The sequence below is a fragment of the Hemiscyllium ocellatum genome, chromosome 20 (genome assembly GCF_020745735.1).
Source record: "Hemiscyllium ocellatum isolate sHemOce1 chromosome 20, sHemOce1.pat.X.cur, whole genome shotgun sequence".
Lineage (NCBI taxonomy): Eukaryota > Metazoa > Chordata > Chondrichthyes > Orectolobiformes > Hemiscylliidae > Hemiscyllium > Hemiscyllium ocellatum.
The window spans coordinates 26,242,919-26,819,634 of NC_083420.1; the positions used below are offsets into that span (position 1 = coordinate 26,242,919).

At 40.8% G+C, this 576,716-nt stretch overlaps 10 protein-coding genes across 19 annotated transcripts; 6 read left to right on the forward strand and 4 right to left on the reverse strand.

The window, feature by feature from the left end:
- Positions 1–21,826: 21,826 nt before the first annotated feature.
- Positions 21,827–77,598, forward strand: LOC132825184 (uncharacterized). 2 transcript variants are annotated; one of them, XM_060840223.1, is made up of 6 exons: positions 21,828–22,304; positions 70,621–70,674; positions 73,841–73,904; positions 74,128–74,227; positions 75,127–75,186; positions 76,156–77,598. In XM_060840223.1, exons 1-5 carry the CDS (start codon positions 21,924–21,926, stop codon positions 75,167–75,169), a joined length of 642 nt encoding a protein of 213 aa, XP_060696206.1. In that variant the 5' UTR covers positions 21,828–21,923; the 3' UTR covers positions 75,170–75,186; positions 76,156–77,598. The 2 variants fall into 2 exon arrangements, with proteins under 2 accessions (XP_060696207.1, XP_060696206.1); XM_060840224.1 differs by lacking the exon at positions 74,128–74,227 and having other exon boundaries at positions 21,827–22,304.
- A 29,644-nt stretch (positions 77,599–107,242) lies between these two features.
- Positions 107,243–125,632, forward strand: LOC132825589 (glucagon-like peptide 1 receptor). Its single transcript, XM_060840969.1, has 11 exons — positions 107,243–107,282; positions 108,602–108,726; positions 108,973–109,079; positions 109,892–110,048; positions 110,653–110,812; positions 113,206–113,266; positions 113,970–114,039; positions 119,065–119,153; positions 120,175–120,313; positions 121,085–121,126; positions 125,366–125,632. Exons 1-11 carry the CDS (start codon positions 107,243–107,245, stop codon positions 125,630–125,632), a joined length of 1,257 nt encoding a protein of 418 aa, XP_060696952.1.
- A 7,211-nt stretch (positions 125,633–132,843) lies between these two features.
- ift140 (intraflagellar transport 140 homolog (Chlamydomonas)) lies at positions 132,844–279,913 on the reverse strand. Its single transcript, XM_060840226.1, has 30 exons — positions 279,792–279,913; positions 278,700–278,878; positions 275,159–275,383; positions 272,738–272,859; positions 271,136–271,281; positions 267,141–267,316; positions 266,342–266,433; positions 263,442–263,548; positions 258,011–258,159; positions 253,567–253,770; positions 252,846–252,918; positions 252,110–252,201; positions 247,467–247,594; positions 233,896–234,013; positions 230,646–230,782; positions 229,714–229,876; positions 227,301–227,432; positions 225,745–225,944; positions 167,012–167,189; positions 161,068–161,258; positions 157,433–157,528; positions 154,737–154,869; positions 147,804–147,947; positions 144,369–144,497; positions 143,597–143,779; positions 140,282–140,488; positions 137,185–137,397; positions 135,844–136,010; positions 134,916–135,057; positions 132,844–133,833 (listed from the first exon to the last, which is right to left on the reverse strand). Exons 2-30 carry the CDS (start codon positions 278,850–278,852, stop codon positions 133,618–133,620), a joined length of 4,416 nt encoding a protein of 1,471 aa, XP_060696209.1. The 5' UTR covers positions 278,853–278,878; positions 279,792–279,913; the 3' UTR covers positions 132,844–133,617.
- tmem204 (transmembrane protein 204) lies at positions 178,471–223,078 on the forward strand. 2 transcript variants are annotated; one of them, XM_060840675.1, is made up of 5 exons: positions 178,471–178,721; positions 181,589–181,631; positions 187,156–188,275; positions 191,838–191,993; positions 219,581–223,078. In XM_060840675.1, the coding sequence occupies exons 3-5, from the start codon at positions 188,008–188,010 to the stop codon at positions 219,808–219,810; spliced, it is 654 nt and encodes a 217-aa protein (XP_060696658.1). In that variant the 5' UTR covers positions 178,471–178,721; positions 181,589–181,631; positions 187,156–188,007; the 3' UTR covers positions 219,811–223,078. The 2 variants fall into 2 exon arrangements, with proteins under 2 accessions (XP_060696658.1, XP_060696657.1); XM_060840674.1 differs by lacking the exon at positions 181,589–181,631.
- A 117-nt stretch (positions 279,914–280,030) lies between the features above and the next one.
- decr2 (2,4-dienoyl CoA reductase 2, peroxisomal) lies at positions 280,031–292,268 on the forward strand. Of its 3 annotated transcripts, none has more exons than XM_060840228.1 (9): positions 280,031–280,211; positions 280,291–280,529; positions 280,765–280,833; positions 281,884–281,935; positions 283,253–283,388; positions 283,608–283,732; positions 284,563–284,656; positions 291,712–291,816; positions 291,960–292,268. In XM_060840228.1, exons 2-9 carry the CDS (start codon positions 280,441–280,443, stop codon positions 292,175–292,177), a joined length of 888 nt encoding a protein of 295 aa, XP_060696211.1. In that variant the 5' UTR covers positions 280,031–280,211; positions 280,291–280,440; the 3' UTR covers positions 292,178–292,268. The 3 variants fall into 3 exon arrangements, with proteins under 3 accessions (XP_060696211.1, XP_060696212.1, XP_060696210.1); XM_060840229.1 differs by having other exon boundaries at positions 280,031–280,121; XM_060840227.1 differs by having other exon boundaries at positions 280,031–280,529.
- Positions 292,269–300,444: 8,176 nt separating this feature from the next.
- Positions 300,445–403,989, forward strand: rab11fip3 (RAB11 family interacting protein 3 (class II)). 2 transcript variants are annotated; one of them, XM_060840677.1, is made up of 15 exons: positions 300,445–300,479; positions 336,770–336,863; positions 349,485–349,576; positions 388,265–388,476; positions 389,910–390,080; positions 390,514–390,645; positions 394,136–394,171; positions 394,966–395,059; positions 395,632–395,735; positions 397,350–397,490; positions 399,684–399,765; positions 400,150–400,287; positions 400,496–400,651; positions 400,752–400,892; positions 401,153–403,989. In XM_060840677.1, the coding sequence occupies exons 1-15, from the start codon at positions 300,474–300,476 to the stop codon at positions 401,282–401,284; spliced, it is 1,731 nt and encodes a 576-aa protein (XP_060696660.1). In that variant the 5' UTR covers positions 300,445–300,473; the 3' UTR covers positions 401,285–403,989. The 2 variants fall into 2 exon arrangements, with proteins under 2 accessions (XP_060696660.1, XP_060696659.1); XM_060840676.1 differs by lacking the exon at positions 300,445–300,479 and adding an exon at positions 301,416–301,931.
- Positions 403,990–404,931: 942 nt separating this feature from the next.
- Positions 404,932–436,960, reverse strand: cluap1 (clusterin associated protein 1). Of its 2 annotated transcripts, none has more exons than XM_060840231.1 (12): positions 436,639–436,960; positions 433,771–433,882; positions 431,957–432,041; positions 431,656–431,835; positions 430,822–430,917; positions 422,696–422,779; positions 421,401–421,534; positions 418,164–418,305; positions 417,969–418,041; positions 415,739–415,849; positions 408,336–408,391; positions 404,932–405,891 (listed from the first exon to the last, which is right to left on the reverse strand). In XM_060840231.1, the coding sequence occupies exons 1-12, from the start codon at positions 436,658–436,660 to the stop codon at positions 405,739–405,741; spliced, it is 1,248 nt and encodes a 415-aa protein (XP_060696214.1). In that variant the 5' UTR covers positions 436,661–436,960; the 3' UTR covers positions 404,932–405,738. The 2 variants fall into 2 exon arrangements, with proteins under 2 accessions (XP_060696214.1, XP_060696215.1); XM_060840232.1 differs by lacking the exon at positions 404,932–405,891 and adding an exon at positions 406,890–407,590.
- A 33,700-nt stretch (positions 436,961–470,660) lies between these two features.
- On the forward strand, positions 470,661–499,737 carry mcrip2 (MAPK regulated corepressor interacting protein 2). 2 transcript variants are annotated; one of them, XM_060840682.1, is made up of 5 exons: positions 470,661–470,788; positions 470,884–470,944; positions 482,457–482,584; positions 498,439–498,555; positions 499,611–499,737. In XM_060840682.1, exons 1-5 carry the CDS (start codon positions 470,737–470,739, stop codon positions 499,679–499,681), a joined length of 429 nt encoding a protein of 142 aa, XP_060696665.1. In that variant the 5' UTR covers positions 470,661–470,736; the 3' UTR covers positions 499,682–499,737. The 2 variants fall into 2 exon arrangements, with proteins under 2 accessions (XP_060696665.1, XP_060696666.1); XM_060840683.1 differs by having other exon boundaries at positions 498,439–498,543.
- Positions 499,738–505,090: 5,353 nt separating this feature from the next.
- Positions 505,091–517,066, reverse strand: c20h8orf33 (chromosome 20 C8orf33 homolog). 3 transcript variants are annotated; one of them, XM_060840679.1, is made up of 7 exons: positions 517,034–517,066; positions 516,332–516,415; positions 511,710–511,800; positions 510,380–510,618; positions 507,432–507,522; positions 506,482–506,628; positions 505,091–506,255 (listed from the first exon to the last, which is right to left on the reverse strand). In XM_060840679.1, the coding sequence occupies exons 2-7, from the start codon at positions 516,338–516,340 to the stop codon at positions 506,068–506,070; spliced, it is 765 nt and encodes a 254-aa protein (XP_060696662.1). In that variant the 5' UTR covers positions 516,341–516,415; positions 517,034–517,066; the 3' UTR covers positions 505,091–506,067. The 3 variants fall into 3 exon arrangements, with proteins under 3 accessions (XP_060696662.1, XP_060696663.1, XP_060696661.1); XM_060840680.1 differs by having other exon boundaries at positions 516,982–517,035; XM_060840678.1 differs by lacking the exon at positions 517,034–517,066 and adding an exon at positions 516,844–517,024.
- Positions 517,067–525,336: 8,270 nt separating this feature from the next.
- Positions 525,337–547,707, reverse strand: tedc1 (tubulin epsilon and delta complex 1). Its single transcript, XM_060840233.1, has 8 exons — positions 547,507–547,707; positions 541,949–542,027; positions 540,388–540,590; positions 532,998–533,165; positions 530,839–530,937; positions 529,240–529,326; positions 528,202–528,399; positions 525,337–526,738 (listed from the first exon to the last, which is right to left on the reverse strand). The coding sequence occupies exons 1-8, from the start codon at positions 547,636–547,638 to the stop codon at positions 526,367–526,369; spliced, it is 1,338 nt and encodes a 445-aa protein (XP_060696216.1). The 5' UTR covers positions 547,639–547,707; the 3' UTR covers positions 525,337–526,366.
- Positions 547,708–576,716: the final 29,009 nt, after the last annotated feature.

A 576,716-nucleotide genomic window follows, 5' to 3' on the forward strand; every position in this document is an offset into this window, starting at 1 on the left:
TAAGCTGCAGGTTTCTCTGCATAAAATGTTTTCCTTAGCCAGAATACGTTATATGATCCAAGTACAAACACAGAACCAAAAATTGTTGAATTAAGACCAAATTCTTGTAAAACATTTCGATTAAACCACAGAGAGATCAGTAACTTTTAAAAAGAAATTCAAACTTCCTACTATTTCTGGGTTAGATCAAAAGATTTCACATTTCAAACAAAACCTCTCAGGATAGAAAATTTCAACAAAGTTTCACAATATTTTGCAATACTTTGATTTTTGACCTGAAAGTCTCAGCAGCACACTTTGTTCTTTTACTTCCACTCATGTGTAGATTGATAAATGTTGAAGGACAGTAGATGGTTTGTCCCACCTAGCTGTTAGTGGAAGGACCCCAAGAAATTTCATACTTCAGGTAAAAGCTAGAACACTAAAGAAAATCAAAATGAATTCTTTAAAGTTCTGACACGTGTTGGTTAGGCTTGGGAGAGATGATGGAACTTTCATAGTCTTGCACCACATCGTACAAGAAGAACCCAAAGGCATTGAGTGGGGTCCCGCTGGGCTCTATTCTTGGGCCTCTGCTCTATGTAGTTTTTATAAATGACTTGGATGAGGAGGTTGAGGAGTGGGTTAGTAAACTTGTAGATGAGTCAAAGGTTGGAGGTGCCGTTGATAGTATCGAGGGCTATTGCAGGCTGCAGCACGACAGACAGGATGCAGAGCTGGGCTGAGAAATGGCAAATGGAGTTCAACCTGGATAAATGTGAGGTGATGCATTTTGGAAGGTCAAACACAAATGTTGAATATAAGATTAAAGACAGGATTCTTGGCAGTGTGGAGGAACAGAGTGATCTTGGTGTTCAAGTACATAGATCCCTAAAGTTGACACCCAAGTGGATAGGATTGTTAAGAAAGCATATGGTGTTTTGGCTTTCAATAACAGGGGGATAGAGTTTAAAAGCTATAAGGTTTTGCTGGAGCTCTACAAGTCCCTGATGAGACCACACTTGGAATATCGTGTCCAGTTCTGGTCGCCCTCCTATGGGAAAGATACAGAGGCTTTGGAGAGGGTGCAAAGGTTTACCAGGATGCTGCCTGGATTGGAGGGCTTGCCTTGTGAGAAGAGGTTGACTAAGCTCAGACGTTTCTCTCTGGAGAGAAGGAGGAAGAGAGGTGACCTCAGAGGTATACAAGATAATGAGAGGAATGGATAGAGTCAATAGCCATAGACTTTTCCCCAGGGCAGGATTGACTGGTATGAGGGGTCATAGTTTTAAGATATTAGGAGAAAGGTATAGAGGGGACATCAGAGGAAGGTTCTTTATGCAGAGAGTTGTGAGTTCATGGGATGCTTAAGCTATTGCTACAAAGACAGAGTCATAGAGATACACAGCACTGAAACAGACTCTTTGGTCCAATTCGTCCATACCAATCAGGAATCCTATATAAATCTAGTCCATTTGCCAGCATCTGGCCCATATCCCTCTAAACTTTTCTTATTCATATACTGTTATGACACAGCAATGAATCCTCCAGATAGAGATCTATCCCTACTAAATTATCCCTACTTTCCGAACATTCCCTTTGTTCTAAGAATTATGTTAATAACTTAAACCTCTCATTGGAACAATAACTACTCCTAAATATGAGGCATAGAATTTATATTGTGCACAAAAAAAGTTTCTCTTTAAACATCAATATATAGATAGAAAATGTAAATGAAATTTTAACTTTTAAAAAGTAAAAATGTTACTTCATATATTTACTTAGGTTCATGCAAGCTCATCATATTCCCTTGTGGCAGAAGAGTCTATGAAGCCCACTGCTACAACCACAGAATCTCTCTGGACTCCACCACCAACACACGCAAAATACTCATACTGATTGCATTACATTAACAGTACAGAAATGAACCATTCAGCCCTGCCAGTCCATTCCACCTCTACTCTACACTCTGCTTCCTCGCATCTTTCCTCATTTAAAGATGCTTATATGCATAATCAAGCATCCGTAAGCATTACTCCATAATGGTAAATTTCACATGCTCCCCGCTCTATTCAATTCCCTATTTGATTTTTTGGTGACTCTCTTACATTAATAGTTTCCAATTTGCTCTTCTCCACTAGAGGAAGCATTGGGCTGGATTTTTTTTAGGATGCCAGGATAAAACGTTAAGAGGGGAGCCACCTTGAGGAAAAACAGTGCTTTACAACCATGTAAACCACAACTGGTCATTAATAAACTGATGAATTTTGTTCTCAGGCACACAAAGAATTGAGTCATAGAGATATACAGCACAGAAACAGACCTTTTGGTCCAACCCATCCATACCAATCAGAAATCCTACATAAATCTAGTCCCATTTGCCAGCATCTGTCCCATATCCTTCTAAACCTTCCCTATTCATATACTGTTATGACATGGCAGTGAATCCTTCTGTTAATTAAACCAACACCGTGGGCGGCATGGTGGCACAGTGGTTAGCACTGCTGCCTCACAGCGCCTGAGACCTGGGTTCAATTCCCGACTCAGGCGACAGACTATGTGGAGTTTGCACGTTCTCCCCGTGTCTGCATGGGTTTCCTCCGGGTGCTCCGGTTTCCTCCCACAGTCCAAAGATGTGCGGGTCAGGTGAATTGGTCATGCTAAATCGCCCATAGTGTTAGGTAAGGGGTAAATGTTGGGGTATGGGTGGGTTGCACTTTGGCGGGTCGGTGTGGACTTGTTGGGCCGAAGGGCCTGTTTCCACACTGTAAGTAATCTAAAAAGCTTACCTCACCTTGTAATCTGTTAAAACATGAATGACAGAACTCTCAAATTCCATTATTTTACTCTAAAGTAAACTTAAAAAACAACTATTCACAACTCTAAGATCCTTTCTCTTAACTGCTCACTACCTGCCTCCAACTCCAAAACAATACACTGTTCCAATAAAACACTTTAAAAAATACATAAATTTAATTTCAAAACCATACATCAGCTGTCATCTTTGGTGTCTTTTTTCTTCCAGCTGAAGATCTCCCTGAGTCATTTTCTTTTTTACTGTGAAGATGTTTCATATGAAAACGTACCTTTGATAGAGTGTTTCAATGTCTTGGGTCTCTCTCAATGGCAGTTGCTCTGTCTGATTTTCAAAATGCCTGCCTTTTTTATTTCCCCAATATCAGGTCGTCTCATTCGTTCAATATTGAAAAAACAATAAATTCCAACCCGACTGGATTTTAGTATCCTGGGACATAGTTTAAACTGATTGGCTGAATTTGAATAGTCGACAAAACGGCACCTAACTCATATCTATTTCACAGCCAAATGCTACATATTTTCAATTTTCCAGTACACTCTAAGACGGATCTTGTAAGCTCTCAGTGTACAACAGCATTCACTCTCTTAAAAGGTACAGTACACTGCTTCAACTTCATAACAACTCATTAAGAAAAAAAAGCTTCATTTTTTTCCTTGTAATTCTTAATTCCATTACAATGAAATACATAGATCATTAATCTAAATTCATATTAATTTCTGCAAACAACATTGGAATCTATTCAATCTTATCTAAACCTTTTTCTTTTAAATCCACAATAATGCAGCTGCTCTCACATTTTTACGATTCACAACATATACAATTTGTAAATTAAAAGACTCCAAAAAATAGTCCCATTTTTGTCTTTAAATCATTTCAAGAATGTAAGACAAATGTGGTTCGTGTACACAACTGTCTCTGACACATTGTTCGTCAAATAAACACTGAAATGTTTTAAGACCAGTGTCAAACTCAATAATTCTTTTTCAATGGTATAGTATTTTCCCTGCTGGGTGTTGAGTTTCTTTGAAAAGTAGCCAATTGGCCATTCAATTCCATCATTATCTTCCTGTAGCAGTACAGTTCCAACTCCTTTATGGCTAGCATCAATTGCAACTTTGAAGGCTTCGAGAAAATTTGGTGTAACCATATCCCTCTAAACCTTCCTATTCATATAGGATTATGACACGACTTCTCGTAATCGTTCAAAGAGCTCTGCCAACTGTATCAAGTGATCTTTCCATGACTCACTAAAGATCACTACATCATCCAGATAAACTGCACAGTTTGTTCATCAGTCTTTGGAATGGGGCTGGTGCGTTCTTCATTCCAAAGGGCATCACTTTGAATTGGTATAGTCCATTTGGGATTATAAACACAGCAATTTATTTGCTTTCTTTGATAAAGGCACCAGCCAATAACCACACAATAAGTCCAACTTTGAGATGTAACTGGCTTATTCAACTTTCTCTATACATCTCTATATATCTTGGTATTGGAGGTGTGTCCAATGTTATTACAGTGTTGACTTCCAATAGTGCACACAAAATTGTTGAGTCCTGTCTGGTTTGGCAACTAATATGATCAGCAAACTCCACTGACTCGGTTCGATGATATCCTTGTTGAGCATTGCAACCACTTCTTTCTGGACCCATGTGGCTTTGAAAGGATTAAATCTGTAAGGGTGTTATTTTATCGGAACAGCATTCCCTACTTGCACTTCGTGCACAATGTCCTCCCTACCTCATTCCTGCATATGTCCTCATACTGCTGCATCAAACCTTTGAACTGGGTTCTTTGCTCCTGAGACAGGTAATTCACTAACCTATCCCACTCCTCAGGACTTCCTCATTGTTTAACGTATTTTGAGGCACATCAAACTCTAGAATATCTGGATTTGATTTCTCAGTTTGCGGGGCAGTAACTAATATCTGTTTCTCCAGTTCTCTGTCTCTACTATAGCAAGATTTCACTATATTCACATGACATACCCGACAGTTTTTTTTCCTATCTGGCATCTTTACCAGATAGTTTACCCGACTTGATTTTTTCTCAGTTTGGTAGGGACCACTAAACCTGACTTTGAAGGGATCTCCTACCACTGGTATCAATACTAATACGTCATCCCCACGGATGACGAATTTCAGAGTGTTTATCTGCTACTTGATTCATTCTATGCTGTTCCCTCTTCAGATTGCTGTTTAGATTAGATTAGATTATATACAGTGTGGAAACAGGCTCTTCGGCCCAACAAATCCATACTGACCCGTTGAAGCGCAACCCACCCATACCCCTACATTTAACTTATCTACCTGGTTTAACTCTCCCTCACCTCAAATACATAATCCAAGTGTGAGATTTCAGACTTTGCTCCTGTCAATTTTCAATTTCAAAGGGCCTCTCACTTCACGTCTGAATATCAATTCAAAGGGAGTAAACTGAGTAGATTCATTTGGGGCATCTCTCATGGCAAACAATAAAGTGCTGTACGCTTAAGATATCCATGACTTCCTTAAACAGCCTAGTAGTAAAATTAGACCCTTGGTCTGGCTGAATCCCTTTGTGTAGTCCATACCACTTGAAGAAAGCTATTAACTATTTTTGCATTAATACTCTGTAAGGGAATTGCCTCCAGAAATCTGGTAGACACATCCATAATGGTTAGCAAGTACTGGTTCCCACTTTTAGTTTCAGGAAGAAGACCTAAACAATCATAACCCATATGAAAGGTTCTTCAAATGCGGGAACTGGCAAACAAAGGTGATGGTTTTATTCTGCCTGTGGCTTACCTACCATTTAGCTTGTATGACATATACAGCCAAATTTAACCACATTCTTGTGCAGTCCAGGCCAACAGAAATGCTTTTGTACCTCAGCCTGGGTCTTCCTCACACCGAGATGACCTACTGGTAGCTCATGTGCTACCCATAACACTTCCTGTTTGTATGCTACCAGCAACACAATCTGGTGCACTTCTGCCCATTTGTCCTCTACACTAACCTACCATGGTCTCAATTTTCATCTTAGTATTCTATCCTTAAGATAGGAATCCTTAAGAACTGTCAGGAATACATTCTGATTCGTTTTCTGAGTATGCATCTATCTATCTTTAATTGTTTTGTCTTTCTGTTATAAGTCCATTAGCCTTTCAGGACTAAACACTTCTGCCTGTTCAAGTTTTTCCAGCACTATTACATCAAAATGGTGTCTGCTAATTGAACCTCAACTCCTTCATCTTTCTTTTTAGTTTTTGCTTCTTGCTGTGATTTATGGTAGTGGGATCTTGTAACTACAGTCTGGAAAAAAATCCAGAGTATTTTTCTTTTAACTCCTCAGTTCCCTGGTCTTCTTTGAGCTTCTACACAACAAGGAGTGTCACTCCCACCGTGGACCCTGCTAAATCGTTCCCAAGAACAAACTGTATTCCTGGAGCTGAAACTCTGTCAATCACTCCCACTATTACTGCCCCAGTTTTGACTTGGCACTCCATCCTGATCTTACAAACGAGAATGCTAAATTTCTGTCCATCCATTCTACAAATTACCACTCTTTCGGGTAACATGTCAGAAAGAGTGCAAATACATTCATCTCCTACTGTTAGAGACTGATTAGATCTCGTATCTCTCAAAATTATAACTTCTTTCCCTTCCCCTTCCTGTTCTTCCTGAGTAAACTTTACCCACAGAGGCAAAGTCTTTTCGAGATCAGGCAGTAACTCAAAAGCCAGCCTGTGCCAAGTTCACTCTCCTACAGCTCCTCAACTTTTCTTGGAGTTTCCTTTACTACTTTTATGAAGGCCACTAGCGTAGCCTCTTTTCCCACAGTACATGGACCTCACAAGCTCTGCCTACCAGTTTAGTCTCAACTAGCATTACCCAAAGGTTCTCTGACCACTCCATTTGCCTGACCAATTTTTCAAATGAAATAAAGAAGGCTTCGAGATCTTTCTCATCAAAATGTGGCAACATTGTAATATATTTGTATACATCATTATCTTCTCTGTTCAGCTCCATCCTGTTAACTTGACTTTCCTGACTAATTCGCAACTTCTGACGTTCAAATTCTCTTTCCCTTGTTTCCTTTTCTTCTCTCTTTGCTCAGCCTTCTCTCTCTTTTCCTCTTTGTCTTTTCCCTCTTTCTCTTCTCTCTCCTCTCTCATCTTTTCTCTCTCTCTCTCTCACCTCTTCTTTCCCTTTCTTTATCTTCTAAATCAATTTGCCTCAATTGCAATTTAAGTTTTTCTAACTCTACTGCACTTGTCTGTTTCTTTGATACACCTAAGTGCTTGACTAACTCCACTGCAATTTCAACTTTCTGTTCGCCGAGCTGGGAATTTATGTTCGCCCAGCTCGGCGAACAGAACCACAACAAGCACCCGAGCTACAAATCTTCTCACAAATTTTAAACTTTCCTTTTGTCCCTGGTTAAACTTCTTTGCTAATTCTAACCTCTTTGCTAATTCTAAAAGTATGCCCTTCCTCTGTCTTCCTAAACTTTGTCAAATTTGGGAAGCATCTTCAAACCACAGAGCCTCTTTGGCAATTTTAAGAGCAATTTCACTCATTTGTAATTTAACCAATCACAAGTAACCTAAATTAAACAAATTGTCTCATCTACATTTATTTGAATAAACAACAAGAGTTTAAATCTACAGGAATCCTTCATAACCCAAATCCTTTCAATTTTTCCAAATCTCAGAATGGATCTGTCTAAACCTGTCCAAATCCGGGACAAGCCCCGAAATAGTTACGACGTGGCAGTGAACCCTTCTGTTAATTAAACCAACACCCAGCAAAAGCTTACCTCACCTTGTAATCTGGTAAAATGAGTGACAGAAAACTCCCAAATTCCACAATTTAAGAAAATAATATTAAATTTATTCTTTAACTCTAAAAGCAAACATTAAACAACTATTCACAACTCTAAGCCCCCTTTCTCTTAACTGTTTATTACCTGCCTCTAACTCTATAATAATATACAGTTCCAATAAGACTTATTAAAATTACATCTTAATTTCAAAACCATACAGCGGCTGTCATCCTCAGTGCTTTTCTTCCTCCGGCTGAAGATCTCCCTGAGTTGTCTTCTTAATTTTTTACTGTGAAGATGTTTCATATGATAAGGTACCTTTGATAGAGAGAGCATTTCAATGTCTTGGGTCTCTCTCAATGGCAGTTGCTCTGTCTGATTTTCAAAATGCCTGCCTTTTTTATATCCCCAACATCGGATCATCTCATTGGTTCAATATTGGCAAAACAATAAATTCAAACTTGATTGGATCTTAGTATCCTGGGACATAATTTAAACTAATTGGTTAAATTTGAATTGTTGTCAAAACAGCACCTAACTCAGGTATCTATTTCACAACCAAATGTTGCATATTTTCACTTTTCCAGTATACTCTGAGGCTGCTCTTGTAGACTCTCAATGCAGAACAGCATTCACTCTCTCTTAAAAGGTACAGTACACAGCTTCAACTTCATAAGAATACCCTTGGATGCCTTTTATGTATTGTAATTGTACCAGCCTCCACTACTTCATTGGGCAGCTCATCCGTACCACCCTCTGTGTGAAGAAGTTACCCCTTAGGTCCCTTTTAAATCTTTCTCCTCTCACCTTAAAGCTATGCTCTCTAGTTTTGGACTCCCCATCCCAAAGAAATGACCTTGCCTATTTACCCTATTCATGCCCCTCATGATTTTATAAACCTCCACAAGATCACTCCTCAACCTCCGACGGTCCAGGGACAACAGCCCCAGTTTATTCAGCCTCTCCCTACAGCTCAAGCCCTCCAACGCTGGCAACATCCTCATAAATCTTTTTTGATCCCTTTCAAGTTTCTCAACATCCTTCCTATAGGAGAGATGAAAATTGCACATACGACTGCAAAAGTGGCTAAACCAATGTCCTGCAACATGACCTCACAATGCCTATACTCAATGCACTGACCAGTAAAGTTAAGCTTATCAAACACTGCCTTCGCTATCCTATCTACCTGCATCTCCACTTTCAAGGAATTATGAACCTGTACTCTAAGATTTCTTTGTTCAACACTCCCTGGGAGCTTACCATTAAGTGTACAAGTCCTGCTTTGATTTAATTTTCCAAAAATGCAGCACCACACATTTATCTAAAGTAAACTCTATGTGCCACTCTTTGGCCCATCTAATCAGGATCCCATTGTACTCTGAGGTAACCTTTTTCGCTGTCCACTACATTTCCAATTTTGGTGTCAAGTGCTAACCGTACATCCAAATCATTTACATAAATAACAAAAAGCAGTGGACTCAGCACCACGTCATGATAGTTACTGCCATTGCTGCCCAACGCCACGCCTTTTATCTGCAGCTCTGTCTACACCCACCCCTAGTCCTGAAGATGGGTTACACCTGAGACATCGACTTCTTCATCTCCTGATGCTGCCTGGGTTGCTGTGTTCTTCCAGCCTCCTGCCTATCTACTTGAGCTTGTAAAGCCATTCAATACTGAATCAGGACTTTGTAAGTGTTTGCATGTTTCATCGAAGTTTTTATTACTGGGGGTGATGATCATGACTTTATAATGTGCCATATGAGCTGCATGCAATACTTATTAGTATTGTCTAACTTAACTATGACAAATTGAGTGTAACTCAATGATTATATTGCCTTCTTTACAATAGAAGTTATTTGGTTTTATTCCCAGAGATATACAATTAAGGATTATGGATGTTATACAACATACAATTTTGAATTCTATATCTCTGGGAATAAAACCCAGGTGACTGCCGTTTTAAAAGGAGCTAATGTTACCAGGCTTTCTTGAATACATGGAAATAATGAGATGATGTTACAGCTGTTATGGATAGCATTGGTAGCATTGGTTTTGGCAGTTCAGCAATCAATCTTCAGATTCTTAGTTTTGTAAATTGATTGAAATTCCTTTGGCCTAATTCCTTTTGAACAAGTTGGTAGCACTCAAAATTGAGAGTCCACCACTGCCCTGTTTTACATGCAGTGCAAAAGTGTTTAAATGGCTGTTCTAAAAGCTGCAGTCCTCACACTCCAGTCTACACATTGTAACATCCAGAAAATTATATAAATAGATTAGTTACAGCGAGTTTTTAACCTTGTTTTTGTATAATACTGGTAAGTAAAACAGGTATGTCTGCAATGAGAGCAGAGTAATAGTAAGCCCCATTGCTTTCTCTTCCTGTTTGAAGCTTCCCTAACCTTTTATTGGTGTGACATTCCTAACTTCTGACAGGATTTTGCCAGTCACTGAATTTACAACTGCAACTTCTTTTTTTCTGTAGCTGTTCTTATTTTAAAATTTTGGGATTTCAAGTAAAATAAGTCTGATCTGGTTCTGGTGTCGTCATAAACCTTACTAATCTATGGCACAACATTTACTGATTCTTGTATTTATACTCCAATATTCCTTTATTCTTCTACTGACTTGGATTTGCATCTTACAAGTAATAAATGACCTCTTTATTTTCCCTGCTATAATGTACTTTCATAATTATCTATGTTCGATCTTATATGTAAATTATGAATTAGGAGAAGTAGGTCATTCGGCCCTCCTAGCCTTTTCTACCACGCATTAAGTTTATAGCTGTTGAGTTGTGTTCTGAATACCCTATACCTCCAACTCCCATGCCTAATAAAACTAGATACACATGTATGGCCCAAAGATCATGATGCAAAAATTCTTTATTCCATTGGATTCAGGGCATTACCAACATAAAAGGAAGACACAGTATTTACATGGAACAAAGCCCATAGTTTACACTGGGTTAAGGAATCTTTTGTCTATCTGTCGCCCCTTCTTGCAATGAGCTTTCCCAAAAGCACTCTATATTCCAGAGGTGGCCCAATCAACTGTTCCAACTGCACTCACTCAGTATTGCCATCTACTGCTGGAGGTCCCAGCATAATAGTTTGTGCTCCTGTGCTAAGGGTTCTCCCTCATCATTACCATCTGCAGCAGAAGGTTCTGTTACATTAACAAGATTCTATCTATATCTGCCATAAAAATATTAAATAATGCTGCTTTTACAGACAAAGGTAGAAAGTTGCAAAGTTGCAAAGCCCTGAAAGAAAAAAAATGTCCCCACACTTCTGTCCTATGAAGTGATCCCTAATATTAAAACTGTTCCCTTGTTCCAGATTCAATCATGACGGGAAGTATCCTTTCTACATTCCACTTGTCAAGATCAGGATTTTATAAACTTCAATCAAATTGCCCCTTGATCTTCTAAACTCCACTGAAACCAAGCCTAGCCCACAGTCCAGTCGTTCCACACAAGACACAAGGCTTATTCTACGTATCAATTTAGCAAACCTCTTGTGAACCACATCCAAAATCCTACGCTATGAACATATCCTGAAAATTTATTGATGTCCTGCTATAATTTATTACATTCCTCCTCAGTATTGACCATCATCAAAATTTGAAGTCATCTGCAAATTTAGAAACAGCAGACTGAATCTTACTTTTTTTTTGGCTAAGTTGCATCAGGTTTTCTGAAGAATCTGTTGCTCAGAGTTCTTTTGCCACATCTTACCTAACTTGCCACATTTAATACCTACCCAGTCCATGGTGTTTCTCAAATTTTGTTCCAGTTTTACCTTACCATGCACTATTCCCCCAACAACTTGCCTCTCAGGAGATATCCCAGAATTTACTGACAGATCTTACATAGGCGTCACCTTTGAAATGCGCAGATCCAGAGAAGCACCGCACCATCAGTGCAGAGCTGCTTTGCATGCATGGACAGGGGAAAAAAATCAGTATCCCGCAAAGTAACAACAAATGTTTAGAATCATTTCGGCAGCACGGAAATAGACCCTCTGGTCCAATTTGTCTGCATCAACCAGATATCGAAATCTGATCTAATCCTACCTGCCAGCATGTGGCCCAGATCCCTCTAAACTCTTCCTATTCATGTACCCACCCAAATGCCTTTTGAATGGTGTAATTCCACCCGCCTCCACTACCTCTGGCAGCTAATTCCACACATAAACTCTGCATGAAAAAGTTGCTCCCCAGGTCCCTTTTACAGCTTTGCCCTCTCAACTTAAACCTATGCCCTCTAGTTTTTGACTCCCCCATCCTAGGAGAAAGACCTTGTTTATTCACACTATCTATACTGCAAATGATTTTACAAACTTCTATAATGCCACCCCTCAATCTTCAACTCTCCAGGAAAAAAAATCCCCAGCTGATTCAGCCTCTCCCTATACCTTAAACCATCTAACATGCTCGGGAATTTTTTTCTGAACCCTTTCAAATTGAACAACATTTTTCCTATAGCAGGGAAACTAGAATTGAAGGCAGTATGCTAAAAGTGGCTTCACCAATGTACCATGAAATTCCAACTCCTGTATTCAATGGACTAATCAATGAAAGAAAGTATGCCAAACATCTTGCTCACCTACGCACCTGCACCCCTCGGTCTCTTGGTTCAGCAATACTCCCCAGGGCCCTACCACTAACTGTATAAATCTTGCCTGAAGTTGGCTTACCAAAATGCAACATCTCACATTTATCTAAATTAAACTCTATCTAGACTATCACCCACGTTAAAGCACTTTCAGCTGACTGGAGGAAATCAGAGCACTATAGGAAGAAGGCCAATGACCTTCTCCAGTCATCAGGCTAAGTTCCACCATTTTCTCTCTGATATCTCACACTTACCTTAGCTCAGTTAATATACACACTTCCTACCAAGGCTCTATTATTTGCAACATCTTCCTCACTTGCTTTAATCCATCACAACCCCTATCAACAGCAAAATAAAATCCACTACAAACCCACTAATTCCCACAGTTACCTGAACTATATATCCTCACATTCTGCTTCCTGTAAAGACTTTATTCCATTCTCCCAGCTTCTGTCTCCATCGAATCTGTTCTGATGATGCCAGCTTCTGGAAGCGTGCATCCAAAATGTTCCCCTTCTTTCTCAATCGAGGACTGCTCCCTACTGTGGTTGACAGGGCCCTCAGTCATGTCCGAACCATCTCTTGCACTGTGGCCCTCACCCCTTCTCTTCCCTCCCACAATAGCGATAGGAACCCCCTGGTTCTCAATTACCACCATACCGGCAACCACATTCCTCTACCTCCAACAGGATACCATCACTGGACACATACTCCTCTCATTGGCCTTATCGGCGTTCCACAGAAACTGTTCCCTCTGGGACACTGTGGTCCACTCCTTCTCCACTCACAACAGCTCCCCACATCATCTTCCCATGCAATCGCAAAGGTGCCCATTTACTTCCTCCCTCCTCACTATCCAAGGCTCCAGACACATCTTTCAGGTGAAGCAGTGATTTACCTGCACTTAACTCAAACTTAGCCTACTGTTCACAATGTGGTATCCTCCACAATGAGGAGATGAAACACAGACTGAGCTTGCAGCTTTGCAGAATATCTACATTCTGGTCACAAAAATGACCAGAGCTTCCTGAAACCTGCCACATCACCATACCACCATGTTCGCTTGCCAATATGTGTCTCAGGCTAGCTGTGGCGCTTCAGCAAAAGCTCAGCATAAAATGGAAAGAAAGCATCTCATCTTCCACGACTCTGCAGTCCTTGGAGCTGTGTAGCATGGTGCAGAACCAGGAACCTGGATTTGATTCCAGTTTTGGATGACTGACTGTGTGGCATTGGCATGTTCTCATAGTGTTTGCTTAGTTTCCACAGAGTACTCTGATTTTCTCAAATGGTCCAAAGACATGAAGGTGAGGTGAACTGGCCAAGCTAAATTGCCCAGTATCCATGGATATGCAGTCCCGGTGGATTGAAACTGTTAAACAGCAGGATTATGGAGACAGGGTGGACAGAGGTTGGAAGCTCTTTGTAGGTCATTTGAGTCAGAGGTTCTATGATTCAATATTGAGTTCAATAATTCTAGGAGCTAATACCTTCACGCATTCATTTATTCCCAATCCCCATATACCAGGCCCTGCGATCACATGGGCTGTTACCATAACTATCCTGTTGTCAGGTACTAATGGTCCCAATTAGCAATATTGATTCCCCCAGGCTGACCTTTAGCCATTCCTTTGTCTGTTAAACTACTGTTCTCTTTCTCTGGGCTCCATCTTCACCTATCGTTTCCTCCTCCTTCTCCCCAAGTCAACTTCTGCATATATACTAACCTCTCCCAAGCTCGATTACTGAGGAAACTGAAAGGTCTGAATTTGGGTAAATCACCATGACCAGATGTCCTACACCCCAAAGTTTTGAAGGAGATAGCTGAGGATATTGTAAAGAAATTGGTGGTGATCTTTTAGGAATCACTGGAGTTACGGAGGGTCCCACAGTACTGGAAAATGACTAATGTAAGGAGGAACGCTGAAGACAAGAATTTATAGACCGGTTAGCCTGATCTCAGATGTTGGTAAGGTTCTAGAGATCATTCTTAGGGATGAGATTGCAGACTACTGGGAAATGCATGGTAAAATAGGGCTGAGTTAGCCTGGCTTCATCAAGGGGAGATCATGCCTGATAAATGTGTTAGAATCCTTTCAAGAGATAACAAGCAAGTTAGATAAAGGAGAGCCAGAGGATGTGATGTATTTGGATTTCCACAAGGGCTTTGACGAGGTGCCTCACAGCAGGCTGCAAATAAGAAAAAAGCCCATGATGTCAGGGACAAGATAATGGCATGGATAGAGGATTTGCAGATTGGCAGAGGCGGAGAATGGGGTTAAAGGGGTCTTTTTCAATGGCAGACAGTAATTAGTCATCGGGGGGGGGGGTCCTTGTTGGGACTGCAAATATCCATGTTACACATTAACAATCAGGAACTGAGGGCATTGTTGCTAAGTTTGCTTAAGACTGAGATGGTGGAGGGACAGTTAGCGTTGTGGAAGTGGGTGGCTGCAGAATACCTTGGACAGACTCGGAGAGTGGGCAAAGAAGTGGTAGAGGAAATACAATGTGGGAGAGTTGAGGTTATGCACTTTGGCAGGAAGAATAATTGCATAGACAATTTTCTAAACAGGGAAAGGATTCAGAAATCTGTAGCACAAATAGACTTGGGAGTCATAGCTCAGGATTCTATTTGGATTACATATAGGTTCAGTTGGCAATTAGGAAAGCAAATGCGATGTTAGCATTCATTTCAAGAGGGTTAGAATACAAAAGCAGACAAGGTGAGGTTGTATAAGGCTCTGGTAAGACTGCATTTGGAATATTGTGAGTGGTTTTGGGCCTGGAATCTAAGGAAGAATGTGCTGGCAATGGACGGGGTCCAGGAGGTTTACAAGAATAATCCTGGGGATGAAGGGCCTGTCACATGAGGAATTTAAGGCTCTGTCAGTACTCAATGGAAGTTCGAAGAATGGGGGAAGAGGGGATCTTATAGAATACGGAGAAACTGGGATAGAATGGACACAGAAGGTGTTTACACTAGGAGCAACTAGAAGTCAAGGCTCAGCCTCAGAGTGAGGAGGCAACTCTTTACAACTGAGATGAGAAGGAATTTCTTCAGCTAGAGAATGGTCAATCTGTGGAACTCATTGCTGCAGAGGGCTGTGGAGAGCAAGTCATTGAATGTATTTAAGACAAAGATAAAAAGGTTCTTGATTGGTATGGGGACCAAAAGTTATAGAGAGAAGACAGGAGAATTGGGTTGAGAAACACATCAGCCATGATCGAATGGCACTGCAGACTCGATAGGCCAAATGGATTGATTCTGCTGATAAGTCTTATGCTCAGAATGAAATCAGACTTGATAGATATGTTTATTTTCTACTTTAGTTGCTTAACAGTGGTTATTCGCTCGAATAGATTAGGTGGCAGATTTAACTAGAGATTTATTCTACAAAAGAACACTAAACCATACAAACCAATTTATCTAAATGTAGAAGACAGTTAGCAAGATCTAAAAGATACAAAGTTTCAATTAATTGTCCAACACTAACCATCACAGAGACTCATGTCCACAGGATTGAGCATCATATCTCAAGTCTTTAACATAACTTACTCCTGACAATTACCTTGCTGTGGTCTGTGAATACAATTTTCTAAATCTGCCACTGAAGGCATACATTCAGTAACAACACAGTAGGAAAACATTTTGCTCTTGAGGTCCTTGTCATTTCCAATTCTGCTGATGATTTTTTCCCACAAGTCTGAGACCCCAACTTCATCAGTTCTTAAAAACCCACAGATTTCTACACAAATTCCAATATTTTAAACACCTTTCCTCACAATTTCAATCGGATTGTGACCAACGTGCTTGTGAAGTGGTCACCAGTACAGTTGGAGACAGTTCAAACTAAATTGACAGCGATTGGCACCCACCATGTGGAATTGGAAGTGAAGGAAAATGTACATTAAGAAAAAGAATGTTGGACAGTATTACAAAAGGAAGTAATATGAATTAGTAGGATGGTTGATGAAGGAGGACTCGGATGTACATACATTAACACAAAGTATGGTGAATCAGGTTAGTGAGCTGCAAATAGCAATCTGGAAATATTGTTTCATGACAGTAATGAAACATGTCACTTAAAAGTGGTGCAAACAAGTCATTCTGCTAAACGCATGTTTCGTTAACACAAATTTGCTATAATATGATTGATGAACTGGGGACACTGTTTCTAAAGTGAAGATTTAAAGCGTGTATTGGTTATAACGCAATTCCAGTCCCATTAGTTTAAATGGTGCTGCTATTATGCGATTTTCTTAGAACACAGAATTACCACATGTTGGGGATAATCTGTTATCGGGGTACCCACACTGGGGCTAGGGAGGGGAGCATCATTACTAGAACAGACATTGTCAGGTAACAGCTAAACCACAGCCATGTGGGATAAACCCAGCAACTGCAGGACTGCCTGCCTGAGGCCACATTCCTCAGTGATTAGATCATGTCAGTCAGTTTCAGACCATCCTGATTAAGAACTCATTGCTAATAAAGGAAACCGGTAACTATCGGATAGTGTAAATTGCACCAATACAACACTTAATCGATAAAGTACTTGTTAATGTCTTTTGCTGACGTAAAACTCCATCGGAACTTATGTTAAATGATAATACCTGTTGATTCAACTATGGAGAACTATTGAAAACGCCTAGCCTGTCAGACGCATAGCAATGAGGAGACTCTTCCAAACAATGGACTATTGAATTGTAAGATCGGAAACTGCTGAGCCCAGGATGCCTGCCCATTGTCCAGCACAGCAGGAGCTGGACAGGTATCTCGGTGCAACCAATAGAGACACTGATCCCTTCACAGACAGGTGAACAGACCAATGGGTGAACCGAACGAGGGGAACCTGACCGGGAACTCGAGGAAGCGCGAAGTATAACTGCACCAGATCCGAAGAGGAAGACAGAACGCCTTCTCCAACGAATTCATGCTGTACAATTCGTTGTATCATCTACCAGTCAAAATTCTGTAATAAACGTTTGCCTGAGCCGAATGGTAAAGTCTCTGTCTCTCCTTCTAAACGAATACGCAAAAGACGGGACTCTCGAAATCCATCTTAACACACATTATAACAGAACTGACTGAACTAGGTATTTAATACACAAGGGCACAAAGTGTTCAGAAGAGGTCAAGAGGAGAAAAACATATATGATGGTAGTAATGATTAAAGAAGAAACCATAGTATCAGAAAGAGGATCTTCCACTTGGAAACTCTGCAGCGTTCTGGACTTAAGAAAGAGTTCAACAATTTAGGGATAGAGGCCATGTCCTTATTCCTGGGGACTAAGCAGAGAAATGGAACACTGGAGTACTGATAGGGGAGCCGGCATAGACCCTAAAAGTGAAATGGCCTCCAGTGGCAGCCTTGAAGCAAAACAGTTCATGAGTTGTGACCGTCAAAGCCACAGATATTATGGGGACGACAATGGAGTAAGGCTGCAATTCACTTTTTTATAGGATGGGTAATGCTGGTAATAGAGTAGCAATTGAAAAAAAAGTAACAATAAGTACTTCCAGCCTCCTGAAAATTCTGCGTAAAATGGTTACATCAACAGCTTGGTGTTTATTATTGACCGGGAACTGATCTGAATCAGCCATATAAATACTGTGTCGAAATGAGGGCCAGGGAGAAAGTGAGGACTGCAGCCGCTGGAGATCAGAGTCAAAAAGTGAGGTGATGGAAAAACACAGCTGGTCAGGCAGAATCCAAGGAGCAATGGTGTCAATATTTCGAGCGTAAGCTTTTTATCAGGAAGGTGGGAAGGAAGATGGGTAGGGCAGTTCAAGAGGGCTTGGACCCCGGGTGGAGGTGGGAGGGGGGGTTGGATCTGAAATAAGGTGGGGTGAGGGTAGATGAGGAAACTGGTGAATTTGACATTGATCCTATGCATTTGGAGGGTCCCAAGTTGGAAGATGAGGCATTCTTCCTCCAGGCGTCAGGTGGCTAGAATTTGGCTCTGGAAGAGGCCCAGGACTTACATATTCTTGGCGGGGTGGAAAGGGGAATTCAAGTGGGTGGTGGGTTGTTTAGAGGGTGTGTCCCAGAGATGTTCCCTGAAATGTTCTGCAAGTTGATGTCCTGTCTCCCCAATGTAGAACAGACCACATCGAGAGTGACATACACAGTAGATGATGTCAAAAGAGAAAATGCTGGAAAATCTCAGCAGGTCTGGCAGCATCTGTAAGGAGAGAAAAGAGCTGACGTTTCTAGTCTAACTGACCCTTTGTCAAACTAGATGATGTGTGTGGAGGTGCAAAAGAATCTCTGTCAGATGTGGAAGGATTCTTTGGGGCTCTGGGCACTTTCCTGGAAAAGTGTGGCTCTGATAACACTCAAGAAGCTCAACATTATCTGGAACAGAGCAGCCTCTTTGATTAGGACACCACCTGCAATCTTAAGCATTCATTACCTCCATCCAAAGCCCCAAAAGATCCTTCCACATCCAAATTCTACCACTTGACGCTTGGAAGAAGAACGTCTCATCTTCCGCCTTGGGACTCTTCAACTGTAAGGGATCAATGTCGATTTCACCAGTTTCCTCATCTCCCCTCCCTCACCTTATTTCAGACCCAACTCCCAACTCGGCACTGCCTTCTTGAACTGTCGATCTTCCTTCCCACCTATCAGCTCCACCCTCCACTCTGACCTATCACGATCACTCCCCCACCTTAATCTACCTATCACATTCCCAGCTACCTTCCCTCCCTCCACGTTCCCCCCCCCACCCCCCCCCCCCCCCCCCCCCCCCCCACACACACACACACACGTTCCTGACAAAGAGCTTATGCTCGAAACATCGACTATCCTGCTCCTCGGATGCTGCCTGACCGGCTGTGTTTTTCCAGCACCACACTTTTTGACTTTAAATGAAGACTATGATTCACTCGGAGATTGGTGGACCTTTAGAATTGTTGACCCAAAGCAATGTGGAGGTTCAATCATGGAGTATGTCAAGACAGAAATTAAATGATTTCTGGGAAATAATGAAATCAAGGGGCATGCGGATAATGGGGAAAAGTCGCAGAAAGGTTAATCATCAACCATGTTGTTTGCATGGTGGAGCGGACACAACAGGGTGAATAACCTTTTTTTGCTCCTACTTTCTATGTTCCTAGAAGTGGGACAGAAGCTGGGAATTCTGTGACAAATAACTCACTCCTGACTCTCAAATTGCACCCACCTCAATAAGGCACAAGTCAAGAATGTGATGGAATACTCACTATTTTCCTGGAAAAATGTAGTTCTGACAACACTTAAGAAGCTCGACATTATCTGGAACGGAGCAGCCCCTTAGATTAGGACCCCGTCAGCAATCTTAAACATTCATTACCTACACATCAATGCACACTGGGAGAAGGATATAGCATTTATAATATGCACTGCACCAATTCAGCATTGCTCCATCTGAACCCAGCCTCTACTACCACCAAGAAAAACAGGGCAGCATTTTCATAAGAACACCACCAGCTACAAGTTTGACTCAAAGTTATAAGATATCCTGACGTGGAACTGGAAAGCCAACCCTTACCTGTCTGCATCAAAATTCTGGAACTCTTTTTTCTAACAATACTATGTGTGCACCTGCAATAGATAGACTACTGTAGTTCAAGGTAGCTCACCATCACTTTCTTAAGAGCAATAAGAATTGGTAACAAATGCTAGCCTTTCCAACAGCACTCATAATCAATGAAAGAATATATAAAAAACAGATTAGCTGGGATGAGCCAAATGGTCATCTTAATCTCATGCAAGTTCTTATTGCTGCAAAAAGTGATGTTCACTAACCTGGAAAGGCAAAAGTGCTCACACCCCCTGCCTTTTTACTACTGGTATATAGGTATCATTAGTCATGATTCTATCCATCAACTCATGACCGGCTTGTATGGCATGGGTTTCAAATGCGTGTCTCCTTATATGGTATGCATGTATTTATTGAGGTCATTTCCTTTGCACTGGGACAGGTCAAATCTCATGCCTTTTACAGGTTAGTGCAGACACAGATAGAAACCTGCTGGTTAGCCAGTTGGTGATTTCCTCAGACAATGTCATATTGCCCTATAGTTCAGAACATTGGTGTTACTCAGGACTTGCAGCCTTGGCTTCATCTTTTGAGAAAACATTCCTTTCTTATGCATCATCAGAAGGTAAATGCAGCCAAAGTATGGAAACTACTATTATAGAACCATTTTTCTAATAATATTCTGTTACATTCCAAATTTAACTCCTGACTAATCATTGTAATGAAAAATTATCAAAAACTCCCATAAAAGATCCAGATCAATAACCTTGAATATCCTTGAACATGGGTATCAGGTGATCCTGCCAGGTGCTGTTGTTGTTAAAACTCATATATAAAGACTAAATTGTTGTTAAGATACTTTAACCTTTGGGATAGGTGGGCTTATCAAAAATATTTCTTGTGCCTTGATTGGTGGTAATAATTGATGACATCAATGGTGGAATTATAGAGACATTGGAGCAGGAGTTGTCAGCCCCTCGAGTTGCTCCATCATTCTAGACCATGGCTTATTATCTACCTGAATACCATATTTACGTGCTATTCTTATATTCCTTGATGCCATTAGTAACTAGAAATATATCAATGCCTGTCTTGAGATTACTTAATGACTGAATTCCCACAGCCCTCTGAGGAAGAATGTGCCAACGGTTCATTACCCTGAATCTTAAATGGCTTGCCTTTTAATCTCAGACTGTGTCTTCTGGTCATGGATCCCACAGCCAGGGTAAACATCCTTTCTAAATCTACTCAGTGTATCCCTTACACTGTACAAAATGTCGTTTGAAAGTTTATCTACATACAGCACACATCGAACGCACTACTTACACTCATTAGATTCCATTGTTATAAAATGAAAAACGGCTGCATTTGTAAAGAGAAAAACAATTAACGTATCGAGACGATTATGTCACTCTCCACAGATTCAGCCAGACGTGCTAGCTTCTCCAGCATTTCTTTTTTCAGGTTTGCAGTATCTGAACTATTTTGTTTTTAAGCATATCTGTTTGTGCTACCTCGTTGAAAAACTAGTTAAATTAGTTAGCCAAATTTCCATAAACTAATCCACAGTTGTCCAGTGTCTGCTAATTTTCTCTCCGATGATCTGGTCTGAAAGTTTTCCAACTTCGAGAGTAAATTGGTTGGTGTAAGGACACGTCGACAACGAATATACCAATGATCGGGGACAGTGATATTAAATCTATTAAGAAAAATGTACAATATCTATATGATATTTCCATTATTACCTGACATAACGATCAAATTAGCACGAACTTCTGGCGGGAAAACAAGAATCAGAACAAGACAGCGCCTGCGCAATATTTGAACTAGCAGCTGCCCAGCAGCTCGCGACACCTTCGGTTAGATGAGTGGATGGAGGCATTAAGATGTGCAATCCCATTGGTTAGCAAATCTTTAACTGACGTGTCTTTACCGCAATTCAGTTGGTTGCATCCTTCGAGTTAGCTGCTGTACTATTGGCGGAGAGCAGCTTTGGTATGTGATTGGTCAAGGGGCGGAACAGACGTTACTTCTTTCGTGTCTGATTGGATACAAACCAGAGGGGCGGAACTAACGAGAGACAAACGCGTGTGTCATCCCGCGCTGCCTTGGTGGTGGGAGGCTGAAGTGTGAAGACTTAATGAGTGAATCCGGCGGTCACTCAGCGCAGACATGGATGAAGTGTGGATGGTATCTTTGTGTCTGACTTTTATCGCCTTCGTGGTCGCCCTCCTGTCGCTGAGGAAGTCTGATGATACCTCCGCGAGCTCGGCTAAAGGCAATGAGCAGAAGAGCCCCGAACCCATCCCCTCTTCGTCACAGCCGGCTGCCCGTTACATGGAGCTCACGCTGGAAGACATCGAGAAGTCGCTCGAACGACTTGGAGCGGTGCTGGGCATAGAGTCGCTCGGGGACAAGGAACCGGCTTCTGATTCCGACACTCAGCCTTCGCTGACTGACCCCGAAGAGCAGCCGTACCGGCGTGGGGGAAGAGTATTCCGGGGACGGGCAGAACATGATAGCGCTGAAGCCTGGAGTCGCCCCGAGAGACAGGTGCTGAGTCTGGGACAGGAGAGGATTTCGGGGGGAGGGGGTTTCCATAAGTTGGTATTCCCAGTGCATGCTCCTTAGGAATGGGAATGGAATTCTCTGCCGCCTTTCTGTGGGGGCGTGCTATTTTTTCCGATTTGGGATGAAATTGCTTACAGTATCTTATTCCGTTCGGTTTGTAATGCAATTACTTGTTTGCTCGGCGCTTTGGAATTAGAGAATCTTTCGGATTTTTCATAAAATTTGTAAACTTTTGGTTTACGTTGACAAGTTGGGTCATTTCTGATCTCCGTAGTTCCCTACAGTGATGCCTGTCCTATTATTTGCAGCGTTTATTGCTTTGAGTTTAAAAATAGAATTTGAGATCAGTGTGCAGTGGTAATGGAACACCAGTGCTAGTATTTCATATAAAAACACATGAATGGTGCGTAAAATGTGTTCTCCATTGCAATGTGATCCAAGCTGGCCTTCTGGTTTTGTTGGAAATTGTTGAGCTGTGGGGAACTGGTCATTGGGGAGTGATGTTGTCAAGATTATTTACTTAGTTAACCGGTTGTGCACCCATTGTAATTGGATGTTAAACTTTTGTGTCTCTGCATTTGTAGAATAATTGATATTAACTGAACGTGAACATATATAATGATCCTAGCGTATATATTGCCCATGCTGTGTTGAATCATCTAGGGTGCATGTCCAGTTTCAGATGAAAGTAAATGCGAATCAAAATAAACTAAAGATGTGAAAAATAATGGGAGAAAATCAAAAATTTCTCTACAGTTCCTCAATCGTTTTGTTTAGCCAATAAAACATCTAGTCAATTATAAAAGTATTTTGTTAATTTGTATCTCCTGTGTTTCCACTCTGCCCTTTTCTATTAAGCCACACTTGACATTTAAAAAAAATCACTGACTCACGCAGTAATCATATCCTATAAGCAATCACTGCAGAATACTTCAGGCCATGCAAAGACATCCAGGCTGGTTGTTCTATTTGAAGCGCTTTCAAGGGAGTGTTAAGGAGGACGAAATTTGGAAGATCATAGCTATGTGGATGCTTTGTATTTTAATTCCTGTCTTCTCTGAAACTTTAATATTCCATCTCTCCAATTTGTATGGAAGTAGGATAAGTCCTGCTTAATGTCAGTGATGTTGCTGGTTTGCAGAATCTATGCAAAAATAGAATCATTTTGGTACAATATGTAATAATTCAACATGAATTCAGAAAAACCATGTCATTCTTAACCATCTTAGAGGAGAGATGAGGCTTTTCTGATAAATGTAATATCCAGGTACTTGGGTTTCAAATGGGTCTATGATGCACCACCGTGGAATTACAAGAAAGGCCAGGAGTAAAAAGCTGAAAATAGAACAATTGGGTTCACAAGGTAGTGGTAGTCACAAATAGTCCGTAGTTTACATCGATGATTTGGATTTTGAATTACTGTATACACTTGTAAGTGTCAAATTTCTTACACTATGTTTTAATCTTAAAATAAAGGAATCGACTATTACATGGATGCTACTTTTGAGTCGCTGAAATTCATGCCCAGCAAAATTCATACCATATCATTACAAACCCACTTGATCTCCAAGAAAAAAAGACACAATGAATCACAGTAATTACCGGTTAAAGAGAATAGAAAATAAAATGAATAAGTAATTATTTCGTCCGCCTTTTCGTTTTCTTATTATTTTCTCTTTTATTAAAAAAATAATTACCTTGGAGCAGCAATGACACCATCTGTACAGCCGAGGGCTATCTAGGAGTCCCGGACTGAAGCAGGAAGGCCATTAGATTGGAATCCTGGTCTGGAGGGGGACGGGCAGCAGAACGGACCTGGACAGCCGGCAGACTGGAATCCTGGACCGGAACTGGACGGCCGGCCGGCACACGGGATCGGAGCTGGTTGGGTGGCACACTGTAATCCTAGACCGAAGCTGAATGGCCTGGAGGCTGGAAGACCGGAATCCCGGAACAAAGCGGGACGGCCAATAGACCGGAATCCCAGAATGGAGCATGACAGCCTGCAGAGTGGAATCCCGGAGTGGAGTGAACAGTGGGGAGAACTGAGTCCGGGATTGGAGTGGATCAGCCGTGCAAAAAGTGAATACAAATTATAGCACTTGCACAATAATGAACTTAAGAAATCCAAAGCCTAACGTCAGTGTGAATTATGTGAAGAACTAGGGTTGACTTTTAAACAAGATGTATGGAAAATTCTAGATATTTTTGGCCAAAAAATAGGGGGGTCGACTTTTACATGAGATCGACTTTTACTTGAGTATATATGGTATTTAATATTGAATTATTTATTACAAAATTTCCTTGTAATAATTAACTAGGAATATAATTAACACTTCTCTTTGTAAAGGAGAATGGGATACATTAACAAAGGCATGAAATGGAGCAAATCATTAAGTATCATTACAGATCAGCAAATGAGTGTTATATTTAGTTTAGTTTAGCAATGACAAATACTAACAACAACATTGGAATTTTTTTTAGGGTACTGATTTCAAAATTAGTTCAAGTAACTGGATATAGGTTTGCTTGCTAAGCTGGAAGGTTCATTTTCAGATGTTTCATCACCATACCAGGTAATTTCTTCAGTGAACCTCCAGATGTAGCACTGCTGATGAATCCTGCTTTCATCAGCAATGCTTCGTTCGGAGGCTCACTGAAGGTGTTACCTAGTATGGTGACAAAACATCTGAAAATGAACCTTCCAGCTCAGCGAGCAAACCTACATCCAGAACCTCAACCTGAGCTACAAATCTTCTCAAACCCTCTTAGTTCAAGTAAATACTTAAAATTGAAAGCCTCTGGATTTTGCAGGATTTCAAATCAGGTCCTTTAGGTGGCAGTTTGTTTTGGGCCAGTTTGGGTCAGGTGAGGCTTAGACCGCAGGCACAGTTATGATCTTCATATTATTAAAAGGGGCAATGATTAGAGTTACTGTCAGAGTATTTCAACAAGATGTTACTGGAGCTAAGAAATTATAGCTGTTGGGGAAGATTGAATCGGTTGAGACCTTTCTTTAAAAAACTCTTGGGGAGTTCTGATAGAGATCCTTAAAATTATAAATTTGTTGAATATAGTAGTTTTGAAGAGCATGGTTCCATTTGTGGGAGAATGTTAATAAATTTCATTGCACCAGTCTTCCCTCTGAGCAATGGTGAATAATTCAGTAATAGATCTTGATGGGTCAATACTTTGAAAGTTTGATCGGCTGACCAGTGGAACACAGTGGTCTCCACATTGAAAGAGAAAGCCCAAAGCACCCATTCTGTACACGAATTGAGTTTGTATGTATCACTCAACTATTTTCTCCTATATAGTTTTTAATCTATAGCAGTGAAACTCTAGTACAGCTTTCAAGCCTGAGTAAGGAACTATTAAAAACATTTCTCCCAGCCCCTCTGCTTTATTCCAAAGCAATGTTGAGCACTTGATTTGACACCGTCTTAATTGCAGGAGTTGTGGGAAAGGCGACCTGAAGTAAAGACCCTGTTTCACATTGACTTACTTAACATTATTTCACTTTAAAGTTAATATTCAGAACATATCGATTAACATTGCACATCTCACTAATATTGTTTGTCACAGAGTTCAAGTTCGGTGACCTCTGTGCATATTACCTTTCTCCCCCCCGACACTGCTGCCTGCCAACATCGATTCTTGTCTTCCTCCATGGTACTGTTTCCACCATCTGTTCTTACTTTTAAAATCCCAGTGTCTGTGCTACCATCAAAGATTTTGAAATGCCAAAGGTAAAAATCACACAACACCAGGTTATACTCCAACAGGTTTAATTGGAAGCACTAGTTTTCAGAGTGCTGATGAACCACCTGATGAAGGAGCAATGCTCCAAAACCTAGTGCTTCCAAGTAAATCTGTTGGAATATAACCAAAAATTTCAATAGCTGTTTCCCCATTCCTCTTGCTCTGTCCATTCTGCCACTTCCAATTCACCAATAGTGCTGAAAGCAATGCTCAAGCCCTTGATCTTGATGCCACTCTTAGTCTTGCTGTCATTCTCTTTCTGTTACCTTCTAATGCCCCCAGTATCCAATGCTAGGGATTTTTTTTCAGCCATTCCTCCTCTTTTTACTCCTGTTCCCACTTTGAACATGTACTGAAGTCCTGGGATTTCAGTTGCTACCAGCGTTGGCCAGCTTCTGCAGCTCATTGAAACCTAGTCAATCCAAAAACAAATGAGTAAGTTTTTTTGTTTGTATTATATTTTATGTTTAAAAATTATATTAAAAGTTATTTCACTTAAATATAGACACTTAATGTATAGCATTTCTGCATTTGGTGTTCTAATATTTTTTGCTGAGAAGGATATTAAACTAACTTTCTACAGAGTATTACTATTGTAGATTCATTTCATTTTAAGAATGCACAGTTCCGCACACATTTTTTTAAAGCTCTACATGGTTTCTCCAAGTAAGAATGTCCAAAGCAACTCAACTCAACATGAGTTCTTTGAGAACCTGAAATTAATTTTGGTCTTTTCACAAAACTAGAGGTAATTAAGAATAAATATAACAATAAATTTTTAAAAACTTGATGGTTAGAACTGGGAATTTGATACCACAAGAACTGGTTGAGGCAAATTGGTGGCAAGAATAGAAACATAATTGTGGATTTTAGACATCAGAACAGATTACTTGATCTGATTTGTGATATATATTCTGTTATTTAATATAATTAATTTGAAGTCTTTGCATAACCAAATTCTTGGAGACCAGTGCACTTGAGGATGGCCTGCATCATGCTGAAGGTAAACTTGCAGGACATCAGGCTTATTTTTTTCTTAAATTACCTCTCTGTTAAATATCTTTCAGAAGGTCCTCATGCTTAACTTGCATATTGTATATACTTGAAAGAATACAACAATCTCCGCTGCACCTCCACATTCTGCTTCAGCCAAAAGGTTCATATTCATTTTTTCACGTGACAACTATTGTCTATAGTTTCTGTGTTTTTTTTTGTCCCCAGCTATCACTCATGATTCTGACCATTTCGTAGTTAAAAGAACCCCCAATTAAACCCACCTGTTATCTAATAAGGGAAAGAAAGGTTAAGACTCAAGCTACTCCAGGTTTTGCATTTACACTGGTTTTGATGTAGTTACAGAATCAGTCTTCTGGAAATTTCAAATGTTGTCTGTAAAATCTGCTAACCTTTCTGTTGCATCATCTTGCATCTTTATCAATCCACCTTTTAGTCATTGATGTAAACTGCATTTGCTGTGCCATATACAGTCATAATCAACTGTTGCACATGTTCTTGCAGCTCCTACACTTTTTATTCTGTTGAAACCAACTTTGTATCATTCGTTCACTATTTCTTAATTTGCCTTGCATTTTGTTTTTGGCTTCAACCTTGATATGGCTTATTCCTTGTGTTGGTCCTTAGGTCTTGTGATGGGTGAGAAAAATGCTCTTGTGGGCTATTAGTAAGAATGGAAGTATAAAAATAGTAATGTAATTCAAAGCCTTTTTTTTTACTGGGAAGGTAGACTTTCAATGATTAACAATTTCTATGAATATAGAGCTTTTAATACTATAACACTTCCAAGGCAGCTCACAGGAGTGCAACCTAATAGAAATTATCAAGCCAATCATTGTACAGTAATTTCTGAAGCCTTCTTCCAAACTAGTTTTTTTTTCAAAGGTATGCACGAAAGAGTGAGTTGCATGGAGAATTTCAGAGTCTTGATTTGGCATAAACTAAATTCAGGGTCAGTTTTAACAAGGCTAAATTTATAACTGCAGTTGGCTAGGAGTTTTAAAAGACTGTAAACTAGTCATGGAGTTTTGATGCACTACAAGTTATAACGTCAGAGTCGACCATTTTGCAACTGCTGTTATCTAATGATATATGCATATCAGTTCAATGGAAAAGCATTTATCCCTTGTTCATTCATTTGTGAATATTTTGCTTTATTCACAATTTCCAATCTTAGCATTTTCACTTTCGTGCAAGAATGTTTCACTGTCAATTTATTTTACACCACTTTGCAGTGTTTCTCTCGGTTCTATGGGTAGAAGCTGCACACTAGTGTGCTTTGTGTAGAAATTGGAGCTGGAAATGCAATAACGTGAAATCTTTGCATCCACCTTTTTATTAAATGTGATCAAATTTTCACCTTTTATACATTAATGCTTATTTTTAAACTTTTGTTTAATGTATTCTTGAAATAAATTCTATGAATTCATAGTTCCAGTGTGGAGACTTACTGTCAGGATTGCAAATTGGCAATTTGAGGATAGTAGAGAATGGATCCAATTGGACTGTCAATCCAAAATGCAAATTATAAAATGTGGAATTAGAAGATTCAGTGTTATGTTGAGTGTCTGTTTACTGCCTGTTCTGGGTAAGTGAAACATAATTTGCAAAGCTTGATGCACATATGAGTAGAAATATATTTCTTCCAATATGCTGATAGCATTTGAGTAGAATGATAACATTTTTGGTACTGTTGTACCTGTTTTGTCACTGTATCAAATTAGCTGTTTCCATTTCTCTGCTATCCAAACTGTTTTGATTTTTCCTCAAGTTGATTGTTTTTATGAAGTTTAACGCTCTACTCTACTAATTCATCCACTGGAAATAATCTAATCTTTGTTCAAAAGGTTCTGCAGATGGTTTCACTGGATAGCCAACTCCAGTTGTACATTTTTCCCATCAAATGTAAAGAGTTATCCTGTGTCATGGGAACAGGAGGAGGTCATTTAACCCTCAACCATTCCACCATTCACTATTTACGTATGATGTGTGACCTCACTCTATATACCTGTCATTGTCCCATAAAACCTCCCCTTAAGTTAAGAAAAATCTATTAATCTCATACTTAAAACTAACAATTGACTAAGCATCCACTGCAGTATGCAGTTTATATCATGTTATGCATGTAAAAATATTTCCTAATGTCAATCTGTAATTGTGCCCCTAGTCCTAATCTCCTCAATTGGTGCAATCAGTCTACCATTTGTTCTTTTTAATGTCTTGAAAACTTTAATTAAATTGCCCCAATATTTAACCCTTTACATTCCAGGGAGTACAACTGTGGTGTGGGTAATTTTTCCTTAGAGTTAACAGGGTTGAACATACATACAGGCAAATCTTCCCACTCTGTTATTTTTGGCCTGCATAAAGGAAAATACGGGGCAAAAATATTGAGGTTTCTCTTGTGTAGTATTGCTTTGTTTCAAGTGATGTGTTTAGTGGTTGCCAATGGATTGCAGATATTACAATTTGCTGTTGGAAATTACCCAATATACATAGTCACAAATAAAACTCTCGTCAGATCCACATTTGCTGTGAATGCATACTTTTTAAATACATGCACATTACCATTGGTTTCCTCTGGTATTTGTTTCTAGAATAATGTTCGTTCTCCAGGGAGTATCATTCCCATGATGGGTGCTGTAACTTGTGATAATGTTGAGATTGTTTGTTCTGGTTGTTCACATTCACCACATACAGTAGGGGTAACAAATACTGATTGTAGACCATGTGAGTACCATATGAGTTGACTTCTGTAGAGAGTATTGAACATTTGCATCTGATTACCTCTCCAGTACTCAGCATTGGCAATGAATTGGAAGTTTTATATCTTGCTTTTGTCAATCACAATTTTTCAGCTTTTCTTTGCAGTTGGAAACATAGCTTGCATGTGGCTTTGCATTAGTCTTTGAATTGAACAACTTTCTATGCCTTCCGTGGGTATATTTTGGCACTCAAGGATTGCCTTGTACAAGTTTGTGCTGGATTTGTTTGATTCTTTTTTTAAGAGCCTTGTGGCAGTTTTTACCTTTGTTACTGCTTTGGCCTTTCCATTTAACTGGGGATCTTGTGGTAGCAATGTATGGTGTTAACTTCCCTGATCCTTTTTATGAAACAGGCAAACTCATTAACAATGGCCAATGTCATGTGGTCAAACTCAATAGTAGTCAGGTGACAAGATAATCCATTCCTACAGGAATGAGGAGGTCTGTCTCAAACTTTATCCATAGTCTGCCTGCAATGTCGTCTATCCTGAGTGACTCTTTAGTTACCTGAAGCTTGGTAATCATTACAAGCACAGCTCTCAGAGCTGTGCTTGTAATGATTACCAAGCTTCAGGTAACTAAAGAGTCACTCAGGATAGACGACATTGCAGGCAGACTATGGATAAAGTTTGAGACAGACCTCCTCATTCTTGTAGGAATGGATTATCTTGTCACCTGACTACTATTGAGTTTGACGGAGAGCACTTCTCTTGTCTTCTGCAGACACAGCTCAATTTGTATATCGCTTGCCTAGGTCCACTTTCAGCATCTCGCCTCATCTTGCAGATAATGACTGTGTATTTCCTTAGCCCGAGATAACATCATGTACAAACTTCATCTCTGTATACTCAATTCTCTCTCAAAACAACAGATGAGACCTTGATACTTTCAGGCCATCCTTTCATCATTTATTTTTGGAACATTTGGTGAATTGCAATTTGAATCTGAAAAACAAAGTCTGCTTGGTTGACTGCCAGAGAACGTTAAGTTGTTTGAATCTGGATGATTTCACACTGTGGGATCCTCCAAATTTGATTTGATTTATTGTTGCCACATGTACCTAAGTACAGTGAAAAGCTTTGTTTTGCAAGCAATACAGGCAAACCAAAGCAAACAAGAAGATACAGATCATAAGGCACTTAGACAGAGCAAGGCATACAAAGTACAGGAAGTGCACAAAGCAAAATCAACATCAGGTTTGAAATTAGAGAGGTCTATTCAGCAGTCTAATAACAACAGGGAAGAAGCTGTTCTTGAACCTATTGGCATGTCTGTTCAAGCTTCTACATCTACCTGACAGAAGAGATTGAAAAAGAGTATTATGGGGTGGGAGGGGTCTTTGATGTTGGCAGATTTCGCAGCAATGAGAAGTGTAAATTGAGTCCATGAATGGGAGTTTGGCTTCCATGATGGTCTGAGTAGTGAACACAGTTTTCTGTCAATTCTTGCGGTCCTCGGCAGAGCAGGTGCCATACCAAGCCATGGAAGGCAATGGCCTTAGTGGTATTATCGCCAGACTTTTAATCCAGAGACCCAAGTAATGTTCTGGGGACCTGTGTTTGAATCCCATCACAAAGATGGTGTGATTTGAACCCAATAAAATCTGGAATTAAGAATCTAATGATGACCGTGAATCCATTGTCAGTTGTTGAAAAAAACCATCTGGTTCACTAATGTCCTTTAGGGAAGGAAATGCCACCTTTACCCAGTCTGGCTTACAGACTCCAGACCCACAGCAATGTGGTTGACTCTAAACTGCTTTCTAAGCAATTAAGGATGGGCAATAAATGCTGACCTGGTCAGTGCTGCCCTCATCCCATGAATTCATTTTTTTAAAAAGCTGTTAGGCACCCAGGTAGAATGCTTTCTATGGTGCATCTGTCAAAGTTAGTGAGGGTTCTAATGGACATGCCAAATTTCCTAAGCTGCCTGAGGAAAAAGTGTTGTTGTGCCTTCTTGACCATTGCAAGTCCAGGATGGATTGTTGCTTATCGTTACTCCTAGGAACTTAACACTCTTGACTCTCTCCATCTCAGCTCCATTGATGTTGATAGGGACGTAGACTTCAGAAAGAAAGAAATGGTCAGTTCTTTTGCTTTGCTGACATTCATAAAGAGATTGTTATCCATGCACCACAACACTAAGCACTATATCTTTATTAATGTGGAGTGCTGCTGTCAATAGCATGTTAGCATCTGTTTCCCTTGATTGTGCATTATGGGCAGATATATCTAAAATAGTAAGATTATTTGCATACACTTTGGAACAAATATAGCAGTTTGAGGAAGATGCTTTAAAGTGACCCATGTTACTGTCATTTTGTCTTTCGCTTAAACATGGATTGATTTTAAAGTTGTCAAGCATTTTTTTTCAGTATGTGCATTACATTGTTCAGTTTGTTTTAAACACCCTTGATGCAATTGCAGCTATTTATCCTTGCTGCATTAGAGTTCTCAAATCCCTATCTCACTGGCTTCAGTACAGCACTGTGCCTACATCGGCACTGACATTGTCATCACTTGTTTAAATTTTGATAAGTAGTTCATAAATCTGATTCTTTATTGCACTGCTTCCCCATCTATTCATTGCTGCATCTTTGCTACAGTTCTGGCCTTACCAGGATCTGAGTGAAATCCTGTTGCTCATAGTACATGATTTGTGCACTGTACTTTGGACATCTTAAATTTCAGCTTAACTTTGCACTTAAGCAGTTGCTCCAGATTCTGATTATGTTGAGTTCTTATATTGTCTGCACATCCATAGACTACCAGATCATCCATAATAGCTTTCAATCCAAGAAAGGTCACTGATCATCATGTTTTGTCTACATTGATATACTTCTGGACTAGATGTCTACTCTTCTGGAAATGGCATATGCAACTATCTGTATCTTTGGAATGGTGTCAAAAATATAGTTAGAAAATTGCTTTCATCCAGCTTCACTTGCCAGTAACCATCTTTTGCATCAAGGATAATAAATTTCTTTGCATTGGCAAGTTGAGGCACAATTTCTTCAAAGGTTTGCACAGGGTAGTTAGATCTAAAGCAAAGCTTTATTGAGATCTTTTGGATTTAAGCATATTCTGTTTCCCGTCCTCCCCCATGCCCCCCCCCCCCCGCCACACCACCACCACTGATAGTCCAGTCTGTACAATTTGCAACTTTATTGATTACTTCCTCCTTTGACAGCTCTCTTATATTGTCTTTCAGCCTGAAGTTGAGAGCAGATGGAACTCTCCTCAGCAGATGCTTAGTTTGTCTCATACTTTTATCGACTTTGTTCACCAGAAAGACATCCAAGATCTCAATACATCTTTGTTATCTTTTAGAATTTGTTCAGTATTCAGTGGCCTAGAATCCTGTGAAATGTCGCAGACCTCTTCTGACACCTATCTGGTCACCAATTCAAGCTTTTAAATTTGCTTCAGCTGAAATTACTGAATTTTACTTATTGTCTACTCTCTGGAACTTCACATCTTCATTCTATCTGTTGTTTTGAGCTCCTGGCTTTGTATGTCCTCTTATGGTGAGTATCATTCCATCATGCAACCTTAACATATGACCTTCAAGAGCTTCATTTTTTGGATTACATCTTGAGCAACTTTGCACAGATTTGTGAAATTCATGATGTTACATACAGCACCAGTACCTATCTGACACTTCACACTCACTTCTGCAGTCATCACTTTTAAGTCACAAACATTTATCACCTTTAAATGTAACAATGTCAATCTGTTGTTTGGTGTAAAGTGATTCCTGTGAATCATTGGCTGATTTCTCTTCAGCCATTTCTAGGATTGTTTCACTTCTTTAGACTTAAACACTTATGTACCAAATGATTCTGGTTCTTGCAGTTAGAGCTGGACATGCTTCCTTTTGTTATGCGATGACCTCCACAATATTTAAATCCTGCCCCGTGACCTTGATCTTTGCAGGCTTCTCTGCAAATATTTCTTTCCAATCTGTAGTATTAATTCAATCTGGAATGTCATATAATGTAAAGCCTAATTTTCCTCCAGTTATGTTGTATTATCTATTCTTCTCTGTCAACATATATGCTCTCAAGGCCTAAAACAGTAGTGACTCTGAGACCATCATTTAAGTTGTCCAAAATTCAGCTGGATTTGGCAGGGTGTCACATACTCAAAATGGTCTCTCTCACCCTTGAGCTCTGATGTTGAACAGCTAACATTTATCTTGTTCAAAGTGCATCTTTAAAGCCAGCGAAGTATCTCCTCTCTGGCTTTTCTACCTTTCCATAATGTCTGGGTTGCAATATTCTTTCTTCAGCATTGATTGCAGAACAATTGCTCAGGTTCTTAAAAATTCACTCTTTTGCCAGTTTATAGTTTTACCACTGAAGGTACAAGAAATTCCAATTCTGACTGGTATTGTCTTTAATTTCCACACCAACAGGGACTCCATCAGTAAGCAGAGTTGCAGATTTTCTTTCCCATGCCTTTTCAGCTGCATTATGTTTCAAGTGGAATACAGGCAGTCTTTGAGTTGTGAGTGGATTCTGTTCTTCAGACCATTAGCAAGTTGATTGGTATGCAAGTCAAAATAAATGCAGGACAATATAAATAGCTGTTTATAAGTACAGCAAAGGGTCATAGGTCGGACTTTTAAAGTTACATCCTTGTATGGGACCATGTTTGTAAGTCAGGCATTTGTAAATTAGGTACCCCCATATGCTTAATGGCTGCCACAGGCTGTCTGCAGAAATCGTAAGATATTAAAAGAGTTAATTTGCTCTGCTCACCCACAAGAAATTGAATGCCCCAGGGGCAGGGTGGGATGTCTCTGTTCTACAAGTAGAATGTAAGTGAGTTTACATTCCCCTCCCTTGCAATCAGAGCCATTTACATGGCAATCTCCTGTTTTTCAGAGTGAATTTACATTTGCATCATCATCCTATTCAAAATCAATAAGAACATTGCAGTTAGAAGTTTGACTACTCCCTGTAGTTAACAAAGAAGATTCACAACAGCTTTGGACATTAAGGGATGATTTACATTATATTTCTGGAAATGATGTCACTCATTGTGTCTTGAGGGACATGTAACTGTGGAAGTGACTGGGAGTTGTCTTGTGGGTATTACTGACTGTGATGTAAAGATTTTGTATAATAAAAGGGCTGTTCCTTTGTTCAGGAAGACCTCTCGACATGCTTCACAAGCATTGCAAAGAGTATTAAATGTTTATCCACAGTTTGTACTGTATTTGCTTAATAAAGTTTAGTTATTCAGAAGTTGGCATATTGCAGTTGCATCAAGTGTGTAAGAATCCCTGAAAAGAGAATCTAACAGTAGAGGTCACAATATTATTACAGACCTGTCAAAACACATGGGGCACAATTGCATTCCTCTAAACATCTTGCATTTGGGTGCATCTATTATCGGGGACCAATCGATTGCAGTTGTTGAGAGGTGAAAATAATGCAGAAGTATGAAAAGGAGGAGCAGCAAATTTGGGCAAGATGGAATCTATGAGCAGCTGTTCCTCCAATCACAGATTCTGTCTCCCACATGCAGTCTGCTCCCTTGAATCCAAAACAGTCATTATTTTCTAATTTTTATATTTCCTTCAAAACCCCCTTATCCAACCTGACTTTCAGGTTTCATTGTACTGATGGAACAACAAAACCAACCAATAAATACAATAAGTTATATCCTTTCAAATGGCTTTCTATTTTAAGATTATATTTTTGGGCAATTAATTTTAGGAGTAAGGTTCAAAGTAAAGAGATCTGGGATAGAGGAAGGGCAAGTATAATGGATGAAATGCAAATTTTTCTGTTCCCTTTAGATTTTTTGTTTTTGTTCCTGCTATAGAAGTGTACTTGCATATGACTGCTTTCATCTATCACTTTGTTTGGTGGAAAATTGGGAAGTAGCTGATATAGAGAGAATGAGTGAGTGTCTGAGTGATGGAGAAGAACCTTTTTTGAATTTTGAATATCCTTTTTTAATGGAGGTGTTTGCAAACAGATTGCTTTTGAACTAAAGTCTTTAGATCTAAATAGCCCTCAAATCAAAATGTATCTCCAAAAAAGCTGAGTAATTATCTTGAACCCTGCTGTTAAGTCATCAATCATTATGGTAAATTTACACTGCATTCCTTCTAAACATAGGTGAAAATATTGTCTAACCAGGGCTTTGTACAGCTGCAGTTAAACATTGGCATTCCATTCACTTTTTTTAAAATATAAATTTAAAATGCATGGCGGGTTTGTTTTTAAAAAAAGATTCTGTGCCAACCCCTTGCGTCTACTTCATCCTTTTCACATTTAAAAAGTTCTTGTTCTCTCTCCTCCTTATTAGGTCTCAAGTTGATAACCTCACTTACCTATATTGAAATCTATTTGCCAAAATGTTGCCTGTTTATGCTCTCAGTATATGTGGTTATATGATTTTCTTTCTCACCTAGCAATAATAAATTGTTGAGGCCCAAACATTAGACCCCTGTGGGATGCCATTGGCTATATCCTGCCAATAGTTTCCATTATCAAAACAGTTTCCTGATCCTGCTGATGAACCAATCTCAATAAGAAATCTAAGTAGGACGAGACTTTGGAGCCCCTTAAGCCTGATCATCTTCAATATGATTCTGGCTGATCATCAATCACTTTTCCCACCTGCCACTAGTATCCTTTAATCCCCTGTAAAGGTCAATAATATTTATTTTAGTGTTAAATATTTAATGTGTGGAGCATTCACAATGTTCACCACAGGAAATAACATCACCAAAGGAAATGACATCACCAACCCAAAGAAACCCAAACATATAAATAGAAACGGGAAGTTTCAGCATTGCACTGAAGATGTTACCTAGCAAGGTAATGAAACGTCTGGAAATGAACCTTTTAGCTCAGCGAGCAAACCTACATCCAAAACCTCAACCTGAGCTACAAATCTTCTTAAAACCCACTAATTGCAAAGATTCCCAAACCTTTGCCTCAGTCTTAAACAATTAGCCCTTCATTTGGATACTTTGTCCAGTGCCTTTTGATGCACATCATCCACTGCAAGTATATCAGTTCTTAAGTAGAGAAATGACAGGACCATATCTAAATTACTATCAAAACCCTGCACAATTGTAAAAAAAAAATTCCTTATTCTTGTATTTCTTTCCCTTTTGTTATTATTTACTGTGCCTGGATGCTAACTGTTTGCTCTTAGTTCAGAATGAGTTGGGTTTAAGACAACGACTTGTAAGAATTTCACACTATTTTAAGAGCTATTTAGCTTTTCTGTTCTTAGAACGAAAGTGAATATCTGCTCAGTTCCTCACACTTCCCACTTGCCAGGTTGTTTCCCACTTGGGAAACCTGTATTTCTCTTTAGTCTCTTTGTGTCTTCTTCAAAACTTGATTCCCATTTCGTTTACATGCTATTACAAATGTGGATACGTTATTCTCAGTGTCTTTGTCTAAATCATTACTACAAACCTATAAATAGCTGAGTTCCCAGCCATGATCCTTCTGGGACTCCTCTTTTTGCAGTTTACTGAGACCTCTGCTTCCTGTCAACCAATCATATAAACAAGCTAAATTACCACAATTCCATGAGCCAAAAGTACATTTTGAATACTTATTTAATGAAAGATTCCAGCATTTTCCCAACAACTAATGTAGGACAAACCTGTTTGTAAATCCTTGGTTTCCAGAGGCAAAAACAGAAATTGTTGGAAAAGCTCAGCAGGTCAGGCAGCATCTGTAGAGAGAAATCAAAAGTAACATTTTGGGTCAGGTGATCCTTACTCAATGTTCCTTGGTGTCCTCTCTTTTTAAATAGCAGAGAATCATAAATTTCCTGGCCAAATGGAATCATTCTTGTATCTTTTGGAAGATTGTAGTTTAAATATTTGTTATGTTCACATTATTTATTTTCCTGTTCTTTCCCCCAAATTCTGTTGTAACAGCATTCCATAGGCTAATCTAGCTGGATTAAGCAGGAAACTAAACATGGGCATTTTATTCAAGTTTTGTATCTCCACCAGTATACGTGCTGGTTAGAATAAACAACGCTGCTAATCCCATAACACTTCAATATGACTTTGTATTTTAGATTTAAAGTCAGATGCAGTATTATGTATAAGTATTGTATAGAGTATTAAATAGAACCAATGTTAAGGCATGGCTCTTTTCTACTAAATTTCCCCCTCCACCCCATTTTTCTGTAGCTCATTTTGGTTATACCCAACATAGTGGCAGAGTTCACTGCTTCTTTTAGCTCTTGCTGTTTATGGAAATGAGAACAAGAGGAATCTGGTGTTATCAGTATTTTTAATATCCCTTTAGAATATTTGAATGGAATTTGTTATTGTGATCATTACGGAATTTGTTTTGTCTTTAATCATGTTGATTTTGTGTGGACATTTTTTGTCTTCCCAGGTCATTTGTGCAATGTCTTTTAGCAATTCAAATGAATGTTGAAACATTAGGGATTTTCTGCTGCTCATGGTATGCTATCATGCTGGATTATTCACTTTGTTTATGCTGACAATGTTATATGCTATAGAATATTGAATTGTTTAGGAAAACATTTTTTAGAGTGGTTGTGAGGGTTTATGTCAATATAGTCATATTTAAAGATACTCTGAATGTCGCTTGATTTTAAAAATGTAGCTTAATCTGATTACAGGACAGGGTCGCAGTTAAGTCTCTGCCATTGTCGAAACCTGAGCTAGCAAATCAGCTGTTTGCTACTGAAGACTGGGAATTTGAAGATGAGGAGGAAATTTGTGCACTCCAATGTGAGGGAGCAGGCAAGCAGTATTACCAGCTCTACTGGGATGAAGAAAGTTTACCTGACAGGTCCAGCCAGTCATATGTAGAAAGAACAGATTTAAATAGAAGGAAATTAAATCATGACCGAGTAAGTAATATAATCACTGGAACAAACGGGTTTTTGAGACATGTATTAGAACAGCAAACAAGAAATGAATGACATTCAATTTTACAGTCAGTAAGTTTTAAGTCCGTTCAGACTGGAATTGCTTGCAAAAAGTTGACTCAGTATCTTTTGCAAGTAGTCCTCGGTAATCTTATGGGAGAGAAACTGGTTTAGATCACCAGGAATCCAGTCTAGAGTAGCTGAGCTTATTTCATAAACATTTTGGTTGTGTTTTTGAAGAGTGGATAACTTTTTAAAACACACCAGAGATGTTACATCAGTGGAATTTGTAATGAGAAGGAAGTTAACATTCTGCATCCAATGAATGCCATAGATTGTACACTTGAAGAATGGCATCATCCTTCACATATTTATGTAACAAAAGGTGGAAGGCAGTGTTGAGGCAGATGATTTATGACCCTCAAAATACCTGAGTTTAGCATGCTCCAGTAAATGACTAATTTCTATATTTCACTGTACTAATGCAAGAAGTGTTGTTCCAATCAATGGTACACAGCAGAACTTTGTTTACTTCTGTCTGTTTCAGCAAGTTATCCTGAATTGATTTATAACGGGTATTAAGTATCCTGTATCTTTATCAAGCTTATACTATGTGAGCCTCACTTGTTGCATTCATTTGAGTAACTTTGAAGTTTTATTTCCAGCACTGAGTTTCATTAGTCTTGAGGTTCAGGCTATGCTATGATATAATCCTAATTTTCTGACCTTGCACTCCTTGAAAGTAGTGCACACCAGAAATGGAACTACAACAAACTGTTCCTACATACTATAGGTTTTAAAAACCACTTCATCCAAGTTTTCATTTGGCAAGGTCAGCATTAAATACTGATCCCTAATTGCCTCTGAGAAGCTGCTGAGCCTCTCTACCTTGAGTCTTTGCAAATTGTGACACTAGTAGTGTTTCACAGTTGTAACCCAGTGATGTTAAAAGGGCAGTAATACATTTGAAAATCAGGTCATTGTGTGGATTGGAGGGGAACTTCCACCTGGCACTGTGTTCCCACGTCCATCTAAATGATTGAAATTATAGGTTTAGATAGTACTATCAATAAAGCTATATTGCTGTGTTGCTATAATGCATCTCATGAGTGGTGGATTGAATAAATGTTTAATGTGGTTGCTGGATGTCATGCAGATTACACTCACATGAATGGTGGTGATTACCAGAATGTTGAAGAAGTTAATTCAGTGATGTAGAAATACCTTTGCAGTTTGGTTATTGTGTTTGCCAATTACTGAACATATTAATAAGAGCCAGCCAGGATACTTCAAACAAAAGAACATCAAAGTTTATTACAGACAAAAGGAAAAAATCATTTGCAAAGATCTTATTGTAAATCGCAAAAGAAAGGATTAACCCTCATTCCCAGTGATATGCTTTGTAGACACTCAATCCCAGGTTAAGTATCACTCTTGTCTTCAGTCTTTAACTTCTTACTCAACTGATGAAACTTCAAGAATTTTTGGTGAATTTCTGCCCAACCACCAGACACGGTGGCTCAGTGGTTAGATCTGCTGACTCACAGCGCCAGGGTCCCAGGTTCACTCCCAGCCTCTGGTGACTGTCTGTGTAGAGTTTGCACATTCTCCCCGTGTCTGCATGAGTTTCTTCCCACAGTCCAAATGTGTGCAGGCCAGGTGAATTGGCCATGCTAAATTGCCCATATTGTCAGATGCATTAGTCAGAGGGAAGTGGGTTACTCTTCAAAGGGTTAGTGTGGAATGGTTGGGCCGAAAAGCCTGTTTCCACACTGTAGGAAATCTAATCTAATTATTTTTTGTTACTGTCTCTATCTGAGACACAGACTCTGGCTAACTCACTGACTTTTCCCACTGAATGTTTATTGGGGGGATGTCCAGGAACTTTAGTATTTAGTATGGATCCTTTTTTTCTGGGTCATAAAAAAAGTTCAATTTAATAATCAGAATTTATCTCGCAAGGTAGCTTATTTAACCATTTAGCAGCTTATGTAATTTTTACTTTGGAAATGATATTTTGACCCAGTGATTAGAGTTTCTGACCCTTAAAGAAAACATGTCATCTTCAGAGCTGAAAACCAAAAACCCATCTACCTTACTTTAGAACCAAGTTCTCTAATAGTAGTAACATCTTCACAGATTCCATGGCTTCCATTGTTCTCCTTGTGATTAGGGCAATTTGTACATGAATGTTGATGGAAGTCTTATAAGAAAGACAGCTGCCTACTGTGTGGTTTGGAATGTGGTAAAAGGAAGGCGCTAGTGTGCGGGTTACTTGTCTATATTTTTACAGAATCCATGTAACGTCTGTAATACCCAAGTGGCAATGTAGGGTTAAATTGAAATTTATACAGAACATGACTGTTTAGGTTTTATAAAATGTTATTTTGTTTAATTAAAGGAGAGTTTTATTAAATGTATTTATAGCTTTAAAACTTAGCTTAATAACTAAATCATATATTGAGGTTTGAGTGGCATTCAGTTGAGGTATAGGAGTTGTAGAGGTAGGGGAAGTTAAAAGACACTGACAAACTAAATATATGGCCAAAGCTCTGGCAGCTGAAATTCAATATGACAAAATGTGAGGTCACCCTCTTTGAAATTGTTCAAGACAATTGAAATATGCTTCATGTTGAAAAGCCAAATCTGTGAAGGAGCAAAAAAGGATTTATGTCTCTGCAAAACTTAATTGATGTAGAGCTATGAAAATCGAAGGCTGAAGGAATTTGGCTTTAGTTTGAGAACTAGTACTTCAATTTTAAAATCAGACATCATTTGGAATGCTGTCTTTAGTTTTGGTAATTCAGGAATGAGATTGGGAAACATCTTTTTCATATATAAAGGGTAACAGAAGTGTAGAACTCTGGGTCCTCCCAAACTCAGGATTTGGTACTAATTTAAATATTTAAAATTACAATCAATAGATATTTGTACCAAATGTAACCCTATAATCTGAGTGCCTGGGGTCTGCTGGAACAGAGAAATTGCCAAACCACAGGAGGTAACCTGTTGGGGTCAGTGTATGAACATTTTAAAATTTGTTTTAAAAAGCACTGTTCAACATAAATTGAAATGGAAAGCAGATATTTTAATGCATATGAATGATCTCTTTACCTCCAAGAACAGGATTTGAGCTATAGGGAGAGGCTGAACTGGCTGGGGCTATTTTCCCTGGAGCGTCGGAGGCTGAGGGGTGACCTTTATAGAGGTTTACAAAATTGAGGGACATGGATAGGATAAATAGACAAAGTCTTTTCCCTGGGATTGGGGAGTCCAGAACTAGAGGGCATAGGTTTAAGGTGAGAGGGGAAAGATATAAAAGAGACCTAAGGGGCAACTTTTTCATGCAGAGGGTGATACGTGTATGGAATGAGCTGCCAGCGGATTTGGCGGAGGCTGGTACAATTGCAACATTTAAGAGACATTTGGATGGGTATATGAATAGGAAGGATATGGGCCGGGTGCTGGCAGGTGGGATAGATTGGGTTGGACTAAAGGGTTGGATATTTGGTTGGCGTAGACAGGTTGGACCAAAGGGTCTGTTTCCATGCTGTACATCTCTATGACTCTATAACAATTCCAACTGCTTTGTTAGCGTTGCATTGCTGTTAATGATCCTTCATGCTTTATATGAGTGCAGATTAGAGGAATTATTGTAAGTGCCAGAGCAGAGTATGCCAGATTAGGACATACAGCCTATATTAGCTATTGGCAATGTGGAGCAAAAGATGGGTATGTAGATTTGAGGTGTATATCAGCCATGATCTAATTGAATGGTGAACCTTCAGGGGCAAACTAGTTAATTTCTATTTTACTTATATACTTGAATGGAAAAATGAATTTTTTTTAAAAACCCAAAAAACTATGAACCCAACCAAACAGTGGAGACCAGGTACCCGTGGGAAATTCCACGTTTCCCTACATAAAGGATCAACTATTCATTCAGTGGATGGAAAATAATAGTTTAAAGTTCAGATTGCCCAGCACACTCAAGTGTCTTTGCAGTGAAAAATTTCACCAACAATAGCTGTCGAAGATGTATAAGGGTCTCTAGTGGTGCAGTGGTAGTGTCACTACCTCTGAACCAGGAGGCATGGGTTCAAGTCATACCTGCTCCAGGGGTGTGTAGTAGTATCTTTGAGCAGGGTGATTAGAAAATATCTATAAGGAAAGATGTCAATGATTATTAATCTGGCAGGATGGTATTCTGTATTCAACAAATGATTGGAATCTCAACAATATCCCTCATTAGTTAAGTCTGGTTTACTCTCCAGAAATATCACAAATTTTCTTTTTCTGTGTTTACAAAGTCTTTTCATCATCTTCCAAAAGCGTGTGACCAACAAGTGATTTCTCTAGTGTGAAGCTGCTGAAAACAAAGGGAGAACATTGATGATAGAAAACAGAGAAAATGTACATCATAGGAGTTCCTTTGGCTCATGTTAATTGACAGACAATCAATTAACCCCACCTTCCTGCATTAGGTCCATAGCCCTATAAGTCTCAATTCTTCATATAGACATCAAGTATTTCTCATATGTAATGAGAGTTTCTACCTTTATCCTTCTTTAAGGCCATGGTTTCCAAGTTCTTATCACTTTTCAAACATAGACAGGGACAGCTATAATGTAAGGGGCTTGGACAGAGAGGAATTTATTAAGTGTGTACAAGAAAATGTTCTTATTCAGTATGTGGGTGAATCTACTAGAGAAGGAGCAAAATCTGACCTTCTCTTGAAAATAAAGCAGGGTAAGTGACTGACATGTCATGGAGAAGCATTTTGGGGTCAGTGATTATAACTATTTTCAAACAAATATAAGTATGGAAAAGCTCAGACCTAATCTAAAAGTTCTAAATTGGAGTAAGGCTAATTTTGACAATAAAAGACAAGAGCTTTCAAGTTGCTTGGGAGAGGCTATTCACAGGCAAAGGGACAGTTGGAAAGTGGAAAACTTTTCAAAAATAAGATAACGAGTGTCCAGAGGCAGTATGCCCTTGTTAGTATGAAGGGCAAACCTGGTAGGTGTAGGGAATGCTAGGTGACTAGAGAAATTAAGGCCCTGGTCAAGAAAAAGGGGGAGGCATATAGCAGGAATCGACAGCTGGGATCGAGTGAATCCCTCTGAGTATAAGGGCAACAGAAGTATACTTGAGGCAAATCAGGAGGCCGTAAAGGGGACATTAGAAAGCTCTGGCAAATAGCATTAAGGAGAATCCAAAGAAATTTTACCAATACATTAGAGGCAAAAGAGCAACTAGGGAGAGAATAGGGCCCCTTTAAAGATCAACAAGGTAACCTATGTGTGGAACTGCAGGAGGTGGCTGAGGTACTAAATGAGTATTTCGCACCAGTGTTTACTGTGAAGAAGGATACGGAAGCTAGAGAACTTAGAGAAGTAAACAATGGTATCTTGAAAAGTCAAGAGTTAAAATGTGTCGCTGGAAAAGCACAGATCAGGTAGCATCCAAGATGCAGGAGAGTTGATGTTTCGGGCACAACAAAGGAACGTAAGGGTTGGGGAAGAGTGCTGAGACCATAAATACGAGAGTTGGGGTGGGGGGGAGGTAGCTGGGAAGGCAGTAGGTGGGTGCAGTTGGGAGCGGTGATTGTGAAAGGCCGAGGGGGATGGTGGAGCAGATATGTGGGAAGGAAGATGGACTGGTGAAGTGGATGGTGCAGTGTTGGAGGGTTGGATCTGGGATGAGATGAAAGGAGGGGAGATTTGAAAACTAATGAAGTTGACATTGATGCCATGTGGTTGAAGGGTGCCAAGGTAGAAGATGAGTCATTCTTTCTCCATTCATTGGGTGGCTTGGATTTGGCGGTGGAAGAGGTCAGGACTTGCATGTCCTTGGCGGAGTGGAAGGGGGAGTTGAAGTGGTTGGCCTGCATATTAGAGAGGAGAAGGCACTGGATGTCTTAAAACGCATAAAGGTGGATAGATCCCTGGGACCTGATCAGGTTATCCTAGAACTTGGTGAAAAGTGATTGAAAGTGGAAGTGATTGCTGGGTCCCTTGCTGAGATATTTGAATCATCGTAGCCACGGTTGATTTGCCAGAAGACTAGGGAATGCTAATGTGGTGCCATTATTTAAGAAAGGTGGTAGAGAAAAGCCAAGGAATTATAGACCAGTGAACCAGACATCAGTGGTGGGTATGCTGTTGGAGAGGGGTCACCGGGACAGGATCCATTTGTATGGACTTCAGCAAGGTGTTTGACAAGGTTCTGCACAGACTGATTAGCAAGGTAAATCACCTGGAACCCAGCGAGAGCTGACCACTTGGATGCAAAATTGGCTCAAAGCTGGAAGACTGAGTTTGGAGGTGGAGGGTTATTTTTCAGATTAGAGGCCTGTGTCTAATGGTGTGTTACAAGGATCAATGCTGGGTCCGCTGCTTTTTATCGTTGATGTAAATGATTTAGATGTGAACACAGGAAGAATGGAGTGACACCAAAATTGGAGGTGTAGTGGACAGTGAAGAAGGTTACTTCCGGGCATAATGGGACCATGATCAGACCAGAAGAGAAGCGGAAGATGGAGTTTAAGTTAGATAAATGTGACGTGTTGCATTTTGGTACAGCAAATCAAGGCAAGACTTCTACTGAATGGTAAGATTCTGGAGAGTGTTACCAAATAAAGAGACCTTGGAGTGCATGTTCGTAGTTCCTTTGAAGGTAGAGTCACAGGTAGACTGGGAAGTGACGAAAGTGTTTGGTACACTTGCCTTCATTGATCAGTATAGGAGTTGGGGAATCATGTTGTGGCTGTTTAGGACATTGGTTAGGCCACTTGGAATACTGTGTTCTGTCTAATTTCCCTGCTATAGGGAAGTTGTTGTGAAACTTGAAAAAATGCAGAAAAGATTTTCAGGGATATTGCTGGGGGATTAGAAGGTTTGGAGCCAAGAGGGAGAGGTTGAATAGTCTGGGGCTATTTTTCCCTGGAGCACGGAGGCTGAGGGGTGACTTTTACAGAGGTTTCTATAATCATGAGAGGCATGGATAGGAAGAATAGTCAAGGTCTTTTTCCCAGAGTAGAGGAGTCCAAAACTAGAGGGCGTAAGTTTAAGGTGAGAGGGGAAAGGTATAAAAGAGACTTAAACAGGTAACATTTTCACGTAGAGGGTGCTGCATCTAAGGAATGAACTTCCAAAGGAAGTAGTGGACAAGCAGGAGGCTGCAAGAACACAGCAAGCCAGGCAACATCAGGAGGTGGAGAAGTCAGCATTTCAGGTGTAACCCTTCTTCAGGATTGGGGATGGGTATAAGAGAAGCTGCAGATAAAGTGGTGGATGGGGTCTGGGTGAGGGTTGGTGAGGTAGGGATAGGTGAACATTGGTAGTTGGTGCAACCTGGTTGATAGCTGGAAGGAAGGGTTGGTCAGAGGAATAGAGGGATGGAAAGGGAGGTTATTTGAAATTGGAGAACTCAACGTTGAGTCCTCCGGTCTGTACAATCGGGGACAACAAACATAAACTCGGCACATTTCATCAAGTGTCTCTGCTGTGCCCACAGGGGCCGATCTGACCTCCCAGTTACTGCCCATTTTAATTTCCCTTCCCACTCCTTTTTCAGCATGACCATTCTTGGCCTCCTCCACTGCCTCAACAAATCAGACCTCAAATTGGAGGAACAGCCCCTCATCATTGCCTGGGTAGCCCACAGCCCTGAGGAGTCAACGTTGAGTTCTCCAATTTCAAATACCTTCCCTTCCCAACCCCTCCTCTTCCTTTCCATCCCTCTGATTGACCCTTCCTTCCAGATATCAAATGGATTCATTCCTCCCATCGACCAACTAGGTACCATCTACCTATGTTCACCTATCCCTATCTTAGCACTCTGCCCCCACCCCCAGTTCTGAAGAAGGGTTACATCTGAAATGTTGACTTCTCCACCTTCTGGTGTTGCCTGGTTTGCTGTGTTCTTCCAGCCTCCTGCTTGATCTATCTTGGATTCCAGCATGTTTTTCTCTAACCCCAAAGGAAGTCATAGGGGCTAGTACAATTACGACATTTAAAAGGCATCCAGATGGGAATATGAATAGGAAAGGTTTAGAGAGATATGGGCCAAATGCTGGCAAAATTAGATTAATCTAGTTATCCTAATTAATTTAGGATATCTGGTCAGCATGGGCAAGGTGGACCAAAGAATCTGTTTCCGTGCTGTACAACTGTGAGTCTATTGCTTGGCTGGAATAAAATGATTCCCTCACTAATCCCCACCCCCCACCCAGCTCACCACATTAGTCCTGCTACAGTCACTTCAAATCTATACCCTTTGTTTTTGACGTCATTTAAAGCAAATAGATTGTCCCTAATCAGATCTATCATGATTTTATAACCTAAGTTAAATCGCCCTGTTTTGATTTTTTTTTGTTTCAAGATAAAAAGCCACATTCTGTTCAATGTTTGCTCATAGCTACAATTCTCCAGTCCCCTTGCACCTCTCCAGTCAATCACATTGTTGCTATATTGACCAGGACTGTATGCAGTAGTCAAGCTGTGGTCTAACTAGTATTGTATACAGTTCTAGCATATCATGCCTATTCTTGAAATCTAAATATCAGTTAATAAGGAAAGGCATGACATATACTTCATGAACCATTTTATCAATTTTGTCCTCCTATCTTTTAAGAATCTGTATAGATGTCCTTCCAAGGTTCCTGTGTCCTCCACATCACTCATTTGCCTCCTATTTCTTTGTATTCCCTTGTCTTGTTGCAATTCCCAAGTGTGCTATGTACCTTATAGAATGCTTTATATCTAGAGGTATAGAGGGAAAGGTTTAATTTAAGGAATAAGCCTTACGATGTTTAAGAATTCAGCTGTTTTCAGTTCAGACGTGATGGCTGGCTTTTAAGCTTTGGTAGAAAATAATACTTAAACAAATTTGACTCCTTTTTACAGCAGGCATACAGCATGGATACCAGAATGGGAGATGGAACGTGTTCAGCACTACTGCAGTCAGACAGCAATTCCCTGTACTTGGAGAATTCTGGTAAACTGTCTACGGGTGACCAGTTGGGTACAAACCTGGTCAGATTTCAGATAAGTGAGTCAATGGACAATGATAGTTTGGAGGCCTGCATTGTAGAGGAAGTTGATTCTCCTACACCTCAGATGCTTAATGAATTGTCACTGTCACTTCAGACAGCCAATGGAGACAAATGTAATGAGACTGACACAGAATTAAATTTGAATTTATGCGCAGAAAAGAGCCACATTGGTGAAAACCAGATTCGCTCTTGGGCTAACCCAGAGACAGATGGAGATGGAAGATTGGGTTTTGAAGAATTCAGTTTATTGCATTTTAAGTTTCAGACCCAACATAAACTCAGTGACCCAGAAAATTCAAGCATGGATAGCTGCAAACCACCATCCCCAAGACTTGATAAACAGTCAGTTCCTTTGTCTCTCTGCCATTATATGGAAAGAGATGATGTGTCCAGTACAGATGATGTGAGTTCATCATCAACCAATAGCAGCGAAAGTAGGTTTACATCATATGACGAAAGTTCAAGCAGTGATGGCAGTCTCTTTTCTTTTTTGAATGACTCCAACTTGAGTGAAGCCAATTCTAAAAATGCAGACAGTAAAGACTCTAGGAACTTGATGGTTATTGCAAAAATGAGAACAGATTTGATGAATAAACTCACAGAAACTGATACAGCACTGTGTCTGCTTCCAGCCAGTGAGCCCTTAGTAGCTAATATAGACACCAGCCGTGAAGTAGTTGAAAAAAAAGTACTCCCAAATTCATTTCCTGAGGCTGTCAAAAGTAATCATATTCCAAGTTGTAGAAAGTCTGAAATCAGTTCCTGTATACACAATTCAGAGAGCCAATTACCAGTTGGTTTGTGCACATTGCAGTCAGCGGCATTTTACAGCAAAGAGCCTAAAACTACACACAAGTTACTTAATGTAGAAAATGCTGGCTGTCAGATGAATACAGACAACAGTGGAGAACCTGTAAAATGGAGACTGGAGAAACAATATGAATGGAAACAGATGAAAAGTGATGTTAATTGCATTCATAACATGCCTCATTTTGACAGTCCTCACAAGTGGCAGGACGATTTATGGGATACAAGATCACTTCAGCCAGAGTTTGAGCAGGTAAATTTTGTCATAGGTATTTTAGTATATGCAATAAAACAATCCTAACTGGATTGAGTGCAAACAGATTGTGTAAAAATTTCTCACTAAGTTTTTGTAACATTTGGTTAATATTCCAAAAGCAACTGTTGTATTTGTTACTTATGACAGTATAAACAGAAACTGATATGAATGAGAACCTTTTTTGATTATCACCAATATTGATAGTAGACTTTTTTCAACCAGTTGAAAGAAAAAAAACAAGATGGATTTGGATCCTTTCAAACTTCCTAATTTTACACTTCTACTATACTATTTTCTATGGTGGCATCAAACCGTTTTATAAATAAGGTCCATGTCCTAACCTTTGTCGTCTTCTCTAATATCTGCTATGGTCCTTGCTTTCAACATGTATCTTTTTGAGGTTAAGTAAGTTGGTCAATGAGGCCAAAAAAAGAATAATTTCAGTCAAGGTTTAATTTTCTGACTACATTTATGGGAGTCCTCACCCGGTGAAGATTTGCAGGTAAAAGAGATGATTTTCCAGTCAGTTTTTTAAAAATTGCAGTTGGACTTGGAATTATGATACTCTGTAGGGGAGGTTTTCTGCTGCCAACCAAAGTTGTCTGCAGGACTTTCAGTATTAATTTACTATTTTTGGTGTAGAATGGTAACTATACACATGGAATTGTGAAACATTCCAATTACTTATTAATTTATTTTTATTTACTATCATTAGAGCTATTTGCTCATGGAATGTGTGCATCATTGGCAAGGCCAGCATTCATTGCTCATTCTTAATTGCCCTTGAAGGTATTGGTGAAATATTCCTACCTACTGGAGTTGTTCATTTATACATTCATGGGATGTTGACGGTCAATTTGCTATGCTAACATTTATTACTCCTGATTCCTTCGAAGAAGGTAGTGGTGTTAAGCTGCATTATGTGAACATTTGCAGCTCTTGGGGTGTAATCACATACACAGCGCTAATGGAAAAGGAATTCCAGGACTTTGACCCAGTGACAGTGAAGAAATGGTGTTGTAGTGCCAAATTAAGATGGTGCATGATTTGGAGGGGAAATTTAAGGTGATGGTTTTCTCATGTCGCTGCTGTCCTTCTCCTTCTAGGTGTTAAAGGTCAGAGGTTTGGAAGATGCCTTAGTAATGCCTTATACAGGTCCATTATAACCTCCTTGCTCTTCTATTCAGTCCCTCAACCATTAGAGGTAAATATGCCATGTGCCTTCTAATTCACCTGCTCTATTGCTTTCAGGGAACTGCTGACATGCACATCAAGATGCCGTCTGATCCTGTGTATGTCCTACAGTACTATTATTCATTCTGTACTCTTTGTCTTGTTAGTTCTCCCAAAATACATTAGCTCACACTTTATTAGGATTAAATTCCATTGTCAGTGTGTCTATATCATCCTAATCTAAGATTTTTTCCTTCCTATTTGTCACACCACCACTTTTTGTGACATCTGTAATCCAGTTGATGAATCCTCTTAACTTTAGTATCCAGATCATTAATGTACGTGGTAGACAGCAAGGGACAAAGCACCAAACCTTCTGGTATGCCCCTAGATACAGACCTCCAGTCAAACTTCGTCCATCACCTTCAGCCGCTAAGTGAGTTTTGGATCTAACTTGGCAAGTTGTCCAGGATCTCACCAGAGACCTTGTCAAAAGCCTTAAAGTCATGTAGACTACATTCATTGCACTACTTTCAATTATGCAACTAGTCACCTTCTGCCAGACATGGTCTCCTCCTTGACAAAGGCTGACAATCCTCGATTAATTATTGCTTCTTCAAGTAACAATTAATTCTGTCCCTCAGAAATTTTTTCCAATAGTTTCCCACCACAGATGCGAGACTCATTGGCCTGTAGTTCCTGGTTTTTCCCTGCCACCCTTCATGATTAGTTGTACCAAGTTAGTTGTCCTCTGGCATCTCTCCTTTGTCCAGAGTGGACTTTAAATTAAATGTTGGGGCTCCAGCAATCTTTCCCTTTCCTCCTGCATCCCATCTGAACCTTTGGAATTTATTCACTTTTTGACTGCTAATACCTCCTCCTTGAACTTAATTTGCTTAAATATATCACAATGCACTTCCCTGATCTCTTTACCTCGTTCTTCCCTATCGTGAATATGGATGTAAAATACTCATTTAAAACCCTACCTGTGTCTTCTAGTTCCAACCACAGTTTGCCACCTGGTTCCCTCATGGGTCCTACTCAGTTTCCCGTCAAATATCCTCTGGCCCTCTCACATACTTTGTAAAATGTCTTTGGATTTGTCTTATTTACCCACCAGTTTTCTTTTCTGCCTCCACTTCACTTCCTTAATTTCTTTTAGTAACCCCCTACACTTTCTAAATGTCTCAAATGTTTCTGGCGTTCTGAACCCTTAGTAATTGCCGTAAGACACTCACTGCTTTGAATTTCCTATAAATAGCTGCTTCCAATCCACTTTGGCCAAATGTTGTCTAATCAAATTAAAAATGGTCTGAGACCAATTCAAAGCATTTATTTCTAATCCAGATTTGTCCTTTTTCCATGGCTATCTCCGATCTTACTGAGTAATGGTCACTGTCACTGAAATGATCTCCCAGTGACACTTGCCTGACTTCCGTTTCCTAAAATTAGATCCAGCACTGACCCATCTCCTGTAAGATTTTCTACATGCTGGCTTAAAGAGACGGAAAAGTTGCCATCGTGCCGGGAGCCACAGGGCTGCTTTCTCATTAAAGAGCAATGACTAGTGGTTCGTTTAACTTAAGGGTCACCATGCCTCAGGCAAGGTTGAAAAGTGACTTGAGAATTGAACTTGAGCTATTGGTGTCACTGCATCATAAATCAGCCATTCAACCAACTGAACTCATGCCAAATGATTAGCTGGTTTGCAATGCAAAGTGACACCATCAGCACATGTTCAATTCCTGCAACAGCTGAGGTTACTATGAAGGTACCTCCTTCTCAACCACGCCCTTGTCTAAGGCGTGGTGATTCTCCAGTTAAATTCTGCACCAATCATCTCTTTGAGAGTGGTCCTAAGGTACTTTGGCTTGGTTGCTGGCTAAAAATATCTCTCCTGGGATACGTTTTAAGAATTCCATCTCTTTAACCCTTTCACACTTTATCTATCCCAGTTAATATTGAGGAAGGTGAAATCCCCTTCTATTACGACTTGTTTTTACACTCCTAAAATTTGCGTACAGGTCGTAGAGATATACAGCATGGAAACAGACCCTTCGGTCCAACTTGTCCATGCCAGTTATCCTAACCTATTCTAGTCCCATTTGCCAGCACTTGGCCCATATCTCTCTAAAACTTTCCTATTCATATACCCATCCAAATGCCTTTTAAATGCTGTAATTTTACCAGCCTCCATCACTTCGTCTGGCAGCTCATTCCATACGCACTACCCTCTGTGTGAAAACGTTGCCCCATCTCTTTTATATCTTCCTCTGTCACCGAAACCTCTAGTTCTGGACTCTCCCACCTCACGGAAAAGACCTTTTCTATTTACCCTCTATTTATCCTATCTGTGCCCCTCATGATCCTCGAAACCTCCGACGCTCCAGGGAAAACAGCCCCAGCCTATTCAGCCTCTCCCTATTGGTCAAATCTTCCAACCCTGGCAACATCCTTGTAAATATTTTCTGAACCCTTTCAAGGTCTGGCCTTCTATATATTTCTGACTGTTGGGAGGTCTAAAATACATTCGCAACAAGTAATTGCTTTTTTAAAAAAAAAAGCAATGTGGCCTCCATTGAGGACCCGTCTAAGATGTCATCCCTCCTTATTAGAGTCAGTGATTCATTGATCAACATTGCAACACCATTTCCACCTGCCTATCTCGTCTGAAGATTCTATATTCTACAATATTGAGCAGCTCATCATGCCCCTGCCTCAACCATATCTCCATAATAGCTTTGATCATATCTCATGTGTGAATAATCACCCTCCAATCATCTGCCTTATTTGAAAGACTCCTTGCATTAAAATAAATGCCAACCAACTTTGCTGAGCTCTCTTAACAAGTCTACATATGTTCTGCCAGCCACATTGACTTGCTTTTCTTCTGCATTTGTGAACCACCACCCATTGCACCTCCTCAACTAAATTGGTTTAAAACCCACTGACAGCACCTTCACTCAATCTTGCAGATTATTCCACTGCCATCAAACCAGAATGTCACCAACCAGGTCCAAACAGTTAATAAGCTGTTTGTGTTGTTGGAGCTGCACTCACTCCAGAGAAATGGAGAGCAATCCATCACACACCTGACTTGTTCCTTGGAGATGGTGAGCAGGTTTTGGGGAGACACGAAGTTTTCATGATAGAATTCTTAGCCTCTGACCTGTTTTGTTTTGCCACAAGAGGTACAGTTAGTAAGTTTGCAGATGACACCAAAATTGAAGGTGTAGTGGACAGCGAAGAGCTAAGACTACAACAGGATCTTGACCAGATGGGCCAATGGGCTGAGAAGTGGCAGATGGAGATTAATTCAGATAAATGCAAGGTGCTGTATTTTGGGAAAGCAAATCTTAGCAGGACTTATACACTGAATGGTAAGGTCCTAGGGTGTGTTGCTAAACAAAGAGACCTTGGAGTGCAGGTTCAAAGCTCCTTGAAAGTAGAGTCGGAGATAGATAGGATAGTGAAGAAGGCGTTTGGTATAATTTGCTTTATTAGTCAGAGTATTGAGAACAGGATTTGGAGGTCATGTTGCGGCTGTACAGAACATTGGTTAGGCCACTGTTGGAATATTGCGTGCAATTCTGGTCTCCTTCCTATCGGAAGGATGTTGTGAAACTTGAAAGGGTTCAGAAAAGATTAACAATGATGTTGCCAGGTCTGGGGGATTTGAGCTATAGTGAGAGGCCGAACAGGATGGGGCTGTTTTTCCCTGGAGCGTCGGAAGCTGAGGGGTGACCTTATAGAGGTTTCCAAAATCATGAGGGGCATGGATAGGATAAATAGGCAAAGTCTTTTCCCTGGGATGGGGGTGTCCAGAACTAGAAGGCATAGGTTTAGGGTGAGAGGGGAAAGATATTAAAGAGACCTACAGGCAACGTAGGATGGGACTGCCATAGTGTTAAAGGTTTAGATGGGGAGGAATTTGTTAAATGTGTACAAGAAAAGTTTCTGATTCTTATGTGGATGTACCTACTAGAGAAGATGCAAAACCTGACCTACTCTTGGGGAAATAAAGCAGGGCAGGTGACTGAGGTGTCAGTGGCAGAGCACTTTGGGGCCAGTGACCTAATTCCATTAGATTTAAATCAGTGATGGAAAAGGATAGACCAGATCTAAGAGTTGAAGTTCTAAATTGAAGAAAAGCCAATTTTGATGGTATTAGGCAAGAACTTTCAAAAGCTAATCGTGGGCAGATGTTCACAGGTAAAGGGACGGCTGGAAAATAGGAAGCCTTCAAAATTATGAGGGGCTTGGATAGGATAATGTAATGTGGTACATGTATGGAATGAGCTGCCAGAGGAAGTGGTGGAAGCTGGTGCAATTGCAATATTTAAAAGGCATTTGGATGGGTATATGAATAGGAAGAGTTTGGAGGGATATGGACCGCGTGCTGGCAGGTTTAACTAGATTGGGTTGGGATATCTGTTCAGCATGGATGGGTTGGACTGAAGGATCTGTTTCCATGATGTACATCTCTGTGACTCCCTGACCTGATCAGGTGTACCTAGAACTCCTTGGGAAGCTAGTGATATGATCGCTGGACCCCTTGCTGAGATAATTGCATCATCATTAGACACAGGTGAGGTGCTGGAGACTGGAGGTTGGCTGAAGTGGTGTTACTGTTTAAGAAAGGTGTGAGGACGAGCCAGGAAACTATAGAGCAGTGAGCCTGACATTGATGGAGGGCCAATTGTTGGAGGGAGTCCTGAGGGACAGGATTTACATGTATTTGGAAACACAAGGACTGATTATGGATAGTTAGCATGGCTTTGTGTGTGGAAAATCATGTCTCATGAACTTGATTGAGTTTTTTCAACAAATAACAAAGAGGATTGATGAGAGCAGAGTGGTAGACATGATCAATATGGACTTCAGTAAGGTGTTCAGCAAGGTTACTCATCGGATACTGGTTAGCAAGGTTAGATCTCGTGGAATACAGGGAGAACTAGCCGTTTGGATATAGAACTGGCTCAAAGGTGGAAGACAGATGGTGGTGGTTGATTGCTTCTCAGACTGAATGCCTGTTACCAGTGGTGTTCCACAAGGATCGATGCTGGGTCTACTGCTTTTCGTCATTTACATAAATGGTTTGGATGTGAACATAGGAAGTGTAGTTAGTAAGTTTGCAAATGACACTAAAATTGGAGGTGTAGTGGACAGCAAAGAAGGTTACCTCAAAGTACAATGGGATCTTGATCAGATGAGCCAATGGGCTGAGGTGACAGATGGAGTTAATTTAGATAAATGCGAGGTGCTGCATTTTGGAAAAGCAAATCATAGCGGAACTTAGACACTTAATAGTAAGGTCCGAGGGAATATTGCTGAACAAGCAAGCTTTGGAGTGCAGTTCCTTGAGAATAGACTTACAAGAAGATAGGATAGTGAAGGCAGCAATTGGTCTGCTTTCCTTTATTGGTCAGAGCATTGAGTATACGAGTTGGGAGGTCATGTTATGGCTGTAAAGGACATTGGTTAGACCACTTTTGAAATATTGCGTGCAATTCTGGTCTCCTTCCTATTGGAAGGATGTTGTAAAACTTGAAAGGGTATAAAAAGATTTTCAAGGATGTTGCCAGGGTTGGAGGATTTGAGCTAGAGGAGAGGCTGAATAGGCTAGGGTTGTTCTCCCTGGAGGCTGAGGGGTGACCTTATTGAGGTTTATATGGTCATGAGGGGCATGGATAGGATAAATAGACAAGGTCTTTTCCTTGGGGTGGGAGAGTCTAGAACTAGAGGCCATAGGCTTACGGTGAGAGGGGAAAGATATAAAAGGGACCTAAGGGGCAGTGTTTTCTCATAGAGGGTGGTGCGTGTAAGGAATGAGCTGCCAGAGGAAGTGGTGGAGGCTGGTACAATTGCAACTTTTAAGAGGCATTTGAATGGGTATATGAATAGGAAATGTTAGAGGTATATGGACGAAGTGGACTAGATTAGATAAGGATACCTGAGTTGGCATGGACAAATAGGACCAAAGGATCTGTTTCTGTGCTGTACATCTCGATGACTGAGTGAAAAATTGAATTAAAGGAGCTTTAATATGTAACTGGAGTGCATCTTATTGATGCTACACTTCCAGGGCAAACAGCTTGTGAAAAATCTGGAAGGGAGCAAAAGAAACCCTCAAAAATTGAAAAAAAAGTGTCACCCCTGTGTATTTGGAGGAGTAATGAGTGTGGAAGAAACAAACCTGTGACGAACATCTCCAACCACAGACTCGGTGTCTCATGCCTAGGAGGACACCTCCTGAAATCACAGACTCCCTCCCACAGATCGTGTTTTGTTTTCCTCAAGACAAAAATCATGCTTAAAGCAGCAGCAAGTGAGAGGAAAGAAACCTCTGATTAGACGCTGAGGAGGAGGAGAAGGAACAGTTATCCCATCCAGTTTGCAGCTAACATGCAGGAGACTTTTGGCTACACAATTAAATATTTCAACTTGCCTACACCCTTCGAGACCAAGAGGCTGAGGAGAAGTGCCATACAAACGAACAGACTTTCAGTGGAGTTTCACCACAGCAATATCAAAATTCAAGGTTCTATTTGGAGAGCTAGAGATATGATTACAATCTTCTGATTAGGATTTTAAAAAAATTTAAAGAAAGAACACCGAGCATGACAGAGACCACAGCGTAATGTGGAAAGCAGTTGTCATAAATAGTTGTTACAAACAAGGCTGGAGAGATGCACTGTCTCTCTGTAGTCCCACCACTCCACTGGCCACAACACACATTTAAATTATTTACCCAATTACCAATGCAACCAATTTTCAGTCTTCTCTGTTAGGTTCACAAAAAAAAAATCCATTAACCTGTTTCTTAATAAAATTATTAGCTTATAAAATGAGATTTAGTAAAGATGCAGTTAATACAGTTTGAAATATGATATGAATATTTACCACTCTAAATAACTTCACACATGCACGTGTACACTATGTAGAGGGAAAGAAAATCTCTGCACTGATTGCCTTTAGAAAATATGTATTTTAGACAGTAATTGTTAAATCTGGAAGTGTGAGAAGATAAAGTATGAAATATTCAAGATGGCATCCACAGATGGATGTGACCAAACACGTGGCAATTCTGAACTGACAGTGCTTGTCCAGGTGAACAGTTGGCTTTTAAAGAAGATTAATGTGCAGAGATCCCAGTGAGTTCCAGGATATCCACTCAGTACTGAGTTATTCTGGGAATGGCACATGGTAAAATGGGGTGGGAAATCAGAAATGAGAGCTGCCGGCCCCCCCCCTGGTGTGGGGTAGGTAAATAATGAGGCATGTTTGCTTATGATTTGGCATGAAAACTTGCTAGACCTTGCAACAACCTCTGAAAGACTCAGCATAACTCCAACTCAGCCAAACTAAAGTATGAATCAACCAATATGTCTTAAATCTGGATCATGTAATTAGTGGTTACTGTGTGGACTGTCCTTGTCAGAAGTCAAAGAAACAGTCCATAGTTGTAATGCTTGTATATTAAAGGATGTGAGTATCGTATTGCTTCCACAAGCTCTTTAAGAATACTTTTATTTTGATACTGGACTTTAGCAGGACAATTGTACTTCAGGTACTCTTGTAACATCACCTGCATTTGATGTGTCATTGTCATTTTTTAAAAAAAACTGATAGTAGAGCGACTATTGTCACTTGTCCTACTTCCAAGATTTTGAGTGAGTGAACAGCCTTTGTATGTTACGTAGCTGTAACTGCTGCCAGTCCTCAAAATTGTATTTTGTCACGAAAAGCAAGTGTTGTTGATTCAGTGCTTTAGTGTTTGCTTGTGAATTCAAGTTCCATTATAGATATGAGTATGTAATCTAAGTTGATCCTTTACTGTAGTACTGCATTGTTGGGAGCACAATGTTGTTAATAAGTGGTCATCTTAAGACCCCATCTACCTGCACATGTGAATATAAATGGTCTGTTCAACTCCTATTTATTTAAGGAATAAAGATAAAACTATGGAAAAAAGTATGTGCTTTATCTTGTGTTGCATTGTTGCCTGTACTTTAAGTTGCTCCATTATTTTTCTACAATGGTGGAGTATATTCTAGAATAAGTGTTTAATGATATGAGTTTCTATGTGCCTCATTTTCTGTGACTCATTTGTCCAGTTGTCAGATTGGGGCAAGCAAGGTTACCAACTCATGTGATAGTTGGTTAGGCACATTTAAGGCTCAAACTGAATCCAGTTTCTTCAAGTGTGAGCTTTGCCAGCAAGGCCAGCATTTATTGTCCATCCAAAATCACCCTTGAGCAGGTAGTGGGGAACTATCTACAAATGCTAAGTCATTTCAAAGTTAGGAGTAAAGCACAAAGTGGATCTGGATGAGGATGACAGTTTTTTCCTCCCAGTCAGTAAGAGAACCAGATTGGGTTTTCATGATTGTCATTACTGAGACCATATCATTCCAGATTAATCAATTAATTGAATTCAAATTCCCCAGCTGTCAAAATATACAGGAGCAAAAGTAGGCCATTCAACTCATTGTCTCTGCTCTGCAATTCAATGAAATCGTGCCTGATCTGATAATTCTCAATTCCATTTTCCTGCCTTTATCCAAAACCCTTGATTCCCTTTACTAATTAAGTATATTCAAAGCTGAAATAGACAGATTATTAATGACCCAACATCAAAAGGCCTCTGCAGGAAGAAATGCTACAGACTCCAAAGAAATTCACCCTCGTAAATGTGCCAACCTTTATTCTTGGATTATGCCCTCTGATCCGAGATACTCCCATCTGAGGGGAAAACAAACTTCCTGCACCTACCCTGTCGGATTCCCAAAAATCTTTTCATAAGTTTGCCTCACATTTTTCTAAATTCCAAGATTACAGACTCAACCTTTTCAAACTCCCCTGATAAGATCGTCCTTCCATATCTGGTATCAGCCGAGTGAACCTTCTCTAGACTTACTTCAGTGCCAGCATATCTCCAGACCAACAGCTCAAAACCATTCACCGCTTTCTGCAATCTCCTCTATTTTGGAAAAAAAAGTTCCTTTATTCTTCATACCAAAGTGCAAAACCCCATTTCCTAACATTGTGTTCCATCTGCCAAGTTCATGTCACTTACTTAACCTATCTGTATCCCCCTACAGTCTTTGTTATCCTCACCACTTGCCTTGACACCTATTTTTGTAATCAGTAAACGTAGCTATAGTACATTTAGTTTTGTTAACCAACTCATTAATATATATTGTAAATAATTATGACCCCAGCACAGATCACTGTGCTTCTCCACTAAAATGCCCCTCTTATCCCAATTCTATCTTCTAGCAGTTAACCAATTCTCTAGCTATGCTAATATTGCTATCTCTGACACCATGGGCTCCTATCTTATTGAGTAGCTCAATGTATGGTACCTATCAAACACCTTTTGAAAATCCAAATATTAGATTCACTCCTTCTGTTTTATCGATCCTACTTATTACCTCCTTTGAAAAATTTACTGGAAAATTTTAATCACATTCTTTATGAAATGCTGACTCTGCTTGATCATATAATATATTTCTCAACACTCTGCTATGACATCCTTTATAACAGACTCTAACATTTTCTCAGTACTAGATATTTAGCTTGGTGGCCTGTAGTTACCCTTTTTTTTGTTTCCTTACCTTCTTAAATAAATCAGTTCTCTGACACTTGCAGAATCTAAAGATTCTTGTGAGAATACCACTAGTGCATCCATTATCTCTGTAGCTACTTCCTTTCATATCCTAGGATGCATCCTATCAGGTCCAGGGAACTTATCGGTCTTTAGCACTATAAAGTTTCTTTGCACTTCTTGTGATAGTTATTGTATTTATTTCTTCTCTTTTTCTTTGAATATTTAGTAACTTTGGAATGTTATTCCTGTCTTTCACTGGAAAAACTGGTACAAACTATTTATTTAACTATTATTCAATCTTATTTAAGCTTAGCATAGTTGTTTCTCACCGAGGTGTTGTGTTCTGGCAGCTGGCTGTATTTTAAATTTTACTTTAAAATTCAAAAAACACTTTCTATCTTAAAGAGAGCATACATTCTTTTGACTTCGCAAAACCTCCCTCAAGAAATAAATGAACCATCATAATGAAAAGGTGGCTTCATTTTTTAAAACTCTTAGATTAATGGCCTATGTATTTCATAGTAATGGTAGTAAGTTATACCTCTCATTAATTCTGTACAGATATATATCATTGGAATCGATACAGTCCAATTTTATCTACACATTTTTAAATCTGCAATAACACATCTGCAATCACACTTTTACTATCTGCAACATGTACAATTTGTAAATTACAAGTATAACATAAGACTCCAATGAAATAGTCTCATATTTTAAACTTTAAATCTTTCCAAAAATATGAGAGGGCTGTGGTCTGTGCGCACAACCATCTCTGAAAAATTGTTCATCACATAAGCATTAAAATGTTGTAAGACTAATACCAAACTCAATAACTCTTTTTCAATGGTGGAGTATCTTTTCTGGTGTATATTGAGTTTCTTTGAAAAGTAGCCAGTTGGCTGTTCAAGTTCATCATCATCATCATCATCATCATTATCATTCACCAATACAGTTCCAACCCCTATACCACGAGCATCATTAGGGTTTCAAATACTTTGGTGTAGCTAAAACTGGTGTGGAAATTAATGTGACTTGTAAATTCTCAAATACCTCCTGGCATTATTCTGTCCACTGAAATTTTGTGTTCTTCCTTAGTAAGTCTGTCAGTGGTGCCACCATGCTGCTGAGTTTGGCACAAATTTCTGGGAGACTCCGCTCAGTCCCAAAAATCGAAGCACGTTTTTGTTCAAGGATGATCGTGAAAAGTCCTTGATGGCTGCCTTCTTCATATTCCTTAGGCTAATCCTTCCTAAGAGAACTGTCAACTGCACCATGCGATCTTTCCATGAATGGCTAAAGACCACCACGGCAAGATATATGGCACAATCTTTTAATCTGGCCACAACTGTTCAGGATTTGCATTGTGGGCGGTGCGTTCTTCATTCCAAAGGGCATCACTTCGAATTGATATAGCCCATTTGGGGTTACAACCGCAGAAACTTCTTTTGATTTCTACAATAAAGAAATGCCAATAATCATGCAGTAAGTCCAACTTTGTGATGTAAGTGGCTGTCCAATTTTCTGTATTTAGTCTTCCAATCTTGATATTGAATAGGAGTCCAATTTTGTTACCTTCTGCTGACCTTCCAATAATCTGCACAAAATTGGGATTTGGGAAGTCCAGTCAGGTTTGGGAAGTAGCATGATTGGTGAACTGCACTCACTCCGACTCAGTTCAATGATGTCTTCATTGAGCATCACAGCCACTTCCTTCTGGGCCTGTGCTGCTTTGAGGATTAAGCCTGTAGGGGTGTTGTTTTATGAGAAAAACATTGGGCGGCACGGTGGCACAGTGGTTAGCACTGCTGCCTCACAGCGCCTGAGACCCGGGTTCAATTCCCGACTCAGGCGACTGACTGTGTGGAGTTTGCACATTCTCCCCGTGTCTGCGTGGGTTTTCTCCGGGTGCTCCGGTTTCCTCCCACAGTCCAAAGATGTGCGGGTCAGGTGAATTGGCCATGCTAAATTGCCCGTAGTGTTAGGTAAGGGGTATATGTAGGGGTATGGGTGGGTTGCGCTTCGGCGGGTCGGTGTGGACTTGTTGGGCCGTAGGGCCTGTTTCCACACTGTAAGTAATCTAATTTCCTACTTCTACTTCATACATAATAGTATTAGTCCTCCCCACTCTATTCCTGCGTATATCCTCATGTTGCTGCAGCAAACCTTTCAACTCTGTTCTTTGCTGCTGAGACACAGACTATCTTATCCCATTGTTCAAGGTCTTCCTCATTATTTAAGGTATGTTGAGGCACATCAAAATCCACACCATCTGGATTTGATTCCTATTCTGGGGCAGTAACTAACACCTGTTCCTTCAGTTCCCTTACCCCACAGTAAGGTCTCAACATATTCACATGACATACCCAATACAATGTTTTTCTCTCCGGCATCTTTACCAGATGGTTTATCTGACTCAACTTTTTCTCAATTTGATAGGGACCACGAAACTTGGCTTTGAAGGAATCACTTACCAATGGTAACAATACTAATATGTCATCGCCATGGAAAAAAGTCTGAATTTTCGGGTTTATCTACTTCCTGCTTTACTCTGAATGTGCCCTCCTCAGGTGCTGTTTAGCCAATTTACTTAACTTGGTTAATCTCTCCCTCGCCTCCAATACGTAATCCAATGTGAGGTCTCCGACTTCCGTCCTTTCAATTTTCCTTTAATTAGTTTCAAAGGCCCTCTCGCTTTGTGTCCAAAATTAATTCAAAGGGAATAAACTGAGTAGATTCATTTGGGGCATTTCTAATGGCAAACAAATGAATGGAATATCTTTATCCCAATCATTTGAGTAACATGGTTTTCAGTGTCTCATCCACCTTTCCAAGGCTCCCTGGAATTCAGGATGGTATGCACTTGATTTAAAGTGCTACATGCCTAAATTGTCCATACTTCCTTAAATAATCTCAGAGTAACATTAGACTCTTGGTCTGACTGAATCTCCCTGGGTAGCCCATATTGGCTAAATTTTGCTGTATTATGGTCTGTTTCCACTTAGGATTTGAACTGCAGACCTCTCAAGGGATCAATCCAATAATATTACAATTAGTTACCATCCCTTGTTAGATAATCAGATGGTTATAACACAGGTCACTTGGCCCTTAAGCCCATGCTGAGTCTCCACAAACCCAATTTAATTTGTCCCATACTGTAGTCCCCTCTCGATAGAATGCATGCAATTTTGTTTTGTTCTCTTTTTTTTCTGCATATTTGAATTTCTTTTTGGATTCCATGACTGAATCTGCCTCCACACTTCCAGGTAATGTATTCTAGAACCTAGACATTTGCTGTGTACAAATGTTTTTAATTTTGATGTGGACACCTAGTGAAGGCCAGTGATCCCAGCAAGCCTGCAGGCCCTCCCAATCTTTCTGAATGCACAAGCAGTCATAGTCTATCCTGTCTTGGAATTTCCTCCCACCTCCATATTGAATGTCTTGCTGTTCCTCTCATGTGAAAAGTCTCTAACTTTGCTTCATGTTCAAGAGTCTGCCCACTAGCTCTAATCAGACAGAGAATTTGTTTCTGCATAACTTGCTGGTGGAAATCCTAGTGAGTTGCTATTTCATCTTCAGGTGTGGAGTCCGGCTCCGAAAGGTTTCTGACTTTAGTATCCCTATGCGAGAGGGAGAATCGAACCCATTTATTGTAAGGATTACACTAGTTTCGTAACCTAAATTATAATGTCCTGAAGAAGGGTTATACCCGAAACGTTGACTTCTCCAGCTCCTGATACTGCCTAGCCTCCTGCGTTCTTCCAGCTTCTGGATTTTAATAGACAAACAGGACTTAAGGCAGTTGCATTACATTCCAAATATTTTTAAGCAACTGTCAATCATTAGTAGAAAAGACATCTTCACAGGAATAGGCCATACAGCAACTAAAGACTACTCTCCAAATTCAATAAGATCACAGCTGACCTGTGGTCTAACTCCATATGCCTATCTTGGGTCCATACCCTTTGACATCCTTGCTTAATAAAAGATTATCTGTCTTTGATTTAAATTTACCAATTAAATTAGCAATGACTGCCATTTGAGGAAGAATGTTCCAGACCAACACTACCCTTTGCATGTAGTAGTCCTTTCTAACTTCTCTCCTAAATGACCTGGTCCTAATTCTGAGACCATGCCTGCTGTTTCTAGAATCTTCAAACAGTGGAAATAAGTTTATCTTTATCTATCCTGTCTTCCCTGTTTAAAACCTGAATACTTTGATTATATCATCCCTTAACTGTCTAACTGTTAGAGAATAAAGGCCTAATTTGTCTAATCTCTCGTAACTTCACCCCTTAAGTCTATGATCGATGAGAGTCTGACTCAGAAATATGTTTTGGAGATGCCGGTGTTGGACTGGGGTGTACAAAGTCAAAAATCACATAACACCAGGTTATTGTCCAACAGGTTTAATTGGAAGCACACTAGCTTTCGGAGTGACGCTCCTTCATCAGGTGATAGTGGGGGGCTCGATCGTAACACAGAATTTATAGCAAAAATTTACAATGTGATGTAACTGAAATTATACATTGAAAAATTGATTGTCTGTTAAGCCTTTCATCTGTTAGAATATGGTGATAGCTTCACTTCTTTCATGTGTAAATCACATAACCTTTTTTTTAAAAGTTGCATTCTCGGGTTAGCTGTTAACAATGGTGGTAGTGAGACAATATGTTGAAGGTGTAGGCCCCCTGTGTTCTCTGTCTATGCCATGATGTTTAGATTGATTCTAATCGAAAAAGTGAGATAACATAAATTCATGCAGTTTTTGAGCTCAGAGTTCTACATGAATGCATGCAGTTTTTGAGCAAAGTACAATGTAACAATGCAAGTACAAATTCACCCCACAACATGTATGTGTGCATGTGGGTCTTTGTCTGTGTGTGTGTGTCTGTCTGGGGTGGGGTGGGCCAGAGAGTAAGGAAGGTGAGTGACCAGTGGAATTTGTTGAGGGCTGGTTGCTGAAATTCCTTAACCTGCAGGCTGAAATGGGAAGCTTGAAGATTGAGAGGGCTCACCAGGTTACGGTGCGGAGGTCAGGTCTGGACCAAAGTCCTCATCGTATCTTGCTGTGGTCTCATCACTACAGAGATAAAGACAGAGTCGTGGAAGCTTCCAGAATCCAGAGGAAGGATCTGAAGGCCCAATTTTACAAGGGCTCTAAGATTATGTTCTTCCAGGACTCCTCAGTGGCAGTGATCTGATAGTATCAAGAAAAGACTGAGAGAGCTGGGGATCCAGTACTCTCTGGGGTATCCAGCGGTGCTTCGCCTCACCTTAAATGGATCTGTACATCTATTTGACACATTGGAGAAGGCAAGAGACTTTGTGGATGAATTAACTTAATCTGAACAATTTAGTGTGTACAAATACTAGTGTTCTTTGGGTATGTCTCTACTTTTCTTGAAAAGAAGAGCAAATCTGGTTAGGGGTTTCCTATTTTTTTGTTGGTTATAATCTGGTCTAAACTATGCTCTGGGGCGGCTGGGACATTTACTTCCAGTTTCTAAGTTGAGTTATACCAAAGGATGGATGGAATACTTAATTTTTTTTTCCAAATTTCTATGTTTACATTGTTATCCATGGTGTATTTTCTTCCTTTTGCTGCTTGTGTTTGTGGTGCAGCTCTAGCTAGGAGGAGGAAAAATGGTTGGGAGGTTAGATGCCTACTTACGGGTAGTTTATGCCCAGTTCAGGTATTTAAGAGCTCTGGATGCAGTATTGGCAGTGGGATGGGAAGTGGAGTTTTGGGATGTGTAGATGCCCCTTTGGGCAGGGGTGAGTTCCCCTATTCAGTGCCACTGATGCTTTATATATTGGGTTTTTTTTTGGTTTTTGTTGTATATAGTCTTTGATAGCTTAGTAGGCTTGTTAATTGTAGTGGTTTTAGTTTATGTAGTTCTTTGTTTAATGGATCTTGTAACACTAAGGCTCGGTGATTTGTAATTCGAGTTCCTCCTCTCTGGAAGCTAAATGTTACTGCAGAAGGTTATGTCTAATGACTTGGTTAAATGGTTAACCTGGAACATCAAAAGGAGTCACTCACCAATTAAGAGTAAAAAGGTACTTTCGAGTCTTAGGAAGGAAAAGATGGATATTGCTTTTATTACAGGAGACACACTTGGATGATAGGGAGCATTTGAAACTACAGCAGAACGGCTTTGATCGGATTTACTTTTCATCTTTTAATACCAGAAGTAGGGGTGTGGTTATATTGGTTATGAGGAATCTCTCATTTAAGTTACTAATGTGTGAAAGACACACATGGGAGGTTTGTAATCCTCAAAGCCCTGATAATGGGGAAGAATATGGTGTTTAAAATGTTTACTGCCTTCCAGCCCATCCCCTCAAGCTTCTGGATGATGTGTTCTCTAAATTGATCAGTCTCTAGCCTCAGCATATTATCATTGGGGGAGATTTTAATTGTCTTATGGATCCCATGGTAGACAGGTTGCCCAAAGGCCCCTCAACACCCTCTGTACAAACTAAACAAATAATGAATGTATGTGTGGAGTTAGGGTTGGTGGATGTCTGGAGATTTCTCCACCCTACAGGCAGGGATTTTACGTTTTTTTTCCAATCCACCCAGATGTCACACCAGGATTTTTTTTTTCTGAACCCGTGGCAACCCTGGACTTGGTGGCATCTTGTACAATTGGTAATATTACCATCTCTGATCACGCTCCAGTGCACCTGTTGGTTAAGATTAAGGACGCTATAGTGGGCCCGAGGCACTGGTGAATAGATCCCTTTATTCTTAAGGATAATAAGTTTGTGGAGTACTTCACTAAGGAATTTAGGGTGTTCCTTAATTTAGGCTCGGCTAGTAGCCCGTCCGTATTTTGCGAAACCGCCAAAGCCTATGCCAGGGGAGTAGTTATCTCCTACTCTGCCAATAGGAGGCGGCAGAAGGGCGAGCAGCAACATCTCCTTGAAGCATGGTTAAAGGCAGCCGCGAAGGCTTACTTTGACAGGCCCTCATTGTCCTAGCTACAGAGGATTATGGTGCCGTGGTCTGCATTGAATTCTGTGCTCACGCAGACAGCAAAGAAGGAGCTTACTTTCAAAAAACACAGGTTGTATGAGCATGGTGACAAACCAGGCAAGTACCTAGCATATCTCGCCAGCAAAAAGATTGTCCCCCAAGCCATTACGTCAATTAGGGAAGGTGCTGGGAACCTAACGTGATTCTAAAATGATCAATGTGGCATTTCAGAGATTTTACTCTGAATTATACCAATCTGAGGGTTGTGAGGAAGGGCGGACCAAGATGGAGTCCTTTATCGAGGATCTGGAGTTTCCGGGTGTGACCCCCCGAATAAGAGTCTTTTCTCAGTGCTCTGTTATCAGAACAAGAGGTGCAGGAAGCTGTGAAGCAGCTTAAGAGTGGACAGGTGTCCGGTCCTGCTGGACTTCCTAGCGAATTTTATAACAAATTAATAAACATATTGTCAGGCCCAATGCCCAACATGTTCAATGACTTGTACAGTCATAATCGTCTCCCGCCATCTCTAAGAGAGGCCAATATTTTGCTTATTCATAATAAAGGGAAGGTCCCAGAGGACTGTGCTTCTTACAGACCCATTCACTCTTAAATGTTGACTTTAAAATCCTCTCGAAGACTCTTACGTTCAGGCTGGAAACTGTTGTTCTATTGTTAAAGAGGACCAGATGGGCTTCATAAAGGACCGCAGATCCTCCAATATTGTTTGGAGGCTGCTTACTGTAATTCAAGCATGTCAACAACACTCAATACAGGGATTGGTGATTTCTCTAGATGCAGAGAAGGCATTTGACCAAGTTGAGTGGCCGTATCTTTTTTATTCTCTTGGGCAAAGCCTTTATAAGATGGATAAAGGTTCTCTACAGTGACCCTCTCGCTATGGATGTCACCAATGAGATACAATCAAGCAATTTTAGTATTTTTAGAGGCAGTCGACAGGGCTGTCCCCTTTCGCCATTGCCTTTTACATTGGTTATTGAACTGTTGGCAGAGGCCATTTGTAGGGATCCCAATATATCGGCTCCAGAAGTGGGGTTAAAATTACACAAGATTTCGGTGTATGTGGACGACGTCCTCATTTTTTTTGTCAAATCCAGCAGTTTTAGTGCCTCGCCTGATATAATGCATCAGCTAGTTTGGCTGGTTCAGCACGTTCATTTGGCATCAGAAGCGGCCCCTTATTAAATTAGCTAAACTGCAAATGGGTTGGGGGGGGGGGGGGGGGGAGTGGATCTCCTGGACGTTAAAAACTATCAACTGAGCTCGCTTTTATCTTACAGGAGTGATTGGGCTTGAGGGGACCCTCTTTCAATATGGTTGGATATCAAAATCTCTCAGGCAAAGTCCTTTACTGGCTTGCTGGTTTTGGACAAAATGAGGACAATTAAAGAATATTGCCATAACCCAATAGTTATCAATACTGTTAAAGCATGGAGGGCAATTCGGCAGAGGGAAGGCAATATTGGCAAAACATATTTCTTATACCTCTTGTGAGTATGCCTGGTTTTCAAACGGGTATGATGGATTCAGGATTCAAACATTGGGCAGCTAGGGGTGTGTTTTGAGGGAAACACAATGATGTCTTTTAATCAGTAAGCACGGAAATACGAGCTACCTAGCAAGGAGCTCTTTCATTTTTTTAAAGTTTGGGATTTTATTCAAAAAAAGGCTACAATTTTGACTGATCCTCACAAATCCGACATCGAGAAGCGGTTGCTCGGTGCTAAGAGTACACTTTCTGTCAGCACTTCACATCAACTGGGGGATGGCCCCTCAAATGAATTTGATCGGCTTTGCAGGGTGTGGGAGATAGAGCTAGGCGTTGAGGTTTCCTCAGAGGCATGGGAGGGTATTTGGGAAAATGCAAGAAAGATATCAGTTTGCAATAGGACCTATGCTTTACAGTTGAAGATTCTCCACAGGGTCCACCTGGCTCTGGATCATTTGTCAAAATTTAAACCAGGAGTATCTCCAACATGTCCCAAATGTAAAGTTAGTACAGGCACTCTTACCCAACGTCTCTGGTCCTGTGGCAGACTTCAAACATAATGAAGTGCTATGGCAGGTGCAATGAAGAGGATTTTGGGAGAAGGACCCAATCTCTCCTCTTCTTGTCCTGCCCAGTTTATTCCCTGTAGATGTGCATAAAAAAAACTTATCAACATCCTCACTTGCTATGCAAGAAAGAATATCTTGTTAGGTTGGGTGTCTGAAAATCCCATGGACCTTTCAGGTTTGGTGTAAGATTGTTCTGGAGCACATCCCCTTGGATTTTCTTATTAGTATGGTACACCACAAAGGTGGGAATTTCTCTTAAGACATGGCGGCCCTTTTTGAACTACCGGGACACAGATTTGTCTGCCACACTAATAAGAGTTTTTATATAGCCACGATTGTGCTTTGAGTCCAATATCCGGGGGGGGGGGGGGGGGGGGGGGGGATCCTGTGAATGTATGAATATGTGAAAATGAATGCTCTCAATAGTGGAGAGTTAGTGTTTTGTTTTGCTGAGCTGTATTATTATTATTTTTTTTATTAGTTTGTTAGTTATTATTTATTTAGTTATGTAGTTGGTTGGGTTTTTAAAATATTTTTATATATATTTATACATTTGCACACGAGGGTGGTTTGTGTTTTTTAGAAAACTTTTCTGTTCGTTCTTTGTACCATTTTGAATTGTATTGTATTTGTAATATTTTTAAAGTCTACTTTTCAATAAAAATATATTTTAAGAAAAAGCTCAGCAATATTTATATCTCAACCTTCACAACTTAATAGGTTGTCAAGTTATTCATCTCATTGCTGTTTGTGGACAAATTGGCTGCTGTCTTTCCCTACATTGCAATATGATTATATGAAAATGTAGTGCATTATCTGTAAAATTTCTTTCTGTCTACACTTTCCAGCAGCAATTAATTTCCTGCATGAGATATGGTTTTAATAATTTTTTGATTTTGTTTGCACCATTTAGTAATTTTGTTATATCTTTGAACTTTCTATCCTTGGAAATTCTCAATTCCCCACTACAGTTGTCCATTATTTCAGACAGATGCATACGAGGCATTTATCACCTGGTCAGTGGTTAAATCTGAGGTTGCTGTTTCAGCTTGATCCTAATGCCCGGTATTAAGATTTGTAGAATACAATAGCAATGTATTTCTTGTCTTGTCTCTGTTCACTGTACTCACTCAGGACTGAGGAATTCAGTTCAGTTACTGTAAGAGGGGATTGGCCACCAGAATGCCTGAGCTTGACTTTGGTACAGTGAATCTTTGGGGCTCCATGGAGTTTTAGTTTTGCTTTCTTTACAATTCAGCTTCCTTTGCATTTTGGTCACAAATCATGGGCTTTTTATGGTCGCAGTTCCTTTTTTTGTAAAACTTCTTCATGTTAAAATTCAAATGTATTAAACATTACAATATAAATGTGCGGTAATACTGTGGTAATGTTTGGACATTTTACTGAAGAATATGACAGATCATCTTGTAAAAACAGAAAAATGAAGAAGCTTGTAATGACTACAAATACTGCAGGAAATTTGATCTCTTCAGATATTTGACTTTTGATTGACCACATGATCTTTCTACCTAAGCTGTATAAAGTAATCTCTCATGGTTTTTCAGTTAATTTTTTTCACTATTACTTCATTCCCACAAAAAAATCCTGTCGCACTTTGTCAGCTTTTTATCTCCATTAAGAACACAGGCTCACTCAATTTCTAGGCCATACTTGTTGGATTCTGATCAGTAAACTTTCATTTTTTACCCCAATACTCAACAAGCCCTCTCTTCAATAATGGCACTGGTAGAAATACAGAACTGGTTATATATGAAGAATTATTTTTAATTTGGAGAAAAATAATCACTTTTACACTTCTTTGAATGAAAATAAAACAAAAAATGGAAGGTTTACTGTCTGTCATTAAATTTCAATTTTTGTTCTTTACCCAGGACAAGATCAAATCTTCAGAGCAGGTAGATCCTTGGAGACATGGTGCAGGAGAAGTAAGAACTTTTTTCATCACAAGAACTTGCTACATATTTCAATTTTCTTTTTAATTTTAATTTTAATTTTGAGATTGCTTTCTTGGAATTGGAATTTAGGAGCTCCAGCAAGTTAATTGGTGTAGACATTTTTATGGGATTCTTCACATGCCTGTGAAATAAATGAGGATGCTGTAGTAACCTGGATTAACAACAAGGCAAACTGTTTACTGGATTTACTATTCCAGCCTGGATCCATCCATTCTTTCTTTTTTCATTTACTTGCTCATGTTTCATGAATAGTGTAACAAGAAGTCTGTGGCCTGGAACAAAACAGCAGGACTTGCAGTTCAGAAACATTTGGATTCAAATGCATTTGAATCTACAGGAGTTGCTCTTGCAATTGAGGACACCTTAAGAACCTTCTCAGTTAATCCCCTCTCCTCCTGGACTTCTTTTCATAAAATCATAGAGATGTACTGCACAGAAACAGACGCTTTGGTCCAACCCGTCCATGCCGACATGGATTATTCAAACCCAATCTAGTCCCACCTGCCAGCACTCAGCCCACATCCCTCCAAATCCTTCCTATTCATATATCTATCCAGATGCCTTTTAAATGTTGCAATCATACTAGCCTCCACCACTTCTTCTGGCAGCTCATTCCATACATGTACCCTAATGTTAAATATCAATCTAATAAAACTACTGAGATATGGAAATTAAAATGAGACAGAAGAGTTTTAAGACAAATGTCATCTTCAGAATAAAGAAGCAATCCAAATGCAAAATGTACAGAAGCAGACTAAAAATTATATAAAAAGGACAAAGACAATATGAGAATAGGTTCACAGTAATATAATAGAAAACTTAGTCATTTAAACCATAATAACTAGTAAAAGGGTGGAGCTAATTTGGAGTCAAAAAGGAAATCTTGTAGAGTCAGGGAGTCTAAAATAGTACTTTGTATCTTTCTTCACAAGATAAAAGGATTCAGTCAATATTAGAATGAAGAAGGAGACATATTAGGTAATGTAGAATAGGTATAAAGGTGTCATTTAAAAGATTGATGGTAGTCAAAGCAGAAAAAGACCCTTGTATAAGTGGGATGAATCCTAAGTTGTTGAGGAAAGTAAGAGTGAAATTTGTCATGATTCTGATGGCAATCTTGATATGAAAATAGTAATAGACTTTAGAAGAACAAGGACAGGCTGCTGGAATTAATGATCACGTAATAGATGAGATTTAATGCAGAGAGGGTGCAAAGTGATGCATTATGGTAGGAAGAGTGAGGAGAGGCAGTATAAGCTAAATAGTACAGTTTTAAAATAGGTACAGGGATAGAGAGATCTCTGGGTGTATGTGCATAGATCTTTGAGAGTGGGCATAGCAAGTTAAGAAGCTATGTTTTGTTTCAAAAAAAGGATCTATTGGTCTTTAATTAGTGACATTTCAAAAAATTATTCATTCTTGAGACAAGAGTGTCACCAGCGAGGCCAGCATTTATTCCTCAACCCTGATTGCCCAGAGGGCAGTTAAGAGTTAACCACATTGCTGTGGGTCAGGAGTCACATGTAGGCCAGACCAGGTAAGGACAACAGTTTTCTTCCCTAAAGGACATTAGTGAATCAGATGAGTTTAACCTAACAATCAGCAATGGATTTGTGGTCATCTGTAGATTCTTAATTCCAGATTTTTATTGAATTCAAATTCCACCGTCACCCATGATGGCTTTCATACCTGGGTCCCCAAACATTACCTGGGTCTCTGGATTAACAGTCCAGTGATAATACCACTAAGCCATTGTCTCCCTAGGGACTTAAGCTATGTAAAAACAAGCAAGTTATGTTAAACTTCTCAGTCCCTGCTAGAGACTTTGCCGAATTTTGAGCACTACACTTCAGAAAGAATGTCACGGTTCTTGGACAGGGTGTAAAAAAATTTACAAGAATGGTAATAGGAATGAGGAACTTGCCTTAGAAGACTGGAGAAACTAATGTTCTTCATGGGCCAAGATGGTTAAGAAAAGATTTGAGTGGTGTTAAAAATCATGAATGGTATTAGTAGATTAAATGAGGAGAAACTGTTACTAATGTCCAATCAGTCAGCAAACAGAACACTGAATAAAAGCATTTGACAAAATAATGAAAGATTACCCAAGATTATTTTCCAACAGAGCATGCAGTTGTGCTGTAGAATATATGACTACTGGAAGTGAATTCAGCAGCATCCTTTTAACAGGAAATTGAATAAATTCATGAGGCTGAAAGTTTTGCAACTATGTGGGGAAAAAGCAAGGAAAGATTAATTGGACACCACCTTCAAAGATTTGGCAAACACAATGTGGATCAAATAGCTGTCTCCTGTTTCAACTGCTTAGATTTCATCGTCAGTAACAAAATAGATTGGTAGATTGCTGAAGTGTTCACATGCATTTAACCAATAGGGATCACAATATAATATGGTCTACAGTTGTGTTAAAAAAAGGAAAAGTTTGGTGACTTTTAGTAAAAAGTTGAACTAAAGCTGAATTCAGGAAGATGAGTGGTTGATTTGAAAGTAGTAGGTGCATAGGACTACAGTTCAGCAATAGGGTGTTTCATAAAAAGTGTGAATACATAAAAAAAACTTAAGTTTTAGAGTGGTACAATAAATAGAGGTAAGAAACAAAGTTAAATTGAAGGAGGTTGTTTTCATCCTTTGGACATACTTGAAATAAGAGATTGCAAATAAGTAAGGAAAACACACGATAGTTACAAGAAATACACAAAACAATTTAAGTCCATGCCCATAGTGGTATGCATTACTAAAAAGAAATAAAGAATTATATTTTGAGTTGACTTTAGGCAGAAGTATTTGTATATACTGGAATATGATTGAGCTTTCAGCAAGATATATTTGAAGGATAATAGTATTAATGTCAATTGAAATCGAATTTTGCCTGAAGGATTAAGTAACTGATCATAGACTTGTTCCAGATAGGTCACTCAGACCATTGCAAGTGTGTGCGCTCAGGGATATTCAAGGCCAACTTGAACTAGGTCTTGAAACATCATTTCACTTGGACAAGTAATTGAGTTGAGGGAGAGAGAGAGCACAAAAATCTCCTTTGTGTGAACAAAGATGGACCTGCATAGTTAGTCAAATAGCAATTTCACATTGCAAACAGTCTTTTTGTTTTTTGTAGGGGAAAGAAATTCTGGAGCATCCACCTGCAGCTACAGCAACACAAAATATAATGGAACAGATTGGTGAGTCAGAATAAATACCACGAATTAGAGCTTCCAACATGTTATAATGTATTGATAATGAATAGCTTAAAAATACATGGAACTCTTAGATTGAACTCTTGTTAAGCAATTTACTTTGGTGTGTGAGCTTAAGTTGTGTCATATATATCAGAATATGTGATTATGTGGTAGATCGAATACAGTTGTTATCTTTTTAAAAATATTTTTAAAAATGTCTTATCAGAACAAGCTGTCCAGGAGACCTTAGATCATAACAGGGAGCGCTCAGAATTTGTTCGAGTCAGACGGGCCCCACCTGCTCCACGATTTGAAACTCGGCCTAGGTAAAGGACTACAGCCCACATCCACAAACATTTTACTCTTTTTGTGCTACACATTTGGGCACGTTGTAATTTGATTTTTTTTCTGTTTGTTGTCAGTAAAACTCTGTTACTTGGTACTCTGCACATCATAACTGCTCACCAGTAATTCTCCATGGAAATAGGCTTTTTGGTCCATCAAAACTGCTCTGCCATTCAAAGAGATTTTAGCTGATTATTTACCTCGAGCATTTTCCACCATTAACCCCAAATCCCTTGGTGTAATTATTATCCAGAAATCTTCATTTCTGTCTTGAATACATTCAATGATTGAGACTTGACAGCCCTCCGGGATTTAAAATCCCAAAGATTCTCCATTCTGAGTGAAGAAATTCCTTCTGTTTTAAATAGCCTGTCTTATTTTGAGACAATCTCCTGGTTTTAGACTCATGCTACCCACATCTACCCTATCACGTCCCTGAAAGTGTTTTTTCATCCAATTGAACACCACTTGTGAAATCATTTTTATAAACAACATGTTTTATTTCATTGTGCAATGTATATAAAAGAATGTTCATACCCCTGAAGGTTCCTTTCAGAAGGTAAATCCAAATCTGTCATCTCTAGATTTGTTAATTGTCTTCCTAAGGTAGCTGGTTGTCCTGGAGTCTTCAACAGTAGAATCTGTTTCTTCCAATTATCAGAATATCCAGAAGATTGGAATGTTTTGGTTTCCTTCTTCCTTCTATCTTATACTTGTGAAAATTGATTTCTAATACAAACAGAAAAGTAATAATTAAATATTTGGTGTCTTAAAATGAAGAATTGAAGATTAAAACACAGGAACATTCTAGATATGCTTCTGCATTTTAGGATTTTGCTGAAGCATTGTAAATCCAGTTTTTGTGTTCTATTTATTACAGGGATGATATGCTGCAGAATAAAACCCTAGACTACTCTGAATAGATTTGGCTGTGTGTGAGGTAAGCGCTAATACGAAAGTCATTCAAAGACAACATTTTCAGCTTGACTCTCTCCATTGCTGAGAATCTAGCAATATTTCTGGAATCTCTAAGGTGTGGAGGCACGCCATTTGACCCATTAGATCCACACCGACCCTCTGAAGAGCATCCCACCAATACCAATCCCCCTACTCTATCCTTGTACCTGTGCATTTCCCATGGTTAATCCACCTAACCTGCACATCTTTGGACTATGGGAGGAAACCCATGCAGACATAAGAATGTGCAAACTTCACGTAGTTGCCTAAGAATGGAATCAAAACCCGAGTCCCTGGCACTGAGAGTTAACCCCCTGTGCCACACTCTACTCACCTGTGTTTCTCCTTCCCCCCCCTCCCAGCCCCAAAAGTATCCAGAGATAATCCAGAGATTGTCTCTTAGCCAGTAATCAGAAGGCTGAATTGGCTGAATTTACTCACATAAAAGTATAGTGCATTTCTTAACACAGTCAAGTAATTGGCCTCTGTTCATAGAATTCCCTTTCTGTCTTCAAAAGTGTCAGTGATATTTTGCAATGTTAAAGGTGAAGCGTTTACTGTATCTGATTTAATTTTCTATGTTATCCCTCAGTCAAATTAGAGTGGAGTGGGACTTGAGTCCAAAAACTTCCAACTCGGATGACAGTGTTACCACTAAAACATGGCTGACACATCGCTGAAATAATTTGATCTTTCGTGACTACAGCCATACTAATGAGCTGTAGATATGTATGGGATAACACTAGAGATGAAAGTGCCTTTTCTAATTGGCCATGGAGAGGGAGGGAATTGTAACTATGGTTAATAATGATAAATATACATGTATTTGAATCTGACAATCTTATGGGTTGGATCTGAATGCAAGGACCTATCTGTGCTTGTGACCAAGTGGTGTGTGATAAAGGAGGTCAGTCACAATAAAACTAATCGCCAATCTGCTTTGTCCCTTTAGGTGGCTTTCACACATGTTGCTTCAACTTCTTGAGTGACCGTCAATCTCTTGAGGGTTCTGAATGGGCAGGAGTTATTGTTTCGCTTAATTCTTCCAAACTTCATAGCTGCTGGTTGATTTGGGTCACCTTTCTATTTTAATTGAAAATATTAAAATTGAAAACAAAAACATGATTTTTTAAATTATTTGATAGGATAATTCATATTTTATTTGATGCATCTTTGAACAGTCTGGACTTTCAGCAAGACTGTGACTGCATACCTTGTAAAGATTATCTACAAGTCTCACACCAGGATCTCTCTTTTGGGAGCACCTATTGTAGAATTTTGATTCATTTCAATTTGAAAAGTGAAATATTAAGGAATTTATGCTTATAAGTATTGCTTAGTTTGCAATATAGTACTTAGTAACACCATAGATAAAGTGCATGCTGTATATGGTTTCTTTTTCTAAGCTATCCCTCAATCTTTACATGACAGGTTGCAAAAAAAAATTGGAATCCCCCAGATTAGCATGACCTTTGACCCATGTAGCGTGATTTTATTTTAAACTTCTAGCGCCTGGTAAACTATTCAAATTGTGCTGACTTATTTGTTAAATAGAGTAAATGTATGGAGGTTAAAGATGAGCATCAGTGGAATCCCTCTCCCATGTTGCAGCAAATTTCTCCAAATACCCAGTATAGTGCCATGCAGCAAGTTCCAATGTGCTTCAGCTATTTCGAATGCTGAATTTTACTTTCAACAATTTTAAAATGTACAGTTAGCAACAGATTTGATGATGATGGCAAAACATTTTAGCCGGCACTGCACAGCTGATAGCTATCTTATTACAGCACTGTTTGTTCCGTGTTATCTCAATTACCCTGTAATTCTCCTAGTCAGTGCTCACTGCTGCAAGCCTGAACTTGTTCCTTTCTCATTGTCTTTTTACACTACTAATGATATGATACTAGAAAATCAAATGCTCAAGTCAGGTCTTAAGAGTTTGTTTGGACAATTGCTGTTTGCATTACTGGAAAGTGAACGGTTTCAACAAACTAATCACCCATTCCAATTGCCTTGGGTCACACAATTAAGTCTGCTCTTCACCCCACTGCATTGATTCAGTAATGCACAATACTCCTATCTGTTAGGAGTGTACTATCTATACCATAGGCAGATCATAAATCAGTGGAGAAGCTGAGAGTGGGAGAATTTTCTAACAACACACTCATTAGAATACTTAGCCAAAGTATTTCCACTAAAATGTTTTGTCTATATTGAAGAAGATTGTAGACCTAACCCACTTGAATAGCTAATATCCAGTGCTCAGCCTCATCACCTTCAGATCCTACAAGACTCTAGCCATTTTGATCAGAAACCAGCAGGGGTCAGTTGTGATGTTGGAGCAACTGATAAAGGAAAAATGTAAAAAGATAATAAATTCATACCTTGAAATAAATGCTCCTAGTGTGATTTTTTTTCTCTTTTATCCTGTGGAAGTAAGGAATTAATAACTGGATGATCAGGATTACATAAGTAATAGCAAATTTATTCTCTCTACCTTGATGAGTCAGCCTCCAAAATGCTGTTCATGCGGTGGCTGAGTGAACTTCCTAGCTTTTGTTGCTCTATGCTGCATTAGCTAATCTCATTTTCAACATATATGGAGGAAATTCACGTAGAAGCTGTTTTTTGGTTGCCTTTAAAACACTGTCCCAGAGTTCTTGTATCTTTTATCTTTTGCATAGTCTGCTCACTGAGTCCTTACTAAATTGTCATATGACAGAGTAAGTGGCAAAGCAGATCAGTTTTCTAGGTTAACACTAACATATCCAGGAACACACAAGATCAGTTGAGGATTCCCAACATACATCTGGAGGACATCGAACGCAAACTTGCAGGTAGGAAGTAAACCTTTGAAATTTTGTTGTACGCCATTCAACTGAACTTGTGTCATTCATCATTTAAAAAGGTACTAGTTGGGGGACTAACAATGCACTGCTGTGCTGAGTTACAGCTGTATCATCCAGTTCAACTCCTGGGCATCTTGATCTTTGTCAGCCTCTTCATCAGATCCTTCCCTTCTAGAGGTTCACACCTCAAACTGTTCAGCTATCTGTAAGCCAGATAGTTGTTAACAGGCAGAACACTTTTGGTCTATGAAGTAGTGACCAGTTATTGATCATAATCAGCTACTTATTGCCATCTAAATCTCAATTTGTAATTGTCCATTGGCCTGTAAGTAGACTCATTTATACATCTGCACTGCTGGCAATGAACAACTGAGTTCATAGCACTTGCAATAAGAGTCATATGCTTTTTAGAAAGTGTTTTTCTTCTCCTTTCCCTACCCTACCTCAAAACCCCATTGTAAAGAAGGAAAACAAAAGAAAACTAATTTCCTTGTAGAGATTCACTTTGTTTTTTAAAAAAGAACACTAGGCTAGTAGTTGTTACACCTTGAAGACAAAAAAGGATAGAATATGGAATGGTAAAATTTCTGGCATCTGTGGATAGATCACTAGCCACATTAAGTTGATTTTTGGATAGGTGCAGACGTAATTGTTCATGGAAAAAGAGACAAACACCCTCAGGCTTATCACTACAGCAACTTGACCTGTGTTCCAGGTTTCACACTGGGTGACCAACAAGCGATTTCTCCCTCCTGAAACAGGAGAGCGGAGCAGGTAAACAGGCTACACACACCACTCCAGCTGCATCCAGAACACAGTTTAAACAAGCTAACTCTCTGACACTCAAAATCCAGGTGGGTGACCTCCAGCAAACCAGTCTAGAAATTTGCTGAAACCATGTTGTTTCAAAGAAAGGGTTTAAAGAAACAAAGTTCTAATGTCCAATTGACCTTTAGAGAAAATAAATGTAGTTTCCTCATTGCTTGAAATAAATTTATTGTTCTACAATCATTCAAATTAAGCCTCAGAAAATTAAAATTCAGCCTTCACAACAGCATTAGTTTAGATAACATGCCAATCCCAAGAATGTGGCTGGAAATTAACAGCAATTATGCATTTAAAACTAATTTTGATCTAGGAGTGCCACTAAGGATTGAGAAATGGTAAGCATAAACTAACTTAAACACAGATGAAAACGTATTTATTACATCTTAGGAAACTTTAAAACAAATTTCTTTTTTTTAACAAGGTTCTATTCCAGGACTGTTAGGAGCCACACAGCTTGTTAAAGGACTGTTGTATTGATTCAATAAGGAGTGAACATACCTGGTTTGCAGTTTGTCAAAGATATAAAACTTGATGTTTACATATTGGCCAGTAGTTACTTTGGAAATGATGCTGCGACAGTGTAAGGCGAGCACAATGCTATGGAGAAAACTGCCTCAAAAACATATGAAAAAAATCCATGAATTAATACTCTAATTGTAATTCACCAAAGCTTTCAACAGAACTGTTTTGCAAGCTCCACGACCAGAGAGCAGCAGATGAATGGAACACCACCACCTGCAACTTCCTTTCCAGCCTCCCACAATGCTGTTTTAAAAGATATCCCTTCACCAAGAACCAGCATTTCAAGAAGGCACTCCACCACCACCCTCTCAAGGGCAATTAGGGATGAGCAATAAAGGCTGGCCTAGCCAGTGACACCCACATCCCATGAATATCTTTTAAAGTATTGCAAGATGTTACAGCCTACTTAGATAATAGTATGAAAAGCATTATCAGAAAGTTTGTTATTGATATTAAACTGGAACTACTGCAAGTAAAAAAAAATTAAAACATAGTGCAGAAAGTAGGTGCATAATGTCAGAATGATGTACCTGATGAAGTTTACATATTTTGTGCCTCTGGTTAGTTTTGTGAACTATAACCAGCATCATGACGGGTGTGCTTTATCATGGTAAGAAATTAAAGATGCTGCAACACAGGAACAGACCAGTCAATCCATCAAGCCTGCTGGCACTCTGCACAGTGGCCCTTTAACTCTAACCCCACTTTCCTTTTTGATCCCAAACTCTTCTGACTAATTCTCAATCTTAGAAACCCCTTCCCTTTTAAAATATTTCTGGATTCTGCTTCCACACAATTTAAGATGGAATTCTACAACCCCAACCAGACTGTTTTTGAGCATCAAGTTTTCTTTCAAAGATTTTTAAAATTTGTTCCTTTTAATTATTGTCTCACTGAACAATGGGGAGAGTCTTAAATTATTTCTCAATTCTGAAACCTCAGTTATTCATCTGGATGTAGATTTGCTCACTGAGCTGGAAGGTTCATTTCCTGACATTTCATCACCCTACTAGGTAACATCATCAGTGGGCCTCTGGGCAGAGCACTGTTAATAATTCCTGCTTTCTATTTATATGTTTGGATTTCTTTGCGTTGGTGATGCCATTTCCTGTGGTGACATCATTTCCTGTTCTTTATTCTGAGGGGGTGGTAGATGGTGTCTAACTTGATGTGTCTGTTGATAGAGTTCCGGAATGCCATGCTTCTAGGAATTCTCGTGCGTGTCTCTGGCTTGTCCTAGAATGGGTATGTTGTCCCAGTCGAAGCTGGATGGAAAGTGAGGACCAGGGAGGTTTTGTCCTTGTTGCGGTGGGATTTGAGGGCGGAGCTGTAGGACATGGATGAAATGTGTTGGAGGGTATTTCAACCACATGAGAAGGGAAATTACAGTCTTTAAAGAAGGACGCCATCTTGTGTGTTCTGTGGTAGAAATGGTTCTTCTGGAAGCAGATATGGGAGAGGTGGAGGAATTGGGAATATGGGATAGCATTCTTGCAGGAGGTAGAGTGGGAAGAGGCATAATCCAGGTAGCTATGGGAGTCAGTGGGTTTCCACCCTACCAACCTTTGCATAAACTGCATCATCCACCAACTTTCTGCCACCTATAAATGGACCCCACCACCAGGGATATATTTCCCTTCCCACCCCTATTCACTTTCTGCAAAGACCGTTCCCTCTGTGACTACTCAGGTCCACGCCCCCCAACAACCCACCCTCCCCTCCTGGCACCTTCTCCTGCCACTGCAGGAATTGTAAAACCTGCGCTCACAACCATACCCCCCCCACCACCCTCACGCCCCAAGGCCCCAAAGGAGCCTTCCACATTCATCAAAGTTTCACCTGCATACCCAACAATATCATTTATTGTATGCATTGCTCCCGATGCAGTCTCCTTTACATTGGGGAGACTGGACGCCTCCTCGCAGAGCGCTTTAGAAAACATCTCTGGGACATCCACGCCAATTAACTCGTAGCTGAACATTTCAACTCTGCCAAGGACATGCATGTCTGGGCCTCCTCCATTGCCACTCCCCCACCACCCGGCGCCTGGAGGAAGAACACCTCATTTTCTGCCTCGGAACATTTCAACCCCAGGGCATCAATGTGGACTTCACCAGTTTCCTCATTTCCCCTCCATCCACCATATCCCAGTTCCAACCTGACAGCTCAGCACCATCCTCATGACCTGTCCTACCTGTCAATCTTCCTTTCCACCTATCCACTCCACCCTCCTCTCTGACTGATCACCTTCATCCTCACCTCCATCCATCTATTGAACTCTTAGCTACCTTCTCCCCAGCCCTACTCCCCCGTCCGATTTATCTCTCCATCCCGGAGGCTCCCTGCCTCACCCTGATGAAGGGCTTTTGCCCGATACGTCGATTTTTCTGCTTCTCGGATGCTGCCTGATCTGTTGTGCTTTTCCAGCACCATTCTAATCTTGACACTCATCTCTGGTAGCAAGTTAATGCATGTGCACCACGTATTTTCCATTACTTTGCTCTGATAATGAAATAATTTGCAAGTAAAGCATTATCTTTCTGAATTCTCTATTCTGTAACTCTCAAAACAATCAAGAATGTTTGAAGCACTAACTTAAATAATTGATACATCTGCCCAAAAGGACATTCTACCCCATGACTACACATTTTATATTTTAAAGGCTTTAAATATATTTCCTTACCAGACAGGTGAGGTTTTTTTTGTCAAAACACATAGGGCAGTGTATTTCCCCCAACTTGACTCTACACACCACCCTACTCCCCACCTAACCTCTCGTCCATGTCCACCTCTTCTGTCATTTTCCTCCCCATCTCTCCCCTTTCAATCTACAATCTATTCTTCCCCAACCCTATTTCCACTCTCACTTTTGCATCCCTCCTTCCCTCTCTCCTCAGCCCACAACCCCCTTCTTCCTATAGTAAAAGTATAAATTCAAGACCTTACCTTGGCCTAATGCAAAGTGGCACATCTCAGTTAGCAGAAATGCAGCTAAAACCAAAATGCTACATGTCATGCCACGTTGACCTCTTACACGGACTACAATTAAATAAAATACCTTGCTTGCTTGATCACTGCACATAACCAAACTAAAAGCTAGTTAATCAAATCTATCATAGCATTTCTGATCTTTCATCCTCAGATAATGATTAGATTAGAATTAGATTCCTTACAGTGTGGAAACAGGCCCTTTGGCCCAAGTCCACACTGACCTTCCAAAGAATGACCCATTTCCCTTTGACTGATGCATCTAACACTATGGACAATTTAACATGGCCAATTTACCTGACCTGCACACCATTGGACTGTGGGAGGAAACCAGAACACCCGGAGGAAACCCACACAGACACAATGAGAATGTGCAAACTCCACACAGACAGTCACCCAACCTGGGTGGAATCGAATCTGGGACCCTGATGCTGTGAGGCAGCAGTGCTAACCGCTGAGCCACTGTGCTGCCCTCACTGAGCCATTGTGCCACCTAAGCTGAAAGTGAGGCAGTTTAATTTGCACTAGGGGCATTTTGTAAACATTTGGGATCCTCAAGGTTACTCAAATTGCAATTGGTGTGCTGATTAGATTTCTGATGATTCATAGACTCTAGGAATCTGCTTGAAATCTACCGCTTTTACTAAACTATCCTAATAGCCCCTACGGAAACTTGGTGTCAAACCTATTTGACTTCGTTTCCACTAATTTTGCAGATGTCCATTACAATATTGATAGGAATAACCTTGGTCAATCAAGCACCATTTAGCATTGATGATACTGCCACAAAATAGAGAACAACTCTTAACAACTCAAAAGTGGACATCCATGAGATGTTGTCAGCAGCAACAAAATTGTATTTTAACTCATGATTAGCATATTCATTGTTCTGCCATAATCAATAAGCTAGCGGACAATTCCAGCTCAATGAGAAACGTAACAAATCAGGCTAGGAGCAGAATCAGTTGAGGATTCTGGCTCTGTACTTGGACTCCAGATGAATATGGGAGGGATCTCATTGAAATTTACAAAATACTGAGAGGACTGGATACAGTAGATGTGAAGAAGATGTTTCCACTAGCAGGAGAAATGGAGCTGAAGGCATACCCTCAGAATGAAGGGACGACTCTTTAGAAATGAGATGAGGAATTTCTTTAGCCGGGGCTGGTGAATCTGCAGAACCTGTTGCCACAAAAGGTTGAGGAAGGCAAATCATTGAATATATTTCAGATAGACAGACAGTTCTTGATTTGTAAGGGGATCAAAAGGTTACGGGGAGAAGGCAGGAGAATAGGGTTGAGAAACATATCAGTCATGGTCAAATGGCAGCCAACTTGATGGGCTGAATGACCTAATTCTGCTCCTATATCTTTTGCTCTTACGTCAGAGTTCATTGTCTTTGCTCTATCCAGTGCCTTCGGCTATTGCTTGATAGCACAATGTGTGAATTGTATTATCTGAAAGCTGAGATCTGTGTTGTTATGGATGTTTGGAGCAGGTCACGATGGAACATTCACTCACCAGTCCTGGTTTCAAGTATTTCTGCCCTGTCTTTTCCATTGACATTCTGGACTTCCCTGTCATTGAAGATGGAGATATTTTTGGAACCTTCTCCTCTAATTGGGCAAACCATTCACAACTGTGGCAGAACTGCATAGTTTTGGTTTTTGCTTTGTTAGTTTTGAAAGTAAGAGATTGCATTATTGCTGTACTTAGGGAGGATATTCCCAGAAATACATCTAGGAAGTTTTTTGTGTGGAACTGCAAAATAAGAAAGGGATGATCATCTTATTGGGACTGTATTGTAGACCCCTTTAATAGTCAACGGGAAATTGAGAAACAAATTTGTAAGGAGATCTGTTATCTGTAAAAATAATAAGGTAGTTATGGTAGACATAGACTGGGACTGCCATAGTGTTAAGGGTTTGGATGGAGAGGAATTTGTTAAGAGCGTACAAGGAAATTTTCTGATCCAGTATTTCAATGTACCTACTAGAGAAGGTGCAAAACTTGACCTACTCTTGGGAAATAAGGCAGGGCAGGTGACTGAGGTGTCAGTGGGGGAGCACTTTGGGGCTAGTGACCATAATTCTATTAGTTTTAAAATAGTGATGGAAAAGGATAGACCACATCTAATAGTTGAAGTTCTAAACTGGAGGAAGGCTAATTTTGATGATATGAGGCAAGAACTTTCAAAAGCTAATTCGGGCCAAACGTTTTCAGTTAAATCGATGGCTGGAAAATGGGAAGCCTTCAGAAATGAAACAACAAGGGTCCAGAGATAGTATATTCCTGTTAGGGTGAAAGGAAATGCTGGTAGGTGTGGGGAATGCTGGATGACTAGAGAAATTGAGGATTTGTATAAGAAAAAGTGGACGGCACGGTGGCACAGTGGTTAGCACTGCTGCCTCACAGCGCCTGAGACCCGGGTTCAATTCCCGACTCAGGCGACTGACTGTGTGGAGTTTGCACATTCTCCCCGTGTCTGCGTGGGTTTCCTCCGGGTGCTCCGGTTTCCTCCCACAGTCACAAAGATGTGCAGGTCAGGTGAATTGGCCATGCTAAATTGCCCGTAGTGTTAGGTAAGGGGTAAATGTAGGGGTATGGGTGGGTTGCGCTTTGGCGGGTCGGTGTGGATTTGTTGGGCCGAAGGGCCTGTTTCCACACTGTAAGTAATCTAATCTAAGAAGGAAGCATATGTCAAGGATAGATCAAGTGAACCCTGAGAGTATAAAGGCAGGACAAGTATATATAAAAGGGAAATCAGTAGGGCAAAAAGGGGACATTAGATATCTTTGGCAAATAGGGTTAAGGAGAATCCAAAGAATTTCTATAAATACATTGAGGACCAAAGGGTAACTAGGGAGAGAATAGGGCCCCTCAAAGTTCAGCAAGGCAGCCTTTGCGTGGAGCCACAGAAGGTGGGGGAAGATACTAAATGAGTATTTTGCATCAGTGTTTACTGTGGAGAAGGACATGGAAGATATAAAATGTGGGGAAATAGATGGTGACATCTTGAAAAATGTCTGTACCAAAGAGAAGGAAGTGCTAGATGTCTTGAAACGCATAAAGATGGATAAATCCCCAGGACCTGATCAGATGTACCCTAGAACTCTGTGGGAAGCTAGAGAAGTGATTGCTGGGCCCCCTGCTGAGATATTTGTATCATCGATAGTCACAGGTGAGGTTCCAGAAGACCGGAGGTTGGCTAACGTTGGCTTTCTGTTTAAGAACGGTGGTAAGGACAAACCAGGGAACTATAGACTGGTGAGCCTGACGTCAGTGGTGGGCAGGTTGTTGGAGGGAATCCTGATGGACAGAATTTACACATATTTGGAAAGGCAAGGACTGATTAGGGATAGTCAACATGGCTTTGTGTGTGGGAAACTATGTCTCACAAACTTGATTGAGTTTTTTTGAAGAAGTAACAAAGAGGATTGATGAGGGCAGAGCAGTGGACATGATCTATATGGACTTCAGTAAGGCATTCGATAAGGTTCCTCATGGGAGACTGGTTAGCAAGGTTAGATCTCATGGATTACAGGGAGAACTAGCCATTTGGATACAGAACTAGCTCAAAAGATAGAAGACAGAGGGTGGTGATGGAGGGTTGTTTTTCAGACTGTGACCAGTGTTGTAGCACAGGGATTGATGCTGAGTCCACTACTTTTCATCATTTATATAAATAATTTGGATGTGAACATAGGAGGTATAGTTAGTAGGTTTGCAGATGACACCAAAATTGAAAGTGTAGTGGATAGCGAAGAAGGTTACTTCAGATAACAATGGGATCTTGATCAGATGGGCCAATGGGCTGAGGAGTGACAGATGGAGTTTAATTAGGTAAATGTGAGGTGCTGTGTTTTGGGAAAGCAAATCTTAGCAGGACTTATACACTTAATGGTAAGGTCCTAGGGAGTGTTGCTGAACAAAGAGACCTTGGAGTGTAAGTTCATAGCTCCTTGAAAGTAGAGTCACAGGTAGATAGGATAGTGAAGAAGGTGTTTAGTATGCTTTCTTTTATTTGTCAGAGTATTGAGTATAGGAGTTGGGAGGTCATGTTGAGGCTGTACAGGACACTGATCCAGCCACTTTTGGAATTCTGCGTGTAATTCTGGTCTCCTTTTTATTGGAAGGATGTTGTGAAACTTGAAAGGGTTCAGAAAAGATTTACAAGGATGTTGGTAAGTTTCGAGGATTTAAGCTATCGGGAGAGGTTGAATAGGCTGGGGCTGTTTTCCCCAGGATATTGTCAGAGTTGAAGGATTTGAGTTGTAGGGAGAGGCTGAATAGGCCAGGGCTGTTTTCCCAGGAGCATCTTAGGGGTGACCTCAGAGGTCTATAAAATCATAAGGGGCATGGATAGGATAAATAGATGAAGTATTTTCCCTTGGGGGGGGGGGGAACGGGGTTGGGTCCAGAACTAGAGGACATAGGTTTAGGATGACAGAAGAAAGATATAAAAGAGACTTAAGGGGCAACCTTTTCACACAGAGCGTGGTTCGTGTATGGAATGAGCTGCCAGAGGAAGTGGAGGAGGCTAGTACAATGGCAACATTTAAAAGGCATTTGGATGGGTACATGAATGGTAAGGGTTTAGAGGGATATGGGCCAAGTGCTGGTAAATAGGACTAGATTAGGTTGGGATATCTAGTCAGCATGGATGAGTTGGACCGAAGGGTCTGTTTCTGTGCTGTACATCTCTTATGAACCTATGACTAAGTAATTAGCTCTATCCATTGGTTATTGCTTATATTGTTTATCTCTGTATTGTAGCTTCACCAACATTTTTAGATTCCCACTGGGCTCATAATTCACACATATCTCATGTTTGGAGTTCATCCAGAATCTCAGCTGTAATATTAGAACATAGGAACTAGGAACAGTTCGGCAATTCAGCCCCTTGAGCCTGCTCTGTCATTTAATACGATGCAGCTGACGTTACCTTGGCCTCAACCCCACTTTCCTGCCTGCTTTCCATAAGTGTTCACTCCAGTACTAATTATAAATCTCTTTCTCCTCCTTACATTTATTTAATGTCTTGGCATTCACTACTCTCTGGGGTAGTGAACTCCACAGATTCATGACTCTGAAATAATTCTTCGTCGTGGGCATGGATAGGGTGAATATTCAAGGTCTTTTCTCCAAGGCCGGGGGTCCAAAACTAGAGGACATAGGTTTAAAGTGAGAGGGGATTGATTTAAAAGGGACCGAAGGGAAAACTTTTTCATACAGGGTGGTGTGTGTATGGAATGAACTGCCAGAAGTGGTGGTGGAGGCTGGTACAATTACAACATTTAAAAGACATCTGGATGGGTTTATGTTTAGGAAGAATTTAGAGTGATATGGGCCAAATGCTGGAAAATGGGACAAGATTAATTTAGGATAGCTGGTAAGCATAGATGAGTTGGACCAAAAGGTTTGTTTCTGTGATGTACATTTCTATGACTATCTCCATATTAAATCTGGTACCCCTTATCCTAAAACCATGACCTATTGTACTAGACAGTCTCACAAGGGACTTAGTCAATTGCCTTTCATATCTTATACCACTTAATCTCCTTTCACTTTTCTAAACTCTAGTAAGTATTGGCTTAAACTGCTTAATCGCTTTTCATAACACAAGCTGCTCATCTCTCGAATTAATCTAGTGAATTTCCTCCTAACTGTCTCCTATTAAGTGGGCCAAGACTGTATCTTAACAACGTGTACTCCAGAATTGGTTATATAAAACAATGAAGAAATTGCACTGACAAGTACTGCTCACAATTATTTCACAATAACCTGCACATTCTTGCTTAACTGGGGGCACCAACTGGTCCTTTCTGCTCCAGATGTTATTGCAGCCTTGGTTCAAAACTGGGGGGAAAAGAAGAGCAGAATTCCAGAGATGGGGTCAGAGTGACTGTGCTTGGTGTTAATGGAGTGTTTCACTGAGTGTGACAACAAAGAACTTAGTGAAATTTAGATTAATGAAAATCTCAGGAAGAAATCTTCAGTAGTTGGAACTTTACCCAACAATTAAAAAAAGGAAAATGGTTGTTTGATGGAAATCAATCATCTCTGTACTAAATATTGTTGTAGGTGTTCCTCAGCATAGTTTCCCAGGCCAAATTGTTTCAGCTTCTCCAATACAAGGTCAGAAATGAAGATAATTGCTGAGGATTGCATGTTTCAGTATCATTTGCAATTCTTCAGATTCTATTTGGGGACATAGAACATTCAGGTTTGGGCTGAGAAGGGGCATATATCATTAAAAGCAAGCAATGTGCTTGGTTGTGATTATCTCAACCAAAAGCAAATTTATGATATTCAATATCATTACTGTCATGGAACCCTTCACCATCAACATCCTGTAGGATTACCATTGACCAGAAAGTAAACTGCAGTAGCCAGCTAAATACTGAGGCTACAAGAACGTGTCAGAAGCTGGGTATTCTGCTACAAGTAACTCACCTCTCCAATCTCCAAAGCCTGTGCATGGTATTCAAGGCACAAATCAGGAGCGTGATGGAATGCTGTTCATTTACTTGGATGATTGCTACCCCAACGACATTTGAAATGGTCACCACTATCTGGGCAAATATAGCCTGCGTGATCAATGCATTCATTCCCTCCACAAAGTGATTGCTGTCGTGTGTAGTATGTACTGGACACACTACTGCAATTTACCAAGTTCCTTTGATCACACCTTCCATAACCACAATGTCTGTCACATAGATGGTCAAGAGAAATAGATGCATGCGAACAAAATCACCTGAAACTTCAAGTCACTTGGCAGGCTGGGGGAGATGATGTATAAGTAATCCAGAATCTCAAGCTAATATTTTGGGGATAAGGATTCAAATCCTATCATGGCAGATGATGCAATTTAAATTCAATAATACTTTGAAAATATAACCTAATCATGCTCACATAACCATTGTTGATTGTTGTAAAAACCCATCTGTTTCTATAATGCTTTTGGGAAAAGGAAATTTGCTCTTATCTGATCTGATGTGAAGGTGACTCCAGAACCACAGGAGTGTAGTTGACTCTTAACTGCCTCCTGGGCAATTAGGGATGGGTAATAAATGCTGGCCTAGCCACAACATGCACATAAACTAATTTTTGTTAAAAACACACTATCCTGACTTGGAAATATATTAGGACTCATCACTGGGTCAAACTCTATCCCCAATAGTGCTGTGAGTGTATCTACAATACATCGATTGCAGTGGTTCAAGGATGTAGCTCACCACCCTTTCAAAATTAGAGGGAAGGTTATTGATAAAGGTTGGCTTTGCCAATATCAAATTCCAAACAAAAATCTCTGAATCCATAACACCACTATCTCTCTAGAACTAATTGTTTCTTTATTCTGTCAGTTTCAATGTCCTTCCCAGGTTCATCTATTCTGATTTAATTACCCAGTGGGTGAAAAGAATTCCTCTTCCTTTCTCCCTTTTTTAAACTCCTGATTCTGTTTAGTTTCCTTGGAATGTGAACTACTTGGCAAAGTACACAATTTGTCTGAATCAACTTTGTTCTCCTTGTTAACTTAAATGTTAAACCAATGAGTACCATAGAAGCACCACTTTTCCAAGGCAACAGGTCTAGTTTCCTCAAAGCCGCCTACTGAACACAAATTACTCACTCAAGAGCAATAAGATTGCGACTTTTGAGAAGATTTGTAGCTCAGGTTGAGGTTCAGGTTGTAAGTTCCTTTAGCTGGAAGGTTTGTTTTCAGACATTTCATCACCATGCTAGGTAACATAATCAGTGAAGTGCTGGTGTTATGTCCCATTTTGTATTTATGTGTCATAGTCTCTTAGGGTGGAATGTATCATTTCTGGTTCTTTTTCTCAGAGGATGGTAAATGGAATTCAAATCGATGTGTTTATTGATGGAGTTCCAGTTTGAATGCCAGGCCTCTGGGAATTGCCATGCGTGTCTCTGTTTAGCCTGTCCTAGAATGGATATGTTGTCCTAGTTGAGGTGGTGTGCTTCTTTGCCTGTATGTAAGGATGCTACCTGGAACACCAACATACAGACTAGTTAAGGAAATCTACTGAAAACTGAAATTCCTTGTAGAAAACTCATGCCACTCCATTCCCTCCAAAGAATTCCTGAACACCAAAGATACCAAGATAGAAGAGGATGAAATAATGGTCTCCTTTGATGTAACAGCCCTATTCACATCAATTAACATCAGCCTGGTCAAAGAAACACTGACCGCACTACGAGAGGAACCAAGGACACAAACACCAGACAGCACAAACTTCATCAGCAAGGACAAGATCCTCAAGTTAGTAGACCTGTGCCTCACTACCCACTTCACCTTCAATGACAAGACCAACAAATAAATCAACAGGAGATCATCAATATCAGGCTTCTTAGCAGAAGCAGTACTGCAGAGACTGGAACGTTCAGACCTCTCCACTATCCAACCCAAACTTTGGGTCCACAACACAGATGACACCTTTGTCATTACAAAACGGAATAAATTAGAGGAATCCTACAACATCATCAACAGTATCCTTACTGGCATAAAATTCACAAAAGAGGATCCACACCCAACAGAAAAAAAGAAAATGGTTGTTTGATCAAGATCAATCAACTCTGTACTAAATATTGTTATAGATGTTCCTCAATGGCTGATAAACCTAAAAGGCCCTAATACAAGAGGAGAACAACACAGACTCCCGTTCCTAGATGTCAGAGTAGAACGAACAGTTAATGGAGAACTTCAGACCAGCATCTTCAGAAAAGCAGTACACACAGATCAGATACTTAACTACAGAAGCAATCATCCCAACACCCACGAACAGAGCTGCATCAGGACATTTAAACAGGCCACAACACACTGCAGCACTCAGGACCTACAAGCAGAAGAAGAGAAATATCTATACATTATATTCAAGAAGAATGGGTACCCAATAAACACAGTGCACTGATTCCTAAACAACAAACCCAAACAAGCAGATACAATGCACCTAGAAACCCTATCCACATTACCAGACAGACACCTCTGAAATGACTACCAGACTACTCTGACGCCTTGGCATCATGGTAGCTCATAAACCTACCAACATACTTAAACAGCGGCTGATGAACCTAAAGGACTCCATACCAACAACCGCAAAGCTAATGTCTTCTATTGCAACAAACACCACATTGGACAGACAGATAGAAAACAAACACCAACGAACCACCAAAATATATGACCAACTATCACTAGTATCCTTACACACAGACGAAGGAGGACATCACTTACTGGGACAACACATCCATTCTAGGACAAGCTAAACAGAGATACTCATGGGAATTCCTACAGGCCTGAAATTCAAACTGGAACTCCATCAATAAACACGTTGAGGTGAACCCCATTTACCAACCTGAGAAAAAGAATTAGAAATGATATCACCCACCTTAAGTGAACAAGACACAAACAGAAAGTGAGCCGTAACACCAATGCATCACCGGAGGCTCACTGATGTTACCTAGCATGGTGATGAAACATCTGAAAACAAACCTTCCAGTTCAGCGAGCAAACTTACAACCTAACCAATAAGATTCTTCTGACGATTAGGAGACTTTCATTGCAAATACTCCGGAGATGGGACCTGAACAATGTCTTGTTTTGAGCATCATATTGAGTCCTTTAAATTTGGACTTTATTTCTACGAACACAGGCCAGAACTTGAAATCTGAACAGTCTTCACTAATTCAGAGATATAAATGTAAAGTAAAGGATTTGGATTGGCTGCCAAGCAGGTGTGTAATCTAAGTGAAAGGATGTCTGCGGGAATGGGAAGATGACAACTCTAGCATGTTTAGAGGGAAAAGTAAAACGCTGCAGATTCCGGGAATATCTATGTGGAATAACCATCAATTTGGATCAAAGGATACATTTCAAGACTAAAATCTACAAAACAGTTCCAATGGTGAGATTGTGCATCATGCCACATAAGTCAAGAGAACAAATTTAAGATCACTATAAAGGATAAATTGTCTCAATGAAAATCTGACAAAAGCTCTCATCTTTTGCATGTACATAACTGGCAGAAGAGAGTTTGACAGGGAATGAAGCAGGCCAGATTTTGTCAATCCCACAGCACTGTCCATGGCATACTATAAATGAGTCACACACTATTCCCAGCTGAATGGGATTTGAGGATGAGCCCCAAATATGAGGGGAGATGTGCGCAAGTTATGGGCACAGTGAGAACCTGAATAATGCAAGTCAAATGGTGATAAAGAAGGCACAGTTAACTGACTACACAGGGCACGCCAAGTATGTCTGGACAATGGGAACCTATAGAGTAATAGAGGTGTACAGCATGGAAACAGACCCTTTGGTCCAACCCGTCCATGCCGACCAGATATCCCAATCTAGTACCACCTGCCAGCACCTGGCCCATATCCCTCCAAACCCTTCCTATTCATATACCAATCCAAATGCCTCTTAAATGTTGCAATTGTACCAACCTCCACCACATCCTCTGGCAGCTCATTCCATACACATACAACCCTCTGCATGAAAAAGTTGCCCCTTAAGTCTCTTTTATATCTTTCCCCTCTCACCCTAAACCTATGCCCTCTAGTTCTGAATTCCCCGACCCCAGGGAAAAGACTTTGTCTATTTTTCTTATCCATGTCCATCATAATTTTGTAAACCTCTATAAGGACACCCCTCAGCCTCCAACACTCCAGGGAAAACAGCCCCACCTTGTTCTGTCTCTCTATAGCAAAGAACTTGGTCACATGATACAGTTCTGCAGAGCCACAAAACCAACCTTCTTATCTTTCAAATTTAACTATGGTTTATGAAGTTACTGTAGCTTCTGTGGCCATGAAGGTAAAGTATTGCTGTTTCCAGCAATAGCAAATACAAGGTACAAATCTAGCACTACTAAGAACCATTAATTTGTTTTTATACATCACTCCCTCCTTTAAAAATGGTAATGTGGAGTAATGAGAAACTATTGGACTCTATTTCCTGGCCTGATACGACTCAGAGGAGCTTTGAATTAAACTGGGTGATAGTTTATATGCACTACTTTATTGAAAATCATTGTTGTGCACTTGGCAGGTTGACCTCCTTATTGACTGGACATTGAATTTCATGATTGTGCACAGAGTCTTTAGTGTGATGCATAATGGAACAATATGCTTTTGGCACTGGCAAACAGCCAATAAAGGTGTGGTCTAAATACAACAGGCACCCAGTTCCTCTGACTGGCTGTACCTTACAGGTGGCACTCTGACTGCCCCAGCTCCTTGCTGGGAGCATTTTCTCTCCTTGAGTGCATGAATTAGTCAGCACCACTGTGCTTATCTGCTGTTCCTGGGTCAAAGTGAGGGAATACGGCAGAGAATAGGGTTTAAAAAGCATGGGATGGATGGCTGGGCATTGGCCCTGCCTCCACTTCCTGCCAGCAATCATTCTTTTCTTCTTGATTACAACTCCAGAACAGGTAAGAATGTTTAAATATCCATTTAGTGACAAAGTGACGGGCAAACCTGGCATCACTGAGAATTTGGTGAAGAAAGTAATTAATGTTTAATTTTTTTCTTGTTTGAAGAAAATTCCACTGAGAGTCATAGCCCATAGTATTGTTTTAATTCTATACCTGTAGTCAAGTTTTACAGTAAAAAGGTGAGGGCTCTCACATTGAGATGTGAATAATTACACAATTGCTTGAATATTGAATACAACTAAGTCTCTATCATTAGCAATAAGAATCCAAGCTTGTAGTTTGAAATGATTTGTTTAATTAGTTTCACTCAAATACTGTAATAATTTCACATCCTGGAGGTTGCTGCTGGCAATATTGGCAGAGACTTGCTTAACACATTTTTCTGACATTCCTTCACTAACTTTAATGTAGATGAAGTCTGAATAAACTGACTTCAACTGCTATTCCAACAGCAACAGGAGTAACCCTACATGAATGTGTTACAACTGAGCTCACTAATAATAGCAGCAGCAATTTGTACTGATGTGTATTTGTATCTGTCTCAAGTTTTAAGAACTAATAGGGTACATTTTCAATTTATCACCTAGGTGTAAAACTGATTATGCTGACTAGAAATTCATTATTTTGGGAATGAAAATGAAGAGGAGAAAGAAATTGAGGTGTACGTTGGATGCTGGTTCAGTTTAGGACTGATACTGCCATGCCAGGGAAGGTACTCAAGTCAGGTCAAGAATAGCAGTCAGTGGAAGCAAAGGAATAATTTGATTACAACACAGAAGTCTTCCACTTGGTCTATGTGGAGTTAGGCTGTGCAGAAGGAACAGAACTGATAAGGGAAGGAAGTCAGCTTATGTCTTGCCTAAACACTTGTGGACATCTAACTCAGAGCAATTCTGGGTTGGTTGTTAGGCTCAATTAAGGATCAAAATCTAAAAGGCAAATTCTAAAAAGGTCAACTCCTGGCAAATCTCTATGGTGGAGAAATTAGCTGTTTTGCTTTTCAGGTGCAGGGTGAAAATAATTAAACAAATCTGCCACTGCTGTACTATGTGATTTGTAAATATTTAATTCGTAGAGGCAATAGCACCAAAAGACACAAACAAGGGCAAGAAAAGAGCACGAGTGCTCAAGTTATAGGTTATAATTTAGGCAGTTAGAGAATTTTATACTGGATCAAGGACCTTGAACTTTTGAAACAGGGGACTACACCAGCAACTTTCATTTGATCTTTGACTCCATGTAAAATAGGAAATATGCTGGAATGTTCCTATAAACATACTGAGAGAATTACAAGTTAAAATGTAATTGAGGGTTTTGGCAATCCAAATGAAAAACAATAAATGTCCATAGTAAAGGGTTACAGGCTGGGATCTAATCAAGGATTAAGAAGGCAGGTTTAAGTTCAGGAGTAACAGGAATGAGTTACAGGCTGAAATCAAATCAAGGAGTTTGGAAGGTTTACAAATACTATCGGATGGAATCTAAGCAAGTGCTTCAAGGCATCTTTGTATAGTGCTGCAGTCCTATCATACACCATTTAAAGAAACCTGAACACCCAGCAATTAACGAACAAACCATGGTATAAGATTTCATGTTTTTAAATAAAAGCAAACTTTATTATTTGAAAAGAGAAATTAAACAGAGCAAGCACCACAGGTGTAACATACAGCTGATGAAGACTTCTGCAAAAAAAACTGTTTTACTTTTAACTTACCCCAAGAGTTCTCGTACCTTACCAATTCTTGAAGCTTCATTCACAATCCTGAGATCTGAGGCCAACACAAATGTAACCACGGTATTCTGGAATTTAATTCTCCTCAGTGCTCCAGCTATGCTCTGGGTTAAGATTTTATAGCGATCTTTCTACTAGCTTTTTGGCTGTGCAACCTTGCACCTTTCATGATTGTGGATACCTCAGTTCCTTATTCTGATTGTTGTAAGTTACCTAAAGATTTTCTAAGCCAATTCTTCAGTGTTTTCAATCACAAAGCTCTGTAAGTACCATGTAGATATCTTCCACTAGCTGTGTGCTAGAGCAAATATTTCAGCTGCTTTTCTTTCACAAAATTCAAACTAATTAAGAGCTCCAACCACATTTTTTTTTGTTCCTACTTTCTCTGCTTAAGATGCAGGCCTGACTAACATTTATTTTCTTTGACTCTCTCAACTCAGTAAGTTGTAGCCTCCACAAGATCAAATCTGCAATTTCTTCAGTCTATTTCTAAATTGAGCTGCTTGTTTCTGTCAATGAAAAACTTTGATAAATTAAACAAAATAACATTTCAACCAAGGGTTCTCTCTCAATCATTATCTCTGTAGTAGCATGGAGTGTTTTTGATGGTTTGATTGGAAACACAAATTAATTTATTTTACTTTCAGTACAATGCTTGTTGTGCCTTATCTCTACACTTCCTGACTTCAAGACAAGTTTAGAGATGAGTGGATGGATAATTCATTGTTGAAGAATTTTCTAGCATCAATTCTGATATTGTAAGATAAACAGAGACTCTCCTTTAAGTAATATAAACCCATGTTTCAGATGCATTCATGTCAGGTTATTTTCACCAGATGCACAAATTCTTCCATGGTTAAAACTTTAATTTCTAAGGCTAAATTTTATACAGTTATACATATGAATTATGAACTAGATATTTGCAACAGAATCACAGACGTGTATTATAGGTTGGAATCTAATTGACTTCTCTAAGGCGTCTCACAGCACTGGGGACACTAATTTGATTCCAACCTAGGCACAGCCATCTGTTTAGAGTTTGCACTTTCTCCCCATATCTGCGTGGGTTTCTGCTTGGTGCTCTGGCTTCCTCCCATAGTCAAAAGATGTGCACATTAAATGTATTGCACCATACTAAATTGTCCTGTAGCATTCAGGGATGGACAAGTTAGTTTGATTAGCCATGGTAAATGGTAAGTACAGGGATGGGGTGGGGAGGATGCTCTACAGAGGATCAGCGCAGACTCAATGGGCCAGATGTAGAGATCCTATGACTTTATGAAAGTGGGATATATTTAACAATAGCTTTACTATCTGGGTGGTGAATTAAAAGTTTTATTTTAATCAAGGATTTGTGATGTTTACATAAAATATTTGATAGCATTAACGCCAAGTGATACAGAGCTAAGTGATCCTTCAACCAATGGATCAGATCTAAGCTCTGCAGTCCTTCCATATCCATTCGTGAATGGTGGTGGACAATTAAACAACTCACTGGAGGAGGAGCCTCTTCTAAACCCACGATCACTTCCATCTAGAAGGACGAGGGCAATAGGTACTTGGGAACACCACCACCTGCAAGTTCCCCTCCAAGCCACTCACCACCCTGACTTGGAAATGTACAGCCGTTCCTTCACAGTCATATCAAAATCCTGGAATACCCTCCCTACAGGCATTGTGGGTTAACCCACAGCAAGTGGACTGCAGCATTTCAAGAAGGAGCTCACCCACCTTCTCAAGGGCAAATAGGGATGGTCAGCCAGCAATGCCCATGTCCCACAAGTGAATAAAAAAAAGTTGGTTGAGTAACAGTCTGGAATTTAGTCTTAGAGTCAGAGTTATACAGGACAGAAACAGACCCTTTGGTCCAGCTCATCTGCATTGACCAGGTACCCTAAACTGACCTTGTCCTATTTGCCAGCATTTGGCCTATATACTTCCAAACCCTTCCTATTCATATATCTGTCCAAATTCTTTTAACTGTTGTAATTACATGAACCTCCACCACATCCTCTGGCAGCTCATTCCATTCACACCACCTTCTGTGTGAAACAGTTGCCCCTCACTTCCTTTTTAAATCTTTCACCTCTCATCTTAAACCTTAAATCTTCTAGTTTTGGACTTCCCTACACTAGGAAAAAGACATTGGTTACTCACTCTATCTATGCTTCTCATGATTTTATGAACATCTATAAGGTCACCACTCAGCCTTCTACACTCTAGGAAATAAAGCAGCCTATTCAGCCTCTCCCTACAGCTTACACCCTCCAGTCCCATCAACATTCTTGTAAGTCTTTTGAACCCCTTCAAGTTTAACATCATGTTTCATGTTGCAGGGAGATCAGAATTAAACATGGTATTCAAAAAGTGGCCTCAACAATGTCCTGTATAGCCATAATGTGACCTCTCAACTCCTCTACTCAATGCACTGACCAATGAAAGCAAACATGCCAAACATTGCCTTCACCATCCTATCTACCTGAGACTCCACTTGCAAGGAACAATGCACCTGCACCCCTCAGTCTCTTTGTTCAGCAACACTCCCAGGGCCCTATCATTGTTAACTGTATAAGTTTGCCTTACCAAAATACCAAAGTTAGATCACATTTATCTAAATTAAATATCATCTGTCATTCCTCAGCCCATTGGCCCATTTGATTGAAGTCCCATCGTACTCTAAGATAACCTCCTTCAGTGCCCACCACACCACCAATTTTGGTGTTATCTGCAAACTTACTAACCATATCGCCTATATTCACATCCAAATCATTTATATAAATGTCAAACAGTAGTGGATCCAGTACCAATCCTTGCAGCATACCATAGGTCATAGGTCTTCAGTCCAAAACAGCAATTCTCTATCAACGGCCTCAAAAGTTCAATTGTTTTATCTATTGACTAATAGATACCTGGTGTTAATGGTATGTTAATTTAATTATCGAGGATAAGGATATATAGGTGAAGGCCATTGATTAAGTACGAAGCAAAACTGAGTACTGCAGAATCTGGAAATTAGAGTCAAGATTAGAGTGGTGCTGGAAAAGCACAGCAGGTCAGGCAGCATCCGAGGAGCAGGAACATTGATGTTTTAAGGAATCCTGATGAAGGGCCCTTGCCCAAAAGGTCGATTTTCCTGCTCCTCGGATGCTGCCTGACCTTCTGTGCTTTTCCAGCAACACTCTAACACCAATTAAGTACCTTGAACACATACAAGAAAAGACTTTTGAGACGCTGATGTCAGGTTCCACATCTCCCAAGACTAGAAACTTAAGTACACATTTTTCAGTATTTGTTTTTTAAATGTTTCATTTGGCCTCGAAATATCCCCAATTGTAATGTGTTTCCTCATAACACTTAATTTCAATATATCAGAAATGGCAACTGGTCTTATCTGGGTGCATAGACAATTTATTGGTCCACTCAAGTTTCTTAATTGGCCATCTTTGGATAAAACATTATGTTTCTGTGACAACCTAACCCAATTTATTAGGATAGGACTAACACCTTCCAGATCAAGTTGTTGCCTCAAGCTTACTCTGAAACTATTCTGAATATTGTCAAGCCTAACTTTCAGCCTTAAGTTTACCTTTAACCTTATTTAAAACAATTGCCCAAAATCCAAAGAACTCACCCTCCCCCATGAAAATAATTGAATTCGTCATAAAGTGTGTTGAACCATTAGAATATTGCTATATTTCCTTTCAGTTGAAAATGAGTGAGTTATCGGTTGAAATCCCAGGGAGGTGTTGGAGTAATTGATATACAGAATAAGAGAGTTTTGAATGTGAAATTCAAACTGGAATTAAATTAAAGTGCTGGTGAGAGTTTTATTTGTAAAATAGCCACCATCTGGGAGTGAGTTACACAATATAATCTAATCAAGGATTTTGGTTTACATCTAGAATATGAAAGTTATATGCATCTAGAATATATACTGAAATCAATTCAAGGGGTTTTAGAAAATGTTTATACATGGAATAACAGCAACCTAGCAATAAATTACAAGATGGAATCTAATCAAGGGATTTGGATACTTATTTAAAAAAAAGACAACAAAGCTTTCTAAACTAAGATCCTGCCTTCCACCTCTATCCTTTTGTAACGTGTTCCACTGACTTTCTTTTTGCTTGCTTTTTCCAGTTTTGCTATCTCAGGAATCATTTGTCTATATACTCACTCACTCTATTCCCACTGAATGTATACATGAGTTATTAATTTTCAACAAGCATATTGTTGAACGAAGTATGATGCCAGATCACTTGTATGGTGAACCTTTCATGGACACTTTTTTCACTATTCTACATCTGATACACCTCTTCCCTCCTTTTGCACCTCTCTCACTTTGTTCTGACTGGAGTTTGTTGCAGTATGTATGTGTTAGTTTCTCGCATTTCTGCGGAAGTAAAAGAAGCATTCTGCAGAATGAAGGCCAAAAGGAATTCCAGCCACAGGTAGAGCCTGTGTGTTACTGGTTTAGACCAGAGTCTATGCCCCTAGTGTTTTAGGCACTTATTTAGAGGTGAGCTGCAGTCAAGTTATTGATCTTACTTTTGGCAGCATGAACTGCATGAGCTGATTTGGTGTCTGCTGATCCTGTCTGTTTGTCAAACATCCATGTAACTGGGGTCTCTGACCTTTGCAGCACATGACTTTGGTTTAAAAGGGCTGAAGTTAGAACAGGAGTGAAACATAACTGAGACAAGGCCACTTCAGAGTGAAATGTCTGGTGTGGAAACTGTACTTGGTGAGGTATTCTTGACCATTTTTATTCTGCTGCATTGCTTTAATAAAGTTCAAGTGAGCAATGACACTATTATCTTGTGTAACTGTTACCGGGTAAAGTAATTAAATGAGGTGGGCCTAGGATTTGGCACAGATCAATGTCCACGTCAAGTGATGAATGCTTACAGAAATACACGTAGATTTCAGGCTGTTGGTAATCTATCCAAAATTAAATAAAAAGAGAACAGTCTTGAAGGATGAACGTTAATTAAATGAACTAGGTTTTACTAGAGAGACAGTTTATGTGGGAACAAAATCTCTTGAGCATGAGATATAAAGTAAGGGTTTTAGCAAAGGTAGAACAACCTGAGGGAAACTTACAGATTTCCAGAATATGTAGTTTCACTTCTTGCCCTCCAGCCTTTGGAAGTTTGAACATTACTGATTGTGACGAAATTCAGCAGCAAACTAGAGTGACATCCAGAGCCCATTATTCAAATAGACTTTCAGTTTCTCAGCTGCAATGTAAACTTTCTTGATGTGCCATTTTAACATGTTAAACATTTCTATATTATGCATTTTATTAGTCCATAAGAGCATAAGACATAGGAGTGGAAGTAAGGCCATTCGGCCCATCGAGTCCACTCCGCCATTTAATCATGGCTGATGGGCATTTCAACTCCACTTACCCGCATTCTCCCCGTAGCCCTTAATTCCTTGCGACATCAAGAATTTATCAATCTCTGCCTTGAAGTCATTTAGCGTCCTGGCCTCGACTGCACTCCGCGGCAATGAATTCCACAGGCCCACCACTCTCTGGCTGAAGAACTGTCTCCGCATTTCTGTTCTGAATTGACCCCCTCTAATTCTAAGGCTGTGTCCACGGTTCCTAGTCTCCTCACCTAACAGAAACAATTTCTTAGCTTCCACCCTTTCCAAGCCATGTATTATCTTGTAAGTTTCTATTAGATCTCCCCTTAACCTTCTAAACTCCAATGAGTCCCAGGATCCTCAGCCGTTCCTCATATGTTAGACCTACCATTCCTAGGATCATCCGTGTGAATCTCCGCTGGACACTCCAGTGCCAATATGTCCTTCCTGAGGTGTGGGGCCCAAAACTGGACACAGTACTCCATATGGGGCCTAACCAGAGCTTTATAAAGTCTCAGTAGCACATCGCTGCTTTTATATTCCAACTCTCTTGAGATAAATGACAACATTGCATTCGCTTTCTTAATCATGGATTCAACCTGCATGTTTACATTTAGAGAATCCTTGACTAGCACTCCCAGATCCCTTTGTACTTTGGCTTTATGAATTTTCTCACTGTTTAGAAAGTAGTCCATGTTTGTATTCCTTTTTCCAAAGTGCAAGACCTCGCATTTGCTCACATTGAACTTCATCAGCCATTTCCTGGACTACTCTCCCAAACTGTCTAGGTCCTACTGCACCCTCCCCACTTCCTCAGTACTACCTGCCTGTCCACCTAACTTTGTATCATCGGCAAACTTCGCTAGAATGCCCCCAGTCCCTTCATCCAGATCGTTAATATATAACGTGAACAGCTGCAGCCCCTGAACCCTGTGGGACACCGCTTGTCACCGGCTGCCATTCTGAAAAAGAACCTCTTATCCCAACTCTCTGCCTTCTGTCAGACAGCCAATCCTCGGTCCATGCCAGTAGCTCACATCGAACACCATGGGTCCTCACCTTACTCAGCAGCCTCCCGTGTGGCACCTTATCAAAGGTCTTTTGGAAGTCTAGATAGACCACATCCACTATGTTTCCCTGGTCTAATCTACTTGTCACCTCTTCAAAAAATTCCAACAGGTTTGTCAGGCACGACCTCCCCTTACTAAATCTATGTTGACTTGTTCTAATCAGACCCTGCTCTTCCAAGAATTTAGAAATCTCATCCTTAATGATGGATTCTAGAATTTTACCAACAACTGAGGTTAGGCTAATTGGCCTATAATTTTCCATCTTTTGTCTTGATTCTTTCTTGAACAATGGGATTACAACAGCGATCTTCCAATCATCCGGGACTTTCCCTGACTCCAGGGAATTTTGAAAGATCTCAACCAACGCCTCCGCTATTTCCTCAGCCACCTCCCTTAGAACTCTAGGATGTAGCCCATCGGGGCCAGGAGATTTGTCGATTTTAAGACCTTTTAGCTTTTCTAGCACTATCTCTTTTGTAATGACAACCATACTCAACTCAGCCCCCTGACTCCCTTTAATTGTTGGGATATTACTCATGCCTTCCACTGTGAAGACTGACGCAAAGTACTTATTAAGTTCTCCAGCTATTTCCTTATCTCCCATCACTAGGCTTTCAGCTTCCAGTTTGGTGTCCAATGTCTACTTTTGCCTGTCGTTTGTTTCTTATGTATTGAAAGAAATTTTTACTATCATTTCTAATATTACTGGCTTGCCTATCTTCATATTTGATCATCTCCTTCCTTATCTCTCTCTTTGTTACCCTCTGTTTGTTTTTGTAGCCTTCCCAATCTTCTGATTTCCCACTGCTCTTGGCCACTTTATAGGATCTCTCTTTTAGCCTCTGATAGTCTGCATGTTCCCAAAAGAATTGAAAAGTTCCCAGGTGATTTCCATTCAGCTTTAAAATTTGAAAGCCCAGAAAGGATGTTGCTGTGGTGCAGTGGTAGTGTCCTCACCTTTGGGCTGGGAGGCTAGGATTCAAGTCCCACTTGGTCAAGGGGTGTACCATAACATCCCCGGACAGGTTGACTAAAAAATACCTTTAAGGCAATAAAGGTCTTGGTCCTGGTCCTGCATTTTGTTGCATTTACTGCAGTGCAATGGGGTACCTCAGTGCTGATGACTCCGTAGATATAACAACCCTTTCACAGTGCTGGTTTTGCCTTCCCAGAGTGCCTCATTCTCTCTGTTTGAAGATACGGTTCAGAAATGGAGACAATACCGCAATGAGTGCTTCGAGAATGTGCTGTCACAGCCAGATTTGCTAACAGGTACCAATACAATATACTCACTGAATCTGTACCAAGTTCAGAGATCTCTCAAATCCACTTTCATTTTTAATTCATCCTTTTGAGATTCAACCTTTCTGTTGCTCACAGATTTGTACCTTTATATCTATCCTGTTTAGTTTTTTGTAGGATGTGAATTTAGCTGTAAATCCCTAATTGCTGATGAGAAGATGATGGTGAGCCTCCATCCTGAACCATTGAGGTGGTATAGATATGTCCACAGTGCTGTTATGATAGGATAACCAGAATTTTGATTTAGCAACTGTAAAGGAACAGCAGTATTGTTCCAAGTCAGCATGGTGTGAATTTGCAGGTCATACTGAAACCATGTACCTGCTTACGTTTTATTTCACAAATATAGATGAGTTTTATGAATAAAATAAAAGTGCATACAAGGTTCAACATCATATCTGTACAGTCTTTGCAAAAAAAGACAAAACAATGGAATTTTGACATTTCTCAGAGCTTCTCTGCAGTTGCAAAAAACAAAGTTATTTCCTACTAATGCAAATAACTATGTTCATTTTGAGGCACTGAGAGGGTCTGACAACTGAACAGATCTTTGTTATACTTCAGCAGAAAGTATTTCCCCACGGCAGCTGGCCCAAGCTTTACGATGTCCCTCAGCATGTAGTCCTGGGCCTTGGAATGTGTATGTCTGCAACACGCAGTCAAGGTCAACTCCTTACCATGTACCTGCTGTGCTTGATCTAGGATGTTGGTTTTAAAGTTTTGTTAAAGGACTCTCAGCCATTTATTAACCTATTTGGTATATGCTAAAAATTGTTTCCACTGTGCACTGATGGAGGAAGGAGTCAATGATTAAGGTGGTGCTTGAGGTGGACAGGACCTCAGAATAGCTTCCTCGAATCCCAAAGTTAGTTGAGACAGAATGATGGACTTCTTTCCGCATTATTATTCTCTCATCCATCAGACAAAAATAAAAAGAGTAAATATTATTGACACACAGCAAATCACTCTGAGATATCAACATGGCAAATTAATTGTATGAAAATTATATTCAGGGCATCCAATCAAACAGAGTCTGCTATTTCCTGGTATATAACGGTACTGCATTCAGATATTATCAATGTACAATCAACACATTGAAGATAGAAATCTACTTCTGTTTTCCTACATGTAACATGCCTGCATGTTAAGTAGTAACTGAGTTACCGGCTAAACATTCCTGTATTATGTTTAAAATACACCACCTAGCATTAACTGCTTGGATTTGGATGTTATCCAGTTCAAACTTATCACCAGTTTCTGTTGATTTTATCTCGATTGTGTCTACATACCAAGGTGCTTTCTGCCATCGTTTCTTTGACATGTATATCTGCTGGCCAGACGCTTCACCAGGAACCAGAGTGAATGTTTCATGTCCCTGGTACATTCCTTGGATAGACAGAGGTAATTATTAAATGAAAGCAAATTGTCCCAATGATGCTCCTTTAAAACATGGATCGCTGACAACATTTTTTGGAATTGTAAATAACTGTCTTTAGGAACATTAACTAAACCATAACTGCATTGCACTGATCTACGAGTCAAAACACACTTGCACCTTAAGTAAAATCCAGTATATAAATAGTCTGGTTCATTATAACGGATTTTTGTTAAAAGGAATAGGGTACAACTTCTCACAGTTATCACTACATATATTTTTTTCTAAGCAAGTATACAACAAAGGAAGCAAAATCCATTCTGTTACCAGTGACCTAGAGAAAGAAACTGATAGACACAGAAATGTACAACAAGAGTGAAATGATCTATTGGAAATAGAGGAAGCCACAAATATATATAACATGGTGAATAGCCAACAAGGCACTAGGCTGGCATAGAATCATTAGAAATCAAAATGTTGTCTCCTTGCTGTTGGGATTAAGGATGTCATAAGAGAGGCCAGAGGATGTCTTTTGGGTGGAATATAGGGGGGGTTGTGTGGGTGTTGAATAGACAGACGTCATGATGCACATTAGTGCCAGCAACATAAGTAGAAAATGGGATATGGTCCCCACATCAGAATTTTAGGAACTTGGTTAAAAATTAGGAAGTAATAGTAGTAATCTCAGGGTTACTCCCAGTGCCACAAAAATAGGAGGATAAGACAATCAAATGCGTGGCTGGAAAGATGGTGCAGGAGGCAAGGTTTTAAATTCCTGGAACACTGGGACTGTCAGTTGGCAGATGTACAGGCCAGACAGACAGCACCTAAATAAGTCAGGACTGAGTTCCTCGCATGGGACCCCTTGCTGTTGAGGTTTTAAATTAACTTGGTGGGGGGGGGAACAGGAGCAAATATTAGAAAGTAATACCAGGTATGCAAAATACTGGGAGAACAGGAGGATAGAAAACAGTAAACTAATAGATAGAGTGACAGAGAATAAGAGAGTAATAGAGTCTAAATTAGGGTTGCATTCATGTTTGAATGTATGGATTGCAGTCACTAAGATTGGTGAGATACAGACGCAGATTGCCATGTGGAATTATTCCATAGCAGAGACATGGGTCAAGGAAGAGAAGCATCATGTATTAAATATTCCTGGTTACAAGGTGTTCATAAAAGATAGGAACAGAAAAAAGGACAATGGGGGTGTGTGGACATTTTGGTTATATTTGTTAAGGTGAACATTATTGTAATGCAGAAAGAGGATGTCCTAGAGAATTCAAGGCCAGACTCAATTTGGCTAGAATTTGAATTAAAGATCATAAGGGTGCAGTTACACTGCTCAGTGTAATCTATAGAGCACCAACTAGTGGGAAAGGTTTACTGAAACAAATCTGCAGTGAAATTACATAGAGGTGCAAACATCATAGAATATTTATAAAGGGAGCAATAATTAGATTAGATTACATACCCTACAGAGTGGAAACAGGCCCTTTGGCCCAATTATCTCAATATTGTTTGGAATACTGGTAGGATAAAAAAGCAGTAAGAAACAAGCATTTCTTGATTATGTTCAGGAGAATTTTCCACAATTGTGTGCCAATTCCAACCAGAAAAGAGGCAATGCTAGATTTGGTTGTTGGGAACAAGATGAGCCAAGGAATACAAGAGCCAATAGAAGAGCATTTAGTGGACAATGATCATGGTTTAACATAACAATAGATAAAAGGATGATCTATAGTAAGGTTAATTAACTGGGGCAAGAAGAGAGCTGGGCCAGACAGATTGTAATGTCCCTTAGACTCAGGGTGGTGCTAGATGACTAGAGAATTGCAAATGCAATACCTTTATCCAAAATGGGAAGGAGAAGATAAAATGAGTTTTAGCCCAGCAATAACAAATCAGTTAATTTAACCTAAGGTGTGGGGAGATTTCTTGAAATACGTATTTGAGATAGAATTAATAGTCACATGAAAAATTTGGGTTAACTAAGAAGAGTCAGCCTGGATTTCATCAAGGAAATCATGTTGAACTAACTTGCTGGAGTTTTTTTTAAGACATAACAGAGAGAGTTGGTTAGGACAATGCTGTTGATGTGGTATACATGGGCTTCCAAAAGTATTCAGTACAATGCCACACAACAGACTTGTGAAAGAAAATTAATGCTTGTGGAATAAATGGGATAATAGCAACAAGGATGCAAAACTGGCTGACACATAGGATTGTGGATATTTGCCAGGTCGGAGGAATGTTTGTAGTGCAGCTCCCCAAGGTCAGTTTCGAGATCCTTGCTGTTTCTGATATATGTTCATGGACTAGATCTTGGTGTGCAGGTGACAATCTCCAAAGTTGGGAATGATACAAAACTTGGAAGTGTTGAAAACTGTGAGGAGGAGGAGGATAATGTAAACCCAACAATAGACATTTTCAAGTCAGTGTGTCATCAGATGGATTTCAAATATTGAGAAGTATAAGGTAAAACATTCTATTAAAAAGGACATGAAGATACTGTTTAAAATAAATGGTACTACCCAAATGGGTGCACAGGGTCAGAAACAGCTGGATTTACATGTGTGTAAGTCACTGAGAATGGCAGGACAAATAGAGTGAGCAGTTAAAAAGACCATAAGGTATAATAACAGAAGTAGGTATTCATCCCATTGAGCCTGCATCAACATTCAGAGATCATGGTGATCTGATAATCCTCAACTTCCCTTTCCTACCTTGCCCCAAAATCATTGATTTCCTTACTGATCAAAAATCTGTCCATCTCAGCCTTGAATACACTTAACACCCTAATGTCTATAGCTCTTTGTGGTAAAGAATTCCAAAGATTCACTGCCTTCAGAGAATAAATTTCTCTCATCTCTATCTTAAATGTGCGACTTCTTATTCTGAGATTATGCCCACTGGTCCTAGACTTTCCTACAGGGGAAACAACCTTTCCATGTCTACCCTGTCAAGTCCTCCAAAAACCTTGTATGTTTCAGTAAGTTTGCCTCTCATTCTTCTAAATTCCAAAGAGAACAGGACCAACCTACCTAACCTGATAAGACAGTTCCTCTATATCTGGTATCAGCCTAGCCAATCTTCTCTGGACCGCCTCCAATGTCAATGTATCCTCCACTAGATGAAGGGCCCAAAATTGTCCACAGTATTCCATCTCTGGTCCGACAAGTGCCTTGTATCGTTTTAGCAAAACCTGCCACTTTCTTTGAAATAAACACTAACATTCTATTTGCCTTCCCTATTACTTGCTGAACTTAGATGCTAGCTTTTTGTCATTCATGAACGAGGACTCCCTCTACTTTCTTCAGTGTTTCTGTAATTTAAATAATATTCAGTTCCTGTATTCTTCCTGCCAAAGTACAACCCCTTACATTTACCCACATTATAATCCATAACTCTAAACCTACTTTGAAACAAGGTGCTGTTTATAGTCAGTTGGTAGTACAGAACTTTAATATTACAGAAAAAAAGATGAATTCTGTCTAAGCATTTCATTTTGCACTCCTCAGGATAATTTGCGAGAATATGAGTTTAAGGGGAATACATAACAATCCTGCTTGAGAGGAGAAGGTTGGTTGATAGATGTATTGCCAATTAGAATGTGACAATTAATGATGATTGAAAGTTAACTACCAGATTTTGTTTAAATTATAAATTAGATAATTATTACGTAGATATGGAAAAACTGTTCATAACAATCCCATCCTTGGTTACTGACCCCTTGAGAGAGTAGCATTGCCACTTATGACAAATAAGCTGATTAACTCACTGACAGACTGACTTCAAGGGCATAAATCTGTCACATTGTGACTGACTGATCCTTGAAGAGTGATAACCCATTGCTGTGTAAATAGTTGAGTAAACCCAATCCTTTTTTTTCCCTAGTTGATAAACGCTTTGCATTCAGATACTGTACTGAGAAAGGTTCTTGGCTGATGGACAATTACACAAATGAGCCTTGGGTTGATCATTCAGAATGTGATGAAGATCATGTATTTCTACAGCAACAGGTCAGTGAGGGCTACAGATGATTGGTGTGCAGAGTAAATTGGGAATGGGGCAGTATGCAGTGAGTATGGATACAGTGGCTTCAGGATACAATGACTGGGGCAAATGGTGTGTGTGGGGTACAATGAGTTTGGAGTATAGTGAGTGAGGGATAAGGTGAATGAAGGGTTATGTTGGTTGGGGATATGGTAAGGGTAGGATTGATATAGGGTTACTGGTTCTCCATTGATGCCTCTGTCTATCTGTAGCTGGTCAAGCAGCAGACTCTGAGCACGTTCCGCTTTGTGTACACGGCTGGTTACATTCTGTCTCTTATCACACTCCTCGGGGCAAGTCTCACTATCATCTCATTCAGGTACTTTCACATTTATCTCAAGTTACTTTTCAGTATTTATTTTTACTTTTGCCCCATATTTTTCTATCGCGGTTTGTCTCCACATATTGTCCTACAGCTTCGCATAAGAATAGATGATCTATTGAGAGTGACTGAGGGTTACTGACAAATTCCTTCCTGTGGGGATTCTTCAAGCCTTAACATAACTCCAGTAGACCAGCAGTCTTCAGTCTGAAATTGCCATTGTACCGAAGAGACCATCGTATCAGAAGAGGAATGCTCCACTCTTTATTTTAAATGATAATTTCTTTGAATGTAAAGCCACTATTATTGGTTTGGAACTGATTCTGTAAACATCCTCTTCCCCAGGGTACAGTCCCTGTGAAAGGCACCAAATTCAGTTTCTCTGTCACAAGTCCCTGTCTCTGAGGGTGCAATGCTGAACTTATCAATCATCATTGCAAGTTTCTGATTCTCCAGCAGACTATCACCTTCGGAATATCAACCACCAGAAACCACCAAGGTTTATCATAGGACACAATCACCCGGGGGAACACATCTAACTACAGCCCCCAAATAACTGATCACAGCAACCCCTGACCCCCAAAAGCTAATCCTGTCTGACCCCAAACAGGTAATTGCCTCAGCCACCCCAATGCCAAACAGCTGATTTCTGAACCTCAGACTGCAAACAGCTTATTTCCTATCCCTGATGCCAGGCAATCTGTGTAGATGTTTCCTCAGGCTGGGGTGGGTTCTACAATTGAATCAAACCTCGAGGTAAAGGAAGATTGGCTGATAATCAGGAGATCATCACTTTTCTTGTCCCTCAGGAAGCTCCATTGCATGAGAAACTACATCCATCTGAACCTGTTTGGCTCCTTCATCCTCCGAGCTATTTCTGTGTTGGTCAAAGATGCGCTCATGGACAATCCACAAGCAGGAAATGGCAATGTCAGTGTTGAGCTGCAGGCTGCTGATCCGAACATGGTGAGACATGAGGCTCCCAGCATGGGCATGGGAATAGCAATAATATTACCACTTCAATCTTACCCATTCAACTCCACTTCTTTTGCTAACCTGTATCAGTGAGTGAGAAAACAGAGCAGTGACTGGGTGAGTTGTGTGGGCAGGTTTAACTGAAACCAGTTACTCTGATTCAGTGAGTCACTGTCCAGGAACGACTTTTCCTTTAAAAATGGATTGTGGTGTGATTTTTTGCCTTTGAGGTCTCAATGATCCATTTGATTACAGTAGTGGTGGGGTGGAGGTGCCGTGGTGGGGGGTGGGGGATGGGGAGGGTGGTAATGAGCACCATCGACTCCGCCAGAACATCTGAATGTAATGGCCATGTACCATACTCTGCAACCTTCACTTACCTACCATTACGTTCTGATGTTGATTTGCATCAATTTGTTTGATAAACACTTTTATGAGACAGCTTGGGATGTTTTATTGTCTCAAAGCATGAAATAAATGCAAGTTGTTGGTGTTTTATGGTTGGGTTTGTGGCAGTTTCAAGTCCTTGGCATGCTATAATAGTGAGACGTCTCTGTAGCCTGGCCTGAGGTGTAATTTTGCTATTTTATTCCAGGCTACAATGTGGTGCCGCTCTTCACAGATCTTCCTCCACTACAGTGTGCTCTGCACCTACCACTGGTTGTTGGTTGAGGGTCTATTCCTCTACTTCCTCCTCATTGTATCTGTTTTCACTGAGCAAAAGTGCTTCCTGGTCTATCTGCTGATTGGTTGGGGTAAGATGCCTCGGGTTTTCAATTAATAATGTGTTCAATGGCAGAGAGAATGGAGAGTAATAACCAGCTACTTGAGTAGGTGTGGTGTTGGCTCAGCCCCTGTTGGGCCACTGACTGAGAATTAGTCTGAACTTCATTACAGAGCCAGTGTTAACTCCTCAACCATCACCACAGAAGCAGATCTAGACATTCGTTATCGCATTGCAGCAGTGCGAACATGTGCACAAATTAGCTGCCACATTTCCTGCAGCAGTGATAACACTTCAAGTATACTTCATTGCTTGTAAAGTGCTTTGGAGTTATCCCTGAGGCTATGAAGGAACACAATAGAAGTAGGTATTGCTTTCCTTTTCATAATGGATATGGAGAATAGACTGTTCACGTCAGGGAAAATGTGGAAAACATTTAAAGCGATTTGGAGGTATGTTTGAGGAGAGGTGACAGAGATGAAATTATGGATCGGTGTCACCTAAACATTGACTCACCTGCTCTTTATCCAAGTCCTTCTCATGACCTGGATTACTTCTGGGCAGCTCTGAGCTCCAGTCAGGTTGGAAGACTCTCTGAAAATGTCTGTTACCAGAACCTAGAAAATGCCACCTTGCCCAGGTTGAGTGCTCCTTATACCCTTCTGAGTAAACTAAATAAACTAATTAACCAGTTAGCTAAATTACCATACCTTAAAAAAACTAACAAAAACCTAGACTTTAAAGGAAATTTATTGAATTTAAATTAAATCTTATTATGGGAGAAAGTGCCTCTTTATAGTTTTTTGAGGATCACATCATCCTTTAATGGCAAATTGCAAAACGTAAAATCCAAGTTTTAGAGGAACTTAAACTTAAATTAAAATATAATTTCCAGAAAATGTTGTAAAATACTCCTTCTGGGGGCTCACTGATTGCAGAAGGCTTCAAAATGTCCCAGCTCTCACTCCGAAGGCATCAAGGACACAGATGTAACCATGGAAGTAAGACAGACAGTTAGCTCTAACAACAACCTCCATAGCCCACTATCTGGATCTGTTAACGTCCACCTGGTGCAGGTTAGTGTCTCATTATACACTTACAAGTAACCAGTAAAACCAAATTAATCAGTAACAATAACATGCCCTTAAAGGTTTACGGTAACCAAAATCAAACTTTAAAGGAAGTTTAACAAATGCAAGTGCCATTGTGAAGGGGCGAAATAATGTACTCCAGCCCCCACAGTGCCCATTGACCAGGCCAGTGGACATTGCATGCTCCATTCCCATGGACATCCCTGGTGCAGCCATAACAATGAAAAGTGAAGTAGGAAGTCAGATTTAACCCAACAGCTCTGGCAGCATCTGTAGAGAAAAAGCATGCTATTGCATTCTCCTGTTAGTTTCCCCAAGAGCCTCCTGAATTAAGCATAAAAGTGAATGCTAACCAATGACCCTTCTTCAGAACAGTTTGGAGTTCTGTTTCGACTCAGTTTTGAGCTATGAAGAAAGATCAAGATGTTAACTCTGTTTTTCTCCATGTTGCCAGATATGCTGAGTTTCTCCAGCAATTTCTGTTTTTGTTTCAGATTTCCAGCATCTGCCGTTCTTTATTTTATTTTGTTTAACTTACTGCAACTTCTTTTCCAAGGATGCATACCTTGAAGAAGTTCCACTTCTCTCTCTGATGAGATTTCCATTCTAACCTTTCTTCTGAAACCTGAGGGTCACTAGATTCTTTTCTCCCCACAGATGCTGAGTTTGTCCAGCAATTTCTGTTTTTGAGCCAGATTTAACCACAATATACAACTAATCAGTCCCGTGGATGTCCCATCCACCTGTACACACATAACTTTAAATTAAACCATTAACAGAGCAGGGCTGTTGTGGTGAAATGATGTGTCACCACCTCTGAATTAAGAGGACGGGGTTCAAGTCCCACTTATTCCAAAGGTGTGTAATAACATCTCTGACCAGTTTTATTCAAAACATCTAGATCAATGTAGTTTGGCTCTTGTAGTGTTCTGATAGTGTCCCTGCATTCAAACCCTTACCCACCCCAGAGATTTGTAATAACATACCTGAATAGGTTGATTCAAAACACAGAGGAAAGTGAGGACTGCAGATGCTGGAGATAAGAGTCGAGAGTGTGGTGCTGGAAAAGCACAGCAGGTCAGGCAGCATCCGAGGAGCAGGAAAATCGACATTTTGGGCAAAAGCCCTTACCGAAACATTGATTTTCCTGCACCTCAGATGCTGCCTGACGTGCTGTGCTTTAGCAGCACCACACTCTTGGTTCAAAATACATACAATTAATAGAGGTCATTCTCTCCCTGAACCCTTTTAAATGTGACTCTGGTTCAGAAGGTGTTTAGTGAATCACTAACATGATGCAGGTTTTCTATTACGTTTTGTCATTTTTTTTTAGGTGTACCTCTGATTTTTGTGTTTCCATGGATCATTGTCAAGTTCTTGCAGGAGAATTCTGGGTAAGGCAAAATGCTACAGTAATACAGGAAAGACATCTTTTCCCCACCTCTGCCTCAGTGCAGCTCACTTCAATCACAATTTTCCTGGTTTAATTCTGCAAAGTAACAATTGTGTCATGGAGTTTCACTCAGTTTTCCTCATGTTCCCCATTCCTGTGTTGTTTTTGGAAGTATTGTTTTTTCTATTGCATTCACCTGTTAGTTTCCTCAAGAGCCCCCTGCATTTAGCATAAACAGTGAATGTTAGAGGCTACTTGACACTTGAATACAATGGTGACATCAACAGCCAATGCTTTCCAGGAGATGTCACTGGTGAGTAGAGAATCCACCACTCTCCCTATGATCATGAAGCTGAGAGGAATGATGACAGGGAGACAGTGATAAAGTGGTAATGTTGCTGAACTAGAGGCCCAGGTTTGGATTGGTCTGGTCTCAGTGATGGTGACCATGGAACAATTTTCAAGTGTTGCAAAAACTGATCTGGTTCACTAATGTCCTTTAAGGAAGGAAATCTGCTATCTTTATCTGGTCTGGTCATCATGTGACTCCAGTCTCTCAGCAATGTTCTTAACTATCAACTCCCCTCTGAAATATCAATTTAATGAAGAATGGCCAGAAAATGCTGTCATTACCAATGATAGAGTCAATAATCTGTGACATTAAATTTAAAATTCAGTTTCTCACTTTGATTTTTTTTTAATAGGTGCTGGAGACAAAATACTAACATGTCCTTCTGGTGGATTGTGCGATCTCCGCTGTTACTTGTCATCATTGTGAGGCTCTGTTTCTAATTGTTTCCATTGCGCATGATATTCAAACCACTACAAAACCATTTGCATTCATATTGCATCTTTATTGTAACTGAACTTCCCAAGGCCCTTTGTTGGAGCATTAGCAAACAAGATCACCAGACACATATTCCCTGTCCCTCCCTTGTCTTCCTACCACAAGGGACTGTTCCTCATGGGACACCCTGGTCCACTCCTCCTTCACTCCCAACAATACCTTGCACCTTCCCCTGCAACTACCATAGGTGTAACACCTGCCCATTTACCTCCTCCCTCCTCAGCGACCAAGGGTGCAAATATACCTTCCATGTGAAGCGACCCTTGACCTGCACTTCATACAATCTAGTCTACTGCATTTGTTGCTCACAATGTGGTCTCTTCTACATTGGGAAAACAAAGCAGAGAACACCTACATTCTGCCCACAAAAAAGACACTGACCTTCCAGTTGCCTGACACCACCCTGTTCCCTGGCTAACATCTCTATCTCAGCACTGAAAACAACAAATGTTGCAGATCAAAGTGGGTCAGGCAGCATTCCTGGAGAGAGAGCAAGCTAACGTTTCAAATCTAGATGACTCTTCATCGGAGTTATGACTGATGAAGAATCATCTAGACTCAAAATGTTAGCTTGCTCTCTCTTCAGGGATGCTGCCTGACCTGCTATGATCTGCAACATTTGTGGTTTCCCCCACAGATTCCAGCATTTATAGTAATTTGTTCCTATCTTTGTCTCAGGTTTGCTGCAGCTTTCTAACAAAGCCCAGTGCAAGCAGGAAGAACAACTCTTCATTTTCTGCTTGGGCACCTTGCAGCCCTCCAAACTCAATACCGAGTTCAATAACTTCAGGACCTGAACTCTCCCATGTCTGAGCTCCCTCCCCCACACACTAGGCCTTGTTATCACATAGGCAAAAGTAAGGACTGCAGACGCTGGAAACCAGAGTTTAGGTCAGAGTGGTGCTGGAAAAGCACAGCAGGTCAGGCAGCATCCGAGCAGTAGGAAAATTGATGTTTCAGGCAAAAGCCCACAGAGGTGTGCACTACTTATTGTTACCCATGAGAGTCTCCATTAACAGCTATTCACCCTCCAAACCAGATCATTATCTACTCCTTTGTCTGTTCAACTACCCTCTTTGAGCTCTATCTTCACCTATTATTTACTCCTTATCCCCTTCCCTCACCCTATCCTTTGCATATAAACCAACATTTTCCTAGCTACATCAGTCCTGAGGAAGAGTCATCAGACCTGAAAAATTAACTTGATTCCTCTTCAAAGATGCTGCCAGACCTGCTGAGCTTTTCCAGCAACTTTTGTTTTTATATTAGAATACAAGATTTGACACTGAGCCCCGTAAGAAATGTTAGGGGAAATGACAAAAAGTTTGGTCAAAAAGGTTTAAAGGATGCTTCTAAAAGAGGAATGCTAATTAGAGAGGCTGAAGAAATGGTTACACTGGAGGAATAACTAAAATTCAGAATGAACCAGAGACCAGAATTCAAGAGATTTCCATAGATATTTCAGGTGCTGGGGGAGTATGAGATTACAGAGATAGGGAGGGGTGAGACCATTGTAGGATTTAAAAGCAAGGCTATAGATTTTAAGATTAAGGTGTTACTTAGTGGGCGGCACGGTGGTTAGCACTGCTGCCTCACAGCGCCTGAGACCCGGGTTCAATTCCCGAGTTCTCCCCGCGTCTGCGTGGGTTTCCTCTGGGTGCTCTGGTTTCCTCCCACAGTCCAAAGATGTGCGGGTCAGGTGAATTGGCCATGCTAAATTGTCCGTAGTGTTAGGTATGGGTGGGTGGCGGGTCGGTGTGGACTTGTTGGGCCAAAGGGCCTGTTTCCACACTGTAAGTAATCTAATCTAATTTACTGGAGGTCAATGTAGGTCAGTGAACATGGGTGATACATGACCAGTACTTGGTGTGAGTTACATTCAGATTTGGATGACCTCAAGTTTATGGAAGGTGTAACATGGAAAGTCAAGCCCAAAGATAACAAAAGCATGAATGAGGGTTTCAGTGACAGATTAACTGAGGCAGGATGGTGTCAGGAACTCGGTGAGTGTAATGATGTATGATTAATAGTTCATCTTGGGTCAAGTGTGGCACCAAAGCTGTGAACAAACAGTTCAGCTTCAAACTATTGGATGGAGTAGGAATAGCTAAGGAATGATTTTTTCAGCGAACAAAAACAACGGCTCCAGTCTTCCCAATATTTCATTGGGAGAGATTTCTGCTCATCTAGAACTGGATGTCAGATAACCAGATTAACAACTTTGGAGGAGGAGAGAGAATTCATGGTGAGGGACATTGTCAACGTGTATGTAAAAATTCACACTGTGTTGAGTTTGGTATTGAGGGGCAATGATAGATCACTGGAACACCATAGAGTCATAGAGATGTAAACAGATCCTTCAGTCCAACCCAATCTAGTCCCACCTGCCAGCACCCAGCCCATATCCCTCCAAACCCTTCCTATTCGCAAATTCATTGCAAGAGATTATCAAGTTTATGATTAGACAGATGAGAATGGAATCAAGTGAAAGCAGACAATGGTAGAGAGGTATTGGAGAATGATGATCAGGGGTTAACCACCTCAAAAGATGCAGATAGGTGGGGAAGGATGAGGATGAAAAGTTTATCTTTGCTGTGGTCTCATGCTCATTTATGACTTTGATAAGAAGCTGTTTTGATACTATGGCTCAGATAGATACCTGATTTGAGTGATTCAAATATGAAATCCTGGGAGCAACTCAGAGTCAGGGGCTTTTTTTAAACAGGAATGATAATAAAGGATCTAGAGAAGAGTAGGGCAGCATCAAATAGAAACACCCATTAACAATATTGGGTAATGTGGACAAAGAAGGCCAGTTGGGTTTCAATAGTTTAATGGAAATAATGTTGAGGGAGCATGAGGTAAGTTTTATCAACATAATGAACTTGCAAAACTGAAATCCAGGTCTTTTTTGATTTTTGGGAATGGAAATGAAGGCCTCAGCAGGGAGTGACCATGGTGAGAGAGAGTAATGGTTTTAGAAGGGATTAATGCTTCAAAGGTGAAAGTGACTATATGATTGAGTCAGTGACTACAGAAATATTGTGGTGAAGGCTAAACATTTGGAATTTTGAAAGTACCCATTGTAAGAAAAGAAATTATTCTTTTCCTGTTGCAGGGAAACACAGACGGAAGTAGATTTTGGAAGCAGCACAGAATATGGGTGGAAAAAGATACAAGAAAGTAAACACATTTTGGTCGATTTGTAATTCTCACAATGGAAGAAGCAAGACTGTGCAAGATAGTAAGGGGTGAATATTGGTGGATCGTAAGACCATAAGATAGTTTATCTGAAAGAAAGGTGAAGGGATGATGAGACCAAAGTGAACTCAGAGGAGAGAGAAAGCACAGCAAATTGAGATGGAGACAAAAATAGAAATTGCTGGAAAAGCTCAGCAGGTCTGGCAGCATCTAGGGAGAGAAATCAGACTTAACATTTCAGGTCAAATGACCCTTCCTCTGGAGGTTTACTGTATCCACAGTTCTTTTAGAATTGTGATGGAGTTTGAAACTGTCAAGGATGAGAATTTTCTTTTGGTGCAGACACTAGGGGATAAAAGCAGTGAAGATATCTTAGTGAGAACATTTTTATGGTACCCGGACAAAATGAGTATTTCGAATAAGAGAGAGAAATGGTTTCACAGGTTGACGTGACATCGAGTGCCGAAGGGCCTGTACTGCGCTGTAATGTAAAAAAAAGGGGATAAAGGGCATTAAAGTTGAAATGTGAGCTGGTGATATGTGCCCCACAGCCACTGTGATGATCTTGATGGGGCAAGTGGTGGAAGATAAAACCAAGTGGGAAACTTCATGCAGAAGCGAAATGTCATCATTCTTTACCCTAAGTTTCAGTTAAGGCTATTATGTCATTGTCACAGACAGCAAGGGCCTTTTTTATTTATGAACAAATGTCCTGGAAGGAAATGTACTGAAGGATGTTAGGAGCTGATCTATTAGGAGAGTGCAGAGGATTAGCAATGGGAATTGTAGACAAAGAAGATTGACAAGATTCATTTCTAGCAGATGCAGTGAATGGGAAGATCAATGACAGAGTGGGGTGGAGCAGTTGGAGTTGCTACTTACAATGACTCTGTGCTAAGTGCCTCCATGAGCACATTAGAGGATGCCAAGTGAGGCAGAGAGAAGCTGTAGACTTATCTGGGAGCCAATTGTGGGGTGGTGCAAGAGAGCAAGAAGGTTGAGGAATACTGAAGTTAGGATAGGTATAGGAAGGCAGTAAAGGTAACTTGTGAGAGCCACAGAGCAAAAATTTAGGGAGACAAGGCCAGAAAGGTAATGAGAAAATGGTATTTAAAAAGAGAAGAAAGCAGAATAGAAATGCATGTCAGTGGACATGGAGAAAATGTAAGTTATTTGGCAATAATTCCATATATAAACAAGGAATAGAAAGGAGACAAAGAGGAAGCTTAAAATTAGAGTCAGATTTTCTATGGTGTGATTAAACTTGATGTAGGTCAGGTGAAGTCTGCACAAACTCCAACGGGGGTTCTTAGACCGATGAAGTTTTTTCTATGTAAAGTGCTGGAGAATACATTCATGCAAACACGACCAAAGAGGTGCACAGACTCTATTACACACACTGTCTCCATGTTATACACAGGTTACACATTCTGTTATGCACACGTTACATACTCTTTGTGAAATACAGATTGCAATGACTGCATGCTGTATGTTAGAACAAGTTTTGATGCCATTACTCTCAATAATGACTGCTTGCTTGCATCTCACTATCCACCCAACTGACAAACACCAGCAGGTTATTAAAGATGTTACATCTGAGTCCAATTCTTTTTCAGCCACATCTGTAGATTATGTACAGTAATTAGACGAGAACATGTTTTTGTGTTTATGAAGTACCGCAGATATTGTGTTAGCAGCTTATTCAGCTAAAAAGGCTTCACTAATACAATAATGTATTTGATTGGTTTCAGATTAATTTTGCGATATTCATCAGGATAATAATTCTACTCATCTCAAAGATGCGATCTCATCAGCCACACAACACAGATTTTAAAAATCGGTAAGATTTTTTTTGTTTCTTTTGGGGATCAGCCAGTTAAAAGATCCAGCCAAGTTCAGCAGGTGGAAGGGAAAATATTACACCGGCTACAATGTCTCAATTAGTATTTGTTACCTTTGCTTCTTTTGGAGCACTGGCTGGTGATCCTAAGGAATTTGAGTCAATGGTTGGTTTTGTGTCTATTGGGCAAGCTGGGTGAAACCTTTGACATCATAGGGGCTTCAAGGGCCCTTCAATCGCTGGTCTTTGTGGGTAATACTGCTATTTTAGAAAGAAATGTAAATTACCCAGTATTACTGTTGCGTTGTCACTCAAATGTTTTAAATCTCCATGACGTTGTTACCCAGAGGAAACTAGTAATTTATACTAGCAGACACAAACCAGTGTCATTCCCAGAGAGATCCCCAGTTGCTGGAAATCATTTGCAGTATGTGGTCTCTCAAAAACAAAGCCTTGGACACTTATTTTTTAATGAATTATACCATTTTATATATGGTCAATTCTGGTGCCATGGAATGGGATGCTTCTCTGTATTAGGCATGGCCACCAACAATCCCAAAATTAGCCGTTGCAAGCTTGGGTGGTGTGTATAAATCCCAGAGGGAGAGGATGGACTTAGTGATGCAGAGTGTTTTCAATCCCATTGGGGTTGGAAGAGACTTGGCAGAAGGGAGAAACCACTAAACATGCATGGTTTGTTCCAAAGTCAGCAGGTATCATTCACTACATGTATGAAGGGGTCAATATATTGAACACAGGAACATAGGAATTAGGAACAGGAGTAGGCAATTCAGCTCTTTTGACCCCACCTCCACCACTTGAAACGATCATGGTTAATCTTAACCTGGTCTCAACACTATTTTCCTGCCTGTTTCCCATCGCCCTTTATCCTGCTTTTCATCTGAAATGTATCTACTTCTTTCTTGAATCTGTTGATTGACCTGCCAGAATATACTTCATTATGAACTGACTTATGTTTTCCTACCGTGCTTATTATAACTCAATATCTTTTCTGTTTCAGTTTAACAAAATCAACATTGATACTAATCCCTTTGTTGGGGGTACACGAGATCTTTTTTATTTTCATCACAGACGAGAATGCTAAAGGAATACTTCGATACATAAAGTTATTTGTTGAACTCTTTTTTGGCTCCATACAGGTAATGTAATGAACTACACAGTCTGATTATTAACAATGATTCCGGATACTTACTGAAATTTGTGAAACTGGTTCTCCTTTAAGCAGAAGTGTTTAACCAAAGATTAATTTATAGTATTCAACATTATGAATGGGTTTTGTTAAAGTAAATAAAGATAAACTGTTTTCACTGGCAGCAGGAATGGCCACCAGAAGAGCCAGAGGTAAGACCATTGGCAAAAATACCAGAGGAGAAACATTTGTAAGCAATGAATCATTGATAATTGAATGCACTCTCAAAGGCTGCTAACACTAAAAGCAATAATGACTTTCACAAAGGAACTAGATGAATTATAATTACGGGAAACAGCAGAGGTGGGACTAAATGGATATTTTTTTAAAAGCACTGGCATAAATGTGATGGAATGAATGGCCTGGTGCTTTGTTTTATTGTTCTGCAGCCTGGGCCTTCAGATACATTTATTCCATGTACCCAAATGGTGACACCCAAAGCTCATATCAAATGTTGGACAGGAATCTCATTATTAATGAAAATGAGGTGCACTGCTTGTGTAAAAGTGGTCCTTGAGTAAATGGCCTAGAGATTGGGAGTTTGGGAATTGCAAGGCTGAAATGTGAGCGACTGGGGGATTCAAAGTTTATCTATATCCCAAGTACATGATCAGCTTGTGAAATAAGTGCTGATGTCATGTGGATTTTGCTGAATCAAGATAAATCCCTGAGGTATTGTTGGGCGTTGGTTTTCTCTTCATTGTTTACTTTTATTTTTCAGGGCTTGTTGGTGGCAATCCTGTATTGTTTTATTAATGGTGAGGTAAGTTGACAAAATATCCACTGCTTAATATTTCCTGTAACTGATGTCCCTCAGCCAGGTACTCAGTCAAGTACTCCTTCTGCCACAAGCTCAGCTCTGAAGCAATGGATGTCATAACCTCTGTCAGGAGAGCTGTTCGTCTTTGTTTTGTTGTGTGTGTTCTTCCCTCTGTGTGCTACTTCAGCAAGGGCAAGAGACTTCACTCACACACACTGGGGGATAGAGCTGGGACTTGGAGGCTGGTTTGATATTCTTGCTCTCAGTGCAGATAAGACTGGGAGCTGCAGGGAGTATGACCAAATTGACATAGCACCATGGAACAAGGAGCCATTCAAACGGAGGGCAGAAAAGAGAAATGTAGTTCTAATCGGGGATAGTATAGTTGGGGGAATAGACACTGTTCTCTGTGGCCAGGATTGAGAGTCAGTGTTGGCTGCCTGATGAGCAGGTTCAGGATGTCTCATGTGGGCTGCAGAAGAACTTGGAGTAGTAGGGGAATGATCCAGTTGTCATGACCCACATAGGTTTCAGCAATATCGATAGAAAGAGGTTCCACCGAAAGAACATGAACGGTTAGGAGTTAAATTATAAAGCAGAACCAAAAAGGTAATAATCTTCAGATTATTACCTACAGATTAGCCATGAGCTAATCCGTATAGGGTCAACAAGATTAAAGAGGTAAACACATGGCTCATCGAGTACATAGTTCTTTCAAAATTGCATCACATGTAGACAGCATGGTTAAGAAGGCATTTAGCATGCTTGCCTTTGTTGTTCAAACCATCAAGGAGTTGGGATATCACATTGAGGTTGTACAGGACATTGGTGAGGCCACCTTTGGAACACTGTATACAGTTTTGGTTGCCCTGCAGGAGTTTCTGGGGTTAATTTTGGAGGCACAGCAGAAATTCATCCCAAGGAAGAAGAAACATACTAAAGGGAGTACAAGGCAACCATGGCTGACAAGACAACTGAGGGACAGCATAACACTAAAAAAAGTATATAATAATAGTGAAGGTCAGTGGGAAGCCTTTACAAACGAACAGAGGACAACTAAAAAAATGATAAGGGGGAAGAAGGTGAAATATGAGGGTAAGCTAACTCGTAACAATAAAAGAAGATTGCAAGAGTTTTTTTAGATATCTAAAAGCTAAGGGAGAGGCAAGAGTGGAGATTGGACTGCTGGAAAACGTGGCTGGAGAAGTAGGAAAGAGGAACAAAGAAATAAAAAAGAATTGAAGTATTTGCATCAGTTTTCACAATGGAAGATACTCGTGTCATAGCAGAACTTCAAGTGAATTTATGGGCAGAGGTGAGTATAAAGGCCATCACTAAAGAGAGGTTGCTGAGAAAGCTGGAAGGTCTGAAGTTGGATAAATCACCCTGGCTGGATGGACTAAATACCAAGGTTCTGAAGGAGATAGCTCCCTTCTTAAATGGAAGTACTACATTAGCCATTTCCCAGTCCTCTAAGAAGGGACAGAGGCAGAAGATAGTCTGACCTCAGTCATTGGTAAGATTTTAGAACATGTTATTATTGATGAGATTGCAGTGTGTTTGGAAGTGCATAGTTTAAAAAAGGGCCGAGTCAGCACAGCTTTATGAAAGGAAGGTCACGCCTGACAAATCTATTAGAATCCTTTGAAGAGGTAATGAGCAAGTTAGACAAAGGAGAGCTGGTAGTTGTATTTTATGTAGAATTCCAGAAGGCCTTTAATAAGATACCTCACAGATGGCTGCACAATAAGATACGAGACTATGGTGTTCAGGACGAGGTGCTGGCATGGATAGAGGATTGGCAGACTGGCAAAAGGCAGAGGGTGGTGATAAAGGGGTTTTTTTGATGGAAGTTAGCAATTAATGGAGTTCAGGGATCCTTGTTGGGACCACAGCTATTTACATCATACATTAACAATCTGGACAAGAACTGAGCATATAATTGTAAGTTTTCAGATGATACAAAATCAGTGTTAGAGAGGTGGAGAGGCTGTAGAAGAACTTGGTATAAGATGTAGGTTTGCTCGCTGAGCTGAAAGGTTAATTTCTGTTTGTAAATTTTCTGTATTCAGAAAGAATGGGTACCCAATGAAAACAGTCCGCCGATTTCTCAGCAATAAACCCAAACAAGCAGACAAAACACGTCCAGAAATCCTAGCCACTCTCCCCTAAATCAAAGACATCTCGGAAATGACTGCCAGACTACACAGACCCCTTGGCATGATAGTAGCCCACAAACCCACCAATACACCAAAACAGCAGCTAATGAATTTAAAAGACCCCCATACAATTAGCAAAACTAATGTCATTTACAAAATACCATGCAAGAATTGTAGCAAACACTACATTGGACAAACAGACAGAAAACTAGCCACCAGGATACATAAACACCAACTAGCCACAAAACGACATGACCCTCTCTCACTAATACCCTTACATACAGATAAGGAAGGACACCACTTCAACTGGGACAACACATCAATCTTAGGACAAGCCAACCAGAAGCATGCACGAGAATTCCTAGAAGCATGGCATTCCAACCGGAACTCTATCAACAAACACATTGAGTTAGACCCTATCTACCAACCCCTGAGAAAAAGAACAGGAAATTACATCACCACAAGAAATAACATCACGACAGGAAATAATATCACCACAGGAAATGACATCACCAACCCAAAGAAACCCAAACATATAAATAGAAAGCAGGAATCATGTACACTGCTTTCCCTGAGGCCCACTGAAGATGTTACTTAGTAGGGTGAGGAAATGTCTGGAAATGAACCTCCCAGCTCAGTGAGCAAACCTACATCCAGAATCTCAACCTGAACTACAAATCTTCTCAAAACATGCTAAGAACTTGGTACAGGAAAGGAGAATGGGCAAAAAGTGACAGATTAAATTCAATGCATTTTGGTAGGAAGAATAAAAGCATAGACTGTTTTCTAAATGGGAAAGGCTTCAGAAATCTGAAGCACAAAGGAAATTAGGAGTCTTATTTCGGGATTCTCTTAAGGTTAATATGCAGATTTAGTTGGCAGTGAGGAAGGCAAATGTGATGTTTGAGGCAGCTGGAACACAAGATCAGGGATATACTGCTGAGGCTGTAAGCCTTTAGTCAGTCTGCATTTGAAATGTTATTAGCAGTTTTGGAACTTTATCTAAGGAAGGATGTGTTGGCCTAGAGGGGATCCAGGGGAAGTTCATAAGAATGATCCTGGGGATGAAGGACTTTGTCATGTAAGGAATGGTTGAGGACTCTGGACCCATACTTGAAGTTTAGAAGTATAAGAGTAGAGCTCATTGAAACTCTCAAAATACTGAGAGGCCTGGAGAGTATTGATGTGGATAAGAACTGAGATCAAGAGTAATTTATTCAGCCAGAGGGTGGTGAATCTGTGGAACTCATTAACTCAGAGGCTGAAGTCATTGAGTATATTTAAGACAGAGAAAGATAGGTTCTTGATTAGTGAGGGGATCAAGAGTAATGGGTAGAAGGCAGGAGAATGGGTTGAGATATATGACAGTGGTGGAGCAGACGGCCTAATTCTGTTGCTATATCTCATAGTCTTATGGTCTCTCCCTCTGAGGTCTTGCTTAAGAATGTAAGTTGCTAACATACTTGTTAATCACAGGGATGTTTAAGCAAGGGACAACAGAACACAGAGTCAGAACTAGAAAATGACAGACCGACGGAGGAACCAAGTCAAGCTGCCATAGTCTTCAGACCATAAGGCTGCTCTCTCATTAGAGACACGACTGGTGGTGATTTAACCTGACAGCCACCACATCTCAGGCAAGGGGAGAGGTTGAGAAAGAGAGTCCTTCATAATAACCTCAGTAGGTGTGGAAATTGAATCCATGCTGTCAGTGTCACACTGCTTCACAAACCAATCATCCAGCTAAACCCAGTCTGAATATAGGAACCAATAAAATCACACAGAGGTATAGAATGAAAGACTAATACTGAGATGCAGACAACTGGACAAGAACACAAACCAATATGAAGATAGATAGGGCCTTACTAAAACATGGACAGAGATGCACATAGCCACAAACAGACAGAGCAAAAGAAAGACAGATGCATAAGTGTGTGAGAAATCCCACTGTGTGAATTTGTGTCAATGTTTGTATTGCTCTATCTGCAGTTTCTCTGTGATATATGTGCTGACTGATATAATGCTACCATTGTTCTGAGGGTCAGTTTGTTTTTCAAGGTTCTGATATTTTGTTCACACACAGGTCCAGAATGAACTGAAGAAGAAGCTGCAGTTGTGGAAGATGAAAAGAAATCTCAGAAAGTCTCATCGCCGGTACTGCAGTGATCAGAGGGAGAATTTGGATAGCACTGGTCAGTACATTGAGATGGGAACAAGAGATGACCTGGAGTCTCCCAATACAGATGAAGGTCTTCTCAACACTCTCAGCTCCAATCAGGGTCTAAGTTCAGAGATCACTGAGCTCCCAAGGCAGGCCTCTGAAGTCCTGCTCAATGCAACTGCTGTTTAGAATGGCATAGCAACACAATAGTGATGGGACACAGTGACCTCACACTAACTGGGTAACATTAACCTAAAGACAAACAGCCAGCATTGAACCAAACATCTTTCTATGAAACTGAAAGAATTAGTTGGTGAGTGAAAGAAATCTGCAAGCTAGGAACATCAAATAGAGAAAACTCAGACTGTTTGGTTATTCCAAAGTTACACTCAAATGCCAAGCAATGACCATCTCCAATAAGAGGCAATCTAACCAATAACCCTTGACATTTAATGGCATTACCATCACAGAATCCCTCACTATCAACCATCCTGGGGTTACCATTAACAGAAACTCAACTGGGGTTGGGGAGGGGGTGACTATAGTAACAAAACAGTGACTACAACAGCAGATCAAGAGGCTTGGAATACTGAAGCATGTAGTTCTGTATCATCTACAAAGAACAAGACAACAGTATGTTGGAATACACCCCAGCTGCCTGGATGAGTGCAGCTCCAAAAACACTCAAGAAGCTTGACACCATCTATCATAAAGCAGCCTGTATGACTAACATACATCTACAAACATACATTCCTTTCACCAGCTATGCACTGTAGCAACACTGTTTTCTACCTACAAGATGCACTGTAGAAATTTGCCAAAGAGCAATAGACAGCACTTTCCAAACCCACAGCCTATTCTAACTAGAAGGACAAGGGCAGAAGATTCATGGAAACACTAGCACCTGCAAAATCCCTTCTAAGCCACTCATCATCCTATCTTGGAAAAACATCACCTTCAGTGTCGCTGGGCCAAAATCCTGAAATTCCCCAAACGCATTCTCTCCCTCGCAACATCAGCAATTCAGGAAAGCAGCTCACCTTACCTTCTCAAGCACAACTAGTGATGGGCAATAAATACTGGCCAGCCGGTGATGCCCACATATCTCACGTACATAAATAAAAATTCCAGCCACATTTTCATGTTTGTCATGTTTCACTTTCATGATGAGAGTTTTGAATCACATCTTGGCAATGTTAATGCATCGGTGTTCAGGACGGTCAAGGTCAGAAGATTGAGGCTATTGATATGCATGGCAGAAGAAAATTTCCCCCCTTCAACCAAACATCTCAGATTTTGTTTCCTTACTTGGAAGTGGAGCTTTGGGTTCTGGGAGAAGTCTCAAAGCAACGAATGGACCAGCAACTTAAAACCTACATCACAAGGTATTAAAAGCTGCGGGCCACTGGACAGTTGTACAATGTTGCAGAGGCAAATGTCTGTAGAAATACTCCTGGAGATATCCAAAAATTATCCTGTGGTTAGCAGCATTACATGTTCCCCATGCCATCAAATTTAGCTTACTAATGAGTAATGAATGGAAAGATGCAGGTCACACAATATGATGAACTGATATTTGTTAGCAATGGTAAGGTCCTCTCAGAGCTTTCAGGAGTCTTTGTTTCCTTCTTGCACATATCAAAGGCACTGCTTAGTTAAATACCATCAAGTCCAACTACGAAAGTTAAACAAGGATTCAGCGTAATCCAAGATGGAAGACAGGAAAACATTGTGGCTGTAAGAACTGCTCCTTTTTTGAGGTGTTTGCAATTTCCTTGAATTCCAAGAGCAGCCATTACTGTTTTATATGCTGTTGGATTGTTTTGGAACTTTGAGGAAAAATTATCAAAACAACAGCACTTTTAACAGGAGGAAGACAGATAAAAGACAGCAACCATATGGTCAGTGAGGGAGAGAGAGAAAGAATTGGGCAGCACAGTGGCACAATGGTTAGCACTGCTGCTTCACAATGCTGAAGACCTCAGGCAATTGTCTGTGTGGAGTTTGCACATTCTGCGCAAGTTTGCTCCCACAGTCTAAAAATGTGCAGGTTAGGTGAATTGGCTATGCTAAATTGCCCATAGTGTTAGGTGAAGGGGTAAATGTAGGGGAATGGGTGTGAGTGGGTTGCTCTTCGGAGGGTCAGTGTGGAGTTGTTGGGCTGAAGGACCTGTTTCCACACTGTAAGTAATCTAATCTTAAAAAAAACCTACACAGCTAACTGACACAGCAGTAAATCTGTACAGTTCCTGCCTTTGCTGCTTGAGTTCATGAATCTCTGAACATTGGAGTGCATCTAGGAAAAAGTAACAAACAGTGAAATTCATAAATGACCTTGGAAGAACCTGTGTGGGAGAGCACAGGAACATATAAGTGTAGAGTTTTTAACATGTAACCTTGCTGTAAGTCTACAGTGATGAGTAGGTTCTTTCTTGATTATATGTTTTATTGAGATCAGTTTCTTGATTAAATTTAAAAATATAAACCATAAGTACTAAGTTAGCCTGGGGCACTTCTTTAGAGCAAAAAGACAGTGCTATTTTCTGGGTCTGTAGATTGTGAAGGAGCAAAGATGGCCTTTAATAGAGTGCTGTGCTCGTCCTGTTGGATGTGGGAGTTCAGAGAGAGTTTCCTTGATACTAATAATTATGTTTGCAGGAAGTCTCTTTGATTGTGAATCCTATCATATCACATGGATCAGTTGAAGCAGCAGTTAGAGGCAATGAGGGATTTACAAGAGCTAGGAGGTGTGATGGATAGCAGGTATAGGAAGGGAGAAAAGCTGCAGATTCAGTCAGGTAGATGCGTTAACTCCAGGAAAGATAGAAGCAGGAGTCTTCTGTGGCTATCCCCATTTCAAACAAGTATACTGTTTTGGAAAATGTAGGGGGGTGATACTCTCAGGGGAATGCAGCATGAACAGCCAAGTTTCTCATATTGAGACTGGCTCTAATGCAATGAGGGGTATGTCTGGTTCCAAGAGATGAAATGTGTTAGGAGACAGACGTTTGTGTGGCCAGCAGCGAAAAATCAGAATGGTGTGTAGCTTCCCTAGTGCAAGGATCAAGGATGTCTCAGAGAGAGTGCAGAATGTTCTCAAGGGGAGAGAGGGGCCAGCAAGAGGTCATTGTCCACATCGGAACCAACAACTTAGGAAGGGAAAAGGTTGAGATTCTGAAGGGAGATTACAAAATGTTAGGTAAGAATTTAAAAAGGAGGTCCTCCAGAGTAGTGATATCTGGATTACTCCCAGAGGGGTATGTCTGGTTCCAAGTGATTGATTGTGATAGGGGTCTTTCTAGTCAGAGGTACAGACTGACTTTTCCCATGCTGGCTACAGAAACATCTGAGTGTTGCCTCCCTGGTACAAGGATCAAGGATATCTCAGAGATGGTACATCATGTTCTCAAAAGGGAGGGACCAGCAGGAGGTCATTATACACATTGGAACCAACCACATAGGAAGAGAAAAGGATGAGATTCTGAAGGGAGGATATAGAAAGTTAGGCAGGAATTTAAAAATGAGGTCTTCAAGGGTAGTAATATCTGGATTACTCCCGGTGCTGCAAGCTAGTAAGGTTAGGAATAGAGTATAGAGCAGATGAATGCATGGCTGAGGAACTGGTGCAGGGAAGAAAGGTTCAAATTTTTTGGATCATTGGCATCTCTTCTGAGGTAGAAGTGACCTGTACAAGAAGGATGGATTGCACCTGAATTGGAAGGGGATGAAGATATGGCAGGGAGATTTGCTAGAGATGCTCGGGAGGATTTAAACTAGCAAGTTTGGGGGTGGGGGGTGGGGGGAATCCCAGGCAAATATTGAGGAAGGAGATCAATCTGAGACTGGTAGAGTTGGGAAAAGGAGTGAGTCAAACAGTCAGAGCAGGCAGGAACAAAGCAGAGAACAAGGTAGGACTGATACATTAAATTGCATTTACTTCAATGCAAGAGGCCTAACAGGAATGGCAGATGAACTTGGGTCATGGTTAGGAACATGGGACTGGGATATCATAGCAATTACAGAAACATGGCTCAGGGATGGACAGGACTGGAAACTTAATGTTCCAGGATACAAATGCTACAGGAAGGATAGAAAGGGGGGAAAGAGAAGGGGAATGCTATTTTTGATAATGGATAGCATGTTTGCTGGACTTGGTGGGGATATTCATGGGAATACTTCCAGGGAAATTATTTGGGTGGAACTGAGAAATAAGAAAGGGATGATCACCTATTGGAATTGTATTATAGACACCCTAATAGTCAGCAGGAAATTGAGAAATACATTTGTAAGGAGATTTCTGTTATCAGTAAGAATAATAGGGTGATCATGGTAGGGGACTTTAACTTGCCAAACATAGATTGGGACTACCATAGTGTTAAAGCTTTAGATGGAGAGGAATTTAAGTGTGTACAAGACAATTTTCTGATTCAGTATGTGCATGTACCTACTAGAGAAGGTTCAAAACTTGACCTACTCTTGGGAAATAAGGCAGGTCAGGTGACTGAGGTGTCAGTGGGAGAGCACTTTGGGGCCAGCGACCATAACTCTCCTAGTTTTAAAATAGTGACGGAAAAGGATAGACCAGATCTAAAAATTGAAGTTCTAAACTAGAGGAAGGCTTTCGACAGTATTAGGCAAAAACTTTCAAAAGCTGATTGGGGCAGATGTGCAGAAGTAAAAGGATGGCTGGAAAATGGGAGCCTTCAAAAATGAGATGAGAGTCCAGAGACAGTACATTCCTGTTAGGGAGAAAGGAAAGGCTAGTAGGTGTAGGGAATGCTGGATGACTAGAGAAATTGAGGTTTTGGATTAGAGTGGTGCTGGAAATGCACAGCAGGTCAGGCAGCATCCGAGGAGCAGGAAAATCGATGTTTTGGGCAAAAGCCCTTCATCAGGAATGGAGGCCTGGTTTCTAGCATCTGCAGTCCTCACTTTTGCCAGATTGAGGTTTTTAGTTTAGAAAAAGAAGGAAGCGATGTCAAATATAGAGAGCAACGATCGAATGAATTCTTAGAAGAGTATAAAGGCAATAAGGAGTATACTTATGAGGGAAATCAGGAGGGCAACAAGGGGACATGAGATAACTTTGGCAAATAGGGTTAAGGAGAATCCAAAGGCATCTTACAAATACAATAAGGACAAAAGGGTAACTATGGATAGAATAGGGTCCCTCAAAGATCATCAAGGTGCCTATGTGTGGAGCCACAGAAGATGGGGAAGATACGAAATGAGTTTTTTGCACCAGTTTATTGTGGAGTAGGATATGGAAGATATAGCATATTGGGAAATGGATGATGACATCTTGAAAAATGTCCATATTACAGAGGAGGTGGTGCTGGATGTCTTGAAATGCATAAAAGTGGATAAATATCCAGGACCTGATCAGGACCTGGGCAGCATGGTCGCATAGTGGTTAGCATTGCTGCCTCACAGCGCCAGAGCCCCGGGTTCAATTCCTGCCTCAGGTGACTGACTGTGTGGAATTTGCACATTATCCTCGTGTCTGTGTGGGTTTCCTCCGGGTGCTCCAGTTTCCTCCCACGGTCCAAAAATGTGCAGGTCAGGTGAATTGGCCATGCTAAATTCCCCGCAGTTTTAGGCGAAGGGGTAAATGTAGGGGAATGGGTCTGGGTGGGTTGTGCTTCAGTGTGGACTTGTTGGGCTGAAGGGCCTGTTTCCACACTGTTAAGTAATCTTAAAAAAAACTCTGTGGGAAGCTAGGGAAGTGATTGCTGGGCCCCTTGCTGAGATATTTGTATCATCGATAGTCACAGGTGAGGTGCTGGAAGACTGGAGGTTGGCTAACGTGGTGCCACTATTTAAGAAAGGTGGTAAGGAAAAGCCAGGGAACTATAGACCGGTTGAGACTGATGATGGTGGGCAAGATGTTGGAGGGAATCCTGAGGGACAGGATATATATGTATTTGGAAAGGCAAGAACTGATTAGGGATAGTCAACACGGCTATGTGCGTGGAAATCATGTCTCGTTGTTACTTCTTCAAAAAACTCAATCATAGAGGATTGATGAGGGCAGAGTGGTAGATATAATCTATATGGACTTCAATAAGGTGTTCAAAAGGTTCCTCCTGGGAGACTGGTTAGCAAGGTTAAATCTCGTGGAATGCGGGAGAACTAGCCATTTGGATTCGGAACTGGCTTGAAGGTAGAAGACAGAGTGGTGGTGGTGGGTTGCTGTTCAAAGTGGAGGCCTGTGACCAGTGGTGTGCCACAAGGCTCAGTGCTGGGTCCACTGCTTTTTGTCATTTATATAAATGTTTCAGATGTGAGCATAAGAGGTACAGTTAGTAAGTTTGCAGATGACACCAAAATTGGGATGTAGTGGATAGCGAAGAAGGTTACCTCAGAGTACAATGGGATCGTGATCAGATAGGCCAATGGACTGAGGAGTGGCAGATTGAATTTAACTGAGATAAATGCAACGTGTTGCGTTTTGGAAAAGCAAATCAGAGCAGGACATTTAAACCTAATGGGAGGGTCCTTGGGATTGTTGCAGAATTAAAAGGTTTTGGAGTTCATAGTTCATTGAAAGTAGAGTTGCAGGAACATAGGCTAGTGAAGGTGTTTGGTATGCTTTCCTTTACTGATCAGAGCGTTGAGCTTAGGAATTGGGAAGTCATGTTGTGGCTGTGCAGGACATTGGTTAGGCCATTGTTGGAATATTGCATGCAGTTTGGTTTCCTTCCTATCAGAAAGATGTTGTGAAACATGAAAGGGTTCAGAAAAGATTTACAAGGATGTTGCCAGGGTTGGAGGAATTGAGCTATAGGGAAAGGCTGAATAGGCTGGGGTAGTTTTCCCTGCAGCATCAGAGCCTGAGTGGTGACCTTATAGAGCCTTATAAAATCATGAGGGGCATGTATAGGACAAATAGACAAGGTCTTTTCACTGGGATGGGAGAGTTCAAAACTAGAGGGCATAGGTTTAGGGTGAGAGGAGAAAGTTAATAAAAGGGATCTCAGGGGCAACATTTTCACACAGAGGATGGTGCATGTATGGAATGAGCTGCCAGAGGAAGTGAAGGAGGCTGGTATAATTACAGCATTTAAAAGGCATCTGGATGGGAATATGAATAAGAAGGGTTTAGAGGATTATGGGCCAAGTGCTGGCAAATTGGACTAGATTAGATTTAGGATATCTGGTCTGCTTGGACGAGTTGGACCAAAGGGTCTGGTTCTGTGCTGTACATCTCTATGACTCTGTATGAATCTTCTTAATGGAATTATTTAACTTTACAAACTCAAGGTAAAACAATCACAAGTGGCAAGTTTTTATTGTTTTTAATCCTGTCACAAAGTACAGGATGTGATAAAAACTGAATTACAAATCTTAAGAGTAATTTAATAAATACTAGTAAAAATATATAAAAAAGTGTCAATAAATGATCTACTTGAAATTGTTTTAGCACAAATTGTACATTAGGGATAATAAACCTGACTGTTAAAAAGCTAGAGACTAATTGAACTGTAAATTTCTGGTCTGTTTGAATCATTCTGGTTAACTGCAAACATTCAGTATACAAGTGACAAAATCCAAGAAATCCCCAGTGAGTTCCCCTCTCGCCTAAATGTGACTTGTAGATAGCAGTCTTATTAGACATTGCTGGGGGGGGGGGTTTGGCTGTCAAATGGAACACTGTCAATTACTTTTCTTGATTGTTCCCTTGCTCAAAAGCAACTCGGGAACAGCAGCAGCAAGGTTGTTGTGGTACAGAGCAATAGTGTTGCTGCACTCAGACTCCCCTATGCCAAGTGGCACTTTAAACTCTTTCCATATCTGACAGTCACTTTGCAGACAACAAGCTAATTAGATTCTATTTATGATGCTGCAATGATGAAGCGATTGCACTTAGTTTTGAGCAAAATGTTGTTGGTGTCTCTTAGGTTGTCAGGGACTATCAGCCAGAAAGGAAGGAACAAGTATTTGAGACACATGTGTTCACTGGGATATAATGATAAAATATAGTAGAAGTGTAGTTTTCTGTCAGTTTACAGTGACTGAGTCTAGTCTTTGGGTTTCAGATAAATATGAACTGGAGGTCCTTCCTGAGGCAAAATTAGGAGTCTTGGGCTGCCAGAATAAATTGTCTCTTGGTAAAATATTCGTATAAAAATGTGTTTCAAAGTTTTTAAGGCTCGATCTGTTGAGTTTCAAGGTCAGTCCTCGGCACCATTGTAAGACTCCTCAGCTACATCTTCTTCCACTTCCTCTCCATCCTCTGCACTATTGTGTCGAACACTCTCCAACATCACGTTGGTCTTTATTGGAACACCCACTGCCTTATAAACAGCATCAGTAATTTGCTGGTTGATGTAGTAGTTCACATTGACAGAAGGTAATTTCTTCGTCATCTCTTCCATGTACTTGTAGGCCTGTAACATTATTACAAATTAGCATGAGTGCAGCGATTAAAGGCAGATACTTTCTAATCAACCTGTTCAGATATGTTATCACATATGTATGGAGCAGGAAGATTATGGACTTGATCCTGGGCCTTTTGGCTCAGCGATATGGACCTTACTACTGTGCCACAGCAGTCTTCAGTGATTAAAAATACTATACAGCACTGAAACATTTTATTAGCAGCAAGCATAATCTTAGTAGAAGCAGTTTTGTCAGACTGCACTATCGTTTCTGAGAATTCTATCTCAGAACCAGGGATTTTTCCCACTTCCCTTATCCAAATCCACTTCCTTCTGACTGTTGCCTACGCAGAACTATTCAGATTTTACTTTTAAAAGCTGCGCATTACTGAATAAATGCAGGGACATATATAATTCAATTCAAATCAGGTGTATCAGTGCATTCTTGATTTTCTTTCACTGCAAACCCTTAAGATATTTTGCTGTCTTTAAGATGCTCTATTCATTCCAGTTGTTGTGATGTTTCTGCATTGCAGCCTCTGAACTTATGGGAATACGGGTAGTTCTGGGATAATGAGTGTTTTGGCAGCACAATTTGGCTGTAACGTCACTGAAGAATTAAGGAACAGTATTTTTGAGAAGCTTACCTCAGTTCACACGCACCTATGTCCGTGCTATTCTGCGCATGCGCCGGTGTCTGCACCGAAGTCTCCATGCCACTCTGCACATGCGTGATGTCAGCGCCAGTCTCCATGCTGCCCATGCACCAATGTCAGCTGCCGACAGAGCAGCTTTCTGTGAGAGGTACTGTAGAGGGAGCAGCTATCTTGCATTTTTTAACTGTACCATGTTAAACTTACTTTTGTTTTGTGAATAAATATGATTTCAACCTTCATTCAGGCTGCGCTATACTTTGTGTTAAACTTTAAACTTGTGGGTGATTTTTGAGCCATCATTAGTGATATTTTATGCTGGTCTGCCCCAACCCCACTTTTCCCAGAGGCCCAATTATTTTTATTATGAGATTTTCTATTGTGCAAGGTTTTGCTGGAACACAACTATGGCATTATAGAAGAACTATTTGTACTCACCACCTCAAAACTCCCCTGTTGTGCATGATGTTCCACCAGCAGCGCATAAACATCACCAGTTCGAACAGTCTGGTCAAGCTCAGGCTCACCCAGCAGATTCTCGCACTGTTTTAATGCCTCCTTTGGATCCTCTTCATACAGCCTACAGGTGTCACAGGCACATGTCGTAATTTAACTTAGCTGCAACCTTTCAGCTTGCTCCTCACTCTGGAAGGACCATTGATCATGAAGCTAGATTAGATTAGTTTAGATTACTTACAGTGTGGAAACAGGCCCTTCGGCCCAACAAGTCCACACCGACCCCCCGAAGCGCAACCCACCCATACCCCTACATTTACCCCTTACCTAACACTACGGGCAATTTAGCATGGCCAATTCGCCTAACCCGCACATCTTTGGATTGTGGGAGGAAACCGGAGCACCCGGAGGAAACCCACGCAGACACGGGGAGAACGTGCAAACTCCACACAGTCAGTCGCCTGAGTCGGGAATTGAACCCGGGCCTCAGGCGCTGTGAGGCAGCAGTGCTAACCACTGTGCCACCGTGCCAGCCACTAACCTTTAATAAAGTACTCTTATTCACTGTTCAGACCTGCACCAATATTAGAAAATTTGTTTTATGAGAATTATACTCTAGGACTGAGAGAACAGCTTTTAATTGTGTGCATCTTCATTAACAAAGTCAAACTAATGAAATTATACTTGGTGAGTGAGTCTATTCTAGCTTTTATTTTATTTGTTTACAAAATGTAGGCTTCACTGGCAAGATCCAACATTTATTACCCATCCTAATTGCCCTGGAGAAAGTAGTGCTAAATTACTGCACCTCTTGCAATGTACCATCACCTGTAGTGCTGGTAGGAAGGAGATAATGAAAGATTTATAATGACAATATTGCAAGGAAAGGAGATGACAAGTATACACTTACCTTCGAATCTGCACAAATTTCTTCACCATTGTCAACTTGTTCTGCAGCTGTCCAAGCCGTTCCTCCAGTTCACCTTGATTCCTCATCTTGGCTTTGGACAAGCACTTGTATGCCTCAGTCAGAGCTCCCAATGCTTTCTCATAGTTCTGATATTCATCAATCTCAACCTGATACACAAATGGAAACAAGCATGTATATTGGAGGCATGAGTAAAGAAATCACTCACAGTTTTGGTTATTCTCCATTTAAATTATTTTATTTGATCTGATTAACCCTGCCCCTCTAGAACACCTACTGTCCATCAAAGCCCAGATAGGTTGCTGTAGTTCAGTTTTAATGGAACTGTACCAGATACTTATACTGTACACTGGGAACACATTAATGTGGGAGGTCAGTTCCTGACTCTCTTATACACTGGGAATACATTAATGTGGGAGGTCAGTTCCTGGCTCTCTTGTATACTGGGAACACATTAATGTGGGTGGTTTGTTCCTGGCAGTCCTATACACTGAGAACACATTAATGTGGGAGGTCAGTTCCTGGCAGTCCTGTACACTGGGAACACATTAATGTGGGAGATCAGTTCCTGGCTCTCTTGTATACTGGGAACACATTAATGTGGGTGGTTTGTTCCTGGCAGTCCTATACACTGAGAACACATTAATGTGGGAGGTCAGTTCCTGGCAGTCCTGTACACTGGGAACACATTAATGTGGGAGATCAGTTCCTGGTTCTCCTGTACACTGGGAACACATTAATGTGGGCGGTTAGTTCCTGGTTCTCCTGTACACTGGGAACACATTAATGTGGGAGATCAGTTCCTGGCTCTCTTGTACACTGGGGACACATTAATGTGGGAGGTCAGTTCCTGGTTCTCCTGTACACTGGGAACACATTAATGTGAGAGGTCAGTTCCTGGCAGTCCTGTACACTGGGGAACACATTAATGTGGGAGGTCAGTTCCTGGCTCTCCTGTACACTGGGGAACACATTAATGTTTATACAGTCTGAAGAGCAGGAATTCTGCCATTCCCAGCAGCTTCATTGCAGTGCAGACTCTAAGGTGCTAAGGGACCATTCATTTACAGCAACATCTCTCTCCTTGAGCAGTAGCAAATAATATTTATTTTAAAAAGCACACCAATCACTGGATAATGAATTATTTTAGAATCTTTGTGCTCAGTACAGAATCCTCTGTAATCATTTCAAAAATAAAAGATATTGATGTTAAGGGTAGTAATGGGGCAGGGTGCAGAGTTTGCTGGGACTAAACTTTGACAGCAGTCTGGCTGATGTTCAAGCCATTAATACATTGCCTCTGACACTATCTAAAACACAGACCTGTGCACAGGCATCATAAAAGCCAGCAAGCAAATCCAGCGCTCGTCCCTTAGTATAGAAGCTGATGATATTTTTCATTATTTCTGGATCTTTACGCCAGTCCAAAGACTGAAGGTAGTTTGCTGCCATGATGTAAATCTCCTTTTGACGAGAGACTCCTGTAAAGAAAATGATCTTCTCTGTGTCTCCTGATTTCAGAAGTGCTCTCATTGCCTGAAAAACAACAGATAATATTTCACTACGGTGAACATGAATGCTAATATTCAGCCTTGTCTTATGTACTGATGTGCTTCCCCTCATTGCAAATGGAAAAATTAATGAAGCCCCTACCACTTGTTTACTGTTAACTGCCTAGCACCAATTATGACTGGATGTGGTAGGACTGCAGATCTTAAATATGACCTGTTGTTTGTGGAAACACTTAACTTTGTCAATTGCATGCTGTCTCCGCTGTTTGGATTGCAGGTAGTCCAATGTTATAGCCTCATCAAGTTGGCGACTATTTTTAGGTAGTTGCATGTCTTCCTGCATTCTTCAGTGAACCAGGGTTGATCTCTTGGCCTGATGGTGGTGATAGAATGGGGTCAATGCCAGGCCATGAAGTTAGATTGTGGCTGAATACAATTCTGCTGCTGTTGATTTGATGTGATTTGATTTATTACTGTCACATGTACCTAGGTACAATGAAATGTTTTGTTTTGCAGACAGATTACACCATACAAAATGCATAGAGTAATGTCTGTGATGGCTTACAGTGCCTCATGGACACCCTGTTTGCGACATTTGTTTGAAGTCTATCCCGTTCCAACAGAGGCAATTCTGGCACCATAATTTCGTGGAATTTTCTCTCATCTACAAATTTCCCAACTCCTTTTCTCAAGCTCACTTCTGATTTTTGCATTTGTATGCCTCAGTTAGTAGTTCAAAAGGACCAGATTTCCCAGGGCAACTAGGGATGAGCAACTGATACTGACCTATCCTGTAATATCAACATTATCTTGAAAAACATTTTTAAAAAACTGGCATTTTAGTAACATTAGAATAACAAAGAGCAAAGAGAGAAAAATGAAAGAGATTTAACAGTCACGTTCATCATAGAAAGGAAGACATGCAATTCAATGGCTTGGAAAATGTTTAGTGAGACCACTAGTGAGATCTTGGAGAAACAAGGACTCAAATAGCCTTTGAAACAAACATTCATAGAGTTATTCTAGTACAGAAGGAAGCAATTCATCCTTTGGCTCCCTAAAAAGTAACCATTAGTTCCAAATCCTTTCTTAGACCCCAGAGCCCAGCAGGTTTATTTAACTGAAGTACCCACCCAATTTTCTTTGAAATCATTAACCATTTGGGACCATTGCTGTTTGTCATCTTTATAAATGATCTAGAGGAGGGGCTTGAAAGCTGGGTGAGCAAGTTTGTGGATGACACGAAAGTCGGTGGAGTTGTGGACAATGAAGAAGGATGTGGCAGGTTACAGCGGGATATAGATAAGTTGCAGAACTGGGCAGAAAGGTGGCAAATGGAGTTCAATGTAGCTAAGTGTGAAGTCATTCACTTTGGTAGGAGTAACAAGAAGATGGATTACTGGGCTAATGGTAGGCTACTTGCTAGTGTGGATGAGCAGAGGGATCTTGGTGTCCATGTACACAGATCTCTGAAAGTTGCCACCCAGGTAAATAGTGCTGTGAAGAAGGCATATGGTGTACTGGGCTTTATTGGTAGAGGAATTGAATTCCAGAGTCCTGAGGTCATGTTGCAGTTGTATAAGACTCTGGTGCGACCTCATCTGGAGTATTGTGTGCAGTTTTGGTCGCCATACTATAGGAAGGATGTGGAGGCATTGGAACGAGTGCAGAGGAGGTTTACCAGGATGTTGCCTGGCATGGTAGGAAGATCATATGAGGAAAGGCTGAGGCACTTGGGGCTGTTCTCATTGGAGAAAAGAAGGTTTAGGGGAGATTTGATAGAGGTGTACAAGATGATTAGGGGTTTAGATAGGGTTGACAGTGAGAACCTTTTTCCGCTAATGGAGTCAGCTGTTACTAGGGGACACAGCTTTAAATTAAGGGGTGGTAGGTATAGGACAGATGTTAGGGGTAGATTCTTTACTCAGCGGGTTGTGAGTTCATGGAATGCCCTGCCAGTAGCAGTGGTGAACTCTCCCTCTTTATGGTCATTTAAGCGGACATTGGATAAGCATATGGAGGTTATTGGGCTAGTGTAGGTTAGGTAGACTTTGGTCGGCGCAACATCGAGGGCCGAAGGGCCTGTACTGTGCTGTATTTTTCTATGTTCTATGTTCTATGTCTATCTCTACTTCCACTACTGTTGTAGATACAAGTTCCAGGTCAGTACTCTTTGCTCCACAAAAATGTCCTCATCCCCCAATTCTCTTGTCCAAAATGTTAAACTTACTCTTTCACAACCCTTTTATGAAGTCCACACAAAAAAAATTGGAGAAAAAAAATGTAAAACTATAACAGAAAATGGTAAAAACGAGTTCAAATGCACAAACACTCATACACTGACCTGACTCTGGCAAGATTAACTGGCAGATTCATTTTCCATACCTAGGTTTCTAACTCCTAGAAAAATAAATGTGATTGTATTGTACTACACTGCTGTGCTGAGCTTAGCTTGGCTCAGTCAGTATCACTCTCACCTGAATCACAGGTCATGGATTTAGGTTGTGTTCCAGGATTTGAACAGAGTACCTAGGCTGACACCTCAGCGTATGACTGAGAGAGTGCTGCACTGTTGGAGACATGTTGGATAAGAAGGTAAACTAGGACCGTGTTTCCCTAGGTGTTGGTGTTAAGGATCTTATGGCAATGACAAGAAAAGCTTTTAAACTTTCCTCTCTGCATGAAACATTTATAGTATTATATCTCTGATGCAACCGATGAACTTGGTGTTCATAATCTGAATTCATCTCAAACAAATCCAATGTGTTCCTGAATTGATGCTGCCAGCACAGTACAGCCATATGTGAAGTCCAATGTGCTAACACAATAAAATAATTTACTGGTAGCTCCTGAATAACATCACCTCAGAAATGTGCCCAGTTGATTAATGGCACAGTGAGGTCCTTTACCTTGGCCTTGTTGCCAGCCTGTGTGTATTTTTTGGTCGCGAGGTGATAGTTTCCCTGCCGCATGCAGCAGTCAGCAATACGTTCAAGCAGATCACGGCGGAAGTCCTCTGAGAGTTCCTTCGAACCCTTAGACACAGTCATTTTCTCCGCCATATCCTCAGTGATGGTCAGGTTCTGCTCCAAGCAGAGATGGAGGGCATCATAGTACTGGAATAGAAGACACAAGTGACAGATGAAACTCTGTTAAATCCTATAACATCACCCTCACTGTTTGAAGATAACTATGTAGGGACATGCAGTTCACTAAGAATAATCTCCACCATCTTCTCCATACAGACTAGATACTTCCAGGGCTCAAGTAGTAATAAATAAAAAGACACTCAGGATAAGCTGCTGTTCAATAAGTAATGTTTTGAGTCTAAACCAGATCCTAGTAATGATGCTTGATACACTTTTTACAGCAGCCCTGAAAATGTTAAAATGCAGCATTGCACTGACAAAATCAATTTTATAACACTTAGTTTTTGTCAACTTCTGTTTTTTAGGGTAAGGGATATTAATACTGGGAAATGGAATATATTTCTTTCAAAGCAATGAGTGTCAACAACAAAGAATCCCATGGAAGGTAAACCAGGATTAGATAAAAGGAAAACTCCCTTTACACCTTCCCATTAAACATTTCCAAGGCAGGTACAGCATGCATTTTAATTGCTGAATAAAGCTCCCTTACACAGAAACAGCAAGCACAGATATATTGGCTGAATGACCCCATGAATCCTAACTAATTAGATTATTTGAAATAACTCAGGTGGCACGGTGGGTCAGGGATTAGCACTGCAGCCTCACATCACCAGGGACCCGGGTTCGATTCCTGCCTTGGACGACTGTCTGTATGGAGTTTGCACATTTTTCCCATGTCTGTGTGGGTCTCCTCTGGGTGCTCCGGTTTCCTCCCATAATCCAAAGATGTGCAGGTATGGTGAATTGGCCATGCTAAATTGCTAAAGTGTTAGGCACATTAGTTAGGGGTAAATATAAGATGGGGAATGGATCTTGGTGGATTACTCTTCAGAGGGTCAGTGTGGACTTGTTGGGCTGAAGGGCATGTTTCCATACTGTAGAAAATCCAGTTTAATCTCAAACTCATCACCAAGCAATGGTGAAATGAATCCCTCAGGTAGGACAGAAAATGAGGGAAAGTTAGTATGTGTCAGAGTACCTAGTTACAGTGAAAAATGGGAAAAATGTACTGTATTACAAAATGAGTGTTGTGCCTATTCTTGAGTCCCCACATCTTCGCAGATCCAGCTAAAACATCAAGTGAAATGTTATAGGGGTCTGACCAATGTGAGCTATAGCAGGATTTGTGGCAGAATTGAGAAGTCCGGCAAGGCTAATCAGGACTTTGAGGTTGTCTCGCCTCCATCTTTCATTCTTTCCAAGGTAGTGTGGTGAGTTTCTTGGTAGATGACAGCAAGTTAACAATTATGGTGGATTTATTGTTTGATAAATGTCTTGATGATGGACAACTTGTCTCACTAAAATTCAGCTTTCCACCTTGTCCAACTTGCCAAACAAGCTAGACACTGAAAAAAACTCAGAATGGAAATCAGTGTACCCAGCAGGTACCTAGCAGATTCAGCTTGCCGTTTGCTCTGAATGAACTCTATGTTGGACACTGGACACCAACATCTTAGAGCATGCTCCATGGCAAACAGCCACTTTTATGGAAGTTGGCATCTAATATGTGCCAGCTTCTAAAAACCCATGTGGCACATCTCTAATCCACTTAGAAGATGCCTTTGCATTTCAATGCTGCACTTTGGGCTGCATGGGCAACCACAATCGAAATGCTGCAGAAGGACACTGTACTCAGGGACACACACCCAGCTCGTGGACTGGGCCAGGCTGCATCTCTGGCATCTTCACTCGTCGTAGCACTCACTCACGTTGTACTGCATTTTTGTGCTTTGCCCCATCAGCCAGAGTCACATTACTTCTGTTTGGCTTGCCATTTAGTGCCTCAGTTATGTCAAGGAAGGTTGCCTTCACTCAGGAAGTTCCAGCATTGATTTGTCTCCACAGATGCTGCCAGACCTGCTGAGCTTTTCCAGCAATTTCTATTTTTGTTTCTGATTTGCAGTGGGTGCACTGCATTTGCTTTTGGTAAATAGAGAATTGTGTACTTTTAAAAATCTTTAACTTTTGTGATGATTCCAGGAATAGCAGGCTTGATTTTTCAGTCCACTAGTTCAAAAAGGAACACTACGGCAAGAAACTTCGATTGGTATTTAAAATAACTGCAAGAGGCTGGTATCCTGTCGCCAAATCACCCTTTATTTACATGGGCACTTAACATGTGCTCTGACACAAAGCCAGTCCTTAGACCAAGGAGACCTTCTGAATCCCCTATTTATATCTGTCAGCTAGGGCTCCCTGATTGCCTTAGGTTAACAACCTGAATCGAGAATTTCAGTCAATGAGATCCACTTGGCCATGGTTCTAATCTTCACAGTATTGATACAAAAAAAGCCCTCAAAAATTGTGATGCAACTAGGACTTAGTTAAAAAAAAATAAGATTCATCTCTTTCTTCACAGATGCTATTAGACCTACTGAGTTTCTCCAGCCCTTTATTTTTGTTTCAGATCTCCAACATCTGCATTACCCTGCTTTCATTTTAGAATTTTGCTATTACTTCAGTAAGATATGGCTGTTATTTCTAGAAGTTTTGTGTTTCTGATAAATTATTCTTTAGGAAGTTGAATATACAGCATAGCTTATGATCCCTTTGAGCAACAATGTTTGCTTAACTTTATCATCCAGTATCCCACTAGTTCCTACCATCAAAAATGATATTTTGAAATGATCAATAAATAATAAGGTACCATCAAGACTTTCATAAATAGGATAGTTATGTTGCTTTCTGCAGTGGGAATTAGTGGGATACTCGATGATAAAGTTAGGTGAACGATTCAACTCATTGTGAATTTATTTCCTCACAAATAAAGGAAGTGACAAATTTGTCAGCATGAATGAATAAAGCAGCTTTTCAAACAAAGCTTTGAGAAAATGCAGGAATATATTCTGTCATGAAATAAATCAATCCCGAGAATCAACACCCAGTTGCTGTAGAGACTCCAGTTTAGCTGTATGGCTAGATATTTCTAATATCATGAATTAATCGTCAAGCTGTCAATCAGGTTGCAAACTTCAAAAATGATTTCTTGAGCAGTATTGAACTGAAGCCCTGCTAAGCAGATTGGCATTCAGCAGGTGGCTCTCTGGTTCTTTACTAAAGCGAATATACTCTTACCTTCTTTGCAGTAACCAGCAGTTCCACTGCTTTTTCAAACTGCTTGTGCTCAATGAAGAAATCAGAACAGCGAGACAACAGGGCAGGGTCTGAATTCTCATCCAGCTCCTCGGCTATGTGTTGTAATGCGTTAAACTGCTGGGTAGCAAAGGCCAATTCAATAGCTTTGGAAAAGTGACCAGCCTAAAATTAAACACCAAACCATTAATAGGTGGTCCAATAGTTAGTGAGGAACAGCAATACTCTCACTGGACACTGAAATCAGCTGTAATCTGCACGCACTACAGCATTTCATAACGTGTTTGTAGAAAGGATAACAGTGATTACAATTCAAAAGTAATGCATTGGTTGTGATGGTTTGTCCCATGGAGCTACATTTATCCAAGCTTCTTTCCAAGAGGTAACATTTCCATCATAGGAGAAGTTAGTGAAGGGAGTGTGTTTTGTTATTGAGAGATTGTCAGACTTTTATTAGAACAGGGTGGCACCCAGAAACAATAATTGTGAGTGAAACCCACAAAGGTCAAGCAATTCTTGTTACTATGATGAGACCATTCCATTACCTAGTTGTAAGATAATTAGCAATTGAAACTACTTTTTTTGGGGAAGGAAAAGAGTAATGACCATAACCTTTTCCAACCGGGACCAGAAACAGTCAGCCACTATCGCCCTTTCCATTTCAGGGATGAAATTAGAAATAATTCAAATATGGAAACTTTATACTAGATATATATTATACTTAAATCAATTGAGCATGTAAGATGAATCATACCTTATGGTACAGCATCACAGCACGATCCATTTGGAGCCCCTTCTCCTCATAGTAACGTGCGGCCTCCATCATATCCTCTGGGGAGCTCAAGAGAGACAAATTCATCAGATGATCATCAAGGCCATTGTCCTGAATAACGATAGGTTCAGAGAGACTGATTATTAACACTCTCTGCCACTCAGCAATGCAGTTAAACAATAAATCTAGCTTGAACAAATTGATCTGTGTGGCCAATTTTAGTGAGTTATTTATGTTTAGCTATTTAAAACCTGGAAAGGGTTGTTATTCTACAATTGACTTCAAGTGTCAAAATCAAGTGTATCAGGTCCACATGGGGTCAAACTTCATGCTTTGCCCTCAAGGTCAGAAGTTGTTCCTTTCTCATAACTGTCCTCCCCATGTGCCTACATATTTACAATTAATTATGGCCAGTGTAGGGCTGTGGATTTGGGAAAACTGAGAATCACCAAGATCTGTACTGAATTGATTCTCTCTTTCATAATATGAATTGGGATCAACTAAGGAGGCTTTCATTCCATGAATTATCCTAGATTCAAACAGAAATGTTAGAGGGTGATAGGATTCAGCAATATCAACTGCACCCGCAAAAACCCATTAAAATCCATTGCCATTTTAACACCTTGAAACTTGGAACTCAGGTAGTTGGATCTGTTTGTTGATTAGGTTTTTGCGCTGTCTGAGAATGATCAATGGGTGCTACTAACCTGATGAAAGACAGACTTGCAGACAAAATTATATTGTACTCTTAGGATGTGACAGCTATGCTATAGAATTTAAATATAAAGATTTGCTTCCAAATTCTGGCCTGATCTATGACAAAGATTTAAGGAATCATTTGTAAACCAATAATAACACTGATGAACTTTAAACTCATTCCTGTAAAGGGATACACCCAACACTGATGATATGCTACAACAAACAATTAGGAAGACAAATGGTACATTAGTTAATCAGAAAGGGATTGGAGCATAAATGTAAAGAAGTCTTATTACAATTACACTGGTGAAACCATACCTAGAAGAGTGTGTGCAGTTTTGGTCTCCTTACCCAAGCTAGGATATACATGTCACAGAGGGATGTACGTAACCAAGGTTCATGAAAGTGGTTCTGGTTAGAAAGGAAATTGTGCTATGAGAAGAGACTGGATAGATCAGGCATATATTCCTTGAAGTTTACAAGAGTGAGAGGCAATCTCATTGAAGCTTATAAAATTCTTGAGAGGCTTTACAAGGTAAATGCTAAGAAATCCTTCTTCTTGGCAATTTAGAACACAGTATCTCAGAAATTGAGGCTGATCATTTCGGATTGAAGTCTGGGAAAATTTCTTCAAAAGGATGTAAATCCTTGGAATTCTGTACTGTAGGGAATTGTGGATGATCAGTTATTGGATATATTCAAGACAAAGGTTGATAGATTTTTGAGTACAAGCAGAATAAAGGGATTTTGACAAAAGTGGCAGGTAAATGGAATTGAGGTGGAAGATCAGCCATTGAATGGTGAAGCAGGCTCAACATTAGACATCCCTCTGTGACATACTAAAGGTCGACTCTAGTTCTTTTGTTGGTAAGGGTCTGAAGGTTGATTCTGGATTAGAGTGCTGGAAAAGCACAGCAGTTCAGGCAGCATCAAGGAGCAGGAAAATCAACATTTCGGGCAAAAGCCCTTCATCAGGATTACAGGCAGAGGGCCTGAAGGGTAGAGAGATAAATGAGAGGAGGGTGGAGGTGGGGAAAAAGTAGCATAGAGTACAATAGGTGAATGGGGGTGGGGATGAAGGTGATAGGTCAGGGAGGAGGGTGGAGTGGATAGGTGGGAAGGAAGATAGGCAGGTAGGACAAGTCATGGGGACAGTGTTGAGCTGGAAGTTTGGAACTGGGGTGAAGTGGGGGAAGGGGAAATGAGGAAACTGTTGAAGTCCACATTGATACCATGAGGTTGAAGTGTTCCGAGGCAGAAGATGAGGCGTTCTTCCTCCAGACATTGAGTGATGAGGGAGCGGCGGTGAAGGAGGCCCAGGACCTCCATGTCCTCGGCTGAGTGGGAGAGGGAGTTGAAATGTTGGGCCACAGGGCAGTGTGGTTGATTGATGCGGGTGTCCCAGAGATGTTCCTTAAAGCGCTCTGCTAGGAGGCGTCCAGTCTTCCCAACGTAGAGGAGACGACATCGGGAGCAACGGATACAATAAATGATATTGGTGGATGTGCAGGTAAAACTTTGATGGATGTGGAAGGCTCCTTTGGGGCCTTGGATGGAGGTGGGGGAGGTGGTGTGGGTGCAGGTTTTGTAATTCCTGCGGTGGCAGGGGAAGGTGCCAGGATGGGAGGATGGATTGTTGGGGGGCATGGACCTGACCAGGTAGTCACGGAAGGAACGGTCTTTGCGGAAGGCAGAAAGGGGTGGGGAGGGAAATATATCCCTGGTGGTGGGGTCCATTTGGAGGTGGCAGAAATGTCGTCTGATGATTTGGTTTATGTGAAGGTTAGTAGAGTGGAAGGTGAGCACCAAGGGGGTTCCGTCCTTGTTACGGTTGGAGGGGTGGGGTCTGAGGGTGGAGGTGTGGGTTGTGGATAAGATGCGTTGGAGGGCATCTTTAACCACGTGGGAAGGGAAATTGCGGTCTCTAAAGAAGGAGGCCGTTTGGTGTGTTCTGTGGTGGAACTGGTCCTCCTGGGAGCAGATACGGCAGAGGCGGAAGAATTGGGAATACGGGATGGCATTTTTGCAGGAGGTAGAGTGGGAAGAGATGTAATCCAGATAGCTGTGGGAGTCGGTGGGTTTGTAAAAAATGTTGGTGTCAAGTCGGTGTTATTAATGGAGATGGAGAAGTTCAGGAAGGGGAGGGAGGTGTCAGAGATGGTCCAGGTAAATTTAAGGTCAGGGTGGAATGTGTTGGTGAAGTTGATGAATTGCTCAACTTCCTCACGGGAGCACGAGGTGGCGCCAATGCAGGCATCAATGTAGGAAGAGGTGGGAGTGGTGCCGGTGTAATTACAGAAGATGGACTGTTCTACATAGCCAACATAGAGACAGGCATAGCTGGGGCCCATACGGGTGCCCATGGCTATAACTTTGGTCTGGAAGAAATGGGAGGATTCGAAGGAGAAGTTGTTAAGGGTGTGGACCAGTTCGGCCAAACGAATGAGAGTGTCGGTGGAAGGGTACTGTTGGGGAAATCGGGAGAGGAAGAAACGGAGGGCTTGGAGACCCTGGTCATGGCGGATGGAGGTGTAGAGGGATTGGATATCCATGGTGAATGCTGATTTTAGGAATCTAAAACAAAAGAATTGGACTCATAGGGTTGAACTTCCCTTTAAAGAACTTACAGAAAATGACAAGCAGCATAAGTAGTCTTAAAACTCAGAATCCATGACTAAAACTTAAAAATATAATTGAATGACCAGTGGCTGTGCTTACCTTGCACAGGCGTATTGCATTGTTGTAGGCCTGTGCACGGGTGTAGAAGTGGATGGCCTGTTTAACATTATCCCGAGCCTCATACTGACGAGCCAGGTGATAAGAGGCTGCATGGTTTCCTGTTTCATTAGCAATTTCAGAGGCCTTTAAAAAACAATCAGAACCCATCACCAACATGTCACCATATGAAGAACACACAAAAGCATTCTATGGATTGCTAAATGTTTATTTTTTAAAAAATGAATACTGTATGCAAAAGGTTTGCAATTTTCTCTTGGCTTAATAAAAACAATGGCAACAACTTACATTTGAATAGTCCCAACATCTTTAATGTTGTAAAATGTCCCAAAGCACTTTAGATGTGTATTAGCAGACAAAATTTGACACAGGGCTACATAAGGAAATATTAGGACTGGTGACAGCTGATCAGAGATAGATATTAAGGACCATCTTGGAGGAGAACAGAGTGAAAGAGAGGTTTAGCAAGGGAAACACAGAGCTTGATGGCCTAGCAGCTGAAGGCACCACCATCAACAGTAGGGCAAGTCAAATCAGGAGTTTACAAGAGACCAGAATTGGAGGAGTGCAGAGGGCACAAAGGGCTGGAAGAAGTTACGAGAAAGAGATGGGTGATGCCATGCATAGATTTGAAAATAAGGGCCACTTTAAAATCGAGGCAATGCTCGGCTTGAAGGTGGCTTGGGTGCCACATTGCAAGCAGTCCGATTCAGTTTCAGATAAGTTAGGGGTTGGGATTATAACAGGGAACAAAAAAATGGCTGACCGACTAAATACATAATGGAAAAAATTCTATATTTCATTATAAAAGATTTAATAACAGAGCACTTGGAAAGCAGTAACAGGAGCAGACAGAGTCAGCAAGGATTTACAAATGGGAAATCATGCTTGACAAATCTCGTGGAATTCTTCACGGATGTACTTGTAATATTGATGCAAGTGAGCCAGTGGATGTGATTTATTTGGGTTTTCAGACAGTTTTGCCAAGTCCCACGTAAGCGATTAGTATGTAAAATTAAACTGCATGGAATTGGAGGTCGTGCACTGAGACTGATAGAAAACTAGCTGACAGACAGGAAACAAAAAATAGAAGTAAATGGATTACTTTCTTAAAGGCAGGCAGTGATTCATGGGGTACCACCGGGATCTCTGCTAAGACGCCAGCTATTCACACTATAAATGTTCGATTTGGATGAGGGAACATAGAAACATAGAAGATAGAACCAGGAGGGGCCATTCGGTCCTTCCAGCCTGCTTTGCCATTCATCTTGATCATGGCTGATCATCCAACTCAATAGTCTAATCCTGCTTTCTTCCCATAACCCTCGATCCCACTCGCCCCAAGTGCTATATCTAACCACCTCTTGAATACATTCAATGTTTTGGCATCAACTCTTTCCAATAGTAATGAATTCTACAGGCTCACCACTCTTTGGATGAAGAAATGTCTCCTCATCTCTGTCCTATATGATCCACCCAAAATCCTCAGACTGTGACCCCTGGTTTTGGGCACACCAACAATGGGAACACCCTCCCTGCATCTACCTTGTCTTGTCCTGTTACAATGTTATACATTTCTATGAGATTCCCCCTCGTTCGTCTGAACTCCAGCAAAAACTAAGCTTGTCTATCTCTCCTCATGTCAGTCCCACCATCCCCAGAATCAGCCTGATAAACCTTCACTGGACTCCCTCGAGAGCAAGGGCATGCTTTATCAGAAAAGGACACCAAAACTGCACCTAGTATTCTAGGTGTGACCTCACCAAGGCCCTGTATAACTGCAACAAAACATCCCTGCTTGAGTACTTGAAACCTTTCACAATGAAGGCCAACATACCATTTGCCTTCTTTGTTCCCTGCTGCATCTGCATCCTTACCTTCAGCAGCTGGTGGACAAGGACCCCCAGGTCCCACTGCACACTCCCCTCTCCCCATTTACAGCTATTCAGATAGTAATCTGCCTTCTTGTTCAAATTAGCAGACAACACAAAGCTAGGTTTAAGGGTGAGAGACAAAAAGACTGCGGATGCTGGAATTCAAAGTAGACAAGCAGTTGGCCTGAAGAACACAGCAAGCCAGGCAGCATGAGGAGGTGGAGGAGTCAACCTTTCAGGTGTAACCTTTCTTTTAGGGTGAAATGTGAGGAGGATGCAGAGATACTTCAGTGTAATTTGCACAAGCTGAATGAGTGGGCAAATGGATGGCAGCTGCAGGAGAAGGTGGATAAGTGTGAGATTATCCACTTTGGTAGCAACAACAGGAAGGCAGATCATCATCTGAATAATGGTAAATTGAGAAGGGGGTGGGGGGGGAAGTGCAACAAGACCTAGATATCCTCATACCCAAGTCTCTGAAAGTAAGCTTGCAGGTGCAGCAGGAAGTAAAGAAGGCAAATGGTATGTTGGGCTTCACAGCAAAAGAACTGAAGTACTGAAGGACTGAAGTCTTACTGCAATTATACAGAGCCTTGATTTTTAGATTAGATTACTTACAGTGTGGAAACATGCCCTTAGGCCTAACAAGTCCAGACCGACCCTCCAAAGAGCAACCCATCTAGACCCATTCCCCTACATTTACCCCCTCACCTAACACCACGGGCAATTTAGCATGGCAAATTCACCTAACCCGCACATTCTTTGGACTGTGGGAGGAAACCGGAGCACCCGGAGGAAACCCACGCAGACACGGGGAGAATGTGCAAACTCCACACAGACAGTTGCCTGAGGCAGGAATTGAGACCACATTTGGAATATTGTGTGCAGTTTTGGTTTTCAGAGGAAGGAACCTATTGCTTTTGAGGAGTGCAGTGAAAGTTTACCGGATTGATTCCTAGCATGGAGGGACTGCTGTACGAGCAGAGGTTCTGTTGGTTAAGACTATATTTGCTGGAGTTCAGAAGAATGAGGGAGGGATCTCATGGAAACTTACAAAACTCAAACAGGACTGGACAGGATAGATGCAGAAAGGATGTTCCTGATGATACACTCTAAAGAATTTATAGGAACAGAGGAACAGGAGTAGATAATTCAGCCCCTTGAGCCTATTCAATATAATCCTGGTTGATCTGTGGCCTAAATCTATAAATGTGCCTTTGGCCCATGTCCCTTTGCTTTACTAAATGTTATCTAGTTCCAAACATCTATTATCCTCTGTGCTTAAGTGCTTCCTAACATCGCTCCTGATTGGCCTGGCCCTAATTGTCATACCATACCCCCTAAGTTTAGAATCCCTAACCAGTGGAAGTAGTTTATCTTTATCTATCCTGTCTTTTGCTGTCACTATCTTGGAGACATCAATGAGAGCACCCCTTAACCTTCTAAAATTTAGGCCTACTTCTAGAATTTATAATTAATCCTCATAACTTAATCCCTGAAGTCCAGATATCATTCTTGTAAATAGGACAAAGGACTTCATTCTTGTAAATAGGACAGAGGACTTTAGGATTGAGATGAGGAGAGATTTCTTCACTCAAAGTGGTAAGCCTATGGAGTTCATTACCACAGAAAACAATCAAGGCCAAGGTATCATATGATGTCAAGAAAGATTTGGAGAAAACAGTTTGGCCTAAAGGGATCAAAGGATATGGGAGGTAAATAGGAACAGGAAATTGAGTTGGATGATCAGTCATAATTATAATAAACGATAGAGCAGGTAGGTACGAAGGGCCAAATGGCCTGCTCCAGCTCCAATTTTCTGTGTTTCTGAAAGGTACATAAGCCAGTTACTCTCTGAACATGCAAACAAATGGCATAACCTCCAACAGGTGAGCAGTTACATACGGAAGTAAAGATTTCAAGTAAGTTAAACAATTTACTGGGAGCACAAAGAAAAAACATTAAAACAATAGATTCAAACTTTAGAATTTGATTGGAGTTATTTAAGGAAGTAACAAAAATGACTATGAGAATTATTCACAATTTCTATGATTTCCCAAAATTTAGCAAAGGAACCTTTATATAAGACTTCTAACAATTAAGGCTCATGGAAGTGGGAATAAATTAGCTGTAGGACTGAAGATCAATTTGGCTGATGATGGCCAGTGAGAATGTGATGTGACCCAGGATTTTGAGCCAATAATATTGAAGGAAATGGCAATATATTTCCAAGTTAGGATGGTGAGTGGCTTGGAAGGGAAATTGCATGTAATAGCATTCCCATCTACTGCTGACCTTGTCCTTATAGATGATATAGGTCATGGATTTGGTCAGTGGCTGTCAAAGCAGCCTTGGTTAATTTTTGCAGTGCCTTCTGTAGATGGTACACACTACTTTTCCTGGGCATTGGTGTTGGGGGGAGTGAATGTTTGTGGATATGACGCCAATAAAGCTGGCTGATTTGACCTGGATCAACCTGATTTGACCTGGAAGTGTCAAACTACTTCTGTGTTGTTGGAGTTGCATGATCCAGTCAGGTGTAAAGTTTTCCAGCACACTCCTGACCTGTACCTTGTAGATGGTGAATAGGCTTTGGGGAGTCAGGAGGTGAGTTACTCGCTTCATGATTCCTAGCCTCTGTAGGAGCAAATTACTGCAGATGCTGGAATCGGCACTGAAAACAAAAAAAACCTACAAATCACAGCAGGTCAGGCAGCATCTGTGGAGATAGAGCTAGCTAATATTTCGAGTCCTGTTCTTGAAGTCACAACATTTATGTGGTTGGCTCAGTTCAGTTTCTGATTAATGGTAATCTGTAGGGTGTTGAGATTGGAGCATTCACTGATAGTAAGGAATGTAAGGACCATTGGTTAGATTCTCTCTTGTTGGAGATGGTCATTGCCTTGCACTTGTGTGACACAGACGTTACTTGCCACTGATGGAGAGCTTTTGCCCAAAATGTCGATTTTCCTGTTCCTTGGATGCTACCTGACCTGCTGTGCTTTTCCAGCACCACTCTAATCTTGACTCTGATCTTCAACATCTGCAGTACTCACATTCGCCTTACATGCCACTTGTCAGCCCAAACTTGAATATTGTCCAGGTCTTGCTGCATTGAGACATGGATTGCTTCAATATCTGAGACCTTGAATCATGCTAATTATCATCAAACATCCCAACTTTTAACTTTATGGTGGATGGAAGGTCATTCATGAAGCAGCTGAAGATGTTTGGGCCAAGGATACTACCCTGAGGAACTCCTGCAGACATGCCTTGGAGCTGAGATGACTGAACTCTGTCTTCCTTTACACTAGATATGGCTCTAGACAATGGAGTTTGCCCCATCTAGCTTTGTAAAATGTCCTTGATGCTACATTTTATGTACAAAGTTTAGAGGAATAAATTGTTTATGTGTTAAGCTACAGGACAAATTATTAAAATAAACTGTTAACTGGTTCAGCCAATGCTAAATTACAGAACTCTAGTTGAAGCATTGGGGGTCACTGAAATGCCAGCTATGTAACATGGCTTGTCAGGATTGAATAATGGAGATTCAAGAGTGTGGTGCTGGGAAAGCACAGCAGGTCTGGCAGCATCTGAGGAGCAGGAGAATCAATGTTTCGTGCATAAGCCCTTCATCAGGAATGAGGCTTGTAGGCCAGGGTTGAGAGATAAATGGGAGAGGGGTGGGGTTGGGGGGGAAGATAGCTGAGAAAGCGATAGGTAGATGAAGGTGAGGGAGAAGGTGATAGGTCAGAGAGGGGAGTGATGGACAGGTGCGAGTTGGAGGCTTTGTACTGGGATAACGTGGGGTGAGGGGAAACGAGGAAGCTGTTGAAATCCACATTTATCCTACTTGGTTGCAGAGTTCCAAGGCAGAATATGAAGCGTTCTTCTTCCAATAGTTGGGTGTTAATGGTTTGGCAGTGGAGGAAGCCCAGGACTGCATGTCCTTGACAGAGTAGGAGCGGGACTTAAAGTTTCAGCCATGGGGCGGTGAGGTTGGTAGGTGCGGACGTCCCAGAGATGTTCTCTGAAATGATCCGCAAGAAGGCACCCTATCTCCCCGATGTAGAGGAGACCACACTGGGTGCAACGGATGCAGTAGATAACATAGAGGTACAGATAAATTTCTGACAGATGTGGAAGAATCCCTTGGGGCCTTGGACGAAGGTGAAAGGGGTAGTGTGGGCGCAGGTTTTGCACTTCCTGTGGTGGTAGGGAAAGGTGCCAGCAGTGGGGTGTGGGCTGGTGGGAGGTGTGGATCTGATGAGGGAGTTGCAGAGGGAATGGTCTCTCTGGAACGCTGATAGGGGTAGGGAGGGAAATATACCTTTGGTGGTGGGGTCCGTTTGGAGGTGGCAGAAGTGGTGGAGGATGATGCAATGTATGCAGAGGTTGGTGAGGATGGAAGGTGAGGATGAGGGGGTGGGGTTCCATCTTTGTTGCGTTGGGAGGGATGGGGTTCAAGGGAGGTGGTGCATGAAGTGGAGGAAATGCGCTGGACGGCATCATCAACCACGTGGGAAGGAAAGTTGTGATCATGGAAGGAGGAGGCAACCTGGGACTTTCTGAGGTGGAATTGGTCATCCCGGGAACAGATGCGGCTGAAGAGGAGGAATTGGGAATAAGGGATGGTGTTTTTACAGAGGTAGGGTGGGAGGAGGTGGGCTTGTAGGAGATGTCTGTAGTTAGTTGGTTGCCGGATACGGTGATGGAGAGGTCCAGGAAGGAGAGGGAGATTCCGAGATGGTACAGATGAATTTGAGGTCTGGGGGTGGAAGATGTTGATAAAGTCGATGAACTGTTCAACCTCCTCGTGAGAGCATGAGGCAGCGCCGATACAGTCATCGAATAATGCAGACTCAGACATTAGTTTGACTATGTCTGGAGGTCAGAACAAAATTTATTTTTTGAGAATTACTACAATCAGGAGGTTGTACAAGTAGGTATAGTTGGCATTAACAGATAACGAAATACTTTATATGACACTATATGAACATGCTTTCCCTCTCTGTGACAAAACTTTTTCCTTTCTTACCTTTTGTATATTGCCAAGATAACAATGAACACGGACAAGTGAGAGATAGTCTTGCGCCTTCTCATAATATTTCAAAGCAGAGTCCATGTCTGCCTGACTTTCTAAATACTGAGCCCACCATTTCCACAGGCTTCTATGAATAACAAGGATAAATACATTATTCAGCATAGAGGCTCTGACCATTTAGTGGACCAATAGCTTGGTATTTTTAGAAGGTATGTGTTAGAATTAACAATAACTAAATGACAGATTCATTTACAGAGTCCCTAGTATCTATTTTCACAATGGGAAATATAGAGAAAATACCAGTGATAGAAGGAGATCTATTATCTCAAAAATTTGAGTTTTTTTGAAGAAGTGACCAAGATAGATGAAGGCAGAGCGGTAGATGTTGTCTAAATGGACTTTAGCAAGGTTTTCAACAAGGTCCGCAAAGTAGACTGCTTAGTAAGGTTAGATCACATGGGATCCATGGAAAACTAGCCAATTGGAAACAAAATTATGTCATCAGCCATATACCGCAAGGATTGGTGTTGGGTCCATTATTGTTCATCGTTTTTATAAATGATTTGGAAGATAATATTAAGGTATGGTTAGTAAGTTTGTGGATGACACCAAAATTGATGGTATTGTGGACAGTGAAGAAGGTTAATTGAGAGTACAACAGGATCTTGTTCAACTGGGCCAGTGGACCAAGGAACGGCAAATGGAGTTTAATTCAGATAAATGCAAGGTATTACATTTTGGTAAGTCAAACCAGAGCAGGACTTACATAGTTAATGGTAGGGAGAGTGTTGGGAAGTGCTGTTGAACTGAGACACCCAGGGGTCCAGGTATGTAGTTCCTTGAAAGTAGTGTCACAGGTAGTCAGGGTAGTGAAGATGGCATTTGATAAGCTTGCCTTCATCAGTCAAAGCACTGAGTACAGGAGTTGGGACATCATGTTACGGCTGTACGAGATATTGGCAAGACCAGATTTGGATTACTGCAAACAATTCTGGTCACCCAGCTGTAGGAATGATGTTATTAAACTGGAAAAGGTGCAGAAAAGATTTACAAGGATGTTACCAAAATTAGAAGGTTTGAGTTATAAGGAGAGGCTGGATAGGCTGTTACTTTTTTTCCCTGAGGCGCAGTAGATTGAGGGTGACCTTTAAGAGGTTTATAAAATCATGAGGGGCATAGATAAAGTGAATAGCGAAGGTCTTTTCGCCAAGGTAGGAGAGTCCAAAGCTAGAAGGCATTGGTTTAAGATGAGAGGGGAAAGATTTAAAAGGGACATGATGGTCAAAGTTTTCACACAGTCGGTGGTGCATATTTAGAACGAGCTGGGTAGAGGTGGATACAATTACAACATTTAAAAAACATTTTGGACAGATATATGATTATGAAAGGATTAGAGGGATATTGGCCTAATGCAGGCAAATGGGACTAGTTCAGTTTGGGAAACTTGGTCAACATGGTCGAAGGGCCTGTTTCTGTGTGTATGTCATTATGACTCTATAACATTTATATAAGCTAAACAGAGAAACTGATGAATCTTAAGAAACACCTTATGGTCTCTATCTCATGGTATCTCAAAGAATGAGATGTGTTAATTAGATTATTTTAAAAACATTTTAGATTCATGCATCCATAGTTTGGAAAAAAATGCAAGTTGCACTCTATTACTTGAGATGGGGAGGAGAGTGTTTCTTTTAAATGCATTTTTGGTAATAGGCATTGCTGAAGGGTCAGCATTCATTGTCTGTTCCTAGTCACAGTGCCTTGTAACTTACAAGGTAATATAATTATTTCCAGATAATTAAAATCTCAACTCTTCCATCATGTATTTGTTCTGGATTATTAGTCCAGACTTTTAGATTACTTGACAAGTAATGTAAGCCCTGCTCTATTTCCTCTGGTTTACACAGGAATGGGATTCAACAGGTTAGAAAAAATACAATGCTCTGTGATGGAAGAATTTAGATAGTACAGCACATCTTAAAACTAGATTTCAATTATTCAGGAGTAAAACCAGGAGGCACTTGACCCAAATTCAGTAACTCTCTTTCCCAAAATCTCATGAGGGGTCAATTGAAATGTTCAAGACTGGGATTGATAGATCTCGTAGACTCTTATAATAAGGAGGTGCAGAACACAAATGTATAAATTGAGTTAAGCTACAAACCAACCACAATTTAATAAAATGGTTTAAAAAGTTGAATGGCGCCTACTCCTAATCATGTAGTGTCACAGAGATGTACTAATCTAATCCCATCTGCCAGCACTTGGCCTATATCCATCTACACCCTTCCTAGTAATATACCCATCCAAATGCCTTTTAAATCTTAGAAGAAATAGCGTATTTCTATTATTAACTCCATTAAAATCCTTAATATTCTCAAACAAACCTGATTAAATCTTATCAATTTGCTTTGGGTCCAATGGAAATTGTCCCAGGTAGCTAAAGTCTCTTCTTTTAACTATTGTTTCCTATTGCTGGTATCATCCTGGTGAAATAAATCTTGTGGTCTCTACAGCCTTAACATTCATTCTTAATGGGCTGGCCAAACTCAAGTGGTGCTTTGCAACCTAACCACCTGGCTTATTCTACTCGAAACCCCGATTTATAAAATTAACTGAAACTATAACAAAATGCCACCTAAAATCAGTCACAGCATCTACCGAGAAACCTCATACTGTCTGGCACTCACTTGTCCTTTGTTTTGTTGACATATATTTCAAGTCCTTGGAGATCTTCCAGTAGCATCCGCGGTACCTCAAATCGGTGAGTATCTGATTTTTCATAGCTGTTGGAAAGTAAAAATTGACACTTTATGGAACATAAATCTTACAATCCTACAAAAAAAGACTGTAAAAGCATTTCACATGAATGTTAAACCAACCAAAATTAAAGGCTGGATGTTCTATTTTTGCAGCCTCAAGAATTTCTTATTTCACATTCTAGATTTTTAGCATTTGTCTGAACAAAATCCAGTGTAAAGTGGCACAAGTTGTAATTTCATTAAGTTTTTTTGAGAAATGAATCAATTGGAATGATACGTTTAGATTTATGATATTCCACGCATTCAGATCAAAATACATTCTTCATGTGTGAAGGCTCTGGTGGCAAGAAACAGGAATAGGCTGTTTAACACCTTCAGCATGTTGCATCATTTAATAGGATCGTGGCTGATCCAATATTCCTCACCTCCACTTTTCTGCCTTTTACTTGTAACCCTTGATTCCACTACTGATCAAGAATCTTCCCAGCCCAGCCTTAAATTTAATCAAGGACTCTGTCCCTACAGCTCTCTTTGGCAAGGAGATCTAAAGACTCAGAGAAGAAATTCCTCCTCATGCCAGTCTCAAATCGATACTCCAATATTCTGAGACTATGCTCTCTTGTTTAGACTCTCTTATGAGGATAAACATTCTTTCAGCATTTATCCTGTCAAGCTCCTTAAGAATCCTATATGTCTCAATGAGATCACCTCTCATTCTTCTAAACTCCAGGGAGTTGAGTCCCAATCTATTTAGCCTTTGTTCATAAGACAATCCCTCCATACTAGGAATTATCCCAGTGAACCTTCTCTGAACCGCTTCCAACGAAATCATAGGAGAAAGTGAGGATTGCAGAGAGTGTGGCGTTGGAAAAGCACAACAGGTCAGGCAGCATCCAAGGAGGAGGAGAAGTGACATTTCGGGCGTAAGAAGTGACATTTCAGGGATAGACTTGTGGGCTGCTGAGAGATATATGGGATGGGGGTGAGGTTGGGGGGGGGGGAATGTGATAGGTAGATGAAGGTAGGGGAGAAGATAATAGGTCAGAGAGGAGTTGCAGAGACAGAGAGATAGAGAGAGACAGCGCGAGAGACAGCGTGAGAAAGAGCGCGAGAGAGAGAGCGAGAGAGAGAGCGACTCACTGAGATCCTTGCAGAGGGATCTCTGAAGAACGGTGATATATTTCCACATCAGGTTGGTGAGTGACATGGAAGGGAACTTGCAGGTGGTGATGTTCTCATCTACCTGCTGCTGTTGTCTTTCTAGATGGAAGTCTTCATGGATTTGCAAAGGACTGTCCAAGAAACTTTGATGAATTTCTGCAGAGCATCTTAGATAGTTTGGACTGCTTCTACTGAGCATTGGTGCTGCAGAGATTAGATGCTTGCGGGATGTGACTCCAATCAAGTGGGCTATTTTGTCCTGGAAGGTGTCAAGCATCTCGAGTGTTGGTGGAGCTGTGCCCAACTAGGCAAGTGGGGAGTATTGCATCACACTCCTGGCTTGGCCCTTGTAGATTGTGGGGAATCAGGAGGGGAGTTACTTGCCAAGTATTCCTAGCCTCTGACCTGCTCTTGTTGCCACAGTGTTTATGTGGTGAGTCAATTTGAATTTCTGGTCAATGGTAACGCCCAGATATTGATAGTGGAGGAATTCATGTCAAGGGACGGTAGTCAGATTATCTCTTATTGGAGACAGTCATTGCCTGGCATTTGTGTGACAAGAATGTTACTTGGCACTTGTCAGCTGAAGCCTGGATATTGTCCAGATCTTGTTGCATTCAAACGAGGACAACTTCAGTATCTGAGAGGAGTCACAAAGAGTGAACATTGTGCAATCATCAGCAAATATGACCTTATGATGGAGAGAAGGTCATTGATGAAGTAGCTCAAGATGGTTGAGGTGGGACTCGACTCTGAGGAACTTCTGCAGATATGCCCTAGAGTTAAGATAACTGACTTTCAACAAGCACAACCACCTTCCTATGTACCAGGTATGACCCAACCAGTACAGGGTTTGCTCCTGAAACGCATCTATTCCAGTTTTGATGCTATACTCGGTCAAATGTGTGCTGGCTGTCACCTACACCTCACCTCTGGAATTCTGCTCTTTTGTCAATATTTGAACCAAGGCTGTAATGAGACCAGGAGCTGAGTGGCCCTGGTGGAACCCAAAAGTGGTCATCACTGAGCAGATTGTTGCTGAACAGGTGCTGCTGGATAACACTGTTGATGACACCTTCCATCACTACTGTTGATTGAGAATAGATTGATGAGCCAGGTTGGATTTGTTCTGCTTTTTGTATACCCGGGTCATTTTCCACATTGTCAGGTAGATGCCAGTTTTGAACTTGTACTGGAGCTGTTTGTCTAGGGAAGTGGCAAGTTCTGGAGCATAAGTCTTCTAATGCCAGACTGTTGTCAGGGCCCATAGCTTTTGCAATATCCTGTGTCTCCAACTATTTCTAAATATCACATGGAATGAATCTATACAGCTGAAGACTAGTATCTGTGATGCTGTAGACCTCTGGAGGAGGCTGAGATGGATCATCCATTCTGCATTTTTGGCTGAAGGTTCCTGAAAATGCTTCAGTCTTCCCTTTTGCACTGATGTGTTGGCCCTTCCATCATTGAGGATGGGGATACATGTGGAGCGTCCTCCTCCAGGGAGTTAACTGTCCACCATGATTCATGACTGGATGTGGCAGAGCTGCAGAACATAGATGTGATTCATTGGCTCTGGAATTGCTTAGCTCTACCATCATTTACAGCTTAAACTGTTTGGCTTGGAAGTAGTCCTGTTTTCTAGTTTCACCAGCTTGACACCTTGTTTTTAGGTATGCCTTGTGCTGGTCCTTGCATGCCATTCTGAGCTTTCAATTGAACCAGGGTTGATCCCCAGGTTGGTGATAGTGGTTGAATGGGGATATGCCAGGCCATGAGGTTGCAGATTATGCTGGAGTACAACTCTGCTGCTGTTAATGGTCTACAGTGCTCCTCACTGCTACATAGTGAGCTCTAGTGGAAGCACTTAATGGGTAAAGCATAAGTTAGAATTGGTTGCCGAACAGCCTGCCAATGGTTTAACATAAAGTCAGTGAGTCAATCAAGAAATAGTCATGCCTTCAGGAAAAAATGATAAACATTTCATTCTCAAACTGGGTTTGGACTGTTATAAATATGTTTTTTCCTCAATCTAACAGATCCCCACCACTGATTGAAACAAGAGCAGAACCCTGAGAAACGCCAATAGTTCCTGCACCAGATACAGCTGTCCCATTCATCACCTTTTTCTACTGCTGAGCCTCTTTCCAATTTTGTCACATTCATATCATAATCCTTCATATTTATTAAATATCCATGCTGAGAACTTCGTCAAGTAACTTCTCCAAAGGTGTTTACTGTCTTAATATGATTGGCTCCTCCATCATGTGGGATATCTTGCTAGGAAAATTCTACTGTGTTCAATTAATGTGTGTGTTTGGAGGGGGAAATGTTATGTTTATTGTATGGTTGTTACATGACTTATATGATCACCCACTACACTTGTTTACATACACACTTACTGGCTGAGCGCGAGGTGATGATCCCCTAAAGCTTCCAAGTGTTTGGCATAATTGTAGTATGTTGTTCTTAGATGGACTCGATCAAACCCCTCAGCATTTTCAATGGCCTTCTGCCACTGTCCTGAGGCCTGGTAAAACTTGGTAAGGAGGTCATATCGCCTACAGTTTCTGTAAAGTCTCTCTGCATCTTCCTGCAAAGACACAAACAGGAAAATCGCTAATCAGTTGCTGGTCATCTTGAATCACATACTAAGAAGAATGGAACTGGAACTGATGGATGTTTGATGGCCAATGCACTCATGATGAGCTGAAGGACCTCTTTCTGTGCTGTAAAAACTATGCTCTATAACCATTAAATTCACTGAAAATGTTCTACCTTCATGGACAATGATTATGAGTGACATTTGTCCATAAAATCTAATGACTCCATAGAGCTGTGAAGCTGACCTGTATATTTGATATATTAAATGTAATAATATTTAAACACTGCATCAGCTGAATAATTAGCTGATCATGTGTATTAGATAAGAATCAGAGGGAGAGTAGTGTAATGCTAATCTTAGAAAAAATAACCTGGACAATTGCTCTGAAAGATAATTCAAATCCACCACAGCAGCTGGGGGAATTTAAATACGAATCCCCATAACGATGATGAAACTAGAGGATTGGTATTGTTACAATTATGGTAAACCTGGACTACTGACATTCAGCTTCCATCACCTGCTTGTCAAACTTGAAATATTTCATGGACTTTTTAATAAAAGAATAAATGACCTGAAATGGTTACTGTGTCACCTGACCAGGCTCAGTCAAGTTCATGAAACCATCAGTAGGCAAGGAATAGACTGACCTAAAATTAAGATTATTATAAAAAGCACTGAAATGCAGATTGGTATCTTCTGGCTAATTTACACCTTTTTGGAAGTTACACATTCGGATGGAGGTTGCCTGCAGATCTTGAAAAAAAGCAATGACACCTGACACCAGAAACTACAAAAGGGATTATATTTCGATCAACAGCTTTGCAAAACAAAACTTGATCAGCAAAACTCAAGACAAAAATGGAGTCAAAAGTAAGAGCTGGAAAACTCTATATATCTGTCTGTCTCTCTTAACCTTGAACTCAGTGCTTATAGGTGGAAAATAACTTGGGATAAGAGCTATTCATCAAGAACTGAGGAATATTTGCAAAGTTTGACAATGCTGAAGAAATAAGACAACAGTTAAACAGTCAAGACTTTAAGTAGCGATTGCTATTAGCTTTCCAATTGTGTTAGATACCTTTCACCTTTTTTAACAGTTGAATTGCATATATGTTTAATACCACATTTTTATTAATTTTCTGGATTAATATAATTAAAATTCTACTTTCTTTCACTCAAGAAAATTTTACAATTTGGCTCCTTCATTTTTATCTCATTAACTACATTTTAATTTAAGTGTGATAGATGCATTCTAAAAGAAATATACAAATATTTGTTATTTGACAATACTATGGCTTTAAGAGGTGTATTTTGTTTTTTTTTGGTGAAGGCAGAGGCCCCGAGCTGTCTGCTCCAAAGCCAATAAAGCAAACAACTGGGGTTTTATTAAGTTGGAACAATAGAAGCAGCCTGAATGGGTGGGGTCAAGCTCTCACAGAACCAGGATTTTATTTAGTTTTAGTTTTCAGTAGCATTTACTAGAGTCTTGAAGCTGCATGTGGAAGCTCTTACTTCTCTCTCTGTTACAGCTAAAAGCTAGTGTTTTCTTTTGTTGCTATAATTGCAGGTGAGACAATCTATTTTACCAAATTTGCCTTCACCATGTGTGTTTAGGTATGTTACTATATTGGAACAGTTTATTAGTAGTAGTTAATATATAAATACTTAAGCATTTTGATAGAGTTACAGTTAAGCCAATGTTTTTGTCTTATGAATAAAATGCTTAAGTCTTGTTTCAAGACTGGTTGTTTGTCCATTTGCTGTGAGGGTTGACTGGTAACGCCACTGGGGAGGAAATTCTAGGATTTTGACCCAGGTATAGCAAAAGTACAGAGATATATTTCTGAGTTAGGATGGTGAGTGGCTTGGAGGGGAACTTGGTGGTGGTGGTGGTGTTGCCCTATATATGCTGCCCTTGTCCTGCTAGATAGAAGGAGTCATGGGTTTCGTTAGTGCTGTCAGAGGATTCTGCAGTGCATCTCGTAAACAGATGCTCCAACTGAGGTTTGGTGGCAGAGGGAGTGGTATTATGGATGTAGTGCCAAACAAGCTGGCTGCTTTGTTCTGGATGATATTTAGTTTTTAAGAGTTATTAGAGCAGCACTCATCCAGATAAGTGGGTTAACATTCCATCACACTCCTGACATGTGCTTTGTAAATGTTGGACAGACTTTGGGGAGTCAAGAGTTGAGTTACTCACTGTAGTATTCCCAGCCTTTGACTTGCTGTTGTAGCCCCAGTGTTTATATAGTAAGTCCAGGTGAGGTTCTGATCAATGATAACCTCCAGAATGTTTATAGTGGTGGATTCAGTGATGGCAATGCTATTAAATGTTATGAAGTTGTAATTAGATTGTCTCTTATTGGTGATGGTCACAGGCTGGCATTTGTGTGGGGCAAATGTTACTTGTCACTTGTCAGCCCAAGCTTGGATATTCTCCAGAGCTTGTTGCAATCGAACATGGACTTCTTCAGTATCTGAGGAGTCACGAATGTGCAATCATCGGTGAACATCCCCACTTCTGACCTTTTGATGGAGAGAAGATCATATGGTGAAGCAGCTGAAAATGGTTGGGCCTAGGACACTATCCTGAGGAACTCCTGCAGAGATGTCCTGGATCTGAGGATATACCTGGGTAAATGATCACTATAAATGCCGGAGGAAACATCACAGAAGCGCTTCACAGGAGGCTCCCAAGCACCGAGGATGCCACCTAGACAGGGGACGAAACGTCTGCAACACAAATTCCCAGCTCGGCGAATAGAACCATAACAATGGATGGGTTGGACCGAAAAGTCTGTTTCCACACTGTACAACTCTATGACTCTATAATCAAGCATAGACTGACTATGCAGTAACTGACCTGGTTGGATTTGTCCTGCCTTATATGTACAGGACATACCTGGGTAAATTTCCACATTGTCAGCTAGATGCCAGTGTTGTAACTGTACTGGAACAGCTTGGCTGAGGGAGCGGCAACTTCTGGAGCACAAATCTTCAGTATGATTGCTGGAAAGTTGTCAGGGTCCATAGCCTTTGCAGTGTCTACTGTCTTGGACCATTTCTTGGTATCACATGGAGTGAATCCAATTGGTTGAAGAGTGGTATCTGTAGTGCTAGGGACCACTGGAGAAGGCTGAGATAGATCATCCACTCGGCATGTCTGGCTGAGGATTGTTGCGAAAGCTTCAGTCCTATCTTTTGCACTGATGTGCTGGGCTCTTCCATCATTGAGAATGAGGATTTGTGAGGAGTCTCCTCTTCCAGTGAGTGGAACTGGATGTGGCAGAACTGCAGAATTTAGGTTTAATCCATTAGGAGATTGGTTAGCTCTGTCTATCACTTGTTGCTTGTGCTTTTTAGGACGCAAGTAGTCATGTTTGCTGGTTTCACCAGGTTGACACTTCATTTTCAGGTATGCCTGGTGCTGTTCCTGGCATGCCCTCCTGCACTCTCCATTGAACCAGGGAAGAACCCTTGCCTTGATGGAAATAGTTAACTGGGGGATATGCCAGGTCATGAGGTTACAGATCGTGCTGGAGTATAATTCTGCTGCTGTTAATGGCCCACAGTGCCTCATGGATGCCTAGTCTTGAGTTGTTAGATCTGTTCGAAGTCTCTCCCATTTAGCACAGTGATAGTGCCACACAACATGATGTAGGTTATTCTCAATGTGAAGATGGGAGTTCATCTTCACAAGAACTGAGTTGTGATCATTCTTACTGATTCTGTTTTGGACAGATGCATCTGCAGCTGACAGGTTGGTAAGGATGAAGTCAAGTATGTTTTTCCCCCCTTGTTGGTATCCTCAGCACCTGCAGCAGACCTAGTCTAGTAGCCACGTCCTTTAGATTAGATTACTAGATTAGATTACTTACAGTGTGGAAACAGGCCCTTCGGCCCAACAAGTCCACACCGACCCGCCGAAGCGCAATTCACCCATACCCCTACATTTACCCCTTACCTATCACTATGGGCAATTTAGCATAGCCAATTCACCTGACCCGCACATCTTTGGACTGTGGGAGGAAACCGGAGCACCCGGAGGAAACCCACGCAGACACGGGGAGAATGTGCAAACTCCACACAGTCAGTCGCCTGAGTCGGGAATTGAACCCGGGTCTCAGGCGCTGTGAGACAGCAGTGCTAACCACTGTGCCACCGTGCCGCCCACTAGGACCCAACCAGCTCAATTAGTAGTACTGCTGTCAAGTTACTCTTGGTGGTTGAAATCCCCTACCAGAGTACATTCTGTGCCCTTGCCATTCTCAGTGCTTCCTCCAAGTGTTGTTCAACATGGAGGAGTACCAAATCATCACCTGAGAGAGGATGGTATGTGGTAATCAGCAGGAGGCTTCCTTGCCCATGTTTAACCTGAAGTCATGAGACTTCATAGGGTCCGGAGTTAACGTTGAGGATTCCCAGGGCAACTCCCTCCTGAATGTATACCACCGTATCACTACCTCTGCTGGGACTGTCCTGCTGGTGGGACAGGACATACTTAGGGATGGTGATGGAAGAGTCTGGGACATTGATGCCATGAGTGTGACTATGCCAGGTTGTTTCTTGACTAATGTGTGAGACAGCTCTCCCAACTTTGGCACTAACCCCAGATGTTAGTAAGGAAGACTTCGCAGGGTTGATAGGGCTGTTTCTGCCATTGTTTTTTCTGATGCCTAGGTCGATGCCAGGTGATCCATTCAGTTTCATTTCTTTGAGACTTTGTAGTGATTAGTACAACTGAATGGCTTGCAAGGCCATTTCACAGGGCAGTTGAGAGTCATCCATATTGCTGTGGATCTGGAGTGTGGGCCAGACCAGGTGAGGATGGCAGATGGGTTTTTCTGACAATTAACAATGATTTCTTGGTTATCAGTAAATTCTTAATTCCAGATTTTTTAAAAATTGAATTCAAAATCCACCATTTGCCATAGTGGGTGTTAAACTCAGATTCACAGAACATTAGCTGGGTCTCTGGATTAATAGTTTAGTGATAATACCACTAGGCTATTGCCTACTCTCAACTTGACTCTGAAACGGCTGTTAGTCACTCAATTGTATCACAGCATTATCGAAACGTTGAATACGAATGGCATTGACCTCAACAACAGAAACAACACATTCCAAGGGACAAGTGCACTATTTTCCATTTGCCTAAATGATTGCAGCTTAACAAGAAGCTCGAGACCATACAAGGCAAAGTAACCTACTTGATCAACAACTGAATCACCACTCCCACACACTGGTAACATTTTGTATCATTAACACTGCAGCAATTCACCAAGGCCCTTTGGCAGCATCTTCTAAACCTGTAAATGCCTAGAAGAATGAGGGGAGCAGACACATGGGACCATACCAGATCTACAAGTTACCTTGCAAAGTCACAAAGCATCTTAACTTGGAAATATATTACCATTTTTTCACCTAGAAATCTCTTCCAAACAGCTTTGTGAATGTACCTATGCCAAATGAACTGCAGCAGTTCAAGTTGACTCATCACCACCTTCTCAAGGGATGTACAAAGTTAAAAATCACACAACACCAGGTTATAGTCCGACAGGTTTAATTGGAAGCACACTAGCTTTCGGAGCGATGCTCCTTCATCAGGTGATTGTGGAGCGCTTCTTCTCAAGGGATGGATGATAAAGTTTGGTCTTAGTAGTTTGGCTCACACTCATGGGTAAATTTAAATATTGTATGTGATGCACTTTACACTGAGCTGGGAAGATTCTGTCACCTACCAGCATTCCCAATTGTATTGCAAGCATGGCCACTCGTGCATCTAATTCCAGCTCCTGTTCAGCCTCTCGTAGGGCTCTGGCTCCCCTGGCATGGCCCATGTTCCCCAGACATACCTTGGCCACATCTAATCGCCGTGTCTTCACACACATCCTTGCCATATTCTCCCACACCGCCTCACTGCAGGAAAGAATAAAGAGTGCTAAACATGATACACATTGTTGTTATAATCCCTTAGGATCTACTGCTTGGACAGAGCTTAAAGCAAATGTCAATGATTTTACCTTATTTCAAATGGCCTCTACAGGTAAATTGCAACAGAATGCACTATTAATAGGGATGTTGACTAACATGTTACACATAGAATAATTAATCATTAGTAAAGGTAAAGTTGCCAGAGTCCTATCAGACCATGCAGCTGCTCTCTCATTGGAGAGACTAGCTCACTGGTGTTTGTTTAACCTGAGAGTCATCTCGCCTCAGGTGAGGGTTGAGAAAGAGACTCCTTCATGGTAACCTCAGCTGGTGTGGGAATTGAACCCATTCAGTTGTATTACGTACACTGTTGGCATTACTGGCCATCCAGCCGACTGAGCTAACCAATTATCATTAGAAGACTGTAAACAAAATCAAAATAGTGAGGATTCTGGTGATCTGAAATAAAAACAAGAGCTGGAGAAACTCAGCAGGTCTGGCAGCATTTTTTGACAAAGAAACAGAGGTAATGTTTTGAGTCCAATGGGACTTCCCTTCAAACTGAATAGATGTGGAAAAGTGATGGGTTTAATACTGTTGAAAGAGATGGGGGGACCAAGTAGAATAGTGCAGAAGGTTCTTTGCTCTCTAACCTTTTCCTGATTTTCCCCTTAGTTTCACTTGAATCCATTCCAGCTAAAGGATTGAATACATTGACATAGGTTTATTTATATTGATATTTCTTCTTATACTAAATGTATAGAATATGTAAATTTTAAAAACAAACAGGAAGAGGGATTGTAGCAGGACTGTCAACAGTTAGCAGTAGCCTTGCATCACTAACCACTGTGTGGTTCACAGCTTCTGTACCCGGTGGCTCTTTAAAGTAATTACTCCTTGCCACAAAATTAGCCTTGATGTATTGCTTAGAATGAAGACCACAACTACTTTTCTCCATTTCAAACACTGAGAATTTCATCCAACACAGCAACATTTCAGAATGTAGGAGCCTGGGTTGGTTCTCCCTCACAAGACCAGAACTGAACACTTCGTAGCTTAAATATACTAGATCCATCTTAGCTCATTGAACAGTAGTGCACGATATAAATGAACGAGTGCATACTAAATTCAAATCTCATTGGACTAAGAAGGCAGTACAATCCATGTTGTACAATTGTACGGAGATTCTTGTGGTGATCAAGATAATCCATTTTGCATTAAACCTTTAAGCTTAAATACTTGCAGAACTATGCTGACAGTTGTCATAAATCATTGAGATTAACAGATAATATCATAGCACTAATGTTACTAAACTAGTAATCCAGAGGCCTGAAAGAATACTCCAGAGACAGGAGTTCCCCAAACCCATGGCAACTGTAGGAATTCACATGTCAGAAACACCCTTGCTTTGAGGTTAAACACCACATTCAAATGTTTAATTATGAATTTTCTCACACTTCACGTATGCTTATGGATTAGTTCGCCTTTTGGCCATAACTGTAATTTAGAAAGACTGTTAAAAAAAAATCAAGATTATACACGATTAGAGGACTAGAATAAAGAGGTCTTGAAAGCTGAACTCCAGCATCGAAATGGGGATCTTCAAGAGTAAATGATTATTGTGCGTTGCCTATGAATATTTTCACTTCACTCTTAATAGTGGTGTTTAGATCTCTTATTTTTGGTACAGAGATAGGGATCTAAGGCTCTGTTTGTCTTTAATATGTTGAAACAATGGCTACTGAAGCTGCTGAAAGGCATTCATGGCCTTGAGAAGACTCAGTAGAAATGAAATGACTACCAAGGGAAGATCAGGATCACAAAACTATTGCCAATATTATGATCGGAGAACAGTTTTATTGTTTTACTTTTATTTGATTTATTTTATTCCAGTCAATGAATGAACTTGAAGATTAACTGAAGGATTCAAAGGCAGCTTGTTAACTGAAGGTGAGACAGAATTGACAGATCACCTTACATTATAGATCTCAGAGGCATCAAATTTAACCTATCAGCTGCAGACATTGAACCACATCAGGGAAAGGAGAACACACTGGACACTTTATTCCAGAGAGTGGTCCCATCCCTCAGACTAGATAAATCAAAACTGGTCTGTGATCAGAGACATCAAGGTGAGACAGGTATAAGGATCCAAGGACTGCAATCGAGAAGCTCAACCCCTGCAACTGTTCGACATTCCAGAGGTTGTTGCAAACTGTGTGAATGAGGATAGGGACTGCAAGGAGAATAAGTGAACTGTTCATGGCACCTTTATGATGTCTCGAGCAGCTACAGGACATTTTGAAAGAGTATGGTGACTAGCAAGTGGTTGTGGTACAAATTAGTACTGGTACGACAGGGGATATCAAGTCAAACTAAATCAGTCTCACTATCATTGGATTCACAACACAGTGAAATTAAAATATTCAATAATCCTCAAAATTGCCCAGTTGTTTTTAACCAGACTTTATGAATAACAGATCACAGACACTAAATCTGTAGCTTAAACAACAATGAACAAATTATTACTAATACTGTAACATTAGCAGGATATATAAAGTGAACACAAGGCTGAAGAGATGGTGTGAAGGGAGGGTTTCAGATTGCTGGGGCGTTGGGACCATTTCTGGGGGAGGCAGGACCATTACAAACTGGATGGGTTACGACTGGCAGAACTGATGTCATAGTGGGGCATTTGCTATAGTAGTTGGGGAGGCTTTAAACTTAAATGGAAGGGTATGGGAACCCTTGCAAGGAATCAGAAGAAGGGGAATCAAAGACAAGAGCAAAAGACAGTGGAATAAGAAAGGAGACAGGCAGAGAAATCAAGAGCCGGGATCAAAGACAAGCCTTAGCCATGGAGCATTTACAATGAAATGGATCAATTTATCATGCAATAGAAGAATATCGATATGACATAGGTGGGGATATGGACACATGGTTGCAGGGTGACTAGCAATGGGAACAGAACATCTAGGGATGTTCAGTGTATGGAAGAACAGACAAAAAGGAAAAGAGTTGCATTGCTGGTTAAGGAAGAAATTAATATAATAGTGAGGAAGGACATTAGCTCAGACAATGTGAAATTTATATGGTATGGCTGCGAAACATCAATGGGTAAAAACATTAGTGGGGTTCTATATAGACTCCAAACTGTAGGCGTGACGTTATGAATGACACTAAACAGGAAATTAGAGATACATGCAATAGAATCACACCTGTAGTAATGAGTGACTTGTTTCTGTATATAGATTGGGCAAATCGAATGGGTAACAATGTCAAAGAGGAGGAATTCCTGGAATAAATAAAGGATGATATTTGGACCAATACATTGAAGAACCAACTGGAGACTGGGTATTGTGTAATGAGAAAGGCAAAATTGGCAATCTAGTTGTGTGAGGCTCCTTGGAGATGAGCAATCATAACATGATAGAGTTCTTCATCAAGATGAAGACTGAGATAGTTGATCCTGAGACCAGGGTCCTGAACCTAAAAAGAGTAAACTGTGATGGTATGAGATGCGAGTTGACTATTTATAGATTAAGGAGAGATATTTAAAGGGACTATGGTGGAAAGACAATGGCAAACATTCAAATAGCAAATGGGTGGTGAAACAATTGTTTATTTTTGTTTGATGCAAAAGTAAATTGGGAAAGTTTGCCAAACCATGGTTGACAAAGGAAATTTGAGATTTTATAAGATCTAAGGAAGAGGCAATAAAATTGGCCTGAAAAAAACACAGACCTGAGGAGTGGGAACAATTTAGAATTCAGCAAGAGGGACAAAGGGATTGATTAAGAAAAAAATGGAGTACAAGTCAATGTTTGTAGGAAACCTTAAAACTTACTGTAAAAGTTTCTATGGATATGTCTGGTGATGACAAAAAATAGGTTATTTACAGTAAGAAACTGAGAAATTTATAATGTGGAACTAAGAAATGCCTAACTAAATATATATTTTGGTTTTGTGTTCACAAAGGAGGACACAAGTAACATATCAGTAATGTTGGGGAGCACAGAGTTTAGTGAAAGGAAGGAATCAAATGAAATCAGTATTAGTTAGGAAATAGTTAGGTAAATTGATGCAATTTCTTATGAAGTTGTAGACATGTACTGTACTTTTAAGGGAGCTGAAACTTCTGGATGGCACAGAGTGTGCTAAAAAATTTAAGATATAACATTTGGTTGTGAAACAAATAGCTGGAGCTGCTTTGCTACGGTACACAACAAATTGAAATTCGGCCAATCGGTTTAATTTATGCCCCAGATACCAAAATCCAATCAAATTTGAATTTTACTGTTTTGAATGACATCAAACCAATTAGCCGGTCTGATATTTTGAGGTATATAAAATCAGGTATTTCGAACAGTTGGGAAGAACAGCAAAGACCAGCCAAGCATCTACAGACTACCAGCTGAATAATTCTCTGAAAGCCTGTCAATAAGAAGATTGTGAAGCAAAAAGACCGAAGATGACAGAGAGGAATCTACAGAGGAGATTTGACATCCAAAGACAACAAGTGGTTTTGAAAATTGATTTGCTGTAAATTTAAGAGGGAATTTATTGGAACAGTATTGCAGAGTGGGAGGTAAAAATAGGTTTAACAGAAAGGAGTTGTAAATACTGGTTGTTTAATATTCTCGCTTAGACTTAAGAATAAAATTGTTAATTTCTTCTTTAAAGAGTGATATTTGGGATAGTTCTTTGCCAAATGAAATTTAACAGATTATAGCACAAGGTGAGCTTTTCTATGTGTCTGGTTTAAAGTAGCAGAAGGGTTTACCCTGTGCTGTAACAGACTGAACACCATTAATCCCCAGGGTGATGCACATAATCTACATCCCACAGTGCTTAAGGAAAATAGAAATAGTGGATGTATTGGTGGTTCCCTTATTGTCTGCAGTTTTGGTCTCTTTATCTGACAAAAGATTTTTTTGTAATAGAGGGAAAGCAGCAAGAATTCACCAGACAAATTCCAGAAATGGTAAGATTGACATATGAGGAGAGTTTGAATCAATTAGGATTATACTCACTGGAGGTCTGAAAAATTGGGAGAGGTGAGTGTTGTGTAAGGTTGGTTCTGATTGAGACCTATTAGATTCTAATAGGACTAGACAGGGTACATGCTGGAAGGATGTTCCCAATGGCGGGGATGTCCATAAATCAAGGCTCACAATCTAAGGATACGGGATAAAATTTCAGGATTGAAATGGGGAGAAATTCCTTCTGCCAGGGAATGGTGAGCCTGTTGAATCAACTCCCACAGAAAACAGTCAAGGTCAGTACATACTATGATTTCAAGAGGAAATTGGATATAGCACTTGGGGCTCAAGGGATTAAAGGATATGGGGAAAAGCAGGAATAGGCTAATTGAGTGACATCCAAGTGAGGTGGGGGAAATAGTAATTGTAGATGACAGCATAATTAGAGGGATAGACACTGTTCTCTGCAGCTGTGAGCAGGAATCTCAAAGGCTGTGTCACCTATGCAGTGCCAGGGTTAAGGTTACCAACAACTGGCAAGACTGGAAAGGGATTTTTTTGCTGAAATACTTCAAATAGTCTGGAGATAAATTATAAAACAGAATCTCCAAGGTAATAATCTCTGGATCACAGCCTGAGCCATGGGAAAACTTGCATAGGATAATTTTAAAAAAGGAGTTAAAAGTGTGGCTCAAAGGATGGTGTGGATGGAATGGCTTTCAGTTTGTGGAACACTGGCAGCAGTACTAGGGTACAAGGGAGCTGTTTTAGTGGGATAAGCTTCACTTGAAGCATGCAGAGACCAGTATCCTGCAGAACTGAATAATTAGGTTTGTAGAGAGAGCTTTAAAGTAGTCGAGTATGGGAAGGGCATTGAGAGAAGGGAAATGTAGCCTGAAAAAGCAGGAGGCAGCATTATTGCTCTTTGGATAACCCAGAATAGGACGGGGAGAGATAGATCATGCAAACATAGAAAAACAACAGTAAGTAGGGTCAAAGGGACAATAAAATTGCAAAAAAGGCAAAATTAATGGTTCTTTAATGATATGCATCATATTAAGAACAAAGTAAATTAATTAATACACAAAGATAAATTAATGGGTACGATCATTTGGCCAATATAGAGAGATAGTTACAAGGAGATCAAACTGAAACTAAAAGTTCAACACTATGTGCCATTTCAAAAGGACAGAAAGGAAGGAAAGGGTGGTGGGGTAACATTGTTAGTTTGGATGGATGAAGAATAATTGTAAGAAATGATCTTGGATTAGAAAATTGGGATCCATTTGAGTGCAGCTAAGAAATAAAAAGGAGAAAAAAAGACATTGTTAGGAGAAGTCTTAGACCTCCTAACAGTAGCTACACAGTAGGATAGAGAATAAATCAGGAGATAAAGAATGCATGTCATGGGTGACTTTAATCTTCATGTAGTTTTGGAAAATTAGACTGGTACAGGTAGCCACAAGGAAGAATTTATCGTGTATTTTAATTTCCTGGAACAATACGTTGTGGATCCAACCAGAGATCAGATTATTTTGCATCTGGTGATGTGATATGAGGCAAATTTAATACTGAAAATCACACAACAGCAGGTTCTAGTCCAAGAGATTTATTTGAAAGTATAAGCTTTCAGAGCGCTGCTCCTTCGTCAGGTAGCTAGTGGGACAGGATCACAGAACACAGAATTTATAGTAAAAGTAACTGATGCAAAGTATTGAAAGTTTAGAAAATGATGTCAAAGTAAAATAAGAAACTGCGATCATAATATAGTGGAATTTAACATTCAGTTTGAGAGGGAGAAACCTGGGTCAGAAACAACTGTGCTCAGCTTAAATAAGAGCAATTACAAAGAAATGAGGGCAGAGGTAGCTCGAGTGGACAGGGAAAGGAGTCTAACTGAAAAAATTAATTGAGAAGAAATGGCAGACATTTAAGAAAATAGTTCATGACTCACTTCAAAAATATTTCCCAATAAGAAGGAAGGATTCCAAGAAGGGAAGAAACCAACAATGGTTAACCAGGGAAGGTAAAGATATGATAAAATTGAAAGAAAAATATACAATATACAAGATTAGTAGCACGCCAGAGGATTTTAGTTGTCTATTGTTAATTTTTTAAAAAGATTAACATTAAGGGTAAACTTGCAAGTAACGTAACAACAAACAGCAACAGCTTCTCTAATTACGTAAAGAGAGGGGGGCCAAAATTAAGGTAGGTTCCTTAGAGAACCAAGCTAGGGAAATAATAATAGAGAACCAGTAAATGGCAGAGGAGTTGAATTAATGTTTTGCAAACACCTTCACAATTGAAGACACTAATGGCATTCTGGAATTACTAATAATCAAGAGATAAAAAGAACAGAAGAAATAAATGGAACATTACTATTAGAGAAAATGTGCTCAGGAAATTAACAGGGCTGAAGCCTGACAAGTCTCCTGATGGGATGCATCCTAGGATTTGTAAGGATGTAACTATTGAGTTAGTTGATGCACTGGTAGTAATGCTTCAGGAATACTTAGACTCTGGAAAAGTTCCTAAGAATAGAAAAACTGTTAAAATAAAATCCTTATTTAAAAAGGGAAGGAGACAAAAATCAGTTAACTACAGGACAATTAGCTTAACATACGTTACTGGGAAAATATTAGAGTCTCCAACAAAGGATGTAATAGCAGAACATATAGAAATACATAATATGATCAAATAGAGTCAGCGTGGCTTCACAAAAGGAAAATCATGCTTGGCAAATTTATGAGGATTCTTTGAGGTAATAAGCAAGGTGAAACATTCTCCCCATGTCTGCATGGGTTTCCTCTGGGTGCTCTGGTTCAATGTATATTTAGGCTTCAAAGGTGTTTGATAAGGTACCATATACTAGGCTACTTAAAAATATAGTCGAAAGTGTGATGCTAAAAAGGCACAGCAGGTCAGGCAGCATCCGAGGAGCAGGGGAATCCATATTTCAGGCATAAGCCCTTCATCAGGAATCTGCTTATGCTCGAAACATTGATTCTCCTGCTCCTCGGATGCTGCCTGACCTGCTGTGCTTTTCCAGCACCACAATCTCGACTCTGATCTCCAGCAACTGCAGTCCTCACTTTCTCCTACTTAAAAATATAACCGCGCATAGTGTTGGAACTAATGTATTAGCACTGGCCAGGAATTGGCTAATTAACAAAAGATACTTCGAAAAGAAGGGCACCTTCAGGAAGGCAACTTGTAGCTGGTGGAGTGCCACAGTGATCAGTGCTAGGCCACAATTATTTGGAATACATATTAATGATTTAGATGAGGAAAATGAATGCACTATAGCCAGATTTGCAGATCATAGAATCCCTACAGTGTGGAAATAGCCCATTCAGCCCATCAAGCCCACACCTAACCTCTGAAGAGCATCCCATACAGGCCCATCCCCTACTCTATCCCTGTAACCCTGCATTTCCCCAGATAATACACTAAGCCTGCACATTCCCATACACTATGGGCAATTTGGAATGGCCAATCCACCTAACCTGCACATCTTTGGACTGGAGGAGTAAACCAGAGTACCCAGAGGAAACCCACGCAGACACGGGGAGAATGTGCAAACACCACACAATTGACAGAGGCTGGAATCGAACCCGGGTCTCTGGCACTGTGAGACAGCAGTGCTAACCACTCAGTCACCATGCCAATAACACAAAAATAGGTGAGAAAGCAAGAGGTGAGGATGACATAAAAAGGGATATAGACATGTTAACTGAATGGGCAAAAACTTGGCAGATGGAATATAACCTGAAAAAATGTTAGGATATGTACTTTGGCAGGGAGAACAATGATTGGTTCTGGGCCCTCTTTTCTTTGTCATTTATATATTGACTTGGATGAGAATACAGAAGGCATGTTTATTAAGTTTGCAGACACCAAAACTAATGGCTTCGTAGACAGTGAACAAAGTTTCTAAGATTACAAAGGATCTTTATCAAATGGGTCAATGGGCTGAAAAACGACAGATGGAGTTCAGTCTGGATAAATGCAAGGTATTGCATTTTGGTACAATAGACAAGAGTAGAACTTATTACAATTAATGTTAGAGTGTTGGGTGGTGTTGTAGAACAGAGGGACCGAGGGGTCCAGGTACATAATTCTTGAAGTTTGCATCACATCGAGACAGAATGATTAGAAAGGCACACTTGCATCCATTGCTCAGTCCTTTGAGTATAGGAGTTGGGAAGTCATGTTGAGATTGTACATTGGTGATGCCTCTTCTGGAATACTGCATCCAGTTCTGGCCACCCAGTTATAGGAAGGATATTATTAAGCGGGAAAAGGTTGATACTGCCGGGTATGAAAGGTTTTAATTATAAAGAAAGGCTGGATAGGCTGGGACTTCTTTCACTGGATCTGAGGAGATTAAGAGATGACCTTACAGAAGTTTATAAAATAATGAGCTGTGTAGATAGGGTTAATGAAAAGTGTCTTTTCCCTAGGATGGGGGAATTTCAAAGTTAGGGGACACATTTTTAGGGTAAAAGGAGAGAGATTTTAAAAAAGACACGCGAGGCAAATTTTTTTACACAGAGGGTGCTTCACATGTGGAATGAACTTCCTGAGGAAGTGGTGGATATGGGAACAATTTCAATGTTTAAAAGACATTTCGATAAATGTATGAATAGGAAAGGTTTGGAGGGATATGGGCCAGGAGGAGGCAGGTGGGACCAGTTTAGTTTGGGATTATGTCTGGCATGGATTGGTTGGACCGAAAGGGCTGTTTCTGTGCTGTATGACTCTGTAAGCACTGAGTATTATTTAATTGGAGAAAGACTGCAGAAAGCTACAGAACAAAGTAATTTCAGAGTCCTTGTGCATAAATCACAAAAAGCCAGTGTCCAGGTTCAGCAGATAATAAGGAAAGTAAATGTAATGTTGGCCTTTATTTCAAGGGAATAGTGTATAAGAATAGGAAAGTTTTGCTAAAACTGTATAAGGCGCTAGTCACACTACTAATAGAATACTAAGAATAGTTTGGGCCTTTTATTTAAGGAAATATATACTAGCATTGGAGACAGTCCAGAGAAGGCACACTAGGCTGATCCTGGATGTGGAAGGACTGTCCTAGGAGGAGAGGGTGAGTAGGTTGAGTCTGTACTCACTGGAATTTAAGAATGAGAGAATATTTTTGAAACATTCAAGATTTTTAGGAGATTTGACACAGCAGATACAGAAAGGTTGTTTCCCTTTGCGGGAGAATCTAAACTCAGAAAACATAATCTCAGAATAAGGCTCATTTAAAACAGAGATGAGGAGAAATTTCTTCTCTCAGAAGTTGGGTGACACAGTGGCTCAGTGATCAGCAAGGCTGCCTCACAGGAGCAGTGACCAGAGTTCAATTCCAGCTTTGGGCGACTGTGTGGAATTTGTACATTCTCCCCATGCCTCCATGGGTTTCCTCCGGGTGCTCTGATTTCCTCCTATAGTCCAAAGATGTACAGCTTGGGTGAATTAGCTATGAGAAGTTGTCCTGTAGTGTACAGGGATGTGTAGGTTAGGAGTATTAGTCATGGGAAATGTAAGGTGATAGGGATGAGAAGGACGGGATGCTCTTCGGAGGATTGGTGTAGACTTGATGGCCAAATAGCCTGCTTCCACGCTGAAGGGATTCTATTATTCTAGTATATGAATCTGTGGAATGTTTACTGTAAAGAGCGTAGAAGCTGGATCATTAAGTATGTTTAAGGTTGAGATGGACATATTTAATCAGTAAGGGAATCAAAGATTATTGGGAAAAAGAAGGAGTTGAGGATTATCAGATCAGGCATGATCACATTGAATGGCACAGCAGACTTGCTCGGCTGAATGGGGTACTTCTGCTCATATGTCTTATTGTCTTAACTGGTTGTTTGATGCTGCATAGATACTGGAGAAAAGGGTCCAATAAATGAACAGCCAAGTCAATTCCAGAAAAACAGAGAGCTGATCCCAGTTGAGTATTTCTTGGCAGAGTGACCTAATGTTTATCAGGATTTGACTGTATTTGTACAAAAAGAGACCTCCTGCTGAGTGCTTTTAATACGTAGTTAATATATCAGCAAGAACCAGTAGTAAAAACTGTTTGCATCTTGACAATCAAATTGATTAGAACTTTTAATATAATTTTTGTTACATTTTTCCTTGACAATTGGGAAATTTTAAAATGGTTCTTTCTCCCTATTCCCCCAATGCCCCTCCCCCAGCATTTCCCAGACTGGTTTCCTGTACGTCAGAGCTCACAGCTGGGAGCTGGCCGGTTGCTGCTTGCTTCATGTGGATACTTATTGAAGAATAACTCAGCACGTACAGAGTTTGCACAGCAGCCTAAATCGCAGCAGTGTATATGACCCAGAGCCCAACATTAAAGTGAAGCTGCTTCTTTTCTATTTGTCTGCCGATCTTCAGTTTGCATGCTGTTTTCTGAAGCATAGATTTGCATTTTTTTTGGATGATCAAGTTATAAATTGAGTTTATCGTAAAATCACAGACTGTAATCAGCAACAGATGAAGAAGTGGACTCGCCAAATGGGTAACCCCTCCTTCTTACTTACAATCCATGTATTTGTCAAATCTGTTGGTGTTCTGGTAGTTTGGGATAACTTAATTGATTTGAATCTAACCATTAATTCTGTAGTGTTGCTTTTAGGGTATATGATATCTGTTCACTGAAACAAGTGAATGCTTATGCTGTATAAAATGGGGTAATAGTTAGAAGACTGTGGGTTTTATCTGACCCAGTTTTTTAAGTGTATATCTAGTTAGTATTTAAACAGTATTATCTCTTGAAGCCTATTCTGTATCCTACCTTGTTAAATTAGCATTACTCAAGGAACATTAGGGCTGCACGGTGGCACAGTGGTTAGCACTGCTGCCTCAAAGCACCAGAGACCCGGGTTCAGTTCCCGCTTCAGGCGACTGTGTGGAGTTTGCACATTCTCCCCGTGTCTGCGTGGGTTTCCTCCGGGTGCTCCAATTTCTTCCCACAGTCCAAAGATGTGCAGGCCAGGTGAATTGGCCATGATAAATTGCCCGTAGTGTTAGGTGTAGGTGTGGGTGGGTTGCGCTTCAGCAGATCGGTGTGGACTTGTTGGGCCGAAGGGCCTGTTTCCACACTGTAAGTAATCTAATCTAATTAAAACATTGGAGGGATGTCCTTATGAAAGTTAGTAGTATTTTTGCTCAGTTAAATTAAAGCTGACTTATTTCAGTAGGCTGAGAATCATCAATGAGTGTATGTCCCTCCCTAGAGTGGATGGCAGCACTCAGTATCATAGAGATGCACTTCCCAGGTTACATTTTTTGGAAATAGATCCAAAGTTTGAAAATGATGAAGAAAATGCAATTCTGCAAATGTTAAATCTGATCTTGATAGTAGAAGGAGAGAACACTAGTCCCACAGCTTCATTTAGTGACAACTCATCAGTGGTCACCAGACCTGCAACATATATTACTGTTTGACATTACTGGGACTGTCAAACTTTGATATATAATGTAAATTACAGGTTGAAAGTATATTGTGAGATAGGTGTATCATAATAGGATCTTAGTACATAAGTACTGAATCAAAATGAACACAGACTCCATTGAAACAGAGGCCAAATTCAAATCAAGCTGCAGCATTCACTTCATTCTGCAGCCTTACCATTCCAAACCAATCTACTATCTTTTTCTTTCAAGACTGTATGGAATTGAAGGAAACATAGCAACATCAGAAGCTGCATAACTATCAACAAAATAGGGAGTACTGGAGAAACTCAGCAGGTCTGGTAGCATCTGTGAACTGAAGAAGAGTTAACATTTCGAGTCCAGTGATCCTCCATCACTAGTTCTGACAAAGGGTCACTGGACTCAAAATGTTAACTTCATTTTCACTCCACAGAATCTGGCAAACTTGTTAAGTTTTGCCAGCACCATCTGTTTTAGTTTCAGATCTCCGCTCCACTGGAGTCATTTGTTTTATTTTCGTGAGTAGATTAGATATCCAGAATCTTGTGTAATAAAATAGCTGCACTTGGATTTTTTTGTGTAATCTAATTCAAATTTACAACACAGCCCTAAAGAAACCTTTTCAGTAGGCATTGGAGAAACTCAGCAGGGCTACACAAAGTTAAGACTTAATGCTGGCTTTCTATAGCCCTAATATGATTAAATACATAGTAAACTAAACACTGAAAAGCTACAAAAACATCAACTGGTTAGTAAACTGTACACAGCAGTCCGTGACAACAGTCTGTATCCCTGTGATATCTGCAGCATTGGCTGAAGGACTAAGGAAATAACATTAAAATCAGTTAGCGGTTAACTGCATGAACTACCCATAATACAACACACCCACTCACCAAAACTGAACATTATCTGTAACATGGGATTAACATATGGCAAGCATGCATTGTAATACTTGAAACATGAATGAGGAAATGGATGTAATTCAAGAAACTGTGAGGTTGAAGGGAGTGCAACCTGTGCTTTGATCTCACGAATTTGGCTGGAGACTGGTCATGAAAGTGCCTATTTCAAAAAGCAACCAGTTATTACAGCATTTAGTTTATCCTGGAATTCATGTAAGTTTAGAAACATTCCCTGCTGTAGCATTATATTATCAACAGTGCAATAGAGTAGATACCTATAACAGTCATAAGACAGAGATCTCAAAATTCGCTCCATCTAAATCCAGCTGATGAATATTGTAATTCTGACAGCTACATATTCTACATTTATTCTACTTTATTCTAAACAAGTATAGAGAATTAACTACAGGTATAAATATTTCAGGCACTGGACAGAAAGTGTGCTCTACATTTTAACCAATAATTGTAATATACAATGCATAAAGGAAAGTATAGTTCTGGATTTTTTCCTGTGTAGAACATTTCTGGAGACATTGTTTCTCCACTGTCCTGAGAAAGGTTATGTCCCTGACTGTGAATGCTAACCTGTGCCAGCTGCACCCTTGATCATTTGAGATTCTTCCAAACTCAGTTAAGATGTACAGCATGGAAACAGACTGTTTGGTCCAACTCCTCCATGCCGACCAGATATTAACCTAATCTAGTCCCATTTGCCAGCAGTTGGCCCATATTCCTCTAAACCCTTCCTATTCATACACCTATCCAGATGTCTTTTAAATGTTGTAATTGTACCAGCCTTCACCACTTCCTTTGGCAGCTTATTCCATACATGCACCACCCTCAACATGAAAAAGTTGCCCCTTAGGTCTCTTTTAATTTTTTTCCCATCTCACCCTAAACTAATGCTCTCTAGTTCTGGACTCCCCCATTCCAGGGAAAGGACCATGTTGATTTACCCTATGCATGCCCCTCATGATTTTTGAAACTGTTAGAGCCAGCACACATTTTTTAATAAATCAACAATTTATTGCCTTCCTCTTTCTGACAGGTCTCATTTGAAGGACGGCATAATAATGCAAACCTAGGCGAAAGTGAGTAATGCAGATGCTGGAGATTAGAATTGAGAGTGTGGTGCTGTCGACGAATTGGGGAAAAGCACTTCCTGATGAAGAGCTTTTGCCGGAAACGTTGACTCTCCTGCTCCTCGGATGCTGCCTGACCTACTGTGCTTTTCCTGCACCACACTCTCGACTAATAATGCAAATCCATTTGGTGCTGCACTGATTATGTACTTAGGTCCTGTAGTATGATTTGAACCCAATATTATTATACACAGCATTTAGACAGCTACCACTGAGCCAAGCTGACAAAGATTAATTTGAGTTCATGACTCTAACTCAGTGCCCCATTCTGACTTATTGATCAGGGCAACGAGGAATGTTTAGCTACTATGCCATGCTACAATTAGTTTCAGATTTTGAAGTTAAAAAGATTAATGGCCTACTACTCAACAATTTAGGACAACGTGGAAACCAACAACATACTTTAAAGTGCTCCTAAACCTTCTATTACTTCATTGTTTACAAGTAAATATTACTGTGAACTGTTTTCTCCAAGTTTTATGCAGAGATGAAAAGAGGTCTGCTTGCAGTTTGTTATCTGAAGATGACTGGGAAGCTTCTGTGAAAGAACAGTTAGTGTTTGGGAAGGCATTCAAAGAATGTTTGAGATGTGGTCTGTACGAGAGATCTGTATGTATCTTTTCTGTATGAAAGAATAGGAAGACTAAATATAGATTCATGGAAGATATATGAATAGTTTTTATATACTCAATCTTCAGTGAGTGATGAATAAAACAGCTTCCACCAGCACATAACGTGTGGACAAAGCATGACACATAAAAGGCAAAAAGAGCCCTCTTCTCAGATTTAACGTGTCCTGACACATTCCATTCCTAGCTTTATCTAGCATCAAATGAAAGGGTTAAACCAGAGAGACTGTGGAAAAATTCAAAATCTTTGTGCTCAGGATTCTTCCTGTGTTCTGACTTAAAAACAATGACAACCATATGTACCTAACCTGCAGGAAACAGCAACTGGCTTTTAATAGAGAGCAGATGTGTGGGTAATAGAATTTAAATAGAAAAGTACTGAAACTATTTGTGGCAACAGTAATGTTGCGTTGAATGTACTCTGGATGTATGAACTATGAAACAGGATGAAGTGAATCAAGCGGATGCAAAACATGAATGGTTCACTGTAAATCCGAAATGTAATTTATTAACTCTAAAATCTCGTGTAGATGTTACATCTTCATGGTCTCTACATATAACTGGGTCATGGAGGTTTGATTTTATAGTGTATTTTTTAAACTTTCTACCTTACATTATCAAAGTATCTGCTGGAAATTAAAAATTCTAAAATTAAAAAGAACTGCTAAAACCACAAGAGAAACTGCCAGTTGCAGGTTCATTTATATGAACTGCCTTTTCCACATCTCATGTTCTTCCTTTTCAGATAATGCATCCCCCTCTTGAAATCCTCGATTAAGTCTGCATCCCCCATACTCTAAGGCAGTGCATTCCAGGTCCCAATAATTTGCCGATAAAAGAGTTTTTCCTCATGTGTCCACTAACTCTTCTGTCAATTGTCAGAAATCTGTGATCACTTGTTCTCAATCCTCCCACCAATGGGAGCAGTATTTCCCTACCTATTATGTCCAGACTCCTCACAATTTTGTAAATCTTGATCAAATTTCTTCTCAAACATCTCCTCCAACGTAAACAATTCCAATGCCTCCAATCTGTCAGTGTAACCGAAGCTCCTCATTGCTGGAACCAGTCTTGTGAACTTTTCTGCAGTCTTTTCAATGGCTTTACATTCTTTCTGAGTTGGGCACTATACTCTGGTTAAGGCCAAACAGTGTTCTATACAAGGTTAAAATAATGTCCTTGTTTTTGTAATCTTTGGCCCGATAATGAAGTCTAGGATGCTTAATGATTTATTAACTGTTCTACCAATCTGTCCAGCCAGCTTCAATGACTTATGCATATATACACCCAGGTAGCCCTGTACTCCTGTTAGAATTGGAATCTTTAATTTATATAATCTCTCCACATTTTCCTATCAAAATGGATCACTTCATACTTCTCTGCATTAAATGGCATCTGCTACTTGCTTGTCCATTTCACCAACTTGGCTGCATCGTTTTGGTATTCTACACTCTCCTCCACAACATTTCCAAGTTTTGATTCACCAGCAAATATATGTCAGTAAGAGCAAGGGTCTTAACACATACCTCCAAGAAACTCTACTATAAACTTTTCTTCAGTCCAAAAATCATCTATTAACCAGTACTTTGTTTTCTGTTACTTGGCCAATTTGCTACTATTCTTTTTATTCCATGAATTATAACTTTGCTCACAAGTCTGTTGTGCTGCACTTTATCAAATACCTTTTGGAAGACCATGTACATTACATCAATAACATTACCCGAGTCGACATTCCATCACCTCATCAAAAAAACTCGTGCAGGCTAGTTAAACACTGTTTGACTTTGCCAAATCTGTGCTGGTTTGCGTTAATTAAATTGAATTATATAAATTTTTTATTAAGAAAGTGTTAACGAATTGAGCAGTAGTCCTGTAGTAAGTGAGTCTGGAGAATTGATAAACGAAATAGAGATGCCAGATAAATTGAACAGGCATTTTGCAAATATTTTTCACTATAGAGTATAGAAGTAACAGCCTAGAAGCAGTTATAAAGAAGGAAGTGAAAGGCTGGGGGAGAAGAAAATTACAATCAATGTAGATTGTTGGAATGGCGGGTTGATAAGTGCCTGGATGCTGGTGGATTTCATCCTAGGGTCTTAAAAGAAATGGCAATTGAGATAGTTGACATGTTGGTTTTAATTTTCCAAAACTTCATGGATTTAGGGAAAAATCCAATCAAATGGGAAAATAGCGAATGTAGAATGTAACCCCTTTATTCAAATAAAGTAGAAGCAGCAAACTAACATCTGTCACAGTGAAATGTTAGAAACTATTATTAAAAAGAATTATAGCAGTAATTTAAGTTTAAGGTGATCAGGCAGAGTCAATATGGTTTTGCAAAAGGGAGGCCATATTAACCAATTCTTGGAGTTATTCTAGGAAATAAGGGGATAAAAGGGAACCAGTGGATATACTGTACTTATATTTCCTGAAGGCATTTGAAAAGGGGCCACGTCAAATATTACTGTGGAAAATAAAGGGTGTAGAATATTGGTATGGATAGAAGATTGATTGGCAAACAAAAAGCAGAGAGTAGGCATAATGAGTCTTTTTGATGCTGCCAAAATGCAACAAGTGTATGCCATAAGGATCAATGCTGTGGTTTCAACTGTTAACAATTTAAGTAAATGACAGAGATAAAGGGATGGAAGGTATAATTACCAAATTTGTTAATGGCACAAACATAGTAGGAAAGTAAATTGTGAAGAGGAATGTAAGGCGGCTACAAAAAATATAAATAGATTAAGTGGGCAAAGGTCTGGCGGATAGAGTATAATGTAGGAAAATATGAAATTATCAATGTTGGCAGGGAGAATAAAAAAGTAGATTATCAATGTAGCAAGGGTTTGCAGAGCTTAGAAATGTAGAGAGTTCTGGGTATCTGACTGCATGAATTACAAAATGCTCGTCTGAAGGCACAGCAAGAAATTAACCAAACTAATAGAATGCTAAAATTTATTGAGGGGGAATTAAACACAAAAATACAGATTATGCTTCAGTTATGACGTGGAGGTGCCGGTGGACAAAGACAGATGTCACATGACACCAGGTTATAGTCCAGTAGGTTTATTTGAAATCACAAGCATTCTAAGCACTGCCCTTTGTCAAGTGAAGGCACTTCTGTACTTCTGACCATGTTTCAGTTATCCAGAGCAATGGTGAGACCGTATCTGTACTTTGTACAATATTGGTCACCTTATTTAAGGAAAGATGTAAATGCATGGGAAACTGTTAAGATGATGCTCAATACCTGGAATGGATGGGTTATCTTATGAAGAAAGATTGGACAGGACAGGCTTATATATGAAGCTTAGATGAATATGTGGCAACCTGACTGAAATATATAAGATCCTGAGGGGTCTAACAAAGTAGGTATGGATGTTCCTTTATGGGGTTGCCCATTTAAATGAGAGAGGAGGCATTTTTTTCCCCACAGAGTCATGATTCTTTGTCTCTTTCTGAAAAAGTGGTGGAAGCAGAGTCTTTAAATATTTTTATAGCAAAGTTGTATAGATTCTTGGTTAACTATAGGTGAAAGGTTAACGGGTTGATGGAAATGTGGATTTGACATAACAATCAGATCAGCCACAATCGTATTAAATGGTGGAACAAGCACAGAAGGCAGAATGGCCTATTCATTTTCCTTGTTTATATGTTCATCATTACCCAAGTGGCTATTAATTTTGTCCCAAATTTGGAGTTATAGAAACTTCTTCAACACAGATTAAATTGATTGACCTGTAGTTGTTGGACTTATCTTTACACCTTTCTTTTAAAATGAGTATCACATTTACAATTCTTTTGTCCTTTGAATTATCAGAATCAAAAGAAGACTGGAAAATAATGGTCTGTGTCCCCACAATTTTCACTCTTACTTCCCTCAGTACTCTTGGACACATCTCATCAGGTCCTAGTGCCTGATCAATTTTAAGTATAGACAGTCTATCCAATAACATCTCATCAATTCAGGTGCCTCATGTCTCCTCTCTCATCATGACTTGTTTGGCATTTGCTTTCTTGATACAGGCAGATGCAAAACAATCAGTTCATGTCTTGTCTCCATTTGTGAATTTCCTTCTCGGTCTCTTAATTGTCTCCACTTCTTTTATCATCTCTTGATTACTTGTAGGGCTGTAGAAGACTTTTAGCTTCCTCTCATTTTTCCTCGAAACCTTCCATATTCAACCTGGTTTCTCATTTCTCCAGCCTGACATCTGTCATAACAAATGTTTTGCTCACAAGCATCAGAAAACAAAGTGTTCGAGAGAGACACGCAGAGAGAGAGAGAGAGAGAGAGAGAGAGAGAGAGAGAGAGAGAAAAAGAAAAATAAGCAAGCAAAAGAGAGATAAACTGAGAAAGGGAGGGAACATGTGAAAGAGAGAGAGAGAGAGAGAGAGAGAGAGAGAGAGAGAGAAAGAAAGAGAAAGAAGGATAGAGAATGGAGGAGAACAAGAGAGAGAAAAATGAAGGAAAAATAGAGAAAAAGAATCCAAGGAAGGCCAGGGAGAAAGAGCAAGGGAGTGAGACAGAGAAAAAGATTGAATGCAAAGAGATAGATAAAAGCATCTCCAGGCTGTAGAACGTGTCATTAACGTGATATCATGTTCATTTGTCTGAGACATACATTTATGAATCATAAAACGAGGTCTCAGAAAAAGGAAAACTGCAGATTTTTTGCTTAGAGATGTACAGTTATTCTCTCAGTTTTTTTCTTACCCAGGAGCTAAATAATATTTGAAGAGTTAAAATATATTAGAAGCACACTATCACAAATTGCAGTGTATTAGGACAGAAACCGATGGACCACTTTGCTGCCATTGCTCATTTTTCATTTCCTTTACAGTGACCTTGCCTGTATAACAGAACACAGAAGGGGAATCTGTGCTGTTTCCAAATTATTTGAGCCAGGATTTGGAAAAGCTGCTTTGATTGTCGTCCGGGTCCCTTCCTCAGAGGAAACACATCCTGTTAATGTTTGAATGTGAAGTTGGACTACTGAATGTTTGTTGCAGCCAGCAACGCCCAAAGACTCACCAGCACAGTTAGAAAAACAACAGTTTCCTCCTAACTTTGAGAGTCGTTTTCTTTTTGGTATCTTATCAGTATGTCAGGATTGTGTCACTCCCAAAGCATGAAGTCTATTTCAACAAGATGCTCAATTTCTGCTTAACTGTTTAATCTACTGCACGGTGCTTTGCTGTGATTGTTAATATTTTGATTTAAACTGAAGGCAATCTCAACAAACATTACATCAAACTGCTTTGATCAAGTTGATCTACTTTTCAACAAATTGACAAATAGGTGCACAGATCCAGGAAATCACTCATTTGACTCCACCAGCTTTACTCAAAGATCTTCACTTCGTGCATCAACGAAACTTCAACAAAAGGGATGGACCTGCATGCACGGCAGCTTATCACTGCTATGTCTCCAGTCAAGAAGGCGCAAGAGGGCGGATAAACCACGTTCATTTTCACCCAGCTTAGACAGTTAAAGTATTTTCAAAATCTGACACATCCCTGTTGAGGATACTGGTGGACAGAAGGATGAATGCTCAGCTCCTCTAGCAACTCTCAGACAGCTCTAGGTGCTCCTGAATGTTTAATACATGAGTGTTTTGTGTAGAAATAAAAAAGCTTCCTTGTGTTCACTTGGCAACTAGAGCTGTCTTGGAGTTGAGGAAAAGCAGCTGGGTATGACTGTCCAAAAGCTGGTGGCTACTGCTGTGGCAGTGGCTCTTCTGTCTCTGATTCTCAACAATGCAGCAGCCTTCACTCCAAACTGGGTGTATCAGGCACTGGAGGATGGGAGAAAGCGCAGTGTGGGATTGTGGAAGATGTGTTATGGAATTGATAAAGGGAAAGGGCCAACAAGGCTTGAACAAACTTTGGAGCGTGACTGTGAGAATTTAAACTGGGGATCAGAGCATGCTGGATTTCAAGAATCTCGGAACACAGTGAAACGTAAGTCTGTAAATCTCTTACCTATAGCTGGGGCAGAATGACAAAAAGCTAGCAAACAAGTTCAGCAGGTAATAACCAAGTCAAGTGGACTGTTGGCCTGTGTTTCAACAGGAATGGACTATAATGCAGTTTTGAAGAATGACAGGAGACCTTACTGAAATGTATAAGATCCTTTGGGTCTTAACAGGGTAGATGCAGTGAGGTTATTTTCCCTGTGGGACAGTCTAAGACCAGAGGACAAAATCTCAAGGTAAGAGGTTGCCCATTATAGTCAGAGATGAGGAGAAATTTCTTCTCGGACGATAGCGAAACTGAGGAATTAATCCCGATAGACAGCTGTCAAAGCTGGATTGTGAAGTATGTTCAAAGCTGAGGCAGACAGATTTTTTTATATCAGTAAGGGAATCAAGGGAAAGTGGAGTTGGGGATTATCAGATCAGCCACAATCACATTGAATGGCAGAGCAGACTAGATGAGCTGGATGGCCTAATTATACTTTTATTTTTTATGGTCTTACTGTGGACAATGGCAGGGGCATTAATGGACTGCTGTTCCTTCACTGCTAGAGAAATGAATGATTATAAGAGTTCCTTTATTGTATTAGGGTAGGCAAGCTCATTCTGCCTTTCAACGCTCATGGGCTGCAGTGTACATTCCTTAAACTGTTAATGTTTGAGGGGATTATTAATTAAACTCTTATTCAATCAGTCAGAGCATGAATTAATGAAATCTCTGTACTATCCATGAGGGGTGAATTGATGAAACCTGTGTACTGCTACTGAGAGCGTGAGTTAATGCAGGGCCTCCCAAAGGTGGGGTGGGGAGGACACAGACACCCAAGTGAGGTCATAAGCTCTGAGGCAGCAATGGTCACCATGAAGCTCTGACAAACGCCTAACAGTTATACAGCTGAGCTCCAGCCCTAGTAGTTTTCACCGAGGGATTTCAACAATTTTCAAGCCTCAAATGGAGTCACAGAGCAGAAATAGTTTGGGAAGCACTGAGTTAATGAATTTCTGTACTGTCCTTGAGGGTGTGATTTGATGAAACCATTGTACAGTCGGTGAGAGGGTGAGTTAATGAACTTCAATTCCTGTAGGTACTTATTTATCAATATTGCTTGACAGTGGGAGTTATTAAAGCACTTGCAGACTTTAGCTATCTCACAAATAGTAATACTGTGTGAATATTTCATATAACTATCATCCAAATGGAATAAACACAAAATCTTTGCGTATTGGCCCACAATATAGCAAGGTGAGGGATAAGCCATGTTCCATACTTTGAAAGCTGTTTGATAAAAAAATTAAAGTAAGCTATATCTTTAAACAAATCAATTGGCCAAAATGGATGAATGGTCTTGGCTGTATCAGTGTACATCAGCATCTCCATCTGAATGAGAAAACCGTGGAATTGCATTGACTACCTGGGATAAATAAAGCTCAATTTCAATGTCATTCATCAAAACTGAACACCAAACTAAGTATTTAACATTGGAACATGGTCATTATCAACTCTACAGTTCAATATACAGCAAAAAACAAACTAAATTAAAAGAAACTCTGCTTTCAAAATGGGCAAAATGTCATTTCAAACATGATACTGCCAAATCTTTGTATTTCAAAGGAGACCAAGGGAAAAGGATTTTTCATTAAATTTCTGATATATTCATTCTCAAATATAATTTTTGCTGGGAAGCTAGGGTGCAAGATTGTTCATATTACTGAGAAACTCCATCATAGCATTTACTCACTGGAAACTCACTACATCATCCAATAATTAATTTTTTTTTCATTAGTGATGGTTAAACATTGTATAAAGCTACTGTGATAGTACTGTAAGGTAACAAGGTACAATATTTGTTGGAAGAAAAGGAATTTTTGCAGAAAGATGAGTTGTAATGGTGTAGACTCCCTGCCTCATTCTAACCTTCCAACCCAAAATCTCTATTAAAAAACTCAGATACAACCAAATGTCAGACTGGGCATGCCCAGACAGACTGAAGCTAGATACATGCAGGGCAGATCCTAATACAGCTCTTATAATTTAATACATTCCAAATAGGAAAGGTGAAGGTTCATTATAGGTTTTGAATCTGTTGGATTACTAGTTTGTCAAGTGTTTTGACAGACTTAGCCAAACCAGTCTTGCAGACAGAATTAGTCACTAGATTGATTGAAGGCTGACAAAATCCATCTTTTTTTTTCATAAAATGAAAACATTATAAATTGGACAAAATTAGATTACACATTCTTTCATGTTTGCTTCACTACTGAACATAATCATTGTTGATCTTCTGCTTCAACCTAGAAGACAGTATAATTGGAAAGTTTTTTTTATATAAAAGAGTAGTCTTACTCCACCTAAATTGAATCAGTAGGAATCGATTCAACTGGAATTGTTTTAATTGCTGAGCCCCTCACTATCAACAACCATTGACCAGAAACTGAACTGGACAAGCTAGATAAAAACTTCAGCTACAAAAGCATGTCAAAGGCTAGGAATCCTGCAATGAGTAACTCAACTTCTGACTCCCAAAGTATGTCCTCCATCTACAAGGCACAAGTCAACAGTGTGACTGATCATTGGCATCATAACCACAAATATTCACTCCCTTCACCACTGATGCTAAGTAGCAGCAGCACGTATGATCTACAAGAGCCACTACAGAAAGTTACCAAGGTTCCTGAGAAAATACCTTCCAAACCCATGACCACGACCACCTAGAAGGACAAGGGCAACAGATACATGAGAACACCTCAACCTGCAAGTTTACCTCCAAGTCACTCATCATCTAAACTTGGAAATGTAATTACTGTTTCTTTAGTACCACTGAGTCAGATTCTGGAACTCGCTCCCTAACAGCATTGTGGGTCTATCTACAGCAAACAGACTATAGCAATTCAAAAGGCAGCTTACCGCCACCTTAAAGGCAACTAGGAATAGCCAGTACGTGCTGGTCCAGCCAGTGACACCCATATCCTTTGATTTTAAAAAATAAATTTGGTGTTCTGTTCCAAATATTTGTACTGTGTAGGAAAGAGATTTTTGATCTCTGGCCCCACTTTAGGTTGCTTAGTTTTAAATCTGTGTCTCTAAATATCAACTTGCAAATTCATTTAAACATCAGTTTGTGCCTGCATCTCATTGTTTAAAAAAGTCTAGATCATGACTTTTACCCCCACCCAAATTTTCTTTGCTCCAAAGTAACTAAGTTCGCTTTCTCAAATGTGAAACTGTCACCTTTCTCCAAAATAAACTAGGTACAATTATTCACACCATTACCTGCATTAATTAGCACCAAACCAATCATTATTGCCGAGAGTACTATTGATAGCCCATACGTCTGTGCCCTGAATTATATCAGCGAATGTGCATACATTAGGGCTGAGGATAGTCACTGATTATTTTCTGTTCTCATGTAGTCAGTCACAGAATATTTAATAATTTTGCTCTTAACTGTTTACTTCAACTGAGTATTATCTACTGAGGCAACATATGACTGAAGTGGACTGTACTTTAATCTTCTCTGAGTTAATTACACTGTCTCCATCTCCTGCAGTTCAGTTTGATATGATGCGAGCCTGTAACCTGATTGCCACAGTGGCTTTGACTGTTGGCCAGCTCATCTTCCTCCTTGGACTGATGGAATTGCCACTAATTAGCCAAGATTCTCAGTGGTGGGAAGAGGCAATAGCTGCTCTGTTTCAGCTATCCAGTGAGTAACATATTTACTTTCCCATTTAGAAATTGTACATGTAGCACCAAAACGAGTCAGATTGATAGTGTTTTGTTGTCACTTCAAAAGCACCTTCCATAGTTATTTGTGTTCACTCTCGTAAGAACTATCAGATGCCAAATTTTGTGACTATCAATAACAAAGAATCATAATTTCGTACAGCACAGAATGTGCAGCATGCAAGTATTGACTCTTTGAAACAGATATCCAATTAGTCTCATTCCCTGTTTTTACCACATAGCCTTGCAAGTGAAACAAAGACAACTGGTCAGGATAAAAATTCAGAGTGGTGCAGTTATCAGTCCCACACTCTAACACAGGGCACAAAGTTTGCAAACATCTAGCATTGCTGCACTGCTAATATGCGTTTATGAACATTTAAATTTACTCAAATACACTTCACAGATTGGGCACTGTCCACTGGACCACTGAAATACAAAGCCTGAGGGATCACAGAGGCAGGTTTGAACCTGTCCCAAGTCTCACTGGAATGGGTAGATTCTGATCTCAGTTCACCTTCAAAAATACTGAAGAAATGCATGAGAGGATAATATCCAGTCTGGGCCAAAATCAGTACACACCTATAGGTTACACAGACATGTCGATAAAGCATGGGTAGTACAAACACATTTCCAATTGCAAACCTTCATGATTTATGACCAGAAAAGCTGTGCCTAAATGAAATCCCAATTCTGATAGTGGGTCTCCACTGCTCACTCTCTAGCAATCAGCTGGGTGCATTAGTGGTAATCTCCAGATGCAGATCATCTACCCAACCTCTTTTGGGGAAATTCTCACAAGTGTAACATGCAGAGAGGATATTTCCTGTAGAGCAAACACAGCTGCAATTAACACTTTTTTGTGATGCAAGTTAATGGTAGTGTGCTGGAAGCGTTGCTGAACAAAGAGACCTAGGGGTGCAAGTGGCCTGGGGACTGTTGCCAAACCAAGAGATCTAGGGGTGCAAGTGCATAATTCCTTGAAAGTGGAGTTCCAGATAGACAGGCTGGTGAAGATGATATTTGACATGCTTTCCTTCATTGATCAGTGCACTGAGTATAGGTTTTGGCATGTCATGTTGCAGGTTTTAGAAGCCACTTTTGGAATACTGCATTCAATTTTGGTTCCCTGCAGTAAGAAAGATGTTGTTAAACTTGAAGAGAGTTCAGAAAAGATTTACAAGAATGTTGCCGGTTTTGGAGGATTTCAGCTATAGGGAGAGGCTGATTAGGTGGGGCCCCTTTTCCCTGAAGTGTCGGAGGCTGAGGGTAGGCCTTATAAAGATTTATAAAATCATAAGGGGCATAGATAGAGTGATTTAGGAAGGCCTTTTGCCCAAGGTAGGGGAGTCCAAAACTAGATAGCATAGGTTTAAAATGAGAGGAGTGCAAGGGCCATGCTTATGGAACAAGCTGCCAGAGGAGGTGGTGGAAGTAGGTACAATTACATTTAAAAGGCACATGGATGGGGATGTGAATAGGAAGTGTTTAGAGGAGTATGGGCCAAATGCTGGCAAATGGGACTAGATCAATTTAAGACACCTGGTCAGCGCAGATAAGAGTTTGTTTCAGTGCTGTATAACTCTATGACTCCAAGTAGTTCCTATTCTTGATTGCTGCTGAAAATGTGTTGCTGGTTAAAGCACAGCAGGTTAGGCAGCATCCAAGGAATAGGAAATTCGACATTTCAGGCATAAGCCCTTCATCAGGAATGAGGAGAGTGTGCCAAGCAGGCTAAGATAAAAGGTAGGGAGGAGGGACTTGGGGGAGGGGCGATGGAGATGTGATAGGTGGAAGGAGGTCAAGGTGAGGGTGATAGGCCGGAGTGGGGTGGGGGCGGAGAGGTCAGGAAGAAGATTGCAGGTTAGGAGCTTCTGTGCAGAGGAGATGACCTGGGGGGTGCAGTGAGAGAGCGACTCACTGAAATCCTTGTAGAGGGAGGAAGAGAGCTTCTTCAAGGAAGGCATCCTTGCAAGAGAAAATGTGTTGCTGGTTTTCAGCTGTGATCTCCAGCATCTGCAGACCTCATTCTTTACCCGAAGATTTTAACCTACTGCGAATCCTCTTGCAAGGATGCCTTCCTTGAAGAAGCTCTCTTCCTCCCTCTACAAGGATTTCAGTGAGTCTCTCTCTCTCACTGCACCCCCCAGGTCATCTCCTCTGCACAGAAGCTCCTAACCTGCAATCTTCTTCCTGACCTCTCCGCCCCCACCCCACTCCGGCCTATCACCCTCACCTTGACCTCCTTCCACCTATCACATCTCCATCGCCCTTCCCCCAAGTCCCTCCTCCCTACCTTTTATCTTAGCCTGCTTGGCACACTCTCCTCATTCCTGATGAAGGGCTTATGCCCGAAACGTCGAATTTCCTATTCCTTGGATGCTGCCTAACCTGCTGTGCTTTAACCAGCAACACATTTTCAGCTGTGATCTCCAGCATCTGCAGACCTCATTCTTTACCCCACTATTCTTGATTGTTCTCCTTGTGCAATAAGTAATTATAGTATTACTTGCACATTCAGTTATAAGGTGCGCTCAAGACTAAGAACTTCACAAAAACCAGAAGAGTTCCTGTAATTTAATGGTACATTTTTTTGGTCCCATCCTGTAATCTTAACAATCCTGATCCCAGAATAATCCTTTTTCAGGGACACAGCTTTCAAATCTGGAGCATGACTCAATGATCAAAGACATCCAGGCAGTACATACTGAGAACTGCCAAGATTCGATCATTATTTAGTTTTTATATGCATTACAATTGGATATTTTTCTTCACACTCAATTATAGAAAGTTTGTTCATGCTGACCTCCAACAGTCTTTGAAAGATGAGACGTGACAAATAAATTATTTAATGAGGTGAAAATGTGTTGCTGGAAAAGCGCAACAGGTCAGGCAGCATCCAAGGAACAGGAGATTCGACGTTTCGGGTATAAGCCCCTTCTTCAGGGAAGGCTTCAGAAATTATTTAATGGATCAGCTAACTATCCTCAGATAAAAGATTGGTTGAGAGAAGGGAAATTTTTGAGTTTAAAATTAACATGTTAAAGGCTGAGCAGCTGTCTTTGCCAACAGCATGGATTTCTAATACAAATTATTTCCAATGTGAAATCCTGAGATTTCTTTGTGGATCTCTACTTGCTCAGTGAGGAGGAAATGCAGTCTCTGTGTTTATACACTATTCCATTGACAATCAGAGAACTGGAGAACCATGTCATTCTGTGGAGCTGCTAATTTTAGCTCCAGAAATTTGCACTTGCTGCCCAGTGTCTGCTCAGAGTGTGATGAGCGACTGGAGGGCGCCAGGATATCCCGATCCAGGGACAGGAAATGCCTGTTATTACCTGTTACGCAAGCTGAGCCTTGAAGCCTGCAGAGAGCCTTGTCTGAGGCCCAGGGAAACCAAAGTCTGCTGGCAAATAAAATGCTACACCACAAATCACTCAGCGGCTCACTGTTGATGAGCGAGCAAGCAAGTTGCCACGAAAATGTCAAGTTACCAGAGATGTAACTTCACAGAAATTTATATTAAAACATATCTTCTCAAATGGATATGAAAAGACATGGAGAGAATGTTAATTGAACCTAAATTGTTTTAAAGATTTGGTGTTTTTAACTTATACTATTCTCAAACAGTTTGCCATTCACCATCGAACTTGAAGGAGACAGGCACTGGCTGCAATGAGCAGTGAACATGAAGTTGCTCAATTTATTTTCCTATTAAAGCTCAAGCATTTTAATCACATTCAAATACCCAGATATATTTTGTGAAATATAAAGCTTGCAGACAATAAACACTATGCTGTCCTTCAGCCTGTGCAGGGCAGACTGTGAACACTTGTACACAATACTCAGACCCTGCAAGAATATAAGCAATGTTGTTGAATGGTTGTCAACTACTGATAAGCAAATTTGCAAAGGGGAGGACATGAGCGCTGAATGACATAACTGGGGACTTGCATCTTTCATCCTTCTTCCACTCTATGAAGTCTTCAGGCAGCAGTTACTGAGAACAGAATTCTGTGCACAGGCAGAAATCGAAGTGAACTAACTTGGTAAACTGGGGTTGTAGAGCTAGAACGGAGGCAGATTGGTGCTCAGACCTGGTAAACTGATTTATAGGATACTGGTAAATCAGGGCTTTGAGTCAGTGGGAGATAAATTGGCCCTAATACCTGTTGCATTGGGGACTTGTTAAATATAATTTTAATAACTAGCTGATTGATTAGTTACTTAACTGCGGTCCTTCTGCCCTCAAATTTCCTTGGCACAAGTTGCCGTATGTCACTTCTTTGAATTCCATTATCCCTGTGACAACTTTTAAGCAGCAAGAAGGAAATTGCCACAGGCCATCAGCAGATTCCCATATCACAGCTAAAAACACAACAACCCAATGTTGTCAGACTGGATAGGATTAGTTTTATTGGACAAAACCATCTTTCCGGATCAAATTTGATCGAAGAGAATATGGAGAAGTTTATTTTAAGTATACCTAAACACACACCCACAACAAACCGAAATGAAAAACTTAAATAACCAATGTAATAAATGTTCCACAGATTCAGCATTGTGATTTACTGATATTAGATATATAAATGAAATTATTTTCAATATCAACTACAAAAGGAGTATAAAAAGTGGTTAGTCAATTCAATTCTTTCAACAGTGCAGTTATGCTGTAAAGCGTAGTGTGCTGAGGTGAGAACAGGCAGAGAGTGTGAGTGAGAAAGAGAGTGTGAGAAAGTGAGACAGAGCAAGAGTGAGACAGCACACGAGAGAGAGTGAGATGAGTTGACAGAGAAGAGTGATGGGACACACGAGCCTAAGGAGGGGTCTGGTTGAGTTGGGCATGGAGAGAAGTGGGGACATTTGAAAACGTGGTCAGTTTCCATGTAAAAACTGAAGATATTTATTGAATAACCACTAGTGGATGAGGAAACATTTACTCTAGATAAACATAGGGTTCAAAGAAGCTCTTACTCTCAGTCCTTGGGAATAAATACTGCTCCCTCATCATCAACTCTCTCTCTTTATCTGGCAAATGTCTAAGACTTAACCAGACTGTTTGTAGTGTTGTCTAATTAATCTCAAGTGGAGCTTCTGAATGCCTATCACTTAGACTGTCTGTTTCCAACCTGTAACACCATCTGACTTCCACATTGCCTCTTGCTGCTGAAACCTCTTATCTGTGCTTCAGTTACTCCAAATTGAATATTCCGATGTAGAGTACCCTAGGGACATTTTATCAAGTTAAAATTACAATATAAAACATGAGCAGTCTTTGAAATACAGGTGAGCGAAGGTCTACTGAGAGAGACCACACAAACATACAAAATGGGTGCTGAAGATGGTAATTCAGCTCCCTGAGCCTGCTCCGTAATTCAACAAGGTCATGGCCGATCTGTTTGTGTTCTGAATCCTGATTCCCAATTACCCAACTCCCACTGTTTTCTGAGGCAGAGAGTTCCAAATCGTACAAACCTTAGGGAAAGAAAATCTCATCTCTGAAAGATTGACTCCTAATTATGTAACAGTACCCCTACTTCTGGATTCGGGCACAATATGAAACATCCTCTCCATGTCCACCTTGCCAAGACCATTCAGGATCTTGTACACTCCAAAACTCAAGTGGAAACAAGCCCAGCCTGTCCAACTTATCTTCATATAACAACACATTCATCCCAATTCCTCTCCTAATAAAGGGCATCTCATTAGTTTTCTTGTATGTTATAATTGGATACTAGCTTTTTGTGACACAACCACTAGAAGACCTAGATCCTGCTGCACCTCAGAAATTCAAGCAGTCATTTTCAATTGAAGTAATAATCTGCTTTTTAGTCTACTTGACAAAGTGAATAAAGTCATATTTTTCCCAGTGTACTGTTAGATTTTTGCCCATTCACTCAAACTGTCTTCTGCAAATGTACGTTCATTCGCCTCATAAGGCATTGGTATAAGTTTTAAAAGTTTGAGGCCTTAGCCGAGGTGGGATTCCACTTGTCTCAGCCAGACAATTAGATAAGAACCATTAATGCGTATTCTATTCTCACCCAGCCAGTCAATCTTCTATCCATACTGATATGTTGACACCTACCCCATAAGCTTTTATTTTCTGCAATAACCTTTGCAGTCGCATCTGATTAAATGCCTTCTAGAAATTCAAGTACATGCATCAACAGATACCCCTTTATCCACAGCACATTAATCCTTCAAAGAAATTTTAAAACTTGGTTAAAAAATATTTCTTTCATAAAATTATGCTGACTCTTCCCAATTACTTGAGTGTTACTAAGTCGCAAGCTTGATGACCTATTAATGACAATATATATATTTATAACTTTACAATCTAATGGAACTTTTCCACCTCCTTTATTACCCTAGGATGAAGTCCATTTGGACCCAGTAGACATGTAAGCCCACAGCACCTTCAGTTACTTCTGTCCTTTTGGCTATTACTACAGCCAATCTGTCTTTTCCAGTTTATATGAAGATTAATGTCACCCATGATATTGCCATCCATTCATGACAAGCACCCAATATTTCTTCCTGTACACTACATCCTACTTTGTGATCACTATTAAAGGGCTTGTAGATCATTTCCACTGTAACTTTTTCACCCTGCTATTCCTTATTTCCGCACAAATTGATTCTTTATCCTGGTCTCCTGAACCAAGGGCACCTATAACTATTGAGGCAATGCCATCTTTGATTAACAGTTCTATCCCTCTATCTTTATCTAACTTCCAATTCCTTTCAAGTGACATTCACCCCTCAATGCGAAGTGCCCAACCACTGTCACCTTGAAGCTACATCTCTGTAATGACTAGCAGATTATATTTATTTACTTCAGTGTGTGCTATAAATTTGTTAACTTTGTTATGAGTTCTGAGCATATTCAGACACAAAGACTTTAATTTTATCTTTTTGTTACCTTTGTAATTTTGTAACTGTTTGGTGCATTAATATTCTTTTTTTCCTCTCTGTACCTTCCTGCCATTCATTGATCCTAATTTTCCATTTTAGTATTTTCCTTTTTTTTTAAAACCTTGTCTCTACTCTTTTATATTTGATCTCTTATGGGGTCATAGAGATGTACAACACGGAAACACTTTAGTCCAACTTGTCCATGCTGACCAGATATCCCAAGCCAATCTAGTCCCACCTGACAGTAACTGGCCCAAATCCCTCTAAACACTTCCTATTCATATACCCATCCAGATGCCTTTTAAATGTTGTATTTGTACTCGCTTTCACCACTTCCTCTGGCAGCTCGTTCCAGACATGTACCACCCTCTGCGTGAAAAAGTTGCCCCTTAGGTCTCTTTTACATTTTTCCTCTCTCACCCTAAACCTATGCCCTCGAGTCCTGGACTTCCCCACCCCAGGGAAAAGACCTTGTCTAGTTATCCTACCCATGCCTCTCATGATTTTATAAACCACTATAAGGTCACTCCTCAGCCTCTGACACTCCAAGGAATTGTCCCTACTAATTAGTTTAAAGCTTTTTTTGATTATATAGTTCTCAAGAGCATTAGACCTTGGGCAATTCAGATGTAGACTGTGCCAACTGGACAGTCCCCAGTTTCCCAGTTCTGCAGCCTGCGGCCCATGAACAATCTTAGAATCACATATTCATTTGTCCAATTTTATGCGCTCTTTGCCAATAAGCCTGCAGCTCAGGTAATAGTCCAGTGATTGTAATCATTGAGGCCCTACATTTGATTTAATACCTAACTCCTCATACTCTCAATGGTGAACCCCTTTCCTAGTTCATCCATGTTGTTGATACCTAAAGGACAATGGCAACAGGATACTATCATTGAGAGTTCCTCTTCAACCATAAGCAGATGTGCTGAACCCTGGCAGCAAGCAGCCAACACAGATATCTGGAGTCTCGCTCTTTGCTGCAAAGTACACTGTCAATCCCCTTATCCTCTATGACCAGTACATTCCTTGCTGCTCCATCCACTTGAATGGCCTTCCTGTACAACAGGACAGTGGTCACTCTGCCTATCCACCTTGCAATACCCATTGTCATCTGAATAGGCTGAGAGAACCTCAAACATATAGGACAATTGCACTTCTGCCCTTAAGGTCTCCTTATATACCTCACTCAGTCACATCCTCCTGAAGGTGAGGCGAACTGATAGAGTTGTGTTTGGAATAAGACAATTGTAATTAGCAAAGTAAGGTTAGTAAGGCATGTTTGACCCTAGACTAATGGCATAGTGGAAATTCTTGCTTGACTTTGTTTTACATGTACAAAGTAAAGATCAAACACCTGACGTATTGTGTACAGACTGGTCAGTCAATCTCCAATGGAAAGCTTCCAAAACTGCTAATTCCTGTAAGGTACACATGTTTACTGAGTGGGATGTGACAACCTACAGAACAAGCAAGTTAAAAATCTGCATTAGAACCGGAATGTCCCTTAGAACAGGAAACTTGATTTTGCTCTTGAAATGAAAGTTAAACAGTTCCTTTCCCACTCCATTATCTGCTTCCTTCCCCAGTGAGAAGGATTATGTGATGTTGTATCTTGAAGGATGTGAAATGAGGTTAAATAATCATCACTCATTCAACACCAAAACTAAAATAAACTTCAACGGTGTGTCATTTTTCACATTTTGTTTAGAGTGAAACTTAAGAAATTATGATTAATTTAATGCTCTCTTCAGTGCTGATAGAGGCCACATGGATATGAAATTGGCTGAGTGACAGGAAACAAAGGGTAATGGTAAATGGTTATTTTCCAGACTGTAAGATGGTATAAAGTATGTTTTCCCAGTGATTGGTACTAGGATCACTGCTGAGGACACAATTTCAAAATTTGGAGATGACAAAATTTTCTGTAAAATTTTCTGCAAAACAGTATTGGGAACTGTGAAGAGGGCAATGATAGACTTCGAGAGCACACAGACAGGTTGATGGAATGAATGTGACATATGGTATGTAATGGAGAGAAGTATTAAGTGAAATATTTTGGTCAAAAAGAGGCAATAAGAAATAAAGGCAAGAAATCAAAATGAAGTGCAGAAATTAAGGGCGGCACGGTGGCACAGTGGTTAGCACTGCTGCCTCACAGCACCAGAGACTTGGTTCAATTCCCGACTCAGGTGACTGACTGTGTGGAGTTTGCACATTCTCTCCGTGTCTGCGTGGGTTTCCTCTGGGTGCTCCGGTTTCCTCCCACAGTCCAAAGATGTGCAGGTTAGGTGAATTGGCCATGCTAAATTGCCCGCAGTGTTAGGTAAAAGGGGTAAATGTAGGGGTATGGGTGGGTTGCGCTTCGGCGGGTCGGTGTGGACTTGTTGGGCCGAAGGGCCTGTTTCCACACTGTAAGTAATCTAATCTAGAGATTCAGGGAATATACATGGACAATGGTAGAACACATTGTGAATATGGTTAAAAAGGCATCTGGGCTTCAGGGCTTTATTAATACTGGCAAATTATGACAAACCCTCATTAAACTTAGATTGAGAGAAAAACAGCCTACAACAGCTTTCCTCAAAGGCAATATGGAGTATGTGTGAAATATTGCGTCAAATTCTGAACACTGCACCTTAGGAAAGAGGTGAAAGCATATCAGCAAGTGTAAAAAAGGTTCCTGAGAATGGACAGAGGCATATGAGAATTCTGTTCTGAAGATATTTTGGATAAGCTCGGGTTAATCTCAGAGAAGTTTGATAGGAGAGTTAGTAGCGATATTCAAAGGCATAATGGATTTGGGTAGAATACATAGGGAAAATTATTCCTTTTTTATTCATGAAATGAAGGCATCACTGGTTAAGCCAGCATTTATTGCCCATCCCTAATTGCCCAGAGGGCAGTTAAAAGTCAACCACATTGTTGTGGGTCTGGAGTCACAAGAGGGCCATACAAGGTAAAGTTGGCAGTTTCCTTCCCTAAAGGACATTCGTTAATCAGATAGGTTTTTCTGACGATCAACAATGGATTCATAGTTATCATTAGACTCTTGATTCCAGACTGACAGAACGGTGAAGGATCAAAGGACACTTGTGTAAGAGTGATTAGCAATACAAGTAGCAGTGACACAGGAAAAACATTTTATATAGTAAGTGATTAGGATTTAGAACCCATAGTGGCTTTAAAAAGACAATTTTAAAACAAAAATATTCAATATAGGTGTCACTATCAAGACCAGCATTTATTTCCCATCGCTAATTGCCCTTGAACTGAGTAGCTTGCTAGATCATTTCACAGCAGCTAAGTGCCTACACACTGCTCGAGTCACGAGTCACGTGTTGGCCTGACCAGATAAGCACGGCAGATCTCGTTCGCGAATGATATTAGTGAAGTGACGAGAGCTTCATAGTCACTATTGGATAAGTACCTGAGGAAAAATATTGCAGAGCTACGTGGACAGAAGGAGGGGTGGGATTAACTGAAAGAGAACGGTCATGGACATGAGGAGCTGAATTACCTAAAGCTGTGCTGTAACCATTCAGAAGGCACGACTCAATTCAGTAGGCAAAATGAATTTGTTTTTGACTAAAGATTAGTTATGAGTAATAAATAAAATTCACAAAATTTGTCTTTTTGTTCACCGGACAGCACTATTTTGCCATTTTGTTGGCATTTGTTGTTGTGACAAGTTCTGATTAGGTAAGCGCAGTATGACAACATGGTAATGTAAAGATTTGGAAATGAGTGCCATTCATAGTTCTTGCCATTGGAGTTCATGCAAAGGGCCTGTGAAGGGAAATGACTTGCCTCAAATTAAAATTTTATTTTGGGCTTTGTGGTGGAAGTTCTAATACTGGTTTCCTGTTGTCACTTGATGAGTAATTGTTCCACCATGAAGCAATAAAGAATCAAGATGAATAAAAGGAGGAATGTAACCATAAAAATTCTAACTGGACCACAATACTCACACGATAGGAGGTAACAGGCAAAGAATAGTAGCACGGTTTTGATTAATCTGGAGAAATCAGAGTCAGAGGAAAGGAAGAAGAAAGAAAATAGCTACAATTGTTAGATTTTAACAAAAATGCACAGAACTCAAACATAGAGTCATAGAGATGTACAGCGCAGAAACGTTCCCTTTGGTCCAACCCGTCCATGCTGACCAGACATCCCAACCCAATCTAGTCCCACCAGCCAGCACCCGGCCCATATCCCTCCAAACCCTTCCTATTCATATACCCATCCAAATGTCTTTTAAATATTGCAATTTTACCAGCCTCCACCACTTCCTCTGGCAGCTCATTCCATACACGTACCACTCTCTGTGTGAAAACGTTGCCCCTTAGGTCTCTTTTATATCTTTCTCCTCTCACCCTAAACCTATGCCCTCCAGTTCTGGACTCCCCGACACCAGGGAAAAGACTTTGTCTATTTAACCTATCCATACCCCTCATAATTTTGTAAACCTCTATAAGGTCACCCCTCAGCCTCCGACTCTCCAGGGAAAACAGCCCCAGCCAGTTCAACCTCTCCCTATAGCTCAGATCCTCCAACCCTGGCAACATCCTTGTAAATCTTTTCTGAACCCTTTCAGGTTCACAACATCTTTCCGATAGGAAGGAGACCAGAATTGCACGCAATATTCCAACAGTGGACTAACCAATGTCCTGTACAGCCGCAACTTGACCTCCTAACTCCTGTACTCAACACTCTGACCAATAAAAGAAAGCATATCAAACGCCTTCTTCACTATCCTATCTACCTGCGACTCCACTTTTAAGGAGCTATGAACCTGCACTCCAAGGTCCCTTTGTTCAGCAACACTCCCTAGGACCTTACCATTCAGTGTATACATCCTGCTAAGATTTGCTTTCCCAAAATGCAGCACCTTGCATTTATCTGAATTACACTCCATCTGCCACTTCTCTGCCCATTGGCCCATCTGGTGAAGATCCTGTTGTAATCTGAGGTAACCCTCTTCGCTGTCCATTACACCCCCAATTTTGGTGTCATCTGCAAACATACTAACTGTACCTCTTATGCTCACATCCAAATCATTTATTTAAATGACAAAAAGTAGAGGACCCAGCGCCGATCCTTGCGGTACTCCATTGGTCACAGGCCTCCAGTCTGAAAAACAACCCTCCACCACCATTGCCTTCTATCTTCAAGCCAGTTCTGTATACAAATAGCTAGTTCTCCATGTACTCTGTGAGATCTAACCTTGCTAATCAGCCTCCCATAAGGAACCTTGTCAAACGCCTTACTGAAGTCCATGTAGATTACATCTACTTCTCTGCCCTCACCAATCCTCTTTGTTACTTCTTCAAAAAACACAATCAAGTTTGTGAGACAAGATTTCCCATGCACAAAGCCATGTTGAATATCCCTAATCAGTCCTTGCCTTTCCAAATACATGCACATCCTGTCCCTCAGGATTCCCTCCAACAACTTGCCCACCACTGACGTCAGGCTCACTGATCTATAGTTCCCTGGCTTGTCCTTACCACCCTTCTAAAACAGAGCCACCACGTTAGCCTACTTGTATCATCGATAGTCACAGGTGAGGTCTCTTAGCACCTCACCTGTAACTATCGATGATACAAGTATCTCATCAAGAGGCCCAGAAATCACTTCTGAAAATGTGTTGCTGGTTAAAGCACAGCAGGTTAGGCAGCATCCTAGGAACAGGAAATTCGATGTTTCGGGCCAGAGCCCTTCATCAGAAATCACTTCTCTAGCTTCCTACAGAGTTCTAGGGTACACCTGATCAGGGGATTTATCTACCTTTATGTGTTTCAAGACATCAGGTACTTCCTCCTCTGTAATTTGGACATTGTGCAAGGTGTCACCATCTATTTCCCGACAGTCTATATCTTCCATATGCTTTTCCACAGTAAATACTGATACAAAATAATCGTTTAGTATCTCCCCCATTTTCTGCAGCTCCACACAAAGGCCGCCTTGTTGATATTTGAGGGTCCCTATTCTCTCCCTAGTTACCCTTTTGTCCTTACTGTATTTGTAAAAACCCTTTGGATTCTTCTTAATTCCATTTGCCAAAGCTATCTCATGTCCCCTTTTTTCTCTCCTGATTTCCCTCTTAAGTACATGCCTACTGCCTTTATACTCCAAGGTTTCACTTGATTTATCCTGTCTATACCTTACATATGCTTCCTTCTTTTCTCAACCAAATCCTCAATTTCTTTAGTCATCCAGCATTCCCTATACCCACCAGCCTTCCCTTTTACCCTAACAGGAATATACTTTCTCTGAATTCTCGTTATCTCATTTCTGAAGGCTTCCCATTTTTCAGCCATACCCTTACCTGCGAACATCTGCCCCCGATCAACTTTTGAAAGTTCTTACTTAATACCGTCAAAATTGGCCTTTCTCCAATTTAGAACTTCAACTTTTAGATCCGGTCTATCCTTTTCCATCACTATTTTAAATCTAATAGAATTTATGGTCACTGGCCCCAAAATGCTCCCCCACTGACACCTCAGTTACCTGCCCTGTCTTATTTCCCAAGAGTAGGTCAACTTTTGCATCTTCTCTAGTAGGTACATCCACATACTGAATCAGAAAATTTTCTTGTACACACTTAACAAATTCCTCTCCACCTAAACCCTTAACACTATGGCAGTCCCAGTCTATGTTTGGAAAGTTAAAATCCCCTACCATGATTACCCTACTATTCTTATAGATAGCTGAGATCTCCTTCCAAATTTGTCTCTCAATTTCCTTCTGACGATGAGGGGGTCTATAATACAATCCCAATAAGGTAATCAACCCTTTCTTATCTCTCAGCTCCACCCAAATAACTTCCTTGGATGTATTTCCAGGAATATCCTCCCTCAGCACAGCTGTAATGTTATCCCTTATCAAAAATGCCACTTCCCCTCCTCTCTTGCCTCCCTTTCTATCCTTCCTGTAGCATTTGCATCCTGGAACATTAAGCTGCCAGTCCTGCCCATCCCCGAATCATGTTTCTGTAATTGCTATGATATCCCAATCCCATGTTCCTAACCATGCCCTGAGTTCATCTGCCTTCCCTGTTAGGCACCTTGCATTGAAATAAATGCAGTTTAATTTATTAGTCCTACCTTGTCCCTGTCTGCCCTGACTGTTTGACTCACTTCTGTTCTCAACTGTACCAGTCTCGGATTGATCTCTTTCCTCACTATCTCCCTGGGTCACTGCCCCCCTTTACTAGTTTAAATCCTTCCGAGCAGCTCTCGCAAATGTTCCTGTCAGTATATTAGTCTCCTTCCAATTTAGGTGCAATCTGTCCTTCTTGTGCAGGTCACTTTTATCCCAAAAGAGATTCCAATGATCCAAAAATGTGAATCCTTCTTCCATACATCAGCTCCTCAGCCATGCATTCATCTGCTCTGTCCTCCTATTGCTGCCCTCACTAGCCTGTAGCGCCGGGAGTAATCCAGATATTACTACTTTCGAGGACCTCCTTTTTAAATTCCTGACTAACTCTCTGTAATCTCTCCATTCAAACTCTCAACCTTTTCCCTTCCTACGTTGTTGGTTCCATTGTGGACAATGGCCTCTTGCTGGCCCCTCTCCCCCTTGAGAACATTCTGCACCCTCTCTGAGGAATCCTTGATCCTGGCACCAGGAAAGCAACACACCATTCTGCTTTTTCTCTGCTGGCCACAGAAATGTATGTCTGTACCTTGGTCTAGAGAATCCCCTAACACAATTGATCTCTTGGAACCCAACGTACCCTTTGTTGCATTAGTACCAGTCTCAATGCCAGAAACATGGCTGTTCGTGCTATGTTCCCCTGAGAATCCATCTCCCTCTACAATTACCAAAACAGCATACTTGTTTGAAATGGGTATAGATACAAAAGACTTCTGCACGAGCTGCTTACCTCATTATCCATGCATTTTGGATCTAATACTAAGTTAATATCTCCAGCAATCAACTTTGAAACTAATCTACTCATACCTTTGATCTACATGAAAATGAGTAATTGGTGGAAAAATTGCATAATACTGCATCTTCTGTCCATGGTACTCCTAGCCAATGGAAGGGCAAACCAGGGCTGGAAGAGATCCCTGCTTTTACCTTCAAGATTTCAGTCAGAAAGTATACAAGTGACATTCCAATACGCTAAAGCTAAACGTGGTCTACATGGAGAGAAAATTATTCTCAGTATTCTAATATTTAGCCTGAGCTTCTGATGACCATGTAAAGCCTGAATGCTAAACTGGGAATAGGAGATATCTTCCACTGTCTGGAAATATCTTCCACTGCCTGAAGACAGGTTCAATTGAGGCAGTCAGGAGGACACTGGACAATTATTTGGATCGTAATGGTGTGTAGAGATATGGGGAATAGGCAGTACATTGGCATTAGATAATAAAGCTGGTACAGGCACAAGGGCTGAATGGTCTCCTCCTGCACCACGATAATTGTGATTCAGTGGTAATGGAAGACCATGAGGGCTCATCCTGGGGGTCAGTAACTGAATAGGGTACTGATACATGTAAGAAAGAGTGTTCTGATCCTTGAGCCCCTACTACTCCCAGGGATGTCACAAAAGTTTGTAGTTCACCAAAGAATGTAATTTTCTCAATTTACTTGAATGGAATCAGGTTAATAGAAAACACCGATTGGATTCCTGTAGTTTACAGAAACTACTGTTTATTACAAATAAGTCAGTTCTAGCCACGTATAAACACAACTATGAATGATCAACATATAATTCTCCTAGTTGAAACTCTAATTCCCTTTTAAAGACTCCTACACACACATTCAGACAATGAACAAAAATAGTGTTATTGGAGTGAAGTATTTTAGTTACTGGTTAAAGGCAGCAGCTTACAACAATTACGGGAGAAAATAACTGGCTTTCTTCAGGCTTCAGTTACTTTTACTACAGAAGGATAGTGACATTGAACCTGCGCCTTCAGTAGATCAGAGGCTTCTCTTGCTTTATCATAAACATCCAGTTAACAGCCAAGCTGTTCACTTTGAAAGGGTTCAGAAAATATTTACAATGATGTTGTCAGGGTTGAAGGGTTTGAGCCTATCGGAAGGGGCTGAATAGGTTAGGACTGTTTTCCCTGGAGTATCGGAGGCTGAATTCTACTGGAAGCTATGGGCGGCACAGTCTTTGTCTTCCTTCAGTAGCTCTAGCAGGGGCTTGTGATCTGTAACTATGACAAATTCCCATCCATAAAAGGTACTGCTGGAACTTCCTCACACCGAAGATGACCGTAAACCTTCCTTCTTTATCTGGTCACTTTTGTGTTTGGTATCAGCCAAACTCTGGGAAGCATACACTATCGGGTGTTCCTCTCCTTTTGGCTACCAAAAGGAGGCATCGCATGTCAGGACTACCTCTTGCTTCTGATCATAATGGGCCAATACCTTCCCTAAAGGCTACTTCTTGGCTATGTGACTATTTTCAAGGCTGACACTTCCTCAACAGCAGGTGTAAGGGTGCCAAGATGGAGGCCAGGTTATGTATAAATGTTCTGTAATAATTCACTCATTCAAGGAAAGACCTAAACTTCAGCGCAGACATGGGAAACAGGGCACCTTTGATAGGCTTCATTTTATCCTCCAACGAAGTTTTGATGACTCTGTCACCCAAGGACAATTGATTCTGCTATAACGTGTGTTTCTTCAACGCAAATTGGCTTTAATATGATTGAAGAATTTAGACTATTATTTGTGGAATGTGAACTTTCCTTACCTGTGTTGGCTGTAATTTGATTCTGGTCCCATTAGTTTAAAGGGCATGGATACTGCGTGATTTTCTTATAACACGAGATCAAACGAGGATAGAACTACTGCGTTATATCAGAACCAACAGCAGGTCACCTGGGGCGCCTAACACATATTTTTCCATTCTAAGGCACCCGCCCACCTGCGAAAAAACATTTAAGCACTATGTCCCAAGTTCTCCAAGTGCTTTTTTTGGTCTCTGTTATGGTATGTCATCCAGATAAATGGCAGCCCTTGAAAAATGTTCTCCATGGTCCGCTAGAAAAGAGCACAGGCTGATGATACTGCAAATGGCAGTCTTGTTTATTGGTATAAGCCCTTATGGGTATTAACTGTAGTGTATGTCTGGTACTCCTCATCCAGTCATAATTACAGGTAAGTGTGGCTCATGTCCAGCTTCGTAAAAGACAGCTCCCCCTACTAACTTTGCATACAAGTCCTTTATATGAGGAATCGGGTATTAATCCAGCTGTGAGTAGCAGTTTACCATTTGCTTAAAACCACCGCAAAGGCAAACTGAGCCATCAAGCTTCACAACTGGTATAACAGGTGCTGCCAATTCTTCCAACTGCACTGGTTTGAGGATCCTTTCACTCTCCAGCCTCCCAATTTCTGCCAAAAGGCAAGTGGCACCAGATGGGCCGTGAAAAACCTAGGAATTGCTTCCTGTCAACATGTAAAGTGGCTTTGGCCCCTTTGATAATTCCAAGCACTGCCTGAAATGCTCCTAGGTATTTCCTTAGGATTTCACGGAGGCAGTCATTTTGTAATTGAACAATGTTCTGCCAATCAAGGATAATCTTTCTCAGCCAATTCTGTTCCAATAGGATTGGGCCCAAACTTTTAACTGCCATTGTTGATAAGTGCACCAACTGCTTCCCATAGGAGACTGGAACTGAAGTCACATCCTTAATCTGCAATGGTTCCCCAGCGTACATTCTCAGTATGGCTGAGGTCATGCAGAAACTTAAGGATTGGAGTCCCAAGCAAATCTTTTTAAAGACCGATTCTGCAACCACAGATACAGCTGTGCTGGTATCGACCTCCATGTACCTGGGAGACCATTAACCAACCATTCATTTTAATTGTTTCTGAATTGGATGTTGCTAAGCAGTTTAATTGCTCCAACCCACATATTGGGAGATTTTCCAGGGTGTGCACTCTCCTGGGTTCTGGCCTCTGAGCTTCCTTACTCAAGTCAGGCCTTGAAGGATTCCTTTGCTATCTTGAATCCACATACCAGCAGCAAATACAATGTCTTGCTGGCCCAGATTCTGAACAACGTTTTAATCACTTGGCTGACGCTCGGCTTTGTAATGGGATTCTGATGTGTGCTGGCCTAGGGTCCCTCTGCTTAGGATATACCCTGCGTGAGGTTCTGCTCTTGCCTACACTCAAGTGGTGCTCCCCAAATTCAGTCAGACAGGTGAGGGTATACACATCCATTGGAAAGCCCTGTACCTCCCATGCTTCACTTGCCGCATTTTCTAATGACAGAAGGGTCTGTTTCCATGCTGTACATCTCTATGACTTTATGACCTGTTTGAAGTCTAGTTGGGCTTCAGCCAGTAGGCACTTCTACATGATACATTATTGATCCCACGCTCGTCACCACAGAAATAACTGCACAAAGACCGGTATCCCATCACCAAATCACCCTTTACTTGTGCACAGTACACTGTTTGTGGCCAGTCAGCTTGGAGTCAAGTCCTCTGTACTGAGGATATTCTAAATTTCCTGTTTATAACTTTCAAAACTTTAGCAAACTGTGCAAAATACAATCAAATGGTTAACAATGAAAAATAAGCAGCAGCTTACAGGAAATAGCAATTTACAGAGGAAAGGGACAGCGAGGCTAAACCCCAAACCCCACTGTTCAACCAGTTTGCAGGGAAATGAAGATGAACCTCAAATCCCACCTTATCTCACTAAAAAGGAAACAGTAGATGCAAACACGTACAAAACAGTTCGATCAACCAAACAATAAAACAGTACATATATCACAGAGACACCTGCAATCTAGCAGAACACCCCCTCCCCCCATCTTTTGATCACAAAGTAGCCCGTCTCTTCCGGTCTCGGTCTGCCCCATGCCCCTTCTGGCTATTTCCTGTTTATTTTTTTTTAAAAGTGATCCAGCTCCCTTACAGCCAGCTCTTAGAGTGAACAGACCCTCTGACGCTCATTGTCATAGAGTCATAGTCAGAAAGATATACAGCATGGAAACAGACCCTTTCGTCCAACTTGTCCATGACAACCAGATATATCAACCCAATCTAGTCCCACCTGCCAGCACCTGGCACATATCCCTCCAAGCCCTTCCTGTTCATATACCCATCCAGATGCCTTTTAAATATTGCAATTGTACTAGCCTCCACCACTTCCTCTGGCAGTCCATTCCACATACGTGTGAAAACGTTGCCCCTTGGGTCTCTTCTATATCTTTCCCCTCTCACCCTAAACCTATGCCCTCTTGTTCTGGATCCCTGACCACAGGGAAAAGACCTTGTCTATTTACCCTGTCCATATCCCTCATGATTTTGTAAACCTCTATAAGGTCACCCCTCAGCCTCCGATACTACAGAGAAAACATCCCCAGCCTGTTCAGCCTTTCCCTGTAGCTCAAATCCTCCAACCCTGGCAACATCCTTGTAAATCTTTTCTGAACCCTTTCAATTTTCACAACATCTTTCTGATAGGAAGGAGACCAGAATTGCATGCAATATTCCAACAGCGGCCTAACCAATGTCCTGTACAGCTGCAACATGACCTCACAACTCCTGTACTCAATACTCTGACCAATAAAGGAAAGCATGCCAAATGCCTTCTTCACTATCCTATCTACCTACAACTCCACTTTCAAGGAGCTATGAACCTGCACTCCAAGGTCTCTTTGTTCAGCAACACTCCCTAGGACCTTACCATTCAGTGTATACGTCCTGCTAAAATTTGCTTTCCCAAAATGTAGCACCTTCCATTTACCTAAAATAAACTCCATCTGTCACCTCTCAGCCCATTGGCCCATCTGATCGATATCCCGTTGTAATTGGAGGTAACCCTCTTCGCTGTCCACTACACCTCTAATTTTGGTATCATCTGCAAACATACTAACTACACCTCTTATGCTCACATCCAAATCATTTATATAAATAATGAAAAGAAGTGGACCTAGCACCGATCCTTGTGGCTCTCCACTGGTCACAGGATTCCAGTCTAAAAAAACAACCCTCCACCACTTCCGTCTTCTATTTTTGAGCCAGTTCAGTATCCAAATGTGTAGTTTTCTCTGTATTCTGTGAGATCTAATCTTGCTAACAGTCTCCCGTGGGAAACCTTGTCAATTGCGTTACTGAAGTCCAAATAGGTCACATCTAATGATCTGCCATCATCTATCCTCTTAGTTAATTCCTCAAAAAATTCAATCAAGTTTGTGAGACAGGATTTCCCAAGCACAAAGCCATGTTGACTATCACTAATCAGTCCTTGCCTTTCCAAATGCATTTACATCCTGTCTCTCAGGATTCCCTCCAACAACCTGCCCATCACTGATGTCAGACTCACTGGTCTATAGTTCCCTGGCTTGTCCTTACCACCCTTCTTCAACAGCGCACATTAGCCAACTTCCAGTCTTCCTGCACCTCACCTGTGACCATCAATGATACAAATATTTCAGTAAGAGTAAAAAGTGAGGTCTGCAGATGCTGGAGATCAGAGTTGAAAATGTGTTGCTGGTTAAAGCACAGCAGGTTAGGCAGCATCCAAGGAACAGGAAATTCGACGTTTCGGGCCAGAGCCCTTCATCAGGAATTCCTGATGAAGGGCTCTGGCCTGAAACGTCGAATTTCCTGTTCCTTGGATGCTGCCTAACCTGCTGTGCTTTAACCAGCAACACATTTTCAGCTATTTCAGTAAGAGGCCCAACAAATCACTTCCCTAGCTTCCCACAGAGCTCTAGGGTACAACTGATCAGGTCCTGGGGATTTATCCACCTTTATGCATTTCAAGACATCAGGTACTTCCTCCTCTGTAATATGGACATTTTTCTAGATGTCACCATCTATTTCCTTACATTCTGTATCTTCCATGTCCTTTTCCACAGTAAATATTGACGTAAAATACTCATTTAGTATCTCCCCCATTTTCTGCTGCTCCACAAAAAGGTCGCCTTGCTGATCTTTGAGGGACCCTATTTTCTCCCTAGTTATCCTTTTGCTCTTAATGTATTTGTAAAATTTGTAAAATATTCTCCTTAACCCTATTTGCCAAAGTTATTTCATGTCCCCTTTTTGCCCTCCTGATTTCCATCTTAAGTATGCCTCTACTGCCTTTGTACTCTTCTGAGGATTCACTTGATCTATCCTGTCTATAACCTGACATATGCTTCTTTCTTTTTCTTAACCAAACCCTCAAATTATTTTGTCGTTCAGCATTCCCTATACCTACCAGCCTCCCCTTTCACCCTAACAGGAATATACTTTCTCTCGTTATGTCATTTCTGAAGGCTTCCCATCTTCCAGCTGTCCCTTTACCTGCGAACATCTGCCCCCAATCAGCTTTTGAAAGTTCTTGCCTAATACCATCAAAATCTTCTTCCAATTCAGAACTTCAACTTTTCGATCTGATCTATTGTTTTCCATCACTATGTTAAATCTAATAGAATTATGGTCGCTGGCCCCAAAGTGCTCTCCCACTGACACCTCGTCACCTGCCCTGCCTCATTTCCCAAGATTAAGTCAAGTTTTGCACCTTCTCTCATTGGTACATGCACACATTGAATCAGAAAATGTTCTTGAACACACTGAACAAATTCCTCTCAATCTAAACCTTTAACACTATGGCAGTCCTTGTCTATGTTTGGAAAGTTAAAATCCCCTACCATAACCACCCTATTATTCTTACAGATAACTGAAATCTCCTTACAAATTTGTTTCTCTATAACCCTCTGACTATTAGGGGGTCTATAATACAATCCCAATAAGGAGATCACACCTTTCTTATTTCTCAGCTCCACCCAAATAACTTCCCTGGATGTATTTCCAGGAATATCCTCCCTCAGTACAGCTGTAATGCTATCCCTTAACAAAAACGCCACTCCCTCTCCTCTCTTGCCCCCCTTTCTATACTTACTGTAGCATTTGTATCAGGGAACATAAGCTGTCAGTCCTATCCATCCCTGAGCCATGTTTCTGTAATTTCTATAATATCCCAGTCACATGTTCATAGCTATGCCCTGAGTTCATCTGCCTTTTCTGTTCGGCCCCCTGCACTGAAATAAATGCAGTTTAATTTATTAGTCCTATCTTGTCCCTGCCTGCCTTGACTGTTTGACTTGCTTCTGTACTCAACTGTACCAGTCTCAGATTGATCTCTTTCCTCACTATCTCCCGGGCCCCCCTCACCTCCTTACTAGTTTAAATCCTCCCGAGCAGCTTTAGCAAATCTCCCTGCCAGTATATTAGTCCCCTTCCAATCTGTCTTGTACAGGTCATTTCTGCCCCAAAAGAGCTTCCAATGATTCAAAAATGTGAATCTTTCTCCCATACACCAGCTCCTCAGCCATGCATTCATCTGCTCTATCCTCCTACTCCTGTCCTTACAAGCTCGTAGCACCGGGAATAATCCAGATATCACTACTCTCGAGGACCTCCTTTTTAAATTCCTACCTAACAATTTGCAATCTCCCTTCAGAATCTCAACCTTTTCCCTTCCTATGTTGTTGATTCTGATGTGGACAATGACCTCTTGCTGGCCCCTCTCTCCCCTTGAGAACATTCTGCACCCTCTCTGAGACTCCTTGATCCTTGCACTTGGGAAGCAACACACCATTCTGATGTGTTGCTGCTGGCCACTCAAACGTCTGTCTGTACCTCAGACTAGAGAGTCCCCTAACACAATTGATCTCTTGGAACCAGACATACCCCTCATTGCATTACAGCCAGTCTCAATACCAGAAACTTGGCTGTTCGTGCTACGTTCCCCTCAGAATCCATCATCCCCTACATTTTCCAAAACAGTATACTTGTTTGAAATGAGGATAGCCACAGAAGACTCTTGCACTAACTCCTACCTCTCTTACTTTCCTGGAGTTAACCCATGTGACTGTATCTATGACTTTTCCCCCTTCCTAAAACTGCCATTCATCACATCCTCTTGCTCTTGTAAATTCTTCATTACCTCTTACTGTGTCTCCAACTGACCCATTCGCTCTGATAGAATTCGCAACCAATGGCATATGTGGCAGATATAATCCTCAGTAACCCATAAACTCTCCTTAAACCTCCACATCCGACAAGAAGAGCATATCACTCTACCCAAGGCCATTTTTGCTCCTTCACAATCTACAGACCCAGAAAATAGCATCATCTTATTCCTCTACAAAATACTGCTCCAGGTTAAATTAATACTCATGGCTTATATTTTAAGTTTAATCAAGAGACATATCTCAATAAAACATATAATCAAGAAAGAACCCACTCAACTCACTACTGCAGACTTACTGTAAGGCCATGCTTAAATATTCACTTCTGTTTCTGTACTGTGACTTCTCCCAAACAGGTTCCTCCAAGATTAGTTGTGAATTTCACTGTTCGGTAATTTTCCCAGATGCACTCCGATGTCCAGCAATGCATGAGTTCAAACAGCAAAAGCAGTGACTGTGCAGGTTCACTGCTCTGTCAGTTTCTCTCTCTCTCTCTCTCTCTCCTTCTGCCCCCTGCACTGATCTCACCATGTGCTTCCTTTGTCCATTCCTCTCCCTTTTAAAACTGATGTTGTTTTGACTTTTTTTTCCTCCAAAGTTCCAAAACAATGCAACAGCATATAAAACAGTAATTGCTGCTCCTGGAATTCAAAGAACCCTATTTATATTTTGGTTTTTATTTCCCCAGCACCCATATTGTGTGTGCAGGCAGGACAGAGTGAAAAACAACAAGTGCATAAATCTTTATTCGTTTTCCACCACCAAGAAGAAAGGAATCACTGAAGTGGCCAGTGACAAGAGTGCCCTTCTAATCAATGGGCAATGCTGCATAGTCAAAAAGTGAAAGGGGAGGTCAGGGACTACATCAAAATAGGGGAAATAAAGTACTTCACACCCCGCAGTGCGCACCTCTCTCTGAAAACCTCGAAGGTGTTGAAAGACACCGCATCTCCTTCTCCAAGGACACCCAGACATGAACGTAACCCCCTCCCTGGCCCGCTGCCTGGATCTGTTTATGGTCAATTTAGCCAGGCCCAGGAGCAGGCCCACGAGGAGGCCCTCTGAGCTGCCCTCCCTCCTTTGCAGGAGCTGAAGTGCAACCAAAAGTAGAGCAGAAGGTTTTTCAGAAAACTAAAAAAGAAGTGCAAACACCCACACCCAAGAAATACATGGTCAACGGATTCCACACCAGCACCAGAACAAGCAGTTGAGCTGGGAGTCTGTGAACCACAATCTGTGGTTGCAGGGAACTGCTGCTGCAATATGCTCCAGCCCAGATCTCCAAGAGAAAGGGGGAGGACTCCTGTGTAGAGAGCCTTCCATTGGGGATCCCCACTGCCCAGTGGCAAATGGGCACAACAAGGCGTGTCTGGGCCGTGGTTGATGGAAAAGAGGTGGATGGTGTGCAGCAGCAGTTGATACAAGGTCCACTGTTTTACGTCCCTGAAGGGGACAAAACTAAAATTCTGGATGTGGCTCAGATTGTAAGACACGGACTCCTTTGGGAAGTGCGGGACTTTGGGGCCAATGTGAAATTCCATCCAGACATATTTTCTGTTTATACTGGTCAGCCAAGGCTTTCCTGTGACCCAGGTTAACAAGCTGAATCAAGGACCTCATAGTCAACAAGCTCTATCTGGTTCCAGTCACTATACCTATCTTTGTTTTGCATGTGAATTAGTTGCCAGGCCTTCATTTTGTCTCAGGTAGTTATTGATTTAAATTAAAAGATAATGTGTCTTCTGACAGACTCCAGCAATTACATTGTGCCAGTCAAACAAAGACACATTTAAGCATATTTTGTTTTCTGCCAGCTAGCTAATCATCTATCCATGTTAATATGTTACTCCCGACATGATCAGCTTTTATTTTCTTTAATAACCCATGACATGGCGTCTTATCAAATACCTTCTGCAGATCTACACCTGTAGGCTCCCCTTTATCCACAGCACAAGGTACTTTTCAGGTCGAAAAGATCAGTTGAAAATTATTCTCCTTTCATGAATCTGTGCTGATTTTTCCTGATTGTTTTACTTATTTTGACTAACTCAGTTAACTTGTCTATTGTTTTCTGTTTTGTACCTCCCTTTCTTCTTATATGGAGGGGTCATGTTACTTTCCACTCAAAATGAACCTTCCCTGTATCTAAAAAATTTTGGAAAATTAACAATTGCAACTCCTAGCTCATTTCCAGCTCCTCTAATAGCTTAGCATAAGTGCATCTGAACCTGGAGACCTGTCAGCTGCAGCTTCATCAGTTTTCTTAGTCCCACTTCCCTGTCATAGTAATTAACTGTTCTTCTCTCCCTTTCACCTCCTGACTACAGTTCTCACTGAATATTTTTGCAGTCTATCATAAAGACAATAGCAAGATATTTGTTAATTTCATAAGCTATTTTCTTATTATCCACTATTAACTCCCCATTTCTACTCACCACAAGACCAACAGTCACTTTATTTACTTGCTTTCTTTTTAAACACCTGTACACACTGTTGCTATCTGTTTTACATTTTTAGATAGTCTCCTCTGATGCATTAAGTTCTTCCTCCTGATTAGCCTTTTAGTTAGTCTCTGCCTTTCTTTATACTCTGTCCAATCATCGGACCTTTCACTCATCATTGCAGTTAATGCTTTTTTCTTAAATGTGATGCTTTCCTTAGCTTCTCCAGTTAACCACAGATGATGGGTCCTCCCTTTAGAATGTTTTATTGCAGTATGAATATACTTATCCCTGAATACTCCAAAGCGATCCCTTCAAATGTCAGCTATTGCACCTCTATTGTTCTATTTCCCCATCCTAGTATGGTAGTTCACTTCAACTAGCTCAGTTTTCATACTCACAGTGTTACCCTTATGCAAGTTTAAAATGCAGATCATTTATTAATCCTGTCACATTATATAATATCATCTCTAACGTTCCATGTTCTCTGGTCAATTCTGCTCAAAGAAACTTCCTCAAAAATATTCTGTGAGCCCCTTATCCAGAATACTACTGCTAATCTGATTTTTCTAGTTCGTACAGAGAATAGGTAGAAGGTAGAATAGCAGTAATTTCAACAGTCTAGTAAGCCAGAACCCCAGGGTAATGTTCTCGGGATTTAGGTTTGAATACCACAATGGCAGAATGCGAAATTTTGAATTCGAGAAAATCTGGAATAAAGTGCTGGTCTAATGGCGACCTATTGTCAATTGTTATAAAAATCCACTTGGTTCACCAATATTCATGGTTATTTCTTAAAAAGAAACAAATTTTGCAGAAACTAGACAGCTCTGACAGCATCAGCAAAGACAGAAACAGTTAATGTTTTGAATCCAAAGTTCCAAAGAAGAATCTTTGGATACAAAACACTAACTCTGTTTCTTTCTGCACAAATGCTGCCTGACCTGCTGTGTTTCTTCAGCATTTTCTACTTTATTCAGATTTCCAGCATCTGCAGTATTTTGTTCTTAAAGGATGATTGCTGTCCCTTTACTACAAGCACTAAAATTTCTCCTCACATGCATCATCCTGCATCATGGTTACTATTGGGAATCCTGTCGATCAAGTGAGTTCTTTCTCTACTGTTCCTCATCTCCACTCACACCAACCCTACATCATAATCTCCTGAACCTAGGTCATCTCTAACTATTGCAGAAACTTCAGCCTTGCTTAACACTGCTGCTCCTCCACCTTTACCTCTCTCCCTATTCCTCTTAAAAGTTATATATCCCTCAATATTCAGATCCAATCCTTAGATTGTAGCCACATCTTCATAATGGTTATCAATTTTTTTTTGTTCAATATGCATGATAAATTCATTTATTTGGTTATGAATGTCAAGTGCATTCAGAAGAAAAACTGCAGATTGGTCTTTTACTACTTTGCAGATCTTTGTATGTAGATCTTTGGCACATTCTTAAGATGTTTCTCTCTGTCCCACCTGCCATTCTCTGATCCTGATTTCCCATATTACCATTTTCCTCTCATATATTATTTTCACTCTTTCAATATATTCTATCTTTCCAAATTTATTCCCTTGCCCTTACTATTTAGTTTAAAGCTCTCTATACTTCCCTATTTATGCAGTTCACAAGAACATTAGCTCAGCATGTTTCAGGTGTAGAGGGTGACCTTATAGAAGTGTATAAAATCACAAGGGGCATGGATAAGGTGAATAGCCAAGGTCGTTTTGCCAAGATGGGGGTGTCCAAAACTAGGGGGCATAGGTTTAACGTGAGAGGGGAAAAACTTACAAGGGACCTAAGGGGCAACATTTTCACAGAGGATGATATGTGTATGGAATGAGCTGCCAGAGGAAGTGGTGGAGACTGGTACAATTACAACATTTAAAAGGCACCTGGATGGGTTTAGAGGGAAATGGGCCAAATGCTGGCAAATGGGATTAGATACATTTAGGATATCTAGTCCACACGGACAAGTTGGACCGAAGGGTCTCTTTCCATGCTGTATGACTCTTGTCCTGTGGGTCTCATTACCTGCATCATTCAGTCACATCCTCCTGTCCCTATCCTGACCCTATCCAAAGTGTGTGAGTGCTTCTAGATACAAAGAATCCAGGTGACTTTCACTCGCCCTGAGTCATTGCAGTGTCTGCAGTTCAGCTTCCAATTTAGAGACAGTAGAATATGATTGATGGCATTTTGATTTTGGATAAGCATGCTCATTTTTTGTTGTTGTTACCATTAGGTTTTGTGTTGGTGATTGGACTGGTGACATTCTACCGAATTGGCCCTTATACTCATCTCTCTTGGTCATGCTACTTGGACATTGGAGCTTGTCTCTTCTCAACACTTGCAGCAGCTATGTTAATCTGGAACATATTACACCGGCGGGAGGACTGCATGACACCCCGTGTTATTGTTATTCGTCACTCAAGACCCCGTTTTGAAAATGACTATGTGGAGTCACCCTGCTGAAATGAAATTGATAACAGGAAAGGAGACTATTTGCACGTGTTTGAGAATTGCAGAATCCCTGCTTGTTCATGAACTAACTAAATGTCTGCCCAACAATCAAAATATGGGGAAGGTTGGATGAGGTAGATGCACCGCTGGGGAAGGAGAAAGCAAGGGTTGGAATTTGAAAACATTAACAATTTTGATTTGCGTCACCAGTACAATTTCCAAGGAACTATGCAAATCATGAATTAAGTATATCAGAATATTAGAGCATAGTATAAACACAGGAGACTAAATGAGCACTGGGGGGGTTTGAGGAATCAAATGTGCCAATGTGCCTCATATATCTAAGGGGACTCCACTAGATTCAAAGGCAAAATACAAATGGCTTAAGGTGTTGACTTGTTGACAAATTGGTGGTAAGATGCAGTGTCAAGGACACTGAGTAACTTGGTGATGAGGGTTTGTCACTTCTTGGCCAGGTCATTAGGTTGAGCAACATTGTGAAATAGAAAGAACTCTCTTACTCCTCTTCACCACCACTAAGTTCAAGCACCTGCTACCAAGTGTCAGGACTTTACTGTGGATAATCAGGTATCAAGATTGATAAATATTTAAAGGATTAGTACTCAACAATTGAACAATCTAGGCTTTAATTTAAATCAGCTAACTAGATAGGACACAATATATGTATTTTATAGCATTAGAATGATGAGAGTCACTTGTTATTTGCTTCTGACATTAGTGACCTCAGAACGTAATCGGACTGATACATCAGGAATAGGCCATTCTGCCTGCCAAGCCTGCCCCATAATTAAATACATTCATGGCTTGATCCTTTTGATGCCTTCTACCCACACAATCCCAAAACATTTGATTCCATTGGTAATCAGAAATATATCAATCAATCTCTACTTTAAACAGACTGAAATTTCACAGCCCTCTGGCTTACAGAATTCTATAAATTCACAAACTTTTGAATTAAAAAGAGTTTCCCCTCATTTCGGTCCTAAATTGCCCTCTTCCTTGTTTTTAAATGGCGCCTCCTAGTTCTAGACTCCACAGCCAGGAGAGGCATCTTATCTGGATCTGTTCTGTATTTCCCTTTAAGTATTTTGTAGGTTTCAAGGAGATCACCTTTTATTCATCAAGTCTCTTGAGAATAAAGTACAGTGTTTGCCCAATCTCTCTCCATAAGACAGTCTCATCATCCTGGGACCAAGTCTGGTGATTCTTTATTACAGTCTCTCTTTGGCAATAATACCATTCCCAAGGTAATAGGACCTCAGTTGGCTGGACTGCAGGTTTGCAATGCTGACTGATGTCAACAGCATGCGTTCAACTCCTGCACTGGTGAGGTTGCCATGAAAGACCTTCCTTATCAAACTCTCCCCTCACCTAAGGTATGGTGACTACCATCAGTTGTCTCTCTCTAAAGAGAGAGCAGCCCTATGGTGCAGTAGGCCTATGGTGACTTTACTTTTAGGTTCGAGAAATTTCCCTACTACTGATGTTAAGCTAATAAGTCCTGGTACCTTGTTTTCCCTCTTGCTCCCTTCTTAAAGAATGGGATGATGTTTGCTAGCTTCTAATTTACAGGAGTCCCCAGTATTTGAACTCTGGAATGCACAGGCAAACCTACAGATCAGAAGATTCAATAAATTAAAGTTAAATTTTAACAGCAATATTGAACATGAAGGGCTATCCAATAAACATAAGCGGAATTCACAGCAGTTGGGTGGAGTTAAAATGAAGGTGGACTTAATCTGTGGGCATTTTTAAGAAAACACTTCTGTAATTCAGTACTTTCAGTTGCTTTTTCAAAAAGTGCACTGTAATTATAAAATATTAAAATAAATGGCAAGAGCACTACTCGGGTTGGAAAATCATCCTTGCCGTCAGTTCTACTGCCCTTGGGTTAACACTTTACCATGGCTACCTTCACATGCAATCAATGTTTCTGCACCACATTGGAGTGGGTTTTCCAGGGATGGGGGACATACCACTGGACATGTTAATTTTGGTGAGGTGTTTTGTATCTGACTTAGTGAAACATTTATTATGGCTCTATTGCACCCTTGGCACAAGTTGATCTTTAATTCAGGTTTTGTGTAGGGAAATGGGGCAGGATAGCTAGCCACGAAAATAGGACAGACAAGTCACAGACAGGATCTTCTGGCTACCTACTGTTGTGCTGAATGAAGGCTTCCTGCTTGTCCCTGAAGGCAAAAGATTTAACAGCCAATGGGATGCCTCTCTCCAGCCCATCAGTCAGAAAGGTGGTGGGGGACAAGTGCTGTTGTTTTTAAATGCACCACATGCAAAGCTGGAGAGAAGTGAGACAGAAGCATCCTTCACACTTTGATTCCATGAGAACAGTTAGTCTGAACCACTCCTGTCTGTGTCTTTGGGAAAGTTCCATTAATTCCAGGGGAACTTAAAAGGGTGGGAGTTCAATGTCACAGATGTCCTCGATCTTAGTGATTGGGAAACACATGTTCCTTTGAGCTTATTTCAGGAAAATCAGACCCATTAATCTCAATAAATGTGATCATAAAACATGGACTGAGAAAGCAATGTGGAATATAATTTTACTCTTTCAGTTCTGTGTTGTTTTAAATAGTGGAAGCAGTATCAGTAGAAGTGTTGCTCTATTTCATACCTGTGAAATCTGAAATCATTGGTTTGCTGGTGAACCTAGAATTCACATTCACATTATTGCCAATCTGCTGAATAAACTACACTCTACAGTAAGGAAAATAAATCACACAAACCAGATAAATTCCATGTGTGTAATAATGATCATTAGCAACTTCACGTTGAGAAAGTCACTATTTGTACCAGACCTGTTAGTTCTAGTACTTTTCAAATATGACATTTCAGAAGTGGTCTACCACCACATACAGATTAAAACCAATACTTATAAATATAATTTGGGGTTTTTTGAACAATTTGAGTGAAAATAGTGTGAAAGTTTAACAAAATAACATCCATTATGTCTTTTTTTTTACAACACTTCCACAGTATGCCACTCAACTCAGCTGACTGAACAGTGAACACTGATCAAATTCATACTAACGAATGGTAGGTTTGAGGTTTCAGCTTCAGCTGAGTGCTCGACACACAACATACAGGTGTTAGCCATTTAGTTACTAAGGTATTAAAGCAACACATTCAAAAAAGTAGTATAGGAATGAAAATTCAACACAGGTTTCACCAAATGGACTGTTTTCAGATGCAGCAAAACTGCTTAAGATTAACCAAAACACTTGAAAATATCTCAACATTCAGTTTTAGCTGGGTTGTTCTAATCCCTAAACTAGTAACATTTAACTTTTTTTTGTAATGTTCCAATTCGCTGTTGTTTCTTAGTTCCATATTTTGCAGTGTGGAAATAAAACCTTTAATTTGTCAGTTGAAGGCACTCATATTGTTACAAATATTCTCTCATACAAAGCAACACACAATATTATTATGACATCCTCTCAAGTACCAAATACCAATCATTAGTGAAGTTGGTAGTGATCCACTTTCCATAAACACTTGAGGGTTTCAGGATTTTGACCCAGCAATTATAAATTTGAAACATCATCAAGTCAGAATGGTGCGTGATTTGTAGGGATAATTATCCAGCCACCACAGTGAGTTGCGCTACAAATCACATACCATTCTAACTTGACTATGTTTCAACTTCACAATTGCTGGGTCAAAATCCTGAAACTTGTCCTAACTTGGATGCAGCTGTTTAGACAAAGTTGATTACCACCACCACCACCTTCTCAAAAACAATTAAGAATGGCCAATTAAGTCTGGCCTAGCTGGAGACTTTTGCATCTCATAAATGGATGTAAAAACAAAACATTAATATAAGCATCAATATTACCACAACTACAACATGCAAATAGGAGGCACCATCCCAGTTCCATATCATCTTATACTCACCTAGCTCCTTTTCTCCATGAAACAAATCCAACTGAGTCATATTTACGTATATAGTTAAGATGTAAACTGTTCCGCGTACAGTATTTGCGCACTCTAAAGCCATATCTGATCAACACAAATTAAAATTTGCATCTACAGTGCTGTTTTCCAAAACAGTTGCTCTTACTGTTTTGCTATGTTAACTAAAAACCTAAACATATGTAGCTAAACTGTAGAACAGGGGAAAGACAGTAGAGGTCAGTTGGTTCTTGGGAGCTACATTTAAATCTATTATCAAGTTAATTGCATGTACTGGATAATAAATGATATAGCTGAAAGAATAAAATTGTAAGTAGATCTGTCACACAAACTCTTGCTGATTTTTTTTTCAAATGCATTTACAGTGGGTTTTATGTAATTCTGGTACAAAACAGCTCTTACTGAAATATTTAACAAAGCAGAACACTTTGGTAGTCACTGCTGGAACACATGAGTTTCTCCTGTGCATTTAATTTAAAGCCCAAATATTTCCTTAAATAAAATTTATATGATCAAGTTAATTCTGTGTTTGCATTTTTCTGGATTGCATTTTCTTCTACGGCTGTCAGATATTTTGAATAATTTGATCAGTTTAATAAACAGTAAAGAGGTTTGGCAGAATTAGCCAAAATTCAAATCAAGATAGAGATTTAGATTAGATTACTTACAGGCCCTTCGGCCCAACAAGTCCACACCGACCCACTGAAGCACAACCCACCCAGACCCATTCCTCTACATTTACACCTTCACCTAACACTACGGGCAATTTAGCATGGCCAATTCACCTAACCTGCACATTTTTGGACTGTGGGAGGAAACCCACGCAGACACGGGGAGAATGTGCAAACTCCACACAGAAAGTCGCCTGAGTCGGGAATTGAACCCGGGTCTTTAGTGCTGTGAGGCAGCAGTGCTAACTGCTGTGCCACCGCGCGGCCCACTAGGTTTAGGGTGAGAGGGGAAAGATATAAAAGAGACCTATGGGGCATTTTTTTCAAACAGAGGGTGGTACGTGTATGGAATGAGATGCAAGAGGAAGTGGTGGAGGCTGGTACAATGCAACATTTAAGAGGCATTTGGATGCATATATGAATAGGAAAGGTTTGGAGGGATATGGGCCGGGTGCTGGTAGGTGGGACTAGATTGGGTTGGGATATCTGGTCTGCATGGACTGGTTGGATCGAAGGGTCTGTTTCCATGCTGTACATCTCTATGACTCTATCTTAGGCCATTTTGCTACATTAAAAGTGCCTAAAATGCAAGCTGTTGTTATTGGAAGGCATTTTATGAGCAATTATTATTTCATAGGATTACATACCAGAAACTGGCCCTTCAGCACAACCAATCCATGTCACTGCTTATGCTCCACTTGTGCCTCCTCCCATCTTTTTTTCATCCGAATCCATCTCCCTTATATGCTTTCCCTCAACACATTATTATTTGCTTCAATCATTCCGTATGATAATAAATTCCACATTCTTACCAGTCCTTGGGTGAAGAAACTTCTATTGAATTCCCTATTTGACTTCTTTGTGACTATGGTCTGTAAAAATGCTTTTAAAACTTTATAGACATCATCGAGTCATTTGGATCAAAACATAAACAGTACATAAACCTATACTTTCAAATGAATTCCAGACATATACTATGATGAACTGCAATACATATTCCGTATTGTTCCACAATACTATTAAATACGCGCATCTGTTCTGAACCATTACAGGTAAGTAGTGATTGATCAACGGAATCAAAAGAAAAGCATCCAAGGTAGAAGATGAATAAATTGCTGCCTTGCATTATAATATTCTCAAAATTCATCAGTTCAGAATTACCTTGTCGTAAAAATAAATAGGCTATGCATTTGACTGTACCAACTATCCTTCAATATTCCAAACACAACAGTCCAACAAAGCAAACATCATAATGTGCCGTGTAACAGTCACAGAAACTGATCATTAATTCTTTTTAATGAAAGGAGAGAAATTGACTCACCTCTTGATGAGCTTAATTGATTTAAAAGCCTCATCCATGTCTCCTATTGTCAAATAAAAGCTGAAATTTAGCATGGCATCACGTGTCGTCTTGTCACAGTCCTCCAGCCCAACAAAGTCTCGCAGGGGCTTCTTGGCCACCATTTGTGGATTCATAGGAGAACTTAGCTTTGATTCAGTTTCATTCATGGTCTCCCCTGACTACAATTAAATTTAAAGAGAGATTAGTGAGACAAACAATTCTATTTCATTTTCCAATTCATTTCCTGAATATGCTGACTCATGCTGTGATACAATTCCACAGAGACTAGTACATCTATGTTGTATTCTTTAAAAGGTCATTTGCATTGCATGAATCTCACATACCAGGTACCAGCTGACTGTTTAATAATTGACAGGTGCCAAAACAGCCTGGGGATTGAAGGCCCATCTTCCTGAGCTGTACAACTCAACACTGTGCCTGATATGTGGACATTTCAGGTTTCAGGAACAAACCTAACATATCAGGAACATTCAACAGGTCTTCAAAAAAATTTGGACAAACTAATAAAAAGGCTGAAAATACATCACATATACAGCACAAAAACAGGTCATATGGCACATGCAGCCCATGGTTATGACTAGAACGCATTCATTCTTCAGAGAAGCAGCAGAAATGTTCGGTGGGCTTTCAGAGACCTATAGTGAAGCCTTAGTCAGCAGTGGCATGCAAGTCAAGCGAGCAGGGTTTTATTCAGTTGTACATTGATCTGGTATAAAATGCCAATTCACTCGAAACTCCAAAAGGTAAACATTAGTATACCAATTTCTCTCACAACATGACAGCTTGAACATTTAAAATATATGTTTATAAATTATATCAGGGTAGAAAGCACAATCTTCTTGCTGAGAGTTACAATATAATTGACAAAGGGTCAGTTAGACTCAAAACGTCAGCTCTTTTCTCTCCTTACAGATGATGCCAAACCTGCTGAGATTTCCAGCATTTTCTCTTTTGGTATTAGATTCCAGCATCTGCAGTAATTTGCTTTATCCAGAGTTACAATATATGATCAGTTGGCATCAGCTAAATTTGCATGTGCTTTTTCGTCAGGTCTGCTGTCAGTTTGAAGGTTAACGTATTTCAGTCCAAGTCCACATTTCAAGTTAATGAAGTGGAGCAGCTTAATTTTGTACAATCTATAGACATAGGACAAAATCAACATCAAAAGGAGTCACCCTTGTTTTATTCTGTGTGTCTTTGTGAAATGTTCTGTCAAACTCACTCAGGGCAGATACATAAACATGGATTAGATACAGAGTAAACCTTCATTTACATTGTTCCATCATACCCTCCCCAAGGCAAGTACAGAAAAAGTTAGAAAGGCACTCTCCCAATTTTTAACATTGTACTGAGCTGTTACTCCTGAAATGTATAAATCAACATCAGTAAAATGTAAATGACCATTCTCCATATCACTGCATAACTACAGCACAGCACTTATTGAACATTCGAATCACTTTGAAATAGTGAATTATCAAAGGCAAATTTTGTTAGTACTCCATCATCCTGTATACCTTCTTGGAGAAGTAATAATATGGCACTTCTAGCCCCAGCAGAGCTTCATGGGACACCACTTTGGGGAAACTGTCCTGTAGCAAAAGACCATGTTCCTGTGTGACGAAGAATGATACCACCATTGCCTCCACCTGCCAAAATGGGAAGGTGCAAAGAAAATATGTTAGAATAATTCAGGAATCAAAAGTAGGTTCTGCTATGTGAATTGAGAATTGACCAACTCTATAAATAGAAACACCAGGAATGCTGTTCCCTGCAGGTACATAGTAATATTCAAGTGGGATAATATTATACCATATACCATAAGACTCTGTAGTCTGATTTACTGAAGTCACATACTTCACAATGACAATCTCATAGTATTTCACTTAATTTGCATTTTCCAGCAAACCATAGCCAATTATACATCTGCTTGATCTATGACTTTCTTTTCTGCCACTTAATGTAACATTTTGAGGTGCATCACTGTAAAAGTACCATTACTAGCACATTCTCACTTAATTGTCATTGGGTGAGATACAGAGGGAGCAATTGAGCAAAAGAAAGAAAGAAGAGAAACCTGCATTCATGACATTCCAAAAATGTTTTACAGCTATTGTACTTCACAAGTATACTCACTGTTTTAATGCATAAATAATGGAAGCTAATTTTCACATGATAAACTTCCACGGCAACATGATAATAACCAGATAAACTGTTTGGTCATGTTGACTGCAAGACAAATATTGGGGAGGACCCTGACGTAACCCTCCCATTCACCTTTGAAATATTGCCAGGGAATGTTCTATGGTTATTTGAGAGGGCAAATATGGCCACTTCTTCATCTAATGTCTCATGTAAAAGTTAACACCTCCAACTGCACAGCATTTTGCAATAGTGTCTAAGTCCTGCTGTGAACCCACAATCTTCACAGGTGAGTGCCACAAACTGATATACAGCTGACTCTGTGAAGCTGCAAGTCCACTAAGGTATCATAAGCTGAACTCAGAATTTGTATTCTTTGCAAAGTAAACATAATCCCAGCAACCCAAGCAGTCCAATATCACAAAATATTGATGTTTACAGTACACTTGGGGTCATTATGACTGCATAGGTCAATCCAAAGCTAATCCCAAAATCATGCTCTTTTCCAATCAGAATTTCATGGAATTGAGAGAATAGAAATGGTCTACTCAGTGCAATTGGTTTGTACTGATGTTTAAGCACCATTCAAGACACTTCCCAATTTAGTTAGTTATTCTCACCTCTCTCTCAAATTACCCTCTACCCTTCTTCCTCGTGTAAACATTAAGCCTCCCTTTATTTGCAATAAGGTCAAGGGTTCTGATCGCAGGGGTCAGACATAGCTGAGATCAATACAATAGAGTCATAAATTAAACAAAAGTAAAAATGCCCTGACACTCAGTGAGAGGCACCCACTATTCAGAGTGAGGAAGCCTCCTGTTGTATTGAACAGCAGCATCCTTATCGAATTACATAGAAATACAGAGGCAAGTATGGGAATGTTAACAAGTTATTGTTGTTTATCAAGCTGTTATTGCAGAGGAGTTTTAGCTTAGAATTACCAAGGCCTGAATTTTCATGATCCAACTATGTTTGGTGCAAACTGGAGTGGCCTGAGGGGGGGGTTGCTGGTGGTGGTGTTTAAAAGTGACGGGCGAAAAACCTATTCCTGATATCCTTCTTGAATCCTCCAATTTTCATTGGCACAGGATAAGAATCTGGGCTCATACTCCCAACCTGATAATGTCCAATTCTAGAATAGGCATTTTCTATACCCTTTCAATTTTTCTATCTTCTCCATGACTCGACTCACCGATCTCAGAGGAGTGATAAACCATAGTCTGGATTTGGGATTATTTTGAAAGGTTTGTTCAAAAGGTCTTACTCATGTCCCTCCACCATTTATCTCCAATTATCCCAGATCCCCAAGTCAACTTGCCCAAAGCTCATAAAAGAATACAGATTCTCGTAAAGGATTATATGAATGATCTTGTTAACACGGATGCAGAAAAGATTGACTGTTCTTTGATGTTAGTAAGCTAGTGTCGCCTGATCTCTTTTGTGAATGCCTCAAAATGTTTGTTTCTCTCCCACAAGATAAACGGATGCCAAGTGTTTACAGCTTCTTATTGATATTTTGATGGTTGGTCCAATTGACACTCTTACAGGTTGTAACAACAGCAGTTTCTTTTCAAAACATTATTAATGAGTGACGTTTAACCATTTCACATTTATCATTGTTACTATAAGGTTCAGTTTTTCTGTATTAGGTGAACAGGTGTCACAAGTTAGCATGAGAAGTCAGGAAATTTCCAGACTTGAGCTACCTGACTCAAAATTTAACATCCAGCCACAAGGCTCTTTCTTTCCTCTCAAATCTGCAATTTTTGCTTCAGACAAAATACCCACCTTGTACTCTGGGTAACTGGTCTCAGTATCTGCATGCAGTTTTAACTGCTTTGAAGTTGAAACAGCCAGAAGTGCTTCACAAACAAACAATTTAGGTTCATTCTGGTCCCAGAAATGGCTGATTGGATATCGTCCCAGCAGTTCACTCATCCGAGAATGCCCCCTGCATAGTTAAAATCACAGACTATGAAAAGCTGCAACAAGTCAGGTGTTTTCATCCATGTTAGGTTAGTTAGTGGACTTTCTCTTGTTGTATTTGATACATACAGTGAGGAAGGAGAAATGTTATTATGACCAAATCTGGCCTGTATGTGTTCTAATTATATAGTGCATAACTTATATCAAAAAATAGGTCCAGCTTCATCTGCCATGCCTTCTCCTCCCCAGCTAGTTATTGCTTATTTGACTATTATCTCTTTGTCCTAGACCTTTGTGGGCGGCACGGTGGCACAGTGGTTAGCACTGCTGCCTCACAGCGCCCGAGACCTGGGTTCAATTCCCGACTCAGGCGACTGACTGTGTGGAGTTTGCACGTTCTCCCCGTGTCTGCGTGGGTTTCCTCCGGGTGCTCCGGTTTCCTCCCACAGTCCAAAGATGTGCGGGTCAGGTGAATTGGCCATGCTAAATTGCCCGTAGTGTTAGGTTAGGGGTAAATGTAGGGGTATGGGTGGGTTGCGCTTTGGCGGGTCGGTGTGGACTTGTTGGGCCGAAGGGCCTGTTTCCACACTGTAAGTCTAATCTAGTCTAATCTAATCTTTCTCATCTAATCCACTACCTGTCCCTGTGCACATCAGTATTTGTTTCTATTTTTCACCCTTGGAGGTGCTTCAGTATGAAGAACACAATTAACATACAATCTTTGTGTAGCTTTAAACCACCACAAGCAACCTTAAGGGACCTCTCTCATTTAACAGCCACCCTAACTTACTCACTTTTCCGTGTCACTTTCTTCCATATGAGGGACAGAACAGATTTCACTGCTTGGTCGTCCAGTTTCAAAGTCAAAATAATTCAGAGTGTCCATCTCCACATCATAGAAGAACACCCTGGAATCTGGGGTGCCATTCACCTAAGGGAAAATACCATTTCATCAATGTCTCAGTAACAAGAAAAAGACTAAAATTCAAACTAAACAGCAATAAAACAGACCATGAATAAACCAAATACCAACTTTCCCCACACATTGCTTTGAAAACTGAAGATCAGTAGACAAACTAACCAGGTACCTGAGAATGGAACTTGCCATAAGGACACTAAATATAGAAAAATTGTGTAATTATATTAAAATGAATCTTGCTGTGCCAAACTGTGAAGACTGTCTTCCTGCATAATATCTTCGAGGAGAAAGTGAGGTCTGCAGATGCTGGAGATCAGAGCTGAAAATGTGTTGCTGGAAAAGCGCAGCAGGTCAGGCAGCATCCAAGGAACAGGAAGGGCTTATGCCCGAAACGTCGAGTCTCCTGTTCCTTGGATGCTGCCTGACATGCTGCGCTTTTCCAGCAACACATTTTCAGCTTCCTGCATAATATGGCCACTGAGTCTCAGATTCCCAGTTCACCTTGTTGCACATACAAGGTAGACAAAAGGAAACCAACCTAGTAAGTCACTCAAGAAACATGTGCTAGGATCTATACACAGACAGAACACAATGAACAGACAGATTGGTATTCTTCTTGTTGCTCAGCATAGTACCTTTGCCACAGGCAACAGTATCCATCCAGTCAGTGACTGGATGACTGCTCATGATGTATAAGAATGGCTGTGAGCATCACTTTTGTGCACCTTGCAGTCTCTTCTTATGGATAATAGGATCCTTCCCATGATTGAGTGCCTGGATCTGCTTATGTACAGAAATTGTGGTCCCATAAAGAATACTTCTCATTTATGCTTTCTCTGTCTGTCATTGCGATGTTGACTGAGAGATAAAACCAGAATGCCAGGATAGCTTCCCAGCTCTTGGGTTGTAAGCTTGCTTGCTGAGCTGGTAGATTTGTCCTCAGACAGTTCGTCACCATGCTGGGTAACATCCTCAGTGAGCCTCCGACGATGTCCTATCCCACTTGCCATTTATGTGTATTGGTCTGTTGTGGTGGGTGATACCACTTCCGGTTCTTTTTCTGAGAGGTTGGTAAATGGGATCCAAATCGATATGTTTGTTATTGGATTGTTATTGAATGCCAGGCCTCTCGGAATTCTTGTGCGTGTCTTTGTTTAGCCTGTCCCAGGACGTATGTATTGTCCCAGTTGAATTGCTGCCCCTCTTCGCCCGTGTGTATGGATACAAGTGATAGCTGGTTATGTCTTTTGGTGACGAGTTTGTGCTCATGTATCCTGGTGGCTAGTTTCCTGCCTCTCTGCCCAATGTGATGTTTGTTGTAGTCCTTGCAGGGTATTTTGACATTCGTTCTGCTGGTTATTGGCATGGGGCCTGCAGCACAGTTGATCAGTCAATCTAGTCTACTGCATTCGCTGCTGACAATGTGATCTCCTCTTCATTGGGGAAACAAAGTCTAGATTCAGTGCCACTTCACAGAACACCTACGTTCTGTTCACAAAAAAGACCTTGAGCTTCCAGTTGCCTGCTTTTCAACACACACATTGTTCCCTGGCCAACATCTCTGTCTTAGGCTTGTTGGAGTGTCCCAGTGAAGCTCAGCGCAAGCTGGACGAACAGCACCTCATTTTCCATTTGGAAACTCGAAGGCTTCTGGACTCGGAGTTATAGAATCATAAAGATATACAGCACAGAAACACACCCCTCAGTTCAACGTGCCCATGCTGACCAGATAACCGAAATAAATCTAGTCCCACTTGCCAGCATTTGGCCCATTTCCCTTCAATAGCAAGTTTAATAATTTTGAGGCTTGAGACATCTTCTCCCATTTCCTTTCCCCAACCCCCATACACCAAGTCTTGTTATCACATGGTCTGCTATTACACACGACCCATTGTTCACCATTAATAGTCCCCATCAGTAGCTATTTATTCTCCTAGGCTGATCATTATCCACTCCTTTGTCTGTCCACTACTCTTCTTTCTCTTTGGGCTCTATCTCTACCAATCATTTACTCCTTTCCCTCTCTCCTCTACCCAATTTTCTGCATTTAAAAAATCAACATTTCCTAGATAGCATCAGCTCTAAAGAAGGATCACTTGACCTGAATCGTTAATTCAGATTTCTCTTCACAGATGCTGCCAAAGCTGCTGAGATTTTCCAGCAATTTCTGATTCTGTTTCTGATTTCCAGCACTCACAGTTCTTTTGAGTGTTTTTCTCTATTTGTATACAAATTCAAAATTTGTAAATGCACAGTGAAAGTATAACCCTTTGATCCCAAAATACTTATAAATTGCAAACAAAAACAGCAGTTTTTCTTTAGTACACCAAATGCAACCTGGCACAGTATCTAAAAATATATCTTGTATTGTTAAAAACACCACTCATACAGTACTCAAATCAGAGTCCCTGTCTATAATATCTCAATAGGCTTACGCCACTTGTGACTTTAACTTATAGAGTGGTACTGCAGATAGCTTCTTCCTGGAATTAATTGTATACCTGAGCTTAAAAATACACAGCTTTAAGCAATCACTTCAGGATTTTATTCCAACATTTTTGCCCTGGGACTATCACTGATGCATCACTTCCAAGTAATCTATTTTTCACTATATCCTTCCCTTCTCAGGAGCACTGGTTTACATAAGTATCCTTATCAAACGACTTCAGAAGATTGCTTAAAACTCAAAGTAAAAGCTAAAAATAAAATCTCCCTCTAAACAATGGATTTTCTCCCAGGCTTAAAAAATACCTCTCAAACGTTCTCAACAGCAGCTTATTTATCCTATTTGGTTGTAAAACCCTACCAACATACAACAAAAAATCTTAATTCTAAAGTTAAGCTTCAAACATTGTTTTAAAGTAAATTACCATGGCTATAGAAATACTTACAAGTTAATTATTAACTTCAAATACACAGATAATTCATATATTACTAACGGAAAAAACAAAAACAACTCACAATAAATAAACAAAAACTCACATTCATATATAAATTACAATCTATAATCACACAATTGCGTAACAGAATTAAACCTTCTGACAGAGTTCCATTGTAGAAAAAGGTTTCGCTGTTACCATTGTTGGTCCAACTATGCGAGGAAGCAAGTTTTCAGCTGTACCTACCCTATTGATGAGAATGCTGACATTATTACCATTGGAGCTGCATTTCACAGATGTAATACTCCCAAGATTGGGGACATGCTCTGCCAGGTTTTTAGCATTACAGTGTGGCTTTGCTTCCCTAAAGAACAGAATGAACATCAGGTTAGGCAAGTATCAGAATACTGATTAAAAAAATCCTTCCCGCAAACACAGATAAGCCTGAAATATAGACAAAACAAGTAATATTTGTCGCCCCTGTAACTGAAAATCATCACTAGTCCATAATTGTGCATATAAAGGGAATAGCATGCTCATTAACCTCTATCCCTGTAATTAAATGAATATAGGAGATAGAAGTAATGCACTCTATTTGCCCCTTTGATTCTGCTTTGCCATTTAATAACATTAAGGCTAATCTGATTGTAATCTCAACTCCACTTTTCCACCTACCTCTAATTCCACTGCAATTCAGGAACAGAGTTCCAAGAAAGTTCCACCCTTGAACAGAAAATATTTCTCATTTTGGTCCTATTTTTAAACAGAGACCCCCTAGTTCTAGATTCTCCTACAGGTGTTAGCATCCTTTCTACATCTACCTGGTCAAAACCCTTCAGGATCTTATACGCTTCAATCAAATAACGCCTTCCTCTTCTGAACTCCAGCAGATGCAAGCCAAGTTTATCCAACCTCTTCTTAAAAGAAACTTACATGTTTCAGGTATTAGTCTCATAAACTGCTTCCAATGCATTTACATCCTTCCTTGAATAAGGAGACCAATGCTGTTCAAAGTATGCCAGATATGGTCTCATCAATGCCCCATCTATGGAAGCATATCTTCCCTACTTTTGTTACCACCTATATGTTCAATTCACATCACAATAAAAGATAACATTCAGTTAACTTTTCTAAATACTTCCAAATACCTGCAATTTGGCCTTTTCTCGAACAAAATCAGAAATTGCTGGAAAAACTCAGCAGGTCAGGCAGCAACTGTGGAGAGAAAGCAGAGTTAATGTTTCGGATCCAGTGACCCTTCTTCAGAATGTTCTGAAAGCCTGGCTTGCCCTCCTGTACTCTTCATTGAATCAAGGTTGAACCTTGTTTGATGGTAACTGTGGAGTGAGACATGCTGGACCATGAGGCTGTTTTGGGGCATAATTTGCCTAATGCTGATGTTCTGCAGCACAGGTGATCTTACTGAAAGACACAAAAGATTTTGTTGTTGAGTGTGGCAGGCTAGAGTTTGAATAGTGTAGATATTGAGTGAGTGTTTCCTTTGTGAAGGGAAGTGGAACTGCAGCACAAGGGCTCTCAGTCAAGAATGCAGAAGAGGAATAACGTCTCTCAGACGGTCATTAGTCTTTGGAATTCTCTTCTACAGATTCCAGTAGAGACTCAGTGGTTGATTATGTTTAAGGATAAATTAAATAGATTTTTGATTGACAGGGATTCAAGGGGCTATACGTGACATGACTAGACTCTGTGGAAGTAGCATTTTACATTCTAATATTAAGGCGGCACGGTGGCTCACTGGTTAGTACTGCTGCCGCACAGGAATCCAGGTTCTATTCCTGCCTCGGGCGACTGTCTGCATGGAGTTTGCACATTTGCCTTGTGTTGCGAGGGTTTCCTCCGGGCGCTCTGGTTTCCTCCCACAATCCAAAGTTGCGCAGGTTAGGTGAATTGGCCATGCTAAATTGCCCATAGTGTTCAGGGATGTGTAGGTTAAGTGCATTAGCAGGGGAAAATATAGAGGAATAGGGGAGGGGTGGGTTACTCTTCAGAAGATCGATGTGGACTTGTTGGGCTGAAGGGCCTGTTTCCACACCGTAGGGATTCTATTTTAACATCGGCAACAGAAATGGCTTGACTGTTTGTAAATCAGGGATTGATAACTAATCAACCAGTGATTAACAGAAACCTTCAAAAAAGTGGCTGAATTTAAATGTAAAGTATTGGGGTATGTTTACCCACCCCTATTTTCTAAATGCAACCTTTATGACCCGTGGAAGAATAAGGTAACTGTGTTGACTTGGTTTACTTTGTTACTGAAGAAGGCAAAAGGAACAGCTTTGGATAGATTACCAACTTTCATGCATAACATTTACCAAAAAGATGATTTAATAACTGCTTATGAGACAAGTTCAGATTTTGACAACTTCAGAAAGATTGAAGATTGTTTCATTGCAAAGCACATAATGGAATTCAGTAGATCATACACAAGAACTGGAGAAAATTAATCAGGATATTGCCCAAACTGTGTGTTGGATTTTAAGTTACTATACTGTGCCAAACAATCGAGTTTCAACAGTATTTGCAGATAAACAACATTACTAGAAACGTCCGAAGCACTCAGAAAACTTCTTGTAAAAAATACCTTTACAGAAACAGTGCAAATGAGGCAACTGATCACATACGAAGTCAACCTTTCATCCCAGGAATCAACCTAGTGAATCTCATTTGAACTACCTCCACTGCCAGTATATCCTTTCTTAAATATGGGGACATAAAATGTGCACAGTATTCCTCACTAACATTCTGTAAAGTTTTAATAAGACTTCACTATTTTCAAAACCCAACTCTTGAGCAATAAAGGTCAAAAGTCTATTCGCTTACTCAATTACTTGCTGCACCTGCATGGTAATCTTTTGTCTCTCATACGCAAGAACACTCAAATCCTTTTGTATTAATTCAAAGATAGAAGTTGGATATATGGGTTAAAGGGAAAGTTTCTATTGATCACAAGAAGTTTCAGGTCAGTGATGAATGCATTGGTGGCAGAATCTTTCCATTGTGCAGTATTAGATGGTGATGCCATCCACAGTCTGTGGATTAGACTGGATATTTTCTGAGTAATAAGGATTAGAATAAAGTTAAGAGTTTAGAGAGTTCCACCAGTTTTAGATTTGCAGCTGTTAACACACTAAAATCTTTAAAGAGGAGTCAGTCCACGCAAATGAGCTGGATTTACCAATTCTTTAATTTTATTGGTAAGGACGTAATATTTAGTGAAATATCCTTGATATTAAGTAGGCCATCAGTGACACAAGTGTTGATGAAACTGGATATGGAAAACAGCAAGGCTGCTGTCTTTGGAAAATTTTTGAAACTGCAATTTATACAAACAGGTCACTATTCCTTTAACGGAACGCAACCTTTCCACTGAAGAAATTACAGAAGTATAATTGACATCACGGGCCATAAAGTTAGAAGATGAATTGTGTTAAAATTTCATAGACAATTTGACCATACATCCTCAAAAAAAGTAAAACATTTTAGTAAAGCATGCAGGATGAAAGGCATGAAGAATACAATCTCTTACAAAAGATATACATGATTTGATGTGAGATTTGTAAGAAATATGGAAGGACACCATCACAAATTGTTTTCCCATAAACAAGGGATTTTAATGAGGTAGTGACTCTGGACCTAATGGCATGGGATAAAGAAAAAGTAAATTCCATTTTACATTTTATTAATCAGACAACCAGATTTTGACAGTAGACAATAATGCATAGTAAAGATAATATTTAGGTAAGATACGAAAAGTGGATAAACACTAGACTTGGATCACTGCAATAATAGAGGAAAGAACATGCAAATGATGAACTTAGAGATGGGTATATTGCACCTAAGAAAGCACATACAACATGCCTTAACAACTACTGCCCAATGACTTTGACCTCCATAATCATGAAGTGCCTCAAGAGGCTGGTCATGGCCCACGTCAATTCTAGCCTTCCAGCCTGCCTTGATCCTCTACAATTTGCCTACTGACATTATAGGTCTGCAATGGATGCCATTTCCCTAGCTTTGCATTCATCCCTGGAACATCTGGACAACAAGAACATCTCCATCAGATTCGTGCTCATTGACTACAGCTCCACCTTCAATACCATTACATGCTCCAGAGTGATCTCAAAACTCTGAGACCAAGGTCTTGGCTCCACTCTCTACAACTGAATCATGAGCTTTCTGGCCCACAGACCACAATCAGTGAAGACAGACAACTACACCTTCCCGACGATAATACTAAATGTAGGAGTCCCCCCCAAGGATGAATTCTCAGCCTCCTACTGTTCTCCCTGTACATTCATGATTGTCTGACCAAATTCCGAATGAATGCCATCTACACATTTGATAATATCACCACCATGGTAAGACAGATATCTAATAACGCCAAGTCAGAATACAGAAAGGAGACAGGAGGCTTGGTGAAGTGATGCAATGAGAACAACCTCTCTCTCGATGTCAGCAAAACTAAAGAACTGATCATTAAATTCGGAAAGATCCCCTTCTACATCAACGGTGCTGAGGTTGAGAGGGTCAAGATAGTCAAGTTCGTAGAAGTGACAATAACTGACAACCTGAGCTGGACTTCCCATGTAGGTGTGACAGTCAAGAAGGCACAATAACACCTCTTCTTTAGATGGCTCAGGAAATTTGGCATGCCCACAAGGTCCCTCACCAACTTTTACCAATGCATCAGTAAAAGCATACTGTCAGCCTGGTAAGGCAATTGCTCTGCCCAGGACTGTAAGAAACTGCGGAAGGTTGTGTGCACAGCTCAGACCATCACAGAAGCGAACTTTCCTTCCAAGGACTCCATTTACCTGGCCCTTTGCTGCAGAAAGTCTGCCAACATCATCAAAGACACATCATACTCTGGCAATGCTCTCCTACAACCTCTTCCATCAGGCAGAGCATAGAGAAGATTGAACACATGCTCCAGCAGATTCAAGAACAGATTCAAGAACAGGAGCATTTCCGAACTGACAGCCAGACTGCTGCGACCACTAGGACTCATAACAGCACACAAACCAACAGCCACTCTCAGACAACAAAACACCAGAACGAAGGACCCGATACCCAGCATGAGCAAAACCAACGTCGTGTACAAAATCCCATGCAAGGACTGCACAAAACACAACATAGGACAAACAGGAAGACAGCTAACAACCCGCATCCACAAACACCAACTAGCCACGAAACGACACGACCAGCTATCCTTAGTAGCCACACACACAGATGACAAACAACATGAATTCGACTGGGACAACACTACTATTATAGCGCAAGCCAAACAGAGAACAGCCAGGGAATTCCTAGAGGCATGGCACTCATCCACAGATTCTATCACCAAACACATCGACCTGGACCCAATATGCCGGCCACTGCAGCTGACAGCAACTGACAACCGGAAGCGGCAGAGACAAGCCACTATAAATGCCGAAGGAAACATGACAGAAGCGCTTCACAGGAGGCTTCCAAGCACTGAGGATGTCACCTAGAAAGAGGACGAAACGTTTGCAACAAAAACTCCCAGCTCGACGAACAGAACCACAACAACGAGCACCTGAGCTACATATCTTCTCCCAAACTTTGAACAGATTCCTCCCTGTCATTATTAGAGTGAATGGAATCTCTAAATTCAAATACTGCTGATCTTGCTCATGTTGACCTTGCCCAGTGCACACCATGTGTGATGTAACATGTATGCCTCTGTCTAGTTTTTCATCACCCATGATCTGTATGTCCTTGCTTATTATGATCTGCCTATACTGCTCGTAAACAAAGCTTTTTGCTGTACTTGTGTACATGTGACAATAAATCAATCAAATCAAAGAATGCAAATGTAAACATCTCATTATGGATATGGTAGTTGATGAGTGAAACTGTAAATTATTGGCTGCACTTGCATGGGCTGTTCATGCTAAAAATTTGCTGTAGATGGTAGCAATGTTCTCTCTCAGCTACATGCACCAAAGGTCTGAGCACGGTGATTAGCATGTCGATGCTGTTCACTGCACTGACTTCCCATCCCAGATGTTGCTGCCACACATAGACCTCAGAGGTCTGTGCAGAAGGAAAAATACATGAGCAAGAATGCTGGATGGTAGGAGGATGCAGTCCATCTTAAATAGTAGTATGGATCCTGAGGTTCTGTCAATAATAAGTAACCAGTTCCAAACTTGGAAAGGATCTACAAAGAGCTTATTTTTCAGAGCCTTTGAATGAACAACATGCACGTATAAAGATTTTAACTAAGTCTGAAATTTTGGATAGAATTTGATGAGCCTTGAGAGATAAATGTAAGGCAACTGGAAACCAATTTTAATTAGGGAGATATGGTTTATAATCAAAGGGAAGGACGTTAAAAATGAAGAGGCCCATAAAAAGTTTTGTCTAAGATCAGAAAAGAATAATTGTACAGCATGGGAACTAGATGCTCGGGTACATTCTTCATAGTTGCTGGGTTTCTGTAATTGCTATGATACCCCAGTCCCATGTTCCTAACCATGTCCTGAGTTCATCTGCCTCTTGCATTGAAATAAATGCAGTTTAACTTGTCAATCCTACCTTGCTCTCTGCTTTGTCCCTGCCTGCCCTGACTGTTTGACTCACTTCTTTTCTCAACTGTACCAGTCTCAGATTGACCTCTTTCCTCACTATCTCCCTGGGTCCCACCTCCCCACCTTACTAGTTTAAATCCTCCTGAGCAGCTCTCGCAAGCCAGTATATTCGTCCCCTTCCAAATCAGGTGCAATCCATACTTCTTGTACAGGTCCCTTCCACTTCAGAAGAGATTCCAATGATCCAAAAATGTGAATTCTTCTACCATTACACCAGCTCCTCAGCCATGCATTCATCTACTCTGTCCTCCTATTCCTACCCTCACTAGCTCGTAGCACTGGGAATAATCCAGATATTATTACCCTCGAGACCTCCTTTTTAAATTCCTGCCTAACTCTCTATATTCTCCCTTCAGGATCTCATCCTTTTCCCTTCCTGTGTTGTTGGTTCCCAAGTGTACAATGACCTCCTGCTGGGCTCTCTTCCCCTCGAGAACATTCTGTACCTTTTCTGAGACATCCTTGATCCTGGCACCAAGGAGGCAACATGCTGTTTGTTTGCTGTTGGCCACAGAAATGTCTCTTTGTGCCTCGGTCTAGAGAGCACAGCTATGAGGATGAGGATCAGACACTCACAATTGACGGCTTGACTGATGACAAATAGATTTTTTTAATCTCCATCCAAATAGATCATAATCTACAGTACTTAGATCATCACTCATAACTGTCTTCATTTAATTTCTTATTAACAGAGCCATCTCATCACCTTTTCCATTCCTCCTGTCTCTCTGAAAGGTCAAATGTCCCTGAATGTAAAATTCCCAGTTTTAATCTCCTTGTAACCATGTTTCGGTAGTGGATATGAGATCACATTCATTTACTTTTATCTGCACCATCAGTTTGTCGACAATATTCTGAATGCTTTGTGCAATAAGATACAAAACCTACAAGTTTGTTCTATTTTAAGTTTCCCTAAACTTTAATGGTTCCTTGGAGGGACGATGTTGCTCCTTGGACAAGGTTAGGTTATCCTTGGTGTTTTTTTTCAGAGGGGTCAAAAAGACACTGTCTGCGTTCATCTACTTGAAGAAGGTTTTAAGTTAAAATAATACTTGCACAATGAAAAGGGAGTGGCTAGTTCTCCCAGCTCAGCTTTTTGATGGTTTGTTTTGGGTTTTAGCAAGCATTCTAGCAATTCAGAGCTGCTGGTCAGTTGTTAGTTGGGAATCTAAAAGAAACAGCTGCATGGAAGAAGGTGCTCCATGCTGAATCTCTCTGCCATCTCTCTCTCTCTCTCTCCTGTAAGACCCTGGTGTGTGATTTTACCTTTTTTGCAAACTTGTTTATGGGGATTGTTGCAGGAATTTGGAACAGCATCATTAAGTTGGGATATTCTGTTGAGTCTTTGGATAAATTAGATTAGTTTAGATTAGATTCCTTACAGTGTGGAAACAGGTCCTTTGGCCCAACAAGTCCACACCGATCCTCCAAAGAGTAACCCACCCAAACCCATTTCCCTCTGACTAATGCACCGAACATGATGGGCAATTTAGCATGGCCAATTCACCTGACCTGCACATCTTTTGTTTTTGCGGGAGGAAACCCACACAGACACGGGGAGAATGTGCAAACTCCACACAGTCGCCCGAGACTGGAATTGAACCCGGGTCCCTGGCGCTTCGAGGCAACAGTGCTAACCACTGAGCCAAAGGGCCACTTCATTAAACTTCTGAGTTGGGGGGGGGGGGGGGGGGGGGGGGGGGGGAAGTGAAAGCGACAGGAAGTATGGAGTTAAATGGAAAGATAAGCAACAGGATAGCATATGTGCAAGCGGATCTAAACTCAAGGCAGACTGGGAATGCAGCAAAAAGGAAGGATAACTTCAGACATCTTAAGACTTCCAATATCTCTAATGATAAAGTTAGCATTAAGGCACTTTACCTGAATGCTCGTAGCATTCATAACAAAGCAGATGATAGTGAATAATTATGATGTGGTAGGCATCACAGAAACTTGGTTACAGGGACGTCACGACTGGCAGTTAAACCTCTAAGGAGTTTCAACTTATCGAAAAGACAGGGAGGTCGGCAGAGGGAGTGGGGTTGCCTTGTTACTTAAGAACAAAAATCTATGGTACTGAATGACATAGTGTCAGATGATGTGGAGTCTGTGTGAGTGGAATTGAGGAACCACAAAGGCAAAAAAACCATAACCGGAGTTGTGTACAGACTTCCTAACAGTGGTCAGGACCAGGGACGCAACATGTACAGGGAAATAGAGAAGGCATGTCAGAAAGGCAAGGTCACGGTGATCATGGGAGACTTCAACATGCAGGTGGACTGGGTAAATAATGTTGCCAGTGGATCCAAAGAAAGGGAATTCATGGAATGCTTACAGGATGGCTTTTTGGAACAGCTTGTCATGGAGCCCAAAAGGGAGCAGGCTATTCTGGACCTAGTGCTTTGCAATGAACCAGACTTTATAAAAGATTTTAAAGTAAGGGAACCCTTAGGAAGCAGCGATCATAATATGGTAGAGTTCAGTCTGCAGTTTGAAAGAGAGAAGGCAAAATCGGATGTAATGGTGTTACAGTTAAATAAAGGTAATTATGAGGGCATGAGAGAGGAACTGACAAAAATAGACTGGAAGCAGAACATAGCGGGGAAGACAGTAGAGCAAAAATGGCAGGGGTTTGTGGGTATAATTGAAAACACAGTACAGAGATTCATCCCCAAGAAAAGAAAGATTATCCGTGGAGGGATTAGACAGCCATGGCTGACAAAGGAAGTCAGGAAATGTATTAAAGAAAAAGAGAGATCCTATAAAATGGCCAAGAGCAGTGGGAAATCAGAAGATTGGGAAGGCTACAAAAACAAACAGAGGATAACAAAGAGAGTAATAAGAAAGGAGAGGATCAAATATGAAGGTAGGCTAGCCAGTAATATTAGAAATGATAGTAAGTTTCTTTCAATACATAAGAAATAAACGACAGGCAAAAGTAGACATTGGGCCACTTCAAACTGATGCTGGAAGCCTAGTGATGGGAGATAAGGAAATAGCAGGAGAACTTAACAAGTACTTTGTGTCAGTTTTCACAGTGGAAGACATGAGTAATATCCCAATAATTAAAGGGAATCAGGGGGCTGAGTTGAGTATGGTTGCCATTATAAAAGAGATAGTGCTAGAAAAGCTAAAAGGTCTTAAAATTGATAAATCTCCTGGTTCCGATGGGATACATCCTCCGAGTTCTGAGAGAGGTGGCTGAGGAAATAGCGGAGGCATTGGTTGAGATCTTTCAAGAGTCACTGGAGTCAGGGAAAGTCCCGGATGATTGGAGGATCGCTGTTGTAACCCCCTTGTTCGAGAAAGGATCAAGACAAAAGATGGAAAATTAGCCTAACCTCGGTTGTTGGTAAAATTCTAGAATCCATCATTAAGGATGAGGTTTCTAAATTCTTAGAAGAGCAGAGTCTGATTAGAACAAGTCAACATGGATTTAGTAAGGGGAGGTTGTGCCTGACAAACCTGTTGGAATTCTTTGAAGAGGTGACAAGTAGGTTATACCAGGGAAACCCAGTGGATGTGGTCTATCTAGACTTCCAAAAAGCCTTTGATAAGGTGCCACACGGAAGGCTGCTGAGCAAGGTGAGGGCCCATGGTGTTCCAGGTGAGCTACTGGGATGGATTGAGGATTGGCTGTCTGACAGAAGGCAGAGAGTTGGGATAAAAGGTTCCTTTTCGGAATGGCAGCCTATGACAAGCGGTGTCCCGCAGGGTTAAGTGTTGGGGCCACAGCTGTTCGCATTATACATTAATGATCTGGATGAAGGGACTGGGGGCATTCTAGCGAAGTTTGCAGATGATACAAAGTTAAGTGGACAGGCAGGTAGTACTGAGGATGTGGGGAGGCTACAGAAGGATCTAGACAGTTTGGGAGATTGGTCCAGGAAATGGCTGATGGAATTCAACATGAGCAAATGTGAGGTCTTGCACTTTGGCAAAAAGAATAAGGGCATAGACTACTTTCTAAACAGTGAGAAAATTCGTAAAGCCAAAGTACAAAGGGATCTGGGAGTGCTAGTCGAGGGTTCTCTAAAAGTAAACATGCAGGTTGAGTCCGTGATTAAGAAAGCGAATGCAATGTTGTCACTTATCTCAAGAGGGTGGGAATATAAAAGCACCGTTGTGCTACTGAGACTTTATAAAGCTCTGGTTAGGCCCCATTTGGAGTACTGTGTCCAGTTTTGGTCCCCACACCTCAGGAAGGACATACTGGCACTGGAACGTGTCCAGCGGAGATTCACATGGATGATCCCTGGAATGGTTGGTCTAACATATGAGGGTATGGGGATGAGGGTCCTAGGATTGTATTCATTGGAGTTTAGAAGATTAAGGGGAGACTTAATAGAAGCTTACAAGATAATACATGGCTTGGAAAGGGTGGATGCTAGGAAATTGTTTCTGTTAGGCGAGGAGACTAGGACCCGTGGACACAGCCTTAGAATTAGAGGGGGTCAATTCAGAACAGAAATGCGGAGACATTTCTTCAGCTAGAGAGTGGTGGGCCTGTGGAATTCATTGCTGCGGAGTGCAGTGGAGGCCGGGATGCTAAATGTCTTCAAGGCAGAGATTGATAGATTCTTCATGTCTCAAGGAATTAAGGGCTACGGGGAGAATGCGGGTAAGTGGAGTTGAAATGCCCATCAGCCATGATTGAATGGCGGAGTGGACTCGAGGGCCGAATGGCCTTACTTCCACTTCTATGTCTTATGGTCTTATATATTCAAGAGGGAGCTGGATGATGGCCTTGCAGCTAAAGGAATCAAGGGGTATGGAGAGAAAATGAGAATGGGATACTGAGATTGTATGATCAACCATCCCATATTCTGTTTTCTTTTGTTTGTGTTTCTTCCAGTACTTTGTTAATAAATTATGTTTTGTTTAAAACAGAGGTGCTTTGACCAGCTGTATCACAAAACAACTAGAAAAGTTAGGGTCTGTGCTACCTTCTTGAAATGCTTTGAAGAGGTCCGGGCTGGTCCATAACACTCAGTACAATATGACATTCACAGATTCTATCCCTTCCTTTTATTTTCTGGTAATAATCATACCCATCACTAACCAGCAATCCTTTTACTTTCTGTTTGATTTTATTATTTTTCATTCAACTGAGTGAGTCCCTTAGTTTAAATCCTATCTATAGCCCTAGTCATGCTATATGTTAGGACTTTGGTCCCAGTGCGATCAGCTCCCTATAAATAAAGGGAGTAATAAACATTATTGGTGTTTGTGAACTATAAATAAAACTGACTAGATGAGTACATGCTTGGATTCTGTCTAATCAGCATTTAATCTCTGATATTTAACAACACAGGACTTAAATTTAACATTTCATCCAAAAGAATCATCCTCCAAACACTGTTGGATTACTCGCTTAAGTCTCTGAGACTTCAAATTCACAACTTCAAGTGCCTTGACCATGTGTAAGGCTAGACTGTTAGTGCCATAAGCTATTGAAACACAAGCAGAATCCTAGTCAAGTCTAATCACTTAAGTCAATATGGAAAAGAAAACTTTATACAAACCTGACAACTTAATAATAGTAAACCCTAAAATATTATTATTAATATTACTGAGTGTAGTCACTGTTGGAACATGAATTCTGGATGGTGCTTTCAAGTTGTGCTGTAAAACCTAAAATGATAATCCTCTCACATCAAAGACAAAACTCTATCCACACGTCGACAAAGGCACTGAGTGCACAGTATTTTCATTCACTCATATGCATCTGGAGATGTTGTTTATATAGCTGTTAACCCTCATAATCACATTATCTTAATGGTATTCTAAATGTAACTCCATGAAAGTCAATAATCATGGATTTGATTGAAAAGGAATCAGTGCCTGTGCAATCTAACTGGATTGAGTTACAGTCCAATTTGTTTGGATAACCTTGAGTTTCACACCAGCACCCTCTAGTGTGTGAGGCGATTCAAATTAACATTGTTTTGATTAAATATACTGTATTCAAATATAGTAACAATGTCGCGTCCACAATATTCAGAATAACCTCTGAGGAGACTAAGTATTTTAGCAGAAAAACATACAGCATCAAAACATCTCATAACAGAATAATATCAGTGCATGGCTTGTGAAACAGAAAATAAAAAGAACATAGCAGGGATTTATTGAATATTTTATAAAGGCGTGGACCGTAAATTGAAATGAGGGGTATCAACATTTGAAATGCATCACCCAAGTATATTTGCATAGTAATTTTATCCTTAGTTTTCAGCACAAGACTAAAAAAGGAGGAAATTAAATTGATTTAATGTTAACCTTCAAAAATAACAACCCAGAAATTTATTTCCATTACTTTGATCAGTCTTACACATGTCACGGATCCATGTACTATTCAGGAAATAATTTTTCATTGTAGTTATTCTGATATATCTGACAGACCCTGGCTCATTATAGCATTCATTCTTCTTATTTACTAAATCCAGTTTTATTCTTTATATTTTGAGCAGCATTTTGCATTGTTTGATCAAAGCAGCAACTTCATATAGGAGCATGATTTAGTTGGAGGCCTTTTGCTTAACGTTGTCATAGACGTGGCTAGATTCCCCTCAAAATATTTTAAGGTGGTAGTCTACACCCTAATTTTTTCTTATTTTAAAGGCAGATGTGAAGTGGATATTCCGGGTGTGATGCAGCTGGTCAAACCACTTGGCTTTAATCAAAACAGAGTTAACTTAAACACTACAGTTGAAACTTGAACAAAGAAAATGGAATTTAGAATAATTTAACTATTGAAAAGCTTAACCGACCAAATACAGCAACTTAGCTAAGGAACCGTCCCAATCTAGTAACACCTCACACACACACCCCTTGGCAAAAAGGTAAATTGAAACACAACATCCAACGAGGAACAACATCCGAAGAGATTTCAGATAGAAAGTCAGTCAGGAATTATTTGCTGAAGCTTGCAACCTTCCTAGACTCCGGCATCTTGTGACTGTCACAGCTAAACCAAACTAGAAAAAACCTGATTTGGGAGAGCTGGCGCCACTCCCTAGCCATTGTTAAACTTGGCTCTTCCTCAACCCCTCAGCACCTCTGCCATTACAACCTCTCATTAAAACAAAACCCAAGGACAAAATAAATTTGTTAAAGTGACAGCATCATCACAAGCTGTATAAATAGATTCAATTCAAATGTCAGCACTGTGTGAGATACCTGCGGGAAAGATCAAAGACTTTCACATGTGCTGTGTCTGTTCCCACCACAAGAAAGTTCCCACAGATGTTAAGGTGACAGGGGTTTCCCTCTGTCTCATTAAACACGAGCAGTTGCTTGACTGTACCCTGAAAGGAAGAACACATTCATTGTCATTTCCAGCAAAAGGCATCAAGCATCACACAATAACATACCATTTCTCACTCCCCCTAAGCAGAGCACTGGTGCAGAAAGTAACCTTCAAATATATTCAAAATGAACTCAGATGGATTGGGAAGAATAAGCACATTCGCTTTCTAGGTCTTTTTATCTTTTCTTTTTAGAATATATTGATCTTGTATCACGGTGCCCAACCACCTTCCCCATTTCTCCCTGTGTCTTTTATGCATGACTAACCTTTGGTAACATGTCCAGAATACATAACTCTGGTTCGGTGAAACATATTTAAACTTCTGGAATTATTTTCACATTTCCATAGCATCTTTTAGCAGACTTCAACCAACGATAGAACATCATTGGCGTTGTTTCAGTTCCTCTTGACCCATTCCAATTTGCCTATCGGACCAACAGATCTACGTCAGATAACATATCACTTGCCGACACCCCTCCCTAGAATATCTTGACACCAAGAACAGCTACGTAAGAATCCTACTTCTTGACTGCAGTTTAGCTTTCAACACTATTATCTCCTCGAGACTGATTCTAAACTTAGTGATGTCAGACTAAGCCCCACTTTCTGCAACCAGATCCTCAGTTTCCTGACCCACAGGCCATAATCAGTGAAGATGGGGACAATATTTCACACTCACTAACATTCAACACTGGAGCCCCCCGGGGGGGGGCTACTCAGCCTTCTACTGTACTCACTGTACATCCATGACTGCATCGTCAAGTACCAGACTAATGCTATTTAAAAGTTCGCTGATGACACCACCATAGTCAGTCGAATCTACAAACGAGATAGAAGACTTGGGAAAATGGTGCACTGAGAACAACCTAGTTCTCAATGCTGGCAAAACCAAGAAACTCATTATTGACTTTCAGCAGGATGTTACTCATGCCCCCCTACACATTAACAGCACAGAGATGGAACGAGTGGACAGTGTCAAGCTCCTTGGAGGGGTCATCCACAACAAGCTTTTTTGGACTCTTCATGTGTTTGCACTGGTTACAAAGGCCCAATAATATCTCTTCTTCCTCAGGCAGCTGAGGAAATTTGGCATGATGGCAAATACTCTTGCCAACTTTAATGGGTGTACCATCGAGAACATTCTGTTTGGATATATCACTACCTGGAATGGTAACTGTACCACTCAAGATTGGAGACGGTTACAGTGAGTGGTGAACTCGTCCTGGAGAATCAGAAATGCCAACCTCCCATCTATAGAATCCATCTACTAGGCACGCTGTCAAGGAAAGACTGCTAGCCTTTTCAAAGATCCATCCCACCCTGGCAATGTTTTTCTACAACCTCTACTATCAGAGAGAAGGTACAGAAGCCTGAACACATGCTCCAGCCGGTTTCAAAAGAGTTTCTATCCTACTGTTGTTAGAATACTGAATGGACTCACAAACTCTTAACATTCACCTGTACCTGTGTTTTTGTTTTTGCCGCTGTTTACCTATTATTTACTTATCTATGCTACTTAATTACTTGACCTGCCTGTATTGCTCACAAGACAAAGCTTTTCACTGTGCCTTAGTACACTTGACAATAAATAAATTCAATTCAATTCAGTTTCAAAATATTTAGCAATTTATAAATTGATCGCGCAACATTACATATTCATTTCAGATAAAAATGTTATTACTAAAATATTCAGGTGGAAAGAACAGAAACACAAAATATGAAATAGTTGTTTGGTGGTGTAGAAGTTGAATATTGCTGAAAAATGCACGTTATATCAAAGTTTTTCATCTTGCACTGATCAAGACAATTTGTGTGAATCCAACTGAAGGGGAAACCTACATTTACATTGAATGAGAAAAAAGTACTGATTATTTGGCAACTGGACTCTGTTTGGAGAAGTGTGGCCATGGAGAATATAATAATTAATAATGTTTGACAGTTAACTATCAGGTTTTATTTCAAACCAGGCAGGTTGGCTGTGATTGGTCAAGACACTGTCCTGAGAAAGTAACCAGCAAATGGTTGTCACTTATTTTGTTGAGTTTAAACCAGCACAGTGCATGTCCAAGTTGTTTTCTGTCTGTGGAGTAAAGGGCTGTGTAAATTAATACGTAGCTTCCAGCTAATGCAAATGCACCATATTGTCAGCCGTACAGACAATCTTCAATTGGTTGTCAGCATAATTCTTTGCCTCCATCATCTTTTCAAAGAAGATTAGGAATGGGCAATAAATGATGGCCCAGTCAGCAATGTCCAAGCCCCATGAGTGACTATGAAAAGACTTTCAGGATTATCCAGCAAGTACTACTGATTGCAAGACAAAAGCTTTGACAAAATGCATCTAACGTCAGTAACAGTTGAACCTATCAAAGTTTCCTCTAACGAACAGTTGCTATAGACATATCCTCCTTCCCCTTGCTTGTTTTATCAGCAATATAACCTTGTTAAATTTTTCTGTGAAGTTGCTTGTCAACTTCAGTTAATTTGGTCTCTTTTTATATTTTTGACTGGATGGTGAAGTTCACTTGAAAGTCACGATTTACCAGAATCATTTAAAGAAAAACAGTTTGATCTATGCCTCCTTCAGCCCCTACAACTGCACCATGCAGCACATTCAAATGTGTTCTACACATTGTTTTCATTGCTTGGTAAATTCTCTAGTTTGGAAGGAGCCCTCCTATCTCTATGTGTTAAGCTAGATTTTCCTACATTAAATCCTCTATGGCTGTGGATCAGTCAAGGATGACTCATTGTTCCAAAACCTCATCTAAATGGCTAGTGTTCAAAATGTTAAACCACAGTGGAACTCCACTAAACTTCAAGGCACCTGATTTTCAAAAGGTGCTACTAGGTATGAAAAAGGAGGGGAAAGTTGTCAACTTTTGACCCCCACTCTCTTCTGAGTGCAGTGATTACAGAAATGACTATATGAAGGCACAAATACTGAATCTCTCTGGTCTATATGGTTGAGTACCACACCATAAGCTTACTTATCTACTAATTCACTAAGGGAACTCTAACAGGAGGATAGATCAAAATATATCTGTATTTAGGCTGCAGCATAGTATAACTGGAAGTTGAGAGTCCTGCCTAATAGGAACTATAAAAGAGAATATCTGACAAAATGGCTATTCACCCACGCCTTTTGAAATAAACAGGACATTTTGAGCCTTCTATCAAGACAAAATATTGCAGATGCTGGAAATCTGAAACAACACTAGAAAAACTCAGCAAGTTTGGCAGAATCTGTAGAGAGGGAAAAACAGAATTAACTGTTTCTGCATGCTATGGGTTCCAGCACATAAGGAAGAATAAATATTCTCATAACACAAACCATTCCCGAAATCAATTTTGCTATGATCCCAGCTGGTGGTAATACTGAACAGGTCAAATTTCAGAGTTAAGCCTAGCTTGACAGACAATAAGTTTAATCTTGCAATTCAGTTACTGAGCTGGTAAGTCACTGAATTTATTCACAAGAGGCTTCCAATGTAATTTTAACAAAAGAACATCAATGTTTATCATACAAAAGAAAATATTTTTTAAAAAGGCCATATATAAACCAATTTGGAAAGTTCTCATCATAAACAGGAAAAAGAAAGATTCAATCCTTTTTCCAAATAATATCCTTTACACATTCAAACCGAGTGAATTATCACTTCTATCTTCACTCAGCTGAAATTGTTTCTTCTCAGTGAGTTTCTGCACATTCAACATAGAATTCATAGAATTCCTAGAGTGTGGAAACAGGTAATTTGACCCAACAAGTCCACACTGACCCTCTGAGAAATATCCCACCCTGCCTCTACCCTAATACTTTACATTTCCCCTGAATAATGCACCTAACATACACATCCCTGAATACTATGGGCAATTTAACATGGCCAATTCACCTAACCTGCACATCTTTGGACTGTGGGATGAAACTGCAGCACCCAGAGAGAAACTCATGCAGACACAGGGAGAATGCGCAGACTCCACACAGACAGTCGCTCAAGGCTGCAATCGAATCCAGGTCCCTGGCACTGTGAAGTAGTAGTGCTAACCACTGACCCACCCTGCCACACATCAATAGATGTGATTTTTTTTCTGACTTTCCCTAAAACACACAGGCAGGCTGACCCATTGACCCTTCTCTTACTTGGGACTGCTCAACAGCACATCTGCTGCTACAGATGGTTTCTTCTGAACCGAACATGCCTCTTTCTCCATCTTCAGCAATTATTTCACCAGGCGGCTTGTGATCAAGTTAAACATCCAAGTATGTTTCTTGGAAAGGCTGTTTTGACCATTAAAATAAAAATTAAAATGATCATTCCATGCTTTCATGGAACTTTAAACCAAAACCTATTTATCTCGAGAACCCAAGTTCTCAAATAATACATTATAAACCTTCATTACAACTTAAAAACGAATTCCAAAGGAGGTCTGGCTAAAAACCTTGGGCTTGCAGGCAATTATTCCTCAATTAAAACATCACTGATGCTGAAGTAAATCAAAGACTTCTACTTACCTGTAGAGTGCGCACCTGCACTCGGTTTGGCTCCACAGTGTAAATGCTCTCTTCAAGAACAGCCAAAACAGAAGAATCACATGGAAATGAGCCTAGATGAAAACAGTGCACTTTATTGTCAATGGCAAGAATTTAGGAAAATCAACATGAAAAGATATATAGAAGACCAAGTTGAATAATCACGTTGAACATTTCACACACAGATTCCCCAGTGACCATGGGTTCTATTTACGTCCCTAAGGATCATATATTTCCTTCGCAAAGTGTATCACCCAGTTCATAGTTTTTATAGAAGAAATTGATTTTCCAAAATTCTGATAATAATTTTTATAAATAGGCAAAAGATTTTTTAAGACAATTTGTAAATGTTTTACCTTTCAACTTCAGCATTTTTATGAAATGGACACAGAATGTTTTCTCTTTTAGCAAACAACAATTGTGTACGTAGGGCTCAAAGCTTCTTCATTCAAAGAAGAGTAAGAATACAAAACTTATTACCACAGAGAGCGGTTGAAGCAGATAATATAGGTGCATTTAAGGGAAAATACACAAGCATTTGAGAGAGAAAACATGGATAATTACGATGATAGAGTTCAACAAGAAGAGAGGAAGCTTGAGTGCAACACTGACACTGGCATAGGTTGGTTGTGCTTAGTTGCCATGCCAAGAAACTTGTTTCCACTGTATTGATTTAGCAACTGCTGGATTTTACTTGAAGAAGTGAATGACATTTTACCTGCATTTCTCAGTGATGGTCCAAATGATTCAAAAACAGTAGCATGTTTTCCATTCCATACTGCAACTGTCTCCTACACCAAAAGAAAACAGGTTTCATGCACAGCCCTGTCAGGCTCTCCAAATCAGTTCAGAGATTCAATCTACAATTATAATCTGAGTCATGATCCAATATTAAACTACTCAATGATGCACTGTAAATGCACAAAATGTCGGATAAATAAGTGCATGAATAACATATTTTTACAGCTATAATTCAATTCAACTGAATTATTTCTCTCAAAATTATGGATTAATCTCACAAAAGCTTTATCAAATAGTGGACAATAAAACCAGAAGTTATAAGATATGTGATTAGCCATCACCTTGCATTTCCAAATGAAACCATTCCATGAACAAGGAACCTTCACTCTACCAGACTCTAAGTCACTGCACAAGGTTTTTTTCAAGTGTTTCTCACAAATGAAATACTCTGTTTGCAGGCTCATTTAATTGTGTACGTAGGGCTCAACTCATTCTGCATGTGGCAACAAAGGACTGCACATTCACTACCACAAGCAATAATGTATTTTTAAATGAACAAAAGTATGAAAAATAGAGAGAGTAATATCTTGTTGAAGAACTTAACTTGTTGGTGCACATTGAGTTTCATTCACAGGATTCAAGGACATACAAACAAGTCTATTACAATGTGAACTGATAAGTATGTTTCAAGCACTTACCTTGGTGACATAAACTCCTTTAACGTGCATGTCTGTACGAAGCATCTGTTGGTTTTCAGAAGAGAAGAAGGTGAGGCTCAGTTGGTTGGGAGCAACTTGAATGGCCGCTACTTGTTGGTTAAAATGAGCAGACATCACCTGCTCACTGAGGATAAGTACCGTCCCAGCACTATTCACAGACAGAAGGTTCTTACTGGAGCCCCACTGAACAAACAGATATACACAGGTTACCAAAGACAGCAACTAAATCAAACAACTCTTCATTTTTCCACTAGACAATCAAAATAATCAGAATCCAGGACCACATATACAACACATACCATGAGTGGTAATAGTGTAGTGGTCAGAAGCCAATGGCACAATGGTATTATTGCTGAACAAGTAATTCGTAAACGCAGGTAATGTTCTGGGCACCTGGATGTTGATCCCTATATTACAGATGGTCGAAACTGAATTCAATAAGAATTTCGAATTATAAATCTCATGATGACCATATAACCATCATCAATTGTTCTAAAAACCTATCTGGTTCACTAATGTCCTTTAGGGAATGAAAACCATCATCCTTACTTAATCTGGTCTATATGCAACTCCAGACCCACAACAATGTGGTTGACTCTCAAAAGCCCTCTAATGTGGCCTAGCAAGTCATTCAGTTGTATCGATTGACAAAAAGACACAAAAAGGAATGAAACTGGATGGCAAACTCAGCCATGTAATAACCAATACCTCGGGGTTAGATTCAAGATTGGGATTGCTGTCTCACTAGCTAGTGAAGCAACAGCTTGATAGTCAGATACACAAAAACGTACTTTATGCATAATGACCCATCTTTCACCATTTCTGTGTATATCCTATCCGACCAGCAGAACCCATATCATTTTGGTTGTGGCACAGAGATATACAGACAAGAAGGAATTGTCCAGGAAGTCCTCAACATTGACTCCATACCCCAGAAAGTCTCATGACATCAGGTCAAATATGGGCAAGAAAGTTTTCTGCTGTTCAGTTACAGCTCCCACTTTGATGTTGAACATCATTTGGAGGAAGCATTGAGAGCAGCAAGGGCACAGAATTTATTTTAGGTTGTACTTCAATGTCCATAGTGAAGAGTGCCTGGGCACCACTACTGACCAAGCTATTCGAGTCCTAAAGGACATAATTCCAAGACTGAGTCTACGACTGGTAGTGAAGGAATCAACAGGTTCTGTTGATTGACATCATTCTGCGTGCTGCAATTAAGTCTGTCCACAAAGTATCAGCAGAACTGATCACTGCTGAGACCTATTAGAGGCACTATTCCTGTACTAAATGGGATACTTCAAACAGATCTAGCAACTCATGATAGCATTCATGAGGGGCTGTTGGCCAGCAGCAGCAGAATTGCACTCAAACACAATCTGTACCCTCATAGCCCATATATCCCCCACTCTACCATTACCATCAAGCTAGAGACTCAAAGAAGGATGCAGGAGGGCATATCTCGAGCAAAGTCAGGCATACCTCAAAGCAAATAAAGGTACAATACAGAGCTACTTGCATGTCAAACTGCATAAGCTAGTGACAGATGGCGTGATGGGATTCCACAACCAATGGAACACATCTAAGCTCTGCAGTCCTGCCTCATCCAGTCATAAATGTTGGGTGACAATTAAACAATTCACTGGAAGCGAAGGCTTCACAAATAGCCCCCATCGTCAATGATGATGGAGCACTGCACGTCAGTAGAAAAGGTAAGGCTGAAACATTTGCCAGCATCTGACTGCAGCAAGAAGTGCCGTGCACATGATCCATCTTTGTTTCCTCCTAGTCCCAGTATCACAGATGCCAACCTTCAACCAGTTCAATTCACATCATATGATATCAAGAAATGACAGGTGGCCCTCGATACTGCAAAGGATATGGATTCTAACAAAAATACAACAATAGAACTGATAGGATCTGCAAAAGGACTTGCCAGGGTCGAAGCCAAACTGTTTTAAGTCCAGTTACAACAATAGTATCTACCCGACAATGTACTGCCCTGGTATGTCCTGGACAGAAAAACTGGACCAATCCAATTTTACCAATTAACTGCCCCTTCAGTCTATTCTCAATCAGTAAGATGATGGAAGACATCATTAATAGTGCTATCAAGCAGCACTTTCTCAGTAATAACCTGCTCACTGACAATCAGTTTGGCTTCCATCAGGATTATTCAGCTCCTGAACCCATTACAGCCTTGTCACAAAAATGGACAAAAGAGCAGAATTCCACAAGCAAGTTGAGAGTAACACCCCTTACCGTAAGGCCACATTTGACAGAATTTGATAGGAAGGATATTTAGCAAAGGGGAATCAGGGGAAAACTCTCCACTGATTGGAGTCATATTTGGCATAATGGAAGAATTGGTGGAAGTTGGTTATCTCAGCTCCAGGATATCTCTGCAGGTTTATCATAGAGTTATGCAGCAAGGAAACAAACCCTTTGGTCCACCTCGTCCATGCCAAACAGATATCCTAAACTGATCTAGTACAGTTTGCCAGCGTTTGGACCGTATCCCTCTAAACCTTTTCTACTTATGTACCCATTCAGATGCGTTTTAAATGTTGTAGTTTTACATGTCTCCATTACCTACTCTGGCAGCTGGTTCCATATACAACACCACCCTCTGCATGAAAAAGTTGCCCCTTACGTCCCTTTTAAATCTTTTCCCTTCTCACCTTAAACCTATGCCCTCTAATTTTGGACTCCCCCACCCTGAGAAGGCGGCCTTGGCTATTCACCATATCCAAGCCCCTCATAGTTTTATAAACCTCTAAGGTCACTCCTTAGCCACCAACACTCCAGGGAAAATTGCCTCAGCCTATACAGCCTCTCCTTATAGCTCTAATTCTCCAACCTGAGCAACATTGTACTGCACCCTTTCAAGTTTAACAACATCTTTCCTATAGCAGGGAGACCAGAATTGAACACGGTATTCTAAAAGTGGCTTCACCTATGTTCTGTATAGCCGCAGCATGACATCACAATCCATTATGCAATGCACTGACCAATGAAGGCAAGTATGCCAAATACCTTCTTCACCATTCTGTCTACCTGTGACTCCACTTTCAAGGAGCTATTTATTCAGTGTCGTGTCCTTGGCTCAACCACATTCAGAATTTTCATCACTGTTCTCCCTCCATCAGGAGGTCAGAAATCAGGTAGTTCCCTGGCATAACATCAGCACCATTCGTGACTATATAGAAATTAAAGAGGTCCATGGCTAAATGCAGAAAGATCTGAACAATATCCAGGTTTGCATTGAAAAGTGGCAAGTACCATTCATACCACAATGTCAGACAATGATCATCTTGAACAAAAGAGAATCTAACAATTGTCTCTTTACATTCAGTGGCACTATCACTGAATTCCCCATTATCAAGGTACTGGGGGTTACCATTGACCAGAAATATAATCGGACCAGCCACATAAACACTGTGGCTACAACAGCAGGTCAGAGGTTAGGAATCCTGAGCGAGTACCTCACTTTCTGACTCCCCAAAGCCTTTCCAACATCTGCAAGGTACAGTAGTTGTGTGATAGAATTTCCCCAATGGCTTATAAGAGTAGAGCTCCAACAACACTCAAGAAGCTGGACCATCGAGGACAAAGCAGCCTGCTTGACTGGCACCGCATCCACAAAATTCACTTCCTCCACCATCGAAATAATAGCAGCAGTGCCTACGATCTACAAAATGCAGTGAACAAATTAATCAAGGAACCATAAATTCCTTTGACAGAGTCCTCCAAACCCACAAGAGCTGATATCTACAAGCAGAAGGGCAGCAGATACACCACAGCATTCAAGTTTGCCTCCAAGCTTCACATCATCCTGACTTGGAAATATATTGCCATTTCTTCAGTGTCACTGGGTCAATATTCTGGAACGTACTCCCTAATGGAATTGTGGGTCAACCTACACCAAACAAACTGCAGCCATTCAAGATGGCAGCTCAACATCACCAATGGCAACTACAGATGGACAATAAATGCTGGACCAGCCAGTGATACTCACATGCCATGAATTTATTTTTTTGCAATTTAACACTTCAGCAAAGTAGGTGCACTATAAATAATGTGGAACACCAGAGGTTGCAGAACAACAGGTGCTATGAATATCCTAATGCAACACAGCTGATGCACTACCAGCAATGCCCTATACAGACAGGGTAAGTTTTTTTTTGTTTTTGATTCAATGTACCACAAGGAGCTGAGGGAGGAGAATGATCTTAATATACTCTACGACACTTCTCAACCAATACAAACTTTTTTTTTATTTGTGAATTTATTAGTCTGAGAACTGCAGTTTAAGGACTATGCTTTAAGACCACACATAATGATTAGCAAGTAGATCAAATCCTCCATACACAGAGTCCAAAGAAGATGACTTCACAGTGAGCATGTTCTTCACCTCTATTACCTTGATCTGTGTGATATTTCCTTCGAGATCAATTGGGGCTTGCAATTTCCATTGATCTTTCCCTTCTATTCGGCAACCATTCGAACGGTTGACCAGCGTTTTTCGCCACAAAGCAACCTGTCCCTTCCTGGTGCCGGCTGCTATGATACCTAGGAAACACCAAGTTTTCTTTCAATCAGATACTTTATACAGTAAGGAATACGTGATTTAATAATTTATGGTTTTCTGAATAAACCTTCAAATTTATTTGTCAACATTTATCTTTAAAAAGCAATGCTTGGATCAATTCCTATTCTCTAGGTGGAATAAGTATATACTTTGATGTGGTCTTTACAAATCTGGAAGGTTCCAGGTTCAATCAATAATCAATGCAAAGCAATAAAACAATACATGACAATTGACACGAGAATCCTCACGCTGGACACTAGTTCTCATTTTTGATTAACATCCAGTGATCCTTATACGTAGTTCATGAGAATGGCCATGTAGTAAGACAACAGACCCCACTGTCAAATAACATACTGGCAATTAAGGTCTAATTAGGGTCGCACAGGAATTTTGGAAGCCTCCATGGAGGTCAGAACATTTAGAAAACAAATGATAATTCTGGTATATAATCTCCATAGTCTATAATATTCAGAAAGAGTCCTCAACGAAAACCAATTAATTATGTAAAATGAAAATAGAAAATGCACAAAGCATTTAGCAGGTCTGGCAGCATCTGCAGAAAGAGATTTTCAGGTCAATGACAATAGCTTAAAAGAAATTTGGAAAAAAACATTGTTTATGGAATGCAAGCATCGCTGCTAATGCTAGCATTTATTGCACATCTCTAATTGCCCTTGAGAAGGTTGTAGGAAGCATTCTTCTTCAATAGCTGCAGTCTATGCAATAGACATAACCCTAACTACTGTCAGAAAGGGAGTTCCAGAATTTTTCCTCAACAACAGTTAAAGAAAAAGATTATCCTGCCAAGTCAGGGTGCTGTGTGGCTTAGAGGGAAACTTGTACTTGAGTTCCTCATGCCAGCTTGTTCCTAGTGGATTAGGAAGGTACTGTACTATGAAAACATCCTTGGTGAGCTGCTGCAGATGATACAACTGCTGCTACAGTGTACTGTCTAGGAAGTGAGTGTTTCAGCTGGTGGACAGTTAACCATCCAGTCTGGTCAATAATAACTCGCAGAATCTTAAGGTTGGGGGGCACGATGGCCTTGTGGTATTATCACTGAACTGTTAATCCAGAGAACCAAGTACTGTTCTGAGGACCCAGGTTCAAATCCCATTGTGGCAGATAATGATATCTGAATTCAATAAAAATCTGGAATTGTGAGTCCAGTCACGATCTGTTGTCGATTGTTGGAAAAACCCATCTGGTTCACTAATGGCATTTTGGGAAGGTAATTACCATCCTCACCTGGTCTAGCCTAAATGTAATTCCAAACCACAGCAATGTGGGGTTGATTCTTAATTGCCCATTGGGCAATGAGGGATGGAAAATAAATGCTGGACTAGCCAGCAACGCCCTCATCCTGTGAATGAATAAAAATAAATTCAGAAATGGTAATGTCATTGAATATCAATGAGAGATAGTTCGATTCTCCCTTGTCAGTGATGGTCATTGCCTGGCACTTGCTGCTTCAGAATCTGCAGAGTTCAGAACAATACCGAACACTGTGCAATTAGGAGCAGATATCACAATTTCTGGGCTTCTATCAGAAGCAGCTAAACATGGTTGGGTCAAGGACACTCCCGAAATTATTCTTTGGAGTCAAGATAATTGACTCCAACAACCACAACCATATTATTTTAGCCTAGGTATAATATCCTAGATATGACACTAACCAGCAAATGCTGTACAAGAATTTTCGACGTTAGTAGCCATCTCTTATTTCTTTTCTCACATTCTCTCAGAACTTTTTATGCTCAGCCTAATTCTGACTTATCATATTGGCCTAACCTTTGTCATAACATCACAAGTGCTGTACTTTATCAATTATGTTTTAAAATGCCCCTTCCAGAACAGAGACATGAACAAGAATTCCTAGAACAGGAAATGACATCACCAACACAACGTATAAATAAAGAGCAGGCATGCCACCAGTGCTTTATCTAGAGGCTCACCGATATGTTACCTAGTATGGCGATGAAATGTCTGAAAAGAACCTTCCATCTCAGCAAGCAAACCTACATCTAGAACCTCAACAAATCTTCTCAAAACTTGCTAATGCCCGTTTCAACTTAGGGTGAATGGGACATCCTGAAAAAATGGATGCAGTTCCAATGCCCAAGGACATGCCCACGTGATGTAGTTAACAAAGATAAGCTCAACAGAAACCAATGAAGTGTTGGATGCCAGCTCTACCATCTGTTCACAGTATCTCACAGGAAAAGGACACCTGCTAATTTAGATGCAGAAACAAAGAAGATACTGCAGAGGGATCTAAAAAATTCTCCTGAAATCTCTTCAGAAATCTTCCCCTGCTCTGTCCTTAACACAATTATTATCCCAGTTCACGTTAAAGTAGCCCATTATAGCTACTCTATAATATTTGCATCTCTGCACAACATTCTTAAAAATTGCTTTCCCAATAGTTGGATGACTATAATATAGAACCACCGCTACGTGATTGGGTATATCAAATGCCTTCTGGAAGTCCAGTTGATGTCTTGAATGAAACACTGAACTGAGGCCTATTGAAGTACATCATGCACTTTGTGAAGAGATTGCTCGGTCAACATTGCATTTTCAATTAACATCATAAATCAATTGGTCAGCCACCTCATTTCTGTTTATGGGACCTTGCATGCAAACAGCCTGCCAATTGGTCTCATAAAACTCAAAGTTTTTCTATTTGTATGAAATGAATTGAATTCAGCAAGTTGTGATATCCTTATAAACTCCCTCTCACACAGAGAAACAAACAATGGGTATTATGGATGGGCAGTAAGACTGGCAACGCAATTCAATGGTTCTTGATCACATGGGTGGCTGAGATAATCCTTTTGATTCTTGTGCTGGTTAGAATGCTGCTTCGCAGTTGTCCTTCTCCAGGTGCTTCCACTGGTTTGCAAGGGACCCAAGGTGGCTGGTTCACTTGTAAAAAGAAGTTTCTGATTTATCAATTAAACGTCACCATTTACAACAACTGCTGAAGGAAAGATGAACTAGTTTTAAAATGGCTTTTACTACAGAGAACAGTGAGAATTCCTGAGCTGGTAGTGGTCTGAAGACTTCCCTGTATCTTGTTTATGATCCCAAGCTGATCAGCTACCTGAGAACCAATCACATAGTTGTTAGCAAGCTAAAGGTCTTTGTCATCAACAATTGTCCACAGACCAATCAGCTACTTATACCATCCAAAGCTTCATCCCTACACAACCACTCAGCTCCAGGTCATCTGTAGCCATACTTCAATCATTGCTCAAAGTAGCTGTGCAAATGGTACTGATAATGCGGGCAAAGTTATTTCCTTTCAAAACGTAGTGATCCTCAAACAATTTTTTTTCTTTTAAAATCGTTCTATTCTCAGTCCACAAATAGAAATACAGGAAAAATGAACAGAGACAGTCTTTACAATTTGTCTATAAATACTGAGTTAACTGAAAAATACAGCAATCTAGGACTGGTAATATGTATGTTACAGATAAATCCAAGAGTTGCTAAGTGACTATTCTTCCCTGCAATAGGGAGGTACTTACTGCAAGATATTCAGGAGCTTACTTAGTACAGTTTTTGGGTCACTGAAGAGGTGTTCAAAGGTTATATTCTTTTGAAAAAGGAGGTAGATAGCAATAGAAGTCAACACATGTTAGGAAATGTTGCTGTTAACTGTTAAAGTAAAGGCAGTTGAACTACATGGGATTTGGTTATCAACAGTTCATGGAAACTGTCGGGGTTCAGAAGGTACTAGTGTCACTATTGATTCTGTACAACTGAGAGGGGAGGTTGAAAGGCGCACAGGCAGTATTTGCTGGATGTAACTAAGCAAGATTGAAGTTCAGGGGAAAACCAAATTTTAGCTTGGTAAAGCTAGATGTTGGTGAAAAGCTCAAGATGTGAGAACTGGACTGCATTTTCAGGTTCCAGGGGAATGTGGACCAAGGCAATCAGGTGATTAAGCAGAATGGGAGTAATCCTTGAGGCAGTCCATGACCAGATGGGTTTCAAGGCCAGATTGGCAAAAGTAAAGAATTGTGATCCCTTGTGAAGTTTAATGGGATTCTATTGTGCTCCCTATCATTAACATGTGGGAGGGGGTGCGCAGAATGCTGCAAAATCCATGGGAATTACCTTGACACATTTGCCTATTGATTTATGTTGCAGGTTTTTGATCATATTGTACAATCAATATTTTCAACGTGTTAATTTGGATGTCAGAAATTGATTGCATTGCTGTTCTAACATTGTATGGTAAGGTTTATTGTTGTATGTTCAAGACCATGGAAATTTGTGAATTTTTATTCTCTTAGTAATCCCCCTGTGTCTTTCACTTTGTCAAATTTATATTACGATCTGGCTAGGGATCAGTATTTACTTTTAAGTTAGACAGTCTAGTCTGGGTTCAGAACAGAGGTTTCTCAGGTCAAATGGTAGTAATCCTTTGTTCACTTTCATGTGTAGTCTTTTTGCTTTTAAAAAGGTGACTGGATCATTACTGGCAATGAGACATAACAGTACTTTTGACCCTTTTTAGTATTTCTTAAATAAAATACACTTCAGTCTCAAAATTTGTCCTTTGTGGCCTTCACTGTCCAGTAGCTGTAAACTAAGTTACAGTTAACGCAGTAAAAAAAGATTGTTTGAGGATCACTACGTTTTGAAAGGAAATAACTGGAAACAAGAAAAAAAGAATTTTATAACAAGCATAGCAATCGAAACAGGGTACATAATCAGCAACAAAACATGAAGGTACATAGTACAGCATATTTCTTCACCGTGCTGTGTTAATTCAGGGTTAGTACAATTATATAGCCCTTCTCTGAGCTTTTTTTCTGTCCGTTATAATGCTATGCAATTATAAAACTGAAAAATAATTCAGTTTATTTATAGTTTTCCTTTTAATGGAGGAGTGCCAGGCCAATCCAGGCCCATCAACTTACCCTGAAAACTCTTCATATTTTGGCAGCTGTGAGAAATCCCATTACAGAAACTGAGGCAATCCACAACATTCTTATTCATGCAACAACATTCTAAGTGAAACAATCTATTAAAAAGATGCAAATATTTCACATCTCACAATATTAACGGATCCAAAATTATAGGAGTTGGATCCACACTTTTGCTGAAAATCAGATATTTTCTTGTGCCACAATTATTCTTTGAAGTAGTTAATTAGAGGGCTATGTAGTTTGTGGGTCTTTGTCACGAAGGTCACATTGCTGTATGAAGGAACTAGAAAGTAGAAAGACACAGCAAGATACAAACCTACCTTTACTTTCACTGTAAGAGATGCAATTTATGATTTCTCCAGTGCTAAACCCCAGATGTTCCTCTAGCGTCAAAGCATAATTCTCATCTTTATCTAAATCCCAGAGTCTGTTGGAAAAATAGCACAATGTTCATGATGATCACTTCATTAGTGTTTCTTAAAGCAGGTACACTAAAAGATGCCATACAACTCATTGACACATTACACAGTGCAATTTAACATGAGACTTTTACATCAGGGATCAAAGGGTTGTGAGTAAATGATTTCTAAGTGTTCTTTAAAACAATAAACACTACTAAAAAACCCGTCTCATGCACCAGATGCAATAATAGGTACACGAAGTGGAGGAGATTCAAATTAAATGATGTCACTCAATTGAGTGACACAGAAGACATCAACAAAAGATATTAACTGTAGAAGAGATAGAAAATAACTCTTTTATATAAATGGTGCTAAATTGGGAAATATTTATATACAAAAAGAGATATGGGTGCTTTTAGAAATCAGTCACTGAAATCAAGCAAGTAGGTGCAGCAAACAGTTAGGAAAGCAAACAACATATTTTCCTTTGCAGCAAGAGGATTTAAGTACAGGAGCAGGGATGTCTTATTGCAGATGCACAAAGCCTTGGCAAAACCACAGCTGGGTTGCTGTTTGTAGTTTTGGCCTCCTTACCTCAGAAAATGTCTACTTACTACAGAGGTTGTATAATGAGAGTTCACCAGATTGATTCCTGGGATGGTAAGTTTATCATATGAGGAGAGATTGGATTGTAGACGTGTATTCACTGAACTTTAGAAGGATGAGAGGTGATCGCATTGAAATGAGTAGAATTCTGACAGGGCTTTAGAACAAGGAGCCACATTGTGGTAGGCCATTTCAGACTGAGATAGGAGAAATATTTTCACTCAGAAGGTGATGAACCTGTCAAATTCTCTATCTCAAAATGCTGTGAAGGTCACATTACTGAATATAATTAAGAAATAGATTTCTAGGACATTAAAAGCATCAAGGAGTATGGAGGGAGCAGAGATATAAAGCATTGGAATACAGGATTAGTCATGATGATAATGAATGGTGGAGCAGGTTCAATGCGTTGAATGGCCAATTCATGCTCTTGCTTTATTTTTCAAAAAAAAAGTATGTTTTATAGATTTTCACAATGAAGTCACACTGAAGAGTAGTGAAGTGCAGCAGCCAATTCGCAAACTCTTGGAGACATTGATGTCGGTTGAGGAATAAGTAATGGCCAGGATACTATAAAAATTTGCCTTGTTCTTCTTTCAATAACACCATAACTTTTTGATAGCTACAGAAAAATGAGGTGAGCCTCAATTTAACAACTTATCTGAAAGTCAAACATCTGACACCGAATGCCATGTTCACTTCTAAATTAACAAGTTTGCCAGCAATTAGTATGATAGCATGGCTTACAGTATCAAAAAGTTATAAAAACTATATTACCCTTCAACACCTTGACATTCAAAAACAGACAGGAAATCCAAAAGTTGTACGTCAAGAACAAGGTAATGTTGTAGAACGCCACAATAATGGAATTGACATCCATCGGTGTTAGCAAGTCTTGAGAAGATTTGTAGCTGAGGTTCTGGATGTAGGTTTGCTCGTTGAACATTCCAGCTCAGCGAGCAAACCTACATCTGGAATCAACACCATCACCTGTTCCTATTTCGATGACCTCAGGTCGTGTTATTTTTACAAGATCATGGAGACTTATTCCTTATAAAGGATTCCAGTTTAATGCTGCAGTCAGATGCTGCAATCAGTTTTTTTTAAAATCATGATTAACCCAAACTCATGAGATGATTAGTTTGACATGTGCATTTTCATCTATATCTTAATTCTCTAATTTGCTTTGTTAATTTTGTGAAAAATAAAAATGACCATTTTTCTTCTTAGATCCCTCACCAACAAATTGAATCTTCAGGTATATAAAACAATGATGTAAGCATGAGGCAATAAATGAACACACAGAAATCAGCAGCTGAGGGGGAAAAAGTTCATATATGGAGCTGGAAAAGCGGACAAGCGGTATAGGAGAGCAGCCGGGAAAATATAAACAATATGCAAGAGAGTGGCCAGAGACCGTACGTGGTATGGAGCCAATGGATGGAAAATGCAGATGGACCGGGGAGAAAAAGATAGGGATGCACATAGCCGGAGCTGATACACATTCTTGGGGAGAGTAACCAGCAAATATACAGTGTGTTGGGAGAAAGAACAACCAAGGAATGTACATAATAAAGTGAAATATTCACAAATGTGAGACAAATGATTGGGGGTGGGGTAGGAGGAGTGTATGGAAGCAAGGTAGAGCAGGATAAGGAACAACATTGATCTCTGGTCTATTGAAGTTAGGCTTCAGCTACATTGGACTTTCTCCCAATCTGCCTATATTTGCATTCTTCGTGACTGAGGAGGGATTCTGAGTTTTACTGAAATATTTGTTTCTAGGTTGAAAACCAAAAGTAAATTGGTTCCAATTTTCTCAAATGAAGAAAAAAAACTCAAACTTGTTTGACATTCTGCAAAAATAAAAAGAATAGAAAACCAGGTGAGCAGTTTACTTAATTATGCCTGCAAATCATTCTGGCACCCAGCAACAGTATTAAATTTGGTTAAATCTCTTATCAGCAAATATTCTTGGTCCCAGCTGTCACCTGCACTCACGAGGCTTTCAATGCAAATAAAAGATACACATTAACTTGCAGCACACGTCATTAAATCCAACTAGTGGAAGCAGGTTTTCCAAGAAAAACCAAAGTGAAAATGGATTAAAGTCACAGAGCACCATAAGATAAAGAACAACATTTTAAAACTTCATTCAAACTTTATGTCATTGCAATAGAAATGAAATGCAGTGAAACCCATTCAGTCCTCACCTAATAACTATCTCATCTGTTGCTGTAATGAGAAGGCCACTCTCTGCCCAGATTATATCAGCTTTTTGGCCTGCCTTTCCACTCAGCTTTACCTGCAAACAAAAACAGAAACAGGTGCTGGTACAATGGAAACCTTGTAAAAATACAACATTTACTCAGAATATCAGAATGGGAATTGAACAGACAACAGAATAACAATCTCAACTAAAGCACATCACATTTCCTGAATCATACTAACAATGTTGTTTTCAACCATCAGCTTTTCTCCATGTTGAGACAATAAATCTTTCTGGCCTAAGTTTCCACTCCCATGACTGACCTCTAGCCTGAAGAGCTAAAACTTACATCAGGTAGCATTTTCCACAAGTTAAATTGTGCAAAAGTAAAATGAGAATGCTTCCATATATTTCAAATTTGTGAGGAACAAACAGAAATATTTTCCAAAATGGAACAATTTCTGTTCCACTTGGCATCTAAAAATTACTGTCAGCACCCACTCCTGCTCTGCTTGGCTGTCTTTTTCTCTGTCTTTCAGGTGCTCCTCAAACCCAATTCTCTGATGTCTGCTAAATTCATTAGTACTTTAGCCCTTGTGTCAGGAACAGTGCCCTGATTAGAATGATAAGGAATTAAATAGAGCTAAATTGGAAGCAAGAAATGAGAGTTATGGTGTTACTACCCAACATAACTAACAGGTAAGAATCATCCCCAAAAATGTCAGAACGCTTTGTTACTTAAAATAAGTGAGAGTAGAGATTTAATGAAATTCTAGAGACATTTGCCATAGACATGCCCATACCTTCATAAGCTCTTGACTTGTTCCATCAAGAGCAATACTATGCTGAGATAGAATAAGTGCTTCAGTCACAACCATCAGGATTTCCTTCCCCTCCAGGTACATGAGCTTCCTGATTGGCCTATCAGTACTGAGGACCAGTAAGCTCTTCCCTTTTTCACCAACATTGTACACAGTTCCTAATTTAGAGAAACAAAACATAGCATTGGAAATAGTCAGCAGATCTTGTAGCATGTTTGGGAAAAGAAACAATTTTTCATATTCAGGGAAGACAGTTTAGTCCGGTTGATCTTGAGCTTTAAGAGCAGGCAACACTTAACAAGTGAAACATGTCTACTGGCAAGGCTGCAGAAATTATTCACTTTACAAATACTAAGGGTAAAGATTAACAAAGTGCAGCATGAGAAACCTCTTAGTAACTAGAAAGCCATTGAAATCCAGAGTGAAACTGGATCAGAAGATGTTAAGACAGAGCAAAGCAGAAAGGTTTAGTGACATATCTGTCAGCATCACCATCAACATTGTACCTTTGTGTTGTACAATGACAAAGTTATCCTCACTTGGAGTATACTCCAATGTTATGCAGTAACAAAATAATACCCCATGTTAAAACTCCACAAAATACTTTCTCCAGCCATTAGCCAAGCTTGGAGATACATAATCTCCAATTTTGTGCTGGGTGTTTATTCCCTACGTTGTGTAAAATGTGAACACTTGGAATCAACCACCACTGCGCTTGTAAGTTGGAAATGACCACAATGAAAGCCATGAATTGTATCAGTTGTCTAAATGCCTAATAAAGGTTTGTTGAGTAAGCAACAGGCAACAGAATACTTTAAAATAATCTAAATCTCAGTAGAACCATATACATATTGTAAATAATTTTGGTTTTCTGCAAGTTGAGGAATGGAGGAATAACAGAATATGCTGGAGTCAAACATGACTAGGTTTTGAAAATTATAAGTTTGCTGCAAACTTAGTAAACACAAGATACAATTTAATGATTTACATAGACATCTTCAGAAGATTCTACACAGTCGCAGCCCATTGCAACAGAGGAAAACAGATAGAAATGTCAAAACTAGACCTCAGAATTGCAGGATAACAGGTTGAGATTCAGAGATATCGTCCTCACCAACACTGCATGATGCATCGCAATCTTATCTATTATGGCATTATTTTCCCCCCTCCCCACCTTAGTGTTACAGTGTAAAATGCTCTCTTCCTTCCTTGCCTCAGAGTGTACAGCACTCATGCTAACTCCTCATCCTTATCTCACATTCTATTGCTTGTTGAAGATATTTCCAGGCAAATCAGGTCAGCAGTAAATTGTTTCACAGGACAATCCACTATTTTGCTTAGATGCTCAATGTATTCAAGCTGGTGGATGACACTATCTTCAAAGTAAACACTCATATAGCCAAGAAAACCTTTGATAGGCTTTATTTATCTATCTATTTGTTTGTTTATGGATCTGGCTGTCATTGGCTGGCTGGCCGATGCATATTGCCATCCCTGGTTGCTCTTGAGATGGTGATGAGCTGCCTTGTTGAACTGTTGCAGTCCACCTGGTGTGGGTTGACCCACAATGTCATTAGGGAAGGAATTACAGAATTTTAACCCAATGACAACGAAGGAACACAGAGATATTTCCAAGCCAGGATGGTGAATGGCTTGGAGGGGAACTTGAGGATGGTGGTGTTCCCATATATCTGCTGCCCTTATCCTTGGTGAATTTCTGCAGTGCATCTTGTGGGTATTATAATTTTGGTTTTCTGCAAGTTGAGGAATGGAGGAATAACAGAATATGCTGGAGTCAAACATGACTAGGTTTTGAAAATTATAAGTTTGCTGCAAACTTAGTAAACACAAGATACAATTTAATGATTTACATAGACATCTTCAGAAGATTCTACACAGTCGCAGCCCATTGCAACAGAGGAAAACAGATAGAAATGTCAAAACTAGACCTCAGAATTGCAGGATAACAGGTTGAGATTCAGAGATATCGTCCTCACCAACACTGCATGATGCATCGCAATCTTATCTATTATGGCATTATTTTCCCCCCTCCCCACCTTAGTGTTACAGTGTAAAATGCTCTCTTCCTTCCTTGCCTCAGAGTGTACAGCACTCATGCTAACTCCTCATCCTTATCTCACATTCTATTGCTTGTTGAAGATATTTCCAGGCAAATCAGGTCAGCAGTAAATTGTTTCACAGGACAATCCACTATTTTGCTTAGATGCTCAATGTATTCAAGCTGGTGGATGACACTATCTTCAAAGTAAACACTCATATAGCCAAGAAAACCTTTGATAGGCTTTATTTATCTATCTATTTGTTTGTTTATGGATCTGGCTGTCATTGGCTGGCTGGCCGATGCATATTGCCATCCCTGGTTGCTCTTGAGATGGTGATGAGCTGCCTTGTTGAACTGTTGCAGTCCACCTGGTGTGGGTTGACCCACAATGTCATTAGGGAAGGAATTACAGAATTTTAACCCAATGACAACGAAGGAACACAGAGATATTTCCAAGCCAGGATGGTGAATGGCTTGGAGGGGAACTTGAGGATGGTGGTGTTCCCATATATCTGCTGCCCTTATCCTTGGTGAATTTCTGCAGTGCATCTTGTGGGTATTATACACTGCTGCTACTGAGCACCTGTGGTGGAGGGAGTGGGTGCTTGTGGATGGCATGCCAGTCAAGCGGACTGCTTTTTCCTGGATACTGTCAAGCTTCTTGATTGTTGCTGGGGCTATACTCATCCAGGCAAGTTGGGAGTATTCCATCACACTTCTGACTTGTGCCTTACATAAGGGTCAGGTTTTGGGGAATCAAGAGGTGAATTACTCGCTGCAGTACTTCTGGTCTCTGACCTGCTCTTGCAGCCACATAAACTCTGTTTATGTGGTGAGTCCATTTGAGGTTCTGAGCGATGATAACTTCCTAGGAAGTTGATAGTGGGAGATTCAGTGATGGTAATGCCATTGAATGAAAAATGACGGTGGTTAGATATGCTAATATGCTTAAATAGGCTGCTCTACATTAGGGACAACACAATTCCATCAGCCACATTTACATTTGGACCACAGATTCTAATTTTATTCTATCAGTTTGCTAATGGAAGTTGTTAGTTCCATAGACTCCTCAGCATTTGAGTTTGTTCCAAATTGTCTGTTGCGGTTTTCTGAATTTTCCCCAGTTCTGTTTCTGTGTATGTAGTTCAATCTGTTTGCAGCAGTTCAACACTGTGCTATTTTCCACCTTCAGGTGAAAACAGAATGTACGTAAACAACTGAACATGATCAGAGTTAATCATTAGATAAAACACAAGAAAGTGGTTTCAGTTTGTAGAAGGTTGATTAACCCACAGAAGAAAAGGTATAGAAGAGTATTGAATGGCACACCACGGGACCACACAGTGGCTCAGTGGTTAGTACTGCTGCTTCACATGGCCAGCCACGTGGGTTTAACTCCACCCTCAGAAGACTGCCTGTGTGGAATTTGCATACTCTATCTATATCTGCATGGTTTCTTTCCACAGACCAAAGATGTGTAGGTTAGGTAGATTGACCATGCCAAATTGCCCATAGTGTCTAGGATGAGCAGGTTAGGTGGATAGCCATGGAAAATGTTGGGTTAAAGGGACGGGGTTTTTCTGGGTGGGATACTCTCCAGAGGGTTGGTGTGGAATCGATGGGCCAAATGGCCTGCTTACACTCTGTAGGGATTCTATGATTCTATGAAAACTAATTATGTTATTCCTCAGGCGGAGGAAATTGAATAACTTACGTTCATAATTCAATTTTTTTTAAGGGTAATGACAATTTTTGAAACTTAACTTGAAAACTACCACTCCATATCTCCTCTCTGAATATATCCCTCTTCATTGTAATTACTGTAACCGATGGAAACTATATCACTTAGCATTTTTATGTATCTTTAGAACAAATTGCAATGTTTAAAAAGTTACTCAGAGTGTATTTTGCTCACCATCTATTGCACTGACAAAACATGTGATCCCTTGCTGAAGTCCAACTTTAAATGGTGCGTCTCCCTTTCCAACCTTTCTCCAGTTGAACATATCCAAAGCATTTTCATCCCCACTTACTGCAGCTTTCGCCAACTGTATAAGGTCCCTGCAGAATGAACCATTCTATCAGTCTCATTCTTGTATATGTGCAGTTAGCTATCAATACATATAGCAGCACCTGTTAATCTCTGGTGGGCTAGTACTCAGCAATAGCAATAAAATATCTGTCCTGGACTAGAAATTATATTGATATAGCTCTCTTTCAGAAAGTGGATAGATTTAAATCACTTTACTAATTCCTTCAGAGAAATTTCAAGGTACTCCACGCATTTTGAAGTGGAATGCAACAGACTATTACTATGTAGTCAAATACATCAACTATTTTACTTACAACAAGAACTTAATGATCAATCAAACTATGTCTTGTTGTATTGATGAATGAGGAATTCAGGCTGTTACAGCAAAGAAAATTATGGTATCCTTAACCAGCATCTGAACCACAAGTTTGGGCAAACAGCTTCATTTTGATATTGTGTCTGCAAAATGACATCTAAGATAATGCAGCATTGTTTTAGTATAGAAATGAAAGGATAATCTGGAACATGTGCTCAAGCCCTACTCTGGGTCTTCTCAACAAATGGTACAGAAACAGAAGTGTTGACTCATATCAGATATACTCATCCTCCATTTGTCATGAAGTGTTAGGCTGCAAAGATGTTTCTTAAGTGGCAAGTTTACAGAAACGGTTTACCATGATGTCTACATTGGAGGGTATTAGCTATGAGGAGAGATTGGACAAACTTGGCTTGTTTTCACTTGAACGTCAAAGGATGAGGTGCAACCTGATAGAAGTTTGCAAGAGAGTGGCATGGTGGTCAGTAGCTAACAGTGCAGCCTCACAGAACCAGGACCCAGGTTTGATTCCAGCCTCAGGGGATTGTCCGTGTGGAGTTCACACATTCTCCCTGTGTCTGCATGGGTTTCGCTGGGTGCTCCGGTTTTCTCCCACAGTCCAAGATGTGCAAGGTAAGTGGATTAGTCATGTTAAATTTCCCATAGTGTTCAGGGATGTGTAGGTAAGGTGTGTTAGCCATGGAAAATGCAGGGATACAGTAGGGTTATGGGCCTAGATGGGATGCTCTTCAGAGGCTTGGTGTGGATTTATTGGGCTAAATGGCCTATTTCCATGCTGTGGGATTCTATTCTTTTTTAATTATGAGAGGAATGGATGGTTGGAGTCTTTTTTCCAGGGAAAAAATGTCAATTACTTGAGTACATAGTTCTAAGGTAAAATAGGGTAAGTTTGAAGGAGATGTGAGGGGCAAGGTTTTACATAGAGGGTGGCAAATGCCGAGAATGTGCTGCCGGATGAAGTGGTAGACTCAAATACAATAGCAATGTTCAAGAGCATCTTGACAGATATATGAATAGGCAGGAGATATAGACTGTGTAGGGGCAAAACGTTTTTATTTTGGAAAGATATTATATGTCAACACAGTGTTGGTGGGTTGAAAGGCCTGCTCCTATACTGTATGATTCTTTGCTGGTTAACTTGTACTTACTCTCCTGGAGCAGGAGGTTTGAAGATACATTGTGTCAGCTGCTTGCCATAATCCTGTTTACCAAGCGGTGATCCTTGTACGCGTCCATGCTGATCCACGCGCCACACCATGAGAACTCCAGCCTGGAAGCAAACAAACGAGAGTACATGGGTATAGGAAATATCTAAATTTGTGCCAGAGCAACTAATCATTAATCAGAGATGAAGCAACATCCACTTTCATCATCTATCATCTACTGACACATCATTTTACAGATAACACTGTCAACTTATACACTCAAGTTATCCTACAGAAACAGATGAACTTGTATCACAGAACTAAATATTTATACAGGATTAAAAAAAAATGTCATTGTATATTTAATGAATTTTTATCCTTCCTATTAAAACTCTGAACCGTACACCAGTGCTTGAATACATCAGTGCATAAATACACATTTGCATAAATTAGCAACATACATTTGTTTGTAATGGAAATATTATAACTTTTTTAAATATGTGACAAACAAGGGAAAGAGTGGGTTTTAAGAGGTAAATTGTGGGCTAAAAGACTGCAGACTAAATGAATTGAATGTGACATAAAAACAAGCCAATCATAAAATAGAATCTGCAGGCAAGAAGAGAATTTTGTACACAAAATGGAAAATTTGTCACCCTTCAGCTACTTCTGATCTTCATCAGGAACACAGCTCATTATTTACAAGATGCAGCACCACAGTCTGAAACTGATAGCCAGAGCTGCCCATATCCAGTAGGTGTCACATATTGGTTGCATTTATTATTGTTACAATCACATGATTGTAGATGATTAAAAGATCGCACAAATATCCAGTGAGACTCAGCAAAAGCTGGAAGAACGGAATTTCATCTTTCACTTGGGGGATCTTACAGCCTCAGGACTCAATATCAAGGTCAATAATTTTAAAGTCTGAACATCTCTGTCCATGTCCTTTAACCACATCCACACCACAAGACCTGTCATGATATGAAATGTTTTCAGCACTGCCAACCCATTTTCACCTACTCATTGTGCCCATTGTCAGCTTTTCTTCTTCACTGGCTTGATAGCAACCATCCTTCTGTTTGCCTAACTTTTTTTTGGTCTCTCTGGGCTCCATCTCCACCTATCCACTCACTCCTTTTTGCTCCAATATCCTGTCATCAGCATAAATTCCAACCTCTTCCCAATAATTATCAGTTCTGATGAAAGATCTCTCAACTCAAAATGTAAACTCTGCTTTCAGCCCACAGATACTTCCAGACCTGCTGAGTTTGTCCAGTAATTTCTCTTGTTTTCCAGAAATGTTTTGTTATTTGCATTAGTCAAAACCTCATGTAGTCTTTCAGTGGAAGTTCAGAGGGCTGTGGAATCAATACAGGTGTGATTGATGCGCTGTTTCTTGTATTTATGAGTTTTTAGGACAATTCAGCAATTCTCATTTTGATTCTGATTCTAGTTCACCAATTTTTTTTTAAACCCAATTTTAACTTGCCATAGCACCATACAAACTCTCAACCTCTGGAGTGCTAGTTGAGTACCACAATAGCAATGTTACTGTAACCACATTATATAAATGCTGATAATGAAACCTTTCAAATCCACACATCACACTAAGGAGATTCAATAGGAGCGAGAAGAGAACATCAAGTTTCTAAGATTCCCTCAGTCATTGTCTACAAGTACCCAGAGTTAATGGCAATGTTATGTGTAACAATCGTTTAGTAAATGCCTCATTTTCTCATAATAGAGTATTGATAAAATGTTTATATAAATTACATTGCGTTGGCACAGCAGTCAGACTTGGCCAAATTTCAACCTCTCCTAAAATAAAAACAACATTTATTTATTCATTCACAGGATGAGCATGTCACTAACTAAGCGTTTATTGCCCATCCCAGAGGACAGTTAAGAAACAACTACATTGCTGTGGGTCTGGAGTCACATGTAGGCCAGACCAGATAAGGATGGCAGTTTCCATTCCCAAAGAACATCGGTGAAACAGATGGGTTTTTTTCAAACAATTGACAATGGATTTGTGGTCATTATTAGACTTTTAATTCCAGAGATTTATTACATTCGATTTCCATCATCTGCATCACGTAGCAGAATTCAAACCCTGGACCCTGGAAATTACCTAGTTCTCTGGATTTATAGTCCAGCGATAATACCAGTAGGCCATCACCTTCTCAAATTCTAGAAATATTCAGTAGGTCAAGCAGCATAGTGGAGAGCGAGAAACAGAGTTAATGCTTTGGGTCAATGACTTTTCCACGAGATCAACCAAAACATGAATTCTGTTTCTATCTTTAAAGATGCTGTCTGCTGATTCTATGATAAGATCTGCTGAGTATTTCCAGTTTTTTTTATCTATCAGGTTTTCAGCATCTGCAATATTTTACTTTTGTATCCTCTCTCATCTACCTTATCAGCAGAGACCAGCCGTGTGCCATTGCTGCTCCACTCCAAGATGGTGATCTGGGCTCGGTGTGTGCCAGCTGCTATTTGTTGTTCATCCACACCCTGTTCAGACCAAAATATCACTGCTCCAGTTTCCCATCCGATTGCTACAACCCTCTTGGAAGGATGCCAACTGATGACAGTTGGCTGGAAGGGACGCTCTAGGTGTGAACTAGGAATGTGTTCTCCCTATAAATGAGGAGAGGTTAGTCAACATTATTTCCCATTTAGTATATACATTGTCAACTTTAACATAATATGGAACCTCATTGTAAACACAAGCTATTTCATTATTTAAGAACACACTATCATCATGTCCAGTTATGCAAGTTGATATGAATTTGTGTAGTGATTGTAATGAGGTCAGCCAAGTCAACTTCCTAGAATATTAGTTTTCTGATTAGGACCGTTAACCTGGTTCAATCGAGGAGTCCTGACTGACAAATAAAAACAGGACTGTCAGAGGTTCTGTTCACTCTGACAACTGGCTCGGAGGAAGCCAGGCCAAGTACCATGCATATGTAAATAAAGGATGACTTGGTGGCAAGATACTGGGGTCTGGGGAGTTATTTCAGTTTGCTTTTAATACTATTGCTCCCACACTGTGAGAGGATATATTCCGGTAGGTTTCAGTTCCAAACTTGAATCTTCAAATGAAGTTAATAAATGTCTAATACACTACCTGCAGGATCAGTCATGTTGCTAAGTAAAAGGTGCAGGACTGGATTATATATTTAGACTCGTGTTTCATTTTGGACAATAGTACATAATCAATAAACCAAGCAAAATACCAATTTCTAAAGAATTGCATTGGTTGGGGCAGGGGGTGGTTGGTTAGTGGGAGGAGGGGAAAAGGTGCAAGCTTAAGTTAATATAGTACTCATATCCAATGTTCATGGTCTGATAGGTCAGGTTAGTTTTAGGATTTAGAAATCAGCGTCAGTTAGAGTAACATTATAAGAATAGATGATAATAGTCATATTTTTTAGTGTTATTCATTACTGTATTTCAGGAAGGACTGAAATATTACAACATGCTTACACTAAGCACAGGCTTCTCTTCACACACACCACTCCCACTGCATTGAACTGCTGCAGCCCAAATACCTATGGTGTTTTGGCTCCCAATAGAAAAATAGAAAGACACAGCTCCCACCGGTGGAAGGGTTAAAAACAAGATGACACACATTTAAATGACTGGGAGGGTAGCCAACCATATCATTAGAATAAATATTTTTTATATACCATGTAATTAGAATCTGGTATACAGTGCTTCAGTGTGTGGCGAAGACAGAGTTAACTGTTGCTGTCAAAAGGGTTAGCCCCAAAGAGAAAAAAAATTGCAGAACTACAAGCAAAGTGTTGGGTTTGAGACTAATTAAATTTTTCTTGTGGAGAGATGTTATAGACATTACCTGGTCTCTTTCTGTGCAGAAATGTTACTGTGATCCTATAAACAAGAGAAACCATCCAGAATTTCTACTCCAGTGACGTACATGAAAACAACACAGTTAGATGTCTGCTGATTTTTGGGCTCACTTGTAATGCTTTTTTTAAATCAATAACTTGTTGATTTGGTGCTCACATATATCTTAGTTAAAAAAAATCACACACCAGATCATATTTGGAAGCACTAGTTTTCGGAGAGGTATTCCTCCACTGGGTGGTTGCGGAGTATGAGATAGAAAGAACAGAATTTATAGCAGAAGTTTACAGTGTGATGTAACTGAAATTATATATTGAAAAAGATCTGGATTGTTTGTTAAGTCTCTCATCTTTTAGAATGACCATGTTTGTTTCAGTTCTTTCATATGTAAATTCCAGAACTATTTTTAAAAGTTACATTCTCAAGTGAACTTTAACAATAGGTGCCATGTCAGCCCAGACAATCCAGTGAAGATGTGAGGTGTCCAGTGTGGTTGTCTATGTCCCAATGTTCAGACTGAATCGATTTCTGAAAGGGATTTACAGAATCTTAAATAGATTCATGCAGTTTTTGAACAAAATAAAATGTAATCCTGCAAGTACAAATTCACCCCACAAACGTAGATGTGTGCATGTATGCGTGTGTGTTTGTGGGGGAATAAGTGTCTGTGAGACAGAGTGTGTCTATGTGGGAGTGTGAGTGTAAAGGGATAGAAGTCTGTGAGATGGTGCGTGTGTGGGTGTGTCTGTGTAAGTGTACGAGAGAGAGCTTGTCCCAGGGATTTCGGGACAGCCAACAGTGCAAAGTGGCCGAGCAGAGGCTAATGACCATGTTTGGTACCCATGGGGATAGCCTCAACTGGGACCTTGTGTTCATGTCACTCCACAGGTGACCCATTGCACTACACTCTCTGTCTCTCTCACACACACACACACACACACACACACACACACACACACACACACACACACACACACACACACACACACACACACACACCTACAGACCCATATATTCACACAGACCCTCTCTCATACACAAGTTCTCTCTCATATGCTCACACATAGACATCCACACACACACACCCTCTCACAGACTTATACCCTTTTACATACACACTCTCTCACAGACACGAATATGACCCCCCCCCACCCACTTCTGGATGTAGGTTTGCTCGCTGAGCGGGAAGGTTAATTTCCAGATATTTCGTCGCTCTACTAAGTGACATCTTCAGTGGGCCTCCAGGCAAAGCATTGTTGATAATTCCTGCTCTCTATTTATATGCTTGGGTTTCTTTGGGTTGGTGATGTCATTTCCTGGGGTGCTTCACATGGAGGCCCACTGAAGATGTTACTTAGTAGGGTGACAAAACGTCTGGAAATCAACCTTCCAGCTCAGCAAGCAAACCTACATCCAGAACCTCAACCTGAGCCACAAATCTTCTCAAAAGTCGCTAACGTACCCACTTGCGTGTGCACACACAAAAGTGGGGTGATTTTGTACTCACAGAATTACATTTTACTTTGCTCAAAAACTGCATGAATCCATGCAAGATTCTGTAAATCCCTGTTTTAGAAATAGAATCAATCTGACCATTTAGGCACAGACAGCCTCACACGGGGCACCTCATACCTTCAAATGCATTATCTGGGCTGACATGGCACCTATTGTTAAAATTCACTTGAAAATGTAACTTTTTTTTTAAAAAGTTCTGCAATTTACATATGAAAGAACTGAAATCAACATGTCATTCTAAAAGACAAGAGACGAAATAAACAAACCAGGTCTTTTCCAATATATAATTTCAGTTACATCACACTGTAAACTTTTGCTATAAATTCTGTGTCTTAAGATCTTATACTCCACAACCACCAGATAAAGGAGCAGTGCTTCAAAAGCTAGTGCTTCCAGATAAACCTGTTGGACTATAATCTGGTGTGTGATTTTTAACTTTGTCTACCCCAGTCCAACAACAGCACCTCCAAACCATGACATATATCTTAATGTAACTAATGACAAACAAACCCAAGCAAAGGTGACCATGTCTCCTAGAGAGGGAAGGAAATTGCAAGACACCCACCTGCTCAAGATACACATCCACACTGCCCCCTGGAATACAACTGGTGCTTACAGAGGCCACTGCCAATAATGGATGGATACGATGCCAAGCAATCTCTGATGGTGAACCAACATTCTCAGGTGCTTCAATATGGTGATCGAAGTAAACTGCCATGTTAAATAGTAAACTTCTATTCAATTCTGTCAGAAGATAATGCAATTTCAATAAAAGCCCGACATGCAATTCATTAAAAATTGTCAACTCAACTCAATTAAAAAAAACTGCCTGCAATATTTTGATAATCCCTAATCAACTTGTTGGCAATTACAATGAGGAATCAATTACAGCTCCAACTATCCTTAGCAGAAGTTAAAGAGAATCACATTGGCAAAAAATTGCAACTCTTTTAGATCTCGACGGGCAAAGTTTTGGAAGTAAGGCAACAATCTTGCAACATTCATTTTGGTCAGGTTGCATTGCTGCAGGCTGAAAAGTGGGAATGTCACTGCAGTTTGTGATGGCGGGGGCATATAACTACTTTATTGAATTTTCATGTTGGGGCTGGGGGTAGTAGGGAACGTATTGTCATATTTTTTGTGATGGATTGGCAGATCATTTAGTGGCAGGGTAGTGGTGTACAAGTGACGGACTAGGGGCTGTTGCAGTGCTTTCTTGATAGGGTGGGTCCTATCAAACTTTATTACATTTATGACCTTTCACAAATATGATGATAGACCATCGACACGAAATCTGTTTTTTATGCCCCACAGATGCTGCCTAACTTGCTGAGTAATTCCAGGATTGTCTGTTTTTCTTTCAGATTTGCACCATCTCCGCTGTGAGCATTTTAATCATAGAGTGGGAAGAGGGTGTTGTGTTTCGAGTGCTACCTGCTTTCAGATTGGTCCGAGAGATTTTTTCCGATTGCGCCGACTGATGAACCCGAATACCCGGCCCTGACGTTGAAATTTTCCAATCCAACTGGCACATAACACGACTCAGCTAGTGCTGTACCCCCAGGTTGCGGCCTACCTGTAACTACAACTCCGCATTATCCACTTGAAAAAAAATAGTGCCTCCCCTCGACTCAAGTGTGACTGAAAGCGGCATTACCTGTAGAACAACCGGTGTTGGCCGTCCTCCTGCACGTTTTTCCTGCTGTTAGCTTCGGTTCAAGAGTGCTTTCAGCATACTTGCAGTTGCCGTAACAACCGGCGAGAAGCGGAAGCGATGCCGAGAATTGCCGACCATAGTCGGGAATACACGAGGGTTGACCCGTCTAAATGGCATTGTGGGAAATGTAGTTTTTTTCGTCATCAGCATGTCGGCGGCGCATGCTCAGTGTTGTTTGGGGTTTCGGATGGTGTTGGCTGTGAGGGGAAAGTGAGAACTGCAGATGCTGGACCTTAGAGTCGAGAGTGTGTTGCTGGAAAAGCACAACAGGTCAGGGCAGCATCCGAGGGGCAGGAAAATCGACGATTCGGGCGTAAGCCTTTCATCAGGAATGGTTGTGGTTCATCAAAGCCGTTGTTGGTGCGTTGTTCTGGGATTTTGATCTTGTGACCAGGGCCCTGAAAAGGAATTTGACCCGGTGTATCTGAATCTGTTTTAGGATCTTCGTTAAGAGTCAGAAGGGCTCACTGTCCGGAAATTCTCTCTCCAGTTTGTGAGAAGTCTATCTTCGGAGTCTGTGGAGGAGCTTCTCCCCCTTCCCACAAAAAGAGATAGGACGAAGATTTAAACCGATTCCTGAGAAACAATCATGTCTGCGACGAGCAGCAGTCCTCAGGAAGTGGATACAGATGATTGTTTGTTGAACTATTCCTATATATTCAGAGATGACATGCTGAAGTAAGCCGTTTTATATTTTCAGTAGGTAATTTGGGGCTAGTGACAGTACGTTATATTTAAAGGACTTTTTTTTAGTAAATGTACCTGGGAACAGAGATTTTCGTACACCATTTATCCTGGGAGGATTTTCTCTTGCACCCGACAGGACTGTTGTGATGGGAGGTGTCATTGTACTTCCTGATTTTAATAAAGTAATACATAGCTATTGATGTTAACCTCTTGCATTTCTGAATAGGGACAAAGTGGCATTCATCACTGGAGGAGGGTCTGGCATTGGATTCCGAATTGCAGAGATACTGATGAGGTAGGGCAGCAGCTGCAGAATGAACAGAAATTGCATGTATTTGCACAAAATTTCATGAGCTTCTGGAAACTGTATAAGTGAAAAGGATCTATTTAGTTAACAAAAAGTGCACCATTTTGCAATGGATAGTTAGAAAAGGAGCTATACAGCCTTTGAGCTGTTCCACCATTCAGTTAGGCCGTAGCTATTCTATATCAGTGAGCAACTTCCTCTATGATTCTACGATCAAGGATGTTGAAACCAAATTATTTCACAATATACAAGATTTATAGGCTTTTCAAAAAAAACCAAACTATTCAGGAATGTTATGATACTTCTAAAGCAGGAGGGACTTGAAACTAGACAGCACAGTGGTTAGCACTGCTGCCTCACAGCGCCAGAGATCTGGGTTCAATTCCCGCCTCAGGCGACCACAACTCAGGTGTGCAGTTTGCACATTCTCCCCGTATCTGCGTGGGTTTCCTCCGGGTGCTCCGGTTTTCTCCCACAAATGTGCAGGTTAGGTGAATTGGCCAGGCTAAATTGACTGTAGTGTTAGGTGAAGGGGTAAATGTAGGGGAATGGGTGGCGGGTCGGTGTGGACTTGTTGGCCCGAAGGGCCGGTTTCCACACTGTAAGTAATCGAATCTAGACCTCCTGGCTTCAGAGGCAGGGATGTTATCACTGTCACGAAAGCCCAGCCCATGATTTATAGGCCATTCAATCAGTAGCTGACAATTTTGAATATTGGTAGGAAGAAGGAGACTTGCTCTCTGTGTAGTGACCAAGAGATAAGGCCTTTTAGCCAGCTATGTATATGATGTATGCACATTAAGAACATAACAAATATGAGTAAGAACAGAAATGCTGGAGAAACAGCAGGTCTAGCAGCATCTTTTGCTATGTTGGGTCTAATATAACATTTTCAGAAAGATATGGACCTGCTTGGTTATTCCACGATCAAGTGTGTGAAGTTATGGTGAATCCCCAACTGAGATCAGTGCAAACTGGACATCAGTTGTTGACCCTTTTATTCTGTAACAACTTTTTAATTATTGTTTATTTTTACAGGCATGGATGTCAGACTGTTATTGCGAGCAGGAGCTTGGAGCGAGTACAGGCAGTAGGTAGTCCAGACCTTGCTTTGATAATTAAAAGCAGAGTGAAGTAATATATTTAAGTGATGTTTTGTTTTAAATTATGTTAATCCCCACATTATTATTTTTCAGCCTCTGTTACCCTAATGCTCATCCTAAAAGGCAGATATTAAAATGGGAATAAGATGAAGTCTGATATTTGTATGTTTTAGAGTTAATCCAGGACAATTGCTGTCTGCATTTACTATTGTCAGTTATGAGTTTTGTTTCCTCATTTCATCTAATTTAGTTAAAAAAAACCCGCTGAAAGCATCTTATTTACAATTCATTTTGTGAGTACAGTGCATTCCTGTGCTTTGCTTGTGAAGATTGAGGTGTGAACTAATCAAAATGTTTAAAAGAATAAAATTATTCAATTTCCGCTAGTGGAGAGATCAGAAACAGGATGTATGTTATACTTAGGCCTTTCAGGAACAATGCCGGGAAGCAATTCTTCATAGATATTAGAAATCTGGAAGTCCCTGTCCAAATGCTGGGCCAATTGGCACATTCAGTACCGAGACTGAGATTTTTATTTGATGAAGATTTGAAGGAATATTGAGCAAAGGCAAATAAATTGTAATGATGTAAAAATCAGCCTTAAAATAATTAAACAGCTGAGCAGGCTTGAGGGGCTGATCAGCCTCCGGTTCATATGGAGGTACAGCAATTTCTAAAACTAAGGGACAGTCTCTGATTTAGTTACAAGTCTCAGTGAAATGAAAAATAAATCAATGAGAAGTACTGGAACTTTGATACCTTTTGTGACATTACAGCAAAATGATAGTGTCACAGGATGATATAGCTGGAGGTTATTTCTGTTTCGAAACAAAATTAAGACTCAGTCCATTATTAGTGTTAGTGAGATTCAGTCCACTACTATTCTCAAAGATCATTAAATTTCGCTAAATTATTATAATCCTTCTGAGCTTATGTGTTTGAGATGGCTGCCTCTAAGTTGTTTCATTCAGTATGAGGTGAAACTATTCCAATTCATATGATTAAGGTAAAGTCACCACAGTCTCAAAGAACTATAGATCTTCTGTTTCTTTAGAGAGAGAGATGATTGGTGGTGAGTTTAACCTGAGAGTCAGCAGGCGAGGGATGAAGTTGAAAAGACAGGACTTTCATGGTGACCTCAGCCGAATTGTGTATTTGAAATATTGAGACTAATTGAGTGTTAATCTGATGAAACCACAGCAGCCCGTGAATTCTTGCATATCCAAACTATCCACACGGAAAATAGCTTTGAAGCCTGTATGTGCTGCATTCAGCAATAACTGATATATCATTCTTTAATCCAGTCTGCAAAGAAACTCTCAGCAGCCACTGGACAACGATGTCTGCCAGTCTCATTGGATGTCAGGCAACCTGTTACCATCAATGCTGCTGTGGAGGACACGCTTCAGAAATTTGCAAAAATTGATATCTTGATTAATGGTAATTTCTCAACACTTCTTCACCTTTCTTGTTACTTGCAAGTGGAGGCTGTTGATCCACAGAACCCTGTTGGTCCATATGGCACTCAGTGCCAACTCCATGTATAGCACTGCTTTAAATGTCATTCTTATAACTATCCAGTGCACAGGAAAGTTTGTTAAAAGCTGATTCTGCTGTGAAAGTGTTGTTTACTTGTTAGTTTGTCCTGTCTTTTTCCAGGTGCAGCAGGTAACTTCCTATGTCCTGCCAGTGGCCTGTCATTCAACGCTTTCAAAACTGTCCTGGAGATAGATACAATTGGAACCTTTAACACCAGCAAAGTCTTGTACCAGAAGTGGTTCAAGGTGAGTTAATTGTACACTGGTGAAAGAACTGGATTTTACTTGTCCAGTTTGTTTTAAATTTCCCTTTTCTTTAAGTGAGAGTCTGGGTAGCAATCTCCTGGTCCTGTCAGAGGAGACAACCATCTCTTGCATCTCTGGGAAATTGCAAGTCCTGTTAATTTAACTCAATCTTGGAGAGTTCTTGTGATCACTCACCTGCGAGCCACTCATAGCAGGAAAAGCCCAACTTGTTTTTCTTTTCTTTTATACTGAAAAAGGGCAGCAATAGGAGTGCTACTTTTGGGCTTGTGTCTCCATATCCATGAGAGAAAGTAAACAATATTCGTGCTCAGCCTTCCAGTGCACACAACTGTCCAAGCTCATGGCTAAAGAGTAATCACTGAGCAAATGCATCAGTCAAAATGGTCGTGTTTCAGCAGAGGATGAGATGTAGAGAAGTCATAATGAAAAAGAAGTGAGAAATAAATAATTTTGTCTTTTCTTGTGTGAAAGCAAACCCTCTGTCCCTCACATCTCGAAGGCCTGTATTTGGAACTCACTGCGACCAGTGAGGACTAATGGAATGCATATCTATTCTGGCCGAGGGTTCAACAGTAAATAGAGTTAATTGGCTTCTTTTGAGATGTTGCACACCCCTCTCATAAATTTCATATCTACGTCAGAAACAATGAGAGTAGTGTATAGATCAAGAAACATTAATAAACTTAATTCATCACATTCAAACTAGATGTCATCTGAAAACTGACATTGAAAGTGATATGGAATTTAATTTTGAAATCATAACATTTGTGGAACATTGTATTTGGTTTAGTAATCTTCTGTTGTCCTAGGAACATGGAGGAATCATTGTGAATATTACAGCTACGCTGAGCTACCGAGGACAAATTCTGCAGGTCCACGCTGGTTCTGCCAAAGCTGCTATAGGTAAATTGTACTGCAGGTACTGGGAGCCCAGATCAGTGAGAGCACTATCTTCCTATTGGAAATGCCAGTATAAACAGTGCATTTAATCTTATCAGTGCAGGGCTGGAACATATGTCTCTACATTTCTGCTGTTTTGGTTCTGGTGATGTGTAATGAGGTAGGTTTAACAAATGATCTCAGAATATAAAATCCCCTAGGAAACCACCATAGCAAAACAGAATTTAGCATTCAGTTTGAGAAGGAGGAATATGAATCTGAATCAACTGCGCTAAGCCTAAAAGACTGGCACTAACAAAGGATTCAGGGCATAGTTGGCTGGACTGGACTGGGAAATGAGCAGCAATGATAGTTGAGGAACACTGCAGACATTTAAGAAAATAGTTCATGGCTCACAGCAAAGACATATCCCAAGAAATACTTCTTTGAAAGTAGAGTCGCAGGTAGTCAGAGTGATGAAGAAGGTGTTTGACATGCTTGCCTTCATTAGTCAGTGCATCGTGTATAGGAGTTGGGACACTATTTTTGCAGCTATACAGGACATTGATGAGGCCACCTTTAAATTTCTGCATTCAATTCTCCCCACTAGAGGAAAGATGTTCTTAATCTTGAAAGAATTCAGATGGATGGAGGGTTGGAGCTATAGGGAGAGGTTGATTTGGCTGGGGCATTTTTCCCTGGAGTGTTGGAGGCTGAGGGGTGACCTTATAAAGGTTTATAAAATCATGAGGGGTATAGAAAGAGTGAATAGTCAAGGTCTTTTCCCCAGAATAGGGGAGTTCAAAACTATGGAGTTTAAGGTGGAAGGGGAAAGATTTAAAAGGGACCTAAGGGGCAACTTCTTCATGCAAAGAATGGTGCGTGTATGGAATGAGCTGTCTGAGGTAGTAGTGGAGATAGGTACAATTACAACACTTAAAAGGCACCTAGATGGATATATGCTGGAGAAATTTACCCAATAGGTTAGAGATCACAAAACACAGCTCGAAGTGAAATTGACAAACAGTTTATTGCAAGCAATATCGCTGGAGGAGAAAACAGACTAGCTGACACAGAACTGACCGTCTGCACAGAGAATTTGATTTCTCCTCCCAGAGCTGAGGATGAGACCAGTTTTATAATGCTGCACAATGACTCTGATTAAGAAATGGGAACATACAATGTTTCTGAAAATGGAATAATTTAGTTGCAAGGGTGCTAAGTGGAAAACCGTTTATCAGATGAATGTCCGGTTCCTTCACACAATGCAACATCCTGACCATATCATGGTTCCATTCATCTTCACAGGTAGGTGTTAAAGTCTTTTCTGGGGTGGTGAGGTGCTTCCATTGTCCTATGGTGCCTGTCTGCCTGTCCTACTGTTTGTGTGACTTTGCTGTTGCTGGGTTGTGAAACTGCCCTAAGGGTTTGAGCCTCTTGTCATGTCCATGGCAGCTTGAAAGCGTATTCCATTGCCTGCCGTCTGACCCAGTTCGTGAGGCGCTTGGGAATTCTGGGTGCCCTGGTACAATTTGGCCAATTTGTTTTTGTGGGCCTATCGTGGGATAGCAAATCTTTTCCCACAGTATATGAACAGGAAGAGTTTAGCGGGATATGGGTCAAAAGCTGGCAAATGGGATTAGATTAATTTAGGACATCTGGTTGGCATGGATGAGTTGGATCGAAGGGTCTGTTGCATTGCTGTACATCCCGAGTCGAAGTTAATTAAATATGATATTCTCTTGAATCTGTGCTAACTGTTCCTAATTAACCCACATTTTTCCATGTGCCTACTAATTCTTTCCACAATATTTGTTTCAATAAGTTTCTCTACATCTGAAATTACTGACTTTGGGCTGAAATTGCTGGGTTTAAACTTGCAGCCTTTGGAATAAAGGTACAGGTATTATATTTGCCATGCTCCAGTCCACTGTCTTCAAAGGAGTCTAGGGAAGATTAAATAAGAACATCAGAAATAGGAGCAGGAGTAGGTTATTCAGCCGCTCAAGCCTGCCAGACCATTCTGTAAGATCATGGCTGATCTGCCCCTGGACTCGACTCTTATTTCATATCAACTGCTCATAACTTTCAATTCCTCAATATCCCAAAAGTCATCTACCTTCTCTCTAATTACTTTCTAGCCTTTACAATTTTCTGGGGCCACAGAATTCCAGATATTCACTACCCTCTGGGAGAATAAATTGTTTTGCATCTCTGTTTTAAGTGAGTCTCCCTGTATGTTGTAACTATGTCTCTTAGTTTGATATTTGCTACTAGTGAGAACATTTTCTCAACATTTACCCTGTCTAGTCCCCTCAGAATCTTGAACAAAAATCAAAATTGCTGGAGAAACTGAGCAGGTCTTGCAGCATCTGTGGGAAGAAAGCAGTGTTAACATTTTCAGTTCAATGGCTCCTCATTAGAACTGTTAGCAGTTCGGAAAACGTGGTATTTATGCTGAAGCCAAAGATTGTGTGTCGAAGTGGAGATCAAGCCCAGAGCAAGAAAAATGAAAGGGATAGGTAAACAAGGAGACTAACAAATCAGAATATCATTCCTCGTTCTTCTAAACCCGAATGACAATGGACTCACCTGTACAGCCTTCTCCATAAGTAAGCCCATTTATTCCATGTATCAGCCTAGTGAATCTCTTGAAATGCTTCCAAACCCAATATCATGCTTTCCTTAAATACAGTGACTAAAACTGTACATAGTGCTGCACGTATAGCCCTACCAGTTTCCTTCTTTAAAATTCCAATCCCAAGTAATAAAGACCAAAATTCCATTTGCTTGCACCTGCATGCTAACATTCTTTGTTTCATGCACATAAACACTTGATCCCTCTATGCTGCACCTTCTTGAAATCTTGTCCATTTAAATTATGGTATGCTTTTTGAATTCGCGGGTGGCATATTTATGGAATGAGCTGCCAAAGGAAGTGGTGGAGGCAGGCAAAATTGCAACATTTAAAAGGCATCTGGGTGAATACATAAGTAGGAGGGGTTTAAAGGACTATGGGCCAAATGCTGACAAATGGTATAAGATCAGTTTAAAATATCCAATCAGCATGGACGAGTTGGACCGAAGGGTGTGTTTCCATGCCGTACATCTCTATGACTCTATGTGGCACTTCATCAAATGCCTTTTGGAAATCTAAATACACTCTATCTACTAATTTCCCGTTTATCAACTGTGCTTGTCATAGCCTCGGAACTAAAGCAGATTTATCAAAATTATTTCTCTTACAATACCATGTTGACTGATTGTGTTTAAGCCTTTCTAAAGGCCTTTTTTTTTGCTCCTTAATGATGGACTTTAGCATTTTCTCAACAGAGATGTTAGGTCAACTGGCCTATAGTATTCTGCTTTCTGTCTTTGTCCCTTCTTGAATATGGGCATGCCACATCAGCCATGTTCTAGTCAGGAATGTTTCATCAATGCCTGCACTATCTCTGTAGCCACTTCTCTTAAAATCCTTGGATGCAGAGCATCCAGTCCTGACACCTTGTCTGCCTTCAGTTCCATTAATTCATCAAATTCTTTGTCCGACATGATAGACATTGTCACAAGTCCCATTGTCACCTTGCTTATTTAATATCTTTGTGATATTTGTAGTGTCCTCCACTTGGTTTAATTATCCTCCATTTCCCCATTCCCCATTAGCAACTTACGAGTCACTTCCTTCAAGTGTCCTACACTCACTTTAGCTAGTTTCTTCTTAGATACCTATAGAGGCTGTTGCTGTTGTTTCTATAGTCTTGCCAATTTACTTTCATAATCCATTTTTTTTTTACCTTTTTAGCAGTTTGGCCATCTGTTGCTGGTTCCTCAAAGAATTCAGCCTTCTGACCTACCACTAGATTTTGCTGCTGTTATATCTTAGTTTTTGATTTCCTTGACCACTTTGTTAACCATGGGCAGTTCATCTTTCTCATCAAGTCCTTATTTTTGACTGGAGTAAATACATTTTTGCTGAACTTTATTAAATATCTGCTTAAATGTCTGCTCATTTACTGACTTTCTCTTTGTCCCAGCCTACTTTAGACTGTCTTCATACCTCTGTAATTGTCCTTATTTAAGTTGAGGAAACTGGTTTGCGATCTGATTCGCTCTCCCTCAGGTTTTACCAGGCTGTGATTGCAATCCCCCAAAAGATCCTTAGCATCTCTCCTTAATCCCACCTCTTTACACATTACTAGACCTAAAATAGTCTGTTCTCAGCGAAATTGTGCAACCTATTGCTCCAAGAAACCATCCCTGATGGACTCTACAAAATTGTCTTCCAACTACTGCTATTCTGATTTGTCCAGTCAATGTACGGATTAGAATCATCCATGACAATTGTGGTGCCTTTAAATGCCCTCCATTATTTCCTATTTTGCCCTATAACAAGATAAGCCTTTGGGAACCTATAGTTGACTTCATTCATGGAGGAGAAAGTGAGGACTGGAGATGCTGGCGATCAGAGTCAACAGTATGGTGCTGGAAAAACACAGCGGGTCAGGCATTATCCGAGCAGTAGCAGAATCAATGTTTCAGGCATAAGCCCTTCATCAGGAAAGAAGGGTTTATGCCCGAAATGTTGGTTCTCCTACCCCTCGGTTGCTGCCTGATCTGCTCTCGACTATGACTTCATTCATGACAAATTTTCCTTTGTTATTCCTCCTAACCATCCAAATTGATTCCACGTCACAATCTATTGTGCCTATGTTGCTATTCACCACCACGCTGAAAGTGGTTCCCCACCTTTTTTCGTTTTGCCTTTTCTTTTTTTTCCCCAGGGCATCAAATACCCTTGATGCCCAAACATTGGCAGAGACTGAGACAGATAATAGTGAATAGTAAGTTAATAGGTTAAATTCCTGAAATGAAAAAACAGTTGAAATCAGGATTGCAATGCATAAATTATTGTAAATAAGGTTTTGAATTAGGAGTACAGACTCCCATATGGAGGGAATGGAGTGATGGCACTTCTCAGTATGGATCTCTGGGTTGGGTAAAGATTGTGGCAATTTGAGCACAGGAAAGTCAAACAGTGAACCTTGAATTAAGATTTGAAATGCAAAGACCAATATCACAGATCTAGCTGTTATCAAAACTTAAAATGTGTATATGACTTACTTTCTATTGTACATGGAATTAGTTTTTAAAAGAATAGTAGTGGTGCCAACTTAAGACTGATAGGATGAATTTCTTCTCTGTGTTATGAGTCTTTGGAATACCTTGCCACGTAAAGCTGTGGGGGCAGAGTCCTTATGTGTATTTAAAACTAAGATGGATTATTGATCAGTGTGAAATAAAGGAAAAGACAGGAAAAACATGAGTAAAGTCAGCGAGAAGAAAGTGAGGACTGCAGATGCTGGAGATCAGTGCTGAAAAGTGCTGCTGGAAAAGCGCAGCAAGTCAGGCAGCATCCAAGGAGCAGGCGAATCAACGTTTAGGGCATAAGCCCTTCTTCAGGAATGAGGAAGGTGTGCCAAACAGGCTAAGATAAAAGGTAGGGAGGAGGGACTTGGGGGAGGGGCGTTGCAAATGCGATAGGTGGAAGAAGATTAAGGTGATAGGCCGGAGAGGGGGTGGGGGCGGAGAGGTCAGGAAGAAGATTGCAGGTCAAGAAGACGGTGCTGAGTCTGAGGGTTGGGACTGAGAAAAGGTGGGGGGAGGGGAAATGAGGAAGCTGGAGAAATCTGCATTCATCCCTTGTGGTTGGAGGGTTCCTAGGTGGAAGATGAGGCGCTTTTCCTCCAGGCATCGTGTTGCCATGGTCTGGCGATGGAGGAGGCCAAGGACCTGCATGTCCTTGCCGGAGTGGGAGGGGGAGTTAGTGTTCAGCCACGGGGCGGTTGAGTTGGTTGGTCCGGGTGTCCCAGAGGTGTCTTCTGAAACAGGCCGCCTACTTGCAGAACATCTCCCTAATGTAGAGGAGGCCACATCGGGTGCAGTGGATGCAGTAAATGATGTGTGTGGAGGTGCAGGTGAATTTGTGATGGATATGGAAGGATTCCTTGGGGCCTTGGAGGGGAGTGAGGGGGGAAGTGTGGGCGCAAGTTTTGCATCTCTTGCGGTTGCAGTGGAAGGTGCCGGGAGTGGAAGTTGGATTGGTGGGGGGTGTGGACGAGGGAGTTGCGGAGGGAGTGGTCTTTCTGGAACGCTGATAGGGAGATGAGGGAAATATATCCTTGGTGAAATATATCCTTCCTCATTCCTGAAGAAGGGCTTATACCCGAAACGTCGATTCTCCTGTTCCTTGGATGCTGCCTGACCTGCTGCGCTTTTTGAGTAAAGTCAGGTCAGCTATGATCCTGTTGATTGACAGAGCAAGTTTGAAGTGCCAAAAGGCCACTCCTGTTCTAATTTCTTAAGGTCTTCATAGAATCTGTTTTGGTGTCTGCAGCAATGCACCAGATGAGTGTCAAGATGCTCACACTTTGGTGGTTCTCCTATTCAGTCCCTCTAGGGGGAGCTGATTTACAATATATGTTGATGTTAAATTCTACTTTTGGGATAAGGGATAGAACATTTTTTAATTCAAACTGAGCAAATGCTAAAGCGGGAGAGTACAGGCAAACCTCTTAATTGTATTTCCAAAAGGGTTATACCACAGCCCCATGTGGAAATTTCTCTTGACAACATGGTCAAACTGAGTGACTTTGATCATGATAAAGTACAAGTGAAAATTCCATTTCTCCATCTCGACTTGCTGCATGGAACCACAATGTAATTAACTTAATCCACAATAATTAATATGGTCACTTGTGTTCTTGAACAGAGGTCACTATCATTCTCTGTAAAAACAAGGAGACAAGAAGCAGAGCCTGCTGGTATTGTTCATCCCTCACACACCTCCCAGGAATACATTTCTCTTACCTTTCAGTTTAGGCTTGCAGCATTGACAATGTCATTAAATTAAGCCATGCACTTAGCTTCTGTGTGAGGTGGATGTCGAAAGTTATCAACATGAAAGTTAGTAGTTGAAGAGGCAACCTATGCTGTTGCCCTGTGGAATCAGGAAGTTCTACTTGTGACTTGGGGAAAATTATAATTGTCGTTTGTTGAATATACCTCACTTTGCTTTACAGATGCAATGACAAGACATCTAGCAGCAGAATGGGGACCTGATAACATTCGCATTAATAGTCTGGCACCAGGACCCACATCTGGAACTGAAGGCTTTCGGAAATTGGGTAAAGAACTATGTATCTCTAATGAGACCAGTGCTGTAATAATCAGACCTGTAAATGTCAGCAGTATCATAAAACAGGCAGACCACGTGCACATAAGAATGTTTTTCCCCCCCCAATCCTCTTTCTGTCTGTTCCCTCATCAGGTGGTTTGACAAAGGCTGCGGCAAGCCTGGATAAACTTATTCCGCTACAACGATTTGGGACAAAGTCAGAAATAGCCCACGGTGTGCTTTATCTTGTAAGCCCGGCAGCATCATATGTGACTGGCACAACACTCGTAATTGATGGTGGACATTGGCTTACAGGAGCCAACAACCTGTCAATGATGGAGGTGCTCCTGCAAAAATCAGCCAGACTGTAAATGCTGTAGAGGTGGATGATGTTTGTTTCTAAAGAGAATTGATCAATACTGTGAAGGTTTTCCTTATTAATAAAATAATACAGTAACAGTATATGCATATGTGTACATTTTCATAGCTGAAAGGATGTAAAGGCATTCTGAGCTAGCCTTGCCACTCTTTTTCCCTCTTTTAATGTCTGACACAAGGACAGCTTCTGCTGTAGTTATCTACTGAACTGTTTCACTAAGGTTCAACTGATCAACACTTGATAAACAATTGTCACTCATCACCAACATCATCATACATTTGAGACACTGATTTTATGCTAACTCTGGTCACCAGCCATTAAATGGAGTGCACTTCTCTATACATGCTGCGCAATATTTTCAGAGTTGTTTCAGTGTTTGTTTAGTATCTAAAATATGGCTGGTGGTTTATTGTATGCTGCATTGTCTTGTTATGTTTTGAAGTTATTTTCAGCTTTTGCAGCTATCATTCACAAATTGAGTGAGCTGCCATAACTATTGTTCAGACAACTAAAGCCCAACTGTTCACCAGTATCAGATTTGCCTCATTTGTAAACCGATAAAGAATTTGTACTCTGATTGAAAATTGTGGATTCAAACCCTACTCTAGAATTTTAATGCATGACCTTGGCTAAACCTTCAGTACAGCACTGTGTTAACAGAGGTATGCCATCTTTGGACAAGATGGTAAAGTGAGGTTGATGCACCAATTGAACTGGATATTTAATCTCTACTGCAGAACATAAGGATTAGCTGGGTGCACTATACCATGAAAAATATCCACTTGGCTAATTCACTTGCTTTTGTTTCTGTGATCTCTGAATTGCTCTGGGAAGTTTATCTATGTTAGAGGTGTCATATAAATGCAAGTTGTGTGTGGAGCCCTTGCACCCATGGAATAACAGAACACTTCAGAGTTATTTCCTTGTTTTTCCTTTGTAATTTGCTTTGGGATTTGCTAAGGATCTGGATTTAATTAGAGAAATGCAGGATCAAACTGTCCTCCCAAGTCACCAGACATTCCACGTACTCCTCCAGTGCTAAAGAGAGGTAGAGAAGATCATCCTGTCCTTGCTTTACTCTGGTTAGAAGAATAGAAAAGCAGAATACTGCAATTGCTGGATGTTTTAAATAAGAATAGAAAATGCTGCAAATATCAGGTAAGGCAGCAGTTATGGGTTAAGAAAAGTACAGTTGATTGTTGAGATTGAAGACTTCTCATCAGATTTAGTTATTAGATATGTAACAGCTAATATAGGAAAAATGGGTGGGGGAAGAAAGAACCAAAATGAAGGTCTGTGATAGGATGGAAGACAGGAGTGATTTAATAATACAATATAAGGCATAATGGTGCAAGAGTAAACTGGTTGGGAACTGGAGCTGAACCTGATAGCAAGATAATGTAGACCATTGCCAGCAGTTAATGAGGGAGGAAATTGTAACTCTTCCCCACTTTTCCAATGCCAGCTGTACCAATGATTGGAAGAAGGATCCAGCCATGTTTCAAGAGGTCAGTCATACAAGGAATAGCTTTCGTCCATGTTGATGTCAAGTGCTCATTTGATTTGTGCAGCTGAATTAGAATGTGGAGTTTTAGTCTGAATGAAATAAATGAAGTTAAAACAAAGCAAATAAATTATGGCAATCTGAATTAAAAATTGAAATGCACACTAGTCAGCCAATGCCTGAAAAAGGAGGCTAGTTGATTTTTATTCAAGATGTTTTAGCAATAATGGTGGTAAAGACAGGAGCACCTCCTGTAAAAAGTCAAAGCACCATAATAGAATTGGTAAGTCCATAGATTTTTTAAAACATTTTCCACAAAAATGCAAGTAATTGATTAGTTTTTGAACAGGTTTTAGGCTGCAGTTAAGAGGTGTAAAGGCTCAGTCTGACAAATAAAGCAGGAGTCATACATCTCTCTTAATTAATAGATGTTGTCTGTGAAATATTCTGTAAACACTTTGACCAGTTTATACTCATAAAATGCACTTATCCAGCTGCCGTTACTGTATGGGACAAACAAAGGACTATAGTTCAAATTGTGTTTTATTAAAACACTAGCGAATTAAAGAAAACAACTCTTACACAATGGTAATTTTTCTTAAACTAGGCAGGCTGCCTGAAAAAGACATGTGCTCCCTGCTCTGGTGAACCTCTTTGGGCTGCTGGATCCAATTGACTGGGCATTCAGGGCCTTTTTTGTATGAAAGTGGGTTTCTCAGTTATTGCTGGAATGTTTACCAAGTGTCCCTTCTTATTTCCCCTTTCTGAACCCTTCTGGAATGATCTGACTAGTCAATGGAACCACAAGGCAGGGGTTAGGCCAGGTCATCTTTCCAAGATATGGAAAAGGAAATGTTGAAAAGGACATGAAAGATATAGAATGTAGGGAAATAGATGCTGACATCTTCAAAAATGTCCAAATTACAGAGGAAGAAGTGCTGGATGTCTTGAAACAAATAAAAGTGAATAAAGTACTTGATCAGGTATACCCTAGAACTCTGTGGGAAGCTAGGCAAGTGATTGCTGGGCCTCTTGCTGAGATATTTGTATCATTGATAGTCACAGGTGAAGTGCCAGAAGACTAGAGGTTGACTAAAGTGTTTAAGAAAGGTGGTAAGGACAAGCGAGGGAACTATAGACCAGTGAGCCTGACATCAGTGGTGGGCAAGTTGTTGAAGGGAATCCTGAGGGACAGGATGTACGTATCTTTGGAAAGGCAAGGGTGGATTAGGGATAGTCAACATGGCTTTGTGTGTGGGAAATCATGTTTCACAAACTTGATTGAGATTTTTGAAGGAATAACAAAGAGGATTGATGATGGCAGAGCGGTAGATGTGATCTATATGGACTTCAGTAAGGTGTTTGACAAGATTCCCCATGGGAGACTAGTTAGCAAGGTTAGATCTCACGGAATACAGGGAGAACTAACCATTTGGATACAGAACTGACTCAAAAGTAGAAGACAGAAGGTAGTGGTGGAGGGCTGTTTTTCAGACTGGAGGCCTGTGACCAGTGGAGTGCCACAAGGATCTGTGCTGGATCCACTACTTTTCATCATTTATATAAATGATTTGGATGTGAGCGTAAGAGGTACAGTTAGTAAGTTTGCAGATGACACCAAAAGTGGAGGTGTAGTGGACAAGAAAGAAGATTCTCTCAGATTACAATGGGATCTTGATCAGATGGGCCAAAGAGCTGAGAATTAGCAGTTGGAGTTTAATTTAGATAAATGGGAGGTGCTACATTTTGGGAAAGCAAATCTTAGCGGGATTTATACACTTAATGGTAAGGTCCTAGGGAGTGTAGCTGAGCAAAGAGACCTTGGCATGCAGGTTCATAGCTCCTTGAAAGTTAGAGTCACAGGTAGATAGGATAGTGAAAATGGTGTTTGGTGCTCACTGGTCAGAGTACTGAGTATAGGAGTTGGGAGATCATGTTGCGGCTATATAGGACATTGGTTAGGCCACTTTTGGAATATTGCATGAAATTCTGGTCCCCTTCCTATTGGAAATATGTTGTGAAACTTGAAATGGTTCAGAAAAGATTTACACTAACGTTTCCAGGGTTGGAGGATTTGAGCTATAGGGAGAGGCTGAATAGGCTGGGGCTGTTTTCCCTGGAGCTTGGGGGCTGAGGGGTGACTTCATAGAGATTTATCAAATCATGAGAGGCATGGATAGCATAAATCAACAAAATCTCCTTGGGGTGGGGGAGTCCAGAACTAGAGGGCATAGGTTTAGGGTGACAGGGGAAAGATATAAAAGAGACCTAAGGGGCAACTTTTTCATGCAGAGGGTGGTACGTGTATGAATAGGAAGAGTTTGGAGGGATTTGGGCTGGATGCTGGCAGGTGGGACTAGATTGGGTTAGGATATCTGGTCGGCATAGACAAGTTTCCGTGCTGTACATCTATCTATATGGTTACTCCATGCTGCCAAGGGGTCTGGCCAAAACTGGATAATATGCAATCAATGTTTCACCCTATTGTTATGGCACAATGTCTCTTAAGGAGTTTTGGGTTCTGGACTCTATTGAATTCAACACTTTCAAATTGTGAATCCATTCCTTCCCTTTCTTTTAGCTTTGCTTATTACGTTCTCCGTCACCCTCTCTCCCCTTCACTTACATCTTCTTTCCAGTCTGGCACTGTCTAGCCCAGGCAACATCTTGATGAATCTCCTTTGCATCCTCTCCAGTGCAATCCTATCTCTCCTGTAATGTGGATATAACTGCATACAACTCTTTAGCTGTGGCCTAACCAACATTTTGTACAGTTTCAGCATAATTTCTGCTCTTAAACTCTAATCATCGCCTAATAAAAGTAAGTAATCTGTATGCCTGAATCTACTGTCCTTAAGGGATTGGTGGATCGGCACACCAAGGTCCCTCTGATCCTCAACACATCCCAGGGACCTACTATTCATTATGTATTCCTGCTCCTTGTCCTGTCCCAGTGCGTCACCTTACACTTATCTAGATTGAATTTCATTTGCCACTGATCAGCCCAAGTGGCCAACCTGTCTATTTTCTCCTATAATTTAAGGCAATTCAACTCACTATTTTTGCATTATCCATGAACTTACTTATTAACCCTCCTCCACGATCACAATAAAGCCAGTAAAAATAATCAAATCACAGCTGAGGTAGAAAATACTTGAGGTTGTCCCAACCCACTTGGACACTGCAGTGACACAAAATGTTTTCCCCTTACAGCCTCTGCATGGCTTCCAGCAAAGCGTATACAGTTCTGGTATAGGGCTGCTGTCAGTATTGCTCTCCCAACTCAAATGAAAGTAGGTTAACTCAAAAACACACAATTTTTTTTATTATTTCAAAAATATACTTTATTCATAAAATATTCATAAAATATTTGATACACTGTACATTTGGTAATGCCATACATATGTCAACATTTACATACACAGCTCAGAATTTTCATTATTACATACAGATTTGTGCATTTCTCACTCACATATTTAGCTGAGGCGTCAGCAGAGCCTAAATGACTGCAGGGCCCCCTGATCTTCTTTAGACAGGCAGATGTTAAACGGTGGTCTTTCCCCACCGCGCCTTGGCGGCAGCTGCCCCAAGCTTCAGCGCATCCCTCAACACGTAGTCCTGGACCTTGGAATGTGCCAGTCTGCAACACTCAGTCGGGGTCAACTCCTTCAGCTGGAAGATCAACAGGTTTCGGACCACCCAGAGAGCGTCCTTCACCGAGTTGATGATCCTCCAGGCGCAGTTGATGTTCGTCTCGGTGTGCGTCTCGGGGAACAGGCCGTAGAGCACGGAGTCCCGCGTCACGGTGCTGCTCGGGATGAACCTCGACAAACACCACTGCATTCCTCTCCAGACTTCCTCTGCATAGGCACATTCCAGAAGGAGATGTGTGACAGTCTCTTCCCTCCTGCAGCCACTTCGAGGGCAGCGTGCGGTGCGGCTGAGAGTCCGGGCGTGCATAAATGATCTCACAGGTAGAGCCCTTCTCACCACCAGCCAAGCCATGTCTTGGTGCTTGTTGGAAAGTTCTGGCAATGAGGCGTTCTGCCAAATTGCTTTGACAGTCTGCTCAGGGAACCACTCGACAGGATCCACCCTCTCCTTTTCCCGAAGGGTCTCAAGGATGCTACGTGCTGACCACTTCCTGATGGACTTGTGGTCAAAGGTGTTTTTCTTCAAAAATTTCTCCACGAAGGACAGGTGGTACGGAACGGTCCAACTACTCGGAGCGTTCCGCGGCAGCGAGGCCAGGCCCATCCTTCGCAACACCGGGGACAGGTAGAACCTCAGTACGTAGTGACACTTGGTGTTTGCGTACCGGGGATCCACGCACAGCTTGATGCAGCCACACACAAAGGTGGCCATCAGGGTGAGGGTGGCATTGGGTGTATTTTTTCCCCCGTTGCCCAGATCTTTGTATAGCAAGTCCCTTCGGACCCGGTCCATCTTTGAACTCCATATGAACTGGAAGATGGCCCGGGTGACTGCAGCGGCGCAGGTTCTGGGAATAGGCCAGACCTGTGCCACGTACAACAGCAATGACAGTGCCTCACACCTGATGACCAGGTTTTTTCCCGTGATGGAGAGCGACCGTAGCCTCCATCTGCCCAGTTTCTGCCTCACTTTACTGATACGCTCCTCCCAAGACTTGGCGCACGCCCCAGCCCCCCCGAACCAAATACCCAGCACCTTCAGGTGGTCGGTCCTGACGGTGAAGGGGATCGAGGATTGGTCGGCCCAGTTCCCGAAGAGCATGGCCTCGCTCTTGCCTCGGTTTACTTTGGCCCCCGAGGCCCGTTCGAACTGGTCACAAATGCACATGAGTCTGCGCACGGACAGCGGATCCGAGCAGAAAACGGCGACGTCATCCATGTACAGGGAGGCCTTAACCTGCAGGCCCCCGCTGCCCAGAATAGTCACCCCTCTCAGGCTTGCATCCTTCCTGATGGACTCGGCAAATGGCTCTATGCAGCACACAAACAAGGCAGGAGAGAGAGGGCAGCCCTGCCTGACTTCAGATCTGACTGGGAAGCTATCTGATTCCCACCCATTGATTGAGACTGCACTGACGATGTTGGTGTAGAGCAGTCTGATCCAATTGCAGATTCCCTCCCCAAAGCCCATTTTGGAGAGAACATCTCTCATATACCTGTGTGATATCCTGTCAAAGGCTTTCTCCTGGTCCAGGCTGATCAGGCAGGCGTCCAACCCTCTGTCCTGCACGTAGGTGATCGTATCTCTGAGGAGTGCGAGACTCTCAGCGATCTTCCTGCCCGGCACAGCACAGGTTTGGGCGGGGTGAATCACCGACCCCAGAGCAGACCTGACCCGGTTGGCGATTACCTTTGACAGGATTTTGTAAACCGCATTCAACAGTGTGATCGGTCTCCAATTTTTGAGTTCCTCCCTCTCCCCCTTCCGCTTGTAGATGAGGGTGATGATGCCTTTCCTCATGGATTCGCTCATGGTACCCGCCTGAAGCATACTGACATACACCTCCAGCAGGTCCTGGCCAATCAAGTCCCACAGAGCGGAATAGAGCTCGACCGGTAAGCCGTCGCTTCCGGGAGTTTTATTCTTTTCGAAGGACTCGAGGGCCTTGGTCAGCTCGTCCCGAGATAGCGGCTGGTCCAGCCTCTCGCATGTTCTGTCATCTAAGACCTCCGTGATAGACGACAGGAACGACTGGGAGGCCACGCTGTCGGTCGGCTTTGCGTCATACAGACTGGCATAGAAGGATTTACTGATCCTCATGACGTCAGCCTGAGATGACGTTATCGAGCCGTCTTCTTCCTTCAGGCTGCTGAGCACAGAGCTCTCTTTGTGCACCTTCTGGAAGAAGAAACGTGAGCACATCTCGTCCTGCTCCACTGAGTGGACCCTGGACCGGAAGATTATCATGGAAGCCTCTGAGGAAAAGAGTGAGGCTTGCTGGCCCTTCACCTCCTTGAAGTCCTCCGTGACATTGACCCCCATCACAAACAATGGTTTTCTCAACCATTGGAAACAGTGAGTTTTCTCCAGTCTAATGAAGGAAAGCGAACTGGACCCAATGAAACATCCATTAAAGAGGGGGTGCTTCCACATAACCCATGAAGACACCGTGGATTCGGAAAGTCTGAAACTAAAGTATAATATGTTGGAAATACTGGCAATATGTATGGAGAGAGAAAAACAGGGTTAAAGTATCAAAACTCTCAAGAACCTTGATGAACTCTCGTTTCTCAACCAATAACACTAGAAGTAGGTCGCACCTCTTCCCAAGTAAACCAATAAGAGGTTGGTTTAACCTCTCCAACAGCATTTAACCAATAAGAGCGAGAGCTGGTGCCTTAAATCTCTTGGCCGCATCTGACCCACATGTTACGTTTTTTATGATGCGATGGCGCAGTTCCAGGTGAATGTTCAGTGCACATTTTGGCGGGTTTTTTTACGGGGGGGGGAAGAGGAGAGTAAAGGAAAGGATGTGTTTTAAGAATTATGACGGCGAACCTTTCACACGTTGACTTTATTATAAATGCAGCAATTGGCGAGACACTAAGTAACGAAACTAGTGATAGTTGATTTTGTATTGTTTAAATTTGCCCCATTCCGTCTCTGCTGAAATTCGGGTGGTAACATTTTTAGGCAGCTTCAATTGAAGTTAAGGAGTTGCTGACTTTAATATTTTTACCTCCAATAATCTGTCATAGGAGTTTGAACTTTTTGTTTTTAAGCCTTTGGGATGGGGGTCGAGTCTCAAGATCCCGGTGCTGTCAAGTAGTTTGGATTTAGACTATGGATAATGAAAGTAAGTTAAAATCGGTTTGGAGGTACTACACCTGGAGATTCTGAAACGGGCTGGGGGCCTTTGAGAAGAAACGCTAATGACTTTGGACACAGCCATCTGTGTGTTGTCAGTGAGGATTGGTGGATTCTGGATTAGTGGCGCTGGAAGAGCACAGCAGGATTGGTGTCGACTTATAGAACAGATAACTGCTACTTCTAGAAATTAACTGAATTGCTTGTTTACAGAGATGGGACATTGGAGTGTACTTATAAAAACCTAGGAACTTGAGCTGGATTTGTTCGTTTGGGGAAATGCCATATGTTGAAACTAATCAACATATTTGTTCGCATTACATTAAGTTGGGAGGTGGTGGTCTAGTAATCTCGAAGTCCAGGTTAAGGGTTTAGATTCCGTTCACAAATTTTGGTTTAAACTGACTAGCAAACAAAGCAAGATGAGGAGAAAACAAAGTTTTCGTACAGGGTGTGGAATGTATTGCCTGGAAATCTGGTGAAGGTATGTTCAATAAAGACCTTCAGTAGGGCATTGGATTTTTATTTTGAATATCAATACTGCACGGGGATATGACTTGGGGATGCTGGTGTTGGACTGGGGTGGACAAAGTTTTAAAAATTGCACAACACCCGGTTATAGGCCAGGTGTTGTTTTTTGGAAGCACAAGTTTTCGGAGCGCTGCTCCTTCATCAAGTGGTTGTGTGGAGCAGCGCTCCGAAAGCTCGCGCTTACAAATAAACCTATTGGACTATAACCTGGTATTGTATGGCTTTTAACTTCATTGGGACGGGAGGAGGCAGGGAGGCTGCCACGAGACAATAGAGCTGGCAGGGGACACAATGGGCCGACTGATTTCCTTCTGCACCATACTCTGTAAACAGTGCTCGGTGGCCACGATACATGCGCTCGCGCATGCTCCATTGCGGCGGTTGGAGGGTGCCGGCAGCTGAGCGGTTGCTATGTAGCGTCTCCAGGGCGGCGCGGGCGTGATGGAAGGAGGATAACGTCATAGCTGCTGATCCGAGTGATGGCGGCGCCGAGAGGCTGGGGACAAATGTGAGGGAACACAGGGAGCGAGAACTACCGGGGCCCGAAAGCGAGAAAACCCCCAGAGAGAAAGATCGGGCCCCACTAGGAGCCGATAGTTTGACAGCCGAGAAAGGTGTCGAGGAGGCGAGGGGGTTGGGGGAGAGCGGTGAGTTTTAAGTGGGTGTGGGGAGAATGGAGCTGACCGATCCCCAGTGAACGGAATCGCAGCCGTTCATGGAGCCTACCCCGGGGCCGGAGGGGGCCGGGAGCCCGGGGGTAGAGTTAGAGCCCCCCGCGCCCGGGAACCCAGGATTTGAGTCGGAGTGCGAGAGGCTGCGGGTCGTCTTCGATTTGTTTGACCTGGCCGGGGAAGGGTTGATCCGGCTGGAAGATTTTTGTCAGATCGCCAGCAGCTACGGCGCGGAGCAGGTAGGAAGAACGGGCACAGTCAGGAGGGTGCAGTCACCCCCGTCGGGATTAAACTGTTTGTCCCAGTATCAGTTTTGCGAAGTGGAATTTTTTTTAAGGAAGCACTGAGCCACTGCTATGGATGGATAAGTGGCCCCTCGATTGGGGTTTATTCCATAGTGGTACTGTGCTCAGGATTTTAAATAGGAGAGCGGCTTAAATTTTAATTTTTTCTTTGAAAATACTTTGCAACTTGGTGCTTTGCTTATCAAAAAAAAGGCTAAACCAAATCTCTAGTCGCCCAGTTCGCACGATTTAAAGGTCATTCAAGTGCAGCTTCATAATCTATTGAGTGTTCCCATTGCAGATAATAGGACAGACTTTCTTATTGACGTAGAAGATATTAAGGAGTAATAATTTGAGGATCGCAAATATGGTCATGAATAGCGGTGTTTTTCATATTTGTTTTTGATTTTTGTGCACACCACCTGCATCAGCTAAATAACCGTCTACATTCAAATGTAGGTTGGAACATGGATGTGCCAGATGATGTGGGGTGGCAAAAATGGAAATTCACTGTGCACCTGGGCCGGTAAGAATTGAACCTGGTGCTGATGAACATGCTATATCTGGCCCTAATTGGAAAGCTAAGCACAGTTTGGTTGGGAAGTAAACAACTTTTCATCAATATTGAGTTACAAAGGATGCAGGACTGATACTTTGCAGGATTCTCATTGAGTCACTGGGATTGTGATTGTATCTGTTCCAAAATTATACATAATAACTGGTAAGCAGTAAGTTTTTTTTATTCCTTGGAAACTAGATTGGCAATTGCTTATGGTTCAGAAAAGTCCTGTTGGACTCAAACCGTTAACTCTCCTTGCATACCTGAGTTTCTGCAGCATTCTTCTTTGGTATTTGGCTGATGTACCTCAATTCCTTTGATGTAATATTGTATTTGTATGGACCTTGTCTGCGAGACTTTCCCTGAATATTACCACTTTGCATAGATCTGACCTGATTTTTCTATTCAATCCAGTATCATGTAGAGTACTAGAAAGTTTTTGTGTGGAAAAGAATTTCTCCTGTTTGTTTATTCTTGGATTTAGTCCTAGCTTCTTGTTTTTTTTTAGTCTCCACTTGCAAGTATATGCATGTGCTCTGAAGAAAGTGAAGTCAATTAAGGTGACATGCACTAGTTGTAGTTGAATCTGCTGAGCACATTACTTGAAACTGCACCCCTTGGTGTTAGCTGGCTCTTAATTTTTGCAGGAGAAAGTGAGGACTGCAGATGCTGGAGATCAGAGCTGAAAATGTGTTGCTGGAAAAGCGCAGCAGGTCAGGCAGCATCCAAGGAACAGGAGATTTGACGTTTCGGGCATAAGCCCTTCTTCAGGAATGAGGGCTGAAAAAGGGCTTATGCCCGAAACGTCAAATCTCCTGTTCCTTGGATGCTGCCTGATCTCCTAATTTTTCCAGCCATTCATTTTGATACCTAAGATAGTGAATTGGTATGAGTGGATAGGATATCTCAAGCATGACACAAGTTGTGTCCCATTGTTTGTTGGATATGTTAGTTTGACAAATTTTAAAAAAGAAACAGGTGATTATTGTCCAAGTTGCCATTTTGATAGGATACGCAACTAAAAGCTGATCTTGAATCAACAGAACAGGTGAGGTTAAGAACAGCCTGGTTCATTTTAGTTTAATGGTCATAACCAAAACTGAAGATTTTAAGAAAAATGAAGGTGATGCATAATGAAGTCAGAGGAGACTATTAACATTGATTATCACTTTATGTATCATGGTAATGAAAAGGTTCAAAATAATGGGAAATTATGGACACAATTAGAAGGCAGTGTATTCAGGACCCAATCCTTATTAAAATGTTTAAAATTTTCTTGGCATTTAACAATCCTTGAAATCTTTAAATTTTTTTGGATACAAGATATACTTGTATCTGTAAGCGTGTAGGAATTTGGAGTATGAGGAGAAAGCAGCTTTCCATCAAGCTTGCCCCACCCTTAGCTAAATAATACTGAATGTCTGTCTGACTCTGGTAAACCTTCCAGTGTTTAATTCTCAGATTAGGGTATTACGGTAGAAAGTTTCCTGCCAGTGCACCATTCTGCATGGGTCATGTGTCCATATAGTTTTTGTTGTAGGAACATTAGGGCAGAACTGTATACAATTACACAAACCTACTTTTGGTGCAAAACAATTTGAGAAGCATTTAGCCAAAATGAGAGTGAATGGTATTTGCTACTTTAGTACAATTCATTCAAATTGTCTGAATCAGTATGAAGGAGTTAGGATGTATTTGAGAAAACACTGAAGGGAAAAAGAAAAAAAACTGAGAATTGCACAATGGTGGAACAGAGAAACTGTTAAGTCTGGCAACATCTGTAGAGAGAAAAACAATTAACATTTTTGCTTCTGTCCCATGGACTCTCTCCACTTATCATTTACCCCATCGCCATCCTATCTTGTGCATAAAAACAACTTTTTCCATCTACCCTCAGTTCTGAGGAAGGGTCACCTGAACTTAGAAACATTTTCTATCTACAGATGCTTTAAGACCTGCTGAGTTTTTCTAGCAATTTGTGGGTTTCTTTTTTTTTGGATTTCCAGCATCTGAAGATTTTTTGGTTTTGGTTCTGATGGGGAGGTGCTGGTATTGGACTGGGGTGGACAAAGTTAAAAATCATACCATACCAGGTTATAGTCCAATAGGTTTATTTGGAAGTACAAGTTTTCGGAGTGCTGCTCCATCAGGTAGCTGTGGAGTAGGATCAAAAGACACAGAATTTATAGCAAAAGATCACAATGCCATGCATGCAACTGATACAATCTGTTGAACAAACCTAGATTGCTGTTAAGTCTAACATCTTTTAGAATGGGTGCAGATTTCAGCTCATTAATATAAATCCCAAACTTCTTTCAAGTTACATTCTTGAGATAAATTTAAGGTTTCACTTTTTTTTTTAAAAAAGTGACATTTCAGCTCAGACGATGTGTCAAAGGTAAGGTTAGAGTCTGTCTCTATCCCAGTCTTGCATCAGAGTGGCTCTGTTTTCAAAGTAGGAATTTATAAACTATCGCATGGATTGGCTTCCTGCAGATTGTTTTTTTTTGCTTTTTGAGCAAAAATAAAATGTATCTGTAAATGCAAATTCCACCCATGGGGTGGGTGGGTGTATGCATGTATGTGAGGGAGGGAGAATGTTTGTTTGCGTGTGTAAAATGTAGTGGGGGGTAACCTGTGGTGTGGCATGAGCCCAAGGTCCTGGTTGAGGCTATCCTCATGGGTACTGAACTTGGTTATCAGTCTCTTGGCCATTCTGCATTGTTGTGCATCCTTAAGTCTTCCTTGGAGGTTTTCAGTTAACATTTCAAGTTCAGCAACATTTTTTGTCAGAACTGAAAGCAGCTAGGAAAGTGTGATGTTGTAGGCTGATGTTGTGAATAGAGTGCATGAGGACAGTGCTAAGTGTGAGAGGAGGGTAAGCAAACGGATTGCTGGTAAATGGTGAGTTGAATGCTAATGTGGTGTGAATAGTTGAAAATAAATTGGCTGGCTGTGCTGGGAGTGACCCATATCAAAACGGTTTTAGAGGTGTGCGGCCAGGTAATCTGGAGGAGGATATTCATGTTCTGAAGTTAGTTTAATTCCATGTTGAGTGTAAAGGATTTCAGCTACCTAGGTGGAAGATGAGGTACTGTTCCTTCAGCTTGCATTGAACTTTGCTGGAGCCTGAGATACACATTGTGGGGACATGTGCCCAAGTTTCAGGCAGCTGGAGACTTGGGGTTTATTTTTGTAGGTAATGTAGGTGTTCCTCTCCCCATTATAGAGGAGATAACATTGTTAGCGATTTTGAGAAGATTTTTAGCTCAGGTTGATTGTAAGTTAGCTTGCTGAACTTGGAAGTTTGTTTTCAGACATTTCTTCACCATATTAGGTGACCTCATCCGTGAAAGTCTCTGGTGAACCGTGGGTGGTCTGTGCCACCTCTATTTATCGGTCTAGGTTTCTTAAGGTGGGTGATGTCATTTCCGGTGCTTTTTTCAAGGCAAAGTAAGTAGGATCTAAGTTGGTGTTTATTGATGGAGTTCTTTTTAAAATGCCAAATCTAAGAATTCTCATGCATGTCTGTTTTGCCTGTTCTAGGATGTGTTGTCCCAGTTAATGGTGTCCTTCTTTGTATGTGTGGAAACTAGTGAGTGTAGGTCATGTCTTTTGGTGGCCAGCTGGTGTTCATGTATCCTGGTGGCAAGTTTCCTGCTAACTTGTCCAATGTTTTTTTTTAAACAGTTCTTGCATGGTATCTTGTAAATGACATTAGTTTTGTTGGTGGTATTTAATGGGTCTTTTTAGGTTCATTAGTTGCTGTTTTAAGTATGTTTGGTAGGTTTGTGGGCTACCATAATGCCAAGTGGTCTGTGTAGTCTGAAAGTAATTTCTGATAGCCTGTTACCTTACATTAAAGGCATATTTGGCATCATAGTAGCCCACAAACCTACGAACACTTAAACAAACAGCAACTAATGAACCTAAATAACCCATTAGATAACACCAGAAAAACTAACATAATTTACAAGATACAATGCAAGACCAATAAAAAAAAAATGCCAGTCATCGAGATGTACAGCACGGAAACGGACCCTTTGGTCCAACTCGTCCATGCTGACCAGATATCCCAACCCAGTCAAGTGCCACCTGCCAGTACCTGGCCCATATCCCTCCAAACTCTTCCTATTCATATACCCATCCAGATGCCTTTTAAATGTTGCAATTGTACTAGCCTCCTCCACTTCCTCTGGTAGCTCATTCCATACATGCAGCCCTATGTGTGAAAAGGTTGCCCTTTGGGTCTCTTTTATATCTTACTCTAAACCTATGATGTTGAGTTCTGGATTCTGGTCACCCCTCAGCCTTTGCTCCAGGGCAAACAGCCCCAGCCTATTCAACTTCTCCCTATAGCTCAAATCCTCCAACCCTGATAACATCCTTGTAAATCTTTTCTGAGCCCTTTCAAGTTTCACAACATCCTCCTGATAGGAAGGAGACCAGATTAGTTAGGCAACTTTTGGAATATTGCGTTCAATTTTCTGTACAGCTGCAGCATGTCCATCCAACTCCTGTACTCAATACTCTGATTAGTAAAGGAAAGCATACCAAACGCCACCTTCACTATCCTATCTACCTGTGACTCCACTTTCAAGGCTATGAACTTGCATTCCAAGGTCTCTTTGTTCAGCAACACTCCCTAGGACCTTACCATTAAGTGTATACTTCCTGCTAAGATTTGCTTTCCCAAAATGCAGCACCTCGCATTTATCTGAATTAAATTCCATCTGCCACTTCTCAGCCCATTGACCCATCTGATCAAGATCCTGTTGTAATCTGAGGCAGTTTTATTCTCTGTCCACTACACCTCCAATTTTGGTGTCATTGGCAAACTTACTAACTATACCCCTTGTGCTCATATCCACATCATTTATATAAATGCCAATAAGTAGTGGACCCAGCACTGATCCTTGTGGCACAGGCCTCCAGTCTGAAAAACAACCCTCCACTGCCCTGTTTTATACTTTTTGAGCCAGTTCTGTATCCAAATGGCTAGTTCTCCCTGTATTTCATGAGAACTAACCTTCCTAACCAGTCTCCCGTGGGGAACCTTGTCGAATGCCTTCTGGATTCCATTTAGATCACGTCCACCGCTCTTTGTTACATCCTCAAAAAACTCAATCAAGTTCATGATTTCCCCCACACACAACCATGTTGACTATCCCTAATCGGTCCTTGCCTTTCCAAATACACGTACAACCTGTCCCTCAGGATTCCCTCCAATAACTTGCCCACCACTGTCATGCTCACTGGTCTATAGTTCTGTCTTATCCATCACCATCCTTCTTAAACAGAAGCATCACATTAGCCAACCTCCAGTCTTCCAGCAACTCGCCTGTGACTATTGACAATACAAATATCTCAGTGAGTTGCTCAGCAATCGCTGCCTTAGCTTCCCACAGAGTTCTAGGGTAAACTTGATCAGGACCTGGGAATTTATCAACTTTTGTGTTTCCAGACATCCAGCACTTCCTCCTCTTGTAATGTGGACATTTTTCAAAATGTCGCCATCTATTTCCCTACAAACTCTATCTTCTATGTCCTTCTCCACAGTAAACACTGATGCAAAATACTTGGTTAGCATCTGCCCCATCTCCTGTGGCTCCACACACAGGCCGCTTTTGTTCTTTGAGGGGCACTATTCTCTCCCGTGTTACCTTTCGTCCTTTAATGTATTTGTAAAAAAAGCCCTTTTGGATTCTCCTTAACTCTATTTGCCAAAGTTATCTCATGTCCTTTTTTTTTGCCCTCCTGATTTCCTGAAGTATACTCCTACTGCCTTTATACTCTTCTAAGGATTCATTTGATCTAACTTGACATATGCTTCCTTCTTTGCCTTAACCAAACCCTCAATTTCCCTCCTCATCCAGCATTCCTGATACCTACCAGCCTTTCCTTTCACCCTCACAGGAATATACTGTCTCTGGGCTCTTGTTTCATTTCTGAAGGCTTTCCATTTTCCTAGCTATCCTTTTACCTGCAAACATCTGCCCACATTCAGTTTTTGAAAGTTCTTGCCTAATACTGTTCAAATTAGCCATCCTCCAACTTAGAATTTCAACTTTTTAGATCTGGTCTATCCTTTTCCATCATTATTTTTTAAAATTATTTTTATTGGAAAAATAATTTTTTTAATATTCCAACAAGTACAACAATTTTTAAAAAACCCAACCCACCTTCATGTACAAATGTATAAACATATATAGAAAAGTATAGAATAAAAAATACTCAAACTGCCTATTTAACTTAATAAATAAATAATAACCAGCAACAAACTAATAAATAATAACTCAGCCCAGCCAGACAAAACACTCATACGTTCACATTTCCTCCTCCTCCCTGGATATTGGACTCTTTAAAAACACAATCGTTACAGCTATATAAAAGCCTTTGTTAGATAAACCTGTGTCCAGGTATTCCAGAAAGGGCTGACATGTCTTAAAAATTCAGTTTTGTGGTGTGCCATATTTGTGAGAAAATCCAAGAGAAATATGCTCCATGACAATCTTTTGCCAACTTGACAGGCCTGGAAGGGTTTTTGGACATCCACCCTTGCAAGATATTTTTTCTTGCACAGAATGTGAGAATATTGTAAAGTTGTTTGCAGGGAATACAGTGGGCAGACCCTGAAGTAGAGCAAAAAGGTCTTCCTCCACCCTTGCACCCAAAATCCCCGACATTGTGCCCGTCATAGCACTCCAATATGCTTGAAACCTATCGCAAGACCAGAGACAATGGGTAAGAGTGCCCGTACAGACCTTGCACTTGGGACGTGCTGAAAATTTAAATTTTGACAAACTGTCCTATTGCAAATTGATATCTTCCTTGCATTCTCTCAAATATGCTCCCATGCTTCTGAAGGAACTTCAACACTCAGCCTCTCAACTCGGGAGAGGCTCCCACACCCTGCAGAATTGATCAAATTCATCTGAGGGGACACCGCCAATTGATATGAAGTACTGACAAAGTGTGCTCTTAGCACAGCACCCCCACCCCCATGTCGGATTTATAGGGATCAGTCAAAAGTGTAGTTTGTTTTTGATTAAAATGCATAACTTGAAGAAAAACGAAAGAGGTCTCGATTAGATAACTCGTACTTCCGTAATTACTGATCGAAGGACATCATTAAGTCGTCCTCAAATAAATCGCCCATGCAAGGCACACCCCTGGCTGCCCAACCTTTAAATCCTGAATCTATCATCCCTGGCTGAAAACCCCAGCATATAGGTATAAATGAAGATGTTTTGCCAATATTGCCTTTCCTATGCCAAATTGTCCTCCTACTTTAACAGCATTGAAGACAATTGGGTTATGGCAATATTCCCTAGTTGTCCTCATTCTTGTCCAAAAACAGCAAACTGGTAAGGAGGCACCTTGCCTGGGAGGTTTCGATATCTAGCCATATTGAAAGAGGCTTCCCCCAAACCCAATCACTCACATAGGACAGGAGCAAGCTTAGTTGGTAACTTTTCATGCCCAGAAGGTCCTCCAAACCCCCCTGCTGCCCCCCAAAATGTCTGAGGCAGTTGCAGCTTACCTAATATAATGAGAGGCTGCTTACAATGTCAAATAAAAAAGCTGTACCAGCCGTTCAGCCTCCTGAGTGTCTCCTTATTGAAAATGAGAGGGAACATCCATATAGGGTATAGCAAAATGGGGGAAGAATAGTCATCTTAAGTGCTATCCGACCCAAACACGAGACTGGAAGTGCCTCCCACCGTTGAAGGTCTTGTTTAATTTTATCAAACAATTGTGTAAAAGTTGGCTTTGAACAGCTGATCTAGAACTGGAGTAAGGAATATGCCCAAATACACACAACCCATGTGTGACCACCTAACTGGGAATCTAAAGTCGCCTTTAAGACCTAGCTCCTTCATAAGACCACCCATAGGCATAGCCTCTGATTTTGCAAAATTAATCTTGTACCCCAAAAAAGTGCCAAACGCGCGAATGCGTTGTATCAGGCGAGGCACTGAAACTGGTGGATTGGTCAAAAAAATTAGGACAATGTCTGCATACAACAAAATCTTATGTAATTTTGACTCCACTTCTGGAGGTGATCTGTTGGGATCCCCACGAATGGCCTTTGCCAATGGTTCAATCACCAACACAAAAAGCAGTGGTGAAAGGGGGCATTCCTGCTGGTTGCCCTTAAAATTACTTGATCGTACCCCATTGTTGATGACTGTTGCAAGAGGGCTGACATGGAGAAGCTATACCCATCTTATAAAGACTTCGCCCAAACCAAATCGCTCCAGAGTATGGAAAAGGTACGGCCACTCAACTCCATCAAATGCCTTCTCTGCATCTAGCGAAATCACCAATCCCTGTATGTTGACACACTTGAATTACATTTTAGCAGCCTCCTAATATTATTGGAGGATCTGCGATTCTTTAATAAGCCTGTCTGATCCTCTTTAATAATAGACAGTAACAGTCTCCAGCCTTAACGTGAGAGTCCTGGAGAGGATTTTAAAGTCCACATTTAAATGTGAGATGGGCCTGTACGAAGCAATCTTCTGGATCCTTCCCTTTATAAGAATAAGTGAAATATTAGATGGTGGGAGACTGTCATGACTGTATGAATCATATTGAGCATCGGGCCTGACCGCATACTTATAAATTCTTATAGAATTCACTGGGAAGTCCGTCAGGACCAGGCGCCTTTCCACTGTGAAGTTGCCTCACTGCTGCCTGCACATCTTGCCCTGATAAAGGGGCATTGAGAAAGGCCTCTTGTTCAGGAGTCAGTCCCGGGAGCTTCAGATCCTTGAGATTCCATTTTGGTCTGCCCCTCTTCTCGATCCTCAGCTTGGTATAACTCAGAGTAAAATTTCTGGAACGCCGCATTAATCTTTTTAGATACACATGTTGGGTTCCTAGCCCCTTAACTAATCACAGTAATGGTTTATGGGACACTCCTTTTCCTGGCAAGATACGCTTAGTATTTGCCTGGCTAGTCACCATAGCCTTATAACCTTTGCTTTGCAAAAGCTAGCTCCTTCTTTGCCGTCTGCATGAGCACGGAATTTTAATGCAGTCTGCAGTACTGTAAATCTCTAATTTGACCGAGTGTCTGACAAAGTGAGCCTTCTCGGCTGCCTTCAAGTGTGCTTCAAGGAGACATTGCTGCTCACCCTTCTGCCCCTTCCTATTGGAGGAATAGGAAATAATTAAGCCCCAGCATTGTCTTTGACAGTTTCCCAGAGGTTGGATGAACTACCAACTGAGCCTATGTTGATGGCTAGGAACGCCTGACATTCCCTAGAGAAATACTCTTTAAAAACTTATCCTTGAGGATAAAGGGATCCATTTGCCAGTGCCTCGAACCCACAACAACATCCATAATCTTAACTATAAAGTATACTCGAGTATGATCAGAGATGGTAATATTACCAATCATACAAGATGCCACCAAATTTGGCTTTACCGCAGGGATCAGAAAAAAAATCAATCCTGGTAATATTTGTGCGAATTGGAGGAAAATGTAAAATCTCTGCCTGTAGGGTGGAGATGCCTCCGATGTCCACCAACCCTACCTCCCCACACAGATCCACTAACTGTTTAGTTTGTACAGAGGGTATTGCGGAAACTTTGGGCAACCTATCTACTGTGGGATCCATGACTGACAGTTAAAATCTCCCCCTATAATGTGCCAGGACTCTAGACTTTTCTGTTTAGAGAAAGCATCTATCAAAAATTTAAGGGAATGAGCTGGAGGGCAACAAAAATTTAAAACACTATATTCTTCCCCATTTATCAAGGCTTTAAGAATTACAGACCTCCTGTGTGTGTCTCTAACACACTCTAACAACTTAAATGGGAAATTTTTCCTAACCAATATATCCACTCCTCTACTTCTGGTATTAAATGATGAAAACTAAATTCAGTCAAAGTCATTCTGCTGTAATTTTAGATGCTCCTTGTCATTTCGAGTGTCTCCTATAACAAAGCAATATCCACCTTCTCCTTTCTAAGCCTTAAGAGTACCTTCTTCCTCTTAATTGGTGAGTTACTTCCCTTGATATTCCAGATCCACCATTTAATCAAGTCATGAGCTATAACTTTCTGCAATAACATTTCATTTAGGACCTTCGGATCCTTCTCCTGGACTCTGGAAGCCTCCATGGCACTCTCCTTACCCTGGTAATGATGGAACCGCACCAGGAGAGGACGAGAACTCTGATCGAGACCCAATCTCCATGCTGTGACCCAGTGAGCCCTCTCTATCTTCAGTCCCCTCATGCCAGCCTCCATGTCAAGGAATTTTGGCAGTAAATCCTCAACAAATTCCACAGTCTACTTGCCATCCTTACCCTCAGGCAGACCTATGATCCAAATGTTTTTTTTTCTCTCCTGACCTGTTTTCAAGATCATTCACTTGGTTGCACAAATTACAGACCTGGGTCTCCAGGGCTTGGATCCTACCCTTGGATGAACTGGCATCAGCTTCCACTACTGTGACCTTGTGCTCCACTCATCCATCCTCTTCACTAGGTGTCCCAGCTGCTACTCCTGCTTCTGCAGTATGAGCGAGATTGGAGCTAGCTTCTCTTCGATCTGTTTCCCCAGCATCTCAAGATTCATTCAGCAGGGCCTCGAAAGTAATCAACTTCAAGGACACTGCAGGCTGAGCCACAGGCCTGACCTCTGATGCTCCTCCTCCTCCCTTTTCGGTATCTCTGGATGACTGGAAACGTAGGTGTGTTATCTTTTTAGAAGCTTCTTGGGACACCATGATCTTTCCAGAGTCCCAAGATATCGTGATGGTCATCGATAAATAAGAAGGATTTATGTAGACTGATGAGTGATGGTCAGAAGTTGGTTTGTGCTGATGAATTGAGTAAAGAACATTGCACGATGTGATGCTTAAAAGGTTTAATGGGGTTTTCTTTCACTTGCCTTTCATATGTTCCCTTTCTTTTTCTTCCCTCCACCCATTGTGGAGGACTGACCAGGCAGAATGATGTTCATATCTCAAACCATTACGGATGACAATTTTGAGAATAAGTGATGTTTACAAGTTCATGCAATTCAAAAGGAACTTGCATGGTATTTTTGATGCTTTAACAAGGTTATAAAAAACCATTTGTCCAGTTTACAGCATAGGAGTCTGATTTATCTGTTGAATCAGTTCTGCTGTAACATGGTAGTTCCATTCTCATGCAATCCTGTGTTACAAGAAAATTGTAATAGCAGCACCATTAAAACTAATGGGGCTAGAATCTCATTCTAACCAATACATGCTTTAAAAATTTGAACTTTAGAAACCGAGTGCCCAATTCGTCAATCTTGCTATAGTGAATTCATGTTAATGAAACGTGCATTATAGCAGAATGACCTATACTGAAATATGAATTGACCTGTTAATTGATTCCAAAATGTTTCAGCTTTGTACTATAATGTATACCAAAACTGATCAAGTTTAATATAGCTGTAATGATCAGAGATTAAAGCTTCACATAGAAGACAGCATATTGTTCAGCTGTGAGCAGTGTTCTAGGAACTCAGTTCAAGTCCTCCACAATGACCTACTGTATAAAAACTGCAGTGCTTAGGGGTTGACCTGCTCATTGGTGTTACTATCTGCACAACTAATCATTGGATTATTACACTCTGCCTATTTCAGAGTGCGCATCCATTACATCTTTGTATCTCTTTTTTGACTGGCCAAATGCAATTGGATACAGCCAGCACACACTGCAATGTTTGCCATTAATGTTGGAAAGAGATTTCATACATGGCAACAATGAAGTTTTTATTGAAAAGATTTCAGTAATTTGTGCCAGGGTTTGGTAGAATAGACATCATTTCAAAGCAGGGTGGTTTATTACACAATGCGATTGAAACTTGTTGGTGTTTTCTTAAGTTTTTTTCTGTTTGTCACCTTGTCAATGAGGCACCAAGCCAAAATCCATTTTAACGCTACTACAGAGGTACATGAGGCAGTTGGGACGATTGGGGTCAGAATTGCTTTATTGCCCACAGAGGGCTAATGAATATAATTCTTAATTCATCTCTGCATTGAGACTCTGAAGCAGTAGTTTACTTGGACTACAGTTTTTAAAAAAAAAAGTGAAATTTGTACATGGATGGAATAATATCAATGTTAATATTACTATTCCAGTGCACTAAAAGGAAAATTCACATGACTAATTAAAACATGTCGGAACAAATTGCAAGGGAGTTAGTGGTTTAAAACCAGTAGTGACAACAGGGCCTTTAATTGCCCAAATAAATTTTCTATTATTAATAAAGTAAATAGTTGAGGTTGGGAATGATCAAGTGTGCACAAGAGAATCTTCTGCATCTCCTTCCTTCCTTAGACCAGATAGATGATATTGAATATGGTTTTAGGGAATAAGAATAAAGTGTCAATAAGAGAAATTGGGAATACACATCCTATAGATACAGACTGTAGAAGTGAAAGGTTTTGAACTACTTGTGCATTTTCCAAGGTTTGAAAAATTTCTACTAGAGAGTTTGAAGGGAAACCCATGAACTTACTGAGAAATTAGTTCCAACAGTTAAATACGGGCTGAAATCAGTTAGGCATTCGACAAGGTTCCTCATGGGAGACTGGTTAGCAAGGTTAGATCACGTGGAATAAAGTTAGAACTAGTCATTTGGAGACAGAACTGGCTCAAAGGTAGACAGTGGTGGTGGTGGAGGGTTGCTTCTCAGACTGGAGGTCTGTGACCAGCAGTGTGCCACCAGGATCTGTGCTGGGTCTGCTACTCTTTGTCATTTATATAAATGATTTGGATGTGAACATACTTAGTAAGTTTGAGATGACTCCAAAATTGGAGGTGTAGTGGATAGCGAAGAGGGTTACCTCAAATTACAATGGGATCTTGATCAGATGGGCCAATGGGCAGAGAAGCGGCAGATGGAGGTTAATTCCAATAAATGGGAGGTGTTGCATTTTGGAAAAGCAAATCTTAGCAGGACTTATACACTTAATGGTAAGGCCCTGGTGAGTATTGCTGAACAAAGACCTTGAGTGTGGGTAGAAAGGATAGTGAAGAAGGTGTTTGGTATGCTTTTCTTTATTGGTCAGAGTATTGAGTACACGAGTTGGGAGATCACTATGTGGCTGTACAGGACATTAGTTAGGCCACTGTTGGAAAATTGCGTGCAGTTCTGGTCTCCATCCTATCGGAAAGATGTTGTGAAACTTGTAAGGGTTCAGAAAAGATTTACAAGGATGTTGCCAGGGTTGGAGGATTTGAGTTTTAGGGAGAGGCTGAGCAGGCTGGGGCATCGGAGGCTGAGGAGTGACCTTATCAAGGTTTATAAGATTACGAGGGGTATGGATAGGATAAACGAACAAGGTCTTTTGCCTGAGGTGGGGGAGTTCAGAAGTAGAGGGCATAGGTTCAGGGTGAGAGGGGAAAGATATAAAAGGGACCTAAGAGGCAACCTTTTCAAGTGGAGGGTGAGCTGCCTGCAGAATTGGTGGAGGCTGGTACATTTGCAGCATTTTAAAAGGCATCTATGTAGGTATCCAAATAGGAAGGGTTTAGAGGGATATGGGCCAAGTGCTGGCAAATGAGACTAGATTAGGTTAGGTTATCTGGTCAGCATGAACAAGTTGGACTGAATGGTCTGTTTCCATGCTGTACATCTCTATGACTATGACACTCTTGATTTTGGAAAGTCAAATAATGGAGAAAATTAGCCCAGTAAAGCTTTTGCAGAGATGAGGCAATAAACCCCATCTCTTATTTGCTGAAAAGTTTGGCTTTGGAAGAAAGAGTGAGGCTATGCTAATGATACCAAAGAGCCTTTTATGGACCTGATTTTTTTTTTTGTGTGTGAATGTGGGGAGTCTAAGAAGGGAAAATTCAATTTTGTTGTTTTTCCTCCCTGCTGTAGAACATGGAACAATACAGCATAGGAACTGGCCTTTTCACCTATATATGTGCTGACTGTATTGCCATTCTAAACTAATCCCATCTGCCTGCAAATGTCTGTATCCCTCTATTTTCCCCTCACTTGCATGTTTGTCTAATATCCTACCCACTCCTATTTCATCTTTAAACAATCAATAACAGAAAGGAAAGCCAGAAAGATGTCAGTGCCCATAGCCTGCACTTACAAGGATGGCATTAAGATGCTACCATTTCTTGTGATGGGAAAGTTAAGAAATAGTGCTTTGTGCATGTCAAGGTACTACCCATGCAGTTTGAAACTACAAAAACACTGGACGATCTCCAGCTTTTGAGTTATGGGTCAAGAAAATGTATAGAGAAGGAAAATTATCACCCTGATGTGTCTGCTTGCCTAGCTGTTTGCCTAGGTGAAACAATGAAGGACACAGACATGCTCTAGAATTTTGCTTTTTGTAACATGAAAACATAGCAAAAAAAGGTTTGCTTGCATTAGTGACATTGTGGACTCATCTGGCAGCATGTTAAGGAGGAAAATATTGAGTCTTTCCAAGGCTAATGCAATAACTTTTCAATGCTTGTTACAGTACAGGGTCAGTTTACCATAAAGTAAGCAAATTTGAGAAGTAAGACTTTTCATATCTCTTTCTTTTGATGTCTACCACGTTTATAGGCAAATCGGGTAACAGAGGGCTTCCTTGAGACCCAACTAACACTAATTTGTGGGTGGGATCTCCTCCCATTGTGATGTTACTGTAGTTATGGAAAACAACAAAGCAATCCCAAAAATTAGCATGCAAGTCAGTAATTAAACAATGGGCTTTTTTTTGAGGTGTTGGGTTTACAGTGGTGTTCCCATTCAGTAGAAAGTAGGAGAAAACTAAAGACGACAACAAACTGTAGAAGTTATGTATGACAAATGTCAGGTAGATGATGTAGGTGAAAATTATACTGAATTTAGAAAGTGGCCCTCTGAAGTTAAAAGAAAATAGTGGAAAGAAATAAAAATGGCTGTATATCTGCAGCAGATCAGGCATCAGCAGACAAACTCCTAATTACACATAGTCTGGCATGACTTCAGCTCTTCAGAAGGATTCTGAACAGAAGTGTTCTATCTTACACAACATATTAGATCCTTTTCCCCTCTGCAAATGCTGTCATCGTGTCTTCTTCTAGCTATGTTCCAAACTTCCAGTTTCTGCACGACTTTGCTTTCATCAGAGTAAGAGGAGACTGGTAATTATTGTAAAAGAGAACCCAGAAGTCTTTTAAATAATGCAAATTTTAAAGAAAGAAGTGCATCTGATTTTTTTTTGGTCGAAAGAGTTTAGGTGTCAGGGGATTAAATTGTGTCTGTTTCCCACAGGGACACTGACAAAATCTTAGAAACATGGGATATATTAAAAATTTGTAGAGTAGTTATTACAAAGGCTGTCTTACTTTTAAATCAGCTGAACCCAGAGGAGATATGAGGATTTTGAAGGAAGTAAAGGTGGAACTTAGAAGCATTGGCCAAAATCTTAAAATCCTTCTCTGGATACATATTGCTGGGGACATGGAGAGCTGTTATCTTTGCATAGAACAGGTGGGAGGATAAACCTAGGAATTGCAGGCCAGACAGTTTATCCTCTGAGAAAGCTTTTAGATGTAATAAAGCAAGACAAAATTTAATAGTTAGCAAGTCAATGTGGATTGAGGAAAGGCAGCATGGATTTGAGGGCAAATTGTCTTTCAGTTGGCCTTAGTTTTTCAGTGTTCAATGTAATGTGATATGATTGTGGTGGACATGGACTTCTGTAAGGTGTTTAAGGACTAAACAACTCTTCTAGGCAAAGTTGAAGCCAATGGAATCAAACTAATTGGCATGTGTTAGGTTGGCTACGTTTTTAGTGAACAATAGCAGTGAACAGAGATTTGGACTCGAGGGTTTCAAGGAGCTGGTGTTTGGGCCTCTGCTCTTTTGATCTAAACAATAGCTTAGAATGCCATTTCCAAGGTGATACAGAAGATGCAAAATTTAAATATTGTGAACTGCAGAAGACTGGGAAAACTACAATACGGACAAGTTGGTGGAAGGTGCAGACAAGTGATAACAAATTTTAATGCAGAAAGTATGAATTAATAATTCTTTAAGAATGAAGAGGCTTTTTTTTTTTAAGTTCATGGGGAAAGGGTTTGGAAATAGTCATTATGGTGGACAGCATGGAAACTCCCTTCAGTCTAACTCGATCTGTGCTGACCAGCTATCCTCAATTTAACCTAATCCCATTTGACAGCATTTTATCCAAATCCCCTTCAACACTTACTATTCATTTCGTGCACCCATCCTGATGTCTTTTAAATGTTGCAATTTGTACCAGTCTCCACCACTCTTGGCCTCTGGCACTACTGGGAAAGTATCCCCAGCCTATTCAATCTCTCCTATAGCTCAAATCCTCCAAGCCTGGCAATATCCTTGTAAATCTTTTCTGAGCCCTTTCAAGTTTCACAACATCCTTCCAATAGAAAGGAGACCAGATATGCGCACAATATTCCAACAGTGGCCTAACCAGCATCCTGTACAGCTACAACATGACCTCCTTCTATACTCAATGCACTGACCAATGAAGGCAAGCATGCCAAGTGCCATCTTCACTATAATGTCTACCTGCAACTCCACTTTCAAGGAACTGTGAACTGCACTCAAGTCTTTTTGTTCAGCAACACTCAGCAGGACTTTACCATCAAGTGTACAAGTCCTGCCCTGATGTCTTTCCAAAATGCAGCCCCTCAATTTATCGAAGTGTAAACTCCATCTACCACTTGACCCATTTGCCCATCTGTCCCATCATACTCAACGGCAGCCACTTCTCTGTCTACTATGCCACCAATTTTGATGTCTGCTGTAAATTAGCTAACCAGAATTCCTATGTTCATATCCAAATCATTTACATAAGTGACAAAAAGCAGTGGACCCAGCTCTGATCCTTGTGGTCACAAGCCTCCAATCTGAAAAACAGCCCTCCACCATCACCCTCTGTCTCCATCTTTGATCCAGTTTTGTATCCAAATGGCTAGTTCCCCTGGTATTTTGTGTGTGAGATCTAATGATTAATCTTACTAACCAGACTACCATGTGAAACCTTGAAGTCCTTACTGAAGTTCATATAGTGTCCATTGCTTTGCCTTCATCAGTTCCCTTAATTGCTACTTCAAAAACTCAATCTGAAGCATGAAAGGACTTGGGAGTCTAGTTCAGAATCCTCTTTAAATTAACTGCAGCTTCATTTTGCATTCAGAAAGGCACATGCAATGTTGGTACTCTCTCAAAAATATATACTAAGAGCAAGGATGTACTGCTGAGGCTGTATAAGGCTCTGTCGTATCATATTTGGATTGTTGAACAATGTTTGGCCCCATATCTAAGGAAGGATGTGAGAGGATTGCAAAAGGATTGTACAAAGATCCGGAGGATGAAGGGCTTGTCAAGAACTATTGAGGACTTTGGGTCTGTACTTGATGAAGTTTAGGAGGGGGGAAGAGGGGAAAATCTGATTTGAAATAGCCAGAATGCTGAGCAGCCTGGTGAGAGTAGACATGAAGAGTGGAGAGATTAGGACCTGAGGCCACAGCATTGAAGGCACAACCTTTAGGGCTGAGATGAGAATGATGAATCAATCTGTGGAACACATTGCCACAGAAGGTTGTTGAATCCAAGTCATTGAGTGCCTTTTGATCCCCTTGCTAATCAAGCATTCTGGGAAGAAGACAGAAGAATCAGCTTGAGAAACCTATCAACCATGATTGGTGCAGCACACATAATGGAGCAGAATTGGGCTATTCAGCCTTACATCTTATGGTATTATATGATGCTATTACTTTGTACCCAGGGTGTATTTCAGTAAGCAAGTTCATAGATTAGCTTGTTGACTATCTTGAATTTAAAACTAAAGGCTTGAAAGGAATTATTTTAGTTTATTAATTTATTCTGAAGAAGCATATTAACTTTCTCCCTTAATAGTTTAAAAATCTCTCAATACCAGGTTATAGTCAAGTTTTTTTTTGTAAGCACTAGCTTTGAGTGCTGCTCCTTTACCATCTGATTGAAGAAAAGCTAGTGCTTCAAAATACCTGTAAACCTGTTGGACTATAACCTGGTATTGTGATTTTTAACTTTGTTCACCCCAGTCCAAAACTGGCTCCTCCATATCATTCTTGCTCAGATATTGAGACCCACTGTCTTCCTCTAGTACATGGTTTTTATTACAGATCTTTAGAATTGGCAATATTTTGCTTTTTAGTGTCACATTTATTTTTATTGCTTTGCCTGTGGTTCTGAAACTATGTAGTGTAAAGCAGCTGAACTTGTATTTAAAGAAATGTGCAACTACACTCTGTTCAAAATAAACCCTTCTGAAATCTCATTTATAATATTGTTTCATTGAAACAATTTAATTGTTTTCACCATTATTCTTTCTTTAAATCCAATTGCCAGATTGAATTCCTAGTTTACTAAGTCCATCCCTCTGTGAAAGTAAATTTTAATTTGCACTTCATTTTGCTGGTTAGTTGCTATCCGGATTCCTGGTGTTCAATGTGCAAAGTGGTAAAGACGTTTTTCATCTGAGCCTGCCCGAGCCCCATTAATAGCCTCACATGCTTCATCACTGGTATAAGTATTAGTGTTTGGATGGTGCTTTGGAGTATGGTGAAACCAAACCATATTCATAAATTCACCATTTGAGTAACTAGGATCGTTCTTCCATTTCAGGAGTACTGAAATGGGGCTAGTCTTCCCATGAAATAAACTCTTTGATTTGTTGAGATGGTCTTTAATAACACCATGCTGGCAGTACACAATGGTTCATCAGTTCCTGCAAAAGGAAAGATATGGCCTGATTTTCTTAAAATGTTGTATTGTTTTAATGTTTTCTATCTTCAATTCCAATGTTTGACTTTGCCTCAGTATATTTTTCACAACCATTTAGTAACTTTTGAAGCATCCATCTGATTTTTTTTACCACCTAGTTTTACTTCTGCTTAAAGGCTCCTTAAAACCCACCTGTTTGGTTAAGTATTTGATCAGATGACGTTTCAAAAATGTAATCATGGTGTATGGGCATTTCTTCCTACACTAATCATCTTGGAGTAGATGGTGGTGAGTTGCTGCAGTTTTTAGGATGTAGGGATACCCACCGTGCTATGAGGGAGGGAGTTCCTGGATTTTGTCGGTGACAGTGAAGGAACAGCAATATAGTTCCAAGAGGAGTGAAGTTTTCAGGTGATAGCATTGCCAATGCATCTGATGTTGATGATGTCTCCTACTAGTTGCTTATGGTGGCTTGGTGTCCTGTTTTATAATGTTTAGGGCATTTCATTGTTTTAAAGGCACTATACAAGTACAAATTGTTTATGACTATTCATTTGCTGTCTTAAGACTTATGCAATCCAATTTAAAGTTTGGTTTGTGCCTCTGAATGCAATAGTTTTTCTTTTGAAGCCACTTTTTGAAGATTTCCTGTAGCTATGTTATTGTACTGAGGTAGTACTAAGTTAGCCAGTCTTTGGAGACTGAAGCTGATCTATGCTTTGTCCTTACTATGGATTTTATTATAACGTTTGCTGATGACAATTTCAATTGGCTGGGAGGATGTTTTAGAGGATCATTGATCTCCATTTACTTAATCTTCAGTGTCTTATGAACTGAGTTTAGGTATGTTCATGCTGGCCTTTGCCTCTTTCTCCCTATCCTGTGGAGTCACAGATGTACAGCACAGAAACAGACCTTTTGGTTCAACTTATCCATGCAAACCACCTATTTTGCTCTAATCTTGGCCCACATTCCTCTAAACCCTTCATCTTCATTCATATATCCATTCAGATGCCTTGTTGTAATTGTACCGGCCTACACCACTTCGTCTGGCAGCTCTTTCCATACACTCAGCACCCACTGCCTGAGAAGCTTACTCCTTAGGTCCCTTTTTTAAATATTTTCCCGCTCATTGTAAACCTATGCCCTCTGGTTCTGGACTCCCCCAGACCAAGGATGAGACCTTGTCTATTTATCCTATCCATGCCCCTCGTTTTATAAACCTCTAAGGTCACCCCTCACTCTCTGACGTGCCAGGGAAGAAAACACACCCCCTTGCCAGCCAGTTGAACCTCTCCAATAACACCAACCCTGGCAATATCCTTTTAAGTCTCTTCTGAACCCTTTCAAGTTTCACAACATCCCTCCTATAGGAGGGAGACCAGAATTGCACACCGTATCCCAAAAGTGCCTAACCAATATCGTGTACAGCTGCAATATGACCTCCCAATTCTTATACTCAATGCTCTGACCAAGAAAAGGAAAGCATACAAAACGCCGCCTTCTCTATCCTATCTAGCTGCACTCCCCAGGACCTTCCCACTAAGTGTATAAGTCCTGCCCTGATTTTCCTTTCCAAAATCTAGCACCTCCCATTAATCTAAATTGAACACCATCTGCCGCTTCTTGGCTCATTGGCCCATCTGATCAAGATCTGATTGTAATCTGAGATAACCTTCTTTGCTGTTCACTACACCTCCAATTTTGATGTCATCTGCAAATTTACTAACAACACCTGTGTTCACATCAAAATAACTTAATTAAATGACTAAAAGCAGTGGACACAGAACCGATCTTTGTGGCACACCAGTGGTCACAGGCCTCCAGTCTGAAAGGTAACTCTCCATCCCTCTGTCTTCTACCTCTTGAGCCAGTTCTATATCCAAATGGCTAGTTCTCCCTGTTTTCCATGTGATCTAACCTTGCTAACAAGTCTTCCTTGGGGAACCTTGTTGAACACCTTACTGAAGTCCAAATTGATCATGTCCACTGTTCTGCATTCATTGATCATTTTTGTTACTTTTTCAAAAATCTCAATCAAGATGGTCTGACATGATTTCCCACACACACAGCCATATTGACCATCCCTAATCCGTCCTTGCATTTCCAAATATATATGCATCCTGTCCCTCTGGATTCCCTCCAACAATTTGCCTGCTACCGATGGCAGGCTCACTAATCTGTATTTTCCTGGCTTTTCCTTACCACTCACTTAGTGGCATCACATTAGCATGTCCAGTCTTCCGGCACCTCCCCTGTGACAATGGAGGATTCAAATAGCTCAGCAAGGGGCTCAGCAATCACCTCCCTAGCTTCCCACAGAGTTCTTGGGTGCACCTGATCAGGTCCTAGGGATTTATCCACTTTAATGCATTAAGTCATCCAGCACTACTACTTTTGTGATATGGACTTTTTTTTTAAGATGTCACCATCTATTTCCTCACATTCTCTATATCTTCCAAGACCACCTCTGCCCTAAACACTGATGCAAAATACTGGTTTTGTATCTTCCCCATCTCCTGTAGTTCCACAGACAGGCTGCCTTGCTGATCTTTTGAGGGCTCCTATTCTCTCCCTAGTTACCCTTTTGTCCTGAATGTAATTTATAAAATCCTTTTTGGATTCTCCTTAACCCTATTTGCCAAAGTTATCTCATGTTCCCTTTTTGCCCTCCTGATTTCCCTCTTAAGTATATTCCTACTGCCTTTATATTCTTCTTGATCATCTTGATCAAGGATTCATTCGATCTCTGCTGTCTATACCTGACATATGCTTCATTTTTCTTAACTAAAACCTCAATTTCTCTAGTCATTCTGTATTTCTTACACTTACCAACCTTTCCTTTCACCTTTGACAGAAATATACTGTCTCTGGGCTCTTGTTTTTTAAAGACTTTCCATTTTCCAGTCCTCTTACTTGCGAACCTCTTGCCATGGGACATTTGTCTATACAGTGAGAGAGAACATTGGTGGTAACATGATAAGCCTAATGTCACCAGTGGTGAGTCAGTGTTTCCATAATGTGACTACTAGTTGTGGCTGTAAAAACTTCCCCAACTTTTGGAAGTTCTTGCCTAACACTGTCAAAATTAACCTTCCTCCAATTTAGATCCATTTCCATCACTAATAGACTTCTGGTTGCTGGCCCCAGAATTGGCACATTCCTTCTGTTTTGAGTCAGCTAGACTAAAAACTGAATTTGATGCAGTGTGACATTTTTGGTGAGAAGTGCTCTGTAGTGGGTGGCTGGGTCTATAGACTGGTCCTATATAATAGTGGCCTAAAGCTGTTGCTCGAGCAGATGGAGCAAGGTTTGTCTGGTGTAAGCAAGCTCCAATTTTAGTAATTGTAAAGTCTGATGCTGTTGTCTGGTGGTTGTCTATACAATGTGAGAGAGAACATAAGATTCAGGAACTGGTGGTAACATGATAAGCTTAATGTCACAATGGTGAGTCAGTGTTTCCACAATTTGACTACTAGTTGTGACTGTAATGAGTGGTGTGCACAACAGCAAATCTAGATAAACCCACTAGTTTCAAATATTGTATGTGCAACTTAATTTTCTGGCTCTGAAGTTTTGGTTTCCTCTGGGCTAGATTCCTAACTGAAAAACACATTCAGAAATGAGCGGCTTTTTAAAAAAAACAGGAAATATGGTGCATGCTCATTGGCTGAGGTGAAAGCAGCTTGTCAAACTTGAGCCTGTAATGCAGCATGACAAGTTTATATACGATGGCCAGACTTGTGAAGAGGAAACGTATGGATATATGTTTTACTCTTACAAATTAATGTAAGATAATTTCCTGTCTCATCCTGAACAGATTGGGGAAAGTGTAAACCTTGACAGATCAAATTCTACATAGCACAATCCTGGTCCTGGAAACTTAAATGTTGCTTCTGAAAAGTCATGGTTAAATGGAAAAAAAATGCTATCATGTCTTGTTTTTAAATTGTTGTGAAGATCTTGCATGAGTTACTTTATGTGGATATCAAATGTTCTCCGTGAACGTTGTTCTAATTTTTTGTTCTGTAGTCAGCAGTTTTAGTCCCATTCTGCTTTTTGACTTATATTCAGATTGCCTACCTCTTATAAATTTCAATTACCAAAGCTGATCAGTACTTAAATCAAAAACTAGGCTAAGGGATTTTGAGCATTTCTATAACTGTTCTGTAAAAGGTCATTCAGTGACCTGAATGTTGTCATTGTGAAGGCAGCTTGTGACTACAATGACAATCAAAGGCCTGGGAAGACCTCTGTAGTGTTAAATATTGGTGTGTTTATAGCAAGTAGAGAAAACTTGTTAAAACCACTAGCTTTGTTTTGACTTCAGAACAGAAGAATTGACTTCTGTTTAGAAGAGAAGTTCTTTTTCCTAGAAGGAGAATAATTGTTCTGGAGAGCCAGCCACCTTCATGTTTTCTCATCTGTGGTGCTTCCAAGCTGGGAGAACTTGTATAGATGTATTAACATTATTAGAATGGAGCAAATTTAGGTCTTCAGAATTGAAGTTCATACCAGCAGGCTTGGAAAGGAATCTCACAACTGTCCTTAGAGACCATGGACTAGAAATTGGAAGGAGTTAGTTAAGTGGAAACTTAGTCAAGAGAAATTAAAATTTTATCACACCTGAACAATGTGATAACTTACTGGGGCAGTGTGTGGAAATTGAGCCTTGCTATTCATGATTGGTTACAAAACTTAGATTTTAAAGTACAGACTTCCATGTACTTAATTTCAGAGCCAGGTTGATTCGCATGTAAATACCAGATTTTACATTGAACAAGAATTATTCATTACAAATAATTAAACTCCACAAATAAACAGTTCAACTGACATGACATAACTAATTACAACTCCATTCCCTATGACCTTTCTATTATGTGCATGCTGACATAAAGATTGCTGGAGGGTTGGAGAAAGGGAAGAAGGGAAAAAATTGAGTTGCTTCTTGGCTATTCTTTTCCAAATGCTGCTTTTCATTTGCAAGAGAGGCACAGGGTGGCTGTTTCACTTCTAAATTGCCTCTGATTTATCAACTTGTGTTTAGTTTACAGGAAACGCTGAAGGAAAACTTAACTCATTTTCTTCAGTGAGTTGACAGCTAGGAACTGAGACTGCTTCTGAGCTGGTAGAGATCAAATCCCTTCTCTCTTTCTCGTTACTTGACAACCGCCTTTGTTATTGGCAACTGGTCACTAATCCATAAACCCATCAACTTGTTGCCAACCAGAGCTGAATCTGAATACCTGAATTCCTGTTTGTCCGCAAGCACTTCAATTGCTGTTTGTTCAAACAGCTGCTTACTGTACTTGGCATAGGTATCGGACTACTTGACTTTTTTTTAATCACTTGAGCTTGGGTCTTTTTCACTTGGACTTGACTATAATCATGGAGCTGCACGTTATGGTTGTGCAGACAAAGCAAAATGGAGTGAAAGCCAAACAATCAGTTTGTCCATTACCTTATTTGAATGGTGGAATGAACTCTCTGGACTGAATGGCCTACACCTTTTTTAAAAAACTTTTTTTCGTCCCTCTTTTTAATCCTAGAAGGATCATTTCACAGTTAAGTGACAAGTGTCCATTTAGTCTGCCAAAGACGCCAGCAGAATTGGGAGCATGCTGCATGGTATTTGGAATAATTTAAAATGTGGGTACACACTCCATATACTGAAGACCATTATTGCAACCTCTATTATACAGAAGTATCAAGTTCTGGGAAGGGTACAGCATCCCCTAACGTTCTGCATTTTTTTTAGTTTAGCAAGATGCTTAGATTAGATTTCTTAGTGTGGAAACAGGCCCTTAGGCCCAACAAGCTCACACTGGCCCTTCAAGGAGTAACCCACCCAGACCCATTCCCCACCAACTAATGCACCTCACGCTGTGGGCAATTTAGCTTGGCCAGTTCACCTGACCTGCACATCTTTGGATGTTTTAAATATATTTAAACTTTGTTTTGATGTAATTCCTCCTTTGATATGAAAATCATTAAGATATATGATTACTGATCTTGCCTATTTCTTTTAATCGATTTTTTAAGAACAAATCTATTTTGAAAACATGAAGGCCTCTGTTTAACCATCAGTATTTTGATTCAAATAAACAATTTGCTAACCCAGCAAATTTCTCTATATTGCTGAGCTACATTAGAGTCTAGCCATTGTAGGAGCCTCTTCATTTGAGGGCATCTCGGAACTAATCCATTTGGTGTCAAAATAACAAGCCTGTTTCATATTAGAGAGGCTAAAATATAATTTTGTCATTGAATTTCAAGGGGAGATGGTTCAATTATCTTCTGTTTAGAATGGGTCTTTTTGCCTGACCATTGTGACACAAATTACTTCTCAGTTATTAGTCAAAAATCTGAATGTTGTCTTGTGTGCATAAATTGCATAACCTGGTTTTTCTTTGGTGTGAATTCTGCAGGACCATGTCCTATTGCACACATATCCAAGAAACCCAGTTTATTTTGTAAACTTAGTGTAATGATGTCCAAAGGTTGTATTAAAATTATTGTCATATCTTCTGTCAATAAACTTTGGGTATTTGAGTGCTTTATTTTAGTGTGGAATGTTGAACAGTATTATTCGGATTGGACCATAAGCAATTAGCAATCCAAAGATTAGTTGGCCAATATCTTGATCTAAGCCTAGAAAGAACATTTTGTCCAATTGTTGTAAAGGAAGGGTGGTCAAAGAGTACATCATCCCTGTTGGAAATAGCCATTCTGGTTCGTCATTGAGAAGTTGGGAGTATGTTTTTTGTCTTTGTTTTGGGTTGGAGGCCTATTCTCCTTTATCACTATTTCATAGATCCTTTCTCTGCTAATAGTAAAATTTATGCTGTAATTCAATCTCCTCTTTGGGATTAATCTGCTTTTGTTTATTTTGATATTTAATCAATAAGGTGCCATATAAAATTATTATGCAACAGAATACATGGGGCTAGGGCTGATGTTTTAGCATGGATTGAGGATTGGTTAGTAAAAGCGAAAATCAGGCAGGAGCAAACATTGAGTGTTTTTCAATTTGTTCCTTTATTTCTTATCTCTAATTTTGCTTACCTGTTTATTGTGTGGCTTCTGTGTTTTTTATTTGCATGTCTGTCACATTTAACAATTCCTCTTTTGGTACTTCAGAATTGGTGATAAAGGGATACTTGGAGAATGTGATTTGCATAGCCGTTATTTTGGGTGAACTTGATGGATTTAACTGTCTTGAAACTGACCTATAACTTTCAAACCTGATCCCTGCTGTCTTGTATATGTGCAATCGTGTTTGTGCTGTGTCTCCTTCCCATTCTCAAAAACCCCCTTGGTTGTTTTTTTCATTCATAGGACTTGGTATTTCTGGCAGGGCCAGCACTTATGGCCCATTCCTAGTTGATCTTTTAAGGTGGTGGGGAGCTGCATTCTTGAATTGCTTCAGTCCCATGTGCTGTAGGTAGAACTACTTGCTATTTAGGGAGGGAATTCCAAGATTTTTGACCCAGTGACAGCGAAGGAACAATGATATATTTCCAAGTGAGTATGGTGAGTTACTTGGAGAGTAACTTAAAGTTGGTGGTGTTCCCATATATCTGCTGCCCTCCTCCTTCCAGATGGAAGTGGTGATGGGTTTGGGAGGTGCTATCTAAGAATCTTGTTGGTAAATTTCTGCAGTGCATCTTGTACGTCCTGCTGCTACCGAGCATCGGTGGTAGAGTGAGTAGATACTTATGGATGTGGTAATCAAGCTGGCTGCTTTGACTTGGTTGGTGTCAAGCTGCTTAAGTGTAGTTGGGGCTATATTCATCAAAGGATATGGGAAGTATTCCATCACACTCCTGATTTGTGTATTGTAGATGGTGGACGGACAGGCTTTGGTGGATCAGGTGGTGTTACTCACGTTCGTATTCCTAGCTCTGAACTGCTTTTGTTGCCACTGTTTGTGGTGAATCCATTTGAGTTCTGGTCAATGATAACCCTTGGGATGCTTGATAGGGGGGGTGGGTGGGCTTCAGTGATGGTAATGCCATTGAATACCAAGAGGTAGTGGTTTGTCTGTTTGTGTCTCTTACTGGTAATAGTCATAACCTGACACTTGTGTGACATAAATGTTACTTGCCATTTGTCAGCCCAAGCCTGGATATTGTTCAGATCTCTTTGCATTTGAACTTGGACTGCTTCAGTATCCGTGGAGTCATGAATGATTACATAATGTTCAGCACCTTCAGCAAGCATCACCACTTCTGATCTTATGATGGAGGGTAGATTGTTGAACCAATTGAAGATGGTTGGGCCTGAGGAAATACTGCAGAGATGTCTTGAAGCTCTGATAACTGACCCCCAAAAAACCACTATTATCTTTGTCAGGTTTGACTGTAAGCACTGGAAAGTTTGACCCCTGATATCTATTGTTAGGGCTCCTTGATGCCACAGTTGGTTGAAAGTAGCCTTGATGTCAAGGGCTGTCACAGTCCCATCACTCTGGAATTAAGCTTTTTTTTTGTGTCCATGTTTGAACTGCCACTGTCAATCCTCCTTGAATGCTGCCTGACCTGCTGTGCTTATTCAGCACTTCACACTCTACTCTGACCTCCAGCATCTGCAGTGCTCACTTTTTTTCTCCCAGGAATTGAGTGGCCTTGGCAGAACCCAAACTGGGTGTCAGAGCAAGTTATTGCTGAGCAGGTACTGTTGATGACCTCGTTTTTACTGATTGACAGTAGACTGATAAGGGCAATAATATGCTTAGGTTGGGTTAGTCCTGTTTTCTCTGTACAGGGCACAACTGGGTAATTTTTCACATTGGGTAGATGCCAGCATGATAACTGTACTAGAACTGCTTGGCTAGGAGTGGCAGGTTCTGACATACAAGTCTTCAGTACTATTACCAGAATGTTATCAGAACCTGTAGCCTTTTGCAGTATCCAGTATCTCCAACCATTTCTTGATATCACGTGGAGCAAATCAAATTGGCTGAAGGCTGGTATCTGTAATGCTGAGGACCACTGGTACAGGCCAAGATGGATCATCCACTTAGGTTTCTAGAAATGTTTTTGAAGAGCTTTCAAATACTGCAAGCGGTTGCTCCTTGCTCCCTCACTTTGTCACCAAGAAGACTCCATTTGCCCTCGGCTCGCCTGAGATCGTGTTCAGTCTATGCAATTAGCAGCTTCATTTCTTACCTGATTTTTGGTCTTCACCTTAGATTCCTTTACATCACTCTAACCTAAATTCACAATTCTCCCCGGTGTTTTTTTTCTACTATCTTTTTGCATCCAAAGAAATGTCACCTGCAATTGTTATGACTGACACTTCCCCTTTCCACTGCTTCAGTAGTAAAACTGTAACCACTTATTTTCCTGACCCCCTCTCCCAATCGCCCAAGAGTGAGTGAATCAGAAAAACTGTCCTGTTCTATTTACAGCTCCACTTAAATGGTTTTACACTGTTTTGGCCCTTTTTTTTAATCTTCCATGACACTTCTGCAGTTGTCAGTTTGCCCAATTTTCAGCCTTATCTCTGGAAGTCTTTAACTCTATCCAGTTGCTTCATTCTCCTACCATGGTCCATGTTTTCATTGGAAGTCCAAGGAGCAAAATTGCTTCTTGATCACAACTTTTTTGCTTGACTAATTAATTTAGTCTTGCTTAGCTAGTTTGGTTTTAGTAGGCACCCTCTTCTCTGCTATAAGTAGTTTGCAATCATCCTGGAAGGAAGATAACTGTAGACTCCTTTCTGTACTCCAAATTATTCTTTTTATAAAACTGTTGTCACTTGCCACTTTACCCTTTCTCCATCTTTACATAGAGCTTGTTGAAGTTAGATTAGGGTTATGCTAACTGGCTCCAACTTTCTATCACCTTTTTTTCCTTGAGCTATACTACCATAACTTACTACACAAGATCACCTTGCTTACAGGACCTACCTTCTGCACCTTCCATTCCATTCCCATTAATTCAGTAACTAGTCCTCTTTTTCATGATCAGTGAAATTGAGTGCTTCTCTTTGTTTTTGCTTTTATTTGAAAGGTAACCCATTCTCAATCTATCCAGTCTTCACTTAAAACATATTGCTTCCCATCACCGCACTTTATTTTCCACTACTCCTAAAGCATTCAAAACTTATAATCAAAATTGAGAGCTACACTTTAGCTCTGTTTTTCATCGTTTTGACCTGTCATCGGGGAGAAATGTCAACATTTTCTTTTCTTACATGTGCATCCCACACCATTACTTCAATAGACCTTCTAAGATCAGCCTTTGACTCCCTCTTACTCATGCTTCCCTTTTTTTTTGCAACCATATTCATAGTGATTGGGACCGTTGCTTCCTAGGTACACATGATATCCAGCTTTACATTTGCTTAAATACTTCAACATGTCCACTGTATCTATGCTATTGAAATGCTTGACATTTAGTTTGGGTGAGTTTTCCCATAAATTTGTACTTAATCACCTCAGTGTAGCACAGTGGTTCCATGGTGAGCACTGTGCCAGGGACCCAGGCTCAATTCCAGCCTTCAGTGATATTTTGTCACAGTGCAATTTGCACATTCTTTCTGTCTACATGGGTTTCCACCGGGTATTCTGGTTTCTTTCTGCAGTCCAATGATGTGCAGGTTTGGTAGATTGGCCAAGGTAAATATAGAATTATGAGGATAGGTGGTGCAGGTTCTGGGTAGCATGCTGTTCAGAGGGTCAGTGCAGACATGATGGGTCGAATGACCTCTTCCAGCACTGTAGGGAATCTGTGATTCTAATTCCATCTCCTGATCAGCTCCACCCTTTTTCTGTTGAGAACTTGGAGTGTGAGGGTTAGGGATAGACGAGCCCCAAGGTAGGAGTCACTGACCCGGAACCAGCTGCTCTGCCTCTTGTTGATACCCTGACTGCTCCCCAGTGATGGCTGAGACCAAATCCTAGATGATGACTGGGGGAGAAGATAATGAGCTGCCTGCCCTGCCAGTCTACCTGAAGATGAGCAGTTGCACTCCTGCCTTTCCTTCACTTTCTGCCACACTGCCCCAGTATGGAGGAATAACCCTTCCAGCAGTATAATGTTTCACAAACAAAGCTTTAATAGGTGTGCAGCAGGAAGTGCAAAATGGGCCAGGAGTTAGAGAGCTGGGAGGACTACCTGGAAAACAGGCTGGATGATATTGTGGAGGTAGAAAATATCAGGGATTTGAAAAAGAAAACTACTTTCAAAATCAGTTCTCTGGATTTGTGGATGTACCTACTAGAGAAAGTGCAAGACTTTACCTACTCTTGGGGAATGAGGCAGTGCACGTGACTGAAGTGTCAGTGGGGGAGCACTTTGGGGCCAGTCACTAGAATTCTATTAGTTTTAAAATAGTGATAGCAAAGGATAGACCAGATCTAAAAGTTGGAGTTCTAAACTGGGGGAAGGCCAATTTTGATTGTATGAGGTAAGAGCTTTCAAAAGCTGATTGGGGCAGATGTTCGCAAGTAATGGAAAATGGGGAGCTGTCAGAAATGAGATGATGAGAGTCCAAAAACTATATATTCCTATTAGGGTGAAAGGAAGGGTTGGTAGGTGTAGGGAATGCTGGATGACGAGCGAAATTGAGGGTTTGATAACAAAAAGAAGCAAGTATATGTCAGGTGTAGACAGGATAGATCGAGTGAACCCTTAGAGTATACTGGTCACTATTCCACTGTTGGAATATCACGTAATTTTGGTCTCCTTCCTATCGGAGCAATGTTGTGAAACTTGAAAGGGTTCCAAAAAGATTTCCAAGGATATTGTCAGGGTTTGAGGATTTGAGCTACAGGGAGAGGTTGAATAGGTTGGGGCTGTTTTTCCCTGGAGCATCAGAGGCTGAGGGGTGACTTTTTATAGAAGTTTACACAATTGAGGGATATGGATAGGTTAAATAAACAAAGTCTTTTCCCTGGGGTGGGGAGTCCAGAACTTGAGGGCATAGGTTTAGGGTGAGAGGGGAAAGATATAAAAGACCTTGGGGCAACTTTTTTCACAGGGTGGTATGTGTATGGAATGTACGAGTAAAAAATGAGGTCTGCAGATGCTATGGAATGAGCTGCCAGAGGAAGTGGTGGAGGCTGGTACAATTGCAACATTTAAAAGGCATTTGAATGTGTTTATAAATTTGGAGGGCTATGGGCCAGGTGCTGATAGGTGGAATGAGATTGGGTTGGGATATCTGGTCGGCATGGATGAGTTGGACCGAAGGGTCTGTTCCTATGCTGTACATCTGACTCTGACTAGTGCAGCTTGATGAGGACCAGATTGCAGATAAAATCTTATGTGAAGACACAGGCTGGTCTATTCTAGATCACCAGGATACTGAAATTCTAGCAGAGATGATATAAAGGTACAAATTTAGGGTTTTGAAGGCATGGCAGTGATGGTGTGTATTTGTGGAGGGAGTGGAACACATCCTCCAGCAGGCTCAATCCATCAATCAAGACTAATGCTTGTCACACTGTCGTCCAGATTCTATACCGTAGAATGTTTTGAAGCGCAGCAGCAGTAGAGGGAAAATAGATTTGAAAGAAGATCCTATCCATCTATTAATGTGGATGGCTCAAGTCTTCTAAAAGTTGAAGGTGGTGCACTGGCTCTGTGGTTAGCATTGCTGCCTCACAGCACCAGGACCCAGGTTCAATTCCAGCCTCTGGTGACTGTGTGGAGTTTGCGCAATCTCCTAATGTCTGCGTGGATATCCTCCAGGTGCACAGGTTTCCTCCAACAATCCAAAGATGTTCAAGTTAGGTGAATTGGGTTCAAGAGTGTGGTGCTGGAAAGCACAGCAGGTCAAGCAGCATCCGAGGAGCAGTAGAATCGACATTTTGGGCATAAGCTCTTCATCCCTGATGAAGGGCATCATGCTCTCGATCCACCACTCCAATATCTGCAGTCCTCCATTTTTCCAGGTTAGGTGAATTGCCCATAGTGTTGAGGGATGTATAGGTTAGGTGCATTAGTCAGAGGTAGGTGTAGAGTAATAAGATAGGGGAATGGGTCTAGGTGGATTACTCTTCAGAGGGTTGCGTGTGAACTTGTTGGGCCAGTGGGCCTGTTTCCACACTAGGTATTCTGATTATAAAATGAAGCGTGTTTTGTCTTCTGGTAACAGCTGATGTCATTTTCAGCTGCTGGAAGTGGGAGTTCTTGAGTTACGGAACTGGATGTCATCATAAACAAATGATTTTAAATTCAGTCTTCCAGAGATGGGAATTCAGTTAATTAAACAATATTTTCCCTTACACAGCCATGCTAGTTTCATGAACCTGCATTTACATTGGTGTTTTTTTTTCATTCTGGTTAAGTTTTGTACTTGCTTTGCCTTTCAATCTTTATCAATCATTGCTTATGAATCAAGCAAGGTCAATGGCTAGGTTGTGTGGCAACATGGCCCAGATAACAACACACACCCCTCTTCGCTCTGCACAAATGTTTAGTATGTTGCTCATTTATCTTGCTTGGATAAGAACTAGCAGATCATCTATCAGCATTAATGTAGCAACATGGGCAAGGATGGAAGATGGTTTGAGGTTCCAAATGGTGTATTATTTTGGATAGTGGACATAGATCTTTGCTCATCTGCATTGCCAAGAATCTTAACAATCGCCCAGTACTGTGTATTCCTGTTACTTGTTCCAGTGTGAAACACCTCACACCTTTCTACATGAAACTCCTTCTAAACCCTTCTTACTCATATACCTATTCAGAAGCCTTTTAAATATTTTGATTGTACCAGCCTCCACTGCTTCCTCTGGCAGCTCATTCCATACATGCTCCACCCTGTGTGTGAAAACATTGCCTCTTAGGACCCTTTTATCTTTCCCCTCTCACCTTTTAACCTATGCCCTCTAGTTTTGGACTCCCCTACCATGAGGAAAAGACCTTGGCTATTCACCCTGTCCATGCCCCTGATAATTTTATATACCTCTAAGGTCACTCCTCAATGCTCCAAGAAAAACAGCCCCAGCCTGTTCAGCCTCTCCCTAAAGTTCAAATCCTCAACCCTGGCACCTCCTTGTAAATCTTTTCTGAACCCTTTCAAGTTTCCCAACATCTTTCCTATAGCAGGGTGACCAGAATTATGTGCAGCATTCCAAGACTATACTCATTCTGGCCAGTGGGATGTAATGGAATGCTGCATTAATTTAGGCTATTGAGTCAAGCATGCTCTGTGAAGAATGCTTACTGTTTGTTTATTTTGGGTATATGGTTGATTGTGCCCTGTTTTAGTGTAGATGTCATTACTGTTGAATTGTAGGCTCTTTTGGAGTTCAAGACTTAGCTGCAAAGTGGAAGTTGTTTTTGCATTTTTTTCATCTAGCACATTCAGGAGAGGTATTGCAACTGTGTTATAGAAAATGTATATTCAGTTGCAACCTTTCCATTTGATAATGAAACAAAGCATTGATGTAATGTCTTTAATAAAGGTTTGTCTCTCAGTTGCAAGATGCTGTATAAGTTCTCTCCTGAGGGTAAAAGCTTTGGTTTCTACTCCAATAGGTCAAGTTTGGGAATATCTGACTTCCCTTCTCCTGCCTCTGAAATTTTCTGATTTTTGTATTCTTCTGGTGTATGCCTATGCCCTACTAGGGCACAGATTTTACTTGTCCTCCTGATAGATCCTAGAATCCCTGTAGTGTGAAAGCAGCCATTTGGTCCAACAAGTTCATACCATCTCTCCAAAGAGCATCCCACCCAGACCCTATCACCGTAACTCTGCATTTCCCATAGCCAATCCACCTGACCTCCACATGTCAGGATATGGGAGGAAACCAGAGCAACTAGAAACCCGCACAGACACTGGGAAGATGTGCAAACTGCACACAAACGATTGCCTGAAGTAAGATTGGAATCTAGGGTCCCTGACAATGTGAGGCAGCGGTGCTAATCACAGAACCACCGTGCAGTCAACAAATATTCTTGGATAAATTGATTAAATACAAATCCATATTATGTCAATTATGTAGTGAGTTTACTGTATGAATTATTTTGGCTACAAAATGTTGAGCTGTGAATTGTGTCTTATGAATCATAGTGTGAAGAGATCACTTTACTATCCAGGGAATCCTGACCAGTGCCCTTACACTTGTAGCTGAAGAAAGCAAATCTCTAGCCATTTGGATGAAATTTTTAATTTAATGACCCTGTCAGGAGTTGTACTCGCGGGATTTTCAATTGTTAGTGGTGATCTTACATGGAAGATGCATGTGCAATAAATTTCTAGGTGCATGGATAATTCAGGGATATGAAACTAAACATAACCATGATTAAATGGCCTCCCCTTACTATATATTTCTGTTTGTTCAGTGAATTCAAGTTGTATCTTGTGTATAATCACATTGTGTACTGCAGAGGTGACTTTTTTTAAATGCACTTTATGTACACATGCAATTGCCAACTATCAAGATTTTTGTTGTCAGAACAGGCTGTCTGTCTTTTCATGGTTGTCCGCTTGATTAAAAAATTGGACTTTTTTCATTTTGTCCCTTCAGGCAAAGGAATTAACCAAGTACCTCGATCCTGCTGGTCTGGGGGTCATTGCATTTGATGATTTCTGTCGAGGAATTGCTGCTATTAAAAATGGAGGTATGGCAAAGTAATATGCAGGTTTACACGTTTTGAGTTGGTTTATATGATATGGCATTGTTTTATTGTGCATAATTACTTTAAAAAATAAACTGGAAGGATTCTGTTTAATAGTGAATTAACCATAAATACTGTACAAAACTTTAACTGTTTTTGAGCATTATTTGATGAACCCATAACTTGTTTCCCTTAATTGAATTGAAATTCTAACTGTTTGCTGAAAATCATGAGCATGAATAGGATAAATAGAAAAGGACTTTCCCCTGGGTTGGGAGTCCAGAACTAGAGTACATAGGTTTACAGTGACAGGAGAAAGTTCCCTTATTTAAATCTAAGGGAAATGTTTTTTCACGCAGAGGGTGGTGCATATGTGGAATGAACTGCTTGAGTTATTGGTGGAGGCTGGTACAATTACAAAGACGGGTATGTGAATAGGAAATGTTCAGAGGGATATGGGCCAAGTACTGGCAAATAGAACTAGTTTAGGTTAGAATATTTGGTCGGCATGGATGAGTTGGACCATACGGTCTGTTTAATTGCTGTGTGTCTGTCTGTCTGTCATCTCAGTCTGTCTTCCCAATTCAGTTTATCGGTTACGCGCACCCGTCCCCGTCCCTCGCTCCTTTAAAGCCAGTCAAAGCCTTCATCCTCTCTTTTCTCATTATTTAAAAAAAAGCCTTCGTTTGAGCATACTTTACACCCTCCCGGTATGTTTTGGAGTTTGATATGAATAACCTCTACAACTCAAATAAGTCTACAAGCAATCTACAAAATCAGTCTGTTATCAGACAACAATGTTTGTCGTACTTGTATGTTAAGAGCATCTTTAGGGATGCTGTAAAGAATTTGGAGTTGGGCCTGTGTAAGCGTTTTTAAGGTGAGTCGTAATCTACAGCTAAGTAAGACCTGTATCTCTTGCATTCAAACAAGTCTGAGAAAAGGCAAGAACTGCTCCAGTCTGATTATCAGTGTGTATAGGTGAAAACAATGACTGCAGATGCTGGAAACCAGAGTCTAGAGTGGTGCTGGAAAAGCACAGCAGGTCAGGCAGGATTCCTGATGAAGGGCTTTTGCCTGAAACTTCTTCCCCTCCTTCCCCCCCCCCCCCCCCCCCCCCCCCCCCCCCCAGCTCCTGGGATGCTGCCTGACCTGTGCTTTTCCAGCACCACTCTAATCTAATCTAGACTCTTATCAGTGTGTATGACAGTTTCAGATATGCCTGCCCACCATGCAGGAGTATTGTACCCTGGCTTGAAACTTGGTAATATTTAGGTATTACTGAATCTTCTAGAGGATTATTCGCAGCAGTTTCCTGGACCAACAAACAAACCCCTCGTGGACCAGGTGGTCATCAAAGATGTTCAGTGTATTGTTGCAAGATAGATAGAAATTCTTGCCATTTTTTCAAGATGGAATACGTGTGGGTCTGCACATCCATGTATTCCTCATTGTCCTTCTTCTCAATCTATGCCTATCTATTTGCAGCTTTCTGACCATTGCTTACAATGTTTGATTAGGGAACTACAAGCTTCAACCACTTTTGCCTAACTTAAGTCACTAGACTTTAAGTGTTAAACTTTCTCCCCACAGTTGCTGCCAGACCTGCTGAGTTTCACCCAGATTTATTTTTGCCTAATTTCACGCTTCCTTGTCTGGGTCATCACCTTTTATTGAGAAATCAGAATATTTGGTCTAACAAATCCACACCCAGAATATCCTACCCAGACCCTTTCCCCTACCCTAATACTTTAACATTTTCCCCTGACTAATGCACCCAACCTACACATCTCTGAACACTATGGGCAGTTTAGCATGGCCAATTCACCTAATCTGCACATCTTTTGGATTGTGGGGGGGAAACACCAGATTACCCAGAGGAAACCCATGCAGACATGGGGAGAATGTGCAAACTCTACACAGGCAGTCGTCCGAGGCTGGAATTGACCCCTGGCACTGAGACAACAGTGCTAACCACTGTGCTGCTCAGAATAACTTATCAACCAGAATTTGATTGTCCATATTCAGTGACTGGATCATGTTGCATTTGCCTCAATCTGATTTGTTGAATTCTAGGTGCATTTTACTGACAAGTTTTTTTTTGTATTTCATAATGCTGCAAATAACTTATGATTGGTTTTAATCATAAGTATTCTCTTAGATTATAGTTTAAATTTTCTTGCATTTATGGAGACGAGGGCTTTTTTTTTATGACTTCCTATTTCTCTTCTGTTTCAATCAAAAACTACAAAATTGATTTTGGTTTTCTGATTTTTTTTTTCCCTTCTGCATTTGGAGTTTTACTGCTTCAAATCCTGCTGCAGTGGTTTACAGCTCAGGGCAAGAATGAACCAAGGATCCAGAAGATATTAACATTTCTTTTATCCCAGAAGTAAGCCAGTTCTTGGTTTTAGAGTTGTGGTTTGTTTGTCTGAACTAGATAAAGTAAAATTTTGACAATTTAGGTGACCATTTCATAAGCCTGTAAGAAAAAGGAATGATAGTAAGCCATTCAGCCCCTTGGGCCTGCTTCTCTATTCAGTAGGATCTAAAATAGTTGATCTGAAATTCCTGATGTCCACTTTCCTGCATCTTCCCTGTAACCATTGATTCCTTGACTGACTGATTTTATGTATCTGTCTTAACTACACACAAGGACTCTGCCTGCCACCCTCCCCCACCCCTGTTCTGTGGCAAGGAGTTTCAAGAGACACAATCCTCCGATTCCAATAAACCTGTAATGCTGCCATTTTCTTTTGTGGCAAGTCTTTATGGCTTTCATTTTTATTTGTAGATCTATTGTAGTTTCACTTGATTGTGCAATGTGCACTACAGCTTTATTGTAGTTTTGAACTAATTTGTGATGCAAGCCTGCATTAGTAGGGCTTTTGAGCACTCTGATTCTTTGGTCGTACTTTTTTTGTCTAGTTGTAAATCAAGATATCTGTATGAAAATAATGCCTTTTATTTCTTCCATAAATGTTGAACATTGTCCTCTGGAATATTTAAGTGTGAATGTAATCTCGAAAGGTATGTGGTTAAAACATGAATGTCCAAATGGTGAAATGAGATTTGTTAACAAATTCTAATGGTGCTGTAGCTCCAAGATGCTGCCTGACGGGATTTTTGTTTGGGTTTCCCATCTTCTGTGACCTTGTTTGGTTCGAGTGCCAGTAATTCTGGAAACGAGCACGCCTTGCAGCAGCATTGTCTCCATTTTAACTTCTGTTGTTCCATGAATCTCTTGGATCGAGGTGCTCTTCTAAAAACATCAACTTTGCTTTGTGAACCAACTTCTTGGTTCTGAATATAATTTAAACTGCAGTACAGAGATTTGGGACTGCTTTACATAAATCACAAAAAGCATCAAAAGTTCAATAGGTAAGAGAAATGGACTGTTGGCTTTTTTTTTCTTAGCCTTTTTTTAAAAATCTATATTCCATTCGCTATCTTGCTAAAACTGTGCAAGGCACTAGTTAGACCACATCTAGAATATTGTGAACAGTTTCTTGTTCCCTTTTTTTATCTAAGGGAAGATGTGTACTGACATTTGGAGGCAGTCTAAAGATTCACTGAGGTCGATCATGGAGGTACTGTCAGCATGAGGATTCGGGTTAGCCATCAGGTCTGAAATGTCTGAAGCAAGTGATTCCCATGTGTTGGTGGGGATGTTGCATTTGTTCAAGGATGCTTTAATGGTACCCCTGTAGTGTTTCCTTTGCCTTCCTATTGTAGGGCTTGGAGTAGAGTACTTATGTAGGAATTCTATGTCCTGTGGCCTGCCTATTGCAGATAGTTTTATGACCAGTGCATTGACAGTGCGGAGACTGACTTGGGAGAGGATGCTCCCATTGGTATGCCTCCTTTGAGTCTACCTTGCAGGAATTTGCAAAACCAGTGTTGGTGATCACTTCTGGGATTTGGTGTTGTATGCGTATGGTTCTGGTTTCTGAAAAGGAGGTTGAGGACAGCAGCTGCTCTTTAGGCTTGGTGCAGGGTTTGAGACCCGAGACTTCGAACAATCTACTCCCTCCATCACGGACACTCCAATAGTGACAGTATGTATTATCTACAAGATGCACTGCAGCAATTCACCAAAGATCCTTAGCATCTTCCAAACCCGCAACCTCTTCACCGAGACAGACAAGGGCAGCAGATACTTGGGAACCCCACCACTTGCAAATTCCCATCCAAACTGCTCATCATCCTGACTTGGAAACATATCCCTGTTCTTTAAGTGTCGCTGGATTACATTTGGAGCACGACCTCTTAAATATTGTACTAAGTTACTTCTGACGCTAGTGTAAGTAACCATTCCAATTTCTGGTGATAACACTACTGCAATGGGTATACCCATCTGTAGGTGCCCCATCGTTACGATTCCTTCATTGTTGCCATACCAACATTTTGGACTGCAGCCCTAACAACTGAGCACATCCCTGCAGTGTTTATACATAACCTGGTAAACACTCATTGCAAACTAATCGGGTTGGAGCACAAACAACATTTCACGGGCATATGAATAACAATCTGATTATAGTAATTACCAAAGTAGAAGTTTGTCCAGTTGTGCTTCCCCCATGCTATCAAGGGGAGATAAAAAAACAAAAGCTCGTAAATTGGGGACAGTGGCAAAAAAGAAATTGGCCAATAATACAGAACAGTTTTAGGTGTTGGCTAGAAATGAGGCCAGACAAATTACAATCTTCACATTTTGCACTGAAAACGGAGTATAAAATCGCCTAGTCATTGGGTATTTTTCCTCCTTCTGTTGTGTATGCTTTTACCCCTCCCCCTGTCCTCTTGTTTTGTTACTGGAATGAATACTTGTTAGCTCGATTTGAGCGTTTTAAGTTCTGTATTACTGTTGTTCGAGTGCCAATTTGTGAAAGGCGGAGGTAATGAAATACCAAAGTGATGAAATGAAAAGCTATTACTCTACCAAAGTTAGGTTATGTGGTTTAAAGGTAATTTTCTCTTTTGTTGAGGATGTAAAAACTAATCATCATCTGTTTTTGAAAATCCGAAGTAGTGTGCACTGTGGGAGGCTGATTTACATAGTTGCCATTCAGGCTGTTGCATGCACTAATGGTTTGGCATAGCCAAGAGCGATGTTACATTGTTAGTCTAGCTGTCTAAACAAATTTCAAACTATTATGGTACGTGTGGAACTGCCAAATATATTTAGGGAGAGGTCAGGTGCAAGAGGTAACCGCATCGAGTCTTTTCAACTCGCATATATTGTGTTAGTCTGAAAGTTCTATGTTTTTTGCCTGATGGATATTGCACAAATTTTAACAAAATAGTTGATCAAAATCCAAGGACACTTGCTGATAGAAATTATGATAAATGAAAACTGAATTGGAAAATTTATGACTACAATCATTCATCAAGAGGCTTTTAATCTACTGTTTTGAATTCCAGTCTCCATAATTCTTTCACATCCCACAGTTTGTAATTCCTAGTACCTGTTTATTACTCCATTTAAACCCATCGTTTCACTTCATTGCACAGATGTTAGAAAATGTTGCATATAACTAATATGCTGCCAATAAAGGACAAGTGTGGACTCAAAATATGCTGGTTGATGGAGGGCTTGGAGCCTGGGAGTAAGACCTTGAAGACTGGAGAAGCTGTGGTCCCAACATCACAATGGATGTAACACAGATCTCTTTTCCATGTAGAAGAAGAATGAAGGTCATCAATCAAGGTCATGAGACATGATTTCCTTTGCTTAAAGCCATATTGGCTATCCCTAATCGGTCCTTGCCTGTCCAAATACATGTATGTCCTGTTCCTCTGGATTCTCTCCAACAAGTTGCCCACCACCGATGTTAGGCTCACTGCTGTAAAGTTCACTGGCTTTTTCTTGCCACCTTTCTTAAATGGTGGCACTTCTGGTACCTCACCTGTAGCTATCAATGGTACAAATATCTCAGCAAGAGGCCCAACAATCACTTCCCTATCTTTTCAGAATTCTAGGATACACCTGATCAGGTCCTCTGATGTTTTATGCATTGTAAGACATCCAGCACCACCCTTCAAAAATAAGGACATTTTTCAAGATGTCGTCGTCATCATCTGTTTTCCCCATATTCCACAGTAAACACTATCGGAAAATTACTGCTTTAATATTTTGCCCCGTCTCTTGCGGTTCCACACAAATGCTGACTTGCTGGTCTTAGAGGGGGCCCTGTTCTGCCGCTAGTTATCTTTTTGTTAATGTATTTATATACTAGTATAAATTCATTTATGCTATTCTTCATTTATACTCTTCTAAGCTTTTGAAGAATGGCACATTAATCTTGATCTCCTGATATTTCCACTGGCACATACTGTATGAAACCATTGATTTTTGTGTGGATCTTTTGGTATATCATACAAAAATCTTCTAAACAATTGATATGCTACCCGTGCTCCTGGGGTGGATAGCATTTTAAAAGAAAAACTCATGTTATCCTGGATATAAAATTAAATTGCAAGAGTCCAATATGTGAATGGAGATTATAGAAGTACTTAAAATAATTATTTTTCTGACTTACTCAGATGTACAGCATTGAAACAGACCCTTCGGTCCAACCCGTCCATGCCGACCAGATATCCCAACCCAATCTAGTCCCACCTGCCAGCACCGGCCCATATCCCTCCAAACCCTTCCTATTCATATACCCATCCAAATGCCTTTTTAAATGTTGCAATTGTACCAGCCTCCACCACATCCTCTGGCAGCTCATTCCATACACGTACCACCCTCTGTTTGAAAAGAAAATGCCTCCTAGGTCTCTTTTTTTATATCTTCCCCTCTCCCCCTAAACTTATGCCTCTAGGTCTGGACTCCCTGACCCCAGGGAAAAGACTTTGCCTATTTATCCTATCCGTGCCCCTCATAATTTTGTGGAATTAAGTCTCAAGTTGACCAAGCTGCTGCAAAACAAATGTGTTGACCTACAATGTTAGGAAGAACTTGTACCATATCACCTCTTCGAATGTACATGAAGTACTTTGAAACGAATGTACTTTTTGCGATGTTCCTAAAATGAAATTAAATGTCTGTTTTCCAACAATAGTGGTTGTGGGAAGAATATTGGGCAGAGCAGGGGGGTCACTGTGCCCAACTTTGTCCATTGACCTTTAATGCCTGCGAGGAATATTCTATAGAAACAAATGGTTTGAATAAATCTCTGATCTATCTTTTACTGCACTAAAGTAATGATTTAGTAGAGGTGTTCAAGCTTTAGCTTGGGTATATGGATGGGCGGCATAGTGGCTCAGTGGTTAGCACTGCTGTCTCTCAGCACCAGGGTCCTGGGTTTGATTCCTGCCTGTCTGTGTGGAGTTTGCACATTCTCCCTGTGTCTGCGTGGATTTCTTCCGGGTGCTCCGGTTTCCTCCCACAATCCAAAGGTGTAGGTGAATTGGCCATACTAATTAGGTGCGTTAGTCAGGGACAAATATATAGGATAGTGGAATGGGTCTGGGTGGATTTCTCTTCGGAGAGGTGGTGTGGACTTGCTGGGCCGAAGAGTCTGTTTACACCCTGTAGAGAATCTAATCTAAACATTCAATCTTCACGCTGGTGAAGAAAACATTAGTGACTTTGCTCCTAGCTTTTGCAAACTTCAATCTCCTCCAGTTACTAGCATGACTTTATGGTGAAGTGCCTTTTTCTGAAATAAACCTATTAAAAATTTAAGTTCTGTTTTGCATTACAGTTCCAGGCCTAGCTGCAATGAATTGCAGCTACCACAAGCAGATCAATTCCTCTTGTCTGATGCTTTATTTTGAGCATTGCTGTAAACAGGAATATTTTCCACACGCCCTTCCCTCTAACAGCCACAGGATGTCATCTCTTAAACACCACCTAATCAATTGTTCCCACAAATAGGGAGTGAGAGGTGTTGGAAAGACTTCTTTTTGGCAATTTTTAAGCTAAACGATGACAAAGCTGGGGGATGGATCAATTTTGGAATTTGAGAATAAGTCACGAGCAGTTTCCAGCAGTCTGTTTCAAATACTTTTTTATGGTTGAATTATTTCCCAGATCTTGCTTTGTTTCAATTTAGTAGTTTCCTTGGGTAATTAAAGCAGAAGGTAAATAGAGCTTAATGCAGTTACACTGGCTAGAGGTATGGTGGTGAGTTAGGATGGAATGGATAGTATGGGGAAAACCTGAAATAGATAGTGATCTAAAAAAACATTTTTTCAGTAAAGATCATTACACTAAAGATTTTTTTTTGAGTCTCTAGATTTCTTAACTGTTGCAATGATGCCTGTCTTAACCACTAATAGTGGCAAAGAACTGTCTTTAATGGAGAGGTTTCTTTCTCCGAGCATGTACTGATTTTTTTAATATATAATTACAAAGTTGTCTCTATCAAGACCACTGCTATTCATTATTCAAGATGTCTACTAGTTTCTCAACTTTGTTCTGATGAATTTATATTTGCCTCCATTTATACTTCCTACCCCTAGCATCATAAAAGCATATCAAATGTAAACACGAGTGTGATATTATGGGCTCTTTAAACTTGATGTGCCTTTCATACACAAAGGTTGATCTTTTGACCTCCCCTCCATTTTTTTTTTACATCTGCTTATCTCCTACAACTTGACTCCCATGTGTAGTTCAGAACTCTGATTCTATTCAATGTAGTTATTCAATGATTTACTTCTGCAATTCTCTGGAATAGAGAATTCCCTTGAATGAAATTTTTCCTTCTCTTCATTCTTTAAATGGATGACCTGTTGGTCTGAAATTCTGCCCCTGAGTTCTAGAAACCTGCCCAGCTAGGGGAAATGTCTTGTCAGCATCCACTCTGATAAAGCCTCAATTTTCTTTTGACTTGGTAAGCTTATTACAGGGGGCCACCAACTTATGAAGCATCATTTATGAGCGCACTCCCATACAGAGGTATAGTAACAATTTTTAAGATCTGATGTAAAAATGTTTCCTCTTACTTTAAATGGCTATTTATATTGACCTGCATTGTGTTCCAACTTGTGTTCAAATTGACTTGCAAGCAGATTCAAGATTGGGACCTGGTCACAATGTGGGGACTGCAGTGTATTGTGAATCTTTCTTTCAACGAAGATACCATTACTCTTCTAAATTCCAATAGTTAAGTCGAGCTTTTCCAGCTCTTCCTCATTAAAATAGCCTGCCCATTCCAAGCATCAATCCAATAAGCTTTCTCTGAACTACTTGCAATGCACTCACATTCATTTTTTAAAAAATCTGACAGTGCTATATATGACACAAGATGTGGTCTTATCAATGAGGAGAAAGTTTGCAGAGGAGATGACCTGGGGGGGGGTGGGGCAGTGAGAAAGGGACTCACTGAAATCCTTGCAGAGGGAGGAAGAGAGCTTCTGCAAGTAGTCCCTCCTCCCTACCTTTTATCTTAGCCTGCTGGACACACTTTCCTCATTCCTGAAGAAGGGCTTATGCCCGAAATGTCGAATCTCCTGTTCCTTGGATGCTGCCTGACCTGCTGCGCTTTTCCAGCAACACAATTTCAGCTGTGATCTTATCAATGCCCTGTATAACTGAAGCATACATTCTGACTTGTATTGCAATGAGAACTGAACATGTTAATATGTTAGCTTTCCTAGTTAGTTGCTCTATCTATATTCTAGCCTTTTGCAACTCAAACCTCTGCAATCTCTCACCAACTAGAATTTTTTCCATGTTGAAATGGAGACTTTATACATCTGTAATCCATTTACAAGATCCTAACCCACTTGCTAAACTTCTCTACATCACTTTGTACTGTCCTTGTATTCCCATCACAATTTAATTTCCTATCTTGTGATCACAAATTTTAGCAACTATATATTGAGTCCCTTATATCAGAGTCATTTCTATAAATTGTAAACAGTTAAGGTCCCACCACTAATCCCTGTGGTACAGTACCCATTGCATCTTGCCAATCAGAAAATGACCCATTTTAAGTGCCTAATGTTTCTTAAGTAGCCACATTTTTATCCATGCTACTTCCTTATTACAGTGCCATAAGCATTGATTTTTCATAATGTTTTGATTATCCAAAGATGTGCTGTTAGGTGGATTGGCCATGCTAAATTGCCCTAATCTCCAGGGATATACAGGGTATTTGAATTACCCATGGTAAATGCAGAGTCACAGAAAAAAGGTGGGAGTTGGATCTGAGTGGGATGCTCTTTGGAGTTGGGTTGGGGAATGTCATTGCCAACTTGATGGGCCAAATGGCCCCTTTTTTTTTAACCCCACTAAATATTATGATTCTAAAACCTAATCAAATGCCTTCTAGAAATCCTACTATCGTCCACCCACTGGTGGTTCTTTAATCACCTTGTTTTTCTTCAAGAACTCCAGAAATTGCTTTTGTGAAATGGAAATCACAATTCCTTACTATACCAGGGACTCTTTAAGGTAGTGTCTTTAATAATATTGCAGCTTGTAACATACTTATGATTACATTAAGCTAACTGGCCTGTAATCTTCTGCTTTCTCTATCCCTTTTTGGAATAAGAGTAGTTTGTCCTCCAGTCTAATAAAACATTCCTTGAATCACTAGTGCCAAATGTCAACTATCTTGGTAGTCACCTCCTTTTAAGATCCTAGGATGAACTGTATCAGGATCTAGAGATTTGTCGGCCTGAAGCTCCAACAATTTGCTCTTAGCAGGAGAGCTGATCAGTTAACTAACAAAAATTTGTTGCTATTTTGTGAACAAACTTAGCACAATCCTAACCCTAAGCAGCCCTTCCACAGACTCTTAATATAAGAACTAGGAGCAGAAGTTCACCCCTGTGTAGAACTCCAGGAAAAGTGTAGGAAAAGAGACGGCAGGAGATCAGTCATTTGGAGATTCTGCCTGTTTAATCACTGTAAACAGAAGACACTATCACTGATGGAAACACGGCTTTGATGTAAAGTTTCTATCGCGATCTCGATCCCCTTTGGATGATCCGATTTTCGGATAGTTAGTATTCGGTAATCGAGATTTCTCTGTATATACATTGCAAATAATTGTGGCACACCTCTCGTCACTGATTGCCAGCCAGAATAGCACTCCTTTATCTCCACTCTTTGCTTCCTGTCAGTCAACCAATCCTCTATCTGCGCTCATACTTTACCCCTAACACCATGCATCCTTATCTTATGCAGTCAGTTTCTTGTGTGGCACCTTGTCAAAGGCCTTTTGGAAATTCAACTGCATATTTTTCCAATCTTGTTAGTAAATGATTGACTGTTTTATTACAGTAATATACTCTCTATATTTTCCCCTTTTTATAGTAGATCCTAAACGGGCACAGCCTGAAGCTAGAAATTTTGCATTCATTTGTAAGGAGTACCTTTTATTTTGGTGCTTAAGTCTCCTGGCTCCTAGGTAGCTGAGTACTCTGTCATAAAAATGTTCTCTGTACTTTGCAGTCCCCCTCTTATTTTCAAATACTTCCAAAAAGTGTTATTCTTACGCTCTGCTCCCTAGTAGTTTACTCATCTTTCTTTCCTTGTGAAAGCATCAGCAAAATATGCAAAATTCTCAAAGTACCTGATTTTTAGATCTGGTTTATTAAAAAGCAAGGACCAGATTTTACATTTGATTAGAATCTCAACATATTACAGGTATTTAGCTTCTGGCTACAAGTAAACAATTAACTAAATTAGATAAACTCTACAAAGTAAAACTCAACAACTTTTTAAAATTTCCTTTTACACAGGATTGGGACGAAAATTGTTCCGTAGTCTTTGTTCACAAAATCTGTTGGGCTGGTTCTTGCTGGTCCAAAAAAATTCTCCTTCACATTCCTTACTTCGATAAGTTGCAACTTTTTTAGCATCTCCTAAAAGAGAGGATAAGCTTGGTTTTCCTTTTGGTTTAAACTGGCTTGCTGCATCAAACTTTGGCTGCTGCAGTCAAATTAGTGTTCGATACAGACCAAGCATCACATCACCTCCCTAACTATGGCCACGATATACAAAATGCACCTTTCTTTTACAATCTGATTTTATTTTATTTATCAGGAACCTATAGATTTGTACTCTCTAAAATTGCATCCTCAACGTGAGCATCTTGCGATTTATTGTGTTGCCTTGTGATATTTGCTGCCCCTAGAAGTATAGCGCCTCACTTCTAATTTAATGCTGCCTAACCTGCTGTGCTTTGACCAGCAACACATTTGCAGCGTCACTTTTCTGTGCCCACCAGACTAGTCAATATTTTCTGCAGTGCACTCCTATTCTGTGAACCACTTGATCAATTTTTATTCAATCTGCCATCATCGCAATCATGCTCTGGATAGTTAATTTTAATTTACGTATTAATGAATTTTGTTGAATCCTACTGAAAAACAGTCAGTATAATGACTTTTGACCCTTACCTATTGCTTCCTACCATTTGAACACTCTATTCTATTCTACAGACTTTTAATTTCTGCCCAGACTACAATATGGACTTTTGTCAAACATATTTTGTTAAAATTCATTTTATCATGACAATAATTCATGCCCTTCAAAATGGTCAACTAAGTTATTGCTTAAGACCTTCCCTTAAATCTGCATTGACTCTATGAATCAATTCAAAAAAAGGAGTCATTCTGTCCCTTTGAATTTACTGTTTTGTACTTTTTGTTCCACAGATTCTGATAGCCAGAATTATGATGCTGGACTTGGGAATGAGGATAATGAGTTACCCTGTACTGAGGAGTTTGAGGATTTCATCTGTTTTGAGGTAAGTATATTGATTTGGTACAGAGAAGTCATGCGTCCAGTTGTCTTTTTTAATATATATATATAAAATGTCCAGCACTTGTTCAGTTAGTAATGTTGCCTTCTGGTACTGATGGCACAAATTCAATTTTCTTCTGAGTTGTTTAGTCTATTCTCCAGTCTTTTGGTTTATTCATTTGAGTAATATGTTGCAAGTTTTACCATCATCACCATAATTACAATGGTCAACTGAAGCTGACGTACCATTGCAATACTGAAGGGTTGCTACAGTGTCTGAGGAGTTTCCTTTCTGGTAAGATGTTAAGCCTTTGTTTAACTGGGTGTTTAAGTTGAAGTGGGAATTCTGGTTGACAAAGTTGCTTTCAAGAAGTTTTTAGTTCTTTCCCCTGGCCAAGTAGACACTTGACTGCATTGCAGAAGGACTGCAATCAGTATTTGGACATTGTGCCATTTTTCATATTTGTATTAGCTTATAATTGCTTCCTCATTCTCTGGCAATTGATTTTATTACTGTCATGTATACTGGGTACAATGAAATGTGTTGACTTGTGTGCCTTACAGGCAGATCGTACTATATAAATGCATCTCTGTAACAGAACAGAGTGCAGGATGGTATTACAGTTGCTGAAAAGGTGTCAAGGGTACTCTTTTAAATATGTCTATTCAAAAGTCTAATAACAGCAGAAAGAAGCTGGTTTTGAAGCTGTTCATACTTACACCCGAGCTTCTTGGGTGTGCCTGACGGAAAAGCATGTTATCTGGGTGGGAATAGTCTTTTGATTGTTAGCTGCTTTCCCAATGCAGCAGGAAGTATAGATTAAGTCGGTGGATGGAAGGCTGGTTGGCATAATGGACTTGAGTTCGCAACTCTCTAGTTTTGTTTTGAAGTTGGGAAAAGCAGTTGCCATACCATGCAGTGATGCATCTAGATAGCATGCTTTTTATTGTGAGTCTATAAAAATGTGGAGTATCTTTAGGGAAATGCTGAATTTCCTTTAGTTTCCTGAGAAAGAAGAGGCATTGTGCTTTTTTAAAACCGTAGTGCCAACATGGGTGGATCAGGACAGATTGTTGGTGATCATCACTCCTTGGAATTTGACACTCCTGACCCTTTCCATCTCAGAACCATTGATGCAGACCTGTATGCTCTCCAATCTGCTACCTGAAATCAATGACCAATTCTTCTGGTTTGCTGACTTTAATGGAGAGATTGTGTTCTTTTTACACCAGACCCCTAAGCATCATCTCTTTCCTTTTACTCTATCTCATTGTTACGTGAGATCTGACCTACAACAGTGGTGTTGTCTGCAAACTTGTAAATGGAGTTGGAGTAGAATCTGGCCACAGTCATGTGTATAAAGAGTATCGTCAGGGGCATTGGTGTTGAGGATTATTGTGGCGATACTGTCACTGATACTTACTGACTGTGGTCTGTTGGTTAGGAAGTCGCAAATCAAGTAACAGAAGGTGATGGTGGGGGGGGTGCGGAGAGAGGATGAAGATGTGTTTTGTGGTAGAGACCTAGGTACCAGAGTTTGGAGATGAATTTGTTTGGAATTGTGGTGTTGACTACAGCTTTGCTTTCAATCATGTCCATGGGAGCCTGCTGTTGATATCCTTGCTGCCTAGATACTTCTGGGATGAGTGAGTCCAGAGACATAGCATCTGCTAATCACCTATTGCACCGGTAGGCAAATTTGTTAGTGATCAAGGCCGTCTGGAACACCTTGAGTTGGTGTGAACCATGACCAACTTCCTTGAAGTTCTTCCATAATTATGGATGTCAGAACCACTGGATGGTTGTCATTGAGGCATGCTGCATGATTTTTCTTTGGCAATGGAATTATGTTGGTCCTGAAGCAGATTGGGACTTCAGATGCCTTTGAACACTCCCGCCAGCAGGTCTGCACAGGTTCTAAATGCACGACTGGAGACTCTGTATTCAACCATTCGCTTTCCATGGGTTCACCCTTAAGGCTGATCTAAAGTCTGTAGCAATGATCAGAGGGTACAGGTGCAACTGAGGCTAATGAGACAGGCTGATATTGTTTCACTGCTGTTCTGTTCTAAGTGAGTGTCGAATATATTGAGTGGGGACAATCAAAAGGAATATATAGCCACTACTTTATTTTTTTTTGTGCTATTCATTTGAAATCTGTTCACTTGCATCTCTTTCATCTGCTTGGTTCTTGTTGAAGTTTCCAGTTAACTTTTTAGTTTGGTTCTGTTCAGTTTTATGCAATTTTGTGTAACCTGGAGAATAAGCTTTCTTATTGACTCCTTAATCCTAACACTTGATAGCAATACTTGTCTGATTTTTCTTCTGCAAGATGGATTTGGAAATGGCTATGCAGTATAAAATCGAACATTATATTAAACTCTTTGATCTCCTTTTTAACTTAACATGGTTACAGCACAGATTATTCAGCTCAGAGTGGAAGCAGATTATGTACAAAAATGAAATGACAACACACTCCCAACAGTTAGCAACAGAACTTTTGATTTCTAATTTTGTAATCTTGTTTTGAGCTGGAAATGTTTGGAATGGGGTACTTGAGTGTTTTTAACTTCAACCTTTCGATCAGCATGTTGCCCTTGAGGCCAATTTATTTGAAACTGTGGTAAATGAATTTTTGTTTACATAAATATTTCTTGTTTTGCTGGCTTCTCCTGTTTACAAAGCAATGTGCTAAGGGCTCAGATGACACTTACAAATCAGTAAATTTACAAATTCTCAACGTCTAAACAGCACACTGACTAAATTTGCTAATTGTTTGTTTAAACCTAATAAAGCCATTAAGGATCTATGGTATGAAGCTTTTGATAGTGGTGATTTTGAAATAGAGGAGGACAATATGACGTCTCTACAGACAAGTCCCACACAATATTTTCATTGCCACTGAAACCAGTAAATTCATTGCTAACGGGATCACTGCTATTGTTGTCATTGAGCCCACACAACAGCTGCATGCCTCATAACCTGTTACTCTGTACGAGAAGCATTCATGCAGCATTGTTGCTACTCTGACATGGTGCAGAGGTGTTTTTCAAGGTACGAATTGCTGTTGCAGATACCTGAAATGCCATGAAGGTGATAACTTGGCATTTTGTGAGCAAACAGTAATTCTGATTGTAAATATTTTGATTCATGACATTAGAGGTGACTTTGAGCTGAGCCTTTAGTCTGACCATTAGTCATTGAGGTGTATACCATAGAAAGAGACCCTTCGGTCCAACTTGTCTATGCTGACCAGATATTCTAAATAAATCTTGTCCCATTTGGTAGCACTTAGCCCATACCCCTCTAAACGCTTCCGATTCGTATACCCATCCAGATCCTTTTAAATGTTGTAATTAGACCAGTCTCTTTCACCTTCCTCTGGCAGCATATTCCATACGCACACCACCCTCACCATCACCATGAAAACATTGTTCCTTCGGTCCATTTTAAATCTTGCCCCTCTCACCATAAACCTATGCCCTCTAGTTCTGGACTACCCACCCACTCCAGGGAAAAGACCTTTTTCTATTTACTCTCCATGTCCCTCATGATTTTATAAACCTCTATAAGGTTGCCCCTCATCCTCTGACTGTCCAGGAAAAATAGCCCTAGCCTTTAAGTCTCTCACTGTAGCTCAAACTCTGCAACCCTGGCAACATCCTTGTACATCTTTTCTGAAACCTTTCAAGTTTTGCAACATCCTTTCAAAGCATAGAGATCAGAATTACATGCAGTATTCTAAAAGTGGCCTAGCTAATGTCTTGTATAAGCTCCATTCTAGAGAAATGGGAACATTTGAAGTGAATATTCCGTTTCTAGAGGTAGTATGGCTTATTATGAAGCCATATGGGATTCATGTGTTTTATTAGCAGAGGCTCAATGTAGGGTGAAGAGGTTATACTCTAGCTGTAGAAAAGCAAAATACAGATGCTGTAAAACTATCTAGTAGTATCTCTGGAGAAAAATAGTTGCTGTTTTATGTTGATCTTTGTTTCCACATATGCTGCCAGATGTGCTGGGTTTTTTTCCAGCAGCTATATTATGTTGCTTTTGTTTAGGTATTCTAATTTACTATTTTTCCCCCCCCCCTTTTTTTTCCCAGGAATGCTTAGTGAAGTTCTGCTCTTCTCTCTGTCGCTTCCATTTTGTCTTTCCAACTGGTTTCCTTTTCATTACTTTTCAATTCCCTCCTAAAGTGTTTACCAAAGCAATTCCCCAGCCAAGTGCTGTTCTTCAATATCTGTACCTCTGGCTCTGACTTGCTGCACTTGGATTCCAACTGAAGTTCCATCTTTCATGTTTCAAATCTATCTGGAAGTTCCTCTGACTGCTCAGTGCCATGTGGTGTACATGTGGTTGTCACCATGACCACGAGGCAGTTATCACTCTGGAAAGGGAATTTTATTCATATTGGCAGAATTGGAAAATTTTAACTAAGGAAAGATTTGAATTGGTTGTGGCTGTCTTGACCAAGGAAAAAGAGGACATTTAACTTCATGGGGATCACGTCATGGAGGGCACTTTCCCCTCTGACTCGCCTTTCTTGTTGTCCTGCTGAAACTCTGGACATCACCAGATTGACAGCAGAGGTTCAAGGAGGCAGCTCATCATCACCACCTCTAGGGCAATTATAGGACCTACAACAAATGCTCACATCCTACACAAGTTAGAAATCCTAGTGGCCTACATAGGCCCTTTCTTGCTTTCCTTGAGCAGAGCGATCAATATCCTGAGCTTAAATTCATTAAAGTAATCAGAAATATTAGAGGAGTTGAGAAAATTTTTTGCACTCGAAAATATGCAAGTCTGGCCATCAGTCCCTGAAGGCATGGAAAAAGCCGAAGCACTCAATGTTTGGGGAGAAAAAAAATGGATTTACATTTGAAGTCTTTGAAAAGTGGGATTAGCCTGGGTAACTTCATAGTAGCATGCACAATGGAGGAAATTACCTCTTCCGGTGCTACAAATTTCAGATTCTCTGAACCATGTCACTTTTATATTTTGATTTAAATCTCTTTGACTGTAGTAACTGGTATGTACACAGTAAGCAACCATTCAGTTGGGAGTTCAGAAGTCATTGGGTGATATTGAAAAATTTGCAAAGACAGATTATTCAAGTTTTAGAAAGTTGAAAATCACAACACCAGGTTATAGTCCAACAGGTTTAATTGGAAGCACACTAGCTTTCGGAGCGACGCTCCTTCAGGTGATTGTGGAGGGCTCGATCGTAACAGAATGTATAGCAAAAATTTGCAGTGTGATGTAACTGAAATTATACATTGAAAAATTGATTGTCTGTAAAGCCTTTCATCTGTTAGAATACAGTGATAGTTTCACTTCTTTCATGTGTAAATCACAAACCCCTTTTTAAAAGTTGCATTCTCGGGTTAGCTGTAAACAATGGTGATAGCTAGACAATATGTTGAAGGTGTTAGCCCCCTGTGTTCTCTATGACCTGATGTTTAGATAGATTGATTGATTCTAATCGAAAAAGTGAGATCAGAGTTTTACATAAGTTCCTGCAGTTTTTGAGCTCAGAGTTCTACATGAATGCGTGCAGTTTTTTTTGTGTGTGGTTCTTGCATGGTGATGGGTGGGAGGAGGTGTAGTCCAGGTAGTTGAGATTCTGTATTTATAGTAAACGTCCATCTGGAGCTTGTTGCCAGAAATGGAGAGGTCAAGAAAAGGTGTCCAAGTGAGTTTGAGGGCAATGTGGAAACTGTGGGCAAAGTCGATGAACTGCTCTGGTTCAGTCCAGGTGCAGGGCATTGCCCCATGCAGTCAGCAATGTAATAGCAGAAGAGTTGGGGCACAGCGCCTGGATAGGTACTGAAGAGGGACTGTTCGACATAGCCAACAAAGAGGCAGGTGTAGCTGGAACCTGTGGCCACCCCCTGAATTTGGAGGAAATGGGAAGACTTAAAGGAAAAGTTACTAATGCTGAGGACTAGTTCTGCCAGGTGGGGGAGTGTATGGGTCTGTTGGAGAGGAAGAAGCTGAGCGCCTGAAGGCCATCCTTGTAGGATATGGATATTTATAAGGATTACACGTTGTTAGTGAAGATAAAACACTGGGAGCTGGGGAACTGGAAGTTACTGAAGAGATGGAGGGCATTATTGGTATCGCGGATGTAGGTGGGAAGTGTCTGAATGAAGGGGGAGACAATGGAGTCTAGGTAGGACAAGATGAGTTCAGTGGGGCGGGAGCCTGCAGAGACAATGGATTGGGCGTGTGGATCTTGGGAGCAGGTAGAACCGGGCATTGCGGGGCTGGGGTCTTTTGAGATTGGAGGGGAGATCATTGGAGGCAATTAGGACACTGACCGTGCGATTGATTTTTGGCCTGATGAGCCATGGTGGGGTTGTGGTCAAGAGAGGTAGGACATGGTGTCGGAGAGTTGGAGTTTGGCCTCTAAGATTACCACCACCACCTTGCTTCTGTTACCAGGTTTTTTTTGGTGAACCAGGGTTTGGAGCAGAGAATGGGGTTGCTGCACATTTGGAGTGGGTGAGGGGGAATGGAGAAACTGAGGCAGCTGATGTTATGGTGGCAGTCAACAGTGAAGAGGTCTAGGGCGGGGTGGTGACCAGATCAATTGGGAAGGTTGCAGGCAGGGGAAAGAGTCCGAAGGAGGTGCTGGGGAGGCAGCGGAAGAAGAGCTCCATGTCATAGTGGGTGTGGAATTCATTGAGATGGGACCAGAGGAGCACAAATATTAGTCCTTTCCAGAGGACTGACCATTCCGTCTCAGTTTGAGACTTCCTGTGTGATAGTGAATATGTGGTATGGCTTGGGGGTGGGGTTGTGGGAGGGGGTCTCGAGGAGGGTAGGGAGTGGAAGGATGATGGCGAATGATAGGTGAGCATTGGATGGGGTGTGGTGGAAGAGAGTGGGTATGGGAGGGGGTGGACTGTGTAGGGAAGAGATGTGGGGGTAGATGAGTGAGGAGGGAGGGCATTCTGGATAATCCAAGATGGAGGATGGGAACACTTTCTGGCTGTAACAGGCTGCTCCTTTTTTGTTTTTGGTGGGGTTTTTTTTAGGTATTTTAGTTGTTTGGAGGTGATTTCCATGAATTATAGGAGCAGCAATTAATGTCTTGTATGCTGTTGCCTTGTTTTGGAACTTGGGAGTGGGAAAAATGTCAAATCAATGGCACTTCTAAAAAGGGAGAAGGACAGACAAAGGTAGCACAGTGGTTGGGGGGGGGGGGGGTTGGTGGAAGAGAGAGAACTTGTTTGAGAGAGGTCGCAGCACAGAAACCAATAAGTGAATAGTTTTAGGTATAGCCTTGCTGTAAATCTACAATCATGAATAAACTGGGTTCTTGATTGTTTTATTGGGCTATATCTTTGAAGTCATAAGTATTAAGTTAGTCTGGAGTAGTGTTTTGTAGAGGAATAAGATGGTGCTATTTTCTGGATCTGTAGATTGGAAGAAGCAAAAGTGGCCCTTGGTAGAGTATATGCTGCTCTTGCCGGATGTCAGAATTTAGGCAGCATTTACATGTTACGGAGGATTATGTCTGCAACAAATACCGTTGCTTGCAAATTGGATCTGTTCGAGCAACAGTTGGTAGCAATGAGGAATTTACAAGAGCAAGGAGGTGTGATGGATGGCAGTTATAGGAAGGGAGAAAATTCGCAGATACCATCACCTAATTGGCTTCATTCCAGGAGGGGTAGGCCGGTAGTACAGGAGTCTTCTGTACTATTTGTAGGGACTGATGGATTCTCAGGGGAATATAGCACAAACAGCCAAGCTGCTTGTTTCAAGAAAGGCTCGAATGTATTGAGGGGTATGTCTGGTTTCAAGCGTTCGATTGTGTTAGGGGATTCTCTCTAGTCAGAGGCATTGACAGACATTTCTGTGGCCAGCAGCGAAAAACAGAATGGTGTGTTGCCTCTGTGGTGCCAGGATCAAGGATGGCTCGGAGGGTGGAGAATATTCTCACACGGGAGAGGGACCAACAGGAGTTCATTGTGCACAACGACATAGGAAGGGAAAAGGATGAGATTCTGAAGGAAGAATATGGAAAGTTAGACAGGAATTTAAAAAGGGAGGTCCTTGGGGGAAGTAACATCTAGATTATTCCTGGTGCTACAAGCTAGTGAGGGTAGGAATAGGAGGATAGAGCAGATGAATGCGTGGCTGAGGAGCTGCTGTTTGGGAGAAGGACTCACATTTTTGGATCATTGGAAGCTGTTTTGGGATAGAAGTGACCTGTACAAGAAGGATGGATTGCACCTGAATTGGAACGGGACTAAATACTGGCAGGGAGACCGACTTCTACTCAGGAGGATTTAAACTATTAAGGTAAGGATTGGGAGCCAGGGAGATAGTGAGGAAAGAGATCAATCTGAGACTGGTACAGTTGAGAAAAGTCATAGTCATAGAGATGCACAGCACGGAAACAGACCCTTCGGTCCAACTTGTCCATACTGTCCAGCTATCCCAACCCAACCTAGTCCCACCTGCCAGCACTTGGCCCATATCCGGCCAAACCCTTCCTATTCATATACCCATCCAGGTGCCTTTTTAAATGTTGTAATTGTACCAGCCTCCACCACTTCCTCTGGCAGCTCATTCCATACACGCAACACCCTTTGTGTGAAAACATTAGGTCTCTTTTATAAAGGAGTGAGTCAGACAGCTAGGGCAGGTGGGAACAAAGCAGAGAACAGGGGAGGACTGATACATTTAAACTTCATTTTCTTCAATGCAAGAGGCCTAACAGGGAAGACCGATGAACTCTTAGGTCCATGGGACTAGGATATCATAGCAATTACAGAAGCAATGGGATGGACAGAACTGGCAGTTTTAATGTTCCAGGATACAAATGCTATAGTAAATATAGAAAAGGGGGCAAGCGAGGGTGCTGAGGAAAGATATTCATGGGAATACTTCCAGGGACATTTTTTTGGGTGGAACTGAGAAATGAGAAAGGGATGATCACCTTGTTGGAATTGTATTATGGACCCTGAATATTCAGCAGAAAACTGAGAAACAAATTTGTAAGGAGATTTCAGTTATCTGCAAGAATAATAGTGGTTATGGTAGGGGATTTTAGCTTTCCAAACATAGTGTTGAGTGTTTAGATGGAGAGGAATCTGTTAAGTATGTACAAGGAAATTTTCTGATTCAGTATGTGGATGTACTTACTTGAGAAGGTGCAAAAGTTGACCTACTCTTGGGAAATAAGGCAGGACAGGTGAATGCAGTGTCAGTGGGGGAGCACTTTGGGGCCAGCGACCATAATTCTATTAAATTTAAAATAGTGATGGAAAAGGATAGACTGAATCTAAACGTTGAAGTTCTAAATTGGATAAGGGCCAAATTTGACAGTATTAGGCGAGAACTTTCAAAAGCTGATGGGGGCAGATGTTCGCAGGTAAAGGGACAGCTGGAAAATGGGAACCCTTCAGAAATGAGATAACGAGAGTCCAGAGAAAGTATATTCCAGTTAAGTGAAAGGAAAGACTGGGAAGTGTAGGAATGCTGGATGACTAGAGAAATTGAGGGTTTGATTAAGGAAAAAAAAGAAACATGTCAGGTATAGACCGGATAGACTAAATCCTTAGAGTATAAAAGCAGTAAGAGTTTACATAAGAAGGAAATCAGGAGGGCAAAAATGGGACATGAGAGAGCTTTGGCAAATAGGGTAAAGGAGAATCCAAAGGGTTTTTACAAATAACTAAGGATAAAAGGGTAACCTGGTAGAGCTTGCAGTCGGAGATGTACAGCATGGAAGCAGACCCTTCGGTCCGACCTGTCCATGCCGACCAGATATCCCAACCCAATCTAGTCCCACATGCCAGCCCACCCAGCTCATATCCCTCCAAACCCTTCATACCCATCCAAATGCCTTTTAAATATGAATATGTTGCAATTGTACCAGTCTCCACCACTTCCTCTGGCAGTTCACTCCATACATGTACCACCCTCTGTGTGAAAATGTTGCCCCTTGGGTCTCTTTTTTTTTCCCTAAACCTATGCCCTCTTGTTCTGGATTCCTGACCTCAGGAAAAAGAGTGTCTATTTATCCTATCCATGCCCCTCATAATTTTGTAAACCTCTATAAGGTTACTCAGCCTCTGACGCTCCAGGGAAAACAGCCCCAGCCTGTTCAGCCTCTCCCTGTAGCTCAAATCCTCCAACCCTGGCAACATCCTTGTAAATCTTTTCTGAACCCTTTCAAATTTCACAACATCTTTCCAATAGGAAGGAGACCAGAATTGCACAAATATTCCAATAGTGGCCTAACCAATGTCCTGTACAGCCACAACATGACCTCCCAACTCGTGTACTCAATACTCTGACCCATAAAGGAAAGCATACCAAACGCCGCCTTCATTATCCTATCCACCTGTGACTCCACTTTCCAGGAGTTATGAACCTGCACTCCAATGTCTCTTTGTTCAGCAACGCTCCCTAGGACCCTACCATTAAGTGTATAAGTCCTGCTAAGATTTGCTTTCCCAAAATGCAGAGCACCTCGCATTTATCTGAATTAAACTCCATCTGCCACTTCTCAGCCCATTGGTCCATCTGGTCCAGATCCTGTTGTAATCTGAGGTAACCCTCTTTGCAGTCCACTACACCTCCAATTTTGGTGTAATCTGCAAACTTACGAACTGTACCTCTTATGCTCGCATCCAAGTCATTTATGTAAATGACAGAAAATAGAGGGCCCAGCACCAATCCTTGTGGCACTCCACTGGTCACAGGCCTCCAGTCTGAAAAACAACCCTCCACCACCACCCTCTGTCACCACCACCTTTTGAGCCAGTTCTGTATCCAAATGGCTAGTTCTCCCTGTATTCCATGAAATCTAACCTTGCTAATCAGTCTCCCATGGGGAACCTTGTCGAACGCCTTAGTGAAGTCCATATGGATCACATCTACTGCTCTGCCCTCATCAATCCTCTTTGTTACTTCTTCAAAAAACTCAACCAAGTTTGTGAGACATGATTTCCACGCATATAGCCATGTTGACTATCCTGAATCAGTCCTTGCCTTTCCCAATACATGTACATCCTGTCCCTCAGGATTCCCTCCAACAACTTGCCACCACCGAGGTCAGGCTCACTGGTCTATATTTCCCTGGCTTGTCTTTATCGCCATTCTTAAACAGTAGCACCATGTTTGCCAACCTCCAGTCTTCGGGGACCTCGCCTGTGACTATCGATGATACAAATATCTCAGCAAAAGGCCCAGCAATCACTTCTCTAGCTTCCCACAGAGTTCTCTGGTACACCTGATCAGGTCCTGGGGATTTATCCATCCTTTAACCGTTTCAAGTCATCCAGCACTTCCTCCTCTGTAATCTGGGCATTTTGCAAGATGTCACCATCTATTTCCCTACAAACTCTATCTTCCGTATCCTTTTACACAGAAAATACTAAATGAATATTTTGCATCAGTATATCCCCCATTTTCTGTGGCTCCACACAAAGGCTGCCTTGCTGATCTTTGAGGGGCCCTATTCTCTCCCTAGTTACCCTTTTGTCCTTAATGTATTTGTAAAAACCCTTTGGATTCTCCTTCATTCTATTGCCAAAGCTATCTCATGTCCCCGTTTTGCCCTCCTGATTTCCCTCTTAAGTATACTCCTACTTCCTTTATACTCTTCTAAGGATTCACTCGATCTATCCTGTCTATACCTGACAAATGCTTCCTTCTTTTTCTGAACCAAATTCTCAATTTCTTTAGTCATTCAGCATTCCCTACACCTACCAGCCTTTCCTTTCACCCTGACAGGAATATACTTTCTCTGGATTCTTATCTCATTTCTGAAGGCTTCCCATTTTCCAGCCGTCCCTTTACCTGCAAACATCTGCCTCCGATCAGCTTTCAAAAGTTCTTACCTAATACTGTCAAAATTGGCCTTTCTCCAATTTAGAACTTCAACTTTTAGATCCGGTCTACCCTTTTCCATCACTATTTTAAAACGAATAGAACAAAGTGCACCCCCACTGACACCTCAGTCACCTGCCCTGCCTTATTTCCCAACAGTAGGTCAAGTACCTTCTCTAGTAGGTACATGCACATACTGAATCAGAAAATTGACTTGTACACACTTAACAAATTCCCCTCCATCTAAACCTTTAACACTATGGCAGTCCCAGTCGCTTAGGGCCCCTCCATATCAGCAAGGCAGCCTTTGTGTGGGGCTGCAGGAGATGGGGCAGATACTAAACGAGTATTTTGCATCAGTGTTTACTGTGGAGAAAGATGTGGAAGAAATTAGAATGTGGGGAAACAGATAGTGACATCTTGAAATATGTCCATATTATAGAGGAGGTGGTACTGGATGTCTTGAAACACATAAGTGGATAAATCCCCAGGACCTGATTAGATGTATTCTCTAATTCTGGGAAGCTAGGGAAGTGATTACTGGGCCCTTTGCCAAGATATTTGTATCATTGATGGTCTCAGGTGAGGTGCCAGAAGACTGGAGGTTGGCTAACGTGGTGCCACTATCTAAGAAATGTGGTAAGAAAAAGCCAGGGAACTATAGACCAGTGAGCCTGATTTTTGTGGTGGGCAGGTTGTTGGGGAGAATCCTGAGGGACAGGATTTACATGTATTTGGTAAGGCAAGGACTGATTAGGTGTTATCAACATGGCTTTGTGCGTGGGAAATCATGTCTCTCAAACTTGATCATTCTTTTTGAAGAAATAACAGGAATAAGGCAGAGTGGTGTTGATGGACTTCAGTTCGGCATTTGGCAAGGTTCCCCATGGGAGAGTGATTAGCAAGGTTAGATCTCATGGAATACAGGGAGAGCTAGCTATTTGAATTCACTCGAAGGTGGAAGACAGCTGGTGGTGGTGGAGGTTGTCTTTCAGACTGGAGGCCTATGATCAGTGGAGTGTCACAAGGATCAGTGCTGGGTCACTACTTTTTTTCATTTTATATGAATGATTTGGATGTGAGCATAAGAGATATAGCTAATAAGTTTGCTGATGACACAAAAGTTGAAGGTGTAGTGGACTGCAAAAAAGGTCACCTCCAATTATTATTGGATCTTGATCAGAGGGCCAATGGTTGAGAAGCGGCAGATAGAGTTTAAGTTCAGTGTGAGGTGTTGCATTGTGTGAGAAAGCAAATCTTAGCAAGACTTTTACAATTAATGGTAAGGTCCTAGGCAGTGCTGTTGAACAAAGAGTCCTAGGAGTGCAGGTTCATGGCTCCTTGAAAGTAAAGCCACAGGAAGATAGGATAGCGAAGAAGGCATTTGATATGCTTTCCTTTATTGGTTAGAGTATTGGGTACAGGAGTTGGGAGGTCATGTTGCAGCTGAACAGGACATTGGTTAGGCCAGTATTGGAATATTGCGTGCAATTCTGGTCTCCTTCCTATTGGAAGGATGTTGTGAAAGAGTTCGGACAAGATTTAAAAGGATGTTGCCAGGGTTGGAGGATTTGAGCTATAGGGAGAGGCTGAACAGGCTGGGGCTGTTTTCCCTGAAGTGTCAGAGGCTGAGGGACGACCTTATACAGGTTTATAAAATCATGAAGGGCATGGATAGGATAAATAGACAAGTCTTTCCCCTTGGTAGGTGGGGGTGAGGGGGAGAGGAGGAGTAGTCCAGAAGTAGAGGGCATAGGTTTAGGGTGAGAGGAAAAATATAAGAGACCTAAGGGGCAATATTTTCATGCAGAGGTGGTACATGTATGGAATGAGCTGCCAGAGGAAGTAGTGGAGGCTGGTACAATTGCAACATTTAAGAGGCATTTGGATGGGTATATGAATAGGAAGGGTTTGGAGGGATATGGGCTGGGTGCTGGTAGGTGGGACTAGATTGGGTTGGGATATCTGGTCGGCACGTTGGTCTGAAGGGCTTGTTTCTGTGCTTTACATTTCTATGATTCTATCTCAGCTGGGTCCACAGGGGCTGACCTGACCTGATCTCTTTTCCCCCCCCCCCCCCCCAGTCACCATCCATTTTTAATTCCCTCTTCCAACATGACCATCCTTGGACGACTCCACTGCAACAACGGTTCAAACCACAGATAGGACTGCCAACACCTCAACATCCACCTGAGCAGCCTATAGCCCGGAGGAGTCAACATTCCTTCCCAGACACCCCACCCCATCCTAAAATGGATTAATTCCTCCCATCAACCAACCCGGTTGTACCCCCTACCTGTCTTCACATAGCTCCTTCTCACCACCCTCATTTCTCTTTTTTTTTTCCCCCTTTTCTTCCCTCCCCCGCACCCCCCCCCCAACTCCTCCCTTTATTATAACTCCCCTTACACCCACCTCCAGTCCTGAAGAAGGGTTACACCCAAAACACTGATCTCTCCTCCTGATGCTGTCTGCTTGCTGCATTCTCTCAGCCTCCTGCTTGTCTACCTTTTTGGATTCCAGCATCTGCAGTTTTTTTTGTCTCTAACTGAATTTATCACAATGGGCTGTTTTGAATGCTTACCTATGTTCTTGGTGCTGAAACTGAGTTCATTATAACTTGTGGGGTTTCCTCATTTTTACTAGTTTAGTACAATTTCATTCAGTGTTATTCTTGTGATTTAACATTTTAAGCCAGAACTATTCCCTGTTAGACTTGTATAAAATTCTCCTTCATTATTCCTGTTTCTCACCTACCTGGTTTGTCTCTACTGAGTTGTGCAGGTGCCGGTATTAGACCAGGATGGGTAAGATAAGATGAAGGGCTTTTGCCCAAAACATCGATTTTCCTGCTCCTCTGCTGTCTGACCTGCTGTGCTTTTCCAGCTTTCCAGCACCACTCTAATCTAGAGTCTGGTTTCCAGCATCTGCAGTCCTTGTTTTACCTGGATAAGATGAGAAGTCACACAACACCAGATTATAATCCAGCAGGTTTATTTCATATCACAAGCTTTCAGACTGTAGCTCCCTCATCAGGTAAAGTTCTGATTTTAGCTGATGAAGGAACAGTGGTCTGTACTGAGCACTTTGGTAGTGTGCATAGTTGTGATTTTTCATAGACTATACTCATTGCTAAACTGTGTATTCAAGCTCTCAGCTGGATACCAGTGATGAAGCAGCATGGCCACAATGTTTCCTTGGTCAAGCTTCCTTGAGAGAGGCCCTAGTTTAAATGAATTACAATGGAAGCCTTCCTGTATTAAGCCAACAGGTTTTGCAGGTTTTAACTTTCCCCTCCCCCTCCACAAAATACTTTTTTACATATTGCATTGTTTTGTTGCTTAGTTCGCTTTGGTTTCTCAAGTTTTTATTGTAAGCTGTTCTGTTTCCTGTTGCCTCCCACAACAAGCATGTTGCAATGAACAATACAGCCGGTCTATCTTGCAGGCATAACATTCAGTAGAAATTTTTCCACCAGTTTCTATTATGCTGCCATGCAAATGAACTGAGTGACGAGCTTTCTGTGACTTGATTTAATACTTGCAAGTCAGCCAATCTGACCTCCATACCAAGAGCCTATAAACTGGCATAAGAAGGCTGAGCCTGCGTTTCGCACTGTAAGAAATTTTGTATGGGAACGTGTCAGCAATGCTTAATCAGCTCATTCTGGGATTTAGTGCTGAGCTCAGCAGTATGATTTCATGTGGATAATTTTGAGATTTTCTGATAACATGAACAGTTGGTTACACTTGTATTGTTACTCTGTTAATTTTCAGAATGTGGGTGTGGATGGCAAGGCTAGAATTTATTACTGATTTCTAAGTCTCCTTCCATTTATTTGATATCGCTGAACTTAGTTCACTTTGAAATTCGACTGCCCGCCAATCAGAGTAATGTAGAACTGAAGACTTTAGAGCAGGTTCCTTGTTGGGATTTTGTCAGTCTGGCTGTTTTTGTGGTCACATTTTATTGAGGCTGAGAATTTTGGATTTTTATTTAAATTGCATTAGAATCTCAAATTACTATATTGGAATAGGAATTTCAATCCAGCAACATAGCTGTACTACCATACTATTTATATGAATTAATACTTGCTTCTGGTGTGAAATACGTAAGCTTAGATATGATTTGTCTAACAGGGCAAGCTGCTGTGTTCAAATTGCTATTGAAGTTTGGGGTCACCTGGCCCACACAAATATTGCAGACACTTGGGTCTTTCAGTTTGACAAAACATCTTAGTAGGAGTCTTGTAGCTGCTGTGTAAGATGGTAAATGGTGTGGAAGGGGTAGATATAGCAAATAAGTTTTTTTTTCTCTTTTAAATTGCAGGAACTGTACAAGCAATCACTATCTTTAAGCCAAATACAAGTCAAACTTTGAGCTAATATCGGGTACTAAAACTAAGTGCTGGAGAAACTACAATTCTGGTAGCATCTGTGGAGTGAAAAATAGTTAAGTGTTTCGAGTTTAGTGACCTTCATTCTGGCGATGGGTCATTGGACTTAAAACACTTTTTTTTTAGTTTTGTCTCTGCCGATGCTGCCAGACCTATGAGCTTCTCCAGCACTTTAATTTCCAGCATGTATAGTTCAATTGTATGCAGTGAACCGTTAGAGCAATGGAAAAAAAATCTCTTGAATTGTCTAAACATTCTTTGGATGCTGCAGAGGGAGCTGTAGAATTATTTTTTATGTTTGAATAAAAGTCGGCTAAATAGCCATCCTCCAGTCCTAATTTGTGACTGGCATATGATAAAACATCTATTGTGTTTTTTGGAAAGGATCCAAACTCTTAACGAGTTAGTCGTTTCAGTTTTAAAATACCTGAATAGATTGTCTTGGGGTACGTTTTAAATGGGATGTCTATCCCTACTTTAGCAGGGATGACAGTAATGGAACAATGGCAGATATTTCTGTGTATAATGCAGAAGTTGCAGGATCAGTTCATTCCTAAAAGGAAGAAAGATCCCAGGAGGAGGCATGGGCGGCCGTGGCTGACAAGGGAAATTAAGAAACATATATAAAGTTAAAAGAGAAAAAGTATAACATAGCAAAGATAAGTGGGAAAACAGAGGACTGGGAAAGCTTTTAAAGAACAACAAAGGATTATGAAGAAGGAAATACGCAGAGGAAAAATGAGGTACGAAGGTAAACTGGCCAATAATATAAAGGAGGATAGTAAAAGCTTTTTCAAGTATGTGTAAGGCAAAAAAATGGTTAGGACTAAAATTGGGCCCTTGAAGACAGAGAAACAGGGGAATATATTACAGGGAACAAAGAAATGGCGGAAGAATTAAATGGGTACTTCAGATCTGTGTTCACTGGGGAAGACACAAGCAATCTCCCTGAGGTAACAGTGACTGAAGGACCTGCACTTAAGGGAATCTGTATTTGCCAGGATTTGGTGTTGGAGAGACTGTTAGGTCTGAAGGTTGATAAGTCCCTGGGGCCTGATGGTCTACATCCCAGGGTACTGAAGGAGGTGGCTCGGGAAATCGTGGATGCATTGGTGATTATTTTCCAGAATTCGATAGATTTGGGATCGGTACCTGAGGATTGGAGAGTGGCTAATGTCATACCACTTAAGAAAAGTGGGAGAGAGAAAGCAGGAAATTATAGACCAGTTAGTCTGACCTCAGTGGTGGGAAAGATGCTGGAATCTATTATAAAGGATGAGATTACAGCACATCTGGATAGTAGTAACAGGATAGGACAGAGTCAGCATGGATTTATGAAGGGGAAATTGTGCTTGACTAATCTTCTGGAATTTTTTGAGGATGTAACTCTGAAGATGGATGAGGGAGATCCAGTAGATGTAGTATACCTGGACTTTCAGAACGCTTTTGATAAAGTTCCACAAAGGAGGTTAGTGAGTAAACTTGGGGCGCACGGTATTGGGGGCAAAGTACTAGATTGGATTGAAAATTGGTTGGCTAATATGAAACAAAAGGTAGTGATAAACTGCTCCATTTCGGAATGGCAGGCAGTGACCAGTGGGGTACCACAGGGATCTGTGCTGGGAGCGCAGCTTTTTACAATGTTACTGATATAGAAGATGGTATCAGCAATAACATTAGCAAATTTGCTGATGATACAAAGCTGGGTGGCAGGGTGAAATGTGATGAGGATGTTAGGAGATTACAGGGTGACCTGGACAAGTTAGGTGAGTGGGCAGATGCATGGCAGATGCAGTTTAATGTGGATAAATATATAGTTATCCACTTTGGTGGCAAGAACAGCAAGGCAGATTACTACCTCAATGGAATTAATTTTAGGTAAAGGGGCAGTACAGAGAGATCTGGGTGTTCTTGTACACCAGTCAATGAAGGCAAGCATGCAGGTAGTGAAGAAGGCTAATAGCATGCTGGCCTTCATAACAAGAGGAGTTGAGTATAGAAGCAAAGAGGTGCTTCTGCAGCTGTACAGGGCCCTGGTGAGACCACACCTGGAGTACTGTGTGCAGTTCCTGGTCTCCAAATTTGAGGAAAGACATTCTGGCTATTGAGGAAGTGCAGCGTAGGTTCACAAGGTCAATTCCTGGAATGGAGGGAATACTGAAAGACTGAAGCAACTGGGCTTCTATACCCTTGAGTTTAGAAGACTGAGAGGGGATCTGATTGAGACATATAAGATTATGAAAGGATTGGACACTCTGGCAGCAGGAAACATGTTTCCGCTGATGGGTGAGTGCCGAACCAGAGGACACAGCTTAAAAATACGGGGTAGACCATTTAGGACAGAGATGAGGAGAAACTTCTTCACCCAGAGAGTGGTGGCTGTGTGGAATGCTCTGCCCCAGAGGGCAGTGGAGGCCCAGTGTCTGGATTCATTTAAGAAAGAGTTGGATAGAGCTCTCAAAGATAGTGGAATCAAGGCTTATGGAGATAAGACAGGAAGCAGATACTGATTAGGAATGATCAGCCATGATCATATTGAATGGCGGTGCAGGCTCGAAGGGCTGAATGGCACCTATTGTCTATTGACAGTATTTTACAACTGTGTACTTGCTACTGTATTATCCCTAGCAAAAGGGAATGTGTTAAAATGGAAATAGGTGAGCAGAAACTTATTTTGCTGAGCTTTGAGCAATGATCCCCCAGACCAAGAGTGCTTAGTGATATTTAATCCAAAGTAATATCATGGAACTTGTTGCAGTTTACAATAACGAATGTGATTAATGATTGGGAAAAACTGGAAAAATTTAAGTGGGTTCCAAAAATTAGTGTCCATAAAAGATCCTGTATTCAGTTATTTAGTGACAGCAGGAAAGGACTTGAGCTCAAGCGTTGCTGCTCCTTCTCTGTCTGTGTGTGTGAGTGTGTGAGAATGTAACAGTTGTATCTGCCAATGTTACTGAACCTTGACTTTTCAAAATCGTACATGATGGTCATGGTCTTTTTGTATGCTGTTTTTGTTGCAGTTATCACATTTCAGTCAACAGAAAATGCCTTGCTTTAGTTCCTAGCTTGCATAATACAGCCTAGAGCTCCACTTATAGTCAATTGTTGAAAATGTTGTTTGCTATAAAGTGGGTGGCACCTAACAATTTAATGTTAGTTGTGAATCAAAATAAAGGCTACATACACCAGGAAATTTACTTTTTGAGTTGATGCTTTTAAAAATCAAATGGCAAAATGGGGTGCAAGGGACTTAGTGGAAATGCTCCCATTAACATGCAGTGGCTGTATTTTTGCAGATCTGTAGCCAACCAATGAAGTGGAGTATGTGTACAGAGATGAGGAAGGGTAAATGCAATATTATCAGGTGATTTTGTTTCACATGATCAAATAGGTAAGCCAAGATTTGTTTTCCTACAATCACTTCAGCTTTGTCATTTTTGCATAAAAGCAAAGCATTGCAAATGCTGGCAATTTGAACAGTGCCAGAGGATCTCAGCTGATCTGGCAGCATCTGCAGAAGGAGAAACCGTTAACATAGAGTCTAAAATCTCAACTGTTCAGAACCAAACAAAAGGCAAAAATGTGATTAGGTTTATGCTGTTGAAAAATGTTTTAAATGGGGATGGAGGGAGAGCACAGGAGATGAAATGAAAAACTGTCTGAAGACACAACGTGTGATCGTTGTGATAGAACAAAGCATTGTTTTGAAGTAGCTGTCCAGGAACTCCTGACATTTCTTCAGACAAAGATCTTGGGAAGAAATAAACAACCATACTGGAGCAGGTCAGGCAGCATCTGTAGGGGGAAGAGAGAGATATCAAATCTGGTATGACTCAGGATGTTGGGAAAGCTGCACTCAGTGGTTTCGAACTGATTTGTGCCCAGGTTCTCTCTGGGTGCAAGTCAGGATGTATTTGCTGCCAGAAACAGTTGGATCTATACCCTTTCTCCTTTTCATGCTGGTACTTTGTGAGTCTGAGGTGTCTGTATAACTACCAGGCATCACAATCTATAGTCTGCATTTTCCATTGGTGCTGATAATGGCACACAGGAACATATTCATGAAATTCTTAATGCTTGTCTGGGGCCCTTCTCTTCAGTTTAACAATCTTCACTCTCTCTCTCGCCGTAGTCATTTGTCAGACAGATAGAAACAGACCCTTCAGTCCAACCATTCCAAACTGACCATGTTCCTAAATTAAGTTAGTTCCACCTGCATGCATTTGGCCCATATCTATCCAAACCCTTCCTATTCATGAACTTTTACAAATGTTTAAAAGACATTTGGATCTATACCTGCATCTGTCACTTTCTCTGGACGTTCATTCCACATGAACCATTCTCTTGTCATGTGGTGTCTGTGAACACCAGTGCAATAGACTTTGGAAGGGGACTTTGACTCATGTTGACCATTTCCAGAACTTCAGTGTTTGTGATGTGGTCCTGCTAATGCACTTTGAGGATTCTACAGAAGCAGTATAGAGGGAGTCTTGATAGCAGTGCAGGAGCCATAACTGCACATAAAGGTGGTAGGGACAGGTGTTTGATTTACTTTGAGTCTATACTCAAACATTGGTTGCTTCACACTTATTTCCAGGGTCTACTGAATGCAGTGTTTCCTTTTGAAAGCAAGTTGTCCACTTATAAGACCATAAGACATAGGAATGGAAGTAAGGCCATTCGGCCCATCGAGTCCACTCCGCCATTCAATCATGGCTGATGGGCATTTCAACTCCACTTACCTGCATTCTCCCTGGTGCCCTTAATTCCTCATGACATCCAGAAACTCTGCCTTGAAGACATTTAGCGTCCCGGCCTCCACTGCACTCTGCGGCAATGAATTCCACAGGCCCACCACTCTCTGGCTGAAGAAATGACTCCGCATTTCTGTTCTGAGTTGACCCCCTCTAATTCTAAGGCTGTGTCACGGGTCCTAGTCTCCTTGCCTAACGGAAACAATTTCTTAGCTTCCACCCTTTCCAAGCCATGTATTATCTTGTAAGTTTCTATTAGATCTCCCCTTAACCTTCTAAACTCCAATGAATACAATCTCAGGATCCTCAGCCGTTCCTCGTATGTTAGACCAACCATTCCAGGGATCATCCATGTGAATCTCTGCTGGACGTGTTCCAGTGCCAGTATGTCCTTCCTGAGGTGTGGGGACCAAAACTGGACAGTACTCCAAATGGGACCTAACCAGAGCTTTATAAAGTCTCAGTAGCACAACGGTGCTTTTATATTCCAACCCTCTTGAGATAGATGACAACATTGCATTCGCTTTCTTAATCATGGACTCAACCTGCATGTTTACCTTTAGAGAATCCTCGACTAGCACTCGCAGATCCCTTTTGTACTTTGGCTTTACGAATTTTCTCACCGTTTAGAAAGTAGTCTATGCTCTTATTCCTTTTTGCAAGACCTCGCATTTGCTCATGTTGAATTCCATCAGCCATTTCCTAGACTATTGTCCCAAACTGTCTAGATCCTTCTGCAGCCTCCCCACTTCCTCAGTACTACCTGCCTGTCCACCTAACTGCGTGTCATCGGCAAATTTCGCTAGAATGCCCCCAGTCCCTTCATCCAGATCATTAATACATAATGTGAACAGCTGCGGCCCCAACACTGAACCCTGTGGGATACCGCTTGTCACCAGCTGCCATTCCGAAAATGAACCTTTTTATCCCAACTCTCTGCCTTCTGTCAGACAGCCAATCCTCAATCCATCCCAGTAGCTCACCTGGAAAACCATGGGCCCTCACCTTGCTCAGCAGCCTCCTGTGTGGCACCTTATCAAAGGCCTTTTGGAAGTCTAGATAGACCACATCCACTGGGTTTCCTTGGTCTAACCTACTTGTCACCTCCTTCAAAGAATTCCAACAGGTTTGTCAGACACGACCTCCCCTTACTAAGTCCATGTTGACTTGTTCTAATCAGACTCTGATCAGGCTCTTCCATCTATCAAATGAGATGACATTCCCAGCTAGGATAAATTGCTTGATAATGTAAAGCTTGGTTTCCCCCAACAATGCTCAGTTCTTCTAAAAGTACAGGCTGATGCAAGACTTCAAACTATAAACGTGCTTATAGGACACATTCTTGAGAAGCAATATAACTTGTTACTGCATGTCATTAGTCTGATTTCCTTGAAGCCAAGAAGAGAACAGATACCAATGAGACTTTCCTGTGTCTTTGTGAACCTGAAGATCCTGGGGATGAAAAACACCTGGCAATTCAGAATTGTTTGTAAACTCCCTTCTTAAGGACTTCTGTTTATTTTGTAACAACATGCTAAAAATGATTAAGTTCAGAGCCAGCCTATTTCATGCTATTGAAGATTGGGAAATAGTTGAGTACCTGTTGAACTTGACTTGTTCATGTTGAGTTTTGTGGAACAATTTAACCAAGGCCAGGAATCTGAAGTTTTCTAAGGATTTTTCCAAAGCCCATCTCTGCGCAGTGCCAGATGTGTTGGAAAGATCTATGAAACTGACATATAGGCCTTTTTGTTCTGCTTGCAATGTTGTTTTTTTTTTGTCTGTGTACAGAAACAGTATTTGAGGTGCCTTTACTTCGAAACTGAATGGGCTCCCTAAGTATTTCTTTTGCAATGGAAGGCACAAGACTGTTCAGAAGTTATTTTAGCTGGAATCTTCCCTGTTATGGAAAGGAGGGTGATTCCATGGTAGTTGGAACAGTCTGACTTCTCTCCCCCTTTTTTTGTTTTTGTGATAACTGCATCATAAAGATCATGTGGAATAATGCGTTGTTCCTACCATACCATGAAAAACTCATGGAACTTAGTATGGTGGGTAAGGCCACCATTCTTCAGGACTTTGCATAGAGTTACATCAACTTGATGGAGTTGGTTGCTGCTGCTTTGGTTGTTGGCAGTCGGTTTCCTCTAGGGTTGGGCTTTTGTCAATATACAATTGATGGCAGGATTATACACTGTGCAGTTAGTACCTAAGCATGGTGGCACAGTGGTTAGCACTGCGGCCGCACAGCGCCTGTAGACCTGGGTTCAATTCCCGACTCAGGCGACTGACTGTGTGGAGTTTGCACGTTCTCCCCGTGTCTGCGTGGGTTTCCTCCGGGTGCTCCGGTTTCCTCCCACAGTCCAAAGATGTGCGGGTCAGGTGAATTGGCCATGCTAAATTGCCCGTAGTGTTAGGTAAGGGGTAAATGTAGGGGTATGGGTGGGTTGCGCTTCGGCGGGTCGGTGTGGACTTGTTGGGCCGAAGGGCCTGTTTCCACACTAAGTCTAATCTTAAAAAAAAGTGTTCTAAAGTGCACTGACCAGCTTTCCAGGGCTGACTTTGCAGATGTATCTTGTTATACACCCCTCTCCCTTGTAGCCCTACACACGGAGGGAAAAAAAAACACCACTTCGACTGGGACAACACACCTATCCTGGGACAGGCTAAGCAAAGACATGCCAGAGAATTTCTAGAGGCCTGACACTCCAACCACAACACCATATACAAACACACAGATCTAGATACCATCTATCAACCTCTCAAAACGAACAGGAAATGACCTTACCACAAACCCCAGCAACCCCATCCAGGACAAACATAAATAGAAAGCAGGAGACAATAGCTTCGCTTCACTTGGAGGTCACCACTGGTGATGTTACCTAGTTAGGTAATGAAACATCTGGATATCAAACCTACAGCTCAGCGAGCAAACCTACACCCTAAATATTCAATTCAATACTATAGCTATGCCAAGTTCTTCTGGAATCAGCTGTGAATTCAGGATGTTCCAGCCTAGTCTGTAATGTTAGAGACAGAAATAAAAGTGCAGATGCTGGAATCCAACATAGACAAGCAGGAAGCTGGAAGAACACAGCAAACCACGCAGCAACAGGAGGTGAAGTCAACATTTGGGTGTAACCCTTCTTCAGGACTAGGGCCCACCCCACCCTTGAAGAGTTATACCCGAAATGTTGACTTTTCTACTTCCTAATGCTGCCTGTCAGACTGTAATGTTGCCTGATATCTATGGTTATGTGGTGAGATTTGCAGGTTGCTGACATGAAACCTCTTTGATAGGTTGATTTTTAGGTCCGTTCTTAGGTTTGAAGTGGAGCAAATGAGTTAGTGGCCTATATAATGGTATATGTTTGGTATATCTGATATGCAGGACGTCCTTTAAGTCACATTTGTCACCTGACAAGTCTATTATTTTATTTGCTCATGTTCAGCGTGTATCCATGTGCTCATGAAGCAATATTGTTGAAAGATGATGTTGGTTACAGACAGCTGTTTTCCAACTCCAAATTCTAAGAATGATGTCTCGTTCACTGCGGTTGCAACCCTGGTTTCTGAGCACTCCCCATGGCTGGCAGACAGCCGATTCTGACTTTAAATTAGCCAAGGCTGACTATTTTGCCTTTAAGGCACAATTTGGGTGTGTTTAGAGATCTGTGTGGCACTTGTCTTGGTCAATTTAGTTAGCTTTTAGGGTTGGAACATACGCAGTTGCATTTTGCTTGTCTTCAAGATAGGGGTTCAGAGACTTGGTGTGTTTGGAATAACAGTCCGGGTTTAATTTTTTTTTTAGTGATGATTTTCTTCAATGAAACGGATTTACTGCAAAGGTATTGCTCATCCTGGAGGTCTACCTGATGCCAAATGTATAGCAAGCATTGTATTGTGATACAAACTGTGCTGGAGAAACTCAGCAAGTATAGTAGCATCTGCAAAGAGCAGAGTTAACATTTCAAGTCCAGTCACCCTTTGTCAGAATTGTTACAGGTTTTGTCGAACCTGCTGAGTTTCTTCAGCACTTTGAAGGATGCTGGAAAGCTGAAAAGAACATTCTCTTTTTTTTCTATATTTTACTTAGTTTTGGACAGCTTGCTGGAACAATGGACCTCATTCAGGACCAACATTCCTTCTAAGCTACACAGCTATGCAGTAACTTGGAGGTTCTGGCCATGCTGTTCCAAACATAGACTTCTGGTCTTGAAAGCTGCTGCCACACACTGACCATTGACCTTTTGGAGATCTGTGATGTACAGAAAAAAGAGAATGTAGCTCAGGACTGCTATACCAGTGTCCAGTGTGGTTAGCTGTGGATCATTGCGGCGACACTTGTCATCAGAGTTAACCATTGTGTTTTCATTCTTGAAGGTAAGTTTCAGCATCTGAAACTGGTGATGCAGTCTTGTCATCACAATAGTCGATGTCTGAACTGTTTGCATACGATTAGAATTGCAACTGCCACTGTCATCTTGCACTTGCCATTCGTGACTCTTTCTTAAAACAATAAGATATGCATGTGTTGCAGTTGGGATAGACTATTCCTTCCTGTACAAAGAAGCTTTAAAATGGAGTACAATTTACACTTTGTCTACCCTTTGAGCCTGGAGCTCATCTGTTGTGGTCCATTGATCTAGGATGGTGAAAGTGACGTCTCCAAGCCATCGGATTAGACTCCGTTCTCTCTCTGTCCAGAATGCTGTTGTTTAGGCTTGGGATCCTTCCCCCTTTTTAGGTGTTATCTTTTACCTTTTTTATAAAGGTACATATCTGCCAAGATGGTATCATGTTCATCACTTTCTCTCCTCACCAAGGTTTTACCCATCATCTTGGACTGTGTGCCTTGGTGGATGGCAGAATATCAAATTGGGGACAGTTTATAGTCTGGGAAACGGAGTCCAGAAGGCTGCAAAGGGCCTGATTGGAAAAGCAAGTACCATTCCTCCAGCCTGTTGGAACTGGAAAATTGCACCAAGCAGAGGCAGAATAAATGAGTATGAGAGCAAGGGAATGAATATTGTCACATATCTAGGAAAGTACAGTGAAAAATCTTCACCACAATCTGGCATCATTTTGAGTTACAAAAATAAATTACTTAGAGTTCATCTTTTGTTCAAATTGGGTCTTGAGCACAGCTCCAGGGCTTCAGCAAAGTGTCCCAAACCTTGGAGTCCCCATTCTGGGTACAGCAATGACAACACCTATGCCCCAACTCTGTGGCTACTGCCACCTTGCCAACCACCAAGAATCCAGGCACTGGGCCTATGGCAGCCAGGGGTCCCTGCTCTTGGCATTGCCCCTGTCAAGTATTGAAATGGCGAGCAGTAGGAATGTTGAGCAGAGCTATTCTGCAAAGCAGTCACCCAGTCAGTTTAGTCTCCCCAGTGTAGGACACCATCATCATTGACAGTCCCTCACAGATGAAGGTGACTGTCTTCCACTGTCAAGGCGATTCCATAGGTTGCTGTACAGACCGATGCAGCTTCCACTGCTTCTATAGGCCACTAATGTATTACACTAATAATAGTATACAAATCATTGCTTCACCATCTTGCCCATATTTCTGTCCTCTGGATACTCCAATGTTTTGAAGCTGAACAAAAACTGGAGATACAGTACTCATTCCATTTCCAGTTTTTTTATCACACTATTGTCATTACCACTGTCTTTGCATTTTGTTACATGATATTGTGCTTGTCTATTTATTCTACATAACCTACCGCTCCCTTTTTTTTAAACAATATAAATCACATTCTCCTTCAATTCCAAGGTTTCATTTTGACAAGAATCGCCAACTGTTTCTCCACAGATGATTCCTGAGCTTTTACACCACTTTTTTTCTTTTCTTGTCCTTTTATTTGCACTTAACGAATGTTCTTATAAATCCTTGTTCTACATATTAGTTAAACATTTCCAAGAAATTTGTTTACATTTTGCATATTGAAATGAGAATGTGACCCTGTCTGGTGCCTGTCCTGCTTTGCGTATTCCAATGCAGTTCAACAGCTTTATCTATTCAGCTTGGTACATGGGAGGTGTGAGGTCACCTTTTTGGATTGTGTATGAAGGCTTTGGTCTACTTGCTAATCATCATGTGTGGTCTTAAAGTGTAGCGCTCAAACTAAAAATCCTCAAACAGAAGAAGTTTAATATTGGGAATTGAGAATATCTTGAGATTATTCTCTTCTCTTCCCTCAGCTCCTCGTGGTCATAGAATCAAAAAGAAAAAAACGGACACCAAACTGTTAGTGCATTAGCTATGTTGCATTAGGATATTCATAACACTTGTTACTTTGAATTTTAGAAAATTAGGTGCACATTTCTTTCATGACATGTGAGCATCACTAGTCCAATATTTATTGCCCATCTGTAGCTGCCATTGGTGATGGTGAGCTGTCGTCTTGAATGGCTGTAGCCTGTTTAATGTAGCTTGACCCACAATGCCTTTAGGGTGGAAATTCCAGAATTTTTACCCCATGACACTGAAGAAATGGTAACATTTCCAACTCGGTAGTGTGTAGCTTGGAGGGAAACTGGCATGTGGTGGTGTTCCCATGTGTCTGCTGCCCTTGTCCTTGCAGATAGCTGTTCTTGTTCCATTGAAGGATTCTGTCAAAGGAGCCTTGATTAATTTCTGGCCCTCTTGTTTCGATGCTGGGAGTGAATTTTGTGGATGTGTTGCCAATCAAGTAAGCGGCTTTATCCTGGATTGTGTCAAGGGTTTTGAGTACTGCTGGAGCTCCACTCTTCCAGGCATGTGGGGAAATACTATCGTACAACTGACTCTGTGTGCCTTGCAGATGGTGGGCAATCGGGAGGTGAGTTACTCCTGCTAGGATTTTGAGCCTCTGACCTCCTCTTGTAGCCACAGTGTTTATCGTGGCTAGTCCAGTTATACATCTGGTCAATGGTAACCCCAATAACATTGATAGTGGGGAGTTCAGTATTAGAATCTAACAAATGTCCTAATATTCAGTGGCACTGTCTTGTTCAAGATAGTCATTGTCTGGCTCTTGTGATGTGAATGTTACTTGCCACTTTTCAGCTCAAACCTGGATATTGTCCAGGCGTTTGTGCATTTGGCCACAGATCTCTTCAGTTTTTGAGTAGTTGCAAATGTTGCTGAACATTTATGCAAGGGGGTCGCAGATACAGAGGTAAAGAAAGCATTTGGCACACTTGCCTTTTATTTGGTCAGTGCACTGAGCATTTCATTAAGTGACTGTGTGAACAGTAGGATTCTGTATATGATTCAAGAGTTTTTTTTGTCCAATGCTAGTGATGTACAGCCAAGTGGTGAATTACAGTGCACAGAGCTCTGGACACACGGATTTTAATATCCACACTATTTATGTAAATCAAAGTTTGGGTGTAACAGCAGATTTTTAAGAAATATGAACCAAAGATGTAGCCTATAATCTGCAGATAAATTTCAAAGAACTTTGCAGTTTGTTGAGTATGCAAGTCATGAAAAGTTGAATAGTGAAATACAGAGTGAGTTGAAAACCATAATCTTATGCTTTTATTTGCTGAAAAAATGTTTCCCTTTTGTGGGAACCCTCTAACTAGAGGGTTAGCTTCAACATCATTTAAGATAGAGATGAGGACTTTCTTTTGCAAGATGTTTTAATCTTTTGAATTCTCTTCACTCTGACAGAGCCAGCACTGCTCTCATCGAAATATATTGAAGGTGCGGTGAACAGATTTTTAACCTTTCAAGGTATTGGAGTGTGTAGTGGGATAGCAGGCACAAAATTAGAATTCAATCCAAAAGTGCGTCATCATCTAATTGGATGATGGAGCAGTCTTTGGGCCAAATTTCCTACTCTTCCTATTTCTTCTTTTGTACTCTGGTCCAGTCCATCAAATTTGATGTATTCCAAGGTCAGTTTTAGGTAGCACATCACAGAATTATGCATTAGTGACTGATTATTGCTATGCCCATTACTTGGGGTCTGCAATATTCAGTTTGCACCCTTACTGAACTTTTGAGGAAGTAAACAAAAAAATGCTCTCCCACATGTTGTGCCATTTTTCACTTGGTACAGGTTAGTATAGGAAAAGTACAACTCCATTTCAGTGCCACCATCTTAGCATTTACACCTAGTACCCCCTCTAATGTTGGAGTCCGTGTTCTCTCACTTTGTTCATAGTGAGTGCTCATCATATTGAATGTGAACTTCATCAGAAATTGAAGGATTAAAACAATGAGTAGGAAGGTTGTGCTCATAGAAGTGGAAAGCATTTTTAAAAAGCACAGTAGTGGTATGCTAGATGTTAAATCTGATACTACATAGTTAAGATAAACATGCCCAGTGATCAACTACAATGTTTTGAATTTGCTGTGTGTGTATATGATTTCAAACAATGCTGATGAAATGGAACATAAAGCAAAGTATGCAGAGGTTACAATAACAAGGCAAAGATGTTATGGATCAAGGATCTACACAACAAGAGCAGTCCGATCAGCTCAGGAAAAAGCTCTAAGTTTTACTAGGACCTGAGAAGGGAAAACTATTCGAGATTGCCTCTAGATTGTTTTACAAGTTTCGGACATTATATAGTTGTAAGAACACTTAAATTTTAGGGAGTTCACTACCATCAACTGTAAATTCTGCAAAAGCATTTCTGGATTAAAACTAGGAAAAATTATTCAAAGTGGCTATGATCCTAGACCATGTTTTAATGTTGATTTAAAACTGGGTTGTAATGGAAATGTCTTCTAGGACATTTCTGGTTTCAAGGCTTCAATTAACTCTCTCCTTTTTATAGGAGATCACGTTAATAACAATATGAAACTTAAACCAATACTCGTGTATAGGAAAATCTACAAGCACTAAAACATCGTAAAATGCCAGCTTTCTGTAATATGAAAGTTCTGTTGCAAGGTCTGGATAATAAGGCAATTCACTTTGTGCCAGAAATGAAAAAGTACTGTCAGTCTTGTCAAAATTCTTCTTGTTAGATAATGCTTGTATCCATGACCTGGATTTCAAAGCTTTGTTTATAGACTAAGAACAACATCACTTATGCAGCACATAGATCAGAATGTTATTGCATACTTCAAGGCTTTTTTTTGAGGAAGACCATTCACAAACTAATCCATAAACTGATGTCAATGACAAACACTCAGTCCAGGAATTCTGGAAATAATTTAGCATGTTGCATTTAATTTTATAGGCTCTTTCTGGTATAGAGTCTTGAAGCACCTAAAGGTTCGTGGAAAGCATAATCCTGATGCAGTGCCTGCCTTTTGAAGAGTTCTGTGACATGTCACCTAAGTATTGGCAAAATTAGTGTAACTAGCAAAGGAAGTGCGTTTCAAAGTAGATGAAAATATTAAGCTGTTGGCATTCCTCGAAGCAATGAAGATCTTTCTGAATTCAATGAACATACTTTTAAAGACATAAGTAGGGATGACTGACAGATTTTTCTCAACAGAGACACTTCATTGTTCTGGTGCTAAGAAATATGAATGAGCAGATCAAAACTGCAATCGTTATCCAAAAGCCTGACGTTTTTTTGATTATTCTGCCAAGGCGTGCTTTTGGCATTCCAATGAGGGAAACCACTGATCATGCATCTTCTATTGAGAGAGCAATACTGGAGGGTCATGATGTCTATTGTATTAACATGGCAGTTGATGACCCTCCAACTGCATATCCATCTTCCATCTAATCTCTTCCCAAGAGTCCCTGCCCTCAAAAAAGAAAGTACAAGTTAAGAATATTTTATAACTGCTGTTTTTAAGTTTTTTGTGTACTTTTATTGTTTTCTATTTGTCATTGCTTAATATCACAAAAACCATGAATGTAAATATTTTAGTTACTAGATATGAAATGTTACATTTCCCTACATTAGAGTTCTGAGCCCTTGTATTTATATTCTGGGGAAAAGTACAAGCCGTTCCATCGAAGTTAAATAAACCTTTCTTTATCAATATGTGGATCCTCCTACCAGAAAAACGGCAAAACTTGGCCGTCTTTTGGGCAATAAGGCAGGACAAGTGACTGAAGTGAAAGTAACGGAACACTTTGGGTTTAGAGATCACAATTTTATTAGTTTCAAAATCCTTATGGAAAAGGATAAGCCTTCGATTTAAGTTAGTTTTAATTTCAGTAAGGTAAATTTTAGTATAAGACCAGACCTTTCAATAGTTGATCAGAGTAGACCGTTCATGGGTAAAAGGACGTCATACAAGTGTGAGGCTTTCAAGAGTGTGATGACAAGAATTCAGAAGTATTTTGTTCCTGTTGGAGTGAAGGTTAAGGCTGGTAAGATTAAGGAACAATGGATGAATAAAAGAATCTTATTTTAGATTAAAGATTAGATTACTTAGTGTGGAAACAGACCCTTCGGCCCAACAAGTCCATACCGACCCACCGAAGCGCAACCCACCCACATCCCTACATTTACCCCTTACCTAACACTACGGGTAATTTAGCATGGCCAATTCAATATAGACAACTTGGTTAATTAATCTCTAAATCAATATAGAGTCATAGAGCTGTACAGCACAGAAAGAGACCCTTCGGTCCAACTCCTCTATGCTGTCCAGATATCCCAAACTAATCTAGCCCCTTTGCCTGTATTTGGACCATACTCCTCTAAGCCTTTCCTATTTCTACCTATTGAGTGCAAGAGCAAAGAGGGGATGTGAAAGAGCCTTCGCAGATAAGGTTAAGGGTAATCCAAAGAGATTCTAAAAGTAAGTTTAAGTAAGAGGGTAACTAGAGAGAGGATAAAGCCTGTTAAGGAGCAAAAGGCCATTTTTATGCTGAATTCCAGGCGATAGTTACTAAATATTTCCTGTCATTTTTTTACTGTGGCGAAAGAAATAGAGGCTAGAGAATGCGGGGAGATAAATGATGTTTTTAAAACTGTTCACATTACAGAAGAGCAAGTTCAGGAAGACTTGGAACAAAAAGGTGGGTATGTCATCAGGACCTGACCAAATGTATCCCAGAACATTGTAGAAAGTAAGAGGAAACGGAGACCCCTTGCAATAATATTTGCATCATCTATAGCTGCGGGTGAAGTGCCTGATGCAAGTTAGAAAAAGGGAAACGTATTGAAGTCTCTTTCCATTTAAATGCCATGACCCCAGACCTTTTTTTTATTAATGGATTCTTCCTGTGTATGTTCAGTATTGTATATACTGTAATTAGCAGCGGTGCTATATAAATGTTTCTGTTCAGGCACCTGATCTTTCATCCAGCTGAATTATCTGGCATCAACCTGATAGGGGCAGTTTTGTGTGTGGAACAGGCTGGGTTGTGACGTGGATGCTCACATCTTGTTGCTACCTGTTTGCAAGGCTGCCTATGAGTGGAGGTAGCTGGCCCTGCTGAAGCCAGTGAGAGACCAGCTCCTGGTTAGGCCCTCCTTGTGATTCTAATGAGGTAATCTGTAAACAATGCTGATTGGTGGGTACGTGCAGAGGAATTAAAAGTTTCAGCATTCTGTTTGAACTTTGGACTTGACTCGCAACACACAGAAGTTGATGTTGAATTGAAATAATTTAACCGTGTTTGTTTATACTGAGGACATTAGGGGAAGGCAACCGTAGGTCCTAGCACCACTGATGCCATGTAATTTTGGTATGTTCCTGCTTTTGGGTTTTTCCAGACTGATTACTGTATTGCAGGGATAAATGTCAAATGGTTGTCTACTTCACAAGTGTATGTGCTCTACTCATTGGCTTTTTTCTGGGTATGGTTTGCATTTAGTTTGTATGTTGTAGACAGAGTTTGGATGGTTCATAAAAGCCTCTTGCCCTTTGACGTGAAAGACCTTTTTATAGAAATTTCTTACCTGTGATGTTAGCTCTTGACATCTTGTGACCAATCCTGAGAATGGCTGGCTGGTTATTGATTATTGTTCTTCACATTTTAAACAGTTTCTTGGAACAGGGGAGGCTTTGCACTTAATGGTTTTATGCTGTGAATTGCCACCCTGCTGATGACTTCTTGTTTACTGGGCTAAAGTAGCAGCAAAATCTGTGCTCCTTCACCAAGACCTGATTTACTATTTGACTTTGTATACAATCTTGAACATTTAAATGTTGCTATTCTCACTACTGTATGTTCAGATAACAAATGCTTTAATACAAAGCATGGAGGTAATATTTGGAGAACCAAACCTTTTGTCATTGGACGTATTGTCTGGTGCTGAGCCCAAGTTTCAAACTGTTGATATTTTTCGATCGAGTTTAGTGATGTCTGGAACAAGTGGGAATTCAAAAAGGGGCTCTTGGCTCAGAGGTAGGAACACTACCACTGTGCCACAAAGTTCCACTCTGGTACCTTGCTCTGTAGATGTCTTCTGTATTGCTGAAGCTACTACAATTGACCTTGTGACTACTTTGGCTCTCAAAGAAAAATAAATTTGGATACTCTGTCCCCAGTGACCTCTACTCGGGAAAAACACTTCGATGTTTTGTAGCTGACAGAATTGGCCTCAGCTGTGAAACTTTCCATGGTTGAATCTTCCCCAAGTATTTCACATGCAAGTGAAAGTGGTCAAAGACTGGTTCAAATAAAGGATTAGCTGGCTGAATTGTGCTGCTCAGTTTTGCCATAAGTATGTAAACAAGGAAATAAGATGTTGACTCCTCTTAAAATTGATTGGACATATTTTATTACTGAGCTCTTGCATTTTTTTCGATTTTTACACTGAGGCTTTCTGTTGTCACCTCAATGTACCTGTCATAGAATCAGAGGTTGAAGAATTTGCCTTGCCTTGTGTTGGTTGTCTGAGGAATAATTTCTCCAGGGCCACTGTCTTGTCTTTTCCTCACCCCTGTTATTTCTTCACCCACTCCCCACCTTCTTTGTTCCAGATGGACCCTTGCTACACCCCAAACAACAATGCATTCCAATTGCATGTTTAGTTTGGGTTGAGAGACGTGTTGTCACGGTATATGTTCCATACTTTAATATCCCATATATCTTGGGAGATGGTTTCATACTTGCATTCTTTGAATGTCTGTTTTAAAAGATAAACACAGATGAAAACTGGGGCCCCGGGAAGAAGAACAAGGGGAATGTAACTAACCAAGTTGCTCATCCAGACATTCCATGTACATGAGGTACCAATTGCTCCAGCTGTGATGTAACCTCCCTTGTACTTGAGCGGTGTCTTGGACTATTTTAGAATGATTATGTGAGCACCACTATTCAATGATACTGTCTCACTGGCCAATTCTGGACCATTTTTACTGTTATCCTCCTCTGTGCTTTGTCTACAGTCTCTTCCTTCATCATCGATGTTTGTTTTTTTAATGGTTGCCATCACCCCTCTTAATGTCCCAAGTACGCATTTCATTGTCTCCCTTTTTCACTCTGCTCTCCCTTCCCGAATTACGTTTCTACATATTTGCTCCACACTCCTCCTTTTGGTCTTTTGCTTTTTAATTTCTTCCTCATCCCCCTAGTTTTGGTAACCTACTACGCATCCCTTCCTCTGCAGTCATTCTCTGCCAGAATCTTTTAAGATTCCTCTAGTTTTTCTGTCATCTTGCTATGTGGAAAAATTATTTGCTGCAATTCAGTGTTACAACAGTGACTTGAAAAGTATTTCATATTGCTTTGGGTGGTCTGATGCTGCAGAAGATGTTGCATAGAGTTTATTTTAAAGTCCCATGAAATTACTGTCCCTTATGATGTAGTCTCCCAGGCTCCTTGTGTGTCTCTTCCCAACAGAAGAGAAAATTATCCCCTCAGATCTTTTCCCAGTGTGCTGTGTTTTTGCTGTGTTCAGTGTCCTAATCGATCAAAGCAAAAGTAAAACGTGATCCAACTTGGTAGGGTCTATTGAAGTTTTCCTGGAACTTGGTCTGGAAACCTAACTCTGTCTTCTCTGACAGTGTAAGCTACAAATTTTAAAGAGGTGGCCTGTCTCCAGGTTCGGGACGGCCTGTCTCCAGGATCAGGATACAAGGTATCTGGTAACTGGCTGAGGGCATGTTGTTGTAACAAGCAGTGCGTCAGATGATGTAGTTACAAGAACAAAGATGATTACTTCAGAATATGATCAGCCTCTTCTACCCTCTACAGTGACAGTGGACTGTGGGCTTTTGTTTTAGCATTTATTCTGTTTGATATTGCATCCTAATCTCACAATGTCTGCTCCAGAAATAAAACTGTTTATCCAAAAGTATATATAAATAACATGCACCTGAATATTGCATCACTTCACAAATTCAGGCCTTTATTCCCAATTTTTATAACTAAAGAATGTACTGAACTTCATTGCATTGCACCGTTTTAAGAGTGAATGACTAACTCTGGAAAGTAAGGGAATTATGCTGAATTTTTTTTTTCTGAAGCTGCTCATTCAAACAATACTATGTTTGCATGTGATGACTAATTGTAATCAAATTTAAATACGCAAAGCAATGTTTTTGTACTTTCTAATCAGAGACCTTATTCCTTTCTCATTCTTGCATTTCTCTTGAATTCCTATTTCTGCTGGGAATGGTTTTAACACTAGATACACTCCATAGTTTTGCATTTCCTAGTATGTTGTTTTAAGCAGAGTCTGATTTGGACTGTTGCTGGATGGAATTTTATTTTTTTAAAAGCCAGTCTCAACTGCAAGTATCTTGCAGGTTCTTTTAAAAGAATAAAAGAAGAATACAAACATCCTCCAAGCCATGTTGTAGATGAAGGCTGCAAAAGCACATTTCCCAGTTTTTGAAATGGAAAACTCTCTGAATCCTGCTTTCCTGATTTTTTTTTTCTCTCTTTTCTTGCCTTTTTTTAGACATGTCTTTTTAAAATTTGAGTTTTGTAGATGCTTTGTTCATGCTGATCAGGTTTCCTAAACTGAACAAGTCCAATTTTGTCTGCATTTGGCCCATATCCCCCTCTCTAATCCTTTGCTATCCATTTACCATATTGCCTGATGAAGGGCTCTTGCCCAAAACATCAATTCTCCTGCTTTTCAGATGCTGCCTAAGCTACTGTGCTTTTCCTGCACCCACTCGTGACTGCTGATCTTCAGCATCTGCAGTCCTCACTTTCTCCTAATGTCAGGTAACCTCCCTTCTAACGATTATATTATGTGGTCAGATGTTTAGTGGGAATAAATTTGAAGAGAGTGATCTTTTTAAGTTGGAATATATGGTAATACGAAGGAAGGATTGCGGAGTTGGATTTGAAACTGTAGTCGGAAGGGGTTATGAATTTGTTGCTTCCCATCACTACCATGTCATAATATTAAATGTCTTTAAATAACTTGGGCACAATTCACTGTAGAATAAAACTCTCTAATGTATGCTAGATGTTTTTCATCACTCAAGTGCGTAAACGGTTGCAAGTTCACAGATTAATTGTTGTTCTTTGCTGAGATCCTAGTGATAACACTGGCTTTGCCTGACTAAGCACCTGAATATTGTGGAATTTCATGAATTTGCTTCTCAAGTTGCTTTTTTCATTCTCGTTCACATTCATTTGGTTGAAAATTAACAATTACTCCATAGGAATTGAACTGAACTGTTTGAATACCAGCTTTTGGGTGGTGTTGATGGACTGGCATTTGGTTTGGCTGCCACAGACTGGATTTATGTATTGTCTACACTCTGTTCTTGAAACTAGCTCCTGAGGAAGTATGGCATTTGGATTGAATTTTGAAGCCCTAGATTGTATTCCTCTCAGGACCACCAGTGATGCAGCATAATGGGAGTGTACAAAAAATGAAATTCATGTATAAAGATCCTGCTGAACTGAATCCATGTCTGATATATTGATTTGTTACTGCTGATGGTGATTTGTTGTCAGGTTTGAATCTGGCCTGTTTGATGGACTTGGCCAAATTTAAGGTAATTTTAATGAAACAGTAACAAATGCTCAAAATTGGCATGAAAGCACTTGATCAAAATATTGGTGTGATTGGACTACAGTTGCTCAACTGAGATTTAAATTTAATCTATAATAATTTCAAATCACAGAATTGTATCTACAGTTCTTTTGATGCTCCTGACCAGAAATTGCGTGGAGGAGAACTAACTGTAAATGAGCTTAAAATCTTGTGGCGTATGCTGTGAGCAGTTCACAGGATTATCTTCCTGTTCCATTGCTGATATTCAGGTTCCTTTTGGTTCACTTACTGTCTTTGGGCAGGCTGCACATGAACTCCTTGCTGCAAGAGCCATCAGGTTTCAGTGTGAAATTTCATACTGCTTAATGGCTAAATTAGCATTTTATACCTGGCCAGTAAGCTTCATCTGTCTCTTGTAGCCATATAATAGCTCCAATTTCAATGCTAAAACATTGCTGTAACTCTCTACTGTGAACGCAAGGCTTTGTAATGTGTTGATCTCCACAACTGAGGAGAGAGAATTAAGCTGGGTTCCTGCTCCAGTTGTTTAGTGTTCTGGTATGGCTGAGGATATATTCAGTCTTGGTTTCAATGTCCACACTTCTGTGGTGACTAGCTCGGAGAGATGAGGAGAAATTTGCAGCATGTGCACTGCTATTAACCTGGCTTATTCACCTTTTATACCAATAGGTTGCAGTGTTTTCTTTTTACTTGATTTGTTGGGGGAGAAATTAAAACTCTCCTTTTTAACTACACTTGGTTTCATTTGTTGTGGAAACCATCTCATTCTGGATGATTCCTAATCAACTGTTGATTTGCTTCTACATGGCTGCAGCCAGGTGAGTACAAAGATCTGGTCAAAAATAAAATGTTTTTGAAATTGTTTCGTGCAAGACACGAAACAACAAGTTATTGGTAAGGTGCTGTTGAGCAAGTATTGGCGTGCTAGTAAACCTTTTTTTAATTTAATGCCCACATTCCATAATGCAGAATATCACAAAAATGGGGATCTGCTCTTTTCACGGTGGCTATACCTCAACTGGATATAATACTGAGATTGTGATGCAGCTAATCTGAATACAGAGACACTACCTGACTAGGAGGGAGGTATTTGATTGGTTGGATGGAGAATTGCTCTATTGCCATAGCTACAGTGTACACTGAAGAATCCTAAACCTTGGCAGTCATGGCCCAAAGCTGATTGACAAATGGGAGTTGTAAGGTGGCATCTGAAGAGTGATTATTGGCATGTTCTATCTGGCTAAATTCCTTGTAGAGGAGATATTGAATATGCAACTTGTTTAGTATAGTGTTTTACTTCTAAGAGACGTTTTAAACTGGTCTAATCCTGTAGACACAGCACCTCCATTTGAAACTGGGTGAAATGTCAAATTGTGGGGTCTTGACATTCTTTATTTGGTAACTTATTCCAATTTGCAGTTGATTTTTAATATGTTATTTGAGAGACCTGATTTGGTAATGTGTTAGTAATCTTGTCAAATACATTACTAATGTGACTGCCGTTAGTCTGTATTTCAAGACTCATTGATTTGGAAACCAGATGTTGTCTTTTGTTGAGTACTAACATGTCTTGTCTTGTTCTCCTTCTGCTTGTTGTTACAATGTAAATTCAGCTTTTGAAATAAGGTCACCTTTTGTGATTCCCACTGCCTAGTTTTAAACTACTGTAAATCAGGTTGATTCAGACAATTGCTCTACTGAATCACAGCAGTATCTCAAACCTTTTGTTATATTGTTGATGTGGTGCATGTTTTTGTTTTCCAAGATTATTTAGTAGACTGATCGTTCTCTTAAGTCGAACTTGCTGCACTGTTCCATTTTCAGACTAACGAGGTGACAGATAGTGCTTACATGGGCTCTGAGAGCACGTACAGTGAGTGTGAGACATTCACCGATGAGGACACTGGCACACTCGTTCACCATGGTGCACATGATGAGTTGGAGACAGACAGCGCTATTGATGCCACACTGAACTCTGACTTCCCAGATACGCTTGAAGAGCCAGAAAACAGTGTCGTTTTTAATGGGGAAATAAAGTAAGTGAAATTTCTCCTTGAACAGGGACTCTTCTCTGCTTCTATCAATCGATGCTTGGTTCACTGTTATTCAATTTTAGCATTTTTGGTATCCCTTACCTCTAGCAGCTATGCTGAAGAACTGCTCATTATATGGGAAATAAATACAGGTTTAATGAAATCTGCAGCTGTTCACTCTGGGTATGAGTGGGCTGCACATTGGTGTAGATCCATGGGTCACTGGCATTTTACATCCTCCATCCACATCCAAACATGTCTAAGTATAAAACCTCCATTTTCCCACAGTCTCCATATGCCAAGTTTTTGCTCAGGTGTTTTAACCTGTCAATATCTGTCTATAACTTCACTATCCTCCGCCCATATGTTATACAAACATATGAACTAGGAGCAGAAACAGGCTATAAAGCCCCCCTCATCTGCTATGCTGTTCAACAGATCATGGATGATCTGATTGTGGCCTCAACTCAACATACCTGCCTATTACTAATGACCATAGATTTGGCTAACCAAGGAAGTCAATCAACCTGTGCCTTTTTATCATAACAAAATTAAATGATCTCTGCCTCCATCACTCTCTTTTAAGGGAAGAGAATTCTAAAAATTCATGATTTGGAAATGCCGGTGTTTGGACTGGGGTGTACAAAGTTAAAACTCTCTCAACACCAGCTTATAGTCCAACAGGTTTAATTGGAAGCACACTAGCTTTCGGAGTGACGCTCCTTTCAGGTGATTGTCACCTGATGAAGGAGCGTCGCTCTGAAAGCTAGTGTGCTTCCAATTAAACCTGTTGGACTATAACCTGGTGTTGTGATTTTTAACTAAAAATTCATGACTCTCAAAACAAGTCTCCTGACCATAGTTTAGATGGGCACCTTCTATTCTTTCACTTTCCTATAGTTCAAGTCTCTCCCATAAGAGAAAGCATTCTTTGTCTACCCTGTCCTATCCCTTCAAGTATCATCTGTCTCAATAAGATTTCTCTTTTAATATTCAGAAAAGAGTGGGGTGGAGGCACAGTCTGTCCAACCTATCCTCCAAGATTGTTCCCATTCCAGGGGTTAGTCAAGTGAAGTTACTCTGAACTGCTTTAAATTTACATCCGTCCTGAAATAAGGAGTCAAAAACTGTATTCTTGATTTATGGCTACCTCTCTTCTCGGCATAACTGTTGTAAAATATTCCTAAATCTGTATGCTCTAGTCAGGCAACCTCCAGTTTCTTTTCTTATCTAAAACTGATATTATCTTTTCTCCCTTGCACTTTGTTTCACTTCCCCTTTAAATTTAACTACACTATTTGTTTCATCCACTTCCTGTGTTCTACATTGTAACAATTATTTGGGTAAAGTGGTTTCTTCTGAATGCTTTTTCTGTTTTTAAGTTTTCAATTTCCTTGCAACTTAGTCTCTCTTCCTGGTCTATCTCCTGTAACTAGAACCCACCAGCACTTCTCAATGAGCTCCAACATTTCCTCTCTTAACACTGAAGAGCACTTTGAAGATTATGGAGAGAACAATGAGATTGACTTTGCAACCAGTAGTCTCTGTCAAGATGGAGGCAGTAATATCAACGGTCACTTCAATCGTTCGTCACTACTCCCTCCCAGGTAAAGTTAGCATTTAATGATTCTTGCTGGATCTGTATGCTGAGGGAAAACATCAAATCATTGAGAAACCTGACTTTGATGTTGGTTCCTCATAGTTACCTCAATTTAGTCATTTTGGCTTAGAGTGACTGGTGAACTCCATTATTGAATCTGGAGGTCGTTTTCAATCACAGACTGATTTTTGTGCAGAATTGGATGTGTTTTTGATATTTCTGAAAACAATTGTGTTTAAGTAACAAAGTTTTTGCAAGTGGGGTGTTCGAGGAAGCAGACAAAATTGTCTTGTTTAACCACTCACCTCAGCACTGCAATTTGCTGTCTGTCATTCTAAAAATCTTTAGCTGATGAATCTGTATTCCAGTCGCTTTTGGAATTGTATGGACAAGTTAAATTAATTTCTCTAATTTCCCACTTAATACTTCTGATTTTCTAGTGATAATTTCACTTCAACTTTACAAAGTGTCATTGGGGAAAAGATGCTGGAGTTTTATTGCACCCAGTGTCATAAGCAAATCAATCGCCTGGAAGATCTGTCCACCCGAATCAACACTCTTGAAATGAATAGGTAACTGCATGATTTCTGCTTCATTTACCATGGGACTTTTTCCTTTAATTGTGGGTTACCCTTTCCTGTTGCTTTTCTGACAGAGTTTCATTCTGTACAGAATTGTTTTAAATGGAACATGTAAACTCCGCGCATAAACTCTCGTAGTGGTACTTCCTAAGAACTCTCCATCAGTTGAAATCTATAACATATATTTTGCCAAATCCAGTCCTTAAGTTTCTGTTCTAGATTTGTTATGACAGAATATTAAGTTAGTTTTGGGAAACTTGGTCAGCATGGATGTGTTGGACTGAAGGGTCCACACAAGTATAATTGTTAAACTCTGCTGTTTCCATGCTGTATAACTCCAACTTTAGTTAGAACAGTTCCTCTTATACTTAAATAGCAACAATGAGTTTTTAGATAGTTAAATACAGGCAGGCTATTTAAAGTCCAAAGTTACATGCCCAGGGTCAGCATAGATGACAAAAGATGTTTGCTGCAACTGCTACACTATTTCAAATTATCCCGATGAACTTTGCGCTAATTACCACTACCTATCAAGAAATTAATGTTCCGAACCCTTATCGCTGACGTCTGTAGTCCCAAGACTGACTGACTAGTATTGGGATTTAACTGGGCATAAAATGTATTCTTGTGGTTAGTTGCTGATAAAGTTCCAGTTGAACAAAATGTGACCTACACCAGAAAACTCGCAGCTTATGACCTCTGTACATATACCTTGTACTGGATATCACTAATGTCCATGGTCTCTTAATCTTAAATTGCAGAGATAATATAAAACACAAACAAATATAAGTGACTCTTTCATGAAATGTTTTTGATCTTGATTTGCAATTCATTGCTGTTGAACAAGCTGGCCTTTTTGGGAACCTGTGTTGATCAGTGAATATAGGAGTGATGGTCGAACAGGACATAGTGCAAGTTAAGACATGGGCAGCAAGATTTTGGACCCTCTTAAGTTGAGGGTAAAATGTGAGAAACCTGGGCAATCGTCCATTTATTTGAGAAGAGCAATCCATTGAAAATTTCAGCTAGTGAGCCAAGGCAGCAATGTGAACAACAGACATAGGTATAGATAAGGAAGAGAGCTGAAGTCCTTCAACCAGATTTTTGGGATCTAGCCAAAAGACTGAAATGAAAGATAGATTCTTTTGAATCCATCTTGAGCATTAAGGAGTACAGAAATAGGATAAAGTAGAGGATATGTGGCTGGAGAGAATGTACATTTATGGAGGGCTTTAGATTCCTGAAACACACATCAACTAGAGTTACAAATCAGTGAGGCTGGACCAATTTACTAGTGTTGAGGAAGATTTAAATCTAATTCAGGGGTTGGGAAGCGAGACGTAGGATTGGAAAAGATCAATAAAATAGACAGAAGGGTGAGAGAGATGCACTTGAGCAAGAAATAAGGTATTGCTTGGGATCAGATCCAAGACTGGACGTGATACAAGCTGTCATTGAATGGTGAACTACTGATGAAAGTAGCCACATTAGAAAATGAAAGGGCAGCACGGTGGCTCGGTGGTTAGCACTGCTGCCTCACAGCACCAGGATCCCAGGTTTGATTCCAGCCTTGGGTGACTGCGTGGAGTTTGCATATTCTCCCCGTGTCTGCATGTACTCCCGGGTACTCCAGTTTCCTCCCACAATCCAAAGATGTGCAAGTTAGGTGAAGTGGCCATACTAAATTGCCCATAGTGTTAGGTGCATTAGTCAGAGAGAAATGGGTCTGGGTGGTTCCTCTTCGGAGGGTCAGTGTGGACTGGTTGGGCCAAAGGCCCTGTTTCCACACTGAAGGGGATCTAATCTTATTTTAAAAATGGTGATAATGAAACCCCAGTTCAAGAGGCAGGACTAGTGAAATATTCTGGAACATTTTCAGGTAAGATGGGAAAGAAAGGAGTAATGGGCAGTGCTATTGGTTGAGAAGCATATTACACTGCTGGAAATGGTAAACTTAAAGGGATGTCAGCAATAAAATCACTCCATGACTGGGGACGTTAGAGGTGCAATAGTGATGATGGCCTATACTATTCTTTGCAATATCAAAATAATTATAATGTAAAGACCAACAAAGGAATGAAGTTTCTGAAATTTTTTTTGATCAGGTTAATAAAAGCACATTATTAATTCCATTTCTCCTAATCAGGTGCCAATAAAAATGTAGCGTAGAAGGAATAGCTGAAGTAATCAGTACTTTGTCAAAAGAAAAATTGTCCAAGTCATGTTGTTTGAGGAGGAAGCTGTTGCACTGGATGGGCCAACACCTGGGTGACTGACTTAAATTTTGTCATCAGGACTAGTGGAATGCATTTTAAGATGATCAGAGCAATGATGCAAATTGTAGAGGCATGTACTATGCATGTCCACGTATTTAACAAGGATTTGATGTCACCGAACCAGAGATGTAAATGTTGTGCACCCTTGTTCAAGAAGTGGTGCAAGGATAAATCCAGCAAAAACAACAGGCCAGTCAGGTTCCCTGGGTCAGTTTTCGATCTACTGCTTTTAGTGATCTGTATTAATGACCTAGGTTAGGTACCAGACAATTTCAAAATCTGCAGGTGACAAAACTTGATGCGTTTAGTAAACGGAGGGTAAAATAGTGATGAACTTTGAGGACATACACTTTTTTACAGAAAAAGATCAAGTGCATGTCAATACAAAAGATGCTTTATTGGAAGAATGACCAACTACCCCCGGTAGGAGTGATTGTGAAATATTACAGAAGGATATTGAAAGCAGCTCAAAATTCTAGAATTCATTGTCAGGCTTATCCTTTTCACAAATGCAATGAGAAACTAGCAATGCCATCAACATTTTGCTCTGTACAAAGCATGTTTAATTGGTTATCTTTTCCAAACTCTCTTTCCTCCTTCCTCCTACACACGCACACGCACACGCACACGCGCGCACACACACACACACACGCACTTTTAGTGCAAATGGAAATTGAAACTGTACAAATGAACTAATCTTCTCTGGAAAAGGCTGAACCATTCCCTCAGCACCAACCCCAAGACCAGTTTTTTTTTTTGTGTTGTTTCCATGAATATGAAAGCAATGAACAAAACTAGCCAAAACTGGATCACATTCAAAATGAATTCCAGTGCAAATTTGAGAAGGAATTGAGCAGTGGCATATGGCAGTATGAGCAGTTTTTAGCTAATGTACCCCACACCCACCCAACTCACAACTCCGTTCTCCCTCTCATATTCCCACTCTCCTAGTGTCCATCAGCTCACCTTCCTCTTCTGCACCCGCACCCTAATGTTTTTCTTTTTTTTTAAAAATCTTTATTTCCCCCTCCCCCACCCCCTCTCTTCCTCTTTTCTGTCTGTCTGTCACAAATTCATCTTCTGAGATAATTTGACTAAGTGTGCTGCAGACAAGCCATGGTGACTGCATTTCCAAATTTTAGTTTCCAGCTTCCTCTGTTTCAATCTCATTTTCCTTACCCTGCATCCTGTTGTTCTGCTTTCAGCCCCATCATGAGACTCAGCAGCAAGAAGGTGGCTCGGTGAGTAGAGACTCTGGATTGTCTATAAACCTGTTCGTTCACATCTTGTGATTTTAGGAGCGATGTGGCTGTCAAATAATAAAGGGAGAAGTATTCTGGGGAATGGTAACACAAGGAAACTTTGGGGAGTTTTGTATCATAAGGATTTTATGGGGCTTTTACTGCTCTGCAGCATCCTGAGAGAAAGTATGGAAGATTTTGCTGTTGTTTCACACATCTTGCAACCTTTCTCAAACTTAACTGGTGTCATACAGCGAAATGTTTTTCAATCAGCCTTTGAAAGAGGCAGATAATTAATTATTCCAGGTACGAAGCCTCCATTTGGTACTAACTTTCAGAAGTTGCAGTCTGATTTGCAATACTTTCAGTTACTTAAGTGGTTTGCAATTGTTTGTTTGTTTGTTTGTTTTTAAATCTCTGTTCCACACCAAGCTGCTTCTCCCCACTCTGTGTCACCCTATCTACAATATTGGAGAGGACAGTCTGGGTTTCTGGGTGGCTGAAACCCAAAAATTGATTACGAATCTAATACTGTACTTTAGAATCACTATCAATATACAAACATTGTTTTTAAAAGTGTCATTTGCTGATTATGTTGAGATATATTTGCTGCATCAAACTAAAACTTTTATTTTGATTGAGGATGCGTTAGAGTAGGGTTTTAACTGCTTTGCTGTGAAGTGCCTGGCACTGCTTGTCACTCAGCGTCTCTGAACACAAAGGGTTTGTACTGTGTGGTCAGCTGTGGAAATGGGCTTTGTGTCTTTTATACAAAACACCCTGTCTAATTACAGGCACCTCAAGCAGAACTGTGCAGACAGCATTGACAGAATGGAGAATCTACCCACGAAAACCCTAGGCTTTGTCCCCTTGGATCTCACTGATCAGGTAAACTTTAACTTGAACTGATATTATTCTTAAACCTTTAGCTCCAGAGCCCTGAGTGTTTAGTATTTAGAGTAACAATTTTTGAATAAATAGTCTGCATTGCTGTTCCAAGGGTAGTTGTTTTGGAGCAGGCCAGTGCAGCATTGATCAAAGCCCAGGTTTAGTACTTGCATGAACACACTCAAAGCTCATGGTTGGGAACAGCCAGCTGGCTGAGGTCCAATTTGTCCCTCCTCATCTAGCTCTGAGATTTAGAAATGCAGAGATTAGACTTTAGTTTCATTATGGTAACCATTGTGTGTCGCTTGCAATGAGGCACTGGCCCATCATGTCTGTGCTGTCCACCTGAAGGATTAATTCACCTACTGAAAATCCCTTGCCTTTCTTTATCACACCTTCTCCCACCGTGACACCCCCCCCCCCCCCCCAAAAAAACCCCATGATGTTGCAATTATTTTCCTTCTCAAAAAAAATCCACCCCATCACTTTCCCATGCACTCCTTTATTCCTCACCCTCCACTCTTTCTTTTTCTCTGTCCCACCTTGTTCATGCATCCTCCCTCTGATTCCAGGTTACTTTCCTGGAGAAGCGAGTCTCTGAACTGGAGCAGGACAATACGACCAGTGGAGAAATGCACACCCGCCTAAGACAGGAGAACCTGCAGCTGGTACACAGGTAGGACCTGTGGAATCCCACCCTGTTTCTCCACTCTGGCAGTATCATATACTCAAAGTGTGGAAGGTACCTGTACTTCTCTGATTACCAGAGAGACTTGTGCATGTCCAAAAATGTGGAGGTGCTGGTGTTGGACTGGAATTGACATTGTCAGAAGTTACACAACACCAGGTTATATTCCAACAGGTTTATTTGAAATCTCGAACTTTCAGAGCATTTCCCCTTTTGCTGCCTGACTTCTGACCATGCCCAAAGAGACTTGGGGTTTCAGGTGCACAGCTCCTTATTATCCATCCCTGTTTGTGACATTTTGATTTAAGAAAGCTAATGGAATGATGGCCTTTATATCTTGAGGGCAAGAGGTCAAGTATGCATGTTTTGTTGCAGTTTTCCAAAACCCTGATCAGAACCCACTTGGAGTACTGTGAGCAGATCTGGGCACCACACCTTAGGAAGGATATATTGGCCTTGGAAGTACAGTGTAGATTTAAAAGAATGACCTGTACTTCAGGGATTAACGATTGAGGAGATTACGCAAATTATGCCTGTTTTCTCTAGAATATAGAAGGTTGAGGGCTGCTCTGATTGAAGACTTCAAGATAGTAACAAGAAAAGACAGTAGTTAAACTATTTACACTGTCTTTTGGGGATCCTAGAGGGCGTAGTCTAAGAATTAGGACCAGACTGTTCAGAAGAGATGTTGGGAAGCACTTCTATGCACAAAGGGTCTTCCACAAATGGTAGTGGGATGTTGGATCACTTGTTAATTTTAAATCTGAGCTAGATTCATTTTCGTTAAGCAATTGGATATGAGCCAAAGGCAGATATGTAGCATTAAGCCGCAGATCAGCCATGATTTAATTAATTAAATGGCCAGCTCTTATTAAAACATCTGGACTTTAATCTTTTAACTGAAGAATCTAGCAAAACAGCCTTCACTTTGACTACTGAGTTTGTATGTTTTCCCTCAAGTGCTGGAGTGTAATAAATGCTTGATTGAACTCCTTGAAACCAATTTGTATTTTTAAAAGATCCAGTTATAATTTGACCAAGAGCAGGGATTTACTGTGTTAGCTGAAGTACCCTTTGATTTCTGGTTTCCCTCTTTTTTCAAGGACTATTTATTTGTTGGATTTATGCATTAATATTTTGTATTAAATTTAATTTTTTCACATCCTGATATTGAAGCTGCGTTTGAGCCACAGGTGCATTATTGTAAAATAGAAGGCCCCACTTGCTTCAGAGGTGCCTGAACAGGTTGGTTTTTTTTTTCTAAATCTACAACAATGCTTTTCAGATGCAGTCACTATTTTTCACACTATGATAATTTGAAGTCAAGATCCCTTGGCTAGCAAATATACTGAATGATCTATTAATCTTCAGTGTATTTTCCTGGTAATTTTATTCTGGAATTTTTTTTTACTTAGGCTGTGAAGTACCCAGAAACATTCCTCTTCCCTACTGCTGTGGCCCATCTATTGCTTTACTGTACATAACTTGCTGACGACTGATACTGAAAATACATGCTTATGCTGGTTTAGGATTAAAATTTCTCCAGTTTAACCAGTCTTTAGTATTAAAGTCACTTTATTGTCCCCTTGTGACTCTGAATAGGGCAAATGCATTGGAGGAACAGCTTAAGGAGCAGGAGACCAGGTCTGAGCAGATGTTACTGGAGGAACTTAAGAAACAGAAAGAAAATCTGAGCAAAGTGGAACGAGAACAGGTCATTGAAGTTGAAAGTCTGCATACCAGGTAAGAGAGAGAGAACTGTTGCAAAATTATATGTATCCCTGTGGCCAAATGTATCGTGGCAAAGGCCACATAATTTAATAAAACAGGAATGGGCTTGTCTTTCATACCAGAATGTGTTTGGGCTGGATGTTATTGGTTACTGACAACAGCCATTTTTTTGTCAGGAAAGTTAAATCCCCACCTTTTCTTCCCCTCCTCTCTTTTCCCCCCCACCACCCCCAAAAAAACACTAAAACTGGCTTTGAAGGCCCGAGGGTTTGTTAAACTTTTTTAAAAAATTTTTTTGCGATGTCAGTTAATTGACAGTTTCACCAGTCACTTGAAAGGGTAGCATGATGCTTTAGTGGTTAGTACTGTTGCCTCAACACTTGGGACCAGGGTTTGATTGTAGCCTTGGTGAGTCAGTGTGTAGAATTTGCACTTTTTCCCCCAGTATCTCTGTGGGTTTCTGCCAGGTGCTCCCATGCAAGTTTAGGTGGATTGGCCATGCCAAATTGTCCATTATGTCCATAGAATGTGAAGGCTAAGTGGATTAGTCAATGTAAATGAGCTGAAAATGTGTTGCTGGAAAAGCACAGCAGGTCAGGCAGCATCCAAGGAACAGGAGATTCGACGTTTCGGGCATAAGCCCTTCCTCAGGAATGAGGAAAGTGTGTCCAGCACGCTAAGATAAAAGGTAGGGATGAGGGACTTGGGGCAGGGGGGGGTGCGATGGAGATGCGATAGGTGGAAGGAGGTCAAGATGAGGGTGATAGGCCGGAGTGGGGTGGGGACGGAGAGGTCAGGAAGAAGATTGCAGGTTAGGAAGGTGGTGCTGAGTTTGAGGGATTTGACTGAGACAAGGTGGGGGGAGGGGAAATGAGGAAACTGGAGAAATCCGAGTTCATCCCTTCTGGTTGGAGGGTTCCTAGGCGGAAGATGAGGCGTTCTTCCTCCAACTGTCGTGTTGTTACGGTCTGGTGATGGAGGAGTCCAAGGACCTGCATGTCCTTGGTAGAGTGGGAGGGGGAGTTAGTGTTGAGCCACGGGGTGGTTGGGTTCATCGAGATCATTAATGTATAAAGTGAAAAGTTGTGGTCCCAACACTGAGCCTTGCGGAACACCACTAGTCACCAGCTGCCATCCTGAGAAGGACCCTTTTTATCCCTACTGTCTGCTTCTTGTCAGACAGCAGCTCTTCTATCCATACTAGCGCCTTGCCTCTAACAGCGTGGGCCCTTATCTTACTCAGTCGCCTCCTGTGTGGCACCTTGTCAAAGGCTGCCTTGAAGTCCAGGTCGATACATCCATCGGCTCTCCTTGGTCTAACCTGCTCATTACTTCCTCAAAGAATTCCAGAATAACAGGATAACTGTGAGGAAGGAATAGATCCTTCATAAATTTGGCATGCAAGTATCTTTTTAAATTAATTCTTGGGATGTAGGTATTGTTGGCAAGGTCAGTATTTATTGTTCATCCCTAATTTCTTTGACCGTGATGGTGAGTTCCACATTCCCACCACCTTTTGGGTGGAAAGAATTTTCCTGTTTCCCTCTTCACTGCCTTCTACCTTTTTTTTTTAGATCCTAGCACTCCAGTTATTGATGTTGCTAATCTAATCACCTTCACCTTATTTATGTCCATGATAATCTTCACACCACCGTAGGAAAACCACTCCAGCCTATCCAATCTTTACGTGTGTGTGTGTACGTATACACACACACACACACACACACACACACACACACACACACACACACACACACACACACACACACAATGTTGGATTCAATGTGCCACGAAGGACCTTTTCAAAAGCTTTGCTGAAGTTCATGTAGATCACATTGGTTGCATTACCCTCCTCAGAACTGCTAGTTATTTCAAGTGGGATGTGATTGTCATTAGTCTCCCTTTTTTCTTAAACAACTCTGTATTTTTGCTGAATTCAGACTTCTATCATGGTCTAATTCAAACAATGCCAAAACATCATAGCCTAGAGTTCCAGCTTACTCATCCAGTGACATTATTGCACGCCACTGTCTCCCCAGAATAATTGAATCGTCCTTTTTACCTAATGGGTGATGCTGAAATTAATACTATTCTGCCTTGAGTGAATCTACCCTGCATAGTTTAGATGTTGTGAAGACAATTACAATAATATGCAGTCTTTGGCAATAAATTGTGTAAATGTTGCATTTGTCTATCTGTACACAGGTTACACCAACTGGATGAGGAGAATGGGGAATTACGAGCATGCATTCCCTGCCTTCGGGCTAATGCTGAGAGACTGGAAGAGGTATGTCATGTTTTGCTTGATATATTTTAGACGAAAGTCTGTATGATTTACTGCTATTGTCAGGATCACTTGCTGTTATTTGTCGTGTAGCAAGTCTCAACTATTCTTTTTCATAGAATCCCTAAAGTGTAGAAGCAGGCCATTCAGCTCATTGAGTCCACCCTGCCCCTCCGGGGAGAAAGGCAACTGTGTGGGGCTTGCACAAAGGTTGGAATTGAACCTGGGTCCCTGGTGCTGAGAGGCAGAAGCACTCACTCCTGAGCCACCATACTGTGCTGTCTCCTTTGTCTGTTCCCAAGTACTGTCCTGTTTTCTCCTATAGTAGTCCCAATATTTATACTCTTTTATATGGGCAGTCACTCCCTCAAGTTTTTATTATTTCAGGAGAAGCAGAAGCTGTTGGATGAAGTGGATGAACTGACACACAAACTGAAGGAAGAGCAAGAGAACAACCAGAAACTGTCAGATAAACTCCTACACAAGCAATACCAGTTTCAGAAAGAAAAGGAAGCCACTCAAGAGGTGAGTTTTTGCACATTTTTTTTCCCCCTGCTTCCCTAACTTTTTTGCTAAATGTACTCTTTTTGAGTTTCAAGTTTCATCTGAAACTTGACATGATGGTTCCTGTGTTTGAAATATTTTTTCCTAGACCTTAGCAACAAAATCATGTGATGCATGCCTGGTCGACTAACTTTTTTTGATTGACCTTTTTCCCCCCTCTGTTGTCTAGCTCATAGAAGATCTGCGGAAGCAATTGGAGCATCTACAACTCTTCAAGCTAGAAGCAGAGAGGTCACGTGGGCGTTCAAGCAGTATTGGGCTGCAGGAATACAATAGCCGTAATAGAGAGAGTGAGCTGGAGCAAGAGATTAAACGGCTTAAACAGGTATAAATGAGTAGGGTTATGTCACCCATCCTCTTTTGCAGTAAAGATTGTGTTTATGCCTATTAAATAGTTAATGTATATCTGCTTTCCCTTTATCCAGGATAACGAAAATCTGAAGGAGCAAAATGATGAGCTGAATGGACAGATTATTAACTTGAGTATCCAGGGAGCAAAGAGTCTTTTCACAGCCTCTTTTGCAGAATCACTGGCAGCAGAAATCAGTTCTGTTTCTAGGGATGAGGTAAGTTTATCAAAATTGGACTTCGCTGTTTTCTTTTTTTTAGAAAAAGTCTTCTTTAAAAGGTACAATAATTTTCAGTTTAGTGGTCCCCAAAACGTGAGTGAAATTGTTTTGAGGCTTGACCAAAGGATCAGGGAGCAGGGCAGATTTGCTTGGGGGGGGGGGGGGTGCGCACGTGCAATAACTCATGCTGTCTCCAGCCATTGATACTTAAATGCACTCTAACCTTCTCTATTGCTGTCTTTCTATCTTGATCGCAGCTTATGGATGCTATTCAGAAACAAGAGGAAATCAACTACAGGCTGCAGGATTACATTGACCGGATTGTTGTGGCAATTATGGAGACCAACCCTGCAATTCTTGAGATCAAACATACTGAGACACACTCCTAGCCTCTCTTAGGACCAGTATACAAACAGTAACTCTCTTCTCCTGTTTGAATGTAAATTGAGGCAATTTCCTTGCAGCAATCTTTGTCCAAACTTTGAATCATGGACCTGCACAACTTAAATTTTATCATCATGCCAAGGTACGAAAGGCATTTGTAATTTCCTGCAGGTTTTTGTTCCCCTTTCATGGATGGGTTGGATTGCAGATTGCAGTATCAGTGTGGACTGCTCAAGGTTTTTGCAGTAATGCAAAAGCATATAATTAAATGCAGTGAAGGAAGGTATGGATTATTAATAGGAGGGAAGAAAAGCACCACGACTGACTTAAGCTGTTACTTGTAACATTCATTCAGTCCTGCCCCACCCACTCAGAATTTCTGGGCATGCAGCAGGTTGTCAGGTGGTGCTTGCAGGGGTCCTATATAATACTACTGGCTGCAATTTATGATGCACCCAGTGGGACCTACTGCAATTCTCTATGTTGGCCCTTTTTTTTTCTCCCCCCTCTGTTTTGACTCATCATGCAATGTAAAATTTTCATACTTGGGAACCAGGATCTATTGCCCATGTTTTGTCCAGCACCATGAACTTAATATTTGCCCTGCCAGGATCACTTTGTTAACACAGCACAATTGTCCTGTTGGATGACTGTTTCTGAAGCCACATATCACTACTTGTCAGTTCAAAATTAAATTGCCTTTGAAGTGCAGGGGTTTTAAAGTCCAGAATCGCACAGTCCTCCTATTTCAACATGGCTGGATTATTTTTAAAGCTATAATTTCAACTACTGCCTCTGTTAGACTGGTTGTGATGAGACCAACTCAAACTCAATGTGATGCAACTTTGATCTGAAACTGCTGTGAAATCATTAATAAATTTCAGCTAACAGAGCAGGTCATGACAGTGAAAATACTTCACCCAGCTGTACCTTGATCTGACTGTTCAGTTGTGTACTCCATATCCCCCCCCCCCCCCCGACCCCAACACATGAAACAGACGTAGATGTGTAAATAAACATAACACTATACCACTTAATGAAGCACTCCTGTAACACTGCTTTGTATGAAGTAACTTTACGATAACTGTCCTGTAATTTAATTGAGTTGTAGGCACACTTAGCTTTGCACTCTGTCTTGATGTTACGTTGCACTGATATTTGGTGATGCTCACATTGTTCCTTTCTTTTGGTTCTTGTTTATGACTTATTGGCAAAGAGGGTAATTAAGCCATTGATTCATCTGTTTTAACACTATCTCATGCCTGTGATCTGTGCAAATGAGTGTCAGTAACATTACAAAGTTTATTCAAAATATTAGCATTTTTGGACCCGTCCCTCAATTGTTTTAAATGTGCATATTCATTTTTTTAATTGATTCTTCTTTGAACATTCAAGACTTGCTGCATGCTATCAACTTTTTAGCCCATCCTCCTTATCTGCATGTAGAGATATGGTTGGAGAACTAGGCCTTTTTTTGAGTTGTCACTGCTCAAGAAATTTGAGATCTTGCCTTGATCCGTTGCTGTGGCTCCAGTTCTTGCTCTCTCCATGAGATCGTACCACCCTTTCTGGTGTGTATGTGAAGCATCATTTGGACAGCCTTGCTGTTTTGAATTTTCTTTTCACAGGAATGCCCAAGTCTTTTCAAAACCATATTTGTTTTTGCATTCATTATGTAGTCCAGGCCATGCAGTTATGCAAATTTATTTGCTTGGCCTTTCTATCCCTAGTTATATGATTTGAATTTGGTGGACAAGAATGTTTCCTTTTTTAATTTATACACTTATCACAATGCTGTAAATCAGAAAAAGTGCTGTGTATGCTTGTTCCTCTCAGCACCCAGATACCTTGTTGCATTGCATCATTTTTACAAGGAAGATCAGGTTGTGGCCCTATTTTTTTTTAATTTTGGGCAGCTGATGGTGCTGAGAGCCTCTCTCCAGTCTGTTCTGTTTAAGCTCTGGTAATACTTTCTGATCAGAATGCATGTGAGAGCTTCAGCTCAAGGAGAGCTCTCCCGGTGCCTCTCGTGCCTTCTGCATGAGTTCCATTGATACAAGATGCTGCTGTGTGCTTGTAAACTTTGCATGGTTTCTGGTGTAAATCGATGTACATTTTGAATTTTCTATCCTTAAACAGTAGAAAGTTATTTTTTATAGAATGAAGGCAGATTTATACTGGAGTTGGATAACTAATGGATTCATGAGAATCACCAGATAGCTCAATTTTGTAAAGTCAATAGGTTGTGTTTGTATATAGTAGGAAACTGACAGGGAGCAGGTTGAATGTTGATTTCTTTATGGTCAATGCATTAACTTGCACCCAACTAGCCATAAAGAAGATGATACTGTCAATGATTGTATAAATGAAATGTCTTAAAATATTTTGTCTTATCAATGTAGTGTCTTAACAATTGGAGAAAATTGATGTAACTCTTTTTAAACAAAGTTCTGATCCTGGCTTGTGTATTGCTTCATCACCAGAGCTAATCTGAGCATCAATACTTGCTGTTTATACAGAAACTGCCCATCAGCCAGGGAATAAACATTACATTGATCATCATAGTAATCAGTGACTGTACAGAAATATGGGTTTGCAATCCTGTATAGACTGGCGTTTCTTGGTGCTGAGGTATGGAATGAATGGTGATGTATTGGCTACCGTAAGCATCAGGGCAGATGTACCAAATAAAATATCTAAAGCAACAAAATCTTGTCTCTAAATTTTATTTATGAACAATCACAAGCAGTTGGTCCATAAATAAATAAATAAAACTTGACTGTAGTATTGTATGGGGTATTACCTTTTTAAAGATGCATAGTATGAATCTTCTACAGAATATCTAAAGTATTTCCATTCATAAGTCTGTATTCTAGCTGGAGGTTATTTGTTCAAAGTTTGTGAGAAGATTTGTAGCTCGGGTGCTCGTTGTTGTGGTTCTGTTCACCGAGCTGGGAGTTTTTCTTGCAAATGTTTCGTCCCCTTTCTAGGTGAAATCTTCAGTGCTTGGGAGCCTCCTGTGAAGCGTTTCTGTGCTGATTCCTCCGGCATTTTATACTAGTTTGAATCTGCCGCTTCCGATTGTCAGTAGCTGTTCGCTGCAGTGGCTGGTATATTGGGACTAGGTCGATGTGTTGAACAGACACATCGACCTAGACCCGAGATACCGGCCACTGCAGCAAACAGCTACTGACAACCGGAAGCGGCAGATTCAAACTAGTATAAATGCCGGAGGAATCAGCACAGAAACGCTTCACAGGAGGCTCCCAAGCACTGAAGATTTCACCTAGAAAGGGGACGAAACATTTGCAAGAAAAACTACCAGCTCGGCGAACGGAGGTTATTTGGCCCATCCTGTCTGTCAGCTTTCTCCAAGAGCCAAATGCTTGGTGCCACTCGAGATTTTCTATTTTCTTAAGTCATGGTGAATCTGCCTATACCATACATGTTCAGACCATAACCCCACACTACATAAATGTTTTCCTTGTCCTGCATTTGCCTATTACTTATCAATGAAGACCAGAATACTATCCTCCATCAATCACTGGTATTTGTCAATCTACCTTTTGATGTATGTATGCACAAATGTTGGTGCTCCTGCCTCCCTCTAATTTCTCTCTTCTCTTCCTCTTTCCCCCCCCCCCCCCCCCCCGCCATTACTTCCAAAAATTTTCTTCACAGTTCTCTTAATTTAAATTTGATTTGCCACTCCCATCACCTGTATCTTATCACTGTCTCCTTTTAGTTCAAATACTTCCAAGTATTGTCGTTATGTGATTTTTGGAATTTGCATCCATGTTTAACCGCCAATTCTGGGCAACTATATCCCTTTTTTCCTAGTCTCCAGTGCTGTTTCCTGTAACTTGGTCAATCCCATAAGATCTGACTTTGATAGGTTTCCAAAATACATTTTGATAGAATTGTGAATGCCATCAAAAAGGGGCTGTTATGGTGTAGCATCAAGCTAGAAAGTTCAGATTCAAGTCCATCTGCTCTAGAAGTATGCCATAACATGCCCAAATTGGTTAACTTGGAAGGTTCTTGGGCTGGAGTAGTCGTTTCTCTACTGGACACAAGGTTAGAACCCCCTTACATACCACTGAGAACTGCCCATTTTTATGGGATCCTAGAAGGCAATACTTGGACTTTAATGCTGCTCAATTTAATTTTGTTTTTCTTTTCTCCCTCTAACATCTGCTACATTTTTCTTCAGAAATATTTGCCTGTTGAAATTTACCTCTGGTTTTTTTTGGATTGGAATAAAGGACTGACTTCACCACAAGAGAAAACTATTTAAGTGTCCTGTACCTATTATTTAATGATTCTTTCTTAACCGCTCCACATGTTTGTTATGTACTGAAGGGCATGAGTCTTATGCATATAATATTGATATTCAAAAGGAACTAGAGGAAGATCAGAAAACCTCTACATATGCAAACACAGTTGCATAGTGTTAGGACTAGAAGTCATTATCGCTTTCATCAAGGTCCTGCTTGTGGATTCTGCTTGAAGACTGTTCTGGTTGAATATCAATACTTTCATCATCATCTTCAGCAATTTCATACTCATCCTCATCATCTTCAACATCAATCTCACTGTCATCTGACTCCTCCTGCAGTGTAAACATTTGACAACTTGTATTACAAAAAAAAGTTATGTAATACCAGAGACCAGTGTCCTCAGCAGCAATCAATCACCTCATGATAATAGGTTTGGATACTCTAGCCTCAGCTACTCTGTATGTAATCTACCAGATTTTTTGCAGTAAAAGTGAACATCCCACATTTGTTATATACCATAGCACAGATCTTTTAACAAAAGATTTGAATGCGAAGGACTTGGTAAACAATGGCAGGATCAGACAAAGCATAGAGTTACAGAAGGGAAACTGCTTGACAAATTCACTGGAATTTAGATGAATCTACCTTCACTACACAAACATTCTAGATCCGAAACATGTTGCATAAAATTTTTCTTTGTGTTGCACTTGCCAATCACCTTAAGTTGATGTTTGGTTTGAATCTGCACTGTAGGTTACTGTCCTTACACGTTGACTTGGAGTTTTTCAAGGATAAATCGACCTACACAACTATATAGACTTTGAGTGGGTGTGGTTGACTTGGACTTTCAGAAGGCTTTCAATAATAACTACTTATGGGGTAGTATCATATAAAATTAAAATACAGTGACTGAAGATAGTCTACTGGCACAAAACTGGTTGACAGACAGGAAACAATGTACAAATAAATGGGTTTTTTTTAAGTTGATGGGGAGCAGAGAGTAGCACAGCGATCAGTGCTTGGACCCCAGTTACTTTCAATCCATATTTATAGATAATAGAACAATATAATTTCCTTAGTTTTGCAGATGACATATTTGGACAGGCAAATGGGTGGCAGATGAATTTCAATGTGGAGTCATCGACTTTGATTGATAGCAAAAACAGGAAGGCAAGATTATCTGAATGGTGATAGACACAACTTATGCATGCAGGTGCAATGGACTGCGGAGACAACAAATGACAATTGGCCTCGGTGAGAGGATTCAAGCACAAAAGCAAGGCTGTCTTGCTGCACTTCTACAGGGCATTGAGTACTGTTTATGGTTTTGATCATCTTATCGGAGGATGGATGTTCTGGCTATGGTGGGAGTGCAACAGAGGCTTACCAGACATTTCTGGAGTGGCAGGACTGATATATGAACAGAGCCTGGATCAGTTATAACAGGAGTTTTGAAGAATGAGGGGAAAATCTCACAGAAACCCACAAGATTAGATAGAGTAAATGCAGGAAGGACGATGAGCAGAGAGTCCAAAACCAGGGGGTCACACTACAAGAATGCAAGAGGAGGGAAAATGTCTTCACCCAGAATGGTGAACTTGTGGAATGCTCTGCCACTAAAAGCAATGGAAGCTATACATTCAATATTTTCAAGGTATGACTTGGGGTTGAAAGGATCTCAGGGCTTGAGGATACAGGAAGAAGAAACTGAGCTAGATGATCACTTATGATCATATTGAGTGGCATAGTAGTTATTAAGGCCTTCTCCTATTTTCGATGTTGCTGAATGAGGCACATTTCTCTGTATAATAAATAGCATGGACTGTAGCTGGTGTTCAATTGTACATTGGTGTTCAACTCCATGACAAATAGTTAATGGATAATACTGTATATTGGGCCACTATCAAGGTTTCATAACAAAACTGGAGAATGAGCTAAAGCATTAAATGAAATGCAAGCCTCTATTTCTGAACCAACCTTGCTGCTGCTGGAATTCTTGGCTTCCTTTGACTGAGCAGATAATGTTTGAAGCTTTATGAAAGCAATAATGAAAAGCAACATAAGAGAGAAAAGCAGATTTAAACTCAAACGAAAAAAACATCAAACAAAATGCCATTGATAGAAGTAGTGAGTCAGGGATTTGGTTGTCATTTCATTTCTCTACACAGCAGTCTGTACACATTACTGATAACTAAAAGCTTTCAATAATTCCAAACACTGAACATGCCATAGTAATCTAGCTCACAATCAGTTTGCCCCATCCTGTCTTTGGAGTTGATAAATTTGAAGGTATAGTTTTATGGGCTGAAAAATTGTCCAAAACACCAGAAATGATGGGGAAAAGACACACAACCATCACAGCAAATGGAAAACCACACAGGAGAAAAAGTGAGCTAACAACAACAAAAAAAAACACAGGAAGCCATCAGCAACCTATACAAAACTGGTGAAAGATTGCATCTGGCTTCAAATCATCTTCATAACTCTTCATCACATGTTGAATGTGACAAAATACATACTATTACAAGTTTATTTGTCAGATCGTTTTCTTGGCAAAGAGCTTCCATTCTCCAAGCTCCCAAATGTCCACTTCCCTCACTGAGGAACTTGTCGACATTCATTCATTGAAGACAGAAAACTGGCTGCAGGATGACCTTGATCACTTCTAAAAGGATTGGAGGCTGCTAAAATCCACCAAAATGCCATTAACATCAAATCTGTAATGTACTACAGGGATTACAAAACACAGAGCTTTAAACAAGCTGGAGCCTCTCACCTCATCCTCTGTGTCACCTCCGTGCATTGTCCCAACCACGCGACCACCAACTCTGCCTGTGAAAGTTAAATTGATTTATTTAGAGTGGTACATCCAGCTATCTTATTGTTTTTAAGTCTAAGAAAATACTGAAATCCTGAACAGTGAACTTTGTGCTTGAAAGTGGTAAGCACATTCCAATTTGCAAAGTTCATTGACTAAGCAAAAAGTAAACCTTCGAGTCCATAAAAATGCAGGCACAGTTTACAGGATAGTGCAAGACGACAGCCATGAATTTTAAAAGGTAACAAATTTTAATTCTTTTGCAACAAGGGACATTACTAAAACACTAAATTTCATGGTTAATGAAATCCACTGAATTGTAAAACTTCTTTTAAACTGAGTCATGCAGTACCTCTGGGCTGAACAATCTCAAGACAAACAATGTTCCTTGAAGAAATGCTAACTGCAAACTGAATCCGAAATCAAAATCTTGGTGAGAAAATAAATAACATAATGCAAGAGAGAGGCTAATGAGGAAACAAAGGTTACCCTAAAGGAAGACTTGAATCTAAGCAGTGGGTCCTGTGTCAATTAATTAAGAGTTGGGTGCTTACCTAGCCTCTGCAGTACTGATCACTGAAATTGGATAACCTGTTATCCAGAGAAAGGCCAGTTTCTTATGTCAATATTCACATCTCATTATATTCAAGTTCAGTATGTGATTGTCCACTAAGGTCCTGATAACGTCACCTCAGTACAGGCCAAAGTACTTTGTACTATTATGGGATACTGAACATCGCGAACATTCCTGGTGGCATCATTGATGGGACAATTATGTGAATCTACAGGATGACAGCATTAAGATAAAGTACAGAAAATCAATGATCTTGGATTAAAAGCAGATCTTCAAGATGATTGATTAACAGTGATGTTGAAGCAATATATTTAAGGGCAGTGACTCACTATAGCACTCTCAGTGCTGGTACACACAAGGCACAGCTAGATTTGCAGTGGGTTAAAAAGTTGCCAAACTGATTAGTAAAGCACTAGACCTCCAAGGAGAGATTAAGCAGAGTGGAAATGGTTGCATCAGAAACTAGCAGTCGGGAAGATCTCAGGCTTCTGAAGAAAGGGTGAAATGTTATTAACTTTGTTACTTTCTCCATAGAAGCTGCTGACATGCGCATTTCAAAGATTTTCTGTTCCTTTATCAGTATTTTAGATTTCTGCACCTACTATCTTTTGGGATTTTTTTGTCTGAGATCTTAAGGGATAGAAGTTGGATTGGAATAAATAGTTGAGACAAACCGTAAATTAAGCAGTGTTGTATGAAGTTGTGCTGCAGCAGCAAATTCAAGAGGAAACTAGGCAGTCATTTGGGAAAGAAAACATTTGGGATTATGGGAGATAAGAATATAGCATAGTTGTTTTAGCACTTTGCACTCACCATTTGCAACAGCTTCATCAACCGTCGTAATGTCCAGAGTATTACAGTGCTTGCCCATAGTCTCTACAGGAATCTAAAACAATGTGCTTGAAATCTTTACGCTAAGTTAAGTTAGAACATCTATTAATAAAGCCTTCCCGAGGGGGATCCAAGATGGCGGCGACCCAGCAAGACTGAGTCCACAGTGCTCTACCCAAAACTTGGGGAAAGTGGGCTATCCACCCCCACCACACTCACTAAACCATTTATAATAGTTGTTAACCTTAAATAGTTACCTATTAGTACATTTAAATAGTCTAATACTAGCTGGAAAATGAGTAAAGGGAAGGGAACAGGCGGCTCTAAGAAAGCAGGGACCCCTCCCCCACCCTCTCCCTCTTCAGCTGCAACAAAGGTGTTGTCAGCTACTTCAGGAGATTTACCAATGAAGATGAGCTTTGAGGAGATGTTTGCCAGGTGGGAGGTGAAGATTGATGCTTTTATCGATGAGTCTCGGCAGAGCAGAGAAGCACTATCAGCCGAGCTGCAGAAGCAGGGCAGAGACATTCAGGAATTGGAGTGCCGAGTCAGAGAGGTGGAGTCGAAGGCCGCAGCCTCAGAGACTGCGATAAAATCGGCAGCCGACCACATCCGTTTTCTCGAGAATCGAGTCCAGAACCTAGAAAACCACATTGATGACCTCAAAAATCGATGTCATAGAAAAAATATTCGGTTGTTGGGCCTGCCCGAGCAGGAAGAGGGAGGTCAGCTGACAGCATTCTTACAGCATTGGCTGCCACAACTTTTAAATCTGCATAATGGATCAGGCCAGGTAAGGGTAGAATGGGCCTACCGGGTCACAGTACGTGGGCCTGGCTCAACCCAGCGCCCACGCCCGGTCCTGTTCCAGCTGCAGAGCTATAGGGAGAGGCAGATGCTCCTGGAAGCCTCAAGAAATCTGGGAAAAGATCCCCAAGCTATGACCCACAAAGGATCCAGGATCATGCTGTTCCAGGACTTCTCCCCAGCTTTGGTCCGAAAGAGGAAGGCATTCGATGAGGCGAAGAAGCGTTTAAGGGACTTAAATATTCAGTACTCCTTACGATATCCAGCAATGCTACGCCTTAGCCACGAAGGATCCATATATAACTTCGGATCACCGGAGAAGGCTAAGGAATTCTTGGACTCTCTTAAATAAACTGTAAGAGATTGTGGACGCTGGTCTGCCTTTCCCATTATTTTGGTTTACATCCCTTCATCTTTTCTTATCTTTCCCCCTATGTGTGTATGTATATATATATATGTTGGGGCGTTTGGTTAATGTTGATGGGGAGAGGCGGTTACCTTATTCTATTTTACTTCAGTCTTTAGGAGCGGGGTTGTTTTTCTTTCCCCTGTTATTTTGTGGTATTATATTTAAGTATTACATGTTGAGATTGTAATCTTATAGTTATATATGGTATTAATATTCCCAAATATATTTAGATGTGGGTGTGGGTGGGGGTGGGGTGTTCACTGTTAACTCTAGCTTTATATTATATTTGAATTCTCCTCATTTTATTGAGGAACACCTGGGTCAAGGGTGGGGCACTGGTTGGAAGAGGGTAAGATGGACTGTGGGAGAGGAAGTGACGCTCCCTGGGAACAAGGGAGAAAATCTCCAATTCGGAATGTTTTATATCTTTTATATTTAGAAAGAGTTTTTTGTTATATTGTTTTGAGTGTATCAGAGAGTCTTTACTTTTGTAAATCTTGTATGCTCCATGCTCGGGATGTTCTAGATAGGGTTTTCCCCTCCCGAGGGGTCTCGGATCTGTCCAGATGATTATGGCTGAACAGTCGGTTAAGTGGTGCACCTGGAATGTCAGGGGGAGTAATTCGCCAGTTAAAAGGAAGAAAATATTATCAAATCTTAAGAAGGAGAGAGTTGATATAACTCTCCTACAGGAGACACACCTGTCGGATAAAGAACACTTAAAATTACGGCAGGGCGGATTTGATCAGGCCTTTTTTTCCTCTTTTAATTCAAAAAGCAGGGGAGTCGTTATCCTTGTCCGGAAGAACTTCCCTTTGAAAATTCTAAATCAGATAAAAGACGAATCTGGACGATATATTTTGATTAAAGCCCTCATAAATGGAGAGGAATATGGGATCTTAAATGTATACTGCCCCCCGGCACACCCCTTTAAATTCATAACGGAAGCTTTTTCAAAACTGATGGCCTTTGGTGCCCGTCATACAATTATAGGGGGAGACTTTAATTGTATTATGGATCCGGAAATAGACAGGATTCCCAAGAGTGCCGCTGGAGTATCTCCCAGATCTAGACAACTGGCGGACCTGAATAAAGAATTAGGATTGGTAGATGTATGGAGATGTCTCCATCCACAGGGTAGAGATTTTTCTTTCTACTCTAATCCACATAAATGTCACACAAGAATTGATATGTTTTTTGCCCCATCGATTTTTCTAAATTCTATAGCAACCTGTAAAATAGGTACTATAGCAATCTCTGACCATGCCGCTGTATACATGGAAACTAAGGTAAAGAACAATGGGACACCCGCTCGGCATTGGCGTATGGACCCCTTCCTGATAAAAGATAGCAAATTTTTAAAGTACTTCTCCCAAGAACTTAAAACTTTTTTAGAAATTAATACTGGTACGGCTAGCAATCCGTCAATGATGTGGGAGACCATCAAAGCTTATGCACGAGGTTTGATCATCTCCTATTCAGCGACCCAGAGGAAAATGAAGGGAGAGCAACAGCGTCTGCTCGAAGCTCGCCTAAAAGCAGCCGAAACAGCATACGCTGATAGACCTTCTATCACAAAATTGCAGAGGATTACAGCTCTTAGGACAGCTTTAAACACCGCGCTTACTCAAACGGCTAAAAGGGAAATATTATTTGCGAAACAAAGATTATATGAATATGGCGACAAACCGGGTAGATACTTAGCATTTCTTGCAAAGAAAAAGAAAGCCCCTCAAACTATTCCGATCATCAAGGAAAGTACAGGTACCCTGACTCATGATCATAAAAAGATCAATGCGACCTTTAAAGAATTTTATTCTGAACTATATAGATCGCAGGATTGTGAAGATAGGATTAGGAGGATGCAGTCATTTTTTAAAAATTTGACCTTCCCGGGCCTGACTCCGGAACAGGTGTCGGCCCTAAATACCCCTTTAACAGTCCAAGAAATACTTGAGGCAATTAGGCAACTTCAGAGCGGAAAAGCACCGGGCCCGGATGGTTTTCAAGCTGAATTCTATAAAGAATTTACAGGAATATTGGTTGACCCGCTTATGGATATGTATAATTTTGCGCATAGTCAGGTCTGTCTCCCGCCCACGCTGAAAGAAGCAAATATTTCTCTTATCCTCAAAAAAGGAAAAGACCCAGAAGATTGTGCATCTTACAGACCAATATCCTTACTAAATGTAGACTTTAAAATTCTCTCAAAAATGTTAGCACTAAGACTAGAAAGGGTACTGCCATATATTATAAAGGAGGACCAGACGGGATTTATTAAGGGCCGCAGATCATCCAATAATATCAGAAGGATCTTGAATGTGATCCAAGCCTGTCATCAGGGAAAGATACCAGGAGTAGTAATTTCATTGGATGCGGAAAAGGCATTTGATAGGGTTGAATGGTCATATTTATTTTACACATTGGAAAGGTTTGGCGTTGGACAGGTGTTTACCAAATGGGTTTCAACATTGTATAATGACCCCAAAGCAGCTGTTATTACTAATGGGTTAAGATCGGATGGCTTCAGTGTGGGTAGGGGCTGCCGTCAAGGATGTCCTCTCTCACCATTGTTGTTTACACTGATAATCGAACCATTAGCAGAAGCCATCCGGACTGATCCTAATATAACGGCCCCGAGGATTGGTACAGGTAAACACACTCTATGCAGATGACGTTCTCTTATTCCTCAGTAATCCTTTAATGTCAGTGCCTCGTCTAATTCAAGTTATTAATACATTTAGTGCATTCTCAGGCTATAAAATTAATTTTTCAAAATCGGAAGCCATGCCAATGGGTGGTCTGGCTATGATACCCCACTTAATGGATGGATCCCCTTTTCCCTTCCGTTGGTCCCTGGAGGGCTTCTTATATTTAGGTATTTTTATCACGCCAGTATTTGATCAGCTGTATAGGGCTAATTTTGTACAATTAATGGAAAGGATAAGGCAGGACCTCCAGCGATGGAGAGACCTTCCGACTTCCTGGCTAGGGAGAATAGCATTAATTAAAATGAATGTTCTGCCCCGTCTCTTATATCCTATGAGAATGCTCCCGCTGATGCTGCCAAGGCTAGCCCTACGTAAATTATATGGCTGGTTGGGCTCCTTTATTTGGAACCATAGACGGCCCCTTATTAAGCTGAAGAAGCTACAGCTTCCACAGGCAAGGGGAGGACTGGACTTCCCAGACTTTAGGAAATATCAGTTAAGCTCCCTACTAAGTTACATAGCTGATTGGGTTTCATCTGATCCACAATCAATTTGGCTGGATATCGAAGCCTCCCAAGTAAAATATCCACTTATTAACCTTTTATTTTCAGATAAGAGGAAAATCATTACAGACCACTGTAAAAATCCCATTATATTACACACAATTAAGGCCTGGAATATAATGCGGCAAAATGAGGGTAACTCACATAAAACATCCCCCCATGCACCAATAGTAGGCACATGGGGATTCCAACCGGGGATTACAGATGCCACCTTTAAACTCTGGAGATCCAGGGGCATCTCATGCTTAGGGGACCTATTTAAAGATGGGATCCTGATGTCCTTTGAGCAGCTGCATCTGAAATTCGGAATACCTAATGGGGATCTCTTTCGATACTTCCAAGTTCGAGATTATATACAGAGGAAGACTACATTAATAGATAGTCTTTATAAATCAGACAGAGAACGTAATGTCTTACGACCAGCGGGGGCATCCTCCGTTAGTACTATATACCATTTGCTACATGATGGAGTCTCAGGAGACATGGATGACCTGCTTAAAACATGGGAGCAGGACTTGGGGCTAGAAATCTCTGAGGATATGTGGAATGACATTTGGGAAAATGCTAGAAGAATTGCTATCTGTAACAGAACTCAGGCTATCCAACTAAAGATACTTCATAGGGCCCATATAGCTCCGGCTCGACTGGCAAAATTTAAGGCAGGAGCATCTCCAATGTGTCCCAAATGCAAAATAGAGGTGGGTACTCTTGCACATTGTCTGTGGACTTGTCAGAAAATCCGCAGATACTGGACTAAAGTGGCAAATACCCTGACAGAAATTTTAGGAACGGAAATTAGGGTGGACCCTGTATCTCTCCTTTTGGGCTTTTCGAACCTCTCATCTCTGGATATGCATGGGAAGAGACTATTTTCTATTCTCTCTTTCTGTGCAAGGAAAAATATTTTGGTGAACTGGGTGGCTGAGGGCCCCCCTGGACTTTCAAATTGGCACAGATTAATTATGGAATATATCCCCCTTGACTTCCTCACAAATATGGTGCACCGAAAGACTGAATTATTTTATAAAATATGGCAGCCCTTTTTGAATTATATAAATGCAGATATTTCGGCTATCCTAACAAGGGCTTTTATTTAGTGAAGATTTCAGACCAGGCTGCTCCGGGGCCCCTTGGGAGAGGAATCCTGCGCGAATACGGGTTTTATTATATTTGATGTTTATACATTCCGAGCATGTAAGAGACTTAGGTATACACTCTGGTTAGTTATAGGTTAGATTAGTAGAAAGTTGAGTTTTTTTTTGTTTCTTTTTTTTTTCTCTTTTTGTTTTCTTTCTTTCTCTTTTCTTTGGTAAATTATGACTATTGTATATATAATTTAATTGTACATCAATGTTTGTATTTGAGAGTTTTGTTTATTTTTGTAAATTTGCAAAAATGTTAAATTTCAATAAAAATATCTACAAAAAAAAAATAAAGCCTTCCCAAAACAAGGCAACACCACATACCCTGAATGGGCAGCTCCCTCGTCAGACGTGGTTTTAGTGGTCTTCTGTCTTCTAGATCACTATCTGAGCACTCATCCTCCTGTATCTCATTGTCAGAATCATCATCTTTCCCTGTTTCAAGGTAGAAGAGTTTGTTAGAACAGCAATCTATTTATATAGCACTTTTAACACAGTAAAAGTCCCAAATCATCTTAAGTGCATTAATAAAAATATCTAATACTAAACCACCTGTGGAGATATGGACAAGTGCTCAAAGGCCTATTTAAACAGGTAGATTCCGAGGAGGGTCTTAAATAGGGAATAGGGAGTTAGGAAGTAAATTGCAGGGTTTACAGACCAAGCAGTTGAAGACATGGCTGAAAATAGAGGAGTGATTAAAATTGGAAGTGTAAATATCTTGGAGGATGATGATGAAGTCATGGAGGATTTGGAATGTTAATGGAGGGTTGAGAATATTAAAATTAATGCACTGCTTAAAGCAGCTAATAGCAAGGGCTTAATGAGTACCCAGGAGTTGATGCAAATTTGGACATGGACAGCAGAACTTTTGATAAGCTTCAGTTTGAAGAGTGGAAGATAGGAGGCCAACTAACAATGCTTTGGTGCAGTCACGTCAAGGGTAACAAAGGCATGGACAGTAGTTTCAGGAGCAAATTAGCTGGAATGGTGCAGAGTTCAGGAAATACTGGTTGTATGCAATCTTAATTATGGTCTGTGACAAATATGGTGAGGTAGAGTGGGGTTTCAGTAGCATATGTGTAAAAATAGTTTTTGGATGTGGTCACCATGAGGGCAACATGTGGATGGGAAATAAATGAAAGATCCTTAGAGGACATCAACAGTAACTGAGTTGTAATGGAAAGTGATTTTCTAGATTGGAACTAGTAAGCATAGAATTAGTGGATTGTAGCTCCAACCAGGTGGCCGACAACAGAGTTATGTGAGAGGATGGAATGGTCAACTCTCTAAATTGCAGAGGAGGTGGATTGGCTATTCTAAATTGCCCATTGCATCTTGGGATGTGCAGGCTAGGTAAATTAGCCATTGGAACTACAGGGATAGGGTGGGGGTCTGGGTGGGATGCTCTTTGGAAGGGTGGTGTGGGCTCGATGGGCTGACTGGCCTGCTTTCATTCTGCAGGGATTCTATAATTCTAAAAGGCTGCAGGATAGTTTACCTTGGTTACAGTCACATAGGATGTGATTTGTAACTATGACAGGAGCCCTGCCAGTTTGGTGCAGAGAGAGAAACACCAATTGAAGTAATTCAAGTATGAAATTCCTGGAAAGAATGCATGGAAAAGAATGGAAGACTTAGAATGAAGGTGATAGTTTACAAGAAGACAGGGTTCAAGGAGTGATTTTTTTTGATGGAAGGGGTTGATTGAAGGGAAGGGGAATGCTATCTGAGAAAAACAGAACCGTTTCCAACTTGCTTTTATATTACGTTTTGGGTGTACAGAGAGCCTGCTGCCTCTCCTGAATCAAGTGTTCAATTGTTCAGCTGTTCAGCAAGCCTGTGGGTGAAGAAGCTATAAGGGGGATTCCAGTATACAGACTGGTTCTCACAGATAAATCCACAAAGCTAAGTCACTCATCGCTTGTGCTCCCTATACATCACATGTCAAAGTCCCAGCAGAGACAAGATTAGGGCTAAAATTGGTCTAAGGTTAAAACAATTGTTCACTGAGCCCTGAAGAACGGCCAGACTGTGACTGGAACAACCCCTTGCTGGGAGCATGGCACAAACTCATACTTCAACAATTGATAGTTTTAAAGATTTGGTCTCTCAGCTCCAGAGCTGGGGACATTAAAAAATGTACATTTCTCTCTTAGCTTTCACAATTTTAGGATGTCCCAAAATGCCTCACAGGCCATGTAAAACTTCTGAAATGCCATTTATTTTGTAAGTATGACCCATAAACACATTATTGCTAAATAAATTATATATTACACATACAAAGGCTGCCCACCCAGAAATGTACCCCAGACACATGCATTGTACATGCAATATATTCTACACTTCCTGAATTATGGCAGTTTACATTGTCCAACTCCTAGATACAATGAGTGATCATCAGTCAGCTAACTACACACAGGTTGCCTCTTCTGTCCAATAATGAGGCAAAAAAAAACTGCTGCTGGAATCCAAGGTAGACTTACTGTCAGAGCAAACATTTTTGAAACAGCTGAAACAATTAACAGGAAAACACAATAGAGTTTCATTTTACCTGTATTTTTCATAAGTCTCTTTTCCTCCTCCTTCAATTTATTCTGCATCAGCCGCAGTGTATTTTCAGTTTCCTGAGAAACAGAAACATCCAAGTATGGGTTACAACAGTATAGTTACACGATAAAAACCCAAACATTTAAGAATTATTATAACCAATAATTGAATTTTGAAACAGAATTTCTAAATCACTTACCTCAAATCTTTCCTGTTCCATCCTGTGTAAGTCTTCAAGCTGCTGCTCCAAGTAACACAAATTACGAAACTTTTCCACATAGGTCTCGTACTGTTTCTGGAGCTCCTCTTCAATCTTCTCGTATTCATCCATGAAGGCTGGCCTGAGGATACAAGGTATCAAGAGACTTCCCATTCAAAAATACAAAACAATTTGAATTGCCTGAGTTCTCTAATCACCTAATTGCCCTGTAGTAAATGGCAGACCAGATGATCAAATCCAGTTGGCTGGTATTTTTATTGGTATGCAACTTCTCATTTTGCTTTCCAACCAATGGGAAGTAGATCAAATCATTTAAAGTCACTGAAAAATCTGAACCATTTCATGGTTTGGAAGCCCACCAGGTATGGAAACTTAAACATCCATTGTCCTAATAAATGTCGTGTTTGGCATGATAGACGACGACTAATATTTTTCTCCTCATTAGCATGTATAACGAACATGTCAAGTATTTGTGCATGTTTCTAAACTAACATGTGGATATAAGAAACTCTTAACATTAAGGCAAATAATTTCTCTGATCCAAACTACAAAAATCACAGAGAGAGAATTGTAAAGGAGAATAAAAATCAGCAGACGTATAGAATCAAATTTCAGTCCCATCATTACTGGTCAAGTGTTGCCAAGCATGTTCTAGTGGGAATAATTCAATTCAACTCCATAGTTTTGTGACTATTGGCTTTGACTAGCAGTGGTATGGGACATTGACAGCAAGCAGCTTAAAGTTGAATGATTTTGATTAACACATCAAATGCCCCACTTATATTACACTACTGACTCCACTCATTTTAATAAAATTGGTCTTGTACATGTTTCCACGAATCTTCTGACTACTTCTGGTTCAGGGAGATCCAGAATTGTCACCTGGTGATAGTGAAGGAATTGTGATACAGGGTAAGATGGGTAGTATAGTGATATGTCACTGAACTTTTAATCCAGAAGCCCAGGCTAAAGTTCTCGGAACATTGGTTCAAATTAAACCATGATAGATGGTGAAATCTAAATTCAATAAAATTTAGCCTAATCGTGATCATGTCAGTACCATTAAAAACCCATCTGGTTCACTATTATCTTTCATCCTTATCTGGTCTGGCCTACTTGTAACCTCCAGACCCACAGCAATTGAGGCTGACTCTTAAATGCCCATTGAAATGGCAATAAAGCCACTCAGTTGTATCGAACCATACAATGGAATAAAACTGGATGGATCAACTGGCCCAGTCAATTTGCAAAACCTTCTTTTACCAATACCTGGGGGCTTGTACTCTAATTAGAAGAACTGTCTCCAACAACATGACACAGTCATACTCATAGATGAATGATGTCCCAAACAACACCATCACTATTTCTAGTGATGTTCCATTCCCACTGCATATGCCAACACAGTGGTGACACAGTCAGGAAGGAGCTGCATTGGGAGTCTTCAACATTGATTCTGGAACCCATGAAGTCTTATAACAACTTGAGGTCAAACACAGAAAAAAAATTCTGATTATTATCTTCCACCCTCCCTTGATTAGTGAATCATCACATCTGGATGTTGAACATCACTTAGAGGAAGCACAGAGGGTGACAAGGGCACACAACGTATTCCAGTTGGAGGACTTCAATGACCGTCATGAAGTGTGCCTCTAACATCAATACTGACTGCTGGCAGAGTCTTAAAGGACACAGCAATCAGACTGGGTTCATAGCAGGTGGTGAGGGAACCAACAAGTTGGAAAAATATACTCGATTTCTATATTAACAATCTATTTGTTGCAAATACATCTGTCCTTGATAATATTGCTAGGAGTGACTGCTGCACCGTCCTTGAAAAGATAAAGTTTCATCTTAACAATGAGAATACACTCTAACATGCTGAGTTGCACTACCACCATGCTAGATGGAAAAAGATGTGGAAAAGATCTAGCAATCAAAAGATGAATGCCCATGGCACTATGGGTCAATAGCTCAGCATTATTGCATTCAAACACAATCTTTAACCTCATGGCCTAGCTTATATTCATTCTACAATGATCATCAAGCCAGGAAATCAATTCTAATTCCATGAAGACAGCAGTAGAACACACAGGAAGCAGCACCAGTCACACTCAACATGAGATATCAATCTAGTGAAGCTACAATACAGGACTACTTACATGCTGATGCAGCACACTATAGATAAAGTTAAGCAATTCTACAACCAATGCATCTGATCTAAGCTCTTCAGTCCTACTACATCAGGTCATTTTGGATGGTTATAAGTGGTGGAAGTCCCACAAATATCTCATTCTCAACAATGGGAGGGCCCAGCATATAGTGTAGATACTGGTACAGATACCGGTCTTCAACTAATTTGATTCACTCCACATGATATCAAGAAAGGACTGAAAATACTGAATGTTGCAAAGCTGAAGGATCGTGACAATATTCCAGCAATAGCACTGAAGACTTGTGCTCCAGAACTCGTTGTACTTCTAATCAAGTTGCTCTAGTCTGGCAACAACAAAGGCCTTTACTTGACAATGAGGAATATTGCCCCGACAAGACAATCGAATCTGGCCAATTGGATGGCTGGGTCATTTACAGTGCTACCAAGTGTTACTTTCAAAGGCATAACCTACTCTTAACTGCCCTCTGAAATAGCTTTGCAAGACTATCAAACAGCTAGAAAGTCTAAAGAAAGAAATGAAACTAGATAGATCAGCTGGTGCAACCTCAGCAATTGAAATGACAACAGCAAACTCAGTGTTGCTGACCATGCAAAGTGCTTCTGATGAACATCTGATGGTTTGCCAAAATTAGGACATCTGTCATGATTTACAATCTCTTAGACACCACCACCATCCATGGGTATTTCCTAACCAACTAAAAGACAAACCCACCAGAGTTGACAGCACCATGGTATACACTGAGGACAGGAGTTGCCTGGGAGTCAACATTGACTCAATGTGGTCTCCTGGCATTAGGTCAAATATGGACAGGGAAATCTACTGGTGATTACTGTCTACTGCCATAACTGCCCCACTCCTCAAAGATACTATGCCTTCCCAATCCCTCAACTCCTTAGAGTAATTTTACTTGAAGTTACTGGCCTACACAACATATGACCATTATCATTGGAAAGTCAATGGAAGGTGACTTTCAGATTGCAACTGGCAACATAACAGTCTGGCATAGATCAAAACACTACACTATGTCATTTCAGAGTCTGACCTGACACTCTGCAAGGTCTGCAGCCGCTTCTTACTCCTCTCCAGCTCCATCTTCTTCTTTTCAATCTTAGCCTCCAGGTTTGCTTCATCAGAGGCAACATTGTTCAGCATTTCCTTGGTCTTTTGTACTTGTTCCTAGAACAAAAACAGCAACAAAGTATTGTGTGTTTTGAAACAAGTTCAAAATAGCTTTCACAAACTAACCACCGAATAAATTTGGCAATTGCTCCCACAGTGAAACAGCACACAAAAAAATCAGGACGTGGGGAACATCTGCCCGACTGGAAGCTATCATTATACATAAAGGCTGTCTTAGCTTTCAATTCCCACAAACATCAATTTGAAATAAAAAATATGTAAAAGAACAAAAGACTTGCACTTATTTAACAGTAAGAAAGTATTTTACAGAAAATTAAGTACTTTTTAAACGTAGTTGCTGCTGTAACGTAGGAATCAATGTAGCCAATTTGCATAGAAAACTGTCATGAATAGCAATGCAGTAATCACCAGATAATGTATTTTCATGTTGCAGTATGAGGAAGAAATATTGGCCAGGACACAAGGGAGACCTCCTCTGATCCTCTTTAACCTATAGTGCTATGAGGTCTTCTATATTCATCTGGGAAGGACGACAAAGCCTCAGTTTAACATTTCACCTGAAGGACAGTACCTTCAACTACTCCTTTATATACTTAAGTTGTGATGTGAGACTTAAGAAAAACTAACTAAGGTCAACACTGGTTGAAGATGGATATTTCTAAGAATTGTTTCATAACTATTAATTAAATTTTTTACATCACTCAAAAATACAGCAGATCTGCAGAGGAAACCCAAGTCCTTCTGGTACCCCACCCTCCAAAATATTACTTTCTGGGAAAGTAATTTGGGAAGAGTAGAGAAATGAAATATTTTGAACGAGGTCAGTGGGAAATTATCAAAATTAGCTACTGTTAGCAACAATTACTCAGGTTCACGACTAGTTTCCAAAACACAAAATCTTACCTCTGTTTTTAATTTTCATGGCACTAATATCCTTTTCAGTCCAGATTTTAAAAAAAAGTAAATATCAATATAAAAATCTCAAAGTTTCTCAAGACTCTCATTTGTTTTTAAGATAATCTTTCCTTAAAATTCACTCATGGACTGTGGGCATCGCTGGCTGGCCAGCATTTATTATATGTCTCTAATTACAATTGAGGACTGCTTTTGAACCACTGCAGATTAAATTCTGTCTGCCATTGTGCTACTCATATGACTAACCAGTCTATATCTTTCTCTAGTCTAAAGCGCACTCACAATAATTTCTTTAATTCCAGCTCTTAGTGCCTTCTCAGTCTCATTGATTTCCAGCGGCCTAGCTATTGCGGCTGTTCTCATCTCCTGGAAAAGAAACAGAATAATTCATTACAAACTTTAGAAGTTAGCTAAAAACAAGGGACAGGTAAAGAACAGCAGGTTCTCTCAGATGTCCAATGCTGTCACCAAAGGACCATACAATCCACAACCTGCAACTCCGGAGAGAGGACTAGATAGATTCTTGGTCAATAGGAAAATTGCAGGAAAAGGACAGGAACGTGCTAGGAAAGACGGAGCAGGCTCAAGGGGCCAAATAGCCTACTTCTGTTCTTACATAGAAGACATTGTTAATAAGTTTGCAGATGACACCAAAACTGGTGATGTAGTGGACAGTGAAGAACAGTATCTCATACTGCAAAGAAGTATTGATCAGTCGGGTCAATGGACTGAGGGGCAGATGGAGTTTAATTTGGATAAATATGAGGTCTTGCATTTTGGAAAAACAAACAAGGGTAGGGCTTATACAATTAAAAGTAGGGCCTTTGGTAGTGTTGTAGAACAGAAAGACCTAATTCTTTGAAGTTTGCATCTCATCTGGACAGGATGGTTAAGAAGGTATTTAGCATGCTTACCTTCATTGCTCAGACCTTTGAGTATAAGAGTTAGGAGATCAAGTTGAGGTTGTACCGGACATTGGTGAAGTCTCTTCTGCAGTACTGTGTCCAGTTCTGGTAGCCCTCTAATAGAAAGGACATTATTAAGCTGGAGAGGGTTCAGAAAACTTTTATAAGAATGTTGCCAGGAATGGAGGGTTTGACTTATAAGGAAAGGTTGGACGTTTTTCACTGGCATAGGATATTGAGGGACGACCTTATAGAGGTTTATAAAATCATGAGGGGTTTAGATAAAGTGAACAGAAGATTTCCTATCCCTATGGTGGGGGATTTCAAGACTAGGGGCCATACTTTTAAAGGGGAGAGGAGAAAGATTTAAAAAGAGGGATTTTTTTTTTTAAATAGCGTTTAGTTTGTGTGTAGAATGAACTTCCAGAGGAAGTGGAGGATGCGTTACAGTTATAATGTTTAAATTACATTTGGATCAGTACATAATTGGAGGGATTTGGGCCACGTGCAGGCAGAGGGGACTGGTTTAGTTTGGAATTATCGGTGGTATGGACTGGTTGGACCGAAGGGTATGTTTTCAAACCATATGACTCTGATTCTAACTTCTTATGGTCTTGAAGTTTAAATGGTCTTATAGAAAAGGAAACCTAAAAAAAAAACTCAAAATGAATTCCTCTCTAACTTCTAACAGTGATTAAACAAGTCCCTGGTATCCCACAGTGCAAGAAAGATGCATTCCTAATTACCCTCTATCGCTATAATAGTCACACAAGAACTCAGAAAAAATGATGGGCAGAGTGATAATGTTCCCTAGCACTGGTAATACGGAAGCCGAGGGTAACGAGTTGGGAACACAGATTCATTTCCAACCACAGAAGCTAGTGGAATTTAAATTCAATTAATAATTCTAGAATTGAAATCTATTCAGTGGCAGTGAACATGAAGCTGTCACCAATGGTTATTAAACCCATCTGGTTCATTCATGCCCTTTAGGGAAGGAAATCTAGCATCCTTACAAGATTGGTCTGACATGAGACCCCAGATGCAGAGCAATGTCTGCCCTCCGGCTGATCAAGCCACTCAGTTCAAAAGTAATTGGGCACAGGCAATAAATGCTGGCCAAACCCCCATGACAGAGCAAAGAAAAAATCTCCACCTATCGTTATACACTGACAGAGAAACAATACCCCGAAACCTCATTTGTCTTCTCTCGGAGGTTATGTGGATCACACTCGGAAGCCTGACCAGCTTCCTCTGGAATACCTACAGAGAATCTGGACCTATTAGTTGAGGCAGTAAATTGTTCCTGAACTTGATTAACTCCATAAAAGTTTATTCCTGGTCAACAGCTGACCTGATTCTATGTTTAAGTAACAACCTCACATTCCATGGTCCTGTCTAAGGATAGTGAGGTTGCAGAATAAGGTGCTGAAGAAATTAGCATCCATGAAGTTAACAGACAATTATAAGCATTCCTGGAGAGAGCAAGATTTGGAGATATTGCTGTAAGAACAGAATAACACGTTTTTTATTTAGATGAGCAAGGGATCTAAACAGCTTAATGAGCTGTGCAATTTAAATCCTAGGATGCTATAGCATCACTAAGTCGGAAATTATCAATGCAAATACACAAAAAAAATTGGTAGAGTAGCAGAAAGCATAAGGGACTGTCAGAGAATATAGGAGGAAAGAGATAGACTGGAGAGTTGGACGGACAAGTGGCAGATGGTTTTCAATCCAGAAAAATGTGAGGTGACGCATTTAGGCAAGACTAATTCTACAGTGAATTATACAATGAACTGAAGAGCCTTGGCAGAGAGGTCTGGGAGTGCAGGTCCATTGTACCCTGAAGGCTGCTGCATAGACGGATAAAGTGGTCAAGAAGGCATATAGTATGCTTGCCTTCATTGGACAGGGTATTGAGTATAAGAGCTGGCAAGTCATGCTAAAATTGTACAAGACATTGGTTCTGCCTCATTTAGAATACAGAGTACACTTCTGGTCACCACATTACCAAAAGGATGTGGACACTTTGGAGAGGGTGCAGAGAAGGTTACGATGATGTTGCCTGGTATGGAAGGTGCTAGCTATGAAGAAAGGTTGAGTAGATTAGGTTTATTTTCATTAGAAAAAAGGAGATTGAGGGGGAACCTGATTGAGGTTTACAAAATCACGAAGGGTATTGACAGGGTGGATAGAGACAAGCTTTTTCCCAGGGTGAAGGATTCAATAACGAGAGGTCACGCTTTCAAGGTGAGAGGTGGAAAGTTTACACAGAGGGTGGTGCGCGTTTGGAATGCGTTGCCAGCAGAGGTGTTAGAGGCAGGCACTGTAGATTCATTTAAGAGGTGTCTGGACAAATGCATGAGTAGGTGGGGAGCAGAGGGATACAGATGCTTAGGAATTGGCCAACAGGTTTAGACAGTACATTTGGATCGGCTCAAGCTTGGAGGGCCGAAGGGCCTGTTCCTGGGCTGTAAATTTTCTTTGTTTCTTTCTTTGTTTGTTTAAGGCCAAACATTAGCTTGTTTGACAATACTGTCCCTTTTGATATGCCTGCATTCCAGTAGGAACACATTTAGTGTGAACAACTGTGTTTCCTTCAGCTACCAGGATTCCTGTAGCACGAATAACATTGCACTGCGCTGAGACTTGGGCCCAGAATTTTGTATGGGTTTGGGAAAATCCAACCTACTCAACATTGCTCATCTGAAATACATTTCAACATGTCTGTAAATTAGCAAAGGACTTTTGTCTTTTCACACAGGGGTCAGGTTTACTGTGCATTTTGTGAATCAGTTAGAAGGACCTCCTTTGTTCTCCATGGGTTAATGATCCTTAAACCTCATACCCACCCACCTCCATGCTGCCCCATTCCCTTTCAGATTCCCCCCTTGTCACCTGTCCTTCCTCTGTAGTCATTCACCTTGCACTACATACAGGTATGCACATAGCATAAGGAGTTATTTCAAAATAACTGGAAAAAATCGCTAGCAATTGATCAAAACTCTGAATTCAACCACACCAAAATTTAAACCTGAATTGAGAAAACTGTGCACAGATTCGCAGGTTGAACCACATCATCAAGTTTCTGATGATACGATTGTAGTGCGTCTCATCAGCACTAACAATGGGTCAGCACACAGAGAGGAGGTGCAGCGTCTAACGGACTGGTGCAGAGCCAACAACCTGACTTTGAATGTGGGCAAGACAAAAGAGATGGTTGTTGACTTCAGGAATGCACAGAGCGATCACTCTCTGCTGGACATTGATGACTCCCCCGTGGAGATCGTGAAGAGCACCAAATTTCTTGGCATATACCTGGTGAAGGGTCTGGACGCTCAATACCAGCTCCATAGCCAAGAAAGCCCAGCAGCATCTCTACTTTCTGCGCAAGCTGAGGAAAGCTCACATCCCAACACTCCATCCTCACCACATTCTACAGAGGGTTTATTGAAAATACCCTGAGCTGCTGCATCACTGCCTCATTCGGGACTTGCACCGTCTCAGATCACAAGACCCTACCACGGATAGTGAGGACAGCTGAGAGGATCATTGGGGTCTCTCTTCTTCCACTACAGACATTTACTCCACACGCTGCATCTGAAAGGCTAACAGCATTGTGGAAGACCCCACACATCCCTCACTCAAACTCTTCTCGCTCCTGCCATCTAGCAGAAGATACCGGAGCTTTTGGTCTCTCACGATCGGACTGTGCAACAGTTTCTTCCCCAAAGCCATCATGCTCCTTAACACAGTATGAATGATCGGACTCTTTCCCATCTGGAGTTCTGTGCACGACTTTGAATTGTTGCTAGAAAAATGTCTTTTATCATTCTTTTATAACACTGTAACTTGCATGGTTTGCAATTCTTATGCACTTTATGCTGTGTACGATTGTGCAGTTAGTGCTGTCCATGTGGCACCCTCAGTCCTGCAGGAATGTTGTTTCATTTTTACTGGATCAGGTATATATGGTAGAAATGACAAATAAAAAGCTACACTCTCTTCCCTCTCTCTAGTTTATACAATAATGTAATCCACATCTTCAAGCTTTCTTGAATCAATGGACAACTAACTGAGCTGAAGCCATGACAGTCATTCCTCTTTATCCATGCCAGTTCCGTTCCTGAGAATTTCTGTGAGAAGCTCATTTAAAAATATAGTTTTAAAATTGCACGTATACAATTTTTGCCCAATCTTGATTTTTGATATCACTTATTTTTTGACGCAGATAGACAAATTTGTGATTCATGCATTTGCATTTAGAGAATTTACAGTAGATCATTTAAAACCCAGCAAAGCATTCATAATGGCTACAGCTGTCATCACAAATACTTACAACTACATTGTCTGAAGCTGACAAAACTGACAGCCATTTCATTTCCAAAGCAAAGTGTCTATTAATCAATGGAAACCAGCAGGTGGAGTGATTTCTCTCTCATATTTCAAAAGCAGACTCTATAATAAAGAAATTCTTTTAAGAGATGAATGCAGAGGGAGAAGTCAAGTGACCTGTTGGTCCAATCAAGAACAGCGTTGAGATTGTGCACAGGCACGTGGGGACTTGCTCAGCAGTTGAATGGGGAGCATGGCATACATAGACTGCAATGTACTTGGTAAATTAGATTTATAGCTGTATTAAATCATATTTTGCAAGATAACTAACAAAGCTAAGCTTCTGAGTGATTACATTGACAAGGAGATAAAGGCCAGCAACTCAGACTGCAAGAAAAAGCTACAGAAGTTGCAGAATAAGTCCAGAAAAGTCCAGTCTGCAAAGAAAAGAATCATCAAATGCCTCTCTGCAGAAAATTAGAGCTGTTCCTGTTCAACCTGGCTACAAAAAAGTGGGTACAATATAGACAGACCCTGGGTTGCAAATGGGTTCTATCCTTGAGTCTGTTCACAAGTCAACTTGTAGGCAAGTTAGAACACAATGCAGGATAATATAAAATAGCCATTCACAAGTACAGCAAAACATTCACATGTCAGATCTTTAATATTAACATACCCCTGTATGGTATCATATTTCTAAGTTGGGCCCTGGTAAATTGGTGACACCGTGTATGTAGAATGCTTAAAACCTTTTCTGTGAAAATGAAATTGAGGGGGGAGGACAAACACAGTGATTTTTTAAATTGCATTTGGGAAACAGACAGTCTGATTTGAAACTTAACTTGCCTGAATTCCCTTGATACAAAAACATTTGTAGAGATCGTACAGTTACTCAAATAGAGCTGCCACCCAAGCTCCCTGTAATTTTATCGTGTTACAAGTTTAATTTGACGAAGAGACCCCTAGGAGAGAACATTGCAGGCTCCAAGTGTTGGTGAGGCTCAAAGATTCCAGAGCTTTGTGACTTTGAGTCTATGTTAAATGGGATGTTAAGAAATTCGTATAGCATGTTGCACTAATGATGAAGCCATAAAGAGAGAAGCTTTCGCAAAATCAAAAGTTAATTTTTTTTTCAAAATCGCTGGAGATTGCTTTAGTCACTGAGACCATGGAAGGGGAGCTATGGAGTTGCAAAATGCTTTGAACTTGCACTTACAATGGTGGATGAAAATCCAGCCCGTGTTATCCTGTCAGTTAGTTCATAGGTTTTAGCAAAACTATTGTCTTTTGCAAACTATACTGTAAACAGAAAAGCATTGGGAAAAGTTCATGAGCAGAGAGATTTAGGAGTTCAGGTCCATTGTACCCTGAAGGTGGCTGCACAGGTAGACAAAGTGGTCAAGAAGGCATATGGTATGCTTGCCTTCACTGGACGGGGTATTGAGTATAAGAGCTGGTAAGTCATGTTAAAATTGTACAAGACTTTGGTTCGACCGCATTTAGAATACTGTGTACAGTTCTGGTTGCCACATTACCAAAAAGATATGGACGCTTTGGAGAGTGTGCAGAGAAGGTTTACGAGGATGTTGCCTGGTGTGGAAGGTGCTAGCTGTGAAGAGAGGTTGATTAGGTTAGGATTGTTAGAAAAAAGGAGATTGACGGGGGACCTGATTAAGGTCTACAAAATCATGAAGGGTATAGACAGGGTAGGTAGAGATAGGCTTTTTCCCAGGGTGAGGGATTCAATTATGAGAAGTCACGTGTTAAGGGGGATATACGCAGCAAGTACTTTACACAGAGGGTGGTAGTTGCCTGGAATGCATTGGCAGCAGAGGTAGGATGGTAGATTCATTTAGTGTGTGTCTGGACAGATGCATGAGTAGGTGGGGAGCAAAGGGATACAGATGCTTAGAAATTGAGTGATGGGTTTAAGACAGTGGATTTGGATCAGCTCAGGCTTGGAGGGCCAAAGAGCTTGTTCCTGGGCTGTAAATTTTCTTTGTTCTTTATTCTAGTTAGCAGCTGCTATCGGCACAGTCAACTCCAAATGCTGGTAGCTTTGTCCCATTAGCATGTGCTTTAGCTCCATTTTGAAGTAACTAAGTAGCAGAGAAATATTTTAACGGGAGTCGGACAACTGGATTAAGTAGAAAAGATAATGTCAAAAGAGTGAGATAAGCAAGTAATAGAAGGAGGGTCCTGTCAAGCATAACTACCAAAATTAGACCAGTTGATTGATACCCTTTGCCTCACTGCAATTTTTATGGAATTTGCTGAAGTCAGCTAATTAGTGCTAACTTAAAATATTAACTCTATTTCCCTCTCCAGAGATACTGCATAGCCTGCTGAGGGTTCCAATTTTTCCTGTTTTGTTTTGGATTTTCAGAATCCACAGCATTTTGCTGAATTGCCAATTCACCAGTGATTTAGAACATAGAACATTACAATGCAGTACAGGCCCTTCAGCCATCGATATTGCACCAACCTGTGAAACCAATCTGAAGCCCATCTAAACTGCACTATTCCATTCATGGTTCCAAAACTCAGTCCCTCTACCAGTAAAAGCTCACACACCGCATGCCTTCTTAATAACCCTATCAACCCGACTGGCAACTTTCAAGGATCTATGTACCTGAACACCAGGATCCCTCTGCTCACCTACACTACCAAGAATCTTAACAATTAGTGTAGACTCTGCCTTCTGCCAGCCAATCTTCTATCCATCCCAGTATCTTGGCCCCAAAATCCATGGCTTTTACCTTATTTTGCATCCAACTGTGCGGTACTTTGTCAAAGATATCTCGAAATCCAAATATATCACATCCACTGGCTCTGCTTTGTCAGACATGCTCATTACCTCCTGTTACAATTCTACTTGGAGAGTAGACTCATAGTTCCTTGAAAGGGAAATCGCAGGTAGATAGTGAAGGTGGCATTTGGTATGCTTGCCTTTATTGGTCAATGTATTGAGTATAGGAGATATTCAAAAGTTCAGAAGCAAGTCCTCCTTACTACAGTCACACAAACTGCAGCAAGTTTTTTTGACAATGTCAAACTAGTGTTGCAAGTTTATATTGAGCACAGTAAAATCATTTATCTTTTATTCTGGGATATTGTTACCTTCTGGTTGTCAGTTACTGGTTGATCAGAAATCTGCTGACTCACCCTCAGATCTACTTCTTTTCCTAATAAATCAAACACTGTTGCTCCTTTGGAGGTAATCTCAGAGGCTAGTTGTCTGGCAGTTTTCAAATCTGATACCTGGAAGAGGTAAAAAGATGGAAAATACTAAAACTACAATACAGCATTCTTCAAATATTATTATGGGGAGTTTACAACATGAAGACATAGACTCTATATTAGCACTGAAATTCCTCAACTATGCACTGTTAGGGTTTATTTAGATATTTTGTAGTGTCCAGGAGCAGACAATTGGGTTTGTATCAGGTGTATAACCCACATTTACCATGGGAACATGATTAAAACATCCCATTATTGTAGGTCAAAATGAAAATTTCACTGAAGTTCCCAGTATGGTTGGGTGCTGAATTGCTAATTTGACCTTGTGGCAATAATTCGAAGTAACAGCAAAGCTGAAGCATTAAACATACTTGCAGTCAAAATATGGTGCAAATTCAACAAGACGATGCTCTCAAGAGCAGAATTTCATTAGAAAGGGTAATGAGTCAGAAATGGAGCAAGAAAACAATGGGAGAAAGAGAGAACTGCAGATGCTGGTGATCAGAGTTGAAGAGTGAGACACTGGAAAAGCACAGCCAGTCAGGCAGCATCCAAGGAGCAGGAGAGTCAATGTTTCGGGCTTGAGCCGTTTATCAGCGCTGGAAAACAATAATGCTGGTCATGAGGAATGGTCTAGTGAAAATCTATTTCAGTAATAGAGGGGCATTGCTAAATTTGCACTGAAGTTCTCTTGTATGGTACTGCTCAAACATCTGTGTTAATCATGTTCTGAATGAGAAATTCATTTGCATTACTCACCTTTGACCCCAAGTCAAACTTGAATTTTGAACTGTCTTCTTCAGCATCCTCACTTCTGTCCATTCGCTTCGTTTTCATAGCATTATAGAGAACGGTAGTAATCTTCAGCAACTCTTTCACTGCATATCCATCAGCCTGGTACAGCTTCTTAGTATTGAGCTTAATGTGAGCTTTAGTAGCCTGCAATACAACAAGTAAATATATTCACAAAACCTACTGCAGGTTTCTGGCGATCATCCCAGATTCATGCTGTACTACAGTTTTCACACATCAGGCTGAGGAAGAGCTATTTGCCACTTACCATGAATTGTGCTACAGCTTTGATGAAGAAAACTCGGTCCTGTTCTGTATCTACATCTGTTGGGATATCTGTCTGGGGCTCATATCTGATAAAACAAAATCCAAGAAAGATTAACTTCCAATGTACCTACTTTCCCAATAAAGACCGAAAGAACGGCGGATCTGTATCAAAAACAAAATCAGACATTGCTGGAAAAGCAGGACCTATGAAAGAAATCAGAGTTAACGTTTTGGGTCTGGTGACTCTTCATACCCGAAACGTTAATTCTGATTTCTCTTCACAGATGCTGCCAGACCTGCTGAGCTTTTCCAGTAATTCCTGTTTTTGTATCTATTTTTACAACCTCTCTCCCTTTTAAATGAACTTAGAACTTTTAAGAATAGTCCCAAAACACAGCTAAAACACAGTTGAAAGGGAAGGTCATGGTAAATTATGTCAACTACAACAAATGTACTGCAGGAGAATCAAAACATCATGCTTTCCAGCAAGAACAAACTGCTTATCTCAAGTCTCAGCAGACCAATGATCTGAATTATCTACACTTCCTTTTTAAAGCTAACAACATAATACATACTCGCTTGAAAGCTGTTAATCATTGTCTGGGGTTTGTTTCCTTAATGCACCCTTTAGTTGTAATTAATTAAATGCCTAATGCATTTAGGTAACAGTAAGAAAGATTTTATCCTAGGATGTCCCAATGTCCTTCATAGTCACTGAACTATCAGGTGTTGCCTCTGCAAGCTGCCATTCAAGATGGTGGTCTATAGCCAACTGCACATGCAAAGTTTCATGCAGATACACAGATGCCTTTCCTGAAAATTTAACAGACGGAATCCTGAAACAAAGACTGTCATGTAATAGGAGAAAGTGAGGACTTCAGATGCTGTAGATCAGAGTCGAAGAGTGTGGTGCTGGAAAAGCAGAGCCAGTCAGGCAGCATCTGGGAAGCAGAGGAATCAACATTTGGGCATAAGCCCTTCATCAAGAATCCAGATGAAGGGCTTACGCCCGAACGTCAATTCTTCTGTTCCTTGGACACTGCCTGACCTGCTGTGCTTTTCCAGCCACACAGTCACATAATACACAAATCCAAATGATGCCTTTTTCCCTATATTGTAGGAATTAGTTAGGATTTCAGGATTAGTTAGAATTGTAATGAACAGACTGTAATAAACAATTGCATGTCAGCAGAAGGATGAGAGTGTTACAGTAACATACTGATGCCATAAGGTTTGGTAAGATTTCTCATTTATTATGTCTTAAACAGTCTTATATTAAACCAAAGTTTTAGTGCCAAATTTTCAATCTGGAGTCCACTAATGCAAGCAAATTGACTGGGAATATTCTAGATGTCTCTCTCTCTCTCTCTCTGCAATAACCTAATATACTAAACACAGAAATACAGTCATGCATTGATGATGTGATTTTGCAGCTGCACGTGGTTCTTCCACTAGCAAATGCAATCATTTTAATATGTATTCATATCCCTATATAGACAAATGCTGTAAGCAATTTGCACATAGCAAAATCATAATATGATCGAACAAGATGAATATTCAGATATTTCAGACAATGTTGGTGCTGTCCGAGAGAAAAATGATGAATCTTCCAAACAAAGTGCACTGCTGCTGTGCTGGATAGTCAGCCTTGATTATGGGTGCAGATACCAAAGTGGATTTGATACCAAAATCTTCACAATTCATTCCACCTACAGTGAATAACTAAGGTTTTTTATTCAGTGCACTTTCTAAAAGAAAGCCTAACTGTCCTTTACCTTGATATGATGTATTTCATATACATGTAAGATCACAAACCTTTTAACAAGCCAAATAAGAATCTCTGCTACTAAAGGAAAGTTTGGAATCCGAAAGTTTTCCATCGAGATCAGACGAGGATAGCCCAGAGCCCTCATCATCTCAGTGAAGTCTGAAATACAATACGTTACACAAAGATTAATCAATTAGCAGTTTGGGGGTGCTAATTTCTGGAACTTCCTTATAATTGTACTTCTCATTAGGATACTCTATTGTTGCAGTATCAAACAATAGTTTTGAACTGATGGGCTTCCACAGTTGCACACTGATCCTTGAAGTTTTCATTTTAAATATGTTTTGAGGAATAATATCGACAAGTCTAAGAAACCATTAATACCCAATGCCTGGAGGAAGAATGCCTCACCTTTCACCTCAGGACCCTGCAAACACACGGGATAAATGTGGATTTCAACAGCTTCCTCATTTCCCCTCCCCCCCACATTATCTCAGTCCCAAGCTGCAACTCGGAACTGCCCTGTGGACCTATCCATCACTCCGGCCCCACCCCGATCTATCACCTTCTCCCTCACCTTCATTCACCTTTCTCAGCTACCTTCCCCCCAACTTCACCCACCTCCCATTTATCTCTCAACCCCCGGCCCACAAGCCTCATTCCAAAACGTCAATTCTCCTGCTCCTCAGATGCTGCCTGATCTGCTGTGCTTTCCCAGCAATACACTCTTGACTCTAATCTCTAGTCCTCGCTTTCTCCAAGATCCTCAGTAACGGCCTCACCTTTTTCCATCTACGGTCCCAAATTAATGAGTTTGACACGCACAGCGACCTTGTAAGTTTCTTCCGCTGCCTCCGCCTCCATGCCAACTTTTTTAATCAAGACACCCACCGAGGACCCCTTCTCCCACCTCCAACACACCCATCCACCTGGACACCCCGTTCTGGCCTGCTACCTGCCCCTGACCTCTTCATTTCATACTGCCGCCGTGACATTAACCACCTCAACCTGTCCAACTGCCTCACCCACTCCAACCTCTCGCCCTCACAACGCGCAGCCCTCCACTGCAACCCAAAACTCGCCATCAAACCAGCGGACAAAGGGGGTGCACTGGTAGTTTAGCGCACTGACCTCTACACCGCTGAAGCCAGGCACCAACTCGAAGATACCTCCTCTTACCGCCCCCACGAACATGACCTCACCACCCCCCCATCACCAAACCATCATCGCCCAGGCCATACATAACCTCAACATCTCAGGGGATGTCCCACCCACATGTTTCCAACCTCATTGTTCGGGAACCCCACACCGCCCAATTCTATATATTAGCTGAAAATGTGTTGCTGGTTAAAGCACAGCAGGTTAGGCAGCATCCAAGGAATAGGAAATTCGACGTTTCGGGCATAAGCCCTTCATCAGAAATGGGCAAGGGCAGGTAGCAGGCCAGAACGGGGTGTCCAGGTGGATGGGGTGTGTTGGAGGTGGGAGAAGGGGTCCTCGGTGGGTGTCTTGATTAAAAAAGTTGGCATGGAGGCGGAGGCAGCGGAAGAAACTTTCAAGGTCGCTGTGCGTGTCAAACTCATTAATTCTATATATTACCCAAGATCCACAAGCCTGACTACCCCGGCCGACCTATCATCTCAGCCTAATCCCCACCTAACTCATCTCCACCTACCTCGATACTGTCCTATTCCCCAGTTCAGGAACTCTCCACTTACGTTCGGCACACCAACCACGCCCTCCACCTCCTCCTAGACTTCTGTTTCCTTGACCCCCAATGCTTCATCTTCACCATGGACATCCAGTTCCTCTACACCTCCATCCGCCATGACCAGGGCCTCCAAGCCCTCCGTTTTTTTCCTCTCCCGACGCCCCCACCAGTACACTTCCACTGACATTCATCCGTTTGGCTGAACTGGTCCTCACCCTCAACAATTTCTCCTTCCAATCCTCCCAGTTCCTCCAAACAAAAGGGGTAGCCATGGACACCCACTTGGGCCCCAGCCTTTCTTTTTGTCGGTTACATAGAACTTTCTGGAGTAACACCGGCACCACTCTCCACCTCTTCCTCAGCTGCATTAATAACTGCATTGGCGCCATCTTGTACTCTCACGAGGAGATCAAACAGTTCATCAATTTCACATACACATGCCACCCTGACCTCAAATTCACCTAGAATATCTCTGACATCTCCCTCCATTTCCTAGACCTCTCCATCTCCATTGTTGTGGTTCTGTTCGCCAAGCTGGGAATTTGTGTTGCAGACGTTTCATCCCCTGTCTAGGTGACATCCTCAGTGCTTGGGAGCCTCCTGTGAAGCGCTTCTGTGATCTTTCCTCCGGCATTTGTAGTGGTTTGAATCTGCCGCTTCCGGTCGTCAGTTCCAGCTGTCCGTTGCAGTGGCCGGTATATTGGGTCCAGATCGATGTGCTTATTGATTGAATCTGTGGATGAGTGCCATGCCTCTAGGAATTCCCTGGCTGTTCTCTGTTTGGCTTGTCCTATAATAGTAGTGTTGTCCCAGTCAAATTCATGTTGCTTGTCATCTGCGTGTGTGGCTACTAAGGATAGCTGGTCATGTCATCTCGCAGCTAGTTGGTGTTCATGGATGCGGATCATTAGCTGTCTTCCTGTTTGCCCTATGTAGTGTTTTGTGCGGTCCTTGCATGGGATTTTGTACACTACATTGGTTTTGCTCATTCGACTGGGACACTTTAAACTGGGAAACTATGCAATCAAAGATAATTAATCTCTCCATAGCTCTACCCTAAAGTTTAAAATGTCTAAACATAAATAACGTACGATAATGATGATTCACCAGGGTTAAACAACAGACCTACTGAACCCGATTCTCTGTAAATCCAACGCTACATCTACCCAGAGCCCAAACTCACAGACATGAAAATTATCCTTACTCCTCAGGTCTCTGAATGACATGATGCTGAAGGAATCTGTTGTCCAGATGGGCTCGTTCTTCCTTGTTCATGAAACACAACAAATACTATACATCCACTATATCCAGTACAGCACAGCTTTGGTCCAATCCCCAGGCCGTCCCTGATTCCCAAACCGTGACTGCTGCCCCGTAGTTGTACGCAGAATCAATCTCCACCAGACCCTGTACCCGTCCTGCCCGCTCGACCTTTCCTAAATCCTCCCTTGAGCACTGAAAATGGGAAGTTCCATATCTCCCTCTTTGTCGTTAGGCCTCGTTTCCATGGTGATCCCAGAACTTGTCCTGCGCGAAAAGCATTCTGGGAACCACGACACCGGGCATGGCATCGTACGTAGTGACGTCATCTGACGCAGGCTGTCGAAGTTCAACGTGATTATGTCACAGATCTTCAGAAACAGTGGGCCCTTAAAATCTGAACTGCCTTCAAATAAGATCACTGCTTATCTACCTTCACAGTCACAATCACTCTGTTTCATGTGGTGTACATATTGTCTGAAAAAAAATATATATAGATGTCACAGGTCATATGAATGTGATGCATCACAAGCTACCAAAGATATTCATCTAAACCAATCTTTCATTAATAAAATGCATACAAAATAAGAACATAAGAAGAACATGAGTAGATCTGATGCAAGTTATGAACATAATCCATAAAGAAAATTGTCATGCAGGGGAAAAAAATCTTTGTTCTTTCTAGTCAACCCCAATTTTGCCTGTGCCTGTACCTGCATTAGACACAAATCATGCATTTTAACGTATGCATGCAAGCTGTTTTGGCTGTTTTTGTGGTGTCAGCTGTTATTAGACTGCCATTACTTCACTTGGAGCATTGCTACCATGGCAACTGTGATAATTGGTGCTGTAAATCCATTGTATTTTTGGGAATTGAGGGTCTTATGGCACAATAGTAGTATACTGTATACCTCTGAGCCCTCTACAGACCAGTTAAGGTCCAACCTGACATGGAAGAATGACGTGTCTGAACAGGTTGATTATGTTTTGTTTTGGAGAAGTGTTGACCCCGGAACTGCTGGTGATTCAGTTCCTTGTTCAATTCACACATCAAATCTCCTTCATCAGTTGTTTGATATGAAGAAGTAGGGTTTTCTGGTTGCATATTTCCATATGTGGTTGCAATGATAGATCTGGTCATTTGCTTTCATAATGTAAAGTTAAGTTGATGACTTCTGTCTCAAATCTCAAATTACCAAATGGACTGACTTATGTTGAATGTTTGCACTTTGATGACGTTCTAACCCTGGCACTGATTCAGCATTTTTATCAAACTGGAATTTAACTTCCTGGACTTTGTCAAACACTGTTACTGCAACTGGCTTCAGCCATGCTGTGGAATGTGGCATTACATTAGTTGCTGATCTGGACTACTTTCCATGCTTCCGTAGGTTTATTTCTGCATTCTAAGAATAACCTTTGTACACATTTATGCTGAATCCAATATATTTTTTGATGATCCTTTGACAATTTTCACTTCTGCCTTAACTGTTCCACTTGATTGGGTATAGGGTGTGAGGATGTATAGTGCTGAATTTTCCAAGTATTCATTAAGAATTTAATTCATGGGTTGAGGCCTGTTATCGCTCATCATATTAGGAATGTTATGGCAATTGAAATGTTCTTTCAGCTGGCCTAACTCTCAGCAGTCTGAACTTCTAGAACCAGGGATCACAGTTGAAGGATACAGGATAGGCCATTTGGGACTAAGTTGAGGAAAACTTTTTAACTTAGAAAATGGTGAGACTGTGGAATTCTCTGCCCCAGAGTGCAGTTCAGGCCAAAACATTGTATGTTTTCAAGGAGGGATTAGATATAAGACTATTATTGCTTAAGAGTAAAAAGTGAGGTCTGCAGATGCTGGAGATCAGAGCTGAAAATGTGTTGCTGGTTAAAGCACAGCAGGTTAGGCAGCATCCAAGGAACAGGAAATTCGACGTTTCGGGCCAGAGCCCTTCATCAGGAATGAAAATTCCTGATGAAGGGCTCTGGCCCGAAGCGTCGAATTTCCTGTTCCTTGGATGCTGCCTAACCTGCTGTGCTTTAACCAGCAACACATTTTCAGCTATTATTGCTTAAGACTAAAGGGATCAAAGGGTATGGGGAGAAGGCAGGAACACAATACTGAGTTGTATGCTCAGCCATGATCATATTGAATTGTGAAGAAGGCTCAAAGGGCTAAATGGCGTATTACTGCTCCTAGTTTCTGTTTCTTTGTAATAGTAATTGATTTTAACAAGATGATCCATTCCAGTGAGATTGAAGTGATCTGTTCAGCACTTCATTCATAGCCTGGGACTTACTGTATAAGAAACCTACACTTCCTTTAAATTCTGGAGAGTTCATTGTAGGACAAGTGAAAAATTAAGCAAGACTAACAGAGGACTTGGGGTGTGGGTGAATAGTCTATTTCAAAAGGGAAAATAAATATAATTTTATTTTAAATTCCTCCACATGCAAACAGAAAAGGACAAAAGTAAAGTAATTACATGTATCACTTTCCTTGTCTGTAATGCTTTTTGCTATTGAAATTCAAGATTTTTGCTTAGTATCCATTATATGGAACCAAAGTTCATTTTTATTTCCATTTATTGGATAGCAACTTAGTTTGCCCTACATCATAGAGGCTAAACACTACATTTTACAACTTAATTTCCAGGTTATCATCTTGGGAAAATTCATAAAAGTCTGCAAAGTTAGTGATGTTGCACAAGCACAGTTATATTTGATTTACTTGATGTGATTCTGGAATCACACTTCAACAGTCTCAGATGATTTTTCTGCTTTGTGACAATACAATACAAACTTTTTTCTAGGATGTAGAGTGACTTGTCAGAATCAAATCCAACAATTCTCCAGCAACTATCTTTTATCAGGTTTTTTTTCTCGCATGATACTTGCATGTGAAGTATCTTCCAGTAAGCTGGAAAGCCTCTTCCAGTGAGAGCACTGCTTTCCCTGTGCTAAACATACTTTCTTTTCATTCTGGTGTTATCTTCCTTATACTTAAATCCAGGACTGGATTTTCATGTTGTCCTTTCCTCAAATCTTCCTTCCTTTCAATTGCCTTGTGTTTGAAAGACTGGGATTGTCTCTCAGCATAATACATAATTCCATCAGTTCTTCCATCAATACACTTCAGTTGATGATTAAACACTTCAGATATTCTACACTTGAACAGTTTTCTTGACAATAGGTTTCTCTCCTCTCATAAAGGACGTACTCTTAAAGCAGAATCACTTCATTCTGAGAAAATCTCATCTCTGATGTAATCATCCTTCAGTAACTCATAACATTCAACTAGACATCTAATTGCAGTCACATACTGTCAGTATTCTCCTTCTCTTCCTGAGCTCTAGTCTTAAACACGTCGCGTTCATAAATAACACAAGCAGGGTGTTTAAAATTGGTCTTCAAGAGCTCAAAAACTGGTTTGGTTCTTTGTTGCAGCTTGCAGCACTCTTTAGTACTGATAACAGAGTTGCTAATCTTATACGTTTTCAGGTTTCTGTTCAACTTTGTGCCAATTGCATAATTCTGCCACTAAGACTGGAAGAATTTGCAACTCAATCTCAAATATAATTTTACTTCTTCAGGAGTACATGCTGGAATATTCAAAGCCATAATGCCTTACATGGCCAATTTCCTCTACAAGTTTTCAGAATTAAGTCACTGCTGTTTTTCTTAACTAATGGCCCTCTACACTTCTGATGTTATGTTCATGATTTGGAGATGCTGGTGTTGGACTGGGGTGTACAAATCACAAAACACCAGGTTATAGTCCAACAGGTTTAATTGGAAGCACACTAGCTTTCAGAGCAATGCTCCTTCATCACCTGATGTTATGTTCCACATGGAGTATAAATTAGCTACTGCCCTAAATCTTTATTTACATCTGTGACATTTTATGATGTTAGAGATCATATGTGTATGATAAGCCATCGTGTACAAAGGTCTTTATTCAAACATACTCCTCATATCCTTTAGTACTCAACAATCTGTCAACTTTTTTGATAATATATTCAGAAGCCCCAACTCCCTACGGTAGAGAATTCCAAAGATTCACAGTCACTCAGTCCTAAATGGATAATCTCTTGTTCTGTGACTGAGAGATCTAAATTCGGAAACCAGAGGAAACATCAGCATTTACACTGTCAAGCCCCTTAAAACTTTTACATCTTTCAATTATACCACGTCCTTCTTCAAAATTCCATGAAAGGTAGGTCTAGTTTATTCAATTTTTCAATACAAAATCCCCTCACTTCAGGAACTAGTCTCACAATATTCATCAAAGGTAAGTACATTCAGTGTGCGATTGCCGTGATCATAGCAAACAAAATGCTCTTTTGTGATGTCATATCCTCCCTCCCCACCAACCAAGCAATGGTGGCCAAATGCTTTTTAGCTAACTTCACTCCTTCTGCTGGACATGTCTCAGTTCCTCCATCATTCATGTGTCATCTGTTTAATTTATTGTCTCCAGTTGGTATCCATTTGCATTCATCAAGATTTATGATGGATTTTTTTCTAAAAGATATATTGGGCGTTAGTTGGAAATCTAATTCTCAGTACTGCCTGCTCTACCCTTTGAACAAAGTTTGCTTTGAAAGTGAGACTGAAGCCCAGGAATGGTTGTACTTCATTGGATTTCTTGGAATTGTACCTTTGGCCTTGTGTCTACATTTCCTGATGAGAAGACTGAAAACAGTGGAGGTATGGTGCATTTTCCAATTCTCTCCCACCCCCCAAAAGATTCTGGTGTGTTTAATTCAAGGCCCATTCTTTCACAGGCCCCATTAATGCATCAATGATTGTTTAGAGGTTAAACACTGAGTGTACACACATACAACCACCATTTACATACTGCAATTAAATGCCTTGTTATAGAAAGTTTATTATTAAGCTGGAAAGGGTTCAAAAGAGATTTACTAGGATGTTTCCAGAAATGGAAGATTTGAGTTTAAGGTGACGCTGGTTAGGCAGGGATTTTTTTTCATTGGAACATAGGAGGTTGAGAGGTGACCTTATAGAGGATTGTAAAATCATGAAGAGTATAGATAAGGTGAATGGCAGGTGTCTTTTCCATAGGATAGCATATTACAAGACCAGGGGACATAATTTAAGGTGACAGGAGAAAATTTGAAAAAGACTTATTTGGCAATTTTCTTTTAACACAGTAGTTCATGTGAGGAATGAACTCCCGAGGAAGTGGTGGGCTCAGGTGCACTTTAAAAGGCATTTAGATAAGTACATGAATAAGAAATATTTGGAAGGATATGTGCCGAGCTGGCAGATGGGACTAGTTTAGATAGGGATTTGGTGGGCATGGACTGGTTTGTCAGAAAGGTCTGTTTCTGTGCTGTTGGACTGTATGACAGAGGTTGAGATGGTCTTGTTTCTGGACTGGAGGTGACACAATTTGAAAACATTTTTGCTCATCCTTTAGAAAAGCTCCACTTTATCACACTCCTGATTTGCGTCTTGTAGATAATGGAATGACTGTTGTCAGTCAGGTGTGTCACTTGCCACAGTATTTACAGCCTTTGTTCTGCTCCTGTAGCCACTATATTTATATGTCTGGTCCATTACTCTCTGGTCAGAAGTGATCCGCAGGATCTTAATAGTGCGTGACTTAGTAATGTTAATGCCATTTAATATCAAAGAAAAATGATGAGATTCTCTTGGTACTTTTACAACTTGAATATTATTTGTCATTTATTGGCACAAACCTGTCTGAATGTTGTGCAGGCCTTACTGCATAAGAATATCAAATACTTCAATACCTGAGGCATTGTATTAACGACACTTGCTTGAGAAGACCCTGCACCTCCAAGGACACAAAATGTCTCAGGGTCTAAAATGGGGTCAAATGAGGTCATACCAAGAAAAGGTTTAGGAAACACTGCACTACAATGGACAGTTTTCTTAGAAGTCCTGGAATCCCTCCAGTGAGGAAACAGGCCTTTCGGTCCAACAAATCTACACTGACCCTCCAAAGAATCTCCCACCCAAACCCATTACTTATCCATGAATAATGCACCTAACCTACACATCCCTGAACACTATGAGCGATCTAGCATGGTCAATTCACCTAACCTGCACATCTTTGGATTATGGGAGGAAACTGGAGCGCCCAGAGGAAACCTATGTAGACATGCGGAGAATGTGCAAAATTCACAGAGGCAGTTGCTCGAGGCTGGAATCAAACTTGGGTCCCTGGCACTATGAGGCAGCAGTGCTAACCATTGAGCCACTGTGCTGCCCATTTTCTTCTTGCTTTGTACTGACTTCAGTTTTACTTCGGCTTCTTGATTCTGCGAACAACTTTAATATGAATACAAGTCACATTCACTTCAAATGTAGAATTTAATAAATTTTTGTGCTTATTTATACCAGTGCTATAATGAAGTTTGGAATTGAGAAGTCCAAACTGAACTTATTGCTGTTAAAGTTAGATGGCACTGTCAATGATGTAGTAATTGTATTTGTCTTCTTTTCATGAAAGAGCATGCAACTTTCCATATTATATGAGAGTGTTGAGGGCACACTAGCACAGTTTGGCTTGGGTGAAGCTAGTTCTGAATTACATGTCCTCAGCTCTACAGTCTGGATGTTGTCATAGTCAGTAGCCTTTGTAGTTTATGTGCCTTTGGCTACTTCTTGTTAACACATGGAATGAATCAAGTTAGTTAAAGTCTGGCATTCAAGGTGCTCAATCTCAGCAGAAGGCCAAAAATCATCATCCACTCAACACTTTATGCTGAAGTGATAAAGGCCTTGTCCTTTGTACTAACAGGCTAATCTTCCACATCTTTAAGAATGATGATTTTTGTTGAGCCTCCTTCCATTACATGATTTTTGTTTTGATCCCCAACTATTCATGATTGGGAATGACAAGTCCACAGACTTTTGATCTGATCTGTTGGAGTACTTAGCTCTGCTTATAACTTGTTACTCCTACATGAATACAATTTTGAGTTGTAGCTTCACCAGATTGTCATCTCATTTTGGAGTATGTATAGAGTTTCCCTGGCATGTTCTACACTTATTGAACTAGGCTTGTCAATGGAATAGTAAGGAATATTTAGGGCTATGAGATTGCAGATTGTGGCTGAATATATTTCTGCTACTGCTATTGACATGAAACACCTCAGTAATGCCCAGTTTAAAGCTATCCAATCTGACCTGAATCTATCCGATTTAGCAGAATGGCAGTGCCACATTACATGATGATTGAAATCCTCATTAGTAAGACTTTAGTCCCTATTTCAATTTAAATTGCCCACGTGTCATGGTGGAATTTAACATAGCTCCAGATTATTAATTCATAACTATTAGGTCATGAACATATTACTACTGTTTCCCAAAAGTTGTTACAAACCCCAAATAGATTGAGATGAAGCTGAAAGTAAGTGTCTCCTTGGACAACAAGGTGCATTAGTGGGCACTTATGAATCAGTCAATTCCAGACCTCTCATGGATGGATGCACATGTAAGATCAAACTGAAGTATTTTTAAGGTGCTTAAGAAGAAAACAATCTGTCACTGACTCCTTTGATTATTTATCAATAACTCTGCTAAAATTTGCTGAATGCAACTGAGTTGCTGAGTAACAACAGTAAAAATAATCAATTGTCTGTGAACATCCTGTGGGTATAAGTGCAAACTTTTATTAAAAGTATTCCTTTCTTTTTTCAGATGAAAGCACAAACTGCAAACAAGTCTGAATATCTGACAGAAATCTGCACCGCTCCAGATGATTCACTTGAGGACCCATGTGTTTTACAGACTCTGCATATACTTGGAGGGATTCTGGCAAAGAGCAGGAACTTGGAGAAAAAGCTCAAAATTTTTCAGAATTCAAAAAACTCCAAATGTAAAAAACTGAGGCACAGGGTAGAGCAATAGGGATTATCATTCAATTTATAGTAGTGAATGGGAATGTGTAGATTTAATAATTAAGTGAAGCCTATACTTTGTCCCAAAAGTGAGTAAATTAATACCATGCAGATTTTTGTTTTTGACTGATGTGCATGTTCACCACAGTAGCATTATAAATATACACAAATAACAGTCCAAGATAACCTATGCATGGATGTCAATCAGACTAGTAACCATTCAATTGCACATGGGATTTCATCATTTGTATCATCACCATTTCACCTATAGGCTCTAGATATTTATATTTTTCCTTTCCTTCCCAAAGCCAGTTTTCATTTCTTGCCCCCTTTCTCTCCCTCTCTCAAGATGATGGCTGTCAATAATAGTTCAATGGAAGTTGGGAAACAGTTGTTTTGAACTTAGTTGTACAACTTGCGACTACCTTGTCACAAGTGAGAGAATGTCCTGTGCATTACAATAAATATACTTAGGAGCTCAACTTCTGAATTGATGATGTGTGGAGGCAGATTTAAAGAGATGATAAACAGCATAATCCTTTCTACCTAAACTCACGCTTTGCATACTTGTCAGTGCTTCTCAAAGAAAATCACCAAGAGTGGAACAGAATGAACAGACAGAAAAAAGACTCAGTGCACTATTAGATTTAGGGCAGGACATAATTTCCTGTCCCATTCCCCAGTTCTTTTAGAATTTAGCAAAACATATTGAGAAATCCTATGAAAAGCTGCAGATGAAGGCTGATTTTATTTTAAAATAAACACTTTGAAACCAACACACAGGACATGGCTTTTTCTTTCAGAAAGTGAAGGATATTGTCCCTTTAGTACAAATCAGGTGCTACTTCATACTGAGAAGAATTTTGTAGCTGTACAGGAGGTGCTGAGATAATGACCAACATAACAGAAACTCTGGAATATTCTATATTCAATCAATACCCTCTGAAACTGTTAACTATTTGGAAGATACAGGCCAAGGAAATCCTCTGGGATTTATTTCAAGTCCTCCTGATGCAAATACAACACATTAAATGAGCTGCATGGTCAGCTTGCTGATGGATGATGAAGAGATCAGATTACAACAGTTTGCTCATTGGGCTGAAGAAAGGCTTGTTCAACCTGATGTTATCTATAGTTGCAGATGAGGCTCATTGTTAAGACAGGATAGAGTTAGGTTGGTGATAGAGGGAGTTGTGATATGGGAAGAAGTGGAGAGAAACAAAGGAGAAGGGGATGAATCAGCAATCTAGAGACTGAACACACCGGGAGAAGAAACATGAGAATATACTGCTGTGGAAGGGTGTATAAAGGTGAGCTCGTGCTTGGTTGGGCATACATTGCAATATTAGTTTATTGTCAAGAGTGTGGTGCTGGAAAAGCACAGCAAGTCAGGCAGCATTCAAGGAACAGACGAATTGATGTTTCAGGCATAAGCCCTTCATCAGGAGTATTGTTTTATTGTTAAACCAATTGTGATGATTAAGAATCCATGTGAAGAGTTCAGCAGCCAGAGTTAGGCTTTTGAGATCTCTGTCCTTGTTACAATGACTTCAAACAGCATCTTATTGGGTGGGATTTTCCACTCCCTTGAGCTGTGTGGACAGTGGTGGAAAAATTAGGAAAATTCAGCAAAAATGAAAAAATCGGATTCTCAGCATCAAGAAAAAGAATTCAGATATTTCCCCTTTAGGTTTAACTAATGAGTTCAGAATCTCTCACTGAGCAGTGACTACATTATTTTCTTGCATTTTGCAACTCATTATTAGCTAACTCGACTTATAATGTTGTTTATGTTCCCATATAATAAATTAACTAGCTTACCAATAGGCATTACACCTATTGAAATGAAATGCACTGTAAGTACAGAGACACAGTATAAATTCAAAGTGCTGTTTGATGAGTAGCTCCCAATTCTACTCTCCTTCCCAAGGATCTAGGCAGTGCCAATTCTCAACATGAAAGTCAAAGTGGTAACCTGGTGGCAGCACTTTGCTACTTACTTCTTGAGGTCATCACTTAACTCTGACTTCACCTTAAAGTCCCTATATGCTTCATGGACACTGACGTCTTTTACCCTTCATCCAAACCACCAGTCTCAACACATCACTATGCCTACCTTCAGAACAATTCATACGTCATTTCAGCCCTTCAATACTTCACATTGGGGTAGGCATACATATGGCTTATGTTTTGTCAGGTCACTTTCACACAGGGGCACAGGTCTACTGGTTCTAAGTTTGCTTTTTTAGCACTTACTCGCTTTGTGGCTTTCATTGCAGTCATTGGGCACACAGGGATAGCAATACAAAAGGAACATGAAGGATGGATGGTGGAATCATGCTGTGTATCATGTGGAGCCAACTAATAACTCACAAGGACACAAAGCTGAAATATTGCTATGTTTGATCAAAAGTCAACTGCATGATAATGAGGCAAAGGCTGCCACTTCTTACAGAGAGGTTACAGATTTTCTCTTCAGGGCAGAGTAAATACTTTGAGGTCCTGATAGGTGTATTTGCATTAATAATGCATCCACTGATTCAATAATGTCACTTATCTGGCATCAAATTGCAATTAATTGGCAGGTCATTCTTCTTGTAAGAATTAAGATGAAAACTTATAACCTGGCATCATCATTACCATTGTGTTGTTTGCACAAATTGCCTCCTTGTCAAGACAGTTAAGCAAATCTAAATCCCACTGGGTTTACCATCTCTGAATCATATTTCATACCTAATACAGGAAGATAATCCTTCAGAATTGCCTCATTTGCATATTGAATTGTAAGTATGCAAGGAAATGCTCTGTAGTGTTCAAGGATGGCTTTTTTGGGAGGGGCGAGCTATCACTGGATTAATACCAGAACTGTGCTATCCCTCTGTAGTATTAACATTTTGGTTCTGTCACATGCGTCTGGATGAGGTTATATGTCTCAGAATTTCTGACTGAGGCTTGACATTCAATTCCTTGTGAAACCTCCATACCACACTGTGTCAGGGCATCAGGTCATTACAATTGACTTGAGGGCAGGGGAGTAGTATTACTCATATACTGTTCTATTTCTGATATTCCCTAAGAAAATTGGCTCATGTATCCATGGCTGATTGTTTGTGGCTTTACTGAACAGGTGAAGACAGCTTTGAAGGAGAAAGAGCAATTACAATGTTGCTAGTAAGACCAAAAAGAACAGTAACCTCCAATGGCTGCCACACAGCATCCAGACAGAGGGGCAGCAGATGAAGAGACCCCAAGAAGGCAAAACAGAATGACTAGACCCAGTATTTACTGATCTTGCAGTCTTTTTCTACCACTCTCAGAAACAAATGCAATTACAGATTAAGGTTGACCCAAACAATCAACAAACTAGGCAATTTGCTGAAGCAAAACTTGCCCTCTGAAAGGTCAGGTGGCAATCCCATCTCAAGTTTCACAGCCACCCTGAATTTTTATGTCAGTGGCTCATTTCAAAGAGCCATTGGGAATCAGATCAAGCACAATCTAAAATAAGTGATCAATGGTGATCATGAGGAGGTTATCAATGGCTGTAGTGGTGCAGCACCAAGGAGATTCAAAGGTTTCCTTGCCAGTGGAACTGCTTTCTGTCAAGGACCTGTCTGCCCATGTTAAAAGATGTTCTGCACAAGGCATCTACCTAGAGAAATTCAATCCTAACACCCACCCATGCACAAACAATCACAGTCACACATAAGTCCCATGGAGATCACAAGAGGTGATGGGGGCAGGTCTCTGAGATCTGGAAACCCCCAGCTCAAGTATGCCCTGTACACAAAACACACAACAAATCCAATCCGGGGCTAGTTACTGATCCATCAATCTATTCTTGGTCATCAGTAAAGTGATGGAATATGTCATCAACAGTGCTACCAAGCAGCACCTGCTCAGAAATAACCTGCTCACTGATGCCCAATTTGAGTTTCGCCAGGGCCACTCAGCTCCTGACCTCATTACAGCCTTGGTTCAAACTTAGACAAAAGAGCTGAATTGCAAAGGGTGAGGTGAGAGTGACAGCCCTTGAGGTCAAGGCTGCATTCGACCGAGTGTGGCGTCAAGGAGCCCTCACAAGACTGAAATTAATGCTCGGGGCCAAACTCTCCGGTGGTTAGAATCGTACCTGACACATAGAAGATTGTCGTGGTTGTTGTAGGTCAGTTATCTCAGCTCCAGCACATCTCTGCAGGAGTTCCTCAGGGTAGTGTCCTCGGCCCAACCATCTTCAGCTGCTTCTTCAATGATCTTCCCTCCATCATAAGGTCAAAAGTGGGGATGTTCGCCGATGATTGCATGATGTTCAGCACCATTTGCAACTCCTCAGACACTGAAGCAGTCCATGTTCAAATGCAACAAGATCTGGACCACATCCAGATTCAGCTAACAAGTGCCAAGTAACATACATGCGACACAGATGCCAGGCTATGACCATCACCAGCAAGAAACAGTCTAACCAATGTCCCTTGACATTCAGTGGTGTTACCATCACTGAATCCCACACTATCAATATCTTGGGAGTTACCATTGCTCAGAAATTTAAATGAACTCACCACATGAATGCAGTGGCTACAAGAGCAGTTTAGAGGCTAGGAATACTGCGGCAAGTAACTTACCTCCTAACTTCCGAAATCCAATCCACCATCTACAAGGCATAAATCAGGAGTGCGATGGAATATTCCCCACTTACCTGGATGAGTGCAGCCCCAAAAATACTTAAGAACCTTGACACCATCCAGGATGAAGCAGCCCACTTGATTGGCACTACATTCACAAGCATCCATTCCCTCCACCACTGACACTCAGTAGCAGTGTGTACAATCTACAAGATGCACGACTGAAATTCACCAAAGATCCTCAGATAACACCTTCCAAACCCACAACCACTTCCACCTCGAATGACAAGGGTAACAGATACATGGGAACATCAGCATTTTCAACTTCCCCTTCGAGCCACTCAGCATCCTGACTTGGAAATATATTCCTGTTCCTTCACTGTCAGTGGGTCAATATCCTGGTATTCCCTCCCAATAGCATTGTGGATTAACCCACAGCAGGTGGACTGCAGCAGTTCAAGGAGGCATCTAACCACTACCACCTTCTCGAAGGCAACTAGGGATGGGCAATAAATACTGGCCCGCCAGAGATGCCCATGTCCCACTAAAAATTGAATAAGTAAAAGCTTTGGACCACCACGTAGGTATTAGAGTTTAACTCAATCATTCCATTCTTAGAATAGGAACGAGATAGCATTTCAGCAGCTTTCTTCACAACTGAGCAGCCCTGTTCAGGATCGACTCTGTTCAACCTGGATTGGGAAGCGGCTGGAAAAGATGCCCTAAAATTAGGTTGTTCCATCACCACCCTTGCTGGAAACCTGTATCCAGTGGACTCATCTACCTCTGGTTTGTAAACCAAAGTCACATTCAATATTGGAACCTTGAATGTGCAAAGTCTCATGGACAATGAGCAAACTAATTGTCCAGAATAGAGAAAAGCCCTTGTTGTTCACAAACTCAAACACTTCAACACTGATATTGCTACCCTGTAGGAGACTCAAAAAGCAGGTGTAGGGAAGTTGAGGGAAGAAGTTGGTGATTACACTTTCCTCTGGAGAGGAAAACAAGGATCAACCAAAGATGCTTGGAATTACATTCGCTATCAAGAACAAGCTCATCAACTGACTCTCAGAGCTCTTGGTTCGCATCAATGTTTGCCTCATGACTCTTTATCTATAACTTATTAAGAACCAGCAGGCAACATATTCCTATTTTCCAACCCTTGATGCCATAGATGAGTTCAAGGAAGGTATCTACTCCACCATGGACATCAAACTTACCAAAATAAAATTATCATTCTTGGGGACTTCAACACCAGGATTGGAAACAACGCCCAACTTTGGAAAGGAACCTTTGGAAAAGAAGGAATCGGGAATTGCAACACCAACAGGACTCTCCTGCTTATTAAATGTGTGAAACTCTAGTTGGTCATCATCAACACACATTGTTCTGACAAAAAACCAGGTTCAAGACTTCTTGGAGGCATTCATGATCAGAACACTGGCACATGATCAACCACATCGTTATTTAATCTTGAGACCAAAAAGATGTCTCATTAACAAAGCAATGACCAGTGCAGACGACTATTGCTCAGATCATTGGCTTATCCACTCTCAATGTTCATCAAATGCCACCAGAAGCAACTGAAGATGAAAAAACAATATAGAGGAAAGCTCAACATTGAGCTGCTTCAAGAGTCAAGCAGACTTGCAAACCTTCAACAATGTTTTCACTAAAATTTCCAAAGAGTTCATTTTAATGCAATGGAAGAAATCTGGAAAGAGTTGCAGACAGCCATCATCTCATGATGTGAAGAGACAATCAGCTACGAGACCAGGAAACACCAAGACTGGTTCTGTGACAATGTTAAAAATCACTCAACACCAGCTTAAAGTCCACCAGGTTTGTTTGGAAGTACTAGCTTTCAGAGCGCTGCTCCTTCATCAGGTAGCTGTGGAGCAGGATCATGAGACACAGATTTTTTGGCAAAAGAATGACCACGTCAATAAGACCTCATCAGAAGAAGAAAGTTCTGGATGCCTGGCAAAACAACATCACAAGCGAAGCAGAAAAGCTGACAAGCACGACCCTTCAGGTTTCTTCAGTGCCACCAAGGAAATACATGGACTCCAGCATCCTTGACCTCAAACTGTGCAGAGTAAAAATGGAACCATTTTGGGAGACAGAGTGAATATCAGTCTCTGATGGTCAGAACACGGCTAAGACTTCCTAAACCAAGATACAGTCAATAATGAGGGCATGTTTGAAAAAATCCTCAACTCCCCATCAAAGATAATCTTGGACTCCCTTTCCTTGTGGCAGAAGTTAAAGCCATCATTTGATATATTAAGAATGGAAAAACTGTAGGAATAGATAGGATTCCAGCAGAAGGTTTTCAAACTTGGAGGAGCAGAGCTTTCCCATCATGTCTGTCTATTTTTCCTGAAAATCTGGGACAAAGAAGAAATCAGGGGTGCTACCATCACCAACATCTTCAAGAAAGGAGACAAAGTGGATTATGGGAACAATCAAAGAATTTTCCTACCCTTCTGGAAAGATCATCACCCAAAGCCTCTCTAGACTGCAGTCTCTGAGCAAATCTGACCAAATTGTGGAACTACAGGCGTGATCTTCAAACCCTGAGAAAGCCAAAGAAATTCATTAACATTCACCATCTCTTCCATGACAAGATGAAGGTAACACACCTCCACAAAGGACCACTCCCTTCGTGACTCCCTTGTCAGATCCACACCCCCCACCAACCCAACCTCCACCCCCGGCACCTTCCCCTGCAACCGTAGGAAATGTAAAACTTGCGCCCACACCTCCACACTCACTTCCCTCCAAGGCCCCAAGGGATCCTTCCATATCCGCCACAAGTTCACCTGTACCTCCACACACATCATCTATTGCATCCGCTGCACCCGATGTGGCCTCCTCTATATTGGTGAGACAGGCCGCTTACTTGCGGAACGCTTCAGAGAACACCTCTGGGCCGCCCGAACCAACCAACCCAATCACCCCGTGGCTCAACACTTTAACTCCCCCTCCCACTCCACCGAGGACATGCAGGTCCTTGGACTCCTCCACCGGCAGAACACAACTACACGACGGCTGGAGGAGGAGCGCCTCATCTTCCGCCTGGGAACCCTCCAACCACAAGGTATGAATTCAGATTTCTCCAGCTTCCTCATTTCCCCTCCCCCCACCTTGTCTCAGTCGGTTCCCTCAACTCAGCACCGCCCTCCTAACCTGCAATCCTCTTCCTGACCTCTCCGCCCCCACCCCACTCCGGCCTATCACCCTCACCTTGACCTCCTTCCACCTATCCCACCTCCATCGCCCCTCCCCCTAGTCCCTCCTCCCTACCTTTTATCTCAGCCTGCTTGGCTCTCTCTCTCTTATTCCTGATGAAGGGCTTATGCTCGAAACGTCGAATTCTCTATTCCTGAGATGCTGCCTAACCTGCTGTGCTTTGACCAGCAACACATTTGCAGCTGTGATCTCCAGCATCTGCAGACCTCATTTTTTACTCGAAGATTTCTTTTGAGGTCAAAACAAGGGTGAAGCAGTGATGTGTCCTTGCTTTCCCCCATTTTTATCCATCTTCATTGCCACCATTCTTCATTTGGTAAAAAAAACAAGCTTCCCAGTGGTGTGGATGTTGTCTACAGGATGGATGGTAAAGCTTTCAAGTTCAACAGTTTAAAATCCAAGAAAAAAAATGACGCTGAACTTGCATGTGGAAGCTGCCTCTCATCTAAGGCTGACATCAATGCACTGATTCAACATTGTATCCAAAATGCAAGCACTGTCTTTGGATGCCTAAGAACGAGAATCTTCAATGACCATGATATCCATGCTGATACCAAGATCCTTTTATATAATGCAGTCACCATTCCATATGGCTCCAAATGTGGACTATGTATAAACACAACCTCAAGACCTTTGAGAAGACCCTTTGGAGCAGCACGGTGACTCAATGCTGCTGCCTCACAGTGCCAGGGACCCAGGTATGATTCCAGCCTTGGCGTCTGTCTGTGTGGAGTTTGTACATTCTCCCCATGTCTGTGTGGGTTTCCTCTGGATGCTTCAATTTCCTCCCACAGTCCAAAGATGTGCAGGTCAGGTGAATTGGCCATTCTAAATTGCCCATAGTGTTAGGTGCATTAGTCAGAGGGAAATGAGTCTGGTTGGGTTACTCTTCAGAGGGTTAGTGTGGACTTCTTAGGCCAAAGGGCCTGTTTCCATACTGTAGGGAATCTAAAAAGAAGTATCATCAACATTATTTGAGATGGATTCTCTGCATCAGCCAGGAGAACGATCATACTAATATCAGCACCTTTGAGGCAGTGAATAGCACCAGCTTCTAGGCCACAATAATCTGAAACCAACTTTGCTTGGCCAGCCACTTGATTACAATGCCTGAGTTCCAACTGTCAAAGCAAATCTTCATCCAGCTCAAGGAAGTCTCTTAAAGGAGAGGAGGACAAAGGAAATGTTTCAAAGACTCCCTGAAATGTAGATGTCAAGGCATTGGAGACCCTGTTCAGAAGAAACTGATTTGAAGGAAGTGCCTGTATGAAGGACACAATTCTTCAAAGACACCCTTGGCAAAAGGAAGTATGGAAAAGGAACCGGAGAAAGCAATGTCAGTAATCTCAACGCCAAGGACCAATTCCACCTCCTGAAAACCCCTGATAAATGTGTGTTCGGAGAGAGGGATCAAAGATCTGGCTCACCTGACAAGCAAGGACCCATAGAAGTCTACGACAAGTGGCACAGAATATCCCAGGCAGACAATCATACTCATTAATGAGTGATTGACAGCAATGACAAAAGGTGTCTCCTCCTGTCCATGCACTGTCCGGACAGTAACTGACCAAAGGACACCTATGTGTGTTCTTGGTAGGAGGTTTACTTTTTTTTGCTGAAATTGACAATATGCATTGATACTCTATCTTCTTCTCCCACGTTGATGAGGGTGGCTCTCAGAGTTCAGGACGCTCAGTCCCCAACCATCGAGATTACCCTGGCACAGGGAGTGCAGGTCAATCAATCCCCAATCACCAACATGCCCCTGTCACAGGGAGTGCATGATATTCACATGAGCAGTCGCGCTCTTTTCCAGATAAACTTATGGTGTGAGGAATCTTATGTGGTCCACCATCCCACCAGTCTCTCAAGTTTCTGAGACAATTTTCCTGCAGAGAGACAAAATAAGAGGGTTGAGTATGATAAAATCAAATGGGAGAGCTGGCAGTGGTGGTACAGGATCAGAAGAGGTGATGAAATATCCCCAATGAGTGAGTAGGAAACACAGAACAGGAAAACCCAGTAATTTGGGAGGATGATGGGTGTAATCTGTTGATGATTTGGAGATGCTGGTGTTGGACTGGGGTGAATAAAGTTAAAAATCGCACAACACCAGGTTATAGTCAACAGGTTTAATTGGAAGCACTAGCTTTTGGAGCGTCGCTCCTTCATCAGGTAGCTGTGGAGAACACAATTGTAAGACACAGAATTTATAACAAAAGTTTACAGTGTGATGTCACTGAAATTATACATTGAAAAATATCTTGATTGTTTGTTGAGTCTTTCATCTGTTAGAATACCATGATAGTTTTACTTCTTTCATATGTAAATCACAAAACCTTTTTTTAAAAGTTACATTCTCAGGTTAACTGTAACAATTGGTATCAGCCAGATAATATGTTGAAGGTGTTAGCCCCCTGTGTTCCCTGTTTGTGCCATAATATTTAGACTGATTCTAATATAAAAAGTGAGTTAACAGAGTCTGACATGGATTCATGCAGTTTTTGAGCAAAGTACAATGTAATTCTGCAAGTACAAATTCACCCCACTAACGTACTTGTATGTGTGTGCATGTGGGTTTGTGAGTGTGTGTCTGAGAGAGAGACTGAATGTATGTGTGTGTGAGTGTAAAGTGGTCTAAGTCTGTGAGAGGATGCATGTGGGAGTGTGTGTGTCTGTAGGAATATGTGTGAGTGTGTGTGTGTGTGTGTGTGTGTGTGTGCGTGCGTCTGTGTGTGTGTGTATAGTGCAATGGTGATCACCTGTAATGTGACATGAACCCAACGTCCTGGTTGAGACCCTCCCTATGAGTATGGAACTTAGTTATCAGCCTCCGCTTGGCCACTTTTCGCTGCTGCCTGTCCCAAAGTCGGCCTTGGAGGATGGTCACCCGAAGGTCCGAGGTCGATTGTCCTGGACCGCTGAATTGTTCCCCAACTGGGAGGGAACACTCCTGTCTGTTGATTGTTGTGCGGTGCCCATTCACCCATTGCCAGGGCCTTTGCTCGGTTTCCCCAATGTACCACCATTGCATTATACACACACACAGACACTCCTACACACACACACACACAAACACACACGCACTTCTATATAGACACATACACACAGACACAAGTATACACAGACTCTCACATACACTCCTACAGACACACACACTCCCACACTCACACATGCATCCTCTCACAGACTTATACCACTTTACACTCACACACACACAAATTCAGTCTCTCTGACAGACGCTCATAACCCCCACCCCAGACACATACACACACCCCTACAGACTCACACACTCCCACACTCGCATATGCACCCCCTCACAGACTTAGACACTCTACACTCACAAACACACATATACACTCTCTCACACACTCACAACCCCCCTACCCGAGACAGACAGACGGACGGACAGACATACACACACACACAAACTCACATGCACACATATACATTTACGTTTGTGGGGTGAATTTGTACTTGCAGAGTTACAGTGTACTTTGATCAAAAACTGCATGAATCCATGTCAGACTCTGTTAACTCACTTTTTATATTAGAATCAGTCTAAACATTATGGCACAGACAGGTAACACAGGGGGCTAACACCTTCAACATATTATCTGGCTGACACCAATTGTTACAGTTAACCTGAGAATGGAACTTTTTTTAAAAAAGTTTTGTGATTTACATATGAAAGAGGTGAAGCTATCATGGTATTCTAACAGATGAAAGACTCAACAAACAATTAAGGTATTTTTCAATGTATAATTTCAGTTACATCACACTGTAAACTTTTGCTATAAATTCTGTGTCTTACAATTGTGTTCTCCACAGCTACCTGATGAAGGAGCGACGCTCCGAAAGCTAGTGTTTCCAATTAAACCTGTTGGACTATAACCTGGTGTTGTGTGATATTTAATTTGTGGATGAATGTGATGCAGCCATAGTGAGGGTTGTAGATTATGAACCTTGGTGAGAGGCAAGTGCAGTGACAGAATTATGGTGAGTGGTGACCCTGTGAGTAGGAGAGAGGAGATAATGGCACTTAGGCTTATGGAATGCAGAAGATTATTAATCTTCTTCCTGCACTGCTAAGCATTTCTTTCGACCTGAAATGATACAGTGACACAGGCCACTGTTGTGGTCAAGACTGGGTAAAAACAAGGACTGCAGATGCTGGAAACCAGAGTCTAGATTAGAGTGGTGCTGGAAAAGCACAGTAGGTCAGGCAGCATCTGAGGAGCAGGAAAATCAATGTTTCGGGCAAAAGCCCTTCTTCAAGACTGGCTGAGTTTGGTGGTGTGGCCTCCTTTGCTGGTCAGCAGGAAAAAGCATTGTTCTCCCCTCCTTAACCCAGTCCACCAAGCACCTCCATGTCCCTGTCAGCAAAGTAGAGTGAAAACTTCCCCGTCTGGATGTCTTAGCAATGACAATCAAACAGCACAGTGTGACGGACACTTCCTGCCTTGCAGAATTTGAAGTGGTGCACATCTGGAGTTTAAATATGGCACATCAGCATGAACATTGCAAAGTCCCAGAAACGGTGAGCATTTCTGCCTCTCCTGCCCACTAAACTTTGAGATGGCTGCCAGAGGCATGTGTATAATTAATTAGATGAAGTGAGAAGGATCGATTGAGAAAAGTCAGCGTGGATCATGGCCAACCAGATATCGTGAATCTCACCTGAAAAAAAACTCTACCAAAAAAGCTTGGAAATTCAGTCCACTATGTAATTTATTATATGACTGGCTTTTCTTTATTTCAAAAATATATATTATTCATAAAATTATTTGGATCTCTATACAATTGGTCATGCCATTCTTGTGCACACATTACATTGCTTTACATACAGACATCAAAATTTATTTTTCCTATATACAAGTTTGTACATTTACTATCCAGCTCTTCTGCTGAAGCGTCAGTGGACCCCAAATGACTGGGCCCCCTGTTCTTCTTAGGCAGGCAGATGTTACACAGTGGTCTTTCCCCAAGCTTCAGTGCGTCCCACATAGTCCTGGACCTTGGGATGTGCCAGTCTGCAACACTCAGTTGGGGTCAACTCCTTCAGCTGGAAGATCAACAGGTTTCGGACCACCCAGAGAGCGTCCTTCACCGAGTTGTTGATCCTCCAGGCACAGTTGATGTTCATCTCGGTGTGCGCCCAGGGCAACAGACCGTAGAGCACGGAGTCCTGCGTCACGGCGCTGCTCGGGATGAACCTCGAGGGCAGCGGGCGGTGCAGCTGAGAGTCCGGGTGTTCATAAAGGATCTCACAGGCAGAGCCCTTTTCACCACTAGCCCAGCCATGTCTTGGTGCTTGTTGGAAAGTTCTGGCGATGAGGCATTCTGCCAAATGGCTTTGACAGTCTGCTCAGGGAACCGCTCGATAGGATCTGCCCTCTCCTTTTCCTGAAGGGTCTCAAGGACACTACGTGCTGACCACTTCCTGATGGACTTGTGGTCAAAGGTGTTTTTCTTCATAAGCCTCTCCACGAAGGACAGGTGATACGGAACGGTCCAATTACTCAGGTCCATCCTTCGCAAAACCAGGGACAAGTAGAACCTCAGTACATACTGACACTTGGTGTTTGCAAAGCGGGGATCCACAAACAGCTTGATACAGCCACACACAAAGGTGGCCATCAGGGTGAGAGTGGCATTGGGTGTATTTTTCCCCCATTGCCCAGATCTTTATACATCGGGTCCCTTTGGACCTGGTCCATCTTTGATCTCCATATAAATTGGAAGATAGCCCGGGTGACTGCAGCGGCACAGGTTCTGGGAATAGGCCAGACCTGTGCCACGTATAACAGCAATGACAGTGCCTCACACCTGATGACCAGGTTTTTTTCCGTGTTGGAGTGCAACTGTAGCTTCCATCTGGCCAGTTTCTGCCTCACTTTGCTGATACGCTTCTCCCAAGATTTGGCGCACACCCCAGCCCCCCCAAACCAAATACCCAGCACCTTCAAGTGGTCGGTCCTGACGGTGAAGGGGATCGAGGATTTGTCTGCCCAGTTCCCGAAGAACATGGCCTAGCTCTTGCCTCGGTTTTCCTTGGCCCCTGAGGCCCATTCAAACTGAATCTGTGCACGGACAGTGGATCCGAGCAGAAAATGGTGAAGTCATCCATGTACAGGGAGGCCTTAACCTGCTGCCAGGAATAGTCACCCATCTCAGGCTCGCATCCTTCCTGATGGACTCGGCAAGTGGCTCTATGCAGCACACAAACAAGGCAGGAGAGAGAGAGGGCAGCCCTGCCTGACTCCAGATCTGACTGGGAAGCTATCTGATTCCCACCCATTGATTGAGACTGCACTGACAATGTTGATGTGGAGCAGTTTGATCCAATTGCAGATGCCCTCCCCAAAGCCCATTTTGGAGAGAACATCTGTCATATATGTGTGTGATATCCTGTCAAAGGCTTTCTCCTGATCCAGGCTGATGAGGCAGGTGTCCAACCCTCTGTCCTTCACGTAGGCGATCGTATCCCTGAGGAGTGCAAAACTCTCAGCGATCTTCCTGCCCGGCACAGCACAGGTTTGGTCAGGGTGAATCACTGACCCCAGAGCAGCCCGGTTATATGATTGGTTTTTGTTTTATTTCAAAACTACACTTTATTCATAAAATATTTTGATGATCTGTACAATTGGTCATGCCATACATACGTAAACATTCCATTTCTTTGCATACAGAGACAGAGTAATTATTCATAGATACAGGTCTGTACGATTACTATCCACATATTTAGCTGGAGGGTCAGCGGAGCCCCCTTCCTGCTTCGGCCCCCTGTGCTTAGGCTGGCAGATGTTACATGGTGGCCTTTCCCCACTGCACCTTGGCAGCAGCTGCCCCAAGTTTCAGTGCGTCCCTCAACACATAGTCCTAGACCTTGGAATGTGCCAGTCTGCAACACTCAGTCGGGGTCAACTCCTTCAGCTGGAAGATCAACAGGTTTCAAACCTCCGATTGTGATGCAGTGACACCTGCAGAGTGAGTTCAATTCCTGCATTGGCTGGGGTTACTAGGAAGGACTCTCATTCTCAACTTCATCTGAGACATGGTGACAATCAGGTTAAAGTACCACCAATCACTTTCCTCTTTCCTACATGAGAAAGCAGCCCTATGGTCCAATAACCTCATGTGGAGGTTACAGTCAACTGCTGTGCTATCATCTTCCACCTCATGGCGCTATTTCATTCTGCTGTACATTATCTCTTTTTATTAAACTGTTGTACATTTTGAATAGGTGAAATTAGAGATCAGTATTTATCGAATTACCCAACACATTATGCGCAACTACAGTAAAATAGTTGGATATAGGTGAAATTCACCTCCAAAGTATAAAACAAGCAGAGGTCTGAGATAGCCAGTAACATCTCAAACAGTCCCTTTATCTCAAACAGACATTCATAGTCTTAAGATATTTGCAATTACCATTGCATCATCCTCCTGGTCTTGTAAAATGAGATTGTCGATTTAATTTACCCAGTAGCATTAGATCATGACGTTGCAAGCCCAAGTTCAGACTGATTCAGCACAAGTAAAAAGGTTTCCTCTATTCTCCGAGAGTTGGATATGATGATAAGCTGATAAGTCAAAAAGTCAGTGAGCTAATCGACCTGCCAGAGATATCGTGGTCTTCTTTCTGCGAAATGGCATTTCAGTGAATTGGAACAGTTTTAGCAGTCATCATAACATCAAATGGGAGAAAGACTCAAAAGCTTCAAAACATCGTCCTTTAATCCATCCATAATTGGAAACTGTAGCTCAACTAATTCAATTTTGTATCGGATATGAAGAGCTTGTAATATTTCTAGAATGTGGCATTGGCAGATTGACAACTAATTTGAGATATCTGAAATGTGATAAACAAGCCACTGATTTTTAAATTTTTTATACCATAATCAATAAGTAGATAAGATGCCTTCATATACAACTAAAAACATAATAGAAATATGTTTGATAAGATAACAGCAAAGTATGTCTCCTGGTAACAGGTATAGACATATGGACAATCAATTTTCCATGGATAATCTTGGTAATGGCAAGCAGGCTAAGATAAAAAGTAGGGAGGAGGGACTTGGGGGAGGGGCATTGAAAATGCGGTAGGTGGAAGGAGGTTAAGGTGTGGGGGTGGGGGTGGGGGCAGAGAGGTCAGGAAGAAGATTGCAGGTTAGGAAGGTGGTGCAGAGTTTGAGGGTTGGGACTGAGACAAGGTGGGGGAGGGGAAATGAGGAAACTGGAGAAATCTGAGTTCATCCCTTGTGGTTGGAGGGTTCCTAGGCGGAAGATGAGGCGTTCTTCCTCCAGCCGTCGTGTTACTATGGTCTGGCAATGGAGGAGTCCAAGGACCTGCATGTCCTTGGTGGAGTGGGAGGGGGAGTTGAAGTTGTGAGCCACAGGGTGGTTAGGTTGGTTGGTCCGGGTGTCCCAGAGGTGTTCCCTGAAACGTTCCGCAAGAAGGCGGTCTGTCTCCCCAATATAGAGGAGGCCACATCAGGTGCAGCGGATGCAGTAAATGATGTGTGTGGAGGTGCAGGTGAATTTGTGGTGGATATGGAAGGATCCCTTGGGGCCTTGGAGGGAAATAAAGGGGGAGGTGTGGGTGCAAGTTTTGCATTTTCTGCGGTTGCAGGGGAAGGTGCCGGGAGTGGAGGTTGGGTTGGTGGGGGGTATGGACCTGACAAGGGACTTACGGAGGGAGTGGTCTTTTCGGAATACTGATAGGGGAGGGGAGGGAAATATATCCCTGGTGGTGGGGTCCGTTTGGAGGTGGCGGAAATGACGACAGATAATACGATATATATGGAGGTTGGTGGGGTGGTAGGTGAGGACCAGTGGGGTTCTGTCCTGGTGGCAATTGGAGGGGCGGGGCTCAAGGGCGGAGGAGCAGGAAGTGGAGGAGATGCGGTGGAGAGCATCGTCGATCACGTCTGGGGGGAAATTGTGGTCTTTGAAGAAGGAGGCCATCTGGGTTGTTCGGTATTGGAACTGGTCCTCCTGGGAGCAGATGCGGCGGAGACGAAGGAATTGGGAATATGGGATGACGTTTTTACAGGGGGCAGGGTGGGTGAGAGGGGTGGAGAAGTTGAGGTGGTTAATGTCGCGGCAGCAGTTGGCTATGAAGAGATCGAGGGCAGGTAAGAGGCCAGCACCGGGTGTCCAGGTGGATGGGGTGTGTTGGAGGCGGGAGGAGGGTCGTCAGAGGGTGGGCGAGAATCCTGGTTGAAGAAGTAGGCACGGAGGCGAAGGCCTCAGCAGAGGCCTCACCTTCATTCCCCTATGCTCTCGGATTAACGAGTTCAACACGCGGCGAGACATCGAACAATTCTTCCGTCGCCTTCGGGCTCATGCCCGAAACGTCGATTCTCCTGCTCCTTGGATGCTACCTGACCTGCTACGCTTTTCCAGTAACACATTTTTAGCTCTGATCTCCAGCATCTGCAGTCCTCACTTTCTCCTATAATCATGTTAATTAACAGCACATGCAACAAAATTCCACTTAACTCCAAATATCATCTTCTGCCCTTAGTTACTCAATATATTTTTTTCTCAAAAATATACTTAATTTATAGCATTTGAAAAGTATATTTCAGAACATTTCAACTTCAATATTTCAGAGTCTGAAATTAAATTCAACCTCTCAGCATTTTTCACTCTTTGATGCCTCAATATGATTATAGCAGTCTTAATTATTTTTATTATTTGTTCAAGAGATGTGGCAGCACTGACCAGTTTTAATATTTTCAATACATATGTAAGATTACAGATTGATGGAAAAACATTTCACATTGAAGGTTATGGCAAATATTACTGTATACAAATAAGCTTTTCTCTATACACTATGCTCAACTCTGAGATGCATCATTACTATTCCAATAGTCTTAATGTTCACGATGTACATTCTGTGTAAGGCATATAGCTTAAGGTGGTTCTACAGTTTGCAGTCCTGCAGTGTACTATGGCTGAAAGGGCTTAGACATCAATTTTTTCCCATTGCACCTCTGTAGCTGTTGCCCAAGTTTTGATATCCCTCAGTATGCAGTCCTGGACCATTGAATGTGCTTATGAGCAACAGTTCAGGACAATTCTGTACTCGAGAAGACTAGTAGGTTTTTGCACAAAGTCTTTTACCAAGTTGATAGTATGCCAGATGTCATTGATGTGTGACTTTGTGTGCATCCCTGGACATTCCCCAATGAGCACAGATGTCTGCATAGCAGCTGCTCGGTATGAATATTGACAAAATTCACCACATCTCTTTCCAGACCTTTTACAAAGGAACATTCCACAAGGAGGTCAACTCTGAGAGGGCAATGTGCAGAGAGAGGGTGAGATGTAGAAATTTAGGATCTAACAGCAACAGCCTTTAAGGATGTCTCTAAACATTTCAAGCATATTGATAGAGGTGAGGTTGAGAAGCCAGTAATTGTTGTACACATTGGTAGGAATGACATTTTCAGGGAAAAGATTAAAGCAGTACAGAGTGAATTTAAGAGGTTAGATAGAAAATTAAAAAATAGAACCTTAAAAGTAGTAATTTCTGGTTTACTCCCAATGCCAAACACAAACAAGAGAAGGAACAAAAGGTTAAAGGAGATAATTCAATAGCTGAAGAGCTGGTGTATTGTTCAGGGATTCAGGTTTTTGGACAATTGGAATGTCTTTTGGGATAGAAAAGACTAGTTCAAAAAGGATGGGTCTGACCTGAACTGGAAAGGGACCAATATCTTAGCAGGGAGATTTGCACATTCCATTAACGGAGACTTTATACTGATAGAGAGGGGAAGTGGAGGAATTCTAAGTGGCAGTGTAAACAGAAGGATTGATGGAGAAAATTCTGAATGTGAGGGGAGCACGTCACTTAGAAGATAAAGGCAAGAGAGAGCCAGAGTATGTAGTAACTAAATTGTATTTATTTCAATGCAAAGGGCCTTACAGATGAGGCTGATGAACTCAGGGCATGTTTAAGAACATGGAATTGGGATGTCATAGCAATGACAGAAGAAATGGACAAGACTGGTAGCTCAATGTTCGAGGTTTTAGATGCTGAAGGAAGGATAGAAAAGGAGGCAAGAAAGGAGGAGGGTGGCATTTTTGATTAAGTGGTAACTAGAGAAGATATTTCTGGAAAATCGTCCCGTGAAAATGTATGGGTAAGAAATTACAAATAAAAAAGGAAAGATCACTTTGATGGGATTATATTATATAACCCTAAATAGTAAGAGGGAAATTGGGAAACAAATATATAGGGAAATCTCAGATATATAAGCATAATAAGGTTGTAATATTGTGGTTTTTTAATTTTCCAAACATCGACTGGGGATACCATAGTATTAACTGTTTGGATGGTGAAAAATTTGTCAGATGTGTTCAAGAACATTTTATTTATGTGGAATGTTTTTGTAAAAGAAGTAGCAAAATTAGGCATACTTTTGGGAAATAAGACAGGGCAATGATTGAAGTAAAAGTAGGGGAACACTTTGGGTCCAATGATCATAATTCTGAGTTTCAAAATGCTTATGGAAAAGGATAGTACTTCCATAAAAGTCAAAATGTTTAGTTGCAGTAAGGCAAATATTAATGGAATGAGACAAGAACTTGCAACGGTTGATTGGAGTAGGCTGTTCGCAAGTAAAAGCGCATCTGACAAGTGGGAAGCATTCAAGAGTGTGATGGTAAGAGTTCACAGGCATTTTGTTCCCGTTAGCTTCAACTCCCCCTCCCACTCCACCAAGGACATGCAGGTCCTTGGACTCCTCCATCGCCAGACCATAGCAACATGACAGCTGGAGGAAGAGCGCTTCGTCTTCCGCATAGGAACCCTCCAACCAAAAGGGATGAACTCAGATTTCTCCAGTTTCCTCATTTCCCTCTCCCCACCTTGTCTGAGTCCCAACCCTCAAACTCAGCACCACCTTCCTAACCTGCAATCTTCTTCCTGACCTCTCCGCCCCCACCCCCACTCCGGCCTATCACCCTCACCTTAACCTCCTTCCACCTATCGCATTTCCAACGCCCTTCCACTAAGTCCCTCCTCCTTACATTTTATCTTAGCCTGCTTGGCACACTCTCCTCATTCCTGAAGAAGGGCTCATGCCCGAAACGTTCGATTCTCTTGCTCCTTGGATGCTGCCTGACCTGCTGCACTTTTCCAGCAACACATTTTTCAGCTCTGATACTCCAGCATCTGCAGTCCTCACTTTCTCCTAGAAGATTCTGGTTCCAAGTCAAGTGTCATAAGATTTTTAGTATTCAACAAAATGAATATTGCTGATCTTTAAAAAATGAAATATTGTGGAAGCTTTTGTCTTACAATCATCAGGACAAATAGAAAACACAAGATTTCAAACAATCACAATCACAATCTGAAGGAAAGGTTTCTGATTGTTAAGCAAGTTGACTACTGGTTGGCCAGGAAAAAGAAACAAGGAACAATAGGATCCCAAAACTTCCCAATAATTAAAAAGGAAACGCCCTACATATGAATATATGCTGCTTATAGCAAGGGTAAATTTGTCACTTTGTTAGTTCAAGACCTCAACAGATTTTCTTAAATTGGTTATTAGTGTCATTATTAACACAATTGGGATCATTCAGCAAATATTGTTCTCTTGGGAATCCTATCCAATTTTGTAGGTGTGATTATATTTTGTCTACTTTGAGCAAACAAAGGAGCTCTTAGACCCCTGTACAGTCCTCAGTCTGGATCTATCTCTTCATGGCCTGCTATCCAGCACCTGTTGACTGAGGCTAGTTGGTACGTGAGACTAGTTGACTGGGTAAGGCTGGTTGAGTAAGTGACTGAGGCTGGGTAAGTGAGCAAGGTTGATCATGTCCATCAAGCTCATCAGGTTGGAGGGTCCCACAGTGGAAGATGAGGCGTTCTTCTGCCAGGCATTTGGCAGTGGAGCAGGTCCAGGACTTGCATGTCCTTGGCGAAGTGGGAGGAGGAGTTAACATGTTTGGCCACAGGGTGGTGGTGTTGTTGTTTAGTGTGTATGTTCCAGAGACTGTCAGGGCTGGAAGTGAAGGCTAAAGCTGGACCAGGTTCGGGAGTGCGAGCATCATCTACGAAGTTTGTGCCAATATTCCAGACAGTTATGGTCTCAGCTGCACACCTCCCTATTTCTTGTGTCTTAATGTAAATTTCAGTACATGGAGATTCTTCACATATTGTTAATGATGTTGTCTGTGTAATTTAGTTCTGTGCAAAATAAAAGGGAATGTGCAAGGAATATGCGTGCACTTCAAATGGACTTTGGAAACTGGTATTTTTCCAGCCTGTTAAATTTGAACGAGTATAGTTAGCAGTTAACGCTGGCTTGCAGTAGATAGTAATGGAATGATCCTATTAGCAGGTTTATCAACAAGCACATTGATGAACAGGACAGCATGAAAATGCTATCAGGGTGATGTTGTCAGTCCAAAATGGCAGTGTGCCTACTATACAATTGAACAAGGTTGTGTATGAATTTCAGTGCTGGTTAATGACAAATACTGAGGCTGTATGTCCCATGAATTGGCTCATTGAATCAATAAGAAGGGAAAATAATTTGAAAGTTGATTAAAATTACAAATATATCTAACTGGTATAACCAGTTTGTATTGGGAAAAATCAGAAAAAATAGAAAATCTAACCAGAAATAATTTTGTACCAAATTTGTATACCTCCAAGTGCCATAAGGTTGGTCTTATCAACAGTTGCTCACTTTGCAAGATGATGCAGGGAAAGTGCACATCAAAGCAATCTTGTTGGAGAATGGCTATCCTGATCAAACATGAATTAGGCAACAATTGGGCAATCACTTTCAGACTGCAAAGTGCCCAATCTACCTCAAATTACTCTGGAAAGGTAAGATACCTGAAAAATTTGAACAGCTAAAGCAAATATTTTTCTATTGTTACTTTACAGTGGTAATGTGAGTGTTATTTTCCACAGTCATCAGTCCAAAACAATGTTTTTCTTTCCACACAACTTGCAGTAACCAATTGAAGATAATCAATTGAGCTTAATAGAACATACAACAGTACAGCACAAGAACAGGCCCTTTGGCCCATCACATCTGTGCCAACCATAATGCCATCTATTCCCTGATTCAGGTGTCTGTCTAAATGCCTCTTTAATCTTGCTATTGCATTTGCACCTACCACCATTTTTGGTAGCACAATCCAAGCATTTACCACCTTCTGTGTAAAAGAAATTCTTGGCATATCTTCTTTAAATTTTCTCTCTTTCAATTTAAACCCAAGCACTCTGTATTTGACATTTTCACCTTGAGAAAAAGGCTTTGACTATCCACCCTATACATACCTCTCATAATTTTATATACGTCTATCAGGTTGCTCCGTCAGCCTCCAATGCTCTAGCAAAAATAATCTAAGTTTTCCATCCTCTCCTTATAGCTAAAACACTCCAATTCAGGCAACTTCCTGGTAAATTTCTTTTGCATTTTCTCCAAAGCTTCCAAATCTATCTTACAGTGTGGTGACCAGAACCGGGCACAGTGCTCCAAATGTAGCCCAACTGAAGTGTTATACAACTGTCAGATGACTAACCATTTTTATACTCAGTGCCCCAGCCAATGAATCCAAGCATGCTGTACATCTTCTTTACCACCTTATCCATTTGGGTTGTTACTTTCAGAGATTTATGAACTTATATGCCAAGATACCTCTGTATATCAATGCTCCATTTGCTGTGTTGCTGGTAAATTTCACATGCCGTGAAATATTCAATATAGACACCTTGAATAGTTTATTATTCATAAAATGTGTTTACCCGGGTGCTGTTAGTGTATGAGACAAACAAAGATCTACAATTCAAACTTAGTTTTATTAAAACACTCATTAGTTAAACAAACTACACTTCACAATAAATTTAGTTAATTTTTCCTCAAACTTGGTTAATTGCCTGAAAAACACCCACTCTTGTGAATTTCATGGGGGTTGCTGGATTAAATTCACTGAGTTATGTTGATGGATATAATCAGGGTTTTCTTGATATGAAGGTGGATCTTGCATGGAGTCTTCACTAATATGGCTCAGTTACAATATGTTCAAACCTTGCACAATTTTTGAATTACACAGAAGCTTGGAGGGTCTATAGTTGCCATTGCATTCTCTATGCAATGTCCCAGCCTATCAGAGCTGATTTTTGAAGTACACGCTACTCTTTTACTCTACTCTAAATTGTCTCACTTTTCAAAAATTCTGCACTACCAAGCAATTGTTATTCAAAACTTAAAATTTATCCCTTTATATGTGATTCAAACTCTTAAGTACTTTTGAACTTTTTAAAATAATTACGGATGGCCCAAATATTTTAAAGTTATCTCAAATTTTTCTTATTGTTACAGCTTCTGGTCAAAAAGTCTCACAGTGTCATGTGGAGTGAATCCAATTGGCTGAAGAGTGGCATCTGAGGTGTTAAGGTCCTCGGATAGAGGTCAAAATGTATCATCCATTCACTTTTTCTGACTGAAGATGGTTGCATACACTTCAGTATTGTCTCTCCCATATGTATATTTCCCAATGGTTTTCTCCATGCAATACTATTGTGGGCAGGGATGTTGATAAACCCTTCTCCCTTTATTTGTTTATTTGTTCGACAGTATTCATGACTGAATGTGGAAGCACTGTAGAGCTTTGATTTAATCAATTGGTTGTGGCAGCACTTAGTACTCTGTATATCGTGCTCCATTCATTATTCACCCTAAACCTATGTCTTCCATTTCTGAACTCCCCCAACCCAGGGAAAAGACCTTGTCTATTTACCTTATCGATGCCCTGCATGATTTTTTAAACCTCTGTAAGGTCACCCCTCAGCCTCTGCCGGTCCAGGGAAAACAGCCCCAGCCTATTTAGCCTCTCCCTATAGCTCAAACTCTCCAACCCTGGCAACATCTTGTAAATCTTTTCTGAACCCTTTCAAGTTTGACAAAGTCAGATTGGGTTTTTCCAGGTTATGTTATGGGAAGGATAATATTAAGCCAGAGAGGATTCAGAAGAAATTTAACAGGATGTTGCTGGAATTGGAAAGTTTGAGTTATAAAGTAAGGCTGAAAGGGCTGAGATTTTGTTCACTGGAGCACAGGAGGTTGAGAAGTGACCTTATCGAGGTTTAAAAAGTCATGAGGGGTATAGGTAGGGTTACTTGCAGGGGATTACAAGACTAGAGAGCACATTTTTAAGGTGAGAGGAGAGAGATTGAAAAAAGATCCTGAGGGGAAAATGTTTTAATTCAGAATGTGAGGAATGAACTTCCTGAGGAAATGGTAGATGCAGGCACAGTTACAATGTTTAAAAGACATTTAGATAAGTACATGAATTGAAAAGGTTGAAGAGGTATAAGCCAGGAGCAGGCAGATGGGACTAGTTTAGTTTGGGATTATGTTCAGCATGGACTGATTTGACCAAAAGGTCTGTTTCCATGCTGTATGACTCAATGTTGGTTGAATAGTGCAAGTTTGCAGTTGGTGGCTCGGTTGGGTGACCCTAGGCTGACCAGTTGAATGGTCCTGCAAATTCGGCTGAGTTAGGTGGTCTAGGTCACTGGCTTAAAAACGTATGAATATGCAAAATAGGAGGAGAAGTATGTCATTCAACCTCTTGAGCCTACTCCACCATTCAGTAACTGATTATTTGTTGCTATCCCAATAAGTTTTGATTCTCTCACCTAACAAAATTTTATTTCCTTTTGCCTTAAAATCTTCCACCACCTTTTGAGCCAGCGTTCCAAAGTCGAGAAAAATAAATCTCCTTGTCTAGGCCTTAATAGACAACCCCTGATTTAAAAACTGCCCCCTAGTTCTGAAGTCATTTTCAAGAAGAAAATTCTGTCTACCTTGATGCATTCTTTCAGGATCTTGTATACTTCAAACATCACTCTTCACTCTTCTAAACTGTGTTTGAAACAGTCTGTCCAACCTAACGTCATAAGACAATCTGCTCATTCTAGGTATCACCTGATAAACCTCCTCCAAACCACCCCCCCAATGTATTTTCATTCTTGAGTAAGGAGATCAAAATTGCATTACAGTATTTAAGATGTGATCTCATCGGTACTCTGCTTAACTGAAGCATAATTTTCTTACTTTTATGTTCAATTCCTCCTGTAATAGGCAAATAACCCAGTTCATCTTTTTGGTTATGCGCTGTACCTGCATACTAACTTTTTGTTCTCATGCAGTAGAATGCCTGGACCCTGCTGTAACTCTGAATTCTGCAGTCATTCTCCCAGTGAGAAATAATCTGCTTTTTCATTTTTCCTAACAAAGTGAATGATTTCACATTCTCCCACATTATATTCCGTCTGCCAGATAGTTTGCTCATTCGCTCTATAATTGTCTACAAACTTGTTAACTCTTTTACAAAACTTACTTTCCAATCTGTTTTTGTGTGTTGCATTCTTTTTAGCTCCCTTTATCTGGGACACTAATACAAATTGCAAACGGTTAAGGCTTCAGCACAGACCTCTGTGCCACATGGCCTGCTTAACAAAATTGCCTTTTAGTGTCCAGGGATGTGCAGGTTTGGTGGGTTGGCCATGCTTAGAATCCCACTCTGGGATACAGGGAAGGGCCTAGGTGGTATGTTCGTCAGAGGGTCTGTGCAGACTTGAAGGGCCAAATGGCCTCTTTCTGCACCTTAGTGATTCTATGATTCTATTCTATGACAACTGGGCAACTTTTTCATGCATAAGGTTGTGCATGTATGGAATTAACTGCCAGAGGACGTGGTGGAGGCTGGTACATTACAACATTTAAAACACGTCAGGTTGGGTAAATGAATAGGAAGGGTTTAGAGGGATAGCTGGCAAATGGGATAAGATTAATTTAGGATATCTGGTTGGCATGGATGAGTTAGACTGAAGGGTTCTGTTTCCATGCTGTACATGTGGTATGACCTATTTATGCTGTTTTTCGCCAGCCAACCATCTTCTACCTATCCAAATATGTTACCTTTATACCATAAGTTTTTATTTTCTTATGTTCAATTTAGTGGTTCTGGGTGGGATTTCCAAGATTAATACATTAGGTTGGATGGTCCCAAATGGTGGGTTAGGTTGGAGTTGAGTGATCCTGGACGTTGGATTGGGAGGACCAGAGTTTGGGCTGTGTGTCTCTTCGTTCCTGTTGAGACTTTCCTGGAGTTGACGGTGGGGCTGGGCATCGGGGAGGCGGGTCCCTTTCAGCCGGGGAGGCGGTGACTGTCCCGGACTGGACGCTGCCGGTGCTGCAGTACGAGAGCTTGCCGCTGACCATGTACACCATCACCCGGGGACCCAGCAGGCTGGCGACACAGCGGAGGACGGGTAGGAGGCAGCGCAGCGCCGCGCCTCGCTCGGCCCAACGCACAGCTCCGGCTCCTGCTCACTCTGTCCCCCCTCTCTCCTCCTCCTCCACACAGGTCCATCCCAGCAGATCGAAGCCAAGTCCGGCTGTGACCTCAAGCTGAAACCGGTGGGGAGGTAAGTTGAGGAGTTCGAGTTGGGGGACTCGGGCGGGCGGCGTCCGGCACTCCAGCTCGGTGACCTTGCGGTGAAGGTGACATTTAGGCTGGGGAGCAGGAGCCGGCAAGCCGGCCATAACTTCGTCCTCTCTCGTAGAGATCATCGACCAGCAGAGTTTGGGCAACACTATGGGTTTGTCTGTTACAATTCGGGACAGTGCACTCGGTGTGTTTTATAGTGTGGGACAGTGCTCAGTGTGTGTTAAAATGTGGGCCACTGTGCTTGGTGTGTGTTGTATGATAGACGAGCGTGTGTTCAGAGTGTGTAGTGTTTTGTGGGACGCTATGTTATAATGTGGGACAGTGTGCTCACGAGTATTGTATAATGTAAGATAAAAGGCAACACACACACACAACACCTGATTCCATGCACAAATTGAGCATTCTGCTCCACAGTATGCAACACACAACCAGTACTATGTGGAGCAGTAGACTGTGTGCATTGCATCATGTGGGACAGTGCTGGGTTTATATTGTACAATGTGCTGGTTGTGTATGTATTGTGGGACAGTGTGCTGTATGTATGTGTTAAATTATGTGGAGCAATGTGTTCTGTGTATCTGACTATTGGAGCAAGGTGCTGTGTAGATGTGTTTTCGAAAAATGTGGAATTGCATTCTTGGTGCGTTTGCTTAACATGCAATGAGATGGCTATGTGTGTTGCATAACTTGGGTTAGTGTGATCATGGTGTGTGGAGCCCTGTGCTTGCATGCCTGTGTATAATGTGGAGCAAAGTTCCTGGTATATGTAATGTGGAATAGCATGCTTAACATCTGATTTGTAAAATGTGGATAATTTGACCTTCATGATTGCAAATGCTCTTAGATGAACACGTGCTTCCTGGTGAATGGAAGATTGCAACATGTTACTGCATGGAATATGCTTCCAAGTGAGAGAATGAGTACAGGGTAAAGACTGAGCTAGCTCGCCCCAAGGGGAGTAGGAACAACTGCAAATTTCTCTCTTTCTAGCCAAATATTTTCCATCTAAACAGATAATTTGGGAAGTAATGCACATATGACATCCCATTCCCTGAGGCTGTTATAACATTTATCCTTCAAATTGTGTCCTTATCATTGAACTGCTGTAAGTGATAAAGAATTATGCAACAGTTAAGATTTCCTGATTAGGGATAGTGACAACTGTATGCCACGCTGTGTCCTTCACCTTCTACTCACATTCTGGTTTTAATGGTGGTCTTAGTGTTGAATAAATTCCAGTTTCAATGATGGCTGAGTAGCAATGTTGGAGGTCTTGTGCTCATTGTAATATTTGAAATGCAGAACTCAGCTGATACTGAAAGTCCGCCCGTCTGCTGTTAACTGTACTTTGCTCATATAAAGGCCCCTATTGATCTGTCTAAAATTCAGGCTCTTGTTCCAGGCAGCAGTCACTCACATTACTAACATCAAGTACCTCTATTTTGCTCATGGATATAACTGATTATGATCTGACCAGTTTAAACAGACAGCAGCTGTTAGTTTGCCAGAGTTAAGGTTTGGGCTTCACTGATCTGTGTGTGATGAACAGGAAAAGATTTAATGTTTTCGTAAAATATAAATCAAAACATTGAGCAATTAGAGATGTACAGCACGGAAACAGACTCTTCGGTCCAACCCAATCATGCCGACCAGATATCCCAACCCAATGTAGTCCCACCTGGCAGCACCCAGCCCATATCCCTCCAAACCCTTCCTATCCATATACCCATCCAAATGCCTTTTAAGTGTTGCAATTGTACCAGCCTCCACTATTTCCTCTGGCAGCTCATTCCATACACGTACCACCCTCTGCGTGAAAAGGTTGCCTCTTAGGTAAAGTTTATGAGCTCACTGTGAGCAGGGTTCGAACCTGCGCGGGGAAACCCCATTGGATTTCGAGATCAACATCTTAACCACTCAGCCATTGCAGCTACAAAGTATTCAGAAGGGAGCACCCATTTCTCTCAAACCACAGGACTGAATGTGAGACAAAGGGATTTTTTTATTGTGTTTGACAAGAAAAACTATATTTTCTAATCAGCCTGTTTTAAGAGATGTTATTGCAACCCTCCGGTAGGACTTGAATCCAGGCCTTGCTTTATGTTGATCAGAGCCCTCTTATGTTTGGGCTCTCTGCTAAGTATCTCCATTCTATTTTAAAGAAGGGAACACAAAAGTGCCATCATGACACAGAGGGCCTATGTGCATCTGAAACCATCTGACTGTTAACTTCAAGTCTGTCAGTATTTTAAAGTTTTGTTCTAGCATTTAGTTTTTTTTGTTTAATATGCAATTTCAGAAGCTTTGATGCTGAGTCTGTAAAGCTAGTGTCTTCAGACCATAGCTCCTTTTCTTCCCTTCAGTTCCCTGCAAAGCTCCAGCTCTCCCTTCTTATCCGATCAGTACATCCCTGTCCATGCTGGCTGGGTTTGCTAAACATACTGCTGGAGAAGTACCTGTATTTCCCTGTTAATCCTCAGGGTAGATTTAATATGGAATTAGTTTGTTCTGCCACTAAAGGATCTGAGTTTTGTAGAGGGACTAACTTAAAGTTTATGATGATGTCTGTCACAGCTGTATTGTGTCTATTTCAAGGAGCTCCATTCCTTTTTCCTATGGCTGGGAGTAGAGGCTGAGGAGAATTCATATTTTTGGGTTGCACAGAACTTCCCAGTTGGGGTTATAGTGGAGGGAGTATTACTGTGCATACATTCCTAATTTGGATATTCCAGAAAGTCTGAACTGCTGAGAGAGCATAGAGCAACACTGCACAAGAACAGGCGCTTCAGCCCACCATGTCTGCACTGACCATGATGCCATTCTAAACTAATTCCATCTGCCTACATATGGTGCATGCCTGTCTATTCCCTACCTGTTCATGTGTCTCTATAAATGCCTCTTAACTGTTGGTATCAAATCTGTTACTACCACCTCTCCTGACAGCGTGTTCCAAGTATCTACTATCCTCTTATGATTTAAAAAAACTTGCCTCACACATCTCCTTTAAATTTTTCTGTCTCACCTTGAATAATATCTTCCCTATTATTTGGCATTTTCACTGTGGGGAATAAACACTCCCAGCTATCCACCCTGTCCACATCTCTCATAATTAGATCTAGTTCTCTCATATTGCCCCTCAGGCTCCAACACTTGGCGAAAACAATCTAAATTTGTCCAACCTCTGTTTATAGCCAATACACTCCAATCCAGTCAACATCCTGGGAAACCTTGTTCGCACCCTTTCCAAAGCCTTCACATCCTTCCTATAGTGTGGTGACCAGAACTGTGCACAATACTCCAAATGTGGCCAAAACTTTTATATAGCACATAGTGCTGATTTACCAACTTTTATACTCACTGCCCTGATAAATGAAAATAAATATGCTGTACCCTTTTATTTTAATACCTTATCCACTTGTGTTGTTACTTTCGGAGAGCTGTAGACTTACACTCCAAAATTCTTCTTTCCAATGAGAACAGACCCAAGTCTAGGGTGTAGGTTTGATATCCAGATGTTTCATTACCTGGCTATATCATCAGTGGCAACCACCAAATGAAGTGAAGCTGTTGTCTCCTACTTTCTATTTATCTGTTTGTCCTGGATGGTGTTCCTGGGGTTTGTGATGATGTCATTTCCTGTTCATTTTCTGAAGGGTTGATAGACTGGGACAACACATTTCGACTGGGACAACACATCTATCCTGGGACAGACTAAGCAAAGACATGCCAGAGAATTCCTAGAGGCCTGACACTCCAACCACAGCACCATAAACAAACACACAGATCTAGATACCATCTATCAATCCCTCAGAAAATGAACAGGAAATGACATCACCGCAAACCCCAGGAACCCCATCCAGGACAAACATATAAATAGAAAGCAGGAGATAACAGCTTTGCTTCACTTGGAGGTTGCTACTGATGATGTTACCTAGCCAGGTAATGAAACGTCTGGATATCAAACCTACAGCTCAGCGAGCAAACCTATACCCTAAACCTCAACCTGAGCTACAAACCTTGCAAAGACCCAAGTCTCTCAGCCTTTCCTCATAAGACCTTCCCTCCAGACCAGGCAACATCCTGGTAAATCTTCTCTGCACCTTTTCCAATGCCTCCACATCTTTCCCAAAATACGGGGACTAGAACTGTACACAATATTCCAAATGTGGCCGCTCCAGCGTTTTTTATGGTTGCAGCATGATTTTGCAACTCCGGAACTCAATCCCTCTACCAATGAAACCTAACACATCGTATGCCTTCTTAACAGCACTATCAACCTGGATGGCAACTTTCAGGGATCTATGTACTTGGACTCCAAGATCCCTCTGCACATCCACACTGCCAAGAATCTTTCCATTGACCCAGTACTCTGCCTTTCTGTTATTCTTCCCAAAGTGCATCACCTCACATTTAGCTGCATTGAACTCCATTTGCCAGCTCTCATCCCAATTCTGCAGTTTATTCAAGTCTCCCTGCAACCTGTAACATTCTTCCAAACTGTCCACTACTCCACCGACTTTAGTGTCATCTGCAAATTTACTAATCGATCCACCTATGCCAATGTCTTAGTCATTTACATAAATAACAAACAAGAGTGCTCCCAAAACAGATCCTTGTGGCACACCACTAGCAACCGGACTCCAGCCTGAATATTTTCCATCAACCACCACTCGCTGCCTTCTTTCAGAAAGCCAGTTTCTAATCCAAACTGCTAAATCACCCTCGATTCCATGCCTCTGCATTTTCACCAATAGCCTACCATGTGGAACCTTTGATGAAGTCCATGTATACCACATTAACTGCCCTACCAATCCTCATTGGAAAGAAGAAGGCTAATAGGGGATTTGATCGAGACATATAAGATGATCAGAGGATTAGATAGGAGACAGTGAAAGTATTTTCCTAGGATGATGACATCAGCTTGTACAAGGGGGGCATAACTACAAATTGAGGGGTGATAGATTTAAGACAGATATCAGAGGCAGATTCTTTACTCAGAGAGTGGTAAGGGCATGGAATACCGAACCTGCCAATGTAGTTAACTCAGCCACATTAGGGAGATTTAAACAATCCTTGGATAAGCACATGGATGACGATGGGATAGTTTAGGGAGACGAGCTGAGAATAGTTCACAGGTTGGCACAACATCGAGGGCCGAAGGACCTGTTCTGTGCTCTATTATTCCATGTTTTGTGTTCTATTCCTCTGTACGTCAATGCTCCTAAGGGTCCTGCCATTTACGATACACTTGCCTCTTGCATTTGACCTCCCAAAATGTATCACCTTACACTTGTCTGGATTAAACTTCAACTGCCATTTCTCCATCTCACTTTCCACCTGATCTATATCCTGCTGAATCTTTGACAACCTTCCTTTCTATCCACTACTCCACCAGTTTTCTTGTTGTCTGCAACTTACTAATCAAGCCACATCTATCACAGACCTGCAGTCAGAAAAACACTTCTTCACAAATATCATCTGTTCTCTATGATCAAGCTAATGTTGTATCCAACTTAACCTCCTCATCATGGAATCTGTATGATTTAATCTTCTGGACCAGCTTACCATGAGGAACCTTGTCAAATGCTTTAGTAAACTCCATATAGAAAAAACACTCTGCCCTAACCTCATCAATCAACTTCCTAAAGGAATCAGATTAGTGAGACCCCAACAATCTCCTCCCCTTGTCTCCCACAGTATCCTGGGGACTTATCTACCTTTAATGTTTTACAAGACACAAACACTTCATTCTTCTTAATATTGATATGCCCTAGAATATCAACAGTCTTATCCTTATCCATAACTAGCTAAAAACTTCCAGAATTGTGATCACTGTTCCCAAAATGCTGTCCCACTGAGAAGACAATCACCTGGCTGGGCTCTTTTCCCAATGCAAGGTCTAGTACAGCTGCTTCCCTGGTTGGACTATCTATATACTATTTCAAGAAGCCCTCCTCAATGCACCTAACGAATTCTGTCCCATCTAAGCCCCTGGTATGAAGGGAATCCCAGTCAATTTTGGAGAAGTTCAAATCACCCACTACAAACACCCTGCTGTTTTTACATCTTTCCATGATTTGCTTACATTTCTATTTTTTAATCTCCTGGGAGGCTATTGGGAGGTCTATAATATACCCTTGCTAATCACTTGATCTTGGGCACAGCAAAAATGTGGCAGCCACACAATCTGATCCAACAGTCATGAAGTTACAACAATCAAAAGAGCTCAATAAAAAAAAAGATTGGGATAATAATATTAATTGTAGTACTTCAGAACTGGGAGTCATCTAACCACTGTGATACCTGGTCTGGCAATTGTTGATGTGACTGTAAAAGGGGAACTTTATCTAACCTAATCTCATGAACCCGATTTGGCAGTGTTTCATGGGCTTATGCAGAGGGAATATCTCATTCCTCTGAGTAATTGTTTTGCAGATCAAGATTTGTTGTAAAAATAGCAATTTAAAAAGTATACTGATTGCTATTTCTTGCTCAAGAATGGAAGCAGAATTGGGGAGTTTTTAGAAATCATAACCCAGAACAAAATTAACAGGCACTTGGACAAATGTGAATTAATGAAGGAAAGCCAACACAGATTTGTTAAAAGACAAATTATGTGTAACTAACTTGAATGAATGCATTATTTTGTTAAGGTTAATGCTGAAAATTGATGAAGATTGATGGGGTGTACAGGCGCTTTTATAAGATTTGATAAAGTGCCACACAATAGGCTTGCCAGCAAAGTTGAACCCATTGGAATAAAAGGGACGCTGGTAGCAGGGGTACAAAGTTGATTGAGTAGCAGGAAATGAATAGGAAGAGTGAATGTACTTCTCTAATGGAGGAAATTGGAAAGTGTTGTCCACCAAAACTCTGCAGTAGAATAGCTGCATTTAATGGTTTCAATGATTTGGATTGGAAAAAGTTTCAAAAAGAACAGATCAGACAAAACGTGGAAGTGTAGTGAACTGTGAGGAGGATGTTCATTAACTTCAAGAGGCTGATGGAATAGCTGCTCACAATGTAATGCAGGGAGGTAAAGTGATGTATTTTGGTAGGAATGAGGCAGTACTGATCCCATTTTAACTCTTACTAATTAACATGATTAACAATACAAACAAAAGCTTCGTTTAACTGTTGTTTGAGACAGATAAAACCAGAAATGTATTCCCCCCATCTCTGCACATTATTACAGCAGGTAAAACCAAAAAGTTTACATAAATGTATTTTGTTTTCTGTATTCACGGTATTAGAGTGTCACTGGCTAGGCAGCATTTATTGCCCATTCCTAATTTCCCTGAGGGCAGTTAAGAGTCAACCATATTGCTGTGGGTCTGGAGTTTGTAGGCCAACAGGTAGGGATGGCAGATTTCCTTCCCTGTAGGACATTAGTGAACCAGATGGGTTTTTCTGACAATTGATTCATGGTCATTATTAGATACTTTAATTTCAGATTTTTTAAAATGAATTCAGATTCCACCATCTGCTACGATGGGATTCGAACCTGGGTCCTAGGAACATTATCTGGGTCTCTGGATTAACAGTTCAGTGATAATACCTTGAGGCTATTGCCTCCCCCCAATGTATGATGTTTCTTTGCCTGTACAGACATAAGAATTACCTCAAAAGATATAATTTGAGCTAATTTGAAAACTAGGAACAGTAATACGCCGTCCAGCCTTTAAACCTGCTCCACCGTTCACTGTGATCATGGCTAATCCTCTATCTCAATGTTTGCTTTCTTCCATACCTTGATGCCATTAAAATCTAAACATTTATGAGGGATGATTAAGATTTTTAAATAAATTGAACTCACTGCTGTTAAAGCTCTTTTTTTCAACATTGGAAAAATGTTTGTGGTTTCCTGACTTATTCCTTCTTTTCAAGTGTTGTTAAGTTTAATTGATTTAATGCTTCTGCTGAACAGGAGACAAATGAAACTTTTCTTCAGATTTGGCAAAATGGTTGTGAAAGCCTTGGTGTTGGAAGCAAGTGAAATAGTTTAACAGATATTAAGATGTGTACCTGCAGAGGGTCACTGTGTTTACATTTTGGTTCCTTAGGCAACGTTAGCACAAGTAGTCAGTCTTCACATCTTTGATATTCAGAAACTTTGGTTAAATCACAGGTACTGTACTGGCAGTTTCTAGTTAGTCATATAAGAGAGGAGAGCAGGATTGCCATCAGTAAATCAGTATCTCGGTAAGCCAGAATTAACTTGTGGAGTCAGAGGTCTCTTACACAGCCTGTGTTTACAACTTTCAATTCAGCTGTTCAATATTGTGTAGTTTATTACTTTATGACCTCCAAAAGAAGATAATGCAATGCTCTTTGAACTATTGGCTTCTACTTTGATTTATGTGTTTTTGTCAAGGATTTCTTGGAACTCTTTCACAATAGCCCATGATCTCTATTTTGCGTTCCTCCTGTGATGCCAATACAGCAACATTAAAACTGTGGGACTAAGGCTATAAACTTACTTTGTTTGAACTAGTCAACTCTAACATATAGATGATATCATTTCACAGTATAAGCTGCGTAATGCCAGTTTCAGCTGGAATTTTCAACAACAGGAATGGCCTTCAAACTAATAAACAGAGAAAGGACGTGAATAAGACACAGAGGCCCTGCATAAATCATGAATAACAATCTAATTTCCCAGTTATTTGCTATCCTCTTGCCTATCAATATGTCGATGCCTCAGTATTACCATCCCAGAGGTTTCATAGAATTACCTTTGTTTTTGGTTAGTAATTCCTTGCCTGGCATTGAGTTTTTCCTTGTAAAGTTTGTTTGCAAATATTGTGCAAATTTTTGTGGAAAATGATTACCTAATGTAGTGTAGAATTCATGGACTGAGTTAACTTTATCTGTTATCTTATGTACAATAATTTGTTGCACTAACTTGGATTTTCAGCTGTTACATGGTGTAATTTGCTGGACTGGAAATAGTTACAAGTTTTGTTAAATCTTCCCATGACAGGTACACCACAGGTTTGGTACACACTATTGCATTTTTGAATGTCCTTTTCTCTGGTTTAATCAGATTCTCTGGCCGAAAGAGAAAACTGGATTGTTTGTCCACCTCTAACCCAGAAAAGGGCTTTAGTAATTTGCTGAGGAAAATGTTTCATGATGGACAAAACATACCTGCTTTCTCAAGCAGAAAAGCCATTAGCAAAATTACCAGTAGTTCCACAGAATTATTATACACAGCAATCATTTTCAGCAAACTGATTTGAGATGCATAATATATACTGTGATGTCAAGCAGTAGAACTAATTTTATTTACCAGATATGCTCTAGTTGGTGCAAAACATTAACTACAGGCCAAATTTAACTTATGATCCACGTTTTCAACTGTCTTGTCTCATCCACGATGATTTGTGCAATGAATGGATGATTAGTTTAATGTATATGACTGACTTTCTGGCTTGCTCATTCATTTTCTGAGTTATTGGCTTCTTTCACTGGTTGGCTTCGTGCCCAACTCATTCATTGGCATATTCATTCACTGATTACCTCAATGGCTGGCTCACTCATTGACTAGTTGGCTGTGTGTCTCTGTTATTGGGCTTGGCTTATGATTAGATGGTTCACGGCATCTAATTAACTCAACTCACTTCCTAATTCATTGGCTGGCTTGGTGATTGGTTAGCTGTTTGGCACTGTTGATATTTAATAGCCCCTGTAATTTTATTTTATTATCAGTGATGTTAGGTTCTTTTCCCAAGGTTTCACACACGAAATGCAATTTGCAGACACTAACTTCTGCAAGCAGTTAAAGTTTAACAAAGCTTGTACATGCTAGGTGGCCCCCTCTGATACTCTTTGCAGGTGGAAGTCGAGTCAGAAGAGAGACCCCAAACAAAGAAAACACATTCCCTTAATATAGGTAAGTTGGCAATGATTACCGATGCTCTGGCCACTCCCTCATAGTTACATGCCCCTCAAGACATCCCCCAGCCTCACAGTCACATGTTACCCCAGGTACACTGGTAGGATGAGATCATCCTTGGAGATAATGCAAACGTAAATGCCCTAATCCTGGGGAATCGGATTGTAGACGATTTCCTGACTCAGATTTCCCCAGGACAATGCAGGTGCGACATACCTAGCTTCGGAGGGCGGTTAGAAAGCATTTCCGAATGGAAGAGATTGAATGATGGTTTAATTTAATAATAGTAAGGGGAGTAGTAGCAAATGACTGTTTAATTGGAATGGGAGTCATTTGCATTCTTGCCTGACTGTCATCCCTACCCACTTCCAGTTCAGTGTAGTTTAATATTACATTAATGTCCAAAAAGATATTCCCATTTAATCTTTTAACATTACATTGAGACTGCTGATGGAGCTTTGACCAGAGCAGTGGGTGAATAGTGACATTTCTAGAAAATATTTGAGATGTTGTGAGTGGCTGGTTTTGCAAATGGTTTATATTTTGACTTGGGTTTGAGAGAGTATGGGGTTGGAGGGTGTGTTTGAGCACAGGCTGCCAGATTCTGTTAATAACTGTGACAACTGAATAACCAACTTCAATTGATTTATTAAACTGTAAATCAGATCATTGAAGAGCTCTGTATTAGACTCTGTGTGCTTGTAGTCCTAGCACTCTGCTCTTGGAGGAGCTGGTGTTATTTGACTCTTAAATCATACATTTGCTCCATGCCGTGCTTAGAGGCAAGGTTGGACTCGTTGCCCAGTCCTTGGTGTTTGCCAAGTGCCTCTTGACTCCTGGACCTAGTTTTTTCCATCCGTTAGTTTCCTATCTCCTGGTGAATCTGTTATTTATAAGGTGAATGGTCAATGGTAATGAAATGATTGTGCAAGTGTTGCTGGTCAGGTAATAGGTGAAGGATTATACTTCAGCCCTCTGACATCAGAGCTGAGCTGACTTATTCAGAGTCTAAGCACAGCTAATTTATTACATTTTGCTACAGAGGGAGTAAATAATTGAAGGAGTGAAATAGTGGAGCAGAGGAAAGGTTGTCAGGTGTCTGTAACCGTGGATCCAAATTTGGTTTGATGTGATAATGAACAGATCAGGAGGGTTGACGTTACTTGAGGGGGTGGGGCACTTCTTCTACTGATTTAATCTCCCTCCCTTGGTTTGGAGTGGTTTTCATATCCAAGTGTCAATGGAAATTGGGTTGGGGGGAGGATGCTACACTGCTTGCAGTTTTACCTCATACAAAGGAATACTGTCGTGGCTTTTGGACGTCAGTCATTTCAGTCCAGGACATCTCTGCAGGAGTTCCTCAATATAGTGTTCTATGCCCAACCATCTTCAGCTGCTTCATCAATGATCTTACCTTATCAGAAGGTAAGTGGTTTCACAATGTTTAGCACTATACGCAACTCAAATACTGAACAAAACAGTGTTGATATGCAGCAAGACCTCTGGCACCCCTCTTTCGTGCAGGTTATAGAGGCCCACTATTTGCCTGGTGTCTCTCTGTCTTTGTACAGTCTGCCTTCCTCTCTTCCAGCTGCCCAGCTCCGAAGCTGGTGTTTAACCGAGTGAATGGGAAGCGCTGTCCAACTCCAGGAACTATAGACACTCAGGAAGAGGAGCACACACCGGCTCATGAAGAGAATGTCCGGTTTGTTTATGAAGGTAAGAGAGGCTGATCTGAAACGGGACCAAGGGTTTGCTGTGCATATGAGGGCAATTTCCTTTCTTGCTGTCTCTTTTTTTTCTCCTCTGAGTCTGCCTCTCTAGTATGACCCCTTCTTTGCACCCCACCCCATCTCTTCCATGTCTTGCTTGGTACCTGTCTGTGTGCTGATGTATGGTCTGCCTATTGAAGTGGGGACAAACTTTTCACCCAAAGAATACAGAGTAATATTTTAATGGTCCTCACATCAACTGCTGAACATGGCAGCAATGGCAGCAAATCTGCAGATCATAGATAAGCATTTTTATTCCAACACACATTCTGGAAATACTCATCAAGTTCACAGATAATGACGCGCACTCGCACAATGATGTATAATGCATATGATGGAGAGGAAGAATTTATAATGTCAGTTCGCAAGGGAAGTTGGTTGGCCAGCTATTTAGCGGGAATAGGGTCATGAGAACATCAAGTGAGCCTTATTGATGAGATACTCCAATCTTGATTTTGTACAGAGACTGCAAGAGACATCAGTGGTCATCTCTGCTTGAGTTGCTGCTGACATTTAGTAATGGAGCCTGTTGCATATTAGTTTTCTTTTAAATACTTGCTTGAACAAAAACACATTGTTTAATGAGATCCTGTACAGAATATGGATGAATCCATCCCCTAATTAAAGTCTAATGGGGAATTAGAGTGCAATCCCAAAGTGTTGAAGTTTTTGTGGGCTGATGCCACTTCCATCCACAAGAACATAGAATGTCAGAGCAGGAGGCCATTTGGCTCTTCAAGCCAACCCCCTTGAGATTTTGTTTGAAAAGTATTGCCTCTCGTTCTTCTAAACTTTAGTAGATATAGGCCGAACCTGTTCAACTTCTTTTCATAAGGAAAACCCTTCGTACCAGGAATATTTTGAGGGAATCTTCTCTGAACTGAGTCTTATATCTTGTTCTCTTTATTCGAAACAAGATTTTACATCACACTCTGGATGTGGTCTCACTAAAGCCCCGTACAGCTGCAGTAAAACTTCCAGTACCAACTTTGTAAACCAACTCTGCACCATCTCCAAAGCTTTTCCATCTTCCTTTAAAAAGACATGTTGGCTTTGTCTAATCATAATGTGACTTAAATAGCCTACTATAACCCTTTTAAACATTGCGTCTCCCAATGACAGATTTGGGCTGATTGGCTTATATTTTCCTGTTTTTTGTCTCCATCTTAAATAAATGTGTTACATTTGATATTTTCCTTTCAACTGGGACTCTTCCATATCCTAAGGAATTTTGGAGGATTATCAGCTTTTCAGCTTTTAGTGCCAACTAGCTGCTATCAACTAGGTGTCATTATTAGTTTTGATGTCCCTTTGCTGCCATGGCATGGTGTCTTGAGTCAAATACCATTTTTCAACTTGAGGTGAATGTGTTGCCTTCTATATTAGCTCACTTGACATTTGCCCAAAGTATGGGATGCCTTTAAGTTTATTAATATCACTTTTTGCATTGCAATAGTAATACAGACATTGTGTTCTGTATTACTATTACATATAACTATCTGAACATACTGTACTGACTCCATTGTACTGAGTGTGTAACTGAAGGCGAAGTGAGTACCTTTTATATTGGAATGTCATACGTCGTGATGTTATATAATTGTCTTAAAAGTACACTGTCTGTCTGATCTGAAGTATATGGAGTAACAGAATAACCAATGCATTTAATATCTGTGCCATTCCTCCTTCAAACCATAGGATGCAATCCAACTGATCTTCAAAGCACCTTTATCTTTGCGGATGTTTGATAAGTTTCCAATTGCGAAGACAGACAGAATTATCTGTTGCAATCCTTTCCATTTCTTTTCTTTCCATTATGAGTTCTCTTGGACTATCTCTAAATGGTCAACACAAGTTTTAATTTTTCCTTTTCCAGTTTACATACTTGTAGAAACTCTTATGTTTTTATATAACTAGCGACCTTTCTCTCAGACTTGGTTTTCTGCTTTTTTTGGTAATTCCTTGCTGGTTCCTCAAGTCTGCGCAATCATCTGACTTCCCACTAATGTTTGGAGATTTGTACTGTTTTTGTTCGGATTTAATCTTCTTATTTAGCCATTGGGTGATGCATGAGACTCAAAGGACCTTTTCTTTCTGACTAGAATAACTCTTTGAGACTTATCAATGATTTGCTTAAAGGTCTGCTACTGCAGTTCTACTGATCTACCTTCTAACTATTTTCCCATTCACTGTAGCCAGCTCTACCTTCATACCCTCATCATTTTTTAATTTAGATTTAAAACACTGATCAAGAACTCTTACTTGTCTCTTCAAATTCTCTCATGTGATCACTGTCATCCTAAAGCTCCTTTATCATGAAGTGAATGTTAAATTCTGTCTCATTACATAGGCCCAAGTCTAGGATAACCTTCTCCTTGGTTGACAGTGGAACGTGATGTTCTAAGAAATTGTTCAGACACCCCTCTATGAACTAATCTTCCAGGCTACCTTTGCTGATTGTTTTCTTTCAATATAGATTAAAGTCAGCCATGCCCCATTTGTTTATTTTCTGCCTATTGTGTAACTACCTTTTGGTATAAATTGCTTCCACTCAAGTGACCACTTTCCTTTAATATTTCTTATCTCTACCCAAACTGATGCTACATCTTTATTGTACAAATTGAAGTGAACTCTCAGTACTGAACGAATGCCATTCTTAATGTACAGAACAGTCCCTTCATGTTTTCTTTGCTCAGTCATTCCAGTCAGTTAAATATCTTTCAACATTCAAGTCTCAACCCTGGTCATTTTGCAATAATATCTCTTGAATACCTTTCAGTCATATATATATTTATCTCAATCCATGCTAACAATTTATTGTCTCCAAAAGGGTTAGGGGAGTCCAGATCAAGAAGGCGTAGGTTTAGAGTGAGAGGGGAAGGATTTAAAATGGACTTAAGGGGCAACTCTTTCACTCATAAGGTGTGCTTTTACAGAATGAGCTGCCAGAGGAAGTGGTGGAGGCTGGTACAATGACAATAGTTAAAAGGCATTTGCATGGGTACGTGAATAGGAAGGGTTTAGAGGGATATGGGCCAAGTGCTGGCAAATGGGACTAGATTAATTTAGGATATCTGGACAGCATGGACAAGTTGGACCAAAGGCTCTGTTCCCGTGCTATACATCTCTATGACTCTCTGATTCTAATTAGAGATCCAAGTGACGAGGAGTTTGAAGGATTAGTAACACGGTTGCATTGGAGAAATTGATAGAGCTGAAAGTTTATTAGTCACTGGGACCTGATACCCTATGTCCCCGAGTGCTGAAGGAGGTGGCCATAGAGATAACTATGTATTAGATATCTTCTAAAATTCTACAGACTCTGGAATGATTGCTGCAAATTGGAAGCTAGCAAATCTTACATTGTTGTTTAAGAATGGGGCGAGAGAAAACACAGAGCTACAGTACTGTTAAATTCTAGCATTTTCTCTACTAATGATGTAAAGCTATTATAATAGGTATGAGAAATGGATATTTGGATACAACGCTCCCTCTAATTTTCTTGCCTGCCTTAAAGGCCTCCAAGGCTCATGTGTGATGTCAGTGCCATGATCAAAGTGGTTATGCAGTTAGTGTATGGAACATTGGAACAGCTGTGCCCGTATGCTGAGTAGCAGTACAGTATAGAAACAATGTTAGTTAGATAATGATCTGATTGGGCACAGTCAGAATGAATTTGTGAATGAGAAATCATGCTTGATTAACTCGTTGAAGTATTTTTGAGGATGTTACTGACAAAACTGATAAAGTTGACAGGGGTAGTATACTTGGATTTTCAGAAGGCTTTTAATATGGTCCCCCATAGGAGATTGGTTTGCAAAATTAAACCACTTGGGATAGACAGTATGTACTGGCATGGATTAAGGATTGGCTAATAGGCTGAAAAGAGAGTGGGGATAAACCAGTCATTCTCCTCTTGACAGGCTGTGACCATTATGTACTTAGGCCCCAGCTATTCATAATATATATCAATGTGGACCAAGTGTAATATTTGAGGATGATAGAAATCTGGACAGGAATGTATTTTGTAAGAAAGATGTAAAGTGAATTTGAATAAGTTTAGTGAGTAGGCAAGAACATGACAGATGTAATAGAACATGCAAAAGATGTGAGGTTATCCACAAAATAAGAGGAACAGGCATGCAAGGTATTTTTTAAATGGTAAGAGATTGGAAAGTGTAGATGTAGAAAGGGACCTAGTGTCCTTGTCAATTACAAGAGAATTTGAATACACAAGTATTGAAATCTTAATTCAGTTAAATGGGAGCTTAGTTAGACTGCAACTGAAGTATTCTGTGGGGTTTGGATCACCTTACCTCATGAAGATTATCATTGCCAGAGAGGGAGTGCACCAGAGGTTCACCAGACAACAAAAGGATTTTCTATGAAGTGAGATTGTGCAAACCGGGCCAATCTTCACTAGGATTTGAAGTGTGAGAGATGATCTCATTGAAACCTATAAAATATATAAAAGGGATAGACAGGGTGAATGCGCGTAAGATGTTTATCCTGGCTGGGAAGTCCAGTGCCAGGGAACATGATTTAAAAATAAGAGAATGCCATTTAGGACCAAGATGAGATTTTTTTTATCGACAGGATTGTGAATCTTTGGAAAACTCTACTCCAGGGGACTTTGGAATTTCAGTCTTAGAATAGAGCAGAATTTGATAGATTTATGATCCTCAAGGTGTAAAAGGTTATGAGAAAATGGGTAAAATGCATTGAAGTGTTCAATCAGCCATAATGTATTAAAAGACAGACGAGTCTGATAAGCTGAATGGGTTACTCCATTTCCTAAGTTATGCATTTAGTCTGGATCTGGATATAGGGTCTGAAACTTTTGAAACTATTTTTACATCTCTGGCCTTATATGCCAAGGTATTCTTAGATGTGTCCATTCTGTCCTTTCCTGTCACACACTAGTAATCATTATTTAAACTGCAGAAACCCGCAGTCAGGTTAAATGTGTTTAAGTTGATTGTGTATTGGAGGGTGGATCTTGTTTGAATGTTCCAGTGATATGTGAATGTGTTTGTCCTTTCTGACATTGAGGACTGTTTTATTTGTGGTTGTTGGAAACTTTAATTATTAACCACTTTGACTGTGGCTTATCAACTTGAGTTGATTCATTGTGAAAGTTATGCCAGCTGTTTAATCTTTTTGATCTTCTCTGACATTCCAACTCTCCTCATTTTACAAGATGAAAACAAGTTGGCCAATTACCATTGGCTCCCACTCCCATTCCGCCAAGTCATGCAAGTCCTGGGCCTCCTCCACCACCATATCCAAGCCACCTGAATCCTGGAAAAAGAACACCTCATCTTCTGCCTTGGGATCCTTCAACCACACGGCATCAACGTTGATTTCACTAGTTTCCTCATCTCACCTTCCCCCATCTTATTCCAGATCCAACCCTCTAACTTAGCACTGCCCTTTTGAAGTGTACTACCTGGCCATCTTCCTTCCCACCTATCTGCTCTACCCTCTGCTTCAACCTATCACCATCACCCACTACCTGCATTCACCTATCGGCTTCCTGGCACCCCCCCCCCCTTCTATTTATCTCTCAGCTGCCTTCGGGCCCCCCTCACATTCCTGATGAAGAGCTTATGCCCAAAACGTCGACTCTCCAGCTCCTCTGATGCTGCTTGACTTGCTGTGCTTTTCCAGCCACACTTTTTGACTCTGACAATTATGATTTACATCTTGTATGTTTTACTTCCTGTATATTAAACTTCACACTTTTCTGCATTAAATATCACCTGCTCAAAAGTAGTTTGGAAGCAGTAGCACAATTGACTGTCTGAATCATTTGTGCAAACTAGAAACAAGATTGGTCCCAACATGAGCCCTAAAGTACCATATTGAGTTCTTCTCCCCACTGAAGTGAAACCTCTTTGAAGTGAGTACTTGCTGTTTCTTACTATTCAACCAATTTGTTATACCTTCTCATTGTTCAGTCTGAATCCTTCTCAACTTTGGGTTTAATGAATTGTCTTTCAAGTAAACCTTGAGAGGCACTTTGGAAATTGAGATGGGATTTACCAATGTTTAACCTCCTCAAAGGAGCAAAGAGTATGGTAAGGCAGGATCTTCCCCCATCTGATTCCTGCACTGACTACTCTTAACTAGGTTATTGTTGTATAAATAATTTACAAGGTTTTGCATGATACTCAGTTCCATAAATTTAAATGAAAAGAAAGTATGAGTACTCAAAGTTCGTTCAGTGAAAGGGCAGTCCCTGAGCTACAGCAGCACTTGACTCTTGTTCCTGCCTCATCAAAGAAAATGTTTGACACTGTTTCTGCAGTCAGTGCTGCCAAGTACATCTGAAGGTTGGACATTGATGCTAAAGAGGAAACATTCTCTTCTGGCTACAATGCACACACATGGTTTAGGTTATGGAGAATAGCATATCATGAAAGTCTGATATTCACACCAAGACCAAATACAGACCTGTAGGTGTCAATAATAATGACTTCTATTTCTATAGTGCCTTTTAATATAGTAAAACATCTTGCCACTTCATAGGACTGTTATAAAATTATGTAAGATTAGCCACTTGAAAGAAAAAAAAGAGTTGGGGTAACAATAATGATGAGAGAAGATTCTGTAATGATAGAAATGATATCCTTGGGGAGACATATACAGAATCCATTTTCTTGGGAGTTGAGAAGTATAAACACCGTATCATTTTATTTTTCTGTAGTTTTGATTGTGGACTGAAATAGAACCAGGACAGTCTGTGTCCTCTTGTACCAAACAAATTGGGTTAAGTATAAAAACAGCAAGTAGTTATTCTTCAGATTGGAAATGGTATGACAGTACTCAATGGTCAGTGTTAGGACCACTGGCTTTTTTTGGATTACAGAGAAAATATTCAAAGTTTGCCATGATACCAAACTTGGAGGCGTGGAACACAGAGGGCAATTATGAATCACCCACAGCAGGACATAGTTTAGCAGACTGGGCAGACAGATGGAATTTAATAGAGTCATGTGAGGTGATGCATTTTGGCAGAAGGAATAAGGAGTGGCAATATAAAATCTTCTATTCTGGGGAACCTCTGCATAGTTTTAATTAGTGTACAGGTTCATAGGGACTGTGGTGGTTCATGTGCATTGGATTTTGAAATTGGTTTGGATGTATTAAGATTAGTGAGCAATGTATATGGGAACTTAGGCTTCTTGAATGCAGGTGTGGAATGTAAAAGCAGGGACATTGTGCTGTTTATGCCACAACTAGAGCATTGCAATAAATTCCGATCACTATACATTAGGAAAGGATGTGTGTGTCCTTGAGAGGGCACGGAAGATGTGTACAAGAATGGTTCTAGGGATGGAGGATTTTTGCTACAAGGTTAGGCTGGAGAAGTTGGGATTGTTCTCCTTGGAGCAAAGAAGTTTGATGGAGGATTTGATGAGAATTGCACAAGGTCTTTCCAGGTCAGGATAATGTAGATGAGGAAAACAAATTAGTCGATAGTACAAGCACTAGGGGACAAAGGTTTAAGTTTGAGGATGAATGTTTTTATGCAACATGTGGTAGTGATCTGAAACTTGCTGCTGATGAGGCTGGTGGAAGCAGAAGTGATCGTGACTTCAAAAGGAAATTGGATGAGAATTTGAATGAAATAAACTGGAAGGTTTGTGGTGGTTAGGGTAGGGCAATGCGACTGACTGACTGAATTAGTTTAAGGAGAACCAGATAGGCTTGATGAGTCAAATGGGCTCCTTCTGAACTGTGTATGATTTCCAAGAGCCACATCAAGAAATATTAGGAAAACCAACCTATTAGTTAAATAGGTACCTCTTCTTAAAGGAGAGGTAGAGAAATATGAGAAAGAAATACCAAAACTGAGGGGCTGTTTTTGGTTGTTGCCGTAACTCTTTGACCAAGCATCTATCCTGAAATAATGTCAATGCAATTGGAGAGGAATCTATCATATGACTGGTGAGTGAAAGCCACCTCTTATGAAGCACTGTTGAAAGAATGGCTATTCATTTAATTTAGAATGTAATGTTCTTGTTAATGGACTTTGTTTTATAAATATTTTTCATCAACCTGGTCAAAGATGTTACGACACTCCTGTGGAGCAGATGGGACTTGAACCCAGGTTTCTTGGTTCATAGGTATATACACCACCACTACACCACAAGATCTTTTGGATTTTGTTTCATTCATTTTTTTTTCCTTTTCAGAAATGCTGTTACATAACTCTGAACATTTGTTTTAATCACCACCAAATCTCCGATTTTTGTTTTACCCTTAAAGGATTGAAATGCCTCAGCTTACCTTGGTCATTCTGAAGCCAGTGATGATATTGGGCAGAGATAGTCACCTTGACAGAGTTTTGTTGCTTACAATGCTGAGCACTTGAGTCTGTGCTCAAGAAATTGACTTGAACATTGAGACACACTGTCATCATGTTGTGTTGATCTAACAATGTTATATAATTTTTTTGTTGGTTACAGCCCAAGCCAAAGTCTGATAGAATGGATAATTTTCCACCTGATGTGGATGAGATGTGGGATTGAGTACATTCCAGGGTGTAGCGACAAAGTTTCCTTGTTTGAGTCCTAGGACTCACTAACTAGATGTTTGCATGGGACATGACATCCATTGGTAGAGTGATCAGTGAAGCTGAATTTGAGGAAACATCTGATTTAAAAATATAAATTAAAGTCAAGTAATTAAACTAGAGCAACTATTATTAATTAAGCAGACAACAGGTAATTATTAAACCTTGGGCAATAAATTTTATTTGGAAGTTTATTAGATCACTGGGTAAACCACTGATAATTCTAAACTTTACTGGTGGAGGGAAGTCATTTTCTGTTCAAAGTGCTCATTGTTTTATGCCGGAAAATAGATATGAAAATTTACTGACTTAGAAAGCTCTTTGTTACAGAGTCTTTATGGGCTATTTGTCCTGAATATCTCTAATGGGGAGAGCCAGATATTTCAGAGAGTCTTGGTTATTGCAGTTGGAACAGCAAATTCAGAAGTGACCGTGATATAGGAACAGGAGAAGCCTATTTAAAATTTGGGAGAAGATTTGTAGCTCGGGTGCTCGTTGTTGTGGTTCTGTTCGCCGAGCTGGGAATTTGTGTTGCAGACGTTTCGTCCCCTGTCTAGGTGACATCCTCAGTGCTTGGGAGCCTCCTGTGAAGTGCTTCTGTGATGTTTCCTCTGGCATTTATAGTGAACCTATCAACAAAGACTGCATACTCAAAGTACTGGACCTGTGCCTCACAACACACTTCACATTCAACAACCAAATATATGAACAAATCAACGGCACCCATGGGCTCACCCATCTCTGGACTCATAGCAGAAGCTGTAATGCAAAGGTTAGAATAAACAGTCTTACCGCAAATTCAACCCAAACTCTGGGTCAGATATGTAGATGATACCTTTGTAATCATTAAAAACACAGAAATAGAGAACACACACTGGATCATCAACGCCCCACTCACAGGAATCCAATTCACTACAGAGGAAGAAAAGGACAACCAACTCTCAGTCCTAGACGTGATGGTACAGAGAACACTGAACGGAGAATTCACCACAAAGGTATACAGGAAAGCCACACACACAGACCAAGTCCTAAACAACGAAAAAAACCACCCCAACACACACAAAAGAAGTTGCATTAAGACACTGTTCAAAAGGGCCACAACACACTGCAGTACACTAGAAATGCAAAAAGAGGAAGAAGAACACCTATACAATGCATTCGCCAAAAACAGATACCCCCGCAATTTCATCAATAGATGCCTAAGGGAAAGACAACAGAATGAGGACATGCCACAACCCAAAGGACTAGCCACGCTACCATACATCAAAAACATTTCTGAACTGACAGCCAGACTACTGCAACCACTAGGACTCATAACAGCACATAAACCAACAGCTACTCTCAGACAACCACTCACCAGGACGACGAAGGACCCGATACCCAGCATGAGCAAAACCAATGTAGTGTACAAATTCCCTTGCAAGGACTGCACAAAACACTACATAGGACAAACAGGAAAACAGCTAACGGTCCACATCCATGAACACCAACTAGCCACGAAATGACATGACCAGCTATCCTTAGTAGCTACACACTCAGATGACAAGCAACATGAGTTCGACTGGGACAACACTACTGTTATAGGACAAGCCAAACAGTGAACAGCCAGGGAATTCCTAGAGGCATGGAATAAGCACATCGACCTGGACCCAATATACCGACCATTGCAGCAGACGGCTGGAACTGACAACCAGAAGCAGCAGGTACAAATCACTATAAATGCCGGAGGAAAGATCACAGAAGTGCTTCACAGGAGGCTCCCAAGTACTGAGGATGTCACCTAGACAGGGGACGAAACGTCTGCAACACAAATTCCCAGCTCGGCGAACAGAACCACAACAGAAGCTATTTAGTTGTTTGAGATCATGGCTGCGATGTATCCTAACATTGTATGTCTGTCTTTATCTCATATTGCTTAAAATCAGTGAATTGCAAACATCAATCAATCTCAGAATTAGAATTTCCTATTGATCAAGCATCAATTTCAGTTTCCAGAAGTAAATTCTGAACTTCTGTTACCCTTTGTGTGTGGAACTATCTGGTTATAATTTTTAGATAATCGCTATTAAGATGTTTTATCTGAAATATTAAGTTAGAATAAATATTGCATCTATATCTATGTCTCTGGAGCTTTTGGAAAGAACACTATGCAAGGCAAAGGAGACTGGCTGCAGCAAAAGAAAATGTTGCAGTAGCAAAGAACGCACACTGCTTGAGGAAGTCGCTGATTCTCGATTACTTTGAGAGGTCACTTAACCCAGTTTGGTGTCCCGGAGAGAGAGAGAGAACTTGCCCCAGGTATAGAAGCCTTTGTATGCATTGTCTTTCTGAAACCCCACTCATTAAAGTTTGTGAATTGGAAACACTGGAAGACTTTACCACGACAAGTGGAGGGTTCCTACATGAGATGTTTTCATTGCTGCAATCCAGGAGTTCTCAAAAGAGGTTCATGAGTCTAACCACCACTATCTCCAGATAAAAAGGATTCAGTTAGCAATACCCGATCTGTGAAGAAATTCTAGTGTTAGTAGCTTGTGAGCGAAGGCTACAGATTAATATTTGAACAATCTGTGAATTTTGTTTCCTGAATTTAACTGTTATTTGTCTAAAGTATTTTTAAGATAAAACTCTGAGCTTTTTTTTTCTATCTGATACAAACATGATGGCTGGACAGTCTCCTTTGAAATTCTATGATTCTATACTTAGAGCTTGTGTGTCATTTTTTTTAATAAGGGCAGTTGTATTTCTTTGCTTAGTTTATAAGCCTTTCTTAATAAACTATGATGTGGAGGTGCGAGTGTCGGACTGGGATGGACAAAGTCAGAAGTCACACATCACCAGGTAATAGTCCTACAGGTTTATTTGAAATCACAAGCATCAGGTGAAGGTGTCTGAGAACGAGCAGTGCTGCGAAAGCTTGTGATTTCCAATAAACTTGGACTATAACCTGGTGTTGTGTGACTTCTGATTTTTTTAAAAAACATGCTCGAGTATGCTTTTTGTGCAGTAAACTAGTTCTATATTTCTTAAGGAACCTGACTGACTTGTTTCTTATATGAGCTATATTAGAGGCAATATCAACACCATTTTTAAATTCAGACTTTTGTTGTGACCAGTAGAGGAGAAGGACAAGGAAGGCAATCCAGTCACCCCCCGAACGCAATCCTAAACTGAGTGCTTTGGTTCTAGATTCCCCAACCAGCAGACCTAACAGATCCATTTAATATCTTGTAATTAAGACCAAAACACCTCTAACTATCTAAATTCCAAACAGTACGAGCCCCATATTGTATATTCTCTTGTCGTAATTATTGGGGTCCACATTATCATTCTCTCACACCTCAACTGCACTTCCTCCAAGGCCAATATATCCTTCGTAAGATATACTGAACAATCTTTTTGGAAATCTGACCCTCAGAGGTTCCAGAAGCTGACTGTCTTTGAAAGATCTTTCACAATATTGGAAAGTTCCATTAATCATTAAAATTTAGAGACTCAAATGTGGAAGTGAGAAATAAAGTCCATCAGGAGAGTGGGACTAATTAGACCTGGCACGATGGGCTGAATGAGCTTTTGCTGTGTTATTCTCCAATTGTAATTAAGTGGTTATTCACATTTTTGGGAGCTGCTCTGATTTGAAGAGAATGCTCAACTGTGACCTGCAGTTATTCTCTGTCAGCCTGTCTCTCTGAAACTATCTCTCTCTCTCTCTCTCTCTGTCTGTAAACCAACCAACAGCACTTCAGGCAGGGTAACATTTTTTTTGTACTGCATGTACAGCACAGAAACAGGCCCTTTGGACAACTCGTCCATGTCAATCAGATATCCTAAACTAATGTAGTCCCATTTCTCGCACTTGGCTTAAGTCCCTCTAAACCCTTCCTATTCATATACCCATCCAGGTGCCTTTTAAATATTGCTATTGTACCAGTCTGCTCCACTTCCTCTGACAGCTCATACTATACACACACCATCCTGTGTGTGATAAAGTTGCCCCTTCTGTCCCTTTTAAGTTTTTCCCCTCTCACCCTAAACCTATGCCTTCTAGTCCTGGACTCCATCACCTCAGGGAAAAGACCTTGTCTATTTACCCTATCCATGCTCCTCATGATTCTATAAACCTCCATAAGGTCACCCCTTAGCAATCGATGGTCCAGGGAAAACCGTCCCAGCCTATTCAGCCTTTCCCTATAAACCATCTAGCCAGGCAGCATCCTCGTAAATCTTTTCTGAACCCTTTCAAGTTTCACAACATCTTATAGGAGGAAGACCAGAACCGTACACAATATTTCAAAAGTGGCTTAACCGTTGTCCTGTACAACTGCAACATGACTTCCCAACTCCTATACTTGATGCCCTGACCAATAAAGGAAAGCATACCAAATGCCGCATTTCTATCCTATCTACTTGGACTCCAAAGTCTCTTTGTTCAGCAACACTCCCCAGCACCTTACTATTAAGTGTATAAGTCCTGCCCTGATTTGCCTTTCCAAAATGCAGTAACTCCCATTTATCTAAATTAAACTCCATCTGCCATTCCTCAGCCCATTTGTTTATCTGATCAAGATCCCGTTGCACTCTGAGGTAACCTCCTTCGTTGTCCACTACAACTCCAATTTTAGTGTCATTTGTAAACGTACTATATGTTCACATTGAAATAACTTATATAAATGACGAAAAGCAGCGGACCCAGCACCGATCCTTGTGGCACTCCGCTAGTCACAGGCCTCCAGTCTGAAAGGCAACCCTCCAACATCACCCGCTGCTTCTACCTTTGAGCCAGTTCTGTATCCAAATAAATAGCTCCATGTGATCTAACCTTATTAATTAGTCTACCATGAGGAAACTTGTCAAATGTCTTACTGAAGTCCATATAGATCACGTCCACTGCCCTGCACTCATCAATCCTCTTTGTTACTTTTTCAAAAAAACTCTAGTTAATGAGACATGATTTCCCATGCCCAAAGCCATGTTGACTACCCCTAATCAGTCCTTGTGTTTCCAAATGCATGTACATCCTGTCCTTCAGTATTCCCTCCAACAACCTTGCCACCTACAATGTCAAGCTCACTGGTCTGTTAGTTCTTTGGCTTTTCCTTACCAACTTTCTTAAACAGTGGCACCACGTTAGCCAGCCTTCAGTCTTCCAACACCTCACAGTGACTATCGATGATACAAATATCTCAGCAAGGGTCCCAACAATCACTTCTCTAGCTTTCCACGGAGTTCTGGTGTACACCTGTTCAGGTCCATGGGATTTATCCATCTTTATGCGTTTTAAGACATCCATCACCACCACTACCTCTGTAATAAGGCCATTTTCAGATGTCACCATCTATTTCCCAAAGTTCTATATCTTCCATGTCCATGTCCACAGTAAACACTGATGCAAAATACTCGTTTCATATCTCCCTCATCTCCTGCGGCTCCACACATAGGCTGCCTCGCTGATCCTTGAGGGGCCCTATTCTCTCCCTAGTGACCCTTTTGTCCTTAATTTTTTTTTTATGAAATCCCTTTGGAGTCTCATTAACCCTATTTGCCAAAGTTATGTCATGTCCCCTTTTTGCCCTCCTGATTTCCCTCTTAAGTATACTCCTACTGTGGTTATACTCTTTTAAGGATTCACTCGATCTCTGCTGTCTATACTTGACATATGCTTCCTTCTTTTTCTTGATCAAAACCACAATTTCTCTAGTCATCTAGAATTCCCTACATCTACCAGCCTTGTCTTTCACCCTAACAGGAATGTACTGTTTCTGGACTCTCGTTATTTCATTTTTGAAAACTTCACATTTTCTAGCCATCCCTTTACTAGCGAACATCCTCCCCTAATCAACGTCTGAAGGTTCTTGCCTAATATAATCAAAATTGACAGATCTCTAATTTGGAACTTTAACTTTTAGACTGGTTTATCCTTTTCCATCACTATTTTAACACTAATAGAATTATGGTCGCTGGCCCCAAAGTGCTTCCCCCACTGACACATCATTCACTTGCCCTACCTCATTTCCCAAGAATAGGTCAGGTTTTGCAACTTCTCTAGTAGCTACATCCACATACTGAATCAGAACACTTTCTTGTGCACACTTATCAAATTTCTCTCCATCTAAATCCTTAACACTACGGCATTAGCAGTCTCTGTTTGAAAGCTAAAATCCCCTACCATAACCATTCTAGTATTCTTACAGATAACTGAGATCTCCTTAAATATTTGTTTCTTAATTTCTTGCTGACTAATGGGGGGAGGGGGTGCATGTATAATATAATCTTAATAATGTGATCATCCCTTTCTCATTTCTCAGTTCCACCCAAATAACTTCCCTGGATATATTCCCAGGAATATCCTCCCTCAGTACAGCCATAACGTTATCCCTTATCAAAAATGCCACTCCCCCTCCTCTCTTGCCCCTGTTTCTATCCTTCCTGTAGCATCTGCATCCTGGAACATTAAGCTGTGAATCCTGTCCAATCCTGAGCCATGTTTCTATAATTGCTATGATATCCCAGTCCCATGTTCCTAGCCATGCCCTGAGTTCATCTACCTTCCCTGTTAGGCCCCTTGCATTGAACTAAATGCAGTTTAATGTATAAGTCGTACCTTGTCCCTGCCTGCCCTGACTGTTTGATTCGCTTCTCTTCTCAACTGTATCAGTCTCAGATTGATCTCTTTCCTCACTATCTCCCTGGGTCCCACCTGACCCCTCCAAACCTTAGTAGTTTAAATCCTCCTGAGAGTCTCATCCTTTTCCCTTCCTATTTTGTTAGTTCCAATGTTCAGAATGACCTGCTGATCTTGTGGGTGAAAAACATGCTTCAAAAACATTTTACATGAGCTGAATGGGCCCCTTTCCTTTTTTATTCTCCAATGCTAATCATGTATGCATTTTTGAGAGCTTTCATAATTTGAGGAGAATGTGCAAGTGAATCTCACTCTGTCATTCTCTCTCTCTCTCTCTTTCCTTTAATTTGGTGTCTGCCTTGGCTCAGTCAGTAACAACTTAGTTGCTCTGACAGTGACTACACATCAGAGCTCATTAATTAATCAGAAAATGCTTTGAGATTTGAGGTGGTGAAGAGTATTAACTAAGTGAATTTTTTTCCTTACTTGATTCTGTAGATCACAGCTATGTATGTCACGTGTCCTGGGTATATAGATATCGCACTTCTGCTTCCAGTAATATTATGTGTGTAACTGAATGTATTTCTTTTCTGTCTCCCAGCATGGCAGCAGGTAGAAGAGGAGCTCGGAGCCAGCCAGGAGAATGGACAGTGTGCGCACGGGCCAGTGCACTACGTGGAGAAAACACCAAGCCAAAACCTGAAGAGTAGGTGCCAGGGTAATTTTGAATATTTACATAGACCTTACAGAGGAATGGATGTTGTCTGGGATTTGCCAGCCCTCCAGGACTGACCTGGAATATCCAGGACTTTTAAAAGTATTCATTGTTGCCATCACCAACAAGGTTAGTGTTAATCACTCACCCAGCCTGAATAGTTAGAGAAGGGGGCGACGAACCATGTTTTCTAAGTACATCCCCAATGCTGTTATGGCAGGATATCCAGGATTTTGACTCTGCGATAGTGGGAAAACACTATATTGTTCCAGGCAGCATGGTGGGTGATTTAGGAGGGGAAACTTGCAGATGCATTGAAGATTCATTCCCTAGTCACTAAAAGACCATGCAGTATTCCTTTAGTACTGCATTGTGTGTGTCAACCTGAAATGTGGGTTCAAATATCAGGACTTGACCACACATTCTTCAAATTCAGATGAGAGTGCCAATCCTTGAGCCATGCTTGGCACAAGCGTTACAATGGATTTTTTTTATATTAATTCTTTTAAACATCTGTTTACTAAACTATTAGAGGTGGGTTAAATAAAAAGATGAGGCAATGTGATAAAATCTCCAGACGTAAAAACCCTTTTGAGGGGGCCCCTTAGCTCAGCTAAATTTATCCAGCCTGTAGCTGAGCCACAGACCAAGATAGCCTGGTTGAAATCTGCAATTTGTATTAACTAGTCTGAGATGGGATTACCTTTTGAGGCTTCACTTGCCTTTGGGAGGGAGAGGGGAACTGTTGATGAGGATAAGTAATCCTGATCACGACAGTGACCCTCACTGGGAATGTTTGCCACAGGCAAGTGTGCATTGAATCAAGTGTGGTTTTGCTGGCCTCTGTGGACAACTCCCTGAATAACACTCCCGAGTTCCTAAGATTAGTGATTATGATGTTGGATTATTGATGATAAGGGTGCTGTATACCTAACTCATGCTGTAGTGTTGATGTTACTAAAGAAATGTTGTGCAAAATATAAATGAGGGGTTACTTGTGTACATGATCTTCTAGGATCTCCGCATTGTTTCAGCATGTTGCCCCCTTTATTTCCCAGACTTTGTCCCAATCGATCTGGAAGAATGGTGGGCAAAACAGTTCTTGGCCAATATCCAGAACTCTTCCTAAATGGCCTCCTTTTACAAGAAAGACTGTTAGCAGCCAGTTAACACTTGGACTTCTTCAGATCTCTCCTTCCTGTCTGTGATTCACGGATAGTGAAGACACTTTTTTGTAAAATCTGGATCAGTTGGAACTCTCAGCAAGTGACTGTTGACTTCTGGCCTCTCAGCTTCAACTGGGTGAAATTCACTCACCATTAAGCAATAAAGCAGCAAGTCTATGAGCAAGAACACCAGAAATGTCTTGCATAATGTTTCAGAGAATATTTCTCATCCTTTGTTAATGAGTCATATTGTGCTTTGTCTGTGCCAGCACAAAACTGATGATGTCTTGGAATATCTAAGCTCAGGTTACAGCTGCACCCAACATGTGATTTGACTGGAATGGAGAGGAAAGTACCAAATATAAAATGTGCCTGGGGCCCACTGGATTGTGGAGAACCCCTCCCACCCCCAATAAAAATGAAAATGTATCCTCCCATCCCCTCAAGGCCGTTCAAAGAACAACATCTCAAATGTGGCTCCTCTCCATCATGGAGATGAGTACACCTCCAAAATTCAACGTGACCTCTGTGCCAGAAATTCGTCACTTTGCAACCTGCGATTTTAGAGAAGATTTGTAGCTCAGGTTGTGGATCCTTTGCGACCTATTTATGTGCCATCTGGATCTGCAGACTTCTCTGCTTGTAAGCAGGAAATTCCAGTTCTGTTAATGCAATATCGTATCGCCGTTATTTTAAATAAATTGTTTTATTTTCTGGTTTACACTCCCCCATCCTCCCCACCACCACCAACCCACCCACAAACCTTCACGCAGTGAGAATTGTTAGATTGCCAAGTCAGTTTGCAACAGAGGGGTCAGATTTGCCGCCATGGTTAACAACAACTCCTGCGTCAATGAGCTTCACGTCCTCTGCTTGTCCTGTTAAGACACTGAGGGTTGAATTGAAGTATCTGCAGTTGGTCACTCTTCGCCCTTTCTCCAGGAGAACAAACTTCTGTCCCTTTGGCCCCGCAGAGCTGGGGGTAGTGGTAATCTTTGTGGAGAGAGGGTCAGACGCATCATTTCTCTTTAAGGTCTAATGCCAGATCCGACAGGATTGATGTGGCTGTTGGTCAATTTGTAGGGACCTAGTCAAACAAGTTTTGGATGTGAGCAATAAGTGATAACTTTGCATGCTTTTAAGTAATGTTAGTGAACAGGAGACCTGACACATCCAAATAGGTACTTGTACTTGACAGACGGCGTTCAAACAAGGCCCTAAGCAAAGGTGGGGATCTCCTCCTTATTCGGTATGATGCAGGAAGAGCATTATTATCTCAGTGGTGTTTGGCATTTGCAACATTGAGAGAGGTGATATAGACTAGCCATTCGGATGGTATTTAAAAAGACACTCATCATTTTGCAAATGCTTTTAGAAGCATTGTTGGACTTGACAGGAACTATTTATGAATATTAAATCTCCTGACAACTCAGTTAATGAGGCAGACAAGTTTGTTTCTAATCTGGAGAGTTTTGATTTGTGACTACAGACAGGATACGTTACTAAGTGCCGTACAAGCTAAATCAGATCTCAGTCTTTTAGGTCCTGCTCGTCTTCTGTTTTAACATACAGATTTAAGTTACTCATTTCTCTGGACTCCTGATCCCGAGAATGAGGTTCAGATGCCCCTGCACATGAAGCTGTATTTGGAAGGTACTTACAGTACTCTGAAAGTCCTACTGTTAGTGACTGAGTGCAAAGTTTCATTTAGAACACACCTACTGTGACAATATGCAACTCAGTAAAAACCCTCTGACGTACTCATGTTGGCTTGTTCACCTCTGTCTTAATGCCAGTAAAGCTGAAGAGACAATGAATGTGTTCTGGGTAAGAGGCTGAACCCACACTTCAAACCATGAATCGTACTACCTGCACAGCTTTCTGATTACAGAACAGTCATGAGAAGTTGTGCTGCATCCCCATTTCATTGGATCATAGAATTCCTAGTGTGGAAAGAGGGCATTTGGCACGTTGCGTCTGCACCAAACCTCTGAAGAGTACCCCACCAAAACCCAGCCTACTGCCCTATCGGTGTACCCCACATTTACGATGGATAATCCATCTAACCTGCACACAACAGGACAATTGAGCATAGCCTGCATATCTGTGAATTCTGGGAGGAAATTGGAGCAGACATGGAAAATGTGCAAACTGCATTCAGTCACCCAAGGTTGGAATCGAACTTTTCTGACTAGAAAAGTTGATGAGGATCAAGCTGTGGATGTGGTTTATATGGACTTTAGCAAGGCATTTGATAAGGTTCTCCATGGTAGGCTCATTCAGAAGGTCAGGAGAAATGGGATACCGGGGAACTTAGCTGTCTGGATACAGAATTGGCTGGCCAATAGAAGACAGCGAGTGGTGGTGGAAGGAAAATATTCTGCTTGGAAGTCAGTGGTGAGTGGTGTTCCACAGGGCTCTGTCCTTGGGCCTCTACTGTTTGTAATTTTTATTAATGACTTGGATGAGGGAATTGAAGGATGGGTCAGCATGTTTGCAGACGACACAAAGGTTGGAGGTGTCGCTCTCTGTATAGAGGGCTGTTGTAGGCGGCAGCGGGACATTGACAGGATGCAGAGATGGGCTGAGAGGTGGCAGATGGAGTTCAACCTGGATAAATGCGAGGTGATGTATTTTGGAAGGTTGAATTTGAAAGCTGAGTACAGGATTAAAGATAGGATTCTTGGCAGTGTGGAGGAACAGAGGGATCTTGGTGGGCAGGTACATAGATCCCTTAAAATGGCCACCCAAGTGGACAGGGTTGTTAAGAAAGCATATGGTGTTTTGGCGCTCATTAACAGGGGGATTGAGTTTAAGAGTCGTGAGATCTTGTTGCAGCTCTATAAAACTTTGGTTAGACCGCACTTGGAATACTGCATCCAGTTCTGGTCACCCTATTATAGAAACATGTGGATGCTTTGGAGAGGGTTCAGAGGAGGTTTACCAGGATGCTGCCTGGACTGGAGGACTTATCTTATGAAGAGAGGTTGACAGAGCTTGGACTTTTTTCATTGGAGAAGAGGAGGAGGAGAGGGGACCTAATTGAGGTGTACGAGATAACGAGAGGCATAGATAGAGTCGATAGCCAGAGACTATTTCCCAGGGCAGAAGTGACTAACATAAGGGGTCATAGTTTTGGTCGGAGGAAAGTATAGAGGGGATGTCAGAGGTGGGTTCTTTACACAGTTGTGAGAGCATGGAATGTATTGCCAGCAGCAGTTGTGGAAGCAAGGTCATTGGGGGCATTTGAGAGACTGCTGGACATGCATATGGTCACAGAAATTTGAGGGTGCATACATGAGGATCAATGGTCGGCACAACATCGTGGGCTGAAGGGCCTGTTCTGTGCTGTACTGTTCTATGGTGAAAGTCTGTCCTATTCTGATTGATAGCTAGAGGGCAGTGTATCCAAAACATAGTTCAGGTGTGGCTTTTAAAAGTGAACTTGCATTATCGATGATTACATTTTTAAAAAAAAGTTATCAAAATAGTTTACGCAATCTATTGCTGCAAGCAGTTTTTAAGCTTTGGAAAATATCCCATAGTTTTGTGATTAAATGGACATTGATCTGTATTGATACTACTTGACCCTGCCCTAGGAGTGTTTATGGAATGTTATGTTACTCTGGTGTTGTATCTGCCCTGAGTGTGTTCAAGGTGAAAAGTGGGGAGGAAGCTTTATTTTATTTAACCTATGCTATGCTCCTGTAATAGTATGGAGCACTCTTGGGCAAACCTAGATAAATGGAACATGACAATTGCACTTGAGCAAGTGTACAAGGTTGGGGGAAGGGACGCAATGCAAACTTAGCTTCCCTACAGTTTGGAAACAGGCCCTTTGGCCCAACCAGTCCACACCAACCCTCCAAAGAGTAACGCACTCTGACTAATGCACTTTACACTATGGGCAATTTAGCACGGCCAATTCATGTTTCCTGCACATCTTTGGACTGTGGGAGGAAACTGGAGCACCCCGAGGGAAATCCACACAGCCACAGGGAGAATGTGCAAACTCCATGCAGACAGTCACCTGAGGCTGGAATGGAACCTGGGACCCTGCTATGAGGCAGCAGTACTAACCACTGAGCCACCGTGCGTGCAACTTTCAGGCAACTGATGGGTATCAGTTTTCTTTTTAAACATCCAGATTCTGGAGAGCTTCAAGGTTAGTTCTCAAGACCAATAGAAATACTTCCCAGTAAATCGGAGTTGCAAGTAATTGGAGGTAGGTGTTCTTGGTGAGGGTACATGGAGCAGTGTGAGCAACAAAACAGGACGGCATTTAAGATGCTGTTAGATTACTGCAGTTTTTTTGATTTTGTAAGTATGTACTTTCTAATTCCCAAACTTCAAATTATTTTACACAACTTTTAATACTCTATGGAAAATTAACTTTTATATGGATACCTTTGTTTTCCCATGTTTCTTATTCTCTTACTGTAGGTGCTATGGGTGCAAGCAGTCCTGGGAATTTCAAATCTGCACTAGCATAGTAATATACCAAAGAGTGCCTTTACACATTAGAATGTTATAAATATTTTTTTTTAAAAACTTGGATCTGTGTATGTATCCTGTCAAACTTTTACAGACTGCACCAGGGATATGGAACCTCAATTAAGTAAGGAGATGAGAAAAACTGGGATTATTCTCCGTACAGCCAAGAAAGATGGGGTAAATTTAATGCAGGCATTCAAAATCATGATGGTGATTGACCAGGAGATGTAGATTTAAGGCAATTTTGGAAAAGAACTGGATACTAATACATTTGTAACCCAACAAGAACCTGATCGACAATTCTGCCGGTGAACAAGGGATTAGTCTAATGAAACATAAGTGGTGGTACCTGCAAGGAGACCCACAAGCAATCTTTACATAACAGAGGTATCAGTATTGTCCATGCTGTTCTGACAATTAGAATTGAGCAGGCAGCTGGAGATGCAGCCAAAATTTAATATTTGTAAGAGAAGGATAAAAGTAATAAAGTACAGTGTGATTTTGGGTCAGGGTTCTGTATCTTGAGAAAATTGAAAATTTCAATATGTTCCCTAACATGTGGAACAGATTACACCTGCACACACCTTTGTGTACTATAATGAGAGGGGGAAAAAGGATATTGATCACTATACTAAGGTGTGGTGACTGCCTCGAGATATTCTACAGCTTTTCTTTCCAGGACTTTTGTAACACCATTTGCTAGATCAAAGCTGCATTTATATTGGCAAAACTAAAACAAAATATTCTAGATTCTGAAAACATGACAGAGAAAATGCTGGAAATAGCATTTTTTTCCCCAGAGAGAAGTGACACCAGACTTTGCCATTTTAAGACAGGTGAGCCACTGAATCATTCACATTAAGCTGAGAACAGTGTACTAAGAGTACATTTGATTTTATTGTATTGGAATTAAGGTACAATTATCACAATAAAAAGTCTGTTTATATACCAAAATTCTTCATTGCAATCTCTGTTTTTTGAGCATTTATATTGCACACACGAACACTCACCCAACCTCAAAATACAACTTCTATCTTCAAGATGTGACATGGCCCTCAGGACAAAATGTTTGCCTATGCTGGCATAGAGAGAGAATTGTTCAGTTTGTAATATTGAAATCAGCAACTGACTCAAAGTAGTCCTTTACTTCACTCCTACTTGTGCCATGAAGAACAATGGAGTACAGTAAGTGCACCAGGATTAATTTTACAGGGTAAAAAAAACTATTCCCTGTTAGCACATGAATACAGATGGAATTTAGTTCTGGGCTAATACAAGAGTGAACACACCACTCAAACAACTGAAAAATAAAGACTCCTAGTGCAACACCTGTATTCTCAACAGCTAATAGTTAAAACAAGCTTCCATCTCAAGTTCAGTCTACAGGAGAGGCAGTCAGTTTCCTGCTGCCTGTAAAACCTGCTATTTAACACTAAACTGATAACAGATTAAATTATCACTGATTTCAATGTCTGTCCAAGGTAAGTGAACAGGAAACCTGAATTCTGCAGCAGCCGTCTCCATACAGACAATCTCACTAATTCTTCTCTGGTTCGGAGTGGAGGGGACTGAAAGGTATTTAAAGGAGGGCAGGAGAGACTCTAATACATTTCTCTTAAATGATCTGGCAGAGAACATTCACCAAAAAACTTTCAAACAGGCTGTTTGCACAATGTCTCAATGCATCAGTCTTTAATGGCAAATGAGGTGGTCCAAATCCACACAAGCAATCCTTGTTTTCAGCTCGGCAGAAGAAGTATTCAAGGGGAAAATCCTGCAATAGGAAACTCAGATGCTGGCTCCCCAGCCCTGTGACACAGGTTTGGTTGCACACACTTCAATTACTATACATTACTCAGAAGAAATTAAACCGGAAGTGACTTTGGTGGTCCTCATCATGCACACATTGAACTGTGCTTCCCTCGGATTTCATGGAGTGAGATTCAGAGAAATCCACAACTTTTTTCGAACTGCTCACTGATTTCCGAAAGATTTGACTCTTTGTCTGTGTTCCAACTGGTTTGATGCTGGCAGATTTTGTAGCTGAAATAAGCAATCAAAGCACATTACTATAAGTTCAATGTTTGGCTGAAACTCCATACTTCAAATCATGTTCAATCTTGACACTCACTCATCAATGCAACCCATGTCAGTCACACAATCAACCTGCTCAAATGTTCCTCTACCACCTTCTCCCCTTTATTGTTTGCCCTTTTCACTGGAGCTGTGTGATCACACCTCCCGAGTGCCCCTGGATAGACCCTCTGACCTGCAAGCATAGATTTAAACTGTTTCTGCCAATCCTCTTCCATCTTTTTCCTGTAGTCTCCAAAAATGGACCTCATCACCTGCCGTTTCTTCACAAGTGGGGCTCTCTCACTGCGGAGGGTTTTCAGTGCACGAACAGCCTGCTCAGCTGCAATATAAAAAACATTACAGCGTTCATTTTCTGCTCTTATCCAAATCCCTGACCCATTCAAATCTACAATAAAGGCCTTGTGAAATGTTTGTTGATTTGTCAGGAAACTATCTAATTTTTAGACACTAAGAACTTTGGAGAGGAGCAAAAATGAAGAGAAGTAATCATGCTAAGGGATGCTTTTACGTACAGCTGCCAACTATAATGTTCAACTGGTCAACAGCTAAGGTGCTTAGGTACCTTTCCCTGATGTTGAACTCTAATTGCAAAGTTCCACTTGCTCTTGTTCATATCAGAAGCCAGCAATGAACCCAGCAAAACACATCCTTTCAGCAGAGGCAGCTAATGGGAGAATTGACTGATGTTTAAAATTATGAAGGGCTCAGATAGAGTAAGTATCATGAAAATGTTACCAACAGCTGAGGTTTTGATATCCATAGGGCACAAATTTAAGGTGATTTACAATAGAATCTGCAATTCATAAGAAATTAAACTTTATTATGCAGTGGGTGGTTGCATTTTGGATAGTAATGCTTGTTAAGATTGATGGAATCAGATTCATTGGTAACCCCAAAAAGGGAATTGGAGAAATACTGACACGTATTTTTTGAAAGCTGGCACAGATGTGATGAATGTACTATATCACTATATGATTCTATCTGTCCTGCTGCTTTCCTGCACTGGTTGAGTAACATGCTTGATTTTATTTGGAGTCTCATCCCTATGGGAGACATCTGCTGAAGAAAGGAATGGGAAAAGGCCACTGACACAACAATCCCATTCAAGACCCTGCAACACACCTTGTTTTGGTTTGGCTTTCTGAGTGCGTAACCCAAGTTCTAGTTGCTCAATGCACCAGTCCACTTCCCGCCAGAGCTGCTCTTCTGAAGACTGGAAGAGGAGAAGACAAGAGCAAGGTACTGCAACTCACTAGATAAGATTCAGACATGCTGACAAAAAAAATCAAACAAGTCTGTAGGTCACCTCTAAGATCCACTGTTGTTCATTATTTATGTAAATGATTTGGATGAGAATAGAGGGAGGCATGGTTACTAAGCTTGTTGATGACACCAAATTTGTGTTATCGCAGACAGTGAAGGTTATCTAAGAGTAGAGTGAGATCTTGATCAACTGGGCCAACAGGCCAAGGAATAGCAGACAGTTTAATTCAGATAAACACGTGATATTGCATTGTGGCAAGGCAAACAAGGGCAGGGCTTAAACAGTTAAAGGTATGGTCCTTGGAAGTGTTGGCGAAAAGAGCAACCTAGGGGTGCAGGTACATAATTCCCTGACAGTGGCATCACAGGTATACATGCTGTTAAAGGCAGTGTTTGGCATGTTTACCTTCAGTCAGCGCATCGATTACAGGAGTTGGGACATCATGTTACAGTTGTGCTGTGGATTACTGCTTACAATTCCGGTCACCCTGCTATAGGAAGGATGTTACTAAACTGGAAAGGGTGCAAAAAAGATTTGCAAGGATGTTATCAAGACTAAAAGTTATAAGGAGTTGCCTAATAGACTGGGACCTATTTCCCTTGGAGCGTAAAGGCTGAAGGGGTAACCTTATAAAGGTTTATAAGGTCATGGGGGCATAGATAAGGCAAATAGCCAAGGTCTTTGCTCCAGGGGAGTCCTAAACTAGAGGGAAAAGACTGAACAGGAACAGAAGGGGCAACCTTTTTCACACAGAGGGTGGTGTATATGGAATGAGCTGACAAAAGAATTGTTAAAAGGTTTAGAGGGATTTGAGTCAAGTGCAGGAAAATGGAAGTAGTTTTGTTTGGGAAACCTGGTCGACATGGACTGTTTCAGTCCTGTGTTGCTCCATATAGAGCAAAGTCACTATGGAACCAAAGCTGTGTTAGGCAATAGAATGCTTTTTTATTCACTGCACCAACTCCAAGCTGTTCCTGTCTCATACATTATATAAAAAAAACTGCTGAAATCACTGGATACAATAAAAAAAGTCTACGGATCCTGACAGCAGTAGAATTGAAGACATTCGCTCCAGAACTACAACACTGGCATCAATCCCACAGCCTGAAGAATTAACTGATCCATTAAAAAGATGAAAAAAAAATGCACATAGCTTCCAATCTCACTAGAGCTTTGGTCCAAATATGGTCAAAATAACTCAGAGCCCAAGGCATGAGGTGAGTGTAACTCCACTTTTGGATCAAAGCATTATTTAACTGAGTGTGACATCAAAAACCGCGGCAAAATTTAAGAGGGTCACTGGATCCAAACGTTAACTCTGCTTTCTCTCCATAGAGTAAAAAAAAGTGGTGCTGGAAAAGCACAACCAGTCAGGCAGCATCCGAGGAGCAGGAGAGTTGACGTTTCAAGCATAAGCTCTTCATCAGGAATGTTGGGTTGTGGGGAACAAGGGGGTTGAGATAAATGGGAGGAGAGAGTGGAGTGGGGTGGGGTGGGGGGGTGGGGAGGTAGCTGGGAATGCGATAGGTAAATGAAGGTGGTGTGGTCAGACCTGCTGAGGTTTTCCAGTTATGTCTGATTTTGTGTTAGAAGATTTTTGTGGTTGTTAGAGACACATCACAGTGCCAGGTCACTGCTGAAAGAGTTCCTTAGGGTTCTTACTGCCAGCTGTCTTCAGCTCATTCATTTTAATGAACTTTCTACATTCATGGAGGTAAGAACTGACAATTCCTGGAATTCTCCTCTTAACAGTATTGTGGGTCAACCTACAGCACATGGAATGTAGCAATTCAAGAAGGCAAATCACCATCACCTTCCCAGGGGCAACTAGGACAAGTAAAAATGCCAGCCCGCCAGCAATGCTCACATCCCACAAGTGAATTTAAAAAAGCATAGAATGTTCAAGATAATTTTCAAGTCTTCAGATACTAAAGCATTCCATGTCCAATTTGAGCAGGACCTGGAAAAGATTCAGGTTTGGCTGTTAATTGGAAAATAGAATTCATGCTATGCAAGTGCCTGACAATGAAACAGAAATCGTCCCATGACTTTCAGTACTACTATCATTGCTGAATCACCTACAGTCCACATCGGAGGTTACAACTGACCAGAAATTGAATTGAATCAGCTATATAAATACTAAGGGCAGATCACAGGATGGGAATTTTGTAGTGAGTAACTCACCTAGTGTCTCCCAAAGTCTGTCCTCCATTGTGATCAAATACTCTCCATCTGCCCAGAAGACTGGAAATTCTGACACAATCCAGGAAAATGCAACCCATTTTAACAACACCCCATCCATCATCTTGCATATTCAGATCCTCTACCACAGTTACCCTCCAAACAACCGATTTGGAATTATAATCACAGTTCCTTCACTGTCACAAGATTTAGATCACACACCATGTGAACTGCAGAAGTTCAAGAATGCGGTTGGTCTAGGGCAATTAGGAATGGGCACAAATGCTGGCTTTAATAATAACAATTCTGTCTCACTGAAAAACAAAATCAAAAAACTGTTGCTACATAGTCCCATCAAGCACTCCAAAGACAGATACTGCAAGGGTTAGGCACATAGTAAAGCTTCTTCAGCACTATCCAAAATTTCCATCTTGTTTTGTTGAACAGAGGTGTTAAGGAGGGAAGCAGAAAACTATCGGCCAGGTATTTTAGGAGATGGTAGCAGGACAACTAGATATTCAGAACAAATCAAAATGGAACAACACTAATATAGGTGGGAAAATAAACTGCAATGATGAAATAAGTTTTCAAATGAATATATTTATTGTTTCTGGTGTCTCCTTACCAGGCACTGTCGTTCTCCAGAGTTCTTCTCTCTTCCATCTCGGTCATTGTTCTGCCTCTCTCCAACCCTCTCAGCTTCGGCCATGTGCTTATTGCACCACACTTTACTTTTCTTTTTCTGAGGGGTTTCGACCTGTTTGACCTTTTGATGGTTTAGCAGCGTGGTTTCTTCCTTTCGCTTCTTGTCCCGAGTTACAGGTACAGGTTGTTCTGTAGAGTTTCCTGACTGTAGCACATTGTCTGCCTCGAAGATTACAAAATCAAGCTTAAAATCAAACTTGAGGCTTGCTGCCCCCGTGAAGATTTTCTGCTTCTCTTTTGTTTCCTGATGAGAATTCTTATTCACAATAACAGCACTGCTAGCCTGCCTGAGTTGGAAGTGTCAAATTTCAGACAGCCACAAACTGGATATGTTTCAGTGGAATTATCATTCACTTCCTTTTGCATAATGGAGCTGAACTGTAGATTACATTGTGACTGATTACAACTCCTGGAGCAATCCCCATGTACTATATGTTCATAGTCTGTGGGACTAGTTTGTTGAATTTCTGAGGACAGGTTCAGAGCTGTTGCAATAAAAACAATTGGCCATTTAGCTACACGATATCTTTAAGATAAGAAAGGAACCGTCCCAAAAACACTGCCAAAATGATCTTACAGCTCTATTTTCAATTGCCTCAACTAATTTTTTGATAAATTACTCTTTTTCTGAAATAAACAAACCCAATAGCTGCTGAAGTCTTTCTGCAGTAAGAACATTCCTTCTATCTGCATGAACTTTGTCAATTCCCTTCACTATTTTGAAGTCAATCATTGATCTTTGGAATTCTCATTCATAGACTGCAGGGGAGACGGAGTCACTCATTATATTCAAGGCCACGTTAGACAGATTTTTCATCTACAATGAAACTGAGGGTTATGGGAGCTGACAGGAATTAAGACCAACATCAGATCCACATGAACTTATCAAATGGTTAAACAGGGTCAGTTGGCCCAAAGGCCTACTCCTGAGCCAGTTTCTTATAATCTTAACCATTAACCACATCCCAGGATAGGAACACTTGTTTTTTTATTGTTTTTATTGGCTGGAAGTCTTCGATTTACCAAGAACAAAAAACTTCCCTCAAAACTCCAAAACAGAGAGATGAGGAGCACAGAGCATGCACTTTGGGTTGGGGTCCATCAGAACTGAGAGGTAGTAAAATATATAAATCCTTTATTCAAGAACAGGAAGCCAAAAACAGGAAACTATAAGCCAATTAGCATGACATCAGGAACCAGACCTTCTTACCACCGAACACTGGGCTGTACACCAGGGATTGACTGCTTACCTTGTTCTGATGACACTTTGAGCTGGAAGACCCCAGTCTGTAGTTGCTGGATCCCACAATCCAGCTCCACCTGGATGTTCTTGTTGGCAGCCTGTAACAGACAAAAAGCTTTAACGAACCAATCTGTGAATGGGAAAGCAGCACTGAGACAATTGATGGAGCTGTGGGCTGCCAAGTCCCTGGGTCCTGATGTACATTATTTTAGGGATAAGAGAAATGGCTCATACTTTAGTGGTATTGATGTTCCAAACTTTGCTAGATTCTGGAAAGATTCCAACAAACTAGAAAAGAGCAAACATAACTACTATTCAAGAAGAGTCAAAGGCAGAAAATAGGAAACTGTAGGTCAGTTAGCTTGATGTCTGCTGTGTGGAAGACATTAGAATTTATCATTAAGGTGGTTATAAATTGGCATGAGAAAATATCTCTAGATAATTGGGAACATTCAGCATGTTTTTGTAAAAGGGAAATCCTGTTGGCAAATTTAATGGAGTCCTCTGAAGATTTTTTATGCTTTGTGGATAAAAGGAAGCCCGAGGGTACACTGCATTTGGATTTTCAAAAAGCTTTAGACAAGGTATCACATAAAAAAAAAGGTATTGAACAAAATGTAAGTTTCTCATGGCTTAAGGGGTAATGTATAAGTGTGACAGAAGACTGGTTGACTGGCAGAAAACAGAATAAATGGGTCTTTCTCTGATTGATAGGATGTGACAAATGGATTCCTACAGGGTTCTATCCTGAGTCTTCACCTTTTTATGATTTATAAAAATGACTTAGATAAGGAGAGCTAAGCCATGATAGCTGAACTTGCAGATGATGCAAAGAGGACATGAAGTTGCAGACAGATAGAGGATTTGAGTAAATGGGCAAAGATGAACAAATGGAGTAAAGATACACTTGCTTACTTTGCAACAAGAATTAAAAAGCTTGACATTATTTAAACTCAGGAGGTGTCATGGTTTAGTGATAATAATCACTAAACCATTAAACCAAACTGGCAACGTTCTGGGATCCACGTTCGAATCCTGCCATGGCAGATGGTGGAATTTGAATTCAATAAATTTATGGAATTAGGAGTCTAATAATGATTATTAAATAGTTGCTGATTAGTCAACCAGATGTTTTTTTTCTGTCAATGTCCTTTAGGGAAGGAAACCTCTATACTGGTGACTCCTCACCCACAGCAATGTGTTTATACTCAATTGCTCTCTGGCCAAATTGTGCTGGGCAACAAATACAGGCCTAGCCAGTAACACCCAGATCCCAGGAATGATTAAAAAATAGAAAAGTGGAGAATGACTGAAGAATCTGGAGATGCAGATGGATCAAAGTATTCTACTATATGAGTTACAAGTTAGTATGCTCGTAAAGCAAGTAATTAAAATGACAAATGGAATGATGTCCTTTATTATGAGTGGAATTGAACACGAAGGTGAAGATGTTATGCTTCAGTTATTCAGACATAAGTAATACCATATCTCAAATAGTGTTCAATTTTGGGTCTGCTTATTTAAAGGAATGATGTTAGTGTGTTGGAAGTGGTTCACAGAAGGTTTACTATATTGATACCTGTATTGAGTAGATTGGCTTATGAAGATAGTTGGTCAGACTGGGATTATTCCCAATGGAGTTTAAAAGAGTGAAGGGTGATTTGATTGAAGTATGCAAGATCCTGAATGGTCTTGGCAAAGTCGATGTGGGAAGGAGGATTCCTCTAATGGATTAGTCCAACAGTAGGGGAGGTAGTTTAAATAATAGGGATCACCCTTTTCGGACAGAGATGAGAAGAACATTTTCCCTCCCCCTCAGATGGATGTGGGACTTTGGAACAATCTGCCTCTGAAGGCTATACAGGTGGAGCCATTTAATATATTTTAAGACAGAAGTGGATAGATTCTTGTTGGTCACGGGAATAAAACATCAGGTAGAGAGCAATGTGGAATTTGAAACAAACAGATCAGCCACAACCTTAATGACAAGGTTGCTTCATCATTCAATGGCAATGGCCTATTCCTGCTTCAAAATTGTATATTCACCAAGTAGAATGCAGCTAGGAGGAGAGACTGCTCTCTTCAGACACTCACAGTAGTTACTGAGCAGCAATTTTGCTTCAATCTTCAGAGAAGTGAAGTGGCAAGAAACAAAGATACCTAGCAAAAGTTGGATTCATGACAATGGAGATTTTACTGCAAACGCATTTCATGAAGGATAATTTACTCCAGTCAGTCTGAACTGCATATGTGCTAGGATTGCTACATTCAGTTTCACACAGAAGGATGTCAATACTGAGTTGTAAATGTGTAACATCAGAGGTACAGCACCACAACTGGAGAGGATGGATGGTAATGTCACTGGTATTGTGAATTATTAGTTCAATGCCCTGGTAAAAATTAAATTTAAAAAATCTGGGATATAAAGGTAGTATCAGTAATGGTGACTCGTGTAAACTTTCGTTCATTAATGTTATTCTTAACTAGTCCGTTTGTGACTCCAGATTCTCAGTAACATCGTTAACTCTGCACATTCCGGCTGAAGAGCTTATGCTCTAAATGTCAACTCTCCTGTTCCTGTGCTTTTCCAGTGCCACACTTTTTGACTGTCCTTTAACTCAACAGTTCAGTTCTATACAATTAAGAACACACAACAATATCCATATCCCATCCAAGAATTTAAAATAATGTTACAACAGACATTCAACTTGGGCAATAAATAATGGTAATTACAATCTGTACTGTAATGTTAGAATACCACTATCCATTGTTTGCAACTCCTAATATATGCTAAAAAAAATGCACTGAAGCAAAAATCATTTCTCAGAGCTCTGTAATTTCTTACCATTTAGATGCTTTTTAAAAAAATATTTCCTGCCAAAATGGACAATTTCGTATTATTTCAGATTACATTCCATTTGCTAGATATCTGTCCATTCACAACCTATAAATATTTGCAGCCCCATTTCCTTTTCACTTTACCTATCTTAGCATTGATAAGAAATTTAACAATTCCTTCTTTCCCTTCATCCAAAATTTATAAAAATTGAAAAAAGGTGAGACCCAGCACTGATCTCTATGGCAAATGCCTCATTCCTGTTAGCTAGATCTCAGCACCTTATCCCCATACCACAAGCTTTTAATTTCTACAGTAGATTTTGATGTGGCACCTTATCAAATACTTTCTTGAAACTAGAATACAGCATATCCAGTGGTTTTCATATCCATAGCATGTTACTTTCTCAAACAGCTTCCAACAAATTTGTTAAACATGATTTTCCTTTCACAGATCATAAGATAATCAGGCACCCTCTGCATAGACCGACATTCAAGCTATCATATTAAAGGATTGGCCTAGTTGATATTCTAACCGTCATGTTGAATACCTTGCCTGCTACTTTACCCAGAAGGGCAATAATTAGTTAACGTACAACTGTGTCAGGACAGAATTAAAGAGAGCCCAGAATACTTTTGATTCTTACACTGTAATTCACCAAGACCTTCCCCACACCTCCACTTCACACCTTTAAACAACCAAACCTCAAAACAGATCATTGTTCGCAGCAAACTGCCCAACGTTCAGGACAACACCATACAACCTTGTCACAGCAGACGCTGCAACATGTGTCAGTATCGACACAGATACCATCGTTACACAGGGGGGAGACACCAGCCACTGACAGATATTCATGTAACTTGGCCAAGGTTGTCTCTCTCATACGCTACAGGCAAGGATGCCCTGAGACACGGTACATTGGCAAGACCGAGCAGAAGCTACGGGAATGGATGAATGGACACTGCACAACAATCAACAGACAGGAGTGTTCCCTCCCAGTCGAAGAGCACTTCAGCAGTCTGGGACCTTCAAGTGACCATCCTCCAAGGTGGAATTCGAGACAGGCAACAATGCAAAGTGGCTCAGCAGAGGCTGATAGCCAAGTTCGATACCCATGGGGATGGCCTCAACCGGGACCTTGGGTTCATGTCACACTACAGGTGACCCCACTGCACTACACAGACAGACACACACGCTCCCACAGACCCTCTTTCATACACTCATACAAACACACACACCCTCTCACAGACTTTGCATTCACATTCGTACACATACTCTCATACAACTCTTCCCTCCCCCGCACACACAAGTTTGTGGGGTGAATTGGTTCTTGTAGAATTACATTTTATTTTGCCCAAAAATTGCATGAATCCATGTAAGATTCTGTAAATCCTCTTTTAGATTAGAATTGGTCTGAACATCGGGGCACCTCACACCTTCAATCTGAGCCAACATGGCACCAATTGTTAAAGTTCACTTGAGAATGTAACTTTAAGTTCTGGAATTTACATAAGAAAGAACTGAAACCAACATGGACATTCTAAAAGATGAGATGTAGCAAACAATTCATGTCTTTTTTAAACACAATTTCAGTTACATCACACTTTAAACTTTTGCTATAAATTCTGTGTCCTATCTTATACTCCACAACCACCTGAAGGAGCAGCACTCCAAAAGCGAGTGCTTCCAAATAAACCTGTTGGTCTATATCCTAGTGTTGTATGATTTTTAAACTTGTCAACCCCAGTCCAACACCAGCACCTCCAAATCATGACTACAAAGTAATCACTCACCTCCTCCATTATAGTATCCAAAATACCTTCAACAGCTTATCAGATGATTGGAAACCTGTGCACCTCCCCAAAGCAGCAATCAACCTGTAGGATAAGAAAAGCCTCACAATAAAATCCCATTAGTGAAGAGCTCTTGGGCGCAATGATAGTTGCTCTACCTCTGAGACAGGAGGCCCGGGTTCAAGTTGCACAAGCCCCAGAAGAATGTCATAACATCTCCGAACAAGTTGATTTAAAAAAAACTATAATCTCGTTAGCTGTGTGCTGTGACTGGTGCCTGTGAAACAATGCTGTTACTAAGATGTTAATCAAGGTTGAAAGCTCGCTAAAAGGGTCTCCGTGTCTTTTTGATATTGTTTACCCCACTTGGAATAGAATAATTGTACAACCCACTATATTCCTGATACTTAATGGTACCCTCAGATTACTGATTATTAGACATACTCCTAAGTAGTATTTAATTGTAGATATTGTGTAAAAGACATGGGCTGTTTTGGGAAAAAAAAAGCTACATTTTCAACCACGTGAAGCTCTGGCTCCAGGAACTGTGTGAACTGATTCATCTACGTGTCTGAGAATCATCTCACAAGGAGCTTCCACTCGAGTGTACGCCTCAAGTTACACCACACCAAACAAGAGAAGTCGGTTACATGGACTTCTCTCTCTCGTTCCTTGTTCCTCGCTCCCCGCTCCTTTCCTTACCCTCACCGCTTCCGTCCTCACGCAGCCACTACCGGAAATCGGCCCGTTTCATGTCTCAGTGATAGACCGCTTTCCAGTGACATCACTGGGACACATCCGGAAGCCGCCATTATGGAGGGAACAAATTGCTTTAATTGTCAAATAAAAGCAGGATGCATTGGAATTAGTTAAGAGCTCTATACATTCCAGTCTGGCCTATTGACTGTTTCCAGAACATTCTGTTTTAACGTCTGATATCCAATTTTCAGAGTATTTTGCTTTCGTGCGTTCGAATTTAGAAACAATTCAAAGCCCAGAAGGGAAAACCATATGAAGTGCAACCTTCACCGCCTTTCACATCGGCAAACCGGTTCTGGTCAGTTAATCCATGTTACAAAGCTCTGCACTTTTACATTTTCAGAATAGCCCCGCTTCTTGTTTTCAATTTTCTCTATTACTTCCTTCTTTCTGCCCTGGCAACGAGTCTCTTATGTTTTCTCCTCCTTAGTGTTATTAACCTCTTTTGTGATCTGTACATGTTATTTTCAGAAACCAGAGTTAATTCAGTTACGTACTTACCAGCAAGTTACATTTTGTATAAATATTTAAGATAATTCATTTTCTAAATTCCAGGCTGTAGGCAGGAATTTCTCTGTCCAGTCCATCAGTTCCCCAGACCATCACATTCTTCTATTGCTGATACAATCAATTAGGAATGACAGGATAAAAATATGAGGAATAAGGTATTGTTGATTCTCAGAAATCACTCTCACCAATAGATATCATATTTTGAAACACAAACCTGCCAATGTAATTTAATTATCAATTTAATAATGCTCCCCTCTACTCTTAACACTTTCAAGTGTTACCTTTACTATGGGGAGTTCCACCTTAGAATCATGCAGTACAGAAGAGGCCCTTCAACCCATTGAGCCTGTACTGCCAAAGATGAAGTACCACTTACACTGGTCCCACTTTCCTATACTATGCTCCTTTGTTACAGACCCTTAAACTAAGGAGAACACTTGCTTTCTATTCACCCTGTCCATGCCCCTCAATCTTATACATCTGTTAGGTCCCCTATCAACCTTCTCTGTTCCAACAAAACAGTTGAGCCTCTCCTCAACTGAAATGTGCCATCCCAAGCAATATTCTGTTGAATCTCTTTTGTACCCCAATTACAGTAACTTACTTTCTATAGTGTGGTCACCAGAACAGCACACAGTACTCCAATTGTGGCTTAACCAAAGTTCTGTACAGCTCCAACCTGGCTCTTATAATCTATGCCTGATAAAGGCAAGCATCCCAAAAGTCTTAGCTACCTTATCAACATGTGCTGCCATCTTCAAAGATCTGCGAACAAGGACTGAAGATCCCTCTTTTCTGCTGAGCTTTCTTGTATCTTGCCATTAGAGTACTCCCTTGTCATGTTCCTTCTTCCAAAGTGCATCACCTCACATTCACCTAAAGTTAAACTCCATCAGCACTGAACTGCCCATCTGACCAATCTATTTATATCCTCCTGTAATCTGACATCTTCCTCTTCACTGGCAACCACTTGGCCAACTTTGTCAGCCACAAATTTATTATACATTTTCTCCCTTCCACCCCTCTGCCCACTCCATATTCTCATCTGCATCATTTGTAAATATTATAAATAAGGGACCCAGCACTGATCTCTGTGGTATGCAGCTGCACATGGGACTGCAGTCACACAAACAGCCTTCTATCACCACCCTCTGCTATTCCTAAACTAACTTTAGATCTAACTTGCCAAGTTACCCTGGATTCCATGAGCTTTTGCCTTCGTTATCAGTTTGCAATGTCAAAGGTCTTGCTGAAATCCATATAAACTACATCAACAGCCCTATCTTATCCAAACACTTGGTCACCTTCTTGAAAAATTCCACCAGATTTGTTAGGCATGTCCTCCCTCTGAAAAAGCTATGCTGATTATCCTTGATCAAACCTTGCCTATCTAAATGGGTGGCACGGTGGCATGTGGGCGGCACGGTGGCACAGTGGTTAGCACTGCTGCCTCACAGCGCCTGAGACCCAGGTTCAATTCCCGACTCAGGCAACTGACTGTGTGGAGTTTACACGTTCTCCCCGTGTCTGCGTGGGTTTCCTCCGGGTGTTCCGGTTTCCTCCCACTGTCCAAAGATGTGCGGGTCAGGTGAATTGGCCATGCTAAATTGCCCGTAGTGTTAGGCAAGGGGTAAATGTAGGGGGATAGGTGGGTTGCGCTTCGGCGGGTCGGTGTGGACTTGTTGGGCCGAAGGGCCTGTTTCCACACTGTAAGTAATCTAATCTAATCTAAATGGAGATTAATTTCCTCCTTAACTATTTTATCCAATAGTTTCCCTACCCATAATGTTATACTCACTGATTTATAGTTTCTAGGTCTATCTCTACAACCTTTTTTGTAAAGTGGAACCATATTAGCTATCCTGCAGTTCTCTGGTATCCTCCCTGTGGCCAAAGATGATTTAAACACTTGGGTCAGGGCCCCTGCATTTTTTCCCCTCATCCCGCACAGCAGCCTAGGATACAATTCATCAAGTTGGGATTTATCCAATTTTAAATGTGCCAAAAACTCCAAAATGCACTTGCTTCTTTTATTAACTTGCTCAAGAACTTCACTGTCCATCTTCTTGAATTCTGTACTTGCATCCTCCTTCTTGAGAATCTGTAACAACAGTGAAAGTATTTGACCTATTACAACGGGATCTTGACCAGATGGGCCAATGGGCTGAGAAGTGGCAGGTAGAGTTTAATTCAGATAAATGCAATGTGCTGCAGTTTGGGAAAGCAAATCTTAGCAGGACTTATACACTTAATGGTAAGGTCCTAGGGAATGTTGCTGAACAAAGAGACCTTGGAGTGCAGGTTCATAGCTCCTAAAAGTAGAGTCGCAGGTAGATAAGATAGTGAAGAAGGCGTTTGGTATGCTTTCTTTTATTGGTCAGAGTATTGAATACAGGAGTTGGGAGGTCATGTTGCGGCTGTAAAGGACATTGTTTAGGCCACTGTTGGAATATTGCGTGCAATTCTGGTCTCCTTCCTATCGGAAGAATGTTGTGAAACTTGAAAGGGTTCAGAAAAGATGTACAAGGATGTTGCCAGGGTTGGAGGATTTGGACTGTAGGGAGAGGCTGAACAGGCTGGGGCTGTTTTTCCTGGTGCGTTGGAGGCTGAGGAGTGACCTTATAGAGGTTTACAAAATTATGGGGCATGGATAGGATAAATAGACGAAGTCTTTTCCCGGGTCGGGGAGTCCAGAATTAGAGGGCATAGGTTTAGGGTGAGAGGGGAAAGATATAAAAGAGACCTAAGGGGCATCATTTTCACACTGAGAATAATACGTGTATGGAATGAGCTGCCAGAGGAAGTGGTGGAGGCTGGTACAATTGCAACATTTAAAAGGCATTTGGATGGGTATATGAATAGGAAGGGTTTGGAGGGATGTGGGTCGGGTGCTGGCAGGTGGGACTTGATTGGGTTGGGATATCTGGTCGGCATGGATGGGTTGCACTGAAGGGCATGTTTCCATGCTGTACATCTCTATGATTCTATTATGCCTGTGCTACCTCTAGAGGAGTAATTCATCTACAGTTGGGGAAATTGGGGAAAAGAGGAATCCTCACATGAATAGGGTAAGGTCGATCTCAGTGAAGATCATAAGGAAAACTTACTACAGGATAAAAAGGAAACCTTGAAGGGAAAAGAGAAGCTAAAAAGCTCTGGTGTTTTAACTGCAGTAAAGTATGCCACATGAAATCACAGTGTTGGTGGGTTAGGAAAAGCACTGGGAAGCCAGATGTAGAAAAACAGGATAAACCAGTGAATTTTGTTGGAATGGTAATGGAAAGTATAGTGTCAGCTAAAACGTTGCACCAGAATGTACAACTTGGTCGGAGGTAGCAGCAGATAAAGAGGCTACAATATTAAGAGACACAGGATCCTCTTAATCTTTGATGTTAAAAGATGAGGAAATATGTACCTCTGAAGGACTATTGCCAGAAAAAATGCTCGTAATGGGAATTCACGGTGAGACAAGAAGCACTCAATTATGTAGAATGAGGTAGAGTGTCCAGTGAAGAGTTGGAGAAGTTATGGTAGAAGTATTGGACAAATACTCGGCTCCAGGTATACAAATTGTTCTTGCTAACGATATTGCTGGTTTACAGGTAGGAGTACTGTCTAGTGTGGTTGACAAGCTAGTGGAAACTCAGGCAACTGACACATTGCAGTACACATATCCCGGGATTTTTCCTGTGTAGGTTGCGTAGGACCCCTACCTAAAACATGGGAATCAGTATTTGCTAACAATAATAGATGTATCCACTAGATTTCTAGAGGCCATTCCATCACACAATATTACAGCTAAAAGGATTGTTGAGGGGTTATGCAAATTTTTCAGTAGATACGGACTACCCACAGAGATGCAATCAAATCAAGGGTCAAACTTCCCATTAAAATTATTCAAGGAAGTTATGGACAGTTTAGGAATGAAACAATTCAAATATATTGCATATCATCCAGTGTCGCAGTGAACACTAGAAAGATGGCATCAGACATTAAAGACCATGTTGAGGGCTTATAGTCAAGGCTATCCAGATGATTGAGCTCGGGGAATTCCATTTGTACTTTTTGCGCTCAAGATGCACCAAATGAATTGACCAAATTCAGTCTATCTGAATTATTTTTGGGCATGAAGTGAAAGGACCACTAAAATTGATTCAGGAGAATTTGGTAAGTCAGAATTCAGAGACCACATATTTGAACTATATGTCAAATTTTAGGGAACAATTAAATAGAGTGGAGGAGTTGGCCAGACAGTATTTAAAAGTATCACAGCATACAATGAAATAAGAAGCAGATAAGAAATCAAAAATTCACCATTTTGCTCTCGGGGATAAGGTGTTAGTGTTACTTCCAGTGATAGGTGAACCTTTAAAAGTAAGGTTTAGTGGACCTTATCAAGTCAAAAGGAAATTGAGTGAAGTAAACTATTTAATAAGGACTCCAGACAGAAAGAATTCTCAGAGTGTGTCACGTGAATATGCTCAAAAGGTATTTTGACAGGGAAGGAAAACCAAAGGAGACTGTGCTATTGGTTACAACACAAAGTGAAGAACCAAGTTCAGAGGACTCTGAATTGGACATTCCTCAAATTAATTTAGACATGAGAAAGCTGTCAAAAATTGGGATAAATTATTGAGTTATCTTCCAGACAAAAATTGAAATGACCTGAAAGAGTTATTACATCACATGGGAGATATGTGGAAGTAAGCTGGGAAGTACTAACAATGATGTAGATACAGGAGATGCTATTACAATTAAGCAACATCCTTATAGGCATAACCCTCTATAGCTGGCACAGTTCAAAAGGAGATTGAACCAAGAGCATGCTAAAAGACAACATAATCGAAGTGACTTACAGGGATGGGAGCTCACCCATAATAATGGTGCCAAATCTAGATGGTACTCAACGGTTATATTTGGACTATCGCAAAGTCAATGCAGTTACAAAGACTCTAGCATATCTGATTCTACATTTGGAGGACTGTTTTGAAAATGTGGCACAAGCAACTTCTACGTTGGACTTGCTCGGAGGGTAGTGGCAGATATCAATGTCCGAAAGAGCAAAGACAGTTTTGGCTTTCCTAACGCCAAATGGACTTTTTATCAGTTTAAATGTGCCAGTTCCATTTCAGAGACTAACCAATAAGGTCATTGTCAGCTTACCCAATTGTGTAGTTTAAATTGATGACCTGGTGATTTTTAGTCACACATGGAAAGATATTTGCAACATTTATCAGTCTTGCTCTTGGTTCAATCTCCTTTTGAACTGTGCCAGCTATAAAGGGTTATGCCTATAAGGATGTTGCTTAATTGTAATAGCATCTCATTGTTAGTACTTCCCAGCTTACTTCCACATATCTCCCATGTGATGTAATAACTCTTTCAGGTCATTTCAATTTTTGTCTGGAAGGTAACTCAATAATTTATCCCAATTTTTGATTGATAGTCCAAATAACTGGGGTTGATTTATTTGAAGGAGCTTGTAAGTTTAAAAGAAACACATGTACAATGAAAAGGGAGTGGCTAGTTCTCCCAGTCTAATTTTTTTCTGGTTTATCTTAGCAGTCAGTCAGTTGTGAAGCTGCTGGACCCAAAGAAGCAGGTCCATGCTGATCCTCCCTCTCTCCTGTAAGAACCTGTGTTAGATTTTACTTTTTGTGCCAAGGGTGTTTATGGAGATTATTGCAAGTATTTAGAACTTCAACCTCACACTCTTGACATCTGCGCACCTGATGCAGAAAGCATTGGACATGTCATAAGACCTCATAACCATAATTGACCATTAAACACCCTCACTCCCACATATAAATGCCAAATCACCTGCTCTCCTCTCCCCCCGCCCCCACCCATGTTATTCAAGTTGCTTATTTCCCTGCATGTCTGTTGTCCGATTGCCCAAACCTCAAATTCATTTTATTCCTAATGTCTGGTATCCAGCTTACTGCCAGATATCAAACATCTAATTCGTATACCCCTGCCAACAACGTTCAACTCACCCTACTCATTCACCTCTTGGCTACTTGCCTGATGGTTACTCAATCTAACTGAGCACAGCTGGGAAACTAACAACAGAGACTAATCATATTTTTTGGTAGATTCTGCAAAGAAACTCTTTCTTCCTGTACACTAAATCTTGCACTCTGCCTCAGTTACATTTGTGGCATATCTCTGCACCCACTAGCAATCTAATTCATGCTAATGTCACTGCAGGATGTGCTTTAAGAAGGCAGTCAAATTGGCTCTGCTCTAACTTATTTGGGAGATTAGTTGTTTCTTTCCTCAGTGTTTATATAGCAAATGGGGACTCCTATTCCTGTCCCTGCATCAGCATCAATGTCCACCCAGAACATCTTAAATACAGAGCCTTGTTTGCTCTAAACACTGACATAGCACTCACTTTACTCAGGTTAACTCATTGTGGGCTCACAGAGTATTGTTCAGAGTAATGGGGGAACCAAATTAATGCATCCCAATTCCTTGGCACCGATTTAAAATATTGAAGTAGACAGTAGTCAGATCTAGCCCAGGAAAGGCTAAGCAATGGCTCCCACATGCCTGCTTTGGCCTAGTTGTTGGCAGAGAGGCCCTACTTCCAGCGTCCAAACGTTCTGCATAATCTCCTCAGCCTTCTGGAGGATGTCAATAAAACATCCAGAAGAGCTCGGTTTACAGCGTAGTTGCAGTAGCAGGATCAGAATATACTCTAGCTTCTCCAATAATATTCTCTCTCCCTCCCACACTAGCTGCTCCTCTAAACAGAGATAGTGCCTACAGAGGTGCAGCAAGAGTGGGAGGGAGGGATCCAGCTTCTCGACTCACAGGAACAGCTGGAGTGGGAAGGTCAGAAGCTTCAGTCTCTCCAATATTTGCTGCTTCTCTCATTGTAGTTACCCAGTAGGTTCCTGCTCTCAATGACACTTGTGATCTTTTAAAGACCCATACAGGTGCCAAAAATTGGAACATATATTTAAAATGGCATTTTGAATGGTCAATATCGGAGACACATGAAATAGCAAAATTGCTCAACTCTCATCGCTGAAGCCCTTACACCCCTCCTAAAATAAGGTGCCCAGAACCAGATGAAATACTCCAATTGTAGTTGAACCAAATTTCTAAAACGTATAATAGCAGAAAAGCTAAGTCTTATTAACAGAGCCTAGAGCGTTTTATGTTTTATTAACCACTTTCTCAACTTGCCCTGGGTCCTCCAATTATTTAATGCACATATACATTTTCCCTTTAGAACTGAATACTTTACTTTGTATTGTCTCTGCATTCTTTCTACCAAAATAAATCACACATCTCTCTGCATTAAAATTTCATCTGCCACTTTTCTATCCTTTCCGTCATCCCATGTCCTTTTGAAGTTCTACACTAATCTCATCACTATTCACGCACATATTCCGTATCATCTGGAAATTCTGAAACTGATCTTTACATTAAACGTCTAAGTCTCTAGCATCAGGAAATGCATTAGAACCATCACAGATAGAGTGCAGCAACTTCGTTCTTGCCAGATTTACACCATCTCAAATCCTATAAATACTACTCGGAGGATGATTAATGAACAGGTTAAGATGTTTAACTGACATTTGAAAAATGATGCAGGCATTGGAGGAATAGTTAATTTTTATAATGTCGAAAAACTGTTTTGTACCAAGTTGACTTAACATTCAACAAATGACCCCAGATGCACATCACATATGAATCACAATTTATTTCTCAAGATTATTTTCTTTATTTTTGCCTGAAGAATTTTAATAATTTATGGTGATATTTTCAACAAGTACAAAATCAAAACAAGAAAAAAAGACACAGGAACAAAGTTCAAGATAGTTCTGACTTTGAATAAAAACCAGTTTAGGATGGCTGATTGCAGTAAGATGGAGTTTAAGATGTTTGATTAGAGGCGCCAAGTCAGGCAATCCAGCTCCTCAAACACAAGCTACTAGATATGTTTGTGCCTACCTTTCTGATTGAAGGCCTGAGAAGGACTTTGATGTTTCATCAACGCTTTACAGTCTAACCTATCCTATTTGTACAGAATAGCTATAGGGGATAAAAATGTTCATTAATATGAAATTGCATGATCAATATGGTTCAGTACAATCGAGGAAAGAAATGCTCTTTTAGACAACAGAAGTCCAGAATAAATTAGAGCCAAGTTGCTCAGTGTTTTGAATAAAGGATATGGAGATTCTGGAACTCTTCCGAAAGACATTTCAGCAAAGATCTAATTGAGTGGTTGAACAGACTTGTGGGACTAAATGGCTTCCTTCTGTGGTTAACACATTTCAAGCAAGCATAGGGTTATTCAAAGTAAATCATGACACCTTGCCTCCAAAAAATATGCAACAGAGCAAATAAGTTTTAAAAAAAAATCACATCATGACTGACAGATTCTTCAATGTTTGATTTGTCTTTCTAATACAGTGACATGTGCACAACAATTCTTCACAACAATGTGCACAACACACATCCACTGACTATAAGCACAGCCTGACAATCCAATCTTGGCCTTCATCCATGTCACTGCATGTTAGGCCACTAGGAGGTGAGAATGTACAACCTTGCACCTTCCTCTAATTGTCGTCTTCCTGTTAGCACCTTTTCATTAACACAACCAAAATCAGATGCCTATGGAGGTTTTATCTCTCACTGTAGAGAATAAGTCCACGAATGAAAGTAGTAAGCAGAATTAGCCTGTATATGATCTGCCCAAAAGTCACTGTATTGTCACTAACTTTTCTATTAATTCCCAGAGCCTCATCGCGGCGTTGGTGGAATGCATATTACTCCATCCAGATGTTCCAAAATCTCTCCAAGAGCCTCTTTGGAGAGTTGCTGCAATTCTTGGAGTTCCTTCTTTAATAGGATTGCTTCAGCTTCTAGCTGTGAGATCATTTCTGTTGCAGTGAGACTCACAGAGCTGATATGTTGTTGGGCAGTGGGAGGCTTACTTCTGGAAGGAGTGAGAGTAGAGTTGATTCTCAATGCCAATCTGACTTGGCCATGTCGTCTTCTCTCTTGGCTCATTCTGGCTTGTACTGCTGCCAGTTTCTGCTCCAGATTACATGTCAGGAACACTGCTTCATGCCATCCCAGGTGATCTCCCATACTTCGCTCCTGCTCTTTAATCTGCAGAAATACAGGCACATAGAGGTCAGAAGTTGCAATGCAAATCACAATACTTCACAATTAAGTGGACATGAACTCAGAGATTCCACTGCCTCAACAGTGCCTTAAGTACTGACCCTTTGACAGCAGAGTCCCAAATCCTGGGTTTTTTCTCAAGTTTCTAGAATGGATTTTGAACTACAACAATCTCATTCAGCAGAAAATATGCAAAGACTGACATCCAACTTATAGTGTTTTCAGTAATCAAGCACAAAACCATTAATAAAGTTGGGAGGTGAAATACAATAATATGCGCCCTTTCTTGATTTTGAAATCATTTCCATCTCGCTTGCTCCGACCTGTTGCATTCTGAAGATCAGGAGAACTCTGGAGAGAGACACTAGTTTCCAAGGAAAAGAATAATCATCCATTAATTACCCATGCTAACTGTGAGATAAAGAGTTGCTGACGGAAGTGGCTCAATGTGTTGAATCTTTAAGCTTCCACACTGTATTTTACAACCAGGAGACAAAGCAAAAGTTAGCCAGATGTTTTGGTGCCACACTGATCAAAGTTGACAGCCCATATTTACTGAGAAAAATGTTAGGACTCGACAAGAGACTAGGTCCCATCCTGATGCACAATGATGGATCACTTGTAGGATGCACTGATGTAGGTGATCGAAGGTATTGCTAAGATTTTAATATTTGATAGCTCTGGACATAGAGTGGGATATTATAATTCCTTACAGTGTGCACCCCTATCATGTGTAGAAAGTAGGACACAGATGCAGTAGGATTATACCAGGTGCAAAGAACCTTGGTATGAGAGAAACTCGAGATCCTAGGATTAGTTGTATGGAGCAGAGAATGTGAAGAGAATATGTAATAGAGATTATTATAAAAATGACACTTTTAATGAAATTAATAAGAAATTATTCACTCTGCTACAGTGATATGGGTCATCAATTTAAGTTGTTACAAAGGATAAGGAGAGAGGTCAGAAGTATTTCTTTACATAAAGTTGCTGGAGCATAAAATGATTCATCACAGAGAGGAGTTGAGTAAGGGGTCATTGCTCCTTTGAAATATTTGTATTAAAAAGATCTTCCCTTACTAAGATACATTAATTAATTCTGAAATTCTCCAAGAAATAACAGATAAGTGAATGAACAAGTGACCCCCTTATCCAATTCTCTCCTGATTAAAAGCAGTTTAGCCTTGTTTTCAGCACTGCAAAAGCTTGATCACTATACAGATAGCAACAGTTCAAGAAATAGGCCTACGGTTGGCTTCTCATGGATAGAGATATCTTTATCGTCAAAAAAAACATAGAATGTTCCTCACAAATCTGAATTTATGTCAAAGGATAGTTCCACAGTTGCCTGGAATGATTAGAATGTAGGACTGTACACCTGACTGGAGGTGATTTTCCAAACAAACAAACAGTGCAATGTTTCACTCAAAAATACATAAAATAGTTACCCTTTCATTCTTCACCAATCTCCGGTCCTGTATCTCTGATTGCAGCTTCAGTAGCTCAGCGTAAAGTTTGTTTGTTTTCCTGAAGGCATCAGGTTCCTTGCAATTCTCCCTCCGATTGAATGAGGGGGCAGTGACTGCAGTGAAGTTTAGATTCAGCACCTCTTGGGTATCCTGCAGCTTGGCAGACAGCACACTTTCCTGAGAAGGAACAAGACATTTAGTAATCTCATTGTGTATTGGATTGGTTCCCACCTCTCCCTTTATCTTGAAGACTAAGTTGAACAGCAACAATCCTACTGTCCCTAAAAGTCCTCTTTTAAATCTACAGCCTAATATTTACAATCCTTGTGAATACTGGAAGCATACTCCAGACATAATTTGTCATATTCTCAGCAGCAAGAGAAACACAGAATTCCTGGAGAAAGAGAAAAGGAGAAGCAAAATAAGAAACCTCATGAAACATTCCTGCTGAAGCCAGAAGTATTGGTTAGCTTGCAAGATTTTTGGGAATATTTTCTATTTCGATATGTAATTTGTAATGAGTCTCAATGTAGATTTCAGGAGGACTGAATCAGCAAAACCACGGCTGATATTCTTTTTGTAGGTTCTACATCAGTTACAGCCATAAAGTACTCAAAATAATAGCTGAAACACTGGTGATCTGTGTTTAAAGCATTAAGACAAAAGGTGAAGTCTTGTTCCTTTTTGACAGGTTACTCCTACAAACCTGTACAACTTACCAATTTAATCAGAAAAGTTGAGTTGAATTTACAACAGAGTTCCTGTGGAAGAGCCTCAGTGACTGGGAATTCTTAATCAAGAAATCTTGGGCACTATCCTCCAAATTTCTGACCATTCAGTTCAATTTAGTAAAATCAACTCTTTAATTTACAATATTGTGGGGCAAATCTGCACAAATTCATTTCAACTAGAAGTCCAACAATGCTATCTATGTCCATACATTATGAGCGTATAGTATGCAGGATTTAAATTAGGAACATTCCTGCTCATTTGCTGTGTACAGGAAAGCTCTCTTACCATCCATTGCCAATATATGGGCTCCAGCCGCTTCCACTCCAGGTATGCTTCCAATTGTATGTTCTCATGCTCCAGCAGCTGCACAAACTACAATATTGCAAATTACATTAGTAAAAGAACAGGAACAGGTCAAGTCTTGTCCTGATACCCGAAGCAGTGATTATATGTGCAGGGGACGATGGGTTGCAGAACACCTTAAATGACAGCATGATTGAATCCTCAAAGATTACCTAGACAGGCACAGTTAGTAAGAGGTCAAGGAGGGGGGGGGGGGGGGGGGGGGGGGGGGGAATGCAAATTGATCAGAGAAAGATCTGAAAGAACTGCAATCAGGACCAATTATTTGCATCCTGCTGTAAAATTCAGTCTAGCTACTGGGATTTTGTATCTTGGATCATGGCTAGTGGATTAATAGTTGAGGAAGTATTCCCCAGTGCCACAGGTGATTAAAGTTAAAAATCACACAGCACCAAATTATAGTTTAATACAGGCTCCTCCTCATGACAGGTGATTAAGGCATGGAGTTGCTGAAACACACAGCACAAGATAGGTTTAGGTTGGAACCAGAGGCTGGGCTGTTCATTGATCTTAACCAGGGAGGCCACAGAACTGTTAGAACTGGCGCAAGACTCCTTCACTAGGAATGGAAAAGTGCCCAGAAATCTCACTCTTTATCATTATCCAGCGATCCCTACTTAAGTGCCCTGGATATCAACTAGTTGAGGAGGAAATTAGATTAGAGTCCCTACAGTATGGAAAAAGGCCCTTCGGCCCAATCAGTCCACACCGACCCTCTGAAGAGTAACCCAGTCAGACCCATTAGCCTCAGCTGTGATCTTCCACACTCAAACACCTACCTGTGCTAACCTGGTTAGCATTAAATTGATGAGTAGATGAACTTACAGGTGGCTCCCATGGAATATTACACCATTCAATGGCATTTACTTCCTGTAGAACAACCATCTAAATGAGATCTAGAATGTTACTATTTAGAACCAGAGAGCAATAATGGCCATAGGTTCAATAATTGTTGAGAGCTGGAATATGAGGAGCAAGGGAAAGTCTTGTTTCAGCAAGCACTCAGCCGAAAGTAGAGACCACTGACAGTCAGCTAAGACTGAATGTTGCCCTGCGTCTGAGCCAGGAGGCCTGGATTCAACTCCCAACTGCTCCAGAGGTGTATTACAGCACCACTGAAAAGGATGATTAAAAATATCTAAAAATGTGTTAAATTAGGATCACTTGTGGTACAGCGGTAGTGTCCCTACTTCTGATCCAAGAGACCTAGGTTCAAGTCTCATAGAGGTACATTATCACATTTCTGAAGAAGCTGATTAGATAATAGCTTAATTGGGTTCAAGTTGCACAATATGTACTTTGCAAATAAAACCTTGAAAATTTAAAAGAAGTCAGCTTTAATGTGTGCAATAACAACTCTGAACAGGTTGCTAGGAATTATCTAAAAAGTGTAAAATATTGACAATTTGGTTTAGTTAACTTTGGAGATGGTTGACAAATGAATTTGTAATAAGAAAGTCACAGGATTTTGTGGTACTACCCTGCAAGAAGAGTAAGTAGTCTGAGCCACAGCTAGTTCACCTCAGTGCACTGTTGATGATCTTGAATCAGACGTGCCTCAGTTGCAGACAAATGATCAAAGCTCTGGCTGCTGCTACATCCTTTGGTGTATAAATGGATCTGAAATCCAACATCACAGATCAGAATAAGACTTAATTCAGTGGTGCTGAAAACAGAAACAAGGTTCAGCCTTTGGCAAGGGCAGTATTTCATACTATGGTCAGAAGCTTCTAGCTGTTGACAGCTAAACTGAAAGCAATATCCCTGCCCACTCTACTCTACATAGAGTTATTCCATGAAGCTCAATCATTAACATCTGAAACTACCTTTGGAAGTGTGTGAAGATCAGATGGTAGACAAAATACCCTGGAGTTGCTCACTCAAACTGGCAATGCCAAGCATCCACCTTATATTGATGAAACAATCACAACAGAGTCAAACTGGTTATGTAGCAAGGATGCCTAATAGTTACCAATTTGAATCTTCTACAGATATCTGATGTCTGGGGTGTGTTCTCATGCAGTCAAAGGAAGTACTGTAAGGGCATTATAAGAAGCTTCAGCCAGGATCATGTAGCATAATCAAATGAAAAAGAAAGGGTATGAACTCCTTCAAAAACAAGCGCATCAGAGACAGAGACAGAGAAATGCAAGGAGAAGAAATCCTAACTAGCAATTCATTTAAAGCTTAAATAATTTGCAGTATCCTGTCCCATTTGTCACAGAACTTTCTGGCATATGAGTCTTAGCAGCCATCCATGTAACATTCGGAACACCAAAACTGGGGGTATAGTGGACATGGAAGAAAGTTATATAACCAAGAAATCTTGATCAACTGGTACATATGGAATGAGCTGCCAGAGTAAGTGGTGGAGACTGGGAGAATTACAATGTTTATAAGGCATCTGGATGGGTATATGAATAGGAAGGATTTAGAGGGATAAGGGTCAAATGCTGGCAAGTGTGACTAGATTAGGTTAGGATATCTGGTTGGCATGGACGGGTTGGACCAAAGGGTCTGTTTCTGTGTTGTACATGTCTATGACTCAAATTGGATCAAATGGCTGAGGACTGGTAGATAGAGTTTAGCTTGGATAAATGCAACATATTGCATTTTGGTGAAACAAATAACAGCAGGACTTACACAATTAATTGTAGGGTCCTGGGTAGCATTGTAGAATACAGAGACCTTGCGATTCAGGTACATAACTCTTGGAATTTATATCACAGATAGGCAGGGTGATTAAGAAGGCATTTAGCCTGATTGCCTTCATTGCTTAAGCCTTTAAGTATTGGAGTCGGGATGTCAAGTTGAGTTTACAGGGTGTTGGTGAGTTCTCTTGTGGAGTACTGTGTCCAGTTCTGATTGCCTGCTACAGCAGGAAGGATATAATTAAATTGGGGAGGGTTCAGAAAAGTTTTATCAGGATGTTGCCGGTAATGGAGGGTTTGAGTTATAAAAATAGGCTGAGACTGTTTTCACTGCAGAGTAGGAAGTTGAGGGGTGACCTTATAGAGGTTTTCAAAATCATGAGGGGCATTGAGAAGGGTCTTTTCCCTAGGTGAGTTCAAAACTAGGGGCATATTTTTAAGGTGAGAGAAAAATTTAAAAACAGGCAACTTTTTTTAAAAATACAGAGTGGTTTATGTGTCGAATGAACTGCCAGAGGAAGTGGTGGACACAGGTACATTTGCAATATTTAAAAGACATTTAGATAAGTACATGGAATGGGAAAGGTTTGGAGGGATATGGGACAAATGCAAGCAAGTGGGACTAGTTTAATTTCAGAAGATGGTTGGTGTGGACTAGTTGGAATGTAGGGTCTGTTTCCATGCTGTATGACTCTGTCTCGAGATAATGAACATAGTCATCTTTGCCTTGAAGAATGAACAAACTAACTGTTACAACAAATTCTCTCTTGTAATTTTAATCCAGATTGAGGTCTGATTGTGGGAGCCTGGCCATCCTGAATAACAACCTCACAGAACACATGTTCTAAACACACATTTGGATTGAAACAACACTGATAATCCATTTTAACTTGGTTCACAGTATTAGCTAAACCACAAGCGTTGCTACCTTCAGCCTGCCTGATCTGATAAAGCACAACTTAGAGCCGACAGGTCCTGATGCTGTAAGGAACGAGAGAGATGCTACGAAAAGGAGAATGTGATGCATACCTTATAGAGAGCAGAACACCTCTCCTGCTGAGCACTGTAAAGATTTCTCCTGCGGAACCGCAACTTCCCATGTAAAGACTGCAGGTATCGCACATCCATCTCCACTGGGTGGCTGCTTTCCTGAAGGTCCGATCCCTCCATGGGCCTGAATGATAGAGTCTGTTTGCACTGAAAGCAGAAGCGCCATCACAATTACTGCTAACAAATGCAGTTCAAATGTTCTCTTGCAATTTTTTTTTAAATTCGGAGAAAGCAAATTTCTTATTGTGTGACTGCTCCATGATACAGAGATATTTTTAAACACTGGGTCTGTTTGCTCTCACCACTACAATGCTGCTCAAATAGCCAATCCAGCAATTGATATTGACATGACCACACTCTTTGCCCTGTGCTTCTGCATGTTGAAACATTACTTTACAAATGCAGATGTAAATACGATTACATTGAAAAGCAATCAAAGGAGCAATGTGGGTCCCATGGCAACCAAAAATAATGAAAAGGTCAACAAGAAGATGGTGTATATGCTGAACAATTGCTGTGTCTCACTGTTTACAGTAGGGGGAGATCAGCATACCACACATTCTAGGAAAACTAATATTGCATTAAAAAAGACAGCAGCGCACCAAATTTACATCAATAAAAATAACAGTAATGAAGAATGGCAACATTGTCTCATCAATGGTACCATCATTCGGAGACTGAGGGGTGACCTTATAAAGGTCTATAAGGTCAAGAGGAGCATGGACTGTGTAAATAGCCACGGTCTCTTACCTAGGTTGGGAGAGTCCAAAATTAAATGGCATAGCTTTAAGATGAGAGGGGAAAGACTTAAAAGGAACCTGAGGAGTAACTTTTTCATGCAGGGGATGTTGCATGTATGGAACAATTTGCCTGGGGAAGTGGTGGAGACAAGTACGATTACAACATTTAAAGGACATCTGGGTGGGTATATGAATAAGAAGATTTAGAGGTATATGTGCCAAATGCTGGCAAATGGGACTAGATCAGATTGGGATGTCTGGTTGGTGCTGACAAGTTGGATCCTGTTTCTGTGCAATGACTCTACGATTCAAAATAAGGGGAATTAAACTAGGTTTGTACTTCCCAGAATTTAGAATAGTGAGGGTGATTTTATCAAAACTTTCATGGACTCAAAGAGCCAAATATCCTCCTGCTTCCCCAAAATGACTATATTACAGAAGAAAAAGATTAGCTCGATTAAGAGAAAATACTTCTATTGTTTGGACAGTCTTGGAAGGGACCATAATCTCAGTATTAGAACCAGACCTATCAAGAGTGAAATTTGGAAATAACTCTACAATTGGTTTGGAATATTTTCATAATATGGCTATAAATTCTGGATCAGTTGTAAGTTTTATATCTGAGATTTATTGATAGATTTTTGTTTTCCAATGTTATTAAAGAATATTGCGCAAGAAGAGATATATGGTGTTAGGTCAGTGATTAGCCATGATGTCTTTAAACGTGAAACAGAGTTGAACAACTAAATTGCTTCATCCATTTAAAAAAAAAGCAAACCAATACAATATTCCATCACTCTAAAACTCTGACGAGCAATTGCAATGCAAGTAAACTATAACATCTCGACAGAAGTTGGAGAGTGCACACGAGGGAGTAAAACAGATAAAAAGAAGATAGAGAGCCACAGGCATAAAGATGAAGTGATTGAGAGACAAAGAGAGAACAGCAAATGGTTGCACATTTGCTCCCCCTCTATTGCTTTGTAATTTCCTTGAACCCCATAACCCTCAGAGATCTGCACTCCTTCAATTTTGATCTTTTGTACATCCTTGATCACAATTTCTCCACCATTGGTAACTGCTACTTTAGTTGCTCAGGTCACAAGCTCTGAAATTCCCACTCTGCATCTCCCACCGCACAAATTTTCTTTTTTCTCTTTCAAGACAAATTTTAATACTCACTTCTTTAACACAGCTTTGGGTCATCTGTTCTAATATCTCCTTTATGTGGTTTTAAATTTTGGTTTAGAATGCCACAGTGAAGCACTGAGGAACAGAGCATTAATTTTCATAGAGATAATATCTGTAATTTCTGGTCACTGTTTAAATTTATCCATTATGTAGATTCAGGTGCAAGATATATATATTTTATTTCATTTATTTTAGAGTTTGGATTTTGAACTAATTGCACGTGGGTTTTAGTCTGTGGGCATGAGGGGATTTAATAATTAATTTGTCAGTATGTATTGTCTTTTTCTTTATAAACCATTTTGAGAGAGTGTTCCTGGAATACTAATGTGAATTTGATGGCTTTGGGAGAGTTTTACAAATGAATGGAGCGATCATTTAAGAGCATTAGGTTGCTTTCAGCTAGAAGTATCAGGACTTTTTTTGAATTGGGAAAACACTCATAGCTTGGTAAACTCGATGTCTTGATTAAAGTTGGAGGTATGAAACCGTTATCTTGGAATAAGGAGTTAGTTCATAAAAGTTAGAAATTGGTTATCTCAGTGTAAAGGTTCCAGTTTAGTTTGAAGGTTCCAGATCAGAAAATATTTGGTTAGGACCCTGAAGGGATTATTTAAAGCTGAGAAAATCTAAGTTCAAATGTACAAATATTGAATGAAGCAGCCATCAGACTCTCAGGACAGAGAACTGAAAGAAACAGTCAAGTTAAACCCATGTATGTGATAGAAAAGTGAATTCTTCTGGTGTTTGGGTACAGTAAAGATTTGATGGTGGGCTAGATGGAATAATGTATTTTACTCTGTTTCAACATTTTTCAAATTGTGTTACATTTAAAGTGCTATATTCAATTTTGTTTTCTTCTTTTGTGTAATAAATGTTGGTTATGTTTTTAAAACCAGATCTAGAACATAGAATATAGAACAATACAGCACAGAACAGGCCCTTTGGCCCACGATGTTGTGCCAAATATTTGTCCTAGCTTAAGCACCTATCCATGTACCTATCCAATTGCCGCTTAAAGGTCACCAATGATTCTGACTCTGCCACTCCCACAGGCAGCGCATTCCATGCCCCCACCACTCTCTGGGTAAAGGACCTACCCTTGACATCCCCCCCATACCTTCCACCCTTCACCTTAAGTTTATGTCCCCTTGTAACACTCGGTTGTACCCAGGGAAAAAGTCTCTGACTGTCTACTCTATCTATTCCCCTGATCATCTTATAAACCTCTATCAAGTCACCCCTCATCCTTCTCCGTTCCAATGAGAAAAGGCTTAGCACTCTCAACCTATCCTCGTACGACCTATTCCAGACAACATCCTGGTAAATCTCCTCTGCAGCTTCTCCAAAGCTTCCACATCTTTCCTAAAATGAGGCGACCAGAACTGCACACAGTACTCCAAATGTGGCCTTACCAAGGTCCTATACAGCTGCAACATCACCTCACGACTCTTGAATTCAATCCTTCTGCTAATGAACGCTAATACACCATAGGCTTTCTTACAAGCTCTATCCACCTGAGTGGCAACTTTCAAAGATCCATGAAGACCCCAAGATCCCTCTGCTCCTCCACCTTACTAAGAACCCTACCGTTAACCCTGTATTCCGCATTCTTATTTATCCTTCCAAAATGGACAACCTCATGCTAGACAGGGTTGAACTCCATCTGCCACTCCTCAGCCCAGCTCTGCATCATATCTAAGTCCATTTGCAGCCGACAACAGCCCTCCTCACTATCCACAACTCCACCAATTTTCGTATCGTTTGCAAATTTACTGACCCACCCTTCGACTCCCTCTTCCAAGTCATTAATAAAAATTACGAACAGCAGAGGACCCAGAACTGATCCCTGCGGAACTCCATTTGTAACTGGGCCCCAAGCTGAATATTTACCATCTACCACCACTCTCTGACTTCGACCGGTCAGCCAGTTCTCTATCCAACTGGCCAAACTTCCCACTATCCCATGCCTCCTGACTTTCCACATAAGCCTACCACGGGGAACCTTATCAAATGCCTTACTAAAATCCGTTCACTGCTCTACCCTCACCCACATGCTTGGTCACCTCCTCAAAGAATTCAATAAGACTTGTAAGGCAAGACCTACCCCTCACAAATCCGTCCTGGCTGTCCCTAATCAAGCAGTGTCTTTCCAGATAATCATAAATCCTATCCCTCAGTACCCTTTCCATTACTTTGCCTACAACCGAAGTAAGACTAACTGGCCTGTAATTCCTGGGGTTATCCCTATTCCTTTTTTGAACAAGGGCATAACATTCGCCACTCTCCAGTCCCCTGGCACCACCCCTATTGACAGTGAAGATGAAAAGATCATTGCCAACGGTTCTGCAATTTCCTCTCTTGCTTCCCACATAATCCTAGGATATATCCCATTAGGCCCGGTTGTCTATCCTCAAGTTTTTCAAAATGCCCAACACATCTTCCTTCCTAACAATTATCTCCTCTAGCTTACCAGTCCGTTTCATACTCTCCTCTTCAACAATACGGTCCCTCTCATTTGTAAATACTGAAGAAAAGTACTCATTCAAGACCTCTCCTATCTCTTCCGACTCAATACACAGTCTCCCACTACTGTCCTTGATCGGACCTACCCTCGCTCTAGTCATTCTCATGTTTCTCACATACGCATAAAAGGCCTTGGGGTTATCCTTGATCCTACCCGCCAAAGATTTTTCATGCCCTCTCTTAGCTCTCCTAATCCCTTTCTTCAGCTCCCTCCTGGCTATCCTGTATCCCTCCAACGCTCTGTCTGAACCTTGTTTCCTCAACCTTATGTAAGCCTCCTTCTTCCTCCTTACAAGACATTCAACCTCCCTCGTTAACCAAGGTTCCCTCACATGACCATCCGTTTTCTGCCTGACAGGTACATACATATCAAGGGCACGTCGTATCTGTTCCTTGAAAAAGTTCCACATTTCAACGACATCCTTCCCTGACAACCTATGCTCCCAATTTATGCTCCTCAGATCCTGTCTTGCAGCATCGTATTTACCCTTCCCCCAATTGTAAAACCTACCCTGTTGCACGCACCTATATCTCTCCATAACCAAGGTGAAAGTCACAGAATTGTGGTCACCATCACCAAAATGCTCACCCACTAACAAGCCCATCACTTGTCCCGGTTCGTTACCAAGTACCAAATCCAATATGGCCTCCCCTTTGGTCGGACAATCTACATACTGAGTTAGAAAAGCTTCCTGGACACACTGCATAAACACCACCCCGGCCAATCCACTTGATCTAAAGGGCTTCCAATCAATATTTGGGAAGTTGAAATTGCCCATGACTACTACCCTGTGGCTTCTGCACCTTTCCAAAATCTGTTTCCCAATCTGTTTCTCCACATCTCTGCTGCTATTGCGGGGGGCCTATAGTAAACACCCAACAAGGTGACTGCTCCTTTCCAATTTCTGACTTCAGCCCATACTACCTCCAAAGGCAGATCCCCCTCGAATTGCCTTTCTGCAGCCGTTATACCATTTCTAATTAGCAACGCCACCTCCCTCCCTCTTTTTTTAACCACCACCCCAATCTTACTGAAACATCTGTAACCAGGAACCTCCAACAACCATTCCTGTCCCTCTTCTATCCATGTTTCCGTGATGGCCACAACATCATAGTCCCAAGTACCGATCCACGCCTTAAGTTCACCCACCTTATTTCTGATACTCCTTGTGTTGAAGTATACATACTTGAGCCCATCTGTGTCCGCAAGTATTCCCTGTCAGTGCTACCTTCTCCACAGCCTCCCTACATTCTTGGACATCCTGAAAAACAGCTAACCTACATGCTGGACTACAAGTCCGGATCCCATCCCCCTGCCAAATTAGTTTAAACCCCCCCCCGAAGAGTGCTAGCAAACCTACCTCCCAGGATATTGATGCCCTTCTGGTTCAGGTGCAACCCGTCCTGCTTGTACAGGTCCCATCTTCCCCAGAATGCAGTCCAATTGTCCAAATACCTGAAGCCCTCCCTCCTATACCATCCTTGCAGCCACGTGTTCAACTGCACTCTCTCCCTATTCCTTGCCTCACTGTCACATGGCACCGGCAACAACCCAGAGATGGCGACTCTGTCCGTCCTTGCTTCCAGCTTCCAGCCTAACTCTCTGAGCTACTGAATGACCTTCCTACCCCTCTTCCTACCTATGTCGTTGGTGCCAATATGCACCACGACTTCTGGCTGCACACCCTCCCCCTTAAGGATTCTGAAGTTACGGTCCGAGACATCTCGGACCCTGGCACCCGGGAGGCAACAAACCATCCGAGAGTCTCGCCCATGTCCACAGAACCGCCTGTCTGTCCCTCTAACTATAGAGTCTCCTATAACTAGCACTCTCCTCCTCTCCCCCTTTCCCTTCTGGGCCTCAGAGCCAGACCTCATGCCAGAGACCCAGTCACTGCAGCTTACCCCTGCTAGGCCATCCCCCCCAACAGTATCCAAAGCGGTATACTTATTGTTAAGGGAAATGACCACAGGGGATCCCTGTACTGCCTGCTTCCTCCCCTTCCCACCTCTAACTGTTACCCAGCTACCTCAGTTCTCTGGCGTAACCATGTCCCTGTAGCTTCTATCTATCACCCTCTCGAATAATCCTCAGTTCATCCAACTCCAGTTCCAGTTCCCTAATGCGGTCTGTGAGGAGCTGGAGCTGGCTGCACTTCCTACAGGTGAAGTCGGCAGGAGTATCGGTGGTCACCCCTACCTCAAACATCCTGCAGGAAGAACATTCCACTGCCTGCGCTGCCATAACTCTACACTTAGTCTCCAAAACAAGAACACAAGTAGCTTAACTGTTCAGCCGACTGAGTCCTTTTTGTTTGGTTAGAGGAGGAGGGAGGGTGGGAGACACTACACGTGTAGTGTCTCGGGTTCCTTCTCCACTCAAACATTTTACTTTCCCAGAAGCCTCTGTTGACGACTTCTGGATTCCCGCTCCTAGTTGAAAAAAAAACAGACTGCGAAAAGAAAAACGTGAATTTAAACTGGTCTCCGCTTACCTTCCGGCTCCCCTCTCTGTGTGCCTGCTGTAACACTGAGGTCAAAACCTCGGAGGTATGCGCTTTTAAATCAAACTTCTTACCTTCCCAGAAGCCTCTGTTGACGACTTCCGGGTTCCCACTCATAGTTGAAAAAAAACATAGACTGTGAAAAGAAAAATGTTAATTTAAACTGGTCTCCGCTTACCTTCCGGCACCCTCTCTGTGCTCCCGCTGTAGCACTGAGATCTAGTACGTAAGATGCTGCAATGTTTCAGTGAAAGACCCCTCATTAAATAAATAAAAGCCAGAAGTCAATCTGGGACTCGTCTTCCCCAATAATCATCAGTTGCGACAATGATAATTGAATTTGACAAATTCTTGTCACCTACCAGACCTTGTGGCTGTGTCTAAACATTGTCAGCTGCAGGGTGTGCTTACCATGCAGAGTGATGCTACATCTTCCACCTGCAGTCTATGCAGATTCAGCAGCTGTTCCAACAGGTGAATTCTCTGCAGTAGCCATGAGAAAGCCAAGATGAGATCTCGACTACCCAGACTGCCATCCATGGGCAGCTGGTAGAAATCCATGAATCCATAACCATAATAGCAAACTACAGCCTTCACATATTTAATCTGGTCAGCTGTGTCAGCAGAGGAAATGCAAAGAGAAACCAAGGGAGACTGTTAAAAGGCAGCTTAGTTTTAGACCTGCAAGTCTACCAATAAATGTTTTTCCTGAATTTCAAAATTACTCTGGGAAATACAAACAGGAATAAAAGAGACCATTCAGTTCAAGTTTGTTCCATTAGACAATGGATACATGAAATGTATCTTTACACTATTCACTCACCTTTGTACCAAATCCCTTGACATCCTAACCCACAAAACCTATTAATCTGTCCTGAAAGTTTCAAGTGACCACTAGCATTCAGAGTCTTTGGAACAAGTTCCAGATTTCCACAATCTTTTTATGAAGAGGTGTTTTCTAATTTTACACCTAAGCAACTTCAGTGTAATTTTAACATTTATGGTCCTTTTAGGAATTTAAAAAAGCTATCTGCCCTAGCAAATCTCAGTTAAATCATCCTCAACCATTTAAATTTTATTTAAAAGTACACAGGCCTCAGATTTAACTATTGTTCTAGGGAATCAGTTTGATGTTCTCTTCAAGACCCATAACTGGCTGTAAGTCAGCTAGATTGTCTTTGTTACTGCCGACTTTGGAATGAGCATCTGCTTTGCAAATTGGCAACCACGTTCAGTGAGGGTACCTTAAATAGGTATTTGGTAATGGGAGGCATAACGTCAGTGTTAGGTATTTCTAAGGCATTTGAAAAGTGACTGTAGCCAATATGACACTGCCATAAAAGCAGGTGCAAATTGGGAGTATAAAGTGTGCCTAAAGTTTGATGATTTTCTCTCCCACACAGAAAATTGCCACAACAAGGATCAATTTCTAGCATAGCAGGTTCAGGGTTAGGACAGCAAAAGATAACAGGTGGATCCAGTGAAATGAGCAGACTAATAGCTTTAGGCAGTTACATATTAGTAAGAAACTGCAATAGCAGCAAGGGTATCATAGCCAATAAGTACAGCTACAAATAAGGGTTCAGATATGGGAAGAAAAGCATATAAATTCTCCCAGAACTTCTGTTTATTTTCTACAGTTACGACACCTCCAGGGATGTTAAGGCTATTCTATGGCTGCAAAAAATACTTGACAATGCACATTTTTCTTTAATAATTCAGCTTCCCAAACCTGAAATAAACAACTTACAAAAAAGATACTGAAAGATCATTATCCCTAATAGCATTATTGCGAGAAAAGGAGTTGATAAGAGTACTAAACAATGAGTGTGGCATTGGAAGACTGAGTGGCATCAAATGGTGGTTTAAATTATTATTTCTGCAATAATGATATCCAAGTAACTCAAATGCAAATATTTTGCAGGTCTCCACTAATTTTAAATAAACTATACAAAAGAGGACTATTTCTTACCCAACTCTAAGACCTCAGAGGGCTTGTCCTCATTGACCAGCTTCAGGAGCCAATGCAGCAACTTCCAGAATTCAGTGGTCTTGGGAAGTCAGGGTGAGGAAGCATGAAGAAAAAAAAGCGTTAAACAGGGAACCACAGGACTTCTTTATAGGCATTATCCTGCATTGCATCCTGTGCTGCCTAGGTCCTGGGCCATCCTCCTCCAATCCCTTCCAATCATCCTGTGTATATTCTGATTGCGCTGTTCTCTTCCTCTCATAATGTTAACCTCCTTCTCTTCCATTAACTTAATTCCATCATCATCTCCACTGCACCCCCCCTCAACCCCCAAGAATCCAGTTCTTCCGTCTTACGGAAATCCCCTCTCCACGTCTTTTTCTCAACCCTGCATTATGGTGATTAGAAATCTTGGATTTTTCACCAAACATCCTGGTATTCCAAATTTCCAGATTTTCAATTCCATTTCCCTCTCCATCACAATTCCCAGGTTTCAACTGCTATCAGAGAACCCTCTCCAAAAACAAAGTAAAACTGTCTTACTGTGTGCTATATGTTGTGAACAGGAATTATAGAGTTGAGTGGTACTTCCTGGTAGCACACCACTCAACGTATGCAGAAACATTAGATTTCATTAGGTCTTTATGTATATCATGCCAGCATTCCCAGGGATGGAAGGTATGCATTTTGAGTACTTTACACTCCCATCTGGATTGTAAAGGGAACAAGTGAATCAAGTCAAACCGAGTGAAGAAGGTTAAAAATCACACAACACCAGTTATAGTCCAACAGGTTTATTTGGAAGCACTAGCTTTCAGAGCGCTGCTCCTTCATCAGGTGATTGTGGAGTATCCTTATATTCCACAATCATGTGAAGAAGAAGCTGCTCTCCGATACCTAGTGCTTTCAAATAAACCTGTTGGACTATAACCTAATGATTTTTAACTTTGTACATCCCAGTCTCACACTGGCAACTCCAAATCATGACTAGTGAAGAATGGTGACATCTATTACTATAGGCAAGTGGCCAGATGAGTTTGTGGCCTAGTAGTAATCATTATCAGCTCAATCCATCCAAACATATTTTCTGTTATTTTCCTTCTATCTGCCTCCTTCCTCAGTGAAGTTGCAGTAGGACAGTGATAGGGCTAATTGTGATTCTTTCTGTAGGAGGTCTGACGGATTTGGATTTCAGCTAGCAATAGACTAATTTACTTTGCATTCCCATATCCTTTCAAGCTTTTTCTCTTTTTTTTTGTATTTGGAGTTTATTAGAATAACTGTGCTACTCTGCAAATCTCTTTGTACCTGTGCCTAGTAATTAACTGGCTTGGCATTTCACTCCAAATGCAATTTTCTCACTCCAATAAGATGGATAGAGACTGTCCAATGCATCTTAGGTGCCCAACGTATGATTGTGGTAGTTGATAACTAGGGGCTACAAATGCCACGAAGACTTCTCTCTTCTCTCAAATTCAGCTGGTTGGCCTTCTGCACAGAGTACAGGTCTTCTCCAGGCACTCAGCCAGATACTTTGATCTGGATCCAATGGAAACAAATTAATTGCATCAAAGTTTTTTTCTGAGAAACCATCAGCAAATATTACCTACCACATAAGCAGGCATGAGTTTATTAGTTTTTTTAAACAAATAAAGTATTAATAGACTAATATATAAATGATAGGTGGATATCATCAGATGATGCATGTTGCTTTTGTTGGTTTTAGTGATACTTTTGAGATGAAGAGAATATCTCTCAATGAAAGATATTTGTCACAGATGACGATTGCTCCCTGAACGAGATTTATTCCAGGAGGGAATTTTTTTCTCTGGATAACAACTGAAGACTGACACGGTATCTAATAACAAGCTGCATCAGAAGATGTAGCAAAACAGGGCCCCAATGGTAACTACCAATTAACGCTGAAGAACGTAACAGCAGTTAATTTGTGGCATCTTCTACCAATCTTTACTTTAAAAATCTGCAAACAAAACCTCAAGTATTTGAAGAACATTCCTCATTTAAAATCCAGTTTGCATTAGAAAATGACAATGGTTAGAACCAAGCAGAAGTGGGTACTGCACAAACTGGAGATCAGAGTCAAGATTAGAGTGGTGCTGGAAAAGCACAGCATGTCAGGCAGCATCCGAGGAGCAGGAAAATCGACTTTCAGACAAAGGCCCTTCATCAGGAATGAGGGTGGGAAACTCAGGGGTGGAGAGATAAATGGGAGGAGGGGTGGGGCTGGGGACCTCTGGTCCTCACTTTCCATCCCACTAACCTTCGCATAAATCACATCATCCATCAACATTTCTGCCACCTCCAAATGGACCCCACCACCAGGGATATATTTCTCTCCCTACCCCTATCCACTTTCCGCAAAAACCGTTCCCTTCACGACTACGTGGTCAAGTCCACACCCAACTACCCACCCTCCCCTGCCACCACAGGAATTGCAAAACTTGTGCCTACACCTCACCTCCCCCTCACCTACATCCAAAGTTTCACTGCACTTCCACACATCATTTATTGTATGTGCTGCTCCTGATGCAGTCTCCTCTCCATTGGGGAGACCGGACGCCTTCTTGCAGAGCGCTTCAAAGAACATCTCCGGGACACCCGCACCAATCAACCCCAACACCCCGTGGCCGAACATTTCAATGCCCCCTTCCACTCTGCCGAGGACATGTAGGTCCTGGGCCTCCTCCACCGCCACTCCCTCACCACCCAAAACCTGGCGGGAGAACACCTCATCTTGCACCACAGGACCTTTTAACCCCATGGCATTAAAGTCGACTTCACCAGTTTCCTCATTTCCCCTCACCCTACCTTACCCCAGTTCCAACCTTCCAGCTCAGCATTGTCCTCCTGACCTGTCCATCTTCCTTCCCACCTATCCGCTCCACTCTCTCTCCGACCGATCACCTTTACCCCCACCTCCATCTACCTATTGCACTCTCAGCTACCTTATCCCCAACCCACCCCCCCTCCCATTCATCTCTTCAACCCAGAGGCTCCCAGCCTCGTTCCTGATGAAGGGCTTTTGCCTGAAACGGTGATTTTTCTGCTCCTCGGATGCTGCCTGGCTTGCTGTGCTTTTTCACACCACTCTAATCTTGACTATAATTAAACCCACTGTGCAAAGGAAAATAAGGCGTTGAAATGGAAATCTGTCTTTACTGTTGAAACTACAATGTAGTGCGGAATATACAATAAAGAATTCTGATGAGGATCTTCCGACAAAGATTGGGTTGTTCTCTTTTTTGAGAAAAGGCATTTTTCAAAAAAAAAAGTGATACATAACTGCTGTAGCCAGCTTTGGTTGAACCTGGAGACAATCAAATAATTTCATACATTCCATTAGCCCACTCCTGGATATCTTCCATAGGCTGTCCATGATTTGGAGAAGCTGGTGTTGGACTGGCATGGACAAAGTTAAAAATCAACTAGGAGAAAGTGAGGACTGCAGATGCTGGAGATCAGAGTCAAGAGTGTGGTGCTGGAAAAACCACAGCCGGTCAGCAGCACTTAAGGTGCAGGAGAATCCATATTTCAGGGATGAGCCCTTGATCAAGAATGAGGCTTGTGGACCAAGGGAGCTGAGAAATATGTGAGAGGTGGGATGGTGGTGGAGGGAGGTAGCTGAGAGTGCCATAGGTAGGTGAAAGTCAGGGGTGAAGGTGATAGCTCAGAGTTATGACGGTGGAGAGGATAGTTGGGAAGGAAGATGGACAGATAGGACAGGTCAAGAGGGCAGTACCAAGTTGGAAGGTTAGATCTGGGATAAGGTTGGGGGGGGGAATGAGGAAACTGGTGAAATCCACATTGATCCCATGTGGTTGGGGGGTCATAGAGTCAAAGAGTCATAAAGATGTACAACATGGAAACAGACCCTTCGGTCCATCCTGTCCATGGCGACCAGATATCCCAACCCAATCTAGTCCCACCTATCAGCACCCGGCCCATATCCCTCCAAACCCTTCCTATTCCTATACCCATCCAAATGCCTCTTAAATGTTGCAATTGTACCAGCCTCCACCACATCCTCTAGCAGCTCATTCCATACACATATCACCCTCTGCGTGAAAAAGTTGCCCCTTAGGTCTCTTTTATATATTTCCCCTCTCATCCTAAACCTATGCCCTCTAGTTCTGGAATCCCCGACCCCAGGGAAAAGACTTTGTCTATTTATTCTATCCGTGCCCCTCATAATTTTGTAAACCTCTATAAGATCACCCCTCAGCCTCCTATGCTCCAGGGAAAACAGCCCCAGCCTGTTCAGCCTCTCCCTGTAGCTCAAATCCTCCAATCCTGGTAACATCCTTGTAAATCTTTTCCGAATCCTTTCAAGTTTCATAACATCTTCCCGATATGAAGGAGACCAGAATTGCACGCAATATTCCAACAGTGGCCTAACCGATGTCCTGTACAGCTGCAACTGACCTCCCAACTCCTGTACTCAATACTCTGACCAATAAAGGAAAGCCTATCAAATGCCTTCTTCACGATCCTATCTACGTGCGACTCCACTTTCATGGAGCTATGAACCTGCAGTCCAAGGTCTCTTTGTTCAGTAACATCCCCTAGGACCTTACCATTAAGTGTATAAGTCCTGCTAAGATTTGCTTTTCCAAAATGCAGCACCTCGCATTTATCTGAATTAAACTCCAAATGCCACTTCTCTGCCCACTGGTCCAGATCCTGTTGTAATCTGAAGTAACCCTCTTCACCATTCACTACACCTCCAATTTTGGTGTCATCTGCAAACTTACAAACTGTACCTCTTACACTCACATCCAAATCATTTATGTAAATGACAAAAAATTGGGCGGCACGGTGGCACAGTGGTTAGCACTGCTGCCTCACAGCGCCTGTAGACCCGGGTTCAATTCCCGACTCAGGTGACTGACTGTGTGGAGTTTGCACGTTCTCCCCGTGTCTGCGTGGGTTTCCTCCGGGTGCTCCGGTTTCCTCCCACAGTCACAAAGATGTGTGGGTCAGGTGCATTGGCCATGCTAAATTGCCCGTAGTGTTAGGTAAGGGGTAAATGTAGGGGTATGGGTGGGTTGCGCTTCAGCGGGTCGGTGTGGACTTGTTGGGCCGAAGGGCCTGTTTCCACACTGTAAGTCTAATCTAATCTAAAAAAAAAGTAGAGGGCCCAGCACCGATCCTTGTGGCACTCCACTGGTCACAGGCCTCCAGTCTGAAAAACAACCCTCAATCACCACCTTTGAGCCAATTCTGTATCCAAATGGCTAGTTCTCCCTGTATTCCATGAGATCTAACCTGCTAGGGTCCGAAGGCAGAAGATAAGTTCTTCCTCCAGGCAGCGTGGGGGGTGGTTAAGTATTTGGCGATGGAGGAGACCCTAATGTTTCGAAAGTTAACACTTCCAAATAAACCTGCTGGATTATAACCTGTTGTGTGATTTTTCACATTAGCAGTCCAATATGTCCATCATTATGTCGACACCCACCCCCGCCAGATTCACACTCTCATTGGTCTCGCGTACGGGCAACCAATGCAAATCGATCCCACCCTTCCTCTCCGAAATCTCTCACCACTTCATTTCGGTTGAACTTGGCCTTACGAAACATTTCCGGACTGATATTGACAGCAATAGCCGCCCCGTCCCTTCCCCGTATCCCGACGAGCACTTTACACAGAGCAGCTATCGCCTCCTTAATTTTCATTGCTGAAAGCGCGCGCGCTCCCCTCCCCCGCGCCCCAGACAGCCGTTAAACTGACACGCTCGAGATGAAGACACTTCCGCACTTTGGTCCTCCCACTGTAGCGCCCCCACCGGAGGAGCCACTTCGTCACAACTTTTATCACCCAACTCTTGCCCCGTTCAACTTGTATGCAGTATGGCAGATATTGAACAAAGTGTTGATGGAGATGTTACTAAAGTCCGGGATGGTTGTTTTGTTGCGGCTTTCTGACGTGGCTCAGGCTGCTGGAAGAACACAACAGGTGCTTTCTTGACGATAAAATATAACAATTAACGTAGGGAAAGGTTCCATTGCATTACATTGACACTCATCAAACAAAAAGTGCACGCTGAGCCAGCGAGGTTGGGTGGTCAGAAATAAACAATATTCCATATGGTGTGTGAATGACAACAGCCTTTATTAAACAAGAAAAAAAAACAAAAATTGCAGAAACTCAGCAGGTCTGGCAGAATCTGTGGAGAAAAACAGAGTTGGTGTTCCCAATCAAATGACCCTTATTCAGAACTTACGAACAAATAAAGAGGAAGCTCGATTATCCGGCATTCGATTAGCCGAATTTTGGTTCATCCGAACATCCAGATGCTTCCCATCCAACTATAGTTTTCTTCAGTTTCATGCTGGGTAAACGTTAGAGTCATAAGGCACAGAGACAAACCCTTCGGTCCAGTGAGTCTATACTGACCATGTTCCCAAGCTAAACTAGTCCCATCTGCCTGCATGTGGCCCATATGCCTCCAAACCTTTCTTACTCATGTATTTATTCAAATGTCTTTTAAACATTGTACCTGCATCCATAACTTCCTCGGCCAGCTCATTCTCAACATTAACCATTCTCTGTGAAAAAAGTTGTCCACCATTTCCTTTTTAAAACATTCTCTTCTAATGTCTCACAAACTCGATTGAATTTTTTGAGGGAGTAACCAAAAAGATTGATGAAGGCAGAGCAATGGATTTTGTTTACTCAGATTTTAGTAAAGCCTTCAATAACGTTCCACATGGTAGATAAATTAGTAAATTTAGATCACATGGGATTCAGGGTGAGCTTGCTAATTGAATATAAAATTGGCTTTATGGCAGGATTCGGAGGGTGGTTGTGAAGGATTGTTTTTCAGACTGGAGGCCTATGATCAGCAGTGTTCCATAGGGATCGCTACTGGGTGCACATCTTTTGTTGTAAATTGCAAACATCTCTGATCCAAATTCTATTAATATTTGGGAAAAAAAAGCAAAATACTGTAGAAGCTGGTGATCTGAAATAAGAATAGAAAGTGCTAGTGAAACTCATCAGCTCCAAAAGTATCCATGGAGAGAGAAACAAGTTAACATATTGAGTCCAATTTGACACTTCCTCAAAGACAGTAAAGGGAAAAGTGTAATAAGGAGGGTAAGTGGTGTCTTCCATGGGAACAAGACATACAAATGAGATCCAGACCCCATCCTTGCATGATATCAGAATGTGCAGCTAAAGCTGCAGTTAAACTTTGATAAGAGCCTTCTCCTGCCTTGGATAAAACAATGGTAGGGGTCAGAGGAGACCTTTAAGTGACCTCTGTAGGAGTGAGCAAAAATCCCCCTATTCTGATATACTGGACCAAAGTCCTGGACTTTTAAAATTAACTTTTCAAAGTAAAAAGACAGCTGTGCTATGTTCGGGGAAAATACACATATACAGTACAGAGATAGCTATCTAGAACCATTGTTCAGCCTGAAAATCCAATTCACACCTCAACTACAAAAGAACAACCAACCAAGGCTAACGCTACCCCAACCCAGACTGTATGCAGCCTCAGCAGATACCAGACATTTGACTTCGGTCAATATTCATGCACAGAGATAACGGACATTCCACCTACTCAAAATGCATTCACACCTACTGTAAAATGTCAGGAAACCAATTTACCTCAAAGGGAAAACCAGTATCACAATGACAAGTGCAGATTTTGCGCAAAGATAAGAGACATGTAATTAGTATAATTGCAGGCCCTGATCTCACCAGAGGGAGCTATCCCCACAGAAAGATTCCAGGTAGCTACTGCCCCAAGAGTGATCACCACAGCCATCTCATTAAGAGGGATCCCAACGTGATTGTCCCCAAGAACTGTCGATGCAGCTATATCTGGAAGAGGGATCCCAATGGCCATTCCGAAACATACTAATACAGGCCTGTTCCTTCTAAGAGGAGCCAATGGCAACTGACCACAGACTTGAGCACCAACAACCTCCAAAAAACTACAGACCCGACCGACACCATAAGGCCTCGGGCACATCCTAATATGAAAACCAGCTCACAAAAACCACCAGAAAGCAAGAAGAGGCAAGTACTCACCCAATAAATCCAATACGCATCCTATCACATCAGCGGACTCAACAAAGATTGAAGGCCTAAACTATCCAATGTTTTCATCGAGGCATCAGGTATAGCAAGCAGGAACAGCCACCCGTACTTCAAAATCTCAAACTTTCCTCAGTGATGAGCTTAATTCCCAAGACTCCAAGGTTTCCAACCCAGCTAGCAGGGAGGGGTGGATGGGTGGTTACAGAGCATGGGAACCCCAAGGGTAGGAAGCCTAATAATAGTTTCTGTGATAAAATCCTGCTGTTTAGTTCAAATAGTGTTTAACCTGGATTCAGTTTAATAGTGTATCTAATTACTGTCCTCTGTATAATTGGGAGAAGGTGAAGACTGCAGATGCTGGAGATCAGAGTCGAGAGTGGGGTGCTGGAAAAGCACAGCATCCCAGGAGCAGGAGAATTGACGTTTCAGGCAAGAGAATTGTGTCAATTTCATGGTTTTATTACATTTGCCTTTTATTTCATATATTGTATATTAGCTTTTTATAGTTAAATAAATGCAAAGATTCTTTTGCCCTGAAACACCTTCCTACTGCCTTCTTCAGTTCACATTCCCTAAATAAGTCCATTGTCAGAATCAGGAATCTAAAAAACCCTAAAAATCAGCAAATTACTGATTGCAAATGAGAATTCCAACACCTCCATGTCCCTGTAACATTTCATAGATGGGGTAGGCCAAAGGTTGGATTTTGTGGGCCCACCCCTCCCCACCTTCACTTGTGCTAGTGGGGGAGCGTAAATTATTGTGGTACAAAATCAGGCCATTTTGCCCATTGCACCTCTTTCAGTTCGGTTATGTAGTATCAATTTCCTGCCTTTTCCTCATACCCTGCACACGTTATCCAAATAGTCCAATGCCTCTTGCATTCTTCAATGGAACCTACTTCTACTACATTTGTAGACAGTGCATTCCATACTCTACTGTGGGAAAAATGTTTTTTCTCATATTATCCTTGCTTCATTCATTCATCACTTAAATTCATTTAAATATGGCTTATGGAATGTCAGCTCTACAAAATAGGTTATGGGTTTTTCAGACAAACTAGAAGGGGATAAGGGTTCATGATGTTGATTAAATAAACAATCACAACTGTGGGGAGGGTCACAAGGTCAGAAGTGGGAATGCTTGCTGATGACTGTACACTGTTAAGCACCACTCATGAGTCCTCAGATACTGATGCAGTTCATGCCCATATGCAACAAGACCTGGACAACATTAGGGTTTGGGCTGACAAGTAACATTCATTGAATGCAAATATCAGTTAATAACTATCTCAAACAAAGCACGGTGGCACAGTGGTTAGCACTGCTGCCTCACAGCGCCTGTAGACCCGGGTTCAATTCCCGACTCAGGCGACTGACTGTGTGGAGTTTGCACGTTCTCCCCGTGTCTGCGTGGGTTTCCTCCGGGTGCTCCGGTTTCCTCCCACAGTCCAAAGATGTGCGGGTCAGGTGAATTGGCCAAGCTAAATTGCCCGTAGTGTTAGGTAAGGGGTAAATGTAGGGGTATGGGTGGGTTGCGCTTCGGCGGGTCGGTGTGGACTTGTTGGGCCGAAGGGCCTGTTTCCACACTGTAAGTCTAATCTAATCTAATCTAAACTCTAACCATTACCCTCAACAATCTATGACATCACAACAATTAATCCCGCACTATCAATATCCTTGGGATTACTACTGAATTAAAATGGACTAGTCATATCAATATTGTGGCTACAAGGTCAGATGCTAGGATAACTCACCTCATGACTCCCCGATGCTTGTCCACAAGTCAGGAGGATGATGGAATCCCCCCTCTTGCTTGGGTGAGTGTGTCTCCAATCAATACTCAAGAAGCTTGACACCACTCAGGATAAAGCAGCCCACTTGATTGGAACCATCTCTACAAATATTCATCCTCTTTACCACAGATGCTTACTATCAACGTGACTCTTTAGACAGTACCTTCTAAACCCATGACACCACCATCTGGAAGGACAGTTACGTAGGCATACTACTACCTGCGATTCCCCTCCAAGTCAGTCAACATCCTGACTTGGAAATACACCCAGAGCTGAGAGAGTTGGAGAGTTAGGTGGTTTGATGGTGGGGAGAGAAACTAGTAGAGAAAGGAACCCTCAAAATCAGTGTTGATGGTGATGGTGGTGGGACAGGCTGGTGGGAGAAGCACTTTTACCATGCAAGGTTTTTAATTAAAAATAGAAATAACCTTCCACTGGATTTTTTAACTCAGGAATCAAGCCTCAAGTTCAACCACATATATTATTAAAAAAAGAAAGGCTATAAAGAGATCACACAGCTGTTAGCTCTCAGTTGGAGTTCTCAACTTCACAATTCCAATTCACAGCTCTACTGGAGGGTGTGATCCATGGACCATGTCATAAGCTAAATACTGCAGAAAGACTAGAGGAATATAAGAAGTGTTGGGGTTAATTGAAGAAGAAATTAGGAAAGCAGAAAGCGAGCAGGAAAAATATCTGTAAGTAATATTGAGGAAATCAAAAGATGTTACATAAATATGCTATGAAGATGTGTTACCTATGATATAAAAAGAGCATTGACTGAACATACCTTGAACCTTTTGAAAAGAACACTTCTCAAGATAGGATGCTGATTACAGTAGCAACAATACTACATTTGCAAAGGACATGCTGCTGAGATGAGACCAAGTCTGCAACAATTTCTAGGGGGAGGTCACATGATTCAGTTGGTGGATGTAAAAAAGCATTGGTTTTGAACTCAGCAAGAACTTGCCACAGAGGCAACATCCTTCATCCTCCCCCTTTCTCTGAAACCCTTCTCATTAATGTCCCTATAAGACCTGATTCAGTGCAAGAAGAGAGTTTGTAAAAGAGAGGTCTGAATTTGCACCCATGGACTTATTATAATACTGTACACAGAAAAAGAGGTATCAACCAGACATAACTGATCCTGGAGGAAACCAACAGCTTGTGGGCAAAATGACCTATGCTGCTAACCAGCATTTGGTCAATCAGTGAATAAGTTTTTCCCATTTTAATTGATAATTGGCCAAAATACTTGTGGCGAGGAGAAAGTGAGGACTGCAAATGCTGGAGATCAGAGTCGCAAAATGTGATGCTGGAAAAGCACAGCAGGTAAGGCAGCTCCCAAGGAGCAGGAGAGTTGACATTTTGGGCATAAGCCCTTCATTGGTAGTTTGTGCATGTGTGTGGGGTGGGAGAGTGTTGGTTAAGAGATATATAGGACGATGGGGTTGGGGGTGGAGGGAAGGTAGTAGCGAAAGTGATAGGTAGATGCAGGTGGGGTGATTGTGATAGGTTGATGGAGAGGGTGGAGTGGATAGGTGGGAAGGAAGATGGACATGTAGGACAGGCAGGACAGGTGAAGAGGGCGGTGCCGAATTGGAGGGTTGGATCTGGGATGAGGTGGCAGGGAGGGGAGATTGGAAACTAGTGAAGTTGATGTTGATACCATATGGTTGAAGGGTCCTAAGATGGAAGATGAGGGATTGAAGGGTCCCAAGGTGGAAGATGAGGCCTTTTTCCTCCAGTCATTGGATGGCTTCAATTTGGTGATGGAGGACGCCCAAGACTTGTATGTCCTGTGTGGAGTGGGAGGGGGAGTTGAAATGGTTGGCCACAGGGCAGTGGGGTTGTTTGGTGCATGTGTCCTGGAGATGTTCCCTGAAACATTCCATGAGTTGGAGATCACATCAAGAGCAACGGACACAGTAGATGAGGTGTTTGGATGTGCAGGAAAATCTCTGCTTATCGCATTCCCAGCTACCTTCTCCCCACCCCCCACCCCCACTTTCCTATTTATCTCTCAGCCCCCCACCCAACCCCAACATCCCAAATGAAGGGCTTATGCCCGAAATGTCGACTCTCTTGCTTCTTGGATGCTGTCTGACATGCTGCGCTTTTCCAGCGCCACAGTTTTTGACCAAAATACTTGCAGGTTGTGTTAATTTTTAAGAATAATAATTAACATATATGCACATCTGAATCCATATTTAATCTTTGCTTAAATTTGTTTTGCAATGAACAAATTACTTGATAATTTAAGAAAACTGACTGACTTATTACTAACACTGATGTGTAATCGTGTCTTAAACATTAGATGTAGATGAAATTGATAATATTATCATATTTTTATGGGAGGAATGGGGCAAGGAAAGGAAACTATTTGGATCTCTAACTGGATCATAATATGGAGATGCCGGTATTGGACTATGATGGACAAAGTTAAAAATCACACTGTACCAGGTTTTAGTCCAACAGATTTATTTGGAAGTACTAGCTTTTGTAGCGCTGCTCCTCCATGAGGTAGCTGTGAAGCAGGATCATAAGAATTTCTAGCAAAAGATCACAGTGTCATGCAACTGATACAGTGTATTGAACAAACCTAGATTGCTGTTAAATCTTTGATTATTTCAGAATGGGTTGCAGGTTTCGGTTCATTAATATATAAATCCCAGAACTTCTTTAAAGTCACATTCTCGAAATAATTTAAGATTTTATTAAAAAAAGATGACTTCTCAGCTCAGGCAATACATGAAAAGGTGTGAGGTTAGAGTCTGTCTGTATCCCAATCTTGAGTCAGACTGGTTCTGTTTCCAAAATAGGAATTTATAATTGTCCAGTACTTCCTGGGACCGGAGAAATTTTGCCATGTTCTTCACAGCCTGCAACACATTATCTATGAGGATGAGCACCTTGCCAAGGCCTTCCCACGCCTCCACTTCTCATCTTTAAACAACTACCAAACCTTAAACAGACCATTGTTCACAGTAAACTGCCCAGTCTTCAGGACAACATCGACCACAACATCATACAATCCTATCATGGCAACCACTGCAAGATGTGTCAGAGTGTCAACATGGATTCTACCATTACATATGGGGACACCACCCACCATGTATACAGCAGGTACTCATGGGACTCAGCCAACATTGTCTATCTCATACGCTGCATACAAGGATGCCCTGAGGTATGGTACATTGGCAAGACCAAGCAGATGCAACAACAACGGATGAATGGCCATCATACAACAATCACCAGACAGGGATGTTTCCTCACAGTTGGGGAACACTTCAGTAGTCGGGAACACTCAGCTTGGATCTTTGGGTGAACATCCTCCAAGATGAGCTTCGCGATATGCAACAATGCAGAGTGGTCAAGCAGAGGCTGATAGTCAAGTTCAATACCCATGAGAATGACCTCAACTGGGACCTTGGGTTCTTGTCACATCACAGGTGACCTCACTACACTATACTCTCTCTCTCTCTCTCTCTCTCTCTCTCACACACAAACACAAAAACACACACACACACACACACACGCGGACCCTCTGTCAGACACACGCACACATGCACACACCGTCTCACAGGCTTATACTCTGTCACACTCATGTATGTACTCTACCAAGCATGCACAAAAACAAACATACACTCTCAGACTCACACACACACACACACATACTCACTCTCACACACACACACACACACACACACTCTCTCTCTCTGCCCTTTGCATGCACACACATGTATAAGTCTATGGGGCAAGTTTGAATTTGCAGAATTGCAGATACATTCTATTTTGTTTAAAAAGCACACAATCTGCAGGCAGTCAATGGAGGCAGTCAATCCATGTAACACTTTAAAAATTCTTACTTTGGAAATAGAACCAGTGTGACTCAAGGTTTTTTATACAAATGCCTGGAGTCTAAGGATCAAATTAAATAAACTGTAGGCACAGATTCAAATTGGAAACTACAATATATTAGTCATTACAGAGAAATGACTGCCGGATAGTCAGAGTGGGCACTAAGCATATTAGATTTTAAGGTTCACAGAAGGATAGAGAAAATAGCAGAATAGCATTGCTGATTAGAAGCAGAATCACTTCTATGCTGAGGGAGGATATAATGATGGGAAAACATCCAGAGGAGATCTTATTGGTAGAACTGAGGAACTTTAAAGGAACTAAATCCACAGTAGGTGTCATGCCCAGACCATCTGGTAACAGCTCAAAAGTGCCAGACTGTATAAATGCTGAAATTGGCAACTATATAACAAAGTCAAAAAGTGTGGCACTAGAAAAACACAGCAGGTCAGGCAGCAGCCAAGGGGTAGGAGAGTTTCGGGCATAAACCCTTTATCAGGAGCTTCCTGATGAAGAGCTCATGCCTGAAACATCCATTGTACTGCTCCTCGGATCCTGCCTGACCTGCTGTGCATCTCTAGCACCACAATTTTTGACTCTGATCTCCAGCATCTGCAGTCCTCACTTTCAACTATGTAACAAAGGCAGATTAGAATTAATAGGTGAGTTTTAATCTTAAAATAGACTGGGAGAAACAGGCAAGCATCTGCCAGAAAGGTTGTGAATTTCTAATGTGTTGTCCAGAACAGTTTCCTGCAGTAATATGTCTTGGATGCAATAAGGGGACAAGCAATATTGAATCCAGTAATGAGCAATGAGCTCAATTTATTTAGTGACCTAGTTGTTCATGAGCATTTGTCAAATAATTATCATAACATGATTGAATTTCATGTTGCATTTGTAAGAGATAAGCAAAGATCAGACCAGAATTTTGGATTTAATTAAGGCAAACTTTAATGGGATGAGGCAGAGATTGTCCACAGCAGACTAGAAAGCTCTGCTAATAGGTAAAACAACCAAGGAACAGTAGAGATGTTCAAACAAACATTTAATGCTATTTAGAAGCAGTTTGTACCCATGAAATGGAATAGATCCATCTCACAATTAAAAACCAGACATGGACCCTTAAGGAGACAAGGACAGCATAAAACTAAAAGAAAGGGCTTATAGCTCCAACAGAATGGGACAAATACAAAGGCCAACAAAGGGCAGCAAAACAGCTTATAAGTGTAGCTAAAAAGGATTATGAAAAGAAACTTGCAAAGGACATAAAAGACAATAAGGAGTTTTTTTTATGTACATATTACTTTTATTGTAATAAACCAACTTGTGCACTTTAACATTTAATATGGAGCAATTTTCCTTTCCAAGTGAAACCAAAAAATTACATTAGAGAGTGTAGATTCCAATAAGATTTTACAGGTTGTTACTTATCCATCTGCTGTGATTAATATTTAAAACTTTGTTGCTTGGATGGTCTATCAATATACAATGCATCAATGTGTTCATATAAAGGGAAAGCTGCAGTTTAAGAGTACTATTGGTGCACTGAAGGCTGAGGAGTGGGGATACTGTCAATGACCATGGGAAAATAGCAGACTTGCTGAAAGATTATCTTGCTTCAGTGTTCACAACAGAAAAGAAGGATAGCTTGCTGAAAGTCCCAAAGAAATTAACAGGGTGGCACGGTGGCTTAGTGGCTAGCACTGCTGCCTCACAGCTCCAGGGTCCCGGGTTTGATTCCAACCTTGGATGACTGGCTGTGTGGGTTCCTCTGGGTACTCCGGTTTCCTCCCACATTCGAAAGATGTGCGGGTTAGGTGAATTAGCCATACTAGATTGTCCATAGTTTTTGGGTGCATTGGTCAGAGGATGGGTGGGTTACTCTTCAGAGGGTCGGTGTGAACTTGTTGGGCTGAAGGGCCTGTTTCCACATTGTAGGTAATCTAATCTAAATCTTTAGATGTACAGGATCTAAATAAAATTAGTTTAAGTAAATCATCAATAATGAGGAAATTAATGGAACTGAAGAGTGATAAATGTCAGGGCCTGATGGTTTTCATCCATGGGTTTTAAAGGAGGTAGGAGAACATATTTCCAATGCCCTAGCCCTAAACTTTCAGATTTTCCTTGATCTAGATTTGTTCCTCTGGATCGGAAGTTTGCTCATATCACTCCACTCTTTAAGAAGATGACAGGTAATTACAGATCAATTAGCTTAACATCTGCATTGGGGACATTGTTGAAGTCTATAATCAAGGATGGGGCATCTGATCACATCAACAAATTTCAGTTAATCAGACACAATCAGCATGGATTCATAAAAGGTAGGTCAGTTCTGATAAATCTCATGGAATTTTCTGAAGAGGTGACCAAGGTGGTGGACACAGGTAAGTTATTAGAAAGTTTTTGATAAGATCCAATATGAGAGACTGGAAGCCCACAGAATTGAGGGCAAATTACTGACATGGATAGAAAATTGGTTGAGTGGCAGGAAATAGAGAGTTGGAATAATGGGTAAGTACTCAAATTGGCAGAACGTGACTAGTGGTGTTCCACAGGGATCTGTGTTGTAGCCTCAATTATTTTACTATTCATTAGCAATTTAGATCATGGCATAAAAAGTCCAATATCCAAATTTGCTGATGATGCAAATTGGGCAGCATTGTGGACACTGTTGATGACAGCATAAAATTACAACAGGATATCAATGGATTAGATGAACGGGCAAAGCTGTTGCAGATGGATTTTAATATAAGCAAGTGTGAGGTTATCCATTTCGGATTGATGAAGTATAGATCAGGGTATTTTTTTAGAATACAAAATTCAGTAGATGTTCAATGAGATTTGGGGATTCAGATGCATAGTTCTTTAAGATGCCATGAACAGGTGTAGAAAATAGTCAGAAAGTTAATGGAATGCTGGCCTTCATACTCAAAGGGCTGGATCACAGGGATGCAGACGTTATGCTGCTGTTATACAAACACCCTGGTTAGATTGCCACTTAGAGTACTGTGAGCACCACGCTTTAAGAAGGACGTTTTAGCCTTGGATGTAGTTCAATGCAGGTTTACAAAACTGTTACCTTGAGTTCCAGGGTTAGGTTTTGAGGAGAGATTAGACAAATTAGGCCTTTATTCTCTAGGATTTGGAAGGTTAAAGGATTATCTAATTGAGTTCTGCAGGCTATTAACAGGAAAAGATAGGATAGATAAAGATAAACTATTTCCATGATCCTAGAATTAGGGGGCGTACTCTAAGAATTAGGTCTAGGCCATTTAAGAAAGATGTCAGAAATTACTTCCACGAGCAATCAATAATGGAGATTTTGAACTCTGTTCTGCCAAAGGTGAAAATGTGTTGCTGGAAAAGCGCAGCAGGTCAGGCAGCATCCAAGGAGCAGGAGAATCGACATTTTGGGCATGAGCCCTTCTTCAGGAATGAGGAAAGTGGCCAAAGGTGCCAAAGGCAATCAATGCTAATTCAATTGTCAAATTTAAATCTGACATAGACAACTTTTTTTATTAAGCAAGAGTATCACGGGTTAGGGAGCCAAGGCAGGTATATGAAGTTTAACCATATACCCGAGATTCACTGAACAGGCAGTTCCTTTCCCTGTGGTAGAGCAAAGATCATGAGGGGCAAGGATTGGGTAAATAGACAAGGTCTTATCCCTGGGGTGGAGGTGTCCAGAACTAGAGGATATCAGTTTTGGGTGAGAGGGGAAAAATTAAAACGGGATCTAAGGGACAACGTTTTCATGCAGAGGGTGGTGCGTGTGGAATGAGCTGTTAGAGGATGTGGTGGAGGCTGGTACAATTACAACATTTAAAAGGCATCTGGATGGGTTTGTGAATAGGAAAGGTTTAGAGGGATATGGGCCAAGTGCTGTCAAATGGGATCAGATTAATTTAGGATATCTGGTCGGCTTGGACAAGTTAGACCGAAGCGTCAGTTTCCATGCTGAACATCTCTGACTCTAAGTCACCTGCAATGAACCTCAATGCATCCAATGAAGAAAAGTGTATTGGCTGAAATGTTTTTGTGACTGGAAGACTGCTTCCAGTGCAATATTGCATCCCATGTTATTTGTGGTATATACCAATGACTTAGATTTAAATGTAGAGAGCATGATTAAGAAGTTTGAGAAGATGTAAAAGTTGGTTGTGTGTTTGATAGTGAGGAAGAAAGCTCTTTACTACAAGGAGACAACTATGGATTGATTAAGTGGATAAAAAATGGGAATTTAATGCACATAATATGATATAGTGCATTTGGAATGGGCAAACAAAATAAGGAAACTCATTGCACATGTAGAGTATTGAAATGGATAGAGGAAGAGAGGGATCTTGGAGAAAGCTGTAGAGTACAGGAAGATATCAATGAACTAGTTAGATTCACAAAAAAAGTGGCAAATTGAATTTAATGCACGGAGGTATGTATTTAGATAGGATAAACAAGGCAAGGAAATTTTTAATAATGATAAAATACCGAAATAAATGTTCAACATTTTCCTCAACTAATGATTCCATGCTGCTGTGGTTGACAGCAGTATCTGACCCATTCCACACCCTCATTCCTTCCTTCTCCTCCCACAATAACAATAGTGTACCCTGGTCCTCACTTTTCACCCCACCTGTCTGTATCCAAAGGATTATATGCTGACACTTCTGCCACCTCCAACAGGATGCCATTACCAGACACATAATTCCCCTCCGTCTCTTTTCAGCATTCCACAGGAACCATTCCCTCTGAGACAATTTGGTCCAGTCCTCATGCAATCACAGAAAATGCAACACTTGTCTGTTTACCTCCTCCCTCCTCACTATTCAAGGTCACAGAAGCATCTTCCAGGTGAAACAGCCATATACCTGCACTTCATTCAATCTAGTCTATTCTATTTGCTGCTCACAATATGGTTTCTGTATTTGTGAGATGAAATACAGATTGGATGATTGCTTTGCCAATCACTTTCGCTCTAACCATAAAATTACCTCAAGCTTCCAGTCACCTGTCACTTCCACACACCAGTGTGTTTCCATTGCCAATGTTTCTGTCTCAGGCCTGTTACAGTGTTCCAGTGTGGTTCAACGCAAGCTGGAAAAAGAACCCTATCATCATTTATTTGGGTACCTTACAGCTTTCAGAACTCAACATTGAGATCAATAGTTTCAGAACATGAATACCCTCCGCTACGTTCATTACCCACCACACTACACCCCAGATTATGTTTGATATCAGTTATTCCCAGAACAGCCAACCCATTTTCAACCATTTACATTTCTTGTTAGCATTTATCTCTCTCTTTCAGCTTACCATCATCAACCTCTTTGTTTACCTATCCTTTTTTTGCCTCTGTCTGGGCCATGTCTCTGTGTGCTCAATTCACTTCCCCTATCCTATCATCAGCAAAATATCATCCTTTACCAGATATTTTCAGTTTTGATAAAGAGACACTGAGCTCAGAATGTTAACTCTGTTTTTCTCTCTCCTTATGTTGTCAGACCTGTGAATTTCTCTAGCTCTTCTTGTTATTGTTTCAGGTTTCTAGCATCTGCATTCCTTTATTTTTATTTTAGCAATCAATCTTTTTCTGGCTTTTTTTGGATTCTGAAACAGTCTCCTTGTTCAATCTGTCATGGAGATTGTCACGCTGTACAAAACTGAAAACAAATGATAGGAAGGATGTATTTCCCTTAATAAAGAAGCATATAACTGGCAAGCATTGGAGTTGGATATAACTTCAGAATAATTGGTAGGAAGATTAGAGCAGAGATTAAGGTAATTTAATTCACCATCTGGGTGTTCAGAATTCACTGTCATTCACTGGAAGAAATAGATGATCATTTTTAACGAATACTTGGATAAACTCCAGGCCTACAGACTAAGAGTTGGCAAATGGAATAAACTGAATCGCCTGTTTTCTGCTGGCACATGCACAATAAGCTGAATGGACCCCTTCCCTGCCAATAAATTATCAATGGTCCTGATTTTCCCCTTTTCAGGGGTGGACATGTTAAGTGTCAACTAACTCCCTGCTCCCACTGCTGGGAAAGCTTGCTGTATTGTGTCTAGATTAGAGTGGTGCTGGAAAAGCACAGCAGGTCAGGCAGCATCCGTGGAGCAGGAAAATCGACATTTCGGGCAAAAGCCCTTCATCAGGAATGAGCTTGATTCGTGATGAAGGGCTTTTGCCCGAAATGTCGATTTTCTTGCTCCTCAGATGCTGCCTGACCTGCTGTGCTTTTCCAACATCACTCTAATCTAGACACTTATCTCCAGCACCTGCAGTCCTCACTTTTGCCTTGCTTTATTGTGTACCAATCAGCTTGTTAAAGGTTGACCAATGAACTTTGAGCTTCACAAGCTTATCGCAGCCCTCAACTGTGGCGTCCTGGCTCATCAGATGTCACTAGCAATGACAGTCCCGTGGTTTCTGGATCCTAAAGCCAATTAGTTGAGGCCTACTTTGCATGGAGATCTAATGGTGAGAAGGTAGATCTTTTCTTATTTGCTTCCTACAGGGTGTGTGAAATGGGGAGAAGAGACAAACTGTAGAAGGCAACAGCAGGAAGGTGCCTTTGCAGACCAACCCCTTGTCCCTAGCCATGCCTATGATTTACTCCAAATTGGAGTAAATGGGTTCCTTCCCCCACCACTTCCATAACCAGCAGGTCTGAAATCACCCTCTTTACTTGTTGCTGGGATGGCAGGTAATTGGGAAGATGGCAATTTGAAGCCCTTAAGTGGCTGTTAATTGATTGCTTAAGAATCTTACTTGAATGCTTCTTGTGGTGCACTGGTAGTGTTCCTACCCTTGGACTGGGAGACCCAAGTCCCACCTGCTCTAGAGGTGTGTAATAACACCTCTGAATGGGTTGACTAGAAAAATAGATTAAATAAAACAAAAAAAAGTCTTAATTGCTGGCTTGTTGAGAAAGTCCCAAGTGGGCATTTTCATTCAATTGATGAGGAGGTGAGAGGGTACAAGTTTCTCTCCAGAGTCAACTTGCCCAATTATTTCTCTGTCTCACTACCTCCATGGAGGAAAAATTTGCATCCATGGATATTGTATCTACTCTTCTCATAGTCCATGACTATGACATTCCTTTCTTTTAGTCTTGCAGCTTCATATTCCAGCACTTCTAGATGTTTTGCAAATTATCTTTGCTACTTTCTCTGCATTTGCATTGATAATTCGAAAGGGAAAGAAAGAACTACTTTTGAGTAGTGCTTTTTGTATGCTCAGGAAATTGCAAAGTGCTCTGTAGTCACTGATGCAGTGTGAGCACATGCACAACAGCTAATGCATGCACACAGCAATGCTGCACAAAGAACAATGAAATAATCACCAGTTTATTTCTCTTTCAAATGCTGGTTCTTGTGGTAGAGATATTATGTGGTCAATGGCCTGAAGTGAAGCTTGGATCCACAACCTTCTGATTCAGAGGCTACCACTACTACCATGAAGCCAAGGCTGAAAACACTAATCCATTTGTCATTGTCTGTCTGAAACCATGTGGTAAAAACAATGACTGCAGATGCTGGAAACCAGATTCTGGATTAGTGGTGCTGGAAGAGCACAGCAGTTCAGGCAGCATCCAAGGAGCAGCGAAATCGACGTTTCGGGCAAAAGCCCTTCATCAGGAATAAAGGTAGGGAGCCTGAAGCGTGGAGAGATAAGCTAGAGGAGGGTGGGGGTGGGAGAAAGTAGCATAGAGTACAATAGGAGAGTGGGGGAGGGGATGAAGCTGATAGGTCAGGGAGGAGAGGGTGGAGTGGATAGGTGGAAAAGGAGCTAGGCAGGTCGGACAAGTCATGAGGACAGTGCTGAGCTGGAAGTTTGGAACTAGGGTGAGGTGGGGGAAGGGGAAATGAGGAGACTGTTGAAGTCCACATTGATGCCCTGAGGTTGAAGTGTTCTGAGGTGAGAGATGAGGCGTTCTTCCTCCAGGCGTCTGGTGGTGAGGGAGCAGCGGTGAAGGAGGCCCAGGACCTCCATGTCCTCGGCAGAGTGGGAGGGGGAGTTGAAATGTTGGGTCACGGGGCAGTGTGATTGATTGGTGCGGGTGTCCGGAGATGTTCCCTAAAGCGCTCTGCTAGGAGGCGCCCAGTCTCCCCAATGTAGAGGAGACCGCTTCGGGAGCAACGGATACAATAAATGATATTAGTGGATGTAAAACTTTGATGGATGTGGTAGGCTCCTTTGGGGCCTTGGATAGAGGTGAGGGAAGAGGTGTGGGTGCAGGTTTTACAGTTCCTGCGGTGGCAGGGAAAGGTGCCAGGATGGGAGGGTGGGTTATAGGGGGGCGTGTCTGAAACCACGTACACATTTTAAACTGTTGCTACTGGCTTCACTTTATTAAAATGGAAAAAAATGACAATCCCGATGATCATTAAGTGACAATTTGACCTCACTTGTAATTGCCACTATTGGTATGTTTTGGGGTTTCTGCTTCCAATATTTCTCTTGGGTTTAACATCTCAGCCGATTCTCATCAGTAAACCATAACTCAGACTGTGCTGCTTGTAGTGAGCTGAACAAATAAACAAGGTCCTTGTTGCTGAATTTCCATTTGCTGATTACTACATACTCTTAATTGATTTGTTTTAACTTTAGAAATTGCTATAGAAATGTGAACAGTGGGATATATTAAAGACAAAGATGTTGACTATATACTCTTCTTCATCTTGCCCAGAATATATATCTATGTTTGTGTATCCAGTCCTACAATCTGATGAAGGTGATGTAAAATGGGGGACTTTTAAAAATATTTTGATGCTGCCTCATGATCCTATCAGTACTTTATTTGTCTTTAGAAAATGTGTGCATTATAATAAGTATTTAACCAGAGCTTGTGTTCTAACTGTTTGAATTATAGGTAAGAGACGTTTTGATTACGGGTTTGATTATTTCTTGACATGAACTCTGAGCCAGTGTCCCCTACTTTTTACTTGGTGGCTGCTATCAGCAGCTTAAGTCCACCCACTAAGCAAAGCATCTAATGTAGTCAGTGACTTTACCACAAAACCTAGATATGCACCAATCAACTCTCTTGCTTCTTAGAATTTGTGGGTGTTTCCGGTAATTCACTGTGGAAAAAATGACTTTGCTTGAAGCTGCACGCTCAGGAATTCAAGTGGAGCTATAAATTTGAGTGTTTTCTACTATCACTTAGTCAACTTACAGATTTATTTTGGGGTGAAACCCTAATTTAACACATTTTTTGAGATATCACTTTCTAAGGCCACCTTCTTGTTCCTTACTATATTTCTTGCTGCCCTCCCCAAACAATTTTCCCTTTATTTCCCTTAAAATTGTGATTTCTCAGGGTGTCTTTGCCTAACAATGAGCACTAATAGGCTAATCAATCGTTGGGGTGTCACAGAGAGTCATTTCTTTTGTTTCTTCCATTGCTGTGAAACTATCTGTGACAACCAGTGCCTGGTATATCTCAGTAATTGTTTAAAGACCAAAAACAGACTGGGACCCCTGTTTCCTCTCTGGTTCAGAGAAAAGCCAGAGTAGGAATTGCCTATTGACATTGAAATTTAGACTATAATGTTGATGAATCATTTAATTGTACCAATCTCTGGTGTCTAGATCACACTTTCATTGAAAGGCCTGCTTAGGTTAAATAAGCTGTGCAGGAGCCCACACTTGCATGCAAGATGTTTTTAAGTATAATATCACTGGTCAAACCTGTAAGTAGATCTTACCTTTCCTACACATTTGGATAGGCTTTATGTACATGAGCTGAAAATGTGTTGCTGGAAAGGCGCAGCAGGTCAGGCAGCATCCAAGGAGCAGGAGAATCGACATTTCGGGCATGAGATCTACGTGATATGTGTATATAGCAAGAACCAAGGATGAACAATGAACTCCTGCCCATAATTTACTGGAATGTATCTCACACTAACTCATTGCCACCTGTTAAATAGGTGTATGAATCCCAATCAGAATCAGCCATCATATTGACTGACAAATTGTGGGCGGCACGGTGGCACAGTGGTTAGCACTGCTGCCTCACAGCGCCTGAAGACCCGGGTTCAATTCCCGACTCAGGCGACTGACTGTGTGGAGTTTGCACGTTCTCCCCGTGTCTGCGTGGGTTTCCTCCGGGTGCTCCGGTTTCCTCCCACAGTCCAAAGATGTGCGGGTCAGGTGAATTGGCCATGCTAAAATTGCCCGTAGTGTTAGGTAAGGGGTAATGTAGGGGTATGGGTGGGTTTCGCTTCGGCGGGTCGGTGTGGACTTGTTGGGCCGAAGGGCCTGTTTCCACACTGTAAGTCTAATCTAAAAAAAAGGGAACAGTAATCTAGTAGAGACTGCTGTAGTAGCCTCAAGGTAGTGAGTTCAAATCCCACATTATTTTGAGGAATGGCACCAAAAAATGACTGTCAAACTTTGTAAAAACTTCTCTAATATCATACTTTTACAAGTAATTCCAGTCATACACTATTATTTGGTTGGCATTTCATGCCCTTAGACAACTAGAAATGGTCAATAACTATTGACCTGTCAGCATCACCTACAATGCAGTTGCCAAGGAGATAAACTTTGCTGAAAGTTACAGTGTGGAGATAAATTGCACGTTATATGGGAAACAAGAAGGATTTTCTTACAATTTGGAATGAAGATGAATTCAGAAGAATATAGATTCCCATCTTCTTGAGGTGTAAAGCAGATAGCATAACAGTAACCCAAGCAAAGTATACAAGATTTAGTTTTCTTCTAATAAGGATAAAAAAGCAAATTCCATTTTGAATTGTTTTAGAAATTTAGAAAAAAAATTCATTTTGTAAAATTGAAATAGAGTGCTTAATGTTAGGAACAAGGACTGAGAGATTGTATTTAATCTGCATTAACCGATATACTGCATGGAATTGTACAGTATTTCTTGCTGTGCTTAATTCCTTTGTGGGCATGTATATTGCATTGAGATGGATGATACCTCTTGCAGCTCAACTCATCTTTGTATTGTCTAATGTTTTTTGTCTGCATTATGATTAGTTACCATGTGTTGATTATTCTCACATCCTGTTGTCTGACATACTAACAGGAAGACAAAAGAAAATCACCCAACAGGAAGAGATATCACAAATGGAAGACAAACTGTTTTGTTTCATCAAGAAATTGCAGTAACTGTGAAGATTTGTCAGGTGTGGTAAAACACCTAATGAGACATTCTCTGTAGCCCGAATGGCTACGGAGCTCTTCTAAAAGAGTAATTTTGTCGCATCAATTTTAAGTATCAAGAGAAGTGACAGACAAGCCTATTCAGAAGGGCTCCTCGTGTGGGTCTGTTTGTGGTTTCCTCCTACCTACCAAGAGCTTGTCTGCAGTTTTTTTGAATACTCAATAACATTTGAAAGGAAATAATTCAACGGCTAAAGGGAAAGCTGCTCCGAAAAATACCAGGTTTTATTTAATCTCTCTCGCACTTTGGTCTTACTTCTGAAACTTCACCCAGAACACATGAGGTAAGTTCTCCTTTATCCTTAATACTTTTGTAAGTCAAGATAAAGTATTTACGTGACACTACATGAAATTGATATGAGTATGATCTCAGTGATTACAGGATAGGAATTATTTTGTATGATGAAATGTGAAATTCTTTCAGTCTAGAAAGGTGACTTGGTTTAAGGAGCAAACTTTGTGGGATGGCTGGTGAAGTGGGTCAACTATAGCTGGTGGAATGGGTTAATATATGATGCTTTCATCTCTGAGATGGGGTAGGTTTGAAATCAACCTCTTCGATCTGCTAGCAATGAGGTTTCCATGAGAAATGAGTTTCTATCATGAAAACAGTACCTAAAGGATTTAAGCTCCGATGTCCTGACCTCTTATGGGCTGTGATTAATGGGAAATCTAATTGAGATGTTTAAAAATTTGAAAGAAATAGATAGGAACTGCTTCTTTTGGTGGGCAATCCCGAAAAAAAAAATTAGAGCTGGGCCATTTAGAGGTGTGTTAGAAAGCATTTCTTCACACAAAGAATTGTGGAATTCTGTAACACTGCCAAAATTTGTCCCTGTAACTTGTTCTCTGCAGTCCCAACAATATGTTCTAAGGGAAGTGGTCTCAATAAAATCAAACTTTCATTTGGCAAGTATCAAGTACAACTTAGCACCAACTAAAATTAAAAAATAGGAGCAGATATAACTGACACCAGAATAGAGACTGATATTTCTCAGAAATGGGTCCCAATGATTTAAAATATAGAGCAAGCAGGAAATTATATCACAGCTGTCAAAATTAGGGCATTTCTACACTGTAGAGAATGAGGGAGTTACAAAGTCCTGGAGAGAGTCTGATAGAGACACATGTGGATATTCCGTGCTGCTACCAGACAACTGTGATGATTCATATTGGGTGCATAGCATTGGAATGCAGTTCTAGGGTGGTAACTTGCACAATGTTGGAGCAAGAATGGCCATTAGCCCCTTTTGCATGATTTATCATTTATTCTAATGCTGATCTGTAACCCAACTCCCTTGTTTGCTCCATATTCAATAGTACCTTTGGTTTAATGTTTTCAGTTGATTGAGCATCAATGACCATTTATAAAAAGAGTTTTGGATTTCCTTAGCCTTTATATGTAGAAGTATTTCCTGTTTTCAATTTTGAGAGGCCTATCTCTAACCTCCAGACCATATCCTCAGTGTTACACACTCCATCCAGCAGAAATAGTTTCTATCTATCAGTCCTCTGCAGTCCCCTTAAAATCTTGGAAACTTTGACAAATTATCCCTAAATTTCTAAATTTCAAGGAATACAACAAAGTTTGTGCAATCTCTGCTCATCAGTTAATCGTTGAAACTCAGGCATCATTCTTTTGCCTTATCCAGAGTAGTGAAACTGAAAAGGAAATTAGGAAAGCTAAGAGGAGGCATGAAAGATATTCGCAAGTAAAATCAACAAAAATCTACAGATGGTTTATAAGTATGAAAAGAACAAAGGGAAGAGTGGAGCCAATTAGATATTGAAAAGGTAACTTGTTGTGGAGGCAGGTGAGATGGGCATGTTTTAACAAACTTTATAACCATGGAGAAAGAAACAGAGGACCTTAGAGTGCCTGTTCACAGGTCCTTAAAAGTAGTAGTGCATGGCAATAAGGTCGTTAAAAGATTTATTGGATACTGTCATATTCTATATATTTGGCTAAAATAGATGTACAGGTTAATTACCTAAACTGTACAGGACACAATTTCAAAATTTGTTGTTGGCACAAAACCTGGAAGCATTGTGAACTATGTGAAATGAGTGATATATTTTAGAAGACATGGACAGACTTGTAGAATAGGTAGCTAAGTAACAACATTTTAATATGGAGAATGTGTGGAGTCATAAGTTTTGTTTGGAATATTGAGGAGAAATAATATAAAACAAAGGATAGCGTTCTAAGTGGGAACAGGAACAGAGACATGGGTGTGAATATGTGTAAATTGCTGAAGGTAGCAGACAGAAGCTGACAAATTGATTTAAAAAGGTATTCAGGATCCTAGGCTTTATAAACAAAGGCTTGGAACACAAAAGTAAGGAATTTTTGATGAGCCTTAATAAAACATTGGTTTGGACTCAGCTAAGGTATTGTGTTCCTTTCTGGGCACCACAATTTGGGAAAAATGTGAAGGTTTTGAAGAGGATGCAAAAGATTTATGAGAATGGACAAGGGTCTTATGTAGATATATGAGCTGGAACAGAAATCTTAGAGCAGAAAATGTTGAAAGCAGCATTGATGCAAGTGTCTAGCATCATAATGTGTTAAGACAGTGTAGATAGGAAGAAACAGTTTCAGTTGTTTGAAAGGTCTCCAGAGGACACTGATTCAAGGTGATTAGCAAAAGAACCAAAGATAATGTGAGGAAAATCCTTTTAGCACAATGTGTGGTCAGGATCTAGAATGCACTATCCGAGAGTATGTGGAGGCAGATACAATCAAAAATAATTACCTGAAGATAAAACATTTGCTGTCTACAGGATCAGGACAGGGCAATGGGACTAGCTGAGTTGTTCTTCCAGAAAGCTAGCATGGATATCATGAGTCAAGTAGCTGTCATCTGGTTATAATATTTTCTGATTATAAAAGAACAGGCAAGTTTCTCTACAACAATATAAAACACCAGTTAGAATGCAGCTAAATTATTGTATATAGTTCTGATCACTGCATTGCAGGAAGAATGTGATCTCATTGGAGAAGTTACAGATGAAACATATGAAATTGTGACCAGGAATACACGATTTTAGCTCTGACGAAAGATTGGATGGTTTGAGATGAAGACAAAAAGTGCTGGACATCAGAGCAGGTCAGGCAGCATCCATGGAGAAAAAGCAAGCTAACGTTTTGAATTGCGATGACTCTTCATCAGTGCTGACGTGAAGTGTGGAGGGGGCAGATTTAGAGTGCTGGGGAAGAAAGGGTGTTGATAGTTCAGATGAAGTGACCAGACCGTGAGAATGTTTGAGGATAATTTGAGATTATTTTTCTTGGAACAGAAGAGACTGAGGACACACTTAATTGGAGATGTAGACAATAATGAGGAATTTTGATAGTGAATAATAGAATAGTTACAGCACAGATGGAAGGCGAACAGCGTGTCATTTTTCTGTCATTCTCTGTGACAGCAACAAAGCTACTCTCACTCCTCTACCTTCCTCTATCCATTGTCTGCAAATTCTTTATCTTCAGATAATGCTCCAATCCTCTTTTGAAAGTCACAATTTAATCTGCTGCTGTCGCATTCTCAGGCAGTGCATATTAGTTCCAAATCACTGGATAAAAACGTTTTCCTCATGTTGCAACTTCCTTTTTTAACAATCACCTTAAATTAATGTGCTCTGGAGCACAATGCTTCTGTAGATGGGAACAATTTCTCTCTATCTACTCTTTACAGGCACCTCTATCAAATCTCCTCTCGGTTTACTTTTCGTCAAAGCTCCTCTACTCTAAAGTTGCTCATCCCTGGAACTATTCTTGTGAATATTTTCTGTATCTTCTCTAGTGCCTTCACAACCTTTCCAAACTGTGGTGCCCAAATTGGGACAATACTCCAACTGAGGCTAAAACAGTTTTTAGTAAAGGTTCATCATGACTTCTATAATTTGAATACTGTATTTATAAAAGCCAGGATCCCCTACACTTTATTATCCTTTTTCTTAAACTACCCTGCCGCCTTCAGTGATTTATGTACACATAGCCCCAGATCCCTCTAATTCTGCATTGTCTTTGAAATTGTATCTGTCTCTGCATGCTCTTTTTCTCAGAATGAATTTAAATTCATCCATCACTTGTTGGCCAATTCCAGAAACTTGTCTGTCCTTCAAAAGTTCCAAATTTTAATTTTAATAGTTTATAAAACTTTCAATTTTTGTATTATTTGCAAATTTTGAAATTGTGCCCTGTGTGCCAAGATCCAACCCATCCATGCCGACCAGATATCCCAACCCAATCTAGTCCCACCTGTCAGCACCCAGCCCATATCCCTCCAAACCCTTCCTATTCATATACCCATCCAAATACCTCTTAAATGTTGCAATTGTATCAGCCTCCACTACATCCTCTGGCAGCTTATTCCATACATGTACCACCGTTTGCGTGAAAACGTTGCCCCTTGGGTCTCTTTTATATCTTTCCCCTCTCACCCTAAACCTATGCCCTCTAGTTCTGGACTCCCTGACCCCAGGGAAGAGACTTTGTCTATTTATCCTATCCAAGCCCCTCATAATTTTGAAAACCTCTATAAGGTCACCCCTCAGCCTCCGAAGCTCGAGGGAAAACAGCCCCAGCCTGTTCAGCCTCTCCCTGTAGCTCAGGTCCTCCAACCCTGGCAACATCCTTGTAAATCTTTTCTGAATCCTTTCAAGTTTCACAACATCTTTCCGATAGGAAGGAGACCAGAATTGCACGCAATATTCCAACAGTGGCCTAACCAATGTCCTTACAGCCTCAACATGACCTCCCAACTCCTGTACTCAATACTCTGACCAATAAAGGAAAGTATACCAAACGCCTTCTTCACTATCCTATTTACCTGTGACTCCACTTTCAAGGAGCTATGAGCTGTACATCTCTATTACTCTATGACTCTATTTGGACCATTTTATATTTATTAGCAAGAGTGGTGTCCTAATGCTGACTCCTGGGGAACTTTTCTAAAGTTCTCTTATTTACACTTTATTAAATGCCATTTGGAGGTCCAGGTAAATTATGTCAACTGCATTACTTTTATCAATCCTTTCTCTGTGCTAACTTTCCATTTTAAATTCATTTTTGCCCATCAATTCTTAATTTTATCCATGGCTGTTTCAAAAAGCTTTTTCATTGCTGTGATTAAACTAATTGATCTTTAGTTGCTGGGCTCATCCTTACATATTTGTTCAAAAAAAAAGTCAAATCTTTCCAATTCTTCAGTCCACTGACAAGATTCCTGCATCTAAGGTGGATTTTATTCAAATTTATATAATCCCAGGATGTGGGCAATGCTCGCTAGGCCAACCTTTATTGCCAATCATAATTTCCCAGACAGCAGTTAAGTGTCAAGCACATTCCTGTGGGTCTGAAGTCACACGGAGGATAGATTGGGTAAGGACAGTAGTTTCCTTCCGTAAAGGACATCAATGAACCACGTCCTGACAATCAACAATGATTTCAGGTTATTGTTCAACTCTTATTTACAGATTTGTTATTGAATTTGTTGTTGAACAATGTTAAGTATTTTTGAAATTTCAACATCAGCCAAGGCAGGTTTCCAGAACATTGTTTGGGTCTTTGGATTAATAAGAGTCAAAAGGGTGGCACTGGAAAAACATAGCAGGTCAGGCAGCATCCGAGGAGCAGGAGAGGCGATGTTTGGGCATAAACCCTTGGATTAATAGTCTAGCAATAATGCCACCAGGCCATTGCCTCACAGATCGGAAGACTAAAGCCTTTTCCACTCTAACTTTCCTAGGACCATTGTTTTATCCAGCTCTGGTGACTCATCAAGCTTAATTATAGCTAGCTGATCTAAAAACCTCCTCTCTACCAATTTTACCCCATGCAGTGTCTCAACCACCTATTTGGGGAACATCTTCCTTGATAAATCCAATACCACTTAGTATCTCACCATGTCCGCTGTCTCTAAATCCACCTTTAAGTTCCTAATTGGCCTCACTCGTTTTGCCACTGTTTTACCATTTATATTCTGATGGAGGACTTTTGGATTCACTTTTCTGTTTTCTGCCAGTATCTTCTTTGCCTGTTTTATTTGTTTTCTCACTTCCCACCTGAATTTTCTACATTCAACCTGGTTTCTTATTTGTATTATCCCCTTGATATCTGTCCTAAGCATTCTTTATCTGCTTCACCTTACTCTCTGATCATATTTTTGGTAGAATCTCCTGAATTATTTAAAATTGATATGCTTGTGGGAGTCACTCCACCATTTTTGACAAATGCCATTTTGGCAACAGACTATATATCACATGGTTGGAAACCCATAAACAGCTGGACTGTTGTAAATCACTGCTGTATTCAAAAGGATCATATTTTAGCTCCTCCAATGGCCTTGATTACATTGTGAGTGTCAAAAAATGATGGAATAGCCAGGAACACTCCTGAAAGTCATATAAGGTCAGTGTTGTGGACCAGACCAAATCCCGTCAAAACATTCCAAGAAGGTAGTCTGGACCCTAACTTTACTAGTCTTTTAAGCAGGTGCATGTTGAATATTCTAGGAGAGATGCAGCTGGTCAAACCATTTAGTTTTAAATAAATCAGAATTTATTTACAAGATTATCGAATGAAACACAAACAAAAGAGAACAGAATACCGAATAACCTAACCTATCCGAAAACCCAAGAGATTATCCCAACTTAATGATGCTGTTCCAAATATTTGCAACAATCCCCATAAACACCCCTTGGCACAAAAGGTAAAATCAAACAGAGAGTCTTACAGGAGACAGAGAGATGGCAGCATGGAACACCCTCTTCCATGTAGCTCTTTCTTGGACCAGCAGCCTTAAACTGAACTCACTGCTTTCAGTGAACAACCAGATGCCAAAATCCAAATCAAATCAAAGCTGAGCTGGGAGAACTGGCCACTCCGCTTCCATTGTACAAGTGTTTCTTTTAAAGTTGAAAGCCCTTTTCCAAAGGCAGTATTTGTTAGCTATAAGCCAGACTTTTTGGAATTGCTGCTTTTATAACCTCTCTGAAAGAAAAAAGCCAAGGACCGTATAACCTTGTTAAAGGAGCAACATTGTCACATCAGTTTAAATATAGTTTGATCTGAAGCTTTTAAAACCCCCAGCCCTTTAAACATGAAAAAAGCAGGCTGTAGCTGTCCACGGAATTTAAAAAATCATCTGTTGGAGAGCTTTGATTAATGTGAAATCTGGTAAAGGTTAGAAAAATATTCCTGTAATTTCAGTTGAGTTCTTTGTTCACTTTTCCTGAGAGTCATTACTTAAACTAATGATATTACAAATGTTTGGTTGAGTTTTACAAGCTACAAGCTCCCTATTCAGGGAAGTCAGCAATATCGTGCTTTGATTAATGGTTTAAAGAGGCTATTAAATGATTAGATATCTTTGGAATTGTTACTGAATAGAATTGCATTCATTTTTATAATAGATTGAACACTTGAAAGGATTTAAAATCTTTGAATAGGTTCAAATTGAAGTTTTTCAGGATCAAACTTGTATGAGTGAGAGCTTTAATAGATTGTTAAATGTTTAGTTTTATTTTTGTCTCTACATGACGTGGGATATACCAGTGTTGGATATTAGTTGGGTGGATATGGGATGGTATGAGGATAAGAAGGACTTGCTTTCCTTAGCTGAGAAGTCAATAACCAGATGACATAGACAATTAAATGATGAAAGGATTAGAAATGAGTTGAAGAGAATTTTTTCAATCTAAGGATTCAACTAGGGCCCTGGAATTCTCCACTTGAAAAGGAGGTAGATCCGTAACCACAGCATTAAAAAAAACTTAGATACTTCTCAAATGAATATCTGTCTGCAGGAATACAAACCAACTGCTGAAAAGTGTGATGAGGTTTGTCAGCTATTTTTCTAGTACAGTTGTGATGGAATGAGTAAATGCTGGACTGTGTGCTGAAAACCTTATGTTTCTCAATAACATTAGTTAACAACTTCTTATATGAATACATTTGACGAAGTTATTTATAAGTTATTTTCATTGACATTCTCTTATCTATTAATTTTGTTAACTTTTCAAATAATTCAATCAAATTTGTCAAGCATATTACTCTTTACAAATTTTTACTGATTTTCTCTGATCAGCTGAAAATGATCAATTATTTAGCCACCCTAAAATATTTTAGCCATTCCAGAAACCAGTAGTAGCAGCTGTTAAGTCAACTAGTAAAGCTCATGATTCTCTTTGTTGCTCTCCCACTTTTCTTAGTCAGTGTAGAAACTCAATTTTCTAATCTAAAAGTATCGTTTCGGAATGAAGAGAACTTCGGAAAATTAAAATTAGAGCATCTGCAAAGTTTTTACCTTTTACCTTATTTACAGCATCTGCAAAATCCTCTAAAATTGTGCAATAGAAACCATCTGTTGTTGGGAATTTATAAGTATTGAATTTCATTTAAGGTATCATTGTTATCATGGAAGCCTCATTGCTCCTAATCACCCTCATTTGGTTGTCAAAAGAAAATGGCATTTATTTTTAAATCCCTCTTAAGTTTACTTTCATACTCATTTGTAACTCTTTATTATTCTTTGTATCCATATCAATTGCCAGAATCAGCACTTGTTTTCATTTTTATATGTTTTTAGTTTTATATTCTCTTTTACCTCTTTACTATTGTTTGCTGTCATTTTTGGCAAGTAGGTATCTTGCCTTGGGCTTTAAAATGCTTCTGTATCACACAAGATTATTTTTGAACACCTTTCATTCATCTTCTATCATTTTAACTATTAAAAGATTTGCCTACTTTACTGTGGGCAGTGCCTGTCATTCTGTTCAAGTTCACCTGACTGAAATTTAGATTCTTAGCAGCTATGTAGCATTTTTTTCCTTTCAAACATCACATTGAAGTCAGTCATGTTAAGATCACCATTAAGTGAATATTTATGCATCATTCAACTTTTACCTCATTCTTGTTCATTTCTCATTCCTAATTCTAATGTGAATTCTTTGCACATTTAGGACATTTTCCTTCAGATAATGACACAATCAAGAAATGCACTACCTTTCTGATATTTGCTAATCTCTTTATCCCAAGCTATATGGAGGTTAAGATTTCCCATTAAAATCGTGCTGCTTTTGCTGCCTGCTTGTCTAGTTTCTTCACTGCTATAATCCACCACTTCACAACTACTGCCAGGGGATGCATTTGCAATTTCCATTATAATCTTAAATCTTTTTTAATTTCTTAATTTTACCATGAAATTTCTACTTTCTCTTTATTTATTGTTACATCTGTTCTCATTGAAATGATTTCAACCTTAAGGCTATTTGTCTCCATATATCAATTACCCCATCTTTCCCATATATCTCCAACCTAGTAGATCTTATAGCCTCTAAGGTGAATAGACATCTGCAGTTTAGCCAATTTGCCCCTTAAAACCTATGTGTTTGTGAATAAGATACTCATTTGGGCCACATACCCAAAACTGACTTTTTGTTCAAATGTTTTACACACATTTTTAAAATTCTGTTGTTGTGTTTCTGTGATTTCCGCAAACTCCAGCATATAGGTGGCATTACGAGGAACAGATGGCTGCAGACAGAAATCTCTTATACTTCCTTTCCCTGTGTGGAGAAATACCTGGGAAAGCTGCCTATCACCAGACAGACGGGGTTGTCAGGATCTAGGTTAGGTAGAGGGAGAATTGGATCAGGGAGTCTTGTGACCATTTATTTCCTAGAGGTTCTCTAAATCACATGTTTTAATATCTGTGCATCGGGCTATTCTGCAGTATTTCCTACATTTCAATAATAACTGCACTTCAAAAATACATAGAGAAATTCATAATACAGAAACATCCTGAGGTTGTAAGAGGTGATATAGAAATGAACATTTT

Excerpts from the sequence above, each read along its gene's own strand:
- LOC132825184 (XM_060840223.1), top strand. The coding sequence starts at position 21,924 with ATGGATGAAGTGTGGATGGTATCTTTGTGTCTGACTTTTATCGCCTTC. Across the intron at positions 73,905-74,127 it reads AAATATAATGGAACAGATTG|AACAAGCTGTCCAGGAGACC; the intron begins GTGAGTCAGAAT and ends ATGTCTTATCAG. Across the intron at positions 74,228-75,126 it reads CGATTTGAAACTCGGCCTAG|GGATGATATGCTGCAGAATA; the intron begins GTAAAGGACTAC and ends TATTTATTACAG.
- LOC132825589 (XM_060840969.1), top strand. The coding sequence starts at position 107,243 with ATGGGTGCACAGGGTCAGAAACAGCTGGATTTACATGTGT. Across the intron at positions 108,727-108,972 it reads ATGTATTTCTACAGCAACAG|CTGGTCAAGCAGCAGACTCT; the intron begins GTCAGTGAGGGC and ends GTCTATCTGTAG. Across the intron at positions 113,267-113,969 it reads TTCTTGCAGGAGAATTCTGG|GTGCTGGAGACAAAATACTA; the intron begins GTAAGGCAAAAT and ends TTTTTTTAATAG.
- tmem204 (XM_060840675.1), top strand. The coding sequence starts at position 188,008 with ATGACTGTCCAAAAGCTGGTGGCTACTGCTGTGGCAGTGGCTCTTCTG. Across the intron at positions 188,276-191,837 it reads ATCTCGGAACACAGTGAAAC|TTCAGTTTGATATGATGCGA; the intron begins GTAAGTCTGTAA and ends CATCTCCTGCAG. Across the intron at positions 191,994-219,580 it reads TGCTCTGTTTCAGCTATCCA|GTTTTGTGTTGGTGATTGGA; the intron begins GTGAGTAACATA and ends TGTTACCATTAG.
- ift140 (XM_060840226.1), bottom strand. The coding sequence starts at position 278,852 with ATGGCAGTTTACTTCGATCACCATATTGAAGCACCTGAGAATGTTGGT. Across the intron at positions 225,945-227,300 it reads ATTATTACTTCTCCAAGAAG|TCAGGGGAGACCATGAATGA; the intron begins GTATACAGGATG and ends ATTTAATTGTAG. Across the intron at positions 140,489-143,596 it reads TGCTGGTTACTGCAAAGAAG|TACTATGATGCCCTCCATCT; the intron begins GTAAGAGTATAT and ends CTTCTATTCCAG.
- decr2 (XM_060840227.1), top strand. The coding sequence starts at position 280,441 with ATGTCTGCGACGAGCAGCAGTCCTCAGGAAGTGGATACAGATGATTGT. Across the intron at positions 280,530-280,764 it reads TTCAGAGATGACATGCTGAA|GGACAAAGTGGCATTCATCA; the intron begins GTAAGCCGTTTT and ends ATTTCTGAATAG. Across the intron at positions 280,834-281,883 it reads ATTGCAGAGATACTGATGAG|GCATGGATGTCAGACTGTTA; the intron begins GTAGGGCAGCAG and ends TTATTTTTACAG.
- rab11fip3 (XM_060840676.1), top strand. The coding sequence starts at position 301,737 with ATGGAGCCTACCCCGGGGCCGGAGGGGGCCGGGAGCCCGGGGGTAGAG. Across the intron at positions 349,577-388,264 it reads AGGATTTCATCTGTTTTGAG|ACTAACGAGGTGACAGATAG; the intron begins GTAAGTATATTG and ends TTCCATTTTCAG. Across the intron at positions 399,766-400,149 it reads ATGCTGAGAGACTGGAAGAG|GAGAAGCAGAAGCTGTTGGA; the intron begins GTATGTCATGTT and ends TTATTATTTCAG.
- cluap1 (XM_060840231.1), bottom strand. The coding sequence starts at position 436,660 with ATGTCATTCAGAGACCTGAGGA. Across the intron at positions 432,042-433,770 it reads CTTATTTGGCTTGTTAAAAG|ATATGAGCCCCAGACAGATA; the intron begins GTTTGTGATCTT and ends TTGTTTTATCAG. Across the intron at positions 430,918-431,655 it reads AGTTTGACTTGGGGTCAAAG|GTATCAGATTTGAAAACTGC; the intron begins GTGAGTAATGCA and ends TACCTCTTCCAG.
- mcrip2 (XM_060840682.1), top strand. The coding sequence starts at position 470,737 with ATGTACACCATCACCCGGGGACCCAGCAGGCTGGCGACACAGCGGAGG. Across the intron at positions 470,789-470,883 it reads GGCGACACAGCGGAGGACGG|GTCCATCCCAGCAGATCGAA; the intron begins GTAGGAGGCAGC and ends TCCTCCACACAG. Across the intron at positions 498,556-499,610 it reads CCTGAAGAGTAGGTGCCAGG|ACTTTGTCCCAATCGATCTG; the intron begins GTAATTTTGAAT and ends TTTATTTCCCAG.
- c20h8orf33 (XM_060840679.1), bottom strand. Across the intron at positions 507,523-510,379 it reads CTGGAGAACGACAGTGCCTG|TCTTCAGAAGAGCAGCTCTG; the intron begins GTAAGGAGACAC and ends CTCCTCTTCCAG. Across the intron at positions 506,629-507,431 it reads GAAAGCCAAACCAAAACAAG|CTGAGCAGGCTGTTCGTGCA; the intron begins GTGTGTTGCAGG and ends TTTATATTGCAG.
- tedc1 (XM_060840233.1), bottom strand. The coding sequence starts at position 547,638 with ATGAAAATTAAGGAGGCGATAGCTGCTCTGTGTAAAGTGCTCGTCGGG. Across the intron at positions 542,028-547,506 it reads AGTTCAACCGAAATGAAGTG|ACCACTGAATTCTGGAAGTT; the intron begins GTGAGAGATTTC and ends TGACTTCCCAAG. Across the intron at positions 528,400-529,239 it reads CCATATATTGGCAATGGATG|GAAAGTGTGCTGTCTGCCAA; the intron begins GTAAGAGAGCTT and ends GTTCCTTCTCAG.